Source organism: Phalacrocorax aristotelis, chromosome 8 (assembly GCF_949628215.1).
Source record: "Phalacrocorax aristotelis chromosome 8, bGulAri2.1, whole genome shotgun sequence".
NCBI classification, from domain to species: Eukaryota; Metazoa; Chordata; class Aves; order Suliformes; family Phalacrocoracidae; genus Phalacrocorax; species Phalacrocorax aristotelis.
Window position 1 is genome coordinate 15575180 of NC_134283.1, and position 552376 is coordinate 16127555.

At 38.6% G+C, this 552376-nt stretch overlaps 5 protein-coding genes and 2 long non-coding RNA genes across 25 annotated transcripts; 3 read left to right on the forward strand and 4 right to left on the reverse strand.

Annotated features, from left to right (window-relative positions):
• The first annotated feature begins 15742 nt into the window (after positions 1 to 15742).
• On the forward strand, positions 15743 to 20079 carry LOC142061036 (E3 ubiquitin-protein ligase SIAH1). Of its 3 annotated transcripts, none has more exons than XM_075101539.1 (2): positions 15743 to 15973; positions 18681 to 20079. In XM_075101539.1, the coding sequence occupies exon 2, from the start codon at positions 18683 to 18685 to the stop codon at positions 19529 to 19531; it is 849 nt and encodes a 282-aa protein (XP_074957640.1). In that variant the 5' UTR covers positions 15743 to 15973; positions 18681 to 18682; the 3' UTR covers positions 19532 to 20079. The 3 variants fall into 3 exon arrangements, with proteins under 3 accessions (XP_074957640.1, XP_074957641.1, XP_074957639.1); XM_075101540.1 differs by having other exon boundaries at positions 15745 to 15855; XM_075101538.1 differs by lacking the exon at positions 15743 to 15973 and adding an exon at positions 16001 to 18107.
• Positions 20080 to 37062: 16983 nt separating this feature from the next.
• LONP2 (lon peptidase 2, peroxisomal) lies at positions 37063 to 85581 on the forward strand. Its single transcript, XM_075101544.1, has 15 exons — positions 37063 to 37326; positions 38287 to 38521; positions 39303 to 39434; positions 40720 to 40842; positions 41908 to 42071; positions 42787 to 42881; positions 46206 to 46464; positions 54917 to 55058; positions 61002 to 61152; positions 61678 to 61804; positions 62862 to 62995; positions 70177 to 70319; positions 77594 to 77801; positions 79088 to 79278; positions 81114 to 85581. Exons 1-15 carry the CDS (start codon positions 37094 to 37096, stop codon positions 81333 to 81335), a joined length of 2559 nt encoding a protein of 852 aa, XP_074957645.1. The 5' UTR covers positions 37063 to 37093; the 3' UTR covers positions 81336 to 85581.
• Positions 85582 to 86044: 463 nt separating this feature from the next.
• LOC142061039 (E3 ubiquitin-protein ligase SIAH1) lies at positions 86045 to 166291 on the reverse strand. 13 transcript variants are annotated; one of them, XM_075101550.1, is made up of 7 exons: positions 166035 to 166275; positions 164753 to 164899; positions 145421 to 145607; positions 124089 to 124263; positions 121651 to 121708; positions 111142 to 111201; positions 86045 to 87443 (listed from the first exon to the last, which is right to left on the reverse strand). In XM_075101550.1, the coding sequence occupies exons 6-7, from the start codon at positions 111179 to 111181 to the stop codon at positions 86593 to 86595; spliced, it is 891 nt and encodes a 296-aa protein (XP_074957651.1). In that variant the 5' UTR covers positions 111182 to 111201; positions 121651 to 121708; positions 124089 to 124263; positions 145421 to 145607; positions 164753 to 164899; positions 166035 to 166275; the 3' UTR covers positions 86045 to 86592. The 13 variants fall into 13 exon arrangements, with proteins under 13 accessions (XP_074957651.1, XP_074957652.1, XP_074957650.1 ...); XM_075101551.1 differs by lacking the exons at positions 121651 to 121708; positions 124089 to 124263; positions 145421 to 145607 and having other exon boundaries at positions 166035 to 166291; XM_075101549.1 differs by lacking the exons at positions 121651 to 121708; positions 124089 to 124263; positions 145421 to 145607; positions 164753 to 164899 and having other exon boundaries at positions 166035 to 166239.
• A 4942-nt stretch (positions 166292 to 171233) lies between these two features.
• Positions 171234 to 193837, reverse strand: N4BP1 (NEDD4 binding protein 1). Of its 3 annotated transcripts, XM_075101542.1 has the most exons (8): positions 193465 to 193791; positions 190985 to 191064; positions 188738 to 190512; positions 177935 to 178065; positions 177400 to 177496; positions 175560 to 175667; positions 173897 to 174004; positions 171234 to 171766 (listed from the first exon to the last, which is right to left on the reverse strand). In XM_075101542.1, the coding sequence occupies exons 2-8, from the start codon at positions 191051 to 191053 to the stop codon at positions 171430 to 171432; spliced, it is 2625 nt and encodes an 874-aa protein (XP_074957643.1). In that variant the 5' UTR covers positions 191054 to 191064; positions 193465 to 193791; the 3' UTR covers positions 171234 to 171429. The 3 variants fall into 3 exon arrangements, with proteins under 3 accessions (XP_074957643.1, XP_074957642.1, XP_074957644.1); XM_075101541.1 differs by lacking the exon at positions 190985 to 191064 and having other exon boundaries at positions 193465 to 193837; XM_075101543.1 differs by lacking the exons at positions 190985 to 191064; positions 193465 to 193791 and adding an exon at positions 193255 to 193425.
• Positions 193838 to 194110: 273 nt separating this feature from the next.
• On the forward strand, positions 194111 to 482202 carry LOC142061040 (uncharacterized). Of its 3 annotated transcripts, none has more exons than XR_012662024.1 (4): positions 194111 to 194539; positions 255654 to 255748; positions 385117 to 385182; positions 475368 to 482202. It is a non-coding gene; the product is annotated as an uncharacterized LOC142061040 (long non-coding RNA). The 3 variants fall into 3 exon arrangements; XR_012662026.1 differs by lacking the exon at positions 475368 to 482202 and adding an exon at positions 462439 to 462762; XR_012662025.1 differs by lacking the exon at positions 475368 to 482202 and adding an exon at positions 436693 to 436865.
• On the reverse strand, positions 465444 to 471068 carry LOC142061041 (uncharacterized). The gene is made up of 4 exons (XR_012662027.1): positions 471003 to 471068; positions 469773 to 469976; positions 468416 to 468618; positions 465444 to 465986 (listed from the first exon to the last, which is right to left on the reverse strand). It is a non-coding gene; the product is annotated as an uncharacterized LOC142061041 (long non-coding RNA).
• Positions 482203 to 504213: 22011 nt separating the features above from the next.
• CBLN1 (cerebellin 1 precursor) lies at positions 504214 to 507665 on the reverse strand. The gene is made up of 3 exons (XM_075101560.1): positions 507127 to 507665; positions 506821 to 506940; positions 504214 to 505623 (listed from the first exon to the last, which is right to left on the reverse strand). Exons 1-3 carry the CDS (start codon positions 507385 to 507387, stop codon positions 505426 to 505428), a joined length of 579 nt encoding a protein of 192 aa, XP_074957661.1. The 5' UTR covers positions 507388 to 507665; the 3' UTR covers positions 504214 to 505425.
• Between the last annotated feature and the right edge of the window lie 44711 nt (positions 507666 to 552376).

Below are 552376 nucleotides of genomic sequence, written 5' to 3' on the forward strand. Positions count from 1 at the left end.
TCCTTTACTTATTTCCTGAAACATAACACAGCTGTTCAAGCAACAACTAATGCATTGAAGTGTTAAAAACTGACACTGTAGGTCAACTCTGTGGATACCTCAATTCTGAGGCATGCTTGCCTGGTGGTAGGACAGAGGACAGGATGTGGTGGCTACACGAGCACATAAGTGCTCGTGTACACGAGTGCTTAAGTGCTGAGGAAAATTGGGCTTTTAGCTCAATTTATAATTGTGTTATTCAAGTTCTTTATGAAGGCATTCTTTTAGAACAGCTAGGAAGCTCAACAAAGAATGCATGTGCGCTGAACTGATGTGTGCCTGTTGATTACTATTAGAAAACTTTATGTCTAGCTATTAATTGTAACTTCTGGAGAAAATGATTTAATCGGAACCATTTTTGTCAGTAACATTATACTTGAATTCTCTTGAGCTGTTTCCTTGATGTATGAAGACTGGCATTGTTATTGTTTTAGCTATATGGCACACATTATCTTGAGCCAATAAAGAACTTTTATTGTGTTTTATTTGTATTTTGTGAGTTGTTTTTGTTAAGGGATTTTTTATGGAAGTAGTCCTTCTAATCACTTCATTGAAACTACTTTTTCATTTATACCCTTTCTTGTTGGAGAATTTGCACACGGAGTTAATGGAATAGCATATTTAATGCCTGGCAGTAAAGCTGAAGTCTGAGTTGTCAAAGATGAAGCTTTTCATGTCAGGGTGACTGCCAAAACAAGATTACGGAGAAGCTGGATGGTATGTTTTGCTGTCCAAAAAAACTTCTGCAAATACAGCCATGGCATCTAAGGTATAATTGGTGCCTAACATAACTGCTGACAAAAGGTACATGGTCTACACTTGTGCTACCAAAAATAGTGTTGTGATGATGTGGCTAATTACATCTCTCACATCTGGGATAAATGATCGCCATACAGAGCAAGATGAGATACTATAATGTGAGGAAGGCCCAACAATTTCAGCACCAGAAACCGTATTAACTATCTTACTTTAACAACGTAAAGTAAGTATATTTGGGGTTTTTTACACTGACGTAGATGTGGTTTAGGTATTTCTACTATTCTATGTTTATTGATGCTACTGCAGTAATAAAAGGGAGAAAAAAGTTGTAGATAGGACCAGATTGCCTCTATTTTGGATTGATATTTGCCATTGATATTGACGCAAGTTCTGTGTAACTCTCGTGATGCTCTGTGTAATGCCAGGTTAAGATGATTGTATGTTTAGGGTTCTATCTTCAACTTTCCTTAAAATTAATTTTAAAGAAATTTAAAATACTGTTTAGCACCTTATTAGATAGAACATTTGAATCTAATAAAATGCTACCATTTGAACCCAGAAAGCAGTCAAATTATAGTATCTGTTAGGTAAACAGCAGATGTAGTAGTATTCTAGCTCTTTATACTTGAAGAGTTAGAGAATATTCTGATTCTTGCCTTAGGCTTTCCGTGTTGTGGAGGAGGCACATAATTTATTAGTCTTTACATCCTCTAACCTTCATAGCAGTGATATAGTCGGGATGATCAGGTAGTTTGAGGAAGAGATGCACTTTTCAAGAAGAGTTCTTGCTTCCTAGAATGACTGTTGCTGTGGTCAGCAAGCAGACTTCAAATAGGTCTAAGGCAGTTTCAGATTATACCGCTAAAGTGATCTTGTGACAAATTCATTTTCCCATGCTATCTCTTCTAAACTCTACTCAGGTCATCATGAGTAGATGATGAGATCGTCAAGGGATGATGAAAACTACTGAGAACCTTGGCACTTGTCAGCACAAGTAATTTTAAGTGCACTAAATAATATATCAAAAGCAATGGTCTAGCTACTGCCAGCTCTCTTTCCCATATTCTTGCACTCTACAGTACGGAATCTTGCAGGTAGGCATTCTTAGGTGTGCTAGGAGAACATATTGGGATCGGTACAAAGTGGCTAGTGTGCTGCCAAGGCATGCTGTAGTACTTCACAGCACTGACTGTTCAATGTTAAACACATCCTTAGTAAATAACAAGGGCATTATCAATAAAAGGTCTTGAATTACTGAGTTAGCATATTTCACAAATGATATTAACGTCATTAAGATGTGATATTGTACAGAATACTCTCTTAAAGACAAAAAAGGAGGGAGGGCGAAACATAAGCCTTTTGTGATTTTTTACTAGACATAATATTTTTGTCTTTCATCCCATTAGATCCTAATGTGCTTAGCATCGCACTTGGAAAAAGTTGCCCCTAATGGTACTCTGACCCTGGAAGTCAGAATCTTTACTTTAAACACAAGCTGCCTACAATACTGGATAAGAGAAGAAAGCAAAACCTACTTACAACACAGGCTCAATTAAAAAAGTCAAAAACCTAGAGTCTGCTGATAGTTTTTATTAAATAATTTGCTTCTAATATATGTAACAATTAAAAAATAGTACATACAGCTTAAGTCTTTGAGAAATATTTTTCCAAGAAAAATAATCCAGGAAAAAATTTAATATTAAGAGGGTACTTACTAGAAGGATGAATTCCAATGATAAATGACCATTTAAAACATAACTCCTTTTGAATTTAATGAGCAGAAAAACATTTCGTGTTTTTAACTAAAAGATCCAGTCTAAACAAGGAGTTTCTTGTGTCGTTATCTCTTTCCTCTAAGCAAATACATGTGTACATATTTAAAAATTCTCCAGAACAAAAACTTTTTGAGGGACGTATGTTTGCTTTTTAAAGGTGTTCTTTCCACAATATTAAAGTGAGCTGGGCTATGATTGCTTCAGAGTAATGACCATGTGCAGTTTATTAGAGGAATAAAGGTTAATACAGTGTTTGAGCATGCTATCCGTGTTTGAGTCAGTTTCCTAGTTCAGTCTTGTCATAGCTCTCTTAATTTCTGTTGGTCCAGGCATGATTTTTGGTCTGATAGATATCGTACTGCATTTTCTTGTGTACCGTATAAATTTAGCCTACAGTTTGTCATCATTACAGCATCGCTAACTTTGTGAAGAAGGTAAAAAGGCCAACAGTGTCATGTTTTTGTAGAAGCTGCTTGCGAGCTGCCTCTCATGCTGACATGGTGGCTCTGCTTTTGCATGGCCACTTAAAACACAGGAAAAGAAAACTGAAAAATATGTTTCTTTTCTGAAATATAGAAATGTCAGAAACTGAATTACTAGGCGTTATCTATGTTGTATCTATCTTACCTAGTCCATGGCAACATCTGTTTACAGCACACTATCGAACTGAATTCCTGTCTGTAGCTGCCAGATCTCGTTTCTACTGAGGTTGGCAGGTGAATCAGCCACTCACATTAGATGACAATTTCTAGTTTTTAACCTACTATCTAAAGTAGATTAAAATAATGAGGATTTGAGAACCTGATGAACATTCCAAAAGGTGAAAAGTAACGGTAGGCTAAGCATCTCTTTAGAAAAAATATGTAAGTTTTTGAGAAAAGAAATGTCAAAATATCTTGAGTCATTCCAGGCACTGTAACATTTGCTTTTAATCTGTTTCATGTTTGTGGATTTCTAAAAATGGCATTTAGTCATAAAACTTGCTGGCTTTCACAAGTAGCTTTTATACAGTCTTAATAATTTTTCGCTCTGATTAATAACTCTAAGAGCAATGATTTTTCTTTTTTCTCATTTATTATGAACAACAGTAAAGCAACCCAGTAATTCAAGAAGAATCCTATCCAAAACATCTATTAAGACCTATACTGTGCTGTCTAAAAGCAGGTCTGACTAGGTTTTTTGCTTAGGTAAATCTAACTTGTAATAAGGAATCCTAGAACCATATAGCCAGACTTGCAATTTAAGAGGCTCTAGAAAATGTATACAGAGAAACAAAGATGTATTCAATGGAGTGCTACATTTTGTTGCTATGGTAATGAAAAATGGGTCTTACTGAAATTTGTTACCTCTGTCCTTTCTATTTGAGGATGATAATTCATCTTTAAGTCGAATGTATTTGCCCAAATGAGTCATTTATCTTTCTTAGAAGACATTGAAAACAGCTTATAATCACGTGTCGACCATACGCAAAATATTTTACTTCTCATCAAGAACAATGCATTATGTATAGCCTTTTCAATTGAACTTGTGTAATTTTTGTGTTCTATATGTGGCACATTTATGGTCTACGCTTGTTATATAAGGATCTTTACCTGTCTATTTGGATGCACAATACCTCGTATGGAAGGAAATACCATCATCTCCATTTTACAGAAAGCAAAATAGATAAATAACTTTCCAAGGCTCTTCAAGGACAGTGTCACCAGTTTTACAATTATTGTTTTGCTACTAGGCTTCTTTTCTAGTTGTTTAATCATACTGCAGTGAGAATCCTCAAGTTATCTGCAGTATTTTCTACCTGAAATCCTGTAGCACCTATCAGCTGAGAAAAATACCATAACTTTTCTCAAAATCATTGTTGTAGTTAACTTCTTAACCATTTGGAACATATTTTTACAAATATATCTGTGAAGTGAAGCCTATTAATACTCTGAGACGTACCAATAATTTCAGTAGGAATTGTCAACCGCTATTTAGACTTCTGAGCTAAGGATACTTAATGCAGCATAGGAAAAGTTCTATGTGCTCCATGCTTGCCATAGGCTATACAGTACATGGTCCTGCCTCATGGAATTCAAGAATTGTAAAATTTAATACAGTATGTCAATTTAATTTTTAGTTAGATTTCAATAATGCGGTAAGGAAACCAGAACAAAATCAGACCTCAGATTTTGACTAATTGTGTTGTAAATCAAAGGACAAGGAGAAAAATGGCCTTCACTCTGCATCCTTTGCTTCCCTGGGAAAGAGAAAATCAAATCATGTCATATTTTCTCCCCCCTGAGTGGAAGGAACAATATTCATGGATAGAAGAGTTTTTTGTTGCTGTTGATTCTGAGAAGGAATTGTGCCTTCTTGTAGACATACAATTCAGATTGGAATGTTTTACACTACACAAGAGGCCTTGTTACAAATTAGACAGGTTTATATACAGGCCCATGTCCATTAGTTTGCCACAAGATAAAACAACTCCTGTTAGCTCATCTTACATTAAATATTAGCAGTAATAAATGTTTACAAAAGAGCAAAAAGCCTAAAGCTATACATTCCTTTTTAGCAAAAGTACCATGTAAGTATATATTACACAATTTTCTGGAGAGTAAAAATTTTGACACTAGACATTTAAAGGCCCATTGAAGTTCTTCTAATCTGTTCTACTAGTGCATAAATCTGAATGTTACTGCTTATTCTCTATTGAGCCAAGTGATCTTAAAGACATCATCCGTTTAGCATTCTGCTTTAGAAAGCCTTACACGTTTTTTGCAGATTTCAAGGATGGCAATCTCTGTGAGGCTAATTTTGCATCTCGTCAGATTTATTTCATTCCAGTAAATGGCACCAAATCCTTTTTCCTGTGATTCACCAAGGGTCAAAATGATATAGTGGTCTCCTGAGACTAATTGAAACTACATCAGATGGCACAATTTGTATATTCTTATTTTTATACTGCTGGGAAATTTAGCTCTTTCAAATTGCCTATATTTTTTGGCAATCCTGTGCCATTCTCTGTATTATTTACATGTATTTTCTCGACAGAATATTTTCCAGACATGTGCAATGTGTTCTGAGTATGATGAAAGCGAAAGGTGAGATAGTAGTCTTAAACGCATATATTATATAATTAGACCTTCCTTTCTGCATTTTATTTCCTCTCAGGCTTTCTGAAAAGTTGTGCTGTAAGGAAAATGCAAAATATTACATACCTTTCCAGATTTCAGGCAAGATCTTTCCATAAATCTGCATGAATCGGGTTAGAAATACCTTTAGTCGTTCCAGCTGAGTCAGCTTTCGTATTCGTAGATGTATTCATACCACATCAGAAAACTGAATAGGGATTAAATCCTAACTACTTGCTACTTCTAGAGACGCTGATAAAAATGAAATTAGCTGCTCATCAGGCACCTATAATTCCTTTTGTTAAAAAGCCATTTTGTGTATCAAAGCTGCTACTCAGGGTGCTTCTGAAAGCTACTGGACAAGGTTTTCTTTTGTAAAATGGCTTTAGAAGATATTTCATTTTCTAAAAATTAACATTGGCAATATTGGTTTACATGCTGTGTTTTGTAATTTCTTTAATCTAAAATTGTCACTGCCTACAAGGCTACACATTGGCGTTTCATTAGAGTAACGGTGCCTTTTAAATGTCAGTGGTACCGTGGTGCCTTGCTAGTGTATGCTGAAGGAGCAAGCTCTTAAGCAGCAAAATGACTTCATGGTACCAGCAAGCAAAACATTTAAAAAGAAAAACCGCTGTTTCAAAGATTGCTTAATACATACGACACAACGGAGTCGTTCGAGTAGCCTGTAAATGCAGACAGACGCTTTTGAAGTTATGGCTCCTTGCCCTTAAGAGCTGAAGTATAAAGCAAACTAAAACATTCCTACAGACCTTAACTGCTAAGACTGCAGCTAAAGACATAGCTCTCACTCCGGCTCTATATCTCTGTATTAGCACACCATGATCGTTAAGGTTTACAGATGAGCACTTGATAACCTGTTTGCTGTTATAATTGCTTTATTGTCAGTCTTATTGCTGCATTCTCTCTGCTAAGCGATTTCTTTCTTTTATCCCAAAAGTTATTTGACATATTGAGATGTAGTAAGGGATGTATTCCTTTCTGCCTCCTTAAAGACCACTCGATATTTTCTGTTCTTAAATTCGCATGCATGTTGATGAGTTTATTTGGGATGACTTTGGTTGAAATGAAATGGCTGTGGATGAGATGATTTGGAATTTTTATACAGCAAAGCCCTTTCATCCTTTTTTTGTGGTTTTGTATTGCAGATAAGAGTTCTGCCTCTATTACACCCTTGAAACGGCAAAATAGTCTTGTCACAGGATAGTCAGCTCCAAGGAAGGTCCTACTCCAAGATAGTAGTTCTGCCACAAAGCGATATTTTAACAAAAAGAGCCGTGTCAAAAGATGTTCATGGCACATCCACCAGGGCTGTCACCTCTGGATCAAGACTGAAATTGAGCTTTCGGTGTAGATAATTGCTTCTTCACTAAGCAGAGCTGTAAGAGCAGCCGTTCAAAACTTTTCAGATAGTTTTCCTTCTCCCTTCTTGGCTGTTGCAAATTCAGTTGCACTTCTACACCTTCTCATAAGGAAAAAATGTTTAAAATTTACACTTTTAAATAATGCCACCTCTAAGCACTATCTAAATAATCGGAAGTAGTGTCAGCATTAGGAACCCTCTCTCTTATTCCTCGCTACACCAAGAACTTTGCTTCACCTGTGTTGGTCTTCCTTTTGTTAATCATTTCAAAATATACACTTTTTTATGCCTGCACTCTCCAGTACTTGTCTATCTATAATGGAGAAAATGCCTGTGCGTACTATGTAATGTTGCTCTGTCCAAACTAGATTCTGGAGGCGTATATCTTACTCACTGTGGGTTATTTATTCAGATTAGTGATAGGTTTTGCTACTTGCACTACAAAGTCAGCTCAGCTGGATCCTATAGCTCGTTTGCTACTGGTGTCTAAGCAACATAGTTTAAAGACACCTCAGGAAGCTTGGAAGTACAGAGTAGACAGAGAAGATAGTTGCACCTAGTCAATTAAACATCGCATTGAACAAAGCTCTCAGTTTACCAGTATGTGAACCCTAAATTTGTTTACTGTTCTGTGCTTAATGTATAGGAGAGATATCGTAGGCTTAGGTGGAATGAAGTTTTGGGCCTCTTCTATAGCAAACAGCAAGTCAGCTTGTGGATTGCTTTGCAACAGCTATGAAGCCGCATCTTCTTTAGTCCCTGAGACAGCCAAATTGCGGACACGTACATGATTTGAAATCTAAATAGTAGTTGTGTTTCTATACATTTTATCGATAATTTTTAGTGTTCCTACTATATTAACACCCGTTCTTCTCCATTTCATCGCCTCACTAAAATGCGGAGAGTATTTAATTCATCAGCCGTTATTATTTTCAAGATTAAGGAGGAGTGTTATATACCTGTCTTTAAAGCATTCTACACTACCGTGCAAGTTGGTGAAAGCTTTGGAAAACATAGAAGCTTAAATTAATAGGCATGAATATGGCAGGAGTTGAAACACAATTAATTTTATCCCTTACTAAACTTCATTGTGCAACTGGCTGATCAGTTGTGGCTTGATGATGCCTGAGAGGCATAGCGCTTTGCAGTGGGGAGTTATTTCCATGTTTTGCTTGACTTCCATTCTCTTTAAGACTGTTTCACTCCCGAGGGATGGAGAAAACGCTCTCCTATTTTTAGGAGTGAATGTTGTTCCCCTTGGCCTCCTAAGCAAGATTAGAAAATAAGTGACCGAACACAGTAATTTTCAAGAAGCGGTGAGCCTTCCTAATTTGACGTGTCTTAAGTGTGAAGCAATCAGACTTGAGGTTTCGCCCACCTCCGCAGGAAAGGCACATAGAAGAGGTGCTGTTTTGCCACTTCATTTTCACGTAGTGCCGTGAATAAGGAAAACTGGCACCTTGTTGCTATGGCAACAACATCCTTGCTTATTTCTGTTTCTCTGGCAACAACCCCTTAATTTCTGCTGTAGTCACACTCTCTTTGTCATTAGAAAATCCCCCCATTGTTGTCTGTATATTAACTGCTCACTTGGGGTCATTCCTGAGATTCAGAGTCAGTGTCCTCCTTAGACAGAGGATTACTGGACTTCATTAGTCGATTCTGGACACCACCAACTTGACCCATGTCAGCGATAATGTATGGCTATACACAAACTCTCTCAAAGTAAAAGACTACGTAAGATAAGTAAGACACATCCGCTTCTTCACTTTCTTGCTTTTTAAAGCATCATGGCTGAACTAAGATTCATTCAGCTAATTACTACAGTTGCTTTTATATATGCTCAAGACCCCATGATTTTTCAGATGATAGAAAGCGTAGAGGAGAGAAAAGAACTCCCACTTTGTATAGCCACCTATTAAATTTGTAGATAGAAATGCCTAAGTATGTGCAAACAGTATATAGAAAACTAACTATATGAGGTAAAAGATGTTAGCATGTGGAAGGAATGAAGAAAAAGCCATCATTTAAAAGAGAAGTAATTACCTTTTGCTATGTTGTAATGTTCAGCCAGATCACATAGCACTAACTTAATTTTTCTGCAGTCCGAAAATTATCGCAAAGGCATCGCTCTTTAAATACACCGTGCACAATTTTAAAAGAGCAGAAACATCGACACTGAATACTTTTCCTCCAAAAGTTAACATCTGCCAACCTGATATGGAAATATACTAAAATGCTCTGTCAGTATCACCAAATGTTTTTCTTGTCTTTAAGGCATTTCAGACCACTAAACTAGAAATAATTTTACTTCTGTTATACTTTAAAATAGATTAGCAGAAGAAATATTCAGAACACCTTATGAAGCAATTGTCTTACCATATTTCATGGGGATCCTTCTGGAATTACTATCACAATGTTAAAAAAGGAAAAAAGGTTGTTTTTCTAGGATTGTTTTTGCGTATTTTCCGAGCCTAGAAAAAGGAGGTTAACATCAGGTGGAAATGATCTCTTACAAGTATAAAGGGACTAACCTGCAACTCTAGAAGTTTCTGACCCAGCAACTCCCTACCATGCAAAATCTGGCTCCTTTTTTAGAGGAAAAGAACTTTTAGTACCAGAATTCATAAAAAAAGCCTCAAATGAGCCTTCAATATAGGGCCCAACTATCGCTATCAAGAAATAAGTTCCCACAATGTGAGACACGCGACCAGAAACGTTTTTACCCTGTGTTCTTGGAAAGGAAAGATAAGCAACCAAGGAAGACATTAGCTGTTCTTTCAACATAAAGAGTGCGAAGAAAGTATAAAATCAAAGTTGAAAGGGAAGACAACATAATTTTATTTGAAATACATTTCCGGAAAATAAAGTTTCAAAAGCAAAACAAACCGCCTTTTACAGTAAATATAGGCGCACATCTACACTTCTTCAATTTTTCACCTGTCCTTAAAAATGGCTTAAATATATGCACTCATAATTTTATTTCTTGTCATTGTCCACAGCAGGGGTTGTGAATTAAAGAGCCCTTCCTTAAAAGGGAACCATCCTATCATTCCATTCTTCGCCTAAGCATTTTCACTCTGACTTGTACCACTTTAAGAACAAAGAGAAATAACGTCTGACCAAAACACTGCAATTACAAGACACTACTGAGCCAGTTTTTCTATCGCTTAACTTTTAAATGAAATGGAAAAGTTAAACCTACAAAAGACAACGAAAAATCTCCAAGCCATATAGATACATGGCTGCTCGGTTTCAGCGACATCACATTATCTTACGCTTGGAAACCGGAGAGCTCGAAAGACAGACAAATGAGCACTGCATTTAAAGTACCATGTACAAAAATTTTGACTGAGACAATGCGTTGTGGCCAGTTTTGCGATTAAATGAGAATAGGGTGGTGCGCTGCCAAGTCTAAAGTTAATTATAGGCTTACCTAGGACAAAATTCACAGTTAATGTTCAATAGTGTCTTCATGGGAAAAAAGCTTTTGCAGAAAAAGAATAAATGACTGACCATAAAGAATTCGGTGCAGAATAAATTTTTTTGCTCTTTCAATTATAAATCTCTCCCACCCAATAGTTAGTAACGGTTTCCTTTAGCGTGTACTAGGACATGATTACTTCCTCTTCATGGGACTGGCATATTACATTTCTATATTATAATAGGTAAAAGACAAGGCAACTTATTCTGCGTAACTAGTAACCTTTTTACTGAAATCTAGAAGCACTTTTAGTTCAAGACGACATCTTATCCACTTCGTTGATAATCTTAAGAAGTGCAAACTATCATCCCGTCCAGGCTCTCAAAATAAAAGAGGTATGCACCTCTTTTATATATAGCAAGATACGATTTTGCTTTTTTATCTATATATGCTTTTTGCTTTAATATTTCTAAAAAGGTGTCAAGACCAGGACACTTCTTAACTAAGAACAATCCTAACTGCATCAAAACATTAGAAAGATCCAAGCCGTACATATATTGCTAGGGTTCAGTCTAAGATAAACGAGAAATAAGAGAGACTAGCTGCTAGGCCAAATGGTTATCAGGGTAACGACTTATGGCAAAATAACCTACGGCAAAACTACATACACCTTTGCAGTAGTAGCAAAAAGTATGGCCAGACGCCACACAAAAAGCAGCCGTGCGAAAAGACAAAACAGTAGGATAGTCATGGATGACTATAAATAAGAATTTCCATCAAAAATGTAACTATAAACCGAAAACATTGTGTTGGCATGATGAAAACCACAGAGGCACATGGAAATTAAAAGAAACATATTTCTGTAAAAAATAGTTTATTTCTTAGGTATGACTACAGAAATGCAAAACAAACGTGACTGATGAATTACTGTTATTTCTGTAGCAAGAATTACTATACAAATTTTGCTCCTTTACTCCTGATTTTACTGTCAATTAAAACTATTCCTCCAGAATTAATACGTCACACTGCGTTTTAATGAATCTTCAAACAAGAAAGCCAGAAATTAGTACATAGCACAAAACATCAAAAACCAGAAATCAGAACTCCTATAAGAAAAGCCTTAATTGCACGGCAATTAGTTATTATAGCAGACAAAAAGAGAATAAAAACAAGGCGATAAGTTTCAAGGAGCCAGAACATAAATATTTTGCTACTCGTAGGAAAACGTACGTCGGAAATTTCTTGAAAAATATTCGAGACCCTGCCAGCACTCTTAGTTAAAAGACTAAGTAAAAAGTTAACTTAATTATAAAATATCTTTGTAGCCATACTTTAAAGTCTCCGCTACACCCTATCAGTCACGGCTGGAGAAGAATTTGTCTCATCTAGTTCTCCGTAAACTCTTTTAAAGTACAGCCAGCACTCTTGCTTCAGGGTAAGCAGCAAAACTCAGAAAAAGTAGCCAATGCGCGAGAATAGACAAACACTACTTTACAACAGTCATTAGCTTAAGGTGATGATTAATATTTTGCGGAGTATCTGCTTTTGTTTCTAGTATTTCTTAGGTACTCGCCTAAGTACGCATAGCCTCCCCGTTATCAGAGAGTAAATAGAGAACGGATATTACGTCTGTTGCCTTATGGATTTCAGTTTTTGTCTGTGCCAGGCAACAGGTTTACGAACGTTAATCAAGAATGTTCAAACTCAATCCTCAGTAAGATAACGTGACAGAGTGTGACTGTCTTTGGCCAGGAGCCCAGTCTTTACGCATAAAACTTATGAAGGTCATCGACAGAGCAAACTGTGTTAGCGACGGCCGAGGTCTATTTAAAACTGTAAGGTTACCAGGCTTAGCTACGAAGTCAGCTGGCAGACTGCCATAATTCGTTTGTATCAGGATGACTACCGTTTATCAATATCTGCACACATTGTTACCTGCATCTCTCCAGAGACATATGTGTACACTGATGTATCGCTGTTCATGTCTTAATTAAAACAATTTAAGTTACAGGCAAGGAATAAGAGAATTTCAACTTTTTTACTAGTACGGCACTTTTATCATAGCAAAGCCACGCGCACAATTATTAGATCGGTAAATGATCTCTTTTTCCTTCACTATTTTAATTAGGAAAGAATAGTACTCTTTTTATGTGCATCGTCTTCTACTGTAATTTTTTTTACACAGTACAGAGAAATAGAAACAACAAATTTTGAGGTGTTCTCTTGAATTGACATAAAAATTCAAACAAGCAAGAGGCAGGAATATGCTTTACTAGATATTGAGGAGAATTTCTAGAAAAACTTGTAAAGTATTGAAAGCCGCATAAACTGCAGGCTTTCACTATATGGCTATTTTTAGCACTTTTACATGTGTTTTAATGCAACTAAAAAGAATGATGTAGGAAATAACCAGGGTCTACGGCAACATTGTTAGCCTCTCTAGAAATCAAACTCTTTTCAATCGAAAAGAAAAAAATTCTCGCTAAACGATATTTTATATGTACAGCTTACACTGAGTAGGTAGTATCTAGTGCAACTAACTATATAAATAATGAAATGGACAAAGTTCTTTTTCTTAGCCGTGACTACTTCCAGTGACGAGACCGGCACACGCTGTCTCAAAAGACCAGCATGTCCCACATTTTGGAAAGCAAGAAAAGGAGAATTTATTGTGCATTAAGTAAACGCCTGTTAATTTTTAGATAAATGCTATACTAATTTACATAGTATTTTATGGGGACGTATCCTAATGTATTTTGATAGCATGTAGTAAGATAAATCTCAGAACAGGTAGGGGTCAATATTTGAAAACATATTTGAACCAACATGACCTAGATTATAGTGAAGGTAGAAAAAAAATCAGAGACTCAGCGAGTTTTAGTATTCCTACTTAATAACTGATAAAAAACTTCTTATTTACTGTGCCTTTGATACCTGTAGAAAGCAAACCATTATTATTGTTTACTTTTAACAGAAACATGGTCCTCTGTCATTATTATAAGAAAATATAAAATCGGTTTGATCACGGTATTTCTAGCTATTAATTTTCATTATAGAAAAAGAAATTCTCTGCAGTATCTTATGCTGCAGTTTGGTCTGAATGCTGTTCTTCGATAACGATGACTCTCTCAACTGCTAGTCTCAGCACACAAAACCACTTTGTGGCCATTTACAGTGATTTTGACTAGTAGAACGCAACTGTTGCCCACTTGTCAATAAAAAATGTACATAGAAATACTGATCCTTGCGGAAGGTCTATAGGCGGCAAAGGAAAAAGCATAGCCAAAGGTTTATTTCGGAAAAACCTTAGGTTCGTGGCCGTTATTACGGTGGCTAGCTACACCGCTATAAGTCTTTCCCTCTCTTTCACTCCGTTTACTGCAAATTTAACGAAAATGATAAGTCCAGCGTTTTGGCCCTCTCAGTAGCTTGATGGCTCAGAAATGGTGCACGAAGAGACTGAAGTCTCTTTCTTTTACGCTAAATATTGGTATTTTTAAAAAGACTGTAAAATACATCTGTGAACAATAGTCTTCTACCAAGTTAATGCAATGTCTTGCTGACACATAATCCATTAGCTTTCCAAGTCACGTAGATTTCTATTCCTTCTCAGTTCCTGTTGTCACACACTTTAAGGAATCTCACCATCAGAGTACCGTCATAAGTCTCAATATTCAGCGTTTGAGACAAGCCTTTCCAGCCTGCCAAGAGAGAAAAAGATCTGTCAGCCTTTAATGTGACGTCTAGTGTTTTTCTACCCTCGCACTTAAAAGATATCTTGCCCCAAAAATATAAATGGGTTACACAGAATATTAGCAGGTAAATTTGACCAAAGTGTTTGTTGAAAAAGCAAACTAGTTTTACTAGAACTTGTAAATTTTTTATACTGCTATTTAATAGAAAATTGAAATAGACATAACACAAGAACACTGAGGGGAAAGTTATAATAGAAAAAGTAGTGCCTTCATGGATTTTCTTCTGCCTTGCAAACACGAAACATGTTAAAGACGGCAACTGAGAGATAAACACGAGACTGTACAGGTTTGTTTAACGGAAAAATTACCACAGTTCTTGATTAATTAATGAAGAAATTTGTTCTTTTTCTTAGTCATTGAAGAAATTAAACCTTCACATATTTTAGACAAACGGTTAAGACAGTTACATTGTAACTTTCATGTAGGTGTTGCTTTACGTAGTTTATGAACGGTAAAATGTATTGATGGCGCACTGTTATTTTCGCAAAGAGAAATGAGACCAACAATATGACAGGCCATAACAAAAGAGGAAGAGGTTTCTATGAGTAAAACAAAAACATGTCAGAGAAGTTTTTTCAGCACTACACGAAAATTCTATGCAGGAAAGATATTGAAACAAACAGAGAAAATATAGAGGCACTTTCCAATAGAGGAAGAAAGGGTACTAACTATATTCTGTCACATTCAACAGCTTTCACAACAAGCCAACTAACGAAGTGCAGTGAGTAAACTTTTGAGAGCCGGTAAGGGTTGCTGTAATAATGAATAGCATCTGTAAATTTCAGCTACAAGGAAAGCAGATCATGCAACGGCTTCTTTTTTTGGCGCGGCTCAGCAGTTTAAAAAACTAAAAGCTAATTTGATAGTTTAAAATTATAACCGGACTACACAATAATAATTCAGTTACGGGCACTTTATTTATTCCTCAGATTCACACGTTTTTGTACACGTGAAGGAGTATTTTTACCGTTTCTAGGGAGAACTGAGAGCAGGTGCCATTTGAAAGGACAGCCGCGTTTAGAAAAAAGTAACGTCTTTCTTACAACTTTAAACGTATTCTATAGAACGCAGTTTATGCTCACATTTCAAAACCTCTTACTTTCCTCGGTAGACTCCTCGAGATTCCTTGACAAATATTTGTTACTTTCAAACAAAGTAATGAGAGTTACTGTAGTCTTCAAAAGCTTCTAGGCTATGTACGGCTACTCCTGTATCTGTTAGTTCTATAAATAAAGTTTAAAAGCTACGCTCTCTCTTCTTATTTGCGCAGTGTGATTAGACAAAAAATTTTTATAACTCAGCCTACACTCAGAAGGTACTAGCTCACCAGGTCCCTTGAATGTCTTAGCCATTTGAACAAAGTCAGAAGGCTGGAAGAAAAGGAAAAGAGGGTGTACTGCTCTGGATTTGCAAGAATTAAAGACCGAAATGCTGAATATGCCTACGCTGAGCAGGGGGTTAGGTAGCGACTGCTAAATGGCGTCACGCGCAGTATCTTAACCTGGTTTTGTAGCAGCTGTGAAATCTCGTTCCTCGGGACATCTCGCTAGGGTGTGTATTCCACCCTTCTCCAGAACGGTGTTGAGAACAGTTTCATCATCAGGTCCGTGCATTCTGATGTCGTCAAGGCCAGAGTTTCTCTTGATCTACAACTAGGAAATCTTAAAAGACATTTTCGCCTTTTCACTCTTTATTTCCAGTTCTGCAGTTGTTTTTACGTGGTTTGTAATTTTATGTTTTTGAGAGTTTGGTGGATTAAATGTATTACACTGTTAATAATTTTACTTGTGGTTAACTTGTAGTTTTTAAGACAGCTATAAAAATGAACTTCTCTGACTTTTCCATTATGATGTATTATTCATCTTTGTGTTAACAAGAGTGATGAAAAATGTAGGCTTTGGGCAGGTTTAGGCTTGGTAAATTATAGTTTATAGCTTTATCCAGTTTATTGCTCACATGCTAATCTCAATGGTGTAGTTCACAGATTTCCTGCTCATTTTCATTCCCTGCTCATTTGCACGGACCTTGGCTGTGGAAGGTGTGTGTGAGGGCTGGTCACAGACAGAAACGGTGATAAAACAGGGCTGTACGATTCTTTAGCACTTCTGTAGCTTAGCAAGCTTCAGTGGGGAGTACATCTGTGCCTAAGGTCTTTTGCAAAATTTCTAGGTTGCTTAATTTAACTATGAATGGGCTCTGAGAGGTGTAATTAATGAAACCAGAGTTCACCCAGCTAGTTGGACTGCCTACGGAACTGGTCTGACACAGTGGTTTTCACCAGTGTTATCTGCGTGTTACTGGGGATCCCTCGCTCAGGGCATATAGGTTCGGGTAAGATGAAGCACACACAGACTTCTCTGAAATGTGCGTCTTTACAGTATTTGGAGGGAAACACTTTTAGAATTTTACAGATGACTATGCATATGATTTATAAGATCTTTGCAAGGGAACAGTGTGATTGGCATTTGTTCTCCCGGGTACAATTATTCTTTGTGTATAATTTGTTCTAGAGCACAGAACTGCAGTGTGCCGGCATGAGCCTCCCACCTACGGGAGAAAAATGGCAACAGTGCTCAGTTGTCACAGAGGCTTTATCATTTGAATCTGCTTGCAACAAGCTGATGTGGCATTGCTTCCCCAGAACATGTCTTTTATTTGTCACAGATATCTTAAACTTTTTATCTAAGCTAGAATGCCTTACAGTAGGAAAATAAGGCCAAAAGGTACAAACATTCCTGTCATCTCTCTGCAGTATCATTTAAGGCCCAGCATTGAAAACCACCGAATGTTTTTTTTCCTGAAGATGGGAACTGGGTATTCCTAGTCCAACAAGCCTGAGGTGAAAGAAGAGACTCTGGAGGGGTGAGGTGATGTGGTTATTGGACATATGAGACTCAAAATCAGTGACCGAATGCTGAGTCTTAGACGCTCATGTTTTTGTAGCTCTGGACTGGGGAGAGGTCCTTCTGGAGAAGAATTTGAAATTGCCTGTCTATGATTACGGCTTGAATGTCAAGGGATAAGTTATTTTGCATGTTGGAATGAATCTCTTAGTTCCTTCGCTTCATACCCCAAACAGTGCATGTCTTGCAAAAGCATGCACATTATGCTGCTTTGAGGTATATAGTCCAAGTATGAGTAAGTTTGTGGGTGAAATGCTGCTAAATATGGGAAGCTTGCCTATTGCCTAATACTCCATGTCAGATAGCAGGGAGATTAAAGATGAGGTTTATTTTGAGAGCTTTATGTGTATGTGACAGACACAAAGCTGGGGTACTTGCAGAGAACCACTTAAGGTGGTTGAGAATTTTAATGTGTAACAGAAGCCGATTTTGGATGGCATTTTACTTAATTTTCCTTAATATGAATGTAAGGGGTTTTTTTTTCAAAACAGAGTGGTTTTTTTTCTGGTAATACTAGTAATTCCTTTTGTACAAGGAGGAGGAGAGTTAGGGGGCACATGACAGAGCGTAGCATCCGTAACACGTTAAGAAATATGGTACTTTTACTGCATCTGTTGAATGCTTGAGCAAGCTCTTTGGTCCGAGGGCCAAAGATGTCTGGGGACATCAGAAAGAATAGAACTGCAGTGCAAACGCCACTGAATGTAAAACCTCACCAGCAGTGCATTGTCACATTACTGGAGGTGTTTGAGTACTTATATGTTAAAATTAATTCTCAAATTTAATCTTCTTAATTTCTTGTCTTACTGAATAAAATAATTACTTTGTTTTTCTTGTATCTTCACAAACAGTTTAGTTCAGGAAGCTCAAGCAATGGATGTGCTTCACAAGCTATGTGCCTTAGTAATGAAAATGAAGAGTCACTATCCTAATCTGGGAAAAAAGCTGTGTAGTAATCTTCTCAGCTATGTTTTTCCTTGCTACTGTTTTTCAATTTCTTTAAAAAATTATACAGTAAACACAATTACTGAGAAGGTCATATCCAGAAGTTCATTTTTCATTAAAAACGGCTAGTTTCTCATCTCACTAAATAAAGAGCAACTTAAAATTCAGCCTTAGAATCGTTCCACAGTGCTCCTAGTTGTTACGTGCAAGTGATCTGGGGGGAGCAGTTTGTAAATGCTGTATTAAAACCAACAGCCACAACAAAAACTTCTTGGAGGATTTCAGTTACATTTTCAGCATATCTTTACTCATCTCCCTTGCAGTTCCCAATAGGTAAATTCCACTGCAGAATAATTAGCAGAACTTCGCTTGCTAAATTTGTATGTCATACAAGTGTCTGTATTTTAGTATGCACCATTGATACTCTACGCAAGATGTATCCACAGTTTGCATTACATGGTGTTTGGGCTTTCATTTGTATCCCTTTTGTTTTGAAGCTTCTTTGCAAATTGAGAAATACTAAATGCAGAGGAAAATGAAATGCATTTAGATACTGATTCTTTTTTCTCTCTTGTTACAGAAATGAGCCGTCAGACTGCTACAGCACTACCTACAGGTACTTCAAAGTGTACACCATCACAGAGGGTGCCTGCGCTGACTGGCACTACAGCGTCCAATAATGACTTGGCTAGTCTCTTTGAGTGTCCTGTGTGTTTTGACTATGTGCTGCCACCAATTCTTCAGTGTCAGAGTGGCCATCTTGTTTGTAGCAACTGTCGCCCCAAACTTACGTGCTGTCCAACTTGCCGAGGCCCGCTGGGCTCCATTCGTAACCTGGCTATGGAGAAAGTTGCCAATTCTGTACTGTTCCCATGTAAATATGCCTCCTCCGGCTGTGAGATAACTTTGCCACACACAGAAAAAGCAGACCATGAGGATCTGTGTGAGTTTAGGCCTTACTCCTGTCCATGTCCTGGTGCTTCATGTAAATGGCAAGGTTCTCTGGATGCTGTAATGCCACACCTGATGCATCAACATAAGTCAATTACAACACTTCAGGGAGAAGATATAGTGTTCCTTGCTACAGACATTAATCTTCCTGGTGCTGTTGACTGGGTTATGATGCAGTCTTGTTTTGGCTTTCATTTCATGTTAGTATTGGAGAAGCAGGAAAAATATGATGGTCACCAGCAGTTCTTTGCAATTGTACAGCTGATAGGAACACGCAAGCAAGCAGAAAACTTTGCTTATCGACTTGAGTTAAATGGTCATAGGCGGCGATTGACTTGGGAAGCAACTCCTCGATCTATTCATGAGGGAATTGCAACAGCCATTATGAATAGTGACTGTCTAGTCTTTGACACCAGCATTGCACAGCTCTTTGCAGAAAATGGCAATTTAGGCATCAATGTAACTATATCCATGTGTTGAAATGGCAATCAAACCTCTTCAGGCCAGTGTTTAAAACCATTGCATTTAATTTAGCAGAAACTAGGGTAACCATCTTTGACTGTCAGCCAAATTATTTGGTAGATGGAGGGTAGATGTATATGAAGGTAAATAAAACGAAAGGCTGTTAAATTACAGGAAGCAGTTGCATGTAGTAACACTAATATATTTAAAATAAGTCAACAGTAAACCACTGAGAATATATATACACCCAAAATGGGCATCTTTTGTATTAAGAATTGATTCTACAGGAAATGTTGTAAAATAATTCTAAGAACTTGTTTGTAGATTGATTGTACTGTTGAAAAGGATACTGTTTCGTGTTTTTGTTGTGTTTTTTTCCTCCCCCCTTTGACTGACAAGCCATGTTGAGCAGCCTGGCCTCTGGCTGCTGCTTCCCTTCCTACCCCCGCCCCCCCCTTTGTAAGTCACTATATAGTATTGCTGCTGTTTGTGTATATTTTTTGTGTATTTGCTAATTTTTATTAACTTCTAGTTTTTCATTAAATAAATGACTTTCTTTTCTGTAATTCAGTTTTTTCTCTTTTTTGTATCTTTTTAAGATTAATTACAGGTGTCATCTTTTTGATATGCATAATTGCTATGGTAAAACTTATATTCCTGTATGTTTGGTAAATTTTGTCTCTTTCCAGTAGCCAATTCATTGGTGATGCTGTTCTTAATTGCGCTATTTTGTGAATGTACTGAACTTGAAAGGTGTGCTATGTTCAAAGATTTATCAGGAAAGAAAGCTCCTTTAAAAACAGGCCTAGATGTTGTTGTACTTTGAGTTATCTTCTAACAAAAACAAACAATCATTAAGACTTCCAAATTAAAAAAAATATTCACATTCGAAATTTAGAGATTCTTAGAAACTTGATTGCATCCTTGTACTTGTTGGTTTTGCAGTACAAAGAAGGTATTGCCTTACACAGTATTTGTAATTATAAAACCAGACCGGTTGTTTTAAAAAACCCCAGGCAGTCAGAATGAGTTGTTTTCAGTCTTTTAATATTTGTCGTTAGAAGAATACCTGGCAAATTAAAAAAAAACCCACCTTTTGCTTTTTGCTTTAGCTCAAAGTTCGACGCATTGATACTCTTGCTCAGTTTCTGGTCTTCACATCTTTTGGTTGTTACTAAAGTAACTGTCCTGAGCTGATTTTTATATATCATTTTAGTGACATGATATGTCTTATGATGCATATAGTCTCTTACAGGTGTGATTCACCAGCCATAAAGGCTTCTGAAGGATATTGAGCTTTATGCAGACTGCCTGTATGTGAAAAATTTAACCACAAATATAGATGGTCTTTGTGTTACAAAACACAGACCTGGAGACAGAAGTAGTAGTAAGGTGAAAAGCTGTTTCATCTCAAGCTATTTGAACAAAATCTTTGTCAAACCTAGTTGTGGCAGGTATCTCTTTGGAGAGGTAGTCCAGCTATTAACTGCTTTTGTAACACATTAAAATACAGTTTATTTGCTGTGCACTGTCTTACGTTTCTTATCGGAAGTTGATCTATTAAGGCAACTCTTGATCTTACTATTTTGACGAATGATGAGGTAAGTAGTTCTGCAGGTAAGGAACATAAAAGCCATCAGGATGGATTAATAAAATGCTAATGAAATAGTTGGCTTCATGTAGTAAAAGTTCCAATTCCTAAAATGGGGTGTTTAGGCTGTTGGAACTGTGCACAGAGTTCATTTAAAAGAGTGACTGGTACCTTGTGACAGTAAATAAAATGCTAGACTGCAGGATTTTTTGGAAGCGGTTTCTTATAAATAGCCAAGTAATTGTTTGCAGTCGTCTAAATTCTATAATTATTCTCACCTAATTAAGCTTGTCTACATTTACCTCCCATTTGTCTTCTAGCTTTTGACGGAAACATGGCTAACTACTTCATGTATTTTTTGAGGAATCTCTGACTCACCATCTCACTTGCTCACGTGGGATTGGCCGCCTTGGACTGAGGTTTGTCTGCCAAGGTTAACTGATTTTCAGCTCTCCAGCTTTGTTAAGAAAACCCAGCTGCAAACCCATAGGAAGCCCCAGCAGTCTGATGCGTACGATTAGAGTACCAGGGCTGCCTCAGCATACGGCTTGTGTACGACTGTTCTCTGCCGTTGCTTGTGCTTGGAATGGTTCAACTTGTGTCCCAAACAGACCTGTGAATCTTAAAACCTTGTGCTGATCTGCAGTGATTTTATTTAGGCTAGAATGGGCTGAAGATCATGACTATACTTTTGAAGGGGTCTGTAAAAGTTCGTGTTTGTAATGAACTTTAGAAGCCAACTGGTTATGGCCAGACAGTTTTCCACCTTTTACATGTGGCAAGCGCTGTAGCAGAGCTAGTGTGTGCTGACTGACGGTAGTGTAAGCTAGTTTTATTCCCACTTAGTGTTTAGATCTGTGTGAAACGTCTCATATCCACCATCAGATGGAGTGATTGAAGAAATTATACTTAGGCCCAGATCCTCAAAAGTATTAGAAGCCTAATTCCATGGATCTCTGATAACGAGTTTGCAAATCTGGTAACTACGCTGTTATATATAAAAAAACCCCATACTAGAAATCTGTAGAGCTTGCTACCTTACCTAAAATAAATGCTGTATTGAAGCCTGACATTGTCTTAACATTAGCTGTTTATTTTAGAAAGTGCTGTTTTCCTTTGTTGTATCGGGAAAGAGTATTCAAATTTGTCTTCAGCAGATGAAATGCAGACGACCTTGCATTTGTCCACTAGCACTACTTCTGTTGTTATTTTTCCTGAAAGGCAATGAAAAGCTTTAAGAGGAAAATGTTTGACAAAGGTGGATGTTACTGTTTGGGTTCTGTTTTGACAGTTCTTGCTATTTCTTGTTTGCAGTAGTGCTTTAAAATCAAACCAGGTGAACTGTTATGTATTGCTGCCTGTACTGTTGTATTAGCCAGTACCTTTTGAAAGTTACTCTAATTAAAGCATGAATTGCAATAGTGGGATAGTTACTACCTGGAATGATTTAGCGTGTGGGTAGAGCAAAGGAGCTACCACTGCTTTCTTTTTACCTTTGATAAGATTTAGCTATCTTATGGTATATTCTGAGGGACACATGTTTAAGATCAGATTCAATTAACTGTCAGTTGCAAAGCAGAATAATCCTTAGCACATGGAAATTACTTTAGCAGTTCTTTACTCTTCTGCCTTTCTGCCGCACAGATCGTTGCTCTTCTTGACAGCGTTCAGCAAAGGAAACGAAAAGGTACTAAATGTGTGTCTGTAATATTGGCTATAATGGGTAATGCTTAAGTTTTACTTTTAAAATCTCAACAAAGTAACATAACCGAGTCAGCTCTGCAAGCAGGACCATGAAATCTGTAAGCGCCTGCCTCTGAACAGCTTCAGAGCAGCATTAAACCCCTCACCTTTCGGATAAAGTCTGTGTGGACAAGACTTAGGCAGTGGGGTGGGGTGGCAGAGTCATGCCTTAGCTTTGCTTGGGAGCAACTCCCTGTTATTCTGTAGTGAAATTGCTGTGGAAACTTTTTTCGGTACTCTCTTCCCAAAAACGCAGTTTTTTTCCTACATCTATAAACAGGCCGCACTGGAATTACATGCGTGTCTTGTCTTCTCACTGGTGCAAAGCAGTGCAGGATTGTTATTCGATCTGCATTCAGTTTGGTTTTTTTTCCCCTCTGCTGGTTTTTATTAAAGGCAACGCAGCACATTACTTATCGTACCTTTCTGGTGTTTTACTGATTGGCTAGTTTCTTTGTACTTTTTGTGTTCAAGTAAGGCAGAAGGTCTTCTGCGACTCTGGTTGTTGCCTCTTGCCCTGCGAACTTGGCTAGTGAGTGACTAAAATAGTGAAACAAAAGGGGTTTTTATTTTTATAATTTTATTTGATGGAGTCTTCCATGAAAGCTGTAAAATCTTTAGTAAATCAGGTGCAGAAATACCCACTGAATTTATTACTATATCAGTGCTATTATGATCCAGGTATATCAGCCTTCTATCTATGGAAATGAAAGCAAACCAAACCGTTACTTTTGAGTGATAGGCTGCTGCTATAACAGGCTTTCGTCACCGGTACGACTTACGTTTCCTAAGCACACTTGAGTTTGTTTCAGAATTAATGAACAAGAAAATGTAACGTACTGCCTTTTCTTTTGTGGTTGACCCTCGTATAGAACAATGAAAAGCTAAAGGATCTTGCATTACATAAATTGAAATTTCTGTCTTTGCTAACGTTCAAAGGAAGAGATGAGACAAGGCTATCACCTGCGATGGGGTAGTGACAGACTTTTTCTTCAACCTTAAAGTACTCACGGTATACAGTGCCTAATGCAATGGGACGATCCATGATTGTCTCGGCTTTGCTTAAATGGATCTAATTTTTATAGGCTAAACTTGAACTGTAGGCATCCCAGAATCAAGTTGGTTTCTCTCGGGTAACAATGAAGGAGATGTATTTGTCCCTCCAAAATGTGACCAGGTGTTTCCATAAAGTCTTCAAGTGCTGTAAGCACAACTGCGTACATGAACTCGTTAGCACGTTATCTCCCGCCCTCCACAAGAACTGGTACATTTCAATTCTTCTGGAGGCGCTTTCTGGACTTTGCTCTGAAAAATGATGTCTGCACTGACCTTGCTACGAACTAGAACTGAGTGCTGAAAGGACTTACTAATTTAAACTATATTGCTTCTGTTCAAATCCCTTAAGCCTAGCTCTTACATTTCCAAAACCTTATTTTTTCCTGTGAGGCTACTGCTTCTTAGCATAGTGAACGTTATTTCCAGATAAGAAGTCTATTTTTGTTGTTTGTTAATAACTTAATTCCTAGATACATCGTGCATCAGTCAAGTTACGCAGAATAGTTTGGAAGATATCAATAAAGATCATCTCTTTCTGTCCTTCTGCAATGAGCACACACTTCTGCAGTGCATTAGGATGACCAGTGACGTTTCCATCTTCACCTTTAATTTTTCAAAGTTGGCATCACCCCAAGAATGTGGAAAACCAGTTCCAGGGTTTCACCGCCCTAAATGTAAAAATTATATACTTGCTTCTAGTCTGAGTTTAAAATCATTATATACTTTCCTATACTAGTATGCCTGCTAACATATCTGCCGCCGACCATTTATGCCCTGAAAGTAGAAAATAATATGTCTCGCGCTAGCCTCTCTTGTCCGTGCCGACCAATTCAAGTCTTTCAGCCTTTCTTCATAAGAGGGAGCGTCTGCCCTCGGATCATTTTTGTGGCCCTGCAATTCAATCTCTGTGACAGATCCATGTCCGTCTTGTGTTGATGGCCCAGAGCTGGATGCAGGACTCTCGGTGGTGTCTAGCCTGAGGAGCGAAACTACCTCCCGGCCGCTCCTGTTTTGACAAAGTAAAAATACCTTGCGTTTTCGTAAGTAAATCTGTATTACCAATTAATGCTGCACCTGTTCAATCTAAAATATCTACAATTCAGCTAGAACTCAGAATTCTTAATTGGATTCCTCTGGAAAAGTAATCAGATTTTCACAAAAGATGTGAAATAGTTATTAAGAGGCCTGTTCTTAATTTCGGTTTGATCACTATTGTGGCTATAGTAGCAAAACCAGGTGACGAGCACGGTAAGCGAGACGGGGGAATTGCTGACGTTGCGATAAGACAAATAAAATTTTAAACAGCAGTGGAATTTTTGAGCACCAACCGCTTTATATGTTACAATTACCGGTCCTTCTGTATATTACAGCTCATACATGTTAGCATTTTAAGACTTACACGTTAGCTGCAGCTAAACCTGTTCCTCTTAAGATTGACATAACTACAGTATCAGTGATATAGTTGGGAAAATGCATTTGAGTCTTTTACCAAGGAACTTAGCCACCAGCTACTCAAAGATGTAAATGTAACCAGAGAATAGATATATCCAGCCATGGATGTTGCTGTACTCCTTGTACACCCTATCAAATTTGTCGTTAAGTCTGGGGACTTTGAGTATACAATGAGTGTATTCTTTGATCTGTATTTTAGTCCACTGGTAACCATTAATTATAGAAAATGTCCTTCTGCCAAAAAAGGATGACAAAATAAAGGTTCGTGTATTGGACTGAGAAAACTGGCCAGGATTGCCGGGACTGAGATCCAAAGGGTAATTTTGATATACTAATTGTGTGGGAAAAGTGTGTAACACATGCACGTTAAGAGGAGCGATCTCCCTGCATCTGGCATCGTGAATAAAAATGCCTGCTCGTTAATAGTAAATTGGTGCTTGTTCTTCTGATTTTATCGAGTTTTTGGTAACATGCACACTATCGTTAGCGTGTAAAAGGGCTACACTGAAACACAGAGGGACCATAAGACAACTTTGAGAGAGTAGAGGTGATTTATCATGTGAATTTTGTTTAATGTCCTAGGAAGCTGCTCAGAAAGGATATAGTAATTAATACTTACTTTGTGGTCAATGTTAATATATGCGTAGGCCTTGTTTAAGAAAGCTTTAATGGAGTAGGACTTTTTATTTAGTGACATCCCTGTAAAGCCTTCCGAAATGAAATTTCTGTAAGACCTTCAAGCCACTTGAAAGAATTTTTCTATTAAAAAGTGGTTTTAACTCTGTTTCCCCAAACTTTTTTCTGATTGAACTAGAATGGCAGAAATTGCAGATATTGCAGAGATTTAGCCTCTTCAACCTATAAAGTCTAAATTTCTGTGACAAATTCACTATTTGGAAATAACCATGATAGACATTCAGTAACGGATGCTTAGCATAATATAGTTTATTCAGTCGGTGAGACGCTCCTTATTTCATTGTTGTAACAACTTCCTGTCTTTTTATCTACCAGGATGTGGTTTAATTTTATTAACAAGAATGTAAGTAAAGTGCTAAGAGTTAGTAAAACTTGCAGGGTTTTATATGCAGTAGTGCGCTAAAGCAGAGAAACTGAATTTTGATGCTCTTTTATGTGACAATACCAGAAAACTGATGCGCACTTCGAACAGTGGATAAACACAAGGCTTAGTTTTTCCTAACATAGCAAGGTGTCTGGTAAATAAATGGTTCCAAATCATAGGGTACAGCGTGTCAAATACTATCAAAAGTTTTGATTCATGAATACGATTCCTTTGTTTTAGTTGATAAAATTATTGTGCTCCTGTTAAACTTCTGCAAATGCTCCAAATGCATGTAAACGCTTATGTACCTCCTTAGTAAAAAACAAAGTCGATATATGCAAAGTCGACATGGCAGCATAAGAAGATATATAAACTGTTAATAAATGTAAGCCTGCGAATATTTACACCTTAAGAGTTTTTGCTGTGTCATAAAACTTTTGGAATGATGGAGAAACTAGAGAATTACCTTCTTCTGTGCATTGTACCTAAGAACTGGTCTTCAGATTGGCTTTACGCATACAGAATTGTCTCTAGGGACCTATTACACACTAGTCATTTTATTATCAAAATACCAGTTATCTTTTGGAAGGATATTTTTATGTAGATTCTTCTACGTGTTTTATGGTGGACTAGAACATTGAAAGGTATGTAAAGCGAGCAGTCTTTAGGGTATAAGAGATGCAGGTACTGAAATTTTGTTCCTGGTGATGCAGAGGAGGCAGGGCATGACATTGCCTTTTCATCTTCACTGATGAGTGATAGTAGCTGAACATATGAAGCAAGTCATTTTTGATGCTGAAAACCTCTTTTCAAGCGTCTTCGAACGATGCACATGTTTTTGTGTTCGTTTTAAGCGAAGGATGCCGAGTCTGAAAGCATAAGACCCACTGATATTTTCATTTGAATTACACAAGTGCAAAATGTCTTTTAGAAAAGAATCACACTGTAAATAATAACTTCTAATTCTAATAAGTTGTTCTCGGACGTTATATATGGCAGAGTTTTGTACTACTTTTTTTAGTTCTTTTTTCCTAGTTCCTTCAAATTGAGCAATTCTCAAACAGTATTAACTAATCAAACAATGGGATGATAAACGCTATACTTTTTGCCCAGTGCTACAGATTTGTGTAGCACGTAATGGTTTAATGCTTTTGAAGAGATGGATATCAGGTACTACAGGTCTACGAGGAGGACACAGACCTTTATTAAGTTAAAGAAACAGTACTTTTAGATGGCTTGTGAAAACTGTGCTTTAGAAGTATTTTTAAAGTCCCACTGTGTTGTCACGTAGTACGCAGAGTCTGAATGGTCAATGGTCTTCACTCACACTTTTAAAAAGTCATGTTCTGTCTTATGAGAAATACTCCCTAGTTGTTTACGAACCGAGCTTGCTTTCGATGAGCTATAAAGTGCAGTAATTTACAATGAGGACGTACTTTTTGGAAAACTATGACACAATATAAACTATCTATTTCTTCAGGGCAATGCAGACTTATCTCTTTACATAAAACTATCGTGGAAAGAATAGTCTTTAAGCTTTTTCATATATTTGTAAGGTTTTTCAAAGCCTTTGCATCAAACAGCGTCTGGGCTTTTTATGGCTATAGTGTCATCATCCTAAAATTACTGTTTTACCAGGAGCCGTGGTCGTCTTTTTTCGGGGCAAGTATCAGTAGAAGAAGCCTTGCGTAAGGAAGAGATAATGCAGCAACACCGTCTCTTTATTGATGAAATAAATATTTTTCTGAAACAGCCTAAATGTAACAGGTAATTTTAGCAAAGCACTTGGTACAGAGGCTAAATAATTCTCCTGAAACACCTAAATGTAAGATCTTTTACGACGTAAGAGACCTGAGACTTTGGAACATCAACAAATGCTTGCATATCCTATCCTGAGTAGTTGAATAAAAAATAGGATAAAAATATGGGGAAATTCTAGTTGTTTTCTTAAGTAGTAGTCATAGGACCTGGTTTGGTAAAGCTTTTATTTCTGGCGGCGTGTCTGGTCTGATATGGGAAGTCTAGTGCAACTGAAACTGGGGAGATTGAGACAATAATCAGCAGAATTGATCTAAGAAAAGTGGGTTAGACACTCAAAAAATATGTTTTTATTAACTTTCAAATGGTACTTTTATATTTTTCCTCTGGTCGAATTGTTTTGTGTGTTAATTTCCTTAAAGTGTAGCTAGCTATTTCTTCCGTTCTTTTTAGTGTAGCAATTAAAAATTTAAAAACTACTAAATAAAATAATACCAGCGATTATGTATTACCCATACTACAAATAATACGTACGCCATCTGCTCTAGGACATTTTCCTTGACACTAAAACTACATTTAAATAAAACTATAGGCTCAACGTCAACTAATGTAATACAGGTATTCATTTGAAATCCTTATGTGAAATCACATTAGGCTAAAGGAGAGCACATGTTGCTTTTGAGGAAAACAGCCAAGCTTTCCATCTGTTCCTAGATGGAAACTTACTTTTGGACAGTGAAATTATAACGTGATAACTTCTGTGAAAAGGACAAGAAATGCTAGAATTAGTGCGTAAAATAAAAGAAAGATAGGGAGAAATCAATTTTCGTGGTTTATTTACTAGCAGACACAGTAGCCAAATATGTTGCATACAGCTGCAAGTGCAGCAAAGAGCGCTGTAAGACTCTTCTCACTTTGCTATATCTTACAGGTGTGCTAGCTAGTTACTCCAGAACGTGCAAGAGCACAGCAATTAAATATCTCTTAGTCTTAAGTAACAGACGGGGCAAAAACATTGCCGACATAAACCGTGTCTCATAGAAACAAAACAATGCAGGAAAATAATGACTTTCTTTTCTAAATGGCACATAAATGGGAACCTAAAAACCTAGCTGCTTTCTTCTCTTGCTTAACAGTTCTATAATGAGGGAAAAAGCGCTTAGATAAAAGAAACCTACTTTAAAACCTTTTACTTTATCAAAATTAATTTTTTCTAGCGATGACTAAATATATCACAAAGTGAGTGGTTTTGTCTCTGCTAAAAAGATATAATTTAAAACAATGTGAAGAGAATGAAGTGGAGTAAAATGTCTACTAACGTAGGTCTGCGTGAGAAATGAGGTTTGCTTTTGTTCTATTAATCTGAGGAATGTGTTTTCTTCTTAGCATGAAGAATAAATCTTGAAGTGTGAGCATGAATTAGAGATAGACGTACTTTTGGTAACATCGTTAGCTGTCTTTTATGTGATCGGAGATCTTGCTAATAAATGGAAGACTTTTCAGCATGGTTGTGCTGAGCATACAGTACACTTCATGTTTAATTATGAAGCCCAATAGTACAATGTATTACCAAAGTAACAGTCTCATACATGTAAATAACAAGAGATTGTCAGGTGTTTGTTATATACTTAAAGATAGCTAATCTTAACCGCTTTTCTTATATGTCCTTATTTAACGGACTTTTTTGAACACTGATAATCTTTAGCAAAGTTCAAAATAGACAATGAAAATGTTTGTACAAACAGAATTTTCACAATAAGGCAATAAATAAAAACAAGTGTAAATACATCTGCCGCGTTTTTATATTCTCTTGCATAATACTCTACCAGAGGGCTAGCTGGCTAAAATATAAAAACATACATGGTGACCTTTTTTGTGAATAAATTTATCCTATAAACAAATCGGTTTTGTTTGGTTCGTGTACTGTAGAAAAATCAAGATGAACTACGAGTTCTTTTGCCATGTACACAACATGTGTTACTACTATGGACAGTTCATACATGTACGGCAGTGTCTAACCAATCTAATTTAGAGAACCATACTTAGAGAAGAATTTGGTACACGTTTTCGTGAAAAATCCTCTAGGTGTGAATATTAGCTTTAAATAAAGGCATTGGAACAAATATTTTTAATGTTTGGCAAAATAAAAATATTTTTAGAAAAGACAATATTGATAACTTTTTTACTAATTCTTTGAGTCAATTTCCGTTATAAGCAAAAGCAGTAAATTTGTAGCAAAAAGTGAGAAATTGCACTGTGCTTTTTTGACACGCAAACAACAGACGGTGCGTAAAGGCTTACTTTGCTAATACACAGAAGGTAACTGCGCGTATTCGTTTGTTTTCTGACAGGTTTTGCCTCTGGGAAATTCAGTAGGCAAAGTTTGCCTGAAAGTAAAGTAGGTCGTGGCTCATGCAGGAAACATCCTGCAGATTTTAAAAAAATCTGAAGGGAAACGTTCATGGTTTGGTTGCCCTACAGTGCTCAGTTAATGCAGAATCTAGCAAACTTTGACAATACAGACGAGTGTTAATCCAGACGAGGAAGTTTCTTCAGCGTTGTTCACTTGGCAGCTCATCCCCACACAGCACGCTGTCACTCCCCCACCGACAGGAGGGCATAGATAATCATCTCGTGGGTTCAGATAAGATCAATTTGATAAGTAAAATAAAGCGACAACAAAAACGGAATGGAAAGGAATCTAATGAGAGGCGCGGAAACAGGGGCGAAGGTGGGTCAATGAACCAACAAAACATGCATGGGAATCTGGAAATGTCCCTGAATGCTACAGGCAATACAGTGAAGAGAAGAAATATTTTCTCAGCCAAAACAAGCCTAAGATTTCATGTTTGAAGGGTTATGATTTTGTCGCAAAATGAACAGTCACGAGTACAAGGGGAGAAATAAAAAATATGATGTGAGCCAAGGAGAAAAGTGAATAAAAATGAGCAAGGCAAAATAAAGTATCGAAGAGGTCTTTAATAAAGTGTGCTGAAATTTTTCTTTGGAAGATATAGCTGGTCAGCAGTCCCGCTGCAACGAACATATTATGATAAATGAAAATATAAGCAATAAGTTTGAGTGGAGTAATATTTGAAAGAAAATATTGCCAGAGAGGCTTAAACAGTAATACTAACAGATGTAGGAGATTGTAGGCAGAAATAACAATGAAAGGCTAACTTGTTTTTGACTAAATTTTAGTTCACGTTAAATATCAAGTAAAGATTACTTTCATATTCATGCAAACCGCGAGCTGGACTGAGTTAATAAATTAATGAAACGGATTATGTTAGAGTAATAACGGAAACTTTATGTTCCCTGAATTTTAAGAGTCATTATGGTTTTGGAATTGGCCGCATAAGCACAGGCTAGGAGACCATGTAAATTCAAGGTTGACATACTCTAAAAGCCTCTAAAAGAACTACGTGAAGAGCAAAAAGATTTTGGCCATTAGTAGGAACCTGGAAATTTTGCGAAAAGAATATGGCCCCGAGGTCATATATAATCCCTGATTTTAAGTCTAGTCCTTTATGGTATATCTTTTCCGTAATTATGCTAAAAAACTGAAACTTTTCCTTATATTCGTTAAAAGAAACATGATTCTAAGATTTACAGTAGCTGTAGGAGCCTATCGCACGGCTAATATGCTTACTTTAGAGGTATCATTAAGTCATACTAACCTAAAGGAGCGTTAATGGTTATTCTTATTCTACAATCTACCCACAATCACAGGCTTTTTACTCACTTTCTGCTTTAATTAAAATTATAATTCTTACATCCCTTCTTTTTTTGGTGGTACAAATGTATTAAAATATTTCTACAGTAACGGAATTCAGTTAAAAGAGCCCATTTCTTTTTTGATTATAGCTATATAAAATACAGTACTGAGGCCTCAGAATTGCTGTATAGATATACTCTGAGATAGTGAGGTGAGCAGGCCCTCGGAAGAGCGAAATTTGACTGTCAGATGCGAAACACAAATATATCTTTTTCTTATCTGTTCTTCCCCTTTTAATATTTTCTTTTCGTCCTTGAGAATACCTACGCTGTCTCGCTGCATATTTACCCTGAATGTCATTTCCATTCTTTCTGCTTATTATGCCAGCCTTTCACTCTCTAACAGCTTATGCTACAGACACTGTCAACATGCAACAGTGTGCGTTTTCTAGCGTGTTAAAACAGCACTATCCCAAAAGGAGTTGGTTTTTGTGCTGGAAAACAAATGAGCTGCGTGACAGAACAAAACACCCTCTCTTGTAGTAGGACAAATCAATTGAGGATAATGCATTTCCTCAATATATGTCAAACATAGAAAACACAGGCAAAACTACAGAGTTGGTTAATCGCTTCATATAACAATAACATGAGACGATTGATTTTTATGTGTACAAGCTGAGTTAGCAAACTTAGAGTGAGGCATCTATTCTACCTTATGGGAGGTGTTGGGGTCTACAGTAGTGGTTTATCAAGGAGCTGCTAAGAAGCAAAACCAAAACTAACATTGATCTTACCATTTAACTGCAACTTCTTCTATGCATAATTTTGGAAGCACTCTTACCGACTCTGTTCACAGACTGCGTGGACTTCAAGATCAAACACGAGATTTACTCCAGAATGTCAGCATAACACTTTTAGGTTGCGTTTGGCAATTTCATTTTACCTATTGGAAAGAAAATGTTCCCGCTGTTAGATGAACATAAAAATGTGATTCTGCATCTACTTTAAAATACTGCGTCGTTAAAACATTGACAAAAATCACTGAGTTTCCCCTTAAGAGAGTATTTACTTTTAAAAAGCTGTAGAAGTCACTCCATTATTTTTCACATTTCTTTGGTGCCTACATACTCAGGATCAGAAGAAAATTCACTCTTAGTAGTTATAAGCTCTTTCTTGCCCCTTTTGTGGTTTGATAAAGGGCAAAGCTTACAAAACGGTACTGCAGGTACACGTCCCTATGCTCTGGGCCATTCAGCTACGTTATCATGCCGAAATATATTTTTAGCTCTTTCTAGCAGTTTGCATAAAAACAGTGATTTGGCAGTGTGCCGATTAAATAGCAAAAAAGTCATAGTTTATATAGTATAACATTGCATGCACCAAAACAAAGTTTGAGTGGGATTCTTTACAGTTCCTTACAGCTATATATTCCTGTGCGCAGGCATCTGACCTCATGACCACAGGGTTGCTGATGGCATTTCTTTAATTTTGCATGCACGTTGTTATCATTGTGACGGGCCTCCGAATCTTTATCAACTTCGTCATGTGGTTCTGGTGAGAAAAATCCTGTCTGACCAGGAAAGGCCTCGCTGCCCCATGCTATTCTATCTCAAGTTTCAAATTGGAAGAGTAAGTCTCAGTTAACGGCTTTTAGGGATTTTTGAGGCTTGTCAAGATTATAGGGACCAGCAGAATTAATTAAGAACTTGAGGAAGAAGAAAAATTTTTGAGGAAAATAATCTAATGACCAGACAATTTATGTTGTCCATCTTGGGCACAGAAACTGACCATGCTTGTCTATCATCTTGCACTGGGAAGCCTGCAAAATTCTCGTAGTGTCATCGCATGCATTGCAAAATCTTGACTGCAAGAACTTTGTTGTAGACTAGTGTTGCATAGTGTTTATAATGTTCCTTTTCAAGAATATAAGGAAAAGTTTCAGTTTTTAACATAGTTATGAGAAAGATATACTCATAAAGGCCTATTCTAAAAATCAGGGATTATACATGATCTCGGTGCCACATTGTTTTTGAACAACTTCCAGATTCCTACTGGTGACCAAACTGGTTTTGGTCTTCATTGTAGTAGAAGGCTTTTAAAATATGTCAGCCTTGAATTTATGTAGTCTTCTAGCCTGTGCTTATGCAGCCAATTCCAAAATCGTAACGGATCTTAAACTTCAAGTAACATAAAGTTTTCATTCTTTCCGCCACTGCAGCAAACCATCTGTAGGTATAAAATAGAACCAGTATGGGTAAGAGAAGTCTGATGGCATATTGTCTTTTTTCATAAAATAGCTGCAGAGCAGTTGAAGTTAGAGCTCAAGAGCTCTATGAACATCCAGTGAGGGTAGAGAAGAGTCTCGAAGAGAAACACTAAAAAAATTAGTATTACTTGGTGTGTTTTGCATAAAAATAAACATATCACTTTGGATTTAATGAGAGCAAGTTAAGGATATAGTAACCCTAAAATCCGTAGCACATCAATGAGTACAGTCTTAAACAAAATAAAATGCACATTTGTTTAATGCTGCTGTGCGCTGTAAGACTAATATTTCAAAAAATTCTTTTTTTCATTCCTTTTATTACTTTACTTTCTCCTTAAAGTAATAACATGAAATACAGAAAGTAACAGTGAGTATAAAAACAGTAATGCATGCCAAATGAAAATATATAGATGTACGGAATGTCTGTTTCCTTTGAAAGTGTTTCGTACTTCACAATGGAGATTCCCAGAAGTATACAGTACATTAATAAGTAAGAAAGAAAGTATTAGTCTTTTTAAAGGAACCCAACAATATTGTCCAAATGAATTTTGTGTCTCTTCTACAGCACATAATACTACTGAGGGTTTCAGAGACATTACACTGATACATATATGGGCAGAAGCAGCAGCCAGAGAGCAGAGACAGCCTTCTGAGCTCAGCCTTTTTTAGTTGCATTTGATATCAAGCAGCTACTGATGTATCCTGCTTGGTGCTCCAACCAAGATGCTCTCTCATGGTGATTATTGCCTGGGTCTGGTGCCAAACTACCTAGATAAGGACTGAAAGAAGAACCTGGGATTACTCGGTATGCAGGCCTAAGCATCTAGAGGATCCTGGAGAAAAGAGGTTGCGTTTTGGTATCAGTTTGAACTTTAAATTCTAGTTCTATATTTTTTGTAGGGCCTATTTATTACAAAACAGAAAATATTTTTATTTAGGTATTTTTCTATTTCTAGTACGGATCATGATTATATGGTGTAAAACTTACTGTGGAGTTGATGGTAAAGTTGCTAGTGGGCATCAAGAGGAAGTCAGACCATGTAGCAATTTTCCCATTTAATTGTAAATTCTCTGAGATGCAGGGACCTCAGTCTCTTCAATACCAGGCTCTTTCACCACGTTTCAAGAACTGTTCAACTCGTCAAGAAAAAGTTCCAAAAGGTTGTTACGCAATTGTGATCTGGTTATATTTAAGCAAAAACAATTTGGGGATCAAATCCTACTTAGATATCCTGTTGTATTGCACAATTAGTACATTCAGTTACTATAATCCTTGGTATTAAGGGTCAGTAGACCTTGAAAGGCTTTTAAATCACATATTGAAGTTTTTGATACAACTTCAGAATGAATTAAGAAGCTATTTAATGACCACAAGGACTAGCCATCTCTTAAGAAGGGAAAAAATGGAAGCCTGGGGAACAAACATGATGCGATTGGCAGGCTCTTTTTAATGAAAAGACTCAGGATGATAAAATTTATCAATAAATGTTACAAGTAAATTATTAACCTTTAAGTTTGTTTTGTGTTGCAAACTAATATAGTGAGATACTCATACATTTGTGAATGTAGAATATATATTTACAGTATACATATATTTAACATTGGAAAGGTCACAAAAGACTTTCTGTATTCCTGCGTTATGTGTTCTTTCGTATTCAGGTTTTCTAAATGTCATGTTGAATAGTACATAAAATTCCGACTTCTTTCTAAGGTACCTAAGGTAGCTGCTTTAGGAGATCGTTTTCTCAGCTGTAACAATTTCTTGCATTTAAATACTATATACATATGTCTTTTTACCTTGACATTTTTCTGTAGGCCTACAGCTAAATGGTATTAGTAAGCTGTATGATCAAGCAAGTTTTTACTGTAACTATACTTGTGCATTTCAAATTGACAGTTTTTTGCTACTGATATTTCCCGTCTGTATAGGATTACATTTGCTCAAAAGGCATTGTACAAGTAGGGTTAACAAGGGATTGGCTAAAGTAGTTCGTTACATTATGCAATTTTTGGGTTGCACCTCTTTTCACCAGCAGGGGGCGGGGTAAGGAAAGTTTCTAACATGTAGTCGTTCATCTGAACGCTGCACAGGGCCTGAGGCTCAGAGCCCTTTTACCTACAACACTGGGCAGAGGATTGTTGTTGATCGCAGCGAGCTGTGACCTTGGTTGGTATCTCCAGCCCTGCAGAAAACCGTGCTGCAGCGTTTGCGATGTCCCATGGACCCTGTCCCCACGTGGCCTGCGAAGCAGGGAGCACCAGCAGGTTTTTTTCTCTTCCCTGCTTCCCTGCCCTTGGGGAAAGCTCAGACTTCTGGCCCTAGCTCTGCAGCAGAGGCGCAGTATCCTGCATTTCCTCCCTTCGGTTTAGGGCTGCCTGGAGTATTTTGAAGATCACCTGCCCGAACCTGTGCTTGGAGGAACAGGGTCTTGAACGCTTTGGCCATGAGCACAGGTGCAGGAGAGCAGATTTTTGGAAAAACAACAAAAAACCTCTTTCACTTTGTAGCCATAGTAATAATTTAACAAATGATAAATCTGTTACGCGCAAGCTTCTCGTGTATCAGACTCCATAGCACCTTTATACAGACAAACGAAAGCCGGAATACAGTGCAAGTGCCGCTCTGACACCTGGTGGCTGCGGCAGCCATGGCGGTTCTCGGGGGAAGGGGGCTTGACCGCTCCTGGTGCCGTGACCCCCAGCGTGTCTTGTCTTTTAAAAGAGAGAGGGAGTAAAACCGAACCCCAAACTACGAGAGAAAGATGAAAAGTGTGCTACGACTTCCGTTAAGCACGAGGCAGGTAGCAGGTGAGGCCGGGCGGAGCAGGGGACCCCGCAAGGCGGCGGGGCGGAAGCGCGGCGCTCTTTGTCCCTTCCGGGCGCTCGTAGCGGGGCGGTGCTCCCGGTGACGCGGGTGTGTGGGCGGAACGGGCGGCCATGGCGGCGAGCAGCGCCATCCAGATCCCCAGCCGCCTCCCGCTGCTGCTCACCCACGAGGGCGTCCTGCTGCCCGGCTCGACCATGCGGACGAGCGTGGACTCGCCGCGCAACATGCAGCTGGTGCGCAGCCGTCTGCTGAAGGGTACCTCGCTGAGGAGCACCATCATCGGCGTTATCCCCAACACCAGCGACCCCACCTCCGACTGCGACGACCTGCCCTCCCTCCACAGGTGCTGCCCGTTCTTCCTGGCGGCCTCGGGCTGCAGGGTTTCGAGATGCCGCCGTACCCGCCGCAGGCTGAGCCCGAGTCCGAGGCCACCTCCCCGCTGTGCTGCCTCGAGGGGAGCTCCCCAAGTTGTCACCTCGGCGGGGGCGTTGGGCGTGCCGCGGGGCGAGCGTCTTCTGCTCCGCCGCCCTGGGGGAAACGCTTCTCCCTTCGGAGAAACTTTCCTCTCTGCACCGGACGAGCGTCCGTGGCGGGGGGCAGGCCAAGTCTGGCCCCTCCGGTTGGCGTCTGGAGGGAAAGTTCGGAAAAGGAGACCAGGTGGAAGAGGAAAATACGGCGAAACGCAGGCCAGGAGCGCAGTTGTAATGATAACTTTTTCCGCCCAAAGAGTAGCATTGATAGCGACATCGTTCACATGAAATGAATACTAGTTGTCTTCCTGTGGCATAAATATGAGTAAAACTAATATGCTGTAACCGTTAGTGCCAAAGCCTTATTGCATCAGTGGACTTAGTAGGGCTTTGTGACAAAATAACTCCTGTTTTAAATCTGCTTAGACAGGTACATGTGGTGTAAAACAATTTTTTGGGAAGAAGCCAACAATTTCACTGAAGGACTGTAAATTACAAACGCTTGAATTTCCAATGCGTGTAGTTTAAGCAGAAATATCAGCATTCCTGTCTATAACAAGAGCCATTAATTTATTTATGAAAAGATCACGTGTTTCTAAATCAGGTGCCGGTATTGTATCATCCCAGTTAGTTTTTCAGTTCGTTCATTTTAGGTTTGGGGTTTGTTTTGTGGTCTGTGTTACAAAGGGAATTTTATCATTTGTTTGCCTTTCACGATAAGGGACTATGACCTAGGAGGTTCTTGCAACCTCAGGCTCAATTGCCTCTTGATGAGGTACACAAAATATTCTGTGGAAGGTAAGAAGTAATGTGAAGCTTTGATCTGTTTGTAGGATTGGCACTGCTGCCTTGGCGGTTCAGGTTGTTGGTAGCAACTGGCCCAAGCCACATTATACGTTGCTGGTTACGGGCCTCTGCCGATTCCAGATCCTGCAGTTGCTGAAAGAGAAGCCATATCCTGTTGCTGAAGTTGAACAGTTAGATCGACTTGAGCAGTTTACCAATCAGCATAATTCTGAAGAGGAGCTTGGAGAGTTGTCAGAACAATTTTACAAGTATGCAGTGCAGGTAAATTGTTTTAATCCCTTGTAAAATATATCAGTGTATATATGTACATTTGGAGGGTTTTGTCTGTTTCCTATCTGCCTCCCTCTCTCTGTAGTCTTATTTTTCAGTGACTAGTAGAGTTTCAGTACTTCTGCTACAAAATAACTGCTTTTGTTACAGCTTAAGGTTGCTGCATGGAGTTCCAGGTTGTCTATATCCATTATTGCAGGATGAGCCTGTCTGTGTATGTTAGTGCTATGAGAAGTTATTATTAGGCTATGTGCAGCAATACTGTATATATACTCCAGTAAAAAGAATACTTTTGAATATTTTTTCTAGTATTCATGATGTATACAATGGATTGGTTTTTTGTGATTTTTTTAATTATTAAAGGGAAAAACCCACTAGAGCTTTTGATTATAAACATATGTCCACAGGTATAACGAATTTGAGCTTAAAGGATGTATAGAAGAAGAGTCATTGTAGTGTTAACATAACTGGGAAGTTTTTAAACAGGATGTGTGGAGGGAACAAGAGATGTTGGCATTGAAAAAAGTGCTGCAAACAATGATGGTATTTTTGAACTTGAACAAGCAGAAAGCCCAAAGTCTGGATTGCTGATTGCCATATACTCAGTTAGTTCCTCTTCAGTGAACTTTTTTAAAGATTTATTTTAGTAGCTTTTTGGCAGGTATGTAGACGTTTCATACTGAAAGATGCAATCCTTTTTACGTCAGATACTTAAATAATTTAAAAACAAACATAGCAACCATGAATATTGTTCCTTGTGTGTTTCTTACAGTTGGTTGAGATGCTGGATATGTCCGTTCCTGCAGTTGCAAAGCTGCGACGTCTTTTAGACAATCTGCCTAGAGAAGCTTTGCCAGATATACTGACTTCTATCATCCGTACATCCAACCAAGAGAAGCTTCAGGTATTGTGGTCTTAAACTTTTTAAAGGGGAGATAGGTGTTTGCTATTTTTTATGGTTAATCACTTTTAGAGACTTTTGAAGTTGCTTACAGTTGAGGCTGTACAGGGATAATGTTGTGACACACGGTATTTGTGTTGCAACAACTGAGGATGAATAGTTGTAAGAAGTATTTATGCACTTGTTTGAAGTGTTTATATATCTATATGTCAGAACTCAACTAATAGGTAAATTAATGTTGTTAGTTTTGAAACGATTCATTTTTTTAACAATAAGAAATACAACGTGGACTGCCTCTTCCCATGGTAAAGATGATAAAACTTTTTCAAAATTGTGTTGAACTCTTGCTCATTATCACTGTTTGTAGATCATTATACATTTCTTAATACCAACAGCTTCAGAATCAGGGTTTTTTATCTTTTTAAAACCATCTTGAAGTGTGAGGGTTTTTAAACACTGAGACTGGTTAAATGTGCATTGTATGTCAAAATTGTGCAAAAATGATGCTTATGGCATGATGCTTACTGGTTTGATTTCTGTATGTGTTTGCCATCTTCAGAAATTTTGTTTTTCCTTTTGTTTTGTCACTGCTAGTGCTGCATGTTCAACGTTCTTGTTCAAGCATAAGTTAGGTTCTTTCAAAGCTGTTCTTTCAAACAACAAATAGAAAACAATGCACTAATTTGAAGATGTGTACTGTAGCTGAATATCTTGCTGGAGGACAGTACATTAGTAATTTAGTTTAATATGGCCTTTCTTTTATTAAAAGCTTATCTTTTATTAAGAGCAGTCAGCAGAAGCTGTGGAAATGCACAAGAGTCAAATTCTACCCATATATAAAACATAAAACATTGTTAAACATGTGAAAGGAATAGCATATAAAATTTTAGAAAGCCAAACAAAAGAAACAAAAAACCCTTAAGGCATAAGGTGATTTTTTTCTGGGGTAATCAATGAGATTATGCTGGAACTTTCTTAGAGGGCTAGCTCTTTTCTGAGGCTCTGTAATTGAAAAAAAGAATGCTGATAGATGTTTGCCACAGAAAATATGACTGAAAAAATAATGTCCTGTAAAACCAGATAGAATAAAAAACTTCATTACTTTCTGGAGTGCTTTGTATTTTTGGCATCCAGACCTTTGAGGCTAGATTTTGCTACCTTTTTCTCTAAACCATGTATTCTATAACTCTGCTCAAAAAACACTAACAGTACCCTCCACATTCCCCTCCTCCATACTGGTGATCCATCAGTGTGATCTCGTTGGCTACTTAAAACTCTTTGCTTTTAGATTTTAGATGCTGTTAGGCTGGAAGAACGGTTCAAGATGACTATACCACTACTTGTTAGACAGATTGAAGGCCTGAAGCTGCTTCAGAAAACAAGAAAACCCAAACAGGATGATGACAAAAGGGTATGGTCCTTTAAATGTGGAATGCTTAAACATCCTAAATAGGCATAAACATGTATGTTTAAACAGGCTAATGAGCATGCATGATTTTAATGTGTGCAAAGTTTTAATCTGTAGCCATAACATTTCATGGTCAGTCTGGACCTGCAGAGAACACCCAGCTGGCAACTTTGCCTGTTGAGATACCGAAAAAATAAAATATTATTTTAAAACTGACTATGTGGCTGGTTGTTTAGGCGGAGTTTTTTGTGTGTGTTTTTTTAAATCTAAACACTTTCTGACATTGAATAAATGCTCAGTTTCACAGAATCACAGAATGGTAGGGGTTGGAAGGGAGCTCTGGAGATCATCTCATCCAACGGCCCTGCCTTGAGCTGGTACACTTAGAGGAGGGGCACAGGAATGCCTCCAGACAGGTTTTGAATGTCTCCAGGGAAGGAGACTCTACAACCTCCCTGGGCAGCCTGTTCCACTGCTATGTTTCCTTTAAAGAGTCATTTGATGCATAGTTTACTTGTGTGGTATGTACATGCCTGAGCAGTGAAAGGTGTACCTTTTACCAATGGCATTGCAGGTGAAGGGTACCTTTTGAAATACACCTTGCGTATTGTGAAATGTAGTTTGCTCAATTAGGGCAGCTTAGACTTTTGCTGCAGCTAACTTTTACCAGTTTAGTAAACAGGGATTGATTGAGAAATGAAAAAACATAAGAGAGAAGACTTTTTTCTGTACTGTAAACATTAGGCTTATTCTGCTTAATATAGTGGGCTGCAATGCCCAGAAAATCACAAATCTTCAGTTTTGTTCATGTATTCTGTTGTCTGCTAGTTAAAGGTAGATAATAAATGCATTTAGGAAGTACATACAGTAAAATAAGAACAGTAACTTTTTTAGGTAGTACAAATAACACTTTGTGAAGTTATTTATTAAATTTCTTCTGAATTTTTCTATGAAGGAGGCTCTCCCAGTACCTTGCATGTTTTTCTCATGGGTTCTGTTCAAAGCTGAAGTACAAACCTTATTTAAAAAACAGTACCTGACACTATTCTCTGGGTCTGTTTTTCATAGGTTGTAGCTATTCGTCCTAATAGAAGAATCAATCATATCTCAAGCATTACAGAAGACGAGGAGGAAGATGATGATCATGATGATGTTGTCTTGCTGGAAAAAAAGATCAGAACATCTAGTATGTCAGAACAAGCTCTTAAAGTATGTCTTAAGGAAATAAAGAGGTAGGAAACTTTCAAATGGTGGTTTCTTCTTTTGTTTTTTTAAAACAAATCTTGCATTAACCTCTTATTTGATGATATGTTTACGTTTGTTGTGTTTTGGAAATTATTTAAAAAAATTTAGTAGAGTGCTGTTTTTTGTTTTAAAATGTCGTCATTTCATCTTTTTGGAACATCAGCGGTGATGACAGAAATACGAAGTCTTCTAGGTACAGTCTATACATTAATACAGCATTAAACTGTAAGGTCTAAGCTTCTATGTTATGAAGATCTCAAAAAAAAAAAGCCCAAACAAAACCCCCAAAACCTCTGACACTGCAGTTATTAATAATTAATGAATAAACTGACTCAGTTTTGAGTCTTTTTTGCCTTGTTTTTCTCTGGCGAGTGTATAACTGTGCTATCCATGGCGATATGATGGTTAACAACCTGATCTTCACTGAGGATGTGTGTGTAGGGGTGCATGCATAATGTATGCAGAGGGAACTGACTTTTTCTAAAATTTCTCTTTGTAGCCTGTAAATAATCTATTACCATGCAAAGACAATCTCCTAATTGATGGAATAGTGACTTGCTTTTTTATTATTATGGTTGTCAGAAAGCAAGAAGGTATACTGATGACCTCAAGTTTGCTGAATATCTGTTTTGTCGTGCGGGAGAGTCTTGATTTGCAGTTAATTTCTGATCAGCCTTATAAATTCTGTGAATGTATTTCCAGATTAAAGAAGATGCCTCAGTCAATGCCAGAATATGCTTTGACAAGAAATTACTTGGAGCTGATGGTAGAATTGCCATGGAACAAGAGTACAAAAGGTAAACTTATTTTGATTGTCTCTTGAGCAGACATTTTAGGACAACCAGCCATCATGTAAACACTATGTACTTAGTTCTGTCTTGAAGTTATTTCCCTCATTGTCTGATCATAAAAATGTCATTAATGTGTTACTGATTTCTTAAAGTCTGCCTGGCTTAAAGTAATATCTGTTTACAGAATAGCCTGCATAGCTCAGTTGTACATCTAAGAATCTGGATTTAAAAAGTGGTAGGAATACCTGCACAGAATGAACATATTAACTACTTACAATCTAGATGTAATCCACATGTGCTAGCATGTATCTAAAACAATGAAGAAAAGAGCAGCTAATTACTTTTTATATGTTAGCCAAAAAGTTTTTGTACATTTCTGTAGCATTAATATTCCTGAGGAAGGTTCTGGTATGTCTTAAGTTAATCAAGTTTGGTAAGGAGCAAAAAGGTGAAAAAGCACAACTGTAGTTAATTTTAATAATTAAAACTTCAGGTACAATAGAAAAACTGAGTATCATGTTAGCTTTTTACCACAGTTTTCAAAAGTTTTGAGCAGAGAGTGATACTATTAATATGGGAACAGTATGCAAAAATGAAGGAAAGAGTAGAAAATCAAATATGACTTTTCCTACAGATCCACACAAGTAGATCAAGTGGGCAAATAACTTTCCAGAAGCTGTACTGCTGGAGAACAGGATTTTAATTCCTTCTAACAGCTACTGAAGAATGAGGCATTTGAAACAATCTGATTTTAAAAATAAATTTAACATACCGCACCAGCAGACACATTTGCCTGTCTTTTGCCTTCTTAGTATGCATGGTGGTGAATTTTGGCCATTTTGGACTAGAGCCTTAGCTGTTTACAGATATTTTTGTAAATATTTTCTTTAACCTTTAAATTTTAAAAAGATCTGCCTACAGATCTTTGCAGATCTCTACAGTATTATTCAAAGAATCCCAAATTAAGTAAAGTATTCATTGACACTCACATTCATGTGAGTGATGCTTTGGACTCCATAGCTACAGTGAATAAAAATAAACATGAATGTAAAAATAGAAGAGCCAATAGAATATTATGATCATTACTGAATTTTTCGTTCAGTGGGTCATTACAAAAATTTACATGGTTGATGAAGGGAATTTAATCACGGTTGAGATACGCACACTTACAGGAGTGAGGACTCTGCATGTGGAATGCTCAGAAGGGGAAGGGTAGGTGTGCACAGAGTTTATCAATACACTCCACTGCTTCCTGCCTACTCTTTGTGTTGTAGAGCAAAGGAGAAGACAAGCTGCTTTGTGCCAGAAATTCCTGTTCTGTGTAAAGCATTAGTTAATGCTCATCGGTGGGGCTGGCCATTTATTTCAAATTGTGGCAACTGCAAAAAACTAATTTTTCAAGTCCTAGTATCACACAGGTATTATTTACAGTGCCAAATCACTTTAAGTTGTGTATTGCAAGTAAAGCCTGCCCTTCAAGCCAATAGGATCTTGCTCTGTTTGTGAGATATATAGACTCTTGTTATAAGTAGATGATGAAGATATAAGGATTAACTTGTCTTTTGATAAGACCTTGCAGGATCAGACTTACTTCTATGAGAAAGCAAATGGTGAAAAAATACATATCATTGAATTGCTATTCTAGAATACATACTGAGTTTATTTGAACTAATTTCAATCTGTGACACAATTAAAAGGTGGGGTTTTCTAAATTTCATTATCAGTACTATGATCTGTCTAGGTTATGCCTAATTTCCTTATTAAAGGAGAATTATAATACCTTTGTTTTAGGAAAACATTTTCTGAAATATGTGAGTGTCAGGGGGATTGCATTGACGAACATGTTTGAGAATGTGTTTGTTTCTCTTGTGTTGTAGAATGAATTGTTTCCATTTTTCAAGGTAGAGTCATAGAATGGTTTGGGTTGGAAGGGACTTTTAGAGGTCACCTAGTCCAACCCCCCTGCAGTGAGCAGGGACAACTTCAACTAGATCAGGTTGCTCAGAGCCCTGTCCAGCCTGACCTTGAATGTCGCTAGGGATGGGGCCTCCACAACCTCCCTGGACAACTTGTTCCAGTGTTTCACTACCCTCACTGTAAAAAATGTCTTCCTTATGTCCAGTCTAAATTTACCCTCCTTTAGTTTGAAACCCCTTGTCCTGTCACAACAGGCCTTGCTAAAGAGATTGTCCCCATCCTTCCTGTAGCCCCCCTTTAAGCACTGAGAGGCTGCAATAAGGTTTCCCTGCAACCTTCTCTTCTCCAGGCTGAACAACCCCAACTCTTTCAGCCTTTCTTCATAGGAGAGGTGCTTCAGCCCTCAGATCATTTTTGTGGCCCTCCTCTGCACCCACTCCAACAGTTCCATGTCCTTCTTGTGTTGAGGGCCCCAGACCTGGATGCAGCACTCCAGGTGCTGTCTCACCAGAGTGGAGCAGAGGGGCAGAATCACCTCCCTCAACCTGCTGGCCATGCTGCTTTTGAGGCAGCCTAGGATATGGTTGGCCTCTGGGCTGTGAGCATGCATTGTTGGCTCATGTCCAGCTTTTCGCCCACCACTACCCCCAAGTCCTTCTTGGCAGGACTGCTCTTTCATTCCCTGGCCTGTATTCATATCGGGGGTTGTCCTGACCTAGGTGCAGGACCTTGCACTTGGCCTTGTTGAACCTCATGAGGTTCTCACAGGCCCACCTTACCAGCTTGTCCAGGTCTCTTTGGATGACAGCCAGTCCTTCTGGCATGTCAGCTGCACTGCTCAGATTGATTTCATCTGCAGACTTGCTGAGGGTAGAGACAATTCTGCAGTCTAAGTCACTGATGAAAATTTTCAACAATACTGGTCCCAGTATGGATCCCGGAGGGACACCACTTGTCACCGGTCTTCATCTGGACATTGAGCCATTAACCCTACTCTCTGGATGGGACCACCCAACCAATTCCTCGTCCAGCCATCAAATCCATAACTCCACAATTTAGAGGGAAGAGTGCTGTGGGGGACCTTGTCAAAGGCCTTACAGAAGTCCAGATAGATGACATCCATAGCTCTTCCCTTGTCCACTGATGTAGTCACTCCATCATAGAAGGCCATTAGGTTGGCCAGGCAGGTCTCACCCTTGGTAAAGCCGTGCTGGCTGCCTTGAGTCACCTCCCTGTCCTCCATGTGCCTTAGCATAGCTTCTAGGAGGATCTGTTCCATGATCTTCCCAGACACAGAAGTGAGGCTGAGGGGATGGTAGTTTCTTGGGTCGTTCCTTCTACCCTTTTGAAAGATGGGCACAGTGTTTCCCCTACTAATGTGCTGATATCTTTTCTGTTGTCAATGATTGATAGATCGCCTTGAAATTCGTGCAGCTCGAATTCTTTTGGATAATGATCACTATGCTATGGAGAAGTTGAAGAAGAGAGTTTTGGAGTACTTAGCTGTCCGACAGCTTAAAAACAACCTCAAGGGACCCATTCTTTGTTTTGTGGGGCCCCCAGGAGTTGGTAAAACTAGTGTTGGAAGATCAATTGCAAAGACTTTGGGTCGAGGATTTCACAGAATTGCTTTAGGAGGAGTCTGTGATCAGTCTGATATTCGAGGCCACAGGTAACTACTTCTTCCTTTCCTAATTGCAATTTTTTTCTTTTTTGTTACAGAATGTATTGATAATTTTCATTGTTTAGCTAATACAGAGAAATTTTGCTTATTTCAAACAATGATAGTTATTAACTGATTTTTTCCCCCTTCTCATTTAGTAGTATTATTCAGGAGAGAATTTTAGTAATGGGAATGGATATTTAGTGTTGTGATACAGCCTTTTTTCTTTCCTTCTGCCACTCTATATTGTCGCAGTGGAGAATGGAATTTCATCTTCAGTCATTTTGGCATTTAAAAGCAAAATTCAGTACAAAGTCTAATGCAAACTCTTAGGAAATAGAACAATCCGATCCAACATTTAAGAGCGACATAAAGATACAAAATTGCCTATGAATAGCAATGTAATACTTTATAACTATGCTTGTTGCTAAAACAGGAGTAAAAACTGAGTGTGATGCTTAAAGGTTGCTAGAGATAGCAACTGAGTTACTTAGTATCTCAAACTTGTCAGTGTACTGTTTTTCCATTTCAAAAGGAAGTTTTTACAAGGATGCTTAAGCTGGAAGATTTCAAAGGAGATTTTTTGGGTGTCTTTCCTCAGGACTTTTTTATTTTTGATCTTACATCTCTTTATGTATCTACTTCTTTCTTAGTCTTTTAAACCATTTGTTTGTATTAGTCCATTCCCTGTTCCTTGTAACTGCAAGCATAATGGATGGGTAATGTAGATAAGTAACTGCCAAACATCAGTGCATCATTTTTGGTTCATTAAACACATTTTGTGCTTCTTGCATGCAGTGTAGGAAATTTGAAATAATACATTTGTTAGTGCTCTAAAGATGTGTAAAACGGTGGGGGTTTTTATAAGTCACATTATTGAATAAAGTTTCTCCTTACAACAATAGGTAAATTATTATGAAATAAAGGTATCAGTTATTTCTTTGATGCAATGTATCAGTTATTTTTTGCCCAATGGTATGCTTACTTTCAATCATCAGAATACACCATCATTATTGCTTCAATTTCAGGTTATTCTGTAGTTTCTTTTTGCTTTCAAGGACCCTGGTATTCTTTAGTTCTGACTGTGTAAGCTAGTTGCATGTGTGAATACATTAGAGTGGTGGAAGCTCACAGTCCCAACTGGAAGGAATTTGGGAGACTCACTGGGAAATCTTGTGCTGCACATATGCATAAACTTCTAAGAATCTGGAATATAATGTATTCCTAGAATCTAGAACATAGTATACTGTTGATTACTTCTTAGACCAGAATTTGAGAGATTAAAAAGCAACAAGACAGTGGTTTTGTACCTGATGACAACTTAAAAATTCAGAGTTGTTTTGTAGCCTTTAGTTCAGCACCCTTGATAAAATGAGCAGCACACATTTATTCCTGTGCCTAGTCTTCCGTGGTGAATTTGCAGGAGTTTTGTTTTCCAGAGTGTTTGACACTTACCTAGAGTTTGTAGCTTGAAAGAATCGTCTGGTTTTTTTTCTTAATGTAGTTTTGGACAACACACTCAGCAGCCACTGGGGGTTTGTAGATATGTTTTTTTAACATGTGGGTTTTTACTCCATAGCAGCACTCTGTGCATGTGATTGCTTTGCAAACCTTTGTAATAGCTGGCCCTTTTACCAATTCACTTATCCACCAATGGAAAAAGAAGTGAAACTCTGGCCACCTCCTTCACTATGTAATCACTCCTGTAATTCATAAAATTATGTTAATCACTGTTTAATAAGTAAGAATTCTGGTGTTTCAGAATAGATTCTAAAACCAATTAAAAATGTGATTCTACATGTTGCTGTTTGAACTGAAACTACTAGAGGCTGTTGAATACTAACCATTAGAGATGTAAGCAACTTTTCCAGGGCAGAGCAGTACTCAAGCCTTTGTAACAGGGAAACCACATCTGTGGAATTGACATTATGAATAAAAGTAAAACTGTCAGCAACTCTTAGTCAATTCCCAGTAGTTCCTCACTGTTTTCCTTTTTTTGTTTTTCTTTTTTTCCCTTGCTTTTGGCTTTCTGTCTTGTGCTTAGACCTAATGAAAACAGCTAGAGCCATGTGGGAGTGGTTTTAAAAACTTCTAAATTCAGTTGTTTGTGGTTGTAGTATTTTTGAGGGCATTATTAAATTATTAATGCATACTAGAAGCTGACCATTATAGACTTTGTATTAAGAACTTTGCTTGAAATTAGCTGATTGGGAAGTATTTGATAAGACAGTTTATTTTTCTTCAGCAAAGTAAAATACTGTCTAGAATTAGCAAAAGTATGCTTACTGTTCAACAAACAAGTGTATAGTTTAAAATCAAACTTTAGTGCAGTTAGTATAAGGAGACCCATGTAACTGACTGCTTTTGCAAGTTTTTTGTAGGTAAAATCAAAACCTGCTGTTGCATACTGTTTTTTTAATTCTGTTTCTCCCCCCTGCTTTTCTGCTTCTCAGAAAAAGATTTAATCAAATTAAAACTCCAGCTTTTCTGTAGACCTCTCTGTAATGTCCTTTTGCATGAACAAATCTTTTAGAAGTTATTCCCAGTCAAGTGAATCCATGTTGTGCATCTGGTTGCAGTCATAGAGAGGAACTACAGAGGTGGTCTAAAAGCAGAGGAGACAGAGGCTGCTGTTCCCTGAGTTTTACTGCTGATTAGAAAAATTTTCTAATTTTACATGTTAGGACCCATTCTTTTTCTCCTAAAAGCTCCTTATTAGGATTTAAGGCTTAAATTAAGGATTCCATTAATACTGCAGAAGAATGATAGTATATATGCTTACTAATGTACTAAACATGTTAAAAAAAACACACACAGAATCACAGGTTGGAAGGGACCTCAGGGCTCATCTAGTCCAACCTTTCTAGGAAGAGTGCAGTCGAGACAAGATGGCCCGGCACCCTGTCCAGATGACTCTTGAAGGTGTCCAATGTGGCCGAGTCAACCACTTCTCTGGGGAGATTATTCCAATGGTTGACTGTCCTCACTGTGAAAAATTTCCCTCTCATGTCCAATCAGAATCTCCCCAAGAGCAACTTGTGTCCATTCCCCCTTGTCCTCTCCATGTGACTCCATGTAAAAAGGGAGTCTCCATCTTCTTTGCAACTACCCCTTAAGTAAGTGATGAGATCCCCTCTAAGCCTCCTTTTGTCAAGGCTGAACAAACCCAGTTCTCCCAGCCTATCCTCATCTGGCAGGCTTCCCAGTCCTTTGATCATCTTGGTGGCCCTTCTCTGGACCCCTTCCAGCCTGTCCACATCCTTTTTGTAGAGCAGGGACCAGAACTGTACACAGTACTCCAGGTGTGGCCTGACAAGCACTGAGTAGAGTGGGCTAATGACTTCTTTCTGCTGGTGGTGCACGTGTTAAATGTACCGGAAGATTTTAAAAAGCCCTGTGGTTCAATTTTACTTGCAAGCAAATATTGCCTGAAATAGCATGCACTTTGGCTGCCTATTACTGTTGTAAAAGAAAGATGCAGGCTGATAGATGCAGCAAGTAGAACAAAATACATTAGAGGGGAGCAGGGCGGGGAGTGGTGTTTCAGTAAGTGTGCTGTTCCATGTGATGTATAACTAGGGCAATTGGAAACACCCAGTTTTTGCCATTTCAGTGTGGATTGTGTGCCTGCAGCTGGAGTTTATGAATCCTGTTTTTGTGTGAAGAGTAGCTGATACTGTTCTGCATTCCCCAAATGAAACCATCGTCTTGGTACAAAACCAGAACTGCCTTATCAGACATCCTCCAGATAAACGTTAGCATTTATCCCTCATCTGTACCATATGTAAAAGTTTGCTGGTTTACATTCATTATTAACTTTAAAAAAAAAACTTCAAAACCACCCTGAAGGGCAACTTAGAACTTTTTTCCCAAGAAGCTCACTGCGTTTAAGAACTCCTCAGTACTGATATTTTGTTTTATACAGGAACTATATGATCTCCTATGTTGCATGTGGTTTTCTATTTTTAAAACAGACATAATTGCACCATTTATTTATAATCATGGTGGTGAGAGCACTGTGAAGCTCTTTTTTTGCTTTCTCACACCTCTGTGTGAAACACTTTCTTATATTACCATCACTTTTCAGTTTCTGGAGGTTTGGATAGTTTACTTCTGGCTTAGGCCTGTGCTGAAGACTTGCTTGGGTGCAAGCATCTCACACAGATGCCTGTGTGAGAAAAGGTGCGATTCCTCACCAGTACAGCCATGCTAACAGAAGTTCACAGCACAGGCCTTGTTACACTAGAAATAAAAACAAACCTCCAACAATTTCACCAGTGAGGTATAGCTTTGTTACACTACTATAAAGTATAGATACATTTGTAAGGCACTTGAGTAGACGCAACCTCTGTCCTTGCAAAAAAAAGCAGTGACCTTTTGCAAGAAGTTCAGGAATAGTTTCTTGGGTGTCATTAACTTTGTTAAACCTCTGCAGTTTGAAAACTACTGTAGTTAAAAGCAATTTAAAACTTTTTGTGTTTAGAACAATATGATGAATGTGGGTCATGTTTTTATCAATAATACTAGTACTGCTTTAAGGGTTCTGATTCGTACACATTCCTAGTTTACATCAGGAGAGCTGACAAGGTTAGATTTCACAGCTGTCTGTCTGGCATTTTTTAGGACACATAGCTCCTAATGACATGCTGCACAACTCTAGTGTTTTTTAAAGGTACCTTTACACTGATTTAAACATAAATGAAAGATTACTAAGCTACAGACCTTCTGTGGCATGAGCTCTTAGGGGTTTTTTGTTTTGGTTTTTTTTTTAATTCTTACCGCACAAGTGAGATAACCAGGAAACTTGATCTGTACTTCCTCTTTTGAATGGAAAGCAGCTGACTCTCTTTCTAGGTATAATGCACAGGCAGAAACAGTGCATCAAAAAAATCAGCAAAGCCACATTATGTCATCAAAAATGTTAATGTAAAATATTGCTTTTCCTCTTAATTCTAGCTAAAATAATGAAAATAAAGAACAACATCACATTTAGTGGCCACTGTTCACAAATAGCGGTGTTCAGTTTCACAGGTTACAAGGGAAAGGTTAATGTCCAAAAAGATAAATGGCCATATCTGCTTGTAATTTTAATGTATTGTAGAGGCTTTATACGTAACTATCTGCAGGGTCTGTCTTACTGAGGACTCTTGTGTTGAGATGCATTCCATAATAACCATTTAGAAATGAAAACAGGCCACTTACGTTTGTATTTTCAAGGTAAAATGGTATGTTATTGTTCGTTGTCATCCTACCTGTGACATTTGCATTAGCATTCTTTACTCACCTTGGAGATCTTGAGTCTTTGGTTAATAGTATAATAATATAGGTATTGGTTTACCTCTAATAATTGTAGACGTATCACAGGTCTAGACTGTTGCACATGGGAAGAGTTAATAACCTCAATTTGTTGTCCCAAAATTTATAGTCTGAGTTTCTGTTTTGTGATACCTGATCAAATTAGGCAAGTAAATCTAAGCACGCTTTTATTTGAAATTTAATGCATCAATTAAACATTTATATTGCACATAGTGGTTTAGATTTACCATGTCTAGAAAGATTGAAAATACAAATGAGAAGAAGAAAGTATGAGAGAGAAAGGAAGAGTGAGAATAAATAATTGTCAGGTACTGAAAGGAAGAGCAGAATGTTTCTAGCTGCTGTGCACTTTTCTCATCTATTAACCCTAATTCTGTGGAGACTGAGTATTTTGCAGAACTGCTCTATATTTCCCACAATAGGCCTTTTAATTTTGACCTTTTGAGTTTCTTGAAGAACTCTTGGGTTCTTGGGAACCATTTCATCCTTTTCATAACATTAGATCCATTTCATTTGGATTGTGGTTTCTACTTATATTTTTTATTAAATGGTCATGTAGCTCATGACCAACGCTTACTGTGGACAGTTTGCATAGGAAAAAAATAATTATGATTTTCTGTCACTGTTACAATGTTTTTCTTATTGCTTTAGAAGTCACTTAATTTTTATTCTTCTAAAATTGTATTTCTCCAAGGTATTGATCGCACTTGACTTTGTCATAAGTTGTCTTGAGTATATTTGCTTTTTTCTGCTTTTTCTTAATCACAGACATTGTGCTTCAGCCTACCTAGTGTATGTGTTCTTTAAAAATGGTAAGAAACTTGATTGTGTACAGCAGTTAAGCCTTACTGAAAGATGCTGTATCTTTGAGAATCTTCCACAAGTAATAAATATGTCATTATATACCCAAGTCTACTTGAATCTAAAATGGCTGTGGCTTGACGTCTATTTTCAGGGTTGTTTGAGGGGGGGGAAAAGGTATTTCAATCTATTAATAACAGCAGCTTTTTTGTGTCTCAGGAAAGAAAAATCTCTTCTGTTTGTTTGGGTTTTGTTTTTTTGGGTTTTTTTAAGTGCTTCTATTTGGAAAAACTCCAAGAAAGTTTTTAAAACTGGTGTGTGTGCGCGCATGGGTATAAACAGATTTATTATTCAGAAAACCTTTTGGTACCTAACACACATAATCCTTTGACCTGTGTTGTTGCAGTTGGATGGTGAAGGCAAAGAGTGATTATTCACAGTGCTTTCTCCTCACTAGAGAAACCCAGTTTACCTTCATTTAGTTTCTAAACCAAAGCTGTTTCTTAAAACTAGAGGAAACATAGATATCTCAAAATTTTATAGAATATAAAAGGATCAGATAAAACTATATAAAAACAAAAACCCGTTTAAGTGTAATAATGTCTTTAAGCATGTGCTTGGGAATAATGTAGCAAGCAAGAAAGAAAAATGTTTATTGTTTACCTAATTATGTTATCCTATTACTGGCAAAAATAGAATCTTAAAAACAGTCAGGCTGCATTGTCTCTGAAGCATATAAAATTATTTACTAGTTCAGTAAGTACCTGTTGTTTAAAAGCAACAACAAAAAAACCAAACAGAACCCCCCCACCCCCTCAACAAACAAACAAAACTCAAAACCACAAACAAAATAACCCCAAAGACCTCAAACCCCCCAAAATGCTACAATGATTAATTTGGTTGCACTGGTAAATGATTCACTTCTGTGAACTTCAGTCCTGCTTCAGCCTTCTCATTTTCTGACTGCGATTTATAGGAGGATCCTTTCATTCTTTTGGCAAGGTTGACTGTGTGCAGATGGAGTGTGAAGTGGCCTGCTAGTATAATAGCCCCCGTGCAGATTCTTAATCTGTAATAAATGTTACATAGTGTGATCCACAGTGGAGAGGAATCTGCTCACTGCAGAGTAAAACTACACAAAAGCAGTGAGGTGATAAACTATTGCATGCTGGCTGCTCCAGTCTTTAGCAGCTGCCTTGTGAAGGTGGCAATAAGCAAACTGAAATTCTGTTGCATTTCTGGCCATTTAAAAGGTCTTAAAACTTTTATTTTTGCTCAAATGTGGAATTAAATACAGTAACTGTTATTTGCTCCCTCAGTGGTTAAATATTACATGGAACTAACGTCATTGCTGTGTGGTTTGAGTTGTGTTTTTTTATATATGTGTATATATATATCTATATATATTTAAAGTCTCCTCTAACATCCTTTGAAATTACTCCCATGGTATTTTTGGTTTCAACTTTCTAAATGTCATCCTGTTTATTTTGGACTATTTTAAAACAGATCATATGGCAAAGCAGGCCTGTTCTGTATATCTGCTTTGTGAGGGTCATGAGATAGGTACTGTAATTCAGCACTTCATGTATCTCTTTCTTCTCAAGTGACCAAGATTTCATACTCTTACTTATAGTATTTTGTTTAGTTATGACACAGCAGAAAAGGCTACAATAAATGCAGCAAACAAGGGCCATATATGAATGTACATTGTTGCTCTGTGCATTGTGAAAAAAGCTTTACCACATTTGCTGAATAAATTCAGACTTGTAACTTTTTGTTCCATTACACTTTTCTAGTTTTTTTGTTTCATGTGGAAATGACATAGTAAATACAGTTATTTTTTGTGAGTATTAATTAAAGCATGCTGTGTATACAGAGGATGCTGACAGTTCACCATTTTTGGAATTTTGCCCTAATTTGTAAAATGCTGTGTGAACTCTCTTGTGACGACAAAACCCCAATATCATCATTGTTGAAATGCTCATATAAATGAGCTTCCCAAATCTGCTTCTGCTTGTTCTTTACAGTACAAGGATGGTTGTACTGAATCGTGTAAAATTCCTGCAAGCCATAAAGTTTGGATATACTTTAATGGATATGTTTATCTTTCCAGACCAACTAGTGCACCATGGAACTAGAATTTTCATCTGCTGATAAAATTCCTTATATTACTTCAGCTGCATATTCCATATTTTTATCAGCTAGTTCCAAAAAGTTTTGCAAAAAGCAAGAATGATTACAATGCTGCATATTCTTGTATTTTCCTTTGAGCTTTGTTTCTGATGTTTCTACTCCTGCTACATGCATCTGTCCCCTTTTTCCCATATATATTTATTTCTCACAGGCGCACCTATGTTGGCAGTATGCCTGGCAGAATAATCAATGGACTGAAGACTGTCGGGGTTAACAATCCAGTATTCCTGTTAGATGAGGTTGATAAACTGGGGAAGAGCTTGCAGGGGGATCCTGCAGCAGCCTTGCTTGAGGTAAGAGATGTTAGATTACAAGCATTTTTTGATTTGTATTTAAAAAGAATTAAAATACGGGACTCAGAAAGTAAGATTCACTGGAGGAAAGATAGCATGACAGTGTCAGCTTTTTTATTGAAATACTAGCTACTGTGTTTTGACATTGTTGGACTTCTGTCAATTACTTGTGTACAATGGAAATGCTGTTATATAGTATACTAAAAGTAAGATATCATTAATCTCAGTGATCCATACTTAAACACAAGGATGTACTTTGTACTAAGTGTTTTCTATATTTAAAGAAAGTTCAAGCCTTAAACATTACTTATTTGGGGGCCTTTAAGACATTGATTTTTAATGACCAAATGCTGTTAGCTCTAAGAATGAACTGTAGAGCAGCCAGACAGTAGCTGGACTTTTTCAAGGTTTCCCTTTCTTTCTTGGAACAATTTTAATGTTATTTGAAGATTTTGATGGTACAAGCTTATATTGGAGCTAAACGTTTTACCTAGTATGTAATACGGGCTTGCTGCATATTCTTTTAGCAGTGTTTCTTTAATTAGTGTTGTAATTAACTTTCTGAACTTAAGTTTTTCATTTAAGTCACAGATCCCCACTCCTTGACTGATTAGGATGTGGTGAGTGTTTGCTTTCCATGAGAGTCAGCTATTAAGTGTGTTTTTCCTAAAATTCTGGGGCTCAGACCAAGATGTAAATTAATCTAATTTTTAAGTACTTGGTGTAGTTATTTTATCACAAAAGGTTTAGCGAGGTGAAAGTTGACTTGCTTAAAGACACGAGTAAAATCTAGGAGATGCAAGTAAGGACTTCGGTGAACAAAATATTGTTGGGATATTTTGTAAATACATCAACTGTTAAGGTGTTATTAATTACATTAGTTCTTGGGATTTCAGGAGGCTAAAACTTGAGTGGTGATGAAGACGATGAATTGAGACCTATGCCCTGCGAGCTTCATGTATCAGAGTCTGTAGCAGAGAGCAGTAATGAGTTGCCAGAACCTTCTTTCTGCCTTCTTTTTCCCTAGAGTATGATACATGATGATACCCCACTATGATTCCTTCTTCCACTGACTTGGATATTCAGTGGTTTTATTCTAGCAGTTTGCTGGAGAGAGGAAGGAGATTCTTCTGAGGTGTGGGGAGAAGGCAAAGAGCATTGCCCTTCCCCAGCATCTTAGTGCAAAAGGCTGTGCATGTCCTCCTGATGAGGAGGGAATGAGGAAGGCACTTGTGCAGCAAGGCTGGGCTAGGCTGAAACACCTGAGGCTGTCTAGAGCAGATGTAGCACTAGTGAACTTAATGGTTCCAGTATTGTGTACATTTAGAATTTCCTTATACTGCTGTATTTTTATTCTGTCTACCTTTCTTTTATGTTCTGTCCAGTTCTAGGGGCTACCATCTTGTCACTGTTTCAGCTGAACTGCTTCTGTGATTGTTCTTTACCTGTTTAAGTCAAAAGGAGTTAGGTTAGTAAAAGATATTTATCCAAATTTTTTGAGCTAGCCTGGATCACTTTCACTGAAACAATTTAAGGTAGCATAATCCTAGAAGCATCTCAGTTGTCAGACTTAAGGTGTGGTAACTTCTGTGGCTGGGCTGTCATAGGTGGGGATGAAAGTGGTTCTGGTAATATTTGCTTACAGAGTCATTCTAATGATTCTTTCTGGCTGACAGTGCTTAATACAGTGAATTGAATATGAAAAATGCTACTCAGATTAAGGTGTCATGAGCTCATCTGTATGCTGTATGACTTTATGCAAATGAAATATCAATTGACATTCTACAAATTTCGTTATTTTCTTCCTGCTAGATAGTGTAAAATTACTGTTTTGACAAGGCCAACTAGTTCTTTGAAAATCAGTATATGAACAGGTTATGATTTGAGAGCTCTGTTTTGATCTTTGCATGTTAACATGAACTACTAATATTTTCGCCATGCTAGAAAATAGCATGGCTTCACCTTTTTAGCTTTTAAGAAATGACAGTTATGGTCCTTTACCTGTATTCCTCAAGTGTGTGGTACACATTTCTAGGGTGCATGAAAGGCCTGTAAGTGCAAGAAAAACAAGCAAGAGAGTGTAACAAATATTCAAATGCATTTTCTTTGTACTTTTCATTTGCAGTATTTTATTTACTCTTCGCTGTTAGTGGTAATGAGTTCTGTTTCTGAGTTTGCTGGTATTTCTTCTGTCATTTCTCCTTTAGATAGTGAACTAAGCTGGCCTATATCTAGTCAATGCATGGATAAAATATTACCTGAAAATCAAATTTTGTTAGCTAGCTGACTGTTGTTTGCTAGGTAGTCAAAATCAGTAATGAACTAATGATTTGGCACTTCTTTGAAAGAGAATAATTTTTTTTCAAGTGTTCCAATCAGGAATCCAGGACTGTACATTAATGTTGGTAATTTTAGTCAACCTTTGCTGTTTCTTCTAATTTATTTTTCATTGCCTCTCTTGCAGTAGAGAATTAGCATTTCTGTTCTTTTTCTATCATGTCAAGTGTGTGAGAGCAAATGAAATTAATTTATTTTCTAATTATTTGTGTTTGAATTTTTGATACTTTATTGCTGCTTTGGGATGGTTTTGTTTTCCATATTTTAAAACCACATTCTCCGTGATATTCAACTTGGCTCCTGCCATGCATTATTCCAGCTGATGTTCATCAGGTTAACTTCCAGCTGTCTGCTTGGGCTGCAGTCTTTATGTAAGTCATTGCTAAATGACCATTACTTGCATCTGGAGAAGTAATTGCTCTATTAACCATGTCTGGGCTGCTCCCATGTGAGATCTGTATATCCCTCTATTCTAAACATCCTGAAGCAGGTGCTTTTACCTCTTCTAATGGAGAACTCATGCCTGGACATAACAGCTTAATTTTCGTTTGCTTTTTGTGGTTTACATTGTTGGAAAGTCCATCTGGAATGACCAAATGTGGCTATTATATAGGAGAACAAACAATAGTAAGTGGTCACCTAACTGGCACATTTGTTTTTCAGACTGCAGCTTCTTGTTTGGTAAGTGCTATCATTAAGTATAAAAGGTACATCCTTTTTTCCTTAATGTGTAGGTGTGTTAGATTCTCACTGACTGTCTACAAAGGGGTATATTCAAGAAGAAAATTGCTGTACCCTGTAAGCTTGGAAGCAAAGCTTGATGTTTTATAATTGCAGGATATGTGTTTAATTCTAGTGCTTCTGCAGAGTTGTTGCATAAGAAAAACAGAATGTCTTCCTATTTCCAGTTACTGTTCATCAACAAGGGAATGTTTTAGCCTAAAATTACATGACCTCTGTTTAAATCAGAAGAAAACAGAAATGGATCGAAGTGCCTGATAGTGAGTATTTGTGTGCAGGGAAATTAGACCAGGAGCATAGCCAGGCAATTAAATGTTCATGGAACTTATTCTGGATTCTGGGTTAATAAAACACTGGTACAGAGAAGCTTTGTATGATCTGTCAGCCATAAATTAACCAAGATGTTCTGTTCGCTGAATGGTTTTTTTGTACTTAATATTTTTGTATTAGATTAATATCTTTGAAAACTTTTGAACTTGAACTTTAGCACAGATACCTAGCTGAAGAACAGTTCTATTTGCTTTGGAAAATCTGTTTTAAATGCATAGATATTGTTTTATGTCTTTTTCTGAGGAATAGTTACCATGACAAAGAACTATTAGTCCAGAGAAACTCTAGCCCTTGTAGAAGATCTCAGATAATTCACATTTTTAGATATAATCTGAGTTGGTCCTTTACCTTTTTTGGATAGTGGTTTTTGCTCATGAGTATGGCATTGATATTTTATGTATCTTTGTAAATAATATTATAATCACCAGCTTAGCACTTAGTAGGATTTGTAAGAATCTCTAATTGCAGACTAGAGGGAGAAAGAGATAAATGTGTATAGATAAATGTTATTAAAAATCCAACTTGGTCTGTCAGAATACATTGTTTTTCAACACATTTGGAAGTAGTTGCAAATGCTTTGGCTAATAGAGGAATTTTGCAGAAATACTGTATATCAGTATAAAAAAAAGGTAAGTTGAACTAGGATTTGCTGCTTAAATCAGTTCTGAAAAATGTGCAAGAGTAGACTTTGAATGGGAGACTAACATTTGGTACAGATCTACTTTCTTTGAAGACAGTTTGTAGATGCTGTGGTTTGATACACTGCCTATTGTTTTGTCCCCCTACATTTTGGAACTAGATTGTAGGACTAGTTGAGGTAAATGACATCTGTAACAGACTGAATTATGTACTTGGCTAGTCATGATACTTCAAGGCCTTTGTCTTCATCAGTAAAGAAGGGAGTAAATGATAGCAGCTGCCTGCTGAAGAGGGTAAGAAAAGAAGCTTTTGAATAGCTTATAGTCAATGAACAATAACATTCACTGAGTTCCAACCTTAGTTTTAGAATTTAGGCATATGCTCCAGTATGTCTTAAGATTTCACTGTTAAGAGGAACACATAACATTACAGTCACAGTACATTTCCAAATATTGTCTTAAACCTGTGTAGTACTTCAAAATAAAATCAGAAATTGGTCTGTTCTTAAAAAGTTCTACTGTGTTTCTGGCATTCTGTAAAGAAAGAATTTTGCTAGTTGTGATCATAAAACATTTCTGTTCTAAAGATTTTTAACTGTTCAAAGACTGAACAGAATTGAAGAGTAATGAAAATTCAGAATTGTTTCTTTCATTACCAGCTAAGAAGTGCTCAATTTCAGTTTTTTAGAATTATCAACACTGTTCTTGGCTATAATTCAAGTTACTAAGACAAGGGATGCATTCATTAGGGTATAGGCAGATAAATTATTTTGACAGCAGTGTGCTATTTCTCAGAAGATGCATAGGTCCCATTATTTGTAACATGAGAATTATTAATGTCAGTGAAACATTCATCATTTGGAAAAGTGTGGCAGTACTTTAAGGGGGGCGGTGGGGGGGTTGAAGGTCGTTCATAGGTGGTGATATAGAAGCCAAATGTAGGTTGCTACTGTCAAAAAAAACCTACAAGACAGCACCTTAGTACACTCATGATCCACATATATGGAATATTTATCACCGAATGCAGAAAAACAGCTTTTTCAAGTAGCAGTTTAAATATATGCAAATGTTGCATTAGCACACATAAGTAGTACTAAAAACTGTAGGAAGACAACACTGTTATTTAAGCCATAGTTCTACTTGTGCAGTACATTTTTGAGGTTGGTCAGATGGTGTGTTATTCTTCAGTGCTTGTTTAATTTTGTCTCTATCACAAAAATCTGGGAACAAAAGAAAAATGCAAGATTGTGTTAGGAAAGCCGGAGCTCACGTAGAGTCAAGATTTGCATGGGATGTCACGGGCAATAAGAATAGCTTCTACTGTTACACGAGTGATAAAAGGCTGAACAAGTGGGGCAGGTGATTTAGTGATAGGCTGAGATAATCTGTGTTTTCCCCCTCTGGTCTTCACAGTGAGGTCTCTCAGGTTGGTGTACTTGGAGGAGGAAGAGCTACCAGCAGCAGATGGGGATTGGAGTCAGGGATTACTTGAGAGAGTTGTGCTCATACAAGGCCATGGGACCACACAGGCTGCTTTTCTGGGGTGCTGGGAGTCCTTGAAAGGCCGCTCTCTACCATCTGTGAAAGGTCACGGAGATAGGTTGCAGGAGGTACTTGATGACTGGAGAAATGCTGCAGCCATCTTCAGAAAGGGGTAAAAGAACTAATGGGGAAACAACTCTTTTTTCTTTTTTTTTTTTTTTTGCACGTGGTGTGGAACATAGTTACAGTGTAATCAGAGCAAGGCAGAATATTGACGGAATTGGTAATATTCATAACATATTTTATGAATGTAAAGTCAGATTTGACAGATCCAGATGGAATATAATAAAAATGTGTGTATTTTATATACTTCTAATTGAGCAACTGCATCAATTTTGTGTTCACTCTTGTTAAGGTCTTGGATCCAGAACAAAATCACAGTTTCACCGATCACTACTTAAATGTAGCCTTTGATCTGTCCCAAGTCCTTTTTATAGCTACAGCCAACACTACAGCTACTATCCCACCTGCTCTGCTGGACAGAATGGAAATTATTCAAGTTCCAGGTAACACTACAGTGTTTTCATTAAAGTGATTATTGCAAGCCCTTAAACAATGTTGGGGTGATTTTCCTGAAAGGAAAAGCAGTCCCTTAAGGTAAGCCTGACAGGAATCTAGACTGAATGGCCAGAATCATCAAAAAAGACTAGTGGGGGTGCCTCCATTATGGTCTCTGTCATGAGAATGAAATTTATCATTGCACTTACAAAAATTCAGTTCCAGGAAGTACAGAATGTATCAATGTAATATTATTTTCACTAATTGATGTGTTTGTATTCTAAATGGCTGTTGGCTGATGCACCATTTTAAGATTCCAATGAAGAAATGGATATTTGAAACACTAAAATTCTGTTCTTCTTGTTCATATGAAGTTATGAATAATCACAAAGTATGATACCAACAGCCTTTTAAATTATAGCTGGGCTTTTTTTGTTAAATTCAATCAGGTACAGTTATAAATGATAAGAAAATTGATTATGTTATAGCATATAAACAAGAAGATCAGTAAACTTATGCTTTTTCTTTTGAAGGATACACACAAGAAGAAAAAATTGAAATTGCACATAGACACTTGATTCCTAAACAGCTCGAACAACATGGCCTGACTCCACAGCAAATACAGATTCCACAAGTAACCACTTTGGACATAATTACAAGGTAAATTTGGTGTTCATTGCTTTTTAAATAACTTATTTTTTTGATATTTAGTAAATAATTTCTGAAGTGATAACACAGAACATTGCTTAACATCTGTTGTCTTTAATAGCTTCAGAAGTTCAGCAATACGTAATTTATGGAATTGCTCATTCCTGAGCTCTGTTTGGCCCTGCAGGCTAAACTGAATCATCCTTCCTTCTCTAGAGAATTCCATGGTCTTGTTCTCAGAGTGTGGCTCACAGTCACTTGTGTTGACACAATTGGCAAGGCACTATGAATAAACAGAAACACCTGAACCTAGTATTGCTGCAGTCTTCAGTGTGTGAAGCTATGGTCTTGGCAGCAGACAACCTTTATTTTAAAGAATGAAGTTTTATTTCTGTCATTTTCATAGACAAAATGGACAATACCATTTTGTGACTTGATGGGCCATGTTTGTATAAAACTTGGAATTAGGTTAAAAAAATTAAAATGTGGTGTTTTAAATAGCTTGTATTAATTCAAACTACTTCTTTGCTGGACGTGAGAGCATCTTTTCAGAACATCTTTTGGACTTGATACTAGCCCATTTCCAATGGAAAAAGTGTATCAGTATTCAATGAATTTAAGTATTTTATGACCAGGAACAGCACTTTGGCATTTAGTGAGGGTTATTGTGTGATGTTTCTTTTTAATTCATAAACTAAAAGAAAATATTCTTTTACAGTCAGTTTCAGTGAACTGTATTTCGAGTTTTAATATAGCTCTTCCTTTTAATTTTTATGCATCTGAGAAAAGCTCAGTGCTATTGGAGCACTCACTAAGGTTTGACACCAGGTGTTAGTTATGTCTTCTTTGCACTCAGTAATTTGTCTGTCTTTACAATTTTATTGGCAAGCCATAATTATTTTGATAGAAGTACATGACAGTTTTTTCCTATTAGAGTAACCAAAAGTGTCACTGCCTTTCACATCTCATTTTATTTGGATGTGTTTTTAAAAAGAAAGTGTGTTTACATTCAAAAGAAATCTCTCTTACAAAAAAAAATCCGCCAGTAAAAAAATTGTCTCTACACTAGATACACTAGAGAGGCAGGCGTCCGCGCTCTGGATCGGAAGCTGGGAGCTATTTGCAGAGCAGTGGCAGTGAAAGTGGCAGAAGGACAGCACAAAGAAACAAAGCCAGATCGTGCTGAAGTGGGTGAAGGAGAAGGTGTGTACCTTTTTCAAGTTTTATTAAAAAGGAAACTTCTAACAAAGTCACTATGAAGCTGATCTATCAAGCTTTTCTCCTGTTTCAAGGACTCTGTTTTTAAAAGCTTTGCAAATAGAGTGACATTCTTATTATGCATGGTTGAAGCAGCGCTGAATTATGGCTTGGGACATAAGTAATTTCAGCCTGTCAAGTTGGTAATTGAGAAGTACAATGGATCTTTTTCATATCTTAGGTATGCGGTTATGATTTGTCTATGTTTTTGTCTTCCTAGGCTTTTTTTCACAAATCTCTCACTTTTTTCTTTAATAAAAGACTAGGCATGGCTTTAGTTATTGCGTTTAAAGAGGTTCTTTAACTGTGCTGTGCATGGTCTGCCAGCTCAGAACTCAGTCTGGTTATTTTGTTGTACTCTAAAATAAACATCTGCTTGAAGAGCTTTGAAATTAGAAAGGTTTAGGGGCTCTTTTTCTGTGCCTTTTACGTGCAGAATAAGACTGCACTTACTCTAAGTCTCTTGGAGCTTTGGTAACTTCTCGGCTTCAGTAAGTCGGTTCTTGTTTCCCATGTATACAGACAATAGTGATTTATCATTCCCACTCATCCAACAGATGATGGAAAACTAAGCATAAAATTCTCAAACAGCAAAAATACTCAGGTAACTGCTTAACCAGTAAAGGTAGACCTCTTTCTAGTCTTGAAATAGAAGGGGGAAGGAAGAAGTCAGGCCTGTAATCCAGTTCATGTGCAACATGCAACTGGTGACTTCTCCTCCCTTTTTCATCCCCCACTTAACTTTCTCTATGATAAAAGAGAAGTTGAACATGCACACTGTGTTTGGTGAAACATACCAGGCAGAGCATAGATGGTTGTGCTTTTATTCCAGCCAGCTGCTGATGGAGGATCTCGCTGTACACAGCAGTTTTCTCTTGAAGGTTTCAGAGTGCTCATCGCCACACTAGATGTCTGCAGCCCACAGTTCAAGGTAGACGAGGTAGACTTCTAAAATGTGGATAGACTTTAGTCTCAATAAAATCTAGTAAGCAAGCAGGGTGTTGGGTGGTTTTTTTTGTTTTTTAAAGACTGCGATGAGTCTGGTTGACACTTTCTGACAAGAAATACTGACAGTCTGTTAGAGAACTACTGTGTGCCAGAGGACATGGGAAAGCAAAAACTGCAGAATGGCTGCTTGCTTCTGCGCCAGAATATTCACAAACTTAAAATACCAAATAAACCCCCTGTTGGTTTGATGTTGTGAAAGATTCCACAGCTAAGCCAATGTGGAAAAAACTTTTAACTTTTGTACAGCTTGAGTAGTTCTGGACTGGTCTGGAGGAGGACAAATGAGAACAATCATTATCTATTCCTTTAAAATAAGACAGCTTACAAGTCTGAATGGTGTCTCCATGCACCCACCCATTCACAGAGTAAATCCTGGGGGAAGAAATAAAATAAAAAATGATATTTGTACAAACAGCGGTATTAATTAGAAGAGTATATGAAAAAGGGTGTTACTCATAGGAAAAACTTTAGTAATTTGTCTCTGGAAATCTGTTCATTGACGGTCTTTTCAGCTTTACCTTGTCTTTTTTCCCCTAATTCAGTATTTCCCTCTGACAACTAAATCTTCTTTTACCTTGTCGAGTTTCCTAAGTCATATCTCTGTGGACATCATAATGTCTGTGGAACCTGTAATATCAGAAGATTGAATTTGGTTTACAAAGCAGTGTTTGCTTAAGTGGATTCAAGCTCAGTTTTCTCTGAATGTTTGGCTTAAAGTGAACTCACAGCAGCAGTGCCTATGCATGCATGAATGTGCAGCTTAAATTGTCCCATCCACATTAAAAGGAAGAGCTTTTAAGACCTATTTATTAATGCTTTCCATTTCTATTATGTGCATGTCATCTACCTTCTCTCCTCTGTGCTGGATTTTTCTGAAGTCAAACACAGAGTTTGTCAATGCTTCTGTGATACCTGAACTTGCTCCTGAACCAGAACATTGAGCCTTTGGGCTGCGGTGGCCAGGGTTGGCTTACTAGCATCAAGCAATATCAGGTGTCTTTGCTACTGTCACTTTTTTAATAGTAATTTTGACAAGTCATATTTTTAAAGTATTTGTTTCCACTGAGGGGTAGCTATGTCTAAAATGTGCTTAAAGGGTCTGATGCAATTGCTAAATAAAAAGAAGTGTCATACTGCTCTTCAAGCCTTCTAATAAAGTAAACAAAAAGTAGGTTCAGAGCACAACTTCTGATACTATAAGAAGAAACATTTTATTATTAAAGCAAAGAACAAAAAGGAGCTGTATTAGACATCTCAAACAAGTGAGAGGTATTTACAATGTTAAAATTAGCAGTGGACTTGCAACTTAGGTATTTGCGCTGTTAAAGTTATACACTGTTAAAATTAGTACTGGACTTGCAACTTATCAAAGCTAATTGAAAACAGCAAGCTAAGGTCTTCAAAAGAGGGCAAAATTCTAGCATTTTTGGTTGACACACAATTTGGAGTAAGTCCAGAGGAAATGAGCTGTGAATATTTGCCTTTGTACTTCTGGAATTGAAACTGTCCATAAAAAAAAGCTATATTAATAAAAGGGAGCCCAAGGGACAGGTGGCTCTATAGTTAAACTTTGATATTATGAAGACATGTATAGAATGGTGCTGTCTGCAAAATGTGTTTTATTTTGTAGTGATGATGTGATTGTACCCTGCTGTATTTTTAGCATAATATGTCACTTGTTGGGAGTATATGAGAGCAGGACACTTTAAAAAAATATTTTTGTTTAGTTTTCATTCTGTTTTCCAACAAAATTTAACCAAGTATTTAAAACAAAACTCGGAACTATCCCCAAACACTTGCAGGTTGATGCAAATAATGGCATTTGTAGCCTAAATTTATTTCTTTGGAATTTTTTTTCCTGTTGATTAGTGGACTTTTTTGAAGTTGTGCATAGTGATGACGAATTTTTATTTCATATAATGAATTATTCTGGGAGAATAGTTAATTAAGTTGTTGTCTCTTAATAGTTTCATTTAGAATTATTAAATTTTTTTGTCTTTATCGGTATAAAACCCCCTATAATTCATCTTTGCTTTACACATTTGTCAGTTACCGATGTGGGATTGAGACTGATGTGGGATTGGTGCATTCATATGTCATGAGTTGTGATTATGAAGGAGCAAGCTACAGACTTGCCTTGTAGATTCTAACTAAAGCATAATTTGTATATGATTCGTAGCATATGTGTTTATTTAGCTGAGTGCCTTCTGGCTTGTGGGTTTGTAGTAAAAGTTGAAAGACATTAGGTGGTAGAACCACAAAATTTCCATCATTATATTGATTAAACCAGATTATGAACTCAAAGTGGAGCATCTGTTTTCAAAGCTTAGTAAACATCAGGCTTTTGGCAGTGTTTGATAGTAGGCTCTAAAAATAGAGGATACCTGCCATAGCAAAACCGATGCTTGGAGATACACTGTCAAGCCGTGTTTAGCACCTTCCGAAAATGCTTGACTGAAATACACTGGCAGCTTTGTATTGCCTTCCTCACTCCTTTGACTCCTGCGCTTTATGATGAAGTTGGCAAGTGGAGGAGTGTTAGTTTGCATCAATTGTTGAATTTGTACAGTGAACTTCAGCAAAAGCAAATGGAGTAATTTTTCAGACCTCTCCAGGGAGTCATCCTTGTGTACAGTAACACTGAGACACTCATCTAGTATTTGACACTAGAAGAAATTCTAGGAGTCACAAAAATATGTGGAACTCTCCTTCCTACTTTAGTGCAACTGCCTTGGGAATACAATGCAGCAGCTGTGCACTAAGGTATCATATTATGATACAACAGTTGAAACCCAGAGCCAGAAATGGTTTGTCTAATTCAGACTTGAAAGGAGGTTTAGGACAGGTAATATTTAATAACTAAAAGTGATCAAGTGGGGATTCTATTTATGCTGAAACCAAGGCTTTGAAAAAACTCAAATATTTCCATAACTCCGTAACACATTACGGTTTCATCTACTCCTTGTAGATGAAACAACACTTATTTTCAGGTTTAAATGAAAGTTTGACTGAAGTGGTCAACGAGAACTGAAGCAGGTAGTCTTTACTCTCCTTCCCTCAACTTGGGCATAATGGATTTTATTCACAAAACATTATTATGCATGACTCTGGGAGGTTTTGCTTGTTTTTAGTAGGTATAAGGGCCTTAATACAGCTGGACTAACATCACTGCTCTTGCAAAAAGTGACCTGTTCTATGTCCTAGCCTAAACTCAGCACTTCTAGCAGCACAGGATCTCCCATAGCACGGGGAATTGAGTTTATGAAAACTGATCAGCGTAAATCCCATGGTTATATGATTGTAGGCACTCCAGTCTGAGCTAAGCTGTGCCAGTGTTAGTATACTTACCAGCTCTGCAGACTGTAATATGTGTTTCTTAAAATTGCTTGGAATGTCTAATAGACCTGCCTTTTTGGCCTAACCCAGAAATGTTATGAAAAGTTGTGCTTATATACAAACTATTTTTTTACCATGATAATTTATCAAATATTCCTCCATGAAAGCCTGAAATTCAAGTGCTTCAAGTACATGTTCTTATTCTAAATCAGAATTGGTGGAATACAATTATTTTGTGAAAAGAGAAGATTTAAGTTGGATAATGGGAAGTTGCTTTTAAGATATAGTTTCATGTTATGCCTGGCTTTGAATGTGGACTGTTGTCAACAAAGGGCAATTCCATCCTTTCCTACCTAAATGTAGTTTTGTGGAGTTTGTTAGTTTGGAGGGGCTAAAAGAATTCTGAAGCATCTGCTAGTAAAAAAAGAACATGCTGTTTTCCCTTTAATTGCCCACAAAATTAAAACCTTGTCTTCCGTGCTTACATTCTTTCTTATATCTTTTCATAGCAATTCAGCAAATCAGAATATATTATTTAAAGCTGTTCAAAAATTTTAGGTTTCTCTTACATTCTTCTACCATCTTGGCCAGTAATTATGAAGCTAGAAATCTTTTGGGTTTAAGACTTTGAGTATTACTAGTGCTTAATTTAGATATGTTTTATGAGGAGCTGAGAAATTGCTACATGTTGAGGAAGTTTTAGACTCTTCTATTCACTCGTTTCCATTATATGTCTAGAAGAAAGTAGCAGTCTTAAATTCTTAAACCTTTGTCTTTGAGCCATGGAATTCCTTTTCAGATTAAAACCTGAATTATATATAGTAGTTCATTGTCAGTATGTTTTCTTACAAATCCAGTATTTACATGCAAGACTTTCTTCTGTTTTGGGAACTTGCAAAGGCAGATTCCTGAGGAACGTTGTTGTGATCTTTGAGTAGCTGCAGAGTCTGCTTTGAAAATTTTACAAACATAATCTTTGGTTGGTTGTTTTTTGGAATTTTTTTTCTTTGGACAGGGATTTTTGTTGGGGTTTTTGTGGTGGTGTTTTTTAGTTTGTTTTATTTGTTCTTTTCCAATTTTTAAATGTTAAAATGACTCAGTACCATGCTGCTTTTCTTTAAGCGGTAATGAAATAGTAGACCAGCAGGTGGTTCCTCTGGTGCAGTGTGGAGCTTTGACTTTTCAGCTTATTTCTCCAACTTTAACTCAAAATGTAAGATAATTAAGCTGTTGTCCTAAGCAAAAGTTCTGTTTCTGGAAACTTGAGTTTAACTGTCTTGTTTCAGGTAAACGTGTCATTTAACTTGTACTGTGGTTTATAGCTAGTCATCTGGGATAGGTAGGGAACATGTATTTGTCATCATTAATGGAAATCTTAATTACTTGCATCTTTACAGCTTCTTCATAGTCAGCACTTCTATAAAGGTGACAAAAGATGATATTTTTTCCTTCAAAGAAAAAGTCAGTGTGTGTAATTGTATTTTGGAACATCACTGTATGCTTTCATAGAAAATTAGATAATGTCAGAATTTAGGTTAGTATTTTTAGAAAAAGTTTGGAGTTTGTTATTGTTACAGATTATAAAATGGGGTCTACTAACTAGATTATATAAATTCAGAGAAAGAGTTTCTGATTCTTTTAACCGGGCAAGTGGCCTCAAAAATCATCTACTGATTTGTTTACAAGAAGTCTCCTTCAGCTGTATACATAGAACAAATGAGGGATGTCAATTCTGTGAATTAAGCAACCTGATGTAGTGAAAGACCTTCCTGCCTGTGGTGGTGGGGGGTTGGACTAGATGATCTTTCCCTTCAAAACCAAACTGTTCTATGATTGAGTAAAGCCATAGTAGTAATAACAGACAAAAATCGAAGTAGAAAGTGTAATGGCAGAATATGTGCTGCATAGGCTGCAATAAAGGTGGGCTGTGCTCTGCTGGGGTAGTGGTTCCATCTGACAGCCTGGAAGGAGGCGGCACCCCAGGGCTGGATGAGTTAGGCTTCTAGCAGAGCTGGTTTCCATGTGATCTACATGTAGCAGCTACTCCTGTGCCTGGTCAGCTGGCGTTGAGAGTTTGAGTGCGAGGATTGGGGTGTGGAGGGAGGAAGGCAGAGTTACAGAGCAGTAAGTTACACTGCCCTTGTTGGATACTGTGAAATGAGATGTTATTGACCATAACAATGCAGGCTAGCTCTAAGTAATGCAGCATTGTGGCAAAGCAATGTATATAAAGCTGGACAAAATGTTCCTGCTTGCTTTGACAGAACGTAATTATTAGTGTCAGAAGTTAAGCATTTAAATCCTTGCAGAAAGAGACCACAGAGAGCACAGTTGTTAATGTACATAAAAAGAACAGTAGTTACTCAACTTTCAGTCTTTCCACATTCAGCTCCATATTCTCTATTCCACTACATTAAGGAGGATCATCTCCTACAAATACTGGTTTTATGCACAAATCTGATTAAAAGTGCAAAGTCCTAGATGAACTTAATGTGTTTTGCTATTTGACCTAGTTTAAAATGTATTTGAGCAAGTGAGTTGCATCTCTGTCAGTGCTCTAGATTTAATGTTACCTTTGCTGAGCAGTTACAACTTGTTTAGGCTTAATAATAAAATTTGATGCCATGTTATCTTTAATTTGACAAGAATTTTTTGAAAGATGGTTTAAGCACACTTTCTGAGAATTTCTTTGAATATTTTGTTTTTCTCTGTCATGATTCTTTTTTTAATTCCTGTGTCAAGAAAGACTGCTACACATCCTAAATCAAATTTTCTTCTCTTAGATTGCAAAGAGCATGTCACAGAAGATGCAAAACCAGAATCCATCAGTGACACAGCGGACCTGGCTCTGCCACCTGAAATGCCAATTTTAATTGATTTCCACGCTTTAAAAGATATCCTGGGGCCACCCATGTATGAAATGGAGGTAATCATCCTCATTTATTTCTGCTTGACTGCTTGTTCCTGTCAGGTTTAACTATTTGTCTGTTTTATTGCTAGTGACTTAGTTTATAAAATATTAACTTTTAAAGAAATGTATTAGTAACAGAACTGTGTTTCTTTGTGTTCCACTAAGTTTTTTTTACCTAAGGAAGTTTTGTTTTCTTTTTTAATTCAGGTTACATAACAGAAAGTCATGCCATTACGTTATTTAGCAAAGATGCCTGCAGCAGTGCTTAAGAATGTGGTGGTGTTTTTTCAGTTTGTAACAACTTTGTTTTTGTTTGGGGGATGTTTGGTGGTCTTGGGAAAGAAGCCAGAAGTAGAACCCAGGAATCCTGTCTCTGAGGCAGCTGTGTTAAGGATGGTCCCACATATCTCCTTAAAGCTGGTCAGCATTTCTGGGTATTAAAAACACTTCAGTCTGCACCAGAAGTTCTCAGACATTCTTTAGATTAATATGACTCTTAGCTATTAAAAATGTTTTATGATCAGTTAGGCACCTTCACCTTCCTCGTACCAGCTCTGTTCCTCAGGCAGTATATTTTGTTCTTTCCCCATCTGTATTTTGCTACATTCTATGAAAATGCCATCGATTAAAGTAGTTTGTTAGTTTGGGATTCTCTTTTCACCATTTACATTGCAGTTATTCTCTGCTTTACTTCAGGTCCAGGTGAACTGATCGAGTATAAGTAGTATATATAATGCTATCACAGGAAACCAGTTGCTGATTGGAGCACTAAATTTTTCTGTCTTTATCCTGGAGAAAAGATCAGTAAACCAGTAAGTTATGGAGAAAATAGAAATGAAGGGAAAACTTCCAGAAGAGACAAAATTCAAACTTTTAAAAACTTTCCTGTGGTAATTCTTCTCTCCTAGATGGGAGAACCAGACTCCAGTGGGATTTGGAGGATAAAAAGACAAAATGTGCAGGGGAAGTGGGAGAAAATGAGTGACTGTTAAGGAATGAGTCAGTTCTTAGATTTGACCTGAGGTTTTTGGATATGAAGATTTTATCGTGGAAGAGATTTTTTTATTGAAGATACATAAATGAGGGAACAAGTTGAAAGATGACAGCTCTATTCATGTTTTTAGAAGATGGTGATGGCAGCAGTAGAATTTGCGGGGAATGGGAGGCACGGAAGGTCAGGTGATCAAGAGACCGATACCTTATGACTCTCTCGGCTGAGTTTTTTCACATTGGTCATTTGTGTTCTGATTTCTTTCTTTTTCCTTTCAGAAATTAGAAGAGATTGCTCTTTAGGCAGGTGACTTTATTGTAAGCAACTTTATTTTCATCCCTCAGAAGCCACTGTGCCTGATAATAAAACCATCACACAACACAGTTTAAGACCATTTTAATTAAGAAGGTATTGTGGATATACTTCAGCTTGATTTGGAACGACTGTAGCCATCAGACCATTTGTTATACTCCTGTGGGAATTATTACTAGTCTGTCTATCTTTTTCTCACTACCTGACTTTTAGAAAAAGAGCATGTGGGGTTTTTTTCAGAGAAATAACATTCTATCTGAATGTTCATTTTGAAGTATGTTATATGCTTCAGACATCTGGTCTTTGGAGCTAAAGTGCTGCAGGATCATTTGGCTTTTTAGTGCTTGAATTGCAGATGCACATAAATTTGTTGTAGTAAATTGAACTTAATAGTCAAGCCAGGACTTTGATTTCTACAAATGGTGCTTATTAGTTTCATAAAGTTGCTAAAAAATAAATTAAATTTTGTAAATCTGTACAAAAGTTCTGGTCACTTGCAACTGTACTCCCAGTTCCCAGTCAAGAGTAGACTTAATTCAGATGAATATGAGTTTATCACACTTCTTAAAAATTAGATTGTAGGCCAAGAAATATGCTAACATGTTACCTCCTTCAGCTGTTCTGCCTAGTTTTGAACTTTTCCTGGAGTTGATTATTCATTTAAATTTAGTAGTGCGGCTGTGTTGGCAAACAGTTTCTGCTACTTTGTCCTTTTTCTACAGGAGTAAGTAGTGGAAGTAAAATTTTTAAAGCTTGGTTCTTAATTCCAAATATACAACTACATGAGTGCTGGGCTGGTTTTTTGTTTGTTTTGGTTTTTTTTTATGAATGGTTGCCATGAGTATTTAGCAGGCAAATTAAATAGCACATAAATAGAACTAGAGATAAAGCCACACAGCATCAATTCCCTGAGCAGCTCAGGATTTATTTTCATGTACTCTTTGCTGTATTTAATGACTAAATATTTTTCAGTGCACACTTCATTTTTTCTATGTAAACTGCTCAGGTAGCCACATAACTCCTGTTTTAACGTATTCTCCCAAGTGCCCCCAAGATTCTTTTGGATGAAAAGTACGGCTCCTGTCTCAATGACAGGCATTTCAGATTGGCAACTGGAGTGTTTTCTGGTTTTGTAGTCTGTGGTGTGTGTCTCTCTCTGTCTAGCCTTCAAAGCTTCATCTTTAACCTGCATTTGCCACTTAAAATTAGTTGAAATAAAGGTACAATGGAGGCAACCACCATGTCAGTACATGGGTGAGACTGAGCAAATAGAACTGAAAACATGACATGACTTAATTGATCTGTTGTCCTTCAGGGACTACCTTAAAATGAGTCATCTTTCAACTTTTCAGTGCATTGCTTGTATATTTTCTGCAGAGGTCTCCCAGCAGAAAGGCATGACAAAATACTCAGCTTGTACTTGTAGGATTAATTCATTTATCACAAACGAATAATCTTATGTGTCACCCTACAGAATGAATGTTGGAATAAATCACATAGTAAGGCTTTGGAAGAATAATCTTGACAGTAAAGTGTAGAAGATTTAATGAAGTGTTTCAGCACAGCTTGCTTTTGGAGGAAAAGGTTTATAACATATCCAGAATATTTATAGTGAAGTGTTTCTCTTTTCACTTGGATTTCAGCTTCCCCCTCCCCCTCGGTCCCCCCTCCACTCTTTCTTTTCTTCCCTTAATTCTGCTCAATTAACATAATATTGGCACCACAGGAAGGCCCATCAGAACTAGTCTGCATTTTCATGTGAGTGACGTTGAAGTGACAGACGCTCTAGGTCAGTGAAATTACTGATTTTAGGAAAGGACGTGCAGATGCCATAAAAGAATAGCTCTGTTTCATGGGACATACACAATTCTCATTAAGGAACAAATTAGGTTATCTTTTAGAAGCAAAACCTGTACAAAGCACAGGAGTAGGTAGGCATTTTATCAATGTCTTGTGGTGATATTTCTGGGAAATCCTTCTCCCTTCAAGGGAAGCCGCTGTTGCATATTTTTGCCTGCAGTGGTTGGCTAGGGAATTGGAAGAGTAGACTAGAAAAAGGGTCTGTACAGTCAGGTCAGGAAAGCTTGTGGAAGGGTAACAAAGATGCTAAAGACCAACAATTAACTTAGGACTGGTTCTTATCTTCCTATTATGATCAGTGGCTTAATAGCTTTATGTCAATTATGCTGACTTACAGAGTAACTCCAGAACTGCAGACTTACGGATTACATCTCTCTTCCTTTTTCTTAGAATAACCTTAAATCGTTCTTAAAAAATGACCGTGCTAAATGTTAAGACTATTTTTGCAATGTGCAGGCAGCTAAAATGTACCTGACAGTATGTTCCTGTATTCAGATTACAGTTAAATCGTAGCTGGGTCAGTTGCATCTAGAAAAAAATTTCAGAAAACAAGACTATATAGGTCAGTGACCTCCTCTTCCATCATCTGACAGACACGATCAGTCATCAGCTGATTCTAATGGTCATTTTTAATCGAAGTTGTTTAAAAAGTATAAGTAAGGATTTTTTTCTATTTTAAATCCCTCTGACTTTTTGTGAGAAGAAATTATTCATAGGTGCCAGGAGCGATAGAGTCTTGCAGAGCTCACTGTAACACTTCATAGGTATATTTAATGAAATATAACGTGCTTTCCTCTAAGTATTGTGTGGCTGTTCGGGGGGTGGGGTGGTAGTGTAGGGTCTTTTCTGAAGACAGTTATCAAAGCTCCCAGGGTGTTTTCTATACATATGCCTGTCAACGCGCATCAGTGAATGTTCAGGTGAAGAGGTTGCAGTAGAGGTAGTGCAGTCTCTACTAGCACAGGAGAAGTTGCTGACCTCTGAGTCTACCAGTTAGTGCGAAGAATGATGATTCAAAGGTGATTAACGCTTACTATGCACCGCTTATCAGATCTCACCTTCCTTGTGAAAGGAGGAGGAGGAGGAACCTATCTCCTCTGAGGATAGAGGAAAAAGTTTGTGCTGAGGTGAGATAAATAATGAATCTTTAGAACCATTTGGGCTTTGATCTTTAGTCACGTTTGCTAGTTTTGCCCTTGAGCTCTCAAACAGTGGAATTGGTCTGTGAGCTGGTTCAAACTGATACAGTTAGAGCCAGTACTAACATCCAGTCCCAGAAAAAGAGAACAAAAAACCCCAAACCAACAAACTTCGGCTGCTTCAGGATGGCAGAGGATATGGACAGTTGCTTTTGTTCATTATACCTGAAATGTTTGAAGCCATGACAGGTTGCTAAAATCCACAATTGCCTCAAGTGTAAAGGACAGTGCTTCAGTGTTGAATTTCAGTGGAACTAGGATGAATTTATTTTGTTAACCTGAGTTACTAAGTAATTACTAAGCTAATTGGAGTAAGTCACTGTAACTATAAAATACAGGGAATGGATATAGAAACTTATGTTAACAAAAATGAAAATGCTTAATAAGATGGGGTATCTTGATACCATAAAAGCGAAACACTCTATTATGTACAATTTTCTTAAATGCTAGAAAAAGAGCCACTCTAGCTAAATTATGCTAATAAAAGCAAAGGGCATGATGTCATTCAAAATATGTAGATAACTGAGGGCCACAAGAGAACCAAGGAGAGAGGCTGTGTGGCTTTCTTCGCTTTAGTGTGCGATAAGTAGTTACCAACTTACCTGCTTGTCCACTGAATCCAGGAGTGTAACACCAGCCCCACAGGCCTCTGCTGCTTGTCCCTCCTGCCAGCAGGAGGCTTGTTTGTGCCAGGAGCTCCTGTGTCAGCACAGCTTTGCTAAAGTCAGAGTTGGCACCACTTGCACTGTGCCACTGCAGTGTGCTAATTTCCTTCAAAGCAAGAAACCGTGATCCTGGGCGAGGGTCACATTTCAAATTTTAGTCATCAAATTCAGAAGACGACAGCACTTGATAGTTCAGTATAGCATCTGGCAAAGCATGTAACACAAAATCAGAAATTATAACAAGAAGCATGTGTATTTAATTTCATTTTGTAGGACTTTAAATGTGTTGGTTTTTCTTTACCAGTTCTCTTGTATGAGCAAGTTGTTCCTGTCATATATCTGAGTTGCCTACAGCTACAAGTAGAACAACTTGTGTGTTTGCAAATGAGGTTATGTTTTTTCATATGTGCATCTCTTTTTGGGTGGTAACCAGCAGTACCAGCTGTAGAGTGAATAGTTATTCACCCTTACTGCATAAGGGAAGCTGGTTTTTATTTGTGAACAGGAAAGAGAAAGTGAGCATTAATTTTATGGTCTTGATTTTATTTTTATGATGGGGTGGATTTCAGCCCGATATTGAAATGTTAACGTTTGGCTTCTATTTAGAAAGAGAGTTGTTGTCCTGATAATCTCATGGAAAGCTATATTGTTCTTAGATAATCCACTGCTGCTGTTTGACTTGCAAAACTTCAGGCCCGTGTACTACTTGGGGACTTGCAGCAGCATTTCTAGCAGGCTTACAGAGACGCATTTTTAGTAAGGGACTAGAATACTTAATAATTTATTATCTTTGTAGCTCACAAATCAAAGTATTTCTAATAAAGCCAGCTCTCAGCAGAGCCATACAAGTATTTTTGCCTGCAGGCTTTCTCTGATCTTGCAGCTGGGCCGATGGTTAACAAGTGAGTTAATTTTGTGCATACAGAGCTTTGCCTTTTCAGCATCAGTAGAGAGTCCGATTAGTTCTCTGCTAACTCTTGGAAGGAAGCAAAATGAAATCATTAAGATCACGGTAAGTTTTGCAATGCAGAATGAGTTGATGGTAGAGGAAAAAACAGGTCTATTGCTCTGAATTTGCAAGTAGTATAAAGTGGAACATTAAATGTGCTTAGAAGGGACAGAAACAGTTCAAGAAATTTTAATGGAACTGGACATGCCGATTTCAGAATTGGAATGGTTCTGTTGTCAGGCTCCTTTGACTTGTTTTCTGTCCAAGAAATGAAACATTTGTTCAAATTCTCTAAACAGATTAATGAAGAATTAATCCCTTGCAGGAATGGATCAAATTAACTTTCAATTCTGCATTTCATGAAGAGACAAAATTATTTTAAAGCGGGCCTATCACTTTGTTTTGCAAAGGCATAGTTGTCTCTTGCTCTAGTCACTGCCTGACACAGTAAATATTCATCCAGTTTCTTTTCTGCCTTGGAATAAATACATAACTTAGTAGTTCAGAACATGCTGAATATCTGTATGATCTTTCATCAGGGTTTCTTCATCTTGAAGCTCAGGAAACCAAAAGGACCTCCTGTATATTCTAAAAGAATCTCTCAAAGGGGGGAAATATCAAAACCTGGAACTTTCATGGAAAACCTCCTGGCTCTGTTCCCTTCTCTTCACATGGGAGATGGGATTCAGAGACCTCTGTTACTCTTACCAGTAACTGGGCATAGGCAGACTTTTAGATAAGTAGAAGTGTTGTGTGGGGTAGAGCTTGCTTGACTATTTGTAATTGCTAAAGGGAGTAAGTCAGATTTCCCATCCTCTTTCATATCTAGCCTGCTACCAGACTCATGTTTTCATGAGTCAAAATTATTTATAAATATTTGCAATGGACAAAATCAGTGTGTTGGCTGACAGTAGTTTGGGCAATGCAGCCACCTTTAAAAAGACTTTTCTGTAACATGTGGGAGCAACACTGTTACTTATATGAAAAAGACAGAGTCAGGGCAAAGATACTACCAGCAGATGGATTAAGTCCTTTGAAGAGAACACTTCTTTCAAATTTTTGCGTTGGGGAAGGTTTCAAGCATGATCTACCCAGATGTTTGCCACTGCCTTAAACTAAGCAGCCACATACAGCTCCTATTTACACATAAAGCAGAATTACTGCTGCATTAAAAAAAAAAAAAAAAAAGACACTTGGGCTTAACTTTCGTGTTTTAACGGGTACAGTTATTTTGAAGGTAACTATCAAATTGCTTTTGCAATAGATTTGTTATGACTGTTTCCTAAACTGTTTCCTGTCCTATTTTCCTTCAGGTGTCTGAACGGTTAAGTCAGCCAGGAGTAGCCATAGGCTTGGCTTGGACTCCCTTAGGGGGAGAGATCATGTTTGTAGAAGCTAGTCGCATGGATGGAGAAGGTCAGCTTACTTTGACCGGTCAGCTCGGGGCTGTTATGAAGGAGTCAGCGCATCTTGCAATTAGCTGGTTGCGCAGCAATGCAAAGAGATACCAGCTAACCAATGGTAGGTTGGGAAAAAATGACAAGCAATATGTAGCTGTATTGCATCGTAGAGATTGTACGCATCCATTGGCCTCTTGTTGCAGGGATGCACATAACAGAAGAGTTAAGATTGCATGGAAATTCCATGTCCAAAAACTGGATATTTTTCAACAAATCAGCAGACTAGAACAGTGGAAGTGTTGCCTTAACAGAGAAAGGGTTTTCCAGCAGGCAGTGCTACGCTGAAGATGAAATCATCTCTAGGGTTCCTTTTTTTGGTTCATCTCCCAATTCCTGCCACACTGAGGTGTTAGTGGCCTGGCAAACAGGTCAGTCTAGGCAGAACATGAGCTGCCACTGCAGCCAGGCCAGTCCCTCTCCCCACAGCAACCTGGAAGGCTGGGGGCAGCCTTAGTTGTGGCAGACTCTGCCTCTTCTACATTCAGGATTTCCAGTCAGGGTTTCCAGCAGTACTTTCGTGGTGTAGATAAAGATATGCAAGTCAGTAGTTTTATTCTGAAATTAAGACACAGTTTCTGTTAAAAGTAGGTTTTCATAGTCCAAGTTTTAATATTTTGAGAATTAGTTGGGTTTGTAGGGCAGCTGTTGACCAGCAGTGCAACAGGGTTTCAGCCAAGAAAATTCTAACTTCTGGTTTTTGTTTTAACCTCCCAGGAGTTCTAGAAGTGTGCTTTTTAGTTTGATCATCTGCTGAATAGTCAAGAAATTGTCCAGTATCTGTCATTATTTACAGAAGTTTAGATAGTTGAAAACCTAAATTGAACCAGCATATGAAATGCTGCTGGCATGAACTACGTACACATTCAAATCTCTAACTTACAAACTTACACTGTTATATCCTGCAGGTTAAGTAAGGCAAAAAGATGTAAATGAGAGATGTACTTTGTAATACTGGTTAATACTGGGTTTCTGTGGATTGCTGATTTTGTGGTATGTGCTCTGAAAATGGACATTTATGGTTTGCAGCATTAAAAAACCTACAAATCTTATGTAGGAGTTCCTTGGTTTCCACACTAAACCCTATCCTGAATTTCCCAACACATGCAAATGCTGAGCTTATTGGTTAACTTGTTATGGTTTTGTCTAGGAAGCTGGATGTAGGAAAGCTTGTTGGGTTTTGGTTTTGTTCATTTTTCTAGGGCCTCTGCACCAGAGTGTTGTTTTTTCAGCCTACTGTTAAAAAAATGGTGCTAAGACTTTTAGTTCTCTGGTGGGCTTTTAGAATAAAGACTGGGAACAAAATGAGTTTAGATTTTTCACATTCAAACCATTCTTTTTTTTCTTAAGCTTCTGGAAGTTTTGATCTCCTTGACAACACTGACATCCATCTGCACTTCCCAGCTGGAGCTGTCACAAAAGATGGACCATCTGCTGGGGTTACCATAGTAACCTGTCTTGCTTCACTCTTCAGTGGGCGGCTGGTGTGTTCAGATGTAGCCATGACAGGAGAAATTACACTGAGAGGCCTTGTTCTTCCAGTAAGCATCATTTGAGAAAAGAGCTAAGTTGTATTAATTCTCCATGTTCTGGATATAAATTCTGCTTACAGCCATTTACAAAAGCAAAGTCTTGCAGGATCATTCCTTAGCAGCAATTGGTCTCTCCTGGCGCAGTCGTTAGAGGCTGACAGAGGCCAGCCTGCGCTAGTGCTGTACCACTCCGCTGCCTGCTCTGCATGGAGCGTTCAAGCCAGCCTTGATGCTGTTTTCAGGGAAAGCAAATTAAAATGCCTGGTTAGAAAGGAAACCTAGAAATCCTAACATTCAAAATGGTTCCAAAATACCTATTACAATTTCTAAACAGGCTTCCTCATAGTATCGCTACAGAAGTACCTCCAGTTTCTTTGGAAAGTTGTTCCTTAAAGCTCTTAACAGTAAGTGCATATAGGTTACTCTTGAAACCACCTCCCTACATGTATTTTTAAATTCTTCTTAAATTTTGTTCCTGGTATATAGTTCAGCTGAATGGTGTTCCCGTAAAGCTTTTTCAAGGCATGAAGGCAAAGGAAAGTTTTAAAACAAATACAGCTTTAGTTTTAAGTATCAAGCAGAGCCCAGCATAAGTGATTAAGCAGATATGGGAGTTACCATCTCACACCAAATGACGGACAAAGGAAGAATGAAGCTGGAAAACAGTATTCTGTTTCAGGCAGTAGAGGGTAAGATAACTTGAAAAAGATGGCAGGCTAGAAGGATCTCTGAAATAGCATTCTGGTGGCAGTTAAGACTGACACGATTGCCTGTTGTTCAAGGCTCTAGGGCAAAATAAACACTGCATTGACTCTGATCTGGTGCAGGCTTTCTTTGCTTTCCAAAAAATTGCCTTTACTGCACCAGTGACCAAATTTTTCCTATTGTTTAAGGTGGGTATCTGTAAACAGTAACCCAGGTTTACCTTCCTTCTGAATGTTGTCTAGAATCTAGTTACTATTATTAGTAACTTGATTGATAAGAGCATGCCATTACCTGCATCTGCTGCCTGAAAGCATGCAATGAGTAAGTATGTAGCATTGGCCAGACTAGACGGATCACCACGGGGGCTGGCACTTCACTACTACCTTGTTTCACAGCAACCTAAATTTTGCCCTTTGTGCTATAACACAGGGCTATCTCTTCCTCCAAAGCATGGTAAAATTACAAGTTTCTTCTGTGAGATGGTTTTAAAATAGGATTAGAAAAGAGTTCAAGGGGAAGAAGCTACAGCTGGGACTAAAAGAAAAACTAATTTAAAACCCCTCTTTACATCCCCCTGCAAACTCAAACAGGTGGCTTACTGAAGTGATGCTTGCTTTTCTGGAACAAAGCCATCTTTGCAGTTTTGAAGCACAAGTTTGCTTTTCTGTGCATTTTCTGTTGAATAACTCGAGTTATTCATCATGTGGCATTGCACCCTTACAACATTTTTCCCCCAAACCTAATACTGTCTTTATCTTGAAAGTCTTCTGTTCTACTGTAGGTGCAGGATTTCAGCACACTACATAAGACTTTTGGGGGGGGGGGGGGGGGAATCCTGAAAAGTAATGACTTTTCCACTCTTGATACTCTTGGACCTGCACTCCTTGATTGATTTTTGTTGTGGTTTTTTTTTTCGCCCTCAACAGTTACAGAAAGGGTACTGCAGCATATTAACATATTTCCCTCATTAAGCATGTGAGCTAAAACTACTACCACATTTTTAATTACTCTCCTAAATGACTGGGGGAAGGACAACCCTTCATGAAAATTTAACTCCTGGTGTGATTTGTTACAATAATTATTTTACTAGATTAGTATCATGGATTTTTTAATAGATATATCTCTCTTCTCCTTATTAGGTTGGGGGAATTAAAGACAAAGTCCTGGCAGCGCACCGAGCTGGACTGAAGAGAATTATCATTCCTCAAAGAAATGAAAAAGATCTTGAAGAAATTGCAGTGAATGTACGGCACGATTTGACTTTTGTTATGGCAAGCTGTCTAGATGAAGTTCTTAATGCAGCTTTTGATGGAGGATTTGCAGTTAAGCCCAGAGTTGAGCATTTGAATAGCAAACTTTAAGCAGGCAGGCTGAGATTACTTCTGTATCAAATTTAATGGAGATCAATAACTATCAGCTATATACGTATCAAGTATAACTATGAGCTAACTTGATTGCATTTACACCCACATTTAAACAATCAAAATAAAAATATTACTTCAGCAGTTAACAACCTGTAACTACGTTTTACAGGCATTTGCTGCTTTTTACCATCATCAGCAAAGACTCTTGAAAAAATTCCTGATAGATTCAAGCATGAGAAGGCTGAAGCTGTTGAGAAACAGTTCCTTAGCTTATCTGGCATATATGTATAGAAGTGTCAGCAGCTGATTACATCTGCAAAGAGGACACACCACAAACAGGGAATAATACGGGATTCTGTAAGCCATAGTCAGAGAACACAAATTGCAACAAGAGTGTCTAGTAGACAGGGTTGTTACCAAAAACAAAACTGATTTAGTGCAAGAGTCGACTTATTTAGGAAATAACGTTCACTATGCTAAGAAGCAGTAGCCTCACAGGAAAAAATAAGGTTTTGGAAATGTAAGAGCTAGGCTTAAGGGATTTGAACAGAAGCAATATAGTTTAAATTAGTAAGTCCTTTCAGCACTCAGTTCTAGTTCGTAGCAAGGTCAGTGCAGACATCATTTTTCAGAGCAAAGTCCAGAAAGCGCCTCCAGAAGAATTGAAATGTACCAGTTCTTGTGGAGGGCGGGAGATAACGTGCTAACGAGTTCATGTACGCAGTTGTGCTTACAGCACTTGAAGACTTTATGGAAACACCTGGTCACATTTTGGAGGGACAAATACATCTCCTTCATTGTTACCCGAGAGAAACCAACTTGATTCTGGGATGCCTACAGTTCAAGTTTAGCCTATAAAAATTAGATCCATTTAAGCAAAGCCGAGACAATCATGGATCGTCCCATTGCATTAGGCACTGTATACCGTGAGTACTTTAAGGTTGAAGAAAAAGTCTGTCACTACCCCATCGCAGGTGATAGCCTTGTCTCATCTCTTCCTTTGAACGTTAGCAAAGACAGAAATTTCAATTTATGTAATGCAAGATCCTTTAGCTTTTCATTGTTCTATACGAGGGTCAACCACAAAAGAAAAGGCAGTACGTTACATTTTCTTGTTCATTAATTCTGAAACAAACTCAAGTGTGCTTAGGAAACGTAAGTCGTACCGGTGACGAAAGCCTGTTATAGCAGCAGCCTATCACTCAAAAGTAACGGTTTGGTTTGCTTTCATTTCCATAGATAGAAGGCTGATATACCTGGATCATAATAGCACTGATATAGTAATAAATTCAGTGGGTATTTCTGCACCTGATTTACTAAAGATTTTACAGCTTTCATGGAAGACTCCATCAAATAAAATTATAAAAATAAAAACCCCTTTTGTTTCACTATTTTAGTCACTCACTAGCCAAGTTCGCAGGGCAAGAGGCAACAACCAGAGTCGCAGAAGACCTTCTGCCTTACTTGAACACAAAAAGTACAAAGAAACTAGCCAATCAGTAAAACACCAGAAAGGTACGATAAGTAATGTGCTGCGTTGCCTTTAATAAAAACCAGCAGAGGGGAAAAAAAACCAAACTGAATGCAGATCGAATAACAATCCTGCACTGCTTTGCACCAGTGAGAAGACAAGACACGCATGTAATTCCAGTGCGGCCTGTTTATAGATGTAGGAAAAAAACTGCGTTTTTGGGAAGAGAGTACCGAAAAAAGTTTCCACAGCAATTTCACTACAGAATAACAGGGAGTTGCTCCCAAGCAAAGCTAAGGCATGACTCTGCCACCCCACCCCACTGCCTAAGTCTTGTCCACACAGACTTTATCCGAAAGGTGAGGGGTTTAATGCTGCTCTGAAGCTGTTCAGAGGCAGGCGCTTACAGATTTCATGGTCCTGCTTGCAGAGCTGACTCGGTTATGTTACTTTGTTGAGATTTTAAAAGTAAAACTTAAGCATTACCCATTATAGCCAATATTACAGACACACATTTAGTACCTTTTCGTTTCCTTTGCTGAACGCTGTCAAGAAGAGCAACGATCTGTGCGGCAGAAAGGCAGAAGAGTAAAGAACTGCTAAAGTAATTTCCATGTGCTAAGGATTATTCTGCTTTGCAACTGACAGTTAATTGAATCTGATCTTAAACATGTGTCCCTCAGAATATACCATAAGATAGCTAAATCTTATCAAAGGTAAAAAGAAAGCAGTGGTAGCTCCTTTGCTCTACCCACACGCTAAATCATTCCAGGTAGTAACTATCCCACTATTGCAATTCATGCTTTAATTAGAGTAACTTTCAAAAGGTACTGGCTAATACAACAGTACAGGCAGCAATACATAACAGTTCACCTGGTTTGATTTTAAAGCACTACTGCAAACAAGAAATAGCAAGAACTGTCAAAACAGAACCCAAACAGTAACATCCACCTTTGTCAAACATTTTCCTCTTAAAGCTTTTCATTGCCTTTCAGGAAAAATAACAACAGAAGTAGTGCTAGTGGACAAATGCAAGGTCGTCTGCATTTCATCTGCTGAAGACAAATTTGAATACTCTTTCCCGATACAACAAAGGAAAACAGCACTTTCTAAAATAAACAGCTAATGTTAAGACAATGTCAGGCTTCAATACAGCATTTATTTTAGGTAAGGTAGCAAGCTCTACAGATTTCTAGTATGGGGTTTTTTTTATATATAACAGCGTAGTTACCAGATTTGCAAACTCGTTATCAGAGATCCATGGAATTAGGCTTCTAATACTTTTGAGGATCTGGGCCTAAGTATAATTTCTTCAATCACTCCATCTGATGGTGGATATGAGACGTTTCACACAGATCTAAACACTAAGTGGGAATAAAACTAGCTTACACTACCGTCAGTCAGCACACACTAGCTCTGCTACAGCGCTTGCCACATGTAAAAGGTGGAAAACTGTCTGGCCATAACCAGTTGGCTTCTAAAGTTCATTACAAACACGAACTTTTACAGACCCCTTCAAAAGTATAGTCATGATCTTCAGCCCATTCTAGCCTAAATAAAATCACTGCAGATCAGCACAAGGTTTTAAGATTCACAGGTCTGTTTGGGACACAAGTTGAACCATTCCAAGCACAAGCAACGGCAGAGAACAGTCGTACACAAGCCGTATGCTGAGGCAGCCCTGGTACTCTAATCGTACGCATCAGACTGCTGGGGCTTCCTATGGGTTTGCAGCTGGGTTTTCTTAACAAAGCTGGAGAGCTGAAAATCAGTTAACCTTGGCAGACAAACCTCAGTCCAAGGCGGCCAATCCCACGTGAGCAAGTGAGATGGTGAGTCAGAGATTCCTCAAAAAATACATGAAGTAGTTAGCCATGTTTCCGTCAAAAGCTAGAAGACAAATGGGAGGTAAATGTAGACAAGCTTAATTAGGTGAGAATAATTATAGAATTTAGACGACTGCAAACAATTACTTGGCTATTTATAAGAAACCGCTTCCAAAAAATCCTGCAGTCTAGCATTTTATTTACTGTCACAAGGTACCAGTCACTCTTTTAAATGAACTCTGTGCACAGTTCCAACAGCCTAAACACCCCATTTTAGGAATTGGAACTTTTACTACATGAAGCCAACTATTTCATTAGCATTTTATTAATCCATCCTGATGGCTTTTATGTTCCTTACCTGCAGAACTACTTACCTCATCATTCGTCAAAATAGTAAGATCAAGAGTTGCCTTAATAGATCAACTTCCGATAAGAAACGTAAGACAGTGCACAGCAAATAAACTGTATTTTAATGTGTTACAAAAGCAGTTAATAGCTGGACTACCTCTCCAAAGAGATACCTGCCACAACTAGGTTTGACAAAGATTTTGTTCAAATAGCTTGAGATGAAACAGCTTTTCACCTTACTACTACTTCTGTCTCCAGGTCTGTGTTTTGTAACACAAAGACCATCTATATTTGTGGTTAAATTTTTCACATACAGGCAGTCTGCATAAAGCTCAATATCCTTCAGAAGCCTTTATGGCTGGTGAATCACACCTGTAAGAGACTATATGCATCATAAGACATATCATGTCACTAAAATGATATATAAAAATCAGCTCAGGACAGTTACTTTAGTAACAACCAAAAGATGTGAAGACCAGAAACTGAGCAAGAGTATCAATGCGTCGAACTTTGAGCTAAAGCAAAAAGCAAAAGGTGGGTTTTTTTTTAATTTGCCAGGTATTCTTCTAACGACAAATATTAAAAGACTGAAAACAACTCATTCTGACTGCCTGGGGTTTTTTAAAACAACCGGTCTGGTTTTATAATTACAAATACTGTGTAAGGCAATACCTTCTTTGTACTGCAAAACCAACAAGTACAAGGATGCAATCAAGTTTCTAAGAATCTCTAAATTTCGAATGTGAATATTTTTTTTAATTTGGAAGTCTTAATGATTGTTTGTTTTTGTTAGAAGATAACTCAAAGTACAACAACATCTAGGCCTGTTTTTAAAGGAGCTTTCTTTCCTGATAAATCTTTGAACATAGCACACCTTTCAAGTTCAGTACATTCACAAAATAGCGCAATTAAGAACAGCATCACCAATGAATTGGCTACTGGAAAGAGACAAAATTTACCAAACATACAGGAATATAAGTTTTACCATAGCAATTATGCATATCAAAAAGATGACACCTGTAATTAATCTTAAAAAGATACAAAAAAGAGAAAAAACTGAATTACAGAAAAGAAAGTCATTTATTTAATGAAAAACTAGAAGTTAATAAAAATTAGCAAATACACAAAAAATATACACAAACAGCAGCAATACTATATAGTGACTTACAAAGGGGGGGGCGGGGGTAGGAAGGGAAGCAGCAGCCAGAGGCCAGGCTGCTCAACATGGCTTGTCAGTCAAAGGGGGGAGGAAAAAAACACAACAAAAACACGAAACAGTATCCTTTTCAACAGTACAATCAATCTACAAACAAGTTCTTAGAATTATTTTACAACATTTCCTGTAGAATCAATTCTTAATACAAAAGATGCCCATTTTGGGTGTATATATATTCTCAGTGGTTTACTGTTGACTTATTTTAAATATATTAGTGTTACTACATGCAACTGCTTCCTGTAATTTAACAGCCTTTCGTTTTATTTACCTTCATATACATCTACCCTCCATCTACCAAATAATTTGGCTGACAGTCAAAGATGGTTACCCTAGTTTCTGCTAAATTAAATGCAATGGTTTTAAACACTGGCCTGAAGAGGTTTGATTGCCATTTCAACACATGGATATAGTTACATTGATGCCTAAATTGCCATTTTCTGCAAAGAGCTGTGCAATGCTGGTGTCAAAGACTAGACAGTCACTATTCATAATGGCTGTTGCAATTCCCTCATGAATAGATCGAGGAGTTGCTTCCCAAGTCAATCGCCGCCTATGACCATTTAACTCAAGTCGATAAGCAAAGTTTTCTGCTTGCTTGCGTGTTCCTATCAGCTGTACAATTGCAAAGAACTGCTGGTGACCATCATATTTTTCCTGCTTCTCCAATACTAACATGAAATGAAAGCCAAAACAAGACTGCATCATAACCCAGTCAACAGCACCAGGAAGATTAATGTCTGTAGCAAGGAACACTATATCTTCTCCCTGAAGTGTTGTAATTGACTTATGTTGATGCATCAGGTGTGGCATTACAGCATCCAGAGAACCTTGCCATTTACATGAAGCACCAGGACATGGACAGGAGTAAGGCCTAAACTCACACAGATCCTCATGGTCTGCTTTTTCTGTGTGTGGCAAAGTTATCTCACAGCCGGAGGAGGCATATTTACATGGGAACAGTACAGAATTGGCAACTTTCTCCATAGCCAGGTTACGAATGGAGCCCAGCGGGCCTCGGCAAGTTGGACAGCACGTAAGTTTGGGGCGACAGTTGCTACAAACAAGATGGCCACTCTGACACTGAAGAATTGGTGGCAGCACATAGTCAAAACACACAGGACACTCAAAGAGACTAGCCAAGTCATTATTGGACGCTGTAGTGCCAGTCAGCGCAGGCACCCTCTGTGATGGTGTACACTTTGAAGTACCTGTAGGTAGTGCTGTAGCAGTCTGACGGCTCATTTCTGTAACAAGAGAGAAAAAAGAATCAGTATCTAAATGCATTTCATTTTCCTCTGCATTTAGTATTTCTCAATTTGCAAAGAAGCTTCAAAACAAAAGGGATACAAATGAAAGCCCAAACACCATGTAATGCAAACTGTGGATACATCTTGCGTAGAGTATCAATGGTGCATACTAAAATACAGACACTTGTATGACATACAAATTTAGCAAGCGAAGTTCTGCTAATTATTCTGCAGTGGAATTTACCTATTGGGAACTGCAAGGGAGATGAGTAAAGATATGCTGAAAATGTAACTGAAATCCTCCAAGAAGTTTTTGTTGTGGCTGTTGGTTTTAATACAGCATTTACAAACTGCTCCCCCCAGATCACTTGCACGTAACAACTAGGAGCACTGTGGAACGATTCTAAGGCTGAATTTTAAGTTGCTCTTTATTTAGTGAGATGAGAAACTAGCCGTTTTTAATGAAAAATGAACTTCTGGATATGACCTTCTCAGTAATTGTGTTTACTGTATAATTTTTTAAAGAAATTGAAAAACAGTAGCAAGGAAAAACATAGCTGAGAAGATTACTACACAGCTTTTTTCCCAGATTAGGATAGTGACTCTTCATTTTCATTACTAAGGCACATAGCTTGTGAAGCACATCCATTGCTTGAGCTTCCTGAACTAAACTGTTTGTGAAGATACAAGAAAAACAAAGTAATTATTTTATTCAGTAAGACAAGAAATTAAGAAGATTAAATTTGAGAATTAATTTTAACATATAAGTACTCAAACACCTCCAGTAATGTGACAATGCACTGCTGGTGAGGTTTTACATTCAGTGGCGTTTGCACTGCAGTTCTATTCTTTCTGATGTCCCCAGACATCTTTGGCCCTCGGACCAAAGAGCTTGCTCAAGCATTCAACAGATGCAGTAAAAGTACCATATTTCTTAACGTGTTACGGATGCTACGCTCTGTCATGTGCCCCCTAACTCTCCTCCTCCTTGTACAAAAGGAATTACTAGTATTACCAGAAAAAAAACCACTCTGTTTTGAAAAAAAAACCCCTTACATTCATATTAAGGAAAATTAAGTAAAATGCCATCCAAAATCGGCTTCTGTTACACATTAAAATTCTCAACCACCTTAAGTGGTTCTCTGCAAGTACCCCAGCTTTGTGTCTGTCACATACACATAAAGCTCTCAAAATAAACCTCATCTTTAATCTCCCTGCTATCTGACATGGAGTATTAGGCAATAGGCAAGCTTCCCATATTTAGCAGCATTTCACCCACAAACTTACTCATACTTGGACTATATACCTCAAAGCAGCATAATGTGCATGCTTTTGCAAGACATGCACTGTTTGGGGTATGAAGCGAAGGAACTAAGAGATTCATTCCAACATGCAAAATAACTTATCCCTTGACATTCAAGCCGTAATCATAGACAGGCAATTTCAAATTCTTCTCCAGAAGGACCTCTCCCCAGTCCAGAGCTACAAAAACATGAGCGTCTAAGACTCAGCATTCGGTCACTGATTTTGAGTCTCATATGTCCAATAACCACATCACCTCACCCCTCCAGAGTCTCTTCTTTCACCTCAGGCTTGTTGGACTAGGAATACCCAGTTCCCATCTTCAGGAAAAAAAACATTCGGTGGTTTTCAATGCTGGGCCTTAAATGATACTGCAGAGAGATGACAGGAATGTTTGTACCTTTTGGCCTTATTTTCCTACTGTAAGGCATTCTAGCTTAGATAAAAAGTTTAAGATATCTGTGACAAATAAAAGACATGTTCTGGGGAAGCAATGCCACATCAGCTTGTTGCAAGCAGATTCAAATGATAAAGCCTCTGTGACAACTGAGCACTGTTGCCATTTTTCTCCCGTAGGTGGGAGGCTCATGCCGGCACACTGCAGTTCTGTGCTCTAGAACAAATTATACACAAAGAATAATTGTACCCGGGAGAACAAATGCCAATCACACTGTTCCCTTGCAAAGATCTTATAAATCATATGCATAGTCATCTGTAAAATTCTAAAAGTGTTTCCCTCCAAATACTGTAAAGACGCACATTTCAGAGAAGTCTGTGTGTGCTTCATCTTACCCGAACCTATATGCCCTGAGCGAGGGATCCCCAGTAACACGCAGATAACACTGGTGAAAACCACTGTGTCAGACCAGTTCCGTAGGCAGTCCAACTAGCTGGGTGAACTCTGGTTTCATTAATTACACCTCTCAGAGCCCATTCATAGTTAAATTAAGCAACCTAGAAATTTTGCAAAAGACCTTAGGCACAGATGTACTCCCCACTGAAGCTTGCTAAGCTACAGAAGTGCTAAAGAATCGTACAGCCCTGTTTTATCACCGTTTCTGTCTGTGACCAGCCCTCACACACACCTTCCACAGCCAAGGTCCGTGCAAATGAGCAGGGAATGAAAATGAGCAGGAAATCTGTGAACTACACCATTGAGATTAGCATGTGAGCAATAAACTGGATAAAGCTATAAACTATAATTTACCAAGCCTAAACCTGCCCAAAGCCTACATTTTTCATCACTCTTGTTAACACAAAGATGAATAATACATCATAATGGAAAAGTCAGAGAAGTTCATTTTTATAGCTGTCTTAAAAACTACAAGTTAACCACAAGTAAAATTATTAACAGTGTAATACATTTAATCCACCAAACTCTCAAAAACATAAAATTACAAACCACGTAAAAACAACTGCAGAACTGGAAATAAAGAGTGAAAAGGCGAAAATGTCTTTTAAGATTTCCTAGTTGTAGATCAAGAGAAACTCTGGCCTTGACGACATCAGAATGCACGGACCTGATGATGAAACTGTTCTCAACACCGTTCTGGAGAAGGGTGGAATACACACCCTAGCGAGATGTCCCGAGGAACGAGATTTCACAGCTGCTACAAAACCAGGTTAAGATACTGCGCGTGACGCCATTTAGCAGTCGCTACCTATCCCCCTGCTGGCCTTACTCCTCGGCAAGCACGCACGCAGGACCGCCTTCCACGAACACAAAGCGCCGGCGGCCGATCTCCCGGTCATAGGGAGCGAAGGAGCTCATGGCGCCCCCGCGCAAGTAGAGCCGGGCCCGGGGCAGCGGCCCCGCCGTGGGGTGGGTAGGCCGGGGGGCTGCCCCCGACGATTGGCCCCGCGGTCTCCAGGGGGACCCCGCTCCTCGCCGTTACTGCGCCGGGCCCGACCCGGAGCCCCCTCCATTTAGGGCTGCGCACACTCCGCATCTGCCCGTTACACCCGCGCTCGGGCCCGGCGCCCCAAAATGGTTCCCCAAACTTCCCCCGCCGGGCGCGCCGAGCCGGCTCCTCCCCGCCGGCGCTGCCCCGCGCCCAGCTGCCGGCCAGCGGCTGAGGCGGCCCGACCCTGAGGAGCCATTGGCTGCGCCGGGCTGGGCCCTGCTCCCGGCCCGGCTCAAGTCCGGCCCCGCCGCCGCCCCGGGGCGCCCAGGGAGGGCGCGGAGGCCTCGCCCGCGGGCGGCCAGCCGCGCTCCGGTTGGGGAGGGAGGGAGGGATGGGGAGGGGAGGGAGGTACCGGCCCGGCCCCGCCCGCCCAGCAGCACCTCCCTCTCGCCCGGGGCCACCGCCCCACGGGCGCGTCCCGCCGGCCTCAGAGCACCGCACGGCCCCCACCGCCTCCCCTCACCCGGCGGCGCCAAGCCCCGCGAAACAACCATCACAAGAGTACGTGCTTCGTAGGTGCCACAGCTAGTTCTCTGTCAGATACCTAGAGACTGACTCATCTGACCATCCTCCCTAAATAATCGTTTTTCAAAGCTATAGATTCCATTCAAAACCCTTCGAATACATGAATTTCACTTCCGGTTCCTGCTATTTCAAGGATTCTGCCCAAATTACCATTTTCCATTGCTAATCTATAAAGTACCAATTTAGCAGGGATTTTCTCCATTTGTATGAAGATTATTTGATTAAGCCAAAGCACAATCTCAAGGAAAAGACAAGACCAACAGATTTGGAACAATGTGGCATATTTGAATCTCCATGTGGACTATTAAAAAAATTAGACCACGTTAAGGATAAAGGAGTTGGAAACCAAGGCAACATGCTTGCATGATGCACGCGCTGGGCTCAGAAAAGCTGAGGCATTATGGAACACAGATGCAATGATGATAAGATTGTGGAAGTACAAGTTTCAGTGGAGGCAACAGAAGAAAACACACCCCAATACATTTGTTTTGGTCGCATAAAAAGTAAGGCTACCGTGTCTGAGCAAAGAAAATTATTTTTTAAAATGTTTTCCTACTGGTTGAAATTCAAGTCCTGTTCAAGGAAGACTGTGGAAGCTTGTATCAGCACTATAACACGTGCAAATAACACCCAGTTACTATTAAAAAAAAAACCCCTACTAACTTGATACAAGGTGTGCTTCAGCTTCCCCCCCAAATGTGCACTATAAAGCATCCCCACCAGTTAAGGGACAAGAAAGTTTCTAGGCAAAGCAGAAAAGCTGAAGAAAGCCAGCACAGAAACCAAGAAACCAGGGGCGTGTTCTGAAGTGTCTGAAACATGCCAGCAGCAAAGCAGCTGTCTGTCCCCAAAACAAAACCACAAGCCCATTGACAGGTTAGCTGGTGTCGTATGCTCTTTGCTACGCTGTGATAAAATGAACAATGCCTGAAAAGAGAAAGCCTTTGAAACCCCAGATGGGTAAAAAAATGACAGCAAGAATGGGAAGATGCAATCAATTCACTGTTTAAACAGCTCAGCCGAGGTGCAAACATAAGGAAAAAGAAGTTCAAGAATATGATGTACCTCACATGGCATGGAATTAACAACAGTATATAGGAACAGACCAATACCCTTTCAGCTTCTCATCTTTCAAAGGCATAAAAGCTTCAGACACCGTTCTAGAAATCTCATCTGCATTTCACTGAAATACAGGGCACCTTTGACAAACTCAACACCATCCGCTTCTCCGAAACTGTCACTCATATAAAATAGATTAGACTCGGGTTTAATTTTAATTTGCTTTTGAGAGGGTAACTGAATATTAGCTTTCGAAAAAACCCACAAAACTATATAGTCAACCTAATGGCTAGAAGGGGAAAGGAAAAATCTCATTATACAATGCTGAAGAGTGATGCAAGGACAGAAAAAAATGCATTCTTACAAATGTCTACACATGATGAAATAAAATCTTTTTGCAATCACATTTCAGAACTCACTGAATTCAGCAACTTCCATTCAAAATGCATTCTTAATGCATTGCAGCCATCAACAAAGTAATACAAAATCTTTCAACTTTTTCAACTGTACAATCATATTTGGAAATGAGACTTTTTTTAAAATACCCTGTTGCAAAGCACTGGAAATGAGAACATTTCATTACAGCAGTCGAAGTTATGAAAAACACTGACAGGTTACTTTTTTCAAGTTGAGATATAAGCCAAAGAATGTCAAAACCCAAAAGCTAAACGAACTGTTGGAAATACACATTGAACAGGTGTAAAAAAGAACTTAAAAGATTATACAGAAAGATTAGCCAATATCATCAGGTATTTGTACAATTCCATATTGATAACTTCTGTAAAATATTATAAACAATAAATATTTTGTAAAATATTAATCTTTCCAATTTATCTTTTATAAAGAATCACCAATATTTCTTTGGCAGCAGAAGGAAGGTTTCATGAATGCAACAGAGAAAAGAAGCATGTATATATTTAGAAACAAGAAGGGAGGGGTATACACATACACAAGTATACACAAAGTACATAATCTCATGCCCAAGAAACTGGAAGTGTTACTGATACAGAAGTCTCAAGGGACTATTATCTTGAGAATGAAGGTAATTAAAAAGCACACTTTGTTCCGATTAAAAAGGGGCACTGGTGTATTTTAAGTAAGGAACTTTCTCGCAATTTTTAAAGTAACATTAGGTTAATCTTATATTAGAAATTCTTAGGATACCATATTATTGTACCATAGCTGCTCAATTATGAGAAGTCTTAAATGGCTGAGGACAACATCTATAGCATTACGGACAAGGCAGCTGTTCATTGTGTGTACTTACTATTTCTGAAAATAATTTTCCAAGGAATCTACCTTTCCTCTGTCCCCTCCTGCACTCACAATCGTCAATGTACAGCAAAACAGAAGGGAAAAGGTTTTAGTAGGCTCTAGTGAAAATATTGCCCTCACCACCACCAAAACCACACTTCAGCAAACACATATAACGTTAAGTGTATTATGTACAAGTGTCCTGGAGAATAGCTTGTGAATATTTTTTTAAATTAATATTTTTAATTCCTATTCAAATTTTAAAAGACATTTTAGGGCACAAGGTTCTTCCATTTTGAAGTCTATCAATTCATCTCTCACAGCTCTTGGGAGATGCTAAATGACAAAGGCCTGGCATGGTTAACATCAAATGCATGCCGGCTCCTGCAGCTCTGACAACGCTGGACACAGAAATGAACACACCTGCTTATTCACAGCCTCTGTACCTACTAGCCTACTTCAAAACTTTTAGAAAGACAGTTCATGACATAAATTATTAATCAATTACATAACACAATTTAGTCTCTATAAACTCTGGTTTTGGCTCATGAATTATGAATATTTTCAACCCTTCCAAACACTGTTTTCTTTATTGCCCTTAACTACATGCTATCTGTTATTTCAGACACCTCAGGGCTTCTCTTTTCCCACATAATAATTAAAAGCCAGAGCAATCCAATTTAACAGAACATTATAAAACAAGAAAAAAAAAGTTACAAAATTGAGGCAACTTCCTTTTCCAAAATGTCATCTGTCCAGTTCATCTCTTCATAAAAAATTACAAAAACTTCCACTATCTTGTTGTGACCCAGCCTGCCTGAAATTGCAGGTAGCTGTTTTCTTGCACCTCAAGATACTCCCTACCAACCCATCTTTCCAATCACCAGAAAAGGAAATCCCAGGGGATTTATATAATCATGGAATCAGTCATCCTCGTGGCTACCTCTGCAGTGAACCACCAGACCGTAACGCTCAATGTTTCTGATACTATCATACATGTTCTCCTGTACACAATGTGATCACTGAGTCATTGCTACTCAGCAATCCAGATCTCCTGCAAATTCAATGAATACTACATGGCAGATGCAGATACAAACAGCACTATATAAACACAAACGGTATTATTACACCCATCAAATTATAGCGACCTGTTTCTAATCCAACACAAACTTGAGCCTTGACTAGAGCTGTTTGACTTCTGCTTCATCACTATCATTAAGTGTTCCTCCTGCCTATCTATGCCAGAATATTAAACATCAACCCAGGAGATGTTTCTTTCTACCTACCAAAGATTTTCTTTCCAACAACTTTATAATGTAAAATTAAGAAGGAACAGTACCCTATAGAAGACATACAACCACCACATAAAAATCATATTAGCAAGCAACTCCTACCATGAGTGTAGCATTCATTTTTAAATGTAACAAAGAACTACAACAATTTTAAAAGTAACCCATACTTTAGCCAACCAGAAGATTCCATATTCTAGAGAATCAAGATCCAAGTTAGCATGGAATATCAGAGACTAGACTGCTATAATACTCCAGTCTTGCAAAGACAGACAAGCTGAGGAACAAAGTTCAGTGAAAAAAATGACTAACTGATAAAACCTTAAATTTCATTCTAGAATGAAAACCAGAAATGTCTGATCAAAAGCAGAAACCTGAGTCTGGACCACTCTGTACTATATAATCTGAGAACATCCCAGCTGTCACATGATTTTTAATTATGTGTAGCATTAAAAAAGAAAATAGGTTTATCTGTAAATTCAGGCCATCAAGAAATTATAAAGCAAAATAGGATGTTTATCTCCCCCATCTTTTGAGCTTGGAAGGTAAAGAAGCAGGACAGAAAGCAAAAGCTAAGGGAGTAAAGGAAATTCCTGAAAATTCAAGCTAGACTAAAAACAATTTATCAAATGCCACTGCTAGAAAAAGCAAATGCAGCAATGTATTAAATATACTGGTATAAGCAACAATAGCAAAAATTATTGCTATTTGGTAATCTACTGGAATTAAAGAAAGTTAAGCTGCAAATTTACTAGTGAATAGACCTTCTGCATTATATATAGTTAAACAAATATACAGAGAAAAAAGAACCATTCTTTAAATACAAACCAAAACCAAACGCTTGCATTAAAAAGATCATGGGCCACTTCCAAACTGGACTTTACTGTATTTTTCCTTTTTAAAAGCAAGCAAATAACTTATCTTGCTGACACTGCCAAGTCCCACCTACTACAGCAGCATGAAGATGGTGATACAGAAATACTGCTCAAAGGTGGATACTGCACACTCTTGAACTGTACCTGAAGCACTGCTCTGTGATAGAAGCCTTCTCTTTCTCCGTCCACTAGCTCTCTATCCTTCCTCCCAGTTTCGGTAGCCAGTCAATGGCCAGACCCTTCCTCAATGTAGGACACCTGAAACTCTAGCATGCCCACACACAGAACCTATAGCATGATAAACTATGGTATGAACTCAAAACAGCAGCTGTCCCACACTAGCCTTCTCAGATACCAAACTGAACATGCCTTTCCGCAGCCTGCCACAGTTTGAGCACAGTAAAGCTAACAGACATAAGCCAGAAGTACAGGTTTCAAAATAAAGATGGCAGAAACCACAGAATCTAACAAAATAAACTTCATATCAAAATACAGACAACTCTATGCAAACAATAAATAACAGGGTAAAGTTTTTATTTTTAGTAATATCTCATTTCCTTTCACCATGCACAGAGCACACTGAACTGAGCTGCATCAGGATCACCTTTCAACAATAATTCAGCACAGTAACTTCTATAAACACAGGCAGCTACCTCTTAAAAAGTTCCAGACATAGCATGTTGCAATAAAAAGTAAGGTAGGCATACAGAAGGATCAGCTACAAAGGGAAATAGTAACAGCACCAGAAAAAAAGGCAAGTTATTTTTAATGCTGTAACATATACTACCATTCAGAAGTATCTAAAGCAGGAAGCACTTAATCCTGTTCTACAAGATATCATAGATGGGCTCTGTATACAATTATGCTCTATTAGCAAAAAAAAAAAAAAAAAAGAAAGAAAAAAAGGAACAAAAAAGGAAAAATAAAGAGTCTGTAAATGTTGACAGCGAATCCTACCAGATGTGATACTTTGGGGGCTGTGTTTCTTTCCTCAGTCTGATTTTCCAAAAACTATATTCTTTGCTGCATACTGTAATTGCCATGCAATATTGCATCACCATTCCTGTGTCTGTGGCAGACACAGGGAAGAGGGTGTGGTATGCAGTGCCTACCTTAATTCAATATGGCTAAACTAAAAGTACCACCTGTACTTTGGTACATACAGAGTCTTTCTGCAATAAGTATTCCAATTCAGATTCAAGACCTAGTTTATGCGCAATATTTTCCCTGCATAACTAGAGTGCTAGGGAACAGACCATCAAAATAACCAGACCTGGTCAAGTAGGACCTGGCCTATAAAAGACACTGATCATGACACAGAAAGCCACTCTGTAGGAGGAGTCAAGGCAGGACTACCTATGTTGACTATTTTTATAAAGATCTCCACATCTTGTGCATTGCTGAGGTCCGTACATATTTCCATCTTAAATAAGAATTTATTCTTGCGATCCTTAATTTGTTCGGTATTCCTGTTTGCAGTCCTGATGACAGTGGAGCCCTGTAAAGAATGGCAATCTGACCTGTGGAGGGCAAACACATAGGGGAGGGCTTGGAGAACTAAGATACTGATTCCAGAGTACAGACCTTGGTGCCTCAAGGTATGTCAGATATGAAATCTGCACTTAAGTACATCCAGCATCACAGAGCACAGAGGAGCAACACTGGAAGCCTAACTTCTAATTAATCAGAAATTATAAATTTTTCAGAACTTCTAGTACTAACATAAACAGAATCTCTAGTCGTTTTGAGGAATAGTTTTTACAAGTTTTGGTTTTTTTTTAAGAAAATCCATATATTTAATCTTCAGAGGCAAGAACATTTAGAAGAATGTCAGATGTCTTTATTTTATCACACACAACACAAAGAATAAAACATACACCATTTTAAATGTAAAGGATCAAATCCATATTTTTAAAATGGACACTTCTATATTTACAAAGCAAGATCTTCCCACTATGGATACCTAATCCGAAAGGAAAACTATGGAAATCTAAGATAGGACACAGCTTTTGTATTCTGTTAATATACTGCAGATAGAAAATAAAGAGCACTGGAATTATTTACCTTGTAACAAATACAAGACCTTAGTAAAAGAAGTGCAAAAACACAGTGGCATCTTCACATTTCTGATGGTTCCAAACTTTTCTGCACTTAATTTCTTTAAATTCCCATTTTCTACGTCTTGTGTTTCTAGCACCCATTCATTGAAGTACGTGTGCCTCCATTAAAACCAATAGTTTAAGTGATTTAAGTTTTCCCCGCTCATCAGTTCTGAATCAGCTGTTTCTGTAGTACTGCTGCACAAGGATTCAACTGCCTCCATTAAAAATCTGTTTTTGAAAATCATTATTACAGTGTTACTCAAATTCTCAACCTTAGCTACTGACAAGTCTAGCACGGTCACACTCCTGCACAGAGCAACAGCTCGACTGCTTTTCGTGAAGACATCAGGTTTAGAATGTGGCTTTATCTCACAAATAAGAGCACTCTTCCAGCAAGTATTACCAACCTGAGGCATAGCAAACAGAAACGGGCTGAACTGCTGGCTCCACAAAAAGAAGGGGGGGGGAGAGAAGGATTAGTGGTACTAGAGCAGTAGTCTGCAGCATGGGATGGGAGACCTGGGTTTGGTAGTTCCTCTGTCACAAGTTTCAGAGTCAACACAGGCAAGTACTTCCCTGCCTTTTACAGGTTTTAAAATACCGTAAGTAGCCACGAGTCTCACACATTAATGCAAAAGGGAATGAATTCACTTGATAAGTATACTAAATTAACTCTGTAGACCCTATTCAAACTTACTTCAGGTTAATAATAACTAAATATCATTATACACTAAAGGACACTATGTTAAATTATTTAACACCTCGGTTTTTACAGGCAGCAATAGTCAAACTTCAAGCACTGTTTACTTTCCAACTCCTGCTCACATACGGATAACTGCCCTCTATTCATTCCAATATTTTGTACATCAAAGATATTAATTAGGGAGACATTAGCAACACCCTTCTCACTAATTCTACTGTATCTAACCTGAAGGCCTCCTTCTGAGACATCAACTCCAAATTGACATTTTATGGAATGTAAAAAAAGTAACCTTTCTTTAGGGGGATCCTTGTATTACCAAAAATATTCCCTCTGCTTTCTTTGTGAAGATCCAACCACACAGCTTTTGAAGCAAGTGATTCAAATTCAGCAGAAAACAGAGCGCTCAGGCAAGAGAATTATCTGTTCTTTTGTTGCCATTAAATTCTGATCAAGTATCTCAAATGCTAAGTAAAATGCACTCACTATTTCACTTATTTGTATTGCTTGGGAAATGCTTCATGGCACACACAATTAAAATTCAGCCATAACCACTCTAACATCAGGCCTCAGTCTGCATCAGAAAATAAAACACAAGATATTATAAATGGTTTGGAAATGACCAGGAGTAGACGTGTTTTCCTGCTATTCACGCTCTCTTTATCAGCACTTTCTAAATTCACTACTTATCACTACGTCCTTCTCTGCAAAGTATTGTCCTCTCTTCTGTTCTGTAGTTAAATCAAAACTTGAGTCTGGTGTGCAGTGCTGAATCTCGAACATCAAATCCTAACAATGACTCACTATCTAGAGTGTAATTGTAAACTTCAGTACTTTTTAGCCTTTTTCTTTTACCAGAGTGTTACAAAAACATAAGCATTCAAAAATTTGGAAATAAAAAACTTAAAGTTTCACAAGCAACCCTAAGTCTACATCCTCATATGCATATTAAGGAACAGCCTTCATGAACTAATCTTTTTCCCCACACTCTTTAGTAGATGAGCACCTGTACATCCATGGAAGAATTATGATTGTACAAGGAACAACTATTCCTTAAATGGAACACCTGATTTTAAAATAAAGCTGTTTAGGGCAGCAGCTGGTTTTAATATGCTTAAAAGTACTCTCAAAATTACTGCTTTACAGGTGCTGTTTTAGAATAATGTCTGTCTCAACTTCATTATGGAATGCACACTTTTTATTTGTAAAATTTCCTTTCTAATGATTATACTTGACCTAGCACAAAGCCAGACTAGGATTTTATAGTACACCATCAACATCTGCCAGCCAAATTATTCCCCAGTCACACCTGTGCAACCAGTCTTCAAATTACATCCTTAACGTACTTGCTTAATCACACAGATATCAGCCATGGAGAGAAGAACCCTACACAAATAAACACTCAACTGCGTTGACACCTTCATCCACAAGAAAGGAAAAAAAAAATCCTGTGAATGAAAGTCATTTTGTTACTTTAATAATTTCAATATATGCATATGTATACATACGCGCGCGCGCGCGCACACATACACACCTATATATTTAAAAAACCCCAGTCATTCAGAAATCAAAAGATTAGTTAGGTAGAGCATTTTCACTGTACATCCACGTAAGAAGGAGGAAAGAAACAAGACTTAAGGCTCACATATAGGCAAAAGTTACACTGAATTTAAAAACTAGCTTTAGTTAAACATGAGAAGTTTATCTTGTATACCTGAAAGTGGGGTAATATATATATGCATTTGTGTGTTGACACATCGAAGGATGTTTCAAATGTGATTTCCAAAACATTAGGCAATTTAAGAAGATTTAAAAAATCTGATCGTAAGACTGGAACAAATTCTGAGTCCTGTGTCTGGTCAGAAAAAATGACAGGAGGTAGTGAGGTTTTAAAAAAAAAAAAATCACAGAGTCCATTTTCACAGATCATTTACTTTCAAAGAGAAAGTAGCAACATTACATGTTTTAGAGGTTCTTAAATTATTTTAATAGCAGTTGAGAACTGCTCAGTTACATTATTTCTTAAGAGGTTTCAGATACCATTACAAACAACTTAAGAAAAAGGTTCACCTGTAGCACAAAGAACAATCCACCAGATAACGGCTCCATGACTCCAGGCACACAGACACCGAGTGTGTCAGAATGCAACTCCACCATTTCTACAACAAACAAAAGCAAGCTGCCACTAAAATGAATGGCTGCACTGCCTTTTACCCATTAGTTTTCTTTCTCTTTAAGGTAACGTATTCAGCAAGATCAGACTTGCACAACTACATGAGTGCTTACACTGGCACAGCAGGAAGACACCAAAACCAAGTTGGCAATCGAGGGTGAAACCATTCTTTCTTAGCTGTAAGCCTGGCATTTACACTGATCCCGAGTGCGCCCACGATGACAGAGAATGCCATCTCTTGCAGCAGCGCCAGCTCTTACGTTACTACACAGCAAGCTACTCTGGGAAGTGAACCAGATAATAGTTACCCATTCCTCACAGGCAATTAGTTTTCAACTAAACTTGGGACTAAAACTGCCCGTTTCACGTTCACACTGGTGACAGCAAGACTGCAAGTTATCACTGGCAGCCTGAACAGAAACCATCTGTAGCTACTGCAGAACTGCACCCTGGATGTGCTACAGCTTGTGCAGTGCTACATCTTCTATTATTTCTTCTAACACTGATGCATTAACAGCAACTAACTGCATTACTTCAGAAATAATATTAACTGACTTTTAGAAAAATCACAGGAAAAACGAACTTTTAAAACCCACTTTGAGCTAGTACCTACATCACTTTTCAGCACAAAGCAACTTGGACCAAGATTTACAAAACAGAACTTAGAAACCTCACGTTTCAGTTGTCATCCCCTTGCAAAATACAAAATACACAGAACCTCCCCTAACAAGAATGCTGTAACACAGAGTATACAGAAACAACAAAGATAAGCCTTTTAATACACCTACATTTCTAAGCTAGACTCCAGCTCTAGCAATTTTTATGTAAAGGAATTCATTTTCAAGCTTTCCCTCCTCTAATTTAATACTAAATTGTTTTAAAATACTCCCACTCCAGTTAAAACCTTTTCAACCTTTTGACAATCTGTACATTAGCAAAATTTAACATATGATTTTCATTCATATATAGTTTTCCCTTGACATATTTCATCTGAACACATATTTTCAAATAACTCTTAAAAAGTGTGGCATTTTAAATGCTCCTCCTTGACAGCGTTCAAAAAAAAGCACTGAAAAGCCACTCTGGTCCTTCATTAAAGACTAAATGAATTTTTGCTCCGTTCAGTACCATATGCAAGAACTGTAGGAAAGAACTTTAAAATATTAAGTTAAAGACTTCACACCACACAAATCAAAGTTCAAAGAACTGCTGTTTCACTTTAAAGGAGCTGATGACTAATTCTTTAAGCAGCAGAAGTTATCTCTACACACTTCTTGTTTTTCTTCATATCTCAGCAAGGTCATCAATTGTTAAAAGAAAAGGTACAAAACTGTACAAAAAATGACACGGTCAACAACAACTGTAGATGATGTAAAAAGCAGCAAATTCAATTTCCCTGTAGGAATATATCCACAGTAATTTTTTTAAAAAAGCACTTCCAGATGCAAAAGGACAAATACATTTTTCACCATTCAAATATTTTGCTTCCCCACTGAACACACAGCGAAACTCAGCTTCCATATTCAGCTTCTACAAAAAGAAACAAGTCAAAATCAGAAGTGCACCATTTGGGTCACTGTAATTATCTAGCACTTTATCTGATTAAAGTACTGTGGTATTAGTAACCAAATCTCTTATTGTTCCTGTGACAACACAAAGCATCACCATTTTATACATTAACTCAAACAGGCATATATTTAAAAATAATTGCCCTGGGCATTACAGAAACATAGTAGGTAGTCTGGATTACAACTAGAAAATATATCCATATATGAAGTGCATCATAAAACTTAAGAGTATTAATGGGGCATTAATGCTGGGTTTTGTCTTCTTTCTTTATCTAGTATAGTTAACAGCTAAACATGGTATAGCTTGGTATAAAACAACCCCAAGTCAATGACTTGGGAAGATTTTTTGTTACATGCAATTAAGTGCTAATAGGAAAAACTCAGATAAACCTACAGTAATATCTCACACGTATCTCTCAATTTCTAGTCCATGATGTGATACTGTACACAGAAGACATACAGCAAAATTTCATTTTTGCCATGACATGGTACATTCAAGACACAAACAGCATGTACACTTTGAAAAAGAGCAAATTACTTACAAGTTTTCTTATTAATGAAACAAAACATTTCATTAAGGTAACATTATGTCTCTACCTGTTGTGTATTTCTGTCGGAGTCAAATGGGATATCACTCACTACTCTTTTTTTAATCACAACTACTTTTCACTTTTCTTAATGCTGATTTTCCTTCAAAAACCAAAGCAACAAAAAATTAAAAATCCAGTAAAAACAGTCCCCTGCATCTACGATGTTTGTGATATTTAAGAACATAAACTTCAGAGAGACACCCTAAGCGAGAGCTGAGATGAACCAGAGCTTGCCAGCATCCTTACTTCACTGCAGCAGCAGGTAGCACCCAACAGCACCAACCAGGCGTTCAGGTAACTACAGTCAGCTGCAGGAAACATGATTTCCCCTTCGGCTTTCTGCAGACTGGGTACACACATCACAACTGCAGGACCGAGTTCTTCATAAGGGTCCAGTATTTCAGATATCATTGATTTACCTTAACTGTTCTGGCTCAGCTTAACTCCTGAAAATGAGACAACCATTAAAGCAAAACATACACTGATAATCTATTTAGCAAAACTCGGTCCAACTTTTAATGCTGGAAGTTACAAGACTACAAACACTATTACAAGAAGAAAAATAAAGTGATTCTAAGTTACACATCTAAGAACGTTATGTTTCTCATAGGAGTTGCATGTATATTCTTCCAAAACGTTTTATGTGAAGACCAGAGTTCATAATACTGTCCTACTCAATTTGAGTTTTCAGACCAAGAAGAGTTGCTCTTACATGAACATGCTCATACTCCTGCCTCTTCCATATTAGAGGCAGGTACTTGACATCTAAATAGTATCTCTTTCTCAATTCACTGTAAGCAGACAGCAGCAACTATACTCACACCTGAGTATGGAAAGTACTTGTGTTATTTTAAATATTTACTTCCCTTAGTTCGCACCTACTGAGCTAGAACCACTGAATTTCTGAGCTAACTCCTCTAGTACAGTCTAATTAGACTATAGCATTACAACCTTACCAACAGGAATGATAGATTAATGGACAAGATACTTTGTTAAGACATGTACTTTCAGAACCAAAATGCTCACCATTTCGTCAGTTTCAGAATTCTTGGATCACAACAGACTCCTGAACTTATACCACTGATGGATGACTCTTACCCTTGTGCTTTCCTGTATTATTTTTCACTGCTGTGAAAAGTGCTAAAGCTATTTAAGAACGTCAGTTTCCATTGAATTTAACACAATTACCCTTCCTAGCACTCATTTTTTATGTCAATGTTAAGGCATAGAACAAATGATAAAAGTAGAACTAATCAAATTATTCTTTAAGTATGCTCCCCAAAGTTATTTTCTGCAACAGATGACTAGTCCAGAGATCCAGGTTTTATCCTAAAAGCCTCTGTACGAGTCCACCTGTATTCCAATACCTCAAATCTTCCTGAAGACCAGCTCGAATAACTCAGGGTTGAGAAAAGTCCCTTCCATTTTTCCTCCGGCTCTGGAACGCACCATGCTGGCCTCGGAATTTAGAAAGGAGATAAACAGACAACTGAAACTATGTCCCGCACGTGGAACAACCCATGTCCTTCGCGACCTAGTCCAATTAGCTAAAAGCCTCCTAACATCCAATCATCTGCCACGTTAAACAAATTCAGTCACTTTATCTATTTATTTAGCATATAAGTAAACTGCTTATTACAGAGGAAAGGTAGTAGTTGCCCAGACTGGTTGAAATAGAGACTGAAGAGAGAATACAGGAGAAATAGTGCATGTTTATAAGTGAAAGGTGAGCTTATAGTGCCACCAGCTCGCTGCTGGAAAAGAAACTTGGTTCTTCCGTAGAAATACTTTGCCTTTCACTACAGACGCTATTGTTTCCAGTCCTTTTAAAACGGTGAAGGGGAAAGAACAGAGGTCTCCAGCCGTTTGATTTCGCAGGGGAAGCCGCGGGACGAGCGAGAATCCCCCCTACCTTCACTCTCATCGGATTAGAGAAGAGAAGAGAAGCAGCAGCCTCCCCAAGAAATGTCATGGAACCCGTTTCCTCCGGCAACCGGTTTCCCGCGGCGGCTGGGCCCGCCGGGAGGCCAGCACAGCGCGAGGCCAGCAGAGCGGGGCGCCGCCGGGGCCCTCAGCGGCAGGCAGGCAGGCCGGCCAACCGCGGCCGCGGCCCCACTGACCTTCGCCGCGCCGGCGACCGGCGCCGGGCCCGCTCCACTCTCGCCAGCACAAAGCGCACGGCGCGGCGAAGCTGAGCCCACAAAGGGGTAACCCCGCGGCCGAGGCGGCGCAGGCCCTCCGCTGCAGCCGGGCCTGGCCGCCGCCTCAGCCCGTCGCACGCCCTCCGCTGCAGCCGGGCCTGGCCGCCGCCTCAGCCCGTCGCACGCCCTCCGCTGCAGCCGGGCCTGGCCGCCGCCTCAGCCCGTCGCACGCCCTCCGCTGCCGCCGGGCCTGGCCGCCGCCTCAGCCCGTCGCACGCCCTCCGCTGCCGCCGGGCCTGGCCGCCGCCTCAGCCCGTCGCACGCCCTCCGCTGCCGCCGGGCCTGGCCGCCGCCTCAGCCCGTCGCACAATAGCCCAGCAGAAGGGCTCGGAACCGCCTGCCGCCGCTCCCCTTCTCCCCTCGAAGGACCCGCCGCACCTCTCTCCCCCCCGGGCCCAGCTGCCTCAGCCCCCCTCGCGGGCGGCGGCGCAGGGCACGGCCACCAGCAGGAAACCGGAGGCCTGGGCTGCGCTTAGGCCGCGGCGGGGCCTTGTCCCGACTCTCATCCGCGGCCTCCGCGCCGGGGCTTCGGCGGGCGGCCGCCCCGCGCGGAGGCCGGGCGGGGAGCGAGTCCCGCTGAGGCGAGACGCGGTGCGGCGCCCTCCCCTCTCCGAGGCCGCTCGGCCTCCCAGCGCCGCACGCTCACCTGTGGGCGCTGGGCTGGGCGGGACCCCGCTGAGGCGGCCTGGCTCCCCCGATCGCGCGGGCTGTGGGGCGACTGGCTGCGCCGCTCTCGCCGAGACACTGGGTACCCGGCCCGCACCGACCGCGCGCTGCCTCGCTCGCTGCCTCCCTCCCTCTCACTGCCGGCCAAGGAGACACCGCCACGGGGGCGCGCCAGCTGCGGCGGAGCTCTCCTGCCTGCCAGGCGCGCTCCGGTAGCGGGCGGGCGGCAGCGCGCACGCGCACCCGGCAGCGGCGGGCGGGCCGGGCTGCCAAGCTCCCGGCGCGGCGAGGGGGAACAAAGGCCGCTCCGGTGCGCTCAGCTCTGCTCTGCGGGGACCTGCGCGCCGGCGGCCTTCAGGCCCTTCCGTGCCTTCGCCCGCTTCCCGGGTCCGGGGAGAGTCCGCTTCTTACCTGCACCGCCGCGGAGCCCCGCCGGGGTTAGCTGGCTGCCCCGCGGCCCCGGGAGCGAGCGAGCCCGGGGCGGCGCCGGGCCCTGGGGCAGGGAAGAGGCCCCAGACCCGGCCCTCGCCCTCCTGCGCCCGGTGGGTCGTGGCGGCGGCAGCCCTTTTCCGGTCGGCGGGAGCACACCTGCGCCGAAAGCGTTTTTTGGTACACGAGCATTTGCGGGGTCAAGGCCCCACAGGCCCAGCTGGACTCTGTCACAAGGGGTATTAATGCTATTTTTCAAAATGGCAGAGCCCTCGAAAGTGGCCTTACTTCTAGACGCTGGTACCGTCCAGCACCGGAGCATTCTGGTGATTTTAAGAGACTGCTACGACCAAACCCCTCCTTCGGTCTCTTCCCCTTCAAAGGCTTTGCATAATTCAGGTTAGGCCCCTGTCCAGCAATGCCCTAAATACATAGTAACTCTCAGCACATAAACTGGATGAAATTAACTTAATTACTAACGTGCTTTTTGTATGCTTTGTTGAATTGGGACCCTGTTCACCTACTGAAGCTATTCAGAGGTTTGCCAGAGGAGAGCCAATGTTTAATTCATTTTAAGTAAATTATTTTAATATATGTATTTGTGATCTTATTTCAATTTTTAAATGACTGAACCACTTTCTTGGCTAGTTTAATTGGTTATCCAGATGGTTCCCAATATCATCTTCATTCCTTCTGATGACCGGAAAGCACTTCTTTTTGCATAACATTCTTAATGTTGACTCTGACAAGTCTGCTCTTATTCAGAGATTTTGGGATTAGTTTTAAGGCAGCTTCTCAAAAACACATCACTGTAGTGATGCAGTACAATATGTACCAAATGCACTATTTAAGAATCCTCCCAAGTATAGATAATACCAATTATTTATTGTCAAAGGATGACAGCTCTAGGAGTATAACTTCTTTGCAGATAATATTTCCCTGCGCACCTTGTAGCTACGCAGTGGTTATTGAGCCTCGGCCTTTGAGTATTCATGAGGAGCAATACACGTGGCAATGATTGCCAACCCATAGTTGGGCTGACTTACTGAATACTTAAGGAAAGATGTTATGATTAAGTATTATTTTTGTCCTGGCTAGGAAGGACACAATCCTGAAGCAATGTTATCAGTATTAGAGGGTTTTCCCACCTTTCATTTTAGTATGGAGTCAGGCCAATCATTTGATATATTTTTAAACATATGGAAGTCTACTCAGTAGTGGAAACTTAAAAAAGGAAGTCTGCTATAGACAACAAGGAAAAAAGCTCCTCTAATAGTAGTAGCTAGTATTTGTAGATATGAGAACCAGAAGGCTTATCAGTTCCAGTAGTCTGTGTGGTTTCTTACAAAGTATCTCTGTGGTTAAGGCTTTGATCCTGCAAATACTAACTTTCTGCTAAAAAAAGACAAGTTGACGGAGTCTTGCAGTCCTGCATCAGATCAGCGCATTGCTAGTCAGTCAGTATTACTAAGTACTTGCCTTTCACTGAACAAAAACTAGTCCCTTGAACAGTGAAAGTAATTAAGCCTACTTTCTAATGGATTTTTCTCCTATCTCTCTCCTCACCACAGGAACCTCCCACTTTACTCCCATGTTCCTGCTAACCTCACCTCTGAAATGCCTCCAGCTTGCCTTAACCCTTTGTAGCAGCCCAGCATGCTCACGTCTGTAACTGACAGCTGCCCCAGAGGGAGCACCCAACATAGCTGCTTCCCAGCTCTGTGCATGCACTCACTGCTCCATCACCCAGCTCACATCTTCAGGCTCTCCAGCTGGCAGACCAAAGAGTTCACATTTCCCTCCTTCCCTCCATAGGACTGCTTATCTCAGTTTTCCTCCACTATCCATCATTACCCTTCTCAAGAAAGTTACTGGAACTTCAGTGTCTCTGAGAGTCACGCCTCACTCAAACCAGGGTGAAATTAGCCCACAGGTTCAAAAGTTGTTAGAAAGGCCTGACTGGAATTAACCCCATAGCAAGATCGCACAAACTTCATTACTGTAGGAAATGAGGGTTAAAAGGTCTCAAAGGCACATTAAACGGCCATCTAATCCATTTTCCTGCTCCAAGGTAGAATCAGCTATGCCTTCATTATTCCTGACAGATGTTTGTCTAAACAGCTCATAAAAATCCTCCTGCAGTAAAAATTTTTAAACCATCCTCTGAAACCTATTCTAGTGTTTGTCCCTAGCATTACATTGTTTCTCCCTATGATACATAACCTAAATCTCCCATTATCATTTTAGCCCATTCTTGAAACACTTCAGTGAACACAGAAACACTTTTATTCCCTTCTCTGTTTTTGAAGACTCTAATCTTCAGTAAATTCTATCAGTTCCTTTCCATCTAGAGGTCACCACTGCAAGGCCTCTGATCATTATTGTCTTTTCTCTCTGCAACTGCTCCTTTTATTCTGACTATGGTTGTGGGAACTGGACATAGCACTCCAACTTAGGCCCTCTTAAATGCTGAGTATTAAAGGCTGACTCTATGGGGATGCCACTAAATTAGCAGTATCAGTCAACATAATAATTGCAAACCAAAGTTAGTCTTTTTAACATCAAGTTTTACTAATTATTAATTTATTGACATTACATTTGTATGCAATGTTTAGCAGGAAAAGAACCTACTGTCACTATGGAAGTGTATAGAAGCCCTGTGGTTGATAAAGTTATATATGTATGTAGGCCTGTAGTTTAATGGGATTACTGCGTTTCCCTACTAGACAATAATGTTTGTAAGTCTTCAGTTTCATATTAAGATGTAATAAAATACTTTTTTCTCCTCTAAACTTTAGATAGTATTCTCGTTCTTAAAAGTAGCTATTTCATATTCATTTAATAAAAGGGATAAACGTGTTCACACTATGTGAGTTGCTGTTACATTTTACAAAGTTCATATACATTATTACAGTATACATGAGATTTTAAATGAAAAGTCATTAGTGTGTTTTATGTTTCTGTAAAACGCATTCTCTGTTTCAAGAATGAAGAGAGTATTAGCAACACATGGCAGGATTCTTTTGAGATGTAGGAATATGATTACCAGTGGATAAACTGGATACTCGGATTTTGTGGCTGGATCTGGTTCCTTGGGCAGAAAGACTGCCTCTGCTAATTCACAGTAGCACTTGATCCTGGTAGCTAAGTGCCTACATCCTAAGCAAAGCACCAAAACATAAATTCATTTCTAAGCTTGTCTGTAACAACACTGAAGCTAGCAAAAATACACATATTTAAGTGAATTTTCTACTTACAGCATTTTAAAGTCTCTAAAAGTAATGAAGAATTCATTTTTACCCAGTTTTGAATATGCTATTCGAACTACTTTTTTTGTATTGAAATGAGAACATTAAGCCCTTAAGAAAAATGAGTACATAGTGTCCAACAAAATCCATGACACTTGTGTAAACAAAGTACCTGAAAGTAACATAGTACAGGAATCAGTACAAATCAGTGATTACACAAATTACAAAAGGACATCTGAGATAATCGTTCCTCAAAGTACCAAAACCAGCACAAATACAGTACGAAATACAAGAAAAAGGCTATTCTTCATATGCAATACAATACATTATATTTACAAAAATACAAATAAAATTATATTTAGCCTTATTTTTTTTCTAGACAGTTAATATCTTCCCCATATATATTAGCACTTTGGATGCATTATTAATTATTTTTGCCATCCACAATTTCCCAGTGTCACAGAAAGGAAGAAGACAAACTTTTAAAGTTTGTCTCAAACATCCAGGAGGGCTCTTAAAGACAATAATATTAAGATGGAAGATCAGTTGCTGATCTCTACTGATCTCTTCATCCTGCAGTAGGATGAGTTTGTATTTTTTTAATTTCTATTTTCTACTGCCTAGGCTGCTAAACACCTCTATTCCTACACGGTTTCTTTACGGACTTTCTGACAGCAAGAAAGTGAAAGAATAGCACAACTACTTAAAGCCGTTCATTTAAAAATAATCTTACTTTTTCAAGTAAACATCGATAGCCATTTTGCATGTTTGGAACACACATTTTGTATAGTAACAAAATTCTGAGCTAACAAGAACTCCACAAGAAAGCAATTTTGGTATACACTGAAGAACTTCTTGTATAAACTGTTGAACTAAACATAGCTTGTAAGAAAGTAATGAGATGCTCTGAAATATGTGTGATATCCCATGCTTAACCTGCAAAGCTTCATACATGTACAGGGCTGATGACTCTAGTAATTGTATTGATAAATACTTTACATAAAAAAGGCTTGGGGATTTTTTCCTGCAGTGCTGCCTCCCACATCTGCAGCATTGTAGTGATTCCCCCAAATTTAGTTTCCACTAAAAAAAGTGATCAAACAAAACTTTCAGAAGTAAAAGCTCAAGTTTCAGAAGGTAAATAAATAGAATTCAAGGCTTAATATTTAAAATAATAAATATTTCATTTTGAAGCTAATGTTACATTAGACTGGTTGGATTTGACGGTCCTGATGTACCAGTTGTCTTCACTGGATATACTCACAGAAACTATATGTTATAGTCTGTTATTAATTACAGTGCAGCTATGTACTGAGTCTTCAAACACTTAAAAGACAGACAGCCTTGAAAAAATATCAAGCTGATATTCTGTATTTAATAATTATCATAATTGACTAATTTAACTGATCTAGTTATTTCGTAAAGAAACAGTTCCCTTTTTTTTTTTTTTGTTAGAACTGCATGCATTTGATTTATTTACCGCTTATGTCCTTTTTCAGGATTTAAAAGAAGCTGAAATGAAGTAAGAGGCAGAAGACAGGTTTTATAGAAAGATTAGGATGACAGAATAATTTTCAGTTTAGAAGTGGACACAGTGTTGGGGAGATTAAAAAAAAGAAGCTTTTTTAAAGTGAAAAAGATGCTAAATTATTTTTAAGAAATTATTCTGGGAAAAAGGTGCCTTGTTACTCTTTAAATCATATAAACATATTAAGGTATATTACAGAAGCATTTTCAGAACTGGAGATTTTAGGCAATACCAAAGCTACTAACTCTTCAGAAGCACTATATAAGTTAATATAAGACTTGCCTTGTTCCTCAGCTTCATCTCTCCTGATGACAGCCAGCATCTTGACATTTTGTAGATATCCTAGTATACAGGAATCATAGGATTAGGTTGCACATATTTTTTTCTTTCTGTAGCAATTAGTTATAGAAGACATTTTAATAATCTATCAACAAATTGTAGGCTATTTAGCAAATCTGATAGGTCATGGAGCTCCACAGAAATATTTATGATAGGCATATTCCAAGACAATTATTACCTTGCAGTTTAGGAGGGAAGCAAGTGGCTGTCTGCCAATGCGGGTGAAGTAATTAATCTAGATTCTATTTTAGAACAACAAGCTCTGATTTTGAAGGCAGTAGCGGTACCCTATCAGCAATAGAAAGAGCCCGCACAAGCACTGTCCTCCTGGGGATCAGTATGAATCCAAAGAGAGGCGTAAGACCATCAAGTTATTTTGCAAGAATCCGTAACTAGTCATTAGACAAAATACAAATCCAGTCAGCCCTGACCTGTTTTAGATTCCAACTAACTAAATTTAAAAGCTTTTAAAACAAATTAAAATCTCCTGAATCATCCAGTTCTTACTATGCAAATATGCGGTCTTGATTTAACTCCTGCTGAGTCAAAAATTAAATGTGTAATTATAGAACATTTTAAATGGTATAACATTGGAGAAATCCTGTGGACACGTAGCACATGATACTATACAGTAATAAATTCAAAACTACTTGACAATTCGGTAAGTCAATCACAAGATTAAAAACTGATTTTAAAATAGTGTGAAATATACATAATAACTTTTCCAGTTTTGAAATTTGCATGTCTGTAAGGTTGAACAAGATAAGAAGGCATTTTTCAGGGTGGAAGAAGTTATTCTTACACTGTGCCCTGAAGAACAACATAACTGGACAGTGACAGGTAATTAGAAACATTATCAAGTAATAAGCCATCCATTAAACAGGGTTTTTCTTCTTTTTCCTTTTTTTACAAGTCAGAAACTATTACTAGATCTGAATTAGTCTGACTGATAATCTGTGTAGACAAATAATCAGGTGCCAGCCAAAGCCTAAACATTTTAATAAAAGTTCTGAACGAAACTCAACACATCTTTAGATTAATACAGAAACCTACAGCAGTGTACACAAACACCTGTAGCTGGCACAAATAAGTTAGCTTTCCAAGAGATATACAAACATAGTCCCATACCAAGTATATTGTGGGTAGATCCTATCTAAATTTGTACAGTTTGTTTCATTATATTTTTACTCATGGTTCAGGAAAATAGCTAACATTTTGAGCTTTCCCAAAATGTTTCAATCAGGAGGAGACCCGTATAGGATTTAGGAATGTCTTTGGCATAAGCCTATTTATTTATGGAATAGTTGCCTTGAACATATTGGAGGGAAAAGGAAAGTGGCAACACTTTCTTTGCTCACAAGTTCTGTTTTTACTTTTGTGAAGTACCTCTGACAGAGGCTCATGGCTGCTTTTCAAGTTTTCTGGTGGGAAAACACATGCTAATCCCCATTTCTGTACTTGCAACCAATCTCCTGAGGCACATAATCAACACCTTACTCAGATCCTACCACATCTACCAGTTTCTACTGTTCTAGCTCATCCTGTAAACATGAATGTTTCATTGTTCCCCTGTTCAGACTTTAGTTATTAACTGTATGCAGGCCCATGACTGAGCACAGTCACAAATGTTTGCCAGAAAAAGAGCGTTTTGAGAACATCTCACACTTTTTTTCCTCTATCCATACAAACAGGGACAAAAAGTCTCCTGTTTTCATTTTCCGCATGAAACAGTAAGAATGAGAGCACTACCATGGAAAAGCTTGGGCAAAAAGCAAGGTTTGCATTCAGGTTTAAATGAAGGGCGATTGAGGACTCTTGATTTTTCCTCTTGTTAGTAATTTTCAGCAGCGTTCTTGTGGTCACCAAGACATAAATGCAGGAAGATCATACAGTACAGTAAGGGTCCACTTTATTCACATTCCTATTTTTGTTTAAAATGCATTTAAAAATCATTATCATTGTCAACAAAGACTTGTCACTGGAAAAACATCAGCATATCATGTACTGGCTAAATATAACACACTAGATGTTCTGTAAGCAGTACAAAGTATGAATATTTATTATCAGGTATCCTTTGTCGTGCAACATTCTTGTTAATTTTACTGGGAGTTAGTCTGAGCAGACACCACAGACTGTAATGAGGATTATAAAATCAGAGGGGACACCTCACTGAAGAAACTGTTAGCCACAAAGAAATCTGATTACGTGCATTATCCCTGACACTTCTGATTTACCAGAGAAGAGGGAAAATTGCAAAAGACAACATTCTGTTTTTCACACCTGAGTACAGAGAAAGCTTGAGGCATTATAATGTTCTTTGATATGAATGCCTATTTCATACTGCACGCATCTTTTTTCCTTGCTAATGTAATATCATTTACCACTGTAGCACCTCTTGTTTCCAGCCCTCCCCCTAGATAGCTGGTGCTTCACAAGAAAGCTTCTGAGTCACAGGCTTCCTTTTATTCAGCGAGGTAATTATATCAGTGTTATCCCTGGTCTCAAGGGAAAAAACAAAATTAACACACAGTCTGGTTTGCAACAGGATCATTCAAAGAATGTAATATGACAAGAATAGCTTGGCCACCCCAATTAGCATGGTGACACTTACCATCAATAATGGCACCATAATTTTCTCTACTAAAGATGCTGAATTTTTAATTTGTTGTTGTTTGTTGGTTTGTTTTGAGGGGTTGGGGTCATTTGGGTTTGTGGTTTTGTTTTGTTTTTTAATTTCTTTCAGTTGTGTGGAGAGGACAGCTCCCTGGCTAAGGTGAAAGACTCTCTTTTTTTAAAACATTATTAGAATTGATTCATTAAATATTAAGTACATACACCAAAGTAAGCCCAAAATTAAATGTAAAATCTCTTCGGTAGTTATAAATAAATCCATATTTGTTTTGATTATTTTGTGCATTTGCTTAAAATTAAAAGCTCTTGGGAAGATCACACGTTTGCAGAGCCGCCTGAGAGAAAATTTATAGCTTGTCAGCTGCATAAAGATATCATCTTCCAAAGTATTTTTGGGTGACATGGTAACAACATTCAATAAGACATTAAACAGAAATCCTTTGCGAGCTGTGCCTGTGTTCACTGTGATACTGCTAAAAAGTTTATTTCTCTCTAAATGAAAGAAAGCAAGCACATCATTTGAACATCTGCACAATGAAACACATGTCCTTTTTAATAATTATAGAGCAAATCCTGCCCTGGCTGGCCCAGCAGGAATAAGGAGAAGCATTGCATAGCGCATCCATTACCACAGGGATCCTGCAGGCTAGGACTGGATTCCAACAGGCACACCCCAGGGAGGCACTTCATGACATGATAAAATACTATAACCCTGTCTGCCTGCATGGCTTTATACAGTATTGGGGAAACCTACAATATCACCATCATCTTATTTTAAATAATATGCAATTGAAGGTATATCATATCAAGCAGAGGCCTGCCACAGTCTCAACCTTGCTATTTCTTATTATTGTAACACACGTTTCCTTAAAAAATTTATGAAAAGAGTGGTAATGGAAAAAATCCCTAGTTTGTTCAGAAGAGCATAAGCTCTAGAACATGGGAGTTTCTTGTTGCAGAACTATTCTTGATGTTGGGCATCCTACACGTTTAGAAAGTTTGGATGGGTGGTAGGGAAAGCTACTGCCATAGCAATAAAATCAATCATCTCTGTATGTATCCTAAACTACACTATTCGGGGACCAATTTCAAATAAATTGGCTCCAACAGTTTCAACAAACACGTCTGTCCCTTTAGTCATCACATTACAGACAATACTTTTCACAATCAATAAATTTCATCCATGAACTTCCAATAAACGGTCCTTAGAAGTGTATTCCAATGGGAAGCCCTGGAATGTGACCTATCCTGGTAACTAACCCAAGCAGAATCTTCCCCAGCTGCACATCAAAGCAGTTGGTAAAACTGCTTTTAGCAAGGAATTAGTTGGATTTTTTGAATGAACTCTAATTTACCCTATCAAAATTCTCCTCATTGTTGACTGTAGAGTTCCTATAGTGCTGCATCCAAAGTTCTGGGGTTTTTGTTGTGGAGTTTTTTTGAAGCAGACACAAATTGCAGCATATTGCTGGAAAACAGGAAAGAACTTCCTGATTCCAGCTACTAAATCTGCCACCTCTCCTCATTTCCAATTTCATGTTAACAACTTAGCTTCCTTTTACAATGACTGCTTTTTCTTGAAGTTTTATTCCACTTCAGGTTCAAATTTTTGAACTGTGCATTGTGTTTTTCAGGGTTGCATATCTTCCTTTTTTTCCCCTCAGCTAGGAAGTCCACTAAGAAACTACTTTAAGCCATGGCCACTTTAACTTTTTCCTCCTTTTTTAAATGGTGTTTACCATACGCTCCCAATTTTATTGTCACCTTCCTGATTGCTGTCTAACAAGTAGACCTTAAAAGCAAAAGGGTAGCTGGAGTTTCTATTGAGAAGAAAGTACCCCCGGGAATGAAAACCAACCCATGGCTGCTGCATCTACTGAATTCTAATGGAAATTAATTTAATCTAATTAAGGGATAGACACTGGGGCTTATTAGTGCCAGAGGACTTCTGAAGTGTGTACATGCTTGTCCTAAATCCTCACAAACTATTTTCTATCTTAGTAGCTTTCTGGTATTGTAACTTTGTTATAACATGGTGCTTAATGAAACCATAACAAAATCCTTTTACTATGCAAAACTTTTTTCAACATGATTTTATACAGCACAAACTGACAACCAACACAAATAAGAACTGGGGGGGGTGTGGGGTGTGTGGAGACACCTGTTTATGTCAGTACTGCTAAATGCATAGTCTCAGCAGCCTAAGCTTGCATATGTCAAACCTGTAACCATATTTAAAATGCTATCCCCAAAACCTGCTTACCCCAAAGAGGGTGATGAAAAGACCATATCCTAGAAAGCAGATAAGTGCCTACAGATTATCAACACAAATTAAGCAGAGAGATTATAAATTGCAATCTCTTGTGTTGATGGAGGAAAAAAGCACGCAAAAAGTTAATCTTGCCCCTAAAAATCTTGGTCCGATTGGGGCCCTTTTCTAAGCCATTCCCAGTTTATCATGTTTTTACCTTGAGTTTTGAACTGCAGTTGCAATGACACTGAGATTTAAATATTGTGATCTGTCTTAAGAATATTAGAACACTATACACCTAACTAATTTCAGCCTGTAGGCTAAGAAATGCTGGTTTCTCTGCCTTTCAGATCAGTTGCTGTATACATTTCTTTTTTATTTATGCACCAGCAGAGACTAGCTTAGACCAAGTGCTATAACTACGTACTATTAGCTGTACAGACAAGTTACAAGGCTAATAGAAAAATATAATTTACTTTTTTGGAGACTTGACAGATGTTATTCCTACATTAAAAGGATTATATTATCTGCAACATAAACTACGAGTAATGTTAATACTGTTAGTAATCTACCAAGATCCATCTAGACAAGCATAACCTGGGAATAACTTTCCTAATGTCTCCTTTTGTACATATTTAATACAAACAGTACCAATCTTCCACATTCTAGGATACTCTGAATTCAGATAATTAACAAGAAAAGCAAAACAGGACCTGAAATCCTCCGTCTCTATCCCCAAGAGCAGATTCTGCGTGTCTTGGGGGAAGACGGACTAGTTGCTGTACTTCCCCAGTTGCAATTCTTCCTTGTCTTCATGTGTGCATAAAAAGACTGATATGTTGGATTCACTTCCTTGCAGTACCTATAAGAGGACTAAGAGAAATCTAACTCTTCATGACTGTAATTCATAGAGTAACCGTCCTGGAACAGTCTGGACATTAAAATGCTGATGGACAACTTCTCATCCATTTGATGTCACATCTGAGACAACAGACAGGGAAAGGCAAAGTAGTCACCTATGAGCAAGCCCCCTGGCTAAGGCATATATATGCAGCTCACACAGAGTGGCTCAGTTTCTGTGATGGAAGACTGAATTTAATTTAGTTCTTTCTTCTACACAAACTGCAACTGACCACCTCTTCAAATTACAAGACAGTAAAGTGTTTAGGTAAAAACATGTCAATTGGATTTTCAGAGATGTTTGTATAATCATAGATCCCTTTACATAGCCTTAATAGTATTAAGTCCAGTTTTGCACCAGGCATAGGTAATGCTTCTTTTATTAAATGCACCCATGCCTATAAATTGCAATCATAAGCCAGGGCTTCAGTATTGCCAGTTGTTCAATGAACATAAAGTTAGGACACTTCTTGCCCCACAGAGGCTTTTGTATAAAATAGGAGAGAGGAAAGAGAATACAGACAAAACAAAGTGGCAAGACAATAAAATCTAGCAATATAGGAAGTAGTTACAATATGTTGACATCCTGATATTTGTCCTCTGCTTTGTAGTCATGACCAAAAAAATGGGGGTGGGCAAAATTTTACTGCGATTTGAATGAAAACAATAGAGTTTTGCAGGTGTGAAAACCCTCTTCTGAAGCATGAGGAGTGGCATAGAAAAATGTGAATATTTTAATTGAGGTAATTAACTAAAAAAGCACAGATTCTACTGTGTTGACATTATTGGAGGAATGATTTAACTGTTTAGCACCATTCAGAGACAACAGACAGTAACGGAGAGGCTGTGAATGGATCTAAGAAGGAGGATGGTTTGTTTGCTTGATGCAATATACAAACCAGAAGAATATAACTCCAGAAAGGGATCATATTCTCAAAGTCGCTGTCAAGGGAAAAAAAAATTTTAGAAAGATAGGCATCAGCAGAGAAAAATACCAGAATATGTTCATTTACTATGAAGCACAGATACAGAATCTTAGAAACAGAGCTTTCCACACCCCCCACCCACCCACCCACACCCCGCTGCCCCAGCTGACATACTGTATTTATTGAGTAGTAGTGAATTATGATACTGGGAATAAATCCTCACAATGTGGTTTTGGAAAGCATTTCACATTTGCCAGCTACATGCTTAAACAGAAGAATCCTCTGGCTTACACACACATTCAGTTATACATACTACATTTTTATTTTTCATGAGATGCCCACATCAGCCATACACCATTACTTACAAAGAAGCCTTACTGATTTTTCTCCACTGTTTTTTAGTAAGACAAAGCTTCTGTTTCCTCTGGGTCCTACCATTTCCTCTTTGTTACTTTATATCCCGAAGCACAGAAGAGCATCTGCTGCCTTTCATTGTATTCCTCTGCTGGGTGTAAGGAGTAATTTTCATGCTTAGTGTGTGTAAGACTTTCCTTAAGAGAGATCCATTTTAGCCAGAAGACCTCTGTCTGGTTTGGGAAAAGATTGGGTTATTTCTTCTGTTATCTCTCTGTCCTCATGAAGAAACTGTGTTAGGCCTTCCCCATTTGCTGAAAGTGTAGCCTGAGTTTCATCTTCTCAAGAAGCAGATCTGTGTATGCTTATGCTTCTGTATAAACAGTTACATACATGAACTTACACAGGATTGATTCCAGCTTATAAAAGGCATTAGAATTCCTGTGATATTAGAGTTGTGTGAATGGCAGTAAACATTCGTACCCCATTTGTGCTGTGGGAGCACAGCCATTCACTGTCTACGCAGCAGACACACAGAAAGAACTGGGGGCCAAGCATGAATAGCTCAGCTATAGCCAAATGGATCTCCCAGGCTAACTCATACATTGCATTTAAAAATTATTATTTCTGTCCCTGTGATGTTGGTGCAGTGGTGAGAGAAAGGAAATAATTCTTCTGTACATATCTGCTAACATTCTGAGCTACAATTCAAGAAAAATCTCCTACACGTTTTACTAGCTGGTAGAGAAGGGCTGAAAGTGTTAAGCTGTTCTACGATTTTCATCAGTCGTTTTGGGCATTAACCCAGTTTGATCACCATCAACACACATGCAATTTGTCAGGCATCAGATCTTCAGAGAGCTCCCCTGGTACTTGTTCATAGCCCTCAGGAAAAGTCCTATTTTATATTCCTTTACTGAAACATGGGCAAGAGAAATGTTTTAAACCTTTTCCATTTTCAGGAGAATTTCTAACATAGCCTGTGTTAGAATCTCTGGGGCCTTAGTGATTTGAGCCTAACAGGCAGACTAATTGCTCAAGTCTTTGAATCTCTCAACTGGAAAGAGATTGCTACCTGTAATATAATTTATTGACTGTGGACATACCCTTAATTCTCTAGAGGAATTAAGTAAAGGTATAAGAAGGGGAATAATATATCTTAAAGCCATACATTTAAGTGGCTATGAATTAACTCCCTTAGTTACTGCATAATCCATCATATTTTGCTTCTTATCCTCTACATATCACTGAAAAGCCTAACTAGATAAAAGGAAAACAAGGAGAACTTATGAAGAAATAGAAAGGATCACTGACACATATTACTGGATACGCACAGCATGAAATTAAAGTCATTATCAACATCCAGGTTTTCACTTTACCCTACTAACCCTTATATGGGGATTTTGCAAGCAAGTTCCAATGTGGAGAACAGCGTATGAGAGTCTACACAGTGAGAAGGGACTTTCTAAGAGCAAGACATTGTACAGGGTAGACCATATATACTCCCTCTATATCCTAAGGCCTCTGTTCAAGGTGATGCAAATCTGCATTAGGTTAATCATTTGAGAAATAGAGAACAGTGGTAGCATCCACACCTTTTGCCTAGAGCATAATTCAAATAGGAAAGTAATACTCTCTTTAAAAATACAATTGAAAAAACTTACGAGGGATTACATAATAACATTTTGGACTGACTACGGTCTCCTTTCCAGTGACCACAATCTAATTTCATCCACAGTAAGGTCTGAAATAATTTAATTAATAGAAAGATAAAATATATTGCACATCTGTAAATTAATCACGAGGGATGAAGGGAACGTTTTCTTATAGCTCACACAGGAAGATGAGATCATGATAAATGTAACCACTTCCCACTCTACTGAATAGTGTTCTCCAGTTTAACAGATCCAGAGTTTTCTGGCTACATTGCGCTTACAGCCAATGGAATACAAACAAATGGAATAGCCCACAATACACATTAGCAACTTCTTGGGTAACAACTCAGTCATGTTTCAAGGAGCGTGTTTATCACACTAATAAATTCCTCCCACACATGATGGCCATAACGTAAATCTTCAAATGTAAGTCACATTTTGAACATACAAGAGCATATCCCCTTAAGCTTTCAAAGGAATGTGGAGGCAGTATCCATCAAGACAAAGACTTTGTGACTTACATTACTTGCTATCATCTTATTTTAACTCTCTGTATTGATTTGTTATAATCATCATCCTTCTCTCTTTCTGTGTCATCAGTCAAGTTACAAGGAGCATGCTCACACCCTATAATTAACGTATCACTCTATAGTACAAATTTATGAGAGTGCCTATGTATCACAATTTATAGTGCAAGCAGGTGCCTACAATTGAACTTTATCTGCCCATCTGTCATCAAAATCTCTGAACTGTATCTCATAATTCTCGTTTTTCATCAAAATACAACTTGTATTTCTTCTGTATTTTTCCAACATTCTTTTTACAAGGGGGAAGGGTTGTCAAGGGTTCAAAACGTAAGCCAGGATAGATTCAAGCATGCCATGCAAGAACACCTAATCTCTCAGCATCATACAAAGTAGAAATATTCAGCTGTGTTATGATACAAATAACCTTTCCCATTATTTCCCACAGAAAGTATCAGTGTTTGTTTAAACTAAATATAATAATATCAAATGCACATTTCTTCAATATATATATGTCAGACTGAAGAATATTTAAAGGATTATTTATTGTTTTTATTAAGACAAAGGGTATTTCCCTTTTTAATGTGTATTTTGTGTACTTTGACATGATCTGGAAAAGTAACCAGAATAAAAGAACTAAATAGATTTATTTACACAGTGATATGCTGCCAACAAGTGTTGTATATGAAGGCCAAAAGTCAAGTTCCAAACTTCTGAGTCAAATCCACAATAGAAAACAACATCACCACTTCACATGTTCTGGAAACAGTGTCTGTTTTTTGCTACCCATTTGTCAGCACTTCATCAAGCTTCTGCCACACCATAATGAACTGTTAGCTACCACAGATAATTCACTATTATTCATCTAAGATCTTGCACTATTCGGCTAGATATTTTTGAAGCCATATCAAAGGTTACGTCATCAGTGAAGATTTAGTCCGGGCAAGCCTCGGTCCAAGAAAAGCTGAACTGTTATACCATATAGTAATTTTGCAAGTTATATTAGCTATAATTCCACAATTACTACAGCTGTGTTTATATTAGGTATTTTGTTGGTATGAGAAGAAAACATAATTACTAACAAACATTGACTCTGCAAGCAGTGAAACCAGTCAAGCCCAGCCTCCTGTCTAGAATCTGGGCACTTGTGGCATCCAATCACTTACTGTCACAAATACAGTAAGGAAAAAAAGAAAAAAAACAAAACCTACCTTCATCACTTTGGTAGAAATTGGACAGTGGTGTGAAAGCTGACAACTTGAAAATCAGCTGAAAAAGAGCAAAATCTCATAAAACTCATTTAACTAGAAGGCCAAGCAGAGTAAATGTCAGGTCTTAATCTAGATTATTACACCCTCAAGATATTGTAGTGTGAATCAGGATTGAAGAAGAGCAATGATTTTAGAAATCTGCATATTGAATTAGTGTTAAATGCTTTCTAGCAAGTATGAAAACATTCTAATTTAAGAGTTAGTGATGAGATAGAATATGTTAACATACAATGCTTCTTAAGAAAATATACTCAATATATTCTCCTCATATCACCAACTGCAGAAAGCTGTATTATGTGATACACACATGATAAAAATAACTATGAAAACACCTACTATCTTGAACACACTATGCTTCTGGAGTCCACTGCAGGTAAAGCCTAGAGTTTACTTAGATTTATTATTCAGAGATTCTAGGAGCTCCTAAAAGGACCTTCAGATGCTGTCAGAACACCTTTAATTTATCTTGAAATTCATAAGTTCTTCATTTGCTGCTAAATGTTTTCCACCATTCTTCCCCTGCTGGCATTACACTCCATTTGCAGAACCTGAACTTAGCATACTGCAGCCATTAAACTTATCTTCATCCATGCAAGGGGCCAGAAGAACAAAATACACAGGCTATTTTAATTTCTTTATAGTCAGCTTGTGAAAAAGGTCAGTATGCAGAATATGGGTGGGTCAAAGCCCACTGGCACAGACAGCAATGTAACATAGGTGCACTAGGGTAGAAGTTTGCACAGGAAGTTGCAATTCCAGCTTATGTATCAGAGAAAGGTCACCCAGCAGAAGCCTCTGACACTGATTTGGTTGATCCTAAGAAATAAACTGATTAAAAGTTGGTGGAACCATATCTATTTTCTTCCTCCACTTTGCTTTCAAGAACAACATAATGTAGTAACAGAGACAACTGGGATCATGCTTATGTGAGCATGGCCACTTACCCCAAGCTGCATCCTACTTTAAGATAAATTCTAGCCCAAGTCATAGCAAAAGCTCTGTCCATCCCACTTACCGTTTTGTCTGAATAGATCCTACTCTACACATTCTGCCTTCAGAACCTTAACATTTTTATTTCAGCCACATGCTTTCTCCTCGGCGTATGTTCCAAGGAATATCAGTAAAGTTTGCTTAAAAGAAGCCTTATTTATATGATGCCTAATAAGTGGTATACAACATTACATAGAGTTATACACTATGATTAGCCTCTGTAGTAGCATATGCTTTCTGAAGCACATATGTAATTTTGACAAGGTATCTAGAATTAATCTTTGTATCCTAGTATGTGCAGAAATAAAAACATCAAAAGTAAAGTCTCCCAGAACATACTTTCTCAGCATTTGATAGATCTCCCTTTCTCATTTTGTGGAACAGCATAGTATGCCCTACCCTCTCTAGTATTTGCATTTATTAATATTTCCTATTGAACTCTCATACTCAGGAGGGAGTTTCCCAAAGGAAGGCCTTCCAAATACAGTTCCATGTCAACCTGTGACCCTGAAGAAAACTAGCTGTCATGCCAGTATCTTCCAACGGTGACATATCTGTTCCCCTGATATATGAGCACCTTGAACTCAATGTTATATAGTCCAGATTGCAGGGATGACTAGATCATGATGTAATTCTGCTGATTCAGCAGGATTGCATAGAGGTGTATTTGCTTTGTGGAACTCAGCAATGTTTTCATCTCTATTTTGAAAGTGTACTAGCAAAAAGACAAAATCCCCCAGACTGCCTGATTAGTTCAATTTCTTTTTTCCCTTAATACTAGTACTGACAGATGTTAGTTTTTTAAAAATTAAAAACTGCAGCATGCCACATAGATACTATTCCTTCAAAGGCAGACATGCTACTCCCTTTCTTGCACTCTCATTTTTAATACTATCGCCATCTTCTAAATATTTCCTATACTCTGAAGTGATAACCTTTTTCCTCCTCCTGCTTCTACTCCCATATTGACTTCCTAACTTACTTAGATAAGGACAGAGTATAATCACAGTACAGATGTCAGAATTTAACCTTTAACAGCACTTATAGATAACATCAATATAATAATAATCTCCTGAGGAATTCAGTAGTACTCTTGCAGTCCCACCAAAGTCAGTGAACATGTAGGACAACAGCATTTGTCCCATAATAAAACCATCCTCACTATACATAAACAAACTTTCTTCCAAAAGCCGCTCAGTTTTCTTCCAATAAATTTTTTTTAAACAGTAGAATTTAGCCTCCAAATTACTTAGTTCCTATTTCCAGTTTTAATGTCCTGTGTTGGTGAAACAGTTTTGAAAATCTTAGCCCAATCTAATTTAAAAAAAAAAAATAGAATTTTTGAGTTAAAAATTCCCCTCTTCAAATGTAGCACCAATACTTCTTACCTTTTTTTTGGCATTTTTAGATACATGGCAGTTACGTGTACATTATTGTGGATGATACTTAGAAGTTCATTGAGCATTTTATATTTTCTGTTTCCAGTAAAAACATTTTTGTATGATTTGCTGATTCTCCAGAAGGCTTGCAGATACTGTCCAAAACTTTCCGCACTGCTGAGGGCTAGAAAAGGTGAAGAAAACAATTATACTGGAAAAGAGTTAAAAGGAATGATTTATAGGAAGAAAATAAGAGCCATTAATCTTTCATTTCAGAAAGCAATAGCTATAATGGTATAGACTCTTGCAAAACTTTTCCCCTCTAGCATGAGTTGCAAACATACTAAGAACTGCAGCCGTTGGGGAAGGACTACCATTATCCCAGCTTTGCTTCTCACAGCAGTAGAGAGGGTAGCTGGTTTTGACTGGAAAGCGAATAAAACTAGGAGCACATGGATCAGAATGTGGAATTTTGTTTCCTCTGTATTCACTTTCATTTTTTGAATTAAGTCTCTGCTGCAGCGACAGCAGCTAAAAATATCGTTGAGATTAAATTTAGGAAAAAAGTGTGTTTGCGCACATTTATATTTGTGAGAGATTTTCATTAAGTAATATGAAACAGCTGAAAGTAGGAATTATCTGTGAGGCACACATTCTTACCATGAGTGGTTAAAAACTAAAATCTCATTGGGGCTTTCCTCTGCTGAATTTAAAACACTGCCATTGATGACCCCACTGTTCCTCACCATGGACCAAAAGTCACACACAGATAGGGTTTTAACATGCTCTGCAGGCCAGGTCAAACCCTTTGCAAAAGCATTATGGTGTTAGCCTGTCAGTTGTTCCTGTATTAGTTGTCCAATTTCTATTAATACTGCATGAGTACAGAGAATAACGGAGAAGACAAGGAAGTGTGATCCATAGCTGGTACATCTGGAGCCCCCCATTTTCAGAGAAACTATAAAAATAGTTAAGGTTTTTGTATGAAAGATATACTCCCCTCTTCTTGTGGCAAAACCAGCATCAAATGTAATAGCTTTGCTCAGTCATAGAAATACAGAACAACTTCAGTCCAACCCCCTGCTCAAAGCAGGTGCAAGTAGATCTGGTGGAACAGGGCTTTGTCCCATCCAGTTGTCCAAGAATTAAGATCCCATCACTTCTCCAGGCATCTGTTCCAGTGTTTGATCACCGTCTCAGTGAATACATTTCTCTTCATATATAATTGTAACTTCTTGTGTTATGGTTTGCATCCATTGTCACTCATCCTATAGCTGTACGCCCCATGGGAAGAGTCACCCTCTGTTTTTTCTATACCTTCCCATTAAATAGATGTAGAGATCAACAGGGTGTCCCCTTCTTCAGGTTCGGACAACTCAGTTTTCTCAGCCTCTCCTTGTGTATCAGGTACTTTAACCCCCTGGTTATCTTCATGGCCTTTTGTAGAATTAATTCTAATCTGTAAATGTCTGTCTGGTACTGGAGAGCCATTAAGAGGTTTCTAGCACTCATGTACCAGACAGATAAATCTGTTAAATTACTGTGAAAAATTTTAAAATCTTTCAACAATAGCAGTAGAATCATAAACAGTCATACTTTTGCATTTTATCTTCTCTATCTTGCACAAAGCTTTTACACACTACAACATACATGATTTAATATCTATCAATGTAAGAAGCTGTCAAACTTCTGTTTTCTGAAGTTTTTCTGCTGGAATTAGGAACTGGAAACTGGGACACTTCCTGCGTAAACTTTACCTTCACTCACAGTCAAAAGACATATTGTTGTGGTTTAGCGGCAGCTCAGCCCCACACAGTCGCTCGCTCACTCCCCCACCGGTAGATGGGGGAGAGAATCAGAAGGGTAACGCTCGTGGGTTGGGATAAGAACAGTTTAATAATTAAAATTAAAAGAAACAACAGTAGAAATGCAATGTAAAGGAGAACAACGAGAGGCGCAAAGCCCCGGAGGAGGGGGAAGGGGGGGGAGAGGGGGAACGAACCGCCGAAACAAACCGCACGCGCCGTAGCCGCTCACCGCCCACCGACCCAAGGCCGCGCCGCCCCCGCGCTGCCACTGCCCCCCCCAGTATATTGGCCATGGTGTCACATGGTATGGAATGAACCTGCCATTAGCCAGTCGGGGTCAGCCGCCCCCACCATGGCCCTGCCCCTCCCAGCCCCCCCTGCCACGCCACGCGGCAGAGCGCGGGAAGCTGGAAAGGTAGCCGACCCCCACAGTGAGGAGAATTAACCCCTTCTCAGCCAAAACCAGCACACATATTAACAAGGACATCAGGACTTTGAAAAGTGTCATAGCTTTGCTGTCCTAGATTTAAAAAGGAAATAGCAATGCAGTGTCTGCTACATTGAGACTGACTCCTGGGAGCCAGAGGAAAAGCAGATGAAAAGCAACTTTTTTTTTTTTAAATGACAGCACAAGTTTCTAAATTTAAACTTCCAAATAGAGAGATCTTGCAAAGATCTTAAAGTGATACCTTATCCCACTTTTAGAAACAATTTAAGTGCAATTCATAGACAGAAAAATAACAGCACAAGGATTATGTCACCTCAAAGATACATGAAAAGATATCAAGGATTTTGTGCTTCAAAAAGAAAGGTGGTGCAAACACCAGCCTTCTCTTGGTTAATATTGACAAAAGCCAAACAAAACAAACTTTCTCTTGCTCACACCATATCTCACAAAGCATGGTTCCAATGGGGCATGTGCAAACGGAGTAACACCTCCATGTGGGCTAGTATGCTGGAGCAAACACTGCTTCCTTCTAAGAAAACACTGCATAGATCCCTGCATAATACCATACCTGTCTAATGCCAGCAGAATGCTTCACCTTTTCTCCACTTGGTTTCCTGAAGCGCTCAGAGGATCTCCATAGCTCCAACAGACAGCCAGGTCACATACAATAAATAAATAAGTAAACCAGGAGTATGCTAAAATGTGTGCTCAGCCAATGATATAACTTTCAGGTTTGCCTTTTTTTTTTTTTTTTCTTCTTTTTTCTCCCAACCACTTGGCACCCGGAAGCAAAATGGGTATTCAGGACTCCTAAATCCTGTATTAAATTGCTGACTAGACGTCGTGGTTTGGCCGGCAGCTCAGCCCCACACAGTCGCTCGCTCACTCCCCCACCGGTAGATGGGGGAGAGAATCAGAAGGGTAACGCTCATGGGTTGGGATAATAACAGTTTAATTAAAATAATTTTAAAATAACCAACAAAATTGCAATGGAAAGGAAAACAATGAGAGGCGAGAAACCCAGGGCGGGGGGGGAAGGGGGAAGGGGGATGAACCACCGAAAGAAAACAAACCACACGTGACGCAGCCTCTCACTACCCGACGCTGTGCCTCTCTGAGCCGCAAACTGCCCCCCCCTTAATATACTGGTCATGGTGTCACATGGTATGGAATGAACATCCCATTGGCCAGTTGGGGTCAGCTGCCCCGGCCGTGGCCCCACCCCCCATCCTCCCGCCAACACGGCGGAGCGCGCAAAGCTGGAAAGGTCCCCAACCCACCATAGGCACCACAGTGAAGAGAATTAACCCCTTCTCAGCCAAAACCAGCACACTAGATTACTCGTATACATTAGCCTGCATTGCAGGCACAAAATCTTTGACCTCATTTAAGCTACCGCAAAAAAAGAGACACAAAGATGGCAGTGAAAAACATATTTAAAATTAGACACCGAGATACTCAGACAGCATGTGCTAGATGCTGGTTTATTCACTGTCAGGGAGGGAGTGCTGGATTCAGGAAGCTCCATAAAAACTGAAAATGACAGTGGCTTGTATGTCAAGAAGAAAGCGAGAACTAATCCAGCTAGCTCCCTGCTCTGTCTATAGGCAACAAAATTCTTTGTTTGCTTTGTATGATTCTCCAAAGAGCTTAAGCCCAAATAGGTAAGATTTTCAGCCCCTGGCAGGTAGCCAAGGCTACTGGTTAACAGTGACAACAATTAAGAGACCTCCTGCAAACTCCTTGCATAAAAAGCTACAGTTTGCATGGAAAGCATCTGACCTTTGTTAAAATTCATACCAGTGTAAACAGAAGCATTGTCTTTCTGTAACAAGTACTTGCATAATGAGGGCAATCCCCTGAACAGATGAATTCAAGTACCTTCACAAAATACAGGGAAGCAAGACTGCAGCTGAAAATGACCTGACTCACAAAAATATCTGACTATTTATTCAGCTTTCATTTATACTTCAGGAAATAATCAGAAAGGTTGTCACTTCCACTGCTATGTGTAGTGGGTCAAGAACATCAACCAGCCCTCCTGATTTTCTTTCTCACCAAAAGAGAAAGAAAATTTTTTTTTTTTTTAATGTGGTATCGCCAGTCTTAGTCTGTCACATTCAAGTCTCACTTATTGTAGCAGTTGGCATTGTTTTCTTCATCTCATATTTGGTGCTTGTTTTCAGTCTCATTTTCTACCCTTAACTTCTGGGAAATAAGATGTTAGTGGCATGACTAGTATTTTAGACTTTTGCTATGGATGCTGATTATTACAATTGATGGAGCTCTTATATAATCATGGGAAAATTACTGAAATAAGGGCTTTCATCTGAAACATTTTAAAAGATACCTTGGGGCAAGGGAGAATCTCTGCAATTCAATAAGAGGAAAAAATACAACCTATGCATAAAACTTGAAAAGAAACTATTTTTACCTCTGAAATATTGCCAGTGCCATTATTATTAATAGTTTTCTTAAGGACACTATAAAACCTGAAACTCCATAATGACCCAACTAGTAAAAATTGCCAAAATGAGAGCACAGAATGGTTTGGGGTTGGTTTTTATTTGCTTGGTTTTTTAAGAGCTACTAATAGAGAAAGAATGCACTATTTTCAACTGTCTTGTTTTATTTTTTTAACTAAATATCTGGGAGCCACACAGGTATCAGCCTTCTTGACACAATACTGTTAAAAATAGATCTCTGGTCTTGCTCACCTCTGGTCCAGTTCACCTCAGCACTTTGGAAACTTAGTCCGTTATACCTCTGAATAACCTGAAAAGAGCTTACAAATAAAAATACTGAAATGAATTCAAAGGAGTCATAGGAGGAAATGGGCAGCAAAGGAGCTGTTCCTTTTCAATACAACATTTAGGAAGAAACAAAGTAAATACAGCACAATCACGATCATTTAGATGCCAAGAAACAGGATCAGCTATGTTTGAAACAAGTGATTTATTATGGTTTATATAGTCCTTGTATCCACCCACATCCCCCTACAGGGATCTGGATACCAATGTCACATGGACGTTCACCTACTGTAAACTGGGAAGGAGGCCAAGAACAACCTTTCCACTGGCCTTTAATGGCTATGTTTTCTATCAAGCCAAGGAAAATTGCAGAGGGATATTCAAAAAGTAAATGTATTTCTGGTCTTAAAAAATCTGGCCTGATTATATTTGTACACAAAATCTCAAAGAAAAACCATCAAAAGGTCCATGAAAAGCAATATTCATAGTTGATGGATACACGATCCATTGCATCTGCATCTTCTGCACACCTGTATTTCTATACCATAAAATTTAAAAAGATATTGTAAAAAACCTAATATCGAGCCCTTTAATATTTACTGTTTGATTTCCGAGTATTGTTTTTATATTTTCTCTTTCCTGCAAGTTAGTAACTACAGTTTCCCCTAACACTGGAACTTTTTAAGTGAAAGTGAAACGGTACATCTGAACAAATATATCAGACATCGGCCTGATTCACCAGCTGGCTCTGCAGAATCCCTCTGACCTTCTGGGATAGTTAGGGTGTAGGATCATAGGATCACACCTACAGCATTTAATATTTAGAATGACTGTGAAACATACACTGCTTCAAATTATTTAAAAAAATGTATTTGGATGTAAGAGTACATAAATTATATCTGTTCCCCTATGAATGGGCAGCCAGAGTGGAAGTGAAATATCTGAGATTATCATGATGGCAATGGACACTAAGTTTTGGCAACTGATTCATGCCCCAATAATTAAGTCCCAAAAACTAGGGGAAGTAGGAGAGAGCATGCAGGATTTGTGCCCAGTCTGCTGTGTCTAAGTCTAAGCAGCTGGATAATATTAACTACATACCTTATGAGGATGTAAGAGTGCTTAACTAAACCTTAGGTAACACTTTCCACAATCAGAAAACTTTACAAAATTAGATTTTTATAACCTGTAAGATATTTGGCTTATCAAAATTTTATGAACTGAAATACAATTATTTTATTTCCTTGACACAAAGGACTACAGAATTGCAAGGAATCAGGATAGAAAATATAGAAAATTTACTGCAGAGGTTTATGCTTAAAGCCAGAGCAGCTTAATATGGGCTGGAGCACAGATGTTCAGCTAGACCTCTCCCCACCTCCTTACTCCCCAAAAGGCTTTTATTATGGATGGGAACAGCTTCCCATGTTGTTTATAAATTGCAGAACAAACATGACTTAACCATCCAAGTTAAATTCAATCAAGAAGGCCTATCACTTTGAAGTTACAGCTACATTATTATGGTAAAGAATTAAATTTGTTCATTAACTAATCAACAATATCAATACTTTTCATGGTTACTAATGCTCAGAGACAAAACCATAAATATTATGATCATCAAGGGACATTTTCTTTATGGATTCATGACAGTGTTGCTGTTTCATGTAGCATTCATTACCTCAAAAGGAGATGCTTGGTACTTTTCTGATTTGGTCATAAAGGTCCAAATTCATTTATTCTTGGAGAAAATAAATTGGAAGTTTGCCAAAGGCTGGCAAAACAGCTTGTCATATTTCTGTTATGACATCAAGTGGCAAACAAAAATCAATTCTCAGTGAAACCATCCACTACCCAGCATTAGAACTTATTTTACTGCTATATCTTTGCAGAGTTATTCCTGAAATGTTTTTGTACACCACTATTACAAATCCTGTGATTATTACACTACAGCAGCATTCTGCACGTGAACTTGAATTTGTCTATTTTTTCTTAAGATACTTAGTATTAAAAGGCACTTACTGGGTCTCAAGTTAGTTCAACTGATGACAAATTTTATCTCAGAAGAGTAATGCAAACAAAGTATTCAAACCTCCAGACACCTACTGCAGTGCATTGGAGAGAAGCCAGTTTTCACTCACAATGTTCTTTTACTAAATTGAATCCAGATGTTTACATGGAATAAAATATTAACAAATGTCTCCCAAGGGCAGCCAATCATTATTGAGTGTTTTAATAACCTAAACCAAAAATTCTTTAAGGTGACAACTAGCCTTTAGTCAGAAAGATACTTTTCTTTATTTTACTTCATATTTTTAATAATTTTATTTCATATTTTTAATAATTCAGGTTGTATTTATCCTAATTTAGTTCCAGCTTTTGTTGAGGACAACCTCAACAAAATACTTATCTGGGATAATTCTGATAAAGCTGTACAACAAACCATTTGTGAAAGCAGTAACAAGTTAGTTCTAAACATATGGTTCCAATTTTTTTTTTCTGTAAACAAATTAGTTCTTGTAGTTTTATTTTTGAAACACAAATCAGATATCTTTGAGAGATCTAGACATAACAGAAAAGCTGTGTTTGTATTTTAAAACTGCTTCAGTAGCCCACCATTTTATCCTTATAACCAGTTTAGTACTATTTAACAGCATTCTAGTTCTTGAAGATTAAACTCATAGAGAGGCTATTATTTAACAGGAATTTCCTGGAAAGACATTTCACCTTTACATTTCCTGGGAAAATTATTTGACATTGTCTAAACAAACATATAGTTTATTTGTGTCTGCAGCTTATACACATACAAATCTGAATTCTAGATTTCATAGAGGTCAGCATGAAGTTGACCTGTGAGGACTCAATAGCATGTCAAGACACTAATATGCAGTTTCAATATGTTCAAGCATACAGCAAGGTAGTAAGAGACTCTCATTTACATTTCAACTTCCTTGGCCTAAGTTGCTTTATTAGGAGCCTGCAATACACAAAAGTAAAGTTATGGTCCATTTTAGTACTAAAAAGTATTTTGATAATTTAAAATGTAGTATATACTTACTTATGATTTTAAATTTATTTTTCTTTCACTTTTTCAAATGCATTTACCAACTTGTATTGCCCCTGGTCCAAATACAAGCCAGGCTCCTGTCCTTGAAGATTAAGGATGCCCATTCCTCTCAAATGCAGAAGTCTTATCCTGAAGTGCCACTAATTTTTCAGTCAGGAAAACTCCTTCATTACTAAGACTCTCCAGACACAAATTTCTTTTTTCCTTAGAACTACTCTCTGGCAAAGTTTGTCCCCCTTCCCTGTCCCAGCTGTTGCAACCATTTTGCATGCAAGGAATCTCTAGCCTCCTGATTTACCAGACACATTTATCACATCAGAATGGTCAAATGTAGCTGTATCATGAGTAAAAACATGTCCCAGAGATTTCAAGATAAAGTATTTTTGTCATCAGGAAACCTGTTTACATGTCTGTTAAAATGCAATATTTGGACAGAAAAGCTCTATGTAAGGCATAGACATTTCCAGAGCATCTTTATATGTAAATGCTATTACTAAGTTCAAAGAATGCTCAACAACATCAGATACACTGGAGAGTATAACCATCCTATTTTATACTTCCCTAAAATAAGAGATGGAAATACACTGGACATATTAAAAGCTTTCAGTGCATTTGTAATGTCAAGAGACAATGGAACATGTACAAATGCATCAGCTAAGACTCTTAAGTATTATTCACAGAGAAATACTTGTGGAACTTACCCACTAGACATGCAAAGACCAAGCCAACACAAACACAGATGGTGAAGCCCTTTTCAGACCCTATATCTGGTGTCAAAAGCAAGAGAAGGTATCAAATGAATTTTGCAACCTAAAAATACGCAGGGAATCCAAATTCCATGTTCTGTTTTGCAACAACAGTTAAGCACACAAAAACAGACAGCGATGCAAGAAGTAGACTTTCTGGTCTTGCTTCTTGGTTCACTACCAAGGACTTCTTTCAGAACTCTACCAGGGTAACAGGCTGACAAGCCTGCATGCCCATAGATATAGGCACGGCTACTACCATATCTTCTACTTTACTTGACTTTCGTATCAGTTACTGAAATAAGATACCAAGCATGCCAACAAAAAAAGTCCAGTGTTATAATGATATATGGAAGAGATGTCACAGAGTGTATTCTTCCCACCTCTACATAGACTGGGTGGTGTTGCTGAAAATACTCCATATTTATATCACTTGGAGAACAAGATTTAGGCCTACATTTTATTTTGAAGACAGACTTTTTATAATTACCGGTTGACAGAAAAGTAGTAGATTCCAGGAATGTACTCAGACACTAGAGATAAATGTAGTACACAAATCTATAAAAATTGGATTACAGTTCACTCCTTCCAGGCCCCTCCTCTCCTCCCTTGAGAATCCTAGCCTATTAGTTTAAGGGGGTTATGCACTCAGGTTCCCAATGTATTTCCATGGGAGCTTCTGGTTCTTTTAGACTTGTTGCAAAACTGTAGTCAGAAAAATATATTACCAATCCTTTTAAGTTGCAGCTATTGCCCTTTTCCCAATTATCAAATCTTATTTCAAATGCCATACCTTTTAAGTAAAGCATCTGGATCTGTCCTGTCATTTTTTCTTGGTAGTTTCACTTTGTAATGCAGTCAAAAGAAGGGTGCTTAGAGAACAAGGTGTCCATACCAATCCTTGGTGTTTAATTAATCTTCATTCATATTTAGTTCCAGAAAGTTATTTATAGTATCTTTGAAATGTTTCACTTTGGAGCTTAGATAATGGGCTGAGCATTGCAAAGGAGTAGGATACTGACTACGCTTATGGTCTCCAAGTGCTACAGAATAGAAGTAACAGGACTGTACCATAAACACACCTGCTCTTTCACATACGAAAAATTTCTACAGCTACTCAAAACCGAACTGAAAATATATAACAAACAAGGGGAAAGCAGGCAATTTCAGACTTTGCTAGAAATGGCACTCAGATCTATATGACAGACAAAAGGTAGTTGAAATTAAAATATTCACCAGTGATCTGACATCTGTGCTTCTTCTGAGTCACATTATATAACATTATATCTTCTGTTGATTCTGGATTTGTCTATATTTATGCAAGTGCTTTGGTAGAAAAAGAGCTTAATCTTTTTAGGTTGAAATATTTTTTCCTGACCATTAATTCATGGTACCTTTAACCTTGAGGGAGCCAAGTAAAGAGACCTCATAATTTAGCTTCTCAGTATAGGCAAGCACTTGCAGTCCTTAAACAAAACAAGCACAACAAACGGTCAAGCCTTTTTAAATTACTCTATAAGGAACAGACAGTAGACAAAATTCCTAACCACTTCAGAGGTTCTTGGTCCTTCTAAATAAAAATAAAGAAAGAAATGTAAAAGTTTTCTTTCTTCATACCTTTCTTCTCTTTAGTGTCTTTTTACTTCACACACCCACCCACCCGTCCACACCCTACACACACACACCCCCACACCCCACCCCCCCCCCCACACGCACCCCCACACCCCACACCCCCCCCACACCCCACACCCCCCCCACACCCCCACTCCCCCCCACACACACACCCACACCACCCCCCCACACACACACACCCCCACCCCCACCAAGTCCAGCCCTGCCCTGTGCCACCCTCCAGCCATGCCTTTATACTGCCTGAGGGAGTTCTTGGCAGGCCAGAACTGCCTCAGGGAGCCTGTTAACAATGGAACAGCATGGATGACTAAGGGCCAGCATGGGAACCTGTGTTCTAGTCCAGCTTAGGTTGCTAGTACAGACTGGAAAATAACTCTTTATTTTTCCTGCTGTAACCTATCTTTTCCTTTCTGTATTTTAGGAAATTTTCAGTCAGCACAGACATCCTCCTCCTGCAATGGAATTTTATTTCTGTGAAATGCCTGGGAAAAGTCATAGCACCACTCAAAAAGCAACAGTTGGTAGCCTCCTACTTAGATTGTATTTGAAAACATGCTTGTAGCTGTAAACTTCAACATTCCTTTTAGCTGGAGCTCTTTTGGGGTTATTGTTTTGCCTAGTACTTCTTGGAGAGCATATTTTCCAGCTGTCACTAAGGAATAATATCTGGAGGTTAGGCCATCTAGCACTATTTTCATTACTACACAGAAACCAGGAAAGGAAAGCAAAGAAGTTATCAAGATGACAGATTTGAGCATACACCTGCACACAAATTAAATACAAAATGTTGATACCACCAGAAAAAAGAGCTCAGAAGGGCCTTAGATGACAACTAAGAATATCAGATTGGTTCAGCTGTAAAACTCCAACTTCTAATTTACACAATGGTTTGCAACATTAGCTGGGCCAGATCCTGAAACAGCTAGACAGCTATAATTTGCTTAGGACCTATCAGCATATGTGCTTATGCTTTCACCTACATTTACAGTGTCTGAATACTTCCTATATAAAATTAGTGAAGTCCAAAGCATATTTCACAAAACCTTTGTCATGTCTCTTTCTTGTGAAATCAAATGTTTGAGAGACCTTCACTTAAAAGATATAATTTTTTTTTTTTTTTTGGTCAAAATAATTATTTGGTGCTGCCTCGGTTTTCTTGGGCTGAACGTGGTATCCAGATAATGTATGTAATTCCAAATGTAAGAAGACTTTTTCCATAAAGAAGATTTTGCAGAAGTTCCCAAAGATATTCAGTGCCTGTGTTTAATCTGCCCTGGAAGTATGTTTCCAAGCCAGAACCACTTAAATGAAAAAACTTTATTCAGGACTTTTTTATCTACGTTGTCCTACGGCATCACAGCTGTTGTCTTAGCATTTCAGAGACTGAAATTCCATCTTCAGTGGAGCTGTGGTTTGATCTATTAACTGCTGTGTCTCATCACCAAATTAATGAAAAAACGTTGAAAGACAATATGTTATGTAAATTTAATCCATGTAACAACAGTATTATTTAGCCAAACATTACCACTGGAGAAATCCATATTTCACTAAGTGTGACTTCCATAATATATGACGTTCTGAACTTTGTTCAGAAACAATCTGAACAGCCCCATCAGTTATAGACGACAAGAGTTTGAGACATGCTAATGAAAAATTCAAGCACAGGACTGATGACAGGAGACACATTTAGAGAATACGTTTAGTGTGTACTCTAGTGTTCCTCTTGAGAAGGAAGCTATGCTGGTAAATAGGAACCACACATGAGGGAAACTTCCTGTTTGTAGTAGTATAGCTGTCACAAGGGAGGAATCAATATCACAAGCAGTTCGAACTCAAAACAATAAAGTGTGTTAAACAGAAGAGGAAACCACAAGTTCAGATGCAAATGCCTCTACGCAGTGCTTCACAGCCTAAACAAAAGATGTTGCTTTAGGGATGATACAAGTCTCCAAGCAAATCGCTGGAATTTACCTGCAAAGTTATCCCAGATGGTCCTTCTCGGCTTGACACCACAGTAGCTGCCTCAATGACTGGAGCGATAAAACTCAAGTCATTGTGTTAAGATAAGTAGGCAGCTTAGGGAGTACATCACCATTTGGAAATTCCCTGGAGAATTTCAATGAGCCAGTTAAATGTCAGATATTATCAGCGTCTAAAGAAAGATAAGCACACCCTTTTGCAGATGTGCTAAGAGAGTGCAGGAGCTGCCAGGGAGACATAGGAAATAGAGCTCCTCCCAGAACCCCAAAAACAAATGAGTACGAGGTAGTTACAGAACAAGCCTTATTTTCAGCATATCCATCTTTATTTGTGATCTTTTATTTATAAAGCCTCATAACCAGAAACAAAGACTTATTCAGTATGAGAAGAGCTCAGGAAATGCACTCTAGAAGTACTACATTCAGAGAGGAAGCAAAACTCCTCCTAAAACTTTGTCCAATAAAAAACACCCTATTTGCCTCAACAAAGCCCTTGAAAGGGGTATAAAAGAGCTCCCTAGCATTAATTTTTAATTTCTGTGTCTGCTGACTTTCCCCAGATCCTCCTCTTCTGCCTGTTACCATTTCTCATTGCATTAATTTTGTATTAACTCATAAGATCCTCTAAGGCATGTTCTATTCCTATCACTATTTAGCTCCCAGTAGGATGCTATGGATAAGTTCTGGCATACTCTAGAAACACGCCAGAATCTCACTGCATAGCGATGACATGAGTATTCGCTAGTTGGAACAGACTGATAATAAATATCAATTTTATCCAACCATCTGGTAAGAATTTTACAGCCAAATTCAAATTAATATTGGCCTTTACAAAATTTCACAGGGATAGAATTATGCAATTCTTCTCTATCATTCAGATGAGCTAGTGATTACTCAAATGACTACCGCTTAAAGAAAAGATTGCAAACGTATATTGAGGGAGAAGTAATATCTAATATCAAGATTATGTGGTAGAAGGAAAAACTCAGAACTTTCATCTTTCAAAATCAAAATGTTTAGGAATATCAGAATTATCTTGTATTTGCTACTACCTCATAATTTAATATGTTGTGTTTTGAATTTCAAAACTTAAAAAGCTAAACTGAAGATACTTCATCATTAAAATCAAAACTGAACTTGCCCAAGTGAGAGTTTTAAGATCTAATCCATAAAGAAAAATGCTCTTCTGTGAAGAGTAACTTATTTGGTGGCATAACGGAAAAATTTCCCAGTAAATTATATGTGTATTGGGAAAATTCTTTCTAAGGCTCCCTAACTGAGCTTGTTTAGGCTAACAGGTGGGGTTTTTTTTAAATAGCATATAAATATTTGAAAGCCAATGAGAACAAGGTGTTTCTAAATTTTAGTTCTGAAGAAATAGCAACAAATACCTATTGAAAAGACAGTTTGTTTCTGGTTTAGAAGTAGGGTTTGAGTTTTTTTAATGGTACTTTTACAAAAGCAAACCAAAACAAAACTTGGTTTCTTGTTCAACCACTTCCAAAAAGTCTGCAGAGGCAACAGAGAAAAGGTTCTAAGTATTAGAGGTGGTGTTTTTAATCCCTGTAATGAGTTAGCAGTAATTGCCTTCAGGGTTCTTTTCAAATCAGCAATATGCTAACATGCTTGCTGCTCTGCCAGGTAGCTGTGAAGCATAGCCTTCCTTCTTCCAGGGTCTTAATTACTGCCTCCTCCAGTGGCCACAACAATCCATTCTGATTTTCATTAGGGACTGTTGCAGAATGGGACCCTTCTCTACAGACAGCACCATATGGAACTAAAATACTAAGTTAAGCAAGTTCTTTGGAGTCTTCAAAGGGCACTTTAAAACGTGCAAGATAGTAACTACTGCTACTCACAAAAGCTCAATCACCTGTAAATTCAGCAACATTTCCACATACCCAAAACTAAACAATAACTATTCAGAAAGCAAATATATTCATAGCTTGTAAGTCCATGCTAGGGGCATAAATTCCCTGATGTCTTCTATGTCCTGGCTCCATAAGCACAGAATTAGAAAGACAGTAGGTCAATTTTGGGTGAGTCAACTCTTGCTGCAGCTTTCTCTCACTCAAAACTAGGCCATCTGCTTCCTCTGGACAGATGAGAATATTTTAAATAAGTCAATTCCTGTGAAATTTATCCTAGATACTTCTGTTGAAGCCCTAAACATTTCTAAACCATAATAATACGTGCATGCCAAATCCAATTTCAAAACAAAGCAAACTGTCACCAAGATAGTAGTGGTTTTGTTATGCTTTTTTTTTTGATCTGTATCTTAGTCTTTGAAACCAAGGTGATGGGACAGTTAAAAAACACTAACATTATTGCTGTGGGATAGTTAAACACTAACATCATTGCCAAGCTACTACCTGTGTATCCTATCCATTTTAACAATAGGTTGAGGAGTGTTTTAGTGTAACCAAAGTAACAGGTTTGTGGTGTGTTTTAGAAACCTTGGTGAAGGGTGTCCTACCTTACATACTTTACATTCTGCTTAGGTGCTATGGAGAAAGAAACAAATTACATTAGCAGTGCGCATGCACGTGAGAAGGACACTTGATACGACCACCAGAGACCAAAAGGGACCACCAGAGACATCCCTCAGCTTTTAGGGATGCATGCAAAATGGCTATGTAAATATGATAATTAGTTCTGGACATTTGATGCACATGTATGTAACCAGACAATATAAGTTTTGGTTGATGTAATCTGTGGTATGCACGTTAGGAGGAGGGATGTCCCATGCATCCGGCACCGTGAATAAAGAATGCCTGCCTTTTAACACTACATTGGTGTTACCAGACTTATTCCCGATTTCAGTGACAAAATCAGTTTAAAACCTACACCGACAATATTATTGATAGCGCTAGCTAGATCTGAACTTTCCTAGAACACAGAGATCTTTGAAATAAATTTTGGCATTTGTCTCAGAAATGAAAATATTTGCATGAAAATAGTTTTGGAGCTGCCACTGCAATGTATTAAACTGGAGAAACTACTCTTACCATGTCCAGCTCTGCAACCTTACACACTGACCTTTCCAGGAAAGAATACAGAAAGTATTAACTGAACTAGCCAAGGATTGCACAGAAACATATTCAGAAACTCACAATTTTTGTAATCTCTAACAACCAAGTACTGTGCAAGTTACTTGACCAGATTCAAAACCTGATATACTTATGCAGTCTAGCCCTGTCAGGGAGTTTTCTCCTTCCTCATGCTAGGAATGTGACTTTAAACAAAACTACATAGCAGAGTTATACTCCCACTTCACCATTTAAAAACAAACTTCTAATTGTAATTCTAATTGTAAAATGTAAATTAATTTTAAAAACTTTTCTGTTGATTTGTATGCATTCTTAACCCCTCAGATAAATACAATGCTCAGATGATAACCATTTACATAATTGTTCATAATTAGCAGGGCTATCCGTGTACTACTTGGTATCTAGGACTTTCTGTTGATTACACGTATGCTACAAAGCAGATCTCAAAAATAGAAGCTTCCATTTAATCTCCTCTGCATTACACAGAAATATTTGGCACTTCTTCATAATACATTAGCTTCTAAGTAACGTAATAATAAAAGGTTAGACTAGATGATCCCCGAGATCCCTTCCAACCTGTGATTCTGTGAATAATAGAGCTAGCTATCTGACTCAGGGCTATTTCTGAAGCTGCTAATGTGATTTTTTTTCCAACAAACAGAAAACTTTCCCCATTACATATACCATTATGTGGCTTTTCTGCTTCCAATGAATTATCCCAGATTCCTACATAACTAGATAATCTGTTAAGACAAATTTTCTTTCAAATAACTGTCATTGAAAGCATCCACTACATATAATGATGAATGTAAAGTAAGAATATAATGACATTTTAATAAACATACGTTATACTTTTGACTGATATATATGACTGTAATATATCTTAAGTATCAAAAGAGAAGGTGTGTGTGCTCAGGGGCCTACACTAACACAAACCTATAGCACAGGCATGGCACATTAGTAGCTGGGCAGCTGAACACTCAAGGACACATTGATGCAAGGTCATTGTGAGGGTGTAGTTGTTCTAGATTAACATTACTCTTATAGATTTATTTACTTGGTCTACATCAAGACTTTTCCCCCATATCTAAGGAAAAAAAAACCTCCAAACTCTGCAGACAATGTTACAGCGTCCATAAAATACTGCCTGCTAGTACAGCATATAAATATTTTTGTATCAGTAATGTGCTCCTACTTTAAGTCACAACTTTAAGATAACCCTAGAGCTGTACATATTCTGTCCCATCCTTGACTTCCTCCTGAGCTCAATGGAACAGTTCCAAGGAGAGTTTGGGGGAGGGAATTTTTTCATTTAATGCTTCAAGAGCCAGTCAAACAATGCTGAGGGCTTTTAAAGGGGTAAAAATGAGAATTCTCTTGTCCAGTGAGTACATGGATACTTATTTGGCAATTCAGAATTTCAGATTGAGGTTTATTAATCACTGCAGACTCTTTCAGAACATTCATTAAAATTGAATTCCCATGACTTTACTTACAATTGTTTTTACTGTAAGAACTGGACTAGCAATCACACACAATTTAGTGAATGTGTTGCTATACAAGACTTGACACTACAATTCTTAGTTAAAAACTCTGAAATTAATGTGGATTTTGCCAGTGAGGATGCAACTTTACCTCCCATCCCTGTCCCCAAACTGTCAAAGATCAAATAATCCTAGAGTTAGTAGTTCATTAAATAACATACACTGCATAAACAGAATGTTTGGTTGGATTCCAGTTTCTCACAGATGAAACACTAGGGCTGCTTAGTGGATATTAGCCAGATTGTGTGCAATGATATGTATTTTGCCTTTTAGGTAGCCACAAATCAAAGATGTGCAGTTTCTCATAAAAGATTTAGCTATTGTTAATAACCTCTAAACATACTTCCTGATTTATGTTCAGCTGATATTAAGAATGCATTTGCATTTCAATAATAAGATCCAAACCAATTTGAGACTTTACTTCAATTTGCTGCTCGCACATTTCAGAATTTGTTTGTTACAACCAAACTATTCACTTTTCAAAACATGAATCTGAACAATTCTTGCCAGAGGTATACTGTTATTTTTGTCAACCCCTCAGGGACTTGGAAGTAGTTGATTCAGTAAGACAGTAATTTTCTGGTCATTCAAATCCAAACCAAACATCATCACTTAGTGAATCTGAGAGACATAAATTATTATGATACTGTGTTTAATCTGATTATAATCTTCTTGGGTGTCAGAAAATAGACTAGATAGATAAAACCAGCAGTCCCTCTGATTACCACCTCAAGATTTGGGCACAAGCCACATAGCAGGAAAGGAGTGATCCATAGTTTGTGTAACAAAACAGCAGAGATGATGGTGACAATGCTAGTGGCAGCAGAAAAACAATGGAGAGAGTAAGACTTGAAAATAATTTTCCTATAGCGAGCACTTCATAGTAGAAAACTTTCCTTGTTAATATTGCTGGCACTGAGTCCAATTCCTGAAGACAATGGTTTAAGAATGCATAAATATATGACAACTCATATTTGTGCAACAGTTATGAAGCTTTCAGTACTGCTGTCCACACTTCTTCTTTTTGAATGAGGACTTTGGCAATCACATTTAGAATTCTTAGTCATTTTGTCCAACAATTTAAAGAAGAAATATTTAAATAAATACATTTCTTTGCTTCACTGCTACAGGCATAATGGATTTCATTTGATCTCACATAAGTCATTCTGATTACTGCCTTCTGAAATAGTAGTGTCACCTCTTCCCCACCAAAGTTATTTTCAGAAAGACCAATCATCTGCAATTACAGCTGACAACAATGGGATATGCACTCACCAGCTCCTAACTGATGAGTACCCAGAGAAACACCAAATTTGCAACAACCTGGGAGCATTCTTCTGGCTGGGCCTGAAAATTCAGTGGGGCAGTTCAGGGACAGGATGGGAAAGAATATTAAGTTGCCTACTTCCAACTCCCAAGGAGACTTCATCTACACATTTTTCCTACAGTTCTGTCTTTTGTTCTATCAACTGGAAGATAAAACAGTAATATAAACATTTATGCCACTTTATGCTGCATGAGTCCTCATATTGACCCTAAGGACGCTAAATATGAATTTGCACAGACAGGCCACAGAGCAATGTAGGACCTGGATTGCAACACACAAATACCACCTTATCAGCTGCTCTAGAATTTTCAACCATGCTAACAGGGAGACGCATACATTTCTGTAAGGACAGAAACATGCAGAGAGTAATGAAGCATCTGGAGATGGGTAGCATACGTTATGGAGTTGAAAAATAATAGATGGAAGTTTCTTGTTAAAGCAAGAAGAATGCATGCCCCTAGGCTGCAATAAAGAACAAGACATCCCAATTCCCATTGTCCTTAAGTAACCACTGCAGCCATCTCCACAGACATCATCTTTGTGGCATTAATATCATGCTATTATTCAGGCCTTTCTTTCCCAAGTACAGAGACTAAACCTTCTAGTTGCAGGTTTGGTCACTATGCCTTCATATATCAGTTGTATAAGAAAAATGAAACCCTCAGAAACCAGGTTATTTGTGTTAAGGCCTCCAAGAAATGCTATTAAAAAAAAAATCTTATAAATTATTAATTATTAAAAAAAAAAAGTGCCCCATGTACAGAAAGATCAGGGTAAGAATCTCTTGTAAAATATTAAAAAAAGAAGAGTTAGGGTGTCATTATTTCATTAATTGTATAGAAATCTGGAGGCAGTTTTTGTAATAGAAAATGCCTTATGAAAAAAGTCCTTTCAGTCCGGGAAGGGAGTGCTGGATTATAAACCATGTTATGCAAGCTTGCTGCTCCAGAAGCTAAAACCCTGCCCCACCAATTGCATAACCAGCTCCAAGGGAGTTCTGAGCCCTGCTCCTTTACGAAGGAGACTCCATGGAAATTCAGCAATGTACCAGCCTTCCGCCAGGCAATAAACAAGGCATTTACTGTCACTTGGTACTTACTGGAGGCAATTTGATTTCCCCCCCCTTCTCATTTCACAGTGTAAACAAAGAAACAGCTCACAGGAGAAAAAAAAAAAAAAAAGGCACTAGGCAGACTGTCTTCTGTTGACACCATTATGATCTCAGAATCATATTGTCCCTTTGAAATGCTGAACAAGCCTGTAGGCTGCTGGTACAATTCTGAAAGGAAGTGGGAGAGGCAAAAGCAAAACAAGATGCTCTGCAATGGAATGCATTAAAGAAAACCAAATATTTCAACCAATATTTAAATTCCTCAAGTGTGGGACAAGACCTACCGATCTTATCCTTAAGAACTGAAACAGTTACAAAAAACCCCCATAAGGCTGATTTATATAGACATTAAAAAAGAAGTCATAATTATGGATCAAGAGACACCTTAACCATTCAGTTACCATGGTTTTGCTGTATTATTCTTTCTAGATTGTAGCTCTCAGTCCTATTACAGGGCATGCCAAACTGTTTTGCCAGGTTTGTACAGGTAAACAGGTTACAGAGAAATATAACTGAAAAAACAGCATAACTTTAATTTTCCAGGTACATTTGCACTAAATCTTCATCCATATTAATATTATTCTTCATCTATTGTTACTGCTGCATTATTAAAGCCTTCTACATGCATATTGTTCTCATCTTTACTGGTCTATGAACTGATTTAACATGTAGGATGCTGTGCTGTTGCTTTTCCATTACAGTAAAAGGCAAAAGGACAAAAAGATACAAAGTCTATCTGAGTCTTGATAGCCCATTGGACAAGTCTGGTCAAGGGATGACATCTTCCACAGCCAAAACCACATGAAGGACTCACATGAATATTGTGGTTTACAGCACTTCACACCCTCCTTATTTATTCTTCCCTGTCCTTCCAATCTCATTCAGCTTGGAAAGGGTGACTAGAGGTTTAACTTGGACACCAGGCTGGAATTAAGAATGGCAAATTTTGGAACAGACAGATAAAGTCTGTTTAGATTTAGTTTTGCATGTAATTTTGTTTTACCCTTGATTTTAAAAAACAGAATTCTTATGGCTGGTGTTATATTTTTCTAAATACCACATTTGTTGATTACTGGTTAGGGTAAAGAATTTTTGTAGAACAGCATATAAATTTACATTGATTTCCCTACAGCAGCAGTTTTTAAAACAATATCTTCTAGAAAAAATCCTTGCTATTCATAAATTATATTGTTTTGTCAATAATTTTCCTGCAAAGTATTCAGCAGAACTGAAACACCTGAAAAAGCCCTGGGTTACATTTCTGTTGTAGATTGTTGTGGTTTAGCCGGCAGCTCAGCCCCACGCAGCCGCTCGCTCACTCCCCACCGGTAGATGGGGGAGAGAATCAGAAGGGTAATGCTGGTGGGTTGGGATAAGAACAGTTTAATAATTAAAATTAAAAGAAACAACAATAGAAATGCAATGTAAAGGAGAACAATGAGAGGCGCAAAGCCCCAGGGGAGGGGGGAAGGGAGGGGAGAGGGGGAACGAACCGCCGAAACAAACCGCACGCGCCGCCCGCCGACCCGGCGCCTCCGCGCTGCCACTGCCCCCCCCAATATACTGGTCATGGTGTCACATGGTATGGAATGAACCTGCCATTGGCCAGTCGGTGTCAGCCGCCCCCACCATGGCCCTGCCCCTCCCAGCCTCCCCCGCCACGCCGCAGAGGCGGGAAGCTGGAAAGGTAGCTGACCCCCACAGTGAGGAGAATTAACCCCTTCTCAGCCAAAACCAGCACATTCTCCACCCCTTATTCCATACCATTTACGCCGTGCCCAGGTCCCATATGATGCAATACAACCGTACCAACCACCACCCCTCCCCTTCCCATCCTTTAACATAATACACAGACATCATTCCCTTAGTTCATGGACCTTACCTGTAAAATGTCCATTAAAATGTCCATTGAGTTCACCCAGTCCATGACTCTGGGCTCCAGCTGTTGTATCAGTCTGGGAGAGATGGTGTGTGGTGGTGGGTTGCTGCATACCGAGTCAGTCATCGTTCCATCACTGCTGCACGGCTTGTTTCATAGTTGATCTTCCATGGGTTGGGAGGCTCGTACTCTGATATCATTGGTACAACACAGAGGTGACACACAGTATTTATTATATAGCAGTTCACATTGTGCCGATCAGTTCATTGACTGTTTTCGCCCAAAATCAAATCCCCTTGAGGCACACATCGGATTTCTCCATCCTCCCGCATCACCCACCAAGTGCACCCAGGTCCTCGAGCAAAAGCAGTCCCACGAATGGGTTTGCCTTTGCCGGAGGCAGGAAGAACCCAGACTGTTTTGCCCAGCATACTTTTTGCGTGCACTACAGGGACTCTATCCCCTTCCACAGTATGTAGGATTTCTGACTGGGCAGGGCCAGCTCGGTTGGCAGATCCCCTCGCGTTGACTAACCACGTGGCTTTTGCTAAATGTGTATCCCAGTGTTTAAATGTTCCACCCCGCATTGCTCTCAGTGTAGTTTTTAACAGTCCATTGTACCGTTCAATTTCCCCAGAGGCTGCTGCGTGATGGGGGATGTGATACACCCACTCAATGCCGTGCTCTTTGGCCCAGGTGTCTATGAGGCTATTTCGGAAATGAGTCCCATTGTCTGACTCAATTCTCTCTGGGGTGCCACGTCGCCATAGGACTTGTTTCTCAAGACCCAGGATAGTGTTCCGGGCAGTGGCGTGGGGGACAGGATATGTTTCCAGCCAGCCAGTCGTTGTTTCTACCATTGTAAGCACATGGCGCTTGCCTTGGCGGGTCTGTAGGAATGTGATATAGTCAATTTGCCAGGCCTCCCCGTATTTATATTTCAGCCATCGTCCCCCATACCACAGAGGCTTTACCTGCTTTGCTTGATTGATTGAAGCACATGTTTCACATTCGTGGATAGCCTGTGCAATAGTGTCCATGGTCAAGTCCACCCCTCGATCATGAGCCCACCTGTATGTTGCATCGCTCCCTTGATGGCCTGAGGTGTCATGGGCCCACCAAGCTAGAAATAGTTCACCCTTATGGTGCCAGTCCAGATCCACCTCAGCCACTTCAATCTTGGCAGCCTGATCTACCTGCTGGTTGTTCCAATGTTCTTCGGTGGGCTGACTCTTGGGGACATGAGCATCCATGTGACGTACTTTCACAACCAGGTTCTCTACCCAGGCAGCAATATCTTGCCACAATGTGGTGGCCCAGATGGATTTGCCTCTGTGCTGCCAGTTGTTTTGCTTCCACTGCTGCAGCCAGCCCCACAAGGCATTTGCCACCATCCAGGAGTCAGTATAGAGATAGAGCACTGGCCACTTTTCCCGTTCAGCAATGTCTAAGGCCAGCTGGATGGCCTTTACCTCTGCAAACTGGCTCGATTCACCTTCTCCTTCAGCAGTTTCTGCTACTTGTCGTGTAGGACTCCATACAGCAGCCTTCCATCTCCGGCGCTTTCCCACAAGGCGACAGGACCCATCAGTGAACAGGGCATACTGCTTTTCATCTTCTGACAGTTTGTTATAGAGTGGGGCTTCTTCAGCACGTGTCACCTCCTCCTCTGGTGATAATCCAAAATCTTTGCCTTCTGGCCAGTCCATAATCACTTCCAAGATTCCTGGGCGACTGGGGTTTCCTACTCAAGCCCGCTGGGTGATCAGTGCAACCCATTTACTCCATGTAGCATCAGTTACATGGTGTGTAGAGGGGACCTTTCCTTTGAACATCCAGCCCAGCACTGGCAGTCGGGGTGCCAGGAGCAACTGTGCTTCAGTACCAACCACTTCTGAAGCAGCTCAAACCCCTTCATATGCTGCCAATATATCTTTTTCAGTTGGAGTATAGCGGGCTTCGGACCCTCTGTATCCCCGACTCCAAAACCCTAGGGGTCGACCCCGGGTCTCCCCTGGCGCTTTCTGCCAGAGGCTCCAGGTAGGGCCATTCTCCCCGGCTGCAGTGTACAGCACATTTTTTACATCTTGTCCTGCCTGGACTGGCCCAAGAGCTACTGCATGAACTATTTCTCATTTAATCTGTTCAAAGGCTTGTCGTTGCTCAGGGCCCCATTTGAAATTCTTCTTTTTCCGGGTCACTTGATAGAGAGGGCTTACGATCAGACTGTAATTTGGAATATGCATTCTCCAAAAACCCACAACGCCCAAGAAAGCTTGTGTTTCCTTTTTGCTAGTTGGTGGGGACATGGCCGCTATTTTGTTGATCACATCCATGGGCATCTGACGACGACCATCTTGCCATTTGATTCCTAAGAACTGGATTTCTCGTGCAGGTCCCTTCACCTTACTTTGTTTTATGGCAAAACCAGCTTTCAGAAGGATTTGGATGATTTTCTCTCCTTTCTCAAAAACTTCTTCCGCTGTGTTGCCCCACACAATGATGTCATCAATGTATTGAAGGTGTTCTGGGGCTTCTCCCTGTTCCAGTACAGTCTGAATCAGTCCATGGCAAATGGTAGGGCTGTGTTTCCACCCCTGGGGCAGTCGATTCCAGGTGTACTGGACGCCCCTCCATGTGAAAGCAAACTGTGGCCTGCACTCTGCTGCCAGAGGGACTGAGAAGAATGCATTAGCAATATCAATTGTGGCATACCACTTGGCTGCCTTGGACTCCAGTTCGTATTGAAGTTCTAGCATGTCTGGCACAGCAGCACTCAACGGCGGAGTGACTTCATTCAGGCCACAATAGTCTACTGTTAGTCTCCACTCTCCATTAGACTTCCACACTGGCCATATGGGACTGTTAAAGGGTGAGTGGGTCTTACTGATGACTCCTTGGCTCCTCAGTTGGTGAATGAGCTCATGGATGGGGATCAGAGAGTCTCTGTTGGTGCGATATTGCCGCCGGTGCGCTGTTGTGGTGGCGATTGGCACCTGTTGTTCTTTGACCTTCAGCAACCCCACAACAGAAGGGTCCTTTGAGAGACCGGGCAAGGTAGACAGCTGTTCAGTTTCCTCCGTCTCCAAGGCAGCTACACCAAAAGCCCACTTGAAACCTTTTGGGTCCTTGAAATACCCTCTCCTGAGGTAGTCTATGCCAAGGATGCACGGAGCCTCTGGGCCAGTCACAATGGGGTGCTTCTGCCACTCATTGCCAGTTAGGCTCACTTCGTCCTCAAATACAGTTAGCTCTTGGGATCCCCCTGTCACTCCAGCAATGCTGATGGGTTCTGCCCCTATATAGTTTGATGGCATTAAGGTGCACTGTGCGCCGGTGTCCACTAAAGCTTTATACTCCTGTGGGTCGGACAAGCCAGGCCATCGGATCCACACAGTCCAGTAGGCCCGGTTATCCCTTTCCTCCACCTGGCTGGAGGCAGGGCCCCTCTAGTCCTGATCATGGCAGTCACAACTCACTTCCTGTAAATGTGGATCAGAAGTCCCTCTATTACACTTAGAAATAAAATCTGCGCTTCTACTCCTCTGTCTGGGGACTTGCTCGCTGGAAACTGGAGCAGCAGCTTTCCTGGAAGAGCCTCCCTGAGTGACTGTTCTTCCTTGCAGTTCATGTACTCGTGCCTGTAGGGTCGAAGTAGGCTTGCCATCCCACCTCATCATGTCCTCTCCGTGGTCACGCAAGTAGAACCATAGGGTGGCCGGTGGTGTGTATCCCCTTCTTTGAGCCAAAGGACGCTTATTCCTAACAGCTGAGACACTACTCTGTCGAGGTGGGGTGTAGGACAGATCATCTTTGAGTTGGTGGACCTCTTGGGATAGTTTCTCCACAGCAGAGACAAGCGAGGAAGAGATATTTGTGTCGTAATCCCGGAGTCTATCTATCACCTCTGCCACCGTTGGTGTCTCGTCATCTTTCCAGGACATCACTGCCAATGAGCTTGCATGCGAAGATGGTGCGCTCCGTACAAACTTCCGCCACATGGGTCGTGTGCAATCGGCTTCATCTGGATCTTTGGATGACCGTTGATCATCCAGGTCACCATAATCACCTCAAACACAGCTAATTCCCTGAGATACTGGATGCCTTTCTCCATAGTTGTCCATTTTCCTGGGCGATATGTAACATCTTCTTTAAAGGGATACCTTTCCTTCACTCCAGACAGGAGTTGCCTCCAGAGGCTGAGGGCTTGTGGTTTTTTTCCAATTGCTTTGTCAATGCCCCCTTCCCCAGAAAGGGATCCCAATTGTTTGGCTTCTTTTCCCTCTAGTTCCAGGCTACTGGCCCCATTATCCCAGCATCGGAGCAGCCAGGTCACAATGTGCTCACCTGAACTACGGCTATAATCTTTTCGCATATCTCGCAACTTGCTTAAGGACAGGGATCGGGTGGTCTCTATTTCATTTATTACTTCTCCCTCCTCTCCCCGCGATGGCCCTGGTTCTTCATCATCCCGTTCTAAACGAGTTGATGTCCGCTTCCAATATTTCGTCTTGTGTATGGGGGCAACTGATACTGGTACGGGTTTATTTTCTGAGCTAGCTCCGGTACTTGTTGTGGGGGTTTGAGTGGCTGCAGTGCCTGTCCTCAGGGCTGGATTGTCTACAGTGCCAGTCACTTTGCATTTCAATCCAGAGACATTCTCTTCCCCCTGGGGGCACTGAATACTGTTGAGCAGGGCTCGGTACGCATGGGCCAGGCCCCAGCAGGTTGCAGTTATCTGTGTCTCTCTGGAGTTCCCAGCGTAACAACATACTTTCTCCAAATATTCTACTAGTTTTTTAGGATTCTGCACTTGTTCGGGGGTGAAACTCCAAAACACTGGGGGTGCCCACTGCCCTAGGTATTTGCCCATGCTATCCCACATGCCCTGCCACTCGTAACTATCAAGCCTCGGGGCAGATTTCTGGGTGATATTCTTAAGTTGCTTAGTCAAAACCAAAACAACATGCCCAAAAAACTAACAATAAGTGCACCTTAACCACCCAAGTATGTTCAAGATACAAAAACGTTGTTGTAACAAAGGCACAGACATCATAGAACAAAGTTGCAAAGGTACTATTCTGTATTTCCTCCATATAAAATCTCTCAGAGGAGGAGGTATAATTGCTAATTGCTTCAACAAGGTGGTATCCAAAGTACAGTAATGGTTTCAGCAAAAACGCCAAATACCAGATAAAGCTGAAAACGAGTGTTTGTATAACAAATCTTGTAGGCAAAACATTACTAATCACAGCAGAACACAGCAGACTCAAACAACCAACACCGATTTTTAACACCAACTGCAAAAAGGACAACATGGTGCTGTGACCAGCAGCTGTTGTTATCTCCAACCCTTGAGCCCCACGTTGGGCGCCAAAAAAGACTGTCGTGGTTTAGCCGGCAGCTCAGCCCCACGCAGCCGCTCGCTCACTCCCCACCGGTAGATGGGGGAGAGAATCAGAAGGGTAACGCTCGTGGGTTGGGATAAGAACAGTTTAATAATTAAAATTAAAAGAAACAACAATAGAAATGCAATGTAAAGGAGAACAATGAGAGGCGCAAAGCCCCAGGGGAGGGGGGAAGGGAAGGGAGAGGGGGAACGAACCGCCGAAACAAACCCCGCCCGCTGACCCGGCGCCGCGCCGCCTCCGCGCTGCCACTGCCCCCCCAATATACTGGTCATGGTGTCACATGGTATGGAATGAACCTGCCATTGGCCAGTCGGGGTCAGCCGCCCCCACCATGGCCCTGCCCCTCCCAGCCTCCCCCGCCACGCCGCAGAGGCGGGAAGCTGGAAAGGTAGCCGACCCCCACAGTGAGGAGAATTAACCCCTTTCTCAGCCAAAACCAGCACATAGATTTACAAAGACTGAAGTATAGCAAAAATAATACCCACGTTTGAAGAAAGCACTTGTACAGTCATCAAAAAGAAAACTTTACTTGCCATTCTTACATTTGACTTGGAAAAATTTAGCCACCATGTTAAAAATCTAACCCAATATTTCTAAGTCTCTATAAGCAATTAACTGTAAAAAGCAATGTTACAGTTTGTAATACAGAACCCGGCATTTAAAGATCTGTGCACTAACAGGAAGCACTTGAAGAAAGGCCTTTTCACTTTTCAGTTTCTAGGATTCCTTAGATATGATTCATAAGATAAAAACTGATGAAGTTCACAGTCAGTACAAATCCCTCTCTCTCCCTTGAATCAGATTACAGAACACAAGTGATTGAGCAATATATCCTAGCTACCTTAAGATACATTCAATTATCCTGGCCACAACTCAATGTGGACTTTATTAGAAATGACTAGATAATAAAATGCAAAGATAAAAATTATAATATGAGATGCATTAACAGGAGCATTATTCCACATGATACACAAGGCATAAGCTAGCTATAAGAACTATCAAATGTCATTACTAAGCATCTACACGCAAACCAGCTCTAAGTAGGTAACTTTTTCCTCTTCACAGTTAATTCCTATAAAATTAATAATCATTAATTAGAGCCTGATGATCTTACTGTGTGCATACGGAGGATTTGCTTTGCTTTGCTGCTTTATTAAGATGACTACTTTACTCTCGTTTCTTCTCGATTGCTTAAAAATCCAGCTGCTTTACTTTGAGATGTTAAAATCCCCCTGAAAGACCATTTTGGCCATACACGTTCCTGTAGCATCCTACGTCACTTCAAACACCGACAAAATTGAGTAATGCGTGATTGATCAAACAGAGCTGCACACACAGCTTCACAAAGGAAGGCCTTTTCAGCCATGACCTTAGCTCTCACATTGTTTTCTAGTTACTGTGTTTGAATCTATGCCAAAAAACCACACCCTTAACTAAGCATTAAAAACTTCAGTCAGTAAATTAGTCAAGTTGTGCAATCCCTTTTAACTCTGCCAAGCCAAATAAATATTGCCTTGACATCATGTAGACACTTTGAGTAATCAAAGTAAAACACATTGATAATATATAAGCCTGAACTGTTTTCTATTAAAAAAAAACACCAACCAAAAAACCAAAAAGAAACCCAACAAAACAAACAAACAAAAAACCCCAACCAAAATTTGGCAGAAGGTTAATATTCCCAAAGCACTTATTTTCCCTTGCAATCAATGGGAAGGAGTCGATTAGGCAGTTCTGAAAGTTCCATTAGGTGTATATTTTTGTTAACTGAATACTCAGATATTATTATAATTAGAACTTTCAATCAACTATAGTGGTCTGTATAAATTGCTTATTTACAATCCATTGCGGTAGCTAATGACATGTATATACTCTTCAAGAAGAGATATACATCTTCGGGATCAAAGGATATCTAAATGTATTCTTTGTATAATTTTAAAGAAGTCTATAGAGATTACATCATACTGAAACATATAAATTACTCGTGGTTTTGATACAAAGTATTATACTCCAAGAAAAACAAAAGGCATTAGGGCAGATATCTACAGACACAGTACAGTCAGGCTATGCCATAAATAAGCAAGTGTGGACCTTATCTTTAATCTGCAATATAATTCTTAACCATATTGTCTCCACAAACTCAATTACATAGGCTGAGTTTAGTTTCCATCTAGGCACATTTGGTGAAATGAAGGAAGTTACAGATGCATCTACATACAGACAGGATTTGCTTAATGGTTATAGCCCAGGTTAACTTCCCAAGATTTAGTTATTGTATTGTTAAATCTATTTTATTAAATGAGTGCAAATATAATTCTTTAAGATTAAGTATGTTGGTAATAAAGTGTTCTCTGTCAGCAAATAAGTAGCAGTTTTAATTAGGAGCTTATAATTATGATTAATCTATAACCTAAGAGTAGGTGAGAGGAAGAATTTGTGAGGGAAGGCATCCTGTGTGCTTCTCACCAACTCCTACTTATTTTGTCGCAAGGATTGCTAGCCTTCACAAAACCCTGACAAAGCGTCAATTATCCATCCAGTTCCATACAGAGTGGACCTTAACAAGTTGGTCTGTGTAATTTACAGGGGGAAAAGATCAGCAGGTAAGGCAACTGCATTTTACCCTGCATGTACAAGAGCATTTCTCATATCTCATATGTGTGTGTATATATATCTCTCATGTACATATACGTGTATATATATCATATGTATATGATAAGATATTATATATACATATTTGGAACAGGGACAATACTAAAAGGACTACAAGCAGGCTCACAATAGATCTCTGAACACAACTATAAACATTTGCAGGACCAGATGGCCTATTCTTGGACCACGCCATTTATACTTGCATAGACAATCTAGACAGTTGTGCAAAACCTTCACTGCCAAAATCTTTATAGGATGGCAAGTTACATTAATGATGTTAAATGCATTGTTTGATGGTCATATTGACTATTAATATAATTTAGTGTATTACAATACATCTAGGAAGGAAGAAAAAAATGACAAAAAATGTACGTCTGAGATGGAAGCCATCCTGAAAAGCAGCAATTCACAGGAAGACCTGAGGACCATTGTAATTAACACAATTCAGCTCTTTGTGCAACCTGTGACAAAAAGGGTCAGCAATACTACTTCGCTAGTTCTTTACCGTGGATTTTTGCATATTTGTAAACAAGAATATCAAGTACAAATATAACACTTCACATCTGTGCACATCTTTAGAAAGACAGCTTCTCTCCAATTCTGATATCCATACTTCAAGAACGAAAATACTTTGGAAAGTTTAAAGCACAGAGGCCCTAGAAGTGACACAGTGGACAGGAGGTTAGCAAAACCCAACTTTGTCAAGGAAAATTTTGATAGGTGACAGTCACTAAGAGCATAGATATTTACACATTAAAAGAAGCTTTTCAGTTTTGCTGATAAACAGAAACGGATATGAGAAAAAGTCAATGTTAATATTTCCTACCAGTGAGATTCCACTATTTCTGACAAACATTTTTATCAGGGTAGGTGGCAGAAGAATCTCTCACCTAGCCATTTACTTATCAATAGATGGGTCTTAATGGCATGCTCTCTCCTAATTCTCTGCTTGCAGCATTTAATCTCCCAGAATGCAAAAAGCTGGACTGTAGCACAACTGTCCAAATTATTACCTGAACTATAATTGCCTGCCATCTACATGTCAGGCTATATAATCTACTGGTTGTTTGGCTATAAACTCTATGAAAGTTCAATATAACTATCTCTACTAAGTACATAACAGCATGCAGACTAGTTATGAACACAGCAGAATCTTAGTGGTTTCTGGAGAACTAGATACAGTGAATTAACTTAATGACAATTAACTACACATAATGAAGAAGCCAGAGTTAAAAAGCAAGTCAGAAATTTGCTTGGTATTCAATAAGAATAATTAAGCTGTAATATCAATGTATCATTTTGCTCAGGATGTGTGTCAAATGTATGTATGAACATATACTACCAATAGCAATATATACCCTAAACCAACTTACAACATATGGATTCAATGAACACAAATATTACATCCTTTTCTTCCCATATTTATTAAGAAAGTAACAGTATGTTCACAACACTGTCAGGCAAATCTTCTGCATTTAGTGGTAAAGAATATATATTGAATAAGGTCTAATAAATAGAACATCAACATCTCTATTAAGACGTTCAAACAGAATTCACCAAGGAGTTGTGAAATTAGTTATTAGCAGTTTCCCCTTTCACTTGCGGTTTCCAAGCTGCAAAATTCAAGCCCTTTCATAGTTTCAGTGGATTCCTTTACATTTTGTTACACAACCTATAGAACAAGGCTAACGTGATCAAGATTACCCTGTTAAATGTAATATTTTTCATAGTGGCACACCATTTCCTATAAATGTCAAGTGTGGAGAACTATAGTTATAGTAGGTTAAGATTTAGTGACATCACCAGCAAAATGAGGGTATTTCCAAGATATATTTGCCTTAAATTCTCTTTGTTATGATCAAGAGTACCACTTTCAGGCACAATTTTTTAATAAAACAACTCGTTATATTATTGAACTGCCAGTCCAGACTTTCAACAGACGGAGTTAATTAATAAATGTAGCATACCAGGCAGGCAAAGAACGTCTCAAAAAGTCAGAATTAAAAGCAAAATGGTAATACATGGAACATTGATCAATTCCATACCATTTGCTAGTTACTGTTAGGCAGATCTTGTCTTCATCAGATTTACCTTGATGACTAAACAAGCATATAATCTGTGAAATTTATACTTACTGTGCTAAAAACCCCTATGGCTCTCTGCTGGAAACTTTTTAATGAGCTATTTCCTGTTGATTTGTTCTACTTAGGTATCTAGCTAATTTTCATTGGCAGGATTTTCTGTTGCCAAAGGACTGGAATGTTAAGGCTTTTACATTGACATGCAGGTTTTCTGCGTGTATGATCTCCCTGTTTACGTGTCCTGGCTATTCTGAAAATGTCAAATTGAAATCACAGAACCACAGAATCACAGGTTGGCAAGACCTTATACTTGCCATTAGAAAAGAATGTGCAGAGTAGACAAACAGTGGGCCAGAGAGAGTCAATGCACAGAATCACCACAAACATCAACAGCCTCTCCAATAATACATTTACAGGAAAAGCTCAGTCACTGAGACAGCTTTTCCAAACTTAAAAAAACCCAAACCAGCACATAGTCCTACTAAGGTCCGCTGATCTAGGATATTAAAGTTAGATTTTAGTGTATTTAATAGACTGTTAATGAAACTCAAAGGGCTATAAGCTTCCCAAATAGCAATTTCACTGTCATGTGGATTATTTCTGAAGACTGCTTTCGTGGCCAACGATTTTCTTTGATTTCTGACCTATTTTTGGAGAGAAAACAGTTCCAGTGAATAGGTTACAATGGGACCTGAGCATCCTGGCTCAAATAATGAAACCTTACACTGACTTCCCAAGTACACATGCAGTCTTTGCCAGTGAACTCTTAAGTTTATTCCATAGATAAACCCGCTGGGTAGGTTCTGCAGCACTACAATGAACACCCTCTTCCAGACCACACGCTCCTTCCAAAACCATATACCCTTTGTGTCAGTCCCAGATTAACCCAGTTTGTGTAAACTCAAAACCCACACATGGCACCTTTATAGGCCATAGGGATAACTCAGAGACCCCTTCTCTCTCTCAAAAAAAACCCAACCAGAACCCAAAAACCAAACCCCCCAAAAAACCAAACCTACCCCCCAAATGCACCTCGCACCAAAATCCAAGGCAAGCCTCTCCTCCTTCCCCCTCCCCCCAAAAAACCCAACAACACACAAAACATTTTGTTTTCTTTTTTTGTAAAGTATCACAGACTGACTGAGAAAGGAAGTCTGTTTGGGTTGGTGGGTTTTTTGTTTTTTTTTTTGTCCATGTGAAGTAGAATCAAGGGTGGAAATACTAAAAGGATTTGCTTCATTAAACTAGTTAAAACATAAAAGCCCAAATTAGGGCACTTCCAAATTAAACCCAAACTGTAGACCAGTTATGACATCTCTAGAATTTAGAAGGCCATTCTTGTCTACAAGTCTCCTCTTCTTTAAATCCACAACCCATTTTGTTTCACAAATGAAATATGCACTATGGTCAATATTCCATTTGCAAGTGCATTGGCTCTTGCAACTTAATTAAATGCCTCACTAACTTCACACATCCAAGCATTTCTGCACAGTTGCTTCATATTAAACAATTCACAAGAAACAGAAAATATAACAACACACTTCTGTAATCAGATATGCCATTGTACTATAAGTTATTTTTGTGTAATAGAAACTGCTAATAAATACAGAGGCAGCTGGTAGAGAAGCCTGTATGGTTAAAAGGACCATCGTCTCTTTATCACCAGTTAAGCAGAGGGGAATTCCTAAGGACACAAACTCTTGTAAGAAGCTTGCTGCCTAACTGCCAGACTAGGCAGATTAACAGCATTGTCAGTCACACTAGATCACCATGACTGTTACTTCAGTTTTATGCAAGCATTCTGTTGCTTGCTAGTTTTGTATTTTAAAACTAAAACAGCTGGGTTTGGTTTGGTTTTTTTTTCTTTTAAAGAAGAAAAAAGTTCAGGCACCAGACTTTCAAGTAAACATCTATGCTTACTTTTGTACTGAACAGCAGTCACAAAAGGAGTTATGGAAGAGGCTGAACTAAGGGCCTGGAAACCACCAGCAAAACAAAAGCTCCCAAGGGAGATGGGGAGTTTGTCAAGAAGCTCTTTCAGGCCAAGAGGGCTTTGATTTCTTATTAACCTAAGATCAAAGCATCAGTACATTTAGCATGCCAAAGACACTCAGAATGTCTCTATGGCGTACCTCACACTGGAAAGGCTCTTTCTGCTTTGAAAAAGTACCATCCTGTGCCACGTTTAGACAAAAACAGACACTCCTAAGTACACTAAAGCTTTATGAAAGCATTTCAATGTCGGTCTCTGCAACAAGATACGGAACTCCCTACCTTTAATGCCAGGCAGTGACAACTGAGCATGATGCTCAGTATCTTGGGACTCAACTTTCTTACAGGCTCATTTATTTAAGCACAAAAAAAGGTGATGAACCCTCTAAAAACAATCTTGGCCTGCATCAATAACTGCAATGAAACCAGGACAACATTCCCCACGTACTTCAAAATTCAGACTGCTTGTTCCTGTGCAACCGCTATAGTACAACCTACTTCATGCTTATGCCTCCAGCTTTGAGTCTCTCTTCTTAATATCCTTTCCATGTTCATGACTGCAAGTTTAATAATGATCAGAACTGGAACTACATCCAGTAAGTAGCAAATCCACAGTTTCATTACTGTGAAATCAGTCCTACTTTTTCTCTCAAGAGTACAGTGGATCTTGCAAAAATCTGTAACTACATTTGGGGCAGTTTACATGGAAATCCTGCATGGCCATGTGGCTGCAGTTGTGCATTCCTGTGGCATATGACATACTGCTCCAGATGGTGCTAAAGGCATAGGACCTAAAGTACATTTACCTCCCACTGTAAATCATATCTTACCTTTCCTGAGGTAGTCACATCTTGGTGACACTATATGAATGCAAAAGATGGGCTTTTCAAAAATATAAGTGCTAAAGACACACTTTCTAATGTATGTGAAGCACTGTGGTCTTTCAGAGGTACTTATATACTTCTGAAAATTCTGTAGAGCTCCTATCTGTATCTTTAGACCCCTAAGTACCCTGTAAATCTGCTGAGCACCTTCTGGAACAAGAACTGCCCTGCTAAAAAAAGAGAAGCTGAAACTACTGGAGCACTATCCATTACAATTGGATGAGTTGGAGGTAAGGAAATATTTGTTTATACCTTCATGTTATCCACAAAATTATCCTAGATGTAAAAAACAAACCAAAAAAATGGAGTGATAGCTAGATGAGTATCACCCCTACTGGAAAACAGAAAAGAGAAGGATAAGAACATTGAGCTCAGCTAGTTTGATTTCCTCAAATGGACATAATGCTTCTTCTTAAGATTATTAAACAGGTTTATTATATTAAACACCAAATCACAACAGGGAAATAAAACATATAGTGTATTGCCATAACTTTAAAAATGTCTATATATTAACAGGCAACAACTATATATAAATATATGTATGTTATATATAGTGATGCAAATATAACATTTACTTGCCCCCCCCCAAAATTCTGGAAACATTGTGAAGATAACAACCCCAATAGTACAAACTGTACTGTACTGTCTCTACAAGATCTTTTCCTATTATTTTCTCTACTACTATTCAAACTACAGGTTTTCCAAATTACGTAAGCAGACCTCTCTCTGCAAAACCCTTGACTTTTTTGCACTTTACTCTATCCATCAATAGAAATAACAATATGTACTTCTTAGAAATAATTCTCTAGAGATTACAGGTGAAGAATCCTCTGTATACCCCAAGAATTATCATTAGTCTGTAAATATTTTGTTCTGCAGCACCTTTAAATGGATTTCTGCCTACAAAGAGCTTTTGTAAATAGTTTAACAGTAACTCATCTTTGCAATTCATAGCACCACATTTTGATATGGGAATAGTTTTAGGGCTCCTTGACGGCAGTCAACTTAAGTTTTTGGAAAAAACATACACAGGTAAAAGTTCACTCAAGTAAGTGTGCTACTTTATATCAGGGCTGATAGATGTAATATTTCTCTCCAAGCTAGATATAACCTAACTAGCTCAAATAGTATTTAGGCACCTGAATATACAAATAAGAATCATAGTAAGATTTTCAGTAGTTATTTTTTAACTTTTAAATTAATTCTACTCTGCAGAGTTCTCATGGGGAATGAAGCCAAGACAACCAAAAAATTGGTCTATCCAACTACCTGCTAGTTTATTTATAAATAAACCATAAATAGCTACATTATTTTTTTCACTAAAACATTATGCTATACCTCACTATTTAAGATGCAAGAAGATGGCTAAAACCAACATAAAAATGGACTTGCAAAGACATACAAAAATGTCACAGTAAAAATTATTCTTATAAATTAAGAGTTGGTCACATGTTTTTCAAGCTCAAAAGTCTGGCTTTCCACTACTGGTTTGGTTTCTTCCCCCTCAATCACTCTTCAATACATTAGAATCAAATACAAACCGTTGCAGGCTTACACCAAGGCAATAACTTACATAGATTGCGAAAACAAAAAAACTGGTAAAACGCAACAATCACAACTACAAGATAACTAGAAATTAGAAGGGAAACCCCCAAATTTTACATGAAAAAGCAGCCATCAAACTCTTCATATGCCTGCATCACCTTCCCAGTTCTTTAAATTTTTGATTCAGAATGCAGAGTCTTCATGACATGGCCTATCTTTTACTCTGAATTTGGAGGTCAGATGGCATAGTGACCATCACACCTTAATTCAGCTGGGTCTGTCAGGTATTTCCATAATACCAGTTACCAATCATTCCAGTGTGTATACTCTTCGCCTGTGAGCTAAATTACGTTGTCAGTGCATAGCCTTGCTTTAGGAGTCATGGGGGAGTGGGGTATCATAGATGTCTTCAATATAATGTTTGCAGAAAGCTTCAGGGAACAACCTAGTTGAAGGGGAAAATACAGATAAGGTTACAGTCCATCACAGTGTGTGCCATATCTTCTCTCCCTCAACTCTGTTAAGGGATGGTAAAACCCTTGCTGTTTTTAATGTCTTAGCAGGAAAGTCTTGGAAGCAGGTTTGCCTTTTTGCAAGTGCAAGGATTGCAAGTGTTGCCCTGATGAGCTGCATAATGATAGGTCCTGATACAGACATTCAAACACTCTAAAGCAAATACATGCGTAAGAGCCACACAGTATATATAACATTTTTTTCTTCTGAAATAGGCGCATGTTTCCTGTTGTGCATATTTCTAACATTGTTTGGTAACATAGAGGGTCAAATCAATTAACAGAAGAGACAGTTCTCAGAAAGGCAGTTAACTCAAATCAAATGTTAGAAAGTACAACATTTTAAACCTGTTAAACTGGTATTGTACAGTAGGATATGACTTAAGACTCAGCTCCTTCCATAATTACAGTCTGTACAGAGACAGAGTGAGACAATAGCGTTGTCTATGTCAGTTTGGTAAGTTGTTACAACTCACAACACAATCTATTCTGAAATATAAACACGGTTTTCAAATATACTGTCGTATTTTCACTTGTGCAATAGATCTTGCCCCATATACCCACTCACTGTTTCAGAGACTTCTGCTGAACACTGATTATCATATTTCCCACCCTTCTACACACTGATATATGATCAGACCTTCTGCTCCATGTCTGCATTCGCTAACCACAAGATAGCCTTAAACAAGATTCTAACAGACAGACTTTGTGCTTGTTTCACCCAGCAAGAAACTGGAAAGGAACCATCATGACTTCAAATTTTCACACTTTATTTTTAATAGTTTTATAGCAGACTATAGAACTGTTCACTTTATCATGTAAGGATGTTATTCTTTGGACTGGAAAGACCTTTCTAGATAGAGCAGCACACAGCACACAACCTCTACTGTTTGTTTTGACACCAAACAAGGTATCTCCTTGCTCAACACCTTGACTTCTTTTATTTAGCTGAGTTAATCTTGTGTATGAGTGCTTCTGTATGTTTACAGCGTTAGGAGATACTATCTTAATGAAACTTTTTCAAAGTACACCTCCCCTGTATTGGGGGGGGTGGGGGGAAGCAGAATATATGCATGCAACACTAGTATTTAATCCATAACCATCACAACTAAATAGCAGTCCTAGTACCAAGAAGGTGTCACATATACCTTAGATGGGAAAAGAGATGTGGATTCTACTTCTGTCTCTGCCACTGCAGCACTAGCCATTGGCAACTCTGCTAACTCTTCACTTCTCCTCCTCCCACCTAAGGGCTTAGGAACAGATGCACACAATTTTAGGCAGACTCCCATTACATCCTTCTTACTAGGTAACACTGGGCTGGTTCTGGCTGAGAAGGGGTTAATTCTCACTGTGGGGGGTCGGCTACCTTTCCAGCTTCCCGCGCTCTGCGGGAGGCTGGGAGGAGCAGGGCCACGGCGGGAGCGGCTGACCCTGACTGGCCAATGGCATGTTCATTCCATACCATGTGACACCATGACCAGTATATTAAGGGGGGGGGGCGCAGTTGGCAACACGGTGGGAGGCCCAGCGTCGGGTGGGCGGGCGGCTGTGTCGCGTGCGGTTTGTTCCGGCAGTTCGTTCCCCTCCTTTCCCGCCCCCCCCGGGTTTCTCGCCTCTCGTTGTTTCCCTTTCCATTGCATTTTTTTTTTATTTTAATTATTAAACTGTTCTTATCTCAACCCACGAGCGTTACCCTTCTGATTCTCTCCACCATCTACCGGTGGTGGAGTGAACGAGCGACTGTGCGGGGCTGAGCTGCCGGCTGAACCACAATAAACACTCACCATTCGTGCATTATGATGCAAATAAAAGACAAGCAAAAGCCTATCAGTGAGGAGAGAAATAAAGTGCTATATCATTTTTACAAGAACATTACAAACTCATTTAAACTGCTTTATTATTTGTATATAATTAAATATCTTATTAAAAGAAATCATAACCTCCCCATCCAAATAGCTCCTGAAGCAGCAATTACATTCACCTACCAGAAGCATTTGAATAATGTCCCTGAAAAGCCTTGAGACTAAACCCACCAGATGGGTAGATAAGATATTCTGGGCTTTTGCATGAATTATTTCAATTCATCATAATTTGGAAGACTCATAGCTGCTGTAATATTAGAAAGCTTAATTTGATTTCTGTTTATAAAGTAGGGCTTTGATGGATGCTATAAAACAAAGGATAACCATCTAGCTACTATATATTCTCTGCATTTTGTTGACAGCAGAGAACTGAGGGCTCTGACTCATGACCTACAGCAGTTTAAACGAATATGCCAGCTGTGACAACTGAGAAACCAACACACAGCACTCCTGCAGTAGCAAGGGTAGCTGAAGTGAATCTCTTGCAAATAACAACAGTAATATTTTAGCCCACTACAGCATACACCACTTATGAATCAGAGCCCTAAATAATTTTTAGTCAAAACTAACATATTGAATGGTTTAAAACAAAAATAATTGTATGCACCCACTGAACTCTGCAAATTAATTTCGTGGTCACACTAGCATTGTCTTAATTTTTAGTGCTACCTCATTAATTTACTCAAAAGTCAGTTTCTGGCTCAGCCCTGGAAGCGAAAAAAAATTGAACACTGAAGCTGAGTGTAGATGTTACATGTTTCACATCATAAGTTACATTCAGCCCTGGAAATTTCTCTTTGGATTAGGTACTAGCTGCCGACAGATAAGCAGGCCAAGAAAATAAAGATTTGGTTAAAAGTTAAAATATAGCAAATACTATTTCCCTAATGTAGAGAACACTTGGGTAGCTGCAAATGCAACAGAAAACATTGTTTCCAGCAAATGACAAGTATTAGTATTTTAATGCCCCTTCACTTCAGAATGTCAAGAATGTCATTATCCATATTATTGGTGTTCTGCCAACAGGAGATCTGGCAAAGGACTCTCTTTAATTCAAGGCCCTCTGCTGCAAAGATCTCCCACAGAAAAGTATTTATAGACCACAATGTATCTCCTCTTCCTCTCAGAAAATATTGCCAGACCTCCATGCTCTGCCTTTTAGATATCCGCAATTTTCTTCTGTCTTTGCAAAACACACACTTGACTTGGGTTCATTTGGATCCAAGGTGCAGTAACGCTCCTTAAATAAAGAAGTCAGACTCAGACTGGCTTCAGTATCATTTAGTCCTGTGGGCTCCTAAGTCACTGTCCCAGCGAAAGGGCTGGCCCCTTCCTGCCTCTGCTTTTGGATTTTGCTTTACTGTTCACAAGTTTCTGGCAAAACTAGACAGCCAGCCCTGCTCTTGGCCTGTTTGTTATGTGCATCCCTGAGCCAAGAAGCAAATGAAATGTAACATACAGCAGTAAGGATACCAATAAAAGTCTAAAACAATACAATTAAGCATACAAGTGAACTCCTGCACTAAGACAGGGTAACAGTGCAAATACTTACTATGCCATACATCATCCCATAACATCCTACATTTTCTCTGGAGGTCAAGCATGCAACAGGTTTACATTTAAACTGAAGAGTTAACAAATGCCTCGCTCTGTTAGAAGAATGTCAGTACTGGTATTTCTCTCCAGAAACTGTTTTAAACTGTTTTGTGACCATCAAAATCATTATATTAAAGAACTGAAGCAGTCACAGTTTGGATTCATCTTCAAAATTAGTTTTAAAAAGGGTGCGTGTATGTGTCTATACCAGCATACATGCAAGTCAGCTTTTTTTTTTACTTTTTACTAATAGCCTCTGAGCTCTGAGTAATATTTTTCTCAGCAAAGTTTTCTCTTAAAATTAATAATACTAAAATTACTTACTTCAAATATTGTATGCTTATTCAACAGCCAGACAGAAAATCATACATTACTTTGGATTAGAATCACAATGATTCCTATGCTTAGTGACAAATGATAAGAAAATAAAACTTAATTGGTATAGATCAGCCAGAGATCAGAACTCTAATTTCTTTGGAACATAGTTTCTATTTTTTAATTAAAAATATGTAATAATTTAGTTATGTACATTGAAAGTATAATTTCTGAAAGAGTTAAAAATGTACTCAAGTGGAGACTGCAAAGGGAAACCAATGCATTCAAAACCAATTTCCTCTTAAAAAATGCTTCCTTTGAAATAGCCATTTAAAATAATAATGCAATCTTACAGAATTTATCTAGCCATAAGGCAGATCGCAAAAGTTGGTTTGTCATACACAGATGCAGAGTTTCAACAGTAGAATGGAACCACATTCTAAACATAAGTGCATACACACAGAGGTGAAAAATGTACATACCTAAAATCCATGTTTTTTAAGATTCATCGTCTATCCCTTTTATGTGAACATTGTAGTATTTCCACTGTATGGACAGGCACTTTCTCTGCTGTTGCAAAAGACAGTTCAGAAATGCTCTTTCAAAACACAAACTACCCTAATAAGGCACTGCAAGAGAAAGGAAAAACAGCATCACCAGCACTGAATACTAGGACTTATTTGTAGTTTTGCTTATTTACAACCAGAATAAAACTATTTACATTACATAATACCTAGCTTAAAACTTAGAGAAAAAACTTCTTTCGACAATAAACTATTGAATTTACTACACAAAAATCTTGTGCTCGTCCTCACACCATGAACCAGAGTCAAATTCTCAGGACTTTATCCTGGAGACAGACATTCTATAAAATGTTAAAGGCAGGGAGAGGGTAATGCCGCATCATTCACTCAGAGGGGATGGTCCCTGTTATTTTCCACTCAAAACACTGCTTCTAGTTGTGGGTTTTTTTCAGCAACCAAAGGTTGAATAGCATGAAGCATACTTTAGGCACATACTTTCGAGAAAAAAATGAAGATTACAACATATGTATGCTCACACCAGCACCTAAAAAATGAACATGTACACAACCAGGATACACGTAAGTGAAAGAAGACTAGTTCTTCAACAAGCATGTTCACACATGCACACAGGCTCCAGGCAGTTTAAAGGAGCCTATAGCTAATATCAGCCTGAGCATAGAGAGAGAAGGCCATTTCCCTTTAAAATTGAGAACAAACAAACAAAGCCCAAAAATCACACTGGGGTTCTGTCTTTCCTTTATTAAGTAATTGTGTGACTTTGAAGTGATTAATCTATTCCTGATTAAGTCCAAGTATGAATATTTATTTTGGCATAAGAACATAATACTTAACATTTTTAAGCGTAGCTCAATCATTCAGGACAAGAAAAACAAACTCCAAAAAACTCTGCCATCAGCTGCAGCAAAGCAATTTATAGGAACAGAAGCCTTGCTCTATACTGAGGTAAAAAGCTTGAATCCCATCTCCTTTACTACAGAAAACTACAGCATTTACACCATTAAATCATAGCCCCAACAAGAAACACATTTGATTATATCTTTTAACAATCACTTGAAACCAGAAGTACAGTACACTCTCGACCTCTCTGGCACCCCTCACTTGGTATATAGGCTGTTCAGCACAGCAGGCTACCTGCAGCTTGCCATCTCAGTTTAACACTGACATTACTGTATTTTGTCAAGCCTAGTGGTGCGCATAGAGCAGTGAGATTTAAGCTCACCCAAACCGCATGCGGAGCTGAGGACTTCACTGTCACCACATGGTCTGCCGCCGAGGAGGGGTTTGGCTTGCGCTCCATCATACCCTGCCGCTTTCCTGCCAGCCTCTCTCCCCTCAGTGTTTCTCGTTCATTCGCTCTCAACCTGCCTCCTTCAGCGGCAAAACTGGTCCAAGGCACAGAAAACCAGCACAGCTGCTGCCCAGGCTGCCATACAAGCTTGCAAAGCCTTGCCTTAAGCACTGTGCCGCCCTCCTGTGTCCTCACGTCCCTTTTCCCGCCCTTCCTCCTTCCCTCCCTCCCTCCCTCCCTGCCACAGCTCACCTGAGGTGAAACAAGATGGATGCCCTCAGAGGCCTCATTTTCCACAGCAGCAGGGTTGTTGTTGTGCTGGTTGCAAGGCAGATGATGCTGGAGCCAGCTGAGCAAAATCTTCACATCAGCCATGGGCATCTACCTAGGCAGATGTTGTGGTGGGATGAGGAGGGATTTACTGAGGAGCTTGTTGCTGCAGTGAGGCTTGGGAGCTTGGTCACCACTTCTGTCTGCCATACTGAGCAGTTTTAGGCAAGTGGGTCCTTTCTTGTGCCTCAGTGTCTCTGAAAGATAGGAACGATTATGCTGACTATCTGTGTAGAACATTTTGGTTGATAAGAAAAAAGATTCTTGTCAAATACTCTCCTTGGCAATTCTGTAGTCCCTCTTGTCAAAGCCCTTTTCTTTTGTTTTCCACCCATTAAAAGCTAAGCATTATCTCAGATGTGTCTATAAAAAGAATGGGAATTATGTAGTAATAATAGTCATGCTACTGTCTGACCCTCTGCGTGCTCATTCTTTGTGTTAAACAAAAGGTGATTTACAATTATGTTGTTTGCTTATAATTAATAAATTAGTATTTTTTCATAGGCAGAAAGAACACATGGGCACTTGGTGTATACCCAGTGTGTTACTTGCTGCCAATAGACACTGTCTTGTCCTCAGCAAATTTGTGAATGGACCTATATAATGCTCCCATGTGACTGTGGAAAAAAACTTGTTCAGTTCTGCAACATTCTCCTCCTAGATATTTTTACCTACTCATATTAAAGTTTTCATTTTAACCTTTTTCAGTGAAGAACAGCTTTCCCAGATATCACAGTATTTTAACAATTTTTCATGTTTTTCTTTCTTCATAAAGTTACCATTAGGAAATATTATTTGCAATAAATACATTATAGTTCATATTTTTAAACTTATGTGATTCTTCTCTTAAGTTCAGTCAGCTCTGTCATCCAAGATGATGGGAAAGGTGCCTGGAACACACAAGGCATTAATACTGATAAGAAAAAAACCCAGCCCAAATACCACATTATGGGACACTCTGGGAAACACTACAAATACACTTCACGGCATTAGGTCAGGTCCTGCAGGAATGACAAGTTCAGGCTCACCATCAGTGCAGAACTTGCTTATAAAACCATGTCGTTCACCGTATGCTTCGATTGACAGGACAGAACGCAATAATATATATCTGAAGTGCAAGCTGTCTGGGATTGGGAGCACTGCAGGAAGCAGAGCAGAGAGCTCTAAGAGCATTGCTTAAAGCTGGATCTCGCTGGTCCCGAACTGACAAATCCAGAGTGCCTTGCGTATCTGAACCACGCTGTTTGCTACATAAGGATCACAGCAGAACTAGACAACAGTTACACATTAGTTATCACACAGACAATTACATGAATGCATTCAGGCAATGATTATATTTTATTGTTTTAGTATGGAGCTAGGAGATGATACATATATCCAGGATTTTGGGTTTTTTTTCTTGCCTATTGGCTGGGTCTTGGCACCTTTTTATTATCACAGGTAAACTCAGGGCTGCTCTGTTCAGGTAAAAGTAGTTACTTATCTGAAGTTATAAATCTTATCCTAGAAAAAAGGGAAGTTCCAAGCAAGATCAAAGAAATATTCCTTTAGCTTCCAATTTTAGTGGAAATACAAAGAAATTGAAAGCTGTATTAGCGATATATACCATCTCACAGAAAATCACTCTATTCTAGGGATCAGGAACATTCTGGCTACATTTGGACTTAGACTTGACCTCTTCCTCTGCTCATTCCACTCTGAGCACTTTGTACAGTTCATAAAAGAGAATCACAGACCAACTTTCTTGCATAAAAAAGCATATTTTCTTTGCCATTAAAAAAAATCCAAACAAAAAACTTGTTCTGTTGGGTCCAAGAAGGCTTTTTCGGTTGCTGTGTTTCATGCAGCACTTGTTCGGTTGTGCACTGAAAGAGGCTCGTTATGGATTTTTATGGACAGCCATACTTACAGTAAGTAGGCTAATAGGGAACTAAGAACAAGTGAAAACAAAACTGGAAGACACTGATGGTTTTGTTCTAAGTGCAGTTGAGATCCCACCCTGGGTGTTCCTCCACCATATGGCATAGCATTGCAACAGCTCCACCCGTTTTCCTCAAGGAAAATTCAGACCATCCTGGTTATGTTTGTCATCTTTCACGTTAACAGAGATGCAGCATTTAAAACTCAAAGTTGAAGGGACAACTGAACCTAAAAAAAATAGAAAACAAAGAACCTTTGGCCTCACTTGGTATCATTTGACATGAACTTTATCTGTGACAGCCTGCTTTAATGTCCAGCAATAAGTTTTTGCCATGAAAATCAATTAATTTGTCGTCTGTCCTCTACCTGGGAAAAAGTGGTAAGATTACAGGTTTTAGATAGCTAGTATCTCCCAGCTAGGCTTCTTGTGTCATGCAAAAGTAATCAGCTACTACGCTGTTGAACACTTGATGCTATATTCCTCTTTAATTCCTTACAAATTGGATGTTCAGCATAGAAGCGAACAGCACATCAGCATTTACTAGCATTAATATAGTTCCCTAATTCACTGCTGTGGAGTGAAGAGTTTACATACTTCACCATGTCTCCCACACTAGATAGTAATCAACATGGTACTTATCTTTTGCTGCTCCTGCAGTGACATACTCCAATTTTTATCTCCTACCTCCCTTGTGACAAATGAAAACAAACCCACACTTATCTGCATTTTATATACATATATATATGTACTGCACAGTTGTTTCAGTTTTGAGTACACTAACATGCAAATGAGATATGGAATAATTTGTATTGTTCTTGGCCCACTTTGATTCTCCCAGTTGCCTCTAGAGGAACTTATTAGGAATTAAGAAGCTGACCCAAAGGTTCCCATGCCGCACTCCAATGCAGACCTAAACAGAATTATTCAATTCACCACTGCTGTCCTCCTTAGGATCCTATCCCTGTTAAGGAAAAGCCCTTCACTGGTCATAATTTATTCCCTTTCTAATTAAAATGATACCAACTCCAATCAGTGTCAACAGACTTTAAGAACCTGCCTAAGTTTTTGTGGGGACAGAATTTGGTGATTACATAGCACTTGGTAGGTAAGCACTGCTTATTGGCGAACATGGCCAGTCATTCTGACCAGCACACCTAATGAATTGCCCTCTCATTTATACAGAAAAAAAATTTAAAAATTGATTTGCCTATATGGATGTAGAAACATATTCAAAACCTTTCTTCATCCTCACCTGTATTTTTGAGATGCTATCATAATTGTCCCTAACACTTTTCTTTTACTCTTGCTGCAATCATCTTTCAGTCTGCTCCTGTTGAGGGAAGAGCAAGACTTTGCCTTCTGTTTCACAATACATGTGAAAGGGCCGTGCAAGAAGACATCCTCATTCCCTCAGTATATTTCAGCTCTTTTGCATTTAAGCAAAGAGCTATTTCAGAACCCAGGGAACTCCTACTGGAGGGAAAGCCACTATTCTTATGCTTTAGGGTAAGGCTCAGTATGTCAGAAGTTTAACACAGGCTCTGTAGCCCACATTTTCTTTACAGTCTAATTTGGTTTTATTAATGTTGAACACTTAGCACCGGAAACAGGTTAAAAGGAAGGTGTAACAGACTTAAGCGTGTACAGAGACACAGACACAGTAATCTTTACTTTGCTCCAGCTCTTGAAAAGTGATCCTGTTGGTCAGCTTTCATAAATTATGTTCCTTTTTCTTCCACCTTACTTTTGGGATAGACCCCAAAACAGATTTAAAAGGGTGGAGCTGAGTGTTAACTGCAGTGTATTAGCTCTGCACAAAACAGCATGCCATTTTGATATAAACTACATCACATTCTGTTAATAGCTTATCAGAGCATTCAGATTTAGAACATGCACGGCAAAGACAAACAGATAACAGTGCAGATTGTTAAAGATACTAAAATTATTCTGAAGGAGTATTGATAGTCAAAAGAATTTCCAATTTAAAAACCAATGTAGGTATCACAGATCTTTTAAAGCATTACAAATATCTTCTGTTGAGGACAGTTGTGAATTTATACTTTCTAATTGAAACCTTCCCCCTCTCCTAACTACTCTAGCATAGTGTCTCTCAACCTGGATGAACAGGTAAATGCATTTTCTTTCATTCCACTGGCAGTTAAGATTTTACCTAAATCTACAAAGCTTCTTAGCTGCCTGTAATATGAGCAGGCTGCCAATTTCATCCATAACACTTACATCCATAACACACAGTTAGTTATCTGTCTTGCTAAATTACCTTTCTTTATGTAAGAAAGAGCACTTCAGAATGTCAGAAGCCTTCCTGCTGATCATTAAAAAGCAAGAGGCGTAATGCCACCTTGTGACAGTACTTCAAGAATACACTGAACATCCACTGCTCCCACAGTGATCTTCAAACTGCTGTCCATAGACCCTTAGGAGTATAGCCTGTTTCCAAAATGCACGATGCAGGTTCACGTACATACTATATAGAATTTTTCGTATCTGAAAATATTAAAAAGGATCTGTTTTATTTCCATGGAGAAATACTTCAAAGTTCATAAGTGAAAGAGGTACTAGCAAAGCACAGGTTTTCTAAGGGTATCTATACCCTAGATACAAACACCAACAATGACATCTGACAGTTGCATGGCTTGTGCTATAGTATGGTATGCATGTATCTGGAAAATATATCTGAATCTGTAAGAGTCACTTTTAAGCCTCTGCTATGATTTTTACCTTTTGAGGAAAGGGGATTTTAAAAAGTGCTAACACACTATTTAAAGTGATAACAGTTCTTTAGAACTGCTACTGCTTTAATAAGCAATTCAAGTGAAACGGAAGATTTTTTTTTTTCATAGAAAATATTACTACAAATCTGTAGTAGCAGCAGTTTTTAATTTACCAAAAACTGGCATCTATTAGCAACAGAACATACACAAAAAATATATTTGTTTATACAAATAAAATTAGGTTCTGAATATTCATAAAGTAACATAACAAAGCAACATTTTTCTTCACATTGATATCCAAAGTTAGTCAGACCAGTTGTGATATAAAAACCCTGCATAATATTCAGTCAAGCACCATGGCAGACAGTGCATTAAGATCTCTCATGAATGGATGAGCAGCTAGTATTTGATCAATCTTCTGTCTTTGCTCATAATCAGGAAAAATTTTTATCAGGGCTTCTCTTAGCTGTAATGTTTCTGAGGCAGATCTCTGTGGTGGATTTGCTAGACAAGCCTGTATGTTTGTTTCCAGTGGAAGCCATGTTGATGAATGATCACCAGATACTCCGTTTTTAGGCTGGCGACTGCTACTGGTTGGTTTAGCGACTGACACGAAGAAAGGTGTCTCAGAAGAATATTGTCCACTGCTCTGTAAGGCCTTTTGTGCTGATCGAAAATCTCTAAGGAACAAAATAAACATTTTGATTAAATTAAGGTAAAGGAGATGCTAGCTGTCTCTGTTCAAACACAGAAAAGAAAAACGCATATAACTCCTATACTTCACTGCTGCTCAGCTAGTTACTGATCAGAATCAAATGATAAGCATTTTTTCCAAAGTGAAACAAAACAGTAGGTGTAACAGTTTTCAGTTTGAATCTGGCATGACTAATAACATGAACTAACATTTCTAGGGCTAGTCCCAATATGCTGTGAGTACTTTACTTTGAGAATACAGCAACAGCCAAAGCTTATTTTGTGGAAGCATCAACATCAGTATTGAGCTAAACGCATAAAAAGATACATTGAACACATGTACACTGACTCAGAACGTGTGAAAGTATCAGCAGACCAAGGGGGCTTCCAGATGCTCCACAAGACTATTCCTCATCTACTTTTGCTTGTGATTGTGAGCTGTGCTCACATTTACATCAAGGCCTTCATATGACATCCTTAATAGGGCAATGAAGTTTTTCAGTAATTTCAGGATCTGAATACTCTTCCTCAATTACTGAGATTTTATTTCAGACTTTGAAAAGTTGTTGCTACTCTAAACTGCTAGGTCTGTAAAATTTAGGGCCAAGTCTACTTCAGATGCCACTACATAACACAGAAATGTGAACTGGAACTCGTGTTATAGTAAATTCTCCTACCACCAAGGGAAACACTACCTAAGTTACAGAGCTCTATATTAAAAGCATTTAGATTACAACACCTCTCACTATTCAGCATGGAAAGACTCTATAATTGCGTGAGATCCTTCTACTTTCTGATCTTATTCCTGGAGCCATTTATGCTTTCTGCACCATTTAACTCAAGTAGAAAAGTCTCAGGGAAGGAACAAAATTAACTCTTTACACTGGTACCTCTTCTCTGTCTTAAAAAAACCCCACCACACGCCCCCCAAAACCAAAGTCCAACTCCAGTTCCAAGTTTACACATAGGAAACCACGCTCTTCTAGAGTCTTCTCAAACAAATCTCTTTCCATTTCTACAATCATCATAGTCACCTCTCAGGCTCTGTTTTCGCTTTATTTTTCTCAGACACAAGTGGCTAAAACACAGTGTTCCAAATGACATCTCGTAAGGGCTCTGTGGAAGAGCTTTAATACTTTCTTAGCATTTCTTATTGGAGTTCTAGAACAGTACTTGCTTTTTTTCATGTTGACATTACATGCTTATTTTCAAATCAGCCTGTGACCTACTGGCATATACATATCTCACTTTCCTCAATTGTTTCCAATAGCTGAGACTCCTAATCATTCTTTGTATTAATCCTTAAGAACAGCTTGCCTTTCGTATTGCTAATTTTATCTCACTTGTTTCTAAAAGCTCTCTCAATACTCCTCACTGTCATTAGAATTTGTAACTCCTAAGCTGGTGAAAGAAGAGCAAAGAGCAGCTTATTTTCTTGTGCAAAAAAGCAAACCCATTCTTAAGCCTTGGTAGTTAATGCAAAGCAATTTTGTACTTTGAATACATGTACATTTAAGAAGTACAATGATTTTAACAGAACAGTATATATTTATTAATATTTAAACTTATGGATCAAATACAAATGCATTTAATAACAATGCCCCTCAAAAATAATGTTATGAACAGTACAGTACCTTCAAGTGTGAAGTGAAATGCCTCTCCCATGACAAATATGAGCGTAGTGTTTCTTTTGTAGCCCCTATTGTCCCACTATGAATAAGCGATCAACCAAGCTGTTTTAAATAGCATCACTGTAATTAACAGGATACCAGGCTACCACATACCCAAACCACTGGCAGCTTTGTGCAGTGTCAACACAGTTTGGACCACCTTTGTATGAAAGCCACCGTGACCAAATCTCACAGGAAGCTATTGCCTTGCTTATCTTAGTTCTGAGAGAAATCTTGATTAGGCGCAAATGTCACCAGCAGATTGTGCTAGTAATAGGAAAAACATGTTTTTGTTAAGCTACTACACATCCTACAGTGTTCTTGCTTAGTTTTACTGTACCTTTACTACACAGATCTAAAGAAGCATTCAAGAGAACGAGTAAAACGGTTTATTTCACATTTGAAAATCATAACTGACTCGAACAAAAGTGAAAACAGTGCTTGTACCTAGAACAACCATCACTTCGAAGGAAGTCATCTAATCTAGGTCCATTTCTTCCCAAAGGATCATCAGGAACCATAAATATGTCACCAGCAAAAGTGTATTGGAGCAACCTGCAAGAGAGTTCTTTCAATATTATTTATTAACAATGTATTACACTCTTGCTGCCCTTTGCCTCTGTAGCATAGGACAAGTTGCCTTAGAACAGACACTTCACACCACATCAGGGGTCACTGAATCATAATTAGTACTGCATTTTAGATACAACCAGTATTCACTGTCAAAATAATTTAATGGAAGCCTATGTGAACTGTTCCTATTGCACTGCAGAACACTGAGTTGGTTGCTTGGTGTGGTTTTTTTTTTGACAGCAAGTGTTGGATGACTGCAAATTTTTGTGAAGAGACATAGGTGGAATTCTCTAGGTGATTAAAGAAGATTTTCTGATTGTTCAAACTCCCCTCCCTTGTAAGGATCTTCAACCACATAGCTAAAATGCATATGTTATCAGAAAGCCACACAACTAGCAAATGCAGCATTAGCTGTTTAGAGTTAAGACACAAAGAAGCTTTTTTCCTGGAATCATTTTGGGACAGAGGGAAATCTGCATTAAAGGAAGCCACTTCAACTAAAATTTGTCTGCGAGGAGAGAATTTGGTACAGTGTAATTTTCCCAGAAGTAAAACAAATAGCAGGTGTTAACAAAAGCTCTTAAAAAAACACAGACTCAAATAATGTGCTAAGTATTCTTGCTGAAGTTCTGTAGGAGAACAGAACCTGACTTGGGTAGAATTCACCCAAGAAATAGCGTAAATACCTACCTGATTAGTCAACATCAGTTCCACATTCTCCCAGATAGACTGTGAGAACCCAAAGCAATTTTCAATTATTTATTTCATTAAACTTATACAGACCTCAGTCACTACAGTAGATGTCAGACTCAGATGATGTCAGGGAGACTCTGAGGGATTAGTGGGAAATTTGGGCAATAAAAAAATCATACCTTAATAGTAAAATGACCCGATTTAACTGGAGGGGGGAAAACCAAACCAAACAAACCAAACAAAGTAAAGAAAAGAAACCAGTTGCACAGGAGAAACTATAATTCACAGAGAATGCACAAGCTGAAGCAGGGATATTTGATAGCAAAGTGAACTAATTTAAACCCAAACGACACTCAACAATTGCAGGGAAATGGCTACAGGGATATGCTGCAAGTGTTCATTATTTTGTTTAGCAATGCCAATTTGTTGTACTACAGTACAGAGTGATTGATTCTGAAACCTTAAAAGTGACACTGTATGTCTGCATCAGCTGTCACGGCTCCTTGAAGAAATGAAATGTAGAGCAAGAAAGCCTGTGAGAATGGACCACAAATATATACTCAAACAGGATTTAAGATCGAGCTGCAGAAGTGATACAGCTCAGCTACTACACCAAGTTCCTATTTATGTAAGCAATTAACAGATTTACATTAGAGAATATATCAATAATCATTAGAGAAGATCTCAATAATCAGGACATTAGACTACTTAACACACGATTCTAAGGCCATGAATCAAAGTGGTGAAATACACACAGTACTTTGTTGGGCTCTACCAGTATTGCAATGACAGATTAAGTAAGGACAGATATCCTTTCAAGTTTTCATAGAAATTGAGTAATTACCTTTTTTGAATAATTTCTCTCCAGGAAAGTGATTCTGTCACAAATTCTCTGAAGTTATCATTAGTCACAATAACACCTCCAGTTTTATCAGCAAGATGTAATAAAAACCTGTAAAGTTCATTTCGAAGACCGTTAAGATAGTCTGCTTTGCTGAATATTGTCCAAGAATCTAGAAAACTAAACATTTCACCATCCAAGAGTAATCTAGTTCCATGAAACAAGCACTTTGAATACCAGGAAATTACTTGTTTTCACCCACCATGTAACTTTAAACAACATTTTAGGGAGCATGTATTTATTTAGTGCAGCAGTCTTCACAGGAAGCCTTTTTTCCATTTAAAAAAATCCACAAGCAAACCCCCATAAAACCCACGGGATTATCAGATTCTGAAATATTTGTAGAGGTAAATGGTTTGCTTTACAAAAGAGTACAGTATTTATCACACAGTCCAACACAGTCCATATACTTTTTTGCTTAGCATTAATGTTCGTGTTCTGCAAGATAGTGTTATGCATATTAGTTGTTTGCTTTGTCAACACTTATTAACAGAGTGCTGCTACCATTTTGTTGTTAAATAAACTATGACAAAAAGGTAACTATTAATTTATTAAGAAAATCCCTTTTTTTTTTACCTGTCTGAAAACAAGCTTTTTGCCATTTGAAACTATGTTAGCAAAGAGATAACAGATGGTGTTCTTTTAAAGAAATGAGTATGCTTTTCATGAGACTGCAAATATGTTAGCACATCACTCATTTCCACAGTAATCGCAACTGTAAATACTGCACCTACATAGCATTTTATATTAAATGCTGGGTGTGTATAAAATATTAGTGAGTAAACCACTCCAACTTGGCTGCCTTCTACATTTTTTCTTCACTTATTATTCAAGAGATCAGAGTTGCTACATTTTAACAAGGAAGAAAAATTAAGTGCACTCTCTATATCTTTTGCGTACCAAGTTCAGCAATCAGGTACATAACTGTGCGATCTATCAAAAATAGGCATGCCCCTGGTGCAAAAGCCTGACAATTTTGTAGTCAGAAAAATAAAGTATGAATGATTATTAGTAGGAAGGAAGAAACTGAAATCCAGTGAACTGTAGCTAGCTGCAAAACACAATTTCAAAGCTGCAAACTGCTCACATGCAGAATCAGAAAAGCTGGTTGTGGAAAAAAACTTAAGCAGCCTGCACTTTTAACCATGTCTCAAGACTGGGAAAATTTGGCAACAGCAATGCAAGCACCTGTCCCCTACACCCAACAAAAAAGCCCCTACAGCTTCCTGTTTTTCACTGAAAGATGATCCCCACATTTTGAAGTTGAACTTTGGTGCTTAAATTAACTTGGAAATTTACTAGCGTACATATTGTTACAAATACCCTGTTCCAAATACACATCTATGTCCACAATTGCAACACGGGAAAAAAAATGGAACAGATCAGATTTACGCTAGTGCTCCCCAAACATAAAAGTAAATTCAGAGATAGACTGATTATCAGGAAAGCATAAAAATATCACTAAAAGACTAATTTCCTCCTCAGTGCAAGTGATGATATTTGAAATGGATTAACTTTTTTTTTTAGTTCAACTTGCCATAAAAATTTGCCATTCTCCATAAATTTCTGAAAACAGTATGTACAATACTATTAGAGAATTATGTCTAAAAATGCTTCTTAGGACAGTAAAATAATGTAACAGAGCTCAGTCTCAAGTTAGATGCATAGAGCTCTGTCTAAACAGGTTGAAGAACTAGCTAATACTACCACTTATGAAGTATTAAGCTTTTACAACCATTAGTCAGGTGTTCAAAAATGCTTGAAATCTATGTATATTCCGTACCTGTCATCATGAGCAGCAATTCTTGCTCCTAACACCATCCTGGCAGGGGTTAAAGACAATATTCCAACATCCTGGAGCTGTGTTAAGAAATCCTGCTCTGTTAAAACATGAAACAACTGTTCTTAAAAACAAAAGCTTTCTTCCAAGCTATTTATGAACTTCACAATTAATCTGATATATAATTAGCAAAGAAGATAGGCTATTTTTGTACCTATTAATCTATTGAAATTACATACTGCTGGCTGAAGAATTGCTAACATTATAACAATGGGGAGGAAGAGGTTGAAGCTAGAAACTAAAGAGCAAATAAAATCCAAACAAAAAGGCCTCCACTTAGGCACATCAGTTAGCCTAAATAGCACTGCAGTGTCCCACATTGTATATGGAAACCCAATTACTCATGCTGAGCAGCCAGACGACTCATGCTTACTGTTTTATGAAGTATTCCTTCTCCATTCATTCTTCATGGAAGTATCGAAAAAAATAGTTACAATTTGATTTAATAAAGAAAACATTAGGAAACTATTTCCCTCACCTGTAATGTAAGGATCACGTCTTGTTCTCCACTGTGGAACAAATACGGTAATATTTCTGTGGCCACGTTTCCAAAAGTAGTCAACAGCTATTGCAATTCCTCGACAGGAGAAAAATTTCCTTAGACCATGACTTCGGGTGAAAGAAAGAGAACAGAGATTAAATTTACTAGAGTTTTGCTACTCTAAATACAAAGAAAACGGAACAAAACCTTGTGAGTGAAGCTGGAAGTTACACATACAGCCTCAGAAAAATTAAAGGTAGATGAATGTTACAGATGAGGAATCTTATAAATGGAGAGGGATCTTCAGCAAAAGAAGAGAATAGAAACATCACTTTGCAACTTCATAGCTCTGCATCCTTTCAGTTTCATAGGCACAATGATATTTGAGTAATTAGAAGTGGGTTTAGCTTTAGAAAGAGGCCAATAATGATGCTGTCCTGGTTCTGGCTGGGATAGAATTAATTTTCTTCTTAGTAGCTGGTATAGTGCTGTGTTTTGGATTTAGGATGAGCATGATGTTGGTAATGCACTGATGTTTTAGTTGTTGCTGAGCAGTGGTTACAGTAAGTCAACGACTTTTCAGCTTCTCAAACTGCCCTGCCAGTTAGGAGGCTGGAGATGCACAAAAAGCTGTGAGGGGGCACAGCCAGGACAGCTGACCCCAGCTGGCCAAAGGAATATTCCATAACATATGATGTCATGCTGAACAAAAAAGCCAGGGGGGAGTTGGCTGGGGGGGCACAGTCATTGTTCAGGAACTGGCTTGGCATCGGTCGGGGGTGGTGAGCAATTGCACTGCGCATCACTTGTTTTGTACATTCTTTTATCATTATTATTATGTTCCCTTCCTTTTCTGTCCTATTAAATTGTCCTTATTTCAATTCAAGAGTTTTACTTTTTTTCCAATTCTCTCTCCCATGGCACCGGTGAGGAGCGAGCTAATGGCTGTGTGGTGTTTAGCAGCCTGCCGGGTTAAACCACGACTGATGGTTTCCAAAATCTATTGATTATAGATTAAAATGATCATAATCCAATATCGCAGTAATTCCAAATATAGTCCCAGTGCAAAACACAACACCTTTAGTTCAACTGGTTCCCAAGGATTACACATCTGAGAAGTTCTCTGATAATCTAAGGTATTAGGGCCTCCTCTCCCTTCGATTCAACAATCTGAGCCACTGTTTTCAAGCAAATTAATGAAATTTCTTTAAAGAAAAATTTTCAAAACACTGTATTTTAGGGGCAATCCTTTTTTCCCCCACATTTCAAAATATAAGATGTTTATTACCTGTTTTTGCAAGTTAGTTAAGTAACTTTCCAGAAAAATCAGCAACTGCCCAATATGAATGATACAGAGATTTGAGTTGATGACCTTGTGAGGTCCCTCTCCATCAGAATGATCCAGTGATCCTACATACCCCTTTAACACATGGCAGGAAGTCCTCCTTTAGCAAATAACTGTCTAAGCAGATTATGGGAACTGAATGGGAAGAAGAATCTTAAAATAAAGCACAGAAGACAGAATCAAAAATACCTCTAGAATAAACTCCTACAAAACACCTATTAGCACCTTATATAAGGCTAAATCCAGTTTTCATTCAGAAACTTTTCACCTCACATTTTCATATATTAGAGTCTACACTTAGACAAAACTGATATACATAGACAAGACACACTGATTCAGAACTGCTAGCATGAACAGGCAAAGCACTTCTTACAAAGTAGTGCGTACTCTATATTGTGAGTTAGATGTTAAGTCACTACAAAGTGCTTCTCATAAGTGATCAAGCAGTGTTCATATTTTAAACCAGTCTCCTAATTAACATGCAATTGTGTATTATAAGCCTAATAGTAAGCCTTATTAGTTTTGAATGGAATCTTATCTTTAAACCCCTAGTTTAACCTACCAAGAAATCTGAAGAGAGATTTCTTTAGAACATGTCCATGGAAATGTTTAACAGTGAAACTCAGCCTTTAGTAGCATTCATGTATCCATTTCCAATTTCGTAAACTCATTTTAAAATAAATGAGTATCAAAATATAAATCTATTAAGGTTCTCTGAATTTGGAGAGGAATGTTTTATGTAGAAGGGCAGAAAAATTAGTAAACTACATCTGAACTATAAAAGGCAAGAAAATCTGACTTAAGAGTTTCTGGAAAAAAAAAAACCAACCTATGCCACACTTGCTGTAATAAGTGTTCTTGATGTCAAGAGCAGTCAAATAAACGAATGCAATTGTGACAGAAGAGTTAGCCCTCACAAACCTTCTAGGTCATAAACTTAAAATGCAGTCATCATCCCCCCACTTTAAGTTAAACATCCTATTCAATGAACTGGAAAACTGTTAAATACTTTCACTGTATTAATGGCTCTCAGTAGGACTTCAAGAGATGCAGAGGTCTTGATGCTCATGTTGGAAATTATGCCTTCTCTACTTGTCCATGCTCCTGCTTTAGAGCTTTAAACCTACCAAACTATACAGAGTAGTCTGTTTTTAAAATGTTTTGAAGCCTAGAACAGCAGCTTTTGATTTGTCCTGTATAACAAACTCCTGTTCTGTAGCAGCTTAAAAAAAAAAAACACCAAAAACCACACAAATAGAAGCAGTATATTTAATTATCAAATAACATGTAGACTTAAGGTAAGCTATAATGTTAATATCTCACTGCTAGATAAACAGAAATATGAAATGCATTATTTGAGCTAGGTAAACATCTGAAAGATAGCAAATTACCACAGCAAGGTGGTCTTTTCAAGACATCCATCTCAAAGACATGTGCTATGCAACTGCCATTGTACATACTGTTTTTGGTTGTCCCAGTTCATAAAAAAAAAACCCTGTGAAGACCCTATAAAGCTATTTCTGAAGTTAAACAATATCGTAAGCAGCACAAAGCACCAAACAGCAGGTTGCTTTCTGGAATATTTAACGCTTTCCCCTTCGGTTTTGTAATTAAATTAGGGAAAGTACATATCATTATTTACAAATAATTCTATTAAGATATAACTCCATTGAATTATTCTTTTATTTTGAGTTTCTTCCACGTTTTAATAAAATTTAGAATTACCCAACAGCTACCTAGCTATTTCAGTCTGCCCTGAAAAGCCTGTTTTCAGCACACAAAGAGTCAGTTTTTAAAAATACTTGTTAGCCGTTTGAGTAACCTCTGGGCTTCAAGCACACTGAAAGTACAGCTAACATTAATACATCAATGTGCCATTTTTACTAGGCTGCACGTGTCAAGAGGAAAAATTCTTCAGCTTCTTGCAGTCTTCCAGAGTTAAGACACAACTTAAACACATGACATTAAGTCACAATGCAAAACACATGACCTTCAGGGTTAAAAGAACACCCAACCCAACACAGGCATAGAAGCAGATGTCCATAACCTCAAGGTACTGAGAAGTACAACTGAAAACAGTTCAAACAATTCAAAGCAAAATTGAAAACAATTCTTCACTTTCTAAGATGTAAGAAAATAATGAGTCTTTATTGAGCCAAAAGGAAACTGAAGAATACCTACATTAAAAAAAAACAGGTCCCCACATCATGGTTTTAGCTGGGATAGAGTTAACTTTCTTCACTCTAGCTGGCATAGTGCTGTGCTTTGAACTTAGCATGGAAAAAATGCTGAGATAACACACAGATGTTTTTGGCTGTTGCTGGGTAGCGCTTGTACTGGTCAAGGACATTTCTAGCTTCCGATGCTCTGCTGGGTGCACAAGAAGCCGGGAGGGGGCACAGCTAAGAGAGCAGATTCAAACTGACCAAAGGGATATTCCATACCATGCAATGCCATGCCCAGTATGTTAACTGGGAGGAGCTGGCCGGGGGAAGGGAGGCAGCAATCACGGCTCGGGGATGGGCAGCGTCAGTTGGCGGGTGGTAAGCAGCTGTATCATTCATGTTTCTGTGGGGTTTTTTTTCCCCTTTTTTTCTTTCCCTTCCGTTTCCATTTTATTATATTATCATTATAGTAATAATAATTATTATTTTATTGTAATTATTAAACTGTGCTTATCTCAACCCACAAGTTCTTTTGCTCTTCCGATTCTCTTCCCCATCCCACGGGGGGGGGAGTAAGCAAGCGGCTGCATGGTGTTTTGTTGCCAGCTGAGGCTGAACCACGACAGTAAGATATTTAAGTATCTCAACGGTTCTGCTAGTTTGAGGCAGTTCTCTGTCCATGGCTTTTCAGAAGCAGAGTTTTCATCTGGTTGAGCAGCAGGTGGCAGATGTTGTATAACCATATTTGGAGACTGTATGTCAGTGCTACCGAGCTACTATGCCCTACTCTAATGCTGGGTGTGTGCAAGAAAATCCATTGGCATGCATGAAGGAAATACCATAGTTTCAGTAATGCACATATATAGTTGATAAATATACATATATTGGGGGTGCATGCTCAAAGATTTTTTTTTACTGATGGGGTGTGTTGTGGTTTAACCCCAGCCAGAAACTAAGCCCCACACAGCTGCTTGTTCACTCCCACTGCAGTGGGATGGGATAAAAAAACCAGAAAAGTAAAAGTGAGAAAACTCATTGGTTGAGATAAAGACAGTTTAATAGGTAAAGTAAAAGCTGCACACATAAGCAAAGCAAAGCAAGGAATTCATCCACTGCTTCCCATTGGCAGGCGGGTATTCAGCCATCTTCAGGAAAGCAGGGCTCCATCACACATAACTGTTACTTGGGAAGATAAAATGCCGTAACTCTGAACGTACCCCTCCCCCCTTCCTTTTTCTTCCCCCAGCTTTATATGCTGAGAATGATGTCATATGTTGTGGGATATCCCTTGGGTCAGCTGTCCCAGCTGTGTCCCCTCCCAACCCTTTGTGCACCCCCAGCCCACTCGTTGGTGGAGTGAGAGACAAAAAAGGCCTTGACTTTGTGGAAGCATTGCTCAGCAGGAATGAAAAACATCCCTGTTTTACCAACACTGTTTCCAGCACAAATCCAAAACCTAGACCCATACTAGCTACTGTGAAAAAAATTAACTCTATCCCAGATGAAACCAGCACAGAGCGCTCAATCAGGAAAAATTAGGAGACAACTGCCCACAGCAGTCTCACAGCCATCAGAGAGATAAGCAGATGTTTATCCACCTTTTTTTAATTCATTGGTTTCAGATGTATTTGGTTGCTCTTAAAAAAAAGAAAATGAAAAAAAACCCACAAAACCCCACAGATGAAATGTGTAGATGAAAAAAATCTCTCCATAAAAAAACCAACCCAAAACCAGACAAAGAGGATGAGGTATATTTGTTATCTTCTACATGACCCCAACAATTTGCATTTCTCTTCCACTAATACACATTTGGGAAATAATTTTTAACAGTTCAAGGTAGCTTATGACTCAGTTGTGACTCGCACTTTTACATCACTATTTTCTAAATAACGGAGTCTGAACAAAGAGGAAATAAGTTTGCTTTAAAAACTATTTACTGTAACAAAACACTGTACTTGAATTAAAGGAGTACCAAGAGTTATGAATCATGTCAGGCTTCCCCTTTAAAGTTAGCAAGATTATAAAATGCAAGGAAACCTTAAATTATTCATTCCATTAATTCTCCAGTGATTGACCTGGACAGTTTTACTGTTGCCAGTCCTAAGGGACTAGCTGTGGGCCCTTTAACCTGGGGGAATAAATTTAAGGATTATCATCACCTTCTTCAATTAATGACCTCTTGGTAGGAAAGGTTACACATTAAGAAATCTTCTGACATTCCTTCTCATAAACAGAAGTTACTTAGATTTACTTTTGATGCCTTGTCTGTGCTATAAAGACCTTCTGGATTAACTACAAACATTTCTGTATTACCGGGTCCTTGGTCCTTAAACTGCATTTGAGAATAATAATATTTTAAAAGTGTATGGTTTGTTCTAATGGGGAAAAAGAGCAATCTAGCAGAAACACATGCAAATATGTAAGAGGCCTGTCAAAAAAACAGGCAAAGTGAGACATATTTTTATATGAATTAAACTAAAAACGTCATCAGAAATATATCTGAATGAACTATGTCCAGGAATTTCAAGATATCATCTCATAGTTTATGTAAGAGATCAGCAAATATTAAGGTATCAAAACAGAAATCATCAGGCTAAGACTGTAAGGGAAGAAGTTAAGACTGATTCCCCAATTTGCTAAAATAATTAGCTAAAATAAATTAACAGTTCTACTAGCACTTTACAAAAATAACAAAATTTATTATTTCTGTTCTCAAGCAAAAATCATACGTGTTACAAAAAAAAGGGAGTTAAAAGTATTTATTATCCCCAACAACTGAGGAGGTTCTGTTATTCCATGAATTCTGGTGAGGTGTTTAGGAGCTACAGCAGATCGTTCATAACCATGAAAGAACAAAATCTAAGGGTATCTTTATCTACCTCTGTGAAACAAGCAGCATACTACCATTTCTTTTCCCCATTAACACAACTGTGCATACATTCACATGCAGATCTGTGTTTACATAGTTACTTCTGGGAAACTGTTAGGACAGACTGACATTATTTTCTTATGGTAGATAATTTTTTTTTTTCCCCTGGAAAAGTTTATTTTCTTCTCCTAAAAGCATTTAAGTAGATTCTGTTGTGAAGCCTCTTTCATCTAATAGCCGGAAGTAGATGACACATGATACATGTATCTTAACCAGTCAGATGTGTTTTTCTTAGCCTAAGAACATCCGACGGAATTCATGGGATCACTGGTAGTACTCCGGCCTATTCTTAGAAAATGCCCTATTTGAGAATCAGTTACAACTAAATAGAAGATAATATAGCTGATATGAGGCTCTTCAGAATTTCCAATCTCCAAGATTAAAATTCATATTGTAAAATAGTTTAAGAAACACAACCTAAACTTCCTCACTTCCTCTGGGGATACAGATTATTTTTCTCAGAATTACTATTGTTTTGCTTGAAGTACTCCATTTTGGTTCTGGAAGTATAGTTAAAGAAAGAAAACTAATTTCTGTACTTGGAAGGGTTTATGCATGTTCAGCAGAAGAACTCTGAATGCACCAAAAAATCTTCAAAAGCAAGTTCTCATAGTAAGCTTACTCTTATTGTTACATTGCTGAGTGAAGCGGGAGAACACTCAGTTTGTTCTTAAAAACTACCACTTCCTCATTAAGAAGAAGAAATATTGCCTTTGTCATTGCTCACTTTCATATTGCAAAACTACAAAAAAGCCCCACAGCAAACACTGAGAGAACCATTTGACATGCGTGCTTGCCAAAATTACTTAGTATAAAAAGACCAAATCCAAAAGGGAAGCATACCAGATATGGAGAAGTGGAGGATTATCTGTCGAGAGCTACAAGGGCATTGCCAGAGTGTGCAGAGATGCAGTTAGAAAAGCAAAAGCCCAACTCAAATTGCAACTGGCTGTAGATGTCAAAAATAACAAGAAAGGTTTCTTCAGACATGTCAACCACAAGCAGAAAAAGAAGGAAAACATAGGCCTATTGTTAAATGGAAAAGGAGAGTCAATCACCAATGATGCTGAAAAGGCAGAGGTCCTCAACACCTTCTTCACCTCTGTCTTTACAAACACTGTTGGGTCCCAGGCTTTGGGAATGAAATTGCTGATTGATCCAAACACCGACCCACCATCAGTGAAGGAAGAGTTAGTACATGAATTACTACAGGAGCTTGACCCCTACAAATCAATGGGCCCTGATGCCATCCACCCAACGGTGTTGAGAGATGGCTGACATCATTGCATGCATAATCTTTGAGAAGTCATGGAGAACAGGGGATGTCCCAGAGGACTGGAGGAAGGCAAATGTTACCCCTATCTACAAGAAGGGCTTGAGGGAGGATCCGGGTAACTGTAGGCCCATCAGCCTTACTTCAGTCCCTGGGAAAGTTACGGAATGAATCCTCCTGGGGGCCATCACAAGTCAAATGAAGCCAACGTGGCTTCACTAAAGGCAGATTGTGCTTGACAAACCTGGTGGCCTTCTATGACAAAGTGACTGCCTGGTCGACATGGGGTGGGCAGTGGACATTGTCTACTTGGACTTCTCCAAGGCCTTTGACACGGTCCCCCACAGTCTCCTCCGGAAGAAATTAATGCGTTATGGCCTAGACAAGTGGTCTCTGCAGTGGGTGGGGAACTGGCTGACAGGCTGCACCCGAAGGGTGGTGGTAAATAGCTCTTTCTCAAACTGGCAACCTGTCACAAGTGTAGTCCCCCATGTATCAATATTGGACCCAATGTTATTCAACATCTTTATAAGTGATCTGGATAACGGCATCAAGTGTACCCTGATGAAGTTTGCTGATGACACCAAGTTGAGTGGGGAAGCAGACACTCCAGAAGGGAGAGCTGCTCTGCAGGAAGATCTGGATACACTGGGAGAGTGGGCGAGCAAGAACCTTATGCAGTTCAACAAGGAGAAGTGTAAGATCATGCACCTGGGAAAACATAATCCAGGAGTCAGTACAGACTGGGATCCACCTAGCTGGAGAGCAGCTCTGTGGAAAGGGACCTGGGGGTCCTGGTGGACAGAAAGCTCAACATGAGCGAACAAGTGTGCTGCTGTGGCCAAGAAGGCCAACAGGATACTGGGTTGCATCAAAAAGGGCATCGCCAGCAGAGAGAAAGAAGTCATCATCCTGCTCTACTCAGTGCTTGTCAGGCCACACCTGGAGTACTGTGTACAGTTCTGGTCCCCGCTGTACAAAAAGGATGTGGACAGGCTGGAAGGGGTCCAGAGAAGGGCCACCAAGATGATCAAAGGACTGGGAAGCCTGCCATATGAGGATAGGCTGGAACAACTGGGTTTGTTCAGCCTTGAGAAAAGGAGGCTCAGAGGGCATCTCATCACCATGTACCAGTACTTAAAGGGTAGCTACAAAGAAGATGGAGACTCCCTTTTTACAAGGAGTCACATGGAGAGGACAAGGGGAAATTGATACAAGTTGCTCTTGGGGAGATTCCGATTGGACACAAGAGGAAATGTTTCACAGTGAGGACAGTCAACCATTGGAATCATCTCCCCAGGGAAGTGGTTGACTCTGCCACATTGGACACCTTCAAGAGTCGTCTGGACAGGGTGCTGAGACATCTTGTCTAGACTGCGCTCTTCCTAGAAAGGGTGGACTAGATGATCCCTGAGATCCCTTCCAACCTGTGATTCTGTGAAATCCAAGTCTCTTCCTGACTAGAGAACAGCAATCAATTCAAGGATGATTTTGATGAGACAAATGTTAAAATGAACAAAGTGAAGCACAGAATTTTAGAGGGATATGGGTTCTAACTGATCTTCGCTATTCTAGTTAGTTGTAGCAAACTTTAAAAAAGAAAATTAAAAAGAACATTGTAATTGGCAATGCCTTCCAAAGTTGTCTACAATAGAAACACTGAAGGAAAAAAACCAAGGAATTAAGAGCTATTTACAATAATGGAAAATCCCTGCATCATAGCCAATGAAAGGGATTTCTCGATCCTTTCATTATTAACTGTGCCCATTTTGTAGGGTTCATTTGCATGGTGCCATGTCAGCCAATCTATTAAAATTATCAAACAGCCCTGTAATTGTCAACTATCACTTGCATACATTCTTTCAGGTACTAGGAGGAATAGGAGATGAGGTATGTGCAGACATATACATCGTTCCCTATTCTGCAAGCTTTATGGAGGGGGTGGGGGGGAATATTTTTGTTACATGCCTACATTTGCAAAAAGTAACAGGACACAAGCACTAATGTGTGATGTTGTTAAAGGACGAATACCTTACTACTATATAAGAACCTGCACTATAAAATTACAAGATGCTAAGAGCAAAAGTAGAAAACCAAAACGCTTTGAAGTTGATGGTAACTCAACTCCTTTGTTACGTGCATGCAAAGCAAATTAAGTTTCATGTACAAAATTGCTTGCAACAGAAGAGAGGTCACTGAAATTCTGATTGAAGTATTTACATCAAGCTGGAGCACTGATAATTTGAAGTAGGTTGCTCTGAAATGACACAAATGGCTTCAAATTTACCTAGTAAGAAATGCTACAGAATTAATTCACTTTTCATTTTGAAACATCTTATTATCAAAAAGGATCTTATCTACCTCTAATATATATATAGTTTTAGTTCCCATTGTTCGAGTTGGTTTCAGATTATTTTAGTATTTGGGCTTCATAAATCTGAGCTTCCTGCTTTTACTAATTCACAAATTTCTACCACAGCAGGAAAGCTAAGTCTTAAAAGGCTTTACAGAAAATATTTTCCAGAGTATGGCAATTACCAACCAATTTTTAAGTCGAAATCAAGGATATTTTCTTATTCTATTTTAACTAGTTATTGCATTTGTTCAACTTCAGACTATTTATTTTTTTTTAACCAGAAGTAAATTCTGCAAGAATTGTGGGATATTCTCTCATAAAGCCACCACACTGTTCTAGCTGGATTTGCATACTGCGGTAGATGTCACATAGTGCACCTGCTAAAAACTTTTAAATCTCCTTCTATGCACAGTATCTCAACAAAGAATAACAACTCCAAACAAGTCAGTCAAAAATGAATGCTGTCACTAAATGAAGAATAAAACCAATCAAAATTGTTATTTGTTGGAAATTAAAATGACTACTACTCTCAAAATCTCATGTAATTTTTCATTATCAAGCCTTACCATAACTTACCAATGCAGCCATTACCAGTAGCTGAAAAACCTTTGTGTACACGGCCTGTTGGTCACCAAAAACCTAGCTAGCAATTACTTTACACATGCCACAGCATCCTATTTGAAAGCTCACTGAACTTTTAATAAAGAGATAGTTGAAAAGAACAATACTCACGAAATTGCAACATTGCTTCCATCAATAATGATATGCTTTAAATATGGTTTCCCAGGTTCATTTTTCAACTCCAGTCTGTATGGCTTTTTCAGAGATTCCAAAAATCTTTGAACTCCGGTAACTGAAGGATCAGGATAACATCTGTGTGGTCCCACTGTCTCTCTGTCAGAATCTGAAGGATGTATTTGTGAAGGCGATACCTGGTCTGGAACAGGATTTTCAAAATTTGAGGTTTGGGGAAGGCATTGGTTGAGAGATCTCACTTGAGAAGAGGAGCTGCAGCGTCCTAGTCGGTCCTCAAAACCAGGATGGCTGTTCTGTACAGTTGAGGGCCCTGCAGGTTTTTGCTGAACTGCAGTTCTAGTCTTCGCTGAGATACGCTGCACATCTGAGCTCCCTCTGGCTACAAAATCAACATCTTTTAGAGCTCCAGCTTGTATAGTGCCGAAAGTTACACCACCATCAGTTTCTATATCACTAGACCTTGAACTGTGATTCTTACCACGGCAATAAATGTCTCTTTGTCCAGAGCATATAGCTGAATTTTTACTGGAAGGAGAAGCAGGCTTGCATACTGACATATGCATTTTATCTTTGGCATCAGCTTGCATGCTTGGTGAATCTCTTACTTTGTGATATTCATTTTTTGTCTCCTTTGAAGTATGACTGGATTTAAGAGGACTTTTATTGCTAGAAATGACTTTTTCTTCTAGCTTTTGTGAATTATTTGCATTACTTCCTAAAGGAGGATTGATAGTTCTAGGCTTTTGAGATGACTGTTCATGTTCTTTTTGAAATTTTAGATTTTCCTTTTCAATTTCTTCTAGCAATATTAATGGTTCCACAGATTGTCCTAGGATACCAATAACTTTTTCTACAATATTTTGGGAATATCCCATTGTTCTGAAGAAGTTCACAAGAATCTTGTATTCCATTTCCTCACTGATATCATCACCTTCTTTAAGGCAATAACTGGGATCATCTGATTCACTGCAGCTCTCTGAAAACAGATCAATAACTGTGTCGCTGTCTGAAGGATTACTGTGTGGAGCACATTTCACTTCCTGATCACTTTCCAAAGAGAACTGCTTTTTAGGGAGCCTTTCCTCACCATCAGAAGATCTTCTTTTACATGACTGCCTTTCTTTAGGCACCATTGCCTCTAACAGAGGCACAATGTTTACAGGAACAAAACTTGTTTCAGGAGCATCAGAAAACACAGTGTCCATTTGCTTTGTAAGCTCAGTTACAGGTGTCCCGGCATTGTTTCTTGCTTCCTCACTAACTGCTCTACCATCTCTGCTTGTAGCGATTACTTTGGAGGATTTATTTTGTAAAAGCTCAGTTGGGCTTTCAGAACCTGTAAGATCTATGACATCGCTCTCTACTTCACAACATTCAGTTTGTGCGAGAGCTAGCAGTTCTCTTTTTAGTGAGCTAGGCAAAATCAGTAAATCCATTGTATATTTATCTGCATGTGCTTCCACAAATTGTCTGAATTGCTTTTTGATCTCTGATTCATTGTCACTTAATAAGCTTTCATTAGTCTCAAAAAGCTTCACAAACTGCTGAACATGACTTTGAGCCATAACAACAGCCTCTGCGCCCCCCTTTATACTGAGCAATCCTATTTCCAGCACTGTTATATCAGCACAGGTATCTTGAATAAGACTGTTGAGAAACAGGCTCTGTGCACCAACAAAGATGCAGTGCATATCCTTTGGATAGTACTCCTTTTCTTCTAGTTCAGGTTCACAGAGTCCCTTAATATACTCCTACAAGGAGAAAAAGACAAATGAATATATGTGAAAAGCTAAAATATAAAATTAGTCTTGGTTAGGTCAGTAATGGACAAGTACATTAAAAGATAAAGCCAACTTAGCATAAGAAATGTGAGAAAGTAAATACTGCCAGTAAACTGGATAATAGAGATAAAATACAAACACCTGAAATGATTTTTAAATTTATCTCATAGAAAGCTAACTTTTCAATCCTAATGTTTATAAATAAATTTACTTGAAACTGATAGTAACAGAGTATTTAAGTTGTAGCTTAAAAGGTTTAAAAGACAAGTCAGAAGACATTTATTTTCCCATCCTCATTCTTTGGTCAAAGAGAATATACACTTCATTAACAAATGCCTTGCACTGAACTTCTAAAAACATTTTTGAAAGAATTTCCAAAGCCTCATCACAGCAGTAGCTATCCTATATTTTTAAGTAATTATGTGTTACTTTCTATACTTACTAATAACGAATCAAGGACATTGATCCTGTGGCATGGCACAACATAACTAGTAGCCACAGTAGTATCCATTAAAAGATACCCTATAGAGGAAAAAAAAAAAAAGGGGCAGCTAAAACAGAACAAATGACAAAACCACTCTCTGAACTCTCACAGATTCCCTTATTAACCAAATAAAACATTTTTATTTTAAAACTACAACTGCTAAAGCACCTACTTACAATAGGTATATAACACCAAAGAAAATCACACCCAGAAAGCTCAACAGCAAGTCAGCTTCCCACATGAGGCTTTGAAACTCAGTATTTTGAAAAAGCAGATGATACTGACAAATGACTGAAAAAACTCCAGGCTCCAGCTAGTTCTGTGTTCTAGAAAAGTTCAGGTTTTTAATAGATTAAAAAAACCCAAATCCTCAAACCAAACTCTCATTGCTATTTCTGCCACCTAGAAGTTACTATAGCTAAATTCACTATCCTACCTTATTTTAAATGCATCAGAGTTTAGAACTTTGTCAATATACTATACCATTTCTTCTTTCAGAGAGCATTATTTTTCCCCAAATTGTCTCTTTCTATGCTTAAAATTCTGTAACATAGTAAAACCAGCTTCTAACGGCAGTCACTGTATTTGCTGACTCCAAAGTATACCAAATTTTATTATCTATCTTTATTCTCAGAAATTAAACTTCTCCTTTAAATGGAACCAAAAACCAATATAAGGTAATGAATAATGTAACAGTACTTCCTATCATCTCTTGAGTTACATCACCACAGGTATCAAGGCAGGCTCCTTCAAGACAATATTAGCACAAACTGCTTCTGCAACAAAATCCACAGGATTACTTTTCATGGTTTAGTCATCCCTTGACTGCTTTTGCAGAGCAACAAGACAATAACATAATTAGGAAAAAAGGATATTAAAAATCTGAGAATTTTTTTTAACATTTACTGAACAGCACTTAAGAATGAATACACTGCATGTGAGGAATTAAAACACAAATTGCTATCACAAAACCTTTTAAAGGGAGACAATAAAGATGTGCAATTGTTTATACTTTCCAGTCAATAACCCCTCTGGATTGGGTCTGAAAGCTGCTCCACATGTCAGGGAAGTCACATCTCCCATACCCTTTAAAGTATTTAGAGTAGGAAACATTTTCTGTGTTATTAGGAAAAGCAGAAATTAGAAAATGGAAGTCTTGTGCTGTTTCAGGCTTTCAGGCTGAAAATTTTCCAGATTTCCAGGCTTTAGTTTTCTGGAAAAAAAGAAAGTGGTACTGCAGCTGCCTGGAGAAGATTAGCTGTTTATGCTACCCGTAGTAGTTTCTGGAGTCTCTGAGCCCAAATATACAAGCAGATTGGTTTAGAGTCAATTTCAGAGTCAAACAATTAGAAAACCTCAACATTCACAGTATTATCCTTGTAAGTCTCTGGCATTAGACAGTTAAGGAATCAAGTTTTTGGAATTGAACTGCCAAGTGTGTGAATTAAGTCACAAAACTAACACTAATGATCCCCACTAATATTAATGTGTATTTAAACAAACCAACAAAAAGCTTCAAACGCCCACATATCGAGATTTTCGTTTTTAAAGCCACCTCCAGCCTAGCTAGTGCTCACACTACCGTCCCCATCACATGATTCAAACAGCTCCAGCTACCAGGCCCATTATGAGTAACGTCAATTTCGTCGCTACTGTTGAGCTCCCCCAAAGGTTAGCCGTACAAGGGATTTAACATAATAATTCTAGGAAGATAGTTCACAGCAACTAGTGTCACAGACAGAGACACGAACAGCCTAGGTGGCTCTCTCTTTTCACTTGTTTAGCGTTCAGTTAAAGAGAAAGCTATCTACTCCAGCGAACAGACTGGGGAAGCACGCTGGATCTTTTACACTATGTAAATATAGGCTCCGTTAAACTGTTAGCGAGAGGTTTGCTAATAAACTACTTAATGCCACAGAGTAAAGTCAAGTCTGTAGAGCAAGTGTGAAACATGGCAACACCCGACCAACTCCGAAGAATTTCTTGACTACGGGAAGAAAAAGCAGAGCGCCACGTTTTAATCGCGGTTTAGAACAAAACTCGGCCCGTTCTCCGGGGCGTTAAATCCCTCACGCAGCTACAGGCAGACGGCAGCCACGCTTCCCAACGCGGGGAGAGTAAGGCGCTCTACAACACCGCCGAACTTTGCACTCCTCAGCTGATTCGTGTCTCCTCGTTCTCCACGCTTATGTCAACACCAGCGGAGACACCCCGGCACCTGAACACACCTATTTGCCAAGGCAGGGCCGCTTCTGCTTCCTCGCGAAGTGCTCTTTCCCCACCCTTTCTTCCTCCTACCCAGAGCCGCGCCCCCGAGCCGTGCCCCGGGCCGAAAGGGCGACTCCGTATGCCAACACAGCGCCGGTGGCGCGCCGGGTGACCGAGGCCCCGTCGACACGAGTGGGCGCCGCTCCCCACCCCGCCCCGGTCCCCCATACCTTGGCGCTGCGCACGGCCTTCCCCCCGCCCACCAGCTGCACCCAGATCCTGGCAGCGGCGGGCGGCGGGCCGGGCGGCGGGATGGCGGGCTGCCAGTCCCCCTGTGCCCCGGGCACGGCTAGCCGCACCTCGAATAAGCCCTCGATGCGGCCCCGGTTCCCTTCCAGAAGGCGGCTCTTCTCCGCAGGGACGGTGAACTCATCCACCTCCGGCCCCGGCTGGGAGCCGCGGGCTGCCCAGCGAGCCGCCATCAGCGCCGGCCTCGCCGCCCCACGCTCCAGCCTCCCATCCCGCCGGGCCCCAGGACAACAAAACGGGGAATCCCCGGCCTCCCTCCTTTCGGCTCGCCGACGTCATAGCCCCGCGACGGCGCCGCCACCGCCCGGCGCCGGGAGGCGGGGAGCGCTCCTCTGCTCCGGCGCCATCTTTAGCGAGGACTGCAGGCGAGCCCCTCCCTCGGTCAGGCGAAGGCTCGCCTCTCGGCGGGACGGGCGGCTCGTGGCGGAGCCTGGGGCGGGGTTGGGGGCCGACTCGCCTGCCTGCCTCAGGGTTGTGCCCCGGCTCCCTTTGCAGCGGCGGTCCTTGCCGTCCTGCCCTCGGCGCCCTGAAGGGTGGCTCTTTGCGGCGCCCTCCGCGCCAGGCACGGTCCTCGCAGACCGGCCTCTCCCCACCTCAGGGGAGGGGGTCCCGCCCACCCGCCTCGGGAAGAAACTTTCCTCTTTCACGGGCTCACAGCCCAGAAGTTTGGTTCTAAGATATTGTTCGCCCAGCCATGTTCTGCTATAGTTACCTTGGATTCTATTTAAAAAGAAATGTAAGTTTTATCCCTCGTGGTCGCAGGGGACAGAAGCCTAGCCCCGTTCCCCAAATCCTTAGCTCTGATAGCTCGGAAAACAGAGGACACATTTTTGCTTCAGAAAGTCTTAAAATTAGACGGGAAGAATGAGACTGGTTCTTAAACAGTAGCTCTGGAGCTTCACTAGACTTTCGGATGCCTGGAGTTGTCAATACCGACCAGCTGTTGTACAAAGGAGTAAATATCTTAAGCGTTCATTCTTCCCATCCCTGACTCAGGTAAATATTTTCCAAGTTCCCCCTAGACTGTTTGATTCCCATCTCTAGCACCACTGTGAAGTTAGTTTTTAGTAGCTGTACATGAAATATAGCCTCCTAAGGGTGGATTAATATTTTATGGTTGTGTATCTAAATTTTGCTTTAATCTACTTATATGTTACACCAGGGAAGGACTAATATAAAAATATAAAATATAATTCTTAGAAAGTCACTTGTATACCTGTTTAGAAACTTTTTAACCAAACGAGAGTTTGCAGTTCTTTGCACATTGGAAAATCACGTTAAAAGCTTATGTCCAGGTATATCTATATACATTTTGCTATCTGAATTTGAAGTGTTGTATCTTTGAGTCCGATATAATTTTTGTTTGTGGCATGGTAAATGGAAAAATTTACATCTGTGTACACACACTGTGTTTACGCACATACACGCGTTTAAACGGGAGGGTTTTGACAATGAGTGCCATATTCAGGAAAGATGCTGTACTTTCCTGAAGATAAATTTTTTCTGGTTTTGTTGTTTAGACATTTGCGTTCTGCTTTCCCATCAAGTTATTCTAAAACATTCATATATAAGAATGTAATCTAACATTTAGCTAGGCGATTTCTGGAGGTGCTTGGTGCCATCAGCCGTTAAAAGATAGTCACTGCAGCCATTGTTGCGTTATAGTCATTAATTGCAAATGAAATTGTAAACAAGGAACTTTATAATAAAAATGAAATTACCAGCATTTTGGAATACAAGGTATCATTCAAAAGCTGAAAGAAAATGCTTTATTTCTGTCTACCATGTCAGCACAGCCTTTTGGAATATCATAGGATAACTGAAAGTTAAGTGTTTCCTAAATGAAGTAGACAATGCTTGGTGCTGCTGTGTATATTTTCTTGTGGTGTGTTTTGCCATACTGTATGTTATAAAACTTGGTCTCAGTGCTGAGTTTATTGTAATCTGTATAATACTATATGTATTCTCTATAAATCTGTATTCAAAGGTCATTTCCAGCATTATAATTGTCTGCAACTGCTCTCAGGGTGGTTATTGTGAGCGTGAACGGTTCTGTGAGACTGTGACCCAGACTGCTAAGGTTAGGTATTACATGACATTGTAACATTCAAGACAAATTCCCTTTTGAAGTGGAAGAGACCAATGCTATTGAAAAGGTTTGCTTATGTTTACAAATCACTGGTCAATTATCAAAACAATTTGGAACTTTCTCCCTGCCTTGTCGTGACTCAGACTAGAAAAATATTCAGATTATAGTATTTTTTTTAAATTTTTTTTTAGTGGCCATTTGAAACTGCAGCCCAAACTTAATCTTCCCCATACTTAGGAGAAATTGCAAACATCTTGTCACAAGCACATATTCAGATCTATGAAAACCAAATATGAGCTGGATTGAGAACACTAGAAATTCTCTTACATTTTATAATAGACTGCTTACAAATGCGATTTGTCAAAGAAGAAAGACTTTTTCAGCCTACGGGCTTTTCACAGTAAAATATCCAAAGTGATAGGCCCTGTTTATTTGGAGGGGAAATTTCAGTTCCGTGAATCTTTGGCTGCATCTTATAAGCTTGTTTTAGGGAAGGGAAAGTGCAATGTTTAGCTGGCAGCAGTCAAAGGAATTGGTTACACCTAATGCCTGCTCTGGCCTTTCTACTTGGAACACCAGTGGGATATTTTACAGATTGTCCTGAATGTGAGTGAGTGAGTTGTTGCCAGGTTCATTATTTGTATTACTGTTGGAGGAATACTGTAATGTGTAAAAAGTATTTTTTTCTTCATGTTTTAAAATAGCATGCTTCAGCTGCCCTGTGAAACTTCTTGCTTTTTATTAAAATTTCTGCAACTAAAAATCAGTTGTGTAAATGATTTTATGAAACTGGGCCTTCCTGAAATATTTGGGCTTGAGTTGCATGCTTGAAACAGGAGTCGTGCTAGTTGCAACAACATGGAAACTGAGTCTTAAAATTGTCTTTCAGATCCGTGTTGATTAAATGAGCAATGCAGTCTATGATGATGCACTTTACAGATAGTGCTCTGATCCTCATTATTAGCATTATGGTCTTCAGTGGGGTTATTTGTATGCATAAATTTAAATATACGTTTGATTGCTTGCAGGATGGGGAGCTAAAATACTAGGGTATAGAAAGTACCCCGCATGAATCTGAAAAGCAGAAACTTGAATTTGTAGTCATAACACAAATAGTAGCATATTTTTTCTAAAAGTGATACCTCAAATAAATTCTGTGCATTTCAGAAAGGAAAAGGAGCCTTGGCTAGAGCTCTCAGATCTTTGTGTGTAATATAATCCTAAAACTTATGACTGCCTCTGTATCAAGCTCTCATTAGGAGATGTTGGTATATGCTTTACTTTTTAAAGTAATGCTTTAAGTAATTTAAGCATTTAAAGCATTTAAGTAATGCTTTAAGGTTTTTTTTGTTTACAGTTTACAAAACTACAAAGCAAAAAGCCAACAAGTGTTTGAAATAAAATGACTTCACAATGCTTTATAAAGGCAAACTTCTAGACCTTATTCAAGTCTCCAGTTATGCAGTGGCAGACCTTTATAATTGCTTGAAGGTCTGGTGACACTTGTGATTAAAAAACTTTCCCTTTTGGAGACCTCATTGCAATGCTGACATCTTAACAAACTTATAGATCAAAGCTTTGGTCTTATTTCTTTAGTATCAAGAGGCAAGCTTTTTGAAAATAATCCAAGGTATAGATTCTGTAATTTGTAGTTTCTATTGATGAAACTTATTCTGTCCCTTAATTTTAGAATTACTTTTCTTTATTCCAAATTTCTTTCAAAAGAATCTGTTGTAAATAATTGAATTGTTATAAAAGGAAGAAAAGACAAAAGCATTGCAACTATACGTGCATCAGTTGTTGAGAATGGGTAATATTTTTCTTTTTATGTAATGGAGTCTGCATTTGGTTTTAGAGTCTTTTTGAGTGTATTTGCTCAAGTTTCTTAATTAGTTACAAAAAGCTGCGGGTGTATTGGCAAAGACTGTTATTTAGCCTGGGAAATGTTCCAGAAGACAGTTTGGGTTGTATTTTTTTTTTAATGTAAATATTTAGCTGAATTATTACCAGTCACTTTAAAGGTTCCACACTGTGTGCCTGCTGTGTATTTAAACATTGTAGCTTCAACTGAATGACTGACAAAACAAGTGATAATGTAAGAGTATAATCTTTATTGTGAGAGGGGGGTTGAACACTACTGAGTTACTTGCAGAAATGACAAGTGGTATTTGAAGGGTGTCACCATCATGCAGCTGTCTCAGAGGAATGCATAGGCCAGCTTCAGCTGGAATGCTGCAAAAAGTGTGCCATGCTCAATTGCTACTTTGTAAATTAGTTTAAAATTGGGGTACTTTATCAAAGTTTCTGCAACTACAAAAATTAAGGCAGTAGTCTTGATAATCTTGTAATTTGGGATTTTATAATTCTCTTTAAAGTAATTGGTTTATATAGTTTATCAAAAGGTAGACTTAAACTCTTGAGTGCCATTAAGGTTTTGTGACTTTTGCAACCAAGAGTGTTTTTTTTGCTCCTAGCCTGACTACAGGAATTTAAACCCTTTTTGTAAAGCACTAGCTATAATTACTGAGCAATGTTCTTGTATCTACTGTACCTGTTTGTTATCTGACTGCTGATAGGAGCTTACAACTGATTTCTCTTTGTCCTGGGAGGTTTAGTAAGGTATAAAAGAGTTGGTGGAAAGTGGCACCAATAGTTGAAAGGTACAAGGGGTGCAGTAAGCCTGAAAGATGTGCTTACAATGGGTTTTTAATTATTTTAAGAGATGCGGCATGTAGTAAACCTAACTGTAGGTGATTTGCTTTTTGTTTTGCTATTTAGATTTGTGCAAAGCAGGATGATAATAGGTGTAAAAACTTCCATGTCTGAACGACATCAGGTTGCAGATAGCTTACACAAAATCTGACTGTTATAAGATTAAGACCGACAGAAATTAATATTATTAATCCTTATGCATGGTCCCATTGACTTCAATGAGACTGCTAAACTGACTAAATGTTTTTTATCTGAATGATTGAAGCACAGTGAAATCAGATTGTATTTTGGGGACATGTGTAATCACTGTGGACAATCAGAGGTGCAGGAGCAGATAAAACTGTAATAGTCCTACTTAAATTGCATATCTAAAGCCAAGTAGTAACAAAGAACAAGAGAGGAAAAATAATTGAAGGAATTGTAATCTAAGACTATTAGATAATAAATTAACATTACAGATGTAAAAAGAGATACCTATCTGGCTATGTAATATGATCTTCAAGTGAATAAAGTTATTCCTACTGGCTGGACTTTTGCATGGGTACGGATTTACTTTAGTAAGGTTTTCCAGAATCTGGTCCTAAATTTTAATTTTATTTTAACGTCTAGAAAAGAATTGTGATGTTTGGCTTACACTTTGTTGTACAGAACTATTTTTTTTCTTCAATTGAAGAAGAATATTTTTTTCCCTCTGAATATGCTATGTTTGTTAAACTTTTATATATGGACAGTAGGCTGTAGGCTGACAGTACTTTTCACTCCATGCAATGATTTCTACTTATTCCAAGTGTGTGAAAATGTTTCTGATATATTTACATTTTAACTGATCCTCTCCAGAAAGATCTGTATGAAAACACTGCAGTCAAAAATCAGGCTCACGGACTTTCTGTGAGAATAGAGTCTAATGTAATCATACTAAAATCAGTGGGATTAATCATCAGCTCTTGTGAATCAGAATATTTCCACCAATTTCAATTAATTTTTACTTACACCAACTGGGCATGCTAGGCTTGTATGATAGTGGTGAAAAAAGCAAATTAAGCTGACTTTCTTTACATAAAGGACAACGATTCATTTACTTTTGATTCCAGTGTATTTTACTGTACTCCTCAGAGCAAAGGCAGTTCAATTAAATATCAGTGGAGGGCTTTTTCTAGACAAAGACCCTGGAAATTGCTTTAACCCTTTAACATTTAGAAAGCACATTTAGAGGAATGGCATGTCTCCCTTTATTTGCTGGCTTTCACAGTGGTAGAAAAACAGTAAAACATTTTCAGGAAGATACCATCCCATTTCAACCTATTCCACTAGAAGTAATAGCAACAAGCTCTAAGTTTTGTTTTATGATAAAGACTCCTACATCAAAATCTAGGAAAAATAACTTGAAGGTAATTTGCTTTATATGACGGATGAAATTTTTGAAACTTTTGTAAGTCGTGTTATCCACTTTTTCATACTGAAGTCCTGTCAGTCTCCAGTCTTCTCTAGACCATTAAATTCTAAAACAACACACTTTCATCATACCTGTAGAACTACATATGTCAGGACTATCTTCAGTTGCATTTGAGCTGTATTTTAACACAGATAAATGTGATTTTGCCATGGAAATAGAATGTAATTATTAGAATTCCCTGCTTGGTCAATGTGTGCTCGTGAGTGATTAAAAATAATCTCCTATGACTTAAAGCATTTTATATTTATTTAATTCTGTATATTCTTCTAAGTCCAGTTAACCCATAGCGATTTATATTAGGTGAGTATTGGAAGAGGATAGTTACATTGCAATCTCTTGAACTAGAGCTATTCAGCTAGGATTACGAGCACCAAAGTTTTTTGCCAGAAACTGTCAACAGAAAAAAAAAGAAATGAAGGTTGGACAAAATCTGATTTCTGGTCATATTTAGAAAACATGGTCTTGAAGAAAAATTATATGTATGCTTATGACATACAATCTTTTAAGTTTGAATAGAATTTGTATTTTGCTAAACCTCATCGCTGAGCCAGTCTTGGGTCTGATTAACGTTTAAAGGGTAAACCATAATGATTTTTTTTCTTCCCTATTGCTGATGGGTTTTAAAGTTCCCATAAATGAGCAGAAATGGTTCTATCCAAATGTTTTCCAAAATACAGGTGCTTAAATTTCAATTTCATATGATCTGACAATGAATAAGAAAGTTTTTTGGTTTCTCACATACTACTGAAGGAGCATCCATGTAAGAATCAGATAAAATCTGGTGCTCTTCTGTCGGTGTTTCATTGTGCTTTGAGTTGAAAATGACCAGTGTAAGGTCATAGTAGTATTGTCTAAATAACATCAGAACACATGGTAGGATTTGTGATAAAATAGGACTTTGTAATAAAAAAGTATGTCTATTGATGTCAGCTTATTAACTTTGCTTACTGATTTAATCTGGTTTATTTTTGTGCCATAAACACTTGTGAACTGTAGCCGTTTCACTGTGCAAGCCTTGAACAAAGATAGGTGATAGCAATTTCAAGATTTGATATTTTTAACTATCATCTCAAGGGTGCTGAAGATTAGACCATCAAAGGCAATAATATACCCAAAATATATTTAGGTAACTAGTTTACTTTGAAATAGAGAAGTTGATTCTGTCCAAATACCTTTAAGAATTTGGGGGTTATTTTTCACTTACAGTGGTGGAAATCAGGAGTTAGCAGTATCAATATCATCAGGTCTATTGTGGCTTTAGAGTGGAATAAATAAAAGAGACTTTGGTAATGGCTCTTTAGTATTTGGGCTTTTTCCTTCCCTGAAAAGTATTTCAAACAATAATCCTGTTACTTTACCTGCCCATCAGGAAATTCATTACAACAATAGCTGTGATACCAGAGCTAAACAACTGAGTTGGGAATCGAACTGTGGTCTTCCACAACTCAAAGGCATTGTGTGATCTCTTAGCTGTTAATGAATTGTGTCAACTTACTAGCTGACAGCAAAATCAATCCTATCAACTTTACTATTTGAAAAATATCTTACTATATAATAGTATATATATATTTGAAATTTGTTTTATTCAGAAATACATCAAGAAAAAATATTGAATTAAATCTTCATATTTCCTTTACCCAAATACATAACTTCTGAGAAACTTAGATTATATATTCACTCTAGCAGTTTATGTTCCTGAGAGTTTTCTCTACAAGGCAAGACCCTTCATATATTTTAATTAAAAGCCAGAGAAAAAATAAATTGTCCTCGGCATATGTCATGCTAATGAGCACTGGTTAGTTTGAAAATACATGTTCATTGGGTTTACATGGTAATTTCCCTTTGAACCGAAAAACCCTATTTATACAGAAACATTTTCTGGAAGCAGTAGGGGGCATCATTTCACTTTTGTAATTCTTCAGAGATATTATCCCAGTGCTTTATGTGTGCTAACTGAATTTCCTTTTTTGTTTATGGCATTAGTCCTGGGGTTAAGTTTGGACTATGGTGAGCAATAATAAGTTTAACCTTTGACTTCATACAATAAGATGTAATTTATCACTTTTAGACTCTTTTGTAAGGCCATTACCCTCACTTCTGCTTAAGATAAATTGAGGCAAGCGAGCACTTGATATCAGTGATCTTTACATGCAAAATATAAATCTAATTTACTTATTTTCTGAGCTCAGTTCTTTATCCTCTGATTATGTCTTTTAAACAGTACAAACATTTTTTTGTTTGTTTGATGTGTTAGTCAATTTTTGTAACACAGAATATTTGGTCCTTCACATAGATTTCAAACCAGTAAATATAAATCCTGGAATGTCTAAATGCATAAAAAGTTTATGAAATGTGGAAACAAAGCAAACAACGTATTCATACTCATAGTATTTACTTGCTAAGTAATTGTGATCAGGAAAACATTTTAAAATTAAATTTTAAAGACATTTTAAAGGCAATTAAACAACTAGCAGCATGTAAATAAATTGTTTTTGTAGCCATTGCCATTCACTTACAATGTATATGTATGTTATTTATAAAACCTCATTATTTTTTAATTTTCAGTGAAAAGGTTTTAAGGTTTTTATTTTAAAGCACTGTTTTTAAATTTGCATTAAATGTTTATGCTGCTTTTTGGTTTGTAATTGAAGAACAAATTTATAGCAAGTCATTACTCTCCATGCTCTTCAAGCAAGAAAAAGAATGTACTTTTTAACTGTGTATACTATGAATACTTAATTTTTTTCTCCTTGATGAAGAAGTGCTGATTCATCAAATATGTTTGGGTGGGGTGTGGGCCGTGAGGTATAAGCTGATTTCATAAAGTATGTTTTGTTTTCAGGGTAGGATTTTTCAGGTAGAACAATTCAGGCTTGTGACCCTCAGTAAGACCAGAACATTGAATCTCTCTTTTGCCCATCTCAAGCCTTATTAAATTTTGATATTGGGACCTGTTTTTATCATAGCAATAATCACATAAAAATATTTTTATGACTGATACTGGCATGGGTTGGTCCTCTGATTCAGCTGCAATGCTTGTCACTGGGGTTGCAGTAGCTGCAGTGTCTGTCATGGGGAGTTGAGTGGCCACAGTGCTTGTCACTTTCCTTGTCTTTGTCTTTCTAGATCCAGAGGCCTTCTCTTCCCCTTGGGGGTACTGAATAGTGTTAAACAGGGCTCAATAGGCATGGGCCAGGCCCCAGCACATTGCAGTGATTTGTATCTCTCTGGAATTGCCGGGGTGACAGCATACTTCCTCCAAATGTTCTACTAATTTTTCAGGATTCTGCACTTGTTCAGGGGTGAAGTCCCACATCACAGGGGGTGCCCACCGTCTTAGGCATTTGCCCATACTATCCCACATACCCTGCCACGCATAGCTATCGAGCCTTGGGGCAGATCTCTGGATTATATTCTTAACTTGCTTATTAACCTTAGACAGAACTGAAATCGCCTGCCAAAGCAATACTGGCAGATTATCTTAACTACCCAAGGATGTTCAGGATACTGAAAAGTTGTTGTAATGAAGGAGGAGACATTATCTAAGATGGTAGCTAAGGTGCCATCATGTATTTCCTCCATAAAGAAAAACCTCTCAGAGGAGGAGGTATAATTGCTAATTGTCTCCATGAGGTGGTAGCCAAAGTACAGTAATGGGTTCCATGCAAGACCCAAATAACTGATAACGCTCAAGGCCAGTGTTTTAATAACACATCTCCTAGGCAAAACATCTCTAATCACTGCAAAACACAACAAACTACAAAAACCAACAGCAATTTTTAACATGTACTTCAAAATCAGCATGGTGTAGACTGGAAAAACTAATATAGAGAACAGATGAATCAATGCTGTGACCAGTATTTATGAAGTATGTGCAAGTTAAAAGGCAGAAAAGCTTGAACAGAAATAAAAGTTATGTAATGCTATTTTGGAAGAGTACTAATGTTTGGTAAGATTCTAAGATATATTTTTCAGCCTGGATTTAATGTTTTGGGAAGAAAAGAATGTTAAGTCGTGCAGCTGTAGGAACTCAAAGCATTTATAGGCCCTTCACATGAAAACTTATATAGAAAATGCACGTGTACTTACATAATTTACATGGCAGGACCACCCATGATCACTATATTTGGTCTTCATAACACTAAGGGCTACTTGATGGTACTTTCAGTCCTGCTCCTAATTTTAGAGTCATTGTTTAACAACTAAAGAGGCTGCCAGCGTCTGTAATTTGTGCTAGTATTTGAATCTTCACTTCTTCATTTACTCAAAGTTGTCTTTTGGCTGAGCTTGCTTCCAGCAAAAAAGCAGCTAGTGGATTAGCTTAGGCCTTGCTGGCTAGTTCTAGCTAAGAGACGGGTAGAATATTATGAATCCACACAACAGATAAAGAAGGATTGTCACAGTAACTAGATTCCTTACAGTCTTAGAAGGATAATTTAAAAAATCTTTCTGCAGCCTGTGTTGAATAGATATACTTTGTACAATTTCTCTTAAATTTGAATTATTTTACATAACAAAGATGCAATAGTAAGAATTGCAGATACCATAATTTATACTAGTTTCGTACACTACAGCTAAGTTGAGTAGAATGTGCTTAAATATGAGTTAAGGAGGAATAAATTATTCTAGTGATACTTATGGAAAAAGGAAAGAAGAAAGGAAATACTCTTTTTTTTTTAAAATGTCACACATGTGACATTAAAAAAGATTAATTTATTTTTTAATAGGCTGAGCTGCTGTATTTGAGAACAGAAGGACTGTGTGAAAAATGAAGGGTGTGCTGGTTGTTGGTGAACCAAGAAAATGTATCATACTAAGCTATTATTCATACTGTAATATGTTGTACCAAATTAAATGTTTGTAACAGATACCGTATCCTAAGCATGGTAATCCTCCTCACAGTGTTGGACTGTCAAGGTATGGTAGCTTCCACTTGAACCAAGGGAAAATTCTTCAGCTAATGATAATAAACTGTTACTTTGCATATTGATCAGTTATTAGAATACCTATGGACATTTGAAATTTGAAAAGATAGAAATGTTTCTGCATGCCATGAGCATGTGTATTTGACTCATGAACATTAAATAAAAAGATGATCTGGTTTTGTGCAGCAGCTGTTTCCCCCAGAATTCTGGATATCTGATAATGTTATCAGAACTGTTGCATTTGGAAATTCCAATCTGGAAATTGAAAATCTCCAATAAGGGACAGAAAATGCAAGGATACTACCTGTCACTTAAAAGCATTAGTCTACCACTGGAAGTGGTACAGATGAGAGACATGATCTGCAAAATGCCATGGTTCCTACTTTGCAGCCATCCTCAGAGTAAGTCAAGAGGCTTTTTTGTCTGTCGTATTTGCAGGTATTAATATTTAATGTGCAGTTATAATAAAACAATATAGGAAAAAATCCTGGGACTCTTCACAAGACAGGTAATATTTCTTCTGAAATGTCTGTCTTGGATGCCTCCTACTGAAGAAATTCTGCCTTGACTACAAGGATCAAGAGAAATACAGGAATGCCATGTGTTTCATCTGCTTGAAAGAAGTTGTCCCTGTAGACCCAACAGAAATGCTGCTAACATAGTTGCTGCTTCTTTTGCTGTCAATGTATCTTTCCCATGTTAATTGAGAAAGTCATGTTGTAGTGGGAGGGAAGGGAATGGAAGGAGGAATACTATCTGAAGATGTTAGTCCTACATGTGCATTGCAGGTTTCCTGGACTTTCATCCCTCGTGTCCTTTTTCAGAATGTGTTGGATTGTGACAAATGGCAGATACTATCAAACATATAGCTCTGAAGCCTCTTTCATAATTCAAATATTTTTTTTCTTTGATCAAATGAAAGAAGTTGAAAGAACAATGAACACACTGTCTGCATGACATGTGATGTCTGCTGTGGATAAGACATACGTACAATACATACATGCATGCAAAATATAAAAAAATTTATATAAATATAAACCAACAAATTAACAAAATATTGGTAGGCTAAGGTCGACTGAAATGTAGCTCTGCGCCCTGATATGTGAACATACAACCTCATTTTTCTCATGTGTTCTTTTGTTCCCTTTTGATATAGAAGTTATAATGCCAGAATACTTAGAAATAAGTTTGCCATGTACAGGGGGAAAAGAAAAAGCTTCCTTACTTGTCAGGGGCAGCAGACATGAAGGTATTTCATGAGACTCTTCATTTTACTAAGTGGAAATGTCCTCTTTCCACTGACAGGTTTGCAGGGCTTATATAAAGTAATGAAAATTTTTTTATTTTTTAAAATAAAATCAGTCTTGGCAGCGCTGAACAGGTATCAGGATCTCCATTCTATCTTCCCTTCCTGGTAAGTTTCTCCTTACTTACAGCGGGTTTTTTTAGGTCAGAAGCATGGTTAGCCTTTAAAAACTGCTGGTTAGTGTTTGGGGAAAAAGAAAGTTGTAGCTCATGTGGAGAAGAGAATCACTTTGGTAGCTGAAGATGAATAAAAGTCTCACAGCAGGGAGCAGCTGCTGACCTGTTACCTCTAATAAATCCAAAGCTTTTCTGTGGTGGACATTTGCTGCAACTGCAGCTGAGTCATTGGTGTACCTAAACAGATGCAGCTTCTGGTACAGATACTTTTCATGAGTGGAATGAATCAAACAAGAATAAATTCTTCTGGTGAAATGAGAGTATTTGCTTGTCCGCACTGGAGATATGTGTTGGTGCTGCTGGCTATCAGTGGCATTTCATTGGGCATATTCCCTTTTATAGGCAAAGACTTAAATGGTGCAGAAATTCAGTGGGAAACTATAAAGTGAGTGAAAATTACCACTTATACAAATAAAAGTAAAAATCTTTGAACTGTTTTGGAATTATCTTGTGTGGGAGACACTGTACTAATTGTGGTGGTTTATTTTCTCCTCTGAAATCTGTGCTGCTTTGGCCTGTGGCCAGGAGAATTGCATTCTGACAGTTTTGCCTTTTCATAATCCTATCGAATGCTCTTAACTACCCAATTAAGGCAGTTTCTCTTCTACTAACATGCTTTTTTCCTTGTATTTTCTGTCAAGATTTTTTTCTGACTTTAAATACTTGAATTACTGCTTCAAAAGGACAGTTAAACTTTTTTAGATATGCTGAGATCACTTCAGGTGATTTTTTTCTGATAGGTTGTTATGACTTAAGGGCTCTACAGATCCTAATGCAGTGGCATCTGAATGAAGTTTCTGTGCACGTGGGGTCTGGCTGTGGGTTTCAATGTGTTGTCTTTTCTCTCTATTCTTTTTGTAACACAAAAGACAATTTCTGGGAATTTCCAAGGGTGCAGTACACTTAATTTTTAGTTGTCAAGATAGCTGACAGTTTATTGTGGTACTATGAATAAATTATTCCAGGGTTCACACTTAAAACAAAGGCAGAAATGCTTCCTCTTTTTTTTTTTTTTAAAAAAAGCTGACATTTTTAATTTATGTTACGTATAGTATCACCTGGATATACACTGCACGAAACCATAGACTTTTCAGAATGAATTATTAACCCAAAGGTTTTACGTTTTCTTAGATGCACTGAAGTTACTCTGCAGGATACTATTGGTATATGAAGTGTACCGATTGTCAGAGGGTGTAGGATACTTTGGGCATGAATCTTCTTTTCCACTGTAGTTCTAGAATAGCAAAAGACATGGAGTTCTAGAATTGGAAAGCTCCATAAAAGGACCATGACCTGAATAGTTTTAGAAGAATTTTCTCTCCTTCCCTACTGCTTTTAATGTATTTGTTTTAATGATGAGGCCTTATTTAAAAAAAGAAAAGTCAGAATCACCTAACTGACTGAGGAAAAATGAGTTAATCCTGAAATAACAAAACTATTTAGACAGCTAATATACAAGCCTTAAACTCCCCAGTTAGTTGTCATACAGGGCTGGAGAAAATGAAGCTTAGATTTGGCTAAAGTATATTAAAAAATGTCCAGGTGACTTAAGCTCTGCCTCTGATCATTTTCAGAATTGTTCTAGACTTCCTAATCATCTTACCCATTAGCTGCCCAGTAGCTTTTTTTTAGCCAATGGACTGTCCTCCAAATACGCCTACGTGATTGTTTTATTTTAAAACGTACAGAAGTGAAATGATGCTCTCCTTCCTACTTTCACCATCTCTGGGGAGACTTTACTTTTAATTTTTAAATAATCATGTCCACTGTTTCTTCCTTTACCTTCTTTCCCTTCAGGTTGACATTTTTAACCTTGGATTAGTTTTTGATTTTTTTTTAAACTGTATTACTTAAGAGTAGCATTTTCTGAGTGACAGTGGTATATGACCTGTAATTCCCTCAAGATCAGGCCTAAGTTTAACATATAGTATTACAAATAGGGATAGAAACATAGTACTAATGCTGCATAGCAGTATCAAGAGGTGCAGTGACTGCAGATATTTCCTTAAAAAAAAACCACAACTAACTAAGCAATTATCTTCCTTCAAGCAATATTTTTCCAGGTCTGAAAAAAAGGAAGTATGAAAGTTCAATTAAACGACTATTTAATTTACATTGACTACTAAATTGACGACAGCAAAATCTGCTTTGGTCTTCTCTAGTCCAGCATATTTGAAGAGTGAGCAGTAGAATCACTCTCTCAATATTCTCTGGTATTGTCATGCTTTATACCAAACAGCACTGTTTAAAGGGTTCTTGACTTCACAAATTCTTGTACTCATTCTTCTGTACCTTCATGACATTATGAAGGTCCATTTGATTTACTTTTTAGCTGCAAAAACTTGATATTTAGGAATTATTCTACTTGTTGAGAAATCTGGGATGAATTTGAACTCAAGCTTGACAGGTTTCATTCAGCTAAAGTATGGGTATTGTTCCGGTTCTTCAGTTGGAGTCAAATAAGTCACAGGTATGTCTTTAGGCACATCGAAGAATTTAAATAAATATGAAAATGAGTTTGAAAATAAAACCTGAAAGAATAAGCACAGTGCCCTTTTTCAGCTTATAATTATAGTCCTCTGCACAAACCTTGAATTTCTGCAGATCAGAATGAATTAATAGCTCTTATTTTGTAAAAATAATACAACCAGCCAGGAGATAGTTGAAAATCTGGGTGCAACTTGTGTTTACGGAACTATGATTCCCAGTTTCCATGGATGTTCATAGTTTTTAAGCAAGCAGTTGTATATTTTATTTAAAAAAAAAATGAACAGTTATTTCTTCCTGTGAAAGTCCAACGTGGACTTACTACTGATCTGAGCAAAGGAAAATTCATTGCCCTTGATTAACAGAACCACCTTTACTCTTATGGATGCAGAAGACAGTAATTAAAATATATTTAATATAAGCCACCCTCATTTTGAAGCTGCCTCAGTTTGTAGCCCTGGGGGAAGCCAAGTAATTGATTTTGGTTGCAGCACTGAGGTGAAGATACATTATACTAGCAAAAAAACCAAATAATGATTTGGCCAGCACTGGCATAACAGAAGGCTCCCATTAGATCCTAGAGTGCTGTTTGTGACCCTTAGTGGATACACTGCACTAAGTGATGTCAATTCCATTACATGCTGTGCAATAATCATTGGAGGTGACTTAGAAATTAAACGTATGTTTTTAGAAAAGGTACAGCATTGAAGAAGCTTTCAGGGTGGAGTACAGCTGATATGCGAGGAATCCATTCCACGGAAGTTCCCTAGTAACCATAGATGTCGGCAATGCCAGGAGAACTTGGTGTACCGACTCTAAGAGGAGTTGTCCGGAGGGTGGAGTGGTGTGGAGGCGTCGTGGCCAGGCTCTGTGATAAATGGGAACTTGAGGTACCATGGAGCGGGTACACTGCATATTTGCCACCCTGGGCCAACAGTCCATCATACCTTTGACAAAATGCTGTCCTTCTGGTGAACTTTGCTCATTATAATATCATTATAACACCAAAACACACCTCCACCCCAAAAGCTACCCGCCTCTAAGGTGCAACCACCCTTCACTGGGCATGTGCTTTGCATTTTTCTAGTCTACACATTTAAAAGTAAAATGAGGAAATTTTACAACAATCATCATAAAGGTATGTATGACTAGAGTCACTCAAGCTCCACGTGAAAGATAAAAAATAGTATAAAATGTGTGAAGAGAAAGAGGGTGTTAGGGAATATGCCATCACGTACCACTCTGACTTCTGGGACCAGTTGACGGGCTTCCCCCACACTGCGACGCCTTTGGGTAAGATTTGAATGCTTGGTTATACCAAGTGTTTCCCTGTGAAAACTTAGAAACTTCTCTATAGCTTCTGTTCAAATCTCCAGTGCATTAGAGTAGCTTCATATTTGCTTAATGCACTTGTAGCCTAGCAGTGTTGTTAATTTTCTTAGTATTTGTGTGTGTCTTGTAGCCAGCAATTTTATCACCAGTAATCCAAAAAACCTGTGTATCTGTTGCTTTAATAAATTGCACTATTCATTAATCTAGCTGTGATAGTTCTCACTGAACGCGACCGGCCTTATAATGTTAAATTGGGCATCTGCCAAATTAGTTACTAACAACAAATACTCTGATGAGTGGTTATTTCTACAACCCTTAGAAAACAAACCATTGACCAAGTCTGAGACAAAGACTGGACCTAGCTGCACCTAGACTCCTCATGGAGAAAGAGTTTAGAAAGCAAGGGGGTTGTCTGAACCTCGTGACTCAATGGTAGGATCTCCCTCAGCCACTCCTCGGACTCCTACCATGAATGCAACACGTGCTAGAGGTGGATATTTTACATGGAGGTAACAATGTTAAACCATGGTAATGCTCTAGGATGTCTGTCCTGTGCTACAAAAGTAATGCTTCTACTTTCAGGAGCCTGGTTGGAGCTGGCAATAAAAATGTCTCCGTTCACAAAAACAAACCAACTTGTTGCAAGGTCAGACAGTACAGAAGATTCACTTCAGATGAAATAAAAACAGCAATCTGAGTGATCTATGGATAGAGTGGAAAAGAGGGAATGTGAGCAGAAGGGGTGAAGCTGGCCTTTGAAATAATCACTTCGGTGGGCAGGGTAAAACAAGCATGTTATCCTAATTCCACCGAAGTGGCAGCTAAGTACACATCCCTGAGGCTAAAACTTTGTAGTTGTTGATATTTACAATGAAGATAAATGCATGACAAAATCTGAAACATTCCCCCTTCCAAAAATTTGTGGCTATATTTGTCTTGTCAAGAAATGTGTAAGAGTTTGAATGAATGATTCTAATGTGACTGTCAGTGTCAATTCTGTTATTTCAGTTCTGCCAGTTATGTTCTAGGTGTTTCTTGTATCATAGCTGTGAGGTATGAGGTAACTGTGAGGTAACAAGTGCTAGCAATATATGTCTACGTATATATACACATAAATATATTGGTCGGCATACATTTCCCATTTTACTGACTGATGTAAATTATATTGAGTCTGCACTGGGAATTTTATCATCTATAGAAACATCAGCCGGGTTATATATTTTTTTTTTCAGACTCCAGAAGACAAAATGGTATCAGCAGAACAGTGTAGGTTACACTGTTGCCTTAGAATCCCTACATTTAATACTATTTACACTACAATTTTGTTCAGCCTTCCATTTGCAATATTCTGTTAGGTGGTGTGAAGTAATGTGTCTTCTAACTGAAACCAGTTAACACATCTGATGTGAAGAATCTAAGAGTATCATTTTCTTGTTGAAGAAGAACTTGTCTTGGGTCTTTCTTGTGGAAAAGAACAGAAATAAAATCTGGGTTCTTCTCAATAAAAGAATTTCTGTTGCTTGTGAATATATCTGTGCTCCTGCTGAGAGCATTCTGGCTGCCACATTTTCCTGTACTCACTGTGCTGTCAGTAAGTTACTGGGTTACAAAGTGCTTTGGGGCATTCTGTCCATAAAGAGGTACAGTACAGACCAAATTCTGTTTTATCTGATGCCTTGAAATGGTCAATTCATTTTTTAGTAAATGCTGTTGCCAAAATGATCTGAAATCATTCTGTTCAGGCATTGGACAGTGTCAATACAACACTCTTCTGAATAGCTAATCTGAATACCAAAAGGAAATAATAGATTACATTCATAGGAATGGTCTTGAAAGTACTATGATGAATAGTATTTTTCAGGGGTAAAAGGTATTAAATGTACATAGTATGTTTCAGGGTTTTCTCTGTCCTCTTTGCCTAGTGTTGTCAGCAAATGTTTTCATTACAACTTTTGCTATGCAAAAAATTACAAACCCATAAAACCAATGGGATTACAGTAGCATAAAATCTGCATGTACATTAGAATTATCCTGATATTTTAATGTGTTGAAATGCTGGAAGTTTTGTATGAACATTCATATCTAATGTTTCATATTTGAATGGGTTGCAATTAAATGCATGGAATCATAGAATCATAAAGGTTGGAAAAGACCCTTAAGATCATCGAGTCCAACCACTAACATATCTGTTATATTTTCAGCTAGCGTTCAAGATATGACTGAGGTGGCAAGGTATTACATATAAGAATGCGGAAGTATCCCCACTCACGTTCCTTTTATTTCACATATTTTATGCAAAAATCTTCTTCTGCCATCTGTTTGCAAACTTTTAACTTGGTGAAATTGCCTGTTAGGTATGCTAAAGAAGGGTTTTTAATTCTTCATTTTTGTTACTTCTTAATAAAAATCCTCAGAAAAAACATCTCTATATCACCTGTGATCTCAGAAGAGTTGGTAACATTCTGTTTGATTTCAGAAAAATTATTGGTAAAAATGTATTGCAATGTTGTGAATTGCCCATTTACTTAACCATCTAAAGTGTGTTATTTTCTTATGTACTGCATCTAATAAGATTTGTTTTCTGTGATAATGTTTGAGAAACGTTGATGGAAAGATGCAAAGGAGCGCTTAGGGTGTTTACCCTAAACGTATTATCTGGAATCCAGGTATAAAGGAAATCTTTGTTGGTTACTGTATCTTGTGCTTGGACAGCAATGAGTTTTGCCTTCTTTAACCGAGAACAGATTTTGGATCAATGACCCTGGCCTTTTAGAAAGAGTGAATGTAGATAGAAAAAAATGCTATCATCAGCCCTGTAGCATATATAGCTTCCTCAGAACAAACTTGAATTCTATTGCTAAATTTCTTGTAAGTTTACCTTCTGGCTCTTTTCTATATTCAATATGCTTTAAGAATTCTTAGTTTTATGGAGAAATTATGCACTGTAATTTATTGTTTACATTTTGCAATGTTGCCAGTGCTAACAGTTTCTGATTAATTGAATGACTTCATGTAGATTTCTCTGCCTTTGTGAAGGTTTAGATTCTGAAACAGGTGGTTTCTTACAGGAGTCTGTACCTTCACTGCAAAGAATTATGATTTAGCCATACTTTGAAAATTCAGAGTTTTTCTTCTGGTCCCGCATAACTCTACCCTGCCTGGAGCTATCATGTTGGTATACTTTGTTTACTAATCCTTCTGAAAAGTCAACGAGTGCAGATTGCTATTAGGAATTTGACTGAAAAGATTCAAATAGGGGAGATATAAATGCAGAACTTTTATGGTTGCTCCACCCCTGAGGGGCAGGTGAAATTCTATTGCAGTTGCTTTTAATTATGTATATGTATTTTTCATTTGTTCTTTCCTATCTGAGGATTTTAGCAGTTCTGTGGAGTTAGCTTATACAAGAATGATAGTGGGGAAGAAATGGACGTAACAGGCTATAGCTTTTACTGGTAACTTCCTTAGCTCTCTAGAAAGCTTTGTATCAGAGCCAAAATGTATGTTCTTATTTGGATACCAGAATTTCAGTGTTCTAGTGTACCATGGGAAAAAGAACAAACAGCAAGAGAACAAACTTTTGACACTCAGAAGAAAAATATGGAAACACATCTCTAATTCTGAGCTTTTTTTGCAACACAAAGTAGTTTGTTCCTGCTTTGAGTGAAACGCGTCTGATATGAACCTTTCCCAGTCAGCTTAGTGATTTCATGTATCAGGTGAAGTCTCACAACCCTGTTAGTGCTGTGGTTCACTACTGTCATCATAATTAGGAAAAGAAGGGCTGCTACATTTTTTCTTATAAAAGTTCATTAAACGGAGTTGGCCTGCTATAGTTTTAATGAGAATGAGAAAAGACATGCATTTGCATCATGAAATGCACACAGTGACATATATCACACATTTGCTTTCAAAGCCAGTTATGCATAGTACATAATAAGCATATCTAGTTGCCGCAGATGAATGAAGGAAAACTTCATTCAGGTGCCTCTAATAGGCATGAGAATTCATATGGTTTACTGCAAATAATACATTATATAGAAAAGGCACATATCCATCTGTTCATCATGGTTTTATATTTAATTTTTTAATCTGTTTGTAGTATAACATTAATTAGCTGTGGCATGATTGATGTAATCAAAACTGAAAGAGTAGTTGCATGGAACAGGGAAAGGACAGGCTTGTCTGCCAGGCTTTAACTGAAATGTTGCCAGCTCTTGGATTGTTCCCAGCAGTGTAAACTGTGGTGAAAAAAGTGAATAATATAAAGAAGAAAAAGCATGTCTGATCATACGCTAATATTTAAAATTAAGTGCAAATCTATTTTACTGGTCCGGCATTTAACTCCATGTTAAATAATGGCTGCTATCTTGGTTGATTCTGGGAGTGACCTAAAGAATTCCAAGACTGAGTCAGACTTTTTAAGAGTCAGACTTTAGCTGTGATCTCAGACAGAGAGTGATAATATGATATGTCTATTACAAACTAAGCACATCTGATGGTTTGTTGAACTCACAGACCAGTTATTTGTTGTCTGGAGGCACAGCAATTGCCGTGTAACTTACCACAGTTTGTTCTCTCTCCCTCCCCATAATCTCTGTCATTCTTCTCTGTCTCCCTTTCTCTTCCTTCCTTCATTCCTTCTCTGTTGCTATCCTTTGAAAATTTATTGATCAGAAATCGTGTCCTGTACTTGTTGCAATAGATATCTCTTCTTCTTCTTCTTCTTTAGTGCTATTGCTTTCTTCCTCTTTTGATCTTTGCTTTGAGAAGATTAGTATTATTTTATTTGTTTATGAAGAACAATGGGTAATAACATTTGAATCTTTCACAACAGCAACAACAAAGTATCACAGCATCATGAAGTAACAATATTGACAGATGTATCTGAAAAGTATCATGGTTAGTAATGGGCATAATATTGGGATTGTGACAGTGCTGTGGTAATAAATGTACTGGTATTGTTAGGCAACTCTGATATTTTCTGTAACTGCTGTCCATTGACTTGCTTCTTAAAAACCACTCTCAGAAACTTGAACGCTCCTGGCCTTTACTAAAATTCTTCCCTTCTATTTTAAAGATTTTGAGATTTTCTGACATCTCTTTCCATCTTTAAACTGAGAAAATATGTAGCCCTACCTCATACTTTCTTAATTCAACTGTAAGATTTAAAAATACACGTTCTCCATCCCTAGATCATGTGCATGCAGATTTCTGTTCTTTCATACCATGCAGAGGGCAGATAAAAGATTTGATTGGCTATGTGACATGCCCTGCCCCTTCTCTACTTCCGAGCCCTCTCTGAAAATCTATATGATGTAGAGGAGTGTTTGGACAAAGAATATGTACTACTACACTGTAATCATCTGATAGTCCCTGTTGGAATTCCAGGAATTTCTGAAACTCTATTGTCTTAATTGCTTATCAGTTAGAAACATAGGAAAAAAATTTCAACAGAGAAACTCAGGATGGTGAGGAGGATGGCCTGTCAGATTACTCATGTTTGTGGACCATCCCTGTGTTCTATATTATGATAGGATACAGAAATGGGCAAAGTCATGACCCTTGTCAGAACAAGAGAAAATAATTTGGCTAATGATAACTTTTGGCTTGTTACACCTTGTGCAAAGGTTGATGCATGAAAGATTCGTGTTCTATAGAGGACGTCAAACTTATTACTTTTTATATTTCTAAAATTAAGGTCTTAATACAGCTGTAAGAATCTCATTTGACACTTCACATTTATAGTGTGTGTAAAACAGTAATTTGAATATATGGTATAAAACACCGTCATAGAGGAAACAGAGGAACTGGCATCCTGAATACTTTGTAAACACCATGGTGGGCTTAACCCTATCCAGCAACGGTTGTCTCTTTTACTAAACAAGTTAGCAGTGGTCTGCTCTTTACAAACCTTTGCTGTTTAGAGCCCTCAGGTGCATAGTCTACTTGAACCATATACTCTTAGCTCCTTAGAAAAAGGCATTGGTTTTTTACTGTATTTTAAGATGGAAAATGGAAAGTCCAGACCTGATGGTGGATCATGAATGCAAATGAGAATTTATAAGTGTTCACTAGCTATTTTGTAGAAGTACATTAATAATTAGGCTATCTCACTGTCCGCATATTTTCTTTGAATCAAAAGGATCACTATGAATATACCGTTTTATTAAGTGCTGCCCTTTATGGAAATAAAAAAAAAAAGATATGTCATCCTCTTCTATTTTATCCATGGGAAAGTAATTGTTTCCCAGTAGAGAGAAATCCCATAAGACCTTTTTTCCCAGGAACTTCCTTTTTCAGAAGAGGGAAATTTGACTGTATGTAATCTTCATTGTGAATAGCAGAGTATTTAAAAGTCTTGTAATCCATTTTTCAGTTGGCAGCATTGTTTAACTTAATTTAAGGGGTCTCTAGTCTTTGCAAGGAGTAAAGCTGTTAGACACAGAAGGCTGAAAGTTAGTGTTAACAAGAGGCTGAATGAGGAAACAGTACTATTTCCTACAGTAATAATTTTCTGAGTTAGGTTTCTACCAGAGAGATCTGCAGCGTAATCACACATGGTTGGTTACTCTTCTTCAGCAAGCTCAAAGAGGAGAGTTATGTGTCTATCTAGAGCAAAACTTTTAGGTTGTGTTAGAGACAACAGAAGAAATACTGAGGGTGATTTCTTAGCATCATGTTGATTGCAATTATTAGATTGGAAATGGAGAGGAATAATCAAAACAATCACAACAGTGTGCTGTAGAACCAACACAAAATTTAAGCTGCAAGAAATAAAAAAACCTTGAAGAGCAAATGTATCATTTAGTTAGAATGGAAGTAACTCTTGTTTGCATTTTCTGAGTCAAATTGCTTGTGTGAAGTACAAGCCTGGTAATCAGTAAGAAGCATTTGGCCACTTTCTTGTCTTTCTCAAGTACCCAACACTGGTTGAAGTTGAATTATTTTAGCTGGATCAGTTTTGCATCTAAGTCCACAGAATTGCTAAAGAGAGAGAGAGGGAGAATAGTAAAGATGCTGGAAAGAACACTTAAAGGGGTTTTCCACTACAAAGTTTGTGAAGAGATAATATTTTATTTCAGAGTTGTCTCTCTCACTTTTAGTGTTCATCTTGGTGGTTTACTTTGTGCCTAGTGTCTGTTATGTTTTGGAACAAGAAAAATGTACATGTTCCTTATTATTTGCAAATCTGGCAAATACTGAGAATGTCTTAATTTTTCTGCCAGGTTGTTTTCTTTTAAGTTCAATTAGATCCAGTGGTATTTACTTTCAAATGGCAAAGCCCTTGAATGAGTTTTAGCATCAAAGTGATCAAAAGAAGGCATCTGAATTCCCTGTTGCAGTAAAGGTATCTGTGAAGGATACACATGGGAGATGCAAGAAGAGCAAATGAACTGTAAGGTATTGACTGGGATGTGGAACAGATGCTGTTTCTGGCTGCTTATAAAAGATCCTGTCTACTCTGCTTTTCAAAGGAACTTGAAATAACGTTGCTTCTGTCCATTACACTTTTAAACTGAAAATATAGATGGAGAGGTGTGTATATTTACACAATATATGCTCTTGGAAAAAAAATTCCCTCCCCAAAAATTCTCCAGTAAATTCACAGTACAACAAATTCACTGTTTGATTCTTAGTATTTCTGTGCATGGTCAGTGAAGGCTGAATAGGCTGTCTGTGGTATAGGGAACACCGAGAACTATTGCTGCAAATGGCTTTGCTCCTCAGGCATTCTGTGAAGTGAGAAACCACATAAGGAATTCTCAATCAAGGCATAAGGTTACCTAACAAATAATTTCTCAATAGCAGAGATTTAACTTATGAAAAACTTTAAGAATATCCACAGGGAAAATCTTTGGTTCTGCAGCTTCATATTTAGATTACAGTAGCTGGAAGTTAATTAGCCCTGCTAGCCTTTTTCTTTTAGGCTAATTAGTCAGACGACTGGATATAAAAAAGTCAAAGTCATTTTGAGAGAAAGAACTTCAACATTTTGTACATAACAGTCCCTTTGGAGGATATTATCTCCATAATGACCATAGGATGCTCTCTGTTCTGTCAGAATGTAGTTCTACGGTCTCTGGACTCATTTAGATGACGTCTTAGTCATTAATGCTTTTAGGCCTAGCTGCTTGCAATTGCCAGATGAAACCACATGACATGTTGTTTAATTATACAATGATCAGCAGCCTTTATATTTTAATTAGGAAGCCACTGTAATGAAGCTGTCCCACTTTACATATGGCTTATCGGGCTGAATTACTAATTGGTTGTTTGGAAATGTAATTTTGACACAGCAATACAGGTATACTCGTCTTCACTTCTAAAGTGTTTCCTGATCTTTTTTTGATTTGGCTAATTAGTGCTAATAATGTAAAAGCTGCCTGGCATTCCAAAACTCCTGCTGTTTACTATATGTATAGTAGTTTTGTTAACAGATTTTAGTACTGTTATTACATGGTGACGTACTGCTAGTGTCTACTCACAGTCTTCTTTGGTTTTGCAAGATTACAGGGACTTTAATGTCACACATTTCTTTCAGTTAGTTGTGTGTGAAAGAGATTCCTGATGCAAGGAGTTTAAAGAACTATGCTTTAATAACCATTTGCAATACTCTTTAGAGAACATTGGCATTGGAAAATGCATGATTTATTTGAGTTTAAGGTTTTCAATGATTAATTCATGAATATATCCACAGGAATGCCAAGGTCTCCAAAATAATGAAAGCCTATACTTTTGTAGCCGTTTGTTTTCATTTCAAATCAAAGCAGTCTTGTTTGTTTACTTTTTTAAAGAATAGTCTGTTCTTTCCAGTGGGGTTTTGATATAATTTTGACAAGTAAAAGAATTAATTTACATTAAAGAATCAAATAGGTAAAGTTTCCATCTCCCCCTGCATTACTCAATATATTACTGTAATGTATATATATACACACACATACTATAATATATATATAGTATATATTACTTTATGAGATAGGATAAGCAGAAACATTTCCCAACCTGCTCCACCAATCCAGTCTGCATGCTATGTAAAGTCTGTCTCCTATTTGGTGTTTCACTTTACTTATAACAGTAAAGTAGGCAGAGTTCATCTTAGTTTCTTACAGGGTTGGCTGTTTATGAGGATCCTACCTCAAAAATATTTGGTTCCGTGTCCTTTCTCCCTTAAAGCTATTTTTGCTTATATCCAGTTGGCAAAAAATAAGTTGCTTCAGTTAGTCAAGAGACTCAGCAGGAGTGTTTCAGGAAAATATTACTCCTGCTCAATTATTAAAGCTCTCTAATAGTCAGATTAACATTGATTAAATCTAGGGTCACTTTCACATGACATTCATAACCCTTCTTTTACCAGTCTTCCAAGTCCACTACTTCAGGGTTTTTGTTCAGCAGCTTCTGATAACTATACAGGGTTTAGATCCAGATGAGTGTCTCTAAAAGGTGCTAGAGACACTAGTAAGGTGCTAGAACACTATGGGTGATGTTAAAATAAGACAATATGAATAAATTTTTCTGAGAAAGATACAAATGATTTAATAATTATCAGATAAGGTGTATTAGAATGATGCTTGAACAGCTTTCTTTTCTCCTGATCACTAACAAGTTTTCATAGTTACCTATAAAAAGTTGCTCTAGCAGAAAGACTTGTAGATAATCCTTACATATTTAAACAATTTCCTAATTTTCTTTGTAGTAAATACTGGATTCTGATCATTACCACACTGAAGTTAGTATGAAAAATTCCACTGAAGTTAGCATAGAACTCAGGTGTTTAGACTTTGGTAAAATTTTTGCTGATTAATGTAGTTTAAATAAAACTAACTAACAGAAGATCTAATCTTTTTGAAGGACTATATAATGTAGCGCTCTGCTTGTATGGAAGATTTCCTCCAGCACATGCTTATGCAAGCCTCTTCAAGAGGCTTATGTTTTTTCTCAGATTTTGACCCAGCTAAATATGTTAAAAATTTTTGAATTCTGAGCTAACTAAAATAAAAAGGAATTTACTCTGATTCTTCTTTTCTAGATATTGATTGAATTTAGATATGTCCAAAGTTTATGATAAATTAAAAACCTTGCCTATAGAATACTTAAATTACTTCTATTTTTTAAAACATACCTTTTCAATAAAAATTTGAATATTGTGTGAAAATATCCTGTATAATTTTTTTTGCATCTATTCTTTTAAATTGAAGTACAGTGATAAAATATCCTTTAGAATAATTGTGTATGATTGGGTATAATACAGTTGTTTTGTCTTCTAGCAGTGTATTAGCAACTGAAGCTTACAAATTTTCCCAGAAGTAGATATTAGTTAAAATATGCTTAATGTTGTTTGTTTAGAAGTTTATGGAAGTCTTTTCCTTATATGAAGTGGTGGGTGATTCCATTCCTGATATAAACCGAAGTAATGATTGTGCCATGTACTGTTCTATGCTGGCTTCTGTATTGTTCTTATCAGCATCCCCGGCTAAATTAAGAGATGTTACTCATTTATGGTCTCGTGCACTTTTTTGGCTCTGAAATCTTAGTGAATAAGAGCACAACTGAACTTCAGACTTGACTTAAAAAAATTATTCTATCAACTGCTTAGTTCTGAAATGAATCATCATTGGTTGCCAAAATATTAATTCTTTGTATGGAAAACTTGTAAACTGGAAAAGACCAGATGAGCATTCAGGCAGGTATTTTCCATCCTGCATTATGGCAGATTACTTACTGCACTGTGTGGTAAGTAGATGTCGCATAACCTTTATACTGATATCACAGTTTGATTATGAACCCTCTGAAAAAGAGAGGAAAATCCCTACAATTAAAGGTAGGCAAGTACACATCAGGTATGTAGATGAAGTAGATAAAGGTACTGAAATCACATGATTTGTCTGTTTATCATGTCTGCATTTCAGGTTTGTAACACTGCCATTTGACAGAATAGATTTAAGTTGGATACTTTTAGGATTCAAAGCAACTATCCAACTTGAAAATAGGGTGTTAAATTTTTAGTGGTTGCATTAGGATTTTTATGATCCTGAATTTTAATTACGCTATATCAGCGTAGCTGGTAAAATACCTCAGAAGCATGAACAGGATTATCGTCCCCTATGGTTAGCTCAAAATACTAAGTGTTCGCTTTGTATCTTATTTGTGCATTGCACAGCACTGTCTAGCATTATAACAAAGTGTGATCTATTTTGCAAACCAACTAAGGGAAGTGGATAGCTCCTATAAACGCTTAGCAAAGGCCTAAGCCGAAGTCTGCTGGAGCCAATGGGATCAATACTGCAGATTTGAATTCAGTTTTGAATCAGGACCCAAGTACACCAGGATGATCATAGGATATACAGGTCTTTATCTGAAACCAGTTAACTGAAGAATTCCCCACACAGCACAATAGTAGCAAGAAATGTTTGTATCATGCAGAAGTGTAGGTTCCATACCCACGTCATGATGATGTGGCATGCTGACCATGTCTGAAAGAAAAATTGTTGCTTTTGCTGCTGAGCAAGGTTAGCATGCTGCCTGTGAAAAACCAAGGTTCTTTAAGCAACTGGTCAAGCCACTGGGTAGAGAAAACAGTGAAGCCTAACATTGGCTGGGAACTGCAAGTGGTTCTTGGTCATGCTAAGCCTCTTTCTCCAATCCATATTCCTCCTTTTTGCCTGATAAAGCAGAATATTTTATAATATACTAATTTTTCCAGGGTTTTTAAATTTATGTAACTCAGCAGATGAGGCATTAGTATGATAATACAACCAGAGTGGTATGTCTTGCTACCTATTGCAACTACTGAATTTTAGTTTTAAACACGCAAAAAAAGTTTTTAATCTAGTAACTTCTGTCTAACTAGTAGAAGTGATTAGTATCTTTTGAAAGATTATGAATGACATAATCACCTACTGTACAGAAATCCCTAAATATGTGTTTGGTGTGACTTCTGTCTTATTTGGGGAACCTAAATGGTAAACACTAAGATTAAACCTAAATGTTAAAAAGAAGTGATAACAATCACAACAGTATGATCTCATGGTATTCCACAGCATATTAATACTTGATTGGGTTAAACCCATAACTGAATTCCCCATCCCATTTCTACATGATTTCTAAGTCTCTCATACTAAGCTCCATCTTTCTTTTAACAATGGGTTTCTTAACATTTTTTTATCGTAGTACACAACCAAAAGATCATGTAGTTGCTACATTATATCAGTATAAGCTATTGCACTGAAAGTATGAAGAATGATATTTATAGATCTCTGGGATTCCTACATTTTTATTTATCTATCAGGACAACACTCATCCCTATAATATTGAATGAGTCTTTGCTGTATCACAATGAAAACTGTTTTACAGATAGAGAGGAGAAATGCAAGCACACTAAGGGCATCTCTCTGCAGAGAAACGCATCACAGAGCAGAGTCCTGAATTTACACCAGCTAAGCAGTATAAACAAAATAGCTTAAAAGGCATGGTTTACTGGCTTTAGTGACTACTATATAAAGCTGCCTTCTTAGTCTGTTTTGTATTTATATGCCAGTTCAGGGTAGCAATGGTGCAGGGACCCCACTTCATTACGTAATTAGTACATGTCGACAGTGACATCTAAGCCATACATAAGTCCTACACATAGCCTATACACAGTAACACAAAACAAGGCACAAAATTTGCATCTGCTTCATCTAAATTTGTGCCTGGGTCAGTATTTTTCTCTTTAGAAATATCTGAAAGTCTATAGCATATTCACTGTGGTCTCTAGATATTCTGCATAACCAACAGTCAGCCATGCAGGTCCACCGACTAAGTGTTAGATGTGAGAAGATCAGCTGTCCATTACGTCTTCCATACTCATCCTCAGCTAATAGTTGGAAATTTTAGGGATTTAGTATCTGACAGGTGGTTAAATTCCAACTTTTGTTGTTATACAGAACATATATATGGAATATATAATTCTTGTATTTATTGTGTAAAAAGAATGGGATAGGAATTAGCATCACAACTACCCTGAAAGTGATAGAGAAACCTTGAATGTTTTCAGTTTGTACTAAGAAAGATGATTCACATTACAGAACTGACCTTGATGTATTTCAGAATGAACACATTGGAGGTCATCGATACTGAGAAGGCTTTTGGTCATGAGGATAAAAAACCCCCAAACTTCCAACAGATCAGGATGCTTTGCTGGAGAGTCCTTGTACTGAAAGATATGTGTGCAGTGTCCTGAAAATTAAAATTCCATGGTCTGTTACTCATTAGAAGAACCTACTGCTGGCAAACAAAGCATTCCTTTTTGTTTCTTCATATGAATTACTGAATGTTAGCTACAATTCAATGTTCTCATTATCTGACTACCTCATTCTAACTGTTGCACATACCAGCTGGTATTAAATTGCCTTTTTGCTAACCTGGGTATGGTGAAAAAACAGCGGTTAATAAATGTGGTCAATAAAGGTTGCTTTTATTGTTTCAAGCTGTTAGATACATAGTTAATTATAGCTCAGCTATTTAGGACAGTTGACTTCGTGTTAATCCAGTTAAATATTTTAAGCAGTGACTGTATTAAAATAATATTTTTCTTCTAGCACAGCTGCCCCTGAGTTTGGCAAAATAATTTTGCTGCACAAAGTACTTTGCTTGTACAGAGAGCAGCTACACTGCTGTACTAGTGCACTGGGGCTGCCTTTCTGACTTCTGCTTGGTCTGTGTGTTGTCCTCTCATGAAAAGTGGAAGTAAATGTTACTCATAAGTGAACCTGCAGTGCTGACCTTTTTTGTAGTGTATAGTACATTGCATTAAATATAAGAGAAAAATTCATTTGTCTAGAAGAAGAGTAATTCTTGGACTATTATGTAGTCATTGCAGTTGGTGGAAAAAAAGGCCTGTGACTAATGTAGTGTGCTCACAGGCACTCTGTGACAACACCCTCTCTTGTGTATTTTCTAATGCATTGCAGAGTCTGGTTTTAAATTATTAGTTAGCATAAACAGGACACCTTTCTGCTATTGTTGTGTTTTAAAGAAAAACATTAAACTGGGGTCCCTCAGAGTGCTCCAAGGAAACCTCAAACTCTTACACCCCAAAGTCCCATTGAAAAACAGCTGCTGAAAGCAACAGAACATTCTTTTAAGTAGAAAAGAGTTTGGGCCCTCCTTGAACGATTTCTCTGCTAAAACTGGCTCCTTACAGAAACATATCATATTTGTTAATCCCAGTGATATTCTGCCATCAAAATCATCAATTGCAATACTTGGTGTTGGTCAGAAAATTCTTATTGCTTTTTTTTTTTTTGTGGAAAAGAGCTATTTTGACAAACTATTTTTGTGAAAGTGTACTGATTTTTGGAAATCCCTAAAGAAAATAAAATATTTTAGTAGTTTCAGAAAACTCAGTATTTCTCTTAAGAAAATGTATTTTTCTATTAATATTTTCCTTTTTCTTCTTTATACTTTCATAATTTTATGTGATTTATAATAGCTAATATATTTTCTTACTGCTACATCATAAGAAGACAATATAATAGATGGTTAAAAATAAAATAACTGAAATAACTTTAACACTTGTAAATGCATGAAAATAAAATGTTTATTTTACTCATTATTCAGCCATTATATTACTGAAATTTATTGAAAAAAGTAGTTTGTAAATATATACAAAATTGTGAAACTGACACTTTTTTCAAAAAGCAATTAAAAATGTACTTTCACAAGAAAGAAGAAAAATTGGCAGGGGAAAAAAGTCAGATGTTAAAATTTGGTAAGAAACCAGAATTCTGATGTTCAACTGAATCCTAGATATTTTTGAAAAAATATTACCATACAGTTGGAGGTAATTACTATTCATATCCTTGTAAAGGTGATCTTAGCTATTCTTACAGTAGGTCTTAAGACCTGATTCTCTTGTAGATCATGACCATGAAGAGGAGGGAGGATCCTACACCACATATGATATGTCATATCATACCATATGACATAATTGACAAGCTTACAGTTGAACAGAATAGTTTCTCTGGTGAGTGTTCTTTGAAAATCACTAATGCTGACCAAAATACAGTGAACTTAAAGTTTGTTGTAGCACAGGAAAGGTACAAAAGCCAAAAGAAACCTTGGTTTTTTCTGACCTTTAATTTTTGTGCTACAAGCTGTTCTTGTTGGAGTAATGAAAAAAATCAGACTTGAAATTTAGTCTTACCTGTTGGAAGAAAGTTGTTAGTATGAACTTCTCCATAGGACAAGTTTGGTATGAGTTCCCAGGTATATTTTTCTCCAAACAAGGACTTTTCTTGTCTGACAAAAGATATTTTTTTTACCTGCGTGTCACTGTTTGTTATTTAAATAAATTATTTAATTTATATATATAAAAATGATAAATCACAAAGTCCCTTATAGTGACAGGTACTGGTGAATTAGAGACCTTCAAAAGTAGCGTATTTTTCAAACATAGGTGAAGTTTTTAATTATTCAAGTCAATGTTAAAGAGAGGTTAGGTCCTGAAGATTGGTTCAGGTAGAGGGAGAGAACTCAAGGAGTTATTTTTTCTCATACAGTTTCAAAGGAATAGCAGCTGTGGCTTTGTAAGGGAGAACATTATTATTAGAACTAGCAATAGAATAATACCACAGCTCATCCCTTCTTTGTTAATGAAGCTAGTGAAGTCAAAGTCTGAAATGTGCTGGACTGTCTTTTAAAAGCAGTATTTTGAACTCTGGTTCAATGAATCTTTTGAGCATGTGCTTTATTTTAGGTATATTCTTAAGGTCTTTTCAAACTTAAGTAAATTTCTCAAAACTGTTGCTGAATGGGAGTGCACCTACAAGTATGCTAATTTTGTTGGGGTTTTTTTGTTTTGTTTTGTTTTATTTTTCTAATCAGAACCTTATTCTTTGCATTGGCATTACTTCCTGAATGTAATACATCTCCATTTTTGCAGAAGATTAGCATGGGAAGATTCACCAAAACCCATATTGTTTTTGTATTTCTTAATCAATTTGGGAACTATTTGCTGAATAGTATTTAAAAGAAAATGTGTGTATTTTGCCTCTAAAATTATTCTAAATAACAAATACTCCCTGTGGTTCCTCAAATCTTTGGAGAACTACTTTTGCTGGGTGGGTTGACTTCAAGGTTTAGCACATCTCTAGCAATAAACAAACATGTTGGGCATGTTGTTCGATGAACTTCAAAGATTTAAGCACTCAGCTTTAATTACTGATGGTTTTAGCAACAGCACAATAAAGATAGGTTCCTGGTTCACTAAATCAAAGAAATGTGACTGAGGACCTTCTGATCCAATTGTTCTCATTTAGTTCAGCTCTCACAAACATGGTTGTAAAATATTATTATGGCTTGAGCTGACATGAAACACCATTGTCATCAATCAAATAAATAAAAAAACCCGTGAAAATCGATACATAACACAAAAGTGGTGGTTTCAGCCACTTAATCAACTGTACATATTTCATGGTTTTGTTCCCCACCTGCCCTTTTTTCTTTCCAACTTCTATTTATTTATTTTCATTTTTTTAACACTTGTCATTCTGCAACCTAGTAAAGCTTAGCAGTTGTGGAGGTGAAAGGATCGTTTCCCAACCAGGATGGTCTGAAATACAGTGTTACTATGTAACATTCAAGTGCTAATGTTACTCAGTAAAGCTCTGTACCTTTTGGTTGTTCAATAGTCTTTTCTCTCCCTGCTGATGCAATTATGCACGCTATATTGAATAGTTATGATTGTGTGGCTTGACAGCATTCCAAGGTTTTGCCAGAGACCCTGCTATATAAACTCATTCAGAGCAGTGAGGCAGGTTTAATGGGCAAGTTGGATGAAGCGTGAGGCCAGCTGGTGTCAGCTGCCTCTTAACAATGGTAATATGTATCAATCACTCAGCATGTTTTTTTGGTTGGGATATTTTAAATCTTTGAGGTCTAATACCAATAAAACATATTTACTGGGATTTAGAGTGGCAGCATTATTTAGAGGGAGGAGATGAAATGTTCCCTACTGTCTTAATTTAAGTTTAGCTGAATAGATAATCTTCAGTCAAAATAAGCATTGCCATCTGACACATCTTTACTGTCAGGAAGATAAATCAAAGAAAACTGATGGAACCAAAAAGAGATTCTTGTTTGGTGCAAGAACTCCATCTTTGCAGAGAATCCAATGCATGTTTTATACAAGGACAGGGGTTTTAATAAGGGTTTTTTTTTTGTGTTTGTTTTTTTTTTTTTAAATTAAAAAAATATTTTTTTTAAATTAAAAAAATGTATTTTTAAGGCAGTGTAACTTCAGGTATGAAAATTGATTTATAATCCCCAACAGATTATCTCAGAATTACCAGATCATCAGATTTTTATCTGATTTTGTAAAAAATTATTTAATTCATTACAGTTGTTTTAAAGACACAAGTTACAAATCCAATTCACATTTCTTGATCCAGAAAATTGCATGCATATATGCTTAGATACATGAATATATAAGAAAGTGTTTAAGCATAGTATAAGTCCCTTGACTTTAATAGGGTTTATGCACATGCTTAAATGCATTTCTAAAAGAACTGTTTTTTCATCTGACTACTGTATGCAAACCAGTACTTATAACAGTACTTATTTCAGAACCTAATAGAAAAAACACAACCAAACCTAGTGTCCACAAATGGAGTGGTGTGACACCCATTAGCTGAGGACTGCTTCTATTTTACTTTGGAAATACATTGTTTCCAAAAAGAGTTGTTAAATTAGCTAGATAATCTCATCATTAAGTTCTGGAGTAGTTATTTAATATCTGTGAGAAAAAAATAGAGCCAGAAAAGCAGTAACTAGAGGTGTGCTTATCTGGTTTAATCTAAATCTTGCAGATTCAAGATTTAAACAGATTGCTGTCTGATTTCCTGATCCTAAAAACCTAATGATCTAGAAAGATGTGCCTATGGTTTCTTTTATTAGCAATTGGGCTCACATCCTTGTTTTTCTGTGTGGAGTCTCCTGTGGATCAAATACCTTCAAAATCATTCTGTACAGCTTTGAAATTTACCTATGTCTGACTTATCTGACTTTTCTGGATATCACAATGTATCAGCCTATATTAGCTCTTGCCTGGCAAATTACACCTAGGCTAGATGCTATTCCGCATGACCTACTTTGGTAGCTTCCAAAAGAAACATACCAACCTCATATACCTCCCAAGAAGCCTCACAGTCATCTCTAGATGTGTTTTTAAAATGTTACATAAAGTAGGTTTCAGTGGATGATGTAAAACTTGGAAAGGTGATAGTGTGTTTACATTGCATTTAAATTATAACTACGTAAAAAAGAAAAGCAGAAAGTCTGTGTGGTAATTCGTGTTCTTCATTGGTTAGCATATAATCTAGGCTGTAAATTCTATGGCAAGCACCCATTCTGGAGTCACAGTGAAAAAAGGTTTGTGTCCTGGTACCCCTATGTTCTTGTTTCTAGCACAAGGTTATGTGGTGTATGTGTACCAAAGCTACAGACATAGGTGACTAAAATAACTTCTGGCTTAAGCAAGCCAGAAATGCTTAATCCTCCCTCATGCTCCCAAGAGTAGACTTCACATTGAGATTAAAGGTCTCTAGGAATATTGGTTAATATAATGTCAGCAATTTATTTTTCTGTACTATAAATCTGATATCAATACTATATGTCTGATAAAGATAGCTTAGCAGAGCTTTTTTGGTTTAATGTGAGGTTGTATAAAAGATGAAGCAACACGCTTACAAAGCTGAACTGATTATTGTTCCACCATTACTTTATTAACTAGATCATTATCTATCAAAACAAATGTCAGCCATGCCAAAAGCAAAAAATCCTTTCTGAAATATCGTCTGAACTGCCTTCTTCAAAAATAACCCACAAACTACCCAGTATACTGTAAAAGGTGTAATTTAGTCCAGGCAAGATGCTCAGAGTGTCTGCACAGCCATTTTGGAAGGGGAGAAGAGGAGGAAAGGGCCACAGAGGATGGACTTTGAAGACAAAAATGTTGTAGCCAATTAGCTAAAATGTTGCAATTGGTGCATTCTAAGCTCAGTGGGCTCATTAAGCATTAAAACTCCTTGACATTTCCCTGTTGTAGTGATAAATAGGAATGAACAGTTTGCATTTTATACTTTACTAAATTGTATGTCTTTTTGGCTTCTTCATCTGTCATGTTTTACATGTTTAATTTTGCATCCATTTTATTAAAAAATTCAGCATTAAAGAGTATTCGTTTTTCTAATTATCTTCTTTTGAAAAACTCCTAGTTTTATATCAATGATGTTGTTTGGTTTTAAAGTTTAATAGTTAATGCTCATTGTTAAATTGCCAAAAGGATATAGACTAATTTAGCATGTCACTGCTGCTTGATGAAAATGCCATCATTAGTGATCCATGAGTTGCAGAGAAAAATAGAAAAGAAAGAAGGCCAATAGTCTTATAAGCACCCCAAATGACTTTAAGTCCATTTTTATTAAAGTGGTTTTGAAGGGAACCCTCCAAAGCCTTCTTTCTTTCATTGACATAGTCAAATACATTTAAATATAATCTTTAAATGGAATTACAACAATTAATAGACAGGAAAGAAGAAAAAGCAGATTGTGTATGAGATAGTGTTAGCCTTTTATATTAATGAAATTAACCTCAGGACTACCTGCTCTTCTTTTTCTTTTTTAAAGCTTCTCTCACCTTTTTGTACTATTCCAAGTTCTGTAAAAGACCTGCCGTACAGATGGATATTAGTGGCATGAACAAGAGAAAAAGAAAGTTTTATTGTCTTTCCTTTTATTTTTCATTTGCTGTTCATAACCAAAGTGCTCAGAAATCCCCTTTTAATTTTTCAAATGTGCTCTCTGTTAAGAGGAAAGCATCCTTATAAGTCCACATTTTCTCTAGATCTTTACAGAACAGTAGCAGGCTAATAATTGCTAACTTCTGTACTGGGTGTAAATGACAATGTTCTAGTAGCAGAGGTGGCTGCAGGGTAGCCTCTGTGTTCAGGGCTGCTGTGTGTCAGACACAGCTGTTTCCAGCCAGCTTGGCAATAGACCCACCACTTGCCAAAGCCGTTTGGAGGAGTTTGTGGAGCCTCTGTGAAAACATATTTTAAGAAAGGACAGGTGAATGCATGGAAGGCGGGAAGAGAGGGCACAAGATTAGAGGAGCAGTTGCTCAATGGTGGAACATGCACGCCCCCCAAAGGGACAAGCCCATGGTGGAGCAGGTATAGCCCCAAAGGGAATGTGGCCTGTGGATAAGCCCATGCCAGAGCAGGTTCATCACTGAAGGGACTGTATCCTGTGGAGGACCCGTGCGGAGTACGGGAAATGGATGAGAAATGAGGAATGGCAGAGAGAAACCGCTGTACACTGGCCTCAACTGCCTGCACTACTCATTGCCTCACTGAAGGGTCTGAGTGTAACCTGCAGCAGTAACGAGGGAGGAGAGATGTCTAGAGTGAAGTAAAAGAGTTGAGCCTGGTATTTTCCCAAAGTAAATGTTTGTCTTCTTTGTTTCCCAACACCCAACTGAATAGTTCAAAATTTATGTTAACTGGCAGTAAATTAAGTTAAATTCCCCAAGGTGAGTCTGTTTTGCCTGGAACAGTTACTGGTGAATTATTTCCCTCTCTTTATTTTGATTCATGATTTTTCTTGCTCCTCTGTTCTTCCTATTTTCTCCCCACCCCACTGCTGGGAGATGAGTGAGCTAGCGGCTGTGGGGGGGCTTGGCTGCTAGCAGGGGACAACCTACTGCAACTTCCTGTTTGCTTGTCTCTTCAATGTATACACTTTGGTTCTGGCTGTAAGGGAAGTTTACCTTTTGGCACCTTTTTTGACATGTTGCAATATTCATTCAATAGCTAGATAAGTGTGTGGTGCTGCAATAACCATTTTTTTTTCTGATTTAGCACAAAATTAAGTTTAAAAGACTCTTGCTAATTATACTAAGACTACTTTTTACAGTTCTGGCAGTCTAATGGGACTTAAAATTAAGACCGAAATGGAGTCCTTAAAACGCTAGCTTTCCTACTAGATAGACCATAGCAGTCAGTGAAGTGATACAGAGGCTGGAGACATGAGGATAAGTTGTTCCCATGCTTTGTTCTTTGTTCCCATGCCGAGGGCTTTAGGCTGTTATATCCCCTGTATTCTACTACATATGATGCACCCAGCTCATATGATTGCTCTCATTTAGGTATATGGTAGCTGCTAGACAGTGTTCAGTTCCAACACCTATACGCGAGACTGAACAAAGCTTCCAAAGAGTACTTTCAGGGTTACTCTTCGTCCACTTTCCATGCCCTTAATACTACTGCAGCAACATACACTCCTATAGTGTAAATAGCAACAAGGCCTATGGCCATGTTTTGTGTAGTTGTGAAAGGACATGGTTTTAATATGACATGAATAGTTCTATATGAAAATGGGGGCAGGTGGCTTCATTGGAGAATGTTTCTATTGACTGTTTTAGAGGTTTCAATAAGTGCAAATTACAAGGAAAACTTAAAAAACCCAACAAACCTCTTGTTGGATTATTTGTTTTGAAGGGATGTATTTGGTTTTTTCCCTTTAGAATTCTATTGGTCCATGGTGATGTCTATTACTACATACCATCTTGGTCTGTGATGATTTATCACTAGGTTCTCTGCATTGTAATAGGCATATTTGGCACCACTGACATGATATTTAAACTTGAGATGGTAGTTCAGTACTGGGGTCATAGCCGTAACACACGTTTTGACCTAAATGCATTAATTTCTCCATATGGTATTTTTCTAATACAGATTCATATCCTTCAAAAAAGCTTAGGATGAGAGTATCTTTGTTGAAACTGACATGCATTGTCATTTTGATAGTGGATCTTAGATATGCCATTGAAGCTGATGAGACTTTGCCTTTATTTTACACAATATCCTGACCAGTTGTGCTGAGATGTGAATTTGCTGCCATCCAGGGTAGTGGAATCAATATATTAATATTTTACATTTCTGTATCTACTGTGAGATGGAAAGCTTTCAAACAACAGTAGCCCTCCACCCGAATGAGGGTACATGCACTAGATCAAAGTCTAGAACTAGCTGTAATACATACACCAGAATATAAATGTTACAGTCCCTGATGGCTAGAGTACATGAATTTCTTACTTTTTAGATTTGCTTTGTACTGACTGAAAATATGGACAATGGAAAAAGGAGACTAGTGCATATTAGAATGTGTATTTCTTCGGAATATAAAATCCAACGGTTTTTAATGGTTCTTATATTCATCACTAAGAAGCATGGCATTACTTAAGAACATAATTTTTAGGTGAACCTGCCCTGTCCTGCCCTGCCTTCCCCTCCCATCCCATCCCCTCCCTTCTCCCGTCTCCTCCTCTCTCACCTTTTTCTTGACCTTCTCTTCTCCCATCTTCTCTACTTAGACCTCCTCTTCTCTAACATCGTCTTCTCTTCTATAATTCCAGCTCCTTTCCTCTCCTCCTCTTTCTCCTTTCCCTTCCCTGAAAATCCCTTCCCTGAAATTCCCTTTCTGAAATTCCCTTTCCATCCCTGACCTTCCCTTCCCTGACTTGCTCTATCCTTCCCTGACCTTCTCTATTGTAATGCTCAGTACCCAGAGTCACATTTAAGACAGCATCTTACAAGTCATTGATTTTAATTACAGCTGCAGGTGGAGCTGGATCAACTTGTTTCAGTGGTTAACTCTTTATCAGATGTAATCCTTTTCTCTTTGCACGGTCACGTCTATCTATGCAAATGTTCCTTTGAATGTATTTTATTTTTCTTTATTTCAGCATAAAGGTACATGTAAGTTTTGCTCTGATTCTCAATTTTCTTATTTTTAATTTCAGGCTGTTTTGATGGGATGCAGACATCACATGTTATTTTCTTTTCATTCTCTAGGGTGGGAATCATACTAAGAGCCCATTTTCTTGTGCAAAATCTCCCAATTTTTAATCCAAAATTTGCTTTCTTTGATTATTTGGCGAGTGGATCGACAGCATTCTTGTTTGGGAATTGTTTGTTTAATTGTTCTTAAAAGTGATCACAAAGAAGTCAAACGTGAAAGAATGTCAGCAGATTTTTTTTTCAGCATTTCCATTTCTCCTTATATGTATTTGGGAAATGAATTTAGAGATACTAAATAACCTTTTTTCTTTTATGTAGGATAAATAATCAAAACATTTTTTAAAGATTATGGTTTTATTCTCTCACTTGAAATAAGTATAATTTGATTTTTTTAAGCAAGAATATTTCAGAAATTACTGTTATTTCTTCACTGAAAATACTTAATTGTTTAGTAGTCTGCCACAACAGTGATTCAGGAAGCCTGTGGTGAGATAAACACTTTTTTTATCCTTTACTGAACATTTCTTATAATAAAATGGGGGCTGGTCCTTTCCCTCTAAAAACTTGTCAAAATCCTCCATTAAATTAGATTGGTTCTCCTCATTAGTGTTTTCTGTGAAAATGATCATTTCAGAAGAATAAGACTCTCCGGTTTTCCTACAACACTGTAGTGATCCTAACCAGGACACCATTGTATACTGAGGAGTTAGTGATCCACAATACAGTTAACCTGACCAGGCCCAAACCTGTGCTGGGCTGTGGGAACAGCTTAGCCTTCAGGCCTGTGTTGGGCTGCATGATTTCCTTGGTCACAAGATAACCTCAGCCAGCTCATTTTGACCGAGCAGCCTGCAGGCAGCTCCCACTTGGCACTGGCAATTACGCTACCTATGTGCCTCATCTTTGTCTAAAAGTACAGCAAGAAGTTATTGTGTGAACTTCCTTCTTGTTTGACAGTAGAAATGATGAATAGAATTATTTTCTTGTATGGAAATCATACAATAGCTCGGATGACCCAAACCGGAGCGCTTCTCTTTACAGACAAGATCTGCACAGCGTGCTGTGGGGAAATCCAGCCAGGGTCTGTCCGATGCTGTACAACCATGAGGTTCCCATCTTGTCAGATTTGCTATCTACATTTCTCTTTTTATTCTATCTTTTAAAAACATCTATTTTACTAAGCCATTTGTTGTTGGTTCTTTCTTACCAAGAGCCAGAAAGAAGCCTTCTCTCACTGTCGTGTGTGCCGTCACCCCCCCACCCCCCGCCCCCCCGCCCTGTCTCCCCTGCCCTGTCTCCCCTCTTCCCCTGGTGCAAAATGACCACCTTTTACATTACGGTAACTCTATTTATCTCCTTGAAATTTGCCCCAGCTTATCTTACAGTCTGCTTTTTTTTTTTTTTTTTTTTTTTTGTATCATTGCTGTCAATTAAAGTCCCTATATAACATTATGTAGTTTCTAAATTTCCAGCATATGCATGTTTGGGAAAGAGGTTTAAGCTATTTATCTAATATGCTGTGCACCTAACCATACAGTAGCTTTTCCCTATTTTGCAGAGAGGGTGAGAACAAGATAAATCCAGCTCAAGAAATGGAATCTATCCTCCTAATACTAAGTTTTGATTCTCCTTCCTCACTGTCTCAAACTTTGGGTTAATGGCCACTCACATTTCAGCCAAGAAATCTCTCTAGTAATCATAACGTTGTAAAAAGAAAGCATTTGAATGTATTTTCTCTGCTTTTCTATTTTAAATGGACTTTTCCTTAGTGCTGTGTTCTTTTTTTTCAGTGACTGTATTAATCTGTCATTTTGCTTAGGCAGTCACTCTTTAGGTCTTGATTACCCTTGCTTTGGGCAATCCCTTCTCTTTTAAATAATATGATGAAAGCAAATCCAGTGCGGCTTACACAATGAGACCTTTAAGGTGCCTCTCAGTCCTATTTGGTCTTGCTGAGATAAAGACTGGTCTTTCCTTTCATAGAATTCATGATCACACAGTTGTTATTATCATTATAAAAAGCAACCTATACATGCAAATACTTACTAACTGTGTCAATGCGAGGCACTGGAATGGCTCTTTCTGATGCTGATTGATTTACTACTCAGAGAGATGTTTGTCAGTTCCCACGGAGTAAAAGCATTTCAATTGGAAGGATCACTGCAGTCTTTCTGGACAAAACACTGTATTGGCTTTTAACATTCTTATGACTAATTTTAACAGAAATTATGACATAAGCAAAAAAAATTTTTTTTAAGTGGGTTTTACTTAAATTGATAAAACCCAAGATATTCAATATTCACTTTGCCACGTTGGTTCGTGTCCCACAGCTGAATCTATGTGGATGAACTCTGTTACAGTACTGGTGTCTTCAGGCTAGATTTATAACTAACTAGTGATGGAAACAGGAGAAAAACCTCACAGGTTTGACACAATGAAAGCCAGTAGCAGTTGTGTACCTCTCTGGGGCTATTGAATAAAAGCCTAAATCCCTCTGAAATGTGCATTACAGATTGTGAATTGTTTTGATATTCTGTTTTGTGGCTTTATAAATAATTTAAATGGGTGAATAGGACAGACTGACCTTTGACACAAGTTGGAACAAAGAGTTACAGCTTCTTCTAACATGTTTGGTTTTGGGGTGGGGATTGCTTCACATCAAAGCTCTCCTGTGATGTGTCTGCCTGGCCAGCAGAGACACTCATCACTAGCTATACCTCAGCTGCAGGGAAAGAGTGAGTGTTGAACATTTGTGTAAATAAGTCAAAGATGAAAGTGCTTTCCAGAGGTGTTTGAACGAGGATCCTTGATTCCTTTGTCTCTTTGTGCAACTATGTGATCCCACTCATAATCTAGCTCTTGTGTAGTTTCTGAACATAAAATGCTTATAGAACTTTAGTATCTTTTTTGCACTTCTAAAGCAGAAAGCTTGAAATTAGAAGACGTAATTGCAGTTCAGAAATGTCTCTCTGATTCAGTTTAGGCATGTGCTTAAAATCTATTTATTGGAATGAAGTCTGAAGAGATGATTGAAATTAGCACATTCTTTTAAGTCATCAGTGAATTTTTATGCTTTGGTACCGGAGCTTATGGGGCTAAGCTAAGAGATTTTTTCCAATTGGTTTTGCTTAGAGAAAGTTCCACAGAATTGTGTAAACATGACTGAAGATTTTTAGGGTTTGCCATGGGGTTATTGACAGCAAAAAAGAAGAAAAAAAAAATTTGAAGCCAGAAGGAAAAAATGAGATTGGTACAAGTAGGAAGAAAAAAAATTTGTTAATACTAATGCTGAATAATACAAATTCCTAAAATGGAAGACACTGTATAGATTTCCTCCTGCAGTTACTGAAAAACCTTTTAAAATATATAAAGAAGCAACAATAAGTTGCACCAAGGTCTTTGTGGGAAATTATGACATTTTCTGATAGTGAAGTTTCCATATCAGAAATGTAAAGCTGGGCTCGATAGAAGTACCAAGAAGTTTTTCTCTTAGATGAGGTTTACAAACCTGCACAGCTATTTTTTTGTCTTTGCTTTGAGATGCTTGTGTGATATAAATGGACATATACTTGTAATCACAGTAACATAACACTCCACTGATGACACCTGCCATCAGTTCATTAGTTTGTGTTATCTCTACAGTGGCCTTAGCTTTTAAATAGTTCATTCATTGGAGAGGAAGGAAAGGTCAGTGCTCTCTTATTGTTCAACAACACCAAGGGGTTTTCTGAGATTGGCAGCCAGCAGAATGTTGCAGTGAAAGTACTGTATAAAGCTGCCAGCACAGTCTTGCATAGATCAGCATTTCATTATAAAAATAGCAAGTGACTGATGTATTTTCTGGGTCAAGGTGGAAGAAGTTAAATAAGGATACTGGTGACTTGAATAGGGTGGTTATTGGGTGCAGTATTCCACCAGCTGTGAACTGACAGTGTAGTCCTCTTTTCTTTCACTGTATAACAATATTTAAAGACCCAAGCACTATGATGCTAACCTCATTTTAACAAATTGCAAGTAGTACTGTGCTTATCTTCATTTATTATCTCTCTTAGATATAATAACACTGAAATAGTAGGCATCAGTGTGGACAGAGTTGATATATCTTCCTTTCTGGCAGAATTAGTTTGAAGGAGAACCTTCAGATAATCAGTGATGATGGTACACGTTTTATCTGTTTTTCTTCCTCTGAAACATATTGTGTATTTGGATACACAAGAGGAGCCTAGCTACAAGTACTTACTTATCTTAAAGAATTTTAGTTGTCTGTCATGATTTAGAGAAAAAAAAAGTAGTTTAGCAAAAGCTTTAAAGCATTTGCTTGTTTTCCAAAGTGTTCCTCTAAGCATAGCATATCTCAAATGAGCTGGTGGAACTGGAGGTTTTCAGGGATGCTACTTAAGAGACTGAAGGTATCAAGAGGAAGAATGACTTCTAAGGCAATAGGATGGTGTCTCCAGATCTTTAAAGGTCTGACCCTATTCTTCAGTTTAGAAGTATATGAGTAAAGGCCTATGTTGCCTGAAGAAAAAGTAATGAGGAAGAATAGGGTCAACAAGAAAAAGAGCATTGAAAGACCATTTAAGGACTTCTTTAAGACAGCTAATTAGTTTCAGTCCTCTAATTCTTTAGTTTTAACTATTTCTTAGCTGTTCTACTTTTCTGAAAGTAAGACAAATGAAGAGGTTCTGCCTTTAAACAATTCATAAGAGTAATCTTTACTGGAAATTTATCAGCTTTAGTGCAATGCTGAGCAAATTTCTAACTGGCTTTTGGCAAAATTTGATTAAAATAATTTGTCAAAAATATTACAAATAATTGCCTTTCTCCTATGTCCTCTTGCTCCTCCTTTGTGGAAAGAACAAGATGAGGTTAAAATAGCATTTTGTTTATTTAGGATCATTGTTTGAAGCCCTATATTTAGAATTTGCACAATTTAGAAAGAAGTCTGTGTAAATGTGACATAGGCACAAATGACAGGAGCCAGTCCTTTGCATTCAGAATGCTTCTCTAAGGGGAGTTCTGCTGCAGAGCAGGTGGCTTGGCAGCTAGAGCTCCACCTGGATAAACCATGGGATATCAAAGTAGCCTGTTACCTACTGACATACAGGAACTGCAACAGGAAATTGAAATGAAGTATGAAAACCTGATTGCTACAAATTCAGACAGGCCTTCTGCTACCTAAGGTGGAGTCAAAGAAGATATTATAAATTTCTGGTTTGGCATTATAGTGAATATTTTGGCATTATAGTGAATATTTTAAAATTATCTTTATTTTTATTTTAGTTACTTTGATCTTTTATTTCTTACATTGTTAATCAATTTTGGATTATTGCAAAGGCAAAATATGGTCAGAAAATTTAGAATGTATTTGTGGTTGCAGAAAAGCGAGATCTACAAGTCTTAATTCTGAGGTCAGTTCACATTCCTCGTGAGGTAAAATCTGACAGGAGGTTAGGTTATGTATGCAGACTTTGGTCCTCTCTTTGGAATAAAATAAAATAAAACTGGATTTTTAAAAAATTGACTGTATTTCAAGTTTTTAAAAATTCACATTTTATTTTTAGTCTTCACAAAAAATCGGAGTCTTTATCCACAAGACAACTTAGAGTTGTCACCAAGCTGCCAGATAACAAGCTTATATTGTTCAGGAAAATATATTGCAATTTTATCTACTTGTACTGTTCAATAAAACATTAGTATCTCAGCATTTTTATTTAACAATAGACAACCTTAGGCCAGTAATTATGCAACAATTATAATAATAAAAACTGTCCCCTGCTGCTCACCTAGAAACAAGAATTTATTAAACCAGTACTAGCCATCTAAAAGGAAAGCAACAAACTACACTAATTTTTAATGCCCCTGCAGTGCACCATGGGAAGCTAATAATTCACCCTCTAATTAGTACCCCTTCTGCTGCTCTTGGCGCAAGGACAGACAAAGAGGTATCTGCTTCATTACAAACTTGCCTTGGTAATCTTTAAATGTCTTTCTTCTCTGCAGGTTGAATGCATAGAATGGGGGCAAATAGAATGAGAATGTGCAATTAAAAAAGGTTTGCTGGTATTGTTAGTCTGACCATGCATCCGTAGTCTAATGAGTATACTAAAAAATCAAAAATAGCCATTTGAATGTACTTTTTCTCTTTTTGGCTATGTTATAATTCTTCTTTTTTGTCTTTCAGTAGTTTCTACATTAGCAAAAAAAAAAAAGAATACACCAACAGGATAAAGATAACTACACAGCATACCTGCAATGACGCTGTTGTTTAGAATTTGAGCAGTTGGTAAATGTTATCAATCTAGCTTCAGAAAAAATGAATGACAGTAGGCCTTAATTAATGCTTTAGAAGTTTGAGTTTAATTGTTTCAGAGAGAGTGTATCAATTTTAATACATTTCTGTTTTAAAATACAGAATGATTTTGCCACAGGGCACTATGGGTTTGAAATATAAAAGGCACTTCTACGTAATTTTTAGTACTGTAGAGATTATAGTGATAATACTACTGCTACAACAATGCTTTCTTTTAACTGTCTTGTTTACATACACACAGCATATTTGTTGATTAATTTCAGCTTATTAAAGAAAATGTTACGTGCCTGAGGGTATTTTCAACTTGCTGATACACAATTGATTCTAATTATTATGGAGAAATTTTAGTTTTTATGATGGCTTGCTGGTACAGTAAGAAGCAAGGCCAGCAGTGTACTGGACAGCATTAAGAGCTTGTGTTCTAGTTCAAATATGGCAGTTGTGTTACTTCCATTTTATAGCTGTGTAGTGTTCTGTGTGAAGTCCATTAGTAGTCTTATAACAAAACTAGGTGTAATGTTGCCTCTTCAGTTAATTTTGAGGATTACCTACTGAGTTTCAGAGGATCTGTCTGTTTACCTCTATTTATATGTGGTCCTGCCCTCTGTAAGATTCTGCTTGTAGAATCACTGGGAGTGTTGTGTGTGCTTAGCAGAATTGAATATCATGCGATGTTTTTATGAACAGTCAATAGAAAATTCAAAAGTGAATGACCACAGTAAGTAGCTTAAAGTTTTACCTTCTATTTTGATATATATCAGTGCTGCTGTCTGCTGAACAGGTAGTGAAACATCATATTTTTTGTAATAAATAGATAGTTTGAAGAAAGTTAATGGAGCCTCATAATCCTTCCTTTGAATATTGCGAGCTAATAGCAGGTGAGGACTGGATGTAGCACTCTTGTTCAGCAGCCCTCCAGCCTCAGTGGTAGAACTACTTCTGTCCCACAAGCAATGAAGCTCCTTTAACGAGTTCTTTGTATCTGTTTCTGGTTGACTAGTGACTCTTTCTCCAGAGTTGCTGAGCAAGCTGTTCTTTCATACTCCTTTCTCTAGCTGTGATCCTCTTCCTGTTAGCTTTTCAATCCTGCTGGTTTTTTTGACAGCTTACCCTACCTTGTTTCTCATAATGCTCTATTCTCCTTCCTGCTATTTCACATCTGTTACTACTGCTCTTCCTCTGCTTAGGCCTAGCTGTGCCAGTGCTTACCTCTCCTCTCCTCTACTTATCTTACAAATCTCAAGAAGAAAGCTCAGTGGCTGTAATATAGAATAGAGCACTACTCTGTAACAGAAGAGTATATAAATTATAAGGCTGATCCAGCATCTGCTAAGGCTTTCCAGTATTCTCATGAGTACTGGGTCAGTTCTTAAGTTAGTTTTTAGTTTTAATTTTAATTAAAGGAGCTACAAGCGAAGAGCAGGAGTATTGTCTGTAGAAACAAATAGGTTCCTGATTTGTTGTTCCCTCTGTCTAAAATAAAGATATTTCAGAGTTTCTTACAAGAGAGTAAAAGGACATATAGTACATGTGATGGAAAAAAAATCAGTTTACTTCCATTCAAATAGTGATTCACTGTTGATCCCGATTTGCCCTAATTCAAATGTGACCAAATTAAGAAATGGAAAAAATTGCTACCTTAGGCTGTGTGTACACTTGAAAAGGAAGTTGATGCAATTTTTAGGCTATCTTAGGATTCATGTTGGGAAATAAAAGGTCTGGAGGGTGTCCTGATTTAAAATCAGAGAAGAGAAGTTTATGGAAACCGTACGAGCGCTTATCAGTACTCTCTGTTTGCAGAATAAATGGAGAACTTGACCAACTTGTTCCACAAATCTAGCCTTAGCATTAAATTCACTTAAAAATGTTAAAATTTGGTTTGGTTGGCACTCAGTCATATTTAAATTAATTTCTAAAGAGTTATGCACAGTTTCTATTATTGAAGTATCTTGATAAGAAAGTAATTGGATATAAATTACAACATGTTGTTTTAGTACAGCATGAAACCATGTTTTGCATGACTAAGAATAGACACAAAACCAAAATTTCCTAATGATATTCTCTTTAAAAACAAACATATGCATGTAATAACTAAACCATAGGGCATTTGCTGAAAAGCTAATGACATGGTGGATTTAATGGATTGGGATGTAGCACCAGGACACTCCTATAACTGGCCATTAATCTCAATGGAAATACTTTCTGCCTCGGTCATTATTGCTTATTGATCTGACACAATTGACCATAACTTCTCTTATTATGTCAAATAAATTGCTTCTCATCCAGTTATGTGGTGCACTGCATCAGGTTAAATTGTGTTCCCTAAAACACTATTAAAACTATATACAAATATTTTTTAATATGGTCAGTCTGATAAAAATGTGTTATATATTTGGGACAAGGTCTTGAAATACTTTTTTGAACACACTGTCTTCTCTGGGGGAGGCTGGTGGAAGCATTACCTTCAACTAGCCATGCTACAATTGCAGTGCTAGAGCTAGTCTTTTCCTCAGAAGAAAATGTTGATCCTTTGTCCTGTAACATTTTTGTCTTGAATCAAGGTGACAAGCCAACAACCCAGAATTTTTCTTAACATTGAAATTCTGCTTTGGAAAAATTCTTGCTATGTGTTCTCTGAGATAGTTTACTTCCTGGGTCTTCTGAGCATAGGTCAACCCAGACAGCTGATTTCATCGACAAATGAACAGACTAAGAAACTGGGTGGTCCAAAACAATTGTTAGGGAGTGTATAGAGTTTTCTGCTAAAAAAAAAAACAACTGTCAAAACAACCTATTCTTCACATAGAATTTCCTTAGGAGCTGCCTAGACAATCAATTGGCCATGTAACCCAAAGGATCCGGGGACTGTGAAAGGCTGGGACCTAAGGAAGCATAGCAGATGGGCAGCTCATCTTAAAGTCTTGATAGGAAAAAATCAGGAGAACAGAGAATTTTCTTTGAAATTTTTTTTTGCACTAAACATGCTGCCAGCAAACTTCTAGTGTTTGACACACTTGTATTTTTTGATAGGCAATTATTTTGTAAAGTTTCCAGCCACTCTGGTAACACTGCCTATGGTTAACTAGGAACAGTAATGTCTGGACCAGCAGAAACTCTATGGTGGATGGATTCACAAACTATGTCCTTGGCCAGCTCCCAGCTCCCACAAAGAAGGAAACCTGCAGTTAGAGCAACTTTTTATGAGCCAGAAGGTTAAGGAATCCATATGCATAAGATATTTTTTGTTGTCATTCCTTTGCACAGAATCATGCCTGGCTTCCTCAAAATGATCTATTCCCTGTGGAGTCTGTTCCTTGATTTTACTTTCTCAGGAAGGTTTACACTCTGGAGGAGGGGGAAAAAAAAAGCTAGACACAAACTTAATGTTTTTATATTTTGTAACTTCATATACCTGGAGTCACAAAGAAGAGCTTCTGATTGCTACTCTCTGACATTCTGGCCAAAGGGAAAGTTGTGTTTCGTTGATGTTCTGCATCTCTAGCTACTTTCAAAGTTTAATGCAGGGAAATGGAGCCAAACAAAGAAAATATCTCAAAGATTAACATCTCTGATTTTACTTGTTTTTGTAATGAATGATGGCAACTTAGGGAATTATTATAATAGTAAATGTATTAGAGTTATAAGTATCAGTAAATAAATGTATATGGATTCCAGATTCATAACAGTGTAATTTTCATTATATTACTTCATTTATTTTTTTGCCTTAATTCTCAGAAATATCACTATTTCTGCAAAAATTAATCATGTAAATAAAATTATCATTGATAGTTTTTAATCTAGAGAATGCTTTTCCTAAATTTATTTCTAAACATTGATCAAGATGATAAACAGCTTAGAGAATGTTTTAGCTTGAGATTGGTGTTCAATTTTTAATGTGATTATTGGCTGCTCTGACTTTCTATTGTAAATAAAATATTTTTCTTAAACACAACGTGTGTTTCTTTTTAGTGACAGATGAGATTTTTGCTAAAGAAAAGCACAAGCCTAGAATTGCCTAATGTCCAAATTGATCATTACTTCCAGGAAATTAATTTCATTTGTTGGTGAAACCCTTGGCATAGCAACAAGTATAGTAGAGACTGCTAAGAAGGGGAAATTGTATACTTGTGAGATAATTTTCTTGTGTGCTGCACCATATTTAAAAGGCATAAAAGATGTAAAATTGTTGTTGGGAAGACAGAAAGGAACAATGGACTCCATGTCATCAACATTCTAGATTAGGTTTCTAGTACATTTGAATTCTGCTAGATTGCTTTCAGACAATATGGTCATTTTCGCCTCCCACTGGCTTTAGAACATAGTCTTGTACCTAGTAAATCACTGAGAATTTCTCTCGTGGTTTCAATGCAATGGGCTTCAATTTCTAGTTTCTGCAGGTCAGACTAAGAATAAACAGAGAAAAAAACCCTGGAATGGTAGCTAATAAAGCAGATAAAATATAGTATTTTGATATCATTCTTAAGTAGCTTTGTAAAGAGGCCAATACTTTGTATAATGGTCCATTATTATTCCACCTCGTATGTCTCATTTACAAAATAATTTTATTTATGGTATGTAAGGTATAATAGACTCAAAAGAAAGAATAACAAAAATGTAATTACTATTTCTTAAGGTAACCACTTGCTGAAGCAATCCTTCACCAGCAAGGTAATGTACCATTATATACTAGGTATATACTGTAGTCCTACAGTCCTTATATATTTTCACACATTCTCTAGTGATAATCCACATATTGGTCTAATATACAAAATTACAAAGTTTAAACCACTACATTCCTTATTGTTGTTTATATCACCTGAATATTCTAAAGAGTTCAGGGCTGCAGAAGATTCAGAATATCTTAGACCTAAAATTTGGAAAACCAGGAAATACATCCTTAAAGGAGTTTTATGATGTACAAGTGTTTGCATAACAGTGCACAGCTGAACAGTAAGGTTATCATTGCTGTCACCCTGAGTGCTTGATCTGCTACTCTGAGCACTAAGTTTCTGCAGCCTGTATAATTCCATTGAAATGGAATGTAATTTGTGTAACTGTATAGAACCAGGATTCTCAGTGTTGGAAACTGATGTTTAGCATAATAACTAGCAGATACAGGAGTGGAGAAGTCCAAACTTTAGTGGGGACCGTGAAGTTCTAAATGGCTATTATATGTAGGTAGTGATAATTTTGACATATGTCAGAAGGTACGGCTTTGTTAAAATGTATTTGTACCTATTTGGGAACAGTTCTTGTTTGCAACTCTTCTTATTAATAGTGAGTCATTTAACATGCCAAGGCCCTTTAGAGGACTACATTGGAAATTACATTTCTTTTCTGAGTTGGACTATTGTTACTGGGTTGAATATGCTGTGCATGCACAGGATTGAATGATTATTAATAGTTCTAGTCTTTCCTGGGTTGCTAGCTGCACAATAATGAAAAAAGCAGCACGGTCAAGGTACAAATCAGATTGAAACATCTCCTGTGAACTTCTAATTCTATATTTATACAAAGCAATTAAAAACCCCTGCACTTACATATTTCTTTTAGACTGCACAGAAAGTAGCAAGGTAAGATAGACATTCTCATTAGAAGAGACCAGCAGTTCGCAGATCAATAAGAACAGAATGTCCTAATACCTCTCAATGATGTATTTTGTTCCACTGACTTTCTGTTTAGAGGTAGTCACAGAAATTTGTAATTGTAAGATGAGGGGGTTTTGTTCCCCAAATTTGAAAATAATATAAAATTTAATAATATATCTGCAAGTATACCTGTCCTGCTGTATGTATTGCCATGAAATTCATGTGACTTATATCACATAAGCTGCATGAACTTTTTGGTGAAGCTATATCCGTATTTTGTATTTGATGAACAGGTGAGGGGTCTGTGATCTACAGTGGAGGGAAGGGCTTCTGAATTCTCTCATAACTTCAGAAATTATTGGTGGGTGAAGAAGAGTTAGAGAATCCACAGTTTTTAGACAGTGAAGCACTTTGAACAAATTTTCCATTCAGAGAAAATGAAAATGTTTTATTATGATAATTAAATAATTGACAAAGACAGTTTGGAATAAAAAGGATTAAACCTTATTATTTTATTTGTTTCTGACTTTCCCGTATTATTAGAGATTATTAGAGATTATTAGAAGCATCATTCACTTTTGTCATATGTTGTCTTGTGAGTTTTTTTAATTGAATGATTGCATTTGACTTTTTATTTGTCTAGTGTACTTCTGCTTCAGACTGATGAGCTGTTTTTCTTTTAATCTGCAAAGTTGTTGATGCAGCATCTCATTCGCAGCTGAAAGACACAGGTTGAGGGGTTGGATTGCTGCGACAGGATTAAAACAGCATATAACAGTGTCTGTCTGTCTCACTCTTTTAGGAGTGCTGCTGGCTGTTTCTGCTTTGTAGGCTGGTAATTATTCATTGATTTACTTCACTTCATGAAGCCTGCCTTCAACCTTTCCAATCCCTATTCTACAAGATGAAAAGTGAGACTTTAAAGTAGTAGTTGCCTAAAGAGAAGGAAGGTGTTTGATGCTAATACTAAGACAAGTAATGAAGAGCTTGCACTACCCACACCAGAGACGTACCTCAGAGTTTTCAGCACCTTTAAAAATTCATTGAGAAGCTGATTTCCTCTGTGGAGCAGAGTAGGAAGGTGAGAGATGCCCATCCCTGGACACTTGAGCTTTTTCCGTAAAGAATCTGTTGTGCTATTTCTGTAGCATTAGAACCATGTAGCCCACCACAGAGACATGCCTTTAATGCAAAGTCATTTTGGCCTGCTATGCCTCATGTTCTTCCAAATATGCTGCTCTTCAAACCAGTCTCTCTGCTTATACAGTCTCAGTGTTTTTGCTGCTGTTGGAGAACACGTCTGACAGCCTTTTTAGTCTTTCTATGATTTTTCAGATTTTTGACATGGTCTTTGACCCAGCTGCCTCAACATGCTTCTGCTACTCCCTTGCCTCTGTTCTTTTCTCTATTCCTGTACAGAATTTGCAGCTGGGTTGTACGTTCTCTGTCTTATGTTATAATTTAAAACTCTGATGTGATCTTTAACAGAAATACCTCAATTGCAGCAGTGTAAAATCACAAGAGCATATGATTCATGCAGTATTCACTTCTGCCACCCTGAAGATGCAGGTCCCATAAGTGTTGCTCTTAAAGCAGGTACAAAGGAGGTACAAAAGGAGAGCAAGCTGTCTACTGTCTATCCCTGTGTCAGCTCTAACATTAGGGCACAGATGAAACATTTCTAGTTTCTCCTAAAGGACTACACAGCAGGATACATTGCACCACCAGCTGCAGTATGTGTTGAAAGGCAGGAGCATATGCTCTCTCTTCACTGTACTCACCTCTGCAAATTTAGCACCAGCAACTTTAACAGACTCTGAGCCCTAGATATCAGGACAATTTATTGATACTCAGTAGGGAATCATACTAGTATAAAGTAGTCTTTCTTTCCTGCCTGTCTTGTTCACAAAACACTAGAAACAACCAACATGAATCTTACTGTTCAGGATATTCTGGTAGTTCATGAACTGAAAACTATTTTCATGCCTGCAAGAAGCTATGAAGAGTATTATTCTAAAAAAAAATCTACTGTAAAATGTAAGTAGTGCTATCTGAAATTGCTGATTTCACTGTGGCCTAAAATGGCATATTAGGTTTTTTTTTAAACTATTCCAAATAAACAAAGATTCTTATCTGCATTTACTTGCTTTGAATTTTATGGAAGCAGCAGTTTCTCACTACAATAAACCCAGATCAAAAAGTGTTTTCTTTTTAATTCAAATCAGCCAAATGGGCATCTCTTTCTGAATTCATTCATGCAACTGATCTCTGATCTGCAGCATAGTTAGTAGTTTCATGTGGTAAAAGGGGTGTAACTCATTTACACTGAATAATGTATGCATATATAATATGTGCAAAACAGCCAGAAGCTAGAGAAATATCCTCCAGCAAACTATATGTGGTTAATAAAAATTAATGTCCTTTCATGGAACTCCAATTTGACAAGCATCCTTTAAAATTTAGATTAGATGGCTTTTACCTAAATTATCATACTATCAGACAATACTGTACTACTGGCTTTCAGTGTGTTTCTTTTACAAAGAAGGACTGCAAGATTAGTTGAAAGGATAATAATGATAACCATTTTGTATAACATATGAATAACGTATGGATTCCATGCACCATTTAAGAATACATTAATTTTGGTCTAGTTGTTGAGGTACTGAGTGACACTAGTTCTTAAAGTTTTACACAGGTGTCGCTATAGAAGACAAGCGCAACTTCTTTCCACTGCAGTTAGTCTTTCCTACAAGCTCTTTTTGTCTTATAATCTGAAAAATATTTCTATAACTAAAAAAGTCTTGGAATGTATTTTTTTTTCAAATTTGACTGATATTCAATTTTTTAAATTTATTTTTTCAGTCGTGTCATGTTCTTATGGGAACCTGCACAGAGGGAATGCAGATCATTACACAAGTTACTACTATTAAACAATGCAAATCTTCATCACGTCCTGTTGTGGAAAAAGATATTGGGCCCATTATTCATGGCTGCTGAGCACTTATAACTCCAAGTGAAGTCAGTAGGAGGTAAAGGTGCTAAACCTCTCCAAAAGTAGAGGATATTGCATTAAAATAGATCTACCATAGGTAAATAGAAATGTTACAAGTACAGTAAAGTTTGTCCGACATCTACTTCAAAATATGAATCTCTGGCAGCTGGTTTCCCACAATAATCTGAGCTGCAGTATGAAAGATGGTACTTTCAGAGCAAACCCTACAAGCAATAGGGCAGATTCCCATTGTTCCTATATCTTTTTTGTAGATATTTGTGCTGCTTCTACAAGTTGAAGGTGTCATTCCTGTTTTACCTTGTTAGGTGGTATCAAAGTACATATTCTCCTTTCCGTCAATTGTTCCCTAATCCTGGTCACTGTTGTTGCAACAAGTGTTGAGCGTGTATTATATCGTGTGTGCACTTGTAGCTCAGCCTCACAGCCACCAAGCTTAGAGTCCCCTTCCAGTCCATGGCTCTGTAGCCCTGGATGGATCCTTACACCAAAGTTGTGTTAGCAGACTGAACAGAATAGGCTACAGCTTAGGAGTCCAAGAAAGTGTATGAACCTATGTGAGCATAATATATATTCGACTTTCAAGTTACTTACCATTACTTAGATATTACCATTATCGTTGTCTATGCCGTTTAAAAGCTTGCCTGGAAGCTATTTTCTGATGACAATAAATGGAAATGTTCTGGATAGTAAAGCACATAAATTCCCTTTCCTTTGTTAATCAAGATTAAAAAAGACTACCAAAATATTTCCAGACATTGGTTGTACAGTTGTATGATCTGCGTTAAACAGCCGACTTTTGTCAGCTTACACTTTGTAAACGTTTGGCAAGCCATGCAAGGTTTTCAGTCCATCTTTCTCAAAACAAGTTTTCTGAAGGGAAGGTATGTTGTCCTGCAGAGAGGAATAATCTGCACTTGCTATGAAGCTGGTGACCCAGAGAGTCCCAGCACAGCTTTCAGTTTCCTTTGAGGACAGTGACATTATGTTGTTTTTTATCTGAGATTTCTCCCAATATACCAGTCAGGTACCTGGCAATGCCCTTTCACAGCCTGCCCACCATGTGCATGAGGCATCATGCTTCTTCCTCGGTACTCCATCATGGTAACATTTCCTTAGTAATCCCTGAAGACACCCTTACTTTTTTGTCAGTTCTGTGTGCCAAAAATAGGAAACAAATCCAATTCCTTTCATCCTTTCTACCTCCAGCAAGACACAGTTCTGTCACTCTTCTTTCTCTCAGGCTTGGTATTGTAACAGCATTTGTTTTGCTCAGATTGTAAAAAGCAGTTTGGGGATTTACCTGTTAATCTAAATTGTTGTGTACTCCTATGATGATGCAGTGCAGATGTGTAAAATCATGTAACACCCATTCACTTAGCTAATGAGAGAGGGCCTGCAGTTGACAAAGATTATTTTAAAAATGCTTTTCATCTTGCATTCAGCATTTTGGCTCAACTGTTAATGACTTAAGTTGTGGGGAGTGACTAAGTAACACATGGCAAATTATTAATTTGCTTGAAAGGAGCATATAGTTTAACGGTCTATTTAACCTGTCTTAGACCTACAGCTTAGTACTGTCAGGATCTCTCTTACTGAGAAGAATTTTTTGGAACTTATTTGAAGTGAAGGTTTATTACATTTGAACTGAAAATGAGCTGCTCTGGAGGAAATCCTTGGAGAAGCACCACCAGTATAGGACACAACAAACACAGCAGCAGCTGCAGCAGCAGCATGGTCCTCACACCTTCAACTAGCAGCTCAGTAAAAGATTTTGGCAAGGCAGAAGACCCAGTGGGTGCCATGTTGGCACTGGTACCTATTATGTTTTCTTTGCCTTATAGGATTTTTAAAAAAATTGTCAACCTGTTTTAATGATACTGCAGCTTGAAATGAGGGGGTAAAGGGGAAAAGAATTTATTCTTGTTTAGAGTCCCTTCCCTGTTGTGGCCTTTTGTGTTTATTCTTCTATTTTCTACATCATGCTAGTTAGGAAAAATGCTCAATGACTGATGTCAAGGGTAGTTTCTGGAATAGGATGATATATATTAGGGGAAAGCATTTCCTCAGCATTAATAGTTTCTTATGCTATAAGAAGGAACACTATAATTTCTTACACATATTGGTCCATGTTTTCAAATGTAAGTGTTTCAAGGCATGCTGATCTTATGCAGTATAGCAGAGAACAGGGCTGCCCTATTTGCAGAACCAGAAGCAAACAGCTGTGACACTGTGGTGTAATGCTCAGGCTAAGTGGGGGACCTGCTGAGGACAAGAGCCTATCAATTCAAGAGAATTGGCAATATAATTGGCAATACGTTATGTTTAACATTTTGTGATTACTAGAATGTGAAGTGAATGCAATTATCTTAGTGTAGTTTTTGTGCAGTCTCTTTGAGTGACTTCTAGATCTATATATATAGGCTTTCTTTGCTTACAGTTTCAGCAGGAGATGTTCTATGTTGAATGTAGTTACCTTTGGTCTAGGAGCTAAATTTTGATTACAATTTCCCTCAGTATCTGTCTTCAGGACGTGGAAAATATGGCTACCTAAATCAATACAAAATATGACTGCCTGCTTTTTCAGTATTGCCTCATACAAGCCCACTTTGTTGAGACTCTGCAGTTACCACTAGTTTCCAATTAACTCACAGACTAAGTCCAAGTTATTGGTTTTAACCTAAAATCCTAAGTGCCTTGGGACTCAGCCACCTGGCACCCTTTGTGATATTCCTGCAGGTGTCATCAACAGATCACCTGTGATAACAGAACTCATCTTTAAAAGAGTGGAGCTGTTGGGGGAAGACATGTTCCATTTATTTCAGTTCTGGTCTGTACTGAGTGGCATGGTGCTTAACTCTGTGTCTTGTTTTTCATGTGTGATGTTTCTGCAGGTGAGTTGACTACATTAAGGAGTATAAAGGAATATATGAGAGCACAGATTATGAAGAACAAAACCTGATAGCACATTTAGAATTAATGCAAGGTCACAATAAATGTAATTAATAAGAATTTTGGATAAGCTCAGAATAAATTTTATTCATGCTTGTTAGCTGGATTGAAATATTTACTTTAAAAAAAGCAGTTGTCTTTGCAAAAGATATGAATGCGCTTAAAGTATCTAAACAGGTGATTGTAGTTTATATTATGAACAGATATACTCAGAAGTATGTTTCTGGAGAAAAGGAAATGCTAGGTGTCAGCAAATTCCTACTTGGATCAGAACTGTACAAGATTTGAGCAACAGCTTATTTTTGACAGCTGAACTTGTGTGTCTTTAAGGAGATCAAAGCAAGTTTGATACAGTACAGCAGTTACAAAATTTTGAAAGTCTTTCCTACAAGTAGAATTTGACAGTCTTGTTTTGAAAAATGTATTTTAATAATTAATTCCTGTATTTTGCAATGACATAGACACTTGTTTGACTTTATGTGTCTCACTGAAGTCAGTGAATTTATGTGTATAGATTTAAACTACTCATATCTTTATGCTATTGAAAACTTTTACGTTATTTATTGTTTAGCTGTTCTGTGGTGAAATTGTATTCTGAAAGTGGATGCAATACAGGGATGTTTATAAAGGGGAGGACAAAAAAAAGTCCTAAATTAATGAGTGCTTATTGGCCATTGAGTGTTTTGTAGCAAGGCTTAAAACGAAACAGTGATTGGTAATTATTATCTACTGTGCTTGACCTGAATTAATGCATAAGTAGATCATTACCTCTGCTTTTATATAACCATAGATAAACTATGAGAAAAAAAATATCACTGAGTTGAGAAAGTGTGCCTGTGCAATTATCTGCTCCCTTGCTGTTTACTGTGTCTGACTGGAAATGTTTTGTTTTGCTCTGAACATGTTAGTATGAGTAGGGAGGTCAGAACCATTAGCAGATTGATCCTTCTCTCCTCTGTTTTATGGCCCATATCCATTGCTAGTTTCACTTCAACGATTTTTCTATTTCTCTTTCAATACAGCTAATTTAAATAAACAAAATTTGGGGTTTTCAACTCTGATTATCTGCCACTTTTGCTCTCTGGAGTTGTCTTTTCTTCAAGCTGTCTACTCTTGAAATAATCATCTTAGTTGCTACCTTCTGCATGTTATCTTACTAATTTGCAATTATTTTTGTTATTTTTATAACTTTTTCTATTGGGTAGAAGTGTCTTATCTTAGATCATCTCTACTTATTAATTTTGGAATTAGTGTGTTTCCAGACTCTTTATTAATTTTTCTCTTGTGGAAAGCTATAAATTTTCTTAAGCATCTGAATTTGGCAAGGACAGCCAATTGTCATTTAACACTGTTATTAGTGGCTTTAATTCTTAAGAATCTACATTTATTTCCCCATTTACATGCTTATGTTTTAGTCGTTTGTCTTCTACTGCAGCTACAATAAGATAGGAGATACTTTAACGTAATATTAATATTTGTTTTGGCAAATGTGACCATCACTGTTGAAAGTGTTTGATCAAACTGCCAATCATTCAGTTTATTAATGCCAATGTTTGTTACTGATTTTTATTGTTCTTCAAGCAGTATAATTTTCAATTCACTTGCCAGTATCCTTTGTTTCTGTGTGCTTCAGTATCCAGGGCCTTGTTCTGGCCCACCTTGTCTTTCACCACAGGATTCCTGTGTCAGAGCTCCCCTGAAACCCAAGTTCTCTGACAGTCTCCAAACAGCTGTAGATAGCATAACTCTACTTCTCTATTGTATTTTATATGGCATTGTTTCTTTATAGACATTTACAGTGTCATCTCAGTAACTGGTAGCAAAGCGATTGTGCAAAAAGGTATGACCACTTCGCAGTCACATGAACATTTGTGCAGCAGCCCTTCCCAGGAGACTGGTTCTTCTTCTCTCTCTTTTAAAAGTGCTGTGGGAGTGTTTACGTTCCATGCACAGAGAAACCAGCAACTTTGAGAGTTGTGTTTAACATCTTTGAAGTAAAGTGCTTCTAATAGAGTAATCATTAATGAAAGGGAAGAGGATGACAAAATAACCTGTTAGAGAAAAATCCAGATATATATTATTTGAGAAGGATAGTTTAGTACAGAAACTAGCACTATGCTGGAGGAGGCCATAGGATCCAGTGAACTATAGCTTCCATGTTTATAGAACCACAATGCAGAGACTATAATATAAAAGGAAAGGATACATACGTGCATTGGGTCTGGCTGGGATGGAGTTAACTTCCCCATAGCAGCCCTCATTGTATGTGTATAAGAATAAAGTAATGCCATCATATGAATTTGTGTTTTCAGTTCTGGTCACCTCGTCTCATGAAGAGTATAAAGGAAAGAAAAGTAGTTCACAGAAATTATAGTAGACATAACCAACTGATATTTTAATACTACAAATCAGTCAGGCATATAAAAACCCCTTTGAATTCTGTATTTAATACAGTATTAGAAATACATGTTAGCCCAAGACCCTGTTTGGGTGTACAGTACAGAAGAGCTTTATACACACTGGAAATATTAATAAATCAAATGAGAACCATGTATGTGTGGCTGTGTTTTTCTGCAAAATAACAGGCAAAATAACAGGTGTTGAGTGCATGTATTAAGGCACCTATTTTATTTGGCTGTTATTTTTCCAGAGATGCTTATTCATGCTAAATTTAGCTAGGCTGTGGCAGAGCATGAGTTCACTTGGGAATGTGAATCTGTGAAATATGATCTCACTGGAACATGGTGAATAATTTAACTCACTAAATCTCTTTTCCAGCTTGCCATTTAACTGTGAATAGATTTCTATTTTGATTTATTTTTTTATTCAAGTTATTCAACAAAAGGTTTATGCAAATATATTGTGGCCTAAGGATAGCTCATATATTACTCACAGTGACTACAGCTTCTGCTGCCAGTGATGGAACTGATTCAATGCTCATTGATGTAATTGGAAAGGCTTCTATACATTTCAGATACAAAATTCTATAGATAGTTTTTCCATTGACTTAAGTGAGTATGGGATGAAGCTGTGTTCTCTGTTGGCTACTCTGTGACTGGGCTGATGGCCCATATAATAAGGTTTCTGCTGCTTGACAACATGACTTTAAAATCTGCAGAGTTCGTAAAGATTGCCATGAGACCATGCTCTCGAAAGATGTGCAGTTCTTAATGATATTTTATCATTCTGTAAAAAAAAAAAAAGTAAAATCATTGAAACATATGTAGACTTAGAAAAAATGTCTGCAAAAGTGATTTAACAATTCAATGGTACATTTGTAATTCATTAAATATATTTCTAGTGTTTACCAATTTAAAATCAGCTTAAAGCATACCTATAGAAGTTTATGCGTGATGTAAAAGGAAGAATCTAATCTGGAAAGAGTTTTTAATAATTGGAATATATAGCAATAAAGCCTTTCAAAGCAGCTACCAATAGCATTTTTTCCAATATGTAGGAAAATACCTGTTCTATTGTTAGCTAGCAGTTCAGAAAGTTTGGGTTTCATTTCCTATTGGGAACTGTGTCTGAATAAGGCACAGGATAGAAGCCTTGCATTATGTGATTCACAGAACTAGAACATTAATATGCTTCTATATTATTTCCTTTAATATCTGATTTTTTTTCCTAGAGGATGAAAATGAATTTTAGATAAAGTAAAATCTCTTGAGATACTTGGGGTTTTTTTTTCAGTGCTCATGATTTATAAGAACAATGTGTGTGTTTGGATTCGGTACTGTCAAATCTAAGAAATACCTAAAGGGTATTTCTGAATCTGATTTTATGATTACTAGGCCTTACTTAGTTGTTTATAAATCTAGAAAAAATTTGCTTCATTGTTTTATTTTCAGTGACTAACCATAAAATAGCCTCTGATCATATTAGTTGCTTAACCAAGTGAAAGATTCAGTAATGTGCACATTTCCTTAGTCACTTGGCAATTTTTATGGCATTCAATTCTTTGAGTTCCCTCCTGACATGACTGATGATAAAGCATTTGTGTATACTTCATTTATGTGCATAAGTATCACTTGATCTATAAATACTATTTTGGTTTGCAGAGTCCATAATAGCTTATCAACACTTTCTCCATAACCACTTATCATTTGGAAGCACAGTGTCTATTTTGATGGGGAATCTTCATACCCTGCTCCTTTCTCTGGAGGTAATTGGCTGAATTTTCAGTGGAAGGCCTAGAAGGACTTATCTTGTTCAGTGATTAGTTGAGATTGATGTGGTTAAACCTCATCTTGTTTACCTCCATCTGTTCTGTTAATATCACCAAAACTCCTTTCCATTGCACTAATTTCTTTTTCAATTGTTTGGCATATATTCCTTTTGCATGCTAGATGTTTTGTTGGTTGTATGAAGCCATGGTAATCTCTTTCGTCATGTTTCTTTTAATGCCATATGCTTGCACTGCTGGATTTTGAATTTCCTTGGATATTTGCAGAAACAGTAAATGTAGATATTTTTTTTTTTTTTTTTCCTGACTTGTCTCATTGCTTGCATGTTCTGGGCTTCTATTTTACTGTAACATTTAGCAGCCAACAGTTAGTTCCCCTCTGGACTGTTCCAAGTACTCTCTGCCCATGTGAGGTTCTTTAAAGTATCACTGCAAATATTTGAAAGCAATAACCTTATTTCTTTTGTTTTGTGAATAAGCTTTTGAAATGCACTAGTGTCAAAGGAAAAACAGCAGGTGCCAAATAGTTTGAAGTGTCTGTACTACAACAATTTTATATTAAATTAACTGGGCAACAGCTCATCCATGTACAATAACCAGCTGATGAGAGGTGATTTTGTTAGGTTGCGTTTTAAAGAGTATAGTTAATTCAGTAGATGGCACTATTCCTCCTGAGTCACTGAGGTGGTAACCCAGTTACAAGGTGGTTCTCCATTATGACAGTGTCGTCTTTTTTTTTAGATGAGACTGAATAAAATTTTTGAATATTGGAGTCATTAAAAGTTCCCAGGAGATTAATTGCAAGAACATGGACAGTTTGCTGCCAAGATTCCAGAGTAAGTGATTATTATATTTGCATAAATTTACAGTTGTTTCTCTATATCTGAACAATGCCTGCACCCCTTTTAAGTTGAAATTTTCTGAACAACGGCATGATTACTATGGTAGTCCTACAAATCATGTAAGCCTGCATAAGCTGTTACTGTTGCTCAAAAAAAAAGCAGTGCCCTGGTCTTTACTGATCAGTCCCACCCTCTGTTGCCCTCTGATAGTTCATGGTGGCATGAATGTGCCTACATGGATTGGGAAACTGATACGGATTGTAACTAAGCCAGCAAAGAAGCAATCCACCAAAAAGCTAGTTAGACCTGGTACTTTTCCTGATCTGGTTCATGGCCCAATAACCAAGAAACTGGCATAGGAGGGAGTGGTACCAAAACAGAAATGATCATGAGTAAGCTGACTTGACTGATTCTTTTAGCAATATCAACAGTTTGTACCAGCTTTAAGTGTTCCTGGGCTGCAAACATTATTGCTGAATTCTTCTGGAAAGAAGATTTAAAACCTTCTCTGGAAATGTTTCCAATTCTACGAGTTCAGACCCTGGTTCAGTATGGACTTCTCCCGTGTGACTGAAAGTGCCGCAGCGAAATGAGGCCCTGATCCAGCATAACTTCCTTCAGTTAGTTCCTTTGATCCCTGTAAAGTGGGCATTAAACGTTATGATGTGTACCAGCAAGCGTGACAGAAATTCTATCACGTCAGCAGGCCCGATCAGTTAGTGCACTGATTTGATGTTAAAGACAATAGGGCTGTGGCTTCCCTGTGAGTGTGGGAATGCTCAGGTTCAAAACCTGGGCAAAATAGCAGTGATTAAGAGAATTAAATAATGAGAAAGAAAAGTTGTGTGTATTCTGTTTGTGTTTCTGTCCTCAAACGCAAGAAGCAGCATAGCCTCAGCTCTTTCTTCAAATAAAAATTTGTTTTATCGGATTGGATTTTTCCCACTAAAATTGGGGCATTTTTATCACAGTTATCTTGAAGATAACTATTTCCATTATTTTCTTGCTTTTAAGAGACTGTGTTATTTTCTCTGTGATTCTACTTTGTTTGGTGGATGTACGAGTAACAGATGTGGTGACAGTTTCATTGCAGATATTCAAAGTTGCCAGAAAAAAATCCCGAGTCTCTCTTGAAAAATATTTCAAAATGGGAGATGAATAAAAGCAAATGAAGTAGTCCAAAGGACTAAATCAATGATCTCTGAAATATATTTCATTTCACTAGGTGTGATTCTTTCATACATGAGAGTTAAGGATGTGGTACAAATTTGGCACCATCCTTATTCTGAAGTTTAACCACTGGGACTACTCACATGCATGAGTATTTGTTACATTGTTCCCTTAGCCTAGTAGTGGTGAGCTAGTAGTATCTATGAATGTAATGTATGCAACCGTGTTCTATCTAATGTAGCTCCAACTTTTTAAACCAAGTAGCAAACAAAAGTTATTTTAGAGTAAACGTAATATAGGCAATCAAAAACATTTTTCATCCTTTCAGTTAGGTCATATATCTTCTAAACTAGTTGATGGTCGTAAATAGAAAATTAATAAACATAGTGGACATTTCTGAATGGCAAGGATGGAATTTGTGGCTGTGGCTTGAAACTGCCTAATTTAAAAGAGTGGGTGGTGTATAGCTACAAATGTTTGTAGAGGTGGGCTTTGAATACTTTGAAATGTTTAGTTTTTATAATAATGACTTATGTCCTGTAACCACCTCCATGAAACAGACATCAGCATTTATCAAAGGGACAATGATCTGTGATTAAGGCATAGTCAGAGGACCTGGATAATCTGAGCACTATTCTCAGTTTGGTTTCTAATGTCAAGTAAACAATGCAGTTACTTTATGCACGTTGCATGTGCAATATTTTGGAGCTGAATGCTTGTGATACTCATGTGCCTAGCTGTAATGATATGAGAAATCTGTGTTTACAGTACTGACACATAATTTTCCTAAAATCAAAGGAATCATAGCTGATAGCAAATGTATGACAAATAGGAGAATGATAGGTTTTTTTTGTTTTCCCCAAAGCAGTAGATTTTAAATTTCATTTAGGATGCAAGTAATTAAATGCAAGCTTTTTTCTTGCTTTTTATTGGTAGCTTAGTCATATCTTCCCGCTACAACACTATGACCTAAAAGAAGCCTTAAGAAGCACTATTGCAGAGTTCTGATGTGTGAGCTTGGTTTGAAATAATGAACCTATTAAACAAAAAACCTATAAACAATTTCCTCTAGCTTTCTCATTGGGAGTCTTGAGGATTATATCACTTTTATTTTTTACTGAATTCAAACTAAAATCAGAATATTGCATGCAAACATTTAATTTCAGTAGGAAGGTCTTTTAAAATAACATGTGAGTTGCTGTATTGAAGCTTTGAAAACTGAGATGTAATTAAAATATTTGTTTTAACTTGGACTATGATGCCCATTGTTTTCATTGTATATGATGTAGTTTATCTTAAACATGTAAACAGTTAAAAGATACATTATGAAGATTACAGAGATATTTAGAGAGTGGGAAAAGATTTCTTTATTTTCTTCCCTTATGTATGTTTTTATATAGCTGTGTATAACAATGTTTTACAAACACTGTGGTATGAATAACAATCACCCCTATATTTCAAAATTGGTAAAATAGAAACTGGGTAGTAAGTACTGATTTGTATTAAATGCTTAAGGTCCAAGTAGTGATCCCCTATTGTGTTAGGTAATGTGTCTTTGCCATCCTTGCTCTGACTCCATTATTAAGATTACTGCTTGTAGCAGAACCATAAATGATCAGATTTTCATTTCCTCACTTTAAAAATACCTAAATTTCCAACATAGTGCTTGTTATTTGATTTCAAAATCTTAGAAAATGAAAGCCTGGCAATAAATAAATTTATTTTCTGTACAGAACAATAGTGATTCTCCTTGCATTCCTTTAAATTCCTCCTGAATTCTGTCATTCAATAATATGCTACTCCTGACAGCCTAAAAAGATCCCAGATGGACATAGCAAATCAGCTATGAATGCATCCTTCCTTCGTTTATATTGTTTAATAAGCTAATACTGGATCTTCTTTCAGTACTTTGTCAGGTTCATGCATGTTCTTGTTAAAGCAGTTTCAAATTCCATAGATAAATCTGTTTGAGCTGTCAGCATATGGATTGTGCAAGACCAGTTTCTGCAATATTCCCAAGGCAAAGCAATTAAAATACTGCATTTCCCTTAGCCTTTCTGGCTCTTAATGGTTGTTTATATTTTCTGTGAGGGTGATGGAAAAATGAACAGATTTGCTCAACATAGAACAGTGGCACTAAATGATACTGACCTTTAAAAATGTGTGTTTTGTTATGCTGAATGCTTTCCTATCCTTTCAAACTGCATTTGGCATGGCAATTTTTTTGTCATCGCAGACAAAAAGTGGTTCTGTGCTAATGAAGACTTAGTAGCTTTTTAGTTCTGTTAAGAGAAAGAAACTTTCATTTGCAGTTGTGGTGGCCCTGGAAGATAGTAATTGCTATGGCTGTGGCAAATTTATTTGCATCAGAATACATCCACATGGGTGATTCAGAGTTAATTTTAGCTGTTGGTGAGGCCCTGAAAGCTTTACACATTTTTTCTCTTTAGGGATGTCCAAGGTTCTCTTGTTTTACAGTTCAAGTTCTTCCTCTGTGAAATTGAGGCATGTGCATGTGACAGTCTGTTTTCATGAAGACAGATCACTGTCTGTGCAAGGTCAAACCTCCTTGAGTCCATGAGTTTTGGCAGCCACATCATTCAGAAATGGTAAAAGGCTATCACCTTTCAGTTCCTTGGCTGTCTGTCTTGTCAAAACCTTTTCTGGAGCATATTATGTCATTTAGAACATTTTTTATAATGAGTATGCTGAATTAATTTGGCCAGTGTTTAACTGCTAAAGGGATCACAAGTAACAGAAATTAGTTTGAAGCTACATTGTCAAAGACTGTGACTAAGAAAGGGGTATAAAAAAAGGACTATGTAATTTTCCAGGAGTGAATAACCAGAATAGTATAGGCCTGTAATTCATACATGCTGAGTACCCAGTGATCATGTGAACTTGAACATGAACTGTAGATGCTCAGAACCTCTGAAGAGGATCTATTAAATAAAAATAAACCTTACACATCAGAAGCCTAATTTTCAAGCATTTGTAGCTGGAGATGGAATTTTAAAATATCTTAACTCTGATTAGGGCACATGTATCAGGACTAGATTTTCAAATACACTCACTAGCACAGCTCCCATTGTGATACCTAAGACCAGAGTTCTAAAAGACTTTGCCCCTCAGCATGCTTAGTTCTTTTGAAAACTTGTCTGCAACTGTATAGATGTATCATAACTTCTTTCTCTGAGGTATAAATATCTAAACCCAAGAATGAAGGAAATCTCATAGAGCACTTTCCTCAGGTTTCTTTGAGTGAGAGAAATTCTTTCTCCTGTTCTTCTGGTATTCTCTCCTTCACATGGGGATGCCTAAAACTACAAAGAAACTTTCATGAGTACTGGGATAAATAAGATTCAAGGAGATTATGTAAGAATAACTATGCATTCATCTATTTTCAGGTAAAGTAGGGTGACTATGGACCTCATTCTCTAGTTTCTACTCAAGTTTTTCTGTTGCTTTTGTTACTTCCAGACACTCTTGTCATTAGTGAGAGCAGGATACCATCAGCAGTTCTACTGGAAGAACAGGTTGATTTATTCATGGTTAAATTTAAAAATGTGTTTCTGAAGCTGCTAGTTGACAATGCAAATACCATTTATTGGAAAGTTTTTTTGTTTGTTTAAGTTTCACTGCAATAGAGGTCACAGCTTTTTCAAGTTTTTAACTAAAAACTTGAAACCAGGAAGCTGGCAACGGAGGGAGGCTCCACAAGAAGCAGAGAATCCCTGCCTTCTTGCCACCTGGCAGAAGGAGGGAACCTAAGAGATGGTGGGGAATGGAAACAGGTCCCTGCTTGGGGTGGCAGGCAAATCCCCTCCTGGCCTCCCTCACCTTCCCAGCTGCCCTTACACAACAGATACAGGGCTCTGGAACTTGAGGGCCAGGCAAATGAGGATGTAGGTGAAGGTCCATCTGGGAGGTTGCCTAGGGTGAGTCGGTCAGCCCCACACATTATGACCACCTCTGTTAAGAAGAAAAGGAGGGTAGTTATCATAGGCAATACCCTTCTGAGGGTGACAGAGGGCCCAATATGCTGACAAGACCCATCCTACTAGGAAGTCTGCTGCTTCCATGGGGCTTGGGTCAGAGATGTTACTAGGAAACTCCTTGGTCTGTTATGGCCCTCTGATTACTACCTGCTGTTGGTTATGCAGGTGGGCGGTGATGAGGTTGCACAGAAAAGCCTAAGAGCAATCAAAAGGGACTTCAGAGCACTGGGGCGATTGGTTGAAGGATCGGGAGTGTAAGTAGTATTTTCATGAATCCTGTCCAGTGGCAGGGAAGAATAATACTGAAAGGAAGAGTAGAACTCATCTGATTAACACATGGCTCAGAGGCTGGTGCCATTGGTGGAATTTTGGGGTTTTTTGATCATGGGGAGGTTTACGTGGCATTGGGCATGCTGGTGGCAGATGGAGTCCACCTATCTCAAAGGGAGAAGAGGATTCTTGCACATGAGTTGGTGAGGCTCATCGAGAGGGCTTTAAACTAGGTTCAAAGTGGGAAGGGGATATAGCCAGTCCCACTAGAGAGGAGCCTAGAGGTGGTATGCCAGGTTTAGGGGTGAAGCCAATAGCCCAGCTCAAGTGCATCTACACCAATGCACACAGCATGGGCAACAAACAGGAGGAGCTGGAAGCCATTGTGCAGCGGGATAGCTATGACTTAGTTGCCATTGCAGAGACATGGTGGGATGACTCTTATGACTGGCGTATAGCAATGGATGGCTATAAGCTCTTCAGAAGGGATAGGCAAGGAAGGAGAGGTGGTGGGGTAGCCCTATATGTTAGGGAGTGCTTAAATTGAGTAGTGCTTAGCAATAGATTATAAGGTCGAGTGCTTATGGGTAAGGGTGAGGGGGAATGCCAGCAAAGCAGATATCCTGCTGGAAGTCTGTTACAGACGACCCAACCAGGATGAAGAGGTAGATGAAGCATTCTACAAATGGCTGGCAGAAGTATCACAATCGGTTGCCCTTGTTCTTGTGCGGGACTTCAATTTACCAGATGTCTGCTGGGAATACAATATAGCAGAGAAGAAACCGTCTAGGAGGTTCCTGGAGTGTGTGGAAGATACCAGCTGCGTTAGGAAGTTAAGTGAGCCTACCAGGGGAGGTGCCTCGCTTGACCTCCTCTTCACAAACAGAGAAGGACTGGTGGGAGATGTGGTGGTCGGAGGCCATCTTGGGCTTGGTGACTGTGATATGATTGAGTTCTTAATCCCTGGTGAAGTAAGAAGGTGGGGTCAGCAAAACCACTACCATGGACTTCTGGAGGGCAGACTTTGGCTGTTCAGGGCACTGTTTGGGACAGTCCTGTGGGAGGAAGTCCTGAAGGGCAAAGGAGTCCAGGAAGGCTGGGTTTTCTTCAAGAGGAAGTCTTGAAGGCGCAGGAGCAGGTTGTCTCCAAGTGCCACAAGACAAACCAGTGGGGAAGATGACTGGCCTGGCTGAACAGGGAGCACTGGCACTCAGGAAAAGAAGGACAGTCTACAACTTTTAGAAGAAGGGGCAAGCAACTCAGGAAGAGTACAGAGACCTCATTAGGTCTTGCAGAGAGAAAATTAGACAAGTAAAAGCCCAGCTAGAACTCAACCTGGCCACTGTTGTAAGGGATAACAAAAAATGCTTTTACAAATACATTAACAACAAAAAGAGGACCAAAGAGAATCTCAATCCTCTATTGGACACGGAAGGGAACGTTTCCTCTGAGGATGAGGAAAAGACTGAGGTACTAAATGCCTTATTTGCCTCAGTCTTTAACTGTCAGACCAGTTATCCCCAGGGTATTCAGTCCCCTGAGGTGGTAGACAGGGATGGGGAGCAGAATAAACCCCCCATAATCCAGGAGGAAGCAGTTCATGACCTGCTGTTCCACCTGGACACTCACAAGCCTATGGGGCTGGATGGAATGTACCTGAGAGTACTGAGGGAGCTGGCAGAGGAGCTTGCCAAGCCACTGTCCATCATTTATCAGCAGTCCTGGTTAACAGGGGAAGTCCCAGATGATGTGGCTTGCCAATGTGACACCCATCTACAAGAAGGGCCAGAAAGAGGATCTGGGGAACTACAGGCCTGTCAGCCTGACCTTGGTACCGGGGAATATTATGGAGCGATAAATTTTGAGCAAGCTCACTAGGCAAGTGCAGGACAACCAGGGGATCAGGCCCAGCCAGCATGGCTTCATGAAAGGCAGGTCCTGCCTGCCCAACCTGATCTCCATGACCAGGTGACCCACGTAGTAGATGAGGGAATGGCTGTGGATGTTATATACCTGGACTTTAGCAAAGCCTTTGACAGTCTTCTGCAGCACCCTCCTAGAGAAGCTGGTGGCTCATGGCTTGGATGGGTGTACTCTTCACTGGGTAAAAATTGGCTGGATGGCCAAGCCCAGAGAGTTGTGGTGAACAGAGCTAAATCCAGTTGGTGGCCGGTCATGAGCAGGGTTCCCCAGGGCTCAGTGTTGGGGCCAGTCTCGTTTAATATCTTTAGCAATGATCTGGATGAGGGGATCGAGTGCACCCTCAGTAAGTTTGCAGACAACACCAAGTTGGGTGGGAGAGTTGATCTGCTTGAGGGTAGGAAGGCTCTACAGAGGGACCTGGACAGGCTGGATCAATGGGCTGAGGCCAATTGTATGAGATTCAACAAGGCCAAGTGCTGGGTCCTGAACTTGGGTCACAACAACCCCATGTAATGCTACAGGCCTGGGGAAGAGTGGATGGAAAGCTGCCTGGCGGAGAAGGACCTGGGGGTGTTGGTTGACAGCCAGCTGAATATGAGCCAGTAGTGTGCCCAGGAGGCCAAGAAGGCCAACATCATTCTGGCTTGTATCAGGAATAGCGTGGCCAGCAGGAGTAGGGAAGTGATGATGCCCCTGTACCCGGCACTGGTGAGGCTGCACCTTGAATATTGTGTTCAGTTTTGGGCCCCTCACTACAAGGAGGACATCGAGGTGCTGGAGTGTGTCCAAAGAAGGGCAACAAAGCTGATGAAGGGTCTGGAGAGCAAGTCTTATGAGGAGAGGTTGAGGGAGCTGGGGTTGTTTAGCCTGGAGAAAAGGAGGCTGAAGGGAGACCTTTTTGCATTCTACAGCTACCTGAAAGGAGGTTGTAGCGAGGTGGGTGTTGGTCTCTTCTCCCAAGTAACAAGTGATAGGACAAGAGGAAATGGCTTCAAGCTGCATCAGGGGAAGTTTAGATTGGATATTAGGAAAAATTTCTTCACTGAGAGAGTGGTCAGGCATTGGAACAGGCTGCCCAGGGAGGTGGTGGAGTCACCATCCCTGGAGGCGTTAAAAAAATGTGTAGACATGGCACTTCAGGGCATGGTTTAGGAGGCATGGTAGTGTTGGGTTGACGGTTGGACCTGATGATCCTAGAGGTCTTTTCCAACCTTAATGATTCTGTGATTCTAAGCTGGTTTATCAATAACATCTTCCTTCCCATTGGAAATATCAAATAAAACAAAAATTACTTTTAAGGGTGAAGGGGGAAAGTTGAGATGAAATTTTGAACTGGAAAAACTTTATATATTGTTTTTCAATTGCAAAATACTTCACATTCTCCTAGGTAAGGTGTACCTAAGTGGAAGAAAAGATGTTAAGTCTTCACTTTCAATGGCAGACTAATTAAAAAATAAATACATGGATTTAACATTAATCTTAATTTCTAAAATCAAATATTATTTTTATATTCCTTATAATATTTAGCAGACAAAAGAGGTATGACTTTATACATTTAAACATTTTATATGGTTCTTGAATGGAAACAAGAACTCATACAAGAATGCCCTAACTGTGTAAAAATAATTAGCCTGGCTATTATGAATCAAAACCTTCATAATTCTTGTACATACAGAGACTGAAGGATGAGATCTGTTTGTCTTTATAACTCCTGAAATAATTTGCAACGGCTACGCTAATTTAGCTTATCTATAAAATGAGCACATATTACAAGTGCTGTTTTATAGTTTTAATATGCTGTGATTAATTTTATAACTAATTTAAAGGCTTGGACACTAATTGGTTATTGTGCATGCACACACACAATAGGCTGGTGAAAGCACACTTCCATAAAACCTGGGGGCAAGAAAATATATCAGATAACCTCTTGCAATCTCTTCCAAGCCTTTATTTAATGATATTATTGGCAACATGTATTGTAAAGGTTAACAAACAGTAAAACACATTGGAGAATGTACTGTCCAAATAAGACTGCTGCATACCTTTGGTTGCATTAGGTCATAAATTTCAGTACGTCTCCAGCTGTAAATACAAGGTTAAAGCCAAGACATTAGTTCCTGAGAATTTTTTTCACTGTGGCTGTCTAAGGAATCTGTGGTTTCCCTCTTCCCTCCACATCCCTTCACCCCCTGCCCAGTATAATACAGTATTACATTAATTGTATGAAGTAAATAACCTCACCCATGAAGATGAAAAGCCAAAGAATGAATGTTTTACAGCAAATATGCTCTTGAATATAATCAAACATATTTACCATGTATAATTGAATATACCTACCTACATATTGACATGGCAGTTTTCACTGTGTTATCTCCCCTAGCCCGTAGGTGTTAACTTTTTATGGTTGAATTCAGTCAGCTGTATTTAATTTCAGCACCGCCTTGAAAAATGGCTCAGGAAGGTTGTTTGGCACTTTTCTGTTTAACCACATTCTGGACATATGTGAAATTACCTGTGATTTTCTTCAGATAGTAGATTAAATAAATCCTTTCAAAAAACTTAACATGTTTCAAAGTAGATGAAAAAAATTCATTGTTTTAAAGAAGAGTAGTGTATTTGACAGCATTATTTGTTAGAAAGTGGTATTTTTATTGCATGTAAGTAACTTTCTGAACATTTGCATTTGGTTTTTTACAGCCAATGTAGGTTACTACTAAAATACTGTGTCACTGACAGGTTTATAATTCTGCTGACACAGGTCAGCAGATAGATGAGCATCTCCCATGGAAGAGACACATAAATTTCAATGAATAAATAGAATAGGGTCTGTTAGTGCAGTCATCAAAAGAGAAAAGCCTCATAAGAAAATAACAGAAGGCTTTTGGCTCTTTAAATTATAGCTTACTAGCTCACTGCTACAATGAACTGAGCTCCTTAGCATTGGTGGTTCTCTGAACAGCCCCTAGCATCAGTCTGTATGCTATTCGCATCAAAATTCCAATGAAGGTCACATTGGTCCCAAAATTAAGTAGACAATAGACTACCTGAATAGTCTAGGTTCTAGGTCAGAGAAGGTCTTTTATGTTATTCTCCAGGATTCAGGGCTGCACATCTTTAGTGAGCTACAGGAAAAATGAAGATCTATTGGAATATTCCTAAGTGTTTTCTGTTTAACTTTTGTAAGATAAACTTTTAAGAGATTAGTTAGAGTAAGTAATGTGAACAAACATTAAAGCAGGGAGGTGCCATAATAGTATTAATTAGCACTCACTTTCTTGGAAGCATTTCCCAGGCATGGGGTTAGAACTTTGTCCCACTGACTGTGCAGGGGCTAAACTGGGTACTGACTACTAGATTATCTGCTGGTGTGACTTTAATGAGTTTTTCCAATGAGGCATACTGCCCCACTGCTTAACTTTTAACACATCTTTGAGCACCACTTTTTTTTTTTTTAATACTGAGAAAAAGGCATCGAGTAGTTAGGTATACTGACATCAGTAAAGCTGATCCTGCCTACACTGTGAATTTAGCTGATCAACAGTAACTTAACATTCTCCTTGCTCTAAGATTTTCTTCTTGATGTAAGATTGAGTTCAGAAGTTTAAGACAATTGTTTATCAACCTAAGTGGTTGCACTTTGTGTACATTTATACATAATATACGTATATATGTAGTTACATGTGCATAGAAAACCTCCATCTATATATGCAAAATAGTAGACTCCAAACATGTGCATGATGTGATTACAGCTACTTGTAAATGCAAAGGAAGGTCCATTTCAGAGTCTGAATTTGAAATCCTCACATCTTTGAGGATGTAATTACCATAGTATAGGGTTATGGTATTTTTTTTCTATTAGCCAGGCATTGGTGCTTGGTCCCTATCTAGGTCTTAGCCTGCTTTAGGGACTCTGAGGTCATTACCACCCCGTGGCAGCTACATTCACTTATGACATTGTGATTAGCAATAGTTACACTAAAATTTATAGGTGTCTTTTCAGGCAGTTGAGAAGTGTGCCTGTAAACATAACTAAGCTAATTTAAAGCTAATTAAAGTACTGAAATGAATGAACCTACCAAATGTGGGGTTCTGTCTGGGCTTTTCCCATCCTTCAATGACTCTGTCTTCCTCCCTTATAGCTATAGCCCCAGCTGAGCTATCTGAATTAGAACTAGTTAGAACATGTTCACTAACGTTACAAGCATTACTCCTTTTAGAACTTTTTTTACTTCTGTGGCAACCATAGGCTGCTAGGGAGGGATGGACTCCACCTGTTAGGAAGGGGCAAGGGAATCTTTGGCAGCAGGCTGGCAAACTTGGTGAGGAGGGCTTTAAACTGGGGAACTCAGGGGGAGGAGGACAAACTGGCAATGCTAATGCCATCACACACAATAGTGGAATAAAACAGGACAACCTAAGCAGTGATAAAGGTGCTGTAGTGGCCTCATGTGATGGCAACCAGGAGACCAACCACCTCAAGGGTTTGCATGGCTCTCATGGGTCCCTGTATGCCCCTCTGGGGAAACCTATGTGCTCAAGCACCTTTCTGAAATGCCTGTACACCAACGCATGTAGCATGGGGAATAAACAGGAGGAATTAGAGGTCTGTGTGTGGTCACAGGGCTGTGATCTCACTGCAATCACAGAGACATGGTGGGATAGCTCGCATGACTGGAATGTGGTCATGAATGGCTACAGGCTTTTCAGGAAAGACAGACCAGCAAGGTGAGGTGGGGGAGTTGCTCTTCATGTGAGGGAGCAACTGGAATGAATCGAGCTCTGCCTAGGGGTGGAGGAAGAATGAGTTGAGAGCTTATGGGTAAAAATCAAGGGCTAGGCAAATATGGGTGACACAGCTGTAAGCATTTGCTACAGGCTTCCTGATCAAGAAGAGGAAAGTGATGAAGCCTTCTACAGACGGCTGGAAGTAGCCTTGCAATCGCAGGCCCTGGTCCTCATGAGGGACTTCAACCCTCATGATATTTGCTGGAAAAGCAACACAGCAAGCCATGCGTGATCCAGAAGGTTCCTGCAGAGCATCAAGGACTTCTTTGATGCAGGTAGTGGAGGAGCCAACGAGGTGAAATGTGCTGCTGGACCTTATCCTAACAAACAAGGAAGAGCTGGTTGAGGATGTGAGAGTTGGGGGTAGTTTTGGCTGCAGTGACCATGAAATGGTTGAGTTTAGGATACTGTGTGGTAGAAGTAGAGCAATGAGTTGGGTTACAACCTTGGACTTCAAGAGGGCCAACTTTGGCCTCTTCAAAGACCTGCTAGGAGGAGTCCCATGGGCTAGGGCTCTGGTAGTCAGAGGGGTCCAAGACAGCTGGATAGTATTCAAGGACCACTTCCTCTAAGCTCAAGATCGGTGCATCCCTAGGAGGAAGAAGCCAGGCAGAGGAGCCAGGACACCCACATGGATGACCAAAGAGCTTCTAGAGAAACTCAAATGGAAGAGGGAGGTTCAGAGTATGTGGAAAAAGGGACTGGCCACTTGGGAGAAATATAGCAATGTTGTCAGGGTATGCAGAGATGTAGTGAGGAAGGCTAAGGCCCACTTGGAGTTAAATTTGGCAATGCATGTCAAAGATAACAAGAAGGGCTTCTCTAAATAAATCAGCAGTAAAAGGAAGACTGGGGATACAGTGGGCCCACTGCTGAACGAGGAAGGGGCCCTGGCAACATAGGATGCAGAGAAGGCAGAGTTACTGAGGGGGGATGTCATAAATACCTATAAATATCTAAAGGGTGGGTCCCAGGACGATGGGACTAGATTCTTTTCATTAGTGCCCAATGACAGGGCAAGGGACAATGGGCACAAGTTGGAACACAGGAAGTTCCATCTGAATATGTGAAAAAACTTCTTTACTGTGAGGGTGACAGAGCAGTGGAACAGGCTGCCCAGGGAGGTTGTGGAGTCTTCTTCCCTGGAAACATTCAAAACCCTCCTGGATGTGTTCCTGTGCCCCCTGCTCTAGGTGTACCCGCTGAAGCAGCGGGGTTGGACAAGACGATCTCCAGAGGTCCCTTCCAACCCCTACCATTCTGTGACTTGACTTTGACAGTCCCTTTACTGGTTGTACCATTCCTCCTGATTGTCATTTTCATACCTGCTATTTATATTACTCCTGTTACTATCTTTGAATCTTCAGTGAAAGACTCATCTATGTTGTCAGAAGAGAAAAACTGGGAATTGACATAACAAAAGACCTTTTGTGAATGAGCTAGATCCAGTTATTTACAGAGGAAAGATGTGTGGATTTTTTTTCTTATGGAAGTTCAATATAGTTATTAATGTTTGTAATGGTTCCAGGGACTGGAGTTATTGGAACTTTCATAATAGATTCAGCAATAATGTGGGAAAGCCTTGTTTTTCCTCTAAAGAGATTCAGCCTGTCAGCAGGAAATTTTTACAGTGCTAGTTCTTTGATTTCTTTGTGTAGGGTTGTGGGGTATTTGTTTGTTTATACATTTTTAACAGGAGTTACTCTAACTTTGCCTCTGGCTGAAATTTGTCATTGGCACTTTGGCTTTTCATTTTTGACAGATATTTTTGAAAGGTATTGTATATATATGCTACGTGTCTTAAGTAAGGGTATCTTAGATAAGGTGCAATGTATGGTGGTGTTCCTGAAGAAAATCAGGCAGAGCTGGGTAATTTATAATTACTCTAATAGCTGAAGACATGTCTGGAAACAGTTGACAATTAATAAAATAACTGATAGATAAAATTGTTTATAGCCACCAGGGTGAATCGTTTTCAGTAGAAATCTTTTCCATTAACAAGTCTTTTCTGCTATTTTAGATTTTGTTTTTCCTGGCTATCTGCCTTCGCTAGCATACCTTTGTTCTCATTTACATTCAGCATTTACACTGATGTTCTCTTGTAAACTGTTACCTCTTCTTCCTAGTCTTATGTATACTTCACCCTAGTTAATAATTGTAAATAAACCCTAGGGGAAAAAAACACACTGGGTAGGGAAAGAAAAGCTGTAACACACTACAAATTCATTAAATCAAGACTTAAGTTATCTTGTAGAAACAGGTCATGTTGAGAGTTGTAGTTGTAGTTAGTCTTTAGCAGAACCTGTAAAGTGTGTGTTTTAAGTGTGTGCTTCTTGGAATAAAGTCTGTAGTGGCTCACGCTGTCATTTCCTGGTTTTTTTTTTTTTGTGTGTGTGGTGTTTGTAAAGCAAACCTAAGTGCTTCATTATGACTTTTTTTTGTGTGTGTATTAAAGCAGGACCTGATGTAGAGCTGCTGTAAGCATAGTTGCATAGTTATAGTCAATTACAGCCAGACTAATTTCAAATATCCTTAGCCATTTATGAATGCCACAGTAAAATGTATGCAAACTAACATCATACTGATAGGCTTCCCATCTGGAAAAGGATTTAGTGGGGAATCCTGCAGTCTTCATTCAAACAAATCTTTTTGTTGAATTCCGTGTTAATGGAGGAAGACATTTTGGGTGACACCTGTGACTGGTTTTAGAGTTTAAAATATCATGAGTTTTCTACCTTCTACTATTCTTCAAAACATAGTCTTAGATTATAGATTTGTATTTAATGTGAGATGCTTTCTTCACCTTTTGAAGAGTAAAATTTATTTGCTGTATAAACATCTGATTTCAGAATAGGTGCACTGTAGGAGTCCATATGAAGATGTAATAGGTGTGCAACTTAAAATCAAATCCCGTTTACTCAGAGGTCAAAGGCAATAGTGAAGAGATCAGACAGAGGAGAAAAGAGATTAATCCATTGTACTTCCTGACTGAAGTTCTTCATAAAGTGTGTAAACTCTGGGAGTTAAAACCAAACAAAAAGACTTTGAGAGAACAATGTGAGGTATCCACTAGCCTTCAAAATAGGCAAAATAATTCCAAGTAGTCCACTGCCAAAGTTAGAGTGTAGCTTTTGAACTGTCTTGTCTCATTTTTTTGAGGTAACATAATGCAACCTTCCTCCCCTGTCTTTTTATGGAGTATCACTGCCTTGTCTGCTTGAAAGATTTCAAAACTGTTCTCATTTTTCATTGACCATATATAATCAGAGCATGCTATTTTTCTCTTCAGAATTTTAATGACACATTTCATGTTCCTGATGTAGGGGTGTTGTGTAGATAACTTCTGTTTGCAAAAAGGAATTCTATTTTCATGCCTGGCCACCCTTACAAATTTTTATGACCTTTTTTTTAATTCCTGTGATACAGGACTTTGGAGTGTTAGAATTTCCCATGCATAGAATGCATTGCTGTTCATAGCAACAACTTCCAGATGCACAGTGGTCAAGTAGTAAACTGAATCTAAGCAGTCATGTTACATTTTGGTAATAGTATACAATAGGACATTAGGATCATTTTATGGTTATTACACCCACAGATCTGCAGCAAGGTGAATAATGAGACATGAGATGAAAATCAAATGCTTTCAGCAGCTATATAAGGGTCATTAATGCATAGAAATTTTTCACTCTGGAATAGTTTATCCCTGAATGACATCAAATCTATGTTGTAACATACCATGATTTGTGAATAGATCAACCCAAATACACTCCTATTTGAGAGCTGTGAAACTCTAGAAGCTCACAACTTAAACATAGTAGAATTCTACTTGTTCCTGCTGCAACTATACCTTGCTAAGTTACTGCTTCCCTTAAGCCCTTTTTTGGTACTGTGTAAATCCCTTCTTGTAATAGCAATATCTAATACAATTTCATCAGCAAAATATTAAATACTGATTAGAAATTGCTATCAGCCCAATCCAAATGCAATTAACATCCAAATGGCTATAAGTCTTGAATGAAGAAAACTGTAAGAAATGTAAATAACTTGCTGTGGAAAGCAAGAACATTCTGATACTGCAAACTTAGGGTTTTTACAGGGACTGACAGTTTCCTCTAAAACACTCAGCAGTAGCTGGTTTTAGAAATGAGAGGAGGGATTGTATGTTGAAATTTTTATCTCAAGATTGTTGTAAAAATATCTCGTAACCTGGAGGAAACAAGAATTTGGTCTTCAGTCTGTTCTGGCAGTACAGATCTCTAACTCTGAACCCTGACTTGTGCAAAAACACACATTACTTCATTACTCTCCCCTTAGCTACTGCAATTTGTAAGAAGCAATAATTACAGTCTCTCTGGGGAAAGTATCACAGTGCTGTATGTTTGTTAGTAGGCTGCCTAGCACAATAGTCATAATTAACCTTTAAACTGAAGTTTTTAGATTCTAACCTACCAGAAATAATGAAAAACATAATATCACTAGGTTGAGTTTTCTGTTTAGCTTTCACTACACAATAAATGGAAAATCCTACCAAATCTACATGTTTAAGTTCGCTTAATATTATTTTCCAAAATTCTGATAGATATTAAGAAATATATTTTCATTTTGCATTTGTGATTTTATTGAATTAGAGAACAAGAGACTTATTTAAGGCACTTGAGTGAGAATCTGCTCACCTGAGATTAGTTTCTGAACTACTTACGTGATGCTACTTGATAATAAATAAATTGGATGAGACTAAAATGCATTTTAAAATAATTGAGAATGTATTATACAAAAAGATTTTGTAAGTAGCTCTGAACTACTTACATGACAAAGTTATTACCTCATCTGTAAAAGTCAGTCTTAAAACACAACTCTTAAAACACAGTCCTCTGTGTGGGCTGACTTGTATGTATATTGTAAATACATATGTGCAGTGCCTAGTATAACTGCTGAGTTTTAAAATAAAACTACCACCAAAAAACACAAACCACAAACACATTGGAATTATACTATTGTAGGCTACATTGTTGCCTTTGAAGTGCTTCATAAAACTAAAGTCTTTTGGTTCCAGAATTTCATTTCAAAGAAAGAGTAAAGAAAGTTTTGAAATTGTTGACATGGGACTTTCCAATTTTTTTTAAAATTTACTTTTCAATATTTTTTACCAGTTTGCATTATATTAAAATAAAAATGGGTTTTTTTTTGCAGTGTTTTTTTTCTTTTTCCAGATATATGTTGGGGTGGGGAACTCAGTAATTTTCAGTTTTAACTCCGATTTCATGAAGCAAAACTTTCATCCTCCCCATGCTTCTAATGTCCTGAGAGCACTGGAACTAACCCAGCCTCTTTGTCAAAAAAAGGTTTGCTGTGATACTATCCTACTGGGCCATTTTGTAGATGAAGCACTGCATCTTTCAACTCCTCTTTCATTACTTAGTTGCACTGACAGCAAGTTTTTCTAAGAATATTTTATTATTAATTTATTTAATTAACATAAATACTTGTTTGGAAATTCTCACAAGAAGTCATCTTCAAAATTATGAAGTGAGGCACAATCAAAGTAAACTGTAGATTTAATGATAAATACTTGGTTGATTCTGCTTTACTTCACTATATAACTTCCTGAACTCTCTTAAACCAAGTTTTAAATGTTATGGGAAGTAGTGTTTCATCAGAGCACGCGTGCAAAAGGAAACATTACTGGAAATGGTGATTTGTAACAGTCATGCCAAAACAACGTGAAAATATTTTGACTTATAAAATCTTTCTGTATAGTACATTCTCAATTATTTTAAAATGCATTTTATTCTGATCCTATTTAATTATTACCAAGTAGCAAGCAGATGGAGCAATTTTTTCTGAAAGCAGTTTGAGAGATACATTGTTCCACATGGTGCAACTCTACTGATTTACAGCTTCTGCAGCTTGGGAAGCATTTCTGGATATGCCTCTGTTCTATTCAACACAAGGGAGAAGGGTTTTCAGTGCAATCTTACTTTTATGATATAACTTATAAATGAAAAATATTGCACACTGAAACTTAGTGCCAGAGTCACTAACATATATTCAAATTTAAATGGTCAGATATTAGAGTTTTATAGAGACTATGCTTTTAAAGCATTTTTCACTTAATTGTTAAACATGATCTAGCCAGAGAGAATGAGCAATTAAACATCCATTTAAGCAAAGACAATTTCCTTGTGCGACATGAAAAAAACCTGTATCTTTAATCATATGAATATTTGAATAGCTTTTGAGTTGGATCATTTGTAGATGATCATACAGGCCTATTTGTACTTAAATTGTCACATACTGTTAAGTTTTTCAAACTGCCATGCCTAAACAAGAGTACTGATAACATATAGCTTTTATATAGCGTTTTAGATATTTAGAACGCTGATTCTAGATACTAAAAGTTTTTCACAATCACTAATTACTTGGTCACTAAAAACACATTATTATCTATCAAGATAAAATTGAAGCAAAAGGATTAAGCCCTTGGTTTTAAGGTAAAGGCAGTGAAAGTAAGATCATCAGGATTCAAGAACTGCTGTATATGAAATGTGAGGTATTGTTATTTCAAATTTCTTATGTAATGAGGCAAAAACTTGCAAGTGACATTTTGAGAACAATTGGGTGTGGAAAGTGCCGTGAAACCACAGGAAGAATAAACTGCTTTAGAATCTTTGGATCCTATGGGTCTAGACTGGCTCAAATGAGGTAAAAGCATTTGTATTTATGATATCGGATGAACTCTTCCATTGTTATAATAGTGATGGGAAAGAGGACGAGCAAGTTAGGATGAAATGTTTGATGCATCATCTGGCTGCCCAGAAAATGGGCCATGAAGTTGGTAACAGGCACTTCTAGATTGCATACTGAATTGTGTCCTTACCATGAACTTGTGTGTCTTCTTGCAGGATAAGTAACCATAAATGCATACCTTATTTCTGATGGACTGTATGGGATATTATCCATGACTTTCTCAGCAAGCCTAGAGGAATGTGGGCAAATCTGCTTTAGGCATGTGAGATGGAATGCAGACAAATACTGATTATCAGAATGAACAATCCCATCTAATTTGCATTGAGAGAGGTTGAAAGATGGCAGCTGAGCACAGTGTATCAGGGCATAGAATCATAGAATAGTTTGGCTTGGAAAGGAGCTTTAAAGATCATCTAGTCCAACCCTCCTGCAATGAGCAGGGACATCTTTGACTAGATTAGGTTGCTCAGAGCCCTGTCCAACCTGACCTTGAAAGTTTCCAGGGTTGGGGCAATTGGTTTCAGTGTTTCACCACCCTCATTGTAAAAAATATTTTTCTGTTATATCTAGTCTAAATCTACCCTCCTGTAGTTTAAAACCATTATTCCTTGTCCTATTGCAACAGGGCCTGCTAAAAGGATTGTTCCAATCTTTCTTATAAGCCCACTTTAAGTACTGAAAGGCTGCAATAAGGTTTCCCTGCAGCCTTCTCTTCTCCAGGCTGAATAACCCCAACTGTCTCAGCCTTTCTTCATAGGAGAGGTGTTCCATCTCTCTGATAATCTTCATGGCCCTCCTCTGGACCTGCTCCAACAGGTCCATGTTTTTCCTGCGCTGAGGGCTCCAGAGCTGGACACAGTACTGCAGATGGTGTCTCACTAGAGCAGAGCAGAGGGGCAGAATCACATCCCTCAACCTGCTGGCCATGCTTCTTCTGATGCAGCCCAGGATAAGATTAGCTTTCTGGGCTTTAAGCACAAATTGTTGTATCATGTACAGCTTTTCATCCACCAGTACACCCAAATCCTTCTCCTCAGGGCTGCTCTCAATCCCTTCATCCCCTAGCCTGTATTGATATGGGGGGGTTGCCCTGACCCAGGTGCAGGACTTTGCCCTTGGCCTTGTTGAACCTCATGAAGTTCACAGGGGCCTGCTTCTTGAGCTTGTCCACGTCCCTCTCGATGGCATCCCGTTCCTCAGGTGTGTCAAGCACACCCCTCAGCTTGGTGTCATCTGCAAACTTGGTGAGGGTGTACTCGATCCCACTGTCTATGTCATTGATGAAGATATTAAACAGTACTGGTTCCAGTAAGGACCCCTGAGGGACACCACTTGTCACCAGTCTCCATGTGGACATTGTGCCATTGACTATTACCCTCTAGATGTGACCATCCAACCAATTCCTCATCCACCCAACAGTCCAGCCATCAAATCTGTATCTCCCCAATTTGAAGGGAAGGATGTTGTTGGGGACTGTGCCAAAGGCCTTAGAGAAGTCCAGATAGATGACATCGTAGCTCTTCCCTTGTCCACCCATGTAGTTACGCCATCATAGAAGGCCATTAGGTTGGCCGGGCAGGACTTGCCCTTGGTGAAGCCATGGCTGGCTGCCTTGAATCACCTCCCTGTCCTCCACATGCCTTAGCATAGTTTCTAGGAGGATCTGTTCCATGATCTTCCCTGGCACAGAAGTGAGGCTGACAGGTCAATAGTTTCCAGGGTCTTCCTTTCTACCCTTTTTAAAAATGGGTGCAATGTTTCCCTTTTTCCAGTGCCCAGGGTCTTCACCTGACTGCCATGACTTTTCAAATATCATGGAAAGTGGCTTGGCAACTACATTGGTAAATTCCCTCAGGACTCTGGGATGTGTCTTATCAGGTCTCTTAGACTTAAATATGTTCAGGTTCCTCAGGTGGTCATGAGCCTGATTTTCCTGTACAGTGGGAGGAATTTTGTTCCCCCTGTCCCTGCCTGGTGGTCCATCTACTCGAGAGGTGTGGAAAGAGAGGTTGCCGGTGAAGACTGAGGCAAAAATATTTTTGAGTACCTCAGCCTTTTCCTTGTCCATTGTTACCAGTTTGACAGTTTTGCTCAACATGAGGGGGTATGCTTTCTTTGACCTTACCTGGCTGACATATTTGCAGAAGCCTTTCTTATTTATTATTCTGTGCATCCCTTGCTAAGTTCAGCTCCAGCTGTGCTTTGGCCTTCCTGACCCCATACTACTGGGGTGCCCAACTGGACAGTGTCTCTATCCTCTCCCCAGGATGCCTGTCCCTGCTTCCACTGCCTGTGCATTTCCTTCTTGCCCTCTAGTTTGACCAGCAGGTCTCGACTCATCCATGCTGATCTCTTGCCTTCCTTTCCTGATCTCTTACACCTGGGTATTGAAAGCTCTTGTGCTCTGTGGAAAACATCCTTAAAAATCTGACAGTTCTGTTCTCCTCCCTTGTCCCTGAGGGCAGTTTCCTAACTCCTTGAATAGCTGGAATTTTGCTTTCATAAAATTCAGGGTCCTGACTTTATTCTTCACCAGGCCCATATCCCTCAGGACTGTGAACTCCACCAGTGCATAATTACTGCAGCCCAGGTTGCTTCCAATCTTGATGTCACTGATCAGATCACTTGTGTTGGTGACCAATAGGTCCGGTATTGCACCCCGTCAGGTAGGGCTGCCTATTACCTGGCTTAAGAAGTTATCCTCAATGCATTCCAGGAGTCTCCAGGATTGCCTACAGCTCGCCGTTCTACTTTTCCAGCAGGTGTCAGGGTGGTTGAAGTCCCCCAGCAGGTTGAGAGCCTGTGAGTGTGCTGCCTTATGTAGGTGAAGTAGGAAGGCTTTGTCAATAGGCTCCTGTCATGGTTTTAGCTGGGATAGAGTTAATTTTCTTCACTCTAGCTGGCATAGTGCTGTGCTTTGAACTTAGCGTGGAAAAAATGTTGAGATAACACACAGATGTTTTGGGCTGTTGCTGGGTAGCGCTTGTACTGGTCAAGGACATTTCTGGCTTCCCGTGTTCTGCTGGGTGCACAAGAAGCCAGGAGGGGAGGGGGCACAGCTAAGAGAGTGGATTCAAACTGACCAAAGGGATATTCTATATCATGTAACATCATGCCCAGTATGTTGACTGGGAGAAGCTGACCAGGGGAGGGAGGCAGCAATTGTGGCTCAGGGACGGGCAGTGTTGGTCGGCGGGTGGTGAGTGGTTGTATCGTTCGTGTTTCTGTGGGTTTTTTTTCCTTTTTTTCCTTTCCTTTCCTTTTCCATTTTATTATATTAACATTATTGTCATTATACTACTAATAATAATTATTATTATTTTATTGTAATTATTAAACTGTGCTTATCTCAACCCACAAGTTCTTTTGCTCATCCAATTCTCTTCCCCATCCCACAGGGGTAGGGGGTGGAGTGAGCGAGCAGCTGTGTGGTGTTCAGTTGCCAGCTGAGGCTGAACCACGACAGTCCATTTTTGGCGCCCAACGTGGGGCACAAAGGGTTTTTGATAATAACAGTTGCTGGTCACAGCATTGATTCATCTGCTCTCAGTATTAGTTTGTCCAGTCTTTACCATGCTGATTGTAAAGTACATGTTAAAAATTGCTGTTGGTTTTTGCAGTTTGCTGTGCTCTGCAGTGATTAGAGATGTCTTGCCTAGGAGACTTGTTATGAAAACACTGGCCTTGACCGTTATCGGTTATTTAGGTCTTGCATGGAAGCCGTTACTGTACTTCAGCTACCACCTCATGGAGACAATTAGCAATTATACCTCCTCCTCTGAGAGGTTTTTTATGGAGGAAATACATGATGGCACCTTAGCTACCATCTTATATAATGTCTCCTCCTTCATTACAACAACTTTTCATTATCTTGAACATCCTTGGGTAGTCAAGATACATCTGTTGATATTGCTTTGGCAGACGGTGTCCGTTCTGTCTAAGGTTAATAAGCAAGTTAAGAATATAATCCAGAGATCTGCCCCAAGGCTCGATAGCTATGCGTGGCAGGGTATGTGGGATAGTATGGGCAAATGCCTAAGACGGTGGGCACCCCCTGTGATGTGGGACTTCACCCCTGAACAAGTGCAGAATCCTGAAAAATTAATAGAACATTTGGAGGAAGTATGCTGTCACCCTGGCAATTCCAGAGAGATACAAATCACTGCAATGTGCTGGGGCCTGGCCCATGCCTATCGAGCCCTATTTAACACTATTCAGTACCCCCAAGGGAAAGAGAAGGTCGCTGGATCTAAAAAGACAAAGACAAGGAAAGCAACGAGCACTGCGGCCACTCAAACCCCCATGACAGACACTGCAGCTACTCCAACCCCAGTGACAAGCACTGAGGCCACTCAAACCCCCACGACAGACACTGCAGCTACTCCAATCCCAGTGACAAGCACTGCGGCCACCCAAACCCCTACGACAGACACTGCAGCTACTCCAACCCCAGTGACAAGCACTGCGGCCACCCAAACCCCCACGACAGGCACTGCAGCTTCTTAAACCCCAGTGCCAAGCGCTGCAGCTAAACCAGAGGACCAACCTGTGCCAGTATCAGTCATCACTATACGTAAGAAGTAGTCTTGGAAGAGAAGGTCAACTCGTTTAGAAAGAGATTGTGAGGAACCAGGGCCATCACAAGAAGAGGAGGTAGAGGAAGAAGGTGTACAAGAAACAGAAACTACTCGATCCCTATCCTTGAGTGAGTTGCAGGATATACGGAAAGATTTCGGGCGTCATTCAGGTAAGACGTTATCACCTGGCTGCTCCGATGCTGGGATAATGGGGCCAGTAGCCTGGAATTAGAGGGGAAGGAAGTCAAACAACTGGGATCCCTCTCTAGTGAAGGGGGTATTGATAAAGCAATTGGAAAAGGAACACAAGCCCTCAGCCTCTGGAGGCAACTCCTATCCGCAGTGAGAGAGAGGTATCCCTTCAAAGAAGATACTGTATTTCACCTAGGAAAATGGATGACCATGGAGAAAGGCATTCAGCATCTAAGGGAATTAGCCGTGTTTGAGGTGATTTATGGTGACCTGGATGATCAATGGTCATCCAAAGATCCAGATGAAGCCGGGTGCACACGACCCATGTGGAAGAAGTTTGTACAGAGCGCACCATCTTCACATGCAAACTCATTGGCAGTGATGTCCTGGAAAGATGACGAGACACCAACGGTGGCAGAGTTGATTGATAAACTCTGGAATATGAAGCGAATCTCGCTTCCTCGCTCATCTCTGCTGTTGAGAAACTGTCCCGAGAGGTCCAGCAATTCAAAGAAGATATGTCCTGCTCCCCACCTCTACAGAGTAGTGTCTCAGCTGTTAGGAATAAGCAACCTTTGGCTCAAAGGAGAGGATACACATGACGGGCCACCCTATGGTTTTACCTGCGTGACCACAGAGAGGACATGAAGAAGTGGGATGGCAAGACTACCTCGACCCTAGAGGCACGAGTATGTGAACTACAAGGAAGAACAATCACTCAGGGAGGTTCTTCCAGCAAAGCTGCTGCTCCAATTTCCAGTGAGCAGTTCCCCAGACAGAGGAGTAGAAGTGCTGATTTTATTTCTAAGCATAATGGAGAGACTCTTGATTCACATTTACAGGAAGTGAGTGATGAATGCCATGATCAAGACTAGAGGGGCCCTGCCTCCAGCCAGGTGGAGGAAAGGGATAACCGGGCTTACTGGACTGTGTGGATCCGATGGCCTGGCACGTCCGACCCACAGGAGTATAAAGCTTTAGTGGACACCAGTGCACAGTGCACCTTAATGCCATCAAACTATATAGGGGCAGAACCCATCAGCATTGCTGGAGTGACAGGGGGATCCCAAGAGCTAACTGTATTGGAGGACGAAGTGAGCCTCACCGGGAATGAGTGGCAGAAGAACCTCATCGTGACTGGCCCCGAGGCTCCATGCATCCTTGGCATAGACTACCTCAGGAGAGGGTATTTCAAGGACCCAAAAGGGTACAGGTGGGCTTTTGGTGTAGCTGCCTTGGAGACGGAGGAAATTAAACAGGTGTCTACCTTGCCTGGCCTCTCAAAGGACCCTTCTGTTGTGGGGTTGCTGAAGGTCAAAGAACAACAGGTGCCAATCGCCACCACAATATCACACCAACCGAGACTCCCTGATCCCCATCCATGAGCTCATTCACCAGCTGAGGGGCCAAGGAGTCATCAGTAAGACCCACTCACCCTTTAACAGTCCCATATGGCCAGTGTGGAAGTCTAATGGAGAGTGGAAGCTAACAGTAGACTATTGTGGCCTGAATGAAGTCACTCCATCATTGAGTGGTGCTGTGCCAGACATGCTAGAACTTCAGTATGAACTGGAGTCAAGGGCACAGCCAAGTGGTATGCCACAACTGATATCGCTAATGCATTCTTCTCAGTCCCTCTGGCAGCAGAGTGCAGGCCACAGTTTGCTTTCACTTGGAGGGGTGTCCAGTGCACCTGGAATCGACTGCCCCAGGGGTGGAAACACAGCCCTACCATTTGCCATGGACTGATCCATAATACTTTGGAACAAGGTGGAGCCCCAGAACACCTTCAATACATTGATGACAACATCGTGTGGGGCAATACAGCAGAAGAGGTTTTCGAGAAAGGGAAGAAAATAGTCCAAATCCTCCTGAAAGCTGGTTTTGCCATAAAAAAAAAAGTAAGGTGAAGGGACCCACACAAGAAATCCAGTTCTTAGGAATCAAATGGCAAGGTGGACGTCGTCAGACCCCCATGAATGTGGTCAACAAAATAGCGGCCATGTCTCCACCAACTAGCAGAAAGGAAACACAAGCCTTCTTGGGCGCTGTGGGTTTTTGGAGAATGCATATTCCACATTACAGTCTGATCGTAAGCCCTCTCTATCAAGTGACCCGGAAAAAGAATGCTTTCAAATGGGGCCCTGAGCAACAACAAGCCTTTGAACAAATTAAACAGGAGATAGTTCACGCAGTAGCTCTTGGGCCAGTCCAGGCAGGACAAGATGTAAAACTTGTGCTCTACACCACAGCCGGGGAGAATGGTCCTGCCTGGAGCCTCTGGCAGAAAGTGCCAGGGGAGACCCGAGGTTGACCGCTAGGGTTTTGGAGTCGGGGGTGCAGAGGGTCCAAAGCCTGCTATACTCCAGCTGAAAAAGAGATATTGGCAGCATATGAAGGGGTTCGAGCTGCTTCAGAAGTAGTTGGTACTGAGGCACAGTTGCTCCTGGCACCCTGGCTGCCGTTGCTGGGCTGGATGTTCAAAGGAAAGGTCCCCTCTACACACCATGCAACTGATGCTACATGGAGTAAATGGGTTGCACTGATCACCCAGCGGGCTCGAGTAGGAAACCCCGGTCGCCCAGGAATCTTGGAAGTGATTATGGACTGGCCAGAAGGCAAAGACTTTGGATTATCACCAGAGGAGGAGGTGACACGTGCTGAAGAAGCCCCACTGTATAACAAACTGCCAGAAGATGAGAAGCAATACGCCCTGTTCACTGATGGGTCCTGTCGCCTTGTGGGAAAGCACCGGCAATGGAAGGCTGCTGTATGGAGTCCTACACGACAAGTAGCAGAAACTGCTGAAGGAGAAGGTGAATCGAGCCAGTTTGCAGAGGTAAAGGCCATCCAGCTGGCCTTAGACATTGCTGAACGGGAAAAGTGGCCAGTGCTCTATCTCTATACTGACTCCTGGATGGTGGCAAATGCCCTGTGCGGCTGGCTGCAGCAGCAGAAGCAAAGCAAGCGGCAGCGTAGAGGTAAACCCATCTGGGCCACCACATTGTGGCAAGATATTGCTGCCTGGGTAGAGAACCTGGTTGTAAAGGTACGTCATGTGGATGCTCATGTCCCCAAGAGTCGAGCCACTGAAGAACATTGGAACAACCAACAGGTAGATCAGGCTGCCAAGATTGAAGTGGCTGAGGTGGATCTGGACTGGCACCATAAGGGTGAACTATTTCTAGCTCAGTGGGCCCATGACAAGGGAGAGATGCAACATACAGGTGCGCTCGTGATTGAGGGGTGGACTTGGCCATGGACACTATTGCACAGGCTATCCACGAATGTGAAACATGCGCTGCAATCAAGCAAGCGAAGCAGGTAAAGCCTCTGTGGTATGGGGGACGATGGCTGAAGTATAAATACGGGGAGGCCTGGCAAATTGACTATATCACACTCCCACAAACCTGTCAAGGCAAGCGCCATGTGCTCACCATGGTAGAAGCAACCACCGGCTGGCTGGAAACATATCCTGTCCGCCACGCCACTGCCCGGAACACTATCCTGGGTCTCAAAAAAGTCCTGTGGCGACATGGCACCCCAGAGAGAATTGAGTCAGACAATGGGACTTATTTCTGGAATAACCTCATAGACACCTGGGCCAAAGAGCACGGCATTGAGTGGGTGTATCACATCCCCTATCACGCACCAGCCTCTGGGAAAATCGAAAGATACAATGGACTGTTAAAAACTACACTGAGAGCAATGGGGGGTGGAACATTTAAACACTGGGATACACATTTAGCAAAAGCCACGTGGTTAGTCAACACGAGGGGATCTGCCAGGCGAGCTGGCCCTGCCCAGTCAGAAATCCTACATACTGTGGAAGGGGATAGAGTCCCTCTAGTGCACGCAAAAAGTATGCTGGGCAAAACAGTCTGGGTTCTTCCCTCCTCAGGCAAAGGCAAACCCATTCGTGGGACTGCTTTTGCTCGAGGACCTGGGTGCACTTGGTGGGTGATGCGGGAGGATGGAGAAATCTGATGTGTGCCTCAAGGGGATTTGATTTTGGGCGAAAAAAGTCAATGAACTGAATAATATGCTATTATTGCTATATAATGTTGTATGTCGTCACTACTATGGTTGCTATATGCCATATCAATGGTATCATGGTGGGAATCTCCCAATTAATAATAATAACAAATGAACTTTCAATTGAACCAAGCAAAGTGCAGCAGTGAGAGAACAAGAACTACCAGTGCAGCAGTGATGAAACAAGGACTGAATTCAGCATGCAACAATCTGACACCACTCACAGCACCTCTCTGAAAGATTCTTACAATAGATGAAACCCAAAGTCATGGACTAAATTAACTCAATGGACATTTCACAGGCATTTTACAGGGGTGGTCCATGGTAGGGGAATGATAAATGAAATCTGTATATCCTGTTAATGGATGAGAAGGTGGGTAAGGATTATTGAAATTTTATTGAATAGTATGGGACCTGAGCATGATATAAACGATATAGAATAAGGGGTGGATACTGTCACGGTTTTAGCTGGGATAGAGTTAATTTTCTTCACTCTAGCTGGCATAGTGCTGTGCTTTGAACTTAGCATGGAAAAAAATGTTGAGATAACACACAGATGCTTTGGGCTGTTGCTGGGTAGCGCTTGTACTGGTCAAGGACATTTCTGGCTTCCCGTGTTCTGCTGGGTGCACAAGAAGCCAGGAGGGGAGGGGGCACAGCTAAGAGAGTGGATTCAAACTGACCAAAGGGATATTCTATATCATGTAACATCATGCCCAGTATGTTGACTGGGAGAAGCTGGCCAGGGGAGGGAGGCAGCAATTGTGGCTCAGGGACGGGCAGTGTTGGTCGGTGGGTGGTGAGTGGTTGTATCGTTCGTGTTTCTGTGTTTTTTTTAAATCTTTTTTTCCTTTCCTTTTCCATTTTATTATATTAACATTATTGTCATTATACTACTAATAATAATTATTATTATTTTATTGTAATTATTAAACTGTGCTTATCTCAACCCACAAGTTCTTTTGCTCATCCAATTCTCTTCCCCATCCCACAGGGGTAGGGGGTGGAGTGAGCGAGCAGCTGTGTGGTGTTCAGTTGCCAGCTGAGGCTGAGCCATGTCAGCTCCCCTTGATCAGGTGGCCTGTAGTAGACACCAACCACAAGATTCTTTTTGTTGCCTCAATCTCTGATTCTTACCCATAAGTTTTCAACCTGCTTGTATCTATTTTTCAGAGACAGCTCTTCTCACTCTATCCATTTCTTTATGTAGAGGGCAATGCCTCTGATCCTCCTTCCTCACCTGTCCCTTCTGAACAGCCTGTAGCCATTGATAGCTGCACTCCAGTCATGGGCTTTGGCCCACCAAGTTTCAGTAATGGCAACTAGGTCGTAGCTTTCTAGCAGCACTGTGGCTTCCAACTCCTCCTGTTTGTTGCCCATGCTGTGTGCATTGGGGTAGAGGCGCTTCAGCTGGGCTGTTGGCCATGTCACCTTCTTAAAGGAACACCCCTTAATTTCTCTGAGGTACTTCACTGCTGTTTTTTCTGTTGTGTCCTATCCTATTACCTCAGGAGTTTCTGGTTCATTTCCGTAAGACTTCAGGTTTGCTGCAGTGTAGCCAGCGCATGTCAGAGCAACAGGCTCAGGGCCCTCGCTAGCACCCTGTCCCTCTAACCTTGGCGTGTTATCCCACAGCTTGTTATGGGCAAGCCTGATATTATTCCACCCCCATAAGAGACAGTGTACATTTTGCAGTAGACTTGGTCAAACTGCAATGTAGTGCTGGCACTTGTCCAGAAGGATGAAAAGAATTGGCTTGTTTTGATAAGAAAGTATGAATTAAATAGTGTGAGAGAACAGAATGAATGATACAATCATTGGTTCTATAATTGGTAATAGCCTCTTTGTTGTTGCTTTTGTTGTTGTTATGTACTCAGGGCTGTTAATACACGAGGGGTTATTATGACAGATGTTGCACATGTGCATGCATAAATACTTATATGCATATATACATGCAGACAAAAATGAGGTCTTTGGCTTAAGGAGTTATGAAAATTAGAAGCAAAAACATGATATGTGAGATGTGTCATGAGATAAGTAGTGGTATTTCTTCTCAGCAGTAGCTGTAATACCAGAAAAAGTGATAAATGGAACTGAAGAGGAAAAGATAAAGACAACAGAAAGATTGAAAGAAGGAGGGAGAATGATAGTTGAGGAAGAAAATGCACTAAAAGATGCTGGCAATTGGTTTGATATAGAATATATCAGTGTAGAAGAAAGTAGGAGAAAATAGCAATTCCAGCTATACCTGTAGGTGCTAATTCTCTGTTACTGGGAACAGCTTTATCGGGCATAGAGTCTTCCCTTGACAGGATTAAATCTAGAAGAAGACAAATGATACATTAATTCAGCTTCCTCATTCACTTCAATTTCTGTAGTCACCAGAAGACACTTTAATGAATGTCTTCTGAGTGAGTTGATTTTTAGGGTTGTCCGTTATAAAAAGAGAAAGTAATGGAACTACTTTTGTTAACCAGTTGAACCTACATTATAAAACAACTTTAAAACCTGCATACTTTGAAGCCTACAGAAAACAAACAGCCAAAAGTTTCATTTGAAGCTAATTCTTAGTTTATTTTGCAGCTGCCTACTCTCACCTTTATTCATGTTGACTTTGCTGAAGCAGCATTACCTCTGTCAGTATTGTACACTGGAAGGACTACATGTACAAGAGCAGGTTGACTCAGCAAGCATAAGACCAGCAGGCTGGTTGCAGCCAATTTCAGCAGGAGGATTTGAAAGTTGTTATCTAAGTTGCTTTGCAACCTGTTCAGCAAAACAGATGGAGAGTAGAGACATGCAAGGGCAAAGGAGTAAGAATGCAAGGGTAGTAGGACAAAGAAGGGAACATCATAAAAGGACAGATAGAAGAGTGAGGAAGAAGGTACTAAAAAAAAGACAAAATAGTTGCTAGAAAACTCTTAGACTATCTGAAAGAAATACAGTTGATTGCTATAATTTTTTTCTTAGACTTTAATGGGAACTTCATGTTTACCTAAACACCACCAAGATTCAGGTGTGGATGTATAGATGTATACTCTTTTTTTGTGGAAGTATTTGCCCTAACATTTGTAAATAGGCCTTTAATAGTTGGGGTTTATTGCTGCTTATACGTTTTACCTGACCTAAGTGCAAGCTTACATAGTGGCTTATTTCAAGGCCACATTAGTTTTCTCTTGTAGTTCCTTGCATTCAAATTGCTTACTTCAATTGCTCACTTTAAAACAAACAAACAAACCACCCCCCAAAAAAACCAGCACCAAAAAACCCCAACCCCAAACCATAAAAAACCCAACCAAAACAACCACCACGAACAGCAAAAAAAATCCTTGCAATTTTATAGTATCAAATATATTCATTATACAATATAAAGTGATCGACATTGCAGATTTGGTAGTGTCATTTCGCTTTGAAAATCTTGTTTATTCAGAGAAATTCTAGAATAGTTCTGCTGAAGTCAGTGGATTTACCTATAGTGTAGTACAAGAATACCGTTAAGTATTTTGTTAAAGAGATTACTAATATTTGCTAGGTTTTGCTAGTATTTGTATCCATTGTTTAGTATAATATTGTAAATTGGTGTTTGGCAGTTAATATAACCCATCTAATCATCATTCATACATTATTTTACTCATAATTTAATTAGCTTTGTCTGTGGTACACATTTTCATTACTCAGTAATTCTTTTAGCAAATATTTATTAAGGTTTGAGTGCAGTTATCATTCTGTATGAACTGGTTATATTACTTGTTTTACATCAGTTTGCTGTTTGTATGTGATATTTAATGAGGTCTTAATATTTATGTAAGCAGTTACTGGCATGCATCTGTTAAACCGACACTGTAGCCTGCTCCAAGGTCTTCTCAAAGAAAACAAGGGGTCTTTTCCTTGCTTACAAAGACTTCAGAATAGGTTCATTAACTAATCTGTATTGTAGCTTCTCATATAACATGAGTATACTAACCAATAAAGGAAGTTAAATTTGGTTTATTTAAGACAAATACACACTAATTGTGCATTTCTGGCTCATGAACCATAACATTGGCTGGATAATTTGCAAAGAGTTTGATCAACTTTCTCATACTATGTTTCAAGATCAGAGAAGGATAACATTAAAAAGCACACCACTAAGGAAAAATAATAATCTAATTTTACTGAAGATGAACAAAATTAACCTTCATTTGACTATGCAAGCACGTATAGCATTTGGGAACTTAAAACTGTCCTTCTCTGAGGGCACAGGAGGCAGTGATGAAACTGCCTATCTTCCAGCTCAAAGCTTTATTCTTAGAGGCTTTTACACATGAGTAAGTGCTAAATAATAATAATAAGTGGAGACTGAAACAAACTACTGGTATCTGAAGGGTGTCAATGCAGTCAAGATAAAGAACTGGGAGCTCTTCAAGTGAGTCGGGGTGTGACAAAATCTGTACTGATGAATGCTGACATCCTGAATAAAATCACTACATGACTTCACATAGGTCAAGAAACTACATTGTTTCCCTGAGCCACAATGACAGCGGGGTGACAGAGATTAATAGCTTTGTATTGACGGAGCAACTTCCAGTTCCTTATCTTTGTCAAGTCAAGGCTCTGTCCAAGAGCTGAAATTGTTATTAGACTTATAATTGCAAAGACATTTAAAGGGTTTCCCCTTAAGGGACTATGAAATCCAATAAACCTTTCATAAAACCTCAAGCATTCAAGTGCAAAACCCTTGTCTCAGAGGCAGGCACGCTCACAGCCATAACAGGGGAAACCTTGAAGCCTCATACATTGAATAATGTTTGATTTATGAAGTTGGTTTTGAATTTGTATCAGTTGTTTTATTAAAAATCTATGAAAGAATGTTTTAAATATGAGTGAGCTGTGTTCACTTCTGTCTTGATCAAGTAGTCTATGTGTCTGAGCTGGAGGTCTTTCTTCCGCTGTCACTTAGATTCATGAGAGCTCAGGAATACTGAATTTGTATTGCTAATTTAAGGTGCTTAATTCAATTCGGATGAGATTAAATCTCAATTCCTCACTGAAGTTTCAAAATAAAAGCTTTAGGATCAGGCTTGGCTTTCTTTATTATTGTTGATTTGTAAGGAAATGTTTGCAGCATGGTAAAGAGTTGTCAGTGCTATATGTCAGACTTAATTAATGAACCTTTTGAATGAGGAAAAGCAGTGCTTTAAAGCAGTAGGTTTAATGCTTATCTCTGTGGCTTACTTAGTCTGTTCCATTACAACATAGTGTAAATTGAGAGGTTGCACTGGCCTCAGGAGATACCAGATTCTTTCTTTTGTTTAAGAAGGTTGAGCTTTGCTGGGAAATTATTGTGGCTTGTCAGTAACCCACACTGTGCTAAATTTTCTGTTACTCTGTTTATTTACTTACTGTAGAGCTGAAAGGGTTTGAATTGATGCCAGTCATAACAGCGGTCATTACAGTCATTTTGCAGTGGAGCAAATGATATTGCATGGTGCAAAGAAATGTAGAATCTACCCTATGATTTTAAAGAAGGGAAATCTCATAAAACTCTACTCTGTTCCATTTAATAACTTATAAACTCTGATTTTTTTTTTGTTAAGACATTAAGAAATAAACAGCTAACATAATTAAAAACTAGCTTCTTTACAGTAAAAATCAGTTTTGATAACCATAACAGATTAAAGCACATACCTTTCTATAAGCATTTGTTAATTCTTCCACTTTCAGGAAAACTGAATGGTATCCACCAAACCAGTTACTCCAAGTTATACAGCTCTCTACTAGTGTGTCTGCAGCCACAACAGACAGCTCTTTAGATATTTCAGAATGTATTGATATACATTACCTTCTTATTCCAATAACTGCTGTGCTAGCCACCTCCCATATATATAAGCCATATCCTAGGACCATCAGACTGATATGGAGGTTATGCCTGATCTGGCATTTTGCTCCAGAGAAGACAGTTTGAGCTTTTTGACAATAAGAAAGTGTTTTAGTTTTAGGGACCTGTAAACCGGAGTATTGAAGTGACTGTAACATCCACGTGCTTCCACTGGATTATAAGAAGGCTTATTTCTTGTTTGTCATGTGTCCACTTAATTCATATGCATGTATTAGGCTAATGCAACCATTATCAGGTTCAAACTTCTTTTATGTTTGCAGAATTAAGGACCTCAATAAGATCTTGCAGTGTTAAATATACTATGAGGGTCCTGTCTATACTTATAGAGTATAATAGCTAGTAGAACAGACATCAAAACTAACAGTTTTTAGAATTGACTTTTCTACCTTGTCCTGAGATTCATCCAAAGATTTGTTGAGCAACACTGGGCAGATTAAAGAAACATAAGAAACAGTTTCAGCTGCCATGAATTTCAGTCAATATAAGACCTACAATAAACACAGCTAAAATTAGTTAATCTTCATGACACTGAAGAGCCATAAATTGCAGGATTAGGAGGGGTCTCTAGACTGTTCAAACTATTTGGGAGCATTTACAAATACAGTACTAGACTAATGTAACTTGACTTAGGGGCAGACTTTCATGAAAGACTTTTTCCCAGTTTTTTGGGGCAAATTTACCTTTATTCAAAATACTAACCTGAATACAAATAAAATTAATGAAACTTTTATTTTCAGTCTTCAGTTTCTGAAGACTTCCCTGACAGCTTTACTACTGACTGATTTGGTGATTAATGTAAGAAAAGTAAAATGCAGGAAGAGGAGGGGTTGTAACTGATATACTTCAGATATCGGAAGGAGCAAGTAATCATTAATTCCTTTTTGACTTGACCTTTTGATAGAAGGCAAGTAATTTTCTTACTGCCTGGGATTTTTTTTATTTTCTAATTTGCTAAATACTTTTTCCTCTAAGAATTTTCCAGTAGTTACAGTCTAATTCAGATGAGCAAGTTGTATTATTCCTTTCATTGTGTATATATGTTTGCAGGTACATCTGTATAGAAGCATGTCAGTATATATTATAAAGAAGCTCTATTCCCATTTCAGAATTTGGAAATCTGCTTTTGATAATGATCATATGATTACATGTAATGTATTAACCATCACATATTCTAAGCTAGTATCGAGGTCATAAGCTCTTACTGCTTGATTTAACCCTGTCAAAATATATATTAAAAAATTTATTTCATCAAGTCTACTGTATAGAAATGGAAGAACAGTGAGGGATCAACATTATTTTAAACTTTTTTCCTATGCCTTATAGGTATGTGTTTTATCTGGAAAATATTAAGGTGATCTGCACACATCAGAAAAAACTTATATAAATGACATTCCATCTTAGCATGTGATAGAAGTTTCTCTTATATTTGGACCTCTTCTTTTTCTGCATAGAAGTGCAGCCAGAACAGAGTTTCAACACCTAACTGCCAGACAAATGGCTACAGTTAAAATTCTGGATAAATTGTACTGCGTATATGCATGTCAGTCCTAACCCAGATGTGCAGACACCTGACACGCTGCATGTCCAATGAATTCTGGATACCCTGAACAATTGAGATTGACTGTAGATGTGTGACAAAGTACATCCTTCTCTCCTGGAAAGAAAAAACAGGAGTTTTATTCTTACGTGGCTGACTGACAAGTCCTCTAATGTAAACATAAGCAGGTTCTCCACTGGTGTACCTTCTGTTGTGGTTTATTACTGCTTGATAAGGTAAGATTTTGCTTTGACAGGGATATTTTCCCCAAAATAGCTTTCTGAATGTGGCCACTGAAATTTGACAGAGTTAAAGGGCTGCAGTTTTAAAGCTGCCATTTAAGAAGTAGTTGCTGCTTTCTGCCTTGCTCTCTTATCTCATAACTTTTCCCCTGTACCTAAGAAAGTGGGATACTGTGAAAAGTTAAATCAGTTAGACCTATCGTGTTATCTAATACAGCATCATATGCATATTATCAAAAGCAGATAAGCATGAGATCTTTTTTCATGCAGTGGTAGGAACATGTTCACTGAGGGTAACTGGTAGTGAAAGTTCACTGTAATGTACAACAACCAGCACTTCACTCATACGGAATGTGAGGACATAGTATTTTGCCTCCTGTCTACACCCTGTTTCCTACAGAGAAAATTACCCAAGGAGTAAATAAGAAGGACGTAATAAACTGGAATGGACACAACTGAAAATAGTTGTTAAAAAGGCTGAGGTAGGGGGTTATGATGTGAAAACTGAAGAAAGCCTTAGTGTTTGTTGGGTGTTTTGGAGTCAATGGAAAAAGAAATAGCATTAATCCTTCTGAGTATTTCTGTAAACATTTGTTTTGCATTATGCTTTTTTCCTCCAGTGTTTTTCATATATCAATGCCAATGCTAATTTCTAAGTATCTTGCCACAAATTAACTTGCCTTTATTACTCTGTGTGTGACAAAAAATATTAAGCAGTGAAACTGTGGCTTAGAGAAAACTGTAATATGTTAAGTTAGCTGCTGTGTGTTGGCAGAAGATGAGCAGTCTAGCCATCTTTTCTCTTATTGAACATTTACCAGTAATTTTATGTATATTATTTCATACATGTTGTTCTTGTATATACTAAATAAGAACTGTCTGGATTCTTATTTACATAAATATACTATATATTATCTGTCCATAATTGTGTGTAAGAAAGAAATGAAGAAAGAAATTAACATATATGTTCCTAAGCTGCTTAGATCCCATGCTGCTTTGTAGTTTGCTTATCATAATTGTTATCAGTTAGTGCAACAAGTCAAGAAGCCAGGGAGCTGGTAACTTCTTGATCAAATTGCAAAAAAGAATGGAGTGAACAGACTAGTCCAATATCTGCAAAGTACAGTCCACATTCTAAAGCCATTTTTTTAAGCAAAATTTGAATCCTGAAGTAGTAACTTAGTTTTGTGACAAATAGAATAAAATCTACAAGTTGGGTGACTTGACTCTCAGCATAAAAGGCCAGTTGGCAACTGCCTTGTTATTAATAAGCTAAAGCTGGAAGACTAATTTCAGCTGTTTCGTTCTTCCCCCCGCCCCCAAGTGTTTTTCTAAACATTTATTTTATTGTGGTCCATCTGAATAGTTGTGTTTCATAGTTGTGGTTAGATTATATTTTTGGAATACACACTTTAAATGTTAGCAGCATTTAACAAAAGTTCTCTTAAATCCAGAAGAAAAGTAGTAATAGTCCAATAATAAACTAATATTTTAGTAGCTGTATTTTGTTTTATAGATGCAATGACTAGATTTAGAAATCATTAATTTCTAGGATATTGTAGTAACAAAAATTTCAAAACCCTATACATGCTTTTTTAAATACCTAGAGGGGAGAATTAGTCTATACAATTCCTGTTCAGCTACGGGCTTCATACATGTGTTCATGTGATATTCTTCTGAAGTATTTTCAAGGAAGCAGTGGATGCTGAGGACAGCCCAGTCCTATGCAAAGCAGTCTGTTCTCCTAATACTTGTTTCACATTGTTTTCTTGTTTATCCTGAGATAGATTTTAGTCAAGCTGCTGAGTGGGAATGAGCTTTGCCAAGTCATCCAGTTTGCCTTTTGAAGTTCCAGAGGGAGCTACAAAACAGTTCTCCATTCATAACAGCATTAATCTAACTGTACAGAACTGTAGAGAAGATAGGAAAGCGTAGAATAGAATTCATTACACTTTTATCACATGAAAACATGATATTTCTTCAAAAAGTTAGAAAGAGATTAAAAGATAAAATCAGGCTATGCTTCCTTCAAATTCCTTCTTCTTCAGGCTTGTATTTAAATTTAGAAGCCTTAAAGAATAGTAATTATAGAGCTAAGTAGAGTCCCTGTTCTGTTATAGTAACATAAAGGGTTTCCTTTTCTTAATTTTGGTATTACAAAACTTAAAAAATTGCAGGAAATAAACTTATGTTCAGCAACGGCTGCAGGTTTTATTTATTGCATAAATATAAAACTAGAAGAGAATTGTTATTGATTATTGATATTATTTTTTCAGTATAACTGCAGCCTCATTTAGGACTGTGTATCTGCTGAATAAATGTGATATATTTACCAGATGTATCTTCAGAGATGATTCCTGCCCTGAAGTCTTAATAGTCCTTATGATTCAGTAACATGCACAAATGTAAATCACATAAAGGTAATATGTTTTAAATATATCCACTGCACTTTAAATCCTGGATGTAGGATAAGAATATGAGTGCTTTGCTGCATCAGAGCCGTATTTAAAATGGGGTGCCATAATGGCAAGTAACACACCTTAGGAGAGAAATACATGGACTGTAGCAAATACATGGACTCATGTATGTCACACCTGTGCATGACTGCATGGTTTAATTCGAGTGAAATTGCAAAGACACATGAAGCTGTGATTATTACAGCTTTCTAATGGTAGATGTCCTTCAGAAGAAGAAAAGGAAAAAATAAAAGTCAAAGTGCTTTAAAAATATTTAGTGAAGAAAAACTTTTGACCTCTCTATTGATTGTTAATTTTTTTTAATATGGAAAGTGAGAAACAATTTATTTTCAGAAACTATTAACTTCAAGGATCCTAGGTCTGGGAGGAGAGTCTTTATTAGTTTATATAATTGAAATGTTGAAAATGTTTCAGTTTCTGTAACCTTAGTTCTGTTTCTTTCTTAAAAGTAATAAACACTGTACACAGAAGTACTGCTAAAGTAGACTTCTGATAGCAACCTGGGGTGTTGGGTAAAGCTACATTGCTCTGGGGAAAAAAATACTGTTTTTATGAGTATTTCTATAGATGAAAATACTTGGGAGAGGGTGGGGGAAGGGAATAGTATTTAAGCTACCATTTCAAAATTGTTCGAATGTGTGGTATTTTTTCTCACAGGTTGCCTAGGTAAACAGAATTTTCTTTAATATTCTGGATTTACCACAATTTTCCTGCTAGATTCTTAAACATGCTAGATGCAGGTTATTATTGTATGTGGAGAGCTTCAAGCCATATTACTTCCTTTCTTCTCCAGCTTCCTTTCTACTCTGCAATTGGGCATATGCCTTATGGCACTGTACATACGAACATGTACCTACTCAGTGACAGATGAGATGGTGACGTGTGGGACATACTTTCAAAACAAATGGGATTTGCTAATGTATAAAAATGGTTGGAAACAATGCCTGCTGTTCTGCTGAGTTCACTGCTATTACAATTTTTGTGAGCAAAAACTTTATCTCAACTTTTTCTGCCTCTCAGCCTTGCATATTTTAGCTGAGGTTTTTAAAGTCAAAACGGATTCTCTACAACTTGCACATTGTCAGTACTAATGAGGATGCTTCAGACCAGATGAAACTCATCTTAAAATAATCCCCTTAGTATTCCCATAGTCACCCCAGTGGACTAGAAAAAGAATTAATACAAAGCCTGTTGAAATGAAAATTGTTAGAATCATATTCAAGCATTTTACTTCAATTAATTTCCTGCTTGGTCAGATTTTCACCCTGGACTTGCCCTGAGGCAAATAAAAGGGCAGGATGTAGCCCAAATACTTTATATTTATTTAGAAACTGCTGTAATATATTAATATATGCATCCTTTTTTTTTCTCTTTCTACTCAGTTTAGCTATATATCTATTAGTTTTAAAAATGACTTCTTGAATAGTAAGGCTCATGTTAGTAGTACTGTTAAAATTTGATTTTATAAGGATATTCTTGATAACAAGAGGCCTTTGGACTAACCTGAAAGTAGAGACTAGCGAAAGTGCATACTAGGTTTCAAATAAAGTAATTAAAGTAATATTGGTCATCACAATGGGTAGGTACTGAATGAAATAAACTAGAATTTATTGATCTGTTGTGGAACTGATATAGTCATTTATATGAAATGATCTGTGATTATCTGAAATTCAGCAGCTCTCAACTGGTATGTTGATAACTTGATAGAATATCTCCCTGTGCTTTTTGATCTGCAAAACAGAGAATGGTACAATTTTGCTATTTAGTGTGCTTGTGCAAGCAATATACCAAATTTCACTTATCTTAGTGAAAGGATAAACAGTCTAAATGAAATAAGGTTTACACAACTATGACCTTCCCAAGCACAGGGTCTTTGGCTACTGCCATTTCAGAATGAAGAGAGTGTTGTGTTTTCTTGGTGGTGCCAACTGCATCTTCCAGTCTTGTGCTGGGAAATGCATGTTTTCAGAAAAATGGCGTTCAGTTGCTAGACTGATAATCAATGCCCAAACAGCTACTGTTTGTTTTCTCTAAAGAAAAAAGGAGCATTTCTGCTTTTCACACACTATTTGCTAGTGTTGCAATTCACACTTTGGTAATCCCTGTAACAGGAGTAGGCAATCAGACAGAATGACATAGGAAAACTCATGGCATCTAGGAGCTGCAGAGGAGAAGGCTGCTGCAAATAGGATGGTGGCTGTACCACTTCATATAGTGTGAGAGGGTGGCTAGAATATTAACAGGGTTAAATGGAAGATTATGGTTTTGGATAGAAGGCATTACGAAAATGAAGCAAACCGAAGCAAGCTAGTTAAATGGCTATAAAGAATGACCAGTGTTATTCAGTATGAACAGATGGAATTGCATTCAAAGGAAAGATGGTTATGGTCTAAAGGAAGACAAAAGAGGCAACATGCAAAACAATGAGCAAAACAATATTGATGATTACAGAGATACAAACAACGGCTGATCAAAGCTTTGCTTTAGAATAGTTGTTGCCTCAAGAACAGTTGTTGCCCCATGTGTAGGGGAACAGCCTTCATTAAAGAAATTTACTGCTGCTAAGGCTTAATATAACAGTTGCAATCAAATATTCAAATATTTTCCATTAGGAAAACAAACTTAGAAGGGCAACTTAGTTAACTGCGTCATTACTGGGAAGTTAAGCAATATTATTATTACCACAAGGCTACTTTTTTTCTGCTATCAGAAAGTCATGATGCTAAAGAATTCTTGGGAGTTTGATGTGGAATTATGAGCAGTTCTAAATGTCCTAAAAAGACTGCAAATTTTCATGTATTCCTGCTGCCATATGTAGCCAATAATTTCCATAACAACATCTCTGTGGAAATTGAACAAAATATCTTGATAGGAACAAAATTAACACAGGTCACACATCACTCCATATGGCAAGTCACTGTGCCAAGACAACTCAAGGTGCTTTGGAGTAGATGGAAAGTCACTAACAAATACCTTTCTCTGTCAAACAGTGTTTCTGTTGTCTAAAGGAAGTTTGAAATCCATGTCTTCAGCCAAGGTCCATCAGTGGTTTTCCATTACTTTATTACATTAGCTTAATTTGACCTACAAGAAAATATAGATGCCTAAGCACAAGCTATGTATCCTTGTGTACTCAACTCAAATACCTTGAGAAGGGAAAAAACTTGGCATTGGAATGTTTAACAATAGTCATTATGAATTCTTCCTTGCTGTTCTAGTGCTTGACCTCTACAGTATTCATGCCTCTTGCCTGGCATTTTTCTGCTGTTTTCTACATGGAGGTTTAGAACCTATGTTTCTGAAAATGCCTCATAAATAATGCATGATGTGATACCCACATATTGATGTTGGTGCAAAATCAAATGTAAACTTCCAGTAAATGCCACTAAACAGTTTCTGGTTTGCTGAGATCACATATTAGTTCCTAACTTGGTTTTCAGGAGACATCTTGATATAGTTCAACTGCTCCAGCACCTTCTGCATGAATAATCTAACTGTGACTAAACTTGGGAGTGTTGTTATTATCCAAGTAACATAAAATAAAATAGAGTTTTTAAATAGATAGGTTTGACTAGGATATTGACAGTAGTTCTCCTAGTGAGATTAAGTGTTTGAATGCAGTATGGTTTTGCAGTGCTCTGATTAGACTAATTACAACACAGCCCTTTGGAGACATGATTTCTATAATAACTTAGATAAGAGCGTAGTGCATATTTCTCTTTGTTGCTGCTCGTGGGATTATCAACAGAGGAAAGGTGAATCCTTTCTGTGAATCTCCAATCTCCACATTTTTAATAAGACTGAGAGTGATCTGGTCCTTATGGCCAAGTTCAAGTGCCTTTGAAGTTGAAAGGAATTTTTCTATTGCCCTTAATGAAGTTGTATCAGACAGAAACCAAATGCTTATTCTGAGATGGGAACTAAAGGAGTGAAGTTATGTAGTTTTAGTAAATCCATTTTAATTTTGCTAGCAATTTTGAGTGGAATTTTTATTTAAATGCAAATATCTTGTGTCTTTTAATGAATAAATGGTAGGGCTGGGTAGAGGACTATTTTCTAGTTAAGTAAACTACTCTGTAGTGCTGAAAAGTTTACAGGAATTTCATAACTATGAAATTACTAGGGGAAACAGGGACTGGATTTTTTGGTAGTTTTCAGCATTATTATTGTGTATAAATAGGTATATTCTAAGCCCTGTTAGATTTTACAGTTAAGTGTACTGAGAGCTGTTGGAGACCAATGTTTGTGGACTGAGGAACTATCAAAACGTTGGAGATGAACATCTGAGGCACTGCAGAAAAATATATTGACCTTTTAGGTTGCTCACAGTGTGAAAGAGAAGGTTATTCACTATATAATCATGACTGAGGAAATCAACATGGACTCTCATATAGTTGCATTGTGGTTTTTATAATGCAATAATAATGTCTTATGTTAACCACTACCATTTTCTGTGCTAGAAGATGCATAATCACTAGCAACAAATAGCCTGTATATTATTCTGTCTACTTATGTGTGTAAGTAAGTAAACATATAAAATATCCTTATAGAAAATCAGTGTTAAAGACGGAAATGAAACAAGCTCAAATGCAGTGTGGTAATTACAAATATTGCATATTTTGCCATATACATTACATATGTGTATCTTATCTTTCTGGAAAGTGACTAATTGTAGTTCTGTATTCCTTTTCTTCTATTATCCAAATTAATGTTTTGTGAAATATTTTGTGAAGTTCTTAGGGGAATTACCTTTTCCCAGAGTGCACATTTACAGTAGCATCAAGGAGTGAGGATTCCTGTCCCAAATATTTTTTTTTCCCCCTTTGGTCTGTTGTTCAGCAAGGAGCAGACTTGACACCCATCCTGTTGTTATCCTGTATACGAAGCTCCTATGTTCCAACTTTGTAATCTCACAGTTTGGAATTAACTTCCACTATGGTATGCATTCATTTTAGGGGGATTTGCGCACAATATTGAAAGGCAGAATGATATAAATGGATTAGAACTCCTGGGTCTTGCTCCCCATGTCATTTTTACTGTGCTTTCATCTTCTTTCTGCTTCCTGCAGGAAGCTTAGTACTAGAAAGAGAAAAGATTCTACCCATTAAGTGTGAAAGACCTCTGTTTGATGCAAGGAGGGCATCCACCCTGTTAATAAATTTGTCAGTGAGCTAAGTGTGTGCAGAGGTACTATATTTTGTTCTGGGTTTGTTCAGTGCCTGAACAAAAAAACCCAAACAAACAAAGTAGTACTAAAGCTCCAGAGAATTGTTTAGAAGAAGAAATATAAATGCTATTACTGTAATACCCAAGTTCCTAAGCTGCTGCCTGTTTATCTCCGTTCTATGTGTGATTTTTAGCCAAGGTGAGAAAACCTTTCATGAAGGGTTGAAAAATTCTCATCTGTTGAGAGTTAAAATGTGGGTCAGTGCTCCAATTGTTGGACTGCTCACAGGCTAGGACTTGTTTCCTTCACAGACGTATCCTGCCCATTAAAAATCAGATGTCATTTGTCTGCCCCTGAATGATAGCGTTCCAACTAACTTATTCCTAATAGAAAGCCTAGATTTAATAGAGCTTCACCTAAAGATTTAACAGATACTGTTACTCTTACTGTTACTACACATTTCTCAGATTTTTATTGTACATAACTTTTCAGAGTCTTCAGCCTCCTGTGTAATATAAGATGTTAGAAACTCAGGTTATTACCAAAGTGACAGCCTCAGGCAAGGAGGGAAAATTGGCACAAAAAGATACACACTTACTTTTCTCCTCCTTTTTCCTGCCTTCTGGCTTTACCCTCACCTAATGTACCACAAACTTTCAGAACTCAGGTTTCTGAAATATGTAGACTTTTAATGTTAACTTTGCTCTATTGAGTATTTTAAATGTGAAAAAGCATTAAAACATAATTGTTTACACTTATATTTCTCTGTAATTCAGTCTATCAATTTTTACATGAAATTGTAGCAGGATCCCACTCCTACACCAACAGTAGGAGGCAGCAGGCTGCCTCAGTTGCCTTTTTCTCTCTTCTTACAACTTATTTGTAACTTGAGTAACTTTGTTTCTGCACACAAACAACTCTTCTCCAAACCTTCACCACTACCCCTTGCCCCAGCCTCCTCCAAAATAACAATAAGACAATTTTATTTCCCTAAGGCACTGACTCAGTTTCTGCTGAAAATTGAAGCATCTTCAGTGAAGAAAGATCCAATATGTCCTGTTCAAAGAAAAATTCAAAACCTCCTGCTTGATAAAACTGAAGTCATACAATTAAGATTAGAAATTTGCTCTTTCCTTTTTGCAGCTCAAGTATCCAGGCTTTCATAAAAAGCCCTGAGAAGGTGTAATTTCTTGGCAATCAAGCCTCACAAGCTCAAAAGCTGAAAAGAACCATCACTTTTCATCTGTATTTATCTTCTAGAATAACTAACAGGGAGTTAACAGTTCTAATTTTGCTAAGATGCCGTACTTGAGGATCTATCCTATGATGACTATGAGGATTAATTTTCTTTCAGTTCATCTATCATACAGAAGTAGCTAGCCATAGTACTACTTTAAGACTTCACACAATCACATTTTGCATTGTTTGTAGATTTCCTGATCTTCTGAATGCTATCTCTGATTTTGTTTGATACATTGCACTGTGGAAATGTAATGTTGCATTTGTGCTTAAATCCTTTACTTCATCAATGGGCTGAAAGTTAGCCAAATACACCCCCAAGCTAATGTGTTGTTTACAAGTTACCACTGTGAAAGAAAGATAGGGAGCTGAACACTTTCAAATTTGCTGAAGTAGTTCTGTGGTGTTACTCACAGGTGGCTGGAATTAAATTGACTAAGTGGTTTCTCCAAGCACAGCACCTGTCATATCTTGTCTCCTTTTCATAACTTCAAAGATATGAAAGTCATAAAACTAAGCCCAGAAAGGGTCAGAAGTCACAAGCTTCTTTGATTGATGTTTTGTCATATTTTGGCTCATTACTTCACCAGAAATGTTCTCTTCTAAATTTCAGAATTTATGAGCTCCCACAAAATAAATATTATTAAAAACAAGGCAAGTGGGTCAGAGTGAATCTAAACAACATGCATGAATCAAACCATTATGCCTCCAGGATGTACTCAGAATAAGAGGATACAATAGAGATTACATTCAAAGTATTTATTATCTATTTCTTTGATCTTACAGGCACTTTACAGTGGCTGAACCATTGTTGAAGGAAGTATTTTTTATCTGCTGTGTACAGAAGAATCTATTTAATGAACACCACAGGGTTTACTGATAGCTCTTAATGAATTAGGAACACGTGTCCTGCAGGTAAATTGTCACATATCTTTAGAAATAAACCAATCAATTAAGGTGATGTATAGAATGATAGAGTTATCTATACTTCTTCAAAAGAGAAAACAAATATATCAATGTCCTTAATGTTTTATATAAAAGACACTTAAGGAGCTGGCAAAAACTCTGTTAGACCTGTATTTCAGATCTTAAGAATCAGTAACAGCCATTAAACTGAGATTTAGAGACTCTTAAAAACAGCAGCAGGAACAATATTCAAAGATACAAAGAAACTGAAGGTTGTCACTGGGAAAACAAGTCTGATTTTCTCACAGTGTCTCAGTACTTTTTTTCAAGCGGTATCTTTTAGGAGAAATAGCTGCCTCTGAATATTACTGTAACATACTCTGTTTTATACAATAAGCTTATCACTATGATTTAACAATGACTTTGACTACCTTAATAATGTGTGGTAGAAATCTGCTATTCTGCTAGTATTCAACTAAGGAAATAAAAATTATGTATCGTTTTTAGCAGATGTATTTATTTCTGAATAACCATATTTCTGAATACAAATATTTCACAATATTTCTGAAACCAGGATCTACTATTTATGAAATTTACTTAATTCTATAGTATTTGGTGTAAGGGAGACATACTCCTTTTCTTTATGTATAATGCATTTATATAGTTCTTTTTATCCTTAAAGATACGTTTATATCTTTATACAACATTTGCATGTATGTGCTGCATATATAAAGGTTGCTTCATCTGCTACTGAAATACAGGAGGTATTGGGCAGACAGTTTAGACTGCCTAATGCACAGGGAACAGGAACCTTTCTTCTAATAACAGAAAGATCAGTGTAGTCTCTTATGGGAAAAGCCTTGCGCACATAGATATCTGCTCTGTCTTTTAGTCATGTTGGGCTTCAGGTTTTCCATGTGAAATTCTCATGAGTCTCTGAGAGTTCTGTTTTCAGAATCTGGTGATGTGATATCATAATAAACCCTCTGTTTTTTTTAGTTGTTTTGTTTTGTTTTGTTTTGTTTTTTTTCCAAAATTTTCAATCTGGGCCCCTATTCCATATGAGTCAAACATAACAGCTCTGGGAGAAGAATATACACCTGAAGCTAACTCTAATGCACTTTCAACGTAATTCTACATATTTTGTGCATGGTACTCAATACATTAACTCCCGTACTACTTAGCTTTTTTACATGCAAAATGGAAAATTATGTTATTGTGCAATTTTTTAATATTTTCCTTTTTCACATGCAAATGTCATTTTGCTTAATCAGATAATATATAATAAAGAAGAAACATGTTTTAAGGACAGAAAATCAGGATATTTTTTGTGTGTAATGTGTTAGAGACCCCTTTACAGCAAGATTTTTTGGTAAGCTTGAACACAGTTTCTTATGTCTTTACATGGACATATTGAAATTGGTTCTATCAAACAGCATAGGCAATTTAGAGTACATAGCATAAACCCCAAACTATATAATAAATATGGAATTACATATGCTTTTGTGATTTTTCTCCTATATGTAGGTATATCTCTGGTTTCTTAATGTTGGGATTCTTTTAACTTATGTAAGGATACTTTTTCTGAAAACAAAACATTTTTAACTGTTCCGTGTTATTCTTCATGCTGGAATGCATGTGTAAAGAATATAATTCCAGCTCTCATAATTGTGAAAACTTACATTGGGATGTTTTATTGTTATGACTGCACTTCTCTAAAGTTCCTTCTTCTGACACTGTAAGGAAAAAGCAGACTAGGTTATTGTATAAGAAAGAGGGTTGCCCTTTTAGTTTGTTTGCTGAAACATAATTACATCAGAAATCTAGAGTATTATAATTAAGCCAGAATAAACACTTAGAGCTGCTTCTGACTTCAGAACCTAGACAGTATTGAGGTGGTCAAAATTCTGAAAAAGCTCTTCAGGTTTTATTTTGAACTGGAAAATTTTGAATTGACATTTTTGATTTTCATTGAGAATATTTTTTATTTCCATGAAAAAATACTTATAAACACTTGTTTTTAATTTATCTTTTTCTTCTTTCTTTCCTGTGACTACAAGAATACAGAGGAGTGTCTTTACTCATCTCTTCCAGGTTTCTGTTTTCATGTTGCATACCTCCAATGGAGGGAAAAAATAGACAAGAGAAAGGGAATAGAAATTGATTGCCACATAGACTTCTCTGAGATAGCACTATTGAAAAGTTGGCAAATTTAGTGTAGAAGAGAAGGACAGAGGTGAAACTGGAGGTCCTTTATGATATTCTTTGTTACTACACTTGCCAGACAATGGAAGAAAAAGGCCTTGGACTTTCATGTGATGACTTTCCATTTCTTGAGCATCATTCTCCATTATTTGCTGCCTAACTTTTTTTCTTTAGGACATTGGTATCAAACCTTTTTGCTGTCAGGTGCAAAATAAATTTTAGAAAACATTGATGTGCATATTTGTTTGTGCTAAATTCGGATTGGTGGTGGTACAAATCTTAGCAGTAATGCCAGTTGTTTACCATCATTGCTGCAGAATATTCCAAAACCCTTCTTCTTACTCCCCTTTTAAACAACAGTAAAAATACTCTGGTGTCTGCAATGTAAGAACAGGCTTCTCTACGTGGCCAAGAGCTACATTTATTTATGCAAAACTAAGGATTGGCATTAAATATTTATGTATCTCATTTATCTGAAACTGCTGCTCCATAAAGAACAGAGTGCTTTGGGGTTGTTATTAACTGGTCAGGTTTTTCTGACCTGGGTTTAATTCTCAGGCTACTGTGCTTGACATTGTCACCTTGTATGAGACATTCCAAGAAAATGACAACACTATTTTGAAGTGTACGTGAAGAATGCATGCTTCTCCTGTTAACTGACCTCATAGACTCCTTTAGGTACTTTTACTGTTGTTCTCACTAGTTTGGTTCAATAATTTATTTCTCATGCAAGGGTTATTAATTTCATCACCATTTAGGTATGTTTAGGAATTTTCTTATTGTTCAGATTCTCAATTAGTACATTTCTATGGTTGACAGACTTGTGCTTCTGAGTAAGTCCTTGCTTGTCTGCTGTAAATATGATGTTCATCTGCCTACATCAGCTACTTTGTTGCCTGGAGAGAGGCAATATGGGAAATGTTATTTAAGGAAAAAGCATGTCCAGCATGCTGCATGAAAAAGTCTTTAGTTTCATAGCGGTAGGGACTAGAGATGCAGAATACTCTTAATGATGGATTTGGTTATGAATTTTTAGGTAATAATTTAGAATGTTACTTGTAATTCAGTTTTCTGAATTCTGCTTCTCTGGAGAACAGGCTTTGCATTTTTATAAGGCTTTGCTGGTTTGTTTTTAGTTTTGTTGGGTTGCAGAACATAACTACGTTTTATTTATCATAATTTTTAATCTATGTATTTTTTCTTGTATTTCCATTTAAAAATGATCTTTTGCACTGTGGAAGCACTCAAACATTTGAAATATAAGCAGTAAAATATAAAATTAATGAATGCATCTATAAAAGTCAGTGTTCTGAAAAAGTCAGAGGTATTGATACGTACTTGCTAATTTTCTTTCATGACAGATGAATGGGTTATTTTACAATAGCATCACAATATAATCTTACTTGTATGTAATCATTTTTTTATTGGGTCTGCATTGTGGTATATTTCAATTTCTGTGTTATTTATCCACCTAATTTTTCTGAAGCCTGTGGAATATTATGCATTCAATTTAGAACAGAAGTTGGCCTCTTGTCTGTAATTTGAGTTGATCTCTGTTAATTTTGGTAAAGTTTACAGCATAATTACAGCCCAATCATGAAGATACCTTTTCAAATGATAAGTATAATTGTATTATTAGTATCAGTTGAATCAGTATTACCATTTTTAATAGCTAATTTCACTTCTGGGAATAAAAATCTAGAACATAAAACTTATTTTTAAAACAAAAAAAATTTTGCAGAGACAACAGTAGTGCATTGATTAAACTGGGATCATGACAAGATATGACATACAAATCTTGTCTAATGTTTAAACTATATTTAAGTTGTAAGATCAGAACTAGTGATGCACAGCCCTTGAATATTTTCATTGTTTATAATATGCAGAAGCTCAGCATTCCACCTAGGATTTTTTCTAGGCTGTTTATTTAAGATATAAACATAATCTGATTATTAGGGGAACCTAGAGTGCTTTGAGATTATTTTGAAACTCATAGAAAAGAATAAACGCTACTTTGACTAGCTGTAAATATGAAAAATAAAGCAAAATAATATATTTCATCTTAAGTCCATCGCTTAGACTCATGAGCGCTGAGAATGTACTCCTTTTTTAACTTTTCAGTTTGTTTTGAAAGATGACCTAAGTAATATTTTATTTTTATCTAATTTGCTTTTCTTGTCTCTAATGAGGCTGAGTTGTAACTATTTGAATTGTAGCTGGTGTTTCTGTTTGATCTGTTACTTAGTTCAAATATGCCATGTCACATCAAGGAACCCTTGATTTATTTCCAGATCTCTTGCAGATGGATTTGCTAAGCAAACAATTTTCTTAGAAATATTTAGATTATTTTTGGTGTTTTGTATTTAGTGAGAAAAGTGCAATAGATCACATTTTTAATAACATTTCTAAATGTGTGCATATTATACTGTATGCATCTATACACAAGATCAATATTTGTTTAAGCTTGTTAAGATGACTGACAGCCTTGTTATTGCTTCTGGCCTCAGCTGACTGTCCACATGTATATTCCCAGCCATTCACAAACACTGACTGATTTTGGCTTAAAAATGAACCACCTTGAGACTGATCTGTAGGTTTATAGATTGTGCCTACCCTCCCTCGAATTAGTAGTGTACAGGTTATTTTACTGTCAAAACAATATTTGTTTTATAAAATGAGACACGTCTCCTTCTTTACTTAAAATAAGCTCAGAAAAATTAAGTATTAACAGTTATGACAAGTAGAAGTAAAATAGAAATGCTTGAAATGCTTGAAATCTCTCAACAGAATTTATTTTCCTAAATTACAATATTGGAGTGAAACAAGAAAATTTATTAAGAAAGTTTAAAAGCTATTTGAAATAATCCATGTAATAGATTACAAAGTAAATATAATTTCTGTTAATCTTGCTACTCTTTCCTGAGTCCTTAGTGGGGAAGAACTATGAAAATCAGATTTTAAAAAAAATCAACTGGCAAATTGAACAAAACTTTTTTTTTTTCTCTGTGAAAGGGCAGATCTGACAATAAGGTTATTTACATACACTAGAACAAAATCAATTAAGTAATTTTACTTTCTGTTTTGCTCCTCTGATATATGCAGGTGTAATAAGTCATCTTGTCTGGCTGAGCAAGGAGTGATCCTGGAGGCCATGGGACTTTCCCTTTGTTTCCCAAGCTGTACATGTAGCAGCTCATGACTCTTTTTCTATACTAATTTTCTGCTTTTTAGTTTTATGCTGAATAGTTCATTAAAAAAAATTAATTGTACCTTTACTGAGATGCTCTTTTGCACAGCAGTTTCTGAATTTCTATTAGACTTGGTAGAGAGTACTGACATCGGCATCTCACCTTCTGATCACTGTTAAACCTTGCCAATTGTGCTGACAAGCAGAGTATACTTAAACTGCCAAAGGCTGTGGCTGAGTCCTTTTATGTGCATTTAGAACTGTTCTTAGAACTAAAGAAAAGGAGGCTCTGCCTTTATTTAGGTGTCACAGAACTGTCCATCAAATAAGCAAGCAGGAGGTCAGATCTACTCTAGCAAATCTTGCTATTGTTAATCAGTGAGGTTTGTAAGACATTAGGTTGCTTATGGCAAAAGTATTGTTAAATCTCGTCCTGAAATTAGAAAAGAATTTATGAATAAGTAAGTGTTCTGATCTTCTTGCTGTCCTCAGATAATCAGATAACACCACAAAAAGTCCATTAAATGACCACGTAAGTGTCTTGTGGACTCCTGCTTTTCCTTTAATTGTAGAGCTCTAGGATAATATTTCCTAGTTTCCTGTCTTCTATGAATAATTCTATAGTTTTCATTTCTAATGGACATCTTGCATACACCAAATGCTTTCGAATTCTACCGGTGGAACTGGAAATGCACACATTTTTAAGACACACCTTTCCATTTTGTTATGCTTTTCAAATTTGGAAGCATAGCTGTGGCAAAGGATAAGTTAGTATTAATTCTCAGCACTTGGAATTAAATGAAAATCCTCTAAATTAAAACTTGGCAAAAGCACAGCTTGGAATAAACTTTGCCTGTAGAAAACCACCTGGACAGGGATTGTACAAAACCTGTACTTGCCTAAGATAAACTGCAGGATGTGTTGTTCCTCTGGTGCACTGTTTGAATCATGGTATTCCCCTTCTTTGAGTTCATCTGATCTGCTAAAAGAAATTATATGAGGCACTCCTATGTCCTTATAAAGTCCATTTCTGTTCTCAGGTCGGTTTTTAGTAGACAGTCATCCAAATCACAGATTCTGTGGTTATATCTAACTCTTAGTAACCACCCTGTGAAATCAGGTTTTACACTTAACACTGCCATTAGTCTCAGTGGAAGAAACGCTTCTTGCCAAATTGCAGTGGAAAGTGGTTCTTTCCTAATAAAAATGAAGAACATATTTTGTGTTGGATTCTAGCGTCTTTGTGAAGGATCTCACATATTAAATAATACTGTTTTTTTTATTGAAAAAAAAAAAAGTTCCTTCCCCATTTGCAGCTTTGTAACTTTGCCAAGTATCAAGCAGGAAGAGAAAGGAGTTCCGGATGAGAGAACCTTTATTCAAAACAGATATGTGCAACAATGGCAAAATAAGTACAGAATATTAGTTGACCTAAATTTCACTTTACATAAATGTTCTTTTCTAAATTCTGTGAAAGTTGTTCCTTAATGTAAATATATGCACAAGAGTACAGCACTGAGTACGACTCAGATTTGTGGGAAATTTTCAACCTAGGATCCCAAACAAATCATGACTGAAAGACAGAAAGGATGTCAAAATATTGTTTTTCTCAATCCCAGATGAGTTTGCAAAAAACAGATCTTGGCATATTTCCCAGTTAGCCAATTGAACAAAATTGAATATTTACACAATTGTTAAGTTCTGCATAGAGAGGCTATCTTTAGATGTATCATTCATTTCTTGAATCAAACTGGAGATAGACACATGTAAAAAATAGGTAGTATTCCTTTTAATACTAATGTCTAATGCAACATAAGGCTTCTTCCTACTGTTTTTAAAGCATGTTCATATTAAATGAAAAGTAGGCCAGAGGGATACATACTGAAACTGTTTTTTCTCAGTGTTTACAGGGAGCAGTTGGAAAGAAATTATATTCAGTGGGGAGGTAAACTATCTGCTACTGTTCTTCTAAGCAGGTAGGAGAACTTTTTCAACTGGCTGCATGATGTTGAATGAGATCATGCAGTTTTGCCATCTATATTCATCATGTGCCAATTCACTACAGGTAGCAGTTATTTCAAAGAGCCATTCCCATTAAGGCAGATAAAGATTTTGATGAAGTCACTGGAAATAAGAGACACCTCTTTTCCAGCTGAAATGCTGTATATGCTGCAGAATACTTCAGTATCTTAACAACACACAGTATATATTTTAGGATGTGCTCCCTTCTTATGTGTCAGTGTAAAAAAGCAGACTTTAGTCCTGTCTCCTTTTTTTTTTCTTCTGAAAAAGAATCTCATTTGCATAAGATTGTGGGGGTTTTTTTGTTTCTTTTTTTGGCGGGGTGTCGGTGGGTGGGCAGGTTAATCAATTTTACTCACTGTTGCAAACTACAGCACATAGACCTAGTACATGACTCTTCTTTTACTACAGAGAACCATACCTACATCTTCGTACCTGCTCAGAATTATTTCTTTGGACCAGATGTAATGATTGCCATCCTGTGCACTTCTTGGTGCACTGAATACGGCTTTTGCCAAGGCTTCTTCTGTAGTATTAATTTCAACTGTGGCTTGAATATTAACCTCTTGCACAGAAATTGTTCAAGTGCAGCAAGCAAACAGGTTAAGACCAATAGCCCACTGCATAAATAACACTGTTTTGTGAGGAATCCAAATTTGCATCTGGCCCAGCCTCTGTAATGGACTGGACACAGAATCCTGGTCCTGAAAGGTAAACTTATTTCTGAATTTTGAGTCTAAATTTGGATCTTAGGTTAGTTAGAGCTTTTGTCCCAGGCTTCTGACTAGCTGGACAGACAATAATAGGCCTTTATTCACAGTGGTGACAATCTCTCTCTTTTTTTTTTTTTTACTTCAGATGCAGAAGATGCACATTCATTTTCTCTCTCCTTTCTCACCAAGATCTTCTTTTTAACTTGTTATATGTCTAAAGGGACCATATTAATTCAAGGCTAATTGATCTTATTTAGGCTTTTCAAAAAGTGAGCACTGTCAATGTAATCTGAAAATAAAAAGACACATTTATACAAGCAATATGCATGGTTTTTGAATACTCCTTCCCAGGCATGTGCACTTTCATTAGTGATCTAAATCTTTCAGTCACTGAATAAAGGATTAGTAAGATAGACTGCTGCATTTGCAATCAGGTGATCCTTTGTAAATTGATTATGAAATAAATTCAGCAATGTATCTTACAACACACTAAAGCTTGATCATAAAAATAATGAAAAGGTGGCATCATCATTCCTTCCATAGCTCTTTGAAGTTTGTTCTGAAATATTGTGAAACTTGTAAAATAACACTGGGATGCTTTCAAACAGGGCAGTGTGTTAGAAAACACATGCACATTTGCATATTCACTTCCACTCACAGCATAAAAACTGAATTGCAGTTATGGAAGTTTACATTTTTGCTTTAAGTGTTTCCCATTCTCTAAAGGGAATCTGTGTTTAATAGTTTTTCTCAATAGATATCTCTGAATGTTTCAGTACTGCTGAAGTCCTATTCTGAGAACTGAAATAGTGTTTTGATCCTAAGGGATGTCAAAGGGACAAGTCTTCACTTCACTGTGAATTTGTGTCCCTCAGCCTATGCATTGTTTATTGTTGTTACAACTAGTGATTCCTGAGCTAGTTGGTGAGTATATGACTGTTTCCTCAATATGACTGCCATTTTTGATGTTACCTGTGTCTAGGGAACTAGTTTTACTTATCTGAATCAGTTCAAAGAAAGTCCTGCAAAAGAGGAAGGAGGAAGAGCGGATAAATACTAGGGTTATTCCTGTTTCTTCTTAAAACTATTGGACTGCCTCGCCTAGGGAAGCAGTCAGTAGCAAGGGTGATACTTTCATAACGACTTTTAAAAATTATCAATAGTTGCTGATGTCTTGCATGGCTTCAACCTTTTTTTTGCCTTGTCAATCAGATGAAAATGCCAATACCCATTCTTCTATGTCAGACATTTTACTTATTCTGCAGTCTAAAATCTGTTGCTGCCATTATTTAAGAGTCGATATTATTTTCTTACATATATTAGATTTATTGAGAGGATGCACAAGTGTACATTGCCTTATCTGCTTGATCTGCCACATCTGTTTTCCTGAAAAATATTGAAAATATGTAACTAAAACTTCTCCTGTTCTTGAGCCTACTGCTTTCTATTAGATGTAGTCTATTTCTGAGTGGTTTCTCAAGACTGTTGAATGCATATCATGATCTACAAAGGAATAGGAATACTCAGTTTAGGCTGTTACATATAGCAAGCTAAGTAGGGGAAAAAAGAAAGAAATGTGTGACCTGTTCCAAAACCTTCAGAAGAGAATCATTCACTGAAGGTGATGTACTTCTTGTTGGAAATAAAGAAGCTCAAATTATGGAAAGGCATTTCTGATTGTAGTTCCTTTGGTTCTGGGCTATCACATATGTCACACAGGAAGTTTGATGTTTTGGGGGTTTTCTTAGATGATGCCAGTGGCTTCAAGTGAATTTCTTAGGTGCCCAGAACTTCTGAAATCAGATGCATGGTGTCTTAAATGGAGCAGCAGCTCACTTGATAACTCTGTCTTCTGTAGGTGCTGTATTGACTTGCAAATGGGTATAAGGAAGATAGATCATGCGGTGATTCTGGGATCCTTGGATATTGACTATCTCATTACGGTTAATAAAAGCAGGAGATACCAATACAAGAATAAGGTTTTTAGCTTAACTGATTATTTTCTTAGTAATCTGTTTTTTTTCAGTCATTACTAAGAAAATAGCTATCCTACCGAACAAATGGAGATTTCAAGAGGGAACTACTGCAGTGAAATTTACTATTTGCTCCTTGGTCTGGCAAGTATTACAACTCCTTTTCATCTGTGATGTTGAACAGCAAATCAAATAATAAAATAGCACTGAGGTTTCTCACCCAGATGGTAAGCATATTTAGTCCTCTTTTGCAAAGATGGAAACTGAAGCAGAGGCATGAGAAGCTAAAAAGTGCCAGACAGAACAAAGTGGTCTCTTTCTGCAACCTGCTGGAATATATTTTCTTTGAATTCCAACTCCAAGACCAGGCTGACTGGGACCTGAGCAGTTTCTTCATTGTAGGGGCTTTCTGTTAAACAGAGTGAATTGGGATCATGGAGATCAGAGGCTAGTCTTTTGCCTATAGTATAGATCATTTGGAGCACATGCAACAGAAGTGAATGACTATTAAAAACTGGTTCTGGGTTGAAGCCTGACCTTTGAAAGCTATCCATGGTAATGAAATTATTAATAGAAATTAATGTCTTTTTAAAGCAGATTTTTTGCCCCCTAAACGAGAATTATGTTGGGAAAATTTGGCTAGTGGGCAAGATTGTGTGGTGTTTTGAGTTTATTTCTTTTGTTTTGTTTTGGGTTTTAGTTTCTGGCATTTTGTTTTCTTACAAATCCCCAATGGCCTCTAAACTTGGAAGCATTTCAGTTTCTACCTTGGTCACTGACTTTTCAACACAGAAAAACACAGACAGACAAACAAGTGGTTTAACAAGTGTTTTTTAATGCTAATTGCTTAAAACCAGTGCCTACATAACGCTGAAATATTGGGCCAAATCTAAAATTGTTTTATAATTCAAGCTCAATTTAGGGACAATCCTATTTCTTCATGGGAATTAGGCACATTTCATGCGTATAGATGTAAAAAGTGCTGTGCTGAATAAATGTCAAATTTCTCTAGGTGTTGAAATATTGTGATTTACATACTGGCTTGTGCCCTGTCCATCCAGTGGGTCAGGTGAAGATAGGATGCCAGACACAAAGTGACTAAAATTCAGCAGTAAATTTTGCCATTAGAACTTTTTTTACTTAGCATTATCTTAGATCTACTGACTGTTAAAGACGTCTTTTGGAGACAATGGCTTGAAACCAAAGAGGATCTTTTAAAATCAAATTGGTATCTCTTCTTTTTGGACTTTATTGTGATTTTGGAGTATCTAATCTAATACTAATTTTTTTAGAGTGACCAGAAGATCTGAGTCAGCCAGCAAATGAGCTAGAGCCAAATCAAAATCTTCCAGGAGACAGAGACACTGAGCATATGATCAAGAAAAAAAGGACCCCATGTTGTAGATGATACTCTCAAACTGAGTTTTCCACCATTTGTTTCAACACTAAGTTGGATAGTACATGTATCCCACAGAGGTGACAGCAAAAGAAATTAATATCTTCTAAGTATTTACTGGCTGTTTTCTAAGTTATTCACCCACCATTTTCACTGAACTGAGTGTATCTGTGGTCTGTATATATAATATATATATTAAAAAATCTATATATAATGACAGTAGAATTTAAAAGTATACTTTTGGTGGGGTGTAAAATACATGGCTGATGTATAATTATTCTAGGTAACATTAACACAAGTTTTGTAAATGGATTTAGGACAAGATCAACTGTTCTATAAAATTTAGTAGAAAATTACTGAAGGCTCTTGATAATGCAACTGTCCTTTTTTTCTCAACAGTGGGTGTCGTGGTTTAGCCGGCAGCTCAGCCCCACACAGTCGCTCGCTCACTCCCCCACTGGTAGATGGGGGAGAGAATCAGAAGGGTAATGCTGGTGGGTTGGGATAAGAACAGTTTAATAATTAAAATTAAAAGAAACTACAACAAAAATGCAATGTAAAGGAGAACAATGAGAGGCGTGAAACCTGAGGGGGATGGAAATGAACCCCCAAAACAAACCTCACGTGACACAGCCGCCCGCCAACCCGATGCCGCGCCTCCCCCGAGCCGCAGACTGCCCCCCCTTAATACACTGGTCATGGTGTCACATGGTATGGGATGAACATGCCATTGGCCAGTTGGGGTCAGCTGCCCCCGCCATGGCCCTGCCCCTCCCAGCCTCCCACCATGCAGCAGAGCGCGGGAAGCTGGAAAGGTAGCCGACCCCCCACGATGAGGAGAATTAACCCCTTCTCAGCCAAAACCAGCACATTCTCCACCCCTTATTCCATACCATTTACGCCGTGCCCAGGTCCCATACCATCCAAGACAACCTTACCAACCACCACCCCTCCCCTTCCCATCCTTTAACATAATACACAGACATCATTCCCTTAATTCATGGACCTTCCCTGTAAAATGTCCATTAAAATGTCCATTGAGTTCACCCAGTCCATGACTCTGGGCTCCAGCTGTTGTATCAGTCTTTCAGGGTTTGGAGAGATGGTATGTGTGTCGTTGGGTTGCTGCATACCAAGTCAGTCTTTGTTCGTTCACTGCTGTACTTTGTTTCACAGTTGATCTTCCATGGGTTGGGAGGCTTGTACTCTGATATCATTGATACAACATAGAGTTGACTCACAATATTATATAGCAGTTTGCTTTGTGCCATTCAGTTCATTGGCTGTTTTCGCCCAAAATCCAATCTCCTTGAGGCACACATCGGATTTCTCCATCCTCCCGCATCACCCACCAAGTGCACCCAGGTCTTCGAGCAAAAGCAATCCCACGAATGGGTTTGCCTTTGCCTGAGGAGGGAAGAACCCAGACTGTTTTGCCCAGCATACTTTTTGCGTGCACTAGAGGGACTCTATCCCCTTCCACAGTATGTAGGATTTCTGACTGGGCAGGGCCAGCTCGCCTGGCAGATCCCCTCGTGTTGACTAACCACGTGGCTTTTGCTAAATGTGTATCCCAGTGTTTAAATGTTCCACCCCCCATTGCTCTCAGTGTAGTTTTTAACAGTCCATTGTATCTTTCGATTTTCCCAGAGGCTGGTGCGTGATAGGGGATGTGATACACCCACTCAATGCCGTGCTCTTTGGCTCAGGTGTCTATGAGGTTATTCCAGAAATAAGTCCCATTGTCTGACTCAATTCTCTCTGGGGTGCCATGTCGCCACAGGACTTTTTTGAGACCCAGGATAGTGTTCTGGGCAGTGGCGTGGCGGACAGGATATGTTTCCAGCCAGCCGGTGGTTGCTTCTACCATGGTGAGCACATGGCGCTTGCCTTGACAGGTTTGTGGGAGTGTGATATAGTCAATTTGCCAGGCCTCCCCGTATTTATACTTCAGCCATCGTCCCCCATACCACAGAGGCTTTACCCGCTTCGCTTGCTTGATTGCAGCACATGTTTCACATTCGTGGATAGCCTGTGCAATAGTGTCCATGGCCAAGTCCACCCCTCAATCACGAGCGCACCTGTATGTTGCATCTCTCCCTTGTCATGGGCCCACTGAGCTAGAAATAGTTCACCCTTATGGTGCCAGTCCAGATCCACCTCAGCCACTTCAATCTTGGCAGCCTGATCTACCTGTTGGTTGTTCCAATGTTCTTCAGTGGCTCGACTCTTGGGGACATGAGCATCCACATGACGTACCTTTACAACCAGGTTCTCTACCCAGGCAGCAATATCTTGCCACAATGTGGTGGCCCAGATGGGTTTACCTCTACGCTGCCGCTTGCTTTGCTTCTGCTGCTGCAGCCAGCCGCACAGGGCATTTGCCACCATCCAGGAGTCAGTATAGAGATAGAGCACTGGCCACTTTTCCCGTTCAGCAATGTCTAAGGCCAGCTGGATGGCCTTTACCTCTGCAAACTGGCTCGATTCACCTTCTCCTTCAGCAGTTTCTGCTACTTGTCGCGTAGGACTCCATACAGCAGCCTTCCATTGCCGGTGCTTTCCCACAAGGCGACAGGACCCATCAGTGAACAGGGCGTATTGCTTCTCATCTTCTGGCAGTTTGTTATACAGTGGGGCTTCTTCAGCACGTGTCACCTCCTCCTCTGGTGATAATCCAAAGTCTTTGCCTTCTGGCCAGTCCATAATCACTTCCAAGATTCCTGGGCGACCGGGGTTTCCTACTCGAGCCCGCTGGGTGATCAGTGCAACCCATTTACTCCATGTAGCATCAGTTGCATGGTGTGTAGAGGGGACCTTTCCTTTGAACATCCAGCCCAGCAACGGCAGCCAGGGTGCCAGGAGCAACTGTGCCTCAGTACCAACTACTTCTGAAGCAGCTCGAACCCCTTCATATGCTGCCAATATCTCTTTTTCAGCTGGAGTATAGCAGGCTTTGGACCCTCTGCACCCCCGACTCCAAAACCCTAGCGGTCAACCTCGGGTCTCCCCTGGCACTTTCTGCCAGAGGCTCCAGGCAGGACCATTCTCCCCGGCTGTGGTGTAGAGCACAAGTTTTACATCTTGTCCTGCCTGGACTGGCCCAAGAGCTACTGCGTGAACTATCTCCTGTTTAATTTGTTCAAAGGCTTGTTGTTGCTCAGGGCCCCATTTGAAAGCATTCTTTTTCCGGGTCACTTGATAGAGAGGGCTTACGATCAGACTGTAATGTGGAATATGCATTCTCCAAAAACCCACAGCGCCCAAGAAGGCTTGTGTTTCCTTTCTGCTAGTTGGTGGAGACATGGCCGCTATTTTGTTGACCACATTCATGGGGGTCTGACGACGTCCACCTTGCCATTTGATTCCTAAGAACTGGATTTCTTGTGTGGGTCCCTTCACCTTACTTTTTTTTTATGGCAAAACCAGCTTTCAGGAGGATTTGGACTATTTTCTTCCCTTTCTCGAAAACCTCTTCTGCTGTATTGCCCCACACGATGTTGTCATCAATGTATTGAAGGTGTTCTGGGGCTCCACCTTGTTCCAAAGTATTATGGATCAGTCCATGGCAAATGGTAGGGCTGTGTTTCCACCCCTGGGGCAGTCGATTCCAGGTGCACTGGACACCCCTCCAAGTGAAAGCAAACTGTGGCCTGCACTCTGCTGCCAGAGGGACTGAGAAGAATGCATTAGCGATATCAGTTGTGGCATACCACTTGGCTGTGCCCTTGACTCCAGTTCATACTGAAGTTCTAGCATGTCTGGCACAGCACCACTCAATGATGGAGTGACTTCATTCAGGCCACAATAGTCTACTGTTAGCTTCCACTCTCCATTAGACTTCCACACTGGCCATATGGGACTGTTAAAGGGTGAGTGGGTCTTACTGATGACTCCTTGGCCCCTCAGCTGGTGAATGAGCTCATGGATGGGGATCAGGGAGTCTCGGTTGGTGTGATATTGTGGTGGCGATTGGCACCTGTTGTTCTTTGACCTTCAGCAACCCCACAACAGAAGGGTCCTTTGAGAGGCCAGGCAAGGTAGACACCTGTTTAATTTCCTCCGTCTCCAAGGCAGCTACACCAAAAGCCCACCTGTACCCTTTTGGGTCCTTGAAATACCCTCTCCTGAGGTAGTCTATGCCAAGGATGCATGGAGCCTCGGGGCCAGTCACGATGAGGTTCTTCTGCCACTCATTCCCGGTGAGGCTCACTTCGTCCTCCAATACAGTTAGCTCTTGGGATCCCCCTGTCACTCCAGCAATGCTGATGGGTTCTGCCCCTATATAGTTTGATGGCATTAAGGTGCACTGTGCACTGGTGTCCACTAAAGCTTTATACTCCTGTGGGTCGGACGTGCCAGGCCATCGGATCCACACAGTCCAGTAAGCCCGGTTATCCCTTTCCTCCACCTGGCTGGAGGCAGGGCCCCTCTAGTCTTGATCATGGCATTCATCACTCACTTCCTGTAAATGTGAATCAAGAGTCTCTCCATTATGCTTAGAAATAAAATCAGCACTTCTACTCCTCTGTCTGGGGAACTGCTCACTGGAAATTGGAGCAGCAGCTTTGCTGGAAGAACCTCCCTGAGTGATTGTTCTTCCTTGTAGTTCACATACTCGTGCCTCTAGGGTCGAGGTAGTCTTGCCATCCCACTTCTTCATGTCCTCTCCGTGGTCACGCAGGTAAAACCATAGGGTGGCCCGTCATGTGTATCCTCTCCTTTGAGCCAAAGGTTGCTTATTCCTAACAGCTGAGACACTACTCTGTAGAGGTGGGGAGCAGGACATATCTTCTTTGAATTGCTGGACCTCTCGGGACAGTTTCTCAACAGCAGAGATGAGCGAGGAAGCGAGATTCGCTTCATATTCCAGAGTTTATCAATCAACTCTGCCACCGTTGGTGTCTCGTCATCTTTCCAGGACATCACTGCCAATGAGTTTGCATGTGAAGATGGTGCGCTCTGTACAAACTTCTTCCACATGGGTCGTGTGCACCCGGCTTCATCTGGATCTTTGGATGACCATTGATCATCCAGGTCACCATAAATCACCTCAAACACGGCTAATTCCCTTAGATGCTGAATGCCTTTCTCCATGGTCATCCATTTTCCTAGGTGAAATACAGTATCTTCTTTGAAGGGATACCTCTCTCTCACTGCGGACAGGAGTTGCCTCCAGAGGCTGAGGGCTTGTGTTCCTTTTCCAATTGCTTTATCAATATCCCCTTCACTAGAGAGGGATCCCAGTTGTTTGACTTCCTTCCCCTCTAATTCCAGGCTACTGGCCCCATTATCCCAGCATCGGAGCAGCCAGGTCACAATGTGCTCACCTGAACGACAGCTACAATCTTTTTGCATATCTTGCAACTCACTCAAGGATAGGGATCAGGTGGTCTCGATTTCATTTATGACTTCTTCCTCCTCTCCCCATGACTGCCCTGCTTTTTCATCATCCCATACTAAACGAGTTGATGTCCGCTTCCAATATTTCATCTTGTGTATGGGGCAACTGATACTGGTACGGGTTGATTCTCTGAGCCAGCTCCAGTACTTGTGTGGGGGTTTGAGTGGCTGCAGTGCAAGTCACTTTGCCTTTCAATCAGAGACCTTCTCTTCCCCTTGGGAGCACTGAATACTGCTGAGCAGGGCTCCGTACGCATGGGCCATGCCCCAGCACATTACAGTTATCTGTGTCTCTCTGGAGTTCCCAGCGTAACAACATACTTTCTCCAAATACTCTACTAGTTTTTCAGGATTCTGCACTTGTTCGGGGGTGAAACTCCAAAGCACTGGGGGTGCCCACTGCCCTAGGTATTTGCCCATGCTATCCCACATGCCCTGCCACTTGTAACTATCACGCTTTGGGGCAGATTTCTGGGTAATATTCTTAAACTGCTTAGTCAAAACCAAAACAATATGCCCAAAAACTAACAATAAGTGCACCTTAACCACCCAAGGATGTTCAAGATACAAAAAGGTTGTTGTAATAGAGGCAGAGACATCATAGAACAAAGTTGCAAAGATACTGTTCTGTATTTCCTCCATATGAAATCTCTCAGAGGAGGAGGTATAATTGCTAATTGCTTCAACAAGGTGGTATCCAAAGTACAGTAACGGTTTCAGCAAAAACCCCAAATACCAGATAAAGCTGAAAACGAGTGTTTGTATAACAAATCTCTTAGGCAAAACATTACTAATCACAGCAGAGTAAACAAACCAACACCAATCTTTAACACCAACTGCAAAAAGGACAACATGGTGCTGTGACCAGCAGCTGTTGTTATCTCCATCCCTTGAGCCCCATTTTGGGCGCCAAAAACACTGTTGTGGTTTAAGCCAGCAGCTCAGCCCCACACAGTCGCTTGCTGACTCCCCCACCGGTAGATGGGGGAGAGAATCAGAAGGGTAATGCTGGTGGGTTGGGATAAGAACAGTTTAATAATTAAAATTAAAAGAAACTACAACAAAAATGCAATGTAAAGGAGAACAACGAGAGGTGTGAAACCTGGGGGAGGGGAAATGAACCCCCAAAACAAACCTCACATAACACAGCCACCCACCAACCCAATGCCACGCCTCCCCTGAGCTGCAGACTGCCCCCCCTTAATATACTGGTTATGGTGTCACATGGTATGGAATGAACCTGCCATTGGCCAGTCGGGGTCAGCTGCCCCTGCCATGGCCCTGCCCCTCCCAGCCTCCCACCAAGTGGCAGAGTGTGGGAAGCTGGAAAGGTAGCTGACCCCCCACGATGCGGAGAATTAACCCCTTCTCAGCCAAAACCAGCACAGTGGGTAAACGTTTCTGGAACACTGATAAACTAGGAATTGTTAGTTCTGCTTTTTTTGAAGCCAGTTCTCTAAAAAAATTGTATCCTTGTGACCTGACCCTTGGCATGTACCTCCTTATTAACATTTGAACTTGTTGACAAATGTTAAACAAATTTGGCACAGGGTAGAAGTCTCAGAGATTAGGTAACTTCACATTTCATGAAAATGACTGCTAGATATTGGAGAGAGAACCGTCTCTGTATCATCATCAGGGAACACTAGAAAAACTTATCTTTTATTAGACATCAAAGACTCTACATACACTTACCTTTGAGACATAAATCTCAACTAAAATATTGGACTTTGATAGTTTTGAGGCTCAGAAAACAAGAAGATTGGGGAAGGTTTTTTCCCTCCAGTTGAAAGGAGCATCCATATACTTTGAACTGGAATAACTTCAGACATAAAAAAACCAAAACCAAACACTGCTCCCCCCCCAAATTTAAAAACCGCAATTAGACCTTTGGTGAGAGCACTCAGGTCTCATTTCTAACTACCCGAACTGAGCACGAAATGGCTTGAAAAATAGTAGGGCACTTAGAAAAGCAGAAGCGAAGCATACAGAAAATACAGATTTACATTGTTCAAACCACTGAATGAGTAAAGATGGGTATTTGCTGCTGATATTTCTGTTGCCGCTACATTGCCTAGAGAAGAAGGGGAGGAGGACTTTTTCCATATAGTTTGGAGTTTAAGGAATACTGAGTGTATGATTTGTCACCCCTGAGTTACCCTAGTTTCCCTGGTTACCAGTGACCAAGGAAAGGACACTAGTAAAGCTGGAGGCTTGGTGGGTATTTTTTTTGTTTTTCTTTTTTTGTTTTGTGTGTGTGGGAACAGAATGTGAGAATAGTGCTGGAGGATAACAGTTGGGAACCGATTTTTCTGAAACAAAATTTATAGATTTCTCTTCAGTGCAAGAAACTAAAGCAGCTGAAAGAAAAAGATTGCTTGTGAGAAACAGAAATTCTGGTAAAAAATGAGAAAAAGAAAAGCTGTAAAGCTGTCTTCCTAAGAAACTGGAAATAAGAAATCAGTTGTGTCAGTACAGGTGATACAAGGTGTGATTTGACCGGATTTTCTCTTACTTTACTGCAGTAGCACTTAGGGGCAGTGGTCCTGAACTGGTCCTTTCTCTGTTGGGGACTTTACAGAGAACCAATTTATCTCTGTCTTAAAGAGCTCTTTCTTGCTAATCCAGAGGATTTCTTTGGTAACCTTTGATAATTCTTTCTGGCTGGGACGGCTGAGTGGTCCTCAGAAGAGAAATTTAAGGAGATTCTTTAAGTGATTCCTTATGGCCTGCTGCAGAACTGTAAATAGAAAAATAAATAAGGCAGAGGGTTTTCAGTGAGGTGGATTTTTTTTAAAATCAGACCATTGTTGAGTTTCCCTTTTGCTTTCAATCTTATCTATTTCATGTCCAGAAAGCCTTTTGAAATATTCAGCACTGTAACAGACACCCAGTACAACAAACATTAGTACGCAGCTTCTGTTTTGATATTTGGAAAGCAAATATTGGAAAGCAAATGAAGGCAGCAATTGCTTTCATCCTTTAGACTCATTGACACTTAATCAGAGCTCAGATTTCCAGGGAGGAATTATTCAGCCTTGGAGAATTTTTGACACCTTTACATTATTAAAATATTTTTTATACATTTCAATATTCTTATTCCACAAAGACCTCTTCATGCCAGAGAAACTCTTAACAGCAAGAATAGCTCTGTTGCACTAGTTCCAGTGTCAGAGGCAGCTTAAATGGAAACCTATTTCTGGTCTCCCCTCATGTTTTAACCATGATACATGTTTGTTTGATTCCTTAGTTTCTATGGCAAATTACAGATACTTGACCAGACCAGCTCTTCCCTATCCTTTAATTAAGACTATAGAAAGGTTTAAATATAAGAATATTAAATGTTATTGTGTGTAAACTCTTGTTTATTGCTGAAATTGTAAATGATAGTCTTTAACATGCTCTTTTATTTCTTTTCATGCAGGCCAGATGGTAGGAAGCAGATGACTTTAATAGCCAGAGAATTTTAAGATTGTGATTTCAATGTTGTTAGTAAATGCATCATTTTGCTATATTTCATTGCTGGGCTTGTTGACGGCCCATTCATTCAAAATTTAGTAATAAGTTTTGTTTTTCAAATGTTTACCCATTAATTTTATTTGCAAGATTATTTAAAATGTCAAAAGGTACTTCATTTCATGCCTTCTAAGGCAGAGATTTTTAGAAAAAAATAGAAAGAGTTCAACTTCCCAAATGTTTTCAATTTTTCTTATTTATTGGATTTTTCCCCCTTTGCTTTCAAAAGGGTATTTCTATTTTGATCCTGATTTACATGAGTACAATGTCAAATACACACACGTAAATTGGGTGTTTACATCTGCATATGATCATGTATACAGTCAGTTTTTGCATTTGCAGGTAGCCAATAGCTAAAAATGCAAATAGAAGCTAGTCTCAGTGTTGTCAAGATTCTCATTCACATGACAAAGGAGAATTTTATAAATGGATTGGAAGCAGGTGTTTAAGCTTCGTGGGCAACATGGGAAAATGGACAAATGTGGTTGCTTTAAAATCTAGGAAGTTTGGACCAACATCATAGGTTGATCAAAGGAAAGAATCTTTTGGTCACATGCACAGTCTTATTCCCAAAATGCATTTTGTGTGCAGGAATAACTTGACTCCCTTGTAGATGCTTCTATCTTTGGTAGCATTTGTGCTTCTGATGTGAGTCATATTTTCCAGGCAATGCATCTCTCCGCAAGTTCTACGTTTTGGTGCCCATAATCAGAGCTCAGTTCAGTGTTTTCCAGCTTAGGAGGCTTAAGGGAACCAAGTAACACCTGCAATCCTCAGAAGTACCTTGGCAAAGGCAGCCATAGTAGCTGCTCCAGCTACGAGGGCCACTACTTGGGTGGCCCTAGGTTCATGGAATAGCCCAGGGAGCTACTCTCATAGCAGTACAAACTAGTGTTATCTTGGCCACCGATTGTCAAACTAGACCTCCTTAGCTCTGAATAAGAGAGGAAAGTCACTCCTCTCACCTCATTCCTACAGTAACATGCATAAAGTCCTGTTACTGAATAACAGGAACTTTCAGTGATCCTCCTATGTCAGAGGCTGATTATTTAAAATTGTCATCTTTAATATCCAGGTGGTATTTAATCTGATCAGACATAGGTAGGTTTTCAGAAATGAGATTCCCTGACTTTTAAGGCAAAAACTCCCTTTCCTCAAGTGGAAGTATTTGTGACTGATTCAGCTAGCTTTCTGTTAATATATTAATTACATGTTCTAGCTACCTCTTTTTTTAAACATATAGCAACATTTTCTGTTAGTCTTTCTGTGATAAGACTCCCTTGCTAAAAATTATTCCTTTCATGCTGCTGAAAAATATTCTATTTGAAATGTGACTTATTTAACACCTAATATGTCTAAATTATAGTTTTCTTAGTAGAAAGCTTTTTCCCTTTATATTTCTTTCATATTTCCAGATACAAGAAAAAAAAATCATAATTACCTAACTCTAAGACAAATACAATACACAATTTTGTAGAAAATTTGCTATGAAAAAAATAGAGTATATATTGGAAAGGACAATCTTCTAGAATTCAGTTAAAAGGTTGCCAGTGTACTTATTTTGCTACTTGTGCATAAATACTAATTTAATTTTCTGTTCTGCTGACATTCTAAAAATCTCTATCAGAAGAATATGCTATGTTGACCTTACCCTTCCTTAGTAAATTTTACAAGCATGCTGATAGTCAGTTCCCTTTAAAAAGATGTTGTTATCAGTAATCATTGTTAAGTAGACCCCCAAATATCCCATATATGATAATAAAGTTTACCTCTTCAAAAAAAAGGAAAAAGAAAGAAGAAGAGGCTGCTATTCTGAATTCCATGGTTGAGCAAAGACATATAACATTTATCTCAACCCAACCCCCAAAACCCAACCTGCAGCTTGTTAAGTAAATGCCTGATGAACACACCCAAACTGCCAGAGGATCCAGTATTGTCCCAGGTGATGTGTATTTGTTCTTACAATTTGCAAGTGAAGCCCATCAAAAAGATGAGTCAGCAGTTTAAATCTGAGGTATTTGAAACAGTTTGGATAGAAACGTGCTAGTCATCTTCCACCAATTCAGCATATTTGTCCAGAAGATAGTTAATTGCTGTACAGAATTTCTCTGGAGATTTAGAAGGTGTTAGCAATTTGTAGAAAGACACTAATTTATTTTCTGATATGTGGTGCCTCTGGGGTGAGAAATATCTTTCATTTAACAAAGTGAAAATTAACTAAAAGCTGGAAGGATAGAGAGAGGAGGATTCCAGGTAAGTGTGATGTAATATCATCTATATAGTTTTGTCTATAAATGGGCAAGAAAGTTGTATTAGTGATTTCCTAGAAATATTTTAGTGTCTTATGCTGTGCATAGTCATCTTGTGAGGTGTATTTTTTGTGCCCCAGGAGGTTGCATAAAGGGTTTATGCCTATACCATCTCACATCAATCACTAACTCTGTACAGAAAGTTGAATAGGTCTTACAGTTATTTTTCAGAAATGTCCTGAATGCTTTCATAGTGTAGTTTGAAAATTAGTATGATTCATGGAAAGAACATATCGTGTGAAGAATAGGAATGCCATACAAGTACCAAAAGTTCAGGTTTTTTTTTTAAATGCTGAAGACTTCCCAGATCTGATTTAGGCAATCTTTTAAGTATGATGAAGATCTGTAAATAGCTTATTGGTATTGAATGTGCTAGCTTCCTATATGTAATGGATATGCTATACATTTTTATTCTGTTGCTGGGGGAAAAGAGGTTTCATGTTAACTGTGTAGTATTTAATGTAAGGTACTTTTAATGACTGGTGGCCTAAAGATGCTACTTACGTTAAAAAGTAATAGTAATTGCTATCCAGTTAAAGCCATCTTTTGGATCCCAATTTCTGTACTTGTAAAAGATGACCTTTTTCTAAAGTGAGGTAAATATATTGTTAAATGAAGGCAGCAAGTCAGCACAACTCTGTTGTATTAGTATCTTCAGAGCTACTTTGTTTTATGCTTTCTTTCCTGAGGAGATCAATAATGGATGGCTGACATCATTCTTTCACCACTCAGAAATGAGGAAGCCTAAATGTATTTCTGTAGGGCAGGTGTGTTTTTCATCCTGAGCTGAAAAGCCTGTAATTGAGTGAGGTTTATAAGTGTGATTGCTATTGGTGTGTGTTCCAGTCTGAGGTGTCTGTGAAAGGTTCCACTGGCATTTACCTGGCTCTTAGGAATGTTGACCTCATCTCCCAAACCAGCCAGCATGTGAAATGTCTCCGCTGGAAGGCACATATAGAGAATTAACCTAATACTCAGGAGCATTGAGGCTCAGTTTACGATCATACTGGTAACTTTCTTGAAGTTTTCTGGTTCTACATAATTTGCACATACTTTAACTTTATTTTTAATTAAAAAAGAAATAAAAAGGAAGCAGAGAGAATACAGAGAACAGATGTCCATCCCCTTGCAATGTTGACTTATACTTGTATCTTCCTGGTGAAGTGACTGGAAAGACTTTATCAAGTTGTCATCAGTAAGAACATGAGAAAATTGGATAGATTATTTGACAGGACTGTTCTGCTGTTATTCACAGGTCTAAAAAGTCAGCAGAAATGTGTACCTCTGAAATGTTTCAGTATAAACATGTTTATAATACAAGATTGTAATTAAAGAACAGTTACTGTTACTCGTCAATGCCAGTAGCATTTAGGTCTGAAATCATAAATACAAGTGGAAATGTACCCAAATGAAAGTGGCAGGGACAAAGCAACAGAAATAAAGCATGACAGGTTCAGTGTGAATCCAAAGTCATCCCTGTGGCTCAGATCCCTCTCTTGTGTAAGCTGTCCTTTTGCTACTCTAAAAGCCTTCCTGTATGCCAGGAAGCTGCCTGTGGCACAGCAGGTCTCCAATCTTACTGGGACGCTGACTGTGTTTCCTACAAAACAGGCACTGAAAATGGCAAAAGCATGTTCCAGAGCCAGGCAGCCTGTCTGCTCTGCTGCTTTTGTTTGAGGTGATTTTATTTTACCTTTGGAATTCTTCCTATTAATGTATTTGCAATATGTTCTCCAGAATGGTTCAGGTATATGGAGGGATCATGGAGGGTCAGGCTGATGATGATTTGCTGATGATGGAGATTTTTGTCCTATCTGCTTGTTTTGCCCATCTCTTTAATCTGACTAGTAGTCTGTTTTCCATCATGAACATCCTAGAATTTTCTTGGGTTAAAAAAGAAAAGGCAAAATTCTGTAATGTAGTGTATTTCTGTTTTCATCTGTTACTTTGGAAGGAAGTAGCTAAGACAAATTGGTTTACATTGCATGTGAAACAGTGCTAGAATACAGAACACAGATGCACCAGGGTACAATAGTTCTTCCCACAATTAATTAATAGTACTGAGAAAAAAGATAAATGGCAACTTCAGTCTGCATTTTTGGTGTGGTGTTTTGGTTTTTTTGTCCTTTTTTGAAAGGAAGTAGTAATTCTGTGGGGTGTCTTGGGAATCTCGTTTGGTGTCATGGTGATGGTATATGTAGTACAAAACAATGTTGAGTGTCACATCTGAACTGCTGGCGTGGGTCCTGGATGTTTGTGCCCAGGCATCAGCTGCAGGGATGTCTCCGAGGAGAGGTGGGGCTGCCCTGTGCTAGGCAGGGCCAGTTCTGCAAGGGACCCACCACAGGGCACAGCTGAGCCTGTCAGCCAAGATGGTGGTGCCTCTGTGGGAACATACTTAAGAGAGGGCAGAAAATGCTGAAATGGGTATTTCCTGATGTGAACCCCAGCCTATGGGGAGGGCCCATGTTTGGAGCAGGGGAAAAGCATGAGAGGGAAAGGTTGGCTGGGATGAACCACTATGTGCTGCCTGTGGCCCCTATCCCTCCCCGTGCTGCTCAGACCTGGGGGTAGAGGCGTTGGGGTGTAGGAGTGAAGTTGAGCTTGGGAGACCCAGCAGGAAAGGTGGTGTTTGAATGTTTGTCTTTGCTTCTTGCCACCTGAATCTATTTTAATTGGTTCATTTAACTGGTAATTTTCATTAATTTTAACAAATTCATTTTAGTTATTTCATTTTCTCCCCTCTTGTCCTGCTGAGGGAGTGAGCAAGCAGCTGGGTGGGGCTTGGCCCTTAGCTAAGATTAGCCCACTGCAGAGCAGAAGATTGTTCAGCAGTCAATATCAATGTGTACTTCTGTGATTGAAGATGATGTTTTGCTCTTAGTTGTGCATATAGAACTTTATCTTCAGAAGTAAAATAAACTTCTAAATGCTGTAAATCGGCACCATTTTTTAAATCCAACATATGTCTTTCTTGCTATATGAATTCAGTTATATCAGAAGCAGTATTCCTGTGTTTGTTTTGATACACAGTGGAAATGAGAACTAGTTCTTTTACACATAAATATGCTATCTATTTGTGAATTATCTAATTGTGAATCTATTTGTGACAAGAGTTTCCAACTCTTGTCAACACTGATTGCTGCCAGGGGAAATGATTCCAATACATCAAAGCCTGAGAGAAAAGAGAGCCAAGAGTGGCTGGATATTTCAAAATGGAATAAAAAAATGAGTATTAGAATTCATGGCAAATAAAAGCAATTTGTAGTACAGAGGTAGGTGTTGTATTATATAAATGCATTTAAAATATTGCATGTAAATGAAATAGATGTCTGAGTTTGAGAAGGAAGAGCAAGGGCTATGCATCAGTGATTAACAAAGTATTTATAGGTAGTAGAATACTTAATTTGAAAATAAGATTATCTACAATTTGCTCTGGATAGTTAAAAATTATTTATTTTTTCTTTATCAGAATTGGTCACATTTACTCCTACTGAGTAATATTTATTCTTAAAGTAGGTTTCTTTGTTTGCTCTACCTATATCATAAAATACAATTTAGTGCTAGAAATAGTGTGAAAATATTCCTAGCAGCAACATATTTAAAGGCAGAAAAAGGGATATCTTTTACTTTCTTCATTATGGTGTGACAAGGAAAGTCTACTAGAAAAGGTGAAAAATATTTTGGGTGCCAAATTGGATTACACTAATTTAATTTTTTTTTCTCAAGCATTTATTTTCAGCTCATAAGGAATTCTCTTGAATATTTTCCTGTCTTCCAATGGAGATGTAGCAATGTCATGGGAAAGCCATTTATAAACAAAAGAACCTTTTTTCTCTGTGACAGGTAGTTTTGGAAGCATGTGTTTTGTTATATAGTGGTATAGCAACTACAAAAAGAAGCAAAATACATAAGTAATCTTTTATAAAAGTAAATTACTGTATTTGAACAAATTTAGGATGTGACTAGATCACATTGCTGTTTTCTTTTAAAGATTTTGGGCCTATAGAAGGATGAGCTAATCTTATTGTTTTAACAGCATGTTGCATAACAGGTGTTCACTTAAAAGGAAAATGCTTTCTCTTCTAGTGTTTTTAAGATGTTTTTCAGTTCAAAGGCATTAATTATTTGCTGATCTTAAAGGACAGCAACAGTTTCCACCATGATGTGGATGCTATTTGGAATATGTTCACCATTTTTATTGGATTCCAGTGATGAGCTTGATGTAACTGAGAACCTTGGGGTTTACTTAGTGACGTACAAAATGTGTGTACATGTCTGTGTGTGAGATTTGAACAAGCAGACCCTTTCTCTTTCCAACAAAGAACATACATAACAGAAATGTGAAGTGTTGCATTCAGTCCTTGTTTCCAGGATTCAAACCACTGTATGCGATTGGCCAACACTTGAGAAAATGACAATTAGAGAGCAGTATTGAAATTTCCAATTTCATATTTTTGCAAACTCTCTTCATATTGCTCAAAAAAAGCATACCTGGCAAATCCAGACATGTCCATCTCCATTCTGTGGTGAATCTGTTCTGCTACCCTATCGTCACAAGTTCATTTGTTTTTTTTTAAACAAAATGCTTCCATGATCCCAGTAGTTCAACACTGCTTAATCAGCTTTTCCTACTTTTTCATTGTTAAACTCCTGTCATTTTGTCTCACTTATATTTAACCTACTTTTTCCCCTTTCTGTCACCTTCTTATGATGTACCTGTCAGAGATCTGAGTCTTATTCTGTGACAGGTACTGAGAGTTTTATGATTTTGAAGTAATTACTACTAATACAAGAAGTGAAATTTTCCTGAATGATTTGACATGGAGGCCCTCTTCTGTAGTGCAAGAAGGTGATTTGTGACTCTCAACTAGAGCTGCATATGTTCTGTTAGAAGGATGCTGAGGCAGGCAGTGTCGTCTTACCCCGTTTCTCACCTCCCCGCCCCCCCCGTTTCTCGCCTCCCCGCCCCCCCCGTTTCTCCCCCTCAGCAGGGTTTATGCCATTGTTGCAAGCCTCATCTTCCAGTGCCTGCACTTACACTGTGTTTGCCACTCTGACTGCTTTGGTGTAGCTGTAACAAGGAGCTACCTCTTTTCCCCCATGCAGCCACATATTGACAAGGTCTAAGTTATGAATGCGATAAGTAACTATACATTACAATTAAATAAATATTCTTAATTCTGATGTGGGAACAAATGAAATTCATCATTAGCAACTGAATTTTAGAGTGAATGTGTGTGGGTGCATGGGAATATGTATGCTAGCAGAAATTTATGCAGATTAAATCCATTAGCAATTTTCTGCACACCTCATTAAGTAAAATATCACATCCCACTTAGCTCTTCTGCTGCTCTCATTAGACAATTCTAACTATACTATTCCATGCCATGGAAATAAAAAAAACAAACAAACAAACCTCGTTAGTGTCCCATAAGTGAATTCTAAAAATCTACAGCTGTTATACCAATATCTTGGATTAATCATGTTGCCTCACTGTACTGTATCATTTGTTCAGTCTGCCAAGAGAATGGCAGCCTGGCAACTACAGAGGGGCTGTCTGGAAAACAAGTATATTTGTTACTTCTTGTCATAGAGCTGTCCAGGCTATCTGGCACCATAAGTGGCCTAGAGTATGTGCAGCTGTGCGCCAGGTGTTGAAAATACTTCCCAGTGATGACTGGTGAAAAAGTTGCACTGTCACTCTTTGTCAGAAAATACAGATCTATCAAAAGTTGAAATTTTCTGTGTGAGGATGTCACCCTTGCTAGAATTTATAATGGAATAATTTCTTGGGTTAATGATGGAATATCTGGTGTGGCTACATCTGTGGCCATGGTTTAGCCATCACTTTAAGTTAGTTTAAGCCAACTCCGCTGCTTAAGTAAGTGTTCCCAACCTGCCCTGACTCCACCGACTCATTCCTGTCCTCCCTCACATGCTTATGCTGCCACAAGGATGGACAACAAAGGGCGAAAAATTGGCTGAAAATTAACCTGCAAAATAAGACTGAATTGGTTTTGATATAGTTAGCTTTGCTAATCTGGTTCAACACCTAATCTTGCAAATACTTACTCTGGCACAAAAGAAGGGAAGAAAGTACAGGTTGAGGCTAGAGAGAGGGAAGACAGAAAATTTTTCATTTAGTGGTAGTGTTGAATTATGGCAGTTTAAAGTCTTCATGATACTGTGGCAGTCATGGTCAGTAGTTCAAAGGAAGCTCTATAGTCCAAAGCTGAACAAACGTAGGTGGAAAACTTTAACGGGAGTTTGATTGCAAGAATTTTTCATTATTTTTTTCAGGGAAAGGGGAAGAAATGGAATTTCCTCTTGTTTGTCTGTTTGCACACATCAAGAAAAGATGTGAAAGAAAGTACAAGCAAATATTATAACTAAGATTTTCACTCAGTAAAGACTGGCTAAAAAGATTGGAGGAACCCTGAGTACTCAGGGTTGAGGTCCAGTTAACTTTTCTTTCTTATTTATGAGTGAAAACGCATCAGAGTCAGAAGACAGTAACAAAGGCACTTAGTTCCTCTCCATGTACAGTATTAGGGCAGTATTTTACTTTTAAACTAGGTTAACCATATTTTTAGCTTATGTCCTCTCCTTCTTTCTTGCAGATGCCAGAGCAGGTAGAATTTCTGTTTCTACCTCACACTGGAAGCAGCAGTATATAGGCAGTATGTAAGAGAATAGGTGAATTCTTGCAGTGCCACATGCAGTGTCCTTTGCTGCCTTTGATTATTTGCTGTTTTGATCATTACAGTTTGAACTAATCAATCCCTTCTCATTGTGTCCTTCACATACTGCCTGCTATCTGCTTTGTTCATTTCCTTTATATTCAAAACTGTACAGTAAATAGTTCTGTAGGTCTTCTCAGCACTAGTGGGTGGGCCTGGCATTCATTCTGCTGTGAGAGAAAGGGTGTTCCTGTCACCAGCTGGCACCTCACTTAGTCAAGCAGGAATGCTTTTGAGCCTCACCAGGGTATGTGACTCCCTGTGGGAAATATTCTGTACCTCATTATGCTTTCTCTAGCCAGTAGGTGCACTCCACATGCTGAGAAGCAGGGCCATAAGAAGGAATTGGCAGGCAGGAAGATTTCTGGAGCATTAACAAAGACTCTTGAACCCTATTTCTGCTTCTGCTCAGTCACACAAAAGCAGACCCAATGTGGCAGATATGAAAGTGGCCAGGTAGAAGCTTAGTGGTTTGTGCTTTTACTGGCTTTGTGTAGACTTACAAGGGTTATGCTTCCCAGACATCCTAGTTAAACTGGGACAGTCCTAACTGTGTCTGGTCAAAGTGTAAGCAATCCCAGTTCTTTCTGTATTTGTCAGTCTGAGCTTCAGTCTCTACTGACCTCGCTCCACATGAAGGAAAGGGGTTGCTGGCTGCTTCTGACATCGTGGGACCCTGGGGCACAGGCTGAGGCTCTCAGTGTCATGGGCCCTCTGAAATGATCCAATGAACTGAGTTTAGTCCTCTAAAGAGAAATTCTTTATTATTTTTTTATTACTATTTTTTTCTGTGTCGTCTGGCAATCTGTGTAGGCTCAGATCCTCACTCAGCTGTTGCATGCTCTCTAATTCCCCTTGCCTTGCCAAGGAAAGGGAATGCTGTCAGATGTTGGCTTATGAGCAAGTGCTCATAGCCATGGGTGGGCTTATGGCAGAGATCTGGGCCCTCAATTGTATTTGAATCAAAGGAGGATGAAAAATGTGAGGGGGGGGGAAGAAGTAATTTCACTTTTTGTGTCAGGATTGCCTTTTCTCCTGGACTATAACCCATTCCAAATTCTTTCATTATACCATGAATACATTGTATGCTAACCAAATAATTTCTCCTATTTGTTACATGCAGTAAAATTTTTCAAATTCAAAGGTCACCAGCCAGACATGTAAAATGACTTCATGAACGACTTCAGCTCATTAATCATGCCTCAGTGTCACAGTGGCTTGCCTGTGTTCATTAGAATAACATTTCTTTGCACTTTACGGCAAACCATCGTTATAATACAGAACAAGGACAACAGAGTGTGAAAGACTTTTTTTAATGAGACTTCATAGCTGCTCATGGTGGGACTCCCCATCCGGTTTGCTCTTGGAAGAGCTGTCTGACAAAGGTTCAGAAGGATTTTACCTGACGAAGAGAGCCAGGAAGAGTTTCACAGGGAAAACTGTCAGTGATCTTACAGAAAGCTGCATAAACCTGGCTGCCCTGTTGGCTGAGCTGTCAGTCTTCAAACAAATACAGAGAGAAAATCTTTAATTGTACTCACCACACATATGACATTTTATGCTGTATCATTGTCATTTGCAGCAGTTCTTAACACACAGAGAAAAAACAGATCTGCAGGATCTTGAGTGGGCTCTGCACTTAATAAGGAGAAACTCTGTAGTTTAATAATTACCAATTATTGAGGAAAATAAACTCTTCATCAGAACCTCTAAAGCTCGGTTGCATCATCAATGCTCTTGCTGTTATTCTAATATTATTTTAGTCCTTACCTTGGATGTACCAAAGAAATAGAATCATTCCAATAGTGCTGGACAGAGACAGCTAATTTAAATCTCCCTTAATAAATATTTAAGAGATGTTAATAATATTTTAGTATCTTTCTTCTTTAGCTAGAATAATGAAATTGCAAAAATAGCTTATAAAGTTTTGTGGATGTTCATTTTTAATTAAAATGTTCTTCTGTTTTCCCTCATGAATGTAGTGACTTTAAGTGCTAGACAAGATAGCAAGGTTCCTCACAAAAAGAAGTACCAGTCTGGCTACTGACCTCACAATTCTATAACTTTTTTTCATTTCCTGTCTGTGAGGCCAGTGCAGGTTTTCCCCACAAAAAATAAATACTTACAAATTGAGGCCCTAACTCACTGGCCAAGGTCTCTTTCCACGTGACACTGCATTAGGCCAAGGGCAAAAAAGTCATCTTTCAAGCCTCCAGTCAGGAAGCGCAGTGTTCTTCTCCACTCACCCAAGTATTTATGTCAACAGTGGGTGAAGCAACAGAGGTATTGAAGTAAAAAAAGCTGTTCAAAGTATGAAGCCTGGTTACTAAAATGGTCATGAGCTCTTTTCTTCGGTTCCTCTTCTCCAAATCATCAGGCTACTTTTTGCAGCATCTCTTGCTCTGTTTTCCGTCTTTCTTTCTGATAGGCTGAGAAAAGACCTTTTTTTTTCCTTGTAGTCTCTAGTCCTCTTTCTCTTGTGTTGCTCTGATCTGCTTTGTCAAGTGATCAAAGTCCCTGTACAGGTGAGCTGTTGCTTAGTTACCACCTGCTTGGAATTCACTCTTGAAAAATTTCTTTGTCTTGAGAAGTAGCCATATCTTTGTTCCTTGGTGCTCTATTTAAATGGATGATCCAAGTTTATAAGCCTGCTCTATTAGTACTGTGTTCTGTGCAAAACTTTTTCTTGTTACCTTCTATGGGTTTGAGGTCAATTGGGAGTAAAAGAGATGGGAGAGAAGGCAAGAATGCTCTGCAGTTTAGAGAGAATGTTTGTCAGAAAGGAGTCTGACAGGGAAACAAAATGCACAGTCTCTGGTACCAAACAGACTGTGCATAGCCAGACACCCAAATAGTTAAAAGAGCCAAGCAAGATATTTTAGTGTTGGAAATTTTTTTTTTTTTGATTATTGCCTCTAGAACTTTGTTTTTCTGCAGACTTTGGGAGAAGGTTGGTTAATTCCATTCAGGTACACAAAATACATTCCAATGATAACACATATAAAAGCAAATGTGCAACAATCTGGAATGTAGATCTTCTTGCTCCAAATAGACAGGCTTGCCTAGGAAGAAATATCTGTACTACTGATTGCTGCTGTTGTTCTTCCTCTTGTTCTTTTGCAAATCACCTCCTAGAGTTGGAACAAAAGTTGCATTTGTGCTTACTGTGTGCATGACAGAGTGCTACCTTAACTTTATGTTTCCTTTTCAAGTGTACAAATCAGAACAAGGCAAACTGACTGCCAGGTTTCTTTACCAGCCATGCATTAAGTAAGAGGCCCGTTAATGTGTAGAGCAGTCTTTAGACCTGATGGAAGATCAGCACCCCTCAGCAGCAAGCACCTGCAACAGCAGTATCAAAAGCAAAGGTGAGGAAATATGGTCATAAAACTGCATAGAAGAGAATTTAGCAGTATTAACAAGCATGCAGGAGTGATTGTCACCAGGATCCTGTGTTGTACCCAGACCATTTTTGTGTATGTGCTCTATGCTAGATATGGAGGTAGAAGATTGCAGTCTACTAACTGTAGTCTAAGAGATTCTACCAAATTTGGCAGTGGCAGAAATAAACATCTGCTAGCTTTGTTCTCAGCCAGGAACTCATCCCAGTGTTGTAAGTGAATGACTCGTGTATTGCTGAAATTTCCTTGATTTTTCAGTGGACTTGAACGAAAAGAAAATTTGGATTTAGTGTTGATGCAGGTTTTCTATAAAATAATAATAAAATCCTGATAATGCATTGGGTGGTAGAATTTTGATTACCTAAGCATCCAGATTTTTTTTTTTCCAGCTTCAGGAATAGTTCAAACTAGATTTGGATTTCTAAATCCATTAGATTTTCTTTAGTGAGGCTGAAGACCTTTGGCCTTGTCATAAAACAACCCTCCTTCCCCACCCTTCATGAATATATACTGATATGGGGAAAAAATAGGTGGGTTACTTATCTCTCTGATACATTCTTCAACATCTACTGTGTTAAATTTGAGCATTGCTATTTAAGTCCACTCATTGTACCTATGTACTAGCACATTTGGGTTGGTTGGATGAATAATAGGCATACTGAGAAGCTGACTAGGTATCTTGGATCTTTTGAGAGGCAGAATGTAAGTTATTTGATCAAAATTTTAAAAATACTGAAGGTTTAAAAACACTGAACACCATAACAGGTGTTCCCACACATCTTAGTTTTCAATACCTCTTGATATGAAATTTATTGAAATACTTTGTGTACACATAGATGCTGCTAATGATTTTTGTGACGCAGTTAATAAGTTGATTATACTTACAAGTCTCTTATATTAATAACTGTTCTTGTCCTGACTTCATTTATTACATCCAGACCCACCTGAGCTGGAGGGTGCTGAGATTAGCTATAATTACAGTACTTACTACCCATGAGTACTCAGGATGGGACACCAAGACAGGTTCAAATTCTGTTCTTACTACTAATTCAAATCCAATATGATACCAGTGAAGGCAGTGTTGCTATTCCAGCTTCTCATTATTGTAGGGGGAAGCTTTGCCAGATTGCCTAGCATGACAGATTGACTGTTATTCAAATGTGGTAATGAAAGAGCCAAATATTGATGGGTTCTACCTGGTAATACAATGACAAGTTCCTGCTATTGTAACGTGATGACTGCAGACTTTGTGAACAAATAATGGCTTAAAACCATGAAAAAAAAGTAATTAAATTTTCACTCTGTCATGAAAGTGTTTAAAGTTCATAGACTTGGCAGTGCTCCTGTCCTAAGAGTGGCAGTTAATATGTGTAGTCTTTAGAATCAAATTCCAAGCACCTCAGTAAAACAGTTTAATCAGTACTTTTATAATATGATGATGTATTTTTATCATGTGGGAACAGTTGGTCTTGGGGTGTGTGGTTTGGTTTTGGTTGTGTGTTTCGTTTTTGTTTTTTTTTTTTTTCTGGAGACTTTAAGTGTGTGCTCTGTTGATTAATGTAAGGTCAAGTAATTTACAGAATGCATCACAGCAGGTTCTTTGGGAGGGTGTTTAAACATATTAACAGAGAGAACAGCAAGCAGAAAAAACAAAGGGTTAACTTCCTGATTATTTTTTAACTTCAAAATACATTTCTTATCATTTTGCCATTCTGTCAATAGAGCACCCATCTAATATTAATGTAATACTCTATACCTGTATGGCATCTTCTACCTATGGATAAACCCCATGCCAGAAACGTTCTTCAGCATACCTAAAATTTCAGAATCAACTTGGTTTGGGCCAGTTCTTTTTCCTAGCTAACACATTTCACTTTATTGAGGTAAGTTACATAACACTATGGTGAGCTAGGAACACTGGGCTGTAGGATCAATCCTCCAAAATGAATTTGGATTAGAATCATTTCACAATTAATCTTAAAGGCTGTGTACAAAAAACAGTAATGTCATTGTGTGGAGATGCCTTTTTGGAAAAGTTAATTTTTGCAGGAAGATTCTATAGCACAATTATGCAGGTGAAAAAATATGATGGTTGCTGAAGAGCAGCACTAAAAATGCATGGAAGCTAAAGAGAGAAACTTTATAGTTGTTCAACAGGCAAGGTTGAGAATAGAGTATACCTTCTGCAATTGAAACTTGCCAGCAGATGCAGCATTGCATACTGTGTATATATATATATATGTATTTTTTTTTTTTTCTTTTTAAAAGGAATTTTCTCGTTGTCCTACCTCTTTCCTTGGGTCTGGTAGAGATAATCTTGACTTTGTCTTCCATGCTTTCTATATTTATATTCTGGAATCTGAGGGGAGTTAAAAAAACCCGAAAACCAAAAACAAACCACAAAAAAAACCCCAAACACCAAAAAACCCAAACAAGCCAACAAACAAACAAACAAACAAAAAAGGCAAAGAAAATAGAATGGAACAAACTATTCCAACACCCCTGTGTGCTCTTTTCTTCTCTCCCAACATTTGGTGACCATCCATTTAGCAGTATCTCCTATTATTTCTCTTTCCTAGCTCTTATTTGGCTCTTTCATCTCAAAAGGCTCTCCTAGAATGGATACTCCCTTCCTTTTTTCTCCTCTACTTTTTGTATTTTTTTTTGTCGTGAATACTGGCTTTGATTTTTTATTTTTTTTTTTTTTTTTCATCTTCATGCTACCCTTTCTTTTATTCTAACCTGCCTTTGGGTTCATCTCTTTATTCTGGCAATACCTTATATACAGAAGCAGATGGGTGGCTGCTGACTGACTACTGGGGGGTGAAGATCAATGACTGTCACTGCATGGGGATTTCTTCTCAGAAGTCCAGGAGCCTGGTGGAAGTGAATGACATGGGCCTGGAGTAGGATCTGGCAAGTGCTACATATTTCGAAGATGGCAGGTCTGTAGCATAGGTCTACTATGACACTCCAGGTGCGGGATCTACAATTAAAGGAAGTTTTCTCCTAAGTCAATTTGTTTCCAAATAAAGCAGCAAGGAGTTTGCTTTTCCTTACAGGTGAAAACAGGTTGAAGTCCTGTTTTAGTGTTTCTTCACCCTCCACCCCCTCCTTTTGTTTTTGTTTTTTTTTAAAAGAAAAATAAAACGGTAAGTGATATCAATAGTTCTTAAACTGTTTTATGTAAACCAGCAAGGAGCAAATTCTTACTGTGCTATACAATATGAAAATATAAATACTGATTTCTGTGACTGATAAACTAATTTGGTATCTGAATATAGAATATATGTTTCTCTTGCCCTTCTTTTTTAGAATAGAACTGTATTTTGTGAGGAAGAGCAATTTACCAAAGTGGCGCTTACAATAAATGTTCGTTTCAGCTGACACATGGCATAATGCCAAGTGAGTTCTAATATTCATTTTGTATTCCCTAAGGATGTTTCTATATTGGTTAAATCCACATGAAGTTCCTGTCATAGAGCAATTGCTGTAATTATTAACTTATTCCTAAAATTATAAAATCACAAAACAGTAGAATTGTAGAGTAGATGAGGTTAGAAGGGGCCTCTGGAGATCCAATCCCCTCTGCTCAAAGCAGGGTCTGGTGGAGCAGTTTGCTCAGGGATGAATCCAGTTGAGTTTTGAATAACTCCAATAATGGGCAAACAGTCTGGGCAATTTGTTCCAGTTTTTGCTAATCCTCACAGTAAAAAAAAAAAAGAAAAAAAAAGGTAATTCCACTTTAAAAACCAAACTGTGTTTCAGTTTGTGTCCGTTGCCTCTGATCTGTCACTGTACTGGCTCCATCTTCTTTTCTTCTTCCCATTATTAATATACACACACTGCTAAAATGTGAATAAATTAAAAATATGGAAATCAATATGATAATTCTGAGGGACAGCAAAATGTGCTGTAGATATTACATGTGCCTACATGAAATTGTTTGTAGTGTGGGAAATGAAAGCAGATAAAAGAAAAAAACAGTTGAGCCTGATACTTTGATGAATCATTGTGCACTGGATTTCAGGTGCACAACTTTGCTGCCTAGTAAAATTTTATTGGGAAAAGGGGATTGTAAAGCTATCACTACAGTATTAGTATTGGAACTTCTGTTATTCAATATCTGTTACATTTTTTCCTTTTTTTAAACAACATTAAATGTTGCTAGCAATGAGGTAGTATGAAGTAGTTTTGTTGTTAATTATTTTGCATAGGCACAATGTCAGCATAAAAGCAGCTACTGGAGAGATCGAAGCTGGGAAGGATCAAACATTGGGATCATACTTTATTTCTGACAATTTGTCAAAAATGACTAGGGTTTGTTTCATATAAAGGTATTACATTCTTCAAAACTGTCCTTCACAAATCTGTATCAAAAGAGTTTTAAGTTAAAAGCAAGAGTATTGATTTGAGATGCAAGATTACATAGATACAGGGTTACAAAGCAGGTGGGAAAAATGAGTAAAACTAAGAGAAGTTTATGAAACCAAATTATATACAAGTTCAGAAAGAGGATGTGGGCCCAATCCTGTGTCAAGTGCCAAATAGTGTTGACATTACTGATTTTAAAAGCACATTGAAGAATCAGGTCCTATTCTGTTTAGAAGAGCATGTCAAACTCTACTTTCCTTTTTAGTTCTGTTTCTCTCTCTGTCTCTATACCAAGCTCATACAGGGGCCCTAAGAACAAATATTAAAGCAGGCTTTCACATTGACTGTTTCTGTATTAAATTTAGTTTTCATGAAGCAGCTAGATTCTATTTAGGTTCCACATCTCATAATATTGGAAAGTTTTTATTAATTGCTAGGCTGTAAATCCTCTGACTAATGAACCCAAATAATTTCATTTTTAACTCATGACAGTAATAGAAAAACACTTTTTGGCTCCTGTTATTTCTGTTCCTGATAGCTGAAAGCCTTGCAGAGTTTAAAAATATCACACCTTGAACAGCTTTGCTCTGTTAAAGAAGCTTTAAGGCATGCAATTTCTTTGTCAGCTGATGTTTGCTAGATTTAAAAACAACAACAAAACTTTCAACCTTGAAGTTAATTAGAAGTTTGGCAATGCTTTTATAATTCTGATGTTACCGTGATATTTTGCACGATATCTGAATATCTACACTAGAACAGTGAATTCAACTAAAGAAAATACTTTCAACTTCTAACAGAAAATCTAACCCCCCTTTTCCTGAATATACAATGTGCCAAAGGATGAGGGCCTTAACATTTTGTGCAAGCAGAGTTCATACAGTCTGGGCCTGCTCTGAAGACAGTTGTGCTGCACCTGGGTACAAAATCCATCTTCTGTGAAGTGTGTGTGTGTGTGACTGAATAGCTTCTTGAGTAGGATTTCCCATTGTTCAGGGGAAGGTGGCATTGTATTAGCATCCTCCCTTCAGTTATTTGTTAGCCTACTGTATAGGATCATCGAGGGTTAGCTTTTGCTTCCCATTCTGTCAATTCCAGTTGGTTGTACATCTATTAGAGCTACATAATTTTCTAATTTTCCCTGGTCAGAGGGTTTTGTAACCATAGATGAGTCAAAGAAGTATAGTGCCCAAACAGCTAGACAGTGGGTCTAGACAGTATGGTCGCATTTTCTCTTATTTTCTCTAGGTAAGGGACTGTTTATCATGCACTTTTCCTCAGCTGTCTCTCTGGTTTGAAAGTATAGGTGGACAAGATCTGTGTGCATTTAAATGTATGTAATCTAACATTGGTAGCCTCTCAGAGTGGAAGATGGTTAAGCAAAACAAAGTCTAATGATAACTGACACTGGTTTTAGCCATTTACATCTGATGGCAGAGGGTGCAGCAGTTTGGTTTGCTGTGTTTTGCTTTCACTTTCTGCAAGGTAATTACCTCCCCAGAGAAGGTAGGTCCAAGACCTAGCTTCCTCTAGACCCCACTAGGTTCTGAAAAAACTGGTTTTTGAAAATCATAGTTGGGCACCAGGTTTCAGTACTTACAGATGTATTGATTTACAGAAAGAAAGGACTAGGTGACAGTGTAAAAATATTTGTATGAAGCCACAGTGGCTTTATATCAGAGCTACAGGAACTCAGTAGGGATGCCTTCTAGTACCTGGCTTGTCCAGGCACAGGATAGCAGCATGAGACAACTTGGTGAATTGTATCTGTTCAGTAATTACTAGGAGATTTTTTTTCTTTCCTTACAAAATTGAATTTTGTGAGTCATTTAATGTCTTGCCCACTTCAGACTTTTAAGTACTGACGTGTACAGTACTATCTTCAGTATGTCTTCAGCAAAACTGATTTTATTAGCCATCATCTCAGTAGTTAATGATTTGCCACAGAAAAATTAAGAATACATCTCAATCAATTTAGAATTAAAAGTAGCATTTTGTAGGCATTTAATTAATATAGCAGGCTTTGATACATGCATCTTTGATATTTTGAAAACATGAACCCCAACAACAACTTCAAAGCAACAAAGATATTTTAGTTTGGACTGTGTCAAAGTACTATGAGAATTATTTCACAAAACTTCACAGTCCAATATGCCAAATAAGAGAAAGAGAGGCGGCAGATAATGCATGTTCTGTATGCATGCTGGGTCTATACTTCGGAGCATGAGATTCTACATAGAAATCTTATTGTCTTGTATTTATATTAATCCCAGGGATGCATACCCACATCAGATCTAGCATTTTCTTCTTCTCCTAAACAGTGCATGCTCATAAGTTCTGTCTTGCAAAACTAGGACAGAGTATTTTACATTAGACTGTACTTAAAACAGTAATTTGCAGAGGCAGAGTCATAAATGAAGATCCTCAGAGTTTCTGAGCTAAGTTCTTGTAACAAGATCTACACAAACCAGGGGTAAGAACTTCTCTTGAAGACATTATTGACTTTATTCTGAAGCTATGGTTGCTCTGGTCTCAGCACAAGTTAGAGAAGTGTCAGTCAAGCTGAGAATTGGTAAAGGAGAGTGAAAAGCTTTTCTGCTTTACCAGCTATCTCCTGTCATTGACTGCCTCTGCAGTTCATGGGGGTGTGAGCTCTTCCATTTGTAGACCAATTGAAAGCTTCCTTACCCCCAGGGAGTGGAGGAAATCCAGAAGATGTATATTTTGGCTCTTCACACTGCTCAAGGGCACAATTTCAGATACAAAAGAGGCAGTATATTTTTATTAGGACTAGTAAAAAAGTGTCTGGATTGTCATTCTTTTATCCACAGAAGTGTTGAAATTTTGACGTAAGACCAAGAAAATATTTCTAGTACTGTTGCGTTCTGACACCTCTTTATAAGTGTTATACTGGGGCAGTTAATATGACTGTACAGATCAGTAATCAAATTTTTAGAAGGCCTATTAATAGGGAAAATTGAAGTACTCATATCACCTGATATAGAATTTCAGTGTATTGAGTGTGATGGATCTCTGGTTTGGTTTTATTTTTTTTTTCTGAAGAAGTATTGTAAGGTTGATCTCTTAGTTCCTATGCTCTGAATGCAAAAATGCAGTTATCAAGCATAGAATAATCATCTATGGCCCGTTACTATGCTGACCTTCAATTTTGAAACTGAACATATTCATACACAATTGATTGAGGGCCCTACAAGACCACCATTTGTTCTGTCGAAACATAGTGTCGTGGTTTAGCCCCAGTCAGCAACCAAGCACCACGCAGCCGCTCGCTCACTCCCCCCTAGTGGGATGGGGGACAGAATCAGAAGAGTAAAAGTGAGGTAACTCATGGTTTGAGATAAAGACAGTTTAATAGGTAAAGCAAAAGCTGCGCACAGAAGCAAAGCAAAACAAGGAATTAATTCACTACTTCCCATGGGCAGGCAGGTGGTCAGCCATCTCCAGGAAAGCAGGGCTCCATCACACGTAACGGTTACTTGGGAAGACAAACGCCATCACTCCCAATGTCCCCCCTTCCTCCTTCTTCCCCAGCTGTATATATTGAGCATGATGTCATATGGTATGGGCTATCCCATTGGTCAGTTTGGGTCAGCTGTCCCAGCTGTGTCCCCTCCCAGCTTCTTGTGCACCCGGCAGAGAACGGGGAGCTGAAAAAGTCTTTGACCAGTGTAAGCACTACTTAGCAACAACTAAAACATCTCTACATTATCACTACTGTTTCCAGCAAAAATCCAAAACATAGTCCCATACTAGCTACTACAAAGAAATTTAACTCTATCCCAGCTGAAACCAGGACACATAGGAACAGGAGAAGCCATGAAAGTAAAAATACTTTCCTATTCTGTTCCATCTTCAAGTTTTTTCATTCATGGTGTGGAGGAGATTGCAGAGCGACACAGGACAGTTCAGTTTCCAGACCTGCTGTCCTGTCAGGGTCTACTAGGCCCTGATAGCATGGATCCCAATTAAAGTCAGTTCTTAGCATAACTTTTAAGATGTGGGTTCTTTTCCAAATAAAACTGAATATAATATAGTTTTACACTCTTTTATATAGGTCGTTTAAACAGCTGTTGAATTGTAGAAGCTTTCAGCCACTGCTGATCTGAGTCAGGTTTGAACTGATGACCCACCCATGAAAAGCTTGAGTCAGATTTCAGTCCCCTGCGTCATTTAGACTGCCTGCAAATGCATAATTAACATTTAAGATGCAAGTCTTTTTTTAGTAACAGAAGATGAGGGAAGAAGGTAGTCAGTGTTTAATGATCTAAACTGTCCTGATACAACACTGTAAAGAAAATGTCTGTACAGCTGGGAAGTGCAAAATTTGATGTTAAAAAGGAAACACATTGAGTTACCATTCAATCACCATTTCGCTGAAATAAATGGCAACACTTCATTGTCATTGCTGGTTCGAGGATTGGGAGGGAAAGAGCAGAGTGTTAGGACACTTATCTAAGTATTGGGAATATGTTCAATTCATTTACCTAAATAAGGTCCTCTGTATCTTAGGAAAGGCTATGTAAACACCGGTGTCTCCTACTCTTTCTCCTACATAGGTGTCTCTTTTCAAAAGATCGAGTTCATCCTTGTGCAGAATGGTGCTTTTGGTTCTAATTCTGTGATTTTTTTTTTTTTTTTTTTTTTTTTCAGGAAAAGAGCTAGCCTTAGTCTGTTTAGGAGGAAAGGTGTACTATGGTGAGTTTGGCAGTTTCCTTCCAAAGTAGTGATGTATGCAGCATAAGCAAAGTTTAATTTCAAATTTGCCATGATGGAATTTTCATAGCATCTTTTGGGAGGCTTTCTGATTGACTAAGAGATTTCAGTGTTACTGGGTTTTTATTTGTAAACACAGTAGCTATATCTTCTCTTAATATTATCCGATGACTCTTAATTATATACACTCAACTTTTTGCCCTGTTTCCTTTTGGTGTATCTGCAGATACAAAAGTCATCAAAAGAGGCAGAAAGGAGAAAGATAGTTATAATGCAGTTTTACACAGAAAGAACTGTATAGAAATATATTAGGATAAATGAGAGGCGGTTTTCCATAAATGAGAGTAGATTTTCTTGGTGATATTTCTTCATCTGTGAAAGATTTACCGTTACACTGGCTAAAACCCTGAAAACCCAAAACACTTCCCTCTGTCAGCTTATTTCAGATAGAATTTTTTCAGGCCAACGTTAGAGTTAAACTGGAATGTTCCTGCAGCAAAGCTATGATGATAAATCTTTTTGAGTAAAGACAAGGCTGTTGAGCTGTGGTTCTCAGGTGGCAAGGTGCTGTGATACAGCGTGGAGCCTGTCAAAATCAACTCTGCTTGCTCCTGCTTGACTTTAGAAAGAGACAGGTTTGCTATATCTCTGCAGTGTTGCTGAATTGAGAGTGCTAGGATGTGTGCTGTAAAGACATTTGAATGCTTCTGGATAGAGATTATATGAGATTATATCTGTTGCATGTGGCAGCTGGCAGTAGAGCTGGGGTGGAAATATCTGCTACGCAGGAAAGAAGACAAGAAGGAATAGGAGCTCTAGGATGGGGTGAGAATGAAAAGCTGGATCTAGTGAAACACTAGCATTGTCTGAAAGTTTAGGAGTTGGTCTGTATAAGGTTTTCTTGAAGGCAAGCCCTTTGACTTAGCTTTTATCATCTGTGCAAGGCCTTGTCTAAGTAACAGACTAATTCCTGTTACATGTGATGAGTGGAATAGAAAGCATGAATATGACATCACCAGATATGGCTTCCTCATTGTTTTGATCACTGAAAAGCCCTTTTCTAATTTTTGGCTTGAACTTATCCATGTTCTTTTTGCTTGCATTTGGTCTTATGGCACCATTGTTAATTACCGTAAAGCATGCTCTTCCCTCAGTGATGCTTATCTCCCCTCTTATATTTAGAGAGAGCCATTAAATTCCTCTCACCCTTCATTTTGCTAGGCTGAGCTGAGGTTTTTTTACTATCCTCTTTCAAGCTCTCCTTGCACCTTCTCAGTCTGATGCACCCTTTCTGATGGTTTTCCAGCTTCAGTTCAACTTTTTAAACAAAGGTCATGATCAGCATTATAGATAATATTTCAGATAAGATTTTATTTTCCTTCCTCTCACAAAAATATTATTTACTTTATAGTCTGACAGTCTTACTGAGAATGTCAGGATTTTGCACAGGTCAGAGGGAAATCTCCCTCCTTATTAGAGCTGTAGATCTTTCCTCTTTCACTTTGTGTCATGATTTCAATTACTTTTGATAATATGCATGAACAATTTTTTCATCTCCAGGAACAAAAGGAAGAATATAAATATAATTTTATTTTGTTTGTGAAGGATCTTTCTTTTCTATATTCATCCTAAATCATATGCAAGATTAAAAAGACATGCGCTAATATTCTTTTTGTAATAATGGTGTTAAGTAACCATCAATGATCAATAAATAAGCAAGTAAACAGAAACTTACTAAAGAAACATTTTAAAAGAATTTCAAAGTTTTAAACACACATTGCAAAAGTGTTCAGTTCAGCGTTCTCTGCATGGGACAAGTGTTAAGTTTTCACAGTAATCTATATCTGTAAAATAATTTTAGTAATAAAACTAGTTTTAAGTCATACCTAGCTTATGTACCTAGAATTAAGAACAATGTAGCTTTTAAGGGCATGCTATATTAATTTCAAAATGTCACATTTTGCTATGAAAGATTATGAAATGCAGGTCACCACTTTGTTTCATTCTATGCCAAACTGTGATAGAGTTAAATCATATGGAAGTGAGTCAAACAAAAATAACCCTATAAATTAATACAATTGTTTTTGATATAAAATACAGCTTCCTGAGTGACGTCCTACCTCTACTGAAATCTATGGGATTTTTCCACGGACATGATTAGGTATTTTTTCAACTTAAGTGTACCATAATCCAGTCTTATAACTGCTTGCTGTCAAAAGCAAAGTCACTACATATTTATTTACCCTGTATTAAAAATAAACACGCTCTCCTCATTTAAATGCCTAACCCAGAAAAGTTAAGATTTACATGAAAGAGATACAAATACCAGATGAACACTGCAGTAGAGGACAGTCACACCACAATGTATATAGAAAAATGCTGAATTGGAAAATAAAAGTGCAATTCTATGAATAATTAATTTAATTTTTACTTACACAGTAAGGAAGTCTACAATAATAATTTTAAAAACCTGCAGAGCGGTTGTTAGTGAATTACTAACTATACACAACAGCTGTGAAATCTTTTTAATATGTCTGCTTGTGAAAAATCAGCCCCAAGTCAGACCAGTGCTAGGTCTCTGCATCACTTGCACCCTTAAAGAAAGGACTTTGGCAAAAGCTTACACTGGCCTTCTTCAAAGAAGAGAATTTCAAGCAAGGAAAATTCTTTGCCAGAGTCACTAATAATCAATGCTATTGGAGATCTTGCTATAAAGTGCTAAACACAGTCAATTCACACTGATGTCAGCAGAAGCTTGAGAATAGATAATAGGTTATGGAAGAGAAATTATATTTATCTGACACATTGTTTTAGAAATGGTATTTATTCAATGGTATTTATTCAAGTATTAATTGACCTACTGTTAAGAAATGATTGTCTGAATATTCACATTGTTACAAAAGCCCATAAATAGTTGGTCTTTAGCTGCTAGTTGTATTTGCCATACAAAATTTCATATTCTATTAAAAGGCAAAATGCAAGAACCTGTTATTTTCCCCAAGATCAAGTTGCTATATTTTTATAGTTTCTTCTCAGATGAAAAAAAGATACTCAGTTCAAAAAGCTTCTGGAAGAGATGGTAAACAGTCAAATCACTTTAGTTTTTATCTTTGTCATGGTTTAGCCCCAGTCAGCAACCAAGTACCATGCAGCCGCTCACTCACTCCCCCACTGGTGGGATGGAGGAGAGAATCAGAAGAGTAAAAGTGAGGAAACTTATGGGTTGAGATAAAGACAGCTTAACAGGTAGAGCAAAAACTGCACATAGAAGCAAAGCAAGAAATTAATTCTCTTCTTCCCATGGGCAGACAGGTGTTCAGCCGTCTCCAGGAAAGCAGGACTCCATCATGCGTAGCGGTTACTTGGGAAGACAAATGCCATAACTCTGAATGTCCCCCCCTTCCTTCTTCTTCCTCCAGCTTTTTATATATTAGGGCATGAAGTCATATGGTACGGAATATCCCTTTAGTCAATTTAGGTCATCTGTCCTGGCTGTGTCCTTTCCCAGTTTCTTGTGCACCCAGCAGAGCATGGGGAGCTGAAAAAGTCCTTGACCAGTGTAAGCGCTACTTAGCAACAACTAAAACATCTCCACATTATCACTACTGTTTCCAGTACAAATCCAAACCATAGCTCCATACTAGCTACTATGAAGTAAATTAACTCTATCCCAGCTGAAACCAGGACAATCTTTTATTTTAATTTCATATCTTGGGCAGGTTGCTGTGTAAATGAAAACAGCTAATATTTTAAATACATCTTCCCATTATTGGTTCAGTTGTCATCCAGTCAAGCCTTACCATGTGGTCTTTAGGTAGTGGCAGCGCTTGATACTTCTAGGCCACTTCAAATTTTGTTGACCTCCATGGAATACAGAAGAATAGGGCCAGAAAATGTTAGCGGTTTTGTGTGTTTCAAATGTTTATAACATCCGTAAGTAGGAAAGGGGTTAAAGATTATGCTAGTAGTCTGGGAGGTGTACTTCTGTGGGCGCAGTGATACTTAATTCTGTCTCATTACAGTCACAGCAGTAAGAGTAAAACATGCTCTGCTTGTTTTCTTCTTCTGATAGTGCCTTTAGATAAGCTTTTTTTCTTTCTCTTAATTATGCCATGTTTCATTATACATTACACTTGTGATGGAGAGATCTGCGTGATAAACAATTTTAGTTGTAGAAGCTTTAGGGCCCACAAAATTAACTGAGTAAATAAAAAAAAAAATCCCTTAATACCATGCTTTTTCAAGAAAATTTTCATATCATATCAACCATTCCTATGAAAAAGCAAAGTGAATTTTAGGTATATTTGCAAGTGCATCCTTCTTTCTTGCCAACCAGTCTTATTATCTGTCTAGATAATCTCTGAAGTGAAGCCTCAACAACAGAGTATAAGAAAGGCAACCTTCTGTTCTTCATTTCTGCTGAAGTTTTCCTTCCTCTGAAAAAAAAACCAACCATCTGGGAATCTTTGATGCCCATTAGTAGGAAAAATATTGAAGACACACTTCATCTTTATGTCCTGACTGCAGTGGAAAAAGGTTAGCCCTGAGGTACACAACTGACGCTGCAAATTACACATTACACTGTAAACAACTGTATACAGGTTTGTGTGAAAATTGTAGTATTTGGTTCACTACTTGAAGAAAAAAAAATAGTGCCAGTAAGAAAAAGGAGAGATCCGGTAGCAATTTATTCTGTTTCTTATTTTATGATTGTATATATTTCCCCCACCCCCATTTTTCAAATAACGGTAGAAGAAAACATAGGTAGAAAAGTATTAATGTCATGTCCCTTCCAGGTTATATCTAAATATTTTGGAACAAGAGATAAGGGACAAAGAGGGAGGCATCGCTGATTTTCAACAGTTAATTTAAAATGAAGCTACCTTGTGTAAAGAGAAGCTCACCTCACACCTGAGAGCCATTCCTCCTAGAAATAGAAGATGTCTGGGTAACAGATCATATTAAGGAACTTTTTGCCTAATGAAAACCACTACTAAGGAATTTCAGACAAAGAATTCAACCAGGTATATTGTGTGGAGGTGTGTAGTGTAAGCTCTATAATCGCAAGAAAGAAATGGAAAAAGAATATAAAGAAATAAACACCCAATAACCTTGCCACCTTCTAGAGGATGTTTAAAGCAAACTGTGCCAAAATTTTCTGCCAAAATTTGTGCAGCCAATGCAGTACCACTATCTTCAGCAGTAGTGAAACGCTGGTGGTGTCTCAGTCATCTAAATTGCTTTCCAGGAGCGACAGGAAAGATACTGGTTAAGACCTTAGTGGCTTTCAGCATAGGCATTGCTCTTATTGTTGGTATTAACAGATACAACTGGTTGTAGAAAACAGTCTGGTGCAGTTTTTCAGTGCTAAAGCAGTCTTGGACAAGAAAAACTGTTGGTTCTAGGTAAGGAGTTTAACATGTCAATCATGCCAGCTGGCCTAGAGTAAAAAAAAAAATTACTTTTGGGTCCTCAGTAGAATTACAAGTGGCTTCAGATGGACTTAGGCAGTTGGGTTTTTTTCCCCAATGAATAATATAATATCAGGACACACAGGAAAGTCATTAATTTAAATTAATATCACTTAAGCCACAAGGTAACATAAACATAGAAAAAGGAATGGGTTAACCTGTGTCTAACTAATCTGACTGCTGCTTAACCAAATGGGTACTAAACTAAAAGCATCTCAGTTAGCTGAAAGAAAGCATTTACATTTACGAAAGAGATGTTTAAACAAAAATCAGTCATAAAAATCATTACCCTGTCTGCTGAGGAAGTGCAGCAGGTGTTGAAATATTACTGTTAAAATTGTGACAAAGAGTAGATTAAATTTCTCAACCTCTGTCACTATAAGAGATGGACATGTGAAAGATAGTACCAGAACTGAAACTTCAGTGTTATGGACATTCTTCAATATGTCATGTCAATGGATAAAGAGCAGGGTCTAAGCAAAATATTGTACTTTGCTCATTTCCAGAAGAGCAAAGGATGTGCATAGGAGATGTGGGGTACCACTGAGCTGTTCTGAGTATGGTCAGCAAAAGAACTTCTAAACAATTTTTCAACACAGTATAACTAGTCTCGGAAATATCAATAATAGCTTGTGCTTTGATTTTTGCCTTGTGTACATAGCCGTTAAAAGTTTTAGATAATTATCATGTTAAAATTATACAGCAAACAATGGTATAGCCCACTGAAGGAAGATGAGGAATAGCTATGGTTTATTCCAAATCCTGTAAGTTAAAGTTTAGCCGTATCCAGTTTATGCTGAGAATAACTTCAATGCCCATGTAGTACTGGAATAAACAGCACAAAAGAGGTATATGGGCAACTTGACTTCTACTGGCAAGTTCCAAGATTACCACCCAAATTTAGTAGCGACATTTGAGTTTGATTCCAGAGCTGAATATACTTCCATGGATTTCAAAACTGGGCTGATAAAAGTAAAATTTTATTTTGTAAATTCACTGCACTCTTAACTTTAAGTGGTATTGTTGCTGTCATTTATTTAATCTGCTGGCCTCCTGTGAGATTTGATTTAGTTATTTTATATTCCACATTTGCTGTCAAGGTCTTTTTGAGGAAAGAAGTTGTCTAAAAGGTGCAAATTTGAAATACTTCAACACATTCTTGTAAACAAGCAGCTGTTCAAAATGTGATAAAAATATAGTACAACCTTAGATAATCCATCTTCTCTGCTTTTATTTTTCACCTGAGCATTATATTTTCAGATTTTTCTGCTACAACAATCTATGCATAGATTATATTAGACTATTGGATTATTATTCCTTATATGAAAGATCAGTAAAGGTAAGGGATTGTTTTGCATTTCAAAATACATATGGTCTCTTTGTGATGAAAATGCCATAATGTAGAGATGCTACACTCTTCATTGCCTCATCTTTTACAGTGGTGTTTTCCCTAGTGCCGTTTTAAACTCTGCTCTTACCTACTTGAACAGTACCTGCAGGCATTTGTACATCCTTGAGGTAGCTTTACCTTTTCTCTGGTGTCTGTGGCTTGCCAAGTACTGGAAGAGTTGTAACCTGTCATTCTGGAAGACAGAAGTCGTTTTGTTTCTTCTTGTCCTCTGTGTTTTCTTCTCCTCAAATAATTGCCAGTGAACAAAGCTCACAAAGTATAGTTGCACAAAGCACTGAGTATGGGAGCGCAATTCCAAAAGCAGGACTTGGTATGGCAGAGGATGTTTCTTTAGGAGTGAGCAGCCTCACCATCCACACTGGTACTTGCTTGCCACCTCCATCAAATAAAATAGTCTGAAAAGTCTGGCCACCTGATGAGTAGGCAGAGTGCCGCCTGAACACATGGGCATAAGTTTGAGCAGCAAAGAAACCATGTCCATGCACCAAATGTGTTTGCTGGATCCTGGATGGCAGAGCGTGGCATCCCAAACAGCTGTCCGCATTGAAGTTATGCATCAGTGGACAGGAGCATGTGAAAATGCTAATCTAGCTTTTGGCTAGGTCAGTTTAGAAAATGCCTATTTATCTGTATAGAGGTTTTTGCTCTGTTACATTAATCATGGTGATGTATAGAGGGACATTAGAGAGCCCCAGAGAACCCTCTATTTATCAGATTGAGGAAAAAGTAACATATCCAGCCAAAATAGTAACAGTTGCCTTTCTGCTGGGATGACAGAAATGTACTGGCTTTTGCATAAGTGAAAGCAGCAGCCATAGCAATTTCAGAGGTGCTTCATTTCACTCTGTAAAACTATTACTAGTGCCACATCCTACTCAAAGGACACAAGGCAAAGCATCCTTTGGACTGTCTATTGTGACATCAAGACAAGTACAAAACCTGCTTTCCAGAAGTTGTGGGCAATTTCTCTCTTGTGAAAGAAGAAAAAAATACTGACTTCTTCAGACCTTTAAAATACATTTGCCAGCACTAGTTGTAACATTTTTCTTAATCAAATTTTCTTCAGTAGCAAAGAGGCTTCTTTAGAACTGTGAGGTGAATCTTTGCAATGAAGTTGTTTATCCAAGAAGGCAAGATGACATGAATTGTCACTTCTGATTCATAGGGTCCACATTTAGGAGTCAAAATCTTGTACTGAGGCCTTGTAGCCACACGTCTGAGGAGGAGAGGGATTTCCCAGTGATATGTCGTAACATTATATACAGAGTAGAAATTGAACCCCAGTGAACCCACCTATGGGCGTCTTCATCTTTCTTTAGGGGGTTGTACTACTACGGCACTGAATTCAAAAGGAAAGGAGAAAAGAGCACCAAGCTCTGCTGTCTCATGCCTGTTTTCTTGGTCTAGTGCCAGTAGTTTCCAATGCATTAATAATAATAATAATTACAAATGCTTATCAACTCTTTGTATCTAATTCCTAGATGCTTTCACTGAATCAGAAGACATGACAAGTGCATTTGCCTGTCAGTATCTCCATCCAACATAGTACTCATGGCCATCTAGTGTGGGTTCCTGCTGGTCCCTCTTTCTCCTTCAACCAAGAGAGTCCAGGACAGCCAGAGAGACCAACTGCAGGTCACAGCAGGAAACAGAACAGCCTGATAGGAAAGGTGTTAGTCCATAGAAACAAAACCCTCTCTTCGTTCTTTGATTTCTTTTGCTCATTCTTTTGTGGCCCTCCTCACCTTCTTTCACTTTGGTGTGTGTAGAAATACAAGACCTGGTGAGGCAAAGTTATACTGGTGGTCTCTCCTGACCCACAGGAGATTCAGGGTGACTACTTCATCAAGAATGACTGTAAATTTTCTTTTCCTGTGTAGACTGAAGAAAAAAAGACTCAAAAAATGGTTGTAAATTAAATGAGACGGTACTATTTTTATATGTGCTCAGTATAGTGCCACTTAGTTGGAAAAATTTTATTTTAATTTATTTAATTTATTTAAACTTCTTTTATATGATATAGTATAACTTTTAAACCAGAGATCTAGCCCATACTGAAACTCCTTTGTGACTGCATCTAGAACAGAATGATTGGTACTTTGACATTTTATATCCTGGAAATAATACATCTCACCTGTTTGATTCATGGTGAAAAAGCAGGGTAGGCCGTAGAAAATGTAAGCAACTTAGTCTGGATCTATTCACCAGTTAGTTAAAGATTTATCCTGTAAGTAATTTTCTGTATGTGTAGCAAATGGTAGTTAAATGTTCTAATTATATATGTGTAATTACTACTTTGAAGTCTGTTAACATTTGCGTATTAATTTTTTTTATGCTGTTAAATTTATTTTGTTTAGTTACTGGATTATATGGTTATCTTCAATGCAGAATTCCTTAATATTGTTATAGGAGAAACTTGCTTGGATGAATGCTAAATAAGTAAGCTAACTAGGCCTTCAAAAATATTTCAGTCCCATTGAAAACAGGTTTCTTGATTTCTAAAAAGTCAAAGGCTTACAGTCTCATCTAATTCCCTTTATTATTTCCAAGTATCAGGAGGGCCAGTGAAGCTATGAATTTGTGGTTTACTTTCTGCTAGTAAACTTGGACAAATAATTAAAAACTGGATAGTAAATACATTTATAAATAAATTATTTGAATTCATGCCACTGCTGTTCACTTGTTAAAGCATTGTTTATGAATAAAAAAATGATCCTTAAATAGGAAGTATTTGTAGTGAAAGTGCAATGTTTGTTATTTTCCTGCAAAAGACATGTCAGCCAGTCAGGGAGTAGAAACAATATCAAGTAATAACTATTCTGTTTCATGCTGTACATTTCAGTAAACACAGTAAAAGTTTTAAATATGTTTCACACCATACATAACTAAAACAAGTTAAAAGAGTTTAAACAAACAATTTCTCTGGAGTCTGGAAGTTTTCTAAAACTCTCTGGAAAAGACTTGAAAATATCTCATAAACTATAGAAACCACAATTATTTCATATCACCAATTTCAAATAAAAATTTACACCATTTTCATTTAGAAAGTATTTGGTCAACACTTCATAGATACTAATTAAATTTGTGTAATTCCTTCAGTGAAAATGCAGATCGTGTAGCTGAAGATGCCTACACATCATAGCTTTTAAAGAATACTAACCCACCCACCCCACCCCCCCCAATTAAAATGTTATCCTGGTTTTATGTTGTGTTTATTCATCCTCTTGTTGATTAAAAGTGCATAGTTCCTGTTTAATGTAATTTAATTCAAGCTTTTATTCATTGTTTATTATTCATACCGTGTGGCAAATATAAAAACAAGCAAACTCTTTTTTCAAATGCGAATATATTTTTGTGTGCTCCAAGCTTCCCAGGGTATTCTGCAGCCAGAGAGAGAGGCTGCAAGTGGACAGGAGTCAATAGCCTGATAATGTTAGCCATCCCTACAGCTCAGAGGTAGCATCCACATCTTTTCTCCCTTGAAACTTGAATATCAAGCTTTCAAAACTCAATTTCCTTCCAGAGAGGTTGTCATTTAGTTAGCAGTTCACTGTGCTCCTTGAGTTAATATGATCCATTAGGATCTACATGAGATTGCCACATCCTCCGTATATGTTTATTGTGTAGAGAATAGATTTGCATTGGCTGAGCAAGGAGATACCTGGTCATTTGAGTTAGGATAGGATATATTGGTTGTTTCATGTATGTGTATAACACTTAAGCTGGAATTTAGGTCTTACCATGTTTTAGAATTTTATTATTTATCTAAGCTCTAAGTTCTCTCTGTAGTCACTGAAGGGAGACAAGCACTTTCAGAAGTTAATTAATAACACCTTAACATAAATGTCCAAGACGGATGGCATACTTGACTCTGGAGGTCTTTCTCTTTCTCTCTTATCCTTTATTCCTCTCTCTGTTAACTTTAGAGGTAACAACAAAACTAGCTTAGATAAGTTTCCTAACTTTTAGATTAAGTTAGGTGACATGTAGTTTTAGAGAACTTGGTATTTGATATGTATATCATCCATCATTTCTTGAGTTGTAGTGTCTTGGGATCAACTCAGAAATCTTTACTTTTTCCTGAAGTTACATCAGGTTTTTACCATAACTTGTAAGTATTCCTTCCTCCCTTGAGCATCTGCTTTTATTTAAGGTTGCTCACCATGCTGCTAATTGGACTATATTTCATTTGATTAGCTTGTGCTGGTATGGATGTGTTGACATCAGCAACATTTTCTCCACTATTCAAATTTACATAATGATGCATGAATGAGATTTGTAAGGCTATTATGCAATAATAAGCTATGTATTTCCATAATTATGTTGTAACAATTCTGCCATGAGTAGTGTCAGCGAAGTCAAATAGGAATGACATTGCAGTCATAAAAACATAAGAAAAATACTTGTCTGCAATAATATTAGTAATGACCTCACAGCTTCTGGTGCCCCAGGTGAAGCTAGGTCACTGCAAACTACATAGTTTGTATAAGAGTGTTTACTAAAGTGGAAGTTTCCGATTGCAACTTTTTCATAGACACAGTTACTACAAGGGTTCATTCTTTTGTTGGTGTTAATAAGAAACATCTGTAAAATGGGGGGAAGCTGCATGTTTCTATGATAAATTTCATTCAGCCCAGATCACAGTATCCTGAACTATTGTGAGGAAGAAAATTCAAATTTTAAAGTGAATTTTTCAGTTGAATCTTATCTCTCTAACTGATATATGAAACACTACATGTCTCCCTTCCTTTTCCCTTTTTGCACCCTTGGCTGCTTTACAGAGGGCCATTTAAAGGAATGGGGTTTGAATTCTTTGATACAGACCCATTTGTAATTTAAAAAGTTCTACATGCTTTACTGCCAGCCTTGTATGTATTTTTCTTTTCTTGGATTACTAGGGTGCTTTCTTCTTTAGCTCAAGGGTTGGCTTTAATGAGACAAATCAGAATGTTAATTTTATTATTTTTCCTTTTATGGTTTTCTTTTTTAACCTTTCTTATAAACATCAGTGAGAGAATAGTGATGAGTGAAGTATAAAAATTATGTACATGTCTTTAAAAATAGAAATGCGGAAGCTCTGCCAGCAGTCAGTAGTTTTTAGAGAGTGAAGCTGATGGAGGCAGCAAGTTTTTAATAAGAGTAAATGAATAATCAGATGACCTGTACATCTGATTGCTCCTTCCACACAGGTAATGCAGACAGTTTATTTCAAATATTGCTACCATATCACACCATTGCCTGTACAAATATGTTTTATTATTTTGTTTTTCACTTTTCTACAGTGTTTTGATTATGCTTCCATACTTTATTTTGGTGTTTACCAAGATTAGTAATTTGTAGTCATGAATCAGTGGTATTTGGGGGTCATTTTAAGATACTACAATATTGCGTAGTGCAGCAAACTAGAAAATAATTTGTAGTTAAAATTATCTTAATTGTATATGTTCATTTAGTTAGCTGTAAATTATTACCCTGGTTTTGACTCTTGCACTTTATTTTAATCTTTAACATACTATTTTTGATTACTGGATCATCATTTAAATATTACAACAATGACATTTCCAGAATTGTTACCATGAAAAGCAAGTGTGATAGAGCACACACTTGGCAGACATTACTGAAGAAGTCAGTTATGTTGATGCTGCTTGTGAAAAGAGATGTTCCTGTTTAAAGAACTAAAAAGTCTTAGTGAAATCTGATGAACTTTATTATCAACAATTTTAATTTATTCTAAACAAAGGTATAATAAATGTATATAATAAAAGGACCAGGATAGTCCTTTTGAGATTGTAAATGCACGTGCTTAGAAATGTCCATGTTGAACAATTATGAGTATTAACAAACCTGGGTGTGTTCAAATGGAGGTTTAAACAGAAACCAAATTCTTCATACAATTGATCATGTAGATTTTTATCCTATTATAGTAATTTATTACTACATATGCTGACTGAAAAGAAAGCAAGTCAGCCACACACTTCTGTCTCTGTTGACTGATTTTTGCCTTAAGGAGCAAACTATGTACATAAAGAAATTACAGATTGAAACTAAGTGCACATCTCTCTCAATCTTCCAATAAAAGCTTTTTGAACCAAGGGCACAGGCTGCCTGACCAGTGAGCCATGTGATAAAGCACAAACGGTGCAGGAAATGAAAACCATAGGAGTAGCAGATGATGTGGGCAGGAGGCACAGGTATTTCACTCAACTCTATCTGGTTTGCTCCCCAGGCTCTCGAAGAAAACTTAAACATTATTTACTCAACCATGTGCTAGTTAAAACCAATATCTCTAGACCATCTGTTCAGGAAGATGACCTTATGCAACTTTCTGCCCCAACATTACGTCAGTGTAATTCTGACTAATCAATCTCTGCTTGATCATATTGCCTGGAGTTTTCTTTACCTGTAGACAAGAAAAACATAGACTTAGATTTATCTGGATATTTCAGCACTGTTTTGTGAAATGGAGTAAGGTTCATATTTGTTGTAAAGTCACTTGGCTCTGATGGATCATGGGAGTTTCTCTGATATATGCCAGATAAAGGGCTTGGCCATGTACATTCAATACCTCAATCCTACAATTATAATCTTTTGCTACAAAATGTGTTCCTCTTCAGGACACTTTTCAGAGTATCAGCATTGTTGGACCTTCAGCTTTTCTCATACCTAACTATTCTTATTAATTATGTATTCATATTAAAATGGGATTGCTTTTGTAAGAAAATATTGTGGCACAATAAAATGGCTAAAATACTTCTGAACAGTATTAATCTTTCAACAGGAAGTGCAGTTGTGTGTTATGGACCTTATAGGTTAAAGTAGCTGTTGGTTATAATAAAATAATTTTGCAAATAAAATAAGCACAAAGTAGAAAAACAGTTCACTGTCTAGCAGAGGAGTTTCTGAATGGAACAAAGTGTGGAGAATGAGCAATGGTCTTTCAAATTCAGCATGTGAGTGCTTGTTTTCCAGGAGTTTAGCACCAAAACGGGTGCCTGATGAGTACCTAGAACTGAGTCAGGAGTTTTAATCAATTCTACCTCGTCTGTTCAAGGTAGTGTTGGGTACTTAATCTGTATTTGTACTCAATATCCAATGAGAATACATTCGTTAATTTGCCTTTTTTCCAGATTTTATATCGTGCCTGTTTAGTTAGATCAAGTTTATGTGTACATACCTTAATCCTACGTTAAAGTAGGATTGAGGTGAGCAGAATTTGATCTAACGTTCCCCTTGAAATGTTGTAAAAACCTGGTTAGACATTCTAGCATTGAACATAGTTTTACAGGGTATTTTCAAATGTCCCTGTCACTTCTGTTTATTCATTCACACCTTTGCTGCTTTCTGGTATTGTTCCTGTTTGTTACCAGGCAACTATAGCTATATTATGCAGGGTTCTGCAGTGCACCCAGAACTAAATTGCAGCGCACCATAAAGCAATAACTGATATTAGGCTGTACTATTTTTTTTTAACACGCCATACCTTTGTTTTCCAGCAGTTTGTTTCTAATTAAGTGGTGTTCACCTGAAGGATGAAAACTTTCCAGATGTATAGTCAACAGAAAAGCAAGATTGATCAAGAATGTGATGAAGCAGGGGAAAAAAAAAGAAAAGCATATTTACATTTTTTCTCTGAATTTTTTGAAATACCTTTGGCATGTGCCATGCTTTTTTGAGGCATCACTGTTATGACGCATGTTATCATGCTTCTCAGCTGAAGTATGTTACATCGGATTGCTAGTGAGCATCAGCACTATCCAGAAACAGGCAGAAATACTAGGTAGTTGATTAATCTCTTTTTATTTAGATGGTTGTAAAATCTACAGGCACAAAGAGATTCTCTGTGTGTATGTGTTTTTATAGCACAATGATATGTGGAGCTGGTGGCTACTGCTGCTCTGTCCATTATAGCTATAAACTTTAATGGATCTGGACAGGAGATTGCAAGGAAAAAATTTCGTATAAGATCCTGAAAAGTCTCTCTAAAAAGACAGATAAAGAAGGAAATTTATAGTTGCTGTGAATGAATACATGTCTACTGTCGAGGAGGATAAATCTCACACAAGGGAATTAATTTACATACTATTAAAATTAACATGTTAATATCAAAGCATTAAAATAGGTAAATAGCATAAGCATGCGCAAAATCCTAATTACTGCTTTACATTATCAACTTATTTACTCTTTATGATATTTTATGATTATTCAGCTGTGTCAGCAAGCAATTATAAAAACCTACTACAACTTGATGAGAATGCATTTCTGTATACTTCCTTTTCTTTCTAAAATAATTTCTTCCAGTCCTAAAAGAGAATGATGTGGAAAAGATTCATGTTGCTGAATGTCCTTTTTGCATGAACAACATACGCTTTGAGTTTCTAGTGGTTCAGTGGTCTTTCTTTTATCCTGCTTTCCAAAAAAAAAAGCAGATTTATATGCAGGCTAATGAGAACTGACATTTCTTACATACTCTGCTACAGTTACAGTACAGATTTAATCCATTGCAGGTGTTATATCATTACGAAATAAGCTAGAGGCATATGAGCATTGAGGAAAAACTTTAAAGTTGTTATCATAGAAAAAAGATGCTTCATTTTATGAAGCATTGTACCTTTTCAGTTATAAAGTCTTTACAGCAGGGAAGAAATTTGTCATAAAATCTGTACTGCCTGCATGTAATAAGATAGTCTTTTTGGCCCTCCCCCCCCCCCCGTAACTTCAGTTATTGAAATCAGAAAGCAGTGATGTGATATTTCTTGATTTCACTAAAAAGTCTGAATTTTGATAATGTTTTATTCATCTCAAGCAGTTGCTTTAAATTAAATGAAAATTTCTTTTGAGATTTAACACTGCTATTGTGATGAGTCTCTTGGTTTATGACAAGAAACATTTCATGTCACAGCAACTTGAGACATACCAGATTATGTTATGTCAGTGCCTTTAGTGGTCTTAAAGACCTGTTGTATAGAAAATACTAAATGTGGGGGCAGTTCCTAGACTATTTGTATAGAAAACATTACTGTTACAATCAGAATTTTATATGTGTTAGAAAACTGGGCTGAATCCTTGGTTTGAAAAATTTACTTTGAATTTAATTTAACCGGAAGAAATACAGTTTTTAAAAAAGGTGTCCTGAAATTATTTTAATTATTACTTGTTTATAGAGGATATATGTAAACTCTTCAGTTCTTTTTGCTCTCCTCTAAGTAAACATGAAGGGAGTCAAATTGTGGAGGATTGGGGCTATAAACTGAGTCTATGCTGTTGCTGAGGAGCTGATGTGATACAGAGAACAGAGGGAGCCAAGAGATTGACAGAAACAACTTCTGTTAAGGAGGAAGTTAGAGACAAAAGGCTCACCCAGAACTATTTTAAGCCAAAGGCAGATGACATGAGATTCAGAATTTAATGAGCCTTAAATGCCATGGAATGTGCCAGGTGTATAGTTATAGCATAATGTCTCTGCACAGTTGCATACCTTCCCAAAACATTTTTTTAAAAGCTGCTCAAAGCTCACACACTCATAAATTCAGTCACAAAATGCTCAGAAATAAAGCCCAAACCATTTCAGGTGGTTGCCATCATCTATTCTGTTTAGATTTCATTTTACCTGTGAGAGTTGGGAGCTCAGTTTTCCTAATGCCACAGATCACTTCCACAGAAGCACTGTTTTCCGTCCTCTCACTGCTTACTTGCATGATGATACAGGTGGGTGTAATTTGTTAAGCGGCACCCAGCAGTAGGCTGAGTCCATGTGCACTGTGCAAACGCGCATCTCCGTGGTGTACCTTGGAAATTTGCTTTCCAGTCTGCGACTGCTTCTTGCCAGTGCTCACTTTCTTTGCTTCAGTCACAGTTCCCACTGATGTGTTATTTTTGTTTCTGTGTACGTGTTAGGGCTACATTCAGATGTCCTCCAAGTAACAGTTTTATGCCATTTTTGTGCTTCAGTGCAAGAGAGTTGAGACTGATTTAGACTGCTTATTATCAGGTTGGGTAGACCTTGCATGCCGGGGCAGATGATGGAGAGAGATAGGTACTATATTCAGACCATTGTTTGGAAAGCAATCATAACTATTATCTCAGTTAACTGAATTCTTTAAAATTTATGGTGTGTAGAAGGCACCAATATCCATCCTGTTTCTGATAGCAGCAGTCCAAACAATGTTATTCCTGTTTCAGATCATCTGAAAATACTGGCTTTGAGGGTATACCATGTATAAGTGTACAAAATTATTTTTATCGATAACAATTTTTCAAAGAATGCTATTTCAGTGGGATGAAATTACCTGCTTGCCACTGCAGGCTGAGCTTGACAAGCCATTTCAGCTGCAATGAGGAAAAAAAAAATCAGTAATACTAAAAATTTCTTGCAGTATTTTTAAAACATCTTGTTTCTAAAATTCAAAAATCACTTTTTCAATTCAAAATTGATCCAATTTACAGAATAGGTGTAGGAAAATGAAAACAAAAAGCCATTTCACTTCAAGGCAACAAAAAGATTCCTGATAATCAGAGTTTATTTTCCATTTTGTGATTCAGCTAGTAAACCAAAAAGTATATAATCTGCTCAGCTTTTCTATGCTTCTACATTTACATTTTGCCTTGCAGTAACACCCTGATCCAATCTAGTCTGAAATATATATTGTAGCTAAATAAAATGATTGCATACCTTTGTGACAGAATATAAATAACAGAAATAGGGTTCTGCTTTTACTAGCTGTAGACTAAGGGGTTCCTAATTACATCACACTACAAAAATATCTTACGGGACAGACTGGCTCAGTGTTGCTGGAGACAGCATGCTCTGTGGTGTCCCTACTTACGCTGCAAAAAGGAGCCGTGAATGCTCCCTCAGAGCCATATGGCAGCAAGTGCATGGTAGGAGCCGTGGGGCCTGAGAAGGCCCAGTGCCAGCTGGCCATGGCCATGCCCTGCTGGAGTAATACACCACTGCTGGTCATCCTGGCTTGCCCTCAGCCTTGCATCAGATCCGTATCTTGTGTTTTTCTTTTACATGTGCAGCAAGGAGGAAATATTTGCCATACCGTATCTCTCTTTGCTACATCACTGTGCATGCTAGAGAGGGAGCAGAGTATAGCCTGTGTACATAAGCTATTTATAATGGAAATAATGTGGGGGTTTTGTTGTGGATTATATGATAATTTTTCATACTGTACTTCAGGAGTGGAATAGAGGCTCATTAGTAAATTCAGAAAAATGTATGTTTCAGCACTCCAAATGAGAGGGAGTCATTACAAACATGTAGAAATATATTTTTGGGGAAGGTATAGCTTACGGGCTATATCTTAAATATTATATATAAATGCAGTGGTCTTCCACATGGTTTCAGTTCAAGTTTCAGATCCTAACAAAAAATGTGTGGAGATGAAGGGGGACAAAAGTGATGACAAGGTCAAAGGATGGATCATCTTATGCTCTAAATGCCTATTGCCAGCTGCAAACATCCAGAGTGTAACTTAAATATGTGGGAAGAACAAATCTGGAATATACTGGATGGAATGGAGGAAGAGAAATGAGAAGTCCTTCATTTGCTTATTTTAAAATGGAGAGCATATAGGTTTCTCTACTATCTGTATTTTTTTTTCCACCAATCTTCTTTTACTCAATATACATATATATATTTATTTATTTTATTTTTACACAGATCTTTAGTCTCTCCTTTAAAAAAAAAACAAACACAAAGCATATTCTTAAACAGGATGCTAGTTTTACATGTCTGCACTTTGCTATTATTTTGTGTGGTCTTTTTTTTCTGTAGTAGTAGCCAGATGGAAGATGTGTAACTGCTGCTTTAGACTAATATGCATGAAAAGTTACCAAATGACAAAACTCTGGAAACTAGAAAAAACCCCAACTCTCAATCTCTCCTTCAGTCATGCAGTTATGAAAACAAAGATTCTCCACAGATATATGAATTATGGATAGGGTTTGAATCTTTACTGGAACTTTTTTGGGTTTCCTTACCTTGCATCAAAATCCCATATTAACTAATGACTACAAATCTATGTACAGTTAGATGTGTAAATGTTAGATGTATAGGTAGACTAGAAGAATTATCTAGGGTATATGGAATTCCTCATATAATCTCATGTACATCTCATATTCAACTCTTCTGCCACCCATTCCGAACAAGATATCATCTTTCTAAGAGGGCACTTTTGCCCTCTCATTTTGTCCTACAACAGGACACTGAAATTCTGTATATTTGTTCAGTGGGATACCAGCTGAGTTTGTGGAGAGGGAAAGCAGGTGCCCTTACTCTTTTAGTGTTTGATACTTGCAATGCACTATGCTGATAGCAACTAATTAATTACCTATTTTTGAGATCAGGTGAGGAATATTATGCATCTGCAATTGATACAGGCCATAGAGGAATGGAGAGAGCTGGCTAAAGCTACACAATGATTCTATGATACAGTAAAGATTCAATTTTCAAGGACTTTGTCTCCAGTTCTGGGAGAAACTTGAGCACATTCTAAAATGTAAGTATTTACTTACGTCCTTGCCTGTTCAGTAGGCCATGAAATCCTGTACCTGTGGGCAGTATGTATCTGATCATACTCACTGTGTCTGCTAAAAAAAAAAAATAAATTTAAAAATCACTTCTAAAAGAAAGCCAAGATAAAATCTTCATTATTGTTGATGTAGTAGACATGTTTGAAACAAATCACCTTTGACGTTGCTTCATTTTTTGACCTTGATAGAATTTTTGCTTGCAACTCAAAAATAGGTGCACTCTGAACTCGTCTTTATCTCAGAGAGTGTCTCTGTGGTCTTGCCTGAATTCAGCGAAACTCTTGATCTGAATGGATTGTAACACAAATAAATGCAATTTATTTAAAAAGGAGTTCATCTTTAGTAATAAATTAGCATCTTGTCTTGATATTAGTGGTGGAAGTAGTGCACAATAAGTTAGTGCAAAATATTTATTGGGAGAAAATTAAAATACCTTCCATACCACATAGCTAAATGGTTTCCAGCTATGTGTTTCTGTGCATGACTGGGTTACTGCTCCAGGTTTTTTTAGCAGGTAAAATAGAAAGCCAGATTATGAAATTACTTTAATTAAAAATTAATAAAGAAAGAGAATATGTATTTTTCATCTCTAAAAGACCAAAGACACAGGATGGTTATTAGTAAGTATGTTTGTGTTGTTCCAAGGAGTGAATTGAAATTGGGTTGTTTATTTCTGTCACAGTATACCCTGAGATTTTGAAGGCAATTCTCCATTGGCTTCCTGATATTTGTTTAGTGATATTACCATGTGCTTGTGAAGAGTGACAAGCTCAAGAGGGATTTTAATATTTGTATCACTTAAGCTTACTATGTGGTGTTTATCTTTTTATCTTAAACTCATGATGTTGAAAAAAATGTCTCACAAAGTGATGTAATTTGAAGTCCTGCCAGAGCTCAGGCATTGGCAAGAGGATATTACCTTGGTTACTTCCAGATAGCTATTGACATTAATCCATTGCCAAATACATAAAAAACCCTCCTTGCAGATAAAAACAGGTCAGGCAATATGAACAAGGACACAGATAACAAATCACCAGGTGAAAATATTAATAAAAAATTAGGCAGGCTAAGTCACTATCCTCAGTTAAGTTATTTATTCTCTATTTGTTCGGCAGACAATTTGTCATTTGTTACTGCAGCAGATACAGGAGGAGTTGACCAAAGTGTGCATGTGGTGATACTATTGGGATGTACTTTGTACCTTACTGGGTAAAATGTGTTTAATTATATATATCTGGCCAGATTCTCAGCTCAGTGTAAATCAGTATGACTTCATAAACTTTAGTAGTGTAAGTGGCCAGTCAAGTATCTTAGCTGTTTTTGTAGCTTACTCTTCAGTATGTGACAAATTGTGTACCAGAACTTCACATTTTGATGCACAGGGTTGTGGGGTTTTTTTCCTTAAAAAATTTAAAAAATCTTCCATAAGTGTAGCCTTAAAAGTTGTATGCATTTCACAGCCATCTTCTTTGTGTCATTACAATTTGATTTAAAAATGACTGGGGTAAGTGTATCTGCAAAGAACTAGTTCTTTTATGGAGTTTTTTAAAAGTATAGTATAACAATATTTGAGGGGGCTGCGTACACTTGGAGGTTGGTCATGGACTTCTGATGAGCTTCTACTGTAATTTTGGTTATTCAGCAGTGCGTTTATGAATTAGTTGTAATATGCTTTCACTTATCCTTGAGACTAATTCTGTCAAAAAATATATGTAATAAACCTGGGGAAAAAAATCAACATAAAGTGTTGCATCACATTGTTCCATGTCTATTTTGAGAGGTGAGAATCTTACCTTGATGAGCATGGCATTAGTGGAGATATGGAGTCCTTTCTAGTTAAAATGTCAGAAACCTTTAAGTCTGCCAGTGAAGCAAGCTTGCATAAGATCCAGTTGTATTCTGTTCCTAAAGCTAAATGAAATTCTTCAAAGTGGTAAGTAAATGTGGGCTTTCAGAAATTTTGTAAAAACTCACTGAAATACAATTTGGAATGTATTTCTTCACTTTGCTGTAAAAGGTAAGAGTGTAAAGTTTTATGATGATTTATAATCATAAAATAATAATCAGCATTCATGAAAATTCACACAGACCTACTGTGTGATGATTTTATCCTGTTCTAAATTACTTTCTCCCATAAATCATAATTTATTTCAGCTCAAAGTGACTAAATTGCAATTAATGTCCTCTGTCTACCCTAAAGTATAGAATTTTATACCCCCAGGCAACAGATTCCTGAATGTTGAATTCCGTCAGTGCTCAGGAACAGGATTTCTGATTTACTGATGGTGCATCAATAGTACCAATTCTTTAATGGGATACAAAAAGCTATTAAACTTGCTAGTATTTTTTTAAGAGTGCTAAACCTATAGTCATGTACAGACTATAAATATTACATCTTTTTCTTAATTAATGCAGTAAAAATGCCCAAATACTTTTTTAAAAACAAAAACAGCCAAAACCCTGAGGCCTGATTGCTTATAGCCTACACCTAGTTTGATTTTTTGATGTGATGGCCCTTAGAAGTAAGGTCACCAGCTTCCCTCTTTCCTTGTGTGCTTCCATCCTGAGGCCAAACAGTACAGTCCTGGTTTTTTGACCCAGCATGGCAAAGGGTTTTCTGTTTCTGGGAACCTACAAATATTTCCACCAGACTATAAATAGTCAGAAACATCTACTTCTTTTGTTTGCCCATGACTTTAACTAGATCTTCTTATAAATGGACCTTGGGTTTTGTATATCAGATTTAGTTTAACTGGGGCCATTAGTTGCTGTATTGCTGAAAAAGCAGAGCTTTTTAAAGCACTGATGCTAGCAGCAGCAGCAACATTTAAATAAATGCAGTCAGACATGATCATTTTTAACTTGCCTGTTTTGCTGTTGGTCATAGAACAGCATTCTGTATGAAAACTCAGTCTTTACTACTAAAACATGAACTTTTTTATGGTGGAAAGCTAAGTGGCTGTAAAAACCTTTCATATTAATCAAACTGTGATGAATCCTGGCAAAATTTGTGATATGGTCTTTGAATTCTATATTTCAATATTCACGTTAAAAGTTATTATTGCTTGTCACACTATAATAGACCAAATAAACTTTGTGAGCATGGGCTGTGTTATCCATTTTAAAAATGAACCTGGAAAGTCTGTTATCTAAATGTGCAAGTAATTATTCTGTGACAGAAACTGTTCAAGATCACCCAAGGAAAAAAAAGATCAGAGATGGTTTTTACTCACACTTCATCCTTGCTGACTTTGTATACCCCTGCTTGGTCTTCCTTGCCCTTCCTTTCCACAGTTTCAACAGGTCTCTGTTATTTGCAGGTTTAGTTACAATAGGCTGTCTGATTGTAGATAGTATACCACCAGACAAGTTGTAAATTACCCAGCTGAGTTACTATGTGGTAGGAAAAAAATCTGAAATTATACAAGTAGTTGTGTTTAGTACTCTGTTGGTGTACTGCCTATTGGCTTGTGCTACAAGCAGCTTGCCAGGAGCTGAAGGTGCTGATCCTTTACTAATTTATTAAAAATTTTTCATACAACTCATCTCAAATTATTAGTAAAACAAGAAAAATTGTTAAGAATTAAATAAGTCATGAGAGATTGTGTCACATAAACAAAGTTAGAAAACATTAAAATTTTTGAAAGGGAAGAAAAATGTTTTCCTTTGATTTACTACAGAAGCATGAACAGATGTGGTAGTCTAATGGCCTTCTGTAGAACATAAAAAGTAAAATGCCCTTTGTTCTGACAGTTTTTAAAATATGGTGAACTGTGGTTAGGGATACCAAGAAGTGGATGAAAGAAGAACTTGAGCTAGAAGTGGTTTAGAGAACAATTCCAATAGAACAGTGTATTGTCTTATTTATTATAAAACTTTATTGACTTGATTTGGTCAACAGCTGGCTGAATGTGAGCTGGCAGTGTGCCCAGGTGGCCAAGAAGGCCAACAGCATCCTGGCTTGTATCAGGAACAGTGTGGCCAGCAGGAGTAGGGAAGCGATTGTCCCCCTTGTACTCGGCAGTGGTGAGGCTGCACCTCGAATCCTATGTTCAGTTTTGGGTCCCTCGCTACAAGAAAGACTTTGAGCCGCTGGATTGTGCCCAAAGAAGGGTAACAAAGCTGGTGAAGTGTTTAGAGCACAAGTCTTATGAGTATTGACTGAGGGAGCTGAGGTGGTTTAACCTGGAGAAAAGGAGGCTGAAGGGAGACCTTACTGCTCTCTACAACTACCTGAAAGGAGGTTGTAGTGAGGGGGTGTTGGTCTCTTCTTCTAAGTAACAAGTGGTAGGACAGGAGGGAATAGCCTCAAGTTGTGCCAGGGGAAGTTTAGATTGCATATTAGGAAAAATTTCTTCACCGAAAGGGTTGTCAAGCATTGGAATGGCTGCTCAGAGAAGTGGTTGAGTCACTATCCCTGGAGGTATTTAAATGACATGTAGATGTGTCGCTTAGGGGTATGGTTTAGTGGTGGACTGGTCAGTGCTAGGTTATTGGTTGGACTTGATGATCTTAAAGGTCTTTTCCAACCTAAACAACTCTATGATTCTGTAAGAAACAAGTCTACAGAAATGGTTTTTACACTCACATTTCCTGAATGCTCTGCCTGGTTCCCCTTTGTGGAAAAGGCACCTTAAGATTTGGAAACCAAAACCATTCTTTCAGATTTTTCAGTAACTGAAACACAGCTTCTTTCATACACCTGACTATGTGGACACTCTGGGTTTATAGTTTGTCTTTTCAATGGCATCTGATAGGGGCAATGTGTTACTCACATTTTGTATTTCTCTCAGGTTTCATTTTGTCTTAGGCTCCCCAAATAAAGTGTCATTTGTGTGTGGACTGTGCAGCAGAAGCAAATTACCATTTGCTTTGGGAATTTAAAATATATGCAGACATAGAGAATGGCTGTACACTGTAGAGATTTCCTGGGACTTTGATGAAATCCTCTGAGAGATCTCAGTTTCTGATAGGCAGTTTGTGTCCAAAGTATGGAAGTTGTATCTCCCAGGTCCAACTTTTCTCTAAGCCTGCTTTGACCATGAACTAAATCTTCTTATCCCTTCTCCCCACCTATTGTATTATTCCGCACTGATGTTTGCCATTACCCACAGCTTGCCCTGACCATTAAGTCACTGACCTTTACAACCTCTATTGCTTTAAAGGCCACCATCACAGCTGTCTGAAGATGTCTGTCTTCAGAACTAAAAAAATTTTCTATGCCTGCACCCTGAAGTGCCAAAAGATTGCAACTCAACCAGCTCTGATACTTTTGTTGCCTTCTAAAGGAAATAAAAAATTGTCAGTGTGTGGTAATACTTTTCTTATATGGCTTACCTTATAAATTTCCTGAGAGCTATTATGATGTGGACCTGCTGTTTTCTTTGATCCAGTTTTTGTTTTGGAATGGGGAGTTCATTTCACAGGGACAGCTTTCAGTCTGTGGACTGTTTTGGTCCAGGAAGTAGCCATGCTTTCAGACATGAATTTATGCTTTTGTGAGCATTTATTAACTTTGGCTTGGAAGTTATACCAGAATGATCTTTAGTTCAGACACAGTTTAGTAAAATATTCATTAAGGGGAAAATGAAAGAAAAATAGAGAAAAAAGGCCTGGCTGGTGTCCTTATACTCACACAGTATCGTGAGCTGGGAGCAGTAGTTCAGTGACAGTTTGGCAGCTGAACGGCAGTGCCTTACTGAAGGGGGGGCTACCTTTGCTGCACTGCACAAAGGCCAGTCTTAATTTATTTCTTCATATCCAAAGCAAATTCCTTGTCTTCAGTGGTGTCCCAGGAATGTATGCATTTGTTCACAAAGTATAGCCCTGACACCTTTACCTAGTTAAGTGATGGCTTTGAATGGAATCATACAAAATTGAAACAGAATAATTTTTAATTTTATTTATTTAACACTGTGTGATATCACTATAGTTGTTCTTTCTATTTTTCTACTACAGTAAAGCTGAAGGTAATACTCTACAGGAAACTTTTTTATATAGTGAAAGGGCTTTATTTTTGGAAGACACTAGTTCACCACTTGGTGGTCTGCCTATTAAAAGCAAACAGGTATTTTAGTTTAGAACACAGTTCAAATCAAACATTAAATACTGGCTAATGCCATTATTGATTCTGGGACAACTACTGAACTTTAATCTGCTACATTGTCCTGGGAAATCTTTTTTTATTATATATTTTATTATACTTATTCTGCTAAACATAATGGTTAATAAAACATTTCTTTACAGAAATTGAACAATAGGTATGTAGTTGGGTCTGAGCATAAAATAAGTCTGCATGTCTTTTGCAGGCAGTTAAGAACTCATTCCTCCCATGTTCTTACCTGACTGAGCACTATGGAGGAACATAGGAGAGCAGCAAATCCAAAATAAAAACTTCTCCAGAGGTGCAGGGTACAGTTTCATCACCATATTAATGGGGTCATATCAGCTCAGTTCAGCTGAAATGGAAGAGAGGAGACGATTGCATGTGCATATGAAATACTCTGCAGATATATTTGGAGATGAAGTGATGAACGAAAGATGAGCAGTATAGAGAGAGAATGCATTGAAACTTAAAACAAGGAAAGAGATATTAGGAGATCTAATGCAAACTGATGACATGCCTTCTTCAAGCATAGTGTTGCCACTGTTTTAACTACATGTTGAGAACATAGTGGTTTGGTCCTGAGTCTCAAAAACAGTTAATTAATTTTAAACAATTTTTAGCTCACCAGTCATGCACTTTGGGGAAGTGCATATTGCTTCCTGACGGATAGCCAGCTAGCAGTACTGCTTTATATGCCTGGTACTTTGGAGAGTCACCTGTCCTCTTAAAAGAAATAAATATGGAACAGCTATGAGCTGCTCGGACCACTAAAATTACAATTTTACTATATTTTATTGCATACTGTATAATTACATGTACGCTCTCAATTCAGTAAGATAAAACCTGTGCCATGTTAAGACAGTTTGTGTTCTCCCAAGATAAAAAATTTGGATGTTTAAATTGGTTGCGGCAACTCAAAAGGGCCACATTTCCTTAATTTTAAAAGGTGGTTACAGTATTTTACCAAGGAATCTCAATCTAAAAATTCTTAAGTTCTGTCTTTCAGAACAGTTTTTCATTTACTCTCTACACACAGACACATATATTTTGTATATAAAATCTGTCAGATGAAAGGCTGCTTAATAAAATAATTATATTTCTCTCCTACTATTATATTTCATTACCAAAGTTTGTATGGTATATTATTTTATATCTAGTATGTATATATAATTTAATATTCATTAATCTGTTATGACTGTAAACTGTAAATTAATTTAGCCAAGCAAATACAATATATTTATTTTTAATCTCTCTCTACATTGTACATTTTGTTCATACAGTAGAGTATTATTATATATGTAATGTATAATTATTAGGTACTTATAATAAGTGACATTTTGTTTTTATGTATGTCTACAAATTCCTAAATTCCTGTATCATGATACTTTAGAGTAATGTATAATTATATCTATACATTTAGGAATTTGTAGACATAATGATACTCTAAAGTACTATGATAACAGCAGTATTTCTTTTGCTCGTTGCAAAATGGTTATCTAAATCTATAATTCCTAATCTCATTTCCACATTCAGGTGTCTAGTCAGTGAGGGACAGTATATTATGGATTCAGGATGAACTTTGTGGTAGTGTGAAATTGTGGTTTTAAGTAATATCTGCCTCTGTAAAAGGTTGGTATCCATTGATATGGAGTTATGATCCAGTGTTTTAAATAAGCAGTTAATAAAACATGCTTCTACTGTTCAAAAGAAGATTGTGCATGGTATATTACAGCAGCTCAGTGTTTCTGACTGTAATTTATGTGAAGTCAAGGCAAAATATTTACATAGGTATGTTTTAGTCTGCTTTTTCAAATTCTCCTGTATATTTTCTGTCTTAATATGATATTGTAATATAGGATTCCTTTGTTTCTTCTGCGACACCTACAGCATCCAGTTTCTTCCTTCTCTTTTAGATACAAGGAATTATGTGGTGTGAGAAGCCAAGCAGTGTAGTTCAATGGAAATTTTTTAAAATGTTTGCTTACACAAATGATAGAGGGTAGGTTGCAGATCTAGGTCTGAAAAAATGACAGGCTGCTTTTCTGGAATTGATTGTAGGAGTAGAGGAGGAATAGAGCACAGGAAACTGAACTTGAAGAAACTTTGGATCTAGAATGCATTGCACTGCACACCCTTCTCATTTGAAGGCTAGGCTCCTGGACAGTGCCATTTTCTGATGGAAATATAATTTATAAACGCCTACTAACTACAATGAGAAAAAAGGAGTTTTCCAAGAATTTGTTCTCTTCAGTGGTGTTTCACTTTGTCAGAATATCCATAATTCACATTGTAGTAGTAAATGTTAAGAAATATTTACATTGTAGCAATTCCAGTTGATGCCTTTACTGTGCTGAATTTTACTATATCAAATACATGAATATTTAATATTCCTAAATGTTTCCACAAAGCCTATAGCCAGTTTTAGGGTAAAATTCAATTGCTCACACTGAAGAAGAGCTTCCTTTTGAAACAGCTATTCTTAGAAAACAGTGCTATAGAGCACAGGGCAATGGAATTGCTATGCATAATATTAGGGCAATTTCTTTTTGCCTTTAGGAGATATGACCAGCTGACATTTCAGCACAAGGACGCTTCAGAACAAAGTAGGGAATCTGATGTGACAATGCCTCTGAATCAACCACTGAACTTAAAGTATTCATTATATATACAACATATGTACTAGTCTCTCGTGTAATCAAAGAGTTTTCTCCGTCTTGTTTCCGTATGTAGTTGTCTCTTTTCTTGTTCTCATTTTTATTTTGACTGAAGTGTACTTAGATGATTGCACAACACACACACAGAGCCTTCACTTTCCAGGAGTATGATTCATGCCTTGCCATTTCTGATTCTGCACCTCTTGTGTTTGGGTCACATTGCTTCTCTTGCTAGGAGTGCCAGCTGAAGGAATATTGTAAGTGCAGAAGAGCTAGCAGCTCCTTGCTTATGAGAAGGTAATCCAGGAAATGTCAAAGCCTGTCCTCATCAGTTTGGATTAAAGCTGGATGGCATATTTGGTAAATGTGTTAAAGACAAAGCAGAGCATGTTGGAAAACGAGTTTGAACAGTTAAATTGGCAAAGGAACTAGCAAACAAGTTTTTATGAGGTAAAGTATGAGACAACCTTAGTATATAGCTTTGTTGACTCCCCATAAAATAAAAATAAATCATAAAACATTACCTGTTTTTTTGTGAAAATGCACTTCACCTAATGTTTCTGAAAACTGATAATGAAAGGAAGTAAGTTTTAGGGTGCTGAATGCCCAAATTTCGATTAATGGGTTTGAGACAGGACAGTTCTCCACAACAATAACTTGCCTTATTCCTGACTTGAGCACATGGTTTGTTATTTCCAAGTTCCTCTGTGGTTTATTCAAGAAGCTTGATGGGTTCATCTGCTTTCCTAGAGTGAATAACATCCTTTCTGACAGAGGGCAGAAAAGAGGCAAGCCAGCAGAAGTTACTGAAAAGCATAGGTTTCCTCCTTGGCGGTTTGAAAATTTGTATTCTGGTCAACACTGTGGTATCTGGGTGAGTAAGGGCCCTTCAGTGAATGGAGATGGCCTCCCTTTTTATCTATGAAAAACAGTGCAAGTTTGTGCAAGATAGGTGCACCCAAACAGCATACCAGTGACTTAAGTGACAATCTCTGTCAGAGAACTTACAGCTGCTGCGACCTTCTATTCAGCTCCAAATGGGTCACTGATTCACTTTGAGTGCAGTGTTATTAATTTCCCATGTTAAAAATTTTATAGGTTATTTATATGTTGCATTGTAATAAAGTCATAGCTTTTTGATCTCTAAGGTGGGTGTCGCTGTCTTTTGTAGAAGCAGAAAGTCTGAAAGTCATAAATGATTACTATCCTTAACAATTTACTGTACAGATATTTTACAATAAACCAGGTGGACAGGGCATTCTGTAAATTTAATGGCACATCACTTAAAACATCATATAATGACAAGGTGTATGTTGGAATAAAAATTATACCTTTGCAGGTTAAGTAAAGAATCACTAATAAAATTTTAACAGACATACATTATACAGCATGAGGTTCATAATGAATAATTGCTAGGTTATTAGTGCTTAACAGATTAAGGGTACTTCCATTTATTACTGTGCTCCACTAAGAATAAGCATTAATTTTTTTTCAAAGCAAATTCAGTGGAAACAGTTTAAAATTTATGCTTGTAATGATTGCTACATGGTCCGTTAAGACCACCTCTAAGTAAGCTTAATTTGTAGCAGATAAATGTACATGTTTTCAACGTAGTTTATGGTGCATCCTGCACAGCTGTGCCCAACTGATTAAATCCTCACAAAATTTAAATAGGAAACCCATTACATAGACAGTATTATATCCATTTATCATACACACAGTCTCAATTTAACTCTCTAAGCCTTTGAGCAGGGTATTTTCACCAATTCATTAAGTATGTATATCGAGGCCATTTTGTCTTCTAGTTTGTTTTGCCCATTTGTTTTCTGGGCTTGTTTCCTTCCTACTTTTCAGTTCTGTCATCCAATAAGCAAGAACTTCAGCAAACTGAACATCGTCTGCAGCAATCATCTCAGTAATGATGCTAGATATGACAGTCACTTAAAATCCTAGACCTAGAGAGCTCTTATCTAGGGAAAAGAAGCAGGGCTATAACAGTATATAGGGAAAGGTGATCATTTACCTTCCAGAGTGGATTCTAGACTCTGGATTTGTTGTGACAGATAGACATGCTAGATGTTGAGAAAGGTTGGAATTACAGATATTTCTTCCCTTTCTTCAGCATTTCCCTTTGGTTAGCTCTGGGCATCTCCTGATTTTGTTTAAAATGCTTCCTAGGATCCATTCTGAACTGTCTGGCTTTAGGTGTTTTGAGTCTCATAGAAACCATAGCTCTGGATTCTAGAAATAGGATTTGAAGCATTTGTCCAATTTTGGAGATCAAATTTAGCTGCTCTGAATTAGTATCTGAAATCCCTCTTATTGTCATTGACTATAGAGTAAATTAAAGCTGTTAACTTCACATGCCCTGAGCCCTAAGTAAAATAGATGGTGTGAATTCCCTGTCAAACGAATACTGCTCTACTTGGTTCAAGACCATAGATATTTCTCTGGATTTAGTGCTATGGTAAAAGTCTTGATCATCATATTCTATGGTCTGCTATGGTGAGCCTCTGTAACTGTTCATAGGTTTATTAAGCTCAGTAGGGCCTATGCTAACAGAATGCTGCAAAATAAGGGCCAACTTCTGTTTAAGTTGTTGGAATATCTTTGTACTCGTCTACAAACTGAACAAACATACAGAACCACAAGGAAGTGTTGACCACCAAAATATTCAAGAATTAAAAACTTCATATGAAAACAATAGTTGTTTAAATAATAGTTCTCTGGTAGCTGGATCTGTTTTCTTAATGTACATATAAAATGGAATCATATGGCCTTTTTTTTTTTTAGCAAACGTGGGTATTTTAGAGAGAAATTAAACTTAGTAATTTTGCTTTTCCCTGTGCTGCAAATAGTGACAATAATTTATTATGACCATCTTTATAGTGAAGCCATTGTGCCCTTAAATGATTTTTTTTCCCCTGAGGTTGATAGTGTCAGTCCATTTTCCACAGAAGCACCAAAACTGACAGACGGATGAATTAATTTAAAAACCAGAAACTAGTGTATACCCCTGTATTCTGAAATTTGTTTCAGGGTATTTAGAATTTTGATTATATATTAACTGTAGGAAACAATTGATTTTTTGTTTGAGTAAGATGAAAACCCTAGTGTAAGAGTTTGTCAAATTGCATTTTTTTCATAGGCTTTTGGTGTGAGCTAGAGCTAGTCCTGATGTTCTTCAGAGCCTTTCACATTTGCTCTGCTCAAGCCACGTGGTTTGACTTCTCACTTCACTTCTTTTCCTTTTAAAAAGCCAAATAATCTGTAGGAAGCAAATAAGATCTCCAGCCATGAACCCCCAGATAGTGCGTCTCCGTTCTGCCAAACATCAGGACCAGGGTTAAGACAAGGACAAAGAAGAATGTTTAGAGCTATGTAATGCTTGGAATTTAGTGCGGAATGGACTTCCCAAATCTTGGAGAGAGAGTAGAAGTGTATTAGGAGTTTCAGGGAAAAGAAGATGTCCTTCATCTGAGGTGCAGGTGATGGAAGCAAGTGCTTTTAAAATGCTGAGCAATTCATTTGTTATTCCAAATACTCAGGTGATCTGGTGGTAGTCTCCACACCTAGAATCAGTGCTGTTGGCTCAGTGTTTCTTTTTTTTTTTCTCAGATAAGAAACGTATTCTCACCCTAAACATTCTCTCAGGGTATTCCTGATACCTGATCCTTTAAACAAACACTTGGAGAATCGAATGCCTGTTATAAAATAGAAAAGTATATCTTGGAATAAGACCTATATATGTGATATTATAGATGGACTTACAGTCCTAGAAGATTAGATAAATGCTTAGGAACACAGATAGTCAAAACATGGAAAAATTATCCTGGACATTCATTCAAGCATCACACAGAAATAGAGGCTGGCTGAACTGGACAGTTCTTGAACAACCTATAGGTGAGGTTGCAGTTTTTAAAGACCTCTGTGCAAATTTGAACGTCAGGATCTGTGTCCCAGTTCATTCAGAGGCTTCAGTTTCAGTGTCCCTTTTTCTAGTGATCACTGGCAGTAGGAATCAAGAGTGACTAGTAAAGTCCTGGCTCCAGGGTCTGGACAGTTGGTGGGTTCTTCAAAGTGGGAAAAAACCATGCTTCTGTCATCACAAGTGTGAAAATAATATTGCAAGTGCATATGATATATTTCCAGATTTCAAGGAGAGAACATTTCAATGGATAAAGAATTATGGGGAATGAGTTGCTTGCAAGTAAAGTCTAAACTTATGATGATATAAACATGCTCATTGTTTTGTTTTCTTTCAGAAACTGTTCACTAGGATTATTAGTAGCTATCCAGTATCTGGTGATATATTTTTTTTCATGGAAACACAAAGCTGTCTTTCAGCTATGCACAAGTCTTTGGAGGCTTGCGTGTGATATCGAGAAATTGTTGACTGTGAGATGCTAGTGTATATATAGTCATCCACTTCATCTATATAAAAACGTTTGTGCTTGTGATGAAACTGTTATTTGTATGTTTAGTGGATAAACATCTTAACAGAAGTGTTTATTTAAAAAAGCGTAACAGTGCAAATGTATGAACCTGAGGAGGTTTGTGTCACAATCTGTTATCTTGAAACCTTACCAAGACAAACTTACTTCAGGGAAGTCTGTGTTACTTTGCTGCTGGCAGAAAAATGATTAGTTACAGAATAATCTTATAGAGAGCTGGTTGCTAATTAAAAAAAAAATAAATGGGATGCTCCCTGTGTCATACTTTCAGAGGAATCTTCCTCACATGTTTTAATTTTTGAGGAATAGCTGACACGTTAATGCATTATTGTTAAATAATGATTGCATTTTAAATTATTAATTTAGCTAATTATAGGTATTTAGGAATCCATCAACTCTTCAGTTTGAGGTTAACTTTTTTTTTTTTTTGCAATAAATAGATGTATAAAAGAGTCTGACTATCAGAAAAGAGAAGACTGTGTAACTACTTCAGGAATATTTCCAGAGCAATGGAAGAATAATTGGTAACTGTGTTACTAGAAAGAAAATGACCCTTAATCTACTGAGGGTATTGAAAGCAATAACATTTTGGGTCCAAATTATATTAGTACTTAAACATTTTGATTCTTGGGTGCTTGGCTGAACTGTAGCCCCTATCCCATCTTACCTCAACCTTTACAGTTTAAATAAATTTATCAAAGTACGGCCAATTCAGAAGGCAGTTTAAGGAGAGACTATAGTCCCAGCAGAGTCAGAGATAGGATCTTGTCTTAAAGATGAGCTAAACAATTCAAGCGATTCCAATAAATAAAACAAAATTTATACATAAAGTAAATACAGAAAATATTTTCTACATGAGAAAGGAGCAAATGTGGTTAACAGTAGTTATTAACACTTTTTTTCAAGTGAGGTGTTTGTCTTCCTCCAGATGATAGCAAATTAAAATATGTTCATGACAGAAGCTGACCTTCATGGAAATACTTTTTGTCCTCAGATGAAGGATGTTTAATGATCATGTAGTTACCATGGCACATGTAGAATACCTGGCCTGGAGAGCAGAAGCAATCATGTTTAATTAAACTTTGTTTTCTTTTGATTGAGTTGACTTGCAGTCAAATTGGAAAGCATCTTCACATTTTAACCAAAAAATAAATCTTCAAGCAATAGAAATATATAAATACTGCACCACTGATACAGAGCTATTTTGCGAAGCTATGTCTAAGACTGTTTTGGATTTTAGTCCTTGTGCTGTACCTTATGGTGTATGACAATGTTTGTGGTTTACATATTATTGCATTAACTGGCAGTGTTATAAGCTGTATTCTTTCTTCGTGCTCCCGTGTGTCATGTAATTTACTTCTGATTTTTTTTTTCTACAATATTTCTTTTCCTCTCAAAGTATATTGGTATTTTTATACCATAACTATTATGTGATATGCCAAAACATTTCAAACACTGCTTAAATATGAAGGAAATATGAAATGTTTTCACATAACTCTGTAACGTGATATTAAACAGATTTAACACAAATTCAGTGCAAACCTGATGAGAACTACTTCCTTTAAGTCTCTTTAGAACATGCATTATTCTTATTTAGCTGTAAAACATCCACCATCTTTTCTGTGTCGCTAAACAGTTCTTTTCTGTTTGTTTGCAAATCCTTCTTAGTGATTGTCTCTCCTTTAATTCATTCCATTCTGAATCATTGTCTCAAACTGTATGTGCCTGGAAGGGTTAGTGAGCTGCTTGGAGTGGATACCCAAGAATGTCTTTGTTTAGGTGCTCTAAACCATTATGTGCCTATTTTGCACCCAGTTTTGGCTGTGTATAAAAAGCATAATCCAGAAAGTACTTTAGATATGCAGTGTGCATAAACACAATGCATAAACAGGGCTGAAGAAGGTGATCTGTAACATACCACTTGCTGAGCGGGGAGCTCTCTAACTTGGAACAATTTTGTGATTTTGCTCTGGAGTATAAGTTTCTCTTTTCGTAAGAATTCTCGGGTCAGGAACAAATGTGCGGAGCTAGTGAGTCTATGAAAATGAAGGGAGATAAGAAAAAAAGAGAAAGCAGCAAGGAGGAGAACGAAAAGTTGGGTGAGTGGTAGTAGAAGGAAAATGCTTACACGTCCTAAACTTAGAAATTCTTTACATTTGGACAAAAAGGTCTGGATCCAGTATTGCCCTTTGAATTTATCAGCTTCCATTTCCTAATTTTCACTGGCTTTGTATCATGGAAGTTTGTGGACTTATATGCTGGTACTTATATGCCCTAACAGCTTCTGGAAAATTACCAGCTGCTAGATATTCTGAATAACTTAGTGCAATGAAGCAATGCAAAGGAGCTGGTTTTGGCCATTTCAATGGTGCAGGCATGTACAGATACATTCTCTGAGTCAGAAAATATTCACTGCTGAAGTCCCTTGTGGCCAGTGTCATCTTCTAAAAGACTTCTCAGGAGAAGCTTATTCTTACCAGTGTCCCTTTGGCGACATGAGCAATTTTTTTCTGCTATATTTTGTGGCTCATCATTTGAACCATCCTTTAAGGATATGCTCTGGGCTGAAATCCTGTTTGTGCTATTAACTTTTACACTGTAATAACTCATTTAAGAACATCAGATAGTCTCTAAATAGGCTTTTTATTAATGTTTTGTTAAAAAATAATAAATTATCTTCCTCTTAAAACAGAATTTTGCAGCCTCTGCAATGTAACCTTGAAATTTCAAAACTCTTTCAAAGACTTTGCAGAGCCTTCCTGATAGATTAAAGAGTTTGTTTTATCAAAGGGTACATTCAGAGGAACTCTGATTTTTTTTCAAGCGCTAAAGTCTTAACCCTACTTGCACTTCAGATTTGAGTTATATATAAATGTATAATATATAGTGTATACAACCACATATATTTTAGGAATGTAAATGGCTTACAAAATCTAATTGGCTTTTTTTTTTAAATACTGCCTAATTTGTTTGTTATTTTGTTTTGAATCCATTGTTTCCTTTGCTTAATTTTGTAGTATGAAGTCCCATGTAGTTTGTCTGAATAAACATTATGTTTAGAAGTGGGAGGTCATTGATACTTGTTCATCAGCCCCTACACAAACATAATGGAGAGAAAAGTCACGTTCATGTGTGCCTGAAGACAACGTGAGAAGACTGTGGCTTTCTGATTCTGCTGCCCAGCTTAGCACATGCTCTGTTTTGTGTGAAAGTCTGATGGAGGAGATGCTGCCATCAGTGCTACTGCTGCCTCTAGACTTGTTTATGGCTTAGATTTTTACGTTCTCTGTTAGTACAGGAAATTCAGAAGCTCTAATCTGACTCCTTAAAATGCTCTTGAATCTCAGCTTTTGTCTAGAAGATACAAGTTTTTAGTCAAGATTGAAAAGAAAAATGCAGGCCTATTTTCTGTATGCAGGTCAGATGGCACCCAAGAGAGCAAAAAGTTGATGAGAGCACCCAAATTCTTATGAGAATAGTTCAAATGAAACTGTGCTAGCATATATGAACTTGAACATTAGCCCATGGGCAGCATCAGTCCTTCAGCCCAATATTTGTTTAATCCAGACAGAAATCATAGTGCCTATGGAACTGTAAGAGGAGGAGGCATTTTTCTCAATTCACTTTTGTCTAGGTATATGCAAAGCATTTCTAACTTTGTTACCAAACACAAATTTAGTTTGTTATAACACATTGCTTGAGCAGTCATGGAGTCCCACCGAAATATATCTTTTGACTAAAAGTGTAACACTGTGTTTCTACCATTGTAGCCAATATGTTGCTATGAAAACTCTTGGTAAGTACTTACCTGGAATTATTGAAGGACTTGACCTTCTTCTGTGAAGTATTAGCAACATTATTGAGTTCTCTTTTAATAGTGTTTTTGTTATCTCTGCCCTTGTAAGTCCCTTCTTCCAAATGTTATAGCTTATTAGTTTATACGCTATTTTCACTGCAATTATAGCTAGTACAAGAATGTTTTGTTACCTTTTTAGCACCTTGTCACCATGCGTCATTTTTTAGATCCTCATTGCTCCTTATTAGAGTTTATTTAAAATCTCAGCATAACTGGATAATGAAGCATGCTTATGATATATACTAGAAAAGCTTTTCTAAAGATTTTGTTGTGTTGGTGGCAGTCTGTGGTGTTTTATTTGGGTTTGTGTGTGTGTGTGTCATCTCTTAGGTTAGTTAAATGTAATAGAAATGTACATAAATGTCAGACAGTTTGTACAACCTCTGCTGGAATGACTTCATGAGTGTGCCAGAATACACGCGATCTCTGCATGCTCCACCTAACCTCCTGAATGATGCCACCTCCTTCTGGTCTGTTTTCTTCCATTGACACTGTTCAAATAGAATAGGATACAATGTCTGAGATTAATAGCTTTGGTTGTCTGAAAAAAACCTTGGGATCCTTAATTAAAAAAAAATAACACTATGGGAAGATAAAGTGAAGCAGATGAAAATTATTGATCTGGCCCTGAGAAGATTATGCTAAAGAAAATGGTGTGATTTGCCTCCTTTATTTCAATTATTGTTTTGCTTACGGTTTTTTTGGTGGTTGTGTGGCCTCAGTGTGTATTACCCAAGCATGTCATAATTTGAAGTGTATTTATTACTTCTCACAACATCCTTGCAACATAAAGAAGTATTACTGTTATTATTTATTATCTTCATTAGTTGCAGAGATTTGAGGCACAGAGCCAGCAGACTAGAGAGGTACTCCAACTAGTGAAGACCATGCTAAGATGAGAATTGAGAACAGCACATGTGGTAGCACAGTGCTATCTATGCTTGACTTGCAAAGCCACGTACGTGTCTTAAGAGGCCTATGAATGCAGATGAAGCACCACAGAGCCTGGTATTGCCTGAGGAGTGTTTATGGGATAGACCTTGTATTCTGCACAGTCTGTGCTGTGTAGAAACATTACCTTAAAGCATCATTAGCATAAACTTGTGTTCTGTGGCATCTGAGTCATTGAAACTACACTTCAAAACTGAATCCATGCCTCCTGAGTCATATGGTTTCAGAGCACTCTAGAGCAATCTGTAACAGAAAATCATCTTTGTATATATTCCATAGTATTAAATTTTTAAAAAATGCTATAGTGGTAATTTTCTTTACATTTTAGGACAGACTGTTTTTTAAATATTATAACATTTAAATTTTAAAATAATTCCAATAAAAGCTAATTACTATCACTCTGAATAAATTCTGTCTGATTTTCCTGAAAAATAGTGACTATAGGCCAAACTACACTTTTTCTAAAGTTGTCAGAGTTGTCAGTGAATTTCCTTGTATATAACCCAAAGCAAAATGTGGCCTTTTAATTCTACAAACAGCAATAAAGATAGTGAACACTGGAGAAGTATATATTTGGATTATGAGTAGTTGATTTTCTTTTAAATTGGGTTTATAGACTATTGTTAGTAGTATTGTTTCCTTTTTCATTGCATCCTTGATAGTGGGTGTTTACAGATGCACTATTACACTATTACTAGAACTACTTATTGTAATATCCTTTTTGAGTAAAGTCAGGCAGCCTGTGATAATTGCTGTACAGAGACACTTCTGTGATGTAATATACAATGTCACTTAAGCCCTGTTCATAAAGATCTGAGTTTTCAAACGTTCAGTACATTACAATAAGTTTTGGGTTGGGCTAAATTGCACTATTGATTTTTTTGTAATTAGGTTTTAATGAATTGTATTGACTGAGTTGTATGTTTGTCAAGGGACTTAAAAGATTGGATTGTGATAATTTCATTATTTACTTATTTTTATTGTGTCTAACAGTAGAGAGCTCCTGGAAATCTTTTCTAGGTATCAGTAACTTTGATTTTTGTGCAAGCTTCTTTTGTGCAAGTCTAGTACCTACTTTTCTGTAGTAAAATATTAATAAAATATGTAAGATTGTAGGAGTATGGCTTGCCTAAAAGCTGTTGAAGTAATCTAGCTCTTAGAAATTTCTCGTTTCTTACTGTTTGCTCCCCTCTACCACTTGGGTTAAACTGCTTGACTGAAATTGGTCAATAAGGGTTTTTGTTGGACTTTTGCTCCTTCATGATTGCTTATATTTGTTTTAATCTTTATCACTGGGTACTGAAAAGCTGCTTTTCCTTATTGATGCTTAATCAAATATCATGACAGCAGATAATCCCCTATTCTGATTTAGTAACATGCACTGCACTCTTTTCCATTAGCTTTTCTTATACTGTTTTATTAAATTATGTGCTTCAGAAGGAGAAACACAAGTTCTACACCAGGCCCCAAAATACTGATTAAATGGTGCTTAAACAGCTTAGTTTACTCCTGAAGGGCTGGGGGTACCTGCTGTAACTTTGTAATGATGACTACTTTTCACTCTTCTAATAGAAAATCACATCTTTTCCTGAAATAAGTAGTTTAAAACTCCCTGTCTTTAGTGCTTTCTGTATCTGCGTGTAAGCTTTTCCTTTCTCATCACCTTTGCTAATATACTGGACTTCCCACTGTGCTGTACAGCAATCATGAATAATTTTTGCTGAGCAAAGTCCTGGGTCAGCATGGTTTCTTGTGAGCTGGAAAGTGAGAGTCTGGCCCTTGGTCGGTAACCCCTTCAAGGCAGGACAACACCACCTTTCACAAAGTCTACTCTTGATCAGTCAGTTTTCTTTTGTAGGGGAGGTGCTGAACACTTCACTGCACTTGAGTGGGCCTTATCTTTCTTAATGCAGTTACAGCTAATCCCAACAGCAGATTAACTTGTTCTTCCAACTACAGAGTCCTCTGGGTTTCTCCCTCTATGAGATACCAGTCTTTAATGAACACATGTGTGCTTAGATATGGGGCTGTATGCCATCTCGAAGCAGTGGTGGAGCTCTGTTGAGAGTCTTTCCAGACCAGAAGCAGCCTAGCAGTGTTAGAAAGGTATGAACCAAAGCTAGTGCATCACAGAGAGATGTGCCATATTAGCTTGACTTAGGTCCATAGCTTTTGGATTGGGTATTTTTTAAATGTAAGACTGGTTTGCAACACAGAGAAATAATGTACAACTGCCTGCACATGGCTGGATAGAGCTACCTTCGTGTTGTTTACTTTGATGCTGTCCTATTATATGACCTTGAGTAAATAAGTCGCTGAATCTTTCTGTGCTTTTGTTCTTCCTACATATCTTAACCTTTTATAGTCAATCTGTAATATTTCAGCCTTTCATATTGAAAAGGCAAATCTTTCCTAATATATTTTCCTATTTTTGTCATTGACCACTGCAAAGGATTCCAGCATATGTTCTATTCTGTGCGCGATACACTTGCTTAGGTAAGAATCGGTCAATTCAGACACGAAAACATGAACAATAATTCTAGCTTGCAATATTTTACCATTTAATGTCAATAAACTTGTTCACCTGGAGGATTTGTATCTTTGAAACTGAATATTTGGCATAACTTCAGTTCCTTGTTAGATTTAACAAGCAGCCTGGTGAATTTATGCTGTTCCCCTTAGCTGTGAATCTGTTGTCTCTTCCAGAATTATTTGGGCATAAGGGCCTGTATTGGGCAATTAAAAAAGACACAGAGCTATATACAACTGTGCCTGAATACTACTTCTAAATTTGTGCACAGCCATTTCCACATAGAAATATGCACTTTGCACATGTGGCTGCATGATTTAGTGCCAACAGTTTAGGTTTATGGTATGAATGCACCTGCATGTAAGACTTTATTTTAAAATTTGGTCATGCAGAACTTAGCTTTTTAATTAGGTTTTCTTTTTTTGTCTCTTGGACAAAAATGTGCATATGCATGTATTTGCATATTTGATGTGTATTTTTAGAACTGTAATGTAAATTGAACTTAGAGAATGGGTATACCCCAGCATGTAACGTACGTAAATATAAACAAGGATATGTATCCCAAAGTGAAATACTCAGAAGGTCTGGCTAAAATGTGGAAAATTGCTTTTCTCTTTGGCTAAGGAGGAAAAATAATTTCAGATCACAAGAGAGTGTTCTTCATGCTTCCTCGTATTTTCCTCTGAAAAATTTATTCTTTGCTTTAAATTACAGATGATTTTGTTATTACTATCAGAATATTTAATACTGATATTCATTTTATCTCTTTCTGTCTGTGAAATAATTTGCTAACGGTATTGGTTGTAATCATAGTGTGAGAGGCATTTGTGCAAGATAGTGACAGGCTTTTTATTTGTTGAGATATTACTAGCTGTTTACAAGCAGTGCTGGCAGCAATGATTTTTTTTCTTTAGAGTATTTTAGTACATTAGTAATGGTATGTGTGAGCCTCTGGGGCAAGGTATGGACAGAAGAGTAACTATTAGGAGGCAAAAACAGATATTTCCAGATGAGAAGCTTCCGTCTTGTTTCCTCTTAGAAATATATCTTACTTTTGTCGTAAGTTTCATTTACAGAAAAGGAACTTTTCCTGTGACAACCTCCTTCAGATTAAATCCATGCAGTCTAGCAGGACAATACCAATTAGCTAAAGTAAGGTGAATGGGATATATAGTGAAGTAAATAGATATTACGCACAAGCAACTCATTCTGCTCAGTTTAACTGAATGAATTTCTAAACGGGCTAAGCTTGAATTTGTATACACATACTTTTTAACTCTTCCTCCTGAAAACTGTCTAACTCTGGTGTCTTCCAATGAAGTGAAACATGTCAGAATAAAATTGAAAAGATCATGAAAGTGGTAGGAAAACAAAGCAACAACAAGTAAATATAGAAGAAGCCATCACTCCCCAGCAAATAAAAACTAGAATTCATAGAACTTAAAAAGTTCTAAATAAACAAGATATACTTGAATCATTGTCTTGTCTGTCACTGTGTCAACACAGAATAGTTCTTTTCAGCAAATTTCCAAGTGTTTAATTAATTTCAAAGTACCTTAGATGGCAAGGTTTCAGCAAACTCCCTTAGAAGATTATTCCATGGCCAGATACATCTATTAGCATTTCCTTTCCAAGTTCAGCCTTTGCTCTGTTTCATCCTACTATTCCTACCCCTTGGGCTACATAAAATAGTTTTTTCCTATTCTTGGTATGTCTGTCCTTCAGACACTTAAGGATATGTATCATTGATCCCTCAGCCTAGAAATAGTTAACAAGAGGAAAAACTGCTTCGGTAGTACAAGATGTAAGGGATACAGCATATTTTAACTGCTGGGTATAGCAATGCAAAGGAGCTGGTTTTGGCCATTTCAATGGTGCAGGCATGTACAGATACATTCTCTGAGTCAGAAAATGTTCACTGCTGAAGTCCCTTGTGGCCAGTGTCATCTTCTAAAAGACTTCTCAGGAGAAGCTTATTCTTACCAGTGTCCCTTTGGCGACATGAGCAATTTTTTTCTGCTATATTTTGTGGCTCATCATTTGAACCATCCTTTAAGGATATGCTCTGGGCTGAAATCCTGTTTGTGCTATTAACTTTTATACTGTAATAACTCATTTAAGAACATCAGATAGTCTCTAAATAGGCTTTTTATTAATGTTTTGTTAAAAAATAATAAACTATCTTCCTCTTAAAACAGAATTTTGCAGCCTCTGCAATGTAACCTTGAAATTTCAAAATCAGTAATTTTTCTTTTTTTTCTTGTTCTACCTTCTAGTTCTCAATGTTGCTGTTTGTCTTGGAACTGCATATTTTCCATAAAAGAAAGCTTGGTTTTATCAAGGTAAGTGAACAAAACCATATTAGATTACAAACATTCTTGTGGTAAGAAGGTTGCTTTTATCTTTGACACTTTATGGCGCCATTAACTGCTTGTGTATGTATGCTCTATGGTGAACATCTATACCCAAGGAATTATTAAGCTAAAAAGTGAACAAGACAACAAACAGTGTTGTTTGCCTATAAAACTAATTCATAAAGGAAATGTATCAGAGCTATCAGCAAATGTTTCTCCAAGATCTCACAAACTGAATATGCAGATAAATAGAATTTGTACAGCTTTCTGTTAGATAATGTCATAACTAGAACACTGATGATTTTATGTATAAACTCTGTTAAAGATATATCTTATTCATTTCTCATAGCTCCCTCAGTTCTAATTCTGAATACTCCTGGTTTACTCCTGAAACATTCTCCTCCATTCTTTATGCCATGAAATGGAACATTATCATACTGTCTTAGTACAGACTAGTAATAAACAAAAGAACTGAAGTTATGTGAATAAGGCTAAACATCCTGTCTGTGATTAGCTGATTAGCTTCTGTTTCTGAACATCTATTTGATCATTAGTGATGCTTTCCTTTGCATGTGTTCTCTATTTGTATAGTTATTAATACTGAACGTGTGATACCCATCATTAAAAATTGAAATTGTATTCATTAGCCCTAGTGGGTTCAGTTCTGGTTCAGGCCATTACTGGCTCATAAATAGGCTTTGTTGCCCTGAACTTGCTAAAACTGATTAGTTGGAGAGGGCCAAATGGTGCCTCAAGAAGCCTTTTCCAAACCTTATTCCTAACAGTTCTGTTTCCAGTGCAGTGGCATGGCTACCTTTCAGCTCCCTAAACCTGGCATGGGGATCTAAGGAAATAGAAGTTGCAATGCTGTTACTGTAATACAACTACATAAGTTAGTACATTAGTACAACTAATGCCAATTCTATGACAAAGTAGCAGGAGAAGAGGCTGAAGCATGCTTTCGGAGCTATCTCCTGAAGCATACACGTCTACAGATGGAAGACACAGAAAAGTACTGCAGTGGACTGTTAATGGAAATCCTGGATAATAAGGCCCATCCAACACTTTCCAGATACTCCTGGTAGGAATAAAAAAGTTCTACACCTGAGAATATATCAGGAGGATATATTAATTAGAGTTGGCCCTGGCAGAAGCAATGTCTTGACAGAAGCAAGTGCTCATGTTGAAATGCTGATTAATAACAAAACAGGGAGAGAAGAAAATGAAATAGATGATTGAGAGGCAGTGACATAAAACTGGTCTATAGATTTTAACACATGCAAACAGTGAACTTGAAGAGATCTCCTGTAGATTACTACTATCCTAAACTTGCTACTAGTAGTGCTTATTTTTTGTTTATTTCTGATTCAAGTTTCAGTGAAGACTTCTGTTCCTATCTGAGAGAAAATTATTGGTCACTCTTTTGGTGGGACTTTCCAACTCCTGAAATAAGTTAACCTATAACAGTAAACAGAAGTTTACTGTCCTTCAGTAAGAAACAACCAATTTCCTTTTTGATATGATTACTGTTCTCTGATTATATGATCATAACTCTTGAAATCACAAGAAAGAGTTAAGGAAACTACTGGAGCTTTGCCTTTTTAGAGAAAAAAACATAACAGTACAGAATATTTAGAAAAATGTAATCTGAGGGAGTCATAAATATAACTGACATTATATCTGGAAACATAAAGCAATTTAGTAATTACTACCCCAACATGGTTTATATTTAATATATTAATTGATTTAGCATACATCAGGTATATACATGGAGACCTCAAAGTCACCTCTGTCAGATTTCATGAATCTATGAGTCCAGTAAACATCTGCAGCCAGTACAAAAAGTGCGCTTAGTCAAGCAATTTATCAGGACCATGTAAAAACTGCTTCTCACAAGCCTTCTCTGTTAATTGAACCAGGACATAAAAGAGCATCTGAAAATGTCTGACTCTTGATCCCTAAGCAAGGAATCATTGCTTGGCTGCAGAGTATACCTCAAATGTGGTATGTCCGGAAAAGCAGTACAGCAGACAACCAAATACAAGAGTCTTAAATACTTGGGATAAGGCTGACTGGTTGAAGTCTACGTTAACCTTATCATTGTGAAATCCAGCTTTATCCTCAGTAAAAAACATATAAATATATATATGTGTGTGTGTGTGTGTGTGTGTATATATATATATATATGATTGATGTAGAAAACATTGTTATCCTGGCAGTAAAAATCAGTGTCTGTCCAAGGTTGTCTGCAAAAGACTTCCCTTCCAATGATGACTGGGTTTTGTCTTTATAAAATTAATGGTGATTGTTAATGATTTTCGTAGTGGCTGCCATAAATGAGAGCTTAAGTACCATGAAGAACATAGGGGTGCTTGCAAAAGTAAATATAATTTCAGATGGTCTTCACCTGAGCATAAACACAATCCCCATTTTTTCTAATTGTTCAAAACCAGCTGGGGATTTGATCACTTTTTGCTGTTTACCAGCTTCCTCTCTGGAGAGTGCAACGAAGTATTAGAAACCCTCCTCTATAGTTACAAGAAGCCATAGAAACCTGAGCAGGCAAAACACATGGTACAGTGTCTTTTCCTTTCAGGTATTTGAAAGTTTAAAAATGGTTTTAAACAACAGCCTGAAATACTCTAATGCTAAAAATTGAACTTGTGTCAGAATTAAAATTTTGCCTAAACAATGTGCATTTCTACTAACAAACATATTCTAAGAAGCTGCATATTTAACTATGTAGGAAAGATTTGTGCAGGCAAATAATTTGAATAAAAACTGCTCATATTTTGCTAGATCCTTAGACAAACTAATGTGAACTGCTTGTGTAGGCTTGCTCCATTTTCTCCAGTACAATAATCTCAAGGACAGTAATCTCAAGACAGTAGATTCATAGCATAATTAATACATCCATTTCAGGGGTATCCCAACTGGCAGTATCATTATCACTTGAACTAACTTTGCTATTTAATAAATTCTTTGTGAAGAGATCGTGGTCATATGCATGTCTGATTGGTTGAACATCTATAAACATTTCACATGAAAATGGTCTTGAAGTTACTCATGGAATGTAATTGTGACAAACAGTAAACCTTCAATGGTAATCAGTCAGCAAATTAAAGAGAGGGTTTAAAGACTTATTTTTGTAAATACAGAATATAGATGATGGAGAAAGCACCTATGCTTGCAGATCATATTCCATTTATGTGAATATGACTGTTGTAACTATTTTTTTTCTGATGGGGTTTCTGAATTATGAAATCTCTCAGGTTTTCCCCTTTCATTGATCAGCAAAGATGGTCGGCAACCTTCCTCCCATCTCCTCGTCATATGTCTTTTTGGCCTTTATCACATTTTATATCCTGCGCTTCTAGCACTTCCTTCCTAGTCTATAAAAGGTCAAAAGGAGGGTTCAAATAAGTCCGGAGATAAGTAGTCAGGTCATCTAGTTTATCTTCTTTACACTGACTTTTGTTCCTCATTTGAGTTGCTGCTTTATGGACAAGAGACTCTAATTAGGTACAGTGAATATCATCCAGGAGTAAGGTGCTATACTTCAATTTTAATGAAGTATTATAAGAGTCTTAGTTTTAAACAATTCATTTGCCACTGTTGGGACAAAAAAAAAAAAAAGGCTAGGGCAATAATTATTTCATCTGGATCAGCATTTTAGGAATTTTAGGAACTCATTGTAGACAACGAGTAGCCAGAATATTTTAAAATGAGTGATATTTATTATCTTTACATCCTTGCTAGCGAGTAAAGTGATACTGAAGATGACAGACCTACAGCAGTTGTGAAAGGAACAAAAGTGCTCCCAAGAGTTTTACTTTGTCCTATCTACTAGATTGGAAATTAAAAATAGATATTTTAAAACAAAAGATGCATTTACAGCAAAATAAAATTAACTTTTTATGACACAAAAAATCTCATGATAAAACAGAAAATCCAAGAACATTTCAAAAGTAACTGTGTCTAACCAATAAATGCTGCTTTCTTAAAACTGGAGACACTTCTATTTCACTCCAGCTCGATGGGGGTCTACATGAACTACTGGAACTGTTATTTGCGTTTTCTTTCCATAAAAACAGTTAAATGTTATTAATCATTCTTAGTTCTGAAGAGGATTTTTTTCTCCTGTTTCCCATAATATCTGCAGAATTAAAAACACTGGCAATATTAAGGAAGAGAAATAAATACTGGGCTTCTTAATTATATAGACTGAAATTTATACTTATGTTTTTAGAGGAACTTAGTGAATGAGGAATTGACTTTCTGGTGTGTCACAAATGTGCGCCTTCCTGCTTTCGTTTTTTGGGTTTTTTTGTTGGTTGGGTTTTTTTGGTTTGTGGGTTTTTGGTTTTGTTTTTTTTTTTACTTGAAAAAGCTCTCTTTTAAATCTCAAAAAATCACTTAAGAGGAAAAAAATGCAGTTTCAGAGTGTTGTTAAAATTATTATATGTGACCTTTGGCTTTACCTGAAGCTCATGAAGTACATTTAGGATGCATTGGTTTACCCTATCCCATAGGAAGATGTTTAAGATATGTAAGAGAAATTATCCTCTAGAAATGCCCATTTCTTTCTATTGACTGTAAAGGGATCCCAGGCAGCTACCTAAGATACAGATGTCTGTATAGATTCAGACACTTTGCAGACAAGTGGAAATCCTCCTCCCCCTTTCCTGCTACCCTTCCTATGTCTTTCTCTTGACTTCAAGGACTGAGCTCTAATCTTTTATGCTCAATTAATGCAGAAATGAAAGGATAGTTTTAATTTGCTTTCCACTTCTATTTTAAGAAAGAAAACAATGTTTTTAAGGGAAATCTGGAATTGGTTTATGTTAGTGCTCAATTTAGACAAAGGTAAATATTAGGACTTGAGAACCTGGCACAAGAGAAATAGATTTTTCTTTCTTTAAGGAAAATAGCCTATTTGCTTTACTGCCAAGCATTGACTGTTTCAATATGTTCAAGCCTACAAGGCTGAAAGCAGTGACACATATGTGATTCACATAGGGTTCACCAGCATGGTGCTTCAGTGTTCTGGTTTGTTGGAAAGCTTCCAGGGGATTTAGGAAAATAACATACTGAAGAAATACAAACCATTATTTAGCCAATTAGTTGTGAAAACATGTTTTTTCAGCATGATTGGAATTAGCATTGTTCATTTTTATTTGTTCTCATCAAAATTTCCCCACACGGAACACATTTAGTCACACAGCTGTTATCTATAGTTAAAATGGTTATGTATTAATCCAAAGAAGTTTTAGAATATCCTGTTTATTAAAGGGCTTACATGTCTCCTAGGTGATTGTAGGAACAAAGTGGTAGCATACTGCATAACAAGGCAAATCCATTATTGTTTTAATAATGTAGTATTGGAACCTAGATCACCTTCTGTACATGGAATGTATTTGACTATTTTAAACTTGTAAATCCTAATTACAAGACTATATGTATTAGATGCTTCGATCCTGGAACAGGGTTATCAGTGTATTGTTCTTGGGGGGAAGGTGAAAGAGATTGTAGGAAAATGCTACTTAGTGATACCATTCTCCTTCCATGACGTCCCTAAGAACTTATGCAACTGAAGGACAGACCAATGTGGAGCTGTTTTAAAAAGTGTAATTAAGTCATCTTGTTTTATGTAAGAGTAAGACGTATTAAGGTTTTCTCAGTATTTAGATGAATCTACCGTAGACACAAAAATTTGCAGATCAAAATCAAAAGTGGTTTTAAAAGGAGGACCTTCCAGGCTTTCCACATAGTAATGAAATATGATACAAAGCAACACAGTGTCAATAAATCTACAGGATAAAGGTCAGGTTTACATCGATGGACAGAGCTGGGAAATACATTTGTTCCCACAATGTCTGTGTTTTAAATGCCACCCTCTGATGAACCTACTGCAGAAATACACTTTTGGGTTTGATGAGATGTCAGTTTTGTTCAGTGCTGATCAAATAAGATGAATGAAAGTGAAACAAGAACAAAAATATTACTTCTGTCATTTATTTTTTTATGCATTACAGGAAGTGGGTCAGTCAGGGAGATTCCTCTTAAACAAATAGCAATCAGTGCACAATATCACCCATTGATCTATTTCACAGCAGGCAATAGCCTTTTTGTCAGAAAGAACATACAATTCAAATACCACAGAATACGTAGAAATGCCCATGACAGGCTTAAAAAGTATCTTACCCTCCTATTACCTGCCAAGCCATCCTTTTCCACAAATCAATCTAGGCTGCAGAGGCAGGGTGTTGCAAAAACACTTCTAGATCTACAGCAAGGGTAAATATTCTAAAAAAAAAGTGTAACATAAATATTGTCTAATGAAAAGGAAATTTACCATGTAGCAAAAAAGAATTCATTTTCTATGATATAAACATATAAAAAAATGCCTGGTGAGTTGGCAATTGCATGAGCCAAAATGTTTTGCCTAACTGTAGCAATTTGAAGGCCCTATGCTGAGGCTGAGTGATATATCCTACCAGTGATTCTTCATCTTTGGAAAACGCTAGCAAATGCTAAAGTCCACATATCCCATAGGATTATAAGTGTTTGCTCTAAAAAAAATATTTTGTGGATAAACTGTTATGAAAATGTGACACTTCCCTTTACACTTAATTTGCTTGTGAAATTATTTTAAAGCGCTTAAATGCAATATCCTGCTTTGAATGATTCTAAGCAACTTTCATGTGTCTGAAATGAGGAAACTAAATTAAAATATAAGCATCTAATAAGTGTCTGGAGTTCCTGATCATTTACAACCTGCATGGAGGTAAATGTTATTTCCAGTGTATCACTTGCATGTCAGCACAGCTGAAAAGCAATACAGGAAATTTTCTAATATTGTTTTATGGTCAGATATGGAATGTCTGCTTTATATGAGTTCTTTATTCAAAAAACTGATTAATTCACTTTACTTAACAAGTTGTCTTGGTTGATCATAAAATTCACAGGTTATATCTTCTTCTGAAGGTGTGTATTTTAATGCAGTGGCCCCCATAAGTGAAACTGTTTTAATTCAAAATACTTTTGTCTATTGCTTTGGCATATTATTTATGAGGGTCAAATAGAAAACCTGTAAATCCTAAGTGTCTGAAATAAACTTTCCTCTAGTAATGAATCGAGATATGTGAGAAATGCTAAGAACCTCTCACCTCTGGCTGAAATCTGGGTTTACATGTATCCCATAATCTTCTCTTTATCATTTTCCTTCTTAGAGGCAAAAATAAGCCTCACTTTCCTCTTCAAAAGAGGGGAGAAAAATAACAGCACTCATGAAAGGGAAAGTTGGTTATAGGAGCAAGTTAAAATGAGGAGAGACAAACCTACGTTCACATGGCTGTTGGGTTATATACAAATATATAAGTATTTACCATTCAATATGAAAAGACTGCAGATCTTAACCATGGAAACCATTGTATCACTTGCTACTTCGTATACCTCTCTTACCCTTGCAATGCCGAGAAATGCCATTAAAAGAAAAGAATGTATTCAAGGTTTCAAAAGTGTTGATTATATTGTATGAGGTTTTCAGGGAAAAAAAATTCTATGTATAATACAGTTTATATTCTCAATAGTTGTCCAGCTTTTCAGAATCTTTTTAAAACATGAAGAGACTGTAATGACAAGGGAAAATCTGAGAAAGACTGTCATAGCGTGGCAAAACTACAGGTTATGGGAATGATGACTTTTTTCTTCTACTCTTTCTCTTCACTGTATTGTAAGAACACACTATCATTTGTATAAATCCTATAACCTGTAAAAATTAAGTTAATGTTGGGATTTGGGGAGTTTAGCTATGCTTTCAATTATGAGCACTCTCAGGCAATACCATGTAGTATGCTTACATATATAGCAATATGAAATGGGATTGTTAATGAAAATAAATACATAACATTTTAGGGCAATATTACAGAATATGTAATATTATACACACTTGCATTTAACAGTGATACCATAAAAATAAGACAAACCCTGAATTCTTTTAAAGCTTTACGTGTCTCGCCCTAAAGATGTGTGAAATTTTCTTTTTGCATAGGGGGGCTGAGAAAGACTGTCTTTCCATTCCTTAAACCTTTCAGCTACTATTCTGTTGGTACCCCCCAAAAGTCAGAGAATGTTTGTGTAGTGATCTTGCATAATAACCCTATTTTGGCATATTTGTGTGGAGCTTGGGTGTCAAGGATTTGAGCACATCCCCTCAATGTGAGGCTTAGCTGCTGGGGCTTGGGAGCCAGTTTTAGATAATGGTGCAGGTGCAGGTGCATGGCTGTGAAGAGGCTGTCTGAGCTCTGCTGAGCAGCCTTAGGGAGGATCCCACCTCGTCACCTGGTAGCAGCGTTTAAGTTAAGGCTTTTGGCCTTGGTCCTTGTGTAAGATATGGTGCAGCCATGCTTGTGTCCTGGCTGAACTGGACTCTGTCCCAGACACTTGATTCTCTGCCTTGAACTTGGACCTGTCTGGTGATCTGGACTTGGCTAAACCTGGTTCTCCTCACTGGATTTGCTCTGGTTGCCTTGCTCTGATATGGTGGGACTACCCTTTCGTCCATGTAACTTCTGTGGCTGCGTGCCTTGTTTTCATAGTGAGTTCCTTGCTTGGCTTACTCTCTTGAAGGAGCACCTGACCTGACTGCTCAGCCACACTAGAAAAGTGAAGGGGAGCTATCAGCTCCAAATTGGAAATGAGGGCAAAGCAAATCTGAAGGAGTCTATAGACCTCCCTGTAGACTATACGGAACCTGGAGACTCACTTTGTTCAATGACCTGAAAGAACTTACCTTTCTGTAGCTCTCTCTTTTGACCAACCTGAAGATGTAGTACCCAGTTATCAGGTAAATGTAAATTGTACTGGAGGAAGGAAAAAAAAAAAAATTTTCCTATTTGGTGAGATATAAGACTCTCTGGGAAAACAGGAAGAAGTAAACCATGCATATTGCACATAACTAACAAGTTTAACTATACCTAATTTCAAATCAACTTTTCTGCATCTGCAGGCTGGATGAAGATCTTACAGATACATACCAGACATCCTAACGTGATATCCTTCATATGAAAGGAAGATCAGCTACATTTTCCCCATCTGAAACTGTCCACTAACTCCCTTATTTTTACCTCTCAGATCGCTGTTAGATCATTGCTGTGTCTAAAGCACCTTCCTTCCTATCATTACCAAATATAACTGACCTTTTTAATAGTGACAGAGAACAGTGAGATAGTGTTAAGGGAACTTTGTATAGCCACACAGCAAGAGTTTTGGCTGTGTCCTCTTTTACCCCTGTAGATAAAGTAGCTGAGAGTGTTCTAGTGACAATGAACTTAGTGGGTGTCTTCAGGGCATATTAATATTTTTAAATAATTTGATGGCAGCAAACACTTGATAAGCATGCAGTGAGCTATCCCATGGAATTGTTCTTGCAGTGGCAAATAATTTGACTCACCTTTGCTGACTAAGCAGTTGTTCTTATAAATGGTTTCTAGTCATACTTTATAAATTACTTTAATTTACAGTGCATTAGATGGCTGTGCCTCTAAATCCCCATACAATAATTTGTGTCTTTTCCCTTGATAGTTTAATTGTTTGTAATTTTTTTAAGGTAACTTCTTGATAATCCAATCCAACAACTTCTTTCCCTTGTTTCTGAATAATAAATCTTTAGGTACTGTTTATTCAAATTATCCTAGGTACTTGTTTTATAACTCTTTCTAATCTGGGTAACACAGAATAATACTCTTTATTCTTACACTTCCTTGGGGGAAAAAACCCACCCCAAAAACTTATTTCTTTACATAAACACAAACTAGAACATTTAATAAGATTTGCTGGCATAGCTGTCAAGTGGTCTGTATGTACTATAAATGGGGTACATATATCATGTATGCTTTCACTTTAGTTGGAACTTTACAGTATCTTAATGCATCTGTGTAAAGAAAGGTTTTAATTTAAATAAAAAAAATCCCTTCATCTTAATCAAATCTTTACAGGAGTTTTTAGTATTCTAAACTCCACAATATGATCCTTGGGATTTTAAATTAATGGGAGAATATTTGCATAAAGAAAATTATGTGAAAAAAAACAGAAGGAATACGTGTTTAAATAAATCTGACCTAAAGTTCTTCCAGTTTGTTCATGATGGATCACTGAGTGTGTGAAACAATATCTGAACTTTTCTTGCTTGTCAATGGAATAAGAAAGAGCACTTTAGGAAGACAGTCTTGGTGGCTTGTGAGACAGTGAGGTTTGCATTTTGATACTGATATTTTCTACTTGTCAAATGAAAGTGCTTGCATTCAAGCAAAAGGTTAAAAAAGGATTGCAAGCTATGGTCATCTTTTAAAGAGGAAACTTTGTCTCCACAATTTCGTTAGAAAACTCACAGAAAAGCACATCACATAATGGGTATGGAACTTAATAATAAAATGTATTTATCATTTTTGGAAGGATGAGTTAATTGTGCCAAATTGTTCATGGAATTTTCTTACATCTAATTTTCCACATCTGACTATTCTGTCATTTCCTATTGCTTCAAAGATTAAAAGGTGCATCTAGTAGTTGCTTTGACCCTCACTAGCTGATGAAAAGGATTTTTTTAAATTACAATATTCAGTAATATATAGTAAATGCTTTTTAGTTGTCAGTGTGATAGGGACTCTTGTAATTACCTGGGAAAAATCTGATTTGCTTGAGAAGAGATATAAAAATTCTGAATTCTTCTTCTCCTCACTAAAACTTCTGAATTTCCCAGTGTACGTATGTATCTGGACTGCAGGCCAATTCTGTTATAGTCTTTTCCCCCTTTAAGCCTTATGAAATGAATGGACTATATTGCTTAGTTCCTATATACCAAATATATTAAGCTCATGCCACATGTTAAATCTTCTATTAAAATCTTCACAAAGCTGTAAAATGAAATTAATGAACCAAATTAATGGACATAATCCAGTCCATTAAATTTGCCCTTTTAACCCGTGTAAATAGAAATTCACTGATTTTTATTTGAATAGTTTATAAAACCTAGTTGGTGGATGTAACCTCTTTGAAATGGTTGTCTTTTTTATGTATTAAACTGATTTACCCTTCTTTTTTTTTATTGCCATAGTGTTTTCTTCCATGTTAAAGCCATCATCGAAATATGAAATTTCTATCTGAATTACCTTACTGTCTTCAAAGCATTTAATCCTGAGTGCAGAAATTTTTTCTTTATCAGTGCAGGCAGAAATCAAGCAGAAGTTTACAGCCTGCTTCTACAAGTAAGGTCATCAGCACACTAAAGTTCAAAGCCAGTAAATAGATGTCCTAATAAACACAACAGAATTGAATAAGGAAGATAGTTCATGTAAGCTGTTCCTGGTCCTTTAGAGGCGGATTCCCTCCAACCCTGGCGGGGATGGTGGGGGTGGGTAAGTAACCTGGCACGCAGAAGTTCATTTAAGGCCTCTGGGTTCTCAGAATACTTGGCATTTTTCCATTTTTACTCTTCTTTTTAGATTCAGATTTTAGGATGTGAGAAAGGTAGACCTGTTATGATCATTAGCAAGCAACAACATTTGTGACCTCGACTTTTGTAGATTGAGGGCAGTAAAAAATTCAAAAGTAATACTGGAAGATTTGATTCACCATTTATAGTCTCTATATGCCCAGTCATCATAAATAAGTAAGGAGAGGGAAGAAAAATATGGAGAAAGTGAATTAAAACCTCACTGTGTCAGTTAGAATCATATAATAATACAGAATTCCAATAAAAATAAATTCTCAGGATAGAAGTGTGTCCTAAATTTCTAGTAATACTTTTTTCTGATATCCCTCCTCTATTGCTTTGCTGTCCACTGGTCTTTGATAACATTTCCTCATGTGCCTTTTACTTTGCTCTTGCTTTCTTAAAAAACAGTCCTGAATTTCTATAAATGGATATAATTCGTGAGTGAAAACTGAAAATTGACAGGAAGTTTGATGGTTTACCAGTTAGCTGGTCTCACTGTGTTTTTGGTTGGCTTTGCTCTTTATCCTTCAGAAAGGACAGAGGACCTTACTGGCTGTAGTCATAGTTGTGCAAACACACATTGCAACAGCTTTTCACATTTTTAATGCTTTTTATTTTCCTCACATAAATACAGTTACACCTAGGCATGTATGCTTGCAGGACTGAGTCTTACTGAGGTGCAATAAACAAGGGAAAATTCTTGTTCAGGTAGGATTTGGCTTTTCTGTAATGATGTCATATTGCTTTAAACTAGGTTAGTGACACTGGGAATGGGAAAGTTCAGTACGTCTGCTTTCTTTTCTGAGTGTACTGAAAGTGCTCTCCTAGCAATGTGGGTATTCTCTCCGGTCGGTTCATCAGAAGCAGCTGAGTCAAATATCATAAAATAACTAACCCACATTCACTTGCTAAAAGCTCAGGCACATCATACTCATTGTTTAATTAGTTTAACAGTTACAGGTTTATTGTAGCAATAAGATATGCTATAGCTGTAGCATGTCAATTCAGAAACACTATTCCTTCATAAGGAGGCTGTCCAGAGATTATCAAACTACTATTAAAAAAATTAGATGACTCTGTGTTGCTGTCAACATGGAGAGTATTCACCTGCAGTTGCAGAGCTGCTTGTGGAGAAAATTGTGGTTCAGAAAGCTGATTGTATGTATCTATATTTTAAATTAAAAATGAAGAAGTTAGAGTCCTGACTTTACTGAAATTTCATTCAATTACTATTTGAACAAATATAGCTGATGTCATTAGTCTCTTCTGAACACTGTTGAAGGTAAAGGAGGGACAGTATTAAAGTGGGAAGTTACTAAGGTAACCCTCATGGGCATAGCTGAGAATGTTAGCAGTGAAGAATTGGATCAAGAGAGAAAATGGTTCTCAGACAAAGTGTTTATGATTACTGAGGACAGAAATGAAGTCCAAAGAAAAAAACTAAACAAACAAATTTGAAACTGGTCATAGAAAATCAAAAGAGCAGGCCAGAATTAGAAGGTTGCAACAAAGAGAATAGTAGCTCAGGAGAGATGTATGAGTAAGAGTCTTATTGATAGGAGATTTTGCACTGCCAACTAAGGTTATTAAGTCAGCAGCTAGGAGAAGTCCTGAGAGAAGAAAAGCATGTGATTGATGTGAGTAAAAATACTTTGAAGAAGATAAAACATTGTTAAATAATATTGATTGTGCAGGTGAAATAAGCCATATCTGTGAAAATCTGAAGTAATATGTCCCACTGAAAGCATCAAAAATAAACCTTTTGAAAGTGGATGATATGCTAGCAGAACTTAAAATGGATTAGGGTGCAGGGAGGAGAACTGGACAGTAACCTACTGGTTGGGTGAGATTGACATATTACAATGGAAAGGTGGCTGGAAGGAATACACAAACTACCAAACAATTTCTGTAGTGTTGCATGTCAACATGTTAAAAGGCCTCTGGAAAGGATTTAAAAGAAAACAAAGTGAAGAGATAGGGTAAGGTATGAAAGGCTCTTAAACGAGCTGATGGCAAACCATATGACTGTGGGGATTTGGGCAACTGCCTTGCTGCTCTCAGAGATACTTACTCTAGCGGGAAAAATTCAGTGTGAGTTTATGAAGAAGGTGGTGAAGATGAGGCTTCTACCAGAAAGAGAGTTTAAAGGGTAGTTTAATTTTATCACAATCAGAAGCCATTAATAAATTTTCAGGAGTAATGACTGAGTCAATTGTCAAATAAATGGGCAATGGTTTGGAAAATATTTTAAGATTACTTTTCTGTGCCTAGGGAAGGCAGTCCTTCACTAGACATAGAGAAGGAAGTCTAGAGAGGGCAAGTATGCATGGAAAAAGGAAAGAGGGGAGAATTGCAAAGAACCTGGCTATGGGCAGAGAGGACGGGATAAGAATAAAAAAGAGATTACCAGGAAATAGACAAAGGTAGACTATACATGTATTTTTTGTAGAAATATAGACTTGAATACTGTGTTTATATTGTAAACATTTTTGGGGAAAGGAGTAATTAATGAGGATGATAGTGGTATTTATGGATAAATTCTTAGCAACAACCCAACTTCTCCAAAATTAGCAAAGAATTTAGAAGATACTTTGGTGGAGTAACTGTTGTGCTATACAGGTACACAGGGGAGAATGCTACATGCCAAATAGTATTACTGGTCAGAATGTTAATCTTTTGCAAGGGGGAGGGCTTTTGACAAGAACAATACATAGACTGTGGACTCATCTTCCCCCAAAAACTCATTAAATTTGGTAAGATTTCTGCTGCTACTTTTGAATTATTCTTTTAAATTCTTTTAGTATGAAACTAAAAGAATAATTTCAAATGCAATTGATTTTAAAAATGGACTAAAACTTTAAATAGAGTAGAAATTAATAAAAAGCACCTATATCTATGAATGAAAAATACATGTTCATGTTGTTTGCTGTTAAAAATCAATTAATGGTAAAACCCCATGCTGTCTGTCATTTTATTTTGGCTTGTATAAATAAGGTATCTCTGTTTAGAGAGAACTGTGGGCTCTGTTATTCATCACCCTGTTCACTTTGTGTTTTACACTCTTTATCATGACCCCTTGTTTGTTTTTCACTTCTAAAGTGTGTGCTCATCAAAGAAACGCTTGCCTCTGTATATGTGTTTGTGTTCAGTGTGCAACTATTGCCAGGGATACAGATTGTATGAAAGATTTAAGAATATATTTGACCTGAAAACTCTAGCTACATGCATCTATACCTATCCATAGTCTTACAGATATATAAGTATGCACGCTTCTGAAGAAAAATTGCACCTTTTTTTGTTCAGAAGAAATGTGTATGAAATCTGGTAGGTGAAATGCAGACCCCCATGAAATCAGTCACAAGTACTTTAGTACCTGTGTACTTTAGTTACTTTAGTAACTTCCACCTTCAGATGTATTTTCAGAAAAGTACAGTCGATTTTCTGTTTACCAAAACAAAAGCAGCTGATATGATAGGACACCAAAACAGAACATATATCTCCTTGTGGATTGTACTTTTGCATTAATGAACTGGCAAAAAGCCCTAGGGCATATAACAAAAGAGGTATTTATTCTTTTGTCTATATGGTTAAAATAAGTATCCTACAAATTTTTTCAGAATTACTTTACTGCTGCAAAAATTTCTCATGAAGCATTTATATCCTTGCCCCTTTAACACAGCAAACAAAGCAAAAATGACAGCTGCTAGATCTGTATGTTAACTGATGTGCAAGCAAATGGGTCTCCAGTTCTGGTAGTTTACAGTGTTGATAAGGTCAAACTCTTAATTCAATTCCCACTAAATTCCATTTAAATTGAATGTAACTGCTATAAAACTGAGAGAGATTGTATAAACAGTATCGGAATCAAGCCTAATCCCTGAAGTTAATTTGAACATAGGACGTTATTGCCTTTTGTTTTTCTCCCACATTGTGTCTTATATCACCCCTCTCAAAATTATTTGTTTTTCCCTAACTATAACCGAGCTATGCCTCACCTTGCTATCAGCAGATGAACAACTCTGCTTTTAAGGTTCTGAAAATTTATGTTTGTTCTGTATTTGAATAAAACTAAACTTTTTGCGTGTATTTTAAAGCAGAATCACTCTGAAACACTTATTTAAAAATGGAAAACTGAATTCCTCTTTTTCAGTTCCTCCTCTCACAAAAGCCTTGAAAGCTTTGAAAAAAAAAAATTCTGTCAATATAGATTTTAGTTGCAGATATTCAAAAGCAGCATTGTTACTTCTCTTTCAATACTTTACTCATTTCTCCTTTAAATACTTTGTAAGACTTGCCCAAACAACACTTTCTTTGTCTCATTGCTTGCCCTAAATCTCACTCCATCTTTTCCTTCCTTTTCTTCCCACAGTCACACAACCCCATACCCTTTCTTTTCACCCACATATTATCTTTTAATTCAGCAACACTTTCTTTTCATCAAGCACTTCACTTTCCCAAGCCACTGCCATTCCCTGCTTCTTTGGGACCCATTGTACAATACCAAGTAGAAAAGGGAGTGGAAGGAGTGAGTGTCAGTCCTTTGAGTGGTACAGCTCTGCTCCTACATGGATGAGTTTCTAAGAGCTCTCTTACAGAAAATTCTAAGAGGTTAAAAAAATTGAAAGACAGCGATACCTGGTAGTTTGTTGTATGCTAGTTCTCCAGTGCTGTAGTGAATTTTGGAGTACAGTTCCAGTACAGAGATGCTGCCATGGAAAAGACTACAATCATGCCAGGTGGCAATATGTCTGGTGCCTTCACAAAATCTGGTTTTTAAAGTTATGTACCATGTTTCTGATTGAAATGCTGAGTTTACATTTAGCACAGCATATTTGGCCAGCAATGCTTGGTTTTTTAGATTTTCCAAAACCTGCATTTTCAGTTTTGCTGTGAAATGTAACTGAACATATGTTCCACAGTTGAATCTGCCTGTGCTGGTGTGCTATGTGGGACCGTGCAAGACAGCAAGCAGACAGAGCTTATGTCAGAGTTCGTATTTGGTGAAGGAAGGAAAGTTACTGGCTGATCTCAGGGGGTCTTGTCCATGAACCATATCCTGGTAGTTGGCTATAGAATAGCTCTCTGTGCAGCTATGAGCTTTTACTTTCTTGTGTACGTTCATATGTGCACTGAGTGTACTCAGCAGGACCTCCTTTGTTATGACATACGGATGGCCCTTTCCCTGTGATACACATTTAAATGGAAAGAGTCCAGTTCTGCAGAACAGAGAACTGTATTAATAGAACAGATCTGTCTAACCATCCATCTGGCATCAGAGAGCTAGTGTCCTATTAAGGGAAGAACACTGATGACTCTGCATGCTTTAGTATGATCATTTTTACTTGGTAAATTTTAAAAATTACTTGTGTTTCTTCTCCATGTAATTTCCCCAGTTGCTTATATTGTACTTTTTATGACCTTTTGAATTTATTCCATGATTACAGTTCCTTTCCATCTGAAATACACTTTATTCCTTTCATACATTCTTCCTTCTCGCTTTATGAAAAATGCTAACAATCTATATTTTTTTATGCTCTGTCATATTGTTTCCAGCTGTACCTGAGCTTTTGTTAAATTCAGTTTACTAATCATACTAATCAGTGGCCACACAGAGACCTCAAAGAAAATGGCAAAAAGCAGAAAATAAGAATTTATGCTATGAATGTGTCAGCTGCCATAATCTAGGAGATACCATACTACACAAGCATTAGGAAGTTCAGTCATTTTTAAATTGGACTTCAAAAAAATTTTCTTTTGCCAAATTTTTGAATTGCTAATGCATATCTTTAGGGTTAGTTGTTGCTGTGGTATTTTTGGTTTGTTGGTTTGAGGTTTCTCTAAATTTGGTTTCTGAATAGATGCAGAAGAGCCAAAATACTGTAAGAAATCTTTTCCTCCAAGATTTCAATCCCAGTCTTGAAAATCCAGTATTTTATCATTTATGTTATAAATTTAATGCACCTTGTAGTTGAACCCTCTCTTTTAAAGCATGTTTTCCCTGACTGTCACTAATAACTCACATTTCATTCCACTCTATAGAGGATCTGCACAGCAACATGACTCAAACAGAGTCTGAATCCCTGGGCCTGTATGTACTGAGAATCTTTTGGAAGGCTAATTCCTTCATTTCTTCCATGCCATAATTGCTTTGCTTATTAAGACATTGCTGCATTTAATTTATATTTGTAATTTTTTTAACATCTTATATTTGAAAACATGAATGTCTAATTTCTCCCTGGGACTCTGCACCACCATGATGAAAGACACAAGTGGAGGCTAAGACAGATATGTTTAATTAGTGAGCAAACTTGACATTTTCAGTGTTTAGACAGCAAAAAAGCCAAGAGCAAACTAGTGTTTTGGGGTGGCTTTTTTTTACATTGCAGACATGAAATAATTGATTTAACGCAAATCAAAATGAAACTTCTCTACATTTGTAGTGGATAAAAGACCATTAGATTTAGGATTCAGTGCTTAATCACAAATCTAAATATTCCAAACCACTAAGTAGGAGCAAATATTATATCACTTTTGAGTGATAACGGCTCAAATTCTGTAGGTAGCAATGCAAGACCTGCATCTTTTATCAATCAATATTTAAATCAGAATCAACCTCTATACAAATCCAAAATTATTTTCTCAAATTTTCTTATTCTAATAAAAATTTTTTGCAAATATCATTATTCTCTATTTGTTTTGTGATAGCACAGACTTTACAGCATTAGGTAAAGCTGTTAACACAGGTAGTTTTCAGCCATTTACTTAATTTGATTAATTTTTCTTAAGTCAATTGGGACTACCTTTTAGTTAGCTTTGAATCTTTCACTTCCAGCTTCAGGTACATCACCTTGGCTATATCCTTTCAAATGCAAAGACTAAGAATCTTGCTTTTTATTTCTTTTTAAAGTTGATTGCTATTTATAGAAATGTTGATCCCAATCTCAATCAACAGGAAAAATAAAAAAGAGAAAATATTATTTCATTTCAGGTCCAAAGAAATTCTTAAATGCCCTAAATATTCATGTCTGGATTTTTTGTTCAGAATAGAAGAAGCTGATCTTGGCTATGCGCTCCATGGCATGTTAAAAAAAAAAGTCATCAGTGGAGTTAGCTCTGCAACATATTGTGAAAGATTTTTTTGGTGAGGTCTGAAGTCAGCATAAACTATTCACTTGACATTTAACAACCTGCTGAAATAGAAAATGTAACATGGAAACCCATCAAATTCATAGCAGTGGTATATTACTTACACAGTAAAGTTGGCACATTTTGTTATGGTATAGCATAAATCAATGAGATATTGGTTGGACATTTAATTTAGAAATATTTTCAAGCTAATACAGCTGTATGTTGACACTGTTTGATCAAATTTAAAAGAATTACACCTGTTTGTTAAAACAAAAAATAAAACCTGGAAAACCCCTTACATTAAAGATGTTGATATGCAGATCCATTTGTAATCCCTTTGTTCTTCTCAGAAGCCTCACTGTTTCAAAACAGGACAGTCCTTAAATTAGAACTAGCATTTTGACCTCTGCTTCCAGGACACTTGTTTTGAACCTGGTCAGCCTTAGTTGGGTACAGTCATCAGTATTTGAAATCTGCTTAGACGTGGCGCGTTAACTTAATTTTCTATTTAATGGAGCAAATCTTCAGATCTCAAATACAATCAGTGTAATTTTTTCTGACCTGGGTATTATTCACTGGATATCAGTAGAGAAGTTGGGAACTAAATGAATAGCAGTACTGTCATTTATTACTAGTGATAATAAAGTAATGTAAGGCTCTGTTATCTTAGCCCTGTTTTTCCTAATTTAGTCTAAGATTTGTTTAACTATTTCTAATTGTCACAAAACCTATCAAAAATACAAAATAGATGTGGTTTAGAATGAAAGCAAGCCTTAACTTCTGAATTTCTCTTTACAATTGTACTGTGTTTCTTCCGCTTCTTTCTCAGTCTGTAGGGTTCCTAATCCTCATACTATCTTTCTTTGCTGCATTAAAATCTTTCACCTTGGATTTAATTTTTATCATCACAGATGTTACAGAATCAGATCCATAGTATGTTATGCTCCCTTCAGTGTTGGGACTTATATGACTGACATATAAGAAGGCCAACCATTTGGGCTGGCCGATTGAATGTGTTCATCTGCATCTACTGCTACTAGTTCTATATAATATGACTTAGTAAATCATTAAGGTGGGTGGTCAGGTTTTGGATTCAACAGCGAGGGACTTTTTTTCTCAGCTGGCAATAGAATTTTCATTCTTTGGAAGTCTGTTATTCTTTGATGGGTAATGAGTGATTCAGTAGAAAGAAGCAGGAATAGTTCAGTTTCACATACCCTTCTAATTCAGGGTTAGAGGATGAAACAGAAGAACCTACAGAATCTGAGAGCAAGTGCCCTTAGGATTTAGCTAAGGCCAACTTTCTCATCTGTGAAGTTGTGTTTTTCATTATATCTGACATTTTTTGAGGGTGAGTTTTGTTACAGATTATTAGCCTATGGCACTGGGCTGGGAAGATGAGACTTCACTGAGATACAGAACACGTAAGAAAAAAAGAGTGAGCAACTGAAATTACAGGGTTATTGGTATATTGTTGTCAAGGTAGCTTGAGGTTGGTGTTGCTCTGAGAGGAATTCAGCTTGCTTTTATGTGTGATACTGTGAAATGAATTTGGTGCCAGTGTGCCCCAACACTAATCATAAAACTTTCTAAACACAAAGAACAAAACCAAAACAATTCTTTCTAGCTTTCTTTCACTGTTTAACTCTTGTCATGCATCTCTGGAACCACTGTATTTATTTACACAACTGAGGGCTTCAAATGTGATCAATTACCTTATGTATCTTGTTCTGTCCTGAATTATGTATATTCATGGGAGGAAAGAAAAGATAATTGTGCATCAGATCATTACCTCAGGGTTGTTACTTAGGACATTTAAGAGTCACGTTCCTGAATTCACTGCCATTAATGTTGAAGGAAGTAATCCCATGTCAACAAGAAATGAATAGCTTCCTGGGTAGCTGCTGTGCAACTAATCAGGTAACAAACATATCACAGTCATCAAACATTACCAGCTTATTAAATAAAGGGGAATCTAAGAAAGGAAATTTAGGGAGAACCTCCTGAGCAGCCTTGAGACATGTTTGCTCAGCCTTCCTCAATAAATGCAGGAGATTAAGCCAGTGAGTAGATGCCTGCTGTCTGGAGGAGGTCTACAGTCAACACACAGAGGAAAGATTTCAAAATAATCTTGGCAAATATTATTTGGACAAAACCCAGAATGCAGTCCAACATGTATATATTCAAGGTACTATGTTTAGGCAGAATTACAAGATGGGAATAAATGGCTGGGTAGTAGTTTGCATCTGAAGGCTGTAAATTGAATGTGAGTTATCAGAAGTATTGTCATGAGAGCAGCAGGTGTTCTATGACACGTATCAGCAGATGCATCACCAGGACTCAGAAAACAATTTTTTTTTTTACTGTGCTTGTAGTTGTTAAGACCTTCTCTATAGTACTATATCTAGTTGTAGTTACTTCATATTAAGTAAAAAAGTATGGGTTCCTAGAAGAATTTTTACATATTTGAAGATTTGTCTCAAACCTCTTTAGTTTTCTCTCTTCAAAGTTGTATGACTTGGTTCTGTCAGCCCACTCTTAGTTGTGTTTCCTGGATCTCTAATCTGTTTTTATCTCCTAACTAATCCTTTAAATATGTTTTTTTAAAAAGATCTATAAGAGGAAGGAAACAATCTATTCTCTATATCATTGGCAACTGAATAATCAGTATTAGGTTTATACTGCAACAAGGAAAATTCAGATCAGTTACTAGAAAAAAAGCTTCTAAAGGTAACGATAGTGATGCATTGGAATAAATTGCCTGGAGAAAGATTTTTGGGATCTCCATAATTGGAAATTTTTAAAAAGACAGTGCAGACAAACATCTGTCAAGACTGATATGTTTGAGCTTGCCTTGGGACAGAGGATGGATGAAATGACCTCTTGAGGTCCTCTCCAGCCCTGTTATGAATCTATAAAATCATGTTTAAGCTCCCAGGGCAGAAAAGAACTCTCGAAGCACAGATAATTTGCTACAAATGACCTTTGATATTTTCATTGACAAAAATTTGGACGCCGTCTCAGTGTATAGCTAGTAATAATGAAATTATCCAAAGTAACATTAACCTGTAGATTTTTCAATCAGTATCCTATATAAACACAATTCTAGGTTAACTCCGTATGCACTGTGACTTAAGTTACCATTTCTTGTAGGAAATAAAATTAAGATTCTGTGTTTGCAGAATTAAGGTCTTATATCTGAAAAGTTAAATAACATACTTGTTATCCCATTGCCACAGAGTTGCTCCTGGTCTGTCCAAGACAAGCTTGTCAAGAGTATAATGGTAAACTTGACTCAGTCTGGAAAATGGCTTTCTGCAGAAGTCCATATGACTTATTTGGGAAAAGATCGGTGTCCTTACTTCATGTATCTAGAGACATCTGGAATTTGACTTTAAAAAGAGTTTGCTTATAAGGGTCTGCTCACTAAAGAAGCTTATTTCTTTCTGGAGTTCTCTAGGGCAATGGTCTTCAATCTTCTGCAGTTCTAAGACCCTTAAAAATTCCTTAGAAGATGTTGTCTCTAGAATAGTGATTGTAAGGTTATTAACAAAAAGTCTGGTATCAAGGGAACTGCATCAGTAATGGAAAAAAAGGCAGTCTGAGCTTACAGGTGTCTGCATCACAGATCAAAACCACCTACTGTAGATCTGTACTGTACCTGGAGGTGAAATTGTCTATAACTAACTATAGGAGCAAGATTGTCTGACAACCACCTTAAAGATACCATTTTATTTACTTTGCAGATTAGTATTCTATGGGAAATATTGTTGAAATTTAAGGGCAAATAATAAAAATGAAGAGTTTTTATAGAATCACAAGATATTTTGGATTGGAAGAGACCTCTGGTGATCTCTAGTCCAACCTCCTGCTCAAAGCAGTGTCAGCTATGACGAAGTCAGGCCAAGTTTCTCAGGGCTTTACACAAATGGGTCTTGAAAACCTCCAGTGACCAGAAGACTGCACAATATCTCTGGGCAACCTCTTCCACCGCTTGACTCTCTTGTTTTTTGTGGGTCTTTACCACCTTTATACCCCCTCATCCTTGCAATGGTGAAGGAAATTTTTTTCTTAGTAATGACATTGTCTGTGCAACACCAACAACTGAAATTCTCAATACACTTTGAAAACATTAGTCACAACCATTTGTTAACAAACCAACTACCTTACCCTTGTCTGTAAAAAGAAATTATAAATGCTTACATGCCTTTGAGTATTTGAGAACCTTTGGTGAAACTGTATTTATGTTAATTAAGATGTTTCTCCTACAAACAAGGATATTTTACTCTTGAATAAATAAAAAAATGCTATCCTTTTTTACATTTGAAATATTCAAAACTGACAAAGTATTAGCTCAAGGACTAATTTAATAAGAAAATGCAACTACCATTATCTTTTACTTAATTAAAGGACATTGAGAGTATCAAAAAGATTAATCTACTATGTTGAAAAAAACCTTATACATTCATCCCATTGAAAAGAATTGTGCTATTACAAGTCGGTTCTGGAAGTACAATTAAGTATCAGGATTCAGGGGAAAAAAATATCTTATTTTGTATCATCAAAATGGAAAAAGAACAGAGAGTTGAGTACACTCCCCATACATGTGAAAAGCTTTTTCTAAACAACCAAATTAATTCATCTCTACAAGAAAGCAACAGATATAAATAGTTCCTCTATCTTCAAAGAAGACAACTTTGCAATAGCTAATATTCTTGAAAGAAAATTGATTATAATTCTTTTTCAGAGTATAAAGTAATTTTGGAGAATATTCCTTTTTCTAAGTCATTTACATAAAATATTAATTCCAAGCAAATTAATAAGAGAATTGCTCTTAAATTCTGATTCAGTGTTCTTATCAGTCAATAGTTTAAATGAAGATGCTATGAATAAACACATGCAAATCATACACGTTCTGCAGAACAGCAAGAGTTATAGAATGGTAAAGTGAGGGACGTATAGTATAAAGTAGATATTTAGCCTAGTACAAGTGTAAGATGATGCCCGATGCTCAAGTCTGCTTTGTATACTGTCCTTACAACTATATGGTATCACAGAAAGACACAAAATGCAAACTTTAGTAGATGCCAACCTGCTGAGCTTTGTCCACATATCCACTATTTATAACAAAAGGGGCTTTGTTGTTTAAGAATCAAGCCTGGAAAATAGCATAAAAGGAAACCTATCATGTATTATGGCTCACCTGGTAGGTATGAGGACAAGCTATTCTAAGGAGCTCTTCATTTTGTCTATGAATCAAAATCTCTCACTGAAGATGATTAAGGCTTTCAACTGCAGACATACATGGCCTGATGAGTGATTTCTCCAAACTGTTCAGGTTGTGTTAGAAATATTTTCAGGTTTGGAAGTATTCTTCTAATTCATTATAAATTGCTTGAATGAACTTGTGTCTTTCTATAATGAATAGTGGGAGAAATGTCCTGTTTGCTGCCAATTCAGCACTGGCAGTGTGCTCACTGCTGCACAAATGGCAAAGGACGTTTGGCCTTATTTATTCATTGGCAACAGTTTGAAGCAAAACTGCAAGCCCCCTTAGGCTTTTCCATCACATAAAGCATGTTCTGAAAGTAGCAAAATATTTTCTTGCCAGCTGAAACAGCTGTAATATGCTCCTCTCAGTTTGTTGTGCCCTAATTCTTCTGCATAAACCATGTAAAATTTGCTACCTTTGATAGCAGTCTCACAGCTCCTTAAAAACAGGTTAGAATATGACTTAACATGTTCATCTTCTCTGTCCTACTACTGCAGTTTATATCCTTCTCTGGAATATATATGAGCTTTTAAATTATTTATGATGGGCAATGTTACTGAGAAGAATATGAATCAAAATGGCAGACTTTAATAAATAAAATCACTTTTTTCCTGTCTCTTAAGAATCTCATTTTTCCAGTGAGGAGAGAGTTTAAACAACTTTCCCAAGGAGAACTCTATCAGAGTAAATAGTATCCAGTATCAACAGACTGTGGCTTTGCGTACTTACACATGTGATCAGCGTTATCAGAAAACAGCCAGTCTTCAGAAGCTGTAAGAGCTTCTCCTATCTGATAAACAGACAAATCAATGGGGAAGCATTCTTACATCTTGCAGTTGTTGGCTTTACAAAATAATATTTTTTAACTTGTCTGTAAATAAGCTTTGACATAAACAAATATGTGGGTTTGTGCCCTGCTTCACCTCCCTCCCCCGCCCCCCCCTGCTTCTCCAGCTATCTGGAATGAGGGAGACTTATTTGTAGAATATAATAGGTTAAATAAGTATCAAATAAAATAGTATCAATGAGTGTCAGTCAGCATTAGGAGACTGCAGTTGAATGAGGCTGCTGATCAGGACAGTAAAGTCAATAGCTGATTTCATAATTAACAGAAAAAGAGGTTTGAGGAGACAAAGAGACTATTTCTTCTCTTTGCCTTGAAGTGAACTGTTGCTCCAGTTATGTGTGATAGACAAAAGGATGCCAAAACAGCTCTCATTCAGGATCTCTGTTCATCTAACAACGGTTGGCATATATAGGGTTAGGATTTCCTTCACTGTGACATTTCTAGGAGTGTAAGACACAAGAGAGAGGCTCCATGAGACAGCTTTTGCAATCAAACCTTGTAGTTTGATGGATGCATGGCATTTAGGTCTATTGATCAGTGACACAATAACAAGGAGAAAAGGCATTAAGGTACTTTGTTGTCAAAGCTATTGAGGTGTTTCTTTTTTCCTTCCAATAGCAATATTTAAGGGGAAAACTTCTACAACATAATGGAGGAAATGCTTGTAAAGGTATAGCTTATTTTTTTAAAAAATTGTGCTCTTGGGTTACTTCAAGGAAAAAAGTTTTAAAAATTTTTTAAATGCCAGCAACCTGAAATGTCAATAATGACTCAGGTTGAGGAAAATGTCTACTTCCTGACAGCACTTCGTATTTGTTGCTGAAGAGCAGATGTGCTTCCTGCATTTAGGAACACAAGCATACTTGTTAGCTGGGGTAGATATTTCAGTTGTTTGCCATAAATTCTGAACCGTTATTTGCTAAGTTAACCTATAGTTGTTCAAACCCTAAATATCAATTAGTGTGCACTGAGATGTACATCTGGAGCAGCTATTCTTTGTCACAGAGCTTATTGTTATACAGATGGTGGGCGTTTTTCAGCATAAAAAAAGATTATCTCTCTAGGGTGTATGTACACTATAATCTCTATATATATTGCTATATATTTCTGCTTCCTGGCAGAAATATCATTAAGGGTGTAAGTTGTATGATTATCATCCTCTTATCATTCCCAGGCAAAACTTGGGAAATGAGAGAGAGGAAGTAAATGGAGGACATTTTATGTGCCGTTTTCCATACTTAACTGCTTACCTGTTTTTTTTGCCAATGTAGATGAGAGCAACAAAAACGAATGAAACTTCTTTCTCCCACCAGCCTAGAACACTGATGTTTACTCCTCTCTTTATCAAACTTGAAACTTTTTCTTCACTTTATATAGTGTGTGCAACAAGAAATTTTTATTATAGAACTATGTATTATAGTAGCACTTCATATTAATGGCTAGTTTACCTGCTGTATCTTAGAGCTGCATAGGTGTGACAATGTATTTATAATTGTCCAAATGTTCAAAATTTGGGATTTTCTTTTCATCTGTAGGTCATCTCTGTAATTAACTAAAAGGAGAAGTTAAGTTCTTATAACTTCAGGTGAATTAGAAAAAGGTTTTCATGCTCTAAGGTTTGCAGCAAACATAGTATTGAAATATTCCTGGGAGAAGACTAGTTCTTTTGCTTAGTTTGAAAAAAGAAATATTGAAGGAATGTCTGCAAGACTGCAAAAAAATAGCTCCTAAAATAAGCACGCACATCTTTCACACACTCTGGAAGTCTTGTCACTTCCCTGCTAAAATTAGAGATCTACTTTTTTGTCATTTATTTACTTGTTTATTTTATTTTTAAGAAGAAAATTCAATGTCACTTTAAAGCTAGGTGCCTTGGCAGAAAACAGAGGTTTGAGAGCAGCACAGGTATGAAAGAACAGCAGCCATTTATCTTCCAGGCCCTTGCTAAGTGTATCATGTCCTGTGCGTGGCATTCTCAGTTGTCTATTCTGTAGAGAAAATTATATATATTATTTATATGATGATATATACACATGATATATGAAATATATACACACACACATATACATGGTTTAACCTTCCGCTAGGTGCCCACTGGCTCCCATAGCAGTGTTTCTACTCCTGACTCCTGGAATTTGAAATTAGCTCATCACAGCCATCTTCATGGGTAGCTTGCTTCCTTCCCCATCCCATCCATACTTGGAGGGTCGTAGTAGTGCCTGAGAACATGAAATTGGGGCTACCTTTTCTTTCAGGTAAAGAGAAAAAACAATAAAAAGTAATTTGGGACATTTTTATTTATATGAAATAAATTTACTAAACTGAGACAATACGGAAGATTTTGGTGAAGGTAGCAATTTGAAATAGTTGTCTAATTACAGCACTTCAGCACTTGCACCCTTCACCTTCCAGCCATACCCATCTGCCCACTGTTCTAGTACTTCATTGGAAGTGGGGGTATGTATTGTGAAAATGGTGAGCCTGGCACAGTGAACCAGTGCAGCAAAACTGCTGCCTATATTGGGACTGCACTGGCAAACCTGCACCGCTGCTGATTTGGTGGAGGTTTCTCAGGCTTCCCTGCAAAATCAGCTGTGCATGCTGCCAGTCTCACAGATGCATTCTGTACAAGGACAGGGACTGCAAAAAAGCCAGCATCCTTGCACAAGATTTCTGTTTCTTGAGAAACAGTCACTTAGAGCAACAAGCCCTTTCATTTTGGCTGATCTTTAGTTTTATTCCTAAACTAAAGTCTGGCACTGGAAAGATGAGGGTTATCAATTTCCTCCCAGGTGTATTCAATGTAATTCTTGTGCTGTATACAGTACTATAATATTGTTTATTGATTCAGCGTGGGAAAATATACAAACAATTCAGTAGGTAGGATAATTAGTAGTCTGCATTAATATATGAAAACAATATTTACTGGATTTGATGCTCAAGGAATATAGTTCTTTGTTCCATGTCTTTTGACCCTGGAGTTATATGTGGTCAAGAAATCAGTATTTGTTTACTAACCAATAATTAAGGTTAGGTAACTCAACAACTCAAGACATGAGAGAAATAGGTGTCAATTTTTCTTATCATTAATCATAGCCCATTGATCGATGACATACAAAAAATTAGCAAGATACGGAGTATAATTTCTGTACACCTAAGGGGTTATACACTTACTGGATTTAGAGTAAAGTCTCTTAAATTGGTTTATTTGCTGTCACAAAGAATGTGAAATAAATAGCAATGTTCTTTGCTTTTACTCCAGAACAGGTAATAGAACAATCTTTAAAAATAACTGTCGGCTGCAGGTCTGAAGTACTGTACCTACATGAATATACAAAAACACACATGAAACCATGGCAATGATGAATGCACAGCCTTTCAATACCTTGAAGGCCAGAAAAGGAAAAAGGTAGTTATTGAATCAAAAGGTTCCAGTGTTAGTGTGAGCTACACAAAGGAATCAACTCCTGAAAACGGAATGTTTTACTCTTACATAGTTCTGTTTTCCTTTGTCACCTAAAGGAATAAACTTTGGTTTATTGTAATTACAATTTAAATTGAAAATATACTATAGCGTTTAAAGCTCTGTGCAGCTTCCGTTTGAGGTAGATCATATAACATGCTAAATATGTTTGAATTAAACAACAAACATAAATGAGGCTGTTCTAATACTTATTGTAATCCATAAATGATACTGTGTCATTATTTCACCACATAACTAAGGATAAATTCAGTCATATGCACATGCATACTAAATATATATATCCAACATGACTTTAGTCTTAGACTGCTCCATGTTAAATATACATCTTAATTACTGAAGGATATGGTGTAATCTTATTCCTTTTGAACAGTACCTTAGCTCTCAACCATGCAATTTTCTATCTTTCCATTAGTTTGTTTGACCATTTTCTTGTTAGCAGACTGTGTTTGCCACAGCACTGGCCCTTAGGTGCCAAAGACAAGGGGATGCCTGTGTATTGCTCAAGGCAAGACTCTCAATTCACATTATTCAGGAACTCCACCCTTATCCTAGCTCATTTGGGGGGTTTGCAGAAAAGATTCAGGTGAGAAATGAATGTACTGCTGACGAACTATAGATCTGCCAGTTGTGGAGAATAGCTTGCTGGTGCCCTGCTTTATGAAAGGAATCTTAATGCAAATTGAAATTAAGTTTTCTATTTTAAAATGCTTCATAGATTTCAAAGTATTATTTCCCTAGTTCATTGTTCATGTAGCAAAACTTATGCAGAATTATGCAGTCTTACAGATGTTTATTCACTGTGGAAAGTAATTTTTTCTGTGCATTCTATGTATATGTGTGGGTATTCTCCAAGAAATTAATTCAAAATACAGTAATCCAGCATCTCACTTCTAAACATTCACTGTTCCCTTCTGCACTCCCTTTGGACCATATGGCTCCTGGAACAATAATGATTGTGTGTCTACAAACCACACAACAGAGGCAGAACCATAAAGAACTGCAGATTATGAAAAAGTAGAATTCCCATTTTACAATTCAGCCTGTGTCCCATTTTCTCTTTTTATTTGACCTCGCTTGAATAATTAATGTGGGACTGGCAAGGAGATATCTAAAGAAACAAATTCAACATAATGCAATTATAGAAAAATCATTATTCGAACATAATATGTTTTCTATACAAAACATAGCATAATTAGTAATGATGTACTAATCTTAACTAATTGGTCATGATGGTGGGTTTGTGGGTAATACCTCCTTCTGTTTTTTTGGGGAGGATTTTTCATTTTTTAATCAAATAATATGAAATTTCACCGATTGGCAGGGAAATTGTTGATGCTTTAGTTCCATATTAGCATAGAGATTAGGAAGTGTGTGAATAGTGAATATTATTTTGTTATCTTCATCTGGCTTAATAGAGTCTGGTTGGCCTGAGGACCAGCAGACTTGTATTCTCATATCCAAGGAAAACTGATCAGACAGCAGGGCAGATACAGAGCCCACAACACACAAAGATACCTTCTGGAGGAAAGCATATAAATGGTTGTTATGAGAGCTAAGCTATAAAAAGGCTGAGTGAAATATGGCATCACTAAAATGCATGGCAAAGCTCAGTGTGATTACCATGGTGCCAGAATTTCATTCTAATTCAGCAGAAGTTTCTAGAATGAGAGAAAAGGTCAGATACACAAACCTGCATAAGGCATGAACATAATATATTTAATCAAATATTATTGACCTGATATTTCCTAAATTTTAACATGGACATAACTGTTATACTTAGAAAATCTTGTTTGAAATAAGATTTAGAAAGTGTTGATGTCTTTCTATAGCTAATCAGAAATAATTTCTGAATCTGTGGAAAATTAAGCTGAAAACTTTGTAAGGCAACTTTGAAATATTTCTAAATGAATGTCTGAAGTGTGAGGCAAAATTGTTACTTTAAGAGCAGCAGTCCTGATCTTCTGTACTGTAACCAAAAACCCCTTAAATATACATTGCCACAAGTAATTTTACCAGTTGGTCCTTCTAGCACACAGTATGAGACCGAATACTCAAGGAACAGGAAGCTACTGGATTAATTACATCTAATGTTTACTTTTCCGGAAATGAATCTCTGTGATAATGTCTATTTTAAAGAGTTTACTAAGATGAACCTGATGTTATTCAAGTTACAGTTGGCTTAATATAATTTTTCCCCTTCCAATCAAAGGGAGAAAAACAGAAAATAAAAGTTTGTCTCTTGCTTTACAACAGATAAATCACTGTTATGGAATATGCTGCATGTTTTTTAAATGTTAACTTCTTGGTTTTTCTATATCTTCAAATATCTAACAAAATTAAAATAATCTTGAAAATCAGTAATTTCGGAGTAGAATAAAATACCACCACCATCAGAGGCACTACAAAACTGCTAGAGTCTTACCAGAAAGTTATGGGACGGTTCAGAGTCTTTGCATCCTTAGTGGACTAATTCAGATGTGTCTGCACACAGAGCTGGTTCCATTGGGGTTTGTCATTTCATTTTGTACTATCACTGCAACAAACTTTAAGCTACAGTACAAGCTCTTCAAAGTGCACCAGACTTCTGTTTGTGTGGTTCTTGCCACTTATTTGGAGTGAATTCTTCTGATCATAAACCCAAATGCTCCCATCAGGCATACAGTTACAAGTGAGCCTAAAATGGTTCTCGCAAATGATTGCAAGATCATGTCAGTGACTGACTTGCCCATAGGAAAGTCAAAGTCAAATTGTTCCCAAGATGGAATCCAGTAGAGCTGAAGGAATTGAAATGTTCAGCATGAGATCTACAAATTCCTATTTCATTTTCATGAGTATTATTAAGATTTGTTTGACCCTTACTGAAGTATTTACCAAGAGCATTTTATACTGCAGAATACTTTGTGGGTCTCATCTGCTCTGATGTACAGAGTATGCTTAAAAGAACCAGTCTTTGTAAGTCTTAAACTGGTGTTTTGTAGTTGTATCTTACTATACATTTGCCCTCCTGCCAGAAGGAACACCACCACACCATATTATTTACCCTTTTCCATAGGTGTTTATGCTGCAAGTTTCTCTCATGTCCGTTTATAGTTCAGGTTTATGTAAGGTAAGGAGAAAATACTTGAACATGTATTTCTAAAAATACCTGTATTCTTAAAAATTATCCCAATCTTTTACTCAGTAGGTGACTTCCAAACTTGCTTGTCTCTTCCTTGAGATTTACCAAAGCCCTGCCAGAGTCAATCTGGGATCTTTCTGTAGGAGGCATTCTCTTTTGTATGTGAAAGAGGGACTTCTTAGCACTTTCCTTGCTTACTTTCTGATAATTACCACCATCAAAAAAAAAAAAAGGTAACATTATGGATTTGTAAAGTACATTTTCCAATAAAGTGGAGATAGTAATGATGAACAGAGAAGGGAACAAACACTCACCAGGTTCAAAAGCAAGAAAATATGCAAATGAGTCACTTCTTTCTAGACTTGCACCAAGCAATACAGGAGGTACTGAATATCCCTCTCTTTTTCTCTCCTTACAACTGATGACTACTGGCAATTCTTGTTCCACATGCCAGTTTCCCAATAATGCTTAAATTTAGCTCTCAGAATCTTAATTTTTACAGAATAAAATATTGCTGCAATTTTCTACTTACAAAATAGCAAAACATGCCAGAATATTTAAGCATTTAATCAGTTGGAACAGGGTAATAATAGGCTCTGTTTCTGAAATTTTCTTAGAAGTGAACACTAGTGATACAAATAAAGTCAATTTCAACCTTTCATTCTATCTAATCTAATCTTCACTTTTATTTGATCGCTATTGCCATGGTATCTGAGAAACAACCAAAATAAAAAATAAGAATACTCTAGCATCTGCCCCTCTTCTGACCTTCCCAGCATTATGTTGCTTAATTAAATTTCTGAAGAGTTTTCTGGAAGGAGTGACAAGAGCCATACTGAGAGAAAGGCAAGTTGTGGAGGAAGTCTTGCACTTAGTTCATAGCGTAAATGTTGTTGTCACCTCCAAAGAGCTCCTACAAGGTTTGATTTTTCCAAGAAGTACAAAGTGTGTTCCTTAGACCCTCACTTCTTAAGAAACAACATTTTATTGCTACTCCTGTACTCTGTTTTATTCAGCTGAAGTGTGTAAAGAAATGCAGCATTTCCCTCCCCTGGTGTTGTTACCTGCATATTTAGTACAGAGCTTCCTGTATGACTGTCTCTTTGAATTCCTAAATTATGCTGTTTCTTATTTATTAACACTTACCTACACTAATTTGCAGCTTCAAGCTATAAGGGTTATTATGAAAGACTAGAAACAGTAAGGGCTCTCTACAGAAGACGATAAAATCTTTGTTCTTCATATAAGCTGATATATAAACACTTCTGCAAAAATCCTCTTCGGGCTCCATGATGTTCTAGTACTTCACATGTCACTTGAACATGTACTGAAAGTAGGTCAGGCTTTTGTAATCTCATTTTTTCAGATTTGGTTTGATCACAACAGAATTGCACAAGAGAGGGCCTCTGCAGGAGCAAGGCAAGTTTTAATGAAAAGACGTAGCATAGAGAACTTGGGCTTTGCCAGATGGTTTTACATAAAATGCTTTGTGCACAGGGACTTCGGGACTCCTGTGCTGCTGCACGAGTTGAACTCACTTGGTTTTGCTGAGGTTGGCATGTATTGGCAGTATTTGTAAGATATTTGGATGAAGTATTTGAACAGGGCATTGTTTGGGGCATCTTACTTATCTACATAGGAGGTTCTGATGATTCTGATGATTCCACATTCTTGAGCTTCAACAACGGTATTACACTTTTCCTCTCAAAATACCTTGGTTTTGGTTACACTAGCTATGCCAAGTTACCATCACAGGTCCCATTTCATAGATAAGAAAACCAATGCAACAAAACATGTTTTGTCTGCTACCACAAAATCTGTAAGAAGGCAGCTCTACTAAAAAATAAACAAATTGATAGATGGTTAACTTTAGGAAAGTGATGTCAGTTCTACAGAATAGACTTGCTTTTGGTTAAGATTAGCAAAAATTCAACAGCAGGGCCAATTAAAAATGTGTGAATTACAGCCTCTGCTGAGATAGAGAGGAAGGATTTGCTGGGTGATATCCTGACATGAATTGCCCTTCGTTCTGTTACCAGTGCAAACCTATGGACCTACATCTGGATATGCAGAACAAATTAATATAGTGTCTTGCAGCATCTCAAAAAATAATCAACCTTCTAGCTGTCTTGCAGAAGGCTGACACAATTCTTGTGTTACTGTTTTCAGATAAGAAAAGCAGACAGTGAAATCAAAAAGGAAGAAAAGCGAAGAGGTTTGGGTTGGTTTCTTTTGTTTCCTAATCAAAGATGACATCAGCCTAAGTTAAGCAGTTTGTTTAACTGGTGCTGGCGATTACGCTGGAATCACGCTGTGAATTACCTGAATGGAAATGTTTTCATTTCATGCTACTCCATACTTGCAGCAGCGTTATGAGACTATAATCTGTCAAGGCTAAACTCTGTTTTATTGCTTTCCTTTCACAATCAAATGATTTTATGTAGTAATTAAGGTCTTTTGCAAAAATCATAAACATTAGCATATTACTAATTTTAAAAGGAGTTGCTAAATAAATGCCTATCATGCAGTGCACATGTTCCACTGTGCACTTTGCTTATGTTGATATTGCTGTTTCCATTTTTATTTTAGCTGAGTGAGTGAAGTCTACCCAAAAACTCTCCTTCTAATCAGGTAGAGGGGAAAGGATATTTAGGCACATAAATGGCAAAATTGATTAAGGTATGCAGCAATCCACCTACAAACCCTCGTGATTTTACCGTGTGAATTTCCTGATCATTGTACGTATAAAAGCCTGCAGAGCTAACTAGCCATTCACATGCAGAGAAAACAAATTTTCATGTACAACCATTGTTGCATTTCTAGGGAATGTATTGCATCTGAAGCTTTGAGAAATGTGGCCCTTTAAGAAATAGTTTCAGATTTTAGGGTTTATGTTTTTAAAGCTAATTGGGGGATTTTGATGCCAAATTATCATTGAAATCAATTTCCTTCTTTTGAAAAAGCTCATCTTCAGCTACTATTGATTTTAATAGCTGAAATAAATAATCAGAGCAAAACAACTACTCAATAGTTTTCATGAGTTATGCCTCCTAACTTATGTTTTCTATAGAAATGGAACAGTATGGCTGTGACAGATCATGTGTTTGACTTGCTATAGCTAAAAATAATCTATCATCAAAACTGTATGTTACCCAAATTATAATATTTTACTAATTATTTTCTGGTGTAGATTAGCACTTTAAGATAAAGCTAATATCAAGACTGGAGTAATATTATTTCAAAGATCCCTGGTTACCTGATAACAGTCTGTGGCCTTGCTGACCTCTGTGATAAATAAGACTCCTAAACATCTTTTAATTTCATGTATTGAAAGGTAGCATCTCAAATAGCGTAAAATTATTAATAAATTCTTTCAGAAATGTCAAAAGTAACAGAATCCAAGTAAATTTTAGAATCAGTTGTGTTTTACTACTAAAGCTCTGCATAATAATGTGTAAGCTTAGGGAAAAGCTGTATGCATGTCCTTTGCTGGACAGACGTCAGATTGGACCTTGAGTTCTCCACTGTGATTATTTTGATTCCACAAAAAATAAAATGGTCCCAATTCTAATGTAATTCATTACATTAAATTCTTTTAATTCCTAAAAAAATAAAAAAGATTGTCAGTTTTTTAAGGAAGTTATAAATGTCTAATACAGATCTCAATGCTTATTGAAGATATTTCTTTTTAGTTATTCCTTTATGTCTAAAAGTATGCAGGTTTTATTAAATCCATATTACATGGCATGTCCTGCTGTGGCCTTACTTTGCCAAAGAAATGTAGCAAAACTGTGCTGTAATATCCTTTGTCTTCATTATAAGAATCTGCGTTACTACGTTCTTTCAAATGTAAGGCCATTTACCTTGACTCTCAACTACATTTAATCTCATTACTTTCACTGTCATTATAGCGACATCTTTATTCCACTTGAAAGACTTTAAATCTCTGGAGGGTGATATTACAGTAAGAGTAGAATATGCTTTATTGAATAGGGTACTGTGTAAATTCCAGATATGATCATGCCATCCATTTTTATGAGCCTGCTCACATGATTCTGGGTTAATGCAGCAATTGTGATTCTTCCAGTTAAATATGGGGATGGGAAATCAGACCATGAATAATAATCTTAAATATTTTGATACTGAAAGGACAAAAAAATATGTTTCAAAAGATCTTAATACAGATCTTGACTTAAAAAGGAACTTCTGTATTTTTCCTGCAAAAGACTGTACAAAATGAAAACATGTATAAATTCAAATGGTAATGTTAGAAATGAGAGTAAATTAATTCCAAGGCAGGAAATGACATCACCATAACATACCCTCAGCATAGAACTCAGTAATTCAGTGATCATATTGGGTTTTGTAATTTTAGTAATAAAATCTGCAGTGCTGAGTTGAATAAGCTTTACTCCTGGAAGAAAAATAAATCTAGTTTAGGTTACTTGTCAAGTGGTCAACATTAGAATGGAAATTTTCACGGACAAAATGCTTCAGAAAACTAAAAGCCAGAGAGGCAGGGTTGGGATTTTCAAGTCTTGTACAGCTCATGAACAACCCATGAGGTTGTTAAAGGTGTCCCAGATAATGCTGATAGGCATCAGGACTCTCAGCAAGGTGGTAGAACACAAGAAGCTACTGTCATCTTCCCTATCCACCCAGCTCTCTTAGGCTTATAAAGTACAGTTCTGAAAATATGCCTTTGTGTTGGGTTACCTCTTTCATATCCTATATTCTTGTAGGTGGTTGTATAGGATAGCAGGTCCGCGCAAAATTTCTTTGGAATCAGATAAACTACTTTCTTCATTACGTCCTCTAGAGAGTGAGATAAATAGCTATGTGAAATTAATGGGTCATAAGATCTTTGTAGAAAAAAATAGTAAAAATTTTTTAGTGCATCTCTGAATAAAGTATTCTTGAAGTTCTCAGCATGACCATGCTGATAAATGGACTTGTCCAATAACTGAAGGGCAAGTTATTGGTTCTTGCCTTTGGTCAGTGATAACGTCGTATGATCTTGTCATTTATTATGGTAGATTTTATTAGGTGTGTTATTATAGGATACCCATAAAATTTTATGTACTAGTAGAAAATAAAATTATAGTTTATCAGATTATTTCTCTGTCTCTGACTATCCCAGATGGGTGAAAACAGAGATTTGCAAGGTATAGAACTTCTTAATGAATACAGATCTAGAGGATGATAATGTTAAAGATAATTCTGTCTGCTCTTTAGCCTTTGAAGCTGCAGCATCCAGTGCTGATCCAGGGACTGACCCAAGGGACCAGTAACAGTAAAAACTCTTAGTTTCATTGAGGTGGCTACTAAAGATTAGATATTGCCTTGAGAATGGCTACAAAATGTAAAGAATGGGTATGTCTTAGGACAATACATGCAGAATATCTTTTTTTTTCAGGGGCAAGCTTTCTGCTATATTAGCTTAAGTAAATATTCATGTTGCTAATCGGTTCCGATAATTTAGGTAAATGGTGTTTTTCGAAGATGACTTAAAGTGCAAGATTAGTCATATGAACAGAAATAATTGCCTATGTAGCCATTTCAGTAACCTCTGCTATTCTCTCCTTTTTATCTCACTTTACAAAGCAACTTCATCAGGCCATAATAAATGTTACTCACACAGAGCCTGTAAGTCTTGCTTTAAAGGGGCATATAAATTATGAAAGGAGAGACAAGACATGCGGGAAATAGAAATCAGTGAGGTTATAGATACTTGCAGATTTTTATTCCAAACTGTTATTCAGTAAAAAGATTTCCCTTTCCCTCGTGCCACAGAACCATACTTCCGTGCTGTCTGTTCCTCGCTGATCCATGGCACAGTATCTTCATCATTTCTACTGAGCTTGGGAGACATAAGATCTGGCTGACACAGGGCTTCCTCACAAAAAGATTCATTGGTTTTTCCACTGAACAGAGTTCTCATTTCCTGAGGAACACAATCTAATTTCCACTTATACAATGGATGGGTCCCATAGTTCACAAAAATACATGGAGGGAAAAGGTGTCTTACAACCCTATCACTCCATCTTTGGTCTCTCAGAGTTCATCCCCACATGGGTTCAACAAAATGCCATTTGTATTTCCTTTTCATATGTAATTCCATACACGCATGTCTAGAAGTGACATTTGTCACAGGGTGCACGGTCAAATGTTTGTACAAGACTCTACTCCTGATGCAGTAATGGGACACTCTGGAATCTCCTCAGAATGATGGCTCCCTCTCCTATTTACTACACATTTGCTTGGTCCTGAATCACTGTTTTCAGTAATGTTTATGTGCATTACTATTAAATTTCATATTTGCTAGTTATTTCATTAAACAGCTTTGTTCCATAATCAAGCTAATGACATAATTGTTTTTCTCTTCTCTGATCATCTAGGAAAACAATTTCTTTTTCTTGTATTCCCACTTAGATATGTTCTGCTTTTGTCTAAAAATAAAGATATTTGATACCATGTCTTTTTCTTCTGTATTAGAATTAATCAGATCTAGTTTAATATTGGGAGGTACCAAGTAATCCCTGTTAAGAAAGTTCTGCTTTCTGGAAATGCTGCTTTCATCACTCTACCAACTATCAAATAGTAACAGGTTGACTGGTTTTGCCACTAGCATTCCATCATGCTGGGAAGTGTTCCTGCCACAAAAGAATCCAGTAAGGTCTATTGGTTTTGTAGTTCTAAAACTTGTAGAGCTAAATACAAACGGTTGATATAATTTGCGCTTTTGGGAAAAGAAAACTTTAAAACGCTGGTGTATAAACCTGTAGCAGAATCCTAGCAACAGTTAAACCTATGGAAAAAGCTTGACCTAACCTTATTTTTTCTCAGACTGCATGTGAATTTAATTATGTAGAAGTTGAAAAAGGAGACATGTTAGACATTCGTAGTAGTCATGCTTTGACCTACTCTGACTGTTTAAAGGATTCCCAAACTCATAATTTTGAAGGAGCATTTTTCTTTGAAAAAAATGAGGTAGATAAAACATTCTTCAGAGAAAATATTTGTAAAATTAGAATCTGAATTACTTGCTGACACACAGTTGATCTCACTCTTCTTCCCAATTGGATTTTAATTCAGCAATCTGAGAGATTTTGCAAAACTAATCATTTGCTTTGATCCTGTGAAGGCATTCTCCTTGAATAAAGACAAAATCAATAGGAGAAAACAATTGATGAGAGGAAGAAAAACCTTTTTCCTATTCTCTAAAAATGTAGCTGTCCATTGACAAATGGTTGCATATTCTACAACTGTCTTATAGCATATCTCAAGGAGAAAGATGCAGAAAAGACTTATGAGGGTCTCTTAGTGGAACATGTATCTGGTGTTGGGAATGATTCAAGCCCACTTTGTCCTTCACCTTGTCATCAATTTTCTTAACTTTGGCTAGCTGCTGGAAAACAGTTTTCTGTTTGTTATTGATATGTTCAAGTTAGTCAACACCATTAATCTGCATTCCAGATATCTGGAAAGTGTGTTCCCTACTACTAATACCATTCTTCCCATGTACTTGGAAACCTATGGTCTGGTGCATGTATGATCTTATCTGCCATTACTGCCTGATTTCTTTGATTATAACAACTGACTTAATCTTTACATTGTATAAGAAATGCTCGGGCTTTTGATAGAGGAAAAGCATTGTTTAATTCAGCTGACTACCTTGGGTTTAATCTGATCTAGATGATTTCCTAGAATTTCCACAGGCATATCTGTATCCACAGAGAACTCTGTTGTAATCAGTTTACAAGCTTTCAGTAAGGTTTCAGCAGACGTTTTAACCTTAACAATTGTAGTACTGGTATAGATTCAGGTAAACTTAAAGGTCTTCATTTTACTTTTGCCCACTCATTTGCTAGCAGCTTCTTCTTAGCACCTACAATCTGCTACTGCTGAAAGAGGGCATTGCATTTACAACAGCGCCAGTGTCAATGTAGCAGTTTTTTAATTGTTTCTTCATAGCTATTTAATTGTTTAATGCTGTATAATGTGGTCAGTTCAGTGTGCAGACATAACAGTAAGGGCTTTGTTGTTGACTTTTCTTCCAAACATACCAGTGAGTACTGATAACAGCATGTTTCCTCTGCCAAGCAGTAGATGTTCGGGGCCTACCAAACTCATTTCCCAGCAGAAGAAAAAACAGGAATATAGAAAGTATTTTTGCACTAAATGTGGTTAATAGACATGTGATCCTGGGATACAGGTGTTATTAAATAGAACTCTTCTACTTTCGGAATCAAAGCCAACGATAATGCTCAATATCCAGACAGGAATTGTCTCAAAAATTGAGACCAGGGATGAGACCAAGCTCTCCTGGCACTCCTGTGATTCCTTTCTAACCATCGCTACCTCAACAGTAAAAGCTCAATATTAAAGACCATATTGTTTTCAGAACTGGCACCTAAAGAAAAGAATTTAGAAAATTGCATCTAGAAGCATCTTTTGGGCACACCTACCAGAAGAATATATTTGCAGATAAGATTTTTTAAGCATTAAATGGAGCTAAACTTAGCTGAGAGGTTTTTTATGGAGGAAATACAGAATAGCACCTTAGCTATCATCTTCTATAAGGTATCCTCGTTCATTACAAAAACTTTTCAGTATCTTGAGCATCCTTGGGTAGTTAAGATACATCCGTTGGTATTTCTTTGGCAGATTTTTTCAGTTTTGTCTAAGGTTAATATGTAATTTAAGAATATCATCCAGAGATCTGCCCCAAGGCTTGACAGCTATGGGTGCCAGGGTATGTGGGATAGTATGGGAAAATGCCTAAGACGGTGGGCGCCCCCAGTGTTGTGGGACTTCACCCCTGAACAAGTGCAGAATCCTGAAAAATTGGTAGAATATTTGGCGGAAGTATGTTGTCACCCTGGCAATTCCAGAGAGATACGAAACACTGCAATGTACTGGGGCCTGGCCTATGCCTATTGAGCCCTGTTTAACACAATTCAGTACCCCCAAGGGGAAGAGGCGGCCTCTAGATCTAAAAAAACAAAGACAAGGAAAACAACAAGCACTGTGGCCAGTCAAACCCGCATGACAGACACTGCAGCTGAACCAGAGACTCAACCCGTGCCAATATCAGTCACCCCGTACACAAGAAGAAATCTTAGAACAGAAAGTCAACTCATTTAGAAAGAGATGATGGAAGAGCAGGGCCATCACGAGGAGAGGAAGAGGAAGACCTCATAAACGAGACAGACACCACTCAATCCCTATCCTTGAGTGAGTTGTGAGATATGCGAAAAGATTTTTGGCCATTGTCTAGGTGAGCACATTGTCACCTGGCTGCTCTGATGCTGGATTAATGGGGCCAGTAGCCTGGAATTAGAGGGTAAGGAAGCCAAAGAACTGGGAAGGGGACACTGACAAAGCAATTGGAAAAGGGACACAAGCCCTCAGCCTCCGGAGGTGACTCCTGTCCAGAGTGAAAGGAAGGTATCCCTTCAAGGAAGATGTTATACATAGCCCAGGAAAATGGACGACTATGGAGAAAGGTATCCAGTACCTGAGGAAATCAGCCATGCTTGAGGTGATTTATGGTGACCTGGATGATGAACAGTCATCCAAAGATCCAGATGAAGCCCAGTGGACGCAACCCATGTGGTGGAACTTTGTACGGAGCACACCATCATCGCATGCAAACTCATTGGCAGTAATGTCCTGGGAAGAGGAAGAGGCACCAATGGCGGGGGACATGATTGATAAACTCTGGGGTTATGAATCAAATCTCTCTTATTCCCTCATCTTGGCTGTGGAGAAACTATCCCAGGAGGTCCAGCAACTCAAAAAAGACACATCCTACCCCCCACCAGTATGGACCAGTATCTCAGCTATCAGGAGATCCTCAAGAGAGAGGATACACAGCACGAGCTACTGTATGGTTTTACCTGTGTGACCATGGAGAGGACATGAGGAAGTGTGATGGAAAATTTACCTTGACCCTAGAGGCATGGGTACATGAGTTGCAAGGAAAAACAATCACTCAGGGGGTTCTTTCAGGAAAGTTGCTGCCCCAGTTTCCAGTAAGCAATTCTCCAGACAGAGGAGCAGAAGTGCTGATTTTCTGTCTGATCTTAGTAGGGACACTTTTGATTCACATTTACAAGAAGTGAGTAGCAAATGCTGTGATCAGGAATAGAGGGGCCCTTCATCCAGCCAGGTGGAGGAAAGGGATAACTGGGCTTACTGGACTGTGTGGATCCGATGGCCTGACACATCTGACCCACAGGAGTATAAAGCTTTAGTGGACACCGGCGCACAGTGCACCTTAATGCCATCAAACTATATAGGGGCAGAACCCATCAGCATTGCTGGAGTGACAGGGGGATCCCAAGAGCTAACTGTATTGGAGGCCGAAGTGAGCCTAACCAGGAATGAGTGGCAAAAGCACCCCATAGTGACTGGCCCCGAGGCTCCATGCATCCTTGGCATAGACTACCTCAGGAGAGGGTATTTCAAGGACCCAAAAGTGTACAGGTGGGCTTTTGGTGTAGCTGCCTTGGAGACGGAGGAAATTAAACAGGTGTCTTCCTCGCCTGGCCTCTCAAAGGACCCTTCTGTTGTGGGGTTGCTGAAGGTCAAAGAACAACAGGTGCCAATTGCCACCACAACGGTGCATCGGTGGCAATATCACACCAACCGAGATTCTCTGATTCTCATCCATGGGCTAATTTTTGACTGGAGAACCAAGGAATGATCAGTAAGATCTGCTCACCCTTTAACAGTCCCATATGGCCAGTACGGAAGTCTAATGGAGAGTGGAAGCTAACAGTAGACTATTGTGGCCTGAATGAAGTCACTCCACCATTGAGTGCTGCCATGCTGGACATGCTAGAACATCAATATGAACTGGAGGCAAAGGCAGCCAAGTGGTATGCCACAATTGATATTGCTAATGTGTTTTTTCTCAATCCCTCTGGCAGCCGAGTGCAGGCCACAGTTTGCTTTTACTTGGAGGGGTGTCCAGTGCACCTGGAATCAACTGCCCCAGGGGTGGAAACACAGTCCTACCATTTGCCATGGACTGATTCAGACTGTACTGGAACAGGATGGAGCTCTGGAACACCTTCAGTACATTGATTACATCATCATGTGGAGCAATACAGCAGAAGTAGTTTTTGGGAAGGGAAGGAAATAGTTCAAATCCTTCTGAAATCTGGTTTTGCCATAAAACAAAGTAAGGTCAAGGGACCCACACAAGAGATCCAGTTCTTAGGAATCAAATGGCAAGATGGATGTTGTCAGATCCCCATGGATGTGATCAACAAAATAGCAGCCATGTCTCCACCAACTAGCAAAATGGAAACAAGCTTTTTTAGGTGTTTGGGGTTTTTGGAGAATGCATATTCCAAATTACAGTCTGATCATAAGCCCTCTCTATCAAGTGACCTGGAAAAAGAATGACAAGCTGTTGAACAGATTAAGCAGGAGATAGCTCATGCAGTAGGCCTTGGGCCAGTCTGGGCAGGACAAGATGTAAAAAATGTGCTCTACACCGCAGCCAGGGAGAATGGCCCTACCTGGAGCCTCTGGCAGAAAGCATGAGGGAAGACCTGAGGTCGACCCCTAGGGTTTTGGAGTTGGGGCTGCAGAGGGTCCGAAGCCCGCTATACTCCAACTGAAAAAGAGATATTGGCAGCATATGAAGGGGTTCAAGCTGCTTCAGAAGCGGTTGGTACTGAAGCATAGATGCTCCTGGCACCCTGACTGCCAGTGCTGGGCTGGATGTTCAAAGGTAACATCCCCTCTACACACCATGCAACTGATGCTACATGGAGTAAATGGGTTGCACTGATCACCCAGCGGGCTTGAGTAGGAAACCCCAGTCGCCCAGGAATCTTGGAATTGATTATGGACTGGCCAGAAGGCAAAGATTTCTCAATAATACCAGAGGAGGAGGTGACACGTGCTGAAGAAGCCCCACTGTATAACAAACTGCCAGAAGATGAGAAGCAATACGCCCTGTTCACTGATGGGTCCTGTCGCCTTGTGGGAAAGCACCGGAGATGGAAGGCTGCTGTATGGAGTCCTACATGACAAGTAGCAGAAACTGCTGAAGGAGAAGGTGAATCGAGCCAGTTTGCAGAGGTAAAGGCCATCCAGCTGGCCTTAGACATTGCTGAACGGGAAAAGTGGCCAGTGCTCTATCTTCATACTGACTCCTGGGTGGTGGCAAATGCCCTGGCGGGGTGGTTACAGCAATGGAAACAGCAATTGGCAGTGCAGAGGCAAACCCATCTGGGCTGTCACATTGTGGCAAGATATTGCTGCCTGGGTAGAGAACCTGGTTGTAAAGGTACGGCATGTGGATGCTCACGTCCCCAAGAGTTGGGCCACGGAAGAACATCGGAAGAACCAGCAGGTAGATCAGGCTGCCAAGATTGAAGTGGCTGAGGTGGATCTGGACTGGCAACATAAGGGTGAATTATTTCTAGCTCGATGGGCCCATGACACCTCAGGCCTTCAAGGAAGAGACGCAACATACAGATGGGCTCGTGATCGAGCAGTGGACTTGACCATGGACACTGTTGCATGAGTGACACTATTGCACCTATGCTTTGCCAGGTGCTCAAGAAGCTGAGAGGGGAAGGAGCACAGCCAAGATTGCTGATCTAAACTGACCAAAGGGTTATTCCATATCATATGACATCATGCCCAGTACATTAACTGGAGGGAGTTGGCTGGGGGAAGCAGTGACTGCAGCTCAGGGACCAGTGGCATTGGTCAGCAGGTGGTGAGCGGTTGTATCGCTTGTTTGGTTTTTTCCCTCCTGAGGTTTCACCTCTATCTTTCTCTTTCATTATTTTCCTTTTCATTATATTATTATTATTATTGCTATTACTATTATTACTGTTTTATTTTAATTATTAAACTGTTCTTATCTCAACCCATGAGTTTTCTTACTTTGGCCCTTCCAATTCTCTCCTCCATCCCACAGGGGTGGGGGGAGTGAGCAAGCGGCTATGTGGTGTTTAGTTGCTGACTGGGGCTAAACCACAACATTTATTAACCTCTTATTGACACTTAACAGAGTGGTTGACAGCATGCATCACTTTCTAGACTCAGCCTTAGCAAGAATGTTAAATTTGCAAGGAAAAAGCTTCACTAGAGCGAGTAATCAACAAAACACAGAAACTGTAAATTTTTTTAAATGCCTTTGTTTCATCAGATTGGTAGTTTTCATTCCCATGTGATTTAGTATTGTTATAGTTTCCATAATATGTGATGCATTTTTACACAGTATCTTCATTAGGTATCTTTCTTGCTTTCTTTGCCTTACCTGCCATTTTTTCTCTGCTCAGATCTGTACAGAACTATCTTCACTCCTCTAGCTTGTGGCTGTTGACTTTTCAAGCCAAACTCCTGCCCTTTCTGCTATATCTTCCCACTACTCCAGAAAGTTGCCTCTGCTGATTGTGCAGAATGGGTCCAGGAGGAAGCATAATAGTCAAAGTCTCAGCAACAATATGGGGTGCTATGGCTTGTATGTAAGCCAGGTAGTAGCAAGTGTGAGCCAGGACATTGCAAGGTTTTACTGGTTTGTGTTGAATCCTGGGTTTAAGAGAAGCCTATAGAAAATGAAGATACACTGCATGTCACTCAGGAAGAACTTAGAAGGTAGTCCAGTGAAGCTTTTACTGACCTAATCCCTCACAGTATATCCTAAAGGCAAACAGATGTGTAACTATTTGAGACTGCCTTAAAGGATGCAATACCAGTCCTTATATTCCTAATCATCTGACAAGCTGCAAAAGCATCTTCAATTTTTTTCACCAGAAATCTCTACCTAAGAGAAAACACGTGGCTAAAACTCTCAGTCCTCCAGATATATGTTCTTCCTTGTTTCTTCTCAAAATAGAACAAAAGGATTAATTTCTTCAATTCTGTAGATAAAAGAAATTACAAGATTTTTTAAAAAAATGTTTCCCTTATTTTTTGTTCCTACCAGAATCTTACTATTCACACGAAAACTGCAGATGGTTTTGCTTTCACTGTTATTTCTTGTACGAGTCACATGCTTCTTTTAATTACAACCTGGTTCCCTACTGAGGCCTTTGCAAGTGTTACACAAAGCAACATTTTAGCCACTACATTTATACTGAGACAAAAGTTAATCTTCTATGTCAGAGGTTTACTGTACCGGATTTATTAACACCTTCACAGTCTTCATCAGTACTTTAAAATTCTTCAGGTCAAATTCATCTGAAGTGGAGTCAAGCATAATAAATTCTCAGACTGCTGTCTAATTCTGTGACAGCTGACAAATTCTGTTGTATAACATGAAGCTACAGAGAGATGTAACTGCAAAAGAAAAAAGTACCAGTTGTAAATACTGATGGGCACGATAAATATCCATTAACAATGAATAATGAATAATAAAGTATAGAGTACATAGGAAGGATCCCAAGAACCAGGAGTCAAATCAGGAAAAAGATTGTGCTTTGTGTTGTGCAGTCAAGGCTAAATCTGTAATTTTCAGTGAAAGTGCTCCAAATGATTACCTCTTTGTTTCAGAATGTAGCTTCCTTTTATGTTGTATTTCATTAGTTTTTGGTTCTATAGGAGCAAAACACCCACTAGATTAATTCATTCACATGCACTTTCCTAAGTGAGTCACGAACTATTCCTGTATGCGCTGAGACTTGTCTGTTTCAAGAGCAGGGTGCAGAGGCACATGAGTCTTCTATTTGTTGCTGTAGTGAGCAATAAATTGGCGAGAGCAAATGTAATATTAGCCTCCTTTAATTGCAGTCTCTTCATTGTCTGCTCTACTCTACCTGTTCAGTTGCACAGTCTCTGGGTGCTGTTTCCAGTATGATCACAAATAAATGGCTGTGCAGTTCATTTTCAGGCATCAGTGATGAATTTTCATCAGCCTTAAGTAATGCTTAAAGAAGAATTTGGCTGTTTCAAAATATTAAAGCAAATACTTAAATTGGTTCATAGCTGTTGTTTCCGTATAGACTCTTTCAGGCACTGATAAGAGGTTAGATTCAGACTACAGATAACTTACAAGATAGCATACCATTTAAGCATATTACCAAATCCAGAATTGATCAGAGAAGACAATGGAGAAGGCACAGATGAAAACGCAAATGGGAATCTAGGAGTCTGATGAATAGGAAAATGAGTGACTTGGCAGGTGGCACTCTACTGATACCCAGATGAAGTTAGAGAATACTTTGTGACCTAAAGTGGTGAATATTTGACGAAATGCAAATTTAAGGTGCTGAAAGCTGCATTAGGTTGGGAATTCCTTGAGTTTTTAACATATTCAAAACCAGGTGCTGTGTGTAGACAACTCATCACAATAATCAACACTTAAACCTCGATCAGATGGCTATGTAGTGCAACTCTGCCTGAATTAATTCATCCTGTAGCCATACTTACTTCATCTTTCTATTGTATAGTGCTGCTATACAAAATTAAATCTCTGGTGTATTGTGTCTAGAAGACAGGATAATTTATTTGTGACTGAAGTAATATAGTACCATCGTGGCTAATTTTTGTGGGAGTTCATGAAGTAAAATCTCAGAATCAGATTTGTCAGAGCCATGACTTTCTGAAAACGCTGTTTGCAAATGTAAGGTGTAGAATTACTGTGGAAAGTGATACACACGTGAAATTAATTGCTGTGTAGCAAAGCCTTTTTTATTCTACTTGGCTGATCTTTAAACAAAACTTAGCATTTCAAAAACACTTACTGAAACCGTTAGCTTTCTTCCAGGGCATTCCAGTTCAATAACTTTAATGAAAAGAAGTCATATCTTCACATTAAAATTCTAACAAGGAAAATATTTTCTAGTCATCTCTGATTCCAGAAGTTTGTTTTTTTAACTGAGTTGTATTGCTTTACAGGAACAAGTATCCATCATTCATATACAGTATCCTAACCTAAAAAAGACCCGATTTATATCTATTTCCAGAGGTCTCCTTGTGTGGGGTTATTAGTGAGAGATGACTGGAAAACAGGTTCTATTGTGTTATACGGCATGTTTTTTAAAGCCACAAAATAGCACAAGATTTCCTTTTGCATAAGCATTACTGATTGTTATTGTCTCTGTGGGTAGTTACTCTTGCAGTATTCATTTAACTGCTTAATACTTCAAGTTACACCGACCTGGTGCACATTACACAGTTGGCAGAGGGGGCTCCCGCAGCACACATGAGGGGTTAATTGACTTTTATTGAAGCAGTTTATAGCTTGCTCTTTTCTTCATCCTTTAGCACTACTGATCCACTGTAAACCAAGACCTGTTGGGACAATATTTTAAAAGATGTTTAGTTTTCCACTAACATATATTTTGTGTTGGGTTTTTTTTCCTCCAAGATACTCTAGTGATAAAAAGGATAAGGTTGTTGTTATTGCATCTCCTCTTCTTAAGGTGAACATATTAAATTCTCCTGCCCATTAAAGGGCATATGTTGCTTTTTTTTTTCATAGAAATTTACATACACTTAAGTTTATGGAACAGAAATTGCAGTAATTCGGTAGGAAGCTACATTTGCTTAGCCTAGATAATGTACTGTAAGAAGATCTGAGGGGAGAAGAAATACCCTTTTAAGTTATATTTAAAATATCAAATCTTATTTCAGTTAATTCTAATGGTTTGCTACTGGTAATATTTTACCATTATCACTGTTCAGTGTGTTTGAGATCTATTAAAGATTTAGATGAAAGTTTTATGGAATACACTTTTTTTTAGAATTCAGAGGACTTTCTGGATTATTATTCATAACATCTGCCACTTACAGAAAAAAGCCTTAAAATGCTCCTTTAATATGTATTTAATGCTCATGATACAATTTTATATTAAATTAGTTTTGTTTTATTTTAGCAGTTGTGTTTGTGTAGCTGTGGGAAAGATCTGTTTGCTCTATAAACCCTTAGGTCTGAGGCTTATAGCTTGGCTATTAAAACTTCCATTATGAGGAAACTTGATATTTCTCAGCTTATAACATATATATGTTTTTTGTGAAGATGGAAGGCTGAAAAAAATACTAAATAGTCATTTTAATATTAATGAATGTTTAATGCATTCAGTTATTGCTAACTTACTACTGTTAGTTACTGTTAGTTACTGTTAGAACTATATTACTACACTTAATCCACATAAAAAAGATTAAGTAAAGGAGTAGCATAGATCCTTTCTGTTTTCCTGCTCTATGTTTTATAAAATCATTTTCTTAAGAAACAAAACTTTGCTAGAATTTAAGATAGCCACAAAGAGATCTTGGAAGGCGTTCTAAAGGCAGACAAATCAAGCTTAAGTCCTTTTTTATTTTAACCGCAGGAGACTCCCATTGTTTGGTTTTGTGCTTGACATTGAATTGGGCAGCTGTGTCCACATAAGGTGCAACAGGGAGGATTTGCATGCTGGCTTGCTGAAGTGACAGAATTGTGCAAAATAACTACAGTGGTCTGGCAGGCTTAGGGAAGCAGGTGAATCTGAGATACCTATCTCCAAAATTACAGTGTTGAAAATGTCTGCTTGACTGCTGCCTAAGCTAGGAGGCATTACATATATCCCCCCATATTATTATTCACCAGTCTTCTTTTCTGGTCATCTTGACACGCCTAGAATTGCCCTGCTCTCGATGGATATGGGTGGTATAGCCTTAAACTCTGGGCAAATTTGGGATCCAGAAATTGTATGTGTGTGTTTGTGAATATGATGTATGTTGAATAGGAGAATTTGTAATGCATATTGGGAGGTAAAAATTTACATACAAGAGAAGATGTTGATACTGATTTTTACTGAATACAGACAACACTGTTCTTCATTTAGAAGGTTTAGAAAGCCCTTTCTCCCCTTGTATTGTTACCTTTCTTCACCTGCATTTCCAAATGCTGTTAATATTGGACAAGTATTATAGAATATGACAGCAATATCACATTAATCAGCAAGGGGGTCCTTTTTTCAGAAATGCTTTTTCATCAGGAAAAAGACTGGTCAAATGGAAGTGTCTAAGAAATCACAAAAGTTACATTGGGGAACATTTCCAAAAAGGATAAAATTTTTGCTAAGTCAAGTGAAGAGACCAGAACAGTCAGCGGCCTGATAATAGAGCATTTACCTAAGAACATTTGGAAGAATTATTAGAATCTGGCCCTGAAGACCATAAGGATGTGCCTGAACAAAGAGGAAGTAGCTATTTTGAGGTGATGTCTTCTTTCTCAAAAGTATGAATTACAAGAAGATAACTGAGAACAGTCAATAGGGACATGACAATGATAAATTATGTTGGATCAGCCTGAAACTACTCATCAAAAAGGCAATGGTGGAGAAGGGAAGGGTAGAGAATGTAATACACCTTGATTCAAGAATGACTCTTCACACTGTCTTCCACAGTATTCTCATTTGGAAACTAAGGAAGTTTGGACTGGATGACTGGAGTGTTAAGGAAGCTGAAAATTGGCTGACTACCAGGCTCAAAGGGTCAACCAGTGCTTTGATGTCAGAGTATGCAGGGGTACCTACTGAGGCTGTTTATGTTAAATATCTTTGTCAGTGATCTGGATGATGCAAGTGAATACACAGGTGACCAAACTGCAGATGATACTAAGCTGGGGTGGGGCATGACAAAGATAGAGCATCAGTGCAGAGGGACCTGGAAAAACTTCAGAATTTGGCCAACATAGACCTGGTAAAGGTGAACAGAGTGAAGCGCAAATTTTATACTGAAATGGAAAAACCCTGTGCCTTCGTACAGACCAGGAACCCACTGGCTAAGAAACAGCCCTGCTGGAAAGGACTTGGAGTTACAGGGGATGTAAGACTGAACGTGAGCTGCCAGTGCCCTCTTATAATGAATAAGACAAATCACAAACTGAGCTACATTTCTGGTGAGGCTGCATCTCAAACACTGCATCTAGTTTCAGGCCCTCCAGGCCAAGAGGGAAATTGTCAAACTGTAGTGGATCCCTCAGAGGGTTGTCAAGATCATTAGGGACCTAGAGCAGCAGCCCTGAGGTTGAGGGAGATGCACTTGCTTAATATGGCAAAGATGCTAATAGCCGCCTGCAGCTACTTGAAGAGGAATTGCAAAGATGATGGAGTCAATGCTTTCTCAACAGGTGACATAAAAAGGGGCAATCGCCATGAATTGTGGTTTGGGATGTTTGAATGTAGCCTTTCTGTCAACTCATATATAGGTTGTGAGTGTGCTTTTCATACTCACACATCTCACAACCATTTCTTTTAATATCTTTAACAGTTCAACCAATTTTGCTTTTAACACAGAATGAGTTTAAACCAGGTAAAAATTTCCAGTCAGTTACTCACTCCCTCAGCTATCTCCTGTCATGTCACTCTATTTAAGTCTCTTATGGGAGTATTCAGATTTCCTATTTTGCACAGTGGAATGAATTAAAGGTAAAATATCAACTTGGAATTCTCGAGGAAAGGCATTTCATTCAGCTTTCATAACTCGGGTTTTAAGCAGATTCAAAGACAGTTTTAGTATATGGATTAATAGCACATGCAGAGGATCTGCATTGGCCCAGTAGACACTAACAGCTTTGTCTCAGGCGTTTAAGTCTGTTGGGTTAATGATTAACTGATTAAAAATTCTCAGTAATTTTTTACGTAATAGACTATCATATTCTATCAAGTAAACCATACAAGACTATTTAAAATTGTAATTCAGATTAAGAAGAACTATTTTTCCTATAATATAGTAGTTATGTGGAAAATAAAGCACTAATAGAATTGCCAGAATAATTTACCGTTGCATGACATGAAAGTGGCTTAAATCTCTGCTGGCAGATGAGCACACAGAGTAATGGTTCAAAGTGATCATTACTACTTAATCATGACATGTTCTTCTGGAAGAGGTAGTTATAATTCTCAAAAATGACGCATTTATATTTCCTCAACTCTTTCTCTTCTTCCTCTTTATGGCATATATCAAGTGACAGGGTTCATACTGAAATGAAAATTTTTCAAATTGGTTAGTGAATTAGTGAAAAATGACCATGAAATAGTTGTTCAAACTTTACTCAAATAATGAAAAGCATTTCAAATATTAGTTATCACTGTTATCATCACTGTTATCATCACTGACTTGAAAATCAATAGCAAGTAACAGAATTCTTGGTTTTACTCCAATTGTTTATGCTTTATTTATATATTTACAGATGCAGTCAGGTAGCATCACCAACATGGTGATGGTTCCATATCCTATTTCTCATATCACAGAATCACAGAATGGTAGGGGTTGGACGGGACCTCTGGAGATCATCTTGTCTAACCCCCCTGCTTGAGCAGGCACACCTAGAGCAGGGGGCACAGGAACGCATCCAGGTGGGTTTTGAATGTTTCCAGGGAAGAAGACTCCACAACCTCCCTGGGCAGCCTGTTCCACTGCTCTGTCACCCTCACAGTAAAGAAGTTTTTTCTCATATTGAGGTGGAACTTTCTATGTTCCAACTTGTGCCCATTGTCCCTTGCCCTGTCATTGGGCACTAATGAAAAGAATCTAGTCCCATCGTCCTGACACCCACCCTTTAGATGTTTATAGGTATTTATGGCATCCCCCCTCAGTCTTCTCTTTTCCAGGCTAAACAAACCCAAGTCTGTCAGCCTTTCCTCATAAGAGAGATGCTCCAATCCCCTGATCAACTTGGTAGCTCTCCACTGGACTTGCCCAAGGAGTTCCACATCCTTCTTAAACTGGGGGGCCCAAAACTGGACACAGTACTCCAAATGTGGTCTCACTAGGGCTGAGTAGAGGGGGAGGATAACCTCTCTTGATCTGCTGGCCACATTCCTTTTAATGCACCCCAGGATACCGTTGGCCTTCTTGGCTGCAAGGGCACATTGTTGGCTCGTGGTCAGCTTGTTGTCCACCAGCACTCCCAGGTCCTTCTCAACAGAGCCACTTTCCAGTAGTTCAGCCCCAGCCTGTACTGATGCATGGGGTTGTTCCTCCCCGGGGCAGGACCTTGCACTTTCTCTTGTTGAATTTCATGAGGTTCCCCTCGGCCCAGCCCTCCAGCCTGTCCAGGTCTCGTTGGATGGCAGCACAGCCTTCTGGTGTACCGGCCACAACTCAGAGTTTTGTATCATCTGCAAACTTGCTGAGGTTACACTCTGTTCCTTTTTCCAGGTCATTGATGAATATGTTTAACAGGACTGGAACCAGCACAGAGCCCTGGGGAACACCACTAATGACAGGCCTCCATCCAGACTCTGCCCCATTGATCACGACCCTCTGAGTTCCATTGTTGAGCCAGTATCAATCCACCTCATCATCATGTTTTGTTATGTTACATTACATTTGCATTATTTTCTTTTTGTGGCATACTGTGGAACAAAATTTAATTGTTGCTATTTTCAGTTTACCAAATTAACCTTCTTCAGCAAGAACACCTGCAGAAGGAGTCCCTGGAAATTACAAGCAAAATTTTTATAAAAGTACATTAATACATCTGTGCCTTTTAATATATGAGAGGTAGTTTGAAAGAGTCAATAATAATCCATAAATGATTAACAATTATGAACAAGATTTAAAAATTAGTAGTATTTTGGATGCCAGCTGATTCATGCCCAAGAGGCATTGGAAAAACAAGTTCCTTCTATGTGTCCTGAGTATATGCCTACTATATTATGCCTAATAATAAAATAAATTAATTTGGTTCTTGATATTGATTAGTAAAGGCAGTTTGCAAGAAAATTGTTGAATTGATGAACTACTCAATATTTTGGTTTTAATGGTCATTGTCTTTTGTTAAAAGGAGGGGGATCATAGTTAATGACAACTTGCAAAGTAACTTTTGCCATGGGATTCTCTTTCAATGCATTCATCATTTTATGACAGTGACCGTTTTAAAATCTGTGCCTTGTGACTAGTCTTCCTCGTTGTAACAGGACTGAACCATTTCAGACATTCTGATTTCACAGCCACACAGGGTTTAAAATATAAATTTATCCTGTATATCGATAAGATTAGAGAGAATATATGTCAAATATATATTTGTAGGATCAGATTGCTTCTTAATGTTTCAGCAAAGGTTTCTGGTTTTTCTGTCTCATATTGAGCTTCCTTTTCCTTGTTTTCATTGTGTTTTCTTTCTCCCTTTTGAAGTGTCCTTGACTGACACACACTCTGCACTGCAGCCTCCCTGACTTCTGGTCAGGGAGGGATGACTTTGCTTCATTCTGCCATGCCTGTTATGTGGCCATTTGTTAGCTAATGTCAAAGATCCACTGTGGTACTTTAAGTCAAGCTGTAAGAAATAATGTCCATGTCTCTTTTGATACTGTCAAACGCATGAAAAATGCCTGCCTTCTGGGATCATTACAGCAATTATAGCATTATAACATCTTCCTTCAGATCAAGAGTCCAATATCAAATATGTGTCTGTAAATTCTTCAATGAAGTATTTTTAACGTGGCTCTAAACATGAGTTTTCTGCATACTATGCCTTGCTTATCTTTGCCCATAAAAACCCAGTTTATGTGTTGAAGGTATAGAAGCTCTACAAAATGTTCTGTTCTTGCTCTTGGGATTATAAATTATAATTTATCAACTGAAATACTGTTGTTTACCGCTATAAAAATAAAAAATTCGGTCAAAAGCTAGACGTTACATTCAAAAGAGGAGCTCTACTAGCTTTGAGATATCAGAGACCAGGCCAGGCAGTCTAAAAAGCTTTTGAGTTTTGCCCCAAGTGAGTATTTATTGAAATAGCTTGAAAAATATATGTTGACTTTAGGTTTTTTAGGATCATGCTCTCACTGACAAATTTTTTATCCGGTACTGCAGCTGTAGGTAGTCAATTAAAGGCAGTAGTAACTGCAAAAATCTAGAGCAGCCATGCTTAACAAATCAAGAAACATCCATTTTGTGTCATAAGAGAGTGGCAGTGCAAATAAAATGGGTGGATATTTGCTCCACAAACAGTGACGCTAATTAAAGGACTAGCAGAGATCACGTGCTGATTTCACATTTCTAGAAAATAGTGGGAGTTGCATTTGAGAGGATACGAGGTGTTATTTTAAAGTCTGTATGCAGGATGAAAACAGTGAATGTAATGTTTTTAATTCATACAGATGCTTTTTATAGCTTGTCATATGGTAAAGTTAGATTTAATTTAATCAATCCAAGATCTAGAAAAAATTATTTTGTTCTTTTATAAAAACTACAGAGAAAAATACATAGAATTGTAGAACAGAGAAAGACAATTGCTGAGGGCAAAATCAATGAGACTATGCACAAGGGAGAGAGGGATACTCAGCATGAGTTAAGGGTTAGTAGAAATAAGCCTTTAGTGTGAAATTCAATCCTGTGCTAAGTACCAACACAGACATATCACACGAACCAATTAAGGACCATTCAAGACTCATGTACTTTTTCATTAAGTGCCTCTTAAATGTAAAACTTGACTAAGTCCCATCAGTCAAATATTCACTTAAATGTGACCAATAAAGGTAGTAGAAAAGCTTTTCCTTTAAATTACCTTTTCTTTTGACCAGGAAAAATCTTGCTGAGATGCTTAAAAACAGCCTATAGTAACAGGAGGTTAAAAAGGTAGTCTGTGCTTTTACAAGTCCCTAGCTCATTGATAATTAAGAAATGCACTGAATTTTGCTCTGCAAGGCTGCAGTTCCTCATAGAACAGCTTGTGAATTAGTAAGAAAGAGTACTAATTGTTTGCTTGATCATTAATTAGCCATCCTGCCTTTCTGTATCATCATTTAACTCCATTAAGCTTAATGTTTATACATATACCATGTTAATGATCTCACATAGATAGCAGCAGAATACACAGTGATTAGTGAAGCAATAATCACATAAAACATTATCAATTTCATCAGTATTAATTTTAATTGCATCAATTTGCAGCATTATCATAGAAACTGGATCACACTTGTAGATGTATTTTTAGATATCATAAATTATTACCAGATAAAATTATTTCCAGGGGACTAAACCCCCATGAAAATAACACTGTGTCTTTGTGGGGTATTCTCTAACAACAAACCCCCACAAAACAACAACAAAAAACCAGACGAGTGGCTGAGTTTCTAGTGAGATCAGTATAATATCTAAAAGTCTTGAAGCTCTCATTTGAGTTCTTCTATCATAACATCATGATGATATGACAGCAATCCTTTTCAAAAGCTGTGCCTCTCTTTTCTGTAAGAGTTCTTCCAAATTTTGATCAAGACAATGGAAATACAGAATATCTATGAAAGCTCCTAAAAAGGCATCAAAGCTAGTGAGATGTACAGTAGTAAGATTTACGTATAAAGCACTTCAAAGACTATAAGGATTCAGAAGGTATAAATTGATGCTCCTTTGGATCAGTTATCAGTTCATACCACTGCTATTCTCATCCTAGAGCAGTTTTGTTTGGGTAGAGTAGTAAGTGTTGGGAACACAATGCAGTATTCAGAATAGTGATGCAGGCATTTTCTTCATTGCACACCTTGGTGAATCATGAAATTAAGGGCCAGTGCATTTAGAATATATAAAAGAAAATATTTTATGCAGAAAATAGCCCATGGATTTTGTAATGGCAAAAAGATGATAACATGTCTGTATGTAATGAGGCTGGGTAATTTATGTTTGCTAATACTATTTGTAGCTGTGATAATAGACAATCACACCTCATGTGTCAGAGAAATATGATGAAAAGGGAACACTTTCTTTTTCTTACTGTCATTTCATAGTCGGTTAGATGTTTTATGGGGATATAAAGTAGAGGCATAATGTATGAGAGGAGCTGTAGAACAGTAGATGGACCTATTATGACAAATTCTCTATTACTTGCTCTGTGAATACCCAATCCAGAATGCCCATTGTTGCCAAACTGCAGAAGATATTTCTATTTTAAGAGTTAGTTTGTACAAGCAAAGCTGATAAATGTTAGAGCTGAAATAAAACTGAGCAGAGCTAAGTGACCCAACAATAACATCTTACAACTTTGTTATTCGTATGACACCTGATTTATATGGCTGTAGTTCTCACTGAATTCAATGGTTCCTTGTGATTTACATTACTGTAAATGACAGTGAGATCAATTCTTGCACAAAAAGGCTTTTTCAGTTGAGATTTTTCTGTCTCAGTGTTGCACAGATTTAAGCACTATTTTCTCTTTTGTCACGTTTTGGTCAAGACATATTCTCTGTAAAAGGTTCTGGAAGAGTTCTGTCTCATTAATACTTTCTAACTGAAGGCATAATTTGCCAGAGCCTATATTCAGTGTCACACTCTTTAAAAGAATTGCGCTTGGCTTCACAGCTTTATGGTATTACAAACCCTGTCACAATATCAATAGTGAAGTGGTAGGAGAATTAGAAATATTGGAATAGTGCTCCATAGTCATATAGCTTGGCAAAGAATAATCTGACTCTTCTTTTGCTCATACCAACGAAATGTCATTCTCAACTATCCTGATTTATAGTCTGATTGGAAGACTACTGGAATCAATCTTCACCTGTCCAAGGGGAACAAAGAATTCCAATTTCAGTGCTCCACAGTGTTCTAAATAAGAAGACACTTGAACTTAGTGTGTAAACAGATCAGTTGTTTCAGATTGAACAAGGAAGTAAATCACCTTAGAAAAATATTATTTTGGATAAATTGTAAAGCAAGATCATATAATCCAGAAGACTCCACATGGGCTTTTGTACATCTAGTACAATCTGTCAAAAAGCTACCTGAGAAAGCATCAAGCAGTGTCAAATTCGACCACATCAGACTACTGACTGCAGCCTGTCTGTCACATAGCCCCACCAGATAATTGGATAAGTCATGACAGAAGGGAGTATTTATTTGGTTCTTTCTACACATTTCTGAAAACTCAGTAAGAGAATCTCCAAGACAGTAACTGCCTAAAAAGTTTACAGAATTTCCTAAAATTAAATGGATGCATTCAGGTGGTATGTATACCATTTCACATTAAAACCTCATAGACTTAGCAAAACCAAATGTGTTTAGTATAACAAACTTGACTATGTTTGCCAGAAAAATTATTAGTGACTTCAATCTATTATTTTATATAATAAAATGGATTTCAATTTTAAGTCTTAGAAAAGGGTGTAAGGTCTTTGTGAGAATAATTGTCCATTATTATCCACTCTGATGCCACCCTGGTAAGACAAGAATTTCTATGCATTGCTGATATAGCAAAAAATCAGTAGGAAGAGTAAGCACAGCTAAAACGGAAGAAACCTGAATATAATCAAACCATTCAATCATTTCTGATTTTTATTATCAGTTTCTTTAGGTAGACTCTTTTAAATGTTTATGAAAGAAAAAAGTAAAAAGTAAAAGCACTGATGGAAATAAACCCTTCTAAAACAATTGTATTGTACAGATGCAATTAGTTTTCCTTCTGTAAAACTATCAGAAACCTTAGTGGCTCCCTAAGGTGTATTTAAATATTCTTTGATGAATTTTCTTGTGTCATGCTTGATTGTGCATGTGCCACACAATTCCAAAGAATGTGTACAGTGGGAGCAATCACTTCTCCTATATAACTATAATATAGCTTCATATATAATCATGAACAATTTACATATATCTGTGCAGGAACAACCGTATTTAATACAGTCCTTCAGTGAAAAGATTCTTTCCAGTCCTCTCAAGGGAAGATTGTTGTCTACAGAGCAAGCATTCAATCTGAATATAGGGGCAAGTTAGGGTCCTTTGTTAGTGTAGCATGCTTAAATGAATTAGAAAGACTGAAAACAATTCAAGTATTTTAAAACCCCATCTTTTTATGTGTCCATATGTCAACGAGTCACTAAGTCAGGAAGCAAATCTAGTCTTATACCAGACTCAAAGAATGTCCCTGCAAATGTTGGGCAGCATCCCTCCCAGTGGGTGTTAGTATAATCCTTCATTCTGCTACAGAGTTAGTGATTACGTTTCACCTCATATTGCTGCTACCACCTTAAAATTATCACAGAATCACAGAATGGTTGGGGTTGGAAGTGACCTTGGGAGATCATCTTTTCCAACCCCCCTGCTTGAGCAGGTACATCCCTTCTTCTTAGATTTTCACTAGTCTTTCTTTTTTCCCCATGTGTTGTGTCGTCATTGCAAGCCTGGTGAGTACTGCATAGAACTGACATTTCTGCATCCTCTTGATTTTAGGCACCTGGAAAAGAAAAAACTTAATTTTTTGTTAAAGCGTATACAAAGGAAAAGCAAGAATCTTCACTAATTTTTGTACCGTGGACAATTTCATTTTCAATCTGTGACCTATATATGGAAATTCAAGATAATTACTGCTTGCTTTTACACTAATGTTGGGATTCTGGTGTCCTTGGTATTTATTCTTAAGAACTGGAGTGAGCACAGGCTGTTTTACCCATGCTGCTACGCTTAAGTCACTCTATCCCGTTCTCTACAGTCTTTTTCAGTGTCGATTCTGTCCCACTGTTACCTCCACTGCCCTTCTCTGCCCCAGTCCAGCCTCATTCTTTTCAGTTATCCAGGATCCATAGGCTCCTTTTGTAGCACCTATCTTCTTGATCACAGCCTTTGTCCCTCCTGCACTCTACTGCCCATTTCCAGTTTCTCTCAATTCTGTCTTCAGCCTCTTTGCATCGACTTCTCCCAGTTTATGTCCCTAGAAACCTTTTTCTTCCTCTGTAATCAAATGGGATAGCTTGTTCCCTGTTCCCGGAAATGGCTGAACCTCTGAGATTTTTCTAAATTTTTTTCCTGAAATTTTCTTAAATCAGCCTGACAATCTTGGAAATTTCCTGGAAACTTTCAGTCTAAATAGTTCTTATTTTGTAAAGCTTTGAGCGATTGCAACATGACTTTATGATAGCAATCATTAAAAACCTTAATGGGAGACAACCTTTTAGCGTTGCCTTTTCAGCTGTGCCCAATAATATTTTTTATTCATTATAATTCTTACTCTGCCATTAATTCACAGTATGTGATTTCACTGAAATAGCTTGTTCTTGTTACTATGAAAAATAGTGACAACACCACTAGTCATCACTGCTATCTTTTGCTGTGCTTTAAAAATATTTGCATAAATCACTGATATCAAAATATAGATGCTGTACATCCAAGTTTAAACAAAGTCTTTTAGACAGAAAGAATGTGTAAATGGAGGACTGAGCAGAAATAACACTTTTTATTACTAAAATAACACTTTTTATTACTACCAAGATATCTTTTTTCTTTAAGAACAGGAGGGGGAAGTAATTTCTTTGCTGTTAATTCTATTTTTAATTAATTTTTAGGGTCATGAATTAACATTCCTAGAAAGTGTGAAGACTGACGTTTCACTTTGACGCTGTACATTAACATTTAATGACCTAGACTTATTTACACCTAAATGAGTTTTTTAATGGTCTAATTAACAAAATGTATCGGTTTGCCTCTCTAAACTAAGCCACTCTGAGGCAGTATCTTTTAGTAATTTCAAATGTTTAATAAAAGATGAAAGCTTTCCATTATTTTAAGTGACTACTTTTCTAACAATCCATTTCATCTTAACATATCACTGCTGCCTCAAAAAATTGGACTTTATATTCAGAATAAATTTAAATTAGGATCAAATAAATTTAAATTTAAATTCAGAGGAATTCGAGCATTTTGCATAAGAAAAGGAAACCAAATGTTTAGATCTTGATAAAATTCTCTATGAGAAATTCTAGCTCCCAGGAACTGCTGTTTTCAGAAGATGGTCCTGCTTATTCTGCTGAAGTGCAAAAAGTCCAGTTAGTGAAATGAGAAGTATGCTTCTCTCAGCGCTGAGAAGAATAAGTCCTCTGTTTCTCTTGGCTGCTGAATCAGACTTGATCCATGGTGGATTAAGTCCAATTCTATGGGTTTGGTTTTATTAGGAAATCTAATAATGAAAAACTTTTCACTGATTTTTAAGCATTCTTTCTAGCTGTGTTAGCTAGAATTCAATTTACATCAGCAGAAGACAATACCTTAATTATCTGAATTTTATTATCTTTTGTCTGGAGGCTTCCAAGTATCTTGTAGACACAAATTTTACCCCCTTTTTTAAAGAGCAGGAAGCTGGGATGTAGAATGAGTCAGGACTTGCCCAAGATCACAGAGAAAAGTGAGGAACAGACCTCTTCATTCTTAGCTAATTCTTAATATTGTGACACAGGTTAACGTTTCTGATTTATATAAAAGTGGCAAACCTAAAGTACAAGAGGATCACCACTGGTTTCCATGGGGCTGCTTTTATGAATCAAGCTGAGCATTCAGATAAGGTATTTGCAGGATTAAGGCTTTACATATGGTGGAGAATTGAGCTTTATATGAACTCTAAATAGATTCCCAATCCTGTGTGCTTCCTATTGTCATGTGTTGCCTCTCACTCTGAAATAGGGCATATCATACAGCCAGGAGAGCTGAGCAGACAACTGGAAAGGAGAAGGCTGTCTCCTATGAATTAAAAAATCTAAAGGCTGACCCCCCCAAATCATACGCTTCAGTTTCAATAACTTCCATGGCTTTGATATCAATCCTGTTATTCTATTTTGGTTTGTCTTCTGATTTTTGAACTCCTGGGGTTGGCTACACTGACATCATCTCTAAATTCGGTGGGGAGAGAGAAAGGCAAGCGTTGTTAGGGTGAAGGAGCCTGAACAGCAGCAGCTGCTGATCTGCTCAGTCAACACAGTGTATTTTATCACACAGCTGAGATCAAAGGTTTCGCAACTATATTTTTAGCTCATTAAGTAAAAGCTTATTTGGTTTTTGACTGAGGTGATTATACCCTTGGTGAGGTACTACTGCTTGTTCTGCAAAAATAATAGAGACTGTTAATCTTATGATAAACTCGGGTACAAAAAGAGTGTCACGCAAACCTCTATTTTATTACATTCATAGTCATCTGAAATCATCTGCATCTCTGAAATCATAATTATCTCTGCTTTAATATGCTTTACATCAGTTACAAAAGATAAAAAATAAGTTACCTGAGTCTCCTGTTAGGGCTGAGGAGCTATGCAATTTATGTAAATAATAACACAGAACATCATAGCAAGGTCAGCAGGATCAGAATAAGGGATACATATGTTTATGAACCCTAGCTCAGGAGTATTTTTAGACTCTATCCGTTAGAGGAAAGATTTGTGGCAAGAAATACAGTATGTTAAGGGAATTTACTGTCATCTAAATAGCCCCTCTCTGGGGGCCATGAAGTATTGCAGACCATAATTAAGCCTGCAGCTTACCATCAGTGGTAGGTTGGTAGATTGGTGAATCCAAGCAGCTTGTGAACGCACTACCTGTAACTTGTTCCTAGACGGTTCTATAGAAAAAACCCACAGCTACAACAGAGCTGTGGCTGTGTCTACATGACACCATGCAACATCACATAGAAATAGCAGTGAGCGAGCGCTGAGTGAGTACTAGAAGCCATCTAGCAGCAACAGCAAGTGCTGTGTTTGGGTTTATTACTCTGGTAGGAACAATGTGTCAATACTGCATTTCTACTTTTAGTACCAAACAAATTCAGAAATACCACTGTAAAACACTACATTATGCTATGCAAACATGTACCTGGTGAAATGGGAACAGAGAGAGGAAATTCTGGTTCCCATTAGAGTCAGTAGGAGTTTTCATGTTACTTCAGTGGGTTCAGGATTGCACTCATGTTCTTTTACTGGTTTGGTGTTTCCCACCTACATATGATTTCATCCCAGAGCTGGTATCATCACAGCCTATTCATTGTAATTCTCATTCTTCATCCAAGTTGTTTTTCCACTGTTATAAATGGAAGAATAAAAAATAAATCTCTGGCAACATCTTGTCTGTTTAGACAGAAAGTTCTTTTGGAACAAGGACTGCATCTTACTGTCTGTTGCTATAGTGCTTAGCACAATCGGGGCCTGGGTCTTAGTTGGAGTCAATGCAGTATCCTTATTGTAGTGATGTTCCTGAGGAGATAGAAGAATAAAACAGCTACTCTGTAATATAGTCATGCACCAAAATGATATAAAATAATTTGACATACAGACTAGTTGCATTATGTGTGGAACTACACCTCACTATGCAAAAACTTCTCAGGTACTAAAAATAATCCTTCAGGTAGCACTGATGATCTTTCAGTAACTCACATGATTTTACGGACCTCAAAGCTCTCTTTCACATGTATGCAGATACCATACTCTCTAATGTAGCACTGAACTCAAGGAAATGCAGCTACACAGGAGATGAAATGCAGAGAAAATTTAACAGTACAAGAGCTGCAAGACAGAATCTGAGCTAAAAAAAATGTACTCTGTTAATGTTTTGAGGTGAATTTAAATAAGTGGGAAATTATCTGCTGGGATAGAATTTGGCAAGAAGATCAAACTTAACGTTCCCTTGTGTCATCCAAAATATGTCACATCCATCTAATTAATGCCCTCCCAGATGGAAATAGGCAGAAATTTTCCAGTAAGCCATGCTTCATTAGAAAATCCCAAGTTACTGAAAACAAAGGTATTTCTCAGGAAATTTTCTGGGTCTTTGGATTTTCTTTTTGTTTTTTTTTTCTTCTTCCTTCCCGCCTACACCCCACCAAAACACACACAGGTCTTCATTATTTCTTGCTCTGCAGCAGACCTTCTGTGTGGCCTTCCTCTGACTCCAGGGCTTCCTGCAGCTCAACTAGGAGCTGAACCCAGAGCTCACATATCTTTCGGTTTTCTCTGGTAGAGCTGGAATCCCTGAATTTCTGAGGTCTCTGACCCAAGTGGGGGCTCTTGCAGCTTTGACTCCTCTCATCACAGCAAAGAATTTGGATACCTTAACTACTGCCCCAACCCCTGGCCTATGGGGGTGGAAGCCTGGAAGCCCTAGGGAAGCTTGCCCAGTGAGTGGTTTGTTCTTTTGCACCCCCAGCACTGGGCACTGTAAATATCAAGAGTGCTGGTTAAAGTGTTGGATGTCCATATTTCTGAGGTTCCTACTCTATTGGTAGGTGAGAAACAAACAACCCCAGGAGCTCTGAGGCTCTCAGATCTGCTGCCTTCATAATGGGATGTTTCCCAGGTTCATTGAAGATTTGTACCATTGGCCCCATTTGTTTCAGACAAAATAATCAGCACCAAAACTATCTAATCTTTCCAATGTAAAATTTTCAGAATTTTAATTCCATTGGAAATTGTGAGATACTCTTTTTTATTCTCATTTTAAATAGAAATGTGGAGCAGAGATCTTGAATTTAAGTGAAATAATCTCCAAGCACCGTCTGGGAATTACTCGGTGCTCAATCCTTGGACCAAGTGCTTCACACTGAATTGCTAGCATCACTCCAAACTTGTCTGCTTGACGGTTTGCCATCTGAGGTTGTTTGGGTTAGTCCTTCTCAGCCAGAGAGAGGTGGCATATCCAGAGCAGGAAGTTGACAATATTTGGCACTTAATTCTTGGTAGTATATTGTTTATACTAGAGCCATTAAATGTTCTATAACCTTCAGATATCCTGTTTTTTAACCATGACTTTTATAGCGTCAAGGTGTGTTGAAGCATATGTACGGCATGTTCAGTCATGGTGTGTGCAGAGTTCAAAGCTTTGTGACTCTGTTACACAAAATGTCCCTGTGCCTTCACAGCTATAACCTTTCCCCTTGACAGAAACATTAAAAATAGCTGTGGATATTAAAGATGCTCCCTGCTACCTATAAACAACAATGTTTCATTGCATCAGAGTTAATAGTTGTAGAAGGACTGAGCACAACTGACTGGTGCTATGAAATGCCACTACATTTGCATTGAATGGTCTTTTGTCCTGTGCCAACATGGAAGAAAGCTAGCAGCACTTTAGATTAACAGTCTCTGATATGCATATAATTAGGATGAAGTTTGCACTTGGTGTGGTAAATAAGAATAATTACAGCTCTTAAAACACACATTTAATAAATACTCCAGAACAGTAATAATTCACCAGCAATCAGTTGTGAGCAAATTTTATTAGAAATCAAGAGATATATAGTGCCTGTGTGTACATATACATAAAAGCAAGGGTGGCCAAGGCTGCAGGTTGGTACCTTTTCCCTCTTTGTGTCCCTCCATGTAGACTAAGTGCAATGGCAACCCTGTGCTCTTGCCATGCAAAAGCTGCATTTGCAGGTCATTTGTAGGCAGATTTGCCTGTGATCCTTGTACCAGGGCACACCTTGTTCTGCAGTACCTGAGAATGCAAATGAATTTGACGCTAATTGTAGGAAAGAGTACTGAGTATTGAATACTTAACATTAGCCTTCTGGCTGTAAAAGGACTATTCCTATGTGGCAAAGTGTTTGCAGGATCTGGACTGCAGAAAGCTTTGCCTAGGATTAGAAGCTGTCAATTCCCAGAATCAGAAAACTCAGAAAAGGATAGTGAAGGTCTTATTCAAGACAGTGCAATGAAATTTCCCCACCATTTTGCAAAAATTTTATTAATAAACAGTTAATCTGGGAATTATTCCAGCAGATCATGCACAGGGACATCAAAAAAGAAATGGTGCTGGCATTGTTTTATGTATAACGAGTGAGATGTCAACACTATGCAGTGATTTGAGCACACTGGTGCCTAACAAGAGAGGAAAGGTGTATGCTGGGGGAAGAGAGAGAAAAAAGAAAAGTTTGAGATGGTATTTGTTTAAAGAAAGAAATCCATCATATGGCTTTTTAAAATGAGGATAAAACGACTCTCTCCAGCTGCATACAAATGGGAGAGCATCTCTCATATTAAAATGGAACTGGGAGTTTCAAGTACTTCACTCAATATGCAGAAAATGATACTGGATGTTGACAGCTTTTCTCCACAAAGAAGACAGCTGTGGGGGTCCTGTTATTAGACAGTATAAAAAAAATCCTGAAGTGAAGTTTTCCCAAGTAAATAGGCAAATATTCAATAAAAAAATCAAGTGCTGTTTTCATTTTGCTGTTCAGTATGGAGTTTGTTTTATTTCCTGCAAATTATACATAAAACAAATACCTTTTTAGGACTGTGGGAAGTACTCACATATGACAAATGGTGATTGGTATATAGATGTGCTGAGCTGGTAATGGCTGTGTTCTCCAGAGCCTATGAATCATCTAAGACTGCCAGTGTGATGTTAAAACAGAACAATATTTTCCTTTTCCATTCTGGAACATCCTGAACCAGGGAGCCTTCCTTATAATTAGAGATGACGCCCTGTGAAAACACAAACCCTGTCCATTCTCAAAATCCCTGTCTAGTTCCATGTGTGAACTATACATACTGCGTATGTGAACTATACATATTGCCCTTATTCTTACACATGTACCCCTAGTAGCAAGCCAAATCCTGGATTCAAACACTCAGAATTATGTGCTAGCTTCTGGCTAACTTGAAACTGCATTATCCCCATCTCTCCATGGGTGGGGTCAGTCTGGGAGCTGCACCTAAAGGTAGACTCAGTGGGCTTAGATGCAAAGTGACTGTTGTGGAAGTACTTTGGCTCAGGAACTGCTCCTTCCATGTCTCAGTCAGCTGATGCTGAAAAAACTCATTCTAAAATAGTTCTTCAGGGATTTTTTGAGTCTTCTGCAAGAACAAAGGAGATGTTTGGGAAAAAAATAGTTTATGCTGTTGAAAGTGATGGTTATATCTTTCACAAAATATTTACGATCCTTGTATGAGCATCTGGGACACAAAATAGTTAATATGCAAACAACAGATTTAACTGGGATATTACAGAACATTAGCAAACAGATACAGTATAAATTTGACATGTGATACACAGAGATAAAAATCAGCCTGGCCATCTTAATTTCCATTTCCATTCAAAAGACAACTTCCTAGAGATGAATACTGGTCTAAGAAATAGCTGCACTTTTCCTATGCTTTACCTCTTACCGATTCAAGAATGGCCTTTGAATTTCAGTGAAGAAATGCTTCTTGCCAAAAACTTCATGTATTACCTGTCTTGTTTTTTCTCTTAGATGCTTTCAATCAAACCAGACGTTTCTTTGTTTTCTTTCTGTGTTTGCTTGCAGAGCTACAATTAAACACCAGTTGCAACTTGGATAGCTGACAATGTAATGCTATTCTTGTTTAACTCTCTTTTTCAAGTCTTGATAATGTATATCTTAATCATAGTGACTGTTAAGTTATCACATGGGAAGCCAAACATATCAAATATAGATGATATTACAACAGTTTTAAATTATTGCCATTTAGGAGAAGTAAAAGGACTGATGAAGTTGATATACTGAAAGGGTTTTGTAAATCTCTGCAAAGACACAAGAATACATCGTGCAATATAAGTTATGCCTGCAGCTAGTTCTCATTTGAAAATTCTTACGTACTTTTGAAAATTCATCCCATTTTATCTCTTTAAAATGTGCACTTTGTTCCTCACTTTCTACAGTGGTAGCAATGAGAGGCTAAAATGAACTTCATGTCTTGTTTGACAAGTCATTCCACTGGCTCATCCTTTACCTCTTGTGAAATACAAACATCTCTTTCTGCCACAAAGACACTTTGAAGCTTACCTCTTTCTCCCTAACTAGCTAACTTTCATGTCTGACGTTTGCTAACTTGATTAGTCAATACCACATTTTCTGTGAAATCTCTCCTAAGCTCTTCTATCATGTCTATACAAGGGCCCAGATCCTCACCCACAGCTTAGCAATGTGCAAACTGCAGTTGCTCTTCCCTGACTAACCTTCCTGTATTCCTCTTTTATATCCACAGAGCTAACCAAGGTGAGACAATTTATTGCCACTTTATTGACTCTTATGCTGTATTCCCACTGGGATTGCAGTGCCACCTGGGGCTTCTCAGTGCTAGAATAACATAAATGTTTCATAAAGTTAATACAGAGAAAGAAGGGGAGCAGATAGTAGTCAGTTTTCCCACAAATGTTGAATAATGGGACTGGAAGAAATGCTGCAAGTCACTGTAAGCTGAAAGCTTACATTAACATTCTATAATTACATGGTATACTCAACAGTTGTTAGCTTTGGCGGGCGTTGCACAGTAAAGATGCATTAGAGTAATTATGTTGTAATGACAGAAGATCATGAGTTAAAGATGTTGTGGATCCTGTTAGTATACACGTCTGAAATTGTTTGGAGCTGATGTAGGAGCTGTATCCACATGGAATTTGATAGCATTGATATTGTAATTAAAGCTGAGGAGGTGGGGTTTGTACTTATTTCCTACTGCTGCCTGTTAATTAGCTCATGTAACCACCTGACCCTAGCAATAATCAGCTGTGTTAGAGCAGGAGGGAAAATGTGAGTTGCCCACTAAATATCTATTAAGAAAGCCGAGATGAAAACAGACCAGTTGTGATAGAGAATAGAGGCTCCTAGAGGCCCAACTGCCTCCTCCCTTGTGGAAAGGAGAGTAGAATTTTTCCAGCTTCCTCTGGCCTCTGCATCATGAAGGACAAGGACATTTCTGGCACCACACAGAAGACAGAAACACACCTGGTTTAGCACACAAGCAAGTGCGAGAATCACAACTCTGCAGAGACCTCAGATTTCTGATGACAGCAGAAACTTTTTTCCTGATTGTCTTCCTACCTGCGTAGGCTGTAAGGAGGAGAGGTTGCTCCAGAAGGCCAAAATTTTAAGTCTGAGCTAAAGAGCTTCCCTCAGTCTGGACACCCTGGGTAGACATATGTTACTTTTCCTGAGGGCTTCAGCATCATCCTCAAAGAGAAGGGAAATTATTATTTCATCCCTTGCAAAGACGGGATGAAAAAGTGCAAGGGGAAACCCTGCGTCTTGTACTGGGGAAGTTCTAAGAATTAAACTAAATAAAACTAAAATTCTAGCCCCAGGTCCTGGGCTGCCTGGCAATTGACTCTGCCTGGCAAAGCAATCCTTTTCACCATTCACACTAATAGTGTAGTGTGATCTTTGGGGATACCCAGAAAATTGGGTTCAGGGCAGAAATTTGAATGCGTGCTTTTTAAAGAAGGCAAGTAAAAGCCATAGAGAAAATGAAGATTAGTCTATATGTGCAGCATACCTAGTTAGGTAGCTCTGTTTGTCTCCCTGTTAGGTCCTGGTCTTATTTGCTGCAGCAGCAATCTTCCTAATGGCTTCCTGAAAGTTCATATTTTTGTCCTTCTCACATCTCCCTCATCTCTTCCTATCACAGTCCCCTCCCCAGTCATAAGGATTCAATCACCTATGATATACATTCTTTCAAGTCTATGTGGAGGGACAGGCTGTATTAAAAAAATGGTGTGTTCCTAATCGCTTTAGGGTTGGCTAGGCAGTAATTCTCAGAAAAAGTAGTAGAGCACGATGCTGCTGCGCACTGGTGTCTGGTTGCTGCTTTGCTGGAGATCCATGAGCTACAATAGCATTGCAAGTCCACTTACTTCTTTCCTGAGAGCACCACAGTATCTGTATCTTAATCAGTCAGTGTCAGACAATGTCACAGGCTCTGAACACTCCTCTAAGCAAAGCACAGCACAAATACCTCCCTGCTGCTTGTAGCTTAGGTTACCATTACTAGATGGAGCTGCCTGATGTAACACTTAAATGCTCCGGACAGGCTGAAATCTTCAGGAGCATTGGCACCAACCTGTGTTCGGACCAAGACAGCACCAGGCCAGGCAGTTTCTGTGCTCTCGTGGGTCTGGTGGAGGCTGCCACCCCTGCTACTCTGCTAGTAACAGCACAGACAGGAGGCAGAGCTGCTGGCGGAGAGAGGTGACAAAAGGAAAATATGGTTGTTGTGGTTGTTGATATAATTTTAGTCACATGTGTTACAGAGAATGAGGAATTTATGTATATATTATACTAAAATATTGCATACTTCTCAAGTTTTCTGCTTTGTAACTCTCATGACAGGCATGATTTAAATCAGAAAGGATGCATGGTGAAACCTATCCAAAATGGAACGATGACATAAATGATAGTTTTAGAGGAAAGACTGGAATAGCTGACTATGGGGAATAATTGTAGCTCCATCAAAGTTAGAGTGGTTTGCTGTTCCCAGCAGTGAATCTAGCATCAAAGGGAATCCTAAACTTGAAACCTTTGGAAAGATGTGGCTTATTGGCTGATACAAACTGATTCATGCAGCGAACAAAGAGAATGTTCTGTGAGTGGGACAGTCTGGCTTTTCCCAACTCAGTGCCAGCGCTCTCTTCCCTGAGCAAAGAGGGGTTAAGTTTGGGCTTTTAGGCCTTTCACCATGTTAGCTCATTTTCCTCAAGGCCCTGCATCTTTGAGGTATAAATAAATAAGGCTTTATTTTTAAAATATTGTATAAGTTACTTCTGTTCAGATGATCCTGCTGGGAAAGTTTTCAAGTTCCATAAGCAAGTTAGACCTGTGGTGGTAACACAGGGCACTGGCGAACCGTGTTCACCCATGGGCACTGAATATTTACAGCAGCTTTGTTAAACTTCTGATGTTTAAATGCTTTACAAAATAAAGGCCACCAATGATAAACTTCAGCAACTTGCTTTCTGTTTGATGTTATCACTTTATGGGCCCTCCTGATGCTGTATAGGCCTTCATTGTGTGTGGAAGAGAAATGATTATTTGGAGCTACCCTGCTAGTAAGAGCACAGACAGGAAGCAGAGCTGCTGCTGTAGAGAGTTGACAAAAGGAAAATAACATTGTGTGGTGGTTGATATAATTTTATTTGCGTAGAGAATAAAGAAAATAGGTTTAATTAGTGCGGAAATGCAGAGGAACAATGATGCCTCCACACTAGGTGTTCCAATTTGGCTGGGTTAGTCTTCTTCCAAACAGAGGATCTTCATGTGCAGCAGAAGGTATTTGGGGTGTTACTTCTGTCTCAGTGTTTCATTTAGTGTATTCTTTCCGTCCCCCTTTTTAACAAAAAGCATTTCGCCCCCTCAGGTTAGGAGTGTGCCTCAGTGTAGAGGCAACTTCAAGATGTCTTCTGCAAAACATGTACGCAAATGGATGCAGTAATCAATGGCACCTTTTTTTTACAACCATAAGGCCATTCACCCATCTGACATGTTGCAGCATTGAGATCTTGTTTAGAAACAAGATATTCAGTAAAAATAGTACATTCAATTTTCATTTTTGAAATCTTATACAGATTGTAAATATTCTGGAAATGAGAAAGAATGCAAAAATATTTAACTGCTGCATATTCAGAGGCCTCAGCTTTAGTAAAATATTATGATTTTATGAGGCAACCTTATAATTAATTTCAGCTGCCTAGAAGTAAAGATGGAGGTGGTTCAGGGGCTGATTGCAGAGGTCATAACCTTCTGCATGCAATATATTGAACTATTCCGTCACTCCTGCCTTCAAATTGAATTTAGACTGAAATAGCAGAATAGCAGAAAATGCTTAATAAACTAAGGGTTTTATTGCATGCACACAGAGTCTCATAGGTATGCGTTCAGCAAAGAGTGGGCATGACTTTACAACAGGTACACTAAAAAAAGCTATCTGTTTGTATTAATACCCTTTTCACCATACTGAGTAAAAAAGCCTTTTTCAGTTATTTTACTCTTTATCCTCATCAGCTTTACAGTTGTTTGACTATAGTATTACCTTAGTAAAGAAACCTTGTTATGCAATCTGATAACTATGAAATCTAATGAATCATTTATGGGTAGTAGTAGATGCAGAGCCAAGTGAGGGATTCAGTAGACGTTGCCCTGGCAAACACTGGCCTGCTGCATGTCCTCTGGCGAGGAGAGAAACTTTCCGTTGTGCTGCCCCTCCAGTCTCCTCGAGAGCAATGAAGGCGAGTGCTTCCAGAGGTCAACTCATCAGCCCAAATGCTGAATCAGCCCAAGAATTTTTAACTACAGGAGGAAAGTAGATCACACCAGAGAATTTTCTCCTTGAGGAGAAGTTCACCCTGTTCTAACTGGAGGTGGAAATTTCTGAGGTATTCTGGACTTCTTTAATACGTCTTAGCAGTGTAGGGCAATATAAAATGGAAATCATGGTCATGTGCTTTTCACCTTAGCCATAAGCACTAGTTAACCCTCTGATATGTTAAGATTTGTAAGGAAAATCCCTCTGACTTTCATTCCCTTGAAAAGATCCACAGCAAAACCATTTGATAAATCATTCCCAGTCTTTAGCACCCTCGCCTTCACAGTACTCGCCATGAGAAAGAGAAGCTTTAGTATCCTTAATTTCCAGATGAGCAGCCAAGCTCTAGGAGACTTAGACCAAATCCTCCAGGACATCAGAGTGCCTCAAAAGCTGGGATGATGGATGGGAAGCAAAACCTTAAATCCAAGGGCTTCACACTTTAAATGTTAATCATAAACACAGCAACATCATCCTGCAGAGAAGTTTCTCACCATAAATAATTCTTCATTACCAACACTTGTTTGCTAATTGCTTTTGCTTTTCAGTCTCTCCGTTTCATTATTATGTTGTACATTTTGTACAGCCTCACTTTTCAGCTGTATGTTGTCAGTTGTATTTTTGCTTCTTGTTGCATCATTGTCTAAGCTGTTTATGAGTCCCTGAAATGTGAAATTTTGGTCTTGTTCAGTTTTCAGCTAACCCTGCTGCTTAGATGCAGGAATATCATGTTTACCATACAGAGAGATTTATTTAAAAACCAATTTTGAATTACCCTGAGCAATCTTCAGTAAACCATGACAATAAATAATGAGACGATGTTTGCCTGGAGGACTTCTCCCTAATGAGGTTTGGTCTTAGGCAGGCATTCTGTTTCTGGGATCAAGAAAGAGACACCTTTTTTCTTGAGCTTTTCTTGTTTCTCCCTATCCAGCAGGGCTTTCTGTGAGATTTTGTTAATAACTGACCATGGGGTCACTAATGATTACACAAAATGGGAAGAGTCATGCCCATGAACATCCTTGGGGGAAATAATTTTATGTACAAGTCCGATGTCTAATATTTATTTATTTGTAAGCAAAAAATCTTAACAAGATAGCTCAGTTGTTTTGGAAGTAGGCATAGCCAAGAGTGCTTAAAAAAAGACTATGGACAATTATGAAGTAGAAAATACTATGGTCCACATTTCTTCAGAGAAGGGTTTCTGCTCTGAGGCACACCTCTTTGTATTGTTACAGTTCTATGTAGGATCTGTTCTCAAATCTTTTCTAAATGAAGTCTCTCACTTTTGTAACCGTGGCATTTGCATTAGTTGACCCTCCAAAACGCCTTCCTTGCATGTGCCAACCTTGCTGTCTGCTCCTTCAGTGACACACAGGATCTATGCTAATATGGGCTTGTGGCAGCTACATGGATTGTCCTCAATAGTCCACCAGTTCAAACCTTCTTTGCTCTCTAAGGTACACAAAAACAATTTCCAGCATGGTATTTTGGATGCTCTATTATAAAGAGATACATGTAATAGCAGTGGAGGTATTTGCATATATACTAGTGGAGGTATATACGATGCATGCGCTGGAAGAAGAAAATTTGTAAGGAATGAGGTACAGCTAATTATGTCTGAGGGAGATGGGTGCAGTTCTACTGATGCTCGTTGAAAACCGTTGCATCCTGTATCACAAGCCTGTATGTTAATTTCACAGTTGTTAAAAGTGCTATAATATTTCCTTGTAGGTTTACTTAAAGATTGATAAAATAAGAGAATGAAGCACTTTTTTTGCTTCAGGCATGAGTGTAATTACCTATAGATCCAGGGTCCCTAGCCAGTTTTTGGGCCTGGAGAGTTACTTACTGGATGCTTCTTGGATTCTGCAGAATAAATAGACATCCAGGTAATAGGATAGGAGAGTCACCAGACTTAAGGATTCCTCTGTGGACAAATTCCCACCAATATCAAAAGGTAGCCAGAATGTAGATATGGCAAGACATGGGTATCAAAATGTAATATGTATGGCAAATAGTTTTGGTTGGCTCTTTCAAGCTAAATTAACCTTCACTGTGATTTTGAAGAACTGTATCCAGGATGAAGTCTTCCTCCGTAGATGAGACATTTAATCTCTGCTCATTAGTAGCTCATTCCCATACTGAGCAGAACTCTCCTTAAAGTAGAGCAAAAGGGAAGAATAATATTGTCAGGCTCCTAAATTAATAAAGCTCTCCCCGATCTAAAGCAGCCCGACCAGTTACTTACTGCAGTGTGCAGCACATCCTGAAGTTATGGAGATTCATAATGGGAAAATCTGTCGCTCTGCCTCAGCCACACATCTGAGAGCCCTTAGGCAGAAGCGAGGTTTGAAAGGCATCTAACCAGTAGCTGTACACAATGCCTGGTTCTTCAGGTAGTGCAAGGTTCAGCAGCCAAGTTAAAAAAAAAAATTAAAAACGCATCGCTCCTTTCCTCCTTGCCTCTGGCAACATCTGCTTGTGTGACAAAGTGAAAGCTCAGTAGTCCTGCACTTCAAAAACTAGTTTGATTTCTGACTTATATGCAAACTGCTCGGTAACTCTATGCTTTGTACTTACCTGTTTTAATCTCTCACAGTGCAAGAACTTGATAACATAATAATCAACCAGAAGATTGACAGAGGATGTAGCAAGCCTAACATATCCCTCTGATTCTTCTACTGTGGAGTGATACATACCTCAAGAAAATAATTCCCCTAGTGGCTTAATTGTTTTCCAGGCATCTTTCTAAATGAACTGTTCCAATAGTAAAATCATTACAAAGTAGAAATGCAGTCTAAGGGCTAACCTGAAAACCTAGTGTAATATAATGAGCTATAATGCAGTAATGAACCCTATAGGCAAAACAGGACTTTTGTGTGACTGGCTTTGTAATGTGAAGAACTGGGAGACAATATTGCATTAGGAGAGTTAAGCCAGACTATTTTTTGAATGCCTTATAATTTGGGGTGTTACAAAACCAAGGTCTCTCCAAAACCTAGAGCCCAAACTCTAAAATGAAACCCCCTTGAATTTCTTGAAATGTGAGCTCACATCTATATTGTATTTTTGAAAATTAAAAGGCAGTGCTGAAAACTGTGGTGTTTGGGTATCGCTGAATTCAGCTCTTGAACTGGATTCAAATTTTACCTCTTGATGGCAGCTGCAGTATTTTCTGTTTCTGTTCCGTCTGCAATTGTTGCAAGGTGCATAAACCGCCAGTTACATGATGAAAGAGGCTGTGGGTGTTTTATGGCTATGGAAGAAGGTCCCTTCCCAGTCACGCTGCAGTTACATCAGGCCCTCTAATGAGCAACAAAATAATGCTGAAATGTACCTCCACCAGTGGAAGGTGGTGGGAATCCAGGCTGATACCATCCCCTCTGAGATGGCTTATTGGGAATTTTTATATGCGAAAATAGAACAAAATCAAACCCATCAAAAAGAAAACTCAAAACTTGCTACTGGACCAGGAACTGAATGAGAAGAAAACAAACTGCGTCAAAAAAAGCAAATTTCATTTCCAGCATGACAGAGAGGAAATAGGTAGACAAGTTATAGATTTACAGTGAGAGTTCAGCAAACAGACAGACATCTATACAAAGTATTGAAAATTAGAGACACCTGAAAGAAATATTAGTTGCTTTCATCCTTCCTTGGGAAAAAAAAAGGCAGTTGCAATCAGTTATGTTGTAATTTTAATATTGGCTTCGAACTACTTGTAAGATTACTTGGCATTATTAATAATGCAGCTTACCCTAATGTAAGATAGAAGCACAGTTTGCCTGGTTTAGAAAATAAAACTTAAGAATTGACTTGTTCAAGTTGGAGCAAATCTAATAGTCATATATGTAATAAATCACAGTGATAGTTCAGGACAATGTAATATCTTAGACTTCTTTTTGTCTTTAATTGTGATCAAATTAGCATGGAAAAATCAGTTCCTAATTTACTATTAATTGACTCCTTGTGTGTACTAAAATGTTTGGCTGTCTGAAATCATAGCATTTCTGCTGTCCTCAAAAAAGAAATTATAACACAATTCAGTGCCCTGCTATAAACCTAAAACAAACCCACAACAACCATACTTGGCAACTGTACCTAACTACTTTTCAGCAAAGCAATAATTTCTGAGAAAGGCCCACTTTTTAAGTACTAAAATTATACTAGATGAACATCAAGGCTGAAGTCTGACTGGAATGTGTGTAGGGTGAAAGTGAGTTCCTTTTCAGAAGGCTTGATAAATATAACATTGCATTTTCCTTAAAAAAATCAAAACTGGTTTTACTCCAAGAATTATAAACTACAAGACTTTAAGTGTGACTGGAAGAAAAAAAATCTCTGAATACTTGACAGAAGTGGAGACAGTAGAAAGCAGGAATAAAGACTATTTGTTACTATGCCACAACCACTCCTGAAAAGCCTTTGTGGGAAACCCCTGGGTTGCCTGAACAGCCTGAATGTAGGTAATGAGACACAGAAGAATTAAAGGTGTTAGTAAGCTGTTGTGTTAGCTACAAACACGCAAGGGTCTGCCTACCTTCCCTCAGCATCCTTCAATGCAGTAAAGAAGTAATGTCTCCCCGGTGTACCAGCTAGACTACCAGCTGACTGTGAGTGGGCCTCAAAGACCTCTCTTAAATCCCGTCCAAGTTGCTAATATTTCCTTCCTTTTTATGCACTATATGTTACACTCCTAGGAACCTATGTCCTCCTCTGATATTGCAGCAGTCATTATTAGGAAAGAGCATCTTTTTTATATATATACACACAAAAATATGTAACTATGTATATAACATACATTTATTACAACTGTATTGTTTGTTTATATAATTTCTTTATATGCTATATATGTATATGCATATTACATATTTACCTTTTCTATATGTACTCATATTTCACTTATTTATATTAAGCCTTCCTATAGTATTTGGTTTCTGTTTATATTATACATATTGTTTTATACAGTAGGTAAATATTATATGTGGATCATGTTATATTACCTATTTACTTAAATTTTTATATATATAAAAAAGACAACATGAAGGCTATAGGTGCTTTCCACCCATTTGTGTGGGTGGGGAGAGGAGGATAGGTGTTAGTTTGTTTAAATTGTGTCAGTAATGGCAGCTGCCTCTGTGGGCCGAGGCTAAGGCTGGTGCCAGGAATGAGAGTCAGAGGTCTGGAGTGCAGCATTTGACACTGTGTAAGTGATGCAGAAGCAGCCCAAGTCTGAAAATCAAGCTCTAACAGCGTTTCACTGGGGGTGGGTGTTCTTGGGGTTTGTCTTGTTTTACGCACAACTCTGTCGTGACTCCCAAGTGTCTGCAGCTATCAGCATGCTCAATCCAGGTGCAATGCTCTTGTAGAAGCATCCAGCCTGTGCCCTGTGGCTCCTGGGGCACAGGGAAGGGGAAGCTGGCTTTTTCTCTGGCTAACACACTCACAGTCCCATGGTGACAGTACTACAGCCACCATTGTCGAAGCAGCTGCCTGCCTTCCATATGGGAGGTTCAGCCCTGCCCCAGCAAGGCAGCCGCACGGTCTGGCTAGTTTGCTTGCACAGAGCAGGACACAGCTAATAAAGAGCAAGCTTTTGATGTTGCAAAATTTTCCATCTGTTCTCAGGATTTGTAATTACATGCAACTCACTGTGCACCTTCAGCAGTCTGTAATTGGGAGGCATTTGCCGCATTAATTGTTCAGGTGCTGTGAACTGCTCCATGCACAACTGCAGAAGTTACGGCCAAATTTACATAACCTTACTGTGGTTTATATCATTTGCCACATACTTTTTTTTTTGAACTGGGGTTGAGTCTGAGGACGTTTCCAGTCATTGTGGCTCAGGTTTTTTTAAATATCATGAAGTGCCACAAGATGGCACTGATTTCAAGGCACCTCGGCCAGGCTGGCCTCCACCTATTGCCTGGATGTCACCTTTACCATTGCAGCAGGGGCAGCTTGGGCTACTTTGGTCATTTTTAACTAACTAGCTGGTGGCTCCAACGGCACTCGAGTTTTCACAGGTTGTTTTGTTTTGTTTTAAGCTGTGGCTATGGAACGCTATGATTCTGTGATGACAATATGAAGCTGTGGGATTTAGACAGGTTTCATTTTCTTACATTGTATGTCATCGCTTTTTTTTTTTAAAGGCCTGAGCCCAGCCATACAAACAGCATACGGAGCCCAGATTGCGTTAAGTCCACCAAGAGCTGGCATTTGTTATTCCTTGCTTAGCTGGGTGAGTTCTTATCAAAAGGTAGAAACCAGCAGTCATGAGTCACTCATGAAACCAAGATCATCTTTAGCTGAAACATTTACTGGAGAAGTACTTGTAACTCTGTTGGTATGCAACTTGCCGTTGTCGTTGTTCCTTCTGGAGCCTCTTCCTGCCACCATGCTGGTGAGTCCAACACAGCTGCTCACTTTGCAATGTTTCTTAAGGACCTCCTGTACTTTAGCATTAGATGCTCATCTCTAGCCTCTCCAGGTAGCCCCCCGCTGGTTCATAATGACTTTTGACCAAAGTGTGCCTTTTAGGCTGGTTGTAGCATCCCGAATGGTGCTCCAGTGGCTTATTTGAGTGATGGGTTGCAATAACAGCTTTTGAATCTCTTTGTTGTGACACTGGTTTTCAGTTTCACCCATGCATAATAAATAGCCTAACAAACATAGTTTATTATTTCATCCCTTTATGACATCATTTATTACACTGCAAGTTCTTTAACTGCATCAGAAAAATTTCTGGATAAAACCAATTTACTGTCATTGTGGTTTAACACACCACTCTTACGTGGATTTCTTTTCAGTAAATCTATATATTACAGAACCTACCCAATATGAATACAATAATCTTTTCATTTAACAAACTTCTAGTCATATAAATTTTTATTTTGCCTGGAAATTGAGTTTGTTCTGGTTACCGAAAGGGAAAAAAGTCTCTTCTAAATGCCCTCCTCACCTATGAAAAGCTACACACATTGGCCACATGCTGAAAATAGTACAAAAATAGCATTTCTTTAAAAAGAAATCCCACACTTTTCCTGGGTTTTAATCAAACTCTTAGTCAAGGGAAAATATAGAAATAAAGAATACAGACAGCACAGTACAAACATAGAACAGATGTTTACATTTAAACATATGTCATTCAGCTGTTAAAAAAATGATTCAGACACCAACATATCAAAGGCATATTACTGGCATATGGTGTCTGACATGCTTCCACAAATGAATATGTACGCTGGCTTTGATGACAACCATGCAAATTGTATCTTTCCATGTGAACAGTTTACCAAGGGAACAGTCAGCTCTGTGCCAGTACAGGAATATGTATTTTGGATTTCTTCTGGAGGACACACCATGTTGTAACCATATAGTATGCCAAATCAGGAGAATCTGTGTTGAATCATTCACTCCTCCTTGCTTCCATTCAGACCCAGGGTGAGACTTTAAAGCACATGAGACCCAGCAAGGTCTGCTTAGAAGCGAGGGCCAGGTGGCCAGTGGTGCTGTGCAGTATTGCATTACAGTTCCAGGAAGCACTCCTCCTGCTGGGATAGCGGTCCTGTCTCCAAAAGAAGGGTTGGGTGGAGTACCCTCTAAAACAGCCAGTCAACATTTGCAAATTTCGGCCAGCCACAGCAGGCTGGTTTTTCCCTTTGCAGTGAGGATTTGCCTTGGTTCCTGCAGTCTTTCTGCATCAGTAAGAGCACAAAACCCAAGCAGTCTCTCCCATCAATTGTCACATCATAGCCCTCATTTGCCGCGTTTGCTAGAACCATTCCATACCACGTGACTCATCCCACGAAGGGACCCAGGAACAGCACAGCACAACCACTGCTGCTGCTGAGCTTTTCTCCCGGAGGCAGGCAAGCAGAGTAAATTAGACACGCTGGGCTACTCCCAGCACTATCACCCAAACTGACAGCTTGATCTTCTTGGCATATGGTTGGCAGTTCCAGCACATGGGAGGTTACTATTTCACCCTAGAAGAAATATGTGTTAAAGCTTATTAATATTACAGGGATCAGTCAGGCTAACATGGGGCTGCATGCCAAGGTACTCAAGTCCCATATAGACTCGAGCATGTTTCAACAGAAAAGGCATCATTTCAGGTGCCTGGAGAGTTTTGCTGGCCAAATTCAAGGTACCAACTTGGAGACTCTTGAGGGGTCCCCAGGGTCAGATGTAGGGTTAGGCATTCAATGCCTAAGTTCCTTACTAGAAAGTCCTTGGGACAGTTGTTCAGCTCAGAGCCTGTGAAAGCAAGAATTAAGTAAGCAAAGGCCATACTGAAGTTTACACAGATACCAGCTGAGGAAGGTCAGGCTGTTGAGAGAGAGACTTTACTGTGCCTGCATATGTAAATAAACAAGAAAAAAACCCAACCCAAACCCCACTTGGTTAAAGGTAAATTAGCCCTTTTGTCCTCGCTTCCCAAAAACAGCTCCAGCTCCAACCCTGAGTTCAAGTCCATGGGCACTACCTAATTCATGTGTCCTAAATGTTTTTCTCTATTAAACAATTAACGTATTTCTGCATCAGCATATCCTTGAGTCTAGCAGTTAATTCATCATTTTAAACAAACACCATCCGAGGAGGGTTTTCCATCAATGTACTAAATAATGAGAAATTCCAAAGTGTTATTCCTTCTCTTAACCAGAGAAGTTTTAGAGCCTAATGGGGTGCACTTGCTGGTCCCACTGATGCCTGGACAAGGCTTTCAGCTCATAGCTGGCTCACATCCTGTCACTTCAGCACAAAGAGCAAGCAGTCCTCCCTCCCTGGGGACAAGAGTACATCTGTTCCTCAGCCCAATGTGCTGAAGATAGGCAGCACGCTAACCAGCGTTCAGCATAAAAATACCCAGTGAGTTGGGCTCACCTTAAGTTGCAGGTTTGATTACAAGAGGTCTGCCTTGAGGTTTTCTGTACTTATAGTCTCAAGCTTTTTGCCCTTAAATAAAAATACTGGTAGTGTTTATAGAATTTCCGGAGTATTTTATTAGCCTCTCCTGTGTGTTCTTGCTGGTATAGAAAAGGGGGGGGGGGGGGGGCGGGGAAGCAGCCATATACTGTCTTCTAGTCACTAGCTGGTCCTCCTTTAAGGACCTTGTAAGACATTTTTTGTGCATTGTTTCCCTGCATATGTGGGCAGCTTTACTACTTCATCCCCCTCAGGACCACTTAACAACATCAGCAAAGCAATTAAGTGTAGTTTTCAGGAAAATGCCAAAGGCATTACACTGTCTGGATGGGAGTCTCAACCCAATTATTTTCAGCTAGTTGTGAACTGTGGAAAGTGGACTTTACTTCATTATAACTTCAGTTCCCACTGATTAAAAGTCTAGTGTGTTACAGACGGTAAGGAAAAATGAAACAATTAAACTTTCCATCAATAAAATTGCTGCATATTCTTCAGCATAGGGGTTTACTTCTCTCCAGAGGAATTATTTAAATGAACTGATTGAACTGTAATTTGATTGACTGAAGAGGCTCAATCCATTGCTCTAAAGCTTAAATCCCATCTTATTGCTCTATTTAACTCTGAATAGAAAAAATTACCAGTGGTATTACAAACCCCTTATGCAGTCATCCAGCTGCAATTTCTTGCTGCTCACAGCCTGTGGTAGGTTCTGCTCTCTCTTTGCTGTGTGTGCATGATTCACAATGGATTGATGTTGAAAAAAAGATGATGGTACCTAAGAAATGACAGTAATATAGCTTTAAAAAAACTAGAAAATGCCTGTTAAATGATAAGGTATTTTGTACTTATTACTTAATCATTTGAGGATTCTAAACTTAACCACACATAAAGTTAATCCAAGAAACTGGAGAGAATAATTTTCAGGTTATATACAGTTGTTGCAGCAAAAATTAGCATAGTCTCCCGACAAAAAAATGCAGCCGTGATGCACCTTCCTACTGCAGAGCTGCCTTCAGCAAGGTGTGAGGTTGCCAGATGCATAGGTTTGTATTCATGCATATGTATGACTTTTTCCTTCTAGGCAATACTAGAGAGGTACATTTAGTCCGGTCTCCAGTGTAAGTTGTGCTGGCTATGAATCATGATGCTGGTTTCCAGTCTAAAGACTGTTTCTTTGGACTTGAGGCAAGTTTTTAAGGTTTGCTTAGCCTAGGAGGCCTTCACCTCCACAGATGAAAAAGTGTGCTGCCAGAGTTAGGGAATCCTACTGCACTGTGAAGTCTAATGAAAGACAGTTAAGAAACAATGAGATACTTGCTGCTGTCAACAAGCTACTATGATATTTGGATGCAGAAAAGACCTAGCATATCGGCCCCCCCTCTGAAAATTTAATTGAAATGCCATTGCCTGTTATGAGGTTGCTCCTCTGTTGTATGACACTTGCTTTCTCTGTTCTCACCTTGTATTTTGAAATAAAACACAGCATTTGACTTACAGCTGCGGCACAGTAACATTGAGTAAGAACATATTATAGTGTTAAGTTGCAGCAAGAACACATTATCTTGGTAATTAAATGAATCAGGCTGGGTAAGATGTGCAGATAAAGATGGGCAACATCTCGGTTAAATACTTAATGCACTTCCTCTAACAGGCAGCTCTAACTCCAAATGAAGTCAATAGATGTCTTTCCATTAGCATCACCAAGAACCAGAGCATGTATTCCTTGAGCTATAATATTTACTACTGAGCTCAGTTTGCTGTTGAGCTTTGCACTTCTTCCTGTGACTGATCTATGAGGCTGGCTTCATAGCTAATCAGGCCATATATGTGATTTGCATCAGCTCCAACCCTTGGACACTGCTAAACCCAGTTTTACGGGCATTTCTGACAGTCAAGGGTTACTAATTCACTAAGTTCTTTGGTATTATTGTCTAAGCATAGGGCATACTACGATTCTTCATATTTGTTAGCCAAAAGCTACCAAGACTGTATTGGAGTCACTGAGGTGATATCGATCCGATAAAATGCTGCCTCCATCTAATTTAGAAGGAACACCTTTGACAAATTATATTTGGCACTTAATGACAGTCTTGCGTTATTGGCCTTTTCTTTTGTTTGAAAAATAAAGTACTTTAATTACAGCCATACCATAATTCTCAATTTTTGAGGAAATGTGATTACTACAATTTCTTCATTAGGTTATAGTTTCACTATTTAAGAAAACATGGTGTAATCTGCTTATTCCACACTCTTAATACCCCAGCAAAACATAAGCAAACACCTGAATACTCTCTTTCTAGCAACCAAGGTCTTTCATCAGAAAATGAGCATATTTGTATTTTTTATGTACCTTGTATTAAGCCAAATTTCTAGTTTGCAACTCTTTGGGCCATTCAATAACCATCAAATTCCTGGAATATAATTTTGAGTGAAAGTCTAAGCCACCTCTGTGTTCATTTGCTAAAAAAATGTAACTGAGCTTTTTTTTTTTTTTTTTAAAAAACACCATGAGTAACAAGAGTGTCCCCAAGCTTTAATGTTACAGGAAAACCATCTATCAAGCTACCCAAAAATGACTTAGGGCCAAAATTCCACATTGGATATATCTGAATTCCCGAGTCACCACTACGTACATGTGACACTATGGTCATGAGGCCAGATTTTCAACATTCTATGTATCCCTTGCTTCCACTGATAGAGATTTCAATAAATTACTTTTCAGCACTAAGCTTCTTTACATTTACGAACCTGCTGCATGACTTAACTCTTCAAATTACCAGCAGCATTTTACAAAAAGCTGAATTTCTGCAATTCCCACTGCGGTGAGTACAAAATGCAGATACTGAGTGTGCCCTTGGGATTTAGTTCTGTCTTTAAAGACTGGGGTAGTGGTGATATTTTTACCTTTGCAGGATGCTGGGGATCAAAAAAAAAAACAACCCAAAAACTAAACCAAAACAAATCACAAAACCCCACAAAAACCAAACCAGAAAATACTTACACAAATAGCATCCTCTCCTTTGCTATATCCCTTCTTTTCTTACATAAGGGTAGGGTCTCCTTTCTTTGTTTTCTTATCTGAGGGAGACCTATGGTCTCCTTGCTAATGCTTCAAGAAAATCAGAGGAGCAACTGGGAAATCTGTCTTCCACCGAGAAGATGAAAGGTAGCTAAGTGAGAGGATGTGTCCTACTCAATACTCACAGTGTGGTCAAAGAGCCAGCTCCCTGCCTTTTCCCAAAAGAGTTCGCAGACAACTGTCCAGAAAAGTACACAGTCTCCCCAACAGTTCTGCTAACAGCAGGATATACTGCAGCACTCTGGACTGCTGCTGCCGTGTCATTTCAGTGCCTCCGAGGTCAGCTGCATGCATTAAATTAACACTGTTCCCAGGCAAAGCACAATGTCTGCAAACAGAATGGCATAGCATGATAATGGGATATGAGGGGTAGATACGTGCCTAAATATTAAATGGTTGGAAGGAGTGGGGACCATTGACATGATTCTGACTTACGTGACTTAGTGCCAAACGTGCATTATCACACAGATCTACCAGCAGATTATGCGTCTGTTCACCACCACTTAATATTTTCACAACTTATTTCAGTATTTTTTGCATTTGTTTCACTCTTAGTAATTTATTTATGAGTTTAGGATTATTAACACTGTGAAGCTTCATTACAAACTATCCTGGGGGAATCTCACCTGCCTTATCCCACTAAATTATTATTCCCAAATATCTAATTTACATTTAATAAGACATCAATTGAACATCAATAAAATAATAAAGAAGTAATGAACTACACCTTCCTAGAAATACTAGTAGCTTAAATACGTAAGCAAGCGCAGCACACAGGCTGCAGGTCAGCTGTCAAATCTCTCTGAGAATATTTGTCAGAATCATTTAGTATTCAGAATATGATAATAAGCCATACAAATATTTAATTGCTACGGTCTTCAACTAATTCTTGTGGTAACTGTGAACCGTACCAACCTGTAAGCCTGTAAGGCAGAGCTGGGAAGTAACCAAGTGTTCTGTGTGAGGCGGCCATCTCAAAACATGATAAATGCCTAATGGACTGCACGTTTTCATGGAATGAAATAGCAAAAGAATTTTGGTCTGGGTTAATTTTTTTTTTTTCTCTAACACGCACTCTTAAACTGAAATGCTTTGGTTTTTTCTAAAAAGAAAGTTAAATTATTTTTTTTTTAAACTGACTTCAACCTCTGCCTAAGAACATTAAAATAGCAGTTCAACTTTGCTGGTTGGGTGTTCTGTTTTAACAAATTATCAACCCAAAGGACAAGCTTTGGCCAATATTTCTGTCCAGACAGAAGTGGCACTGTTTCACACTGGGGAATTTTTGGAAAGGCCCTAATCCTATTCCATCCTGTAGCTCCACAGCACTGATCATCACTAATTGCGGACCACTTCCATGGACATTTCCTAGGCTCATACAAAGCCCATGTGAGGCCTAATGGAGGAAGGGGAAGCACAAGAGTCAAAATTTTCATTCTGAATTTTTTTTTGTCTTCACTTCACCAAGGTCTTATTACGTACCTTCTTTTATAGTTCAAATTTTATCAGGGCTTGAAGAAAGAGCCTTAGAGGGAAAAGATGACCATGTTGTCAGTAGCATGCTTCTCTGTCCCAGTCCACTAAGAATCACTTATGCTCAGTCTTCAAAATGATCCCGCTGAATTCAGTGGCACTCCCTCAGCCCCTCAATTCAGTAGGATTTATGTGAGGGCTTTAAATTCCCATCTGTGTAACCAAAGCCGAAAGACAGTATTATCCTTCTACGATCGTCTGACATTTTTTTATAATCACTGACTCTCCTCTTCCTTTTCATCCACAACACATTTGTCTTTTTTAACTGCTCATGTCCACTGTTTGGCTATTTCCATTACACAAGAAGGAGTTATAAGGCCAACTGTCCTCAGGCATGCAACTTGGGTTCATGCAAACATTACAAATCCATTTGAAACCTCAATGTTGCTTGGGATATTTAAAAGTCCACTGATATGTGCTAGTCAAACCCTAACATAAAAGAGGTTTCAGTTTAACATTTTTTAAAAAAATTTGAGATCTAAAGGGGCCATCAGACATTCTGGTCTGACCTCCTATGTCAGCTTTTTACTCAGTTGCTTCTACATCAATCCCCATAACTCTTACTTGATTGAAACATATCTTCCTGAAATACTTCCAGTCTTAATCTGTAAATGGAAAATCCATCATCTCCTCTCAGCAGTTAACACTAGCATTTATTACTCCACATTTAAAAGCTCATCTTTGCAATTGAACTTGGCAGGCTGTCACTCCCACACACTGACTTTTACCTCCCTCTGCTACACAGTGCTTTGGCAGTCCATATTTTGGTCCCATGGAGGTACTGGTATGCTACAACCTGGACTCATCAGCATTATGAGCAATTCTACATGCAGGCAAGTGCATGCATACGTTCACATTCTTAGCGTGTCTTTTTACCATGAAGCATTCATCAAAATCTAGAATCAAGGATGTCCCTATGTTTGCCTCCTTCCTGAGCAGATCCAAATACATTCCTTTTTGGGACGCTCACATAGGAAAATGATGCCATATTTAACACAGAGCATTTGCCCACAGCTTTGAGGGGTGGTTCTAATTTTAGGGCAACCTGTTTACCAGATTTTCCATTTCCTCTCATTTAACCACACTCAAGTTTTGAAAGAAAAATACCACTCACCTTTCTTTTTAAATAATTTCTACTATGGACTAGTTTCAATGACCTCATTCAATAAAACTACTCACCAACTTGAATAGGTATTTTTCTTGAGTAAGAACGAATAAAGCCTTCAGTTTCCGGGCCCTCTTTGCAATGGAACCTGTGAAAAATCAAAGTAAATAAGGTAGACCAATATACCTTTTTTGAGTGCAAAAAATGGTCCCCCAGACTGATAGCTATCTGTCTCCAGTGAGAGCTGTATAACCTCTTCTGTAAATATGACAATGAATAATGATCAGTCTCTTACTCCTGTCTTACTCTCTTGCACGACAGACCCTTAATTATGGCTATTACGTTATTAATTGCTTTAGAGAATTCTACATGGCTAAAGCTGCATTCTCTTCTGGACAAAAAGACAGTATTAAAACCCTGCTTAGGAAAGCTCCTCAGAAATATCTGCTGATGTTCACTCCAACTAAGGAATGCTCTGTTCTAGGCAGAAAGCACATAGCTTCAGCTCGCTGCCTCCTACTCATGATAAAGCATCTTACAAAAATTGATACACCACTGAAATGGGAAAGATCTCCACCTGAAAACACTGAGAGAAAAGAAAAGCCCGCCTCTCATTAAGCTCTGAAAAACAAGTCAGATTTATGTTATCTTAGCCAGAGTGCTAGATCCTGCAAAGTTCACCCATCCTTAGTAAGTTCCTGACCATCGAGGCTTGTGACACAACAACAGTAAAGTGATATCACAAATTATGACTGTATAACAGAAAATTGAACTAGAAACCACCCACTAAGGTACTTTTACCACCAGCATCTATTGCTGCACCACAAGAAGAGCTGTAACATTACAATTTTGTGTGTATGGCATTTATGGGCAGTCTTCAGGGATAAACATAACTCTACATACTTCTACAGTCAACTAGGAAGGGTGTCTATACAGGTACCCCAAGGAGGGAACAACAAGGCAGAATCAAGATTCAGGTTCGCACCAAGCAATGAATGATTCATAAACTCTTTATATGTAGGTAACATGAATCAGTTCTGACATAGTAATTACTAGAAAATTAATGTTAACTGCCTCTCAAGAGAATTACTGGAGAACACTGTTATATTCTGCAGGTATGTAGATGCAAGCTAAGGCTAAGTATATATAACATGATATGACACAGATTTTGATAACTTATTTGGTTTATACTTGTTTTCAAATATGTAGTGACATTAGTAGCCAACATCTTACAATATTATCTGTGTATGTGGAAAGTAATGACTGGCAATTTATTAATTCTTAATAAAGCCCTGTGCGTCTACATATTACTGTTGATGCCGCTCTTGATTTTGATTCAGGTGATTTTTGGCTGGGCTCAGCACTGTGGCTCATCACCCAACTCCCTCAGGATTTGCAAATACAAATTCCTACTTGATAAGCCTCTTAAAAAATTAAGAACTGCATATGCAGCACTCCCCTTGTCTGTCCATGAAACTAAGATTGGTTCAAGATGCTAAAAAGGCACACATGTGTACTAAAAGCATAGGTTCCAAGATCAACATTGCATTATCCATAAGCAAGTTACACTATCCTAAAAGCATATTGTCAAGGTGTGCTACCACATTCAATTAAGCTTGTATGTGCCATGCAGAGAAAGACTTTTCAGATGAACCACATCTATAAAGGTAAGTTTCTTCAGAACTTCACAGCCACATGGTGACAAAGCAAAAGTAAGTAGATTAAAACAACTCTCTGCCAAAACTTAAGCCTGTTCTGTACCTCTACAATAATTGTTACTTAGATGATTCTAAAGCATGACTGCATTTCAGAGTTTAATTACATCACACATCTCAATTGTCAAGGGCTGTTGCAAGTACTTATGATGTACAAAGACACAATTCTCAGTTATATCCTCAGACAACAGGAACATTTCTTTGTGAACACTTCTCTTTCCAAGTATCTCATAGCGACACCATATCAGCTACTCCATGAACCACGTTCCGCAGCTGTGGGAGCTTAGCAGCTTTCCACTGATTTAGTCAGCTGTGGGGATTGCTACAAAGATCACATCTCGTGGTTTTGAGTTCACAAAAGTGTTCTGAAAAAGGACATTTAAACTATTTATGGTTCTTGTGGCAGTTTAAGTCCTGCATAATATTTCTGATGAAGCTTTGTGACTCCAAAAATCCAGTCCAAGTGAAAGACTGCTAAAAAATATCTGATTTGTCACAGAAACCAATCTTCCGCTGCCCAATTCCATTCTTAGTGAAAGAGACAATTCAGAAACCTACAGAAACATGCTTTATTGATTCACTTGCAAGTCACTAAAGCCTGCTGCCTATAGTCCCTCCAATAAGACTAACCATATAGTGCTTCTTGTGTACTGAATTGCAGGAAAAGACGATGACCCCAGATCTGTTCTGCTGGAAGTCCAGTGAGACTAAACATACCCAATAAGTGTAAACACAATATGCCACTAAGTTAATGATAAATGTGTGTAGGGGACAAAGAGACTTACATTTCCTCTTTATTATCCCTCCAGTTGAGCCACTGCCTTATCTGTAATTTATTTACCCAGGACAGTTGGGCCCAGATGCATAACTGTTTTTTCATGGAGGTACTTGTTTTTCTCAATTTTGCAGATGGATTAAATAAACCAGGAGGAGGCCAACCTACATGTGTGAGGTCACACGGTTAACTGTAATCTACACTGCAGTAGATGCTAGAATCCATTCAGGTTCAAGACCTAATGTGGCATAAGCCCGGTGTGTAGCTGTACTGCATTGTATATTTTATAAACATATCTTTCAATAATCTCCCCTGCTTCTTATGAAAGCAATAACAAGCACTAAGAACAGCACAGCCTACATTGGGCAAGCTTTCCTATTATATTCCACTAATGCATCTCATCTGTGACCTGCAGTAATTTGAGTAACCTAATAAGGCTGAATGCCCCATAAGAATCTGGGATGATATACTGTCTAACTGCAAGATATGAGAAAGTACAAGAGCGCAACTAGATACCAAGTATCACTTAGCAGTCAGAACAAAAGTGAACTTAAAAAACAGACACATAAGAAAATACAGGAAGAGAAAACACATTATCAAGAAAAAGAAAATCTGCTTTACATAGTTCTACAGTCCTACTTTCAAGTACAACCATTTCAGCATTCATTTCCAACTCACAACATTATAGCTGTTTGTCCTGCTTAATGGCATATGCTACACTCAGATTTAGTATCAGGCTTTACAGTAATTACACTTACTACAATTATTCCAATACATATACATTGAAGGATGGCGGTTTCTCAGATTCACCCAGATCTTGCCAGACACCCTAACAGTCTTCTGCCTCCTACCTTATGACACAATAGGTTTTAGAGAGCCCAATTCTCTTAAATCATTCTAATACTCTTCTTCCTTTATATATGCTTTTGATAAGTGTGCACAGACCCAGCCAAGCATAACACTCTCTACTGCAAAACTCATCTGTTCACCTGTATTATGATTTCAGTCCCTTAGTCGCTTTAGTAAAATTCTACATAGAGAACAGCTTCAGAAAGCAGCCTTTCCTCTGGGGTAGCTGTTACTTGGATAAATAAGGCAACAAGCAATTTAGTGGTGCAGACAGGAGTTAAAAGGGGGGTTTTCATGCCCTTTAATATTTCCCCTAATTCTGAAATCAACCAAAACCCCAGCATAAAAAATCACTTTTCCTTTAGAATTGTCTCTCAGCAGGGTAGTGCACACTGCCAAGTTATCACTTTGCGCCATACTGTATGTTCAAAGCCATCAGTATTCAATGTGCTAAGAAGTGACACTGAATCCCGCAAGCAGAAATAAAACCAAAAGTTTCAAAAAGATTTCAGAATTTAGATTAATATAAATAGCTGCTTTGAAACTGCTTTTACAGATATACATTTTAGCCTGTTTTGAATGGATAAACAGACAAAAATATGTTTTGTAAAGGAACAGTAAGATTTCTAGTTTAACACTTTGCATAGTTAGATTGTAAGAAATACTAGAAGCCACAGAAAGAATTATTTATATTCACTGTACAGAAAGCTTATGTTTCACTTCTGCTTATTACTCCAGCTCCTGAAAAGCATGTCATTTTCTAACCTTAACAATTATTAATGTAAGCCACAAGCTTTCTGCAAATACACATTCCTACCATCATTTACACACTCATCTTTCCCTCCCAGGTCCAAGGATCCAAAACAATCAGGGTGCGATCATTGTTTAGTCAAGAGATTCAGAGGGTTTATCAGTTTTCTTTTCTTCTGAAAGACACAACTAATGTTGCCAAAGCATTCATACACACTTAGAATTAAAAATGTTGAGAAAAGGGTTCTGAAAAGAAAATTAATTGGCAAGATTCATTCTCTAACACTGCTTCCTGTCACTTCACTCCTAATGACTGAAGTGTTTTTATAATTTTCTGTCTTCTCCCTTAGTGCTGTGTAATTGGATTTCCAAATCCCCCGAGAGCTCTGCAACAAACCTCCAGGGTGTTTCCACGATGTAAAGGTCAGAGCTGAAGAAGATGGGGATGGGGTGTGCAGAAGACAAGCCTCAGAATCTCTTGCTTCAAATCCATCACTGACACAGAAACCAGGGACAGGAAAGCACAAGGGGTAGTCTCTTAACGGAAAATCAACGATGGTGGGAACTTTCCGAAAGAAAAATCAAGCCAGGTGGGAACCTCCTAAAGATCCTAGAGTGCCAGCAGAATCCAAGTGACATTCCTTAAATCAAAGGAAGAAGACAGCTTTCACAGAGATCTTCTGTGTGGAAATCAAACAAATTTCTTTAATTCCTTCACCAAAAATCTTACAGTGGGAAGCCCAAACAGCGTGGCTTGCACACCTGGCTCATGTACAATGCTCGGTATTTAGGGAAATCGTCCTATATTCCTGGACTCCTTCATATCCCACCCTCCAAAGACATCGCTCCTCAGCCAGCTCCTTCACTGCCTCCAAATTCCTGACAAGATGTTGCTGTTTTGGTTTAGACATTATATGACCTTCCCTATGCTGGCTGGCTCCATTACTGTTAAAGACGTGCCAGCCAATCTCCACCTTAGGGTTCCCTAACAACCTGTTTGGTTTTTTTTTTTAAATTGGCTAATTAACACAATCACTAGTAAAAAGTCTATAAAGAGAAAAAAAACCTTTTGGGGACCTGGAAGAGTTCTCTGCCCCTTTTGCATGAGGTGCTTCAGTGGTGCCTTCTTTGTTAATGTCTGTTTAATCAAGTCCTTCCATAGTATAAACGTGATCACCATTATGCTAATCTACACTAGACACGCAAATATATAAACATTTGTGTGCCAAATTATTAAGATTCTGTCTATACTGTTATGCCCCTGTTTACTATCTATATTTTATGTCTTATGGATTTCTAAACATTTAAATTTATATCAGTGTTGTCACATATCTGCAAGCACAGACAGTTTTATGAGCACTAAAAAAGCTGCAACACACAGCTACTAAATAGTAATGACATAAATGGTATCCACTAATGGTCTCTGTTTTTATTACAATGCAAAACTTCAATATATTGCAATTACCACTGCTCCCAGACTGAACCATACACACTGTATAACGCCAACTTCCATCTCCATAGCATAAAACGGCATTATTTGTTGTATACAGTTCAGCTCTGTACTGCAGATATTGACTGAATGCTCAAGTCAGCAGTTGTAACTAAAAGTCATTCTATTTACAGAGTCTTACTGTTAACTAATACCCTAAATTGCCAGATATGCCAATGCATTAGACATTTTTCAAAGCCTACTGCACTAATAGCATGTAAGCATAACACATGTCTTGTACCTGTCAACAGCCCAGTAACTTTGCAAAGGTAAAGCATGTCAAAAAAGGAAACTATCTTCTTATTCTTCTGTGTTAAAAAATCTTTAGTGAACGATTTTTCTAAAATATTGCAAAACAGAAGTGCAGTCAACAAAGCTGTTAAATTTTAAATTCTTCATTCATAATTAGAACTGTCTCTTTTTACTTCAGCTATCAAAGAGTCAAAAACTTGCTCTTAGGACTTTGCGGCAGTGGAAACCTCAATGTTGTCCATAAAACTGGATGAAAAAAGTGTATGGCAAAATCCCTCATACATGAAGCGGGGAGTGGCAGGGTTAATTTCATTTCATCTATGCATTATACTTGCCAGAAACTTTCACCAGAAAAGGAGAGCTAAGTTCATCTCTCACTTTTTCATGCCTGTTTTTCTCACATAAAACAAGCCCAGTTAAATTCCCTTTCATTGACTTCAACTGCAAATAACCTCCAGAAAGCTGGAAGTTTTGCTTGGAACAGGAGACAATTTTCCTCTTTCCATGCAGCTGGGTAGTCATTTACTCAAGGAAAACACTGGAGACAAAGTAGGTGTCAGACTCGGTAGCATTTTACATGCATTTTCTGACACAAGGCAGACAACAGAAACGTGCACACAAAATATTTCCCTTGAAGGGCTGTCTAGTGAGAACCACAAAAACTAGAAGACTTTAGTGCAATTATTACAGAGTGACCAAATACTGCTTGTGCTTAAAAATACCATGCTATTATCACCCTTAAAGTTAAGCATGGAAAACCACTCCCCCTCAAAATAGTATTTTCTTTAAATGTTCTCACTCAGCTTGCATAAATCTAAACATACATGACTGACTATAGAAGAATGAATGATGTAAAATACACAGAATAATAGTACCTAAAACTTACCACTGGGAATACTGATATGCTATTACTTATTTTTTCATCTTCCTTTGTCTGCCAATGATCTTGAAGATGACAAGTGCTTTCTAATGTAATCAGAACCCACTTCAGGGTTCTAATATTTTGACTAAATAGGTTTTATGAAGGCTCCCAGTTAACTGTCTCTGTTCTACAATTATAGCAATGAAATATTCCAACGGAAAATTCAATAGCAGTTTAATTTCAAAATATAGGAGTTCTCAAAAAAACCCAAATTCATTAGTTTAAACATTTTTAAGAAAATACAGCTCTTCTAAATAAGTAAAATAGTCTAGCTGATTTTCTCAACCAGAATTTAAAATAATAGCTCATTTGTGCAATTCAAAATGTTGGGGGGGTAATTTTTAATCCTCTCTACATGTCTTAGAACTTGAAACAAACCAGACTAACTGACTTCACTAACACAAGGAGTATTTTTGGACATTTTGAAATGCCATCCTTGACAGCCTGTATCATTCACTGAAAGTCTTTCTCCCTGCTTAACAATCACATTGTACCAAATGAGAAAATGAGTTCTTAAATAACACCTTGGACAAAATTTGAAGCATATCAACTTGAAAGTAAATGTTGACTTTATGAGAGTAATGTCTCCAACAGAAAAGTAGCAATAGATCATAGGTCAGCTAATGCCAAGCCCAATGTCATTCCCCTGAAACATGGCACTTTGGTGAGGTCCCTAATTTAGGAAAGTAGCTGCCCTAGAAATGCTGTAATACCAAGGAGAAAGAGGGGGATATCTGCAGAGGCCAAGTCAGATGGTCTCCACAGGACAGTGTTCCCAAGCTCCTAAACTCAGGCGTCTCGGTCAGATACCCAAGTTAGATGGTCTGAATCCAGACCAAGATCTAAACTGTCCTCCCCTAAAAATCCTGAGTGAACCGGTTTTGTGAATAAGGATTTCTATTTCAGCCTAAAAAGTGTAGGTTCACTAAATGCACTGAAAGAGAATACAGCTAACAGCACAGCTGTCACCAAGAATCAGAATTACAGAAGTATCCACAGATATTACATACATTCGCATAGTAGTAGTTTCTGAACTTACAGACTTGACTGCTGTCTCTGGACGTCTTTCCCACGCTGTTGCTCAAGTCTCTTCTACAGCAAAGAAGAATGAGCTCTTGTGGAACATATCTCTACCTGGTTATACACAGTGAAACCATGCGCCTTCCCTGAAACAATAAAAAACCCTTGAAACAACAAAAAACCCTTGAAACAACAAGAGCCTTTCTGTACACTTCAACAGGTGGTCAGTTAAGCCCTAACCTAAAAGTCTCTTGCCTCCCTTACCTGTTTGGAATATTTGGCTATAGACAGTTTTGTTTTTGTATGTAAAGCCACTATTGTAAAAAGCACCCTAGGAAGAATGGCTGTCTGTATCTTCATTCCCTCCAAAGGAAATAGGTTGGAATATTTACACCTAAGGCAATGTTTTTTTAAGGTGTTTCTTCTCATTATAACCAGACAATGAAACAGCTATAATATCTGGATGGTTTAGACTTTTGTCTTGTAACCCTACAGATGAATAGCTTCAACCTTTGAAAGAAACTGCAGTATGAATGTCTATTTTACTCCAGAGCTGTGTCTGAGCAGACTATTAGTAGAATACTGATAAATGCTACAATAGCTATTCTTTTTCCTCCCCTTCTGCTTTTATGCCATTGCCAATACCTATCCTTCCCCTGGTGCTGTCAGCTGATGCCTGCCTCATAACTCTCAGGGTAACAGCATTAGAAGAAAAAGAAATTAAGTTCAAATAAAACTGCCAGGTAGAATTCAACATTATGAGATTATGGACTGAATTGTTTTCTGAAGTAGGCACATATATGCAGAGTTATACCACTAATGACCTACAAAGAACTTACATATTAAAAATTAATTACTGTAATATTATTTAGGAAAAGGGAAAAGATACTAAAGCTGATTATTTCTCTTTTTCTAGTAGCTCTGCAATTTCTAACGGCAGGTAATAACTAACTTCATCTTGTCTTTACATTTCCTGGGGACTGTGTTTGTAGCACTGTACATTGCACCATGTTCACATAAAATCAACAGGTGTTATGAAATCTCTGTAAAATGTGCCATGTGGCTAGTAGGACATTTAACTAGGCCTTTGCAAATCTCACTAGGCATTCTTATGCCCAGTTGCATATGTACAATTCTCTCGTTTGTGTTTGCTGTTGTGCAGTAAATCTAAAATTATAAGGAGCTGCAACTGTTGGTCCTGTGAGTAAAAATAAATCAGTGAGATTATAGAGAAGAACATGCAATATAAAGACTACACGATAACTATGAAGACATCAAAGAAGTAATTGCAAGCCATGCAAGTAAGAATAGATGAGTACTTGATTATGATGCCAACAGCTTTAAATTATCAGTATAGAATTGTTTAGGTGCCTTTGTGAAGCAAATGAGTGATGTTATTTAACATATAACAAAAAAGTTATCCATGCTGTAATTTCTGTTGCATATCTTAAAACCACAGTCAGATACTTAATTCGGGTTGCAGCAACTGCTATCACCATCAGAAACAACCAGCTCCTTAACTGGCTGTTAACTGGAGTTAACTAAATAACAAAGTGCCACAGAGAACAAATACGTTTTTACCTCCCCAAATCAATGTCTTCAGCGAGTTACAGGAAACAGCTATGTCCCAGAGAAGCTTATAAGGCTGTAACTGATGTTTCATTTGTTTTGAAGATTTCTATAGCTCCCAGACAATTTGGGTCAGAGCAAAAATAACACATGTAAAAGACACTAAGAAAAACAGTAATAATTTTTCTCCTGAATACCTAAATGTATTTGGAAAGATTACAAACATCTAGATATTTTTCCAATCTTAACATAATCCAAGACAGCAACGTTTTCTTTAAAAGTCTTTAGCATGTCCATGGTTACAAGTAACACTTCTACTGAGTAATAAATATTAATCTTTTAAGACGTTGGTGGTAAGTACTGTTGAAACATGTACTCATGCAACTTACTTAGGAATAGCTAACATTTGCTCCTAGCTGGAAAGCTGTCTTGGTGAAGACAATCAATCTTATAAAAATGCTGTCATAAAACTAATGAGAAAAACTTTGTAGTATGTGTGAAGCAGGATAGTCACGGAATAGAAGAAAGTATGTGGCAACCTCAGTTTTCAGGAAAGCCGAGTCAGCTGTGGCTCTGTTAGTTGGAAGCCTGGACAACAACAGACATCAGAGGATATCCTGCAGTCTAACCACCAAAAGGAATCTGACTAGTGGGGATTTCAGTGCCAAACAACAAAGGACTAGACCCTATAAATGTATTAAAACAGTATTATGGGACTGAAAAAAAAATTAGCAATGCTAATGGCTGAATGCCAGTGAACACAAAAAGTGTAGGAAATTAGGATGCCGTAGTCATGGTGAAGCAGATATCAAAAGATGAAAGGAAATATAAGTAGACCTGGGAAGGCAGACACAACTGACAAATGGTACATAAAACAAGAGCTGATGGAAAAGGGGGACTGGCAGTTAAGATGCAGAAGAAACAAAAAGAAGTTGGAACATTTATGAGGAGACTTACATAATGTGATTTGTAAATATATCTTGATGTTTACAAAAGGCCAGATTTTCTCTTCCACTATTTTCTCTGTGTACTTACCCGTAGTTTTAGAGACTGTCAGTTCTGGAGATTACATCGTATGCATATTAGTCTTCCAAGATACTGAAACATTTTTTTTGACCTTTCCTGAATAACAACAGGTATGTATGTAATTTAGTCTGATTCACTGTAATTCCTGATCTTGGTCATCAGATCAAATACCTCAAAGATACCAGGCAAGTTTCCCATAGCACAACTATCTCAAAGAATGAACAAACTGAGAGTAAATAAACACGTAACTTCAATGATTACCCAAAGAGTCACCCAGAAACTGTATTTTAAATGCTTGGAAATTTGCAATGTCTCTCACAGAAGTCAGAGAGACAGCACTTTTAACATCCTATGGCCACTCACATCAATATCTGCTCCAAGAAAACTCGAAATATTCAATTCTGCTAAGTCAGGCTCATGGACTTTGCAAGCCACAACAGAGAAAGTGTTTGTGACATTAAGCTCAACTCTGTTGAAAACGGCTCTCCTTCACTTCCTCCCTGGCTGCTTTGTGGAAGCACAGTGGTATTCCTGTGTATGTGAGCAGGATGCAGAGATGGAAAATGGCCAGAAAACAGCACTAAGCGAGAACTCTGCTTCCTCTCAAGCCTCCTCACCAAAATTACTGCCTCATACACCCCTCCAACCCCCACTTCTCCTTTACAATGGCTAAATCCAAGTGTCACACCCTTTCCAGAAGGAAGAGAGCTAATGAGGATCTTGCAGATTAGCTGTGGTGACTTGTAATCTTATACAGTGCTTCACAGACATCCCTGACACAGATCATTCATGCGACTTCAGGAAAATCACCAGTTGATTCCCTTATCCCATCTCACTCATATTCATGTTGCAGAAATAGCATTTGAGCTTCTCCTCTCCCCATCCCCACCTTTGTAACTACAGCCAAAGAGAACAAGCCACCACTGAAACTCTGAACTGAGAGCCCACCAGCTAGCATCTGGTTACCTTTTATAGTCAGTCTTTCCAATCTGTGTTCACAGTTAACAGGAGTTTACCTGCTATAGCTGGCCTTCACTTGGTATCTTTTTCACTTCTTTCTTTCATATTTACCTTAAATCCCAAATATACGAGATGTCTAACTATGGGAATGAATCAGAACAGAATTAAAAATCTCTACACAATGAAGGTTAAAAGCTAGGAATTTCTCCACATAGCTCTGCACTGAGCTGTAAGAAGCTGAATTAAATGCAATAGTAAAGCAGAGCTAAAATTTCAGATGCATCCCCTCCACCTGCTATGTCTCTCCCAGTAATAGAGTTACTGCTCAAAAACATAAAACCTAACTAGCTGGTATAAACTAACTTTACAGAAGTAGTTATGACCTAAACAAAGTTTGAACAGTACAGAGCCTCTGGGTACTCTTTCCCCAGAAAGATGTTTTGAGTTTAAATTTAGATTTTTATTGCCCTTGGAACGCCGCGATAAACTTTCAGTCCCACTGCTGCAACTCCAGGAAGACTATATTAAATTTTGCTATTCATGAAGGAGTGTGCCTTCCTTCTATTCATTACCAGGTATGCAAGCCACGTAGCAAGGCTGAGCTGTTTTTCTTCATATACAGTGTGCACCTTACTATGGCTAGCAGAATTCTGCAAGAGCAGTTCCTATTAGCAGGTGGTGTCATGCAAGAACTGAGAATTACATCAGGGGTCTGTGGGGTTGAAAACACAGACCTGACACACACCAGGGCCTATCAGGGAATGGTCACAGATTTTATTCTTTCCTCTCCAGCCTGGGATAGATATCTTATCTCCAATTTCCCAGTTTCCGCAGAAGAACATTTAGAAGTTACTCAAGAACAAACACATCAGGTTACTGAGATGGCATTTTGAAAACACAACAGCAAAATTAAACAGCTGAGCTTTGAAAAGCCAAATCAATAATTTGCTTTTTTGACAAGGAAAAGGTCTTGACTACCCTAATATTAGTAACACACATTAGTCTCAGATGCCTAAAATTGTACTAGCAAAAGAAAAAAGTAGGCATTTTTAGGCCCAAGGAGAAGTAACAACTCTGACTCAGGAACAACCCAAGATACTAATAAAATTAAAAATCCATTGTTTTGTCCGAGGCTTCATTGTCACTTCCCAAACTGAGTCTGTCCTTGAGTCAAAACAGTTTAGTTAACTGGGAACAAGGAAACAGCAACCTTTCTCTTACAAGTCACAAGGAAAGATTCACCCATCACATCACTTGTTTAGTCTTGTAACTGGAAGAAGCATTCCTTATTTCAAATGTAATGATCCATAATGCTTCACATGCCATAGGCAGACCATTCAAGGTAACAGTTGTATTATGCAATGAAGCCGAGATTCCTACACATGAGAACTGATGCAAATCATCATTTGTCTCAACAAAATAAACTCACAAAGTAACTTACTCAAAGTTAGGCAGATTCCAATGACCTGAAAATAGCCTTCAGGGCAAAATAATGGTAACCATCCCTATGACAAAGAAACCAAACGCGGTGTATCTGTTGATGCAACTTGTCATTAACTTACTGATGTTCTCCCATCAAAATATCACTCAATTCTGCTTTTATTTCAAAAAAAAGGTCATAAGCCTTCAGGGCACTGTGCCCATGCCACAAGCTGAAGGTCTGCATTAGTGGCAGAACCAGTTCAATTTTGGAAAATGGACAGAGGTTATCCAGATCTTTACCCTCCTAATAGCAGCTGCAGCTGGTATGAAATGCAGCGCTACCTTAGGGTAGAGCATGCAACGCTTTATCGATGCAGTTCTCCACTGTATTATTTGCTTTCAAGGTGGTAAGGAAGGGAATCCCTATGGTTTTAATAATGTTCATCATAGAGGAAGAGAATTTGTGATCTAACCTCTAACACAATAAGCTTAAAGGAGAATCTGTCATTTTCACAGAATCACAGAATGGTACATCTAGAGAAAGGTGCACAGGACTGTGTCCAGGTGGGTTTTTAATATTTCCAGGGCAGGAGACTCCACATCCTCTCTGGGCAGCCTCTTCCAGTGCTCCCTCACCCTCCAAGTAATGAAGTTTTCCCTCATATTGAGGTGGAACTTCCTATGTTCCAGTTTGTGCCCCCTGCCCTGTCATTGGGAACCACTGAAGAGTCCTGCCCCATCCTCTTGACACCCACCCTTTAGATATTTAGAAGCATTGATAAGATCGCCCCTTAGTCTTCTCTTCTCCAGGCTGAACAAACCCAAGTCTCTCAGCCTTTCCTCATAAGAGAGATACTCCAGTCCACTGATCATCTTGGTAGCTCTCCACTGGACTCTCTCTAGCAGTTCCTTGTCTTTCTTGAACTGGGGAGCCCAAAACTGGACACAGCACTCCAGATGTGGTTTCACTAGGGCAGAGTAGAGGGGGAGGATAACCTCCCTCAACCTGCTGGCCACACTCCTTTTAATGCACCCCGGGATACCGTTGGCCTTCTCGGCCACAAGGGTACAGTGGTGTCTCAGGGTCAACTTGCCATCCACCAGCACTCCGAGGTCCCTCTTAACAGAGCCGCTTTCCAGTAGGTCAGCCCCCAACATGTACCAGTGCATGGGGTTGCTCCTCCCCAGGGGCAGGACCCTACATTTGCTCTTGTTGAATTTCATGAGGTTCCCCTCGGCCCAGCCCTCCAGCCTGTCCAGGTCTCACTGAATGACAGCACAGCCTTCTGGTGTATCAGCCACAACTCACAGTTTTGTATCATTTGCAAACTTGCTGAGGTTACACTCTGTCCCTTTTTCCAGGTCATTGATGAATACATTTAACAGGACTGGACCCAGCACAGACTCCTGGGAACACCAGTAGTTACAGGCCTCCAACCAGACTGCACTGTTGGTCGTGACCCTCTGAGCCCTGTTCAGTCAGTTCTCAATCCACCTCGCTGTCTACTCATCTAACCCACACTTCCTAAGCTTACCTATGAGGATGTGTGCTGGTTTTGGCTGGGAGAGAGTTAATTTTCTTCACTGTAGCTGGTATAGTGCTGTGTTTTGGATTTGGTATGAGAATAGTGCTGATGGCACATTGATGTTCTAGTTGTTAAGTAGCGGCTAAGTGTTGCTAAGTAGACAAGGACTAGTCAAGGACTTTTCCAGATTCTCATGCTCTGCTAGGGGCACAAGAAGCCAGGAGGGGATGCGGCACAGCCAAGGCTGCTGATCCAAACTGGCCAAAGGGATATTCCATACCATATGATGTCATGCTCAGTATATAAACCTGGGGGAAGAAGAAGGAAGGGGGAAGAACATTCTGAGTGATGGTGTTTGTCTTCCCAAGTAACCGTTACATGTGATGGAGCTTTCCTAGAGATGGCTGAACACCTGCCTGCCCATGAATTCCTTGTTTTGCTTTGCTTGCATATGCAGCTTTTGCTTTTTCTTTTCATTATATTATTACTATTACTGTTTTGCTTTACTTATTAAACTGTCTTCCTGTCAATCCATGAGTTTTCTCACTTTTACCCTTCTGATTCTCTCCCCCATCCCATTGGCGGGGAAATGAGCAAGCGGCTGTGTGGGGCTTAGTTGCTGGCTGCGGCTAAACTACAACAGGATGTTATGGGAGACAGTGTCAAAAGCCTTGCTAAAGTCAAGGTAAATAACATCCACTGCTCTCCCTTCATCTACCCAGCCAGTCATGCCATCATAGAAGGCTATCAGGAGCCTTCTGGATTGCACACACCTTGCCGTGTTGTTCTTCCAACAAATACCAGGGTGGCTGAGGTTCCCCATGAGAACCAAGGCCTGTGATGGTGAGGCTACCTGTAGAAGGCCTCATCGACTTCCTGATCAGGTGCCCTGTAGCAAACACCCACAACAGTGGCACCCATATTTGTCTGTCCCTTGATTTTTACCCATAAGCTCTCGACTCATTCTTCCTCCACCCCTCGGCAGAGCTTGATACATTCTAGTTGCTCCCGCACATGAAGAGCAACTCCCCCATCTCGCCTTGTTGGTCTGTCTTTCCTTAAAAGCCTGTAGCCGTCCATGACCATATTGCAGACATGTGAGCTACCCCACCATATCTCTGTAATTGCAATGAGATGGCGGCCCTGTGACCACACACAGCTCCTGTTACTCCTGTTTATTCCCCATGCTGCGTGCATTGGTGTATGGGCATTTTAGAGAGGTAATTGAGCACACAGGTTTCCCTGGAGGGGTGCACGAGGATTCACTACAGCCATACACATCTTGAGGTGGTTGGTCTTCTGATTGTTTCATGAGGCAGCTAAGGTACCTTTGTCACTGCTGTGGTTAGCCTGGCTCATTCCCCTGTTGGATGTGATGGCATCAGCATTGCCGCTTTGGACCCTGCCCCGAGTCCTTCAGTTTAAAGCCCACCTCACCAAGCTGGCCAGCCTGCTGCCAAAGATTCCCTTGCCCCTTCTAGATAGGTACCTTATATTCCTCCCTAACAGGCTATGGTTCTGACTGATCATTTTTGAGACTTATATTTATTTTGTGGGGATTTTTCGTTGGGTTTTTTTTGTTATTTAAAGACAGAGAGGAAATTTGAAGAGAAAGCCGAGAGGTTGTTTGTTTTTTAAACACTGTCTCAGCAATACTGTCAAATTGACAGTGCTTCTCTATTCCACTTTATCCAGAGGAAAGTCTGTCATTACCTCTTTCTGCATACAACATAAACGAAAATTGCTTAATATTCCCTTCCTCTTCAGTTCCTTACCTACTCAGCTAGAACTGGCTTAGGTGGGCTTCTCTTCTGCTGGTTTGGGGGTTTTTCCCTATCTTTTGGCTTCATGTTTAGATCTTTCCAAAGCTGTTTTTTTTTCCAGAATAGCCTGTGATTTGTGGTTCTGGCCCTGGCCCTTCCTCCTCTTCTACAGTATTTTGAAGTTTAATTTTATACCTTTTATGTGGCTTTTGGTTTGGTTTTTTTTTTTTTTTGGTAACTCCTACTGCTGTCTTTTCTTTATGTTTTTATGATATTGATAACATTATGAATTACATTATATTGTACAGAAATAATGCTCACTATAATTGCAACTCACTGCCACTTTCTTCCAATTTTTGCAAGGGGTTGAGACACCCTATGAATTTATTTTAAAATCTCCTTTAATCCTCCTGCTGGACTGACGTTTCCTTTCAGAAAAGGAGGACACACTTCCAGTCAGAAGAAATTACATTGCGTGATGGAAAAGAGGCAAAAAAGCCCTGAGTCATGAAAGCAAAGAAGAAATACAGGTGAAATAGACTTGAGAGGGGATTAAACTCCACAAACTGGAACGGACAGAAAAGTAGGATGGAGCTCTAATTGAAAAGAAATTGAGGACTGACTACATAAGAACTAGGTAGATCAAGGAGGAAGAACTTGACCAAGTGAGAGCTGAACTAGAAGGCACCTCTCACCTTTCAGCTCTATTCATTATGCACCCCATGTGTTCTGCTCCCAGCAAGAGCTGGGAGCCCTTCTGACAAACTTTCTCTGGCCACAGTCAATGCTGAAGCTTGAAAGCAAAGCCTCCAGGACAGGAGCTGCTCTCAGAAGGTCACACAAGCACTACCAGGATGTAGTGTTGGATCTGCACTGTCCTTCCAAGGGTGGGATGAACACCTGGTCTCAAAGCAACATAAGTTAATTCAGTTCCTGTTCCCACATCACCAAGAAAAGGGAAGATCTGTACCTAAAGTTTGCAAGTTGACGTATTCTGTGAATAAGTGCTTCCCTTCTTTCCTGGTTCCCTGAAAGTCTGATTGCTCTGGACGCAAAAAAAACCACTCCTAAGAGCTAAGCACACTGCAGCTGTCTCTCAGTAATCAGAATGCCTAATACAGCCATCAATAACTAACCAGAGTCCAGGATCACAGACCACAGACTGCTTGCCTGTGTGCAGCCTGCCTGACTCCCTGCAGACCTTTTTGTCAATTAGAGAAGCAATTTTTCTACCTCAGTTCATCGACCTTCTCCCTACTCCCAGACACCATTTTGGAAAACCCGTGTTTACAGTAACTGAATGTACTCTGCACTCATCCAAAGGAGTGTTACAGTGTTAAATCAAAGCCCACAGTTATAGATTACACTGCTTAATCTACCATTCTTAGCAGTTCTGTAGTGTGAGGTAACAGCATTTAGAACAGAACACTGCCAACTAAAAAAGTTGGAAAGGCCACTATTTTCTGCAATTATTCCCATGGAATGCACAATTGGATAAAAAAACTACAATCTTTTATATTCATGCTTCTGAATTGGATATTAAAAAGTAAACCCCTTTGAGCATCATGGTTATACTTTAAAGCTAAGTCCAGCAATAAAAAAGATTTCCTATGGATACTTGATAAATTTTCTACTGGGGGGGGGGGGGGGGGGGGGGGAAGAAGAAGAAGAAATACCCCAAGGTATGACAACTTTACGATACAGGTGATATATGATAGTAGTTGACATCCTAACAACAGGAGACTATAAAGATACCCTGAAATTATTTCCTTTTCTTTTTCTTCTCTATCTGTTCTTCCTCCTCAGTGAGCCAGATTTGCCAGCAAGGCAATTTAATCTTCCAGGGATAAATGAAGTCCTCCTTGTCTAAGAAAAATAAAAACTTCTACTGGTCAAGGACAGAAAGCCGAAGAGGAGGAGTTATCTACTGACAGCAAGCCATGTTTTTTTATCTCTAGGAATGGAAGCAGCAGTATTCTGGAAGAAATAACATTGATTTAGATAGAACGTAAGGAAGACATCTTCTGTCTGATGTATGTTGCTTTCTGGACACGGGTAGGACAATAGCTTGTACTCCTTGAACTAAATACCTCCTACTGTGTTTTCACTATTATTTAGTGAGAGGTATTTTATTCCCTTGTAACATTAAACTCTGAACTATGAGAAGCTTTATGCTCACTCATGAACCTGGATGAATGCTTATTTAAGGAGCTACCAACAAGGTAATTCTTCTGGGGGCTGGTGCCATGTGTAACTGGGAGAGGGAAGAGCTGTTTGACCTACCTTGTACAGATAATAAACCAAACCATGCCAGCCAAAGAAACAGGTCAATTTATACCTCCTTGGTGCACCAAAACAGAAACAGAAACCATACCTCAACTATTGCCTAAGTTCACAATCCTGAGCAACCTTTTTTCTTCATTTTTTGTTACTGCACTTAACAGTACAGCAGTATGCCAATGACTGTCAATAAGGTAACATTTAATAAAGTAACTTATTAGTCAAAGAAACAAACTTGCTAACTTGGACTTAAATGCAAATATGGAACAAACCTCCACATCTGTCTTTTCTTCACAAACACACATTTTCCATCTTGTCAGGATCCACCTTAAAAGTAGCTGGCTGTTGCTTGTGATTCCTTCTAAAAGAATGTTCCCATTTTTAAAAGACCACTTTGATCTGCTGGTTTAAATATAAAACAGCCCTCTTCTATTATCCGGTGTGAAGGTGTACATGGCTGGTAAGCTTATGCTTAAGTGCTTTAACTTTTAAGAACATGAAGCACATTGTTGCTTTCAACTGGGTAAACATATTTTTCACATCAAGCATATTCTTAAGTGTTTTGCAAAACTGTACGCTTCTCAACAGAGTAACTGTATATATCAATATCCACCTCCATCATTTCCTGAGGAACCAATGAGAGATATGGGTAGCCAATACTTCAGCCAGAATTAACATATTACTGGTTTCCAGCAGATATTCTAATACTGTATATCAACAGGGTTCTTCTGAAGAAGAAAAAAAACTATTAAGTCAGAAAAGGAAAAGCATAGCATGAGCAACCTATGAAGGTAGTGGAGAAAACTGGAAAGGGCTACTAAAGGAAAGAATTATTTTAAGTTAATCTCAGAGATGACAGGAACTAGATATACAAAGAGGCAGGCACAAACTGAGTTAACACAGCAAAGAGGGTCTCCTCCTGATTGGCAAGGCTGAAGTGTTGGGCTTTATGCGAAGAAAGATAACCAATTGAAACTGAAAGGCTGCACAACTGCATCAGAAAACCTCTCAAGGTATAAAAGACAATACTTCTACAGCACGTTATCAATGCCAAGGGCAAAGATATAAAGTGCCATTGCAAAGGGTTTAAAACTCTCCTACAAGGCGTCATGTGTGACCAGACATCACCTTGCTTGCCCTGAAGTGCTTAGTTCTTCCCAACTAACAGTTGGGAACTGTTACTGGAACTAACAGTTACTTCCCAAGTAACAGTTCCTTTGCTTCAAGCTTGCAAAAATGCTTTTCTCCTGCACAGGTGCAGAAAGAAGTGTCATGCATTCTTCCTCTGACCCGGAGAATAGACATAGGGTTAGCTGCAACCTGGCCACAGTGTAACAAGAGGCAAATTTCCATTAACTGCAAAGGTAAAGGGCTGAGTGAAAAGCATCCCAGACAAACAGGAACTCACTCAGCTGCACCATGTACAACAGCCTTTGTGCAGAAGCAACCATTAAACACTAGCATAGATACACTAAGACACAGTGTGGTATTGTAACCAGAGCAATAGAATTAACTAGCCATGGATGTATTGTGGTATTGTAACCAGAGCGATAGAATTAAGTAGCCATGGATGTTGCTATACTCCTTGTACAGCCCTATCCAACTGGACATTAAGTCTGGGGACATGGAGTATACCAATCAGTGTATTCTTTGATCTGCATTTTAGTCCCTAGGTAATCATTAATGTGAATGAAACAATAGACAATGTGCTTCTGCCAGAAAAGGACGACAAAATGTAGTTTCGTGTAGTGGACTGAGAAAACTGGCCAGGACTGCCGGGACTGAGAGCCAAAGGGTAAAACGTAATTCCGGCAGGGGGAGATCGCGACCACCGACTCACGGACCACCAACCCAAGTAATACCATCTACTCAAAAGAGAACAACAGAAGAAGACAACTGAGTTTGCACAGTAATCTACATGTGGAACGAGCAAGTTTGTACCAATCAGTAGAAAGGACAATAACGAATATGTATGAATAGGTAAATTTTTGATCTATAAATTGTATGGGAAAGGTGTGCAAGGTATGCACGTTAGGAGGAGTGATCCCCCGTGCATCCGGCGCCGTGAATAAAGAATGCCTGTTCTTTAATACTAAATTGGTGCTAAAGAGTTGTTTCTGATTTTACCGCGTTTTTTGGTAACAGTTTTGGCGACCCAGATGGGACCCTGCTTTTGAATCTCGACGGATCCGTGGGATTGTGGGACCTCCAGGTAGCACCGAGGAATTCTCGGGGAGAGCTTCCGATCCCTGGACCGGAGAATTCTGAGCAAGATCCCCTGGATTGAGGTAAACAAGGCATTCTTTTAAGAAGAAACTTAGGTAGAAAAAGACGTGGGGTTAGCTTCCCACATAGGATAGGATAGGATAGTGGGTTGGAGTGCCACAGGCCTGCCCGTAAGGCGCAGCGAAGGCTATGCAGGGTTGGGGCCAAGAGGTACCTCAGATGGTAAGTCTCTGCTAGGCGAAAGCCTGTGGAGCAGGGCCCAAGGGTAGGGGAGTCTTCAACAGGGGGTTGAAGTCTCCAGGGATATCTAACGGAGGGTTAGAGATCCCACTGAGGGATTTCCAGTGAGAGTGGAATCCCGGAGGGAGCTCTAACAGGGATTGGAGTCCCTCTGACTAGTACTTGTGATAGTGCACAATCACAACTACTAGCCAATTGAGAGATGGGAACATTTCCAAGTAAGAAGCTGTCCCACAAAGAACACCTTTGGGATGTATTTTGAAGCACTGGAAAGACATCAGGGGTGGTGACCCACTAACTCGGAAATGATTAATTGAATATTGCAATCATTGGTGGCCAATATATCAATTGGAAGGTGGGGAAAAATGGCCAGAAAATGAGACATTGCAATATAATACCATCTTGCAATTAATGTTGTTTTGTAAAAAGGGAAGGTAAATGGGAAGAAGTGGCATATGTTGATTTATTCTTTACACTGTGGAATCATCCAGAGCGGCAGAAATAGTGTGAGATATGTCCACAAGGTTCTACGGCAATGTTTTTGAAAAGAGGAAAATGTGGTGAGAACTTGAAAAAGTATTGTTCTACTACTGATACTGGATACTTTGCTTGCTGAAACTGACAAGAAAATGGCATGGAATACAGCCAGAAGGCAGGTGCAGGAGCACATGCTAATGGGAATTTACAGAGAACAATGAATAAGAATTTTTCATCTACAAATCCCGAGTGGGACCCTAATCGGACAGGACCCAGGGGAATGTTGACTAGGTATCAGAGATAGATTTTCTTTGGAGTAAGACATGCAATGCCAAAAGCAATAAATTGGTCAAAATTTATGAAGTAAGACAAATTAAATGAGTCCCCTTCAGTCTCTATAGAAAGACTGAAGGTGACTGTCAGAAAATATACTAATTTGGACCCAGAAAAACCAGAAAAAGCAATTCAATTGGCCTCTATATTCATGGGACAATCAGCCCCAGATATTGTAAAAAAACTTCAGAAACTAGAAGAACCTGAATCTAGAAATTTGAGTAAAATGCTTAAGTAGCTTGACATGAAGGACACCAGGGGAATCAACCCTAGCTGAACACCTGGTTACACTGAAGCTAGGGAATGAAGAAATAGAATTTTTGGTAGATACAGGGGCCACTTATTTGGTATTGAATACATGTAAAGAGAAATTTAGTCATAAATCAGTAGATGTTGTTGGTGCGACAGGGTAAAGAAAAATCAGCCTTTCTTAGAGCCATTAAAGTTTAAACTGGAGAAGCAATGGGCAACTTACCAATTTCTATATATGCCTGAATGTCCACTGTCTCTGTTATGACAAGACCTATTAAGTAAATTAGATGCTCAAATAACTTTTAAAGATAGAGTGATTAAATTCCTAATACCAGAAACAAAAGCCATAAAGGCGAGAATGTTTATGTTACAGGATTCCTCCAGGGAAGAACAGATTCCCGAAGAAGTGGAAAATGTAGTAATTTCTTTGGTTTGAGCGAGCGGAGCTCCAGAGCGATCTAAATTGGCAGAGCCGGTAAAAGTAACGTTAAAACCTGGAGCCAAGCCGGTAAGACAAAAACAATACCCTATTAAGTGAGAGGCTCGAAAAGAATTAGAGAAGTTAATTATAAAATTTTTTAAAATATGAGCTTTTAGTAGAATGTGAATCAGAATATAATACTCCTATATTACCAGTAAAGAAATCTAGAGGCAAAGAATATTAACTAGTTCAAGATTTATAGGCTATAAAGCAGATAGACCAAGATATACATCCAGTAGTAGCTAATCCATACACTTTACTGACCTCTTTAAAAGAGGAGCATAAATGGTTTACTGTACTAGATTTAAAAGATGCCTTCTTTTGCATACCTCTGGACTTAAAAAGTCAAAGCATATTTGCTTTTGAATGAAAAAGCCCCACCACAGAACGAAAGACACAGCTAACATGGACTGGACTTCCACAAAGATTTAAAAATAGTCCTATGATATTTGAGACTCAGCTGGCAAAAAATATTAGAGATATAGAAAAAAAAAAGAAACAGAACCAAGAGAGAGGCATATTGTTACAGTATGTGGATGACATTCTGATAGCAGCAGAAAGTAAAGAAAAATGTTTTGAAATTTTTTAATTTTCTGGGCCAAGGAAGATAACAGAGTTTCCAGAAACAAAACACAAATAAGAAAAGAAGCAGAGATTTATTTAGGATTTGAAATATCTCAAAGACAAAGACAATTTAAAAAAAAAAAAAAAAAAAAAAAAAGGAAAGAAACTATTTGTCAAATTTACGAACCTAACAGCCCGAAGGAACTGAGAGCTTTTCTGAAAATAATTAAATGGTGTCAGCTCTGGATTCTGAGCTATAGACTGTATGTAAAACCATTATATGAGGCATTAAAAGAATCAAAAGATAAATATTTAACCTGGATGCCCAAATGCCAAACAGCATTCAAAGAACTAAAAGAGCCTCGATGATGGCCCCTGCATTAGGCCTATCTGATTTAACTAAACCTTTTGAGTTGTTTGTCCATGAAAGACAACATTTAGCACTTGGAGTGCTAACACAGCGACTGGGAACCTAGAAGAGACCTGTGGGTTACTTCTGCAAACAACTTGATAATGTGAATAAAGAATAGCCTAGATGTTTACGGGCAGTGGCAGCAACAGTATTACTGATCCAAGAAGCCTGAAAGTTAACAATGGGACAAAAGATTACAGTATATGTCCCGCACATGACACTGTTTTAGAACAAAAGGGGGGTCATTAGCTATCTCCTAGCAGAATGTTGAAATATCAAGTTGTTAAAACAAGATGATGTGGAATTGAAGACTACTGCTATAGTGAATCCTGCTATGTTTTTAACAACAGAAAATCTTACAGACAATTTAAAACATGATCGCCTGCTAACTATTGAACAAATCTATTCCAGCAGACTGAACCCGAGACATAAACCTCTGGAAAATCCTGATCTGGGATTGTTTACAGATAGAAGAAGCTTTGTGCAAGAAGAGAAGCAAATGACCAGATATGCTGTCGTTACCTCCACCAAGGTAATGGAACCAGAGACGCTGCCTGCAAACACCTCAGCACAGAAAGCAGTATTGGTGGCATTGAAGCAGACTCTGTGAATGGCAAAGGACAAAAGGTAAATATTTAGACTGATTCCAAATATGCATTTGGTGTAATCCATAATCATGGAGCTATTTCGAAGAAAAAAGGACTGCTATCAGCCCAAGAATCATCAATAAAACATAAAAAAGAAATTCTCCAACTTCTGGAAGATGTGCAGAAACCGAAAGAAGTGGTGGTAAGGCATTGCAAAGCTCATCAATTCAGTCAGGTGGCTGTAAACATAAATAAATGATTGGCAGATAAAGCTGCAAAGAGGACTGCAGAACAAGGTATCCTTGCACTAGTACCAATAAAACAGATAAAAATTCCAGAGTTAAAACCAAGATATAATAAATGGGATAAGCAATTAGCAAAACAATTGGAAGCACCACAAAATACAGAAAGATGGTAGATAACACCAGAAAAACAAGTAATAACAACCCCACAAGTTATGACAGAACTTGCAAAAGAAAAGCATGAGCAAACACATTGGGGTGCAGATACTATAGTTTTGAGTTTAAAAACATCTGTAGTGTGTGTAGGCATGACAAGAATAATTAAATCCATAATAACTGTCTAATCTGTCCTAGAAATAATCCCCTGAACAACAACAAAAAAAACCCCACCTTTAAGAATAACAAAACAAAACAAAAAATTATCTCAAAGATTATTAACAAATTAAGTTACCCAGACAAAATAGATATAAGTATTTGTTAGTGCTGATTGACAAATTTTCTAGATGGCCAAAATCTTTCTCTTGCTGCACCAACAAAGCTAAAGAAACAGTTAAAATATTGCTGAAAGAAATAATACCAAGATTTAGAGTGCCAATGGGAATGTCCTCTAATAGAGGAACACATTTTTTTACAGATGTAGTTCAACAAATTAATAAAATTTTATGTATAAAATGAGACCTGCATATGCCCTAGAAACCACAATCAAGTGAAAAATTTAAGAAGATGAACCAAACGCTAAACTGATATAGTGGAATATTGTAGATCTAAGATGGAAGTATTGAAAAGATGATTATTTCAAAACTTCCAAAGGGGGGAAATGTAACCAGAGCGATAGAATTAACTAGCCATGGATGTTGCTATACTCCTTGTACAGCCCTATCCAACTGGACATTAAGTCTGGGGACATGGAGTATACCAATCAGTGTATTCTTTGATCTGCATTTTAGTCCCTAGGTAATCATTAATGTGAATGAAACAATAGACAATGTGCTTCTGCCAGAAAAGGACGACAAAATGTAGTTTCGTGTAGTGGACTGAGAAAACTGGCCAGGACTGCCGGGACTGAGAGCCAAAGGGTAAAACGTAATTCCGGCAGGGGGAGATCGCGACCACCGACTCACGGACCACCAACCCAAGTAATACCATCTACTCAAAAGAGAACAACAGAAGAAGACAACTGAGTTTGCACAGTAATCTACACGTGGAACGAGCAAGTTTGTACCAATCAGTAGAAAAGACAATAACGAATATGTATGAATAGGTAAATGTTTGATCTATAAATTGTATGGGAAAGGTGTGCAAGGTATGCACGTTAGGAGGAGCGATCCCCCGTGCATCCGGTGCCGTGAATAAAGAATGCCTGCTCTTTAATACTAAATTGGTGCTAAAGAGTTGTTTCTGATTTTACCGCGTTTTTCGGTAACAGTATGATATACTGTCACCGTTAAGGTAGGATGTGGCAGATACATTTAGAAAATATAAAATATGTTCACACAACTTCAGATTAAGAGAATACATGTGAAGCCAACCTGATAAAAAGCCTTCCCTTCTTTGGAACATTCTGACATTGATAGCACTAGTCAGACCAGCTCCTAATTATATCTATTTAGAAACAACACCCCAACAGTGTATTTGCAACATCTTCTAGCTTTGCTCAAAACATATTACAATAATGGGAACACTAAAAACATGCTTAAACACTACACTAAAATTATCATTCTGCAGTTGATCTGGTTATACAGGACTCATTTATCTTCTCAGCTGCTGAAGCATAACCAAAGGGATTTGGCTGCATTACTAGCAGCCACTACTCCATTACTACGTTACCAGCATAAATCAGTCACGACCAAACCTGCAGGTATTGAACAGTTGGCCTAGAGAACACGAACATCAGTTTGCCTGATTTCAGAGGAGCCAATACTATCTTATACTATGACCATCTCAGTCATAAAAAGGTACAAAAATGCATCAGAAGCAAAAATGGTATTTCTGTCCTTGATACTGTGTTCCCCACATTTTTGTATGCACTTCACTTGTTTTGTCTTAAAACAACTCCAGACTAATTCAACTATTTCCTTTCCCACATGGGACAAGTATTCAAGTCTTCAGTACCATCTAAAAGACTGCTGGTAGACAGAGGGGAGGTGGTTTCTTTATAAAACTACACCATTTCAAGAGAAAGTAACAACCGATGTTATTCAAATGAATACCTTATTTGATATGTTATGTTTCAATGTTTTTAATTGTTTTTCTTCTTTTTCTGCATCTTTAATACAATATATTTTTAGTAGGAAAAGTTTGTCACAGGACTAGAATAGGTTATGCATCCAAAGCCCTAGACTGATGGAATTTAACCTGACCATCACCAGGACAACTTTGACCCTGTGACATTCCAATTACTTTTGAAAAACTACCCTATGCATCTTTATTTTTGACAACTGCATCCCTCTACCATGTGTTTCCCACTGAAACTATTAAATGCCTCCACAGATACCCAGAAGTTTCACGCAATTTCAAAAACATGGCCAAAAGAATTCAGTTGTGTTATGTAAGGCCACGGGACAAATGAAAATAAAACAGTAGATGAAGAAATACAGATGTGTTTCTTACAAAGTTCTAGGTAACAAAATAATCCTTGTCTCGTGCAAGTATATCTGCTGCATGCAACAACTGAGGTAACAGGGCTGGGACATATTTCTGTAACAACACTGTTTCCCGGCTTCTGCCATAAGATCCCACAGGCAAAATAAGTTGCAAGAATTTTCACTGCAACATAGCTATGCAAATTTACATCAGCAGAAAAATCTTATTTAACAACCCACTGGAATTTAAAACCATATCTTGAAAACTGAGCCCTGGCACCCCTACTTTAATAATGAAAGATACTCCTCTTCCAGTTACAGAGAGAAGCTCATTTTTATCTCAACATATCTGTTCCAAAGCCCTTTCCAGTCAAGGAGCTCTTTCCACTACATCTATTAGGAGAATAAATATGACTTTCACAGGTCAAAATATAATGTTGAACCAGTGCTTCAAGACTCAGTGATGTCTTAGCTCAGTCCGGGAAAACAATTTAACCCTGAGTTTGGTCAAACCTCTGCAATTTTTCATGTACACAATAAGCTAAATGCAAAGCTAGTAACTTTATGTATATTAATGGTGGTGAATTACTAGCAGGGTTCTCAATTAGCTTAAGCCACAATAGGGACCTGGGAATATTGCAGGAACGTCAGTGAAGATCACTGCTCAATACATCACTGTGAGAGCTTGGCCACATGACAAACTGCACGGCTACCTGAATTAGTATTTCTGTTATGTATATAATAATTGCTGAGCCTCATCTCACTGTTCTGGATAGAACTGGCCCTGCCATTTCAAAAGAGGCATTTCAAAACTAGAGGCTGCACTCCTCTGGGTTGTAGGAACAATCAAGCCTTTGGGAAGGCTCTTTGAAGACTAGAATAGTGAGATTAATCACTCAGAAAGGAAACAAAAAAGGAACAATAAAGACAGATTAAAGAGAGAGACATCAGAAGTTTCTCTTTCCCCACACCTCAACCAACAGAATCACAGGGAAATTCAGCTCTGTTGACAGCTGGGAAATACAAAGCCAGGTAAAGAAATTATAGAAACATTCAGATGGGAGTTATGGAACCATGCTAATCAATAATTTTAAAACATGACTTAACATACACCAAAGAGTTTAGGGAGAATCAAAGTAGGAAGGAGAACTGACCCATGAAACATCAAGTCCTGTAGACCAGATTTTAACAATTATGAAATCAGGAATAATACCAGATACACGGGAAAGAACAAAATGCTTCTCCATTCTTTCAATGCAAATGGTATTTATCAGGTCAGCAGATCAGGCAGTCAGACCAATACCCTGCAGTGTTTTACATGAAATTTTGAAGGAAAGAACTGTTAGAGTGAGCAATATAACACTTTCATTTTTTTTCTATACCGTTTTTATTTGATAACAGAAATATAGAACTGCTTTGGTAACAGCAACACCAAAAACAACTATCATGCAATTAGTGGCATGTCATTTTTATTAATGGAGAAGGTTCAGGATTATGTTCATTTTCACTACAATATTTATCTTTTAAAAAGCATTATTTACTACTGACAAAATTAGGAAACACTGTCAGTATAGAAGCAGCTCAAGGAAGATGGCCCTGACTTGAATGACCCTGAAAACCAAAATACCAAAAGGACATTAAAATTCACTAGCATGAAGTGCAACAATGAAATGAGAATTTCCACTATAAGCTGGATGACTATTAATTGCAAACAAAGCAGGAGTCCTCCTGTGATCCTCTAGTCCTTGAATGAGTGTTGTATAGACACACACAAAAAAAGCACTACAGCTGGATGTCTCTGGCAAGAAATTTTCAACATTTCTGACTGGAAATATAACTGAAGTTGATGTGTTAGTATTTCTTCTAACATACTGTTTACAGCATAAACTACTAATATAAACGACAATTATTCACATCTTCTGTCTTCATTTTGCTCAAACTCTTCCAAAATCTCTTCCTCAATTTTCTTTCTTCTGATAGCTTCGCCAAATTTCAGAGTCTCCCCCAACTAGAATTACTCTCCAAAATACAGCAGGGAGGCACACAAGAAGGTATGAGGATAAGATCAAAATACATATGACTTGCTATGTTACAGCAGAAAAAAAATTAAAGGGTCACTAATAATAAGAGTGCTATGAACAGCATTTGTGAGGAAGACTCATGACACTCAGCCCATTTTTGTTAGCGATCTAAGTACAAGAGGCAGGAGAGCCTTGGGAATCTTTTTGCAAGTCTAGATGCCTGTGCAATGGTAGAACCATTTTCCAATAGCTCCACAACTCCCTCCAGAAAGAAAATTCCCCGAATGCGGCTTTTCAAGCACCCCAGACACACCCTGAGCTTAGAACAGCAACTGTTTCATTTTAGGAATCCCACACTGCACGATAAAACGTAAAATGGCTTGTTACCACATCTCCCCACCAACACAGGTAAAAAGCTGTAGAAGGGCAAACAGCATCTTCCTCACTTGTCCAGCAGATGGCTCAAAGTTGCCACAGGGAAGAGAAAGCTCTGCACCCACATGTGCACAGCTGTTTACACTGGGATCAACACTGCTACTGACCCAGGACCACTGGAGCAGAGGCAGGAGCAGAGGCACCCCATTGCCCAGTACCCTAGAAAGCCTGGAGGTGCTAGTGGAAGGCTGGAGGAATGCACCTAATCCAGATATCCCCAATGCAGGTGCTGGGTTTCCAGCAAGTTTTAAGAGCCCAGAGGCAGCAACGCCCCAAGACACAGGGACTGATTATGCTAGTCTCGCCAGAGCCCTCTTCTTCCACAGCAAGGCACACAGCTCGTTTCATTTTCCACAAAAAACACAAGGCCTCTTTTCTTTCTGGGCAAGCAACAAGAGAGGTCTTTTGGCAACTCTTAGCTCACAGACTCCATGCTTCCTCCACTGACCCAGCCTGAAGGGAGACAAGAAAATCAGTTCTGCAAGCCCCCTCCCCCTGGGATTTCTGCACTACAGGGGTACCCACAGAACCCACAGAACATGAGCCTTCCCTGGTCCCCTGCACATGCCACTGGAGGTGATCCAGTGTGATCACACCCCTTCCAGACCCCCTTCCAGATCACACCCCTTCCAGACCACCTTTCCATTTCAGTGGAAAGGACAGTCCCAGAGGTCACCCTAGGGACACAAAGCACAGGTGAGGCACAGCTGAAGCACATTGGCTGCTTCTAACTTGCTCTCCCCCACTCCTCACAGTACTGTCCCCTCACTCCCTACCTCTGAAATCCCACCTGCTGGTTGGCCCACGAAGTCCTGCTCTGCTCCCCTTACCTGTTGCAGCCCAACACGATGCTCCTGCCAGGGCTCTCCAGCACTTGCCTGTCTCTGTCTTCCCTTCTCAGAAAAGGCCAGCAGGGCAGGCAAGGCGCTCCCTGCCAGGGGCGGTTCTGCCGCTGCCGTCCGAGATCCTGCAGCTGAGCGAACTGCTCCCTCCGACCTCGCAGGAAGGCGCAGCTCTCCCCCCCGCTGCCCGGCAGCGGCCCTGCCCCTGAGCCCAGCCTGCCCCTGACGGGTATGGAGGGAGCCAGCTGCCTGGCCATGCACGAAGCCTTACCTTCGTTGGCTCCTCGGCAACGGCCTCTTCCCAGCGAACTTATCAGGCTTCCAGCTGCACCTGGGGGATAGAAGAGGGGAAACTATGTTTTGCAATGTGGAGCACGCATTAACTATTCCCAGAGTTAACTGCATTTGACTTTCTCTTCTTTTGGACCAAACTCGCCGTCTCCCACTGGAGTTATTAATCTTTACATCCTCATTGTTTGTGCAGGAACAGGTCGGTTTGCTTCTCCCTTACCACCCCCGCACCCCAACATGCACTTTCTAAAAACGTAACAATTAAAACCGTGGATTTTTTCCTTTAATTCCCCTACATTGTGTAATTATATTCACATTAGAAATCAATCAACTCTGGTCATTACCATTAAAGATATGCTCATAAACCAAACACTAGTCATGCTAACGAACTGAATAAAACATAATTTCTTATTGCGTACACTGATACTCAACGCTCATCAGCAATAAATTCAATCAGACGTTACTTACATCAGCTGAAAAACACATTAAAGCCGGGTAAGTGCAGTAGCTGCTCCCGTCTGGCGGAAGCGCAGCCCCGTGCCTGGAGGCTGGCTCGGAGTATTACGGCCGCGGGCAGTGGGTACGACGCCGCTGGAGCCCTGAGGTGTAGCGGCCTCCCGCCGAGGGACACCTCATCGGCAAGCAGTGTGAGGATCCGGGCGGCAGCCGGCGGGCCGGGGCCTGCGCTGCGGGCAGGCGAGGCCGCCAGGCCCCGGCGTCCCCGACCCGCCGCCCTAGGCGGCAGCCTCCCTATGGTCGCCTGTCCGTCGTCCGCCCCTGACTCCCCGCAGCCCGGCTGGCGGTGACCGCAGGCCGCGGCCGGCTCTGACACCCAAAATGGCGACTGTGGCCTGGGGAGCGCGGGACAGTCTCTGCAGCTGGGCAGAGCCAGCCTCGGGGTACTGAGCCGCACCGCGCAGGCGGCTGCTTGTACCAGGTCCGGGTTACTTTGGCTCGGTTGCCCCCTCGGAGCCCGTTCTCCTCCTGGAACACGCCCGGGGTACCGCGGGTCGCGCCGTCGGGAAGATGGCGTCGCCTGGCCGGCCCGTCCGCCCGCTCAGGTACGAGCCTTGGCGCCGGGGGTGGCAGCGGCTGCCCCGTCCCTCGACAGGGAAACGGGCTGTGGGGCGAGCTGCCAGCTCTGCCATGCACGGTGCCCGCTGAAACGAAACGCTCCTTTCACATTTCCCTGCCTTAAACACGGGGCCAAAGCACCCACTTCGCGTGGAGACGCCTGCAAGCATGGGCGCGATCGGCCGCCCTGGGGCTGCCCGGCCCGCCTCGTTGGGGTAGCGGGGCACGACGCAGCCCAGCCCCGCTCCGCTTCCCCCGGACCGGGGACAAGCTCGGCGCTGACGGCTCCCCACCGCGCCCGCCAGCCAGAACCGGGGGCTTCCTGGCTGCCTTTCCCTCCTGAGCCCGGCCCCCTCTCCGCTGACCGCGGCGGGTGACAGGCATGATGGAAGGGGATGTGTGGTTTTTTTTTTTATAAACACAGTCCGTCTGCTGAAGTAAATCACCCGGCGGCAACCCCCCGGCAGCTGCTCACACATACTCCCCTTCGCTTCCAGACGCCGCGGCCGGGGGAGCTCCCGGCGAAGATGGGGCGGGAGCGGGCTCCAGGACGGGCCGCCCCCCCGGGGCGCCAGCAAGAGCTCCCCGGCCCGGCGGGTGCGGCCGAGCGCCACGGAGGTTTCGGTGCGGTGGCTTTACCTCCAAAGCAGGGTGCTGCAATGCTCACCCCCCTCCGGGGCCTGCGGGCAGCCCCGCTCCGCGGTGCGCCCCGGGCAGCGCTGCCCACACGGGGTTCCATCTGGGCTGGCGCACGCTACTGCAGCGTGCGGAACGGGCGAGACTTTCCAGGCAGCCACGGCGGCCTTTTGTAATAGCCGCAGAGCAGTGATCTGCTGCTATTGGGGGCAACATATTTCCAGCTGTACAATATTAATGAGATTCTCGTAACCAGGGGAAAACTTTCAGCGGAAGGTGGTGGGTTTATTTGCTTGGTGTTCAGGGAGAGGAAGGGAAAAAAGCGAAAAGACGAGCATCAGCATCATCAGACCCCGCACCTGCGGTAGTTGTGGGGCAGCCCCGCGGCGGGCTTGGCCGGGACCCGCAGCCTGGGTCCCTGCGCCGGCCGGTCTTAAGGCGGCCCGTTCTCTCGCAGAGCGGTGATTTCTGTTTCCCCTTTCTTTTCTTGCCCACTTTGCTCCTTCGCTACGGTCACAGGCCGCAGGAGCGGCTTCGCTAGCCCTTCCCGTACCTGTCGCCTCTGGGTGCGAACCCGGGGGCCGGGGCGCTTGCCAGGCGGGCAGGGGGTGCCGGGCCGGGAGGCTGAAGGCTTCGGGGGAAAGTAATAAAGTGTCTCATATTGTGAGAGGAAGGCGCAGCCCGGAGAATCCGATTTGTGGACTGCTTCGAGCAGGTTATCGCTCTGAGTGAACACAGCCCGGTCGCCTTCCGTGATTAACCCTTCTTCATCAATCTCGATCGTTTCCCCGTCCGGCTTCTGGCCAGCGGCTGCAGGTACCGAGGCTCCTCGTGAACTGCCGGCGGGGCACGAATCGCGACATACGATAGTCGGCAACGGTGGGGGTGGGGGAAGGTGTTTTGGCCCCTGCACCCCCAGGTGGCAGAGGAGCGGCTGCTGATGCATTTCACTTGGAAACGAAGGGCCGCGGCCATTCCCGGCCGGCCGGAGACCGGGCCGGCCCCGCCACCGCCCCTCCGCGGAGCATGGCGCGGCCGCACAAAGACTATTTCCAGAGCAGAACCCTTGAACGGAGCGAGAAGCGTTGCTTATTATGCTCGTCTTAGTTCCCCCTCCGTTGGAGGTAACGGAATTCCTTGCCGGGAGCCGGGGATTCGTGCGAGCCCGCCGTGGCACGCAGCAGCCCCGCGCCGGTCGCCGCCGCCCCACGCACGGAGCCCAGGGGTTCGCTTCACCGGTTTATTTCATGTTAAAGTTTAGATACAACGAAATCCTCGTACGCACCTTTTAATAAAAGTAGTCTCTTTGAGTACTGCAAAATTATAGCATTTACATCTTTAAAAGACTGTAAACAAAATAAGACTAGCAAATAAATAATACTAGCATCGAAGGCATTGTCAGGTATTTTTAGACGGCCGTATAAAATGCGATCTGATTTATAGACTATAATACAGATAAACGCTATAAATAAGCAGGTGTCAGAGTCGGCGGGAAGCACCCAAGTGCCGGGTCCGCTGGGGCTGCGGCACCACCAGCGCAGCTTGCACGGCCGCGCCGAGCTGAGCCGAGTACAGCACAGCTGCGGGGGCCCCTGCGGGGCTTGGGGTGGCTGCGCAGAGCCCTGCACCCGCGCGGTTCTGCTGCCCCGGCGTTGACCGCAGTCCCGGGACCATACTGAGCCTCTGCCCCATGCCTGCCTGCACTGAGAAACCTTATTTCTGGTTAAGAAAAATAAAAGTCCCATTTAAACTTTATTGATTTAAAGCAAAAATTAATTTTCAATATTCACACATATATTACAGAGTAATAGTAAAAGTTCAATATACTTCCTGGCATTTAGTTGGGCCACATTATACAAGAGCAAAACAAGCATCAAAACATTTAGCAGCCTTAATTTCACAATCACTCAGAATTACATATAAATACTGAAATACTCTGATCAGCCTTGGCTCTGAATAGTTCTTCGTGTAGAAATTTTTCCTTTTGCCAGACAGTACACAGCAAGAATTGCATTCTCCCTTCCATCATGGCATCCATGTATTCAAAAATACTTTGCTTTTTTTTTTTTAAAAGTTAAACTCAGAGAAAGAGTCAAGATTAACATGTTTTAAAAACAAAACTACAAAATATGCTGTAAAGAACAATGAATATATCTAAAGTCTACTTGTGTGAGGCAGAAGCCATGGGGGAATGATGGCAGATTACACCAGTGACATAGAGATTGGAACTAATTTTGTGGGAGGAAAGAGAAGAATATAAATGGGGGATTGATCAGTTATAGCGTCTCCTGCGTGTTGGCTGCAACACAACAAAAATAAGTAGTAATTCTTCAAAGCGGATGTACACAAATCTAAGCAGGATTTAGCTTCTTTAATATCTGAATGTAAGAAGTCTGCTGTCCATGACTCTTTAAACCCCGCTACAACTTGGGAATTCATAAGATATTCTGACTCGCATCTCTCCCTTTTCTTGGATGAGAAGATTTAAAGCGGGAACACTAAAAATCCAGAGAATGTCGAATACTTCCAGCCTCCCATCAAGTTTCCTCTCTCCAGTTTTAGATAAGCTCTGTCTCCTTTCTCCATCTGTATCAGGACTCCATTGCTAGCTGCTTCTCGGGTCACATCTTGGTCCCCTGCAAAGGCAGAAATCACTGGCCACCCATTTAGCATCAAACTCACCTAAGAAGCAAGATAGAACAAAGCCCTCCGTCAATTAAAGTCAGAAAACGACACTGCTGAGGCTTGCCTAGCAGGCAAAATGCTTAGCTAAGAAAGGGCCTCTTTTGACAGCTGAAACTCCAGTCCCATAAAAATGAAATATCAGTCTGAACCCAGCTAAGGTGCTCTAAAGGAAGAAGCCTTTCACTACTGTTTTAGACCGACAACCACATCAAAACACCCAGTGTATATAAAACAGGACATTGATCCTATTTTGAAGAATTTCAATAGGATTCCTGTGGTTTCAGGCTATGAAAAGAGGTCTGCTCACACTTATTGAAAGATGGCTTTATGCGAAACCTCAGTCAGAGACAGTGAGGAGCAGAGCCACAGCTGCCAGAACGAGCACGTTTGAAGTGTATTCAGGAGGTAGTTTTCCTTTGTTAGGCGGCAAAGACAATATGCCACAACACAGTCAATAAGCTCGGCTCAGCTCGCATTAATAATCCTGGGACAGCATACCCCACGTTAATAATACACTACCTGCCCAATCTAGACGCACGAAGCCAATTACACCAGAACGGTGCTATATCGCTAACTGTACATTCACCTTTGCAGCATGCATTGCTACACAGATTTCCTGCCTAGGCCATGTTACCTGGCTTCAGGCCAGTAATTTATTATCCCTACCTTGAGATGCGTTTGCATCAAACCACATACAAAGGGCGTGCATAGAGTAACTGCACACACATGCACATATGGTGCTACATTCCTTATCATATCCATGCCATAGGCACCTCCCTGCAGCCCAAATTCCTGTGAAACCTTTTGCCATCCAAGAGCAGGTAAGGAGCCCACCGGTGCCCGCGCTTCCCACGGAGTCTATACGGACGCTCCCGCCGGCGCTCCGCGCCTTGGGACAGCTCGGGGGCCCGGCCGGACTGCGAGTGGGCGGCAGGCGGCCGTCGGGATATCCCCTCCCGTCCCGGGACGGCTCATGTGGGCGAGGGCCTGGAGGGGCTGTGCGCCCCTTCAGGCACCGTCCCCTCGGGCGGGAAAGCGCCGGGAGGTCTGTGCTCCCGGCGGCGGCTCAGGGCCGTGACCCCGCCCCGCCGCCCCCCGGGGCATGCCCCTGCCCCACCGCCCCCGCCGGGCCGCGGAGCCGTCCGCTCCCTCCCGCGCTGTCCGCGGAGCGAGGCGACGGCGCTGGGGGCTGACCTGGATGGTTTGCCTGTTATACACTTTCACCACGTGAAAATTAAAACTGTAAATCCCTTTCCTGGGCGAGATAAAAGTGCTCCGCTCCGAGTCGAAGTTGCTGCCGATATTCACTAGTACCTGGAAGGGAAGGGCACCGTCAAAACCTCCGCGGGGCCGCCGCCGCCCCCCGGCCCCGCTGCCCCGCGGCCGCCCCCGGCCCTCAACGCCCCGCTTCCCGCGGGCAGGACCCCGCGGTCCCGACCCTGCTCCGCCACCTGCCCCGGCAACTTCCCGCCTCCCGCAGCCCCGCCGCGCCCGCCCCACCTGGTCGAAGTAGATGATCATGGTGCGGTTGCTCATCTCGGAGGGCTCGTGGTTGGTGCTGCGGATGGCGGAGAAGGCGACCTTGGCGCTGCCGGAGCGCACGGAGATGCCGAGCGCCGTGCCGGTGGGGTCGGAGGTGGGATTGGAGTCACATACCACGAGGCACTTGCCTTCCAGCACGATGGGCTCCGTCTCGTTCTGCCCACACGCCAGCCACGCCGCGCCCAGCAGTAGCAGCAGTCCCAGCCCCTGGCCCCGCATGGCGCCGCGTTCCCTTCGCTCCGCACCGCTGCCGGGCGCCACGTCCGGGCTCCTCCGCTCCGCTCGCTCCCTGACCCGCCGCGCTCTCAGAGCGGGGCCGGGAGCGCCCCGCCGGGTGGGACACGGCCGCGAGAAGGCAGGGGAGCGCCGGCACACATAGCGCGGTGCAAAGCGGAGCCGCCCGCCGCGCGGCACGGGGCTGAAGGAGGCGGCGGGAAGCGGCCGCGCTGCCGGCGACCACAAAGACGGCGCGAGGCGCAGCCCCGCCTCCCCGCCGGCCCCGCTCTGGCGTCAGCGCTCCGCGCCCGCCCCCCGCCGCGCCCGGCCCAACCGGCGTCCGCTGCGCGCCGCGGCCGCCAATGGCCGCGCAGTCCGCCTGCTGACACCTGACGCCGCCGCTTTTGTTAGGCGGCACGGGAGCAGGTGCCGAGCAGCCGCCCGCACCGCACCGCGCAGCACCGCACCGCGCAGGTAGGAGCGCCGGGGCGCGGGGCGGGAGACCCCCCGCCGAGCGGAGGGGAGCGGGGTGGCGGCGTCGGGCAAAGGCTAGCTGAGGGCCCCTAGCTGAGGGGCGAAACGGGGCCGCGGGTCCCTCCCCGCTTTGCTCCTGGGCGAGGAAGGCTGGAAGGAAACGGGCTACTGCGCGGCGGAACGAAGGCTTGCTGCCGTCTCCGAGCACAGGGAGGAGCATCACCGGGTTGCTCCGAGCTACGGGCGAACCCGCCCCCCGGGAGATCGCACCGAGGAGTGGGATGCAAAGGGTCCCGCTTCCCGATCTCCGCCATCTCCTTCATCGCCTCGTTCACGTCGCGGGGAGGAACAAAGGGCCGTGCCTCCGGCAAGGCTTCCCGAGCAAGAAACTTCAAAAGCAAATAGAGCAAATAGAACACCTGGCTGTTGGTGAAGGAGAGTTATGGCGCTGGTGCCTGCCCTGGCGGTGCTTCGTGCCCTGCCCCCGGACGGCTCCAGCCAGGAGCGCGTTTTCAGGGCCGTTGTTCTTTCCTAAAGTGCAAAGATTGCTTTGTCTTGGGGGACATCTGACCAGTGTTCATTCCGATGTGCTGTCAGAAAGCCATAACCCGGGATTGCAAAAGAAAAGATTTACTGAGGAACCATTAGAAACAAAACACTGCAACAAAATAGTTTTTTAACTGGCAGATCTGTTTCCAAAATTAAACTTACATTCAGAGATAAAAACTTATGTGGAGTTTGTAGCATCCTCTCTGGGAAACTGAGTATCATCCAAAACTGGGCTCCTGTGCAAATCATTGTGATTTTTGGTAAAGGCTTTAATTTATTTTACTGTGCGGTTCCAATTGTGCGATTCATAAGGTTTTACCTGGCAAATTGATCTCTTCCTGAAAACTGCTACAAATAAAGCTTTATTCACACTACTGCCCTGCTAAGTTAAAAGCGTGTCTGTAAAGTTGCTCAGACAGAAGTCTGCGAAGTATCAGCGTTTGCCCGTGGGTTGGTACTGGATGGCTCGGAGGGGACGGGTTGTACTTATAGCCAATGGCATCATACCTCAGGGAGGATCAAAATACCCCGCACTTTATGTTAGACATTCAGCAGTGAAGCAGTCTGGAAACCAATGTAGTGGCAAAATGGTTATAGGGGAGGAAAAGTGGTCAGAAAGGAGTTGGAGAGATAATAAAATAGAAACAAAGACTCTTCTGAGAAGTAAGAAATGAGATAAAACTGAGTGGGTGGAGCCACAACCTGTTAGAAGATGTATTGTTTTACTTTAAGACATAAACTTATGATTTATAATGTATTATTACTGCTGACCTTCTTAACTGAGTCCGAAGTCAGAAACTTTTTTAAAAATAAAATTAATATTTCTAAATATTTCTATTACATATGCTCTTTAATACTTCTAACTAATAAGGCTAAAGCAATTAAAAATCAGCAAAAATTAGCATTTTGCATCCTTGTCAGTATTGGTGAAATGACAGGGGAAATGGAAACTGAAGGAGCACAACTCTGCCCTTTAAAATTTTTGAAGCACTTGACTGTGTGTCTTCCAACTTACATGGCTCTTTTTTATGTAAAAAACATTCATATATTTTTCTTTTAAGAAAATTCTTGTGCACAACAGAAGTAAATTCTCTTGTGCTATAGAGCTTTTTATTTGTAGCTTGCTGATTTGAATCCAGGAGGGGTTTCCCTCCTGAGCTGGAAGTTGCCCTTGATGTTTTGTGGTGACTCCCCTGGGAGGAGGCAGGGTGGGCCTTCCTCCCCCCGGCTGCCTTGACCGCTTGGCGGGGCTCTGACAGATGGAACAGAAAGAAAAAGAACAGCTGGGCCTGGAAAAATTAACAAATCTGTCACTTTTACCAGAAGCCCTATTCCTCACATAAGAGGTAGAGGCAGGCAGGCAAAGGAGGGATGCAGTTTCCTGTGCCAGACACCATCATTGTCACGTGTGTGCACATTTGACTATCACTGTAGCACCCAGCTTCTGCAGTTCTGGCTTTAATAAAGTAACACCAGCCATGCAAATTAGCCATTACTTCATTTTCATTAAATGTCACACGTGGTGCTAGGCAGTTATGTTGATTTTCTCTGTATTGACAACAGCCTCTGTTCTGGGAACAAAGCAGAGATACTCAGCAGGAGAATGTTGGTACTGATATATACAAACATGGCATAATTAGTGATGTGTGGCAGACAGCTCCCAAGATAGGAGTGCAGATTTGCAAATTACAATACTCCATCTAATTACAAACTGCCTTGTTAATCAATGTCATTGAGATACCATAGGGCAATTGTCATTCAGATACAATGGGAACAGTGTCGAGGTATTAACACACTGTAATAGATGTAGATACTAGGCTGAAACTAACCTATTGTCAAGCAGAGCTCTTTGTCTGCTTGATGTTTGCTTTTAAGAAATACTTTTGGGGATATGGAGGAAATGTGAGAACTGTCCATTGCACAGTAACTTGCCTTGACCTTGATGTTGACAGATTTGTAGAACTCCCCTAATGTTTCACACATGGTTAAAGAAAAAAAAAATCAAACAAACCACTTGGAAGTAATCTGGAGGGAAAAAATTTAGCAGAATGATCCTCTTAAGTCTCTGAAGAACAGCTTCAGGACTGGTTACTATCCTGCTCAGATCATGAGAGGGTTCCTTATTCCAGAAAAAAATGTGGAGAGACAAAAATAACCTGGTTTTTACCTCTTACAGAAGCAAGTTTAAAGCTCAGAAGTACTGAACCATTATCTATAGAAACAAAAATATACTTTGGCCACAAAGCAGTCTAAATCATGAGCAGCAGCCCTGCATGACACTGTCAGTGAGCCTTAATCCTGTTTTAGGAACATCATCCTTGGAAACTCAATCTCACTAGACATTTAACTTTAGCTTCACTTATGTGCCTCTAAGGGGGCAAGCACAAGCTTCTCTGAAAACAAGTACAAAGAAGTCTACTGGAAACATTTATTTTTCCTTTGAGAGTATAATTTATCAAGAGTTTAGCTAGCTGGGTATTAAACCACCTTTTCACAGACTACTTGCCTTTTGATTTAATCCTCTTGAGTAAGAAATGCAAGGTCTGGCCCATAACTGGATAACTTATATGAAATGCAGTTTGTTCGCAGTTCTGAAAATGCAGTTTGTTCACTGCTATATTAGTTTATGAAGTGTAAACAGCAAAAAGCAATTCAGGGATTTATATATGCCCATATAAACTTAAGATACTTATCTTCCCAAGCATCCACTGGGATTCTGTACCAAGTCTGAAAATGTGTGAAAATGAGATTTAGAGCAAAACAGCTCTTGCTGATCCATACTGTGCACTAGCTACAACCATCTGATTTGCTGTTTTAAGAGAGGTTTGCATGTATGTATGGTGATTTGCTTATGGTGTCACCTTCAGCTTCCACAGCAAGCAATTAAGGTATCTCAAAGAGCAGACTGAGTTCAGCGAGAGAACGCACAGCAGGAGCAGATGAACTGTTAAGGTGCCATCCAGCAGAAATTATCTATAATGTTCTACACCCTGTAGAATAAAGAAGGCCACAGAGACTTGTGGTGCCCGATGCCTGCCAGCGCAGGCCATACACAGCAGAGAAAGGACAGAAAATGGCACAGACAGGCTGGTTCAGGTGCCAGGGGAGAACACCACCAGGCCAAGGGAATTCTCTCCTGATCACTTGTGGCTGCAGGAGAAAGATGGCATCACTGAAGGTAAAACCCATCAGTAGCACAGACACCTAAAGAGTGTGTGTGCTTTCCAAGGTGTGTACATGAGAATAACTGCCAGGTGATCATTTGTGTATGTTTATATCCAAAAGTTCTGTATTTTTATTTGATCAAATGAAACCAGAAAAACAGTTCTGATTTTTATTTTCAGATCTCAATTCTGGCCAGAGAATATCAAACAAAATAAGCTTAGTATTTTCCCTGTACCTTCACGTGTTTTGAAATGGTAAAAAGATTGTGATAAAATGTTCAAAAAGATTGCAGTTTGCAATCGTGGCAAACCTCAGTCTCAGAAGTGTGAGTTTCTGGTGGACATGGGTAGTTGCAAAGAGAAGGGGAAACTGTTACACAATCCTAACCAAAGTGGGAATTGCAGCAGTAAATGAATATAAGGTTGTCAACCTTGAAGGACTGTTGGGTTACACAGCTATTGGGTTTTGTATATTTTGAAGAACAACACAGTTTATTAAGATAATGTGGATAAAGTCATCTGCTGCTTTTTATTGAATGCCTGCAACACAGTATTTGACTTCTAATCTCCCATTTATGTATTACATAGGACAACTTTAAAACTGAGAAAGTATATTAGCTCACAGCTAAATGTTTGAAACACTATCCTTGAGACAACTATTAAATGTTCGAGTTTATACAACCATAATTGTCCATATTTAGTATACAGCTGTCAAGCTTTTCTTTTTCCTTTTTTTAACAAGTAGCATTGGATTTCAGTCTTACCTTAATGTTATCGAAATCAGGAATAAATCTGGTAACACCAATGTAGTGTTAAAAGGCAGGCATTCTTTATTCACGGTGCCGGATGCACGGGGGATTGCTCCTCCTAACGTGCATACCTTACACACCCTTTCCCACGTGATTTATATGGACCAAAAATATACATATTTATTTTATCCATACATATTCAATATTATTCTCTTTGGTGATTGGTACAAACTTGCTCGCTTCACATGTAAATTATTGCGCAGACTCAGTTGTCCTTTCCCATCGTTCTCTTTTGAGTAGGTGATGTTACTTGGGTAGATGGTCCATGAGTCGGTAGTCACGATCTACCCCTGCCGGAATTACCTTTTACCTACTTGGTTCTTAATCTTGGCTGTCTTGGCCAGTTTTCTCAGTCCACTACACAAAACGACATTTTGTCATTCTCTTCTGACAGAAACACATTGTCTATTGTTTTGTTCACATTAATGATTACCTAGGGACTAAAATACAGATCAAAGAATACACTGATTGGTATACTCCATGTCCCCAGACTTAATGTCCAGTTGGATAGGGCTGTACAAGGAGTATAGCAACATCCATGGCTAGTTAATTCCATCACCCTGGTTACATTAAGAAGTGTCTGCTTTACAGATAGATCTCCGTTGTTGTATTTATTGATAACATGCAATTTAATTCATTACTTGGATGGGATATTAGCAGGGTTTTTTTCAGGTACAAAAAGTACCTAAGTGAGCAATGATGCCAAGGTCAGGAGCCTGATTTGTTTTTCTTGTCATAGACTTCTGTCAAAACAAGTGCATTGTTACAAATAAATAACTCAAACTGGAAATTAGTCCGCAGTCAGATAGGTAATTGTATTTTAACAGGGCAAAATCCCAACCCAAGCTGCCAGAGAACTAAAGCCAGCATGGGTTGGGACAGCGTGTGTGCTTGCTGTAATTGTAAACATGGCCACCTCATTCATGCTGCCTCTTCAGACTTAAAAGAATTACGACAAAAGCTGTCCAAATGTTAACTGAAACTCCTAATAATTAGGGGTTATTAGGGCTGTTGGCTGGCTTTATTTTCTACTGCAGTAGTCTTGTATTTGTGGATTCTATTTATACACAGAATTAAGAGCTCTGTTTGAACAGGTAATCCAATCTCTTCTGTGTAATTTAGCCAATGATTTTTTTTTCAGGCCCTTAATTTTGGCTGTGTTTCAGGATGTAAGGTGAAACTGCAATACTAAAAATAATCTCATTCAATATATTTTATCTGAAAGGATAAACCAGACCACCTTACAATTACGAATTTTTTTTTACTTACAGAGGAAGCACCAGAGGTGCTATGGGGTATTTCTCCATGTGCATCCTTCCCTCTAGTGGCTGCTCTGCTCAAAGAAAAGTAGCAACACTTCAGCACTATTGTATCAGGTACAAAGTGATGGTTATAGGATGGAGGGAAGCTAGCCAGGAAGTGCACAAGTAGAAACAAACTTTTAGGTACCAGAACACTCAAATCTCATGATAAACCATATCAAGACAGAGATACAAGAGCCATGGATTTGACAATATTTTTGTGAAAAAGGCAATGTGTTCTTGAAAGATGATAGTAATTGTGATCACTTGCATGCAAGACCAGTGCTCCAGCCAGTTTGCAGTCTCTCACACTGATCCTTTTTGTTGGTCTGTCTTGTTTTCCCATATTCTCAGTGCTTGCAGGACTCACAGTGTTAGAAAATACATCAGTAACAGCCCATAAAACAGCTGCCCCTCTTATATCCCTTCCATACATTTTTCTCCTATCCACCACATACTTCCTCCTTTTTGTCCTTTTGTTTTCAGCAGTGGTAAACCCACATCAAAGTCTCTACATTCATTGCTTCCTGTTCTGCTATTCCTGGTCTGGGATTAGTGCCTATCATACAACCCAGCACCCCTTCCCAAATTGCTATCAAAGTGGTGAGTTAAAACCATGACTGTTAGGAGAATGAGGTGGCTGAGACAGCACTACAGAAACACAGCTATGCCTAAGTAGAAAACAAGGCTGCAAGGGTACAACCAGCACATGGAGTATTTTGTAAGGACTTATTTCTTGTCTGCATGCAGCAGTGAGTGGTCACACACAAGTATTGCATCTCTGGCCAGCTTTTCCAGGTGTTGAACCAGGGACTCTGTGGAGTTTAAACACCTCAAATGGAGTGGGCAGGCTGCAAAAAAAAAAAAAAAAACAAACCCAAACCAACAGATGGGGAGAGGAAACATGCTGGAACTTCATTCATGTCTCACATGGATGCCAAACTGTGAGAGTTTTCCAGCCCTTCAGCTGGAGACATCTCTATTCCTCTCTGCTTACTCTCACCCCTTTGCTTTCTTCCATTTTTACTAGCAGGGTTAGTCTCTCCAGCCAGACTCATTTACTCTGGTTCTAAACAGAATGGTCTATGTCCTTGTAATCTACAGCAGCTCAGAGATTTTCTTAACAGTTGTCATTTACTGCTCTGACAGTATAACAAAAGCTATTAGATACCCCCCTTTTTTACTGCACATATTGGGCATATGTGGTATGTGGCACAGAAACTATTACAGGGCAACCCTAGAGCGCCTACCAGAGCACACTTCCATCAGAAATCAAAATCTGACAGGACAGTGATGACTATCAGATCTAGGGTTTTAACTTTTAACCATAAGTTACCAGCAGTTAAAATCCTGCTACTAATATTTCACTAAGATCTCCTCCAGTTGAGTACCTAATTTGTTATTCAACCAAGTTAAAAGTATCTATAGCCTTCCAAGCAGGATTTAGACTAACTCATGGTTAAGGATAAATCTTTAAAATAATTGATTACTTGCAAGATATTTGAACTTCTACTGGGACAATTCTCGCTGTATTTATTTCTCTCTAGGTTTGGAAAGGAAAAGTATTAATAGTTATGTGTATTTTCAGCAAAAAAGTAATATAGTAAATTCCATCAAACACTGACTACAGCTACTTTTTATCATAAAATTTTACAAATTCCCCACCAGTGAGCTTATTACTGTAAATGATAGAACCTTATATCAGGTTTAAAGTCAGCATTTTTCCTTAGCTACCAAATAGCCTTTTTTCTTTTGTGACATGGTAATGGAGGACTTTACTCCAGAGATCAGGGAAAATATTCCTCTCTGTTCTTGCAGGGCACTTGAGTAGGGCTGGTTAAAACCAAGCAGACTGAGTGGGATTTCAGTGCTGTTGGTATCCTTCTGGAAGCCTTTTCTAAAAGGAGCAGAGCCTTTGCAGGGGACACAAGTGCACATTGCACCACAAGCCTGTTGTGAGGGGCAGAGGTCAAGGGACGACAGAGGAGGAAGGCTATTTCTAAATAAAATAATATGCTCTCCCTAATCTCCCTCTCTATTCTACCCTCCAAAATTTGTGTGACATACAAGTGATACATGACGTACACGTTAGTATCCCAGGGTAGCATCAGTGTTGCTCAGCACACACTGGTACCTCACCAGAACTGGGAAACTGCAGAGTCATACTGGCAATAGGCACAGGCAGTGGAGGTCTCCTCCTTACTTTCCAGGTGCACCTGCAGAGGTAGTGGTAAGAGGAACAGGATTGAGCTCTTAAAGACACTGGTAACTACAGATAAAGATAACACAAATATTTTCATTTGAAAATTATGACTTCAGAGTAATTCAGTGGCAGAGAGAAGGGAAAGGGAGGGCAAAACCCTGAGTACCAACCAAATTCTCATTACTTACATCTAGAAATGACTAGCCTAGTAACTGTAGGGTAAACCTGTAAGCCAGCATACAAACACTGTTCCACACCACTTACTGAACTCTGCTTTTTATGTATAGTGGTCTCTTGCATTCATCTCAGGATATCAAAATAACTAATGAACACAGTCAAGGGCTAAAGCTGGACTGTTCAGAGGGCTCACCATATTTGGGTTTGCTCTTCAGAAAGGGGGAGCTCATTATGTCCAGTGTTCATCTACTGCTTTCGGAAATTGCAAAATAGCAGATTTCCATCTTCTGAACACTCCCAGTATTTTGAAGAGTTGTTTGTGACTCTGAACAAGAGCCCCATCCTCCAGTACTCATTCAGGCAAAATCCCATCTGGCTCCCCGCAGCGCTGGGGACTCCAGCTTGTGTCTGCACCCACAGCTCCTGCTCTGGGGGCCGAGTGGGCCCCTGCTGTGCCGGGCCCCCAGCAGGGGCCAGCAGGTTGGAGTGGAGCTGCTAGAGCAGGCAGGCAAGCTGCAGGGCAGTTTGCCTGAGTGACAGCCTAGGGAAAAATAGGATAGCTGTAGACTGGAGAGACTTTTCCGGTGAAACACAAGCAGTTCTCCAGCAGTGCAACAAAGTAACAAGCAGGGGATGTGGACACGTAGTTGAGTTCTTAACGGCTGGAGGGACATACCTGCTTGTGCCATAAACTCAGCAAAGATTTCTGAAGGAAACCTTGTGTCCCTAGAGTCAAGTGCAACCTAGTTCAAAAAAAAAAATCCTGAAAGGAAGTAAGTTACCTTAATTTGGGAGGAGAGAAGATATCGCATAGAAAACAAAATGTCTTCAATTTGCTAATGGGAGCAACACTGTTTAAATATTATTAAGCTGTGAAACAAAGTGTCATTATTTATTTGGCTTGGGTCAAGCAGTGCGTTCCTCCTCTCAATTCTAGATTTCTGATTTTGCAGCGAGCTGGGCCTGTTTTCCCTACATGGGCAGGTGTTCTCCCACTACAGCATCCCTTGGAGTGCTTATTCCCTGTAAAGCTCCATCCAAAGCCTATCAGGCTGAGTCAATTTTTTCTTTCATCTTTTCTCAACCTTGAATTTACCTCACCATCTGTGGATTTGGATGGTTTATGTAATTTCTACAACTGCATTTGCACTACAAGATAAGGAATGAAAAAGAATAAAGAGAACTGCTTCACATGAAGAGAGGACTTAGATTTCCATTTTTTTCAGGTTCATGGAGCACAGGGAAGTGCCTGTATGCTGCAGTAAGCTCTGGGCCTGCTACAAGGCTCAGGAGAGTGGAAGAGGGACTTTTTTATTTACTGAGCATCACAAGGACCCCCTCAATGGCACCGGTGTGGAGCATGACTGGGATATGTAGGCAGTTCTACTCTTCCCCAAGGGCCAAATCTACTTGTTTTGGAAACTGATGATGTACGTGAACTTCAGAGGAGATACAAACTCCAGTTCATGTAGTTGTGCCTACTATTTGGGCCAAATTCTCGTTTATGCCAGAGTAATTTTTGCATATGTATTAAATACCAAAGTGGTGGAAAGAACTGTTGATGAATATGGGTACCTAGTTCTTCATCTACACTGCTTCCACATGCAGATTTCATCCCCTGAAAAAAATTTTCCAAGTTAAGTCTGTCACAAATATCATATTTTCTTACATATTCCTTCCTCTAACTTTACCCACAAGCAGATTGTCTGTCAGTGTCACCAGCAGCTTGTGACTAACTGCTGTTTCAGTAATTACTGAAGGTCTGTATTACATTTGTGATGCTGTTCATCAGAGGGGTTCAATCCTAGAAAAACAGGCATCATCATTCTTCTTTTGAAGCTGAGACCAAGCCTGAGTCACTGGGCTGGCCACTGACTGGCTCAGCAGATCAGCAGTGGCACCAAACATATTGTAGTTATTGAATATTACGGATAGGAACAATGAGATATAGGTTGGTAACAGCAGTGATACAAAGGGAGCTAGGCAGCACCAGATAAGGAATAGAGTGAGGTATTGGCCAGCCACCAGGATGAGCATATTTATAACAAAGACCATTTGAGGGTCAGAATCAAGACATAAAGGGAATCTGCTTTGTTTGCAGTCCCCTATATTTGGAATGATCTACACTTCATCATCATTGTTCAGCACATCTTTAGGGTACAAAAATGCTTACGTACTTACCGAGATTTTAATAAAAAATATGTTTTTCTGTTTGCATTTGATGATTTTTTTATTCTTTTAGCTTTTCAGTAGAGCTGGGACTTCTTCATTTGGGTTATGTAAAATATTTACCTATGGAGAAGCCTAGCTGCATTCAATGACTCTGCACTACACCATTTTCTTACAGGGTCAGCAAAATTCTTAAAGGCTGGAGTGTAAAAATTATGTTGCATTGCATTTGCACATTGCTTTTTCTTTATCCACAGAAACTCACCTCACTTGCCTAAGCCCTTTTGCATACTAGGTTTTATTTACAAATTGGCAGTAAAGTGCTGTAGTCGCTTTGACAGTTTGCAATTAATTGCACACAATCTGTTTAGGCTTCAAGATGCACCTTTCATAAATGATGATATATTCCAAAAGGCAGTCCAATTGGCTGTTTTGCATATTACATATATTTTTCATATTTGTGAGACGGGACATATGCAAAATCATTTCACTGTGGCACAAACACAGGAAAGATGATTTGGAAGAAAGGCCAGAGGCCAGAGGTTCTGTTTCTAATTTTTCCACTCAGCTGCTGCGGACTGGTCAGTAAGTCATCTAATATTTCTCTGCCTTTCTTCTGCATCTGCACAAGGTTGTTCATTCTTCTAAGAGCTGTAATTCAGTGAATGAAACTAATTTATTATTATTAATATATTTCAGTAAATGGTTGCAGCACTTTAGCATGGCTTTGAAGTCAGTTAATTAAGTATTAAAGCAATAGTGGATTGTAAGAACAACAGTTCAGTCTGTCTGATATGCCTGCTTGTGGGATGACCTCCTTAGAACAAGAAACTGATAAAGGTGTATCTGCTAAATGGATCACAGAGTCTTGAGGAGCTTCTTTTCACTGATCCATTGTGCAAAGAGTGACGTGAGTCATGTGGCCCAAATCACTAAAAGCAACTTTGACAACATAAAGCATTTAAATGTGCTAGTAAATACCTTATAATGGCATCATACCTATCACCATTCTTACAACTAACTCATATCTACTTTCTTTATTGTCTTGTTCCTCCCACCCTGTCTTACTGTTTTGAATCATGGGCAACTCTTGGAAAAGCAACATACACTTTAATTGTACCTGTAATACTATAATTGAATCAAACTACTTGGTTTCCCCAAAAAAACCCATTCTTTATTTGCTGGCAGGCTGCTTGTTTGTGATCCTAGCATTTTCAGTCACATCAGGAAAGCCATCTTAGTCATAAAATAGCTATTGTAGAGGACGTATTATTGGTTCTGTGTGGAGTTCTTTAGCAGTAATTATGTACAGCTTTTAGTAATTTTGAGAGTCACACAGGCATCATTGATACAAACCATTTGCACTGACATGCAATGATGCCTGTACAGTATTTTTACAAGCAAACTAAAATAAGACATTTTGGTGGTAACATGTAAATTAGCCTTGAGGCTTGCAGTGCAGTGCTCATCAAGTGTGTAACATTTAATTACAAGACCACTGAGCATGAGTGAGGTCCTCTGAGCTTTTCATCCCTACAACAGAAAGATTCTCCCACTGACCTGACAATCTGAATCCTCTCATCAGATGTGGAGTGAATCCCCCACTACCTCAGCAGGCCAAGCTGGCATTTAAGGGACTGATGTCTTTCAGGACCCTATTTTGTAAAGTACTTAATGTAGCTACCTGTACTTGAGATACCTTGTTGAATCCCATCTGCAAAGAACTGAGAATTGCATGCACTGTGCACAACACACCATCAGCCCATAATCAGAGGGAGTTGCACTTAAGGTAGAAGACCTCAGTCTGGGCCATTCTGATTTCTACCTTAATTTAAAAAATTGTACTGCACTTCAGGAGCTACATAATGTGCTGTGTCTTCATACAGTCTTGCAGAACTGGTTCCTTCTGACATGCCTAAGAGTACAGGAGCATAGGAAACTCCAGCAAGTCTGTATTCTGCGCTGAATCAATGCAGTTTGCATCCACTTGTACATGGAATTATGGATTAGATCTTTCATTGGGTCTAGCCCCTAGCACAAACACATCTAAATTATTATTTGTCTGAGCCTTTACTTCCAGATGCTGCTGAAAATCTAGTGACTGTTTTGTTGTGGGGTCTAGGTTTCAGGCCGGGTATCTATTTTCTAAATCTCAGACTCTGATATTCATAAGGTGGCTGGTGTGGCCAAAGAGTGGTAGAACAAGGGAGAAATGCCACAAGACAGATTAAATACATGGACTTAAGTTCTCCAAGCCCATCCAGAGCTATACAGCTGCCTGCCCTCTACAGACACATTGCAATCCTCCTCTTAGGGTTGCCAGTGGAGATGCCTGGGGGTCCACTGACAAAGCAGAGGACTAGCAAGTGCCAAAGAAGATGCACACAAATGTTTCATGTGTTCATGGTCTCTCTCCGAGGTTTACCATGCATGACATGTAACGAACAACTGTCCTCCATTTCTTTCTCTGACTGCCTTTCCCGTGCCTCTGACAAACACCTTACATGTCTTGACCATTTCAGAGCCCAGTGACTACTGTCCCCAGGTTTTGGGGGCTTGTGAGCCAGGCCCACTAGAGTTCCCTGTCCTCATCCAAAAGAAACAGGACAGCAGCAAAGCTGGGGGAAAGGAACAATCAGGAGACTGGACTGCAAGTCCCCAGCAGCACTCAGAAAGACCAGAGAATGCTGTGCAGAATTCTGGGCAGCTGGTTATCTAAATTCTGTATATATTGTGAGCTTTTGTTTGGGTCTCATAGACTCTCTGTTAACATGTTTTGGTTTCTAGCTGTATACATTATTCTCCAAGTGAAATAATCAATTAACGCACTCGTGGGTGTTTTTCATGAGTAATTCTACCAGCTTAGTGACAAAGCTAGAAAAGAACATATGTCCTTTTGCGAAGTATCTCATCCAGGTAAATTCTGGGGCAAACATTTACAGTTTACTAAGTTTTGCCTAGTCCGACAATGAATGTTGTAATTTCATATGTGTTTTCTTAAAGTCAAAAAGCTTGGAGCTACATAAATATGTGCAAAATTTGACCTGTGTTTAAAAAAAAAGTGTAGAAAATTTCTATCCACATTTTTAGTCTCTATCTTTGATAAGCTACATTTAAAAAAAAGAACAAATCAGAAAGATAAAGGGAGAAAGAAACAAATACTGTTGTGAAAGAGTAAACTGTATAACAGTCTAGTCTTGCTCAAAATTTTAAGGGTGTCCTCATTTTTTAATTTTGAATACTTGAAGTTGATAAAATTAGCATGTCAGGAGGAAGGAAAGTTTACAAGACTGATTACAATAATTGAAGTTAATTGAATTAACTTCTTGATTACAAGAATCAAATAGAAAATCAATTAGCCATTTCAAAATCCAAAACTGATGCTGTTTTCAAGTATGCTTGAGAGAGAAAACATTATTTGCAGGTTTGCTGGAGTTTTGTTTTCAGTATCTATCTAGTGTAGCAAATGTATTTGCTAACCTACTTGTTACAGACAACATTATGTGTCTGTTGTCCCAGTTCTCTAGATGTTGGAAAATGAGAAGCCTGAGGAACTGTCTGCCCTGCTGGATGTGGCAAGGGATATGACTCGATCTGGGACAGCTACTGTTAACATTCTGAAAGAATCTGGCTTTCCAACACCAAAGTGTACCTTTTTTATGCAAATGGTAGTCACAACAGCATGTTCAATCTTTACTATTTCATGATTAGTGTTCTCATGTCCAATCAATAAATACCCAGAGCCTCTCCCTGTAATGGCCATTTTGCCCAGCCTCTCCAGTAGGGAGGTCTATTTAGCAGCAGGTTTTCAGCAGACCAAAATGTGGAATCAATAGCCTGAGGATAATCTGCCCACTTGTCCTTATGAAATATTTGTATTTTTCCATGCAAGTTCTAACAGACCAAATAACTTTTCCAATATGTAAGGGTTTAGTGCCTCATATGGAAATGCATCAACTACACAACTGCCAGCACAGGTGATAATATCTCTCAAGGTCACTAGCGAATTGATTGAAGAGCTTCAATAAAACTTTAATGTCAAGTTATACAGATACAGAACACCCACCTAAATGGTTACAAATTGCCTATGAGCACTACAGCGGGTGGGTGAGTGTAGCCTGGGGAGGACATGCGGCTTTCCTCTTGTGAACTCGCTCCACACACCTTACCTTCCTTCTGTTACATGAGATGAAAATTGAGAACCTCTCTGCTGTATGTACGTCTTACCTAAGGAAGGGACACTGATGCTAACCTCCTTTCTCAGTTGTTTTTACCTGCCTGCATGGTTGCAGCTGGGTGCAGTCCATGACAGAAATCCACTCCTCAGTCTGTCCCTTGAGTGGAAAGCAGGCATGGGGGAGCACTGCTGGATGCACATCTGCATTATGTCCCCCAGGTACCCCTTTCTGGTTTTAACTGTAGCATGGGACCATTTTTTCCTTTGGAAAGTAAATACAATAAAATTATTAATAATAATTATGGTGATTTAGGAGGACTTAAAAGCTATTCACAGTTAGTTTCTTTTCTTGTCTCCTTTAATATAGCCACAAGAATAATCTCCACATCTTTTCTGATCTAGGATATATCTGTTCTTATCCTGGCTTTCAAAGGAGAAGTCCTCGGCAAAGGGTCTGAGGTTACATTTTCATTTTTAGCTTGGTTTCCTAAGGAAATGAGGGTCATGCCATTGCTGTCTGTCTGTCCTTATTTTTCTCTCATATTGCCTTACAGGAACTTTTGAGCCTGTCAGTCAATCTCAGACAGAATAAAAAAGGATTGCAAGTCTCAAGAATAAATACATGCTTGTAAGACTTCATGAACACTTTTGGTTGGGGAGCAGAAGGAGACATAAATTAGAGCTCTTGCTGAGAGAGGTGAGGAAAACATCCGGTTCCATGTGTCTGGCAGCAGCTGATGGGCAAACCAAGACCGGCCACTCATCAACACGAGGCTAAGTTTGGACAAGCCAGGACAAAAATGGCATCTTGGCTGGCGAAGGTGCAACAGGGTCCCCGGCTACTCCCAAGAGTGGGAGGCACCCAGGAGCACAGGGCACCTCTCCTTCACAGACATGTCTCTGGTTCTGCACTTCACAGCTGTAGCTAAAATTCTGTCACCAGATTTTGCCTTCCCTGCCAAAATAGTCAAAGTGTTTTGTAGATTACGTGTGGCAATACCACTCCTATTCCAGAAAGACTACACTTTAAGGCTATAAATTATATTAATTTCTAAAACCTACTGTCTGTCTAAATTTTGAGTTACAGGCTGGAATATAATCTCACTGTATCAAAAACATCCAACTCTTCTCAGATAGGACCTGATCCTTTTTTTACTGTAGCCAAAGCAAAGCCCTCACTGAGTTTAGTTATGCAGGACCAAACTTGGGCTGTGCTGCTTTGTCTTTGGTTAGTAGCACTTGACAGGATAATGTAAGCACATTTTCTGTATATACATCATATGTAGCAGCACTGTGTGGTAGGCAAAAGCAGTGAGAGAAATCCCCACAAAAATAATTTAGAAAAATGAACAACTGATGGTAGCAAAGAAAAAAATTCACCATGAAAAAACTACAAAATCAGTAGATTATGAAAACTACTCTGAGGTTTTCACTGCTATCATCTCAAGGCTTTATTGTTAAATATCACAAAATCGTTACTGCAATATCAAAACATTCATAATAACAATATAAAAACTCCACTCAACCTGTTCCTGCAGGGATCTGATCTAAAAATCCACAAGAAAAAAAAATAATTGCTGTGAAAATGGCAGTTAGCCAGTTCAATCATTCTGCCTACCTGGTTCTATAATTGTATGCTAGTCACTGCATTTCAGTGCCACCACTGTCGACAACTCCAAAAGAATTGCTCAAGCAAACAAACTATAACCAAATCAGACAAAACATGAAGTCTTTTAGAAAAGCTCATAAGTGCTGTTATCATGTGCTCTATTTGTAGCTTCATGTCTTTTTATATATAGCATAACTGAGTCCCTATCATTTAGAAATGTTAACATATGAACCCTATCTTGTGTCCTCCTGCAAAAGTCCAATTTTTATAAACTTTAACATACCCCAGATTTCCTTAACTCAAAAGCAAGAGGTACTCCAGATGGCACGGGAAACCTTCATCCTTGCTGTCTATAGGAATGAAGTTTCTACATGGAAGACTTCTTCTGTTTGAGACTCATTCTGCACCTTTCATGTACGTTCATGCATAGAACTTTCAAAACTAACATAACTCCTTTTTGAACCTTATGTAGGTCATAATGACAGTATTTGAGGGGGGAAGCATTCTCCATTTACTAATATAAGAAGAAAAGGAAAGAAAGCTTTCTGGTCCAGTTCATCCAGGGTGATCTGCTTCATTCTTGTTTGACATCTGAAACTCAAAGTCTGACCTGAGATTTATAATCCCACTCAGCTCTTTTTAGTGCACTGTTGTACTTAACAGATATTTATAAAAGCCTCCTGTACTTGGGGACAAATCATAAATATACACTAGTAACAGATGTTTGCATTTTCTTAAGTTTAAAGTAAGTAAAACTCATTGTACTTCCATTATAACTTGTAAATTCGGGTGGCTTTCCTCTTGAATGTATGGGTAGCAGATGGCCCTTCTGAATCCCAGAAAATGCACAGAGGTGGCTGACTAGACCAAAACAAGAATGTTTAAAAATTGAGGGGGTGCGCACAGGAACAACAGGGTTAAACCAGGATGCTTTCAGTTGGACAAGCTTATGTGAGTTTACTCTGTGATTTTACACATGGGAAAAGACTGGTAGGAAAAGCACCCAAGCCCCCCAAAATGAGATCTTTGTAGGTGAGGAACATCAAATGAAAACAGCATGTAAGCAGAGTTCAGCTCTGGCTTGTATATTTTATGTACTGCCTACATGTCCTTGGGCTTTTCTTATGCTACAGGCAGACTCTCTGAAGTCATCCTCCAGCCTTTCAGCTGATAATCTACTTCCTGACAATAACTAGCAAAAGACTAACATTGCACTTGGCTCTGCAGCAGACTCAAAACAGCCCACAGGCACGGCGCAGGGTCAGCCTGCTGCTAGGCTGTTTGTTTATTTTGGTTGACATTTTCCTTTGTTGAGAATCTGTTCCTTGTTATTCAGTATGTACAGCCCTGCACACATCCTATCTGTTTAACTGTCTTTGGATAAAAGCGGATATTTTCCCATGTCAATAAATGTTCTGGTGTGAAGCTGTGAGCTGGCCTCTGAGAGAACCACCTCCTGCTGAGTATCTCACTTCTGCATTGAGTTTTCTTTGTTAATCATGTGCAAAATAAGAAGGCTTTGTCTAGCAAAAACCCATCATTAATTTTTCATATGAGCACGAATGTCTTGAACAGAATCCTTGAGTGGTTTCAAAGAAAAAGGAATAATAAAACCAAAGAACTACATATATTCCTTTTTCACAGCTCAGTTATTTGATATTTTAAGAACACTTTTTAATGCAGAACTACAGTTCTCTCAGCTTCATGGTGACACATTCATTCTGAAGACTACATTTGACCTTCAACTTTGTCCTTCGTTAGCAGGATTACACCTAAATACTCCTTCATTTTACCTCCAATGAGACAGATGCAATGTGTATTCTGTTCGGTCCCAGCATTAAGATTATCCCAAGAGTGGCATTTATGTTCTTGCAGTTCCTTGGTATAAATAAATATCAAAGTGGGAAGACCGATCTGTACTCCACTAGGAATAATAAACTAAAATAATATGGCACTGATTCTGTTTGGGTTGTCTAAATGTGTTTTTATGATTGTATATGTGTACAGCTTTCTCACACAGCCACCATGAATTCCAGGCAATTAAAAAGAACGTGAGTTCTGAAGCATTTTAAAAGGGGCTTTGGTTTCCAAATGGTGTGTATTAAAAGTGGAATAAATTTTTTTGACAGAGCTATTGCACAGTTAAGAGTCACACATTTCCCCTGCTCCAAATTTCTTCCCCTTCTTCTCCCACGTAAGATAACTAATCAGAATATTTCTGTAAGTTGAGAAGAAAGGCAGGGAAAGATTCCTTTTATGTTTGCATATATATTAAATGCATTGCTAGCTTAAGACTCAGCCTGCAGGCCCCAGACTTGAAAGTAGCTCAGAGGGAGTACATAGCAGGTCTTGTATCAGGTGTATCTCCTATACACTGTACCATCTGATTTTTCACTTTGAACCAGTCCAGTGCCACCATGCGCGTGACTGAGAACAGTTCTGTCCTTGCTGCATGCTGCTCAGCATTTGCCCCCACTTGACTGATTTTTCAGTCACGGGTGTAGAGGAGAACTTTATTTAATTGGATAAGTAAGTAACTCTACTCTAACCTACCTTGAACTGGACAGTCTATGGCATCATGAGTTACTAAACAAAGAAAATACGATCAGTGAAAAAGCAGAACTTTTGATCAGACTGTTATACACTGTTGGCTTGCTTTTGTTATTTACATCAATTCAAATACAGAGTAAAAGGCTGATAGAAAAAAGTCTTTAAAGAATTTTCCAATTATGAAATGTTTATGTTCAAGAAATACTTCAGAATACTAGAGGAAATTAGATTTGATAGGTAAACCAAACAGGTAAATTTTTAAAAGGTTAAAATGCATTGTTCCTCCCTCAGGTCAAACTGTCCCTAACTGCATGACTTTATACATGAGAAAAAAATGAATAAATGGAAGAGAGAGGGTGACAAATCTTGATATTTTGCTCTCTCCAGTGATTTTTACAAGAAATTATCATTCCCTGATTATAAGTAATCTCCACCCCGCTCCACAAAGTCTCCCACAGCATTCAGTGGAACAATGCATGGACTTAGGTGTTAATGGCATAAAATTTCAAAATTTGGCCAGATTCATCATGAAAGGAGAATTTATTAAAGAGTATAGCTACAGCAGTCACTGATCTATTCATAACGCATCTGGAACAACCACCTGAAATCTCTGCAGATCTGGGGACATGGCATCGTATTTCCAGGAAGTCCGTGGCACATCGTTTAACACACAACGGGTGTGGACAAACATACATAGAAATTCTGGCTCAGGAATCCATTATTCTGAAATTCTTTCAGAGCCTGTAAATAACCATATTTTATGGGAATATCATTAGGGATTTCAGCCATTTTGGTCATAAGACGTTGCCTCTTCTGCACTGTTCACTGTAGCTTTGGTCCATCCACCTATTACATACATATTGTACTGGGTGCATAGTCATAAAGAGAACTACTATCCTACTGAGCAGAATTCCAGCTGTGTTAATAGAAATGTATCATCGTGTCATTATTAAATATTTATACTGTTGTAGCACCAAGAGACCGATCCTGTCAGGTTTCCTCTGTTAAATTTTTAACAAACAATAGTCCCTGACAAGCTGACATGAATCTGTGAATGAGCAGGAATTGACACAAGCTTCCTGTGTTTCTAGAGGAAGGGTATGAATCCTGCCCAGGACTCTTGTTTAGCAATGAGATCCCTTCTGGAGATAAAACAGGTGCTCCTAAAATAATCTCTGCCAGTAGCAGGGCAAAGAGTGGAAAACCCTGATGAGCCAAAAGTGTTTCCAAAGGCAAGAAGTAGCAATCCTGTCCCTTTGGGGAGGTTAGGAGGCAGGAAAAGAAAATACACAGAATGGGGAAAGTCCAGTTTATAATTTCAGAATTATAGCCCAATTTTTACATATTTATTCAAACCAAATTCTGAGCCTAGCAAAATTATCTGTCATTAATGAACATGCCTGAGCTGGCTCTTTGGTGCCAGCCTGTAGCAGCAGACTCAGTGCTGTGCCAGGTGAGAGCTGCACTGCAGGAGGCAAGCTCTCCTCCTTACCCAGGTGGAAAGTCTCTTGCTTGCCTATTACAGCAGGAAATGTTTTGAAATCTGAACAATGCAGGAGATCTGAGGGCAGACAGCACAGATAATGAAGAGAAAAAAAGAACTATTACTTGAAAATGATCGTTGCTTTGTCACTTTTCCTTAATTTCCTCAGTAACTGGTAGAAACTGTTCTTCAGAAAATATTTAGGAAATAACATCCATAACACCATTTTCCTGCTCAGTCTTAGCCATTGTTTCCATCCTTTCACTTCTGATGACAAGTGAGTTTCAATTATAGTCCTTTTTATGAAGACTCAGTGTATAAATTATGCAGATTCAAGTCTCTAATTTCAGAGTAAATTTCAAAGATTCTTCTTACCTTGAGATGTAACACTGAAGGTTACATCTTGAGTAACAGCTGTGTAACACTTTTGTTTAGTTCTTTAAAGGCTTTATGACAAAAATTTTTGTTTTAAGTAATGCCCATAAACTCCCTACATTCACTTATGAAAGCGGAAGCTGGAAGAATTAAATAACAAGGTTTAATCTTCACTTAATTTGTTAAACTCAGGTAAATAATACTGATGTTCATCCTGTAACATGTAATTTGAAAGGAAAACTGTTTTTTGTAGCTTTTAATTGAGTATGGCTCATGGCTAGAACAAACTGATCAGGAGGCAGACCTTCACCTGCTGCAAAGTATTTTTGAAGTTAATGCAGCAAAAGCAATGTACGTCAACAAAGAACTAAAGTATTATCAAGGCCCTGATTCTGGAAAAAAACCCTGTGTTGATCCACACTGAAACTGAGGGAGCTGCATGTAGGGGACAAGGCTTCAGCTGTTTGGATTTTTAGGCTCAGGGCTTAAGGTTGGGAAATAATTTCCTGCGTTACCATTTTCATTTTTGAGCCTTCCCTGGCGGTTTTTCTGTGACAAAATGAAGAACCCTTTCCTCATTCCACAAAATGTTTTTGGATATCCAACAAACTTCTTGTTTGGGGCTATTAATCCCCAAAATGTTTAGATGGCATCAAAACAGAGAGAAATATTAAATTATCTTGAAAATCATGCGCACCTTCCTATTGGTGTTGCATGACAATTAAACAGCTGAAGGTCGGCTACAGTTTTACAGCTATTAGGTTTGGATTGCTGTGCATCACGAGCCTTTTCACACGAACCTGACAAATCTTTCTCATTAACAACAAATGACAAACTCACTGGTGCTACAATGCGTGTTACATTTAATCAATTTGCTATTTGTATTCATTTTGTGCATCTCCTATTTTGAGTCATGAAAAATTGAAAAGTAATTACAAAATGGAAGAGCATCATGGATAACAAATGAGATAAGATGAGAAAAAGTACTATTAACTGGTCAGTTGTGCTTGTCAGTACATTTAAAGTAATTAAGGCAAGGAATAAGATAAGACCATTTATGCCTTTGAAGTAAAACAGAACATCAGGATAACCACTAGTATAGTACCCTGGTTATGACAAAAATTCAATCATCTAAACATGTACAATGTTACGATGAGCTTTAAAGAGCTGTTTAACTACTTAAAGAAGTCAAAGTAACTTCCCTGAGTGAAATATTGTAATGCCTGGCAGCACAACCATGCTATAAATAGGTCTGTCAGCATCTCTATTATAGCCCCCACTGCCAGGGGTTGCTAACTCATCTCTTTTACATTTCAACAGCCTCAAAGAGGGCAAACAAATTAGTGACTCGGATGCCTATTTCTGTATTAAAAAAGGAAGAACAAGTTAAACTTTTTTCAATCAAGATAATATCAAGATGCTGACAAACTTTTAGGATTTTGTTTACATTTTCCTGTGAACCAGAGCTTAATGTAAGCATTACCTTAAAAAATGGAAGTGGAAGGAGCCTTGTGTCTCTATGAGACAGAGGCAGGCTGATGCAGTTTTGCACCTTGGTAAGACCTTGAAAAGCGCAAAAGCCACACTATCTGCATTTAATGAACAGCTGCAGAGTACCTCTACTTGTTAGTTGATAAGCCTTTTACCAAATCTATTAGTCCACATTACTTCTGTTGCTGGTGTACATAAACACAAAAGAACAAAGGTTCACATTCAGAAACAACTAATGCGCCTAATTTAATCTTGAACAGAACTTTAAGGAACTTGCGTTTCCATGGCCAATGCAGTAGTCCTGGGAAGTCCTCTGTCCAGCTGTTTGCTCTGCACCCCAGAGGTATGTAACTCTCTGGGCTCCACAGTGTCAGCCAGGATCATGCTGAGCAGTACACTCACATCTGGACCCAACCAGTGCAAGCAGCAAGCACTGCAGGGGCTAGTCCTAGTAATCACACTGGATTTGGCTTCTTAAAAATGCAATTATGGACCCTACTTCAAATTAAAATATCTGACACCTAAGATAGTACTCAGAAAAGTAGAGTGCAGCTTGGTCTGGTCACAGGAAGTATTCAGTGTCTGCGTGATAGATCTTCCTGAAAAAAACACCATATCTGCAATTAAAATACACACACCAAATTCTTAGTAACTACTTCTTGTGCTTCAGAATTAAAATTCATTATTATAATCATGCTTTAGGAGAGGCAGTGGTCAGGGTTCCTGCTATGCAGAGTCACAAGTGTAAACTTTAGACCATTTCTGCTGAGAAGGGTAGCTTTAGGGCTGAATTAGAACAGAAAACAAAGTAAGAACAGAAAAAAACATGTCTGACAATGACTTTCTTGAGAAAGAGAATCACAGTGACAAGGAAGGGCAAAAGTGCTGAGGAAGGTGATGACTGTATTGCTGTGACATCTGGGAAGTAGAGTTTGGTTATAAAAAAACCTGCTCAGCATTAGCAATTATAGTAGCTTCTCTTTGACATTGCCCCTGAAGTTTAGAGGGAATATCATTGATTTCATAATGAAAGCTATTCATTTTGCAAAGGTTTATTGTAAAGTGTCATGAGAAAAGGCATCCTCAAGACACTGAGAAATATAATGAAAAACTTGCAGAAAGGTGTAAAGAATTCTAAATCACTGCATTGTCTAGATATTAATGTAAGTAGGTACTAAATGCACTGGCTGATTAATGCTTCCTTCCACTTAAGGAAAGAGAATTACTAAAACAATATTTAAAGAAATATAGGAGTGAATAAAACCAATACTAACAGCACAGTGATTACACAGGAAACAAGACACAGTAAAGCTAATGTGCTTTCCCAGATAGGATTTGGTCTAGAACTTGACAGCTAAAGCTATTCAACTAGGCAACACAAAGTCTTCATTACCTTCACATAAACATTTTTTATCACTTAAGTACCTTGCCAGCTGTGTGTATATATACACTGTATAGTCTATTTCCCATCAGCAGTGGGGTGTGAATATTCTCAATTTAAGTCATTCTAGAAAAGAGTTTCAGCTTATCAGGGAGCTTTTTATACTGCTTGTTCAAAAGAATTGCAACTGTTTATTTGTCACCAATCTGTAGCCAACAAAAATATTAGGGTTTTGTGAAATCATAGAAGTATGAACTTTCTGAAGAAGAGACTATACATGTATGTCTACTCTGAAGACCCTCTCTGAAGGAGAACAAGGATGTCTGTGTCCTGGATTCAGGGTTTTGTAAACAAGGCTCCAGACAGTTCATTGGTATAAACAAAAGAGTAAAGGCAAAGCTAAAAAAGAAGGTGATATACAGGACAGGATTTTCTAGACTGGTGTGAACTTCAAATAGAAAGAGGTTTTGGTGTTTTATAGAACATGTCCCAGTCAGCCTCAGCACAATAAAACATGCTGGCTCCCAGCACTTCATAGTGTTTGCTTGGCCAACAAGACCTTGATCCCTGTTCTGCGTGTCAGACTGCCGCATCGGTGCAGACCCTGCCGTGGCTCTCTGCAGGCACAGCAGCCTCCACAGCTTGTAAGGTTGGGGTTGAAGCAGGTATATTTTATATGCAAATGCGTAACAGATATTCCAGGTATTGCAAATATTAGGTGATATAACTATGCAACTTAGGACCATGCATCCAGACTCCTCCTATTATTAATATATTGTAGGTCTTATGTTTATTTGAAAGGAAATTTATATATTAAGCACTCTGAGTAGTGGTATGTACGCAATTTCTATTGACTCACAGCTGGTTGGAAGTAATTATATGATTTCTCAATAAGCATCAGAAGTCAGCCACAAAGTTCAATTATTTTGACATAAGAGATCAATAACAGGAATCTGAAGCAATTATAGGCCCATGATTCAGAAGCTGCTTGGCTAAAAATGATCACATAGTGGATCAGTCCCTGACTACAGCTACAAGTTCAGTCAGTGGTGTGGTTCTTCACAGCAAAGCACACGTAATCAATGGTTTATGCTTTTAACGTAAGCTGTTATTATTTTGCATTTCCAGAGCACACCTCACACCATGGACTGAACACATCCTTTCCCAGGGTAATTCTGAATGTAATATTGAAATCTGCCATTACTCTTATCTGTGAAAAGCACACACATAACACTTATTTTCTAAATCAAGCACCAACAAGCTGTCTCTCACATTAAATATTGATCAAACTTCTGAGCCAACAAATTTCATCACTGAAGCAAACAGAAGGCAGTAACTGGGATGACCACTGCCAGGCCCAGTCCTGAGCAACTGCGCTGGATGCTTTTCTAAAGCGCTCCTGCTGCCCTTTCCCTCCTAGAAAGTGGACTGGCAGCAAGCTCTGCTGTCACAGCTCAGCTGCGTGTCCAAGTCATTGCCATGTGCTTCCTAGCGCCACACCATGCTGCCTCCTGCCCACTATCCCAAAGCAACACTGCCAATACCTAAAAGTGTCAATGATACAGAGGTACCATATCTTTTTAATGATTGCCTTGCTCCTGATGCCTTCTCCCAGTTCCTTTGCTGTAATAAGCAGACAGCTGGCACTAAACACCAGTGGTTTTTCCTGGGTATAGTAATGATTTGACATAAAAGATAATGTTGCACACAGTTAGGTACAGATGTGACTTTGGCAGTTTCCCCCTCCTTTCCTGTTTCTTTTTGCTGTCTTTGAAACAAGTCTACAGCAAGCAAAAATGAGCAATGAAGTATTGCTGCTTTTATTTACTAGTGCTTTTAGTTACTAGTGCTGCTGCATCTGGACAGACATTGACTACTGTTTCATCTGAATGGGCCCAAACAGAGTCCACCCTGACGAAACTGAGACATTTCCATTTTTGCATTGCAATCATTACATTCCGAGATCATGGAAGACAGTTCTGGAGTACAACACATTTGCCTACAATGCAAAAAAAAAATTAAAAATATGTGTAATTTGGCCTCCAGCATTTGGTGCTTAGGGTCACAGCCTAGGCTGTTCAGTAATGTATTAAACAGCAGGCAGTGTATCTAACAATTTGACTCTGCAAACTATTGGGCTATGCTCAAAATGCATTGCTTTATTTGTTTGCAAATGATTTATTCAACGAAGTAAAAAAACAAAACCAAACCCAACAACAAAACCACCACCAAACCCCCAAACCTAAGAAGGATTTATTTTAGTAGGTTCAATAGTTTGGATATTGTTCACCTTAGGGATGACCATGTATTGAGTCCTTGTGCAGAAAATTAAGAATTCTAATGTGTCCCTCTCTGGCTGATGGTAACCAGAGACCATGGCTGCAAAAAGACAAGATAAAGCCTTTTCCCTTTTTTCTTACTTTCTATCCTAATCCAACAATCAAAATTTTAAATAGTTTGACCAATATTAGAATGGGTTAAAACCAGGGCAAAAAATGTAATGGAGATTTTGTTTATATTTTTTTCTCCAACAGTCAAAGTTTCACCAACAGTCAAAGCTTTCAGATTTTATTTTCAAATCCATAAATTTTGACAAGCTTTGCTTATCAAAAACACCTGAAAAGCAAGACAGACTCATGCCACTGAGAAATGTTGAAGAGCATGCTTCAAATTTCTTGGACAGCTGAGTATTAAGGAACGAGAACTTTCTTCAGAAGCAACCAGAAAGACTGTGTGTAGACAAACACTTGAGAAGTGTAGCCTATAAGAAAAATAATGTCTTGTATCCTTCAAGCATGGCATCTAATACTGTTTTATATCCTTAAGAGCTATAAATGAAGTTGTTGATCATACACTAGTATCATCACAATAGCAGTGTGGTCTTAATCAGTCACCATAACAGCACATCTAATTTTCATGTGTGGGTTCATACCGGACAGAAAGATCCCAGCTTGCTCAAGACCATTCAAATCATGCCTTAAAGCGACATGGCTATGTGCTGGTTGTGCTATGTGGGGACTTCCAAAATTAGAGCTTTGCACATGGGGCTCCTTGTTATATTCACAAAGGCTGCTCCTGTAAGCCACTATCCATGTGGGCATGCAAGATCACAGCACTGGCTACTTGTTTCTTTTGAGGACTTCTGTGAGCAAGCTTACAAGGAAACATCCAGGCCTGTAAAAGCTAAAGCACGCCAGCAACCCAAGCGGCCAGCCAGTTCTTCAGAGGAATCTCCCAGGCTTGGCATTACTTGTGTCCTTTGTCAAGGGACAGAAAATTTGTTTCTTAAAACTGGAGCAACTAGCATAACTCAGCAGCCAAACCAGGTTGCATTGCCTGGATTGGTCCTGGCGCCACTGCCACCTGCTTCCATACCATGGCTCATCTGCTCCCTGCTTAAGGCTTTCCAAAAACAAACTCCTTTCTGGCTTTTCCCCAAAGGCCTAAGCGTTCTCTGACCACTGGGACAAAAATAAGGTAGCAGAAGTGAGACTCAGACCACCTCTGTTAAAGGGAGGTAACATCTGCCACTTGACACCACTACATGGGTTTAGCGCTGCCCTGTGTTTTCTGCCATGGTTTTTGCTCTTTCATAAGTATTCATGTGTATTTTATTTGTGTTTTTTTGCTTAATCTGTAAAATTTGAGGTGAAGTTATTTTCTTTTTCCTTCCTTGGGCTCTGTGGAAGGCATCTGTGCCATTCTGCTTGTATGAGCACCGACAAATCCATCCCCTGAGAGGCACCTGTTTAGTCACAGGGAGGCTTAAGTCTCATTCCTAAGGAAGGAGCCAATGTGGTGGTGGCAAAACCTGTCCCCTCTGTGTGAGCAACCTGAAGGAAGAAAGACTGTTACCACACAGTCCAATCCATTTGTGTGACAGGGGAAATGATACTGACTTATCTAGGGTGGAAAATGTAATAATATAAAAGTATTCAAAGAGAAATCATCTCCAAGCAGTGCTAACATTTTCACCGGCAGCACTCTCTTCCAGCGCTACAAATGAATCAGAGTATCAGCAACTAAGTGATGGGCAGTTATTTAATGAGTTAATCTCATTAGGATACTTGAACTCTCAGAAGAGGCTCAAGCCATTAGCTACGTGAGAGCTTTAAAATGAGACTTTCAAAAGGACTATAAAGTGGTTAATACACTGTGGACTTTGCCAGGCTGTCTGGCAGGAGGAGCAAAAGGTCATTGCTGGTGAGATTCTCCACGGGCCCACTGCCCCTTGTTGTGGTTTAGCCGGCAGCTCAGTCCCACACAGTCGCTCGCCCACTCCCCCACCGGTAGATGGGGGAGAGAATCAGAAGGGTAACGCTCATGGATTGGGATAAGAACAGTTTAATAATTAAAAATAAAAGAAACAACAACAGAAATGCAATGTAAAGGAGAACAACGAGAGGCGTGAAACCCGAGGGGGCAGGAGGGGACGATGGGACGAACAGCCGAAACAAACCGCATGCACTGCAGCCGCTCACCGCCCGCCGACCCGACGCTGAGCCTCCTCTGAGCTGCAACTGACCCCCCCCAATATACTGTTCATGGTGTCACATGGTATGGAATGAACATGCCATTGGCCAGTCGGGGTCAGCCGCCCCCACCATGGCCCTGCCCCTCCCACCTCCCCCCTGCCACGCGGCAGAGCGCGGGAAGCTGGAAAGGTAGCTGACCCCCCACGGTGAGGAGAATTAACCCCTTCTCAGCCAAAACCAGCACACCCCTACAGCCGATCAAGTAACATCACTAACAGTCTGCATTCCTGTTGTTTCTAAGGTTAGCTTTGCTATTCTGTGCAATTTCACCTTGCTTCCCAATTTTGAATCCTATAGCTTTACCTGATCTGGATAGTTAAACCTGGACTAGCCTTACTTTGTATATAAGACAAAAAATCCCCACAATAATAGTTTTAAGTTAGTTACTTAACCTTACATTCTCCATAGTGATGGCATCCCCTCTAAACATATATTTTTTTAACTTTAATTAATTAACATAAACAGAGACTGATTAACTGAATTAAGAAGAAAAGCAGAGTCTCATCTAGAACATTATGTCATTACTTCAATTTCAGTGGAATACTACAGCTTACACAATCGTGCCTCTGGAATTTACATTGTATAACTAGTTTCTGCTCTATGTTTACTTACATTAGCTGCAGTAGAACTATTCACATAAATAAAGTATTTGATCCTATAACATTAAATGAAAGGCATCAATAGAAGAACCTGGAAAATATCTTCCATCAATAATTAAAACTCAGGGCATAATAGTTTTTTTCTGTCATCATAAATCACAATGAAATGTGGATACCTAATGTCTGATTATTCAGATCTGCTCCACAAAAGCAGTCAAGAAATGTCCACCACTTAATTGCTAATGCTAATTGCATTTAGTCTATGGTTTTAAAAGCAGTGATATGAAAGGCTCATATTGTTTAGAGTATTGTAAAACGTAACTGCATTTTGAAGAGTTTGGGGAACATTATTAAAAGTTCATTTCCATGCTGCAGCTGCAGGAGTTGGAATTATGAAAGGAAAGAAGCTGTAAAATTAAAAAGGTCAGGAAAGACATTCATCTATTCCAGCTGTCAAATCAAGGGAATATTAACAAAACTAGTCTCTGGTAGAAAAGCTAATTGCCTGCTTGTATTTTGCCTGCCCCAAAACATGTACTCTACTGTGACTAATCTATAGGAAAGACCACTCCGGAACAGCGCATCATTTTTTGAACAGGCCTCTTGTAAACAAATGAACCTCATTTCCCTGAATTAGCAAGCTCTAATGATTCTATAACCCAAATCTGTCTACAAAGCAGCCAAATGTTTCAAGTCACTGTTTAAAGAAAGTAGTATGTGAATGAAGTTCATATACTCCTAGAAGCAGACTTCAGTTTTCAGAGTGCTCAGAGTACAGGGTGAATTTAAAATTTTACTCTAATGTATTCCCGCAAGCAGCATTTCTAAAATGTCTCCTACCAAGGCATGTGTTATTATAACAACATATAGAAAAGTTTCTGTCACAGACCATATCTTTTATAGATGACCTGGATTTAATGATCCCACAGTATGAACGACTTTCTCTTCAACAGTTCATTCCTACGAGGTGAGACAGTGCAAATGTAACGCACCTAAACACAGGTCACCAGTGGAGACCAAGTCCAAGACCTTCGTTATTGAACGACAGACCCCTGCCACATGCAGTAAGAGCCCTCAGCAAGTAACAGTGAGAGGCTTTGCTTTTTTATGATGCACCAAATCCTGCCTTACACAGAGAATGACACCTCTCAGCAACTGAGGCCAAAGAAAGGGGCCCCGGTTCTGTAGCATGCCACATATTAAAGGGAATCCAGTGATTAATCTACACAACTTCATTGCAAACTCCTCTGGCTATTTTCTATTGCTCTTTGGTTTTGTGTTTTCACCCTTTATGCTGCAGCTGGTACCAGAGGTCTATATGTACAACTTGAATAATGACACATAGCTGACACTTAGTGTGCAGACTGTATTCCCATAACACACATATACACCACCTTTAAATTTTTATTTGCCCTGTGTTATGTAACACAGATGTGACAGAAACAATCCAACTTGACCTATGACAATATAAGGTCAGTATGTAGCTTTCTAGGCAACGTTTTAAAAATCTTTGTTATCTGACTTTTTCCCCATGGAGAAGTATTGCAAAAGCTAGAAACACTACTGACAATTCATGAAATATTCAGGTGTACAGTTGCAATCCTTTAATAAATGGAAGTGACCTTCATAACAGACACGCCAAAGATCAAGAGAACTTCTCAAAAGATGGCATTTGTCACTAATCAATGACTTGAAGAACTTATACTCTTCCTAGAAATGAATACAAAAAAGACCTTTCAGAATTATACCACTTTAAAAGCAAATCATTCACAAAACCCACATAAGATAACATTAATGAGCTAACAAAACAACAGAACAAAACATCAAAAAAGCAAATTGAAAGGATATATCCCCTTCCGTGTATCAGTAGCTACGTCCATGCCTGGAGTGCTAGAAAGCCATTCGCACATTCACATGCTGTTCCCAGGGGCTGGATGATGCTATCAGCACTAACTACATTTCTTTTATTGTGATACTGTACATCAAAATATTTATAACATTTTACAAATGGATTTCCTTTTTCATAGTCACACAGGTATCTTGGCTCTAACTGTGTCACTGTATTGGAACAGATGTAATCTCAGCAGAATACTGTGAGAAATCTGGGCTACATTAATGGTTGATCCAATTACAGAGGAAATCTCTAGAAAACCCAGATTTATTAAGAACCAGGAGATAATTACAATATTGTCATGGTTTAGCGGCAGCTCAGCCCCACACAGTCGCTCGCTCACTCCCCCACCGGTAGATGGGGAGAGAATCAGAACGGTAACGCTCATGGATTGGGATAAGAACAGTTTAATAATTAAAATTAAAAGAAACAACAGTAGAAATGCAATGTAAAGGAGAACAACGAGAGGCGCAAAGCCCCGGGGGAGGGGGGAAGGGAGGGGAGAGGGGGAACAAACCGCCGAAACAAACTGCACGTGCCGCAGCCGCTCACCGCCCACCAACCAGACCCCGCGCCACCCCCGAGCCGCAAACTGCCCCCCCTCAATATATTGGTCATGGTGTCACATGGTATGGAATGAACCTGCCATTGGCCAGTCGGGGTCAGCCGTCCCCACCATGGCCCTGCCCCTCCCAGCCCCCCCCGCCACACAGCAGAGCGCGGGAAGCTGGGAAGGTAGCTGACCCCCCACAGTGAGGAGAATTAACCCCTTCTCAGCCAAAACCAGCACATTCTCCACCCCTTATTCCATACCATTTACACCATGCCCAGGTCCCATATGATGCAATACAACCATACCAACCACCACCCCTCCCCTTCCCATCCTTTAACATAATACACAGACATCATTCCCTTAGTTCATGGACCTTCCCTGTAAAATGTCCATTAAAATGTCCATCGAGTTCACCCAGTCCATGACTCTGGGCTCCATCTGTTGTATCAGTCTTTCTGGGTGGGAGAGATGGTGTGTGGCGGTGGGTTGCTGCATACCGAGTCAGTCATCGTTCCATCACTGCTGCACGGCTTGTTTCATAGTTGATCTTCCATGGGTTGGGAGGCTCATACTCTGATATCATTGGTACAACACAGAGGTGACACACAGTATTATATAGCAGTTCACATTGTGCCATTCAGTTCATTGACTGTTTTCACCCAAAATCAAATCCCCTTGAGGCACACATCGGATTTCTCCATCCTCCCGCATCACCCACCAAGTGCACCCAGGTCCTCGAGCAAAAGCAATCCCACGAATGGGTTTGCCTTTGCCGGAGGCAGGAAGAACCCAGACTGTTTTGCCCAGCATACTTTTTGTGTGCACTACAGGGACTCTATCCCCTTCCACAGTATGTAGGATTTCTGACTGGGCAGGGCCAGCTCAATTGGCAGATCCCCTCCTGTTGACTAACCACGTGGCTTTTGCTAAATGTGTATCCCAGTGCTTGAATGTTCCACCCCCCATTGCTCTCAGTGCAGTTTTTAACAGTCCATTGTACCGTTCAATTTTCCCAGAGGCTGGTGCGTGATAGGGGATGTGATACACCCACTCAATGCCATGCTCTTTGGCCCAGGTGTCTATGAGGCTATTTCAGAAATGAGTCCCATTGTCTGACTCAATCCTCTCTAGGGTGCCATGTCGCCACAGGACTTGTTTCTCAAGACCCAGGATAGTGTTCTGGGCAGTGGCGTGGGGGACAGGATATGTTTCCAGCCAGCCAGTCGTTGTTTCTACCATTGTAAGCACATGGCGCTTGCCTTGGCGGGTCTGTAGGAATGTGATATAGTCAATTTGCCAGGCCTCCCCATATTTATATTTCAGCCATCGTCCCCCATACCACAGAGGCTTTACCCGCTTCGCTTGCTTGATTGCAGTGCACGTGTCACATTCGTGGATAACCTGTGCAATAATATCCATGGTCAAGTCCACCCCCCGATCACGAGCCCACCTGTATGTTGCATCTCTCCCTTGATGGCCTGAGGTGTCATGGGCCCACCGAGCAAGAAATAGTTCACCCTTATGCTGCCAGTCCAGATCCACCTCAGCCACTTCAATCTTGGCAGCCTGATCTACCTGCTGGTTGTTACGATGTTCTTCAGGGGCCCGACTCTTGGGGACGTGAGCATCCACATGACGTACCTTTACAACCAGGTTCTCTACCCAGGCAGCAATATCTTGCCACAATGTGGCGGCCCAGATGGGTTTGCCTCTGCGCTGCCAGTTGCTTTGCTTCCACTGCTGCAGCCAGCCCCACAGGGCATTTGCTACCATCCAGGAGTCAGTATAGAGATAGAGCACTGGCCACTTTTCCCGTTCAGCGATGTCTAAGGCCAGCTGGATGGCCTTTACCTCTGCAAACTGGCTCGATTCTCCTTCTTCAGCAGTTTCTGCTACTTGTCCTGTAGGACTCCGTACAGCAGCCTTCCATCGCCGGTGCTTTCCCACAAGGCGACAGGACCCATCAGTGAACAGGGTGTATTGCTTCTCATCTTCTGGCAGTTTGTTATACAGTGGGGCTTCTTCAGCATGTGTCACCTCCTCCTCTGGTGATAATCCAAAATCTTTGCCTTCTGGCTAGTCCATAATCACTTCCAAGATTCCTGGGCAACTGGGGTTTCCTACTCGAGCCCGCTGGGTGATCAGTGCAACCCATTTACTCCACGTAGCATCAGTTGCATGGTGTGTAGAGGGGATGTTTCCTTTGAACATCCAGCCCAGCACTGGCAGTCGGGGTGCCAGGAGCAACTGTGCTTCAGTACCAACCACTTCTGAAGCAGCTCGAACCCCTTCATATGCTGCCAATATCTCTTTTTCAGTTGGAGTATAGCGGGCTTCGGACCCTCTGTATCCCCGACTCCAAAACCCTAGGGGTCGACCCCGGGTCTCCCCTGGTGCTTTCTGCCAGAGGCTCCAGGTAGGGCCATTCTCCCCGGCTGCAGTGTAGAGCACATTTTTTACATCTTGTCCTGCCCGGACTGGCCCAAGAGCTACTGCATGAACTATTTCTCGCTTAATCTGTTCAAAGGCTTGTTGTGCTCAGGGCCCCGTTTGAAATCCTCCTTTTTCCGGGTCACTTGGTAGAGAGGGCTTACGATCAGACTGTAATTTGGAATATGCATTCTCCAAAAACCCACAACGCCCAAGAAAGCTTGTGTTTCCTTTTTGCTAGTTGGTGGAGACATGGCTGCTATTTTGTTGATCACATCCATTGGAATCTGACGACCACCACCTTGCCATTTGATTCCTAAGAACTGGATTTCTCATGCAGGTCCCTTCACCTTACTTTGTTTTATGGCAAAACCAGCTTTCAGAAGGATTTGGACTATTTTCTCTCCTTTCTCAAAAACTTCTTCCGCTGTGTTGCCCCACACAATGATGTCATCAATGTATTGAAGGTGTTCTGGAGCTTCTCCCTGTTCCAGTACAGTCTGAATCAGACCCAGATTTATTAAGAACAAGGAGATAATTACAATATACTTCTAGGGATGACCAGATGGACAAGCCAGTCTCATACTCTTTACGGGGGCTGAAGCTGAATGACTGGTACCTATGCCTTTGCCTATGTAGTTGGAGAAATTCCCAGTCTGAGGATATGATGAAAAAGCTGGAGACTCACTGCAGATACCTGGGGAGACTGGATCTAAACACATCCTATGCCAGGAAGCAGCATGGCTCACACACTGCTATGAGGACAGCGTGACAGATGAAATGGTGTCCAGGAGAGAATGACAGAGTAGGAATCAAGAAACCCCAGGCAGCTTTTGTCCAAGGGGAGCATTTACACAAAACAGCTCCTTATGATTTAATATCAGGTCCTCTTGAAAACTACATTTTCTCTCCTGAACAGGAAATAAGTGCCACCTTCCAAGTAGCAATCTGATCCCATGCTTAAGCAAGTCCAACAAGCTACCACAGATTTGCACCCATAAAAGAGAGAATGAAAAATACTTGAGAAATCTGACTATAAGCAGCTCCTCTTACCACTCCAAAGGCAGGTAAAATTTCACAGCATCCTCTGTGCTCTTGATAATACACTTCATCAGAGGGACCTGCCCTTGCCTCTAGTAAAACTGCATCTATGAGTAGTGCCATTAAGGTAATTTGGATCTAAGAGGATGTCTGAAGTGAAACATTTAGTTAATTAGGAACTTTGCTGAATCAAGGTCTTTTTTTCAGCTAAATACTTTACTTGAGAAGATATATTAAACAGTAGAAGATAATATTTCTCATTTATAGAGCTTCCTGCCAGCTCCAACCTAGTAAATATTTACATTTCAGCTGCTCTGATAACTAATGTGACCTTTCTGTTGTACACTTTATACCTGTGCTGTATTTTACACTTTCAGTGTTAACATTCTTTCTGGTCCATCTTACATTAACAAGCAATATTTAAATATATGCAAATTTCATATTTTAGCTGATGTTTTAGGAACATTTTTAAGGTCACCCTGTTTGATCTATTACACAGACACAGCAAATTTATGCACCATATATCCTATCTCAACTTGGTTTTTACCTACATCCATCTTCTCTGATTGCATTTGAATAGGGTTATTTTCTATTTTAAATAAAAGATTTATGCCTTAGCTGTCAGTTTGCCTTTATTTGAAAATTTAATTTTGTTTCTAGAAGTCTAGATTAACTTATTAGATTTAACTGTCCCTTGTGCATTGCAGCAATAGCGGAAGTGTATTTTCCCTTGTGGATAGTGTACATAAACAAAATGCTCTTGACTTAAAAATAAAGAACGTTATTACTTAGACCAATACAACACAGTCAGTCCAGCATACAGAAACTGGAGTTGTCATTTTTAATAATGATGGTGAGTAGTGGGAATTGGCTAATAAATATGATACCTCACAAATCCAGGAGCCTTCAAAACCTGGGAAATGCTTTGCAGAGATGGCATGTTGCCCCACAATGTCTCCTACACTTAGGTTAGTGAATATCCTCTCATGGCACAGCACCACTGGGACACACAAATTGATCCCTTATACTCATGGATTTATTTAAATGAGGCAGAAATTAGAATCTGCGCTGCTGTTACCAGTTGGTCAGAGGCCTATTTATCGATTCAGTGTGGTATTTCACATCTTCAGTGTGATATGTTCTTTAGCATCTCTCAGCTGTGCTACAGTCATAATATTGTTTCTCAAGCCCTGGAATTTCAGGGCTTTCCTAAAAGGATAGCCAACTTATTGCAGTTCTGCCTGTGGTCTTTGCAATGCCCAAAACAGCTGAGTTCTCTGGTGGGGGGTGGGAGGATGGTGGGTGTGCCCGCAAGGTTCATCTTTTCAAATGTGTTCACACATTTTGACTCTTTTTCTCCATTTTTTCATTTCTAGGGTACCTGGGCTTCTGATTGGTTCTCTTATTTTGTCTTTACATTGCAACACCCACATAGACCTGGACAGAATCTGTTTTTGATCAAAACAGATCTGTTTTGACCCTGTACCTCCTGTAAACACTAAAATCCTACAGCCTGTGATTCCGCACTCTCAATAATATGTACTGCTTTTGTAAGGAATTAACATGTTCCTGTATCAATTAAGTTCATAGTTAGGACCACCAAGAGGTTGCAGTATAATGGTGCCAAGAACAGAGAAAGCAAAAAGCTGAAGGATAGGTATTTACTTGGCTGTGTTAGTAAACCTTCAATCACATAGTGGCAAACTGTGTCCTGATTCACTTTGTTAAATACTGAACATCACCAGCCCAGGTCTTTTGAGGAGAAACAAGAACTCCTTATACAAAGAAAACAAATGTATATATGTGATGGCTTTTATCACTCACAAAATATCAGCTAAGAGCTGAAAGGCATGTATCACTACAAAGCCCTCTACCCTCCCATTCAGGGCAACACAGCAGCTATTTAACATAAGCAATGAAGAAGAACAGCATGGCAACCAGTGAAAAAAGAAGGCATTAAGAGAGGCAGCACAGGGCAAAGCTGAACATGTTCAGCAGCCTTCAGTCTCTGCCACTATATGCACAAAGTGCTATCAGATCCAAGCAATCACTGCAGTAGCTAGTGAATCTTGACATGAGCCTGTAAAAATTCAGTGAAAATACCACAAAGCACAATCTCCATGTACACACCACCTTCAAAACAAAAGTGGAGCCTTCCCAAATTTCTTGAAAAATCTTGTCGGCTCAGAAACACTGAGAGATAAATATTTTAGACACAGTCATGAGTATGAGCCTCTTGCTATCATATCCAGGTAAGGATCACACATGAACTGTATAACATCACTTTCAGCAATGTATGACCACACTAGTGGAGGTCCTGGGCAGGTAACCATCCAGCAGGGAAGGCTTACACTTATCTGCTCTCTTGATAGCAGGTTCCCCAGCTGAGGGGCATGATTAAATCCATTCCAGCCTATCTCTTCTGATGTGATACCAAGAATTTATCAAGGATGCGTTACTTTAAATCCCATGCCAATAACATTTCCAAGCATCATACCAGACAGAAAAAAAAAAGTAAGACCTGCAAGGAAGGAAACTGTGCATTACACAATTAAAGATTGCTTCATCATGCTTAAGTAGTAGAATATATTATCATGACAATTATTTTGTTACTGAAAGCAACTTCGAATACCAAATCAGTTGTACAAACCAGTGCACCAACACAGCTGAAAAGACTGTTCCTCCTGCAAAGCAGCGTTGCTTTGATTCAACAAGTAATTAATGAATACATAAACACTGGACAGAACTTTAATCTATCCCAGTGCCAAATAATTAATCATTCATTCCACATTTAATCCTGTTCTGATAAATGTAATTAATATATCACCACAGCACCACAGAATAGAGCAGTACCTGGGAGCAGAGAAAGGGAGCCTTCCATTTCTCCCTTGTTGTAACTCTGAAGTGATATGCACTGTCTACATCTGACAGGTAATCCAGAATACAGTGTTCCCCTGCGGTTGTAAATTAGGGTTTATGCATGGCATATATTGTGATTGAGGCTTTTCTTCCTCTGACCTATTATTAAAAAACCAAAGCAAACCCCAATAACTATGAAAAATAAGTCACCTGAGCTTGGTTAACCATTTTTCTGATCTGACAGCATTTGGGAAACTAGAGTTTGCTCTAATGTCTTGGTCTATACAGTGTCACTGAACATATGCCAGGGCGGTGGATAGAGAACAAAGCATGTGCAGATTGTCTGCTTCTGTCCTCAGAGAGAAGTGCTGTGAGTAAAAACAACCAGATAAAGATTTAAGTCCTAATATTACTGCAGGAAAATACCGACATCTTTTTTTGAAAGCTTGAAGTGTAATCAAGAAATGTGTTGATGTATACAAAATTAAATTGCAGGAAACCCTGTTTTGATTTTTTTCAGGATGACATATCTCAGGAATCCACGTATTGCAGCAAAGAGTTTTGTGAGGAAGAGTCTATAACAAACAAGTTTCCTTGGGATGCTGCTGACCAGTTACTCAGAAACAGAGAGGCATCCAGTATGACCACAAATTATTCTCTCTAAACATATTCTAACTACACTATTATAATTTCTTCTCAGTCAAATGCAGAAAAAAAACCCCTTGATTGATAACACCAATTGCCCTGACAAGTATTTACAGTTCTTACAAGAAATCCAGCTTGTGGCACAAAACTTTGCCAGAGTCATATACTGGTGCTCAAAGGCAGCTGTAATTTCTCCCCTTCCCAAGATCCTATATCATGCTACTACCCCAACTATCATTAATCTAATTCTACATTATGTCCCAAATCAGTAAAGAGACAAGTGGAGTATGACTAAATACAGCCACCTGGAACCAGGCAGTTTTAATCTGGGGATCTGTCAAGAGCTGGTTTATATGCAAACTAATTCGCACACCTGACAACTGCTTATCTGTGGTGACTGATATCTTTAACATCTAGATGGAAAGTCTAGTCAATTATGCTGGACAGCATTTGCACATTTACAAAGAGCTTTGATTTAGGATCAAGGATTTATCAGCTGAGATTAATTTCAAAATGCTTTGCTTTCCATTAGCTCCAAATACTCTAAAAATTCACCTAAATTCTTGCTGCTTGAATAGAACTTAAAACTGCTATGAACCTGAGTCATACCCCTATCTCAGAACACTTCTCAATGCTAAAATAAGACTTAAGTACCTAATAAGTGCTAGTTTTATGTTCATAAGAAAAAACTGACCTGATTAGAAGCAGTGGATCATTGAGGCAAGTATCCTGCTTCTGACAGCAGCCAACACCAGAAGCTTCAAAGGAACACTCCCTCCCCCCAATAAAACCTAAACAACAGGAGGTTTGTATTTATTGTGTTTCTTTTTTGAGTCAACAGTTCCTTTGCACGGGAGACAACTTAACAATTGGTTGTATATGCCACTTCTTTAACTTGTGCTTGCAGCAGTGAATGATACTTATACCCTTGCACCAACAGTCACATGGACTTGTTGCCCAGCTGCTGCACTGTCACCTCATTTCTGAATCCCACAAGGAAACATTTTCCATACTCATGAAAACCGCATTTGTTTCTAGGATACTGGAAACCCTCACTGAAGCTACATGTTATAATCCAATTGGGGCTTAAGACCAACAAAGCCTTAATTTGCTGTAGAAACAGTGTTGTATGATGTTTCATATACATACACACGTGACATTATTACATCTTTGCTATTGCATGTGGATTTTGTTTTTATTCATTCATTCTAATTATTTAAAAAGGGGGCAAGTTTAAATTACTGACAGATGTGAATATACCATTCTACATTAGATTTGATGAGGTTGCATTATGAAAAGTAACTCCTGTAAGAAAAACTTATTTCTGCTTTATAAGAAAACCAATGTTAAATTGAAATGGTAGCTATCAGCCAAGGTTAGACCCATTCATGCTAATATGACCTTCAATTAGTGAAGCACACATCTCGAGATCCAGGTATTTTATCACACACATAGTATAGGATGAGGAAATGTTGGTATCCTCGAAAAATTCTACTTTGATGTGACCTTCTATTCAGCCAGGCTTATTAGGCAAAACAAAAATAATTGTCCAGCTTCTTCCTGGGCTCCCTTTAGAGGGTTTTCAGGAAACCTCAAATTACAAATAATGATTTAACACATGGATTCATGCATAGCAACTTAGACAGTTAATGCATTCATTCTGTGCGATTCCCCAAAGATGCTGGTTTACAGTGTTTTCCTTTACTTAACCAAAATAGCTATTAGCTTTTACTTAGAAAACACTACAAACCCACTTTGGTCCAGATTTTTGGGATAATAAATACCATTGTGACATCCCTAAATCAGCAAAGATGACCTCAGTGGTCCCCCTTATTTTCAGCCACATTTTCAGGGCCCAGTAGTTTTCTTACTGAGGTGTCTAAATGGCAGTAAAGCTCTTCTGAAAATCTGGCTAACTTCAATGCTTAAGTAGCTGGATCATGAGACTTCTTTTATTCTCATCCAGAAGTATAGCACCTCTGGGATGGTAAACAAGTAGATATATATCATATTCCATTTGTAAGCTCTAATATGTTCAAAGAAGTTTGTGGCTGCTAAACAAATACTTATCCTAGCCAGAAAGAAATTTAATGAGATTATTATGTGGAATTTTCCCTAATTTTTACATGAGCCCTTTCAGCAACATGCTGTAGGCAACAAAGGAGTTACATATAATTATTATTTATAAATAGTCATATTCCTTTTAAGTTACCTATTAGAACACAGAGAATTAAATTAGAGAGAGATGCTTAAGTACCTAAGTAGAAACAAAAACTGCATGTAAGAGATTTTAAGGAAACAACTGGAAGGCTGACTATTAGGAAGGAACCACCAGGGCTGAGAACAGTGCAAACTTCATAAGACTGAAGAGGATATTAAATCATCCTAAGACTCAGCATTGAAAGACAGAAGAATTGGTTGAATAAAGGAGAGCTTCCCAGAAAAGATCAAGGAGTTGGCAGAGGTGGAGGGAAGAGACAGCTGGTATACATTGCCATTACTGAAGTCAGCTGAGATATAACAACTTACATTATAGTTAAGGATTTGGCTGTGCGAACCTAGTAGATTGGATGAGAAAATGGACTAATACAACTGGGTCATTTTATATTCTTAGTACAGGACAGAGAATCTGAAATAAACTTTGTCGTATATACAAACACTCTATACCCTTGCCTTTAGTTTGCTGGCATATTCTGAGTACTCAAATATCTCATAATGCTCCCCCCCAAACTTCTCTTCTCTTCTGAAATTATTTCACTTATATCTCTCTTTGGCTGTACCTGTCCCACGTATCTACACATTTCTCCAGCAACTGTCCCAGTCCAGTAAGGATGGAGACATTCCTGGTTCTTCCAGCATGATACAAACCTTAGAGTTGGATGTTTGGTTTTGGGTTTGGTTTTTCTTTTCTTTTACTGTTGTTGGGTTGGGTTTTTTTTTACTCAGTTAAATAAGTAATTTGAAAACAAATAGAGCAATGCATTTTGAGCATAGCCTTATAGTGTGCTCAGTCAATTTGTTAGACACACAGTCTGTTATTTAATACATTTCTGAGTGGAAGTCCTTAATATTTCCACTTTCTTTTTCCCTAAGCGACATTAATAGCCAGAGAAATTAGTCTCTGGAAATCTTCTCCTTTTCTCCCCCTGTTTTACTTAAATCAATGCGATCCGCAGCCTTCAAGGTGTTCAACAAACTCCGGCTTGCGCGCGGTCGGTGGGAGTGCCCGGCCGTTTCTGCAGCAGCATCCCCATCTGCTGCCCCGCGCCGGCATAGCAGGAGCCACGACATCCGCCCCGGACAGACATCGGCCGCGCAGCCTCTCAGTAACTTCGCATTTACACTTCATCCAAGACATTTCCTTCAGTCTTGCGTTGCCCGTGCATGCGGTCTAGTCAAACAGACTGACCCGGCAGTGTGCTCTGCAAAGCTCCTGCTGGTTTCACGGGTTAGTAATATTTACGTGACATTTTCCAGCAGAGCAGTTCTAAAATCTTGTCTTACTCTGCATTAGTGAAGAAGAACAAAACCAACAGAGGAAAAAACGCTGATATGATTATGATTAAATACAGCCATCAACGTAAACACTGAAGTGGCACCTCTGGCTGAGCATCTTGTGGGGCTAGTAGAGTCGAGGTATGCATGTGGCAGCAGACCAGGGCAGCATATTAAGAGGAGTGTAGCTGTATTTCCCAGAATAATATTTTTAAATTGTGCCTTTAGAGTAAATAAATATCTTCATAAGATCACGTTCTGTCAAGCTGCCACAATAATTTAATTTACAACCAATTAAGATACGTAAACTGTTAATTTCACATGCACACATACACACGCTCTGCTTGTCTGCATTTGTGGGAATGCATGTAGGCTTTTTTAAGAGGACGTTTTTTCTCTTCACCACTGTTTGACAGAAGACCTTCTGATGTCTTACAGAGCAGCAGTAGTCCACAAGACCACAGCCTGAGAATCAGCCCCACAGATGGAGCTGCAGGGATCCTTCATTAGATGTGGGCTGATACTGCTCTTAGCTTTGCTCTTTCAACTTGTTTGGGTCTTGTTGTTTGTTTTTAATTTAACTTGTGTTTATCACAACTTCCGTTGGAGATACTTCTGTGCAGAAAAACCTAAAATCATGTCTTGCACACAGGTAGTAAAAGCACTGATTTGCTAGTGTGGCATGTTTCTCAAACTAGTTGCGTTCATTTTAGCAATGTACTTTATGAAAGCTGTATTTTGCCTGCAGCAAAACAAACTGTCAGCTGTTACAGAGGAATAATTATTTTTCATATTTAAATGTAGCTATATGACAGTTCATTGTATCCATTAAACAGCTACCTATTCTTCAGGCTGGAATCAGAACTGCTTTCAAAGAATATCCAGCTTGCTACTGAAATTATTCAAATAGGTCAAGTGTAACACTGTAAATATGATCAAGGCAAAAAGCCAATCAATAAAACTGTCAGTTTTACCCTAATAAAGCAGGACGACCTTTGCTATTTCTTTGTTGCAGACAGTTTATTGTCCAGCTGTATGCAACAACTTGAGGACATCTGGCCACTTAACCAATGAGTATGAAGTCCAGAACGCCAAAGGAGCCATAAGCAAAACAATCAGTTGTCTAATTCTCTTCTGTACTGAAGACATTGCACACAGCTCTGAAATAAACAGACTGCATGGGTTTGGTGTAAAAAGCATGAGATTTTAACATTCCTGGGAGCTGTCAGAACATGACAAGGAATCTTGACTGAAAGACAATCACATCTAAAGAACTGCGTATTTTCTAGGCTAGGTCATACTGCTTATATGGTGGGGCATAAGTCTGGGAAATGCAAAAGTGGATTTAACTCAGCTAGGAGGTGGTAGTGCCTTGTCTTACAGCTGTGCCATGGTTTAGCCAGCAGCTCGGCCCCACACAGTCACTCGCTCACTCCCCCGGTAGATGGGGGAGAGAATCAGAAGGGTAACGCTCGTGGGTTGGGATAAGAACAGTTTAATAATTAAAATTAAAAGAAACAACAACAGAAATGCAATGTAAAGGAGAACAACAAGAGGCGCAAAACCCCGTGGGAGGAGGGAAGGGAGGGGAGAGGGGAACGAACCGCCGAAACAAACCACACGCACCACAGCCGCTCACCGCCCACCGACCCGACGCTGCGCCACCCCCGAGCCGCAAACTGCCCCCCTCAATATACTGGTCATGGTGTCACATGGTATGGAATTAACCTGCCATTGGCCAGTCGAGGCCAGCCGTCCCCACCATGGCCCTGCCCCTCCCAGCCCCCCGCCACTCGGCAGAGCGCGGGAAGCTGGAAAGGTAGCTGACCCCCCACGGTGAGGAGAATTAACCCCTTCTCAGCCAAAACCAGCACAAGCTGAAACAAGCACCTGCCTTCGAGAGTGCTTCCCCACTTCTTTCCATCAGTGGTCAAAGCTAAATTAAGCTGACTGGAGGCCCTGGTCTCAGTGCAGAGGCACTATGAAAGTGCTTACTGGCCAGCACCAGCTCCCTGTGCCTCCCTTAAGCCACAGCTGGATATATCAAAAGCATCAGTAGTTGCAGCTGGGAAGCATACACAACAGTCTCAGCCAACACAGGGTGGCTGTCAACTGTTCTGCTTTCTAACAAAGTTTGCCTGGCTTACCTGTAACCTAATTCAGAGGCATAAAGGACGGCCTCAAGGCTATGTCAAAAGAGACAGTGCGGTCAATGCTCAGTAGTGCCAGTGTAAGACAATGACATTCTTTGATCTAGTTACCCTACAAGCAGCTCCTGCCCAGAATGAAACATCCACCAATTTACACAACTAACCCAACCAGCTCCTTCACACTGCAAACCCTCCTGTAAGGCATCAGGTAGTCCTGTGCACACAGAAATCCCCTTGCCTCAGCAAACACATCAAACTCTAACTTTCATTGCTACAGATTAGGGCATAAAACCAGACCTGACATCTGGATTTTCTGGTTTATGCAACAGAGATAAAGTTCAATATATTGATATGAGCTGTAAGACTTATTTCCTTCAGGGTGCAATCAAAGCATGTGGATTTCTACAGCTGCAAGTGCCCAGCTTCGGTATGACTGCAGGTACAGAAGCTGCTGTGGTAGCCCACAGGCAGCTGATGTTAGACTAGTCTGTGAGACCATGTTGGTGGGAAATGCTGGCATACCTGTGTGTTTTCACTTCTGAGAGTGATCCCACATCCTGTGCCTTACCCAACTTCCTCCAGGATAGTTCTGGAAAGCAATTATGCATCATGATGATAACTGCCCTCATCGCCATTTTCCACGACGCATTGCTCCTCCCTGTCTGATCAGTCTAACACAGGGATCTGTGTTATCTCACAAAAAGGGCAGTGGTGGATTTGGAAAGCCAAGAGGCTTAAGTGACCTTCTTCCCTCACCTGTGCACTCAGAGGGTCAGTTACAAGGAGGCTGGGCTAACACAGACACTGAATTTGCTGGAGAACTGATGGGAAGGGTTACCAGCTCATCCGTTTAATTATTGTAGTAAGTTGTCACACAGCCCC

Excerpts from the sequence above, each read along its gene's own strand:
- LOC142061039 (XM_075101545.1), bottom strand. The coding sequence starts at position 90,500 with ATGACCGGGAGATCGGCCGCCGGCGCTTTGTGTTCGTGGAAGGCGGTC. Across the intron at positions 87,444-90,409 it reads TAAGGCCAGCAGGGGGATAG|AAATGAGCCGTCAGACTGCT; the intron begins GTAGCGACTGCT and ends CTCTTGTTACAG.
- N4BP1 (XM_075101541.1), bottom strand. The coding sequence starts at position 193,716 with ATGGCGGCTCGCTGGGCAGCCCGCGGCTCCCAGCCGGGGCCGGAGGTG. Across the intron at positions 175,668-177,399 it reads ATTGCTGCTCATGATGACAG|GTTTTTATTACATCTTGCTG; the intron begins GTACGGAATATA and ends TGAACTTTACAG. Across the intron at positions 171,767-173,896 it reads CGAAGTGATGGTTGTTCTAG|AGATTTTCGATCAGCACAAA; the intron begins GTACAAGCACTG and ends TTTGTTCCTTAG.
- LOC142061036 (XM_075101538.1), top strand. The coding sequence starts at position 18,029 with ATGGATGTGCTTCACAAGCTATGTGCCTTAGTAATGAAAATGAAGAGT. Across the intron at positions 18,108-18,680 it reads TCTGGGAAAAAAGCTGTGTA|AAATGAGCCGTCAGACTGCT; the intron begins GTAATCTTCTCA and ends CTCTTGTTACAG.
- CBLN1 (XM_075101560.1), bottom strand. The coding sequence starts at position 507,387 with ATGCGGGGCCAGGGGCTGGGACTGCTGCTACTGCTGGGCGCGGCGTGG. Across the intron at positions 506,941-507,126 it reads TGATCATCTACTTCGACCAG|GTACTAGTGAATATCGGCAG; the intron begins GTGGGGCGGGCG and ends CTTCCCTTCCAG. Across the intron at positions 505,624-506,820 it reads ATAACAGGCAAACCATCCAG|GTGAGTTTGATGCTAAATGG; the intron begins GTCAGCCCCCAG and ends CTTGCTTCTTAG.
- LONP2 (XM_075101544.1), top strand. The coding sequence starts at position 37,094 with ATGGCGGCGAGCAGCGCCATCCAGATCCCCAGCCGCCTCCCGCTGCTG. Across the intron at positions 37,327-38,286 it reads GACCTGCCCTCCCTCCACAG|GATTGGCACTGCTGCCTTGG; the intron begins GTGCTGCCCGTT and ends ATCTGTTTGTAG. Across the intron at positions 46,465-54,916 it reads TCTGATATTCGAGGCCACAG|GCGCACCTATGTTGGCAGTA; the intron begins GTAACTACTTCT and ends TATTTCTCACAG.